This window comes from Hesperophylax consimilis, chromosome 5, assembly GCF_061612785.1.
Source record: "Hesperophylax consimilis isolate HC1 chromosome 5, BYU_Hcon_1.0, whole genome shotgun sequence".
Classification (NCBI taxonomy): Eukaryota; Metazoa; Arthropoda; class Insecta; order Trichoptera; family Limnephilidae; genus Hesperophylax; species Hesperophylax consimilis.
In genome coordinates, this window is record NC_142840.1 from 28,227,953 (window position 1) to 28,804,668 (window position 576,716).

Here is a 576,716-nt window from a genome sequence, read left to right on the forward strand (position 1 = left end):
AACCTGTGAAATATATTATGGCTTTAAAAAATACATATGTAGTATATTCAAATAGATCAGTTAACACTAATTCTGAATATTTAAGTTTAATTAAAAGTAGATATAATTAATTGTTATTTAACAATCAATTCAGAACGACATTTTTAGTTGACGTCCTTGGTGGACTGCTTCAGATGCCACGATACACAAAATGACTTCGAATTTTTCGAATTTTTTGTAAATCATGTGTTTGAATTTTTATTTTTTTTTTGACTGAAGGAATAAATTAATAAATGAATTAAATGCTATTTGAGAAGAGGAAAATAATCCACTTCCCGACTTTCAGTCGAGCTGAAACTCAGCAGATAGACTTTTTGTTGGCTTTTGGTGGGGTTCACCAGTGTACACAAACGCATTTCTCTGAAATTGGATGACGCTCTAAAAAAATAAAGCAGTTAATATATGAAATAAACCTCAATACCAATCAGGACGCGCTTCACTCATTTTGAAGGTTCAATCTTCAGTCAAACCATTTTTTTAAAGTTTTAAAGACATATTATAAGTTCAGAGCAATTAACAGCTAGTCCCTGGGGAGGAAGGTTAATTCCTCAGTCAAATTAAAAGTCTATTTAAAATACATCTATATTAAAACAAACAGAAGTTTTAGAGTTAAAAAAAATGGTTTTTACGGAAAGATTTATCGCGATGTTTTGTATGATATGTTTACTTATAGACAGAATATGTAGAATATGTATGTATGTATGATATTTTTAATATAAACAAAAAATACCATATAAATTACTTTATAGTACGTCGTAGTATGCTATGAATAATAAATATGATAGTCCTTTGTTAAAAAAAATATATATTTGAAAATTTGCCAATATTTGTGAGGCCTATCAAATGACAAAGGATTCAACCACATAAATATATTTTTTGGAAGTTTTATGGAATGTTTTATTTTACCTAATAGGAACTGTTTTAACTCTGCATGTTTTATATATTTTTATCATGAATTCTTTGCAAACGTCAAGCAGAAATACAGTTCTGTTCCTTATATTTCTATTTCGTTTTAAATCGCTTACAAAAAAATGGTTGCTTTCTAATGAACGCATTTATAATTTTGAAACCTTACACTTTGCGTAGTGATTTGTTGATGAAATTCTAAAGAAATTCTGCACACGAAAATGTAAAAATCTGAGAAATAATAATTACTGAAGTGATAAGACGAAATAAAAGAGCTAAATTTTGGCTAGACATACAAAAGAGGACGGCGGAAGAATGTAATTAACATAACCAAATAATAATTATCTCATCGTTAGTGGGATTTTACAGTCGAATCATTTAAACAGATTCTTGCAGTGTTGTGTTGTACTGTATTGCACAGCCGCTTACTGCGGTGGCTGTTCCAAACTATTTAGAACCTCCATCGGTTAGCACAAATACATTTAAACGTGCTCTATTTAAAATGGTTTGCCTGAATTAGGTTTCATTATGTACCCACATACACGATACGATACTAAACCAAAGCCAAAAAGACTACACATTTACGCAATATAGTTACAATTCCACTGATTACGTTTTTAATGCACACAGATGCAGTGGTGGCTCGTGACTTTTGCATTTCAATTCACTTAATTTAGATCCACTTCTATCTATTTAGGGCACAGGCGTCAGGTAGGTATGCTGTCCTTGTTCTATCGGTATTACAATGGAAGATGCTCTGAGGAACTAGCGTCATTGATCCCTTCGGCACCGGTGCGTAGTCGGGATACACGCCAAACGCGCGCCCAACATTTGTACACAGTTGACATTTGTCACATGAGAATGGGTCGCTTCTACGATTCGTTCTTAAGTTCAACAGCTCGGCTGTGGAACGAACTGCCGGCCTCTGTGTTTCCTCCCTCCTACAACATGGGACTCTTCAAGACCCATGTTCACTCCTTCTTCTCCACAAAAAGACCCTCCACACAGCATCCCCAAAGATGACATAGGCCCTGAGGGAAATTATTTTCTTCAGGGCCTCCTGTGTGGAGTTAATATAAAAAAAATCCACTTTAATCTATTTTCATTCATTCGATCTACTTCGATTTTTTTTGAAAATCGAAATTTTATATGTGTAGATTATAGTATGGCCAAAATAAAACCAATTATGGATTACTCCCTTGTGACTGTACCTCTAACACGACAACATAATTAAAATTTTGAAATTTATGTAGAAAAAATAACAACATTGGCAGCAAAAAGTAACAAAAACATTTATTTTTATGTAGCTTATTCATATTTATTAGATTTTATATTAAGAAAGATATCATATTATTATAAATATTAGACAGGATATAACATTAATTAAGTTCAATTCAAAATTATATGAAACTACAACAACAAAAATACATTTGATCATCATCATTATATTCAATAGCGATACGATTTCGGCTAAATTACAATAAAAAACCTTTGTGTTTTACCAGAAAAAAACACTTAAAAATGCAACTAAACTAATACAAAATATGTCGCGACATATTCGAATCTATCCGATTCAACTCTGCATAACTATACCCACGAGAACATAATAACCATGATCAAGAAATAGTATACGAATATGCCTTCGATGACAAAGATTACCATCGGGATTATAAAAGTGAATGCTATCGGTAGACAACCAATAGATTTCCGAACTATTCATGAATCAATATGACAAAATGTGCAGCGGTGTTCATATATCTCCCGACTCCAAGATACACAGTTTGTTCCAAGCATCTTACGAGAAAATCGCCAATTTATGTAAAATTTCCATAAAAAGTGACAGGATAAGAAGGTGATGTCATTCAAAGGAATTTAAGGCGATGCACCTCGTCGTGTGACATCTTTATGTAGATGGCGATAAGGTTTGAATTCCCGCTTGACGCCATCCGCGTATTTTGATTTATGCAAGTGTATATCATTTTCAGTTCAGGCACAAATATTTAAATGTTTTCCCATAAATTTCTAAAGAACTTAACTTTCCACATTATGCAATAAAACCATAAACTAAAATGGGTTCGTAAGTAGGGTTTTTATAGACCTGATACTTTATTTTTTTCTGGACTTATAAAAAGAATGCTCAATTATTTTGTTGTTTTCTCGCAGAATTTAATTTAAGCATCTTAAATGAATATTTCTAAGCCATAGAATAATCAAACAAAAAACACGTGATTTTGCATTAATATGTAGTGTTTTGCCACAATTAATTATTAAAAAAAAAGAAATGAGTATTTTTGATCGTCATTAGTTAATCTCGCCTATTTTCCAACAATCGAAAAGGGCATAGGCTAGAAGGCTGCTTGTTGTGTTCTTATTTAGTTCCTGGCTGTGCCGTAACGCGTTGTTTGGATTAACCGGTAGATGGAGCTATTAGCATAATCGACCAGCGCATTGCCGGCTAACTAGGATTCCACTCCCTTTACGGCCGATACAGCGCAGTTCAGAATAGTGACCGTATAACTACCAGATCAGGGACTGTTGAATACACCAGATACAGTTCATGATGCATTAAAAGTTGTGCCAAAAAGTTTATTTCATTTAAACGAGGCTTGTTAAAAAGTAAATAATTTCCACTTTGATCAGAAAAAAAGACGTTACCTGTTGCAAATGTTGATGTTGTATTTTTTTTATCAGCTTATCGTTTACTAAAATTTGATGCAATAATCTTGTTCCTCTTAAACGGGACTTGTTAAACGTAAAGTAAAGACCGCTGTTATAAAAAAAGTTTTTGATTTGATATTTTTTTAAGTGGTTGTGATGTTTTGGTATTTTAATTCAATAATTTAGTGGAATTTGTTGATAGGAAGGCATCCACCCACTAAAAAATTCTTTATTTTGTCAATAACATTGCATTTAAATATTTTTACTTTGCATTCCTGTTACTTACCTCAGAACAGATTACATCTAGTTAGGTAGGTAATTAATTATGGTATCTTCTATTATTGTTGTTTTATTTTTTTTGAATTAACACCGATTTGTCGGCAATGAACAGTACTGAGTTGTTCGTTTTTACGAAATTCGAGTTTGTTAAAAATTTGGTAATTATTCGGAATCACTGGCCACGCTTAATAAGATTATTTACTTTGAATAAACTTAATTACTACAAAAGGAAACCATCTGCATTCGGAAAATTTAAAAATTTTGCATTATAATTTTTAATTACGTAAAATGAACATTCGCTTTCGTAATATGGGATGAGAGCCATTTAAGACAATCTGTTGATGACATTTTTGTATGTTGGTATTCCTTATACTATACGAGTGGCTAGAAGAGATGTTACATATTTATTTAATACACTTGTAGTTCCGTGAACAGTAGACTTCGTGTGATTTTGATTACTTTGACTTGACAGCTCACAACAATCGCAAAGCTCGTGTACTCTAGCGGAATAAAAACCTACTATCAAATTCGGCAACCATCTTGACGAGTTTAACTAGCCACGGAACACATGAACAAATTTACAGACAGACTAAATGCAAGGTGGTCGTTTTAAAACAGGGATTCGCTATGCTCGGTAAATTAATAGGTCGTTTATCCATGGCATATAAAATTCTTGGTTTTGTACTACGTTATTCAGCAACCTGCGTACAATCGTCATATTATATTTATCATTTTAGTTAAAGTTCCGGCTACAAATCGCAACACCGTGCCTACTATAATGCATCAAAAGCAGGAACTAAGTGTGCAAAATTATGCCAACGTTGTATTCAAATGTGGACTGTATTCTATATCGAAATGTAGATATGGGCGTAATGCGCATAAGGGAAGACCCGTTTGTGTTTGTTTCGAAAATGGCCTTGCTTTTCAGTACTAATCACAAATGTAGCAATCACTGCCAATGTGTTGGTACCTCTTTTAAATAATACAATTTTATAGACGAAATGATTATCATATGATGTTTGCTTTCGTTGACTTACATACATTGTTTGTATTTTTCCGTAATTTTGAGTCAGTTTTTTTGTGTAAATGAATTCACTGTTTTTACAACTTGAGTGAGTCAGTTTTCATCGATAGTATAGAACAAATTCAAAACAAATGTATAAAATATCTTAGCTTCTTATTCATTAAATTTTTGAACAAAGACGAACAGTATGTTTTGACATTTTTACACAGATTTTTAAATAATAGCATGGTCTGTTCCGAACTTATGACTTTTATTAATTTTAACCTACCTTTAAGACAAACTCGCAATACGAAACTATTCTACATACCTACCTTCTTTTACTTATTAATATTTTTTTTTGTTATATACATTTACATATACTTTGTATAAAATTTATATATATATATTAAAATTTATATATATATATAAATTTTATATAAAGTAAAAAAGAAAGAACTATAATTTTTTCAATCTTATATGCAGATATAAGATTTAAAAAAAATTATACCACTAAGCAAAAACTGTAGTACAATTGAATGAATATTTGTATAATATCAAAAAATCCCACATAGGCAACGCCAGCTCGTGGGAATACTTATGTTTTATTATGCAGTTAAGACTTATTACCATAAATAGCATAAAATGCGCATACATATGTCTTCACTTCTATAGATCACCCTTACCACAAAACTAACACTACAAAAACACTGAAAGATACACACACACTTATACTCCAAACAAATCACCCGGTAATTAATATACCACCTGCCAAAAAAAGACATTACAAGCAAAAAATACCATAATTACTCTTTATGAAATAGTATCAAATACTTGTAAATTGGTTCATCACTTTAACCAATGTAGATTGTTTTCTGTCTTTAATTATTATAAATTTTAAAAAAGTATCGTGATAATATTTGATCATTGTTGTAAAATGTATAACATGAGGTATCTTTTAGAAATGCTTAGGTATATCAAGTATGTAAGAATTTTAATTCTCTCTATAATTTAATTTATGTTCCAACGTAGTCGATTTGGTGTACCGATCTCATATAAATGAACGGCAACTTGATTCGCTGCCTTGTTCCTATCTACGCCATTTCCGTTACGTTCTACGCCGTAGCGCATTATACGGCCGTTAGTCTAACGATTCCAACGGTTGGTTTCCTGCTTCGTCCGTATCTGATACAGTGGATCGCCTCATTAAAACATATCGCTAATCGAGCAGCAGGCTAGACTGAGATGATGAGATATCAGCGGCGAAGCTTCCCTCGGATGGCTCTACTTTGCATATCTAATCAATTTACCAATATCCAATAAGGCCATTCAAGCTAATGTGATTGGTTTCTTATAATCTGTAAAAATGAAGAAAGAGATAACACTTGTTTATGCAAAAATAATATTTTTTGCTAGATTATTATTCATTCCTTTTAGATAAATACACATCCTGTCCAAAGAAAATGACCATGAGCCTACTGTATTGTTACATCGCCACAATCATACAATTATTACATTTATCTTTGTTAAACAAGATCATGAAAAATGATCTATGGTACACATGTGACTAATAACAGTTTGGATTAATGGTTAACTACACCCACATTGTAATTTTTTTTAGAATGAACGAGGTTAATATGTAAACGTGTTTGAGCCAGACTCGATAAAAATAATAATCAAAAGATTTAGCACTTGGGATCAAAATATATTCTAGCTACAACGATTTCCCTTTGTTTTAATACCAAAGAAATATCTATTTCAGATGACTCTTAGAAAAACATGTCACGTATGAATCTAATAAGAGGAGCGGAAATAAAAATCTACACATAACTACTAGTAAAAATTGGAAAAAACAGGAATCCATGTATATAAATACAATATTGCGAATTTCTAATAAATATTTACATAATAATACATTTCGTCATAATATATTAACAGCCTAACTAAAAACGTGGTGTAAATATACACGGCGTGTAAGGTTAGAACAGTTAAAACTTGACTTATTACCATAACGTTTGTTTTGTTAAAACGGTTTTAACCCAGACTCGATACCTCACCAGAATCTAACTAGTAGGACGGTATGAGAATAACACCTATTTCAAAAAAGTATAAAATTTTATATTTAGATTTTACAAGTTTTATGGTTTAAAAGGGGTCTCTTCTGTTGTGATTTTTTGTTGTTCTATGGTTGAAGGTGTTTGAAATTGAAATAAAAAAATCGTTTTGTATTTGATCTCCATGTTTGATTTTAAAGGAAATTTTCAGTATCGTGAATAAATCAAATTTGTGAATAAGATACCACCAATATATTATACCTGTGTAAAATTTAGTTTTTAATAATTGTCTTTCAAAAAATTTAAGATGCATTTTAGAATGATTCTCATTTATGAACATGGACATTGGTTACGAATGTCCATCTATCTAAATAATTCTTTTAGTGGAGAAATATCATTTTTTCTAACTTAAATTCGATATAACTTAATGGATGGATTTAAATTTTTTTGACCACTGAGCGCCAGCTACCGCCTTTAAAATAATATCACCTTTCAGCCACATCACCTACGTTATTGCGTGATTGTAAATCGATCAGTTTATCGCCTTGTCTTAAAATCCATAGTATTTTGTAATTTTTGGGAAAAATATTTTAGGTACATCATCGAATCTGACCTTGGTAGGTCGTGTAAAAAAGTTGAGGAATGCATGACAAACATAAAAAAAATCTTTCATCTACTATATCCATTAATCAAAATGGAAGTATAATGAACTTCAAAATTTAAAACATTTCAGCCTAAAATCTCAAATATGCACATTCATACTATAAATACATTCACGAAGATGAACATTGCATGCTTTTATAGTACCTGCGGAGTAGAAATAACGCTTTAATTGAATTCTCTTACCATTCTCCATACAGGGTAGTATTTTAAAAATAGAATATTGCAAACCACTAGTTCAATGAAATTCATATTTCAGACGATTTTGTTTTGAGTTCTACGTAATGTCGAGTCCACCCCTCCGGTCTAGACGGGCGAATTATTGTGCAGAAATTCAATTATACAAGCCATTGATTTTTATTTTCCATCCCATCCTATAATAACGTTGTGAGTTTACGATTGTGGCCCTGGGCACCATTTTTAATTTTGAAACGAATTCGTTTTGGCCGCTTTTCAATTTGCTCGGCTTCTGTAGGATATAATTTTGTATGCGGTTTAATTAGTTTTCATGAGACATGCAATATGACAGGCTTTTCATAAAGTTTTGTGCTCAAATGAAGCGTGGGTGGATGTTCTCCTACCAAATAAACATCATGTATTTTATTTGTAAACAACCTAACACCATTTAAAAACTTTTTTTTATTTTTATTTTAGATTTTTTATTTTACCGAAAAAAAGGTTTTTTTTATTTTAGATTATCAAATTTCGTATTTTTTTCATATTTGTGAAGTGATAAAATTGTTCTACTTTGGAACTGATAATTCGTAGTGGAGTTCCGTTTCAATGTAAATTTAAAATTAAAAAAGTATGATAATAATGTTTGTTTAATACAGCAGAACAGACCAGTGAGTACAATACTCTGTCTGCCATATAAAAGCATACATCTAAATAAATTAGATGATATTAAGTGAAAAATAAGTCAAATTTAGCACTTGTACTACGGTAGCTTTAGTGGTATTTTCCATTTCCATGATGTAGAGACACGCCCTCCTTGCCACTGGGCGACATCCTGGATAAGATTGTTTTCCGATCTCCAGAAGCGCTGACCCATCCCGGCTACACTGTGGCGCATCAAAGAAGTAAACCCACGCACCCTTCCCTCTGCGAGCATCTGTGAGGTGTTGCATCGCTAAGGGAAGCCGAACAGCATATTGTACGCGTGGTTGTACTGTATTCGGAGTGTATTCATGACGCCTAGTGTGTACCTCGTCCATAGTTCGCTAGCTCAAACGCTTATGCGGTGTATTTGGAAAAGTTGATTCTTCGCCGGAGGACTGCACTTGTTGAATAACTTGAAAACAGTAACCAAGATTTTAAAATCATAAATTCACATTAATTAAAAATTAAGTTTTTTAAAACATGCCTTTACTTTGCATTATGAATATATACCAACAAACCAAACAGTTCAGGAAAATACAGTATATTACTGTCGGATTTCAATAAAAACTAAAAAACTTGTATGTCAGTATAAAATATAAACATGTGGTGATTGAACAGTTGAAGTGGATATTTGCTAATAATCACGTTTTCTTAATAGAAAAGCAACAGGCCGCCGTCTGAGACAGTTGTTTCGTTCGCCCGTACCGCTCAGTCTCACTTGTTTTTAATAACACGGCCGGGCGCCATTACTTTGTCGGGGGTTTATACCTGCCGGTAGTAAAACTGCTTTTTTAGCCCAAGGCTCCCACAACTCCGATGAACGCTGATGGACAGCTGAGCTTAGTTGCGCCCAAGCAGGCCCAGCCTGGGTCTACAAGCCACACGTGAAACCGTAGCAGCCTCAGATTCAGGTGGAGAGCGCTGCCCCCCAGATGGATGGATGGAGGAAGCCGTCCAATTCCATCAAAAGGCATCTATCCCCGCAGAAACCTGAGTCGGTCTTGTGCGAAAACCGCTTCGGAAGACTGCCGCATGAGGTGAGTGAATGTTTGCGAGCACCACGAAGCAAACGCGGTAATAATTTATCTTTTTCTCCCATAGGTGACGTAAAAAAGAATCGTATCCCCCCGGTCGTGATGATGTTGGACAACCTACCGCATGCACAGATCAGGGCGGCCGCACAAGGTCACCTCGAGAACGGCAAAGTCTAATCTTCGACTCAAAAAGGCAGGAACCGACAACATTTTCATCGGCTCAAAGGAAGAACATCGCGTCATCACCAACGGGCTAAGAGCGGAGGCGCAAAGCATCCTCACCTTCACGGCTTAAACTGAAATAATAAAAAAACGGTGATGAGAGGTCTCCTAACATTAAGGCGGCCCTCATCACCAAGGATCTGGAAACGCTAGGCTTCCTGCTATAAAGGTTGGAGACGATGAAGATCATGTCGGCGGAGTACTCCCTCTTCTTGGCTCACAACCAGATCCGCCTACAGAAACATCGTAGCAACCACCTGCAATAAGGAGCGCAATGCTACAGCTGCCGAGGGTTCGGGCATGAGTCCCGCAACTGTTCACACACGGCAAAGTGCGTGGAATATTTTATAGACCACGTCTCATCTCAGTGCCCCAAGACAACGAGGGATGAGCCCGCCGCGTGCTTCAACTGCGGCGGCCCCTAGCCGGCGAACTTCAGAGGCTGCCCAAAGAGGTTAGCATACGTCACCTCCCTCCAGCAGCGCATAAGGCAGCCCAACGCCCGGCACCATGGGGATACAAATGTAACCAGCGGATTTACAGTCCCCACCCCCCAGCTGACAGACCTCGAGTCCCGCTCGCAGCCACGCCCACAGCTGGAACCCGAGCGAGTACCGACGTCGGCCGAGGATGACGTTGACATTATGGCCCTGCTTAAAGTTCTACTGCGCGTGCAATCACAGCTTGTCCGCTGCACATCCAGGACCGAGAAATGCTCATTATCTTATCACAACCACTGTTGATGGATAATTTTGTGGTGGTAAAAATTATTTTATGGAACGCATTCAGCATCCGCTTTAAGACTAATAAATTACTCGTTCTGGCAAAAAATACAAACACAGATATAATATTTATTTCAGAAACACACCTAAAACTAAGCATGCCGCTTAGAGTGCTAGGTTTCGAGATTCATCGAGACGAACGACTGTAACCGCCATATTTGTTCGTCAGTCCATCTACAAGAATCCGCACACCGAAGTTGAATCATACTAAAGCCACAATTATTGATGTCATCGCCGCCTACTGCAATAAGAGCAATAATCTTGTGAGAAAACATTTAAACAAATTGCTCGATTCGCGACCCATTGTTGTGATGGCAGGCGATCGGAACGCCAAACACAACTACTGGAATAACTATACAGGCAACGCGAATGGGACAACCCTCTTAACGCATATGCAGACATACAAATACTCGATAATGGCGTCGGACAAACCGACTTTCTACGAGCCGCACGTAAAGTACCCATCACTTGCAAAATTAGACGGTTTAGGGTTGGCGCTGTCACTATAAGAAAAGGCGAACGCGCTCGCTGACGGTTTCGAGAGACCTTACGCACGGCCAATTTCAAGAGAACTGAGTCAATCAGAGGAAACAAACGTTGCCTTTATCGACTATACTACGCCGAGCGAGATTGCTGTCACAAGCAAGTGAGTAAAAACGAATAAATTGCCGGAAAGCGATCAATTAATAACATTAGAAATCAAATTCACAAAATTAGGATATAACTCAACCGACCAACTACTGACCTAGCAGTATACTCTCCATTCTGAGTAAGGTATTTAAACAGATTATACTCAGCATGCTTGTTTTACACCACGAAGTAAACAAGACTTTGCCAGGCGAGCAGTTCGGCTTCAGAAAGGGTCACCACCCATAAACTCACCCGAGTAGTGAAATTAATCGCAAGAGAATTTAATGAACACCGCTTCACCCAAGCTGCGCTCTTGGACTTAGAGAAGGCATTCGACACTGTATTGATAGATCAGCTCGTGCATAAGTTGCACCGTACTAATACGCCCGTATAATAACATGAAAAAAAGAAGACAAGACTGGTTCAAAAATACCCAAAGAACAGTTCCTTTTGAGACTTCATCAGGAACGTGCCGTCAATACGTGAGATTCCAAAAGGCGAACCACAAGGATGTCTATTGGTACCCATTCTGTTCAACATATTCACACATGACATCACAAAGGGCGCTCATTGCGCTTATAGATAATCATGAAAAATGGCGCTTAAAGCTTAACGATGCCAAAACTGAAGCCTTCATTTACACGAGGAAAAGAACATCAAAATTGGGAGGACATGTCATAGAATGGAAATATGAAGTCGTATACTTGGGCCTGACAAGAACACGACAGGTGAATTGCGCAATGAAGACCATTTTCAACAGAAGAAGTCCGCTACATCCCAGAACCAAACTCCTTGTCTACCACTCGCTTATCTGCCCGGTACTGTCCTATGCCATACCGTATGAAGTAGCATATTACACTCTGACCGTATGAGATTACAGACACTTCAAAATTATTGCATAAAAATTACATAAAACACGAACTAACCAGGAAAAAAATTATACGAGTACACACTCATCACACATAGGCTGATCGAACAATTTTAAAAATCACTCGGACGTAGTAAAAATTAACCCATTTAAGGAATCGGGTTCATGTTCACAGACTATCTACACACATCTTGATGGAATTAGATCATATCTGAACATTCGACACTTAGACGCAAAACCAGCAGTAAGTATTTCCTGACTTCCGTCCCATTATATAATGTGTCTATATATCTATTTATATAATATTTACATGTGGACGTTTATTTTTTATTTTCCCACAGGTAGGTATATCCACAAAAAATATAGGCATACATACACACACATCTCATAATGCAGGACATTATATACTTATGTTACTGAAGGCCATCTCTGTTTCTTGTTGACTAACGACCGTTTCCTCCTGATTAAGGTTTTTTGTGGTTTTTCTTAATACCACAGACAAAAGCGGAGGAATTCCCAAGTATAAACCATAACTGACTCCTACCTACTCTCAATACAAAAGAAAAATACATGTTTATAACATATGGCCACGGTTGGCTGCTAGTTCTGAAGACTGGGATGATGATGATACAAAAATGTTCAATTTTAGTAGGGTTTTTTATTAAAATTTTAAACACCCATATGAGGTATTTGTATAAATAAATTGCAATAAATAACTTGTAAAATAAGAATTTAAAATATGAAAAAAAAAGTTCTCTTAAGTAACATGATAATAACAACAAACCTGTGTGAAGATGCCTGGTGCAGGTTTAATCAGCAAGGTTAATTTAAAAAAATGCTTTTGCCTGAAATCCATTTGGATCTTTTTAATTTAGTTTAAATCAGCCCCTGATCTGAAATCGGTTGGTATTTATTAATTAATTTATCAATGTTCTTTGATAAATTCGCTAAAAATATTATCATTGCATCATATGTATTTTATCTTACTCCGATAAATGTTACCAATTCAAAAGGATGATAAAAGATAGGAAGATAGATACAAATTTTAGGTGGTCATAAAATAATTGTACAATGTTTTGTAAGCAACCTCATGGAATGTATTTTAAACTAGAATTTGAGATGCAAGTGGCAGTAGAATGCCAACTAACTACCCCTATAATTTCACCCCTTGTCGCAAGCAGGTGTGTTTGACAAACGTCATCCCTATATCTAAATAAAACTACTTACAATACTAACAATATAAACGGTGTCTATGACAAGAAGGCCTTTTACATAAAATGTCAAATTTTGTAATATTGAAATAATACCACTTATTTTTATATTTGCTTATTATTATATTTTATTTGTTTTTATTTGTATCACCTTTTTTTCCTTTATTAGGTACCTACGTTATAGTTTTTTTTTATCAGAAAAAAGTAGTTACAAATATTGTTAAACGTTCAATTAGAGAAACATAGATTCGAACTTTATTCTTTCTGGCTGTTTTGATAATAATCCAGCACCTTCAATCTAAAATTTATTGTTCTGTAATCAAACACTTAAGTGATTGTTTTTAAGTTAGTGAGGAAGATGTTAACGTGCTAGATTTTAGATACTAATAGTGGTTCTACAACTGTAGAAAGAATAATGTTATTTTATTGTCCGCCAAAACCTTATACAATATGTAACGCTATTAAATTGCTAATAAAAACGTCACTTGTTATTCACAGTACTTGACAAAAAATACCGGCCGAAGTTTTTCTCCAATAGTAATATTATAGAATTCGCCCGTTTCGTGCCGCCATATTTTCAATAACGACAAAGAGAAAAGCTCCAAATAAAGCTCGTTTGATCAGCATTGAACGCCCCACGTACAAGATCATTTATATCGGTTAACAATAAAACTTGATCTTGCAATTGATTGCGAGAGCTTTTGATTTTTTTCGTCAGAGCTTTACGGACCAGAGTCAGAGTGAACCGAGTGCTAACTATTGCGTACACTTTTATTCCATTTGCTTCTGCTCGCGAGGCAATACTGTTACGGTCATAGATTTTTATTGTCACAGGACGTGTCATCCTTGCTGGAAAGTTTAAATCCGAGGGAGAAAAATCGCCAAAAGGGAAAGCTACTGGGAGGTATAATGTCGGATCCGGATGTCGTAAGGCAAAACCTTTTCCGAGAATTATGTAAACATCTGAACTGATGCGCAAGGTAGCTCCGACGATTGCAAAAAATGCGAAGCTAAGCGATTTTCCCATCTCTCTGAGCAACCATCAAAATGCTTTTTGTATCGACCTTTTTTAAAATTGTTTTAAGAACATTTAATAAGTTTAATAGGGTGTGTTTGACACTGAATTTGGGAAATGCTTGTAAAATGGATATGGATTAAATATACAAATATAAGTTGAAGGCTTGGTTTCTCAATATTTTGTTCTATTTTTATGTTAATAATAATAAAGAACACGAAATCATAGAATAACATACAATTAAATCCAGATGGCTGAACGATATTTCAAGACATTATGACACTTTATATGATTTATTATTGACAAATAAATATTGCTAAGTAATATTATTAACAATTAATATTGTAAGTATTATTATTTTCAGTGGAATCGCGAGGCAGCCCTTTATTATAATAAAGTATTAAATAGATTTCACACGATTCGAACAGAGTCTATCATATTTACACCCAAATCGCTCTGTTAAAGTTTCTATATCATCTACCTGTTGTAAAATATCCAATTACGGTGAAAGATATTTTGGGTCAAGAAAGATAAACGTTACCTGGTAAAATTTTATATTGTTAAAATTCTAATTTGGATTAATACATTGAGTGGCGAACGAAAGTTTTTTAGATGAAAAGATAACAATTTAATTTGTCCTATTTTTCAATTTTCAAATGACGATTACACAAAACAATTTCATTTTCTAGAAAAGGCAACGCAACGTTATTTCTTATAGGTAAATAATTTGAACAAATGTTGTAGAAGGGAGAGTGTATTACAAAACGTTGTTTACCGGTCATCCGAACAAAATTTCACGATGAATTTTATTATAGCCAATCCAATTTTATGTTAGAAACGCGATTTACTTTTGCGAAACTGGCGGTAATGGCTGCGCATTGTTTTAAAGGCTTTTTTTAGAGATTTCCACTGGACAAAAAATGTCGGTTTTTGTACTGTTCAGGATTAAAGGACTTTCTATATTGACACAAAGTGACGATAAAAACTGATGAAAGTTCAAAGAGCTCCGTTTCTCACAATAAATGCCTTTTGCTCCGACCTTTAAGTTCTATTAGGATGTTCCGGTGTACAGACGCGAAGAGAGAAGCGATCTGTTAAATCGAATGATGTAATGAGAACGATGTGAGTAAGATAAACGCGAAGAGCCTTTCTTTTTTGTAAGAGTGTGCGGGAGTCTTGTGTTACGGGAGTTGAGTGGCGTCCGTTTATTGGGGATCAGATTTCATTACACATTTATTTATTTGATCTTCCTACGAAAATAAAGGACCTGGAAAGTGATAACGTGAAACTTTCAAAAAAAAACCTTTCAGATTATTCACTCGGGCAAGACTTAATTTTACCTGCTACCAATGAAAGTTCGTAAAATTTTCGCATTGGATTTTCGGATTTATTTGAAAAACTAAATTTTATCTTCGTGTGTTATTTTTTGATTTTATTATCTCGCATACATAGATAAACCCAACTAACATTACTAAAATAAAATTTTGTGTCTTTCGTCCAATTTTCGTCAAAACGGGAGAATTTTATATTTCGCCACTATATTTTAACGGGAAATAGAAAACATTAAAAATATTGTGATAAGATTGAAATTTTGGGATAACAATAAATAAAATTATTTTATATTTTTTTATTATTCATTACAAGAACCAGCTGAACTGCCAAAGTAGTTTTTAATTAGTGTATATTTATTGAGATGTGTTTGAACACGTCCAAATATAATAATTCACACTAACAAGGAGAAAAATCAATTGATTATCCCGAGTATGTTGAAAATGAATGCTGAAACAATATATTTGCTTAGTAAATAAAATACTTGGTATTTAAATTCATTTAATTTAAGGTTTTATTTAATTAAGATTTGAATTCTTTGAAATGCCTGTGATAAAAAAAATAGTGCATCTATTTTTCACATAAGCTACACACAGGAGGCCCAAAGGAAAGAAAATTCTTGTAAAACATTATTTATTTATGAGACTATGTAATCTTTGGGAATGCTGTGCTGAGACGGTATTTTAAAGAAAGGGAGAAGAGAAAATAACGGAAAGGAAAAATGTAAGAGGGTCGCGTAGTGTATGCAGGAATGTGTCAATGTGTGCAGGAATGACGGATGAATAAATCCATCGCTCCCAGCGCGAGAGTTTTCCAGCTGGGGAGGTCAAAAGGTCTCCCTCAACCAGTCTCTCCCGATACGAGCCGCTACGCAGCAGATGCAGAAGCGATCCGCCGCTAATACCTAGACAAACCTCTCCCCCGTGAACCCGGGCACCCCTGCTTAATCACCAAACACAGCGAATCACTTGGGGCGATCTATGGCAGGGGTGTTGTTTATCCAATAAATTGTTCCTGGGGCGGTGATACCCACACCCGCCTACTAAATTACCTAATAATTTTATTAAAAAAAAACTCTTGTAAAACTGTAATATTTGAATCTTTTTATTTCTGGCGTAAACAGAAGTCAGCAGAAACACAAAATACAAAAGTATATCCCTACCTAATTCATTCATAATATTTTCCCAACACCACTAGTTTATTTTCCAAATAGTCTAAAAAACAAAATCTTTTTGTCATGTCTCCCTCCCAAGGGCAATGAATTAAGGGTGGATGGGTTGGTTCGTAGAAAGGGAGGTCGTAAAAAGTACCCACGCTCTAGTTATTTTGTTTACGCTAAATGATCTGTTTTTCGATCTTACTTTTATAGGCATACTGGCGACAGTTTTTTTAGATTTGTTTAATCCTAGGCAATCTTTGGAAACTTAAAGGATTATTTTATTTAGGTATATCCATAAAACTAAAATATCTTTGGTTTTTGTTATTTGCTGTAAACTATGTTACTAGTACGATATTTGACAAAATTTGATATAATTTATCAGTATAAACCAGTCAACTCAAAAAAATAAAATAATACGATTCAAAGATTACGAAAACAAATTTAAAGACTGGAATTAGAATTGGACATTGTTAAAGGATGTTATACATTGTTGAAACTCTTGATGGTTCAGGGTACCGTAGTAATAGAAAACATTTAAATTTGAACTCATCACTTTAGGATGCATTAACGTCGCATAATGGAAATTATGTAACGAAGGAAGCTGTGCATTTTTACAGTGACTTCACTCTTGTAATATTTAATCATTGAAAACAATTTTAGCGACTCTGAAACTAAAAAAAAATTAATTCAACCCAGGACCTCAGCCTTGCTGGGGCTTTGTTCTACCAGTTAGCTAATCCGACCCTATTCCCTTCGAACATATTTAACTGTGTCATATTTCAACTAACAATATCTTCATTTTCTTACCAAATATTTTTGTATTTAGTTCGAGAAGAATCTTGCAATCATATATAAAGATATGAGCCAATCAAAGTATCCATTAAAAATATAATTAAATATAAAAAAATGTATACAAATAAGTAATGCACTAGGTAGGAGCAAAGATTTTCTTTATGTAGACAATCAGGAGAATTGTATATAATGATATAAAGCTGACGTGTACCCAGCGTTGCTCAACTTTTCTATACTTTCAATAAATATAATATCCATGTACTATATATATAACCCTTTCAGAAGAAATTCTCTAAATGATAAATCCTATTAAACTCTGCTGCATAGTTAGGAAGAACTAAGAACACAAACAGACAATCGCGGATAGTGACTTTATTTTATACTATTTAGAGATATTATGGATTATTAAAGCACAATACAATAAATTTTACATTGTGTGATGTATTTAAAATATATCGATATAAGAGTGTATCTGTGAAGTACTAGTATTGAAAACACTTACAAAAGTAAGTGAAAGTGAAGAAAGTAACCCTTGCAAATGTAACTCTTGATTATATATTTCAATAATTCTTTCAAATATCTCGTAAGTATAATATTTTTCTATACCTATAAGACACAAACAGTTCTTATAATCTCGAATCATCTATACCTAATAGTAACCCTAAATTTTCCGCCTGATATAGCTATAGCAACGTGAAGTTTGGTCCAGACAGGGATGCAGCTAGTTTCCGGTAAAAGAGATATGTCCCTGGCAGCCGCCCGGATATGACGCGGACTAAACGGATAAGGTTGATGTCTGTGTGCGGGCTAAACCTACAACAGAGGTCTCACACATTTTATTGTTTATTTAGTTTCGCAAGCTCTGATAACCCAACTTGCAATATTTTTGCTGTTTTAAATTTATAGAACTCCATTTTCTTTATTTTATGCATGAAATTTAATGTTTATATATTGTACGAATATATAAATATATATTTTATGAATCGGAGAAACGACTTGTTCTCATGCTGTAGACATCTTTTGTGAACACTGCTGCTGGTACATTAAGTTTTTAAAAGCAAGCTAAATTCGAACTACATTGATGCCCTGAAGACCCCACTTATCAACATATTTTGTTAGACCGATCAGTGAATGAGTATGCAAAAACGTTGAGTTTTCACATAGGCGTTGTCAATTTAATTCATCGGCTTATCAAGTCCTCCATCATTGCACAAGCAACAACTTCCGTTTATAATTATGTAAGTAAGAGATTTTTATTTTTTCAAATATGTGAGGTTTTTGTAAACTTTAAGGTCTTTTCCTTCTTTAAAAGAAAAAAATATCAAAAAATGTAATTTTTCTTCAGTAATTATTAGAAATTCAATTTATGGCATCATTTTACCTACACTTTGTTTAAATTATTACATTACTTAAATCGCTTTCTTTTTTTCCGGTTTTATTGAATGTTGCATAAATGTGTAGCTCCACACACGTGATTGGAATCTATATTGTGTTTGGTTTTATTTAAATATTCTTTGTTAGTATTTACCTGTGGTTAAAATATTTAAAATTTCATAGCTTGAAAATAAAAAAAATCTTTTTAGTTGTCAATAAACAATCATAAAACACGTTTTCTAAGTGAAGACCGTCGTTGTTATACACTGCCATCGTATCCAGTAAATTTAGAACAGTGTCATTGCACAAACTTTCCAAAAATAATCCAATTGGTTGGTGATATCTGACATACACCATAGTAAATAGTCGTATGTTGTTGTGGAGTAGAATGGTGTGCAGCCATTATGCCTACACAGTCCATATTCTGTATACATGTATAACACGTGGAATGCAAGCGAATCGGATCCTTATCGACTCGTTCACCTAATACGGAGCAACGGGGTGGAAGGTTATTTTCAGGGGTGTTTTCAAAATAGAGGATAATTGCTTCGAGGTTGTAGGAACTCTCTGCAGTTGGCATGTGATTGCTTTTACTTTATTTTAATACAATGTGTTATCTCATAACATAGCAATATAGAGCATTTTATTTTATTTCTTTAAATATATCAAACCTACCCATTATGATAAAAAATACGAACAACATTTATATTTCGGAAGAAGAATTTTATTTCATACAAAAATACATAGTAATTTTTACGAAAAAATAAGAAATTATTTTACAAAATCATAAATCATTCAAAATATTTACAATCACGAATTCACATTGACTTTTACACGCGCATTCACAAATTCTAACATTTAAATAACTAATTCTATATTTAATACTAATACTTACACGCTAATACCTCATTAAAATGTATTTTATTAAAATAAATTGAAAATGAAAAATTTATATTATGCAAGGCTCCAAATATAGTTAATTTAAATTTTTAAATGTTTATTTGAAAAATTTTATTCTTAAAGATTTACTAAAAGTAATTGTCTTTATTGATAGAACTATTCATAAAACTAATATTGCAATTGAATTAAAAGATTTGCTAAAACTTATAATTATTTCGTGAATGGAATGGTAAAGTAAATAATTTAATACCCAATCCATTTAGTTGAATTTTTTTAATGAATGGATCCAAGATATCCGAATTAATGATTTAGCAAATATAATAAATGATGATTCTCTTAATCATTAATTTGTAGCTTAGGCGGTAAAATGATAGATGATGATTCTTAAATATCAAACTTTCTAATTAATTATTTCAATCGTGATGAAGTTTGAACTCTAAATAAATTGATACATTTTGCATGAAATGATTACATTGATGGGCCCATTGAAATAATATTACTAAACTTACGATCATATTTACAAATGATTAATTTATATTTTTTCAAGATATTGAAAAGAAACTCCTCTCTCTTTCCTTTTCAATTCCTTTTTTTATATTATTTATTATCCAATAATTTTACAAAATATAATGTTTTGAAAAATTGTAATAATTGTATCATTGGATATTTTTTAAATAAGTCTCATGAAAACTGTTCATTGTTTTTTTTCCTTTTTAATAAATGTCTTAATCGATTGACATTACATTCGTTACGTGTTATTTATTATAGTATCTTTATTTTTTACAAGTAAGTCTTTTAGGTATGTTACAATATAGAAATGTTCTCTGAATATAGCAGGACAAATTAAAATCACTTGTAACACAACATTGCACTTTTGTACGTATTAATCTATAACACAAACCTTTAAGAATGTACCTTCACAATAATTTTCATTATATATTCCTCGACAGCAAACATCATTAATATTGAGGAATAAAATAATATTTTTCTTTATCAATCTTTATCAACGAATAAAGTGCTACTAAAACCATTATTTTAATTCCAGATTGTTCCACTTTACTAGAATTTGCAGTCCCACTTCACGTTGCACGGCTTACGGTAAGACTTTGTTGGGCAAACCGACTTCACCACTTACGTGTAATTCACAAATCAAACACACTCACACTGGTAGCGCCCGACGAACAAAGGCAATAAATTTTTCACAACTCGAGGAACTTTCTTTCCAGCTTTCGCCCGTAAAACTTTTATATCTCGCCACTTGTAAGTACGTTTGTGTGCGGTTATTTATAGTGCACGCGTGTGATAATATATCCCACTTTCGACGTTTGTATTTGCGGACCGTAGGGAACGCTTACACTTCTGTCTTACAGACACCCCGACGCTCAAAAGCTAGGCTGAATGTATACTCTGATTATTCGCTACACTCTTCAAACTTATACCACCATAAATATTGTCTATTAGTCTTTGAATAAATATTTAAATTTATTGCATATTTTTGTTTCACTGTGTGGGACTTATCCATTGTATGGACCGTATGGGCCGAAAGGTGAAGGGAAGTATCCCGGATAAGCTTGAGTTTGTTGTACTGGAACATTGGCGGTGAGATAGGTCGTCAGCAAAGTAGGTACGACTTTCGTTGAGTAAACCGTTGTGTATGCTGTCTTAGCACCGAAAGTAATTTTCAAAATCTTGCTTTCAGTAGCCGTTACCTCAGTCTGCGTAACTACGGGAGTTGATGTGACTTGGAATTGGTTTTGCTGTTGCTGGAAAGGATTTTGTTGTTGGAATGGATTCTGTTGCTGTTGGAATGGATTTTGCTGCTGTTGGAACAGATTTTGTTGCTGTTGGAATGGATTAATTTGCTGAACTGGAAGGCCAGGAAGTGTACTTGTAATGAGTTCATAGTCAGTTTTGGTAACTGTAGCCACTGGCCTGGAAATAGTGCTCTGTACTGTAGCTTGTCCGTTGAAGAATGGAATTACGTGAGATTCGTAAAGAGTTTCAACTTTAATAACTGGCTTAGATGTTGTGATGACATTAGGAATCTGAGCTGCGGCAGCAGGGTTCAAGAATCTCAGAATAGCAAGTTGCTGAGCTTGTTCGGGAGTGAGGGCTGGTGTTTGAGGAGGAGGTGAGTCTGTCACCTGTTGAGCCTTGGGGTTAGATGAATGTGCTTTTTTGTGCCTCAAGTGGCTATCTGGGAATCGAGATTTATCTACTTCAGATAGATCAAAATCAGATCCAACATTAGCAAGGTCAAGATCTGGGGGGAAGGAACGTCTCAAACCATCTTCATCTTGGTCGTTATCATCTCCGAATTCAAGTTCCAAATGCAATTCAGATCCGGCTTCATCTAAGCGGCTGTTGAATTCGTTCAATGTTTTGCTAGGTACAAACTGATATGCTTCCATGGGAGGTAAAGTCTTAGTTGCAGTCACAAGTCTCGTGACAGCGTATGTTTGAACCAAAGTGTAACTTGTTGTGTTGGCGGCATTGTAGACTACGGGAAGAATATGGGTCTTCAGCATAGTTTGCGTGGTGCTGAAGGTTTCGGTGAGGGTCTCTAGCGGTGGAGTTTCCATTTCACCTACGAGATACAATACTGGAAGAGTTGCAATGCTTGAATCCAATAAGTTGTTGTCCTTGTCGTAGTTAGATGCAGTGGCCAAGATGTTCTCTGTAAGTGGTTCTGTTGCTCTAATTGCAGGCCCTTCTGTGTGTTCAAATGACTTTTGGAAGGTTGATGTTACGGTAATATATCGTGTATTTTTCACTGTTCCAACCTACGAAATAAGAGAAGAATCATTTAAGTTTTACTGAGTAAGTGTTACATTTCATATCACTGACATGTTTTCAACATATATGGAATATTATATATTTGAGCAAATATCAGTACAGCTAGTTATCTACGATAATTCAAATGGAAAATTATAATGATTCATTTTTGGGGTATTATGTCGTGTTGCGCTACCTTCTTCTTTAGCCAAATTTTCGAACATTAATTAAGAAGGTAGCGTAACACGGCAGAATACCCCAAAAAATAAAACCATAATAATAATTTTGGTCGTAAAAATCTCCAATTATAACCCACATGGAAAATACTTGTAAGTAGTAGGTATTTATTTCATTTTAATATAATATACGCTCTGACAAAATACATGTCCCTAATAGAACTTTTGGTTGTGAAAGAAGTTAAAATTTTACCTGGAATGTGTACGGTGACTTTATGGTTGCAATTTCGTAGTAGATATCCTTCAAGTCAGCAGCTGTTGAAATTTCCACTTTGATGGTCTCTACTGGCAATGGCTTGTCAATTGAATTTTCATTTGCATCTTCATCCAGAAGAGAGCCAGGTCCATTATGGGAACCAGATAATTCAAGATCAAGATTGTCAGATCTTGACTGTGGGTTTACGAAATTGTTCTGCTGATCTTCTTGTGATGCTGATGCTGGTGTAGTGGGTTCATCGTGTCCAATAATTTTTTTGATTTCAATTCTTGGTTTAGCGGTGGTCTTGTATTGCCATCTGCCGGGAGCTCTATTGAGCTTGAACTTGTAGAGGCTGGTCGATTGAGAACCACTGGCTTGTTCAACCGCTGATGCCTGGACCCTAGGCTTATATCCTCTACGAGAGTGGTCTACACTCGGGGCTGTGGTGATGGTGCTAGACTTGAAGGCTCTGTTGGATTTGTGGTTGTTGCGCTTGTTGGCATATGTAGCGGTGGTTGGCTCGCTGAAGACAGAAACGGTGGCCAACTGAGTTGCTTGAGATGATGACCTGCCATAACGGTTACTGAAATTAAAGCATATGAATACTCATTGTGAACTTCAAACATGAAGACATTCGTTCTCACGTATACAATATTATGTATTGTTCTAACAAGTTTTATTTACATAAACTACACACAGGAAACTTTAAAAAAGATACTATCTTGAAAATTAAAAAAAATTAAATTAGGGCCTATGTCATCCTCTGGGGCAGGCTATTTGAGGCTCCAAACCAGAGGTGGTTGCCAAATTCAATAGTAGGACGCACCTGTGATTTGAACAGGGTCAGCAGTTGTGTACTATTTAAGTATTTGCGGGTTCTATACAATACGAGTACATCCAGCTTCTGTGAGGCTAACATGACTCTGGCTTCGATTGAGCCTTGCTAAGGAGTTTTGCCTTAAAAAAACACTAAACGTATTTGCTTTTATGAATTTTGTTGATTACAAGTATATGATCAATGATTTAACCTTGGTAACCAGTCTATAATAATATAATAAAAGTATAAAAAATTTACCTGAATGTCTTTTGCGGTCCATTGGCAACATTCTTATTCTTCTTATTACTATTTGGGTGAGCCCTTGCCTGGGGAGTAGGTTTGCTTTGAACTTCTTCTTCTTGTGCAGGAGCAACTTCTTGAGCCTTATGACGATTCTTGAAACTTCCTCCAGCAATCGCTGGTCTCCTCGATGGCCTGATTAGATTGGGGCTTCCGAACAAATTTTCTAAGGGCAAATTGGTCTCCTCATTCAATGAAGCCGCTGGAGTGGGTTCAAGTGTAAAACGTTTATTGTTGGACAAAGCTGGAGCAGCTGTTTTCAAAATTCTCAAAGTTGAAGATGGTGCAATCTTAGGTTTTTGGTTGTGGCCTTTGAATACATGGCTGGTGCTGTGAAGAACCTGGGCATATTTTCCAGAAATAACTGTTCCAATGACACTGGTTTCATGGACAGTAGTAAGTCCTTCTTTAACAATGGTACCTCCCAGCTTCGTTACCAATCCAATTGGATGATCATCATCATCAACAATTTTTGATGAAGGCGTATTAACCCTTGGCTTAGCTCCGTGCTTAGGTTTGTGACTTTTGGATGGCCTCAGATTGATAACTTTGTATGTCTCTTCAACGAATTCTGATGGTTGACGGGACAGAAAATCATACTCAGGATCTCCAATGTTATTGTTGGCAACCAAAATTGGTGGATCATCGTCGTCATCATCAGATGATGATAAAACTTCGACGATACTTGAGAAAATGGGCTGAGTGGCAACGGAGCTGGGATTAATTTCTTCAACCTCTTCTACTTTGCTAGACACTATTTGAGGTTGTAGTCTTAAAACGGTTGAGGGTCCACTTTTAACTTCAACTTTAGATACGATTTCTTTTTTGAGAGGTAGAACGGCGATGTTTCCCTGCTTAACTTCGACCTTTGAAGATAGGACTTTCTTGGGAGCTGCCTCAACTACCTTTGAAGGTCCAGTAACAACTTCCACTTTGGATAAGATTTTCTTTTCATTTATGACTGCGGGTCCAACAACTTCAATTTTGCTTGCCCATATTTTAGGTGCTTCATTCACAGCAGTAGACACAACCGTTACTACACTTTTGAGCTCTTTTTTCGGCGCTGCCTTTGATGATTCGGTAACAATCTGAACTTTGGAGGATAGTTTCTGGGTTTCCACAGATTTAACTTCCTTTTTGTCCACAGTTGCCTTAGCGATTGGTTTTGACGGCTTAATCTCTATGGCCTTTACCTCTAGTTGTTCCGGGGCTTCAATAATTGGTGCGGAGGTAGTTTCTGGCCTCGGGGCATCTGTAAATACATTTTACCCAAATTATTAGTGTTCCATATTTATTTACAAAAAACAGCATTTACCTAAAAAATATACTATCATTATTTCGTATAAAGCGTTTTACTTTGATGAGAGCACCTTCGTGTTTAAAGGTGATTACATAATTAGAAAATTATTTTTTAACACAGGATTCAGCAAATGATTTTTTAATTTCCACACAACAAATCCCTAGGGCGTATTATGAAATGTTTGATACATATTCAGATTGGCACTCAGATATCACGAAACAATTAGTAGATAAAATGTACTACTTTGAAGATGGATAAAATGATATTTTTAAATGCGTAAACTATGGTGCACATTTTCTGTCGCTAAGAATGTACCCTGTGTTATGGTGGACGGTTTCAAACCAGAGAAGGCTTATTTTATTCAAGTATTGCTAGGAGATTGCGAACATAATCCAAAAGAATCGGAAATAATTACTCTGATGCTTTTTGTTTGATATGATTGCGCTGTCGTTATACAAATATGACAAGATGCACAGCTCTTCAAGTTATTGAAAGGTATAAAATAGAATATCAAAATAAAATTAAATAATAATATCTTGCAGCTAAGCATTTTTTTAAAGTCTTTCTTTTTATGTTGTTGATCCAGACCACAGTTTGTGTCTTATGTCTTTTATGTCTTCAGATGGCGAAACAGCTGTCACGTGTAATAATAATTACACAGCAGAACTTGTTTATAAATAAACTTTTCTTAAATAAAATTAATGATAGTATTAAAAAAAAATATATATATGTAAGTATTTTTTCAAAAACCTATTTACTCACGGAAAGAATAAATGGTTATCAAATGCATGTACTTTGATGATTATATATTACACGAGGATTGGTCTACAGCAAGATTCAGATACAAATACATCCGGAGAATATAATAGTGTTTCTCACCAGGTGATGGGGCCGATTGCGGTGAAAACACCATGACAGTGTTCCCTATGGTGGTTGTGAAGTCCAGGAACCCATAGACCGTTTGAGTGGTGAGGTCGAATCTGGGGACATCTTGAGCGAGGGCGAGAACGGCAGCCGGGGCGGGGGTTGATGCAGGGATAGTGCCGGGGATGTTTGGGTTAGAGGCCACCACATACACCGGGCCCTGGCCGAGAGATGGCACCACTGAAAATACAGAAATATATTCATGATTACCGGGGTTTAATTTTTGTTAAAAAAATTTCATTTCATTCAGAATAAAAACCTTGCTTGCAGTGGATTTAGTCATGTTTAGTAAAGAGATCTGAATGCAATTCTGTTCTCCTGCCACCCTTCGTTTGATCTCATAACCATCAATGATGAGCATTTCATAGTTCCAAGATCTCTAAAAGGAATTATTTTTATCGGCTTTGTAGCTCTGATTTATAAGTCGTTGAATAGAGTATGGAGGTAATTATAAATTAAATAGATTAAGTTTGTATATGTGCTTAAAAATGTAAATAGCCGATAATTACGGTTAAAATATTTTTTTTTTCAGTGTTGATTTGTAAAACTTCGAATAAAGAAGATAGATATCTATTTATAATATACGTGTTAAGTTTTGTGTGTGCGTGTGTATATGTTTTTTAAAGCATCAATATAAAACTGTTATTATCTTTGATACCACCGATACTTAAAAAATACAATTCTCCTAACAACTCAAATAGACGTATAGTTCACTTATCTGCAACAAATACGACTTTTTTAAATCTTGAAACAAAAGTAAATTTATTATTGCTTGCGACTGGATACAAGCATGTGACCTCGAAGACAAAGGTCGGTAATTTATTTCTAGGCCACCAGAGCGAGTGAAATTGCATGTGATATAATCAAATTGACTTTGTTATCAGTGACTGAATCCTCCAACGTATTGGGCCATTTATACAATGAAGGAAGTAGATGAAGATAAATAAATAACATACGTAGAGCTTTCAAATATTTTATTAATATATTATGGAGAATGCTTTCTTGGCAGAAAGTTTATATCAAAATAATAGAAACATACTAGGGCTAAATGATAAAATATTTTTTAAGATAATATCGTACGGAAATAAACAGCCGGTACGATTTATTAAGATTTTTGCTCCCAAAATTATAAAAATTGTTTTTCAAAAATTTCCTCAGTAAGAAGGAAAAAGCCCAACATGGGTTCAAAAGATTCCAATGGCTAAATTACAAGAATATTTTTTTTTAAAGTTTAAAAAGTTTTTAAAGTGAAAAATAACGGGATTTTTTTATTTATTTTTTATAGTGAATACCTCACAAGAGTCCCAACTGCTCCCGTCTGGAGCCAGTGAGACTATGGCATCCCTAATTGGGGGATGTTGTGAGGCTGAAGGTAAGTGGGGAAGGGAAAGAGGAAGGTGGGGAAGTACCTGGCTATTCAGATCTAGTCACTAAACACGGCTAAAGCCATTTGGAGCAACTTTTCAATTCTGAATGGTGGTCTTACTCCAGGGCGATACTGGTAGTATCTTCCACTCTGGAACGTGCCGCAATTATACTATATATTATTTCAATTAATTAATTGTGAAATAATACAAATTAATCAAATAAAATTTATTTGCGCACGCCGGGTTCGAACCCGCAACCTTCGGAATGGCAGTCCAATGCGTTACCACTGGGCTATGCCGGCCGTCTTAGGGATAGTATGAATTTTCGACACATCAGCTACAATTTTGAAAATGACACTTTAATTCAAAACCAATCCGAGTTCATTGAACCTATGTTACAATCACCCACAATGACGGTCCGCATCTGAAAAAAAATTTGTTCTTTCGAAGGAAGCAAATACATGCTTCTAGGGAGTGACATTAAATTTTAAATAGAAAAACAGACATTGTAACACACCACTTTTTTATTAAATTATTAACTGAAAATTGAATAAAAAAGTGGTGTATTATAAGGTAAATTTTTTCATTTAATACAAATAATTGTGTTTGATAACACCGCACTTAATTTTCCTTCGTTCCAAACAAAGTGAAAAAAGGTTTATTTTTAAAGAGGAATGATTGGATTTTAAATGGATTTTAACCATTGCCTATTGATTTTTATTCAAGTTTATTATTTTAACATCACAATATTCTTACCACAATAAAAATAAAGTACGTTCTAAAATAAAGCATTCTCTAATTTGTGGAGATAATTCACATATAGTTTCTCATAATTTCGGTACTTGAAAAAATAAACAATGTTCACACCAGTATCGCACTTTATTGAGTATTATCTCATGTTTTAAAATAGCATGCCTAAGGCCATGTACAAAATAATTATTATACGGTCGGAGTTCATAAAAGTGACCATTATAAAATGAAGTTCATACGCCGAGTTAAACAATACAAAGAAGTTAAAAAAGTTAAGTAACTGCAAAATCTATTATCTATATAGCCAATCGACATGCTCATTTTATATCGTGAAATGTCACATTGTGGTATTACAACAAGGAGCTATGATTCCATGAAGATCGTTGGTTTAAAACGTACATTGTACATTCGTCAAATAAATAAATTGACTATATTCCAATGATCATCACAAAATCTGTGAAATCTACTGAACAAATCTACGCGCTAAAGGAAGAAAGCAATGAGCCGTAAATTCGAGGAACGGTTGGTTAATTTGTAAATAATTAAAAATACAAAATTACAATAAGGTATTTATCAAACAGTTTAAAAAAATCTCTTGATGTGAAATTTTTTTTATCTCTGGCGGAAATATGATCATGATTGATTTATTCAATTATTAATTTCAATTCATTGAATGCATTCACCTTTGTATTAGAATTGTGAAAAATATTTCAATATATTTTGATGCGACATCAAGATTTTTACCTGAATATAGCTTAGGTAGATAACGATTCTAAACCAAAATAACATTAAAACTAAACTAAAATAATTCCGCCCTTGTGCCTTGCGACAAATACATAATAATCGATTAAAGACACCAACTCTCCATCGTCTATCCTAGGAGTGTGTATTATTTCTGTAGGTAATAAAACAAACAAGTATTGTTCATGGAAGAAACGTTTGGCATTGACCCGAGAGCGAGGTGCTCGGGTGATCGGGTGCCCGAGGTGCCCGAGGTACGCAGGTACTCCGTGGTAATGCATCATGACTTTGATTTTATTGTATCCTTTGATTGACCTCGTTCCAGTATTCTCTTCTTTATCTTATAAAGCAGATGTTGGAAACTGGCACGCGAGCCTAACACACATTTAATTTTTGTAAGAAATGCAGTGTTCACCTTCTTATGTTTCATTCATGAAAAAAACTAAATTAACATTTGAAACCCTTTCTAACTGTCTCTGATATTTTGTAGCAATATTTCTTAGCCAGAATTATCGATTGTCCTTTCCTCCATTTTTTATTTTCCAACTACGAAAAAACTATGAGGTCAAGCACTTCTTTAACGCTGCACGAATAAATATGCAACATTTCACAAATAAGCAACGTGTTTTAAAAAAATTGTGATGTAGGTATTTTATTTAATTGATATTTGTTTCCAGTGAATTCTATTTTCAGGTCAATCCGTGTAATGCGCGAAATATGTATTGTATTACATCATGGAACCACAAAATAAACTGTGTTTTAGTTGAATTTCGGACAGCTTTTCTATGACGCAAATAATGTCCAAAATGCATTAAACTCCGATGGAATTTTGATTTGAATTCCTTGTTTTTTAATATTTAAATTTTATAACCAGATAAATTTACCAATGTTGCGTTTAGCAGTAATATAATACAATCAGGTTTGTTTGCTAAGAAACGATTGAACACCCCAGAGAAGTGTACTGCATTCCGAGATGCTATAACAATCACGTCATTTTGAATTGATTCATTTTGCCTCTGATATCTTGATAGAGTTCAAAGGTGTCTCAATAATTGAAACCTTGACAATCTAAGCGCTAAGTCATTGATCAGTTATAATTGCATTGGGGGTACTTTAATCATTAAAGTCGTGAGAATAGAATAAATAGATATAATATATATCATGAATATTGTAATAATTCCAACATTTTATAAAGTTCAAGCAAGACAATACTATAAATATCAATATGATGCATTTATTTTATGGACGTGCAATGAGAAAATATCATTATCACATAGAAGTGCGACATGTACTTACTGCCCATGGAGTGATATATTTATGAATCTCATGGTTGTGTCTTGTATCCTATTATTAACTTGTAAGGGGCATTTTATAAATTAAAAATATTAGGAACTTCTTAGTTATATGTTAAGTAAGATTATCTAATTACACTGTATGGGTTAGACCGGATTAATTTTTGCATAAACAATTTTCAATGAATTATTACTGCTCTCACATTATTGTTAAATCAATCAAAAATATTATTTTCTTGCACGATATTGAATGTCAAAACGTGCTGTTATTGAATGACATTTCGAGAAAATGCCTTCATACTTATTGTTAAGATCTATCACGAAACATTATAAATTACTTTAAGTTATCTAGGTTCAAGTTCACACGAAAATGGGCGTCATTATCTACTTTATTAGAACACTTAAATTTAAGGAATCGTGTTTTTGTTCATGGACATTATAAGACTATGAATCCTCAAACTTGAAAAACTAATTACTGAATGTTGGCTGCAGATAAATAAAACAGTCTGCCGGCAAGCATAGATCATCTTGCAAAAAATGATTATTTGTTTTAAATTCTTTTGAAGGTTTTTCGTGTTTTTTTTAATTGCTCTGAGAAAAAAATATTTTATTACATCTAGCTAGATCCAATCAAAAGAACTGCGGATATCACATTAAAATTATGGTAAAACAGGCGAGCTCAGTCGCAAAAAGGTAATTGTTACGTTTCTGGGTCTAGAAATCGGGGGATCACTATCGTAGAAGTGTGAAAATATAGTAAATTCATCTAAAACGTAAATATTATTTGTATTTTTTAAACCCATAAATTAATGAAAAGACTTCATTAGAGTTTTTTTTAACTAGATCCGATCGGTTAGATCCTTCCGAAGCCTATGATTTTTCATCTCATACCATATTTTCGTTTTATTTCATTTCCTCTGACAGGTTGTCTTAGTTCCACTAGCTCTAGATGTTAGCGCGACTGTTATGGGATTCTAAAATAATTATAATGTAATTTTATTATAGAGTTCCACTTATTTTAACCATTTTTCCCATTAACCAACATAATTTTAACGCGGTAGTAAATTCACTTAATCCCCCATTAATCTCGGAAGCTTAACTCTATTATCGGACCTTTAACTGAGCTTATATCATTTTACAGTTAGGTACGTTAATGGGATGAAGTTTTAAGCTCTACATTTAACAAAATAGCGAGGATTTCAGAATTCTAACGCAATATGCAAATGAGATATAAAATGTTGTTAGAATGTAATGTTTATATATTGAACAAGGATGTTATTGCCGTATTAAAATTATTTTGCTAATTATTCATGTTATGATTTTTTAGTATTTTGAAATTTGGTATGTAAATGATTTTCATATAATAATACTTTTTATTTTCATTAATAATTATTTTCGACAACAAATGTAAACAGAAAATAACAAATCAATGAACGGAAAACAGGTTCTAATCACCGTTTGAACAAATACATATAATACAGCAGTTGGTAACTTTTCACTGATGTTTGGTAAACATTTACAGATAAGTATAGTATTTAAATAAAATTCAGAACTTTTATTGATCGTAAAACGTAATTCAATCTTACTTTCGTTAAAAAATTGCAAATAAATTGCGACTAGATTTGAGAGTTAAATAGATATGTAGTAAAAAATAAGATATGAGTTGTAGTTATTTTTCTAGGCAAACGGATAAATTAGAACAGTGATAAAGAGAATACAATAAAATAAAAGGTAAGGATAGATAATGTTATGTTAGGGTATTGTATTCGGTTATTTTTCTAAAAAATGTTGAATTTCATGGAACCATTTAAAATATATATCACTGAAAAGCGCGGCTCAAAAGCGCCGCAGGGGAAATGTTCGCATTTATAAGCCTTCGCTATGATCACGCACCAGTGGAAACATGGGCGGGTGAAATAATGAAAATCCACCCAACCACGATAGCCTATGTTGCACCCCTAGGTATGAGTACGCGCGTACTATCGAGAAAATCACAGTGCATTCCATTACCCGGAGTGCACAGCTGAATCCTGAACTATTCCTGAAAGCTCTCGGCGGAACGCACCGCGCTGAGTGCGTGCAAACGCTAATCAAAACCTTTTCTAAAGCAGATCACTGGCTTAATGGTGGCATTTAAAGTTTTATGATGTATCAGTGTTTACTTTTAAAATGTGGGGAAAAAAGAATCAAGAATTATTCACACCATCGCCCCAGGATATCATTTATTGGATAACCAACTCCCCTGTCATAGTTCACTCAAAGTAGTTCGCTACGTTTGGTGACTTGTAGGGGTGCCCGGGTTTAAGGGGTGAGCTTTGTTTAGGTCTTTTTAGGTGTTAACTGCGTGGTGAATCGGATCGGGGGAAACTTGTTGAGTGAGACCTTTTGATTTCTTCAGCCGTACTCTCTCTCGCCCTATCGCCTTGCACCGCCGAGGGATCGATTCATAAGTCGGCCGTCACTCCTATACACATTGAACCGCAGATTCCTACTCATCCATCATACCTTTTTCCATCCCCATAACTTTCACTCCTTTCTCATAAAAAAAAACCCTCCAGACAGCATCTCCAAAGATAACTACGCCCTTACGGAAATCCTTTCCTCAGGGCCTCCCGTTTTAAGCTAATGTAAAAAAGTAAAGAAAATTACTCATAAGTGTAAATTATGTATCCTATTAAGTTGAAATTATTTTACTTACTATTCAATCAAATATGTTTATTATTTGTGAATGAAATATTTAATTTTTTGCCACAAAATAGGTTTTTTCCTACGAGTTTCAACACACTATTTTTCAAATGATTGTGTATCAACGAAACAAACAAAATTGCATCCTGTTTTTTCATTTGAAAATGATTTTCACATATTCTTAATTCTAAGGTCTTAATGAAAATGAGTTTACCAGCTGAAAGTACATAATGACTCCAGCCCGCTTCGAGAGATTTTGACAAGCTAATAGTTTTTTTTGCTTTATATTTAAGGTTGACAACATGCAATCAATATCTTCACAGCCAGACCGGCAGTTCGAAATTTGAAATGCAGTGAGCATTGAATAATCAAGCTCCAAACTCAGTCTGCTTTGAAATTAATGCGTTAGTAGCTGCTTGCAGTATCTATGATTTTTTTTAAATATAGTTTAAAATGTTACTGGTCTTGTAAGGTGAACGTATAATAAAATTAAAACATTCGACGGCATCCGTGGTCGAGAGATAAGGCTCTCGACTAGCAAGCCAGACATCGTGGGTTCGAATCCCGGCTTGCGCAAGTAAATTTTTATTTGAATTATTTGTGTTATTTCACAATTTTCTCATTTAAAATAATATATAGTATATTTTCGGCACGTTCCAGAGTGGAAGATACTCTCAGTATCGCCCTGGTGTAAGACCACAGTTGAGAATAGAAACGTTGATTGAAATGGCTTTGGCCGTATTTGGTGACCTGCTCTACTTCCCCATTTTCCTCTTTCCCATTTCCTTCTCCTCCACATTACCTTCAGCCTCATAACATACCCCAATTGGCGATGCGATAGTCTCACTGGCTCCAGAAGGTTGGCAGCAATTGAAACTCTTGTACGGTTTCACACAAAAAACAAATAATGATAGTAATAATAATAATATTCAATATAATGCTGATAAAGTACCCGTTTTATAGGTAAACTTTTAAACAATAATGATTATTGTAACTTCTCACAAGAGATTAATTTATAGCCAACTAATGAATAACGAACTTAAGTTCAAAGCAATTTATATTTTAATTATCATGAAATTAACAGTGATTCTTAGAACACATACATTGTATGTCTTTAGTAACGATTAGAAGTATAAAATACCTTTATGATATCATAATAATGGTTTTGATTTATGAAGATAATGATTAGGTTAGGTTATCATGGCGTCGACAAAAGCAACCATAAATAACATAGATTCACAGTGAAGACATTAATTTATTATAAGGATAACGTTTGATGACTATTTGTTTTTGATTTATGCTTAGTCTTTATAGATATTTACGTAATGTAAAAAATACTTTTATGCGTGTTTTCACTGTTTGCCACACAAGCCCACAATGTTTAACCAAAAAATGGATAATAACCCTTTATGACCCACACCTTTCACAACCCGCTTAAACCCCGCAAAATAAATATCAGTGAAAGTTGTGTGCTCCAAATTATGCCCAATCTAGAAACTTGAGAAGTCCAGACTTTTCGACCTTTTTCGCAACATTGGACCGATTTGCGCACAATTGACTTTAATGTATGATATAATAAGCCACTGTCAAAATTTAAAGCATCCATAAAAAATATATAATCCTCCGATGGACAATGTACTTTTACCCCTATTGATGGTCAAGATGGCCTGCCCAGGCCACATTGCCCAATAACAAATAACTCTGTCTACCATTATTTAACACTGAATATCAACATGTTGGTAAACTAACTCTATTCGATATTTTAGCTTTCTAGATTATTTTGATATTTTAATATATCAAACATTTTGAATCCCTAGCCATGCCAAGTTATAAATAATCTGTTTGTAATTAAATTTATTATATTAATATTATATTAATTACATTCTTCAAATAAGTTTAAAATCATTTTATTTTTAATTACCTACATACTGTAATAAAACAATGCACACTCCTCTTCCAGCCAGAAGCTAATGCTTCTATGGAAGAGGGGTCTTGAAATATTTGATCATATATTGTAACAAATAAACAAAAATGTACTTATATAATAATTTAAAAAAATCATCCAACTGAATTAAAAAAAAAAAAAAAAAAATTATTACGAAATTAATTATTACGGCATTATAAACAATGTTTCTATTACTTGATTATTTATAAATTGAGGAGATATTATCGAGTATCAAGATAATACATAAATCTCTTTTTAAACTTGTCAATACTAGGATACACTCATATTTCAGTTAAATTGCTTGTTAAAAGTTCAGCTCTCTAGTACGAACATGGAATTCACCTAATACCCTTTTCCACGAACTTTCCACGCATCAAAGTAGCCCGCTTGTTTATCATCACAAAACAGAGCTGCCTCGCGTGTCTTATTATTTAATTTTAAACTTTCAAATGTGCAAACGCTACCGTATTTGCAATGCAACTTTCCGCATACGTTCTGTTATTATTTTGTGTTGTTGAAAATTTGAAATGCCCAACAGCGAAGCTCTCCGGTTGCGGGTAGGTACTTGAATGAGTTGGTTTTACAATTTGGGTTCGGTCGAGATGCAGAGTGATGAATTTTCATTTTGTACAGACTATATTTGCCAAGGGGTGTGAAAAAAAATTTATACGTTTTTACAAAGATGATTTTATCAAATTTTAATTTATTCACGCATTTTTCTACGAAATATCACAATTACTGAAGTGATCCTAATTTCAAGGAATGCCTTTTATATTTATACTTTTTAATGATGAAGGATCACAAATAACTCAAATCCACGAAAGCTTATTTTTAATGAAGCTTAAACTTTAAGCATTATTGATGCAAGTTCATAGCCTACTCAAAAGGACATTTCCATTACCGAAATTATTCATTTATGAGTATTTGGGAGTTAGTTGTATTCAAGTAATATGATTTTTATTGAATAGTTTCTTAGCACCAATTTCATACAAAAGTATTTATCATCTATGGATTGATAGTTACATCAAAATTCTGTTTTGTATAATCTTCAAATGTAAGATGTAGACTTTTTCGTGACGAGCAGTGTAAAATGGTCTATTTTTCGCGCTTAATTCGCTTGTTTTGTCGTTTTAAAGAAGACTGCACAAGATGGAAGTGAGAAGCCATCCTTCACTCAAAAGTCACAATTTATCTTGCGGATTTACATCCACTTACTGTCAGCGGCAGCGTAAAGCCGGCGCCGCCAGGGACCGTAGCAGTTAGGTCGTAGCACCTCGCCGCGCGCCGGAGAGCCTCTACGCCGGAGTGTATATTATTCCATACATCCCGTGGAACTCCCCGACCAAAGAACCCTAGAAAATCGGTGACAGTGACAACATTTTGTAAATGTAGTCCGTAGACAGTTGGAATTTTGGAGGTGGCGGCGATATTAAAGCTGGAATAGCTATTTTTAGAACACGCATACTGAAATTTTGGATAAGTTTGTAAAAATGTATTTAGGTTAGATATAGCCACTATATACTCAAAACTGAACAACTGACTATAGAAAAATAGAAAAGAAATTTTTCTAAAACCTTTTCTGTCTTTTCATAAAAACTTTTTCAATTGCTATGAAAAATAATTGTCTAAATAAAACGCTTTCGTTTTACGAAGTTTCAATTTTCAATTTGATCGCATATATTTAAAAATCATAGCAGTTCATCATAAAAAAATACAAAATAACTATTAATCATTATAAATAATTCGAAAAAAGTGATATGCGATTAACTAAGAATTTAAGCAAAATTTTTTTTTTTTACAAAAAATGAAAATTTGATTCAAATTCATTTTTAGGATAAGCACAGGCGGCGCTCCTGTAAAATTAATACAGGCTGGAAACACTACAGTTCAGGCTATTGTTATTACCAGAATTCAGCCCTAACTGTCAAATCCGAATGTGCAAACATTGCACGCCGAACTTTTTAGGTTGCACTACAAACCAGCGAAGGGCGCAGTTCTCTATTGAATTTATACTACTTGCTGATTTTCGGGTAAAACGCATATTCAACAAAAAAATTCTTTCACGATGCAATTATAACAACGAGTATTTAAACATATTGATTTTATATTTACATTAAAAAATAAACCTTCCTTAACCTAACATGATCTGAGATTTCCACGGCCAAAGCATTATCGTGATTTTAATAACTAACTGTCACGCCGTTGGCAGAGAGGACGGACCGCCAAACAACTCGGTCTTGGCACACACTCCTTGCCTCATTCACAAACATCGTCTATACATAATCATCTATTATTCTGACTCTTGACATGGCCAGGCTCAGGTATCTGATTTACTTGATGGTACGATGTCTTCCTCGTCCCCGACGTCTTCTAGCATTCAAATTTGCCTCATATATTCTCATTGCACTCCTTTTTCCATTATTCGCTCTACATGCCCAAACTATTTGAGGGTCCTTTTCTTAAGCGTACTCATTACGTTTACATCAGCCTTGCATTCTTTGCGAATCTTCATATTCCTCAATCCTCATGATTATTTTATTGGTTAATTTGACCAAAGTTTTGAACAGCGTTATAGTTTTTTATTATTTGCCGATGTAAATTAATTGAATGTTTTACTGAGAACAAAATTCTTTTTAAATGGACAGTTTCAAAATTGTTTCACGAAATCACATGAAAAGATTTTATTTCCTCAATTTTAAAAAGTTTCTTTAGTTTTAGTATATCAATGTTTACAAATGACAAATTTGCAATGTCACACTTACTTGTGTTTGGCTATCTATAAATAAAAATATGTGCACCTTTCTTGATTCCTGTTTTACTGGTGATGGCTAGGATTCATCAATGTTTTTCTAGTTGATGCTTCGATATTACTTCATAAGAAACATTATTACTGATATATACTATAAGAGAATGATCACTCCTCCTGTATGTCTACCATTTGAGTTGCAACGGATGGTATTATCATGTCCAAATTTAATTTCACTATCTCAGATATCTTCAGTGTTTCACTCACCATACGCATAAAAGATTTATTTTCCTCTAAAAATATTTTGACCTCATAAATGTGATATAATCCTTTGTATGATCAGATATATTATTTCATTTTTCTAGTAACTTAGAAAAAATAGAGATTCTGCTAATTTTAGCTTCTAGTTTTCTTTCATAAATTGGGCATTCCTTACTCATGACTAAGTGGCAACTATTTAGTTTGAATCCCAATGTATTACTTGTCACTATCCAATTGACGTACTGAGTATCTTCATCTGTGCAATATTTTATATAGTAATGGTTTACACACTTTGGAAAAGATTTTAGGTTTCTTCAATCTATTGTTTGTAATTAAAACCATTACATTTTAAACATCTCATGATATTTAAATTATCAAAAACCCTGCATCTGTCCCAATATCTATGTTTTCTTCCTTGATATGTTTTTCCGTTGACGTCAGCATATATCGTATGATTGGTTAGGTTTATTAGATTTATTGTTCCATTTACATATGTAACTTTTAATTTTGAGTTTGGTTCAAAAGTAAACTAATTACGACTATTTCCTTTCTTTTCCATCCCTTCAAAATAGTATTTTTCGGTTAGGCCTATATTTTTGGTTTTGCGATTCTTACGTCACATTTTTCTCCAATCAATCCAATCACTTCGTCATGATTTTTTTTATCGGTGGTATTCCACTATTAAAATTTAAACATCATCCATCCTTAAACGTTTTACGAGTGTTTAATATCACAGTGATTTAGATTTTTAAGAAAGCACACTCTATAGACAGCATTTTCTTCAATATTACTGCAGCATTGTGATGCTACTGTTACAAGCACTTCATACTGATTAAATAAATTTCACTATTTTAAACGAAGCAGAACGTCATTGACAACTGTGGATGATCCTCCATAGTTGATTCTCCAATTAAAGTTGAAATGAGTAGCATAATAGTGCAAAGTCCCGAAGAAGCCAACCTGAGTAATATTTCACCACGGCACTCTACGGTACATTGTTATTGAACTATATTGAAATTAGCTACATTTGTTATATTTGGTCTGTGTGTTGTAGGAAGAGTATAAGTGTTGGTTATCGCAGCACAAACACAAACGTAGCGCCACATTGGCAGCTGTCAGATTGTTTGCGAGAAACCTCCGCGATCTAATTATTAATTAAGATGGCGTCGATATAAATACCCACCGTCAGTTCCGTTTCCCGCTGGCGCACGGCGTCAAGACGTCGAACCAAGAAGTTTCCCGAGAATAGATATCATTTATCGCAAAATGAAGTTGCAACGTAATACAAATTATATAATGTTACAAGAAATAAATACAAGCTGAAGAAACAGTAAATTCTGTGTAAGCTGATTAATAATATACGCGTATTTTTAATGGATTTTTTTAAACTATGAAATGTTTAATAGTAAAGAAATAAATAGATGGTGAGTTATGCAGATATAGAAAAATTAACAATCTAATCTTGATCTAGACTGATCAATCTACGTTTATTAATTGCAGTAAAATAGAAGACAATTATTTGTGAGATGTTTTGTCAACGATGAGATATTACAATGAAATAATTCTAATTAAAGTGGCCGTAAAGGTTTAAAAACATTTTTACAAAACTCTCAGGTAAAATTATAGACGTAACGTATATATATTTTGTTTAGAAGCATATAGAAAACAACAAAAGTGATGTGAATTTTTATAGACACCAATAATAGTGATGTGAATATGTATAGAAAATAACAATAGTGATGTGAATCGGTGCACAAAACAACAATAGCGCGTTTATCTGTATAGAAAAAAACAATAGAAATATAAATCTATATAGAAAACACAAATACCATGTGAATCTATATGGAAAAAAATAGCGTGTAAATCTGTATAGAAAAACTATGGTGATGTAAATACGTAGAAAAGAAAACAACAATATTGATGTCAGTCTGTATAGGAATCAACAACAGTGATGTGAATCTATATCCAAAACAACAACAATAGTGATGTGAATCTGGCCATTTTGTAGATACGGAAGCGTACTTTTTACTTTTTTCAATGAATAATGTTTAAAAACTGGAAGTCTGGGGAGTTAGAAAACAAATTTATTGATGGATTAGTCCCTTGTTTAAAGTAAACTTGTGTTTATAAAATTGATTAAAATTTTTCAATAAATTTATTCTCTTAGGTATTTGCTAAAAAGGCCCCTCCGAATCAATTAATCAAAAATTTCAACATTATATTTGAAAAATGCATCCCGTGGGATGGTTTGAAATGAAATTTTCCCTGATAATTGTTTGCATTGTTCAGAATTTAAAATTCGCTAATGGATAACATCATCCATCAATAGATTATATTCCATTTAAGCGGGTAGGTACTTGAAAATGAAAAAAAAATTCTACTTTATTTTTAATGGTGTGAGTTTATAAAATAATCATATCATATCATATCATAACACGACATTGTTAAAAATGGCATTAAGTAAACTGGTTAACTTAGCAAAATTAAGTGTGTTTCTCTCGGATACATGTTTCGCATTTCAAACTAATTTTCTAATAATAAACAATCAAACTAATGGCCAAGAACACCCTTGAAGGGTGAAAACCAGAAATAATAAAAAAAAAATAAAAAACTAATTTTCTTTGCAATATCCTTGGAATATTATCATTCTAGGATACTTATATACTTAGAATACTAATATCACGATGAAGAGTTGGGTTTTAATTTCTTAATTATAATTTTACAACAATTTTATTTGCCTTCATTGGCGGGTCGTAAATTCTTCAAACTAAAGAGTGAGACATACTCTTAATATATAGCCCGTTTAAAAAACCACCATTCAGAATAGAAACGTCGCTCACAACGGCAGTAGCCGTGTTTGTTGACCAAATTTGAATAGCCAGGTACTTCCCAATCTTCCTCTTCACCATCTTATTCCCTTCCCCACTCATTTGTTTGTACTCATAACATATTCCAATAGAGGATGACATAGACCTACTGGCTCCGGACGTACTTTTTTGTCAATATTAACCACCTCATTGTTCCGAATCAACATGGATTTTTGTCGGGCAGATCAACTTTGACAAATCTCTCACTATGTGAAAACTATATATCGAACGCATTAGCTAATAGAACACAACTCAATACCATATATACGGACTTTATTGAGGCATTTGACAAAGTTTGCCATAAAATTCTCCTCGTCCAACTATGTGAGCTCGGTATCGATGGAAAACTTTTAGACTGTTTCGCAAGCTATCTAACTGATAGAGTTCTACTAGTAAAAATCAATTCGTTCCTTTCCAACCAATTTATAGTTACAAGTGGTGTACCACAGGGATCTCATTTAGGCCCAAAATTGTTTTTAATGTTTATTAACGATATTTTTAATATATTTGGTAACGATATAAATGTATTACCTTTTGAAGACGATTTAAAAATATTTAAAAAGTAAAAACCATTGAAGATTGTATCAGTATACAAAATAACTTAAATAGGTTAGTTAATTGGTGCACTCTAAATAAACTATATCTCAATATAAATAATTGCCATTCAATAAGATTTTACAAAATAAGTCAACCAATTATTTATTCATATGAACTTAATAACTCAACCCTTACCTTTGTCGAAGAAATTAATGACCTGGGCATCATTTTCGACTCTAAATTAAACTTTATATCTCACATAAACTCCATTAACAATAAGGGAATGAAAATGCTTGGATTCATTCTTCGAAACTCCAGAGGCTTCAGAAATATTTCAATCTTGAAAATTTTGTAAACATCCTTAGTTTGAAGTCAAGTCGAATATAACTCCTCGATCTGGTCCCCCCATTATAAAATATATTATGTTCAAAATTGTAAATGATAGTAAAGACAGCCTTGATTTAATTAACCTCATTGAATTTCATGTACCCATAAGAGCTACTCGTTCTAAAACCCTCTTTAATTGTAACAATTCTAAGACTGAACATTTCAAACACTCGCTTGTACCTAGATTACATGAAATAGGTAATAGGTACGCAGATGTAGCGGATCTGTTTAACTGCACAGAAGCTAGGTACAAAAAGGCTTTAATATCATATCTTTTAAATCGTGACCAATAAAATGTAAGTCTACTCATACTTACGTAAAAAGTCAAATAAATATTAATATAAAATGAACTGCCTGGGGCAACTGAGAAAACTTGGGTCAGTAATAATATTCAATTCGGTGAACCAACAGCTTGATTGGCACTTACCTACTTTCAACCAAAACCTGAAAATAAATGCATTCATTTTAGCTATTGTAATATATTATATCATGTATCTATACTATCATATATTTAAATCAATACTAATCTAACCTAGTGTACTTATAAGTTTTGCATGTACTTGTATCTCTAACTTTTTATATCCATCTAGAGTTTCTGTTTATTGTATATTTTCTGATGTCACTGTTTATTATTTACTGTATATGGTATATTTTATACCGTTGATATTAAAATAAATATTAATATTTGTAATAGCTACGAATACTAACGGAGGGAAATAATTACACCCAGTGAGTAGCCATCGTCAATCTATCACTAAATAATATACAAAATACAAAAGATTCACATATAAATATAAAAAAGAAAGAAAAAATAGTGTAATATTACTTTTCTTCGATTGCCGATGTACAATTCACCGAATTTCACATCACAATGCATCCGATAATTTAGAAGTCCTATTAAATTTGAAAACCCCTCTCAATAGTAGAAAGCTGTAAGTGCCGCACACTCGAGATGCAATTCTGAACCTTTGTGGAGTGGAAATACGTTGGTTAGTCTTGGAACTACTGGTTATCGGAAAAGGTGAAGGGTGGATTCTGAATAACGGTTTGGATTCCACGAAATGTTACAATGCGACGTTCAGGAGTGCAATTTTCAAAGTTTTCCGCTTAGTACGCGAGTGTTACATAATATTTTGTTTGTTTATAAACGATGGAATTCAAATTGATATACTTGCCTTAACGTGAAATTAAATAACCAGACCCTGCGCAGAAAAGAAATTTCGCTAAAATAAGGGAACGGTTTGCAGAGCATTGTCTCACTTTTCTGGAATCGGAATGTTCGTAAAACGGTAGAAAAATGCATTCAAATCTCGTTGCTAAAATTGAGTTAGGTTGGTAAATTACAACACATTTGTAAAAGTGTCTAACTAAATATTCTAATAAAATATTTAGTTTTGAACTTTGTTCTCCCGATTTGGGGTTTGTGGTTATGATTTTTACGCATTCAGCAAATTGTGCGCCATTGTAAAAAGGACTAGTAATTCGTAAGCAGATTTTATTTTTGTGGACTTAAATGCGAGTTACTGTAAATGTGTTTGCCGTTGTTAAATTAGAGGATCACGCCCCTCCGCGCTCCTCGCTTCTCAAATTGTTCCCTTTTTCCCTATGGGCTTTTCTATCAATTTGGATGTCTATGGTTGATTCCCATAAAAATATTGTTTTAAATTTTTGTTTTGAAATATCATTTCGCTTTCAAAATTAATAAGTTGAATACTACATCAAATTTTTACTGCTCGAAGGCTGTGGGACTACATAACCTTATATAGAGGAGTATTGTAGGGTGGGTAGAAAAGAGGCCAGGAAGTAGAAAGGGTTTAAAAGTTTTGCTATGGTTTTGGCAATTATTCTCAAATGCGTCCATAGTGATTTGCATCGTTAACCTGAAGCAAATCAAAAAATAATCAAACTTCAACATTCACATTATAAGTATCTTAAATCACGATCATTTGATAAATTTTTAAACGATTGCAAAAAAACTTTTGACAAACATCCTGGTATGTTTGTTGATCAGTCATTTGCGAAAATTAAGCAGCTATAATTATTTTCAACTATTCATTTAAATTGATCAATTAGTAACGATATTCATTGGTGAGTGCATTTGGTCATAACCCAATGCATTAAAACGTGAAAATAACGCTTTTTGCTAATGATTCGTTATTTTGCAATAATTAAGTACATGGGTGAAAATGGTCGATGGCAACGATTTAAAGTATTAAAGAATTATGGAATATTTTTCCCTTGTCAGTGAAACGCGTTTCATGGGATTAAAATGTGATGTTTAAATTGCAGCACATTGTAGAGTTTAAAGTGTATTAAAATTGAAACCAGGAACAATTTAAAAAAATAATATTCGTAATACGCTTCATCTACGCCACCAGCTGCGATAATCCATATTACATTCATCTAATTAAATATCGTAATTTGTTTTCTAGATTATTTAATTATAATTAATCGGTTACGTTAATAAACTGAAAAATCTCAAATCAAAAATCTATGATAACCGCACCGACATCGAATTTTTTTTATTGATTTCACATTTAGTCCGAAACGTCACGACTAAAAGAGGTAAACATAAGCTGTTAGCTATGGAAAGTATTTTTTGATTAAATAACATTACCTTACGACCACTTTGTTGATTTGACACAATAAATATTCACACATTTGTTGTAAGCTTATGTTTACGCTCTATTACTTCAACGTCGTTAATATACTTACTATCCTGATAAAGCTTAGATTTAAGTTTAACCGGAAGGAGATAAATATTTCAAAACATTACTTTTAAAGTGAATACAAATATTGTTGGAAATATTCAGTCTTTATGAAGGAACTTACTTTATAATACTCGTACGTGCGTTCGATGAAGCGGATAACAGTCGGTTTATTCAGAACGATGCAGTAATTGGAAACCAACCATTTCTTGATTCTCACAAGTCTAAGGTTGGACTATTGCCGATTACTTCAATGGCTTCTGATGATGTTTGAAGAGTGTCGAACCCTTTTCAAGGACCTCATTGAAATCCTTAATCATTTGTAGCACCTTTCTAGGATAAAGCAATCCATATTACTCCATTCGAATGCCTCACAATAAACAAAGGGTGGCATTTGGCTTACCCGAAGTCTAATTGACAATAGCAAGAATGCCGTGAATTGATATCCTCATTGAAGGAAATTACAGAGAAATTCCATTTACCCCATCAGGGCGCCAGAGCTAGATGTCTCCTGTATTCTAGTTTAGTACCCTAGTGGCCAGGCTGGCTACAATCACTGATGATGGAAATTGAAGGGATGCGGTATGGGGCAACAATGCCTGCCTAAAATCTCGTTCAGATATTTCTTAGACAGAAAATTAACCTTTTTCTGAAATTTAAGAATGTTCGAACTATCATATTATTGTTTCAACACTCTCCAGTTTCGAATTAAGAGAAAAGTTCATTAAATTTCTCTCGCAAGAATTATTAATTTGTATTATTATTTAAGTTTCCAAACCAGCAGTACTGGAAAGATGGTGCGATTAATATACAATTATTACATTTAAAGAGGAAAAAAAAAATGAAAAAAAAGAAAGAAAAATTGTATCGTAAAATTAAAACATGACGTCAATAAATAAAATTAAAGTTATGGACTCCTCTCTCGGGCATTATAAGAGAGAAACAAAAAAATAAAAAGTATGTTAATACTTTTAAACGAATTGTATTTCAAGTAACCTATGTAACAAATCCCTTAGTTCTTCCACCACCGAGTAAGACCACAAGGTTTCACGTAAATTGTATTTAGTGCCTGCTAAAAGCTGAAAGCTTCTCTTCCCTCAAAATCCTTCCCCTGGCCCGAGTTCGTCCATAGAGGACCATTCGTTAACTTGACGTCTGGGAATTAGGGTCTGAAACCGGATGGATTCATTATAAAGACAATTATGTCCATTTGTACCCGCCAAAATGTTAATTTAATCATAATCTTCGTCCTTATAATATAACTGCGTTTATTATGTGTTTGTTTGAGATTGAAAATAACAATCCCCTTTATACTAGATGTAATAGAAACATAACTTTACATAATCTTAATAGAGAAAATAAATTTTTGATTAGAAACGTCTTTGCGGATAGGGATGTCTTTTAATATATTAAGTGATGTCTGAGTCGATTTGCATGTTGAAAGTAATTCAACTCAATAAAGGTTATTTAAAACTTTAATTAGTAAGAATTCACACGCTAAACTTTTCTTATGTTCTAATGCATTGAAGCCAGTCTCCTGATAAACTTATAATCGAGTTCCAATTATCTGAAGTCACCCAGAAGCTTTAAGACGGAAGAATTGCCACCCTAACCCCACACCCCGTTTCTGCTCCAGCCACGGGCTATTCTCTTATTCTTCTAATGGGAAGGCATCGTGAAGCTTTGAATAAATGTTTGGATATTTAACTTTATTTATTTAAAATTCGAATGTTTTTATATAATAGTTAAAGATCCAAACTTCATAAATATGTATTTTAGCGAACGTTCAAATCATGTTTAACTAATATTCTATATTTCTAGTGTCAGAAACCGTATACTTATTATAACTTACCGGCATAAACATACTTTTCAGCTATTTATATGTGAGTAGGAAGATTAAAAATTCAAGTAAGAAGAACAAATAAACGATGCATACCTATGCAGACGGCCTAAAAAGCTTAGTGATCAACAATTTGGACTTTGTGTCTGATTGTCGATGGTTCGATTTCAACTCTTCTCAAATTTATATTATAAACAGAAATTCATAATTTGAATTTGTATGGAAAAAAATTGTGAAGGGACAAGACAATCGCTTAACATCATGTTAAGAAACTGCTTTCATTAAAATAAGGGCATGCATACTGTTTGTTTCATTTTAACAAAATACAACTAGTATTTAAAAAACCATTCAATTTTTTTTAAATTACGTCTCTCATGTCAGTTTCAAATTTAAAAATTTAACGGCTCACTCGAAGCTTAAAATCTTAAAAAACAATTAAATTAAATCCATCCTAAAGATATGAATATTCAGAGCCCCTGACCTTAAAGCGTCCGCGCCCTCGAGCCCGCCCCATCCCTAGCCCAAAGGGTTTCCGGGAGCGATTTATCTTCGCAGAAGACAAATGATAGCAAACAATTGCGACGTACGATTGTATCAAGGCGAGAACATTTGCATACAAATACGGAACGAATGTGTTTACTTATAATAAATCCCATAAACGAACGAGCTGATGGTATTTATGGCGGTAAAACAAAGGAAACAATTGATTTGGAGTTTTCTAAATCGGGGTATAACAGATATATAAATTGATTACTCTTGTGATGGATGATAAAAAATGCATTGTATGGATAAATAAAAAATACAAATATTTATTAAGTTCTTTTTTGCAAAGCTACTTAAATCATAGAATTGCAATTATTTTTTGAGTTTGCGTTAACCGCACCCTTTTCTTTGTTAACAATAATGCTAGTAATAAAAACGTTGTCTTTTTATTTTCACAGTTGATTTGATTGATTTCATTTAGATGTAAAAAATTGATTTGATCTGGAAATTCTAGACAGGAAAAACTTTTCAATTTCATCACGCTATAGCTCGCAGTTCAAGAGTTTTAGTTCTTTTGAGACATTTTGCCCTCCATCACGTCACAAGCAACATTTTCCGCTAACTATTGTGGTAGTTGTTCAATTATTTGTAACCCGGGAGTGTTTTTATTTTTTTTGTCTTTTTTGTGTATAATATAAGTTTGATACTAATGGGAAGCCTGACTAAAAACACTCTTGATGTGACTACAAAATAAAGCTCCATTACCTACAAAAAACCTATAATTTATGACGTTAGGATCCAAATGGTGTTAATAATACCACCACATAGGGTAGTATGCATAGTAGTTGGGTAGCTAGCGAACACCCCATTACACTCCTGATGGTTGTTTAATGTCCTGTGGTGTTAGAACTGTACAACACTGTTTGGTTGCGAATATCTTCGGGACAAATTGCTAGGGATATTTATGACGCGAGCACGCCGTGACGCGGGCCCATTATGCTACTGATTTAGTGAAGGGTGTTAATTAGGCGAATAAGTTCTCTCGAAGGGACACATTAATAAACAATTAATGCAAACTTAACTTATTAAATCACGTTAGTGATGGTTAAAATATGTTTGAAAGGACTGCTGTATATAAATAATGACTGCTGTATTTCAATTTACATATGTAATGTAAAGGAAAAAAAGCACATTTCCAATCTGGGGGGGGGTCTATGTTAGAAGTAGGTACGTACCTATGTCATACGTCATTTTGGTTATATTTTAATGTTTTAAATGCCCAATTCAGAAGAACGCCACGAATAAAGTTATTCTATATATTATAAAATTATATTTATTTCTGTGTTTGCCAAAACATTGTTTCATAATATTTATGCCAGTAAAAGTACATGTCAAATGTAATTTATGATGAATTCCATGGTTTATAGATAGGTATCAGTAATTGCACTATTTCATATGTCAAAAGACAGAAAACGAATTAAAAAACGATATGTGTGTGCACGTGGTTAAAATCTTACCTCTGTGTGCACTCTTGAGCGTCGCTGCTGTAAGTTATGGGAACATCAGTGTAAAAAATAGCTAGTTCTTTCGTTAGTTCTACTTTTCGATGCCTTGATTGATTCATCCTTTCTTGACTAATCTCAAATAGATGTGTTGTGAGTTTTTTTCTTACAGGTAGGCAGGTAATTTGTTAAATTTGAATTATACAACATTATTATTTTAACGTCAATGATCTGAACACCGCATTTGAATACGCTAACCGAAACACAGATAATGAAACGCAATTAATAGATGCATAATAATTTCAAATTACCATGTCGGCCGCAATATTGACATTTAATTCTACGAGTAACTACGAGTATCACTTAGTAGTCAGTACACACTCCAAAGTACTTATCCCTTTTACTAAAATTCGTAATAAACTCCAATTCAACCGCCTTGCTTCAATTTTATTCGACCGCTGCTGGAAAACTGCGAACCTAATCACATTATTCAATAAATTTTTGATCAATTTGATTTGCGTAAATTGACAAGCTGCCAATTCGCGAGTCTGAAATTGTGAAATGTCAGTTAAAGTATTTTTATTATTTCAAAAGGCACCTTTTGACAAAAGCAGTTGCATAGATTCCGAGTATATATTTCCAATTAAGTGGGGAAAATTGCATCCCAGCTGGTAATATACAAGTTGCAAATCTAAATTAAGGTATCTATAAATATGCTTCGAAAGGTATTTCGGAATCCAATTAATGGAATATTGGATTCTTGTGTGGCTTAGAATTTTATCGGAAGTAAGTTTTTGTACAAAATAACACATAAATTGGAATATCGTGGATTCTCGTTTCAGCAACAAAACTAGCAAGAATTTAATTGATTTTGAAATACTTGGTGCAGGTAGAAAAACTCTCGGTGAAAAAGTAACATTAACTAATATTTTATGAAGTATTTAAAAAGAAAATAAAAATGTATAAATAATGCCTAACTGTACGTGGTCTGGTACTTATACTCATAACCACAGTTTGCTTAACAAAAGATTGTGTCAAATTTAATGTAATTCAAGCACCTACGAACTGGTTTTTTAGTATTTCCCTTGTGAACCACAAGTTACCTTAATAAAATATTAGCAGAAAACGAAAACTATACTTTATTGCAAGTAACGTTTTCGGTTTTAGTTAGTATTTATAGTCACTTGTACTTCAAATTGATTTAAATTATCACAAAAAAGTAATATTTCATCATATCAAACATAAACCGTCAAAGTTATATGACTTTGTGACAAAAACATACCATTGATTAAATCAACGAATATTTGCGCAACAACCCTCAATAAACTTCTCGCTTGTTCTAACTTAATAAAAATTCCAGCATTCACGTCTGACTTCATAAGATACGTTGACATTTACAAGTGATTAGATCATTTTATACCGAACTTGTCACAAATAATATCCATAAAGTTTAATTCCGCCCTCTGGACATGCGTGGGAAATAATACTCTGTGCCAGACGACATTCATTTCCATAATCTGTTACTCCTATAACGTATTTTTCCAGTTTCCGAAAGCAATAATAACGCTAGGACTTAATTCAACGACAGAAAGGAACTCCCCGAACACAAACCTAGGAATAATAATGATCTAGTTCCGATATTGATTTCGAAATATGTTTTGAGAACACGCGTCTATTGAAATGGAATGTTTGCAATCACCTGATAAGCCCAATCACGTTCACAAATATTTTTATTTGTAATATTAAAAAAGTATGTGTTATTATTATTACACGTAGTCGATTGAGACCTTTCCACACGGCCAATGATTTGTTACGAAATATTTGTACCTTTATAGGTACAGTCTTTGCTATTAGTTACCCAGGACACACCTGTTCTCTGCGCCATAAAATACAATGCGTAGAAAACAGACGAATATAATTAACTGTGTTTATTGCTTTGTCCTTCAGGTCTCGCAAGTTTGACTTTCTGCCAACTCTTGCAATCGAATTTCGAAATCTATCTACAGGTAAAATTCCGTAAGGTTCTTCGTCGTATAAATTGTGTTAATATTCTCGGATTCTTAAACCTTCTTGGCTTTTTGCAACAAGTGAGCGAATGTGCGTTATTTGCCAAATGTTGATATTCAATTACTCAATCATTGAATCGTAATGTGGATATGTGGTTTCCTATTTAGGCACCAGATTATCTGATAAATTGCGCAAACAAAACACACATCATATTCCAATAGTATTCTGTATTTACTTTAGTATGTTTTCTTTAAATGCTGCTACAAAACACGAATTTGTATTGAAACCTCATCAATGCTTGACTGTCAAACTTCCTTATTATAAAACACACATTAAGCACGCTAAATCAATATATTTGGAGCTACTCGTTCACGTTTTGGAGTAGCAACCACTTGAATCGGATGTGTGGAAATTGTCCGTAATTTACTGCTCACCCTCTTCGTGCTTTCATATATCACCGTCGTGTGGCGCTGCCATCGCCGCTGCATCTACTGTTCCTGCGCCTGTATTCGGCAATTCGCATAGCACGCTGCAATGCCTTGAGTATTTTATGCCCATTGGACTAAATTGGACTGAACGTGAATTCCTAAAGTATAAATCAACTAAAGCATTTCGAACAATTGAATTAAACCCTTTGGAGGTTAATTTTCACTGACTTGGGAAACTCTTTTTTACGGCAAGATAAAAAAGGGAGTTTGAATCAATTTAGTGTTGTCCCATTTCTTGGAGAAAACATGTACTCTGTCCTCAAAGTTAAAATAAAGCGTTAAGTCTAAAAACAACAAATTAAAGTATAATGACAGACAATATATAAAAAGAACCACTCTATGATAGAACTACCTCTAAAAGCATATGGGCATTTTGACAGAATTTATGGTGTGCAGATACGATTTATAAATCTTCGTCATTCGTTGCGATGTTTTTCCATTGAAAATGACAATAACCAAAAACACATCGATCCGATCAGGCAGCTCTCTTTCTGCCAATAAGATTTTTATTCTCTTGATTTCACAGATATTCTATTAAAACCCCCAGGAGAGAATAAATCGCATTCAATTCCATACAATTTGCATATATTTTAGGCGCAGAGGAACAAAAATTTTGTTTCCTCCGTGCCTAAAAATAATGGAGGTTAGTGTATGTAGTATTTTGTTGTTTCGGAACGAAGGTTGAATTGCTAGAATTAATGAATATGAAGGTATTTTGCCCTTTCTTGGGACTTAGGTAAGGTGCGAATTGCCCAAACTGAACATTTAAATGCAAAAGAGTAGTTAACCTTAAATAATTCATGATTCTGTATGGCTTACATAGCCTAGTTAGATATACCGAAGAACTTTCGTTAATTATGAACCTTATTCAAATGGTTATTTTTATCCATATATTTACTCATACAACGTCGGTTGATTAAAATTGTCATTTTATTGCAAACATGATTTCGGTACGACGGCCTACGCGGTCTAGGGGTAGGTAAGCCACTTGAATAGCAAGTCGGAGGTTACGGGTTCAAATCAATATACTACCAGTACCGCTTTAGTGTAATACCAATATTCAGAATAAAAACGTTGCTTGAAATGGCTTTGATAGTATTTTGTAACCATATCTGAATAGCCAGGTACTTATCCCAACCTTCCTCTACCTCGTCTCATTCTCCTCCCCACTACCTCCAGCCTCACAATATTATTGGAGGTTCTTCATTGGTTCCAGACGGTTGTGAGCAGTTGGAACTCTGGTGCGGTTTCACATTTAAAAATATTAACTTTAAAATTAAATTATTGTTTTGCTAAATTAATCAACATATTTTTGTCTCCGAGAACATTTCTCGTGATCAAAAAAAAATAATACAATATTGAAATATGTATTGAATGAATACCACAAAAAACTTAATTTTCGATAAATTCTGTAGCAGAACCGTAAGCAAACAAGCTCTGGAGGAAGAACGAGATTCGAAACCCGGTGAGGACAAAGGCAAAATAATGCTCACTTATTATACATACAGGGTTCAAATTTAGTAGGTTCATGCATTCAAAATTTAGAGTAGGCAATCTTCTTGTGAATTACAGCGTCTGAAAAATTAACTCAAACTTTTTAATTAATTAATTTTCTATATTATTGTTATAGTTATTTTGTAATCTTCTTTTTCTTTTTCCGTAAATCTTGCGTTTTCTTATTTATGTTCTTATCATTATGATTAAATTATTTTTTTAATTAGGTACATGTTTTATTATTTCAGCTTAATTTACCTCAACACACACAAAACACTCGTTTCTTCATGGCGAGGGTCATCCATTATCTCTTTTGTTTATTGTGTGCAATGTAGTAATTCTTGAATATTTAATGTAAAAATACCTAAATTAAATTTTAAAAAGTGGTAAGGTACTGATTATTAGGTAGAAAAAAATATTTACATTGCTTAAGCTGTGTATCAAATTAAAAATTCTGTTACCATTGATGTATTTTAGTAAATGAACTATATGGTGTATTCAATCTTTCAAACTTCAATAAAAATATTACTTATTATTTTTTTGGTAAACTCATGTTTATAAGACAAGATTTTTTATGCATAGCACAAAGGGTAACAATTATTTTTACAAGCAATAATTATTAGCCTGAAACACTCATCCACATTGAAAAATCTCCTGATAAAAGATACATGATGCAAACGGGACGCCTGTTGGCGTCATTTATCTTTTATCAGGAGATTTTTCAATGTAGATGAATGTTTCAGGCTAATAATTATTGCTTATAAAAATAAAAATATTACCTTTGAGTTTTTTTAAATATTTTTTACTAACACGATTGCAATATGTTTTCAAGTGCAAAACATAAAAATAACGTAGAAAAAATAAGTTCTCTAAAACATCTTGCAATCTAACGTACTACAAGTGTGTCTTGTTTTAATGCCAGCAGCTACCTAATGTCTAGTTCAAACGGGTCACAAGTAAGTAGTCACAGACCGCGCCAATAAAAAGTCAGACCGGTCAGTTGTTAGGTATATTGTGGCGGTTTCAACTTGAGCACATTTAAGTGCACTTGATCTAGTGTAACTCTACCTGGTGACCAAGTGACACGCTTTAACAATAACTAGTCTATCTATAACTTAACTGTTCTATGGAATGTTTTCGTTCAACGAATTCTAAAGCAAATTAAAAGTGTTTTTATTTTCATTGACTTCATACTCTGACATCATTAACTTCACGGCATTGATGATTTTTTTTTCTGTGAGGGCCTATGTCATCTTTGTGGGTCTTTTTGAAGAGGAGGGTGAATATGGGTCTTGGAGAGAAGAAAAGAGGAATTAAAGAAGCCTGCAAACTATTTCACAGCCGAGCTGTTAAAAACGAGTCGTAGAAATGACTAATTGTCATTCTCACGCGACAAATTTCAACCGTGTAAAATTGAAGTGTGTTCGTTTGGCGTGTGTATCGACTATGCACCTGTGATAAAGGAATAAATGACCCTAGTTCTTTTGAGCATCTTCCATCAAAATACCGACAGATTGGTGAAATGACAATGACTTGTAACCAGTTCGAAGTTTGTTGGCATCGAAAAAAAAATTACAATACAATATATAATATGGTATATTTTGAGATGAAATAAACATGTTGTGATTATAGACTGGTCCTTTAAGCTGAACTCCTAAAATCATGATTTTTGGTCAGTATTGTTATATCGAAAAACAATCCTATTTCTATACGTTCAATATCCCACAGGTTGTTAAGTAGGTACAAAGTATTTTAATACTCTTATGTTTCATAACTGAAACAATTTCTCAGTTCCAGAACATTTAGTATGAATTCTTCATCAAACCTGTTATTGACATAAAACTAATAAACAACAACATCCGCTTCCAGGAACGAGAACTAGACATTTAAAAAATACAATGTTTATCTTCGATAATATTTATGATGAAAAATACTTCGCAAGAAAATGCGCAAAAACTAATCCCACTTGATGGAAAATAGAAATTATATTTGAGAACGATTTGGTATTGATTTACTTCGATGAAATAAATTTTTAATGTATCTCGATATCCGTACTAGGAAATATTATTCCCAATCTCTCTAATAAAAAGATGAAACACTGGATATTTTCAGAACGGTCATTTAATCTGCGTATACGGGTAAAACCAAACAAATTGTGCCTTATATCATATAAAATACAACAAAAATTGTTTTGTATTTGTAAAATAAAAGATAATATTTCTTTGCAAAAAGAGGGATCCCGTAGTACGAAATATCTATTGTCCATTTCTAGGTACTATTTCTGAGCCATTTACCTAAACGTATTTTACGACAACGTTATTCCTTAAAAAATATCTCTTAATAAAAATACCCACACAAATGTTCTAGAAACTTTTACGTACACGAAATGACAAATAAACCAAAAATAAATTAATGAAATAAAACATATTATTATAACCCTTTTAATAATTATTTCCTACTAGCGGAAGTCCTCGGCGTTACTGGGATTTACTCAGATGTTTTCGAAATCAAATGCAGAATGTAATTTTATTCTTATTTTAAAATAAAGTTCTTCTGCTGACAAACTGCTTTGACAGCTTAGCGGGTGCTCGTAATGAAGAATAATAATTTGAAAAATGTCGCGTGTAAAAATTTCATGAAAGGTGGGAGATATCTTCAGTAAACTTTCTCGGGTTTTGAAGGTCAAGTGTGCAAACTTTCATCAATCTTGGAATAAAACTGTAGTTTTGTATGAAATATCAAAGTGCCATCACTATGCGCGCCGCCACAGAAACTCTTATTTATCTGTATAGATTTGCACAAGAGCAATTTTTAGCATTATGCCAAGATTGAAAATAATAATAATAATTTTTATTCCAGAATGTGGGGAGGTTAGTGCAATGCACACGTCCCATATATATATGAATATTTTTTATGCAAAAGATATGTGAAAAATGAAAAAAATATATGAATAAGAATAAATTAACACAGAGTACAACTATGCAGGGCGTGGTCTTGAGTGAGCTAAAGCATATAAAAAAAATTTTGAGTGGTCGGTTGCCATAATGTGCCAAATTTATAGAACCTAAAAATATGGGATAAACGGTGAAATTTAGTTGAATTTATTGGCTTTAAACCATAGTAAGCAGTTTGAATTGTTTCTTTATGAATATTTTGAGGTATGGTATGAATTAAATAATATGATAAATGTATATATATATATATGTATATATATGACACCAATCACACGAATGGAAAGATATTTTATGATATTTGATATATAATGTCTTTTTCGGGCGCTTTGATATTGCGTCCCATTTAAACCCTTCTAAACGCTTCTGGCACCAATAACAACATCGGTTGACTACTTTTTGAGTTTTGCGAGCACAAACATATGCAGGCTGAATTTTTATATATTAAGATTACAAATAAGTTAGAATTTATTTGAAATGATTTTTATAATATAAGACGTAGTCCTGCCACAGATCGCCTTTTATGTAAGTAAGTTAAAATTTAGGGTAGTATGTATTTTAAAAAAAATCAACTAAAAGATATTGTTTTGTCTACAAAACTATCCAATATTTCAAGCTGGAACCAGTCATATACATTCATAAAATTTCATTGAAATCAGTTGGGAGGTCAGCGAGGATATTTTTTTACATTGAGATGTACTTGTATTTGCCATTTTAGCTTTAAAAATCTTGGAAACTCTATAGTACTTATGTGATTTATAATTAGGTACTTATTATTTTATTATGATTTAAGGTAGTTTTCAAAATGATTTAATACTTTTTTGTCGCCTTTATGCAAGAGCCAACAATAAATACTAGCATTTTAATTCGAACCAATTTTCGATGTGTTTATTTATGGTTTACACCCTCGCAATGTTGGTGATCAGATCTCTTTCGATTTATTCTGCCTAAAATGGGTAATTTGATAACCTAATTCATAATACTTCATTCCTGATTAAAAATGCGAGTGAAAATAAAATCACCACTACAACAAGTTTTTCTAAATCTGTACATGCCCTGTATACACAACATTTTAAGGGTTCCATGATAACTCAACACAGTGACTATTCAACACACTTTTAAAAAGTGATATAAAGTCATTAGAAACGATGAAAAAAAAATTAAACCTAACATAACCTAACCTAACCTACTTAACCCAGTTAATAAAGTTTTTGTTTCATCACTTTCCATGACTTTGTATTACTTTGATGTGATGAATTATCATTGTGATAATTTATCCATTCACCCATTTTAAGTATGCATGAAAGACGTGATGAAATATTCCTAGTTTCATATTGGTATAAATATAATAAAAAATATGAACACAATTTGTATTTGGAATACTTAGTTGGTCTCTCGAGCGTATTTGACTGTATCTCTGGTTCAATGTTTTTTTCATTAAATTTAAGTGACATTTTCAAAATCGAAGCTGACTATAGAGTGATATATTGACAAAGTACCTACTTATGGTGTAATATATATTTTTATTTAATTTATTTTGCATGAATTTCTTAAATTCTTTTTTGTTTCTTGAAGTACCCATAATATTACTTACTTATATATAAACTTCGATTGTTGGGCATCAATGGTAAATTATTGAGTTGGATTGTTAGTTATCTTAGCCATAGGGTGCTAAGTATAAAGATTAATTCTGTACAATCTTATATATTCGAGGCCACAAGTGGGGTTCCTCAAGGGTCCCACCTCGGCCCAATATTTTTCTTATTATTCATCAATGACATTGTTGACCAATTTAATGATGTAGAAGTTCTGCTATTTGCTGAAGACTTAAAAATATATTAAAAAATACGAAATGTATACGATTGTCAAATTTTACAAACTAACTTAGAACAGCTTCATCAATGGTGTGAACAAAATGCTTTATTTTTGAACATTCAGAAATGTCAAGTAATACGATTTTCCAAAACTCATTATAATATCTTACATGAATATACATTAAATAATATTTAATTAATACTGGTGTCAAAAATTCATGACTTGGGTGTAATATTTGATGAAAACTTGGCATTCATTGCGCACATCAACTATATAACTAATAAGGCTTTAAAGATGCTTGGCTTCCTTTGCAGAACTTTAACTGAAGTTGAGTCCATAGATTGTATGAGAACCCTCTATATTTCATTAGTCAGAAGTCAATTGGAGTATAATTCACCTATTTGGTCCCCTTTATATAAAGTTCACTCCAATAATATAGAAAGAGGTCAGCACAAATTTTTTAAGTAAGTCAATTTTAAGCTCAGAATTCCTATTGATTACATTAATTATGTCAGTTTGATGAATCAATTGCATCTAATAACACTGTCTGACAGGAGAATTATTTCAGACCTGGTTGTGTTACACAGGGTCATTAAAAACTTAATTGACAGTCCTGCCATCGTTGCCACTATTAAACTGTGCCGACTAGGAATCCAAGACAAAATATAACATTTATCTGCAATACATATACGACCAACTATCAGATACACTCACTGACCAATAGGATGCATGATCTGGGCAACAAGTATAGGGGTGCTATTGATTTATTTATTGACTCCATTTATAGAAGTAAGCATAATCTATACCAACACTTTGTCGAATCCTACAAATTAGAGTAGCGTTGGTAAATTAGTTTTAATGATTTTTCCTATATGTAGTGTTGTTGTTATTTCTTTTTTACTTTATGTTACTCTTACGTTTTAATAATATTGCTTAGTATTTAGTTTTTTTTTTATTTAGTTTTCTTTTTTTTAATCATTTCTTAATATTTTCTCATTATACTTGTAATCACAATTTTACACTGTGTATTTTTTACCTACTTTACAATGGATTACATCTATTTACTGTCAGTATCTCCTGTATAACAGAGATATTCTCCTATGTACACTGCATCATGTATCACTTTTATGTAAAAGCCTTTTTAGGCGTATATATAAAAAAAATATTTATATAAATTTTTAACTAGAAAATTATTTTTATATTGAATTCAAAATTTGATATGTGTATTTATTTTGTTAAAATTTCTTAGGATTAATCTTGACAAGTAAAATCGAATTTCGTGATTGTTCAAGTGTCTGCGCTTTTCCATTTTGAAGAATGCGTTGTTTACTAAATAACTGGATTTACTAATACAATATCCCTGATTCTCCACGGGCCTGCGGTATGAACATGAAATTTGGATGTAAGCAGTAGGTACCTACTTATAATAAATATGTCGGTGCAACCCAATATTATTATTGTATGAACCGCATATTGGCTTGCAGTGAAAATAAAATATTGTAAGCTAGACAAAGCATACTCATATGTAAAGCATTTAAACATCAAAATGAATCATCAACATATAAAAGTTTTTTTTTTCAACTTTGAGGATTTAAAAAAAAAATCACAAGTTGCGCCACAGTACGAAGTATGTCAAAAAATACAAATAAATAGTAGTATATCTGTGTGTAAGGATATAATGGTCAACCTTATGATTCTAGAGATAGCCTCATTTTTAATGTCAGTGCCATAACTAATTTTCTTTTAAAAATGATAACTCCTTCATTTGTACACGCAATTGCTTTGTACGAAATTTTATAGCATAGTAATGATTAGCAGAATCCATTTCTAGCCAAAAAAATACAATTGAAAAATCTCTGTCCATGAAAGGCGATTTTCAGCCCACTGTGCGCCATCGCATCCCAACACGGCTCTCGGTTCAGAGAATCGAAGAGAAAGCGGGACCCGTGGGAGCGTGGGGCCACCGCCGGCGTCCTATAAAACGGGCACAACCCCCTTAGAAAGGCAGATCTCCAGAAACCATCACCAGCTCTACAACTCTCTCTCTGCTCTGCCCTCTACCTCGCTCTGACTTCTGCCTCTGCTCGCCTTCTTTTACTCTGACCCCTGCCTTATACTGGAACACGGACTTGCCTACCCCTTCGGACCAGACCCGGGATCAGCAACAAGAACTAGCGACAAGCGATTGGACCAGCTCTACAGAGGCTTCAGAAACGGCCCCGTTCTACTCCCCCACGCCACTGAAGGACGCCATCTCACGCCTCCGCGGATCGGGATCACCGGCCCATTTACAGTCTTGTGTATCTCACTTCTGTCTGATACAATAACCTAACCTCACCTTACCTAACCTAACCTGACTTACTTAACCCAGTTAATAAAGTTATTGTTTCATCACTTTCCATGACTTTATATAACTTTTTAAAGATGTGATGAATTATAATTTTCCGTTGGCGACATGTATCTTTTATCAGGAGATTTTTCAATGTGGATGAGTGTTTCAGGCTAATAATTATTGCTTATAAAATAATTATAATTTTGATGATTACCCAGTCACCGTTTACGATAAACTATATTTCAGCAATTAATTTAGTCTATATTAAGCATAAAATTGTATTTGTCAAAGTCATAAGAATTTGGTATCTTAGTCTTTAACTAAAATCAAATGTATTTTAAAAAGCGCTATTACGTTAAGTTTAACATTCATCGCGCAAAAACGAATGAGGATAAATCATTTTATTAAGGTTTTAGAGAACCTTCAGAATTGTCAACCAGAGTGTGAGTAATCTTTTCAAACATCCCACACTTGTTTTATGTTAGGGGTGTTAATAAATATATTTTGTTTGACGTATAAAATTGTAAGTCTTTATTTGCGTCGCATTATAAAAGGCCAAAAACAAAATCAGTCAACTGAAGTGTCAGCTTCTTTGAAAAAGGTGCTTATGATTAAATCTTTATTTTACCCAAATTATTGGATTATATAAAATTAGACAAGACACGCTTCAGATGTTCTTTGTTTAACCCGCGTTCATTTTTCACTACATTACACTTGTTTACCAAAAGGACTTATTTATTTAGGGAATATTAGATAAGCTAGGAGGACGTGGATTAATATATTAAAGACAAATAATAAAAAATAAAAAATAACTTTATTTACAAATTAATTGGAAATGTCTTTATGTAACTATGTTTTAAAGTCATTATCTGGTAAAACAAAACTTGAAACACCACGTATTAATATAAAAGTTTGCTAGTATTTCAATAAGTTTAAACACTAATATTTCGGAATTTTATATAGCATACAAGTAATAGATATTTTTAAATATTTTAACTGTTCAGCAAAAACCTTCTGACTTGATGCGAAAGCTTTCGAAGTATGAAATGTTGTTAACGATAAATCAATGCGAACACCACCACGTCATTTCCATCAACAATTTTAGTGAAACAGAAAACACAATATATTTAAACTTTGTATTAAAAGCCGCCATCAGATAGAGAACATCATTAATGATGCTGATGCCGGTTCGCAGCACGAATCAAAGAGGAAAGTCCGAACGAAGGGCTAAAAACCCTCTCCATAAAATAAATTAGTAGCCACTAGTTTTATTAGAAACGTATCTGTTAAAAATTGGTGAGCGTTTATTCCAATTAATCCCCATTTAAATAATACTTATCATCGATTACTTGTAAACATTAATATGCTAATAGGGACACCATATTCTGATTTGTATTTAATTTTACATTGTGTTTGTGTCATTCAATTATATTGTGCATACATCATCTATACAGGGTGTCCGGGTGTAAAGTGCGCTAACTTTGAGGGGTGATTCTACATGATACTGCAAGTAAAAAAGAAAAATTAAATTTTTAAATTCTAACGATTGAAGGAAGTTTTTAGGCAAAAGAGTTGAATTATTTACATGGAAAAATATACATTCTTCTATGGAAAAATATTTTTGTAGGGGAAAATAAAAATTGAAATTTCGAAAAATTTTTTTTATCTAATTTACTTCTACTATCACATAGAATAACCTCCCAAAGTTAGCAAAAATTACCCCCGGTAACATTCTGCATTCGTTCACGTTAAACAGCGTTTGATTCACTGCACTGACACAAAGGGAAACATTTCAACGAAATTTAATATTAATTTAAATGTCATTACATTAACATATTATAAGAATCTCCAAAGTTGCCTACAAACTTATGGTTTCCATCTTCAGATCTAATGTAGAAATGCGTGTACTCGCGGTTACTTTATTTGGAAGCAAAGCTCTACCCAACCTCTGTTCAAAATGCTGACAATGAGGCAATCTTAACATACGAGTTCGTTTGTTTAATTAATCAATTTGCATGTGCATTACTTTGAATCGCAATATTTACAGTACCTTTTACTGAATTAAGTATCATGATAAGTTTTTATTTATATTCATGGCATTTGCTACCAATATTTACAAAGTTATCTGGTTTCATGAATACTGAAAACTGAAAAAATAGTATTATGGCTTCTATCTTGTTGGTGAGCACACTACACATTTCCATTCGTGTTGGTTTAGTAAGATGGATGGGGGTGGGAATATTAGTGTTGGGCAAACCTATGAATAATAATAATGTAAAGTACGATAAAAGAATGATGTATTTTTCAATTCATGCATTTCATAATGAATAATAAACCACAATTAGCAAATGGTGGGTTATAAAAAATCATGTACTAACTATCTAAAACTAAAACAAAAAATTAATAACCAAAGTAGGTACAACTTTTGTAAAAATTATGGTGTAGGTCGCAAACGTTCTCGAATGATGAGTTTGTGGCTAGATAATATTTAATTCAATATAATGTCTTAATATATATAAATGTACCATAGTATATTATCAAATTAACAATCTGGGGATTCAAATTTTTTTTTAATACAAGTAAGTTCCGCGTTGTTACAAAATATATGACTTGCTGAAAACAACTTGAAATTCAATTCCTAAAATGAACTTTGTATTGCACTTGTTTAAAATAATAGTTTTGTCATAAGAAACTTGAAACTACACCCGGAAATCGCGTTGTACCATCAAAGAACTTTCGAGATAATCGATGAAAAATTTGTTTACACACTCTGGAAAATACCGCCCCTGGATTGACGTTATCGTTATTTCACAAAATTAATTCCACAACATTATCTCCAGCACGCAACTGTCTACAACACGACAATGACCGATTATAGTATGCAAAGCGGAATGACTAACAACCCACCTTTCATTACATTTGTCTTGTACAGGGTGGTGTTGGACGATATTAATACAAACATTGACAGTAATTAATGTACTTATCTATAAAATACACGTATCATGGGGGTGTTTCACCATCCTATTGATAGGTTATCCGTAAGATTAAGTAAATATATTTGATTTAAAATTTAAATATCTTCATACAAAAAAATGTAAGTATTTGTAAAAATCTTTTATCTCCGAAAATTCTTCACCGATTACTTTAATATTTTGATACACCGTTGCATTCGAATATGAGTGTATTTTTATATACCTACTAAATTATAAAAATGTCACCTGTGACAGGTAAAAACATGAAAAATCAACGCCATTTGTTGGACGTAACAACACGCACTATTGTTTCTAATTATTTATAAATTCCGAAATCACTATTTGGAACTCGAATATAACTAATGGCTAAACATTGGATAAGACGACTGTTCTACCTATGCGAGTATTTAATTGTTTTTGTATTAAAATACGTTATCTTATAAATAAACTATCAAGAGAACGGTGAAGTACATCTTAATTATGAACATGACTTTCTTTCAAAATAAGAAATTAACCCTTCGAATATTGGTAAACTTGAAAAATTACGACATTAATTTTATCCGACGACATTATAAAAATAAAATACACGTTATATTCACACTAATCGAACAAAAAATGTTGCATTGCTTACGAAAAGGATAACTGCACAAATTGTTAATTACGTGTGTCCACTGGACCTAGTTCAGTGAAATTACGCCCGTTGTTTCAGTGAAAATTTTCACTTTATTAATTCATTTAAGCATATTTCAAACATTTAAAGAAAAGAAATACACATTTCAAATAAAGAGGGTTTGTACCTTATTTATCGCTGTCTGTTGTGATTTATACTTATCAGTTCTAATTTTGAATATTAAAAGTTCATTGAACTTGAATAATTTTACGCATTAAGCAAGAATATACTAGATACTACCGGAATAAACCCTTTTATTTATAACTTAATTGTAAAAAGCATTCACTTTGTGGCTTATCATAATTTACAATAATAACACATAAATTTGTTTTTGACCACTATAGTTTTATTTTCACTGTTATTCTCCTGACGAAGGAAGGGTTCTTCCGAAACCGGTAGAGTGAAAATAAAACTATAGTGGTCAAAAACAAATTTATGTGTTTTTATTGTAAACTTTTATTTATATTTATTTATTTAAATCGCGCATCCATGCACAAACTACCGAAATTATTCGGTTTATAATTATTTCCGTCTTACGTTGTTGAATAGTGAAACTAATTTTAATATTATTCTGATTAATTGCTTGGTTATTTATCGCCGAATTTTAAGAAAAATTGTTGGTATTCTTATCAGAACACATATTTTTTTTCTTGTATAGGTACATTGTGTACCCAACATAATTTGTACTGAAACTGAACACTCGATATCACATGATGGTGCTACGCCGGTTGCAGCTCCATAAAAAGAGGGCGTCGCATATTTCCCTTGTAGTTTGAAACTGAATTCACTTCTTTGTTCTTGGCGCTACTGCTGGGGATTATTTTATGAGCACGAAATTCTTGACCTGGAAAACTAGATGAGCGGATTAAAACTGTAACGCTCAGATTGCTTACGTTGATTAAATATTACGCTATATAAATTTTCCATTTATTTCAGTATTACTAATACATATTCTAAGTTTTCACCCCTTTCTCTCGACATTGTGGCAGTTTAAATGCTGTAATTTTAACAATATTTAAGAATGCCTTTTTTGATTTTTAATTTTAAAAACATATTAAAATAAAATTTATCTAATAATGTTATTTTACAATAATGACCTTGAACGCCTTGAATGAAACAGAGGTCCCATTAATATTGTTCAGACTTTAGCCAAGAATCAAACCAACGAAAATGCCACATGTATCTGTATTGAGTAATTGAAATATCCGACAGATGTCTCCCCTAAATAATTGGGCAATAATTGTGATTATATATACACCAATACATTCAAATGAATTAGTTTATAAATAGGTTTGCAAGCCCATTCTCTTCCTCTTCTCTCTCTAAATAACGGATCAATAACAACCATGAAATAATTAAGGAATTCGAGGGTCGTTGTTTTTTGTTACCAGTGATGTGTGTTTTAAAGAATAAAACTTATCAATTATATTTCTTGGTATCATTAATTTAACGAGGCCATTACTGTAACATATGGTCCAATCGAGCCGCATCGTGCACCAGAAAGCCGAAATATGAACCAGCAAAAAATCAAGAAGATGCAGATCATCATCAGATAAGTATCCCAACGCCATCCTATCAAAACTGTGACCGAATCCCGAATCCTTCCTATTTCAAATTATCCCAAATGAAATATTTAAATATGCAACAAAGATTTTTAAAAAAATTATTGTTGTTTCTGATTTTTCAGTTGCATAAAATTTTAATAGCTACCTACATTGCAAATTGATACGATTATTGTTAAATGAGCATCTCAATTGTAAGAGTTTTGTCATTGGATTTATTTAATTAAAAATAATTCACGCGAATATTCAAATTTACCGGGTAGAATCTCGCTACAAAATAATTTCAGCGAATTTCTGATTTAAAAGGTTGTCAGTGGTGAGTGGTTGTTCCGTTCTGATTTAAAAGGTTGTCAGCCCTGGCACTGACAAGCATTTTTACTAACATCGCCGTGTTTTCATTCGTAAACTGTCAGTTGTTTGAGGTTAAAAGTTAAATTGTTTATTATTTGCCATTAAAGATGGAAAAGTTAAAGCAGTTAATCAACAAGCGTGGAGTTTTGAAAGCGAAATTGACAAGGTTTAATGATATTTTAAAGACACTCGATAAAACGGAACTAGAATTACGTTATCAAAAGGTCGAAAAATTGTTAGATGACTTTGAAAAAATTCAATCTCAAATCGAAGAACTTTCGGATGACGAGGCAGAACACGTAAGTCAACGTGAATCCTTTGAAAATCAATATTTCTCTGTACTTGCATTAGCAAAAAGTTTATTGAATTCAGTAAATCATGAAAAATGTGAAATTAAATTACCAACTTTGAAACTTATTGAATTTCATGGTGAAATTACTGAGTATGCTAAATTCGCTGAGACCTTTAAAGCATTGGTTCATCAAAATAATATGTTAAACAATTCTCAAAAATTCTTTTATTTACAATCGTGCCTTAAAAAAGACGCAGCTAAATTGATTGCCTCCTTGACCATATCGCACGACAATTACGAATCTGCGTGGCAGATACTGCAGGAACGGTACGCGAATAAAAAAATAATAGTTCATAGGCATGTTGCATCTTTATTTCAGTTAAAAGATATGAAACAAGAATGTCCAGTCGCGTTAAGGCATATTATTGATCAGGCTAATATAAATTTAGAAGCGTTAAAAAATCTAGGATTACATGTTGATTCCTGGGACGCGATTATGATATATTTAATATCTAATAAATTAGATGGATCAACTCGTAGATTTTGGGAAGAGCAGCCAATAGATGGTGCACTCCCAACTTTGAAAGAATTTATTACATGTCTAACCAAACGTGTTGAGGTACTGGAGTTCACAAATTTGCGAGAAAAAAGGCCTACCTACAAGAATGTTACAACACGTGATGATCGCAAGAAAGATTTGTCTGTCTCATTGATAGCAACCAAACACGGATGCATCCTATGTAAAGAAAATTATCCAGTGTATTATTGTAAAAAATTTCTCAAATTAAATATCCAGGGAAGATTAGAATTTTTAAGAAAGGCCCGAGCCTGTTTCAAATGTTTGAGGGTAGGACATTTTACACAAGATTGCAAAAATAAATTCAAATGTAAAATCTGTGCAAGTGATCAACATAATACTTTGATACATGTTAATGAATTAAATAGTGAAAACACAAATGAAGAGGCACACAGCTCGACATCAGTGGCAAATCATACGGTGTTAAATAAAAATGAAAAGATAATTTTATTATCTACAGCGATCGTGAATATCGTAGGTAGCGACAACCGTTTACACAAAGCGAGGGTATTATTGGATTCAGGCGCCCAATCGAATTTCATAAGAGAGAGTTTTGCAAAAAAATTAAAATTAAAAACAGAAAAAATAAATATGCCGGTGTCTGGAATACAAAATCGCATCACACATATCAATCGAAGAGTTACAATTGACATGTTAGCAGTGAATAGTGATTATAATAAGAAAATTTCTTGTTTAGTATTGCAGGCTATAACAACCGACCTACCCCAAATGACCTTCAGGAAACAAGAGTTGAAGATCCCATCTGGCTTGCAACTAGCGGATAAGGATTTCAATGTCACGTCTCCAATTGACATCCTGTTGGGTGCGGAAGTTTTTTGGGAAATAATGAATAATGATCGAATACGCTTAACGGAGGGCGGGCCAACTATTCAAAGGACTGAACTCGGTTGGATTGTTTCCGGAGCGATCGACATCATCACTAAAACAAGGCCAGTATCAATTAATTGTAATCTAGCCATTAATAAAATAGGTAACCAGATGGAAAGATTCTGGAAACTAGAAGAGGTGGATGCCATGAAACCTCAGAATTTTGAAGAAAAGGCTTGCGAAGTCAACTTTACAGAGTGTCATAGTAGAGACACGGAGGGCAGATTTACGGTAGCCTTACCAACCCGCCCTTGTATAGACCAACTAGGGAGTTCTTTGTCAATGGCTGAAAAAAGGTTTCATACATTGGAAAGAAAATTTTCCACCAATAAAGAATTGAAATGTCAATATAGCATGTTTATGAGAGAATATTTACAATTGGGTCATATGGAAGAGTGCCAAAAATCCGAATGCGATGCGAGATCATATTTTTTACCACATCATGCGGTGATGAAGGAGTCAAGCACCACTACTAAAGTTCGCGTGGTGTTCGATGGATCGGCAAAAACATCTTCTGGTATTTCCCTTAATGATGCTCTGATGGTCGGACCTAACATACAAAAGGATTTAAATATGCAAATTTTACATTTCAGAAAACATCCTGTAGTCATAACTGCGGACATAGAGAAAATGTACCGTCAGATAAACGTGCAGGAAAGCGACCGCAATCTACAGAAAATTGTTTGGCGCTTTTCACAGGATGAGGATTTGAAGCATTACAAGCTAAGGACAGTGACTTATGGATTAGGACCGTCATCTTTCCTGGCGACAAGATGCCTGAAGCAAATAGGTATTGAAAATAGACTTTCATTTCCTATAGCAAGCAATGTCATTGAAAATGACTTTTACATGGACGACCTATTAACGGGAGGAAATGACGTTGAATCGTGCCACCTTCTAAAACAACAGGTAATCAGTTTACTAAAATCTGCAGGGATGAATCTAAGAAAATGGAGATCGAACGTGGCAGAATTATCTTCCGAACCAGGTCAGGATATGCAAGGATTGATATCTAAAGAACCCCAAGAAGAAAAAATACTAGGATTAATCTGGAACAGTGAGTTTGATTACTTTTCATATGTAGTGAAAAAACCAGTATGTACCGTACAAAGCAAACGGCGGATATTATCAAGTATCGCCTCAACGTTCGATCCTTTAGGACTGCTAGGACCAGTAACGGTTGTAGCAAAACTAATTATGCAGAGATTATGGATATCTAAGACTTCCTGGGACGAAGAAATACCCGAGGGAATATTAAAAGATTGGGAAAATTACATGAAAAATTTATCTCAAATAAACCTGTTGAAAATAAAGAGAAGAATCTTGTGGGGTCAAAACAGCCTACAAATCCATGGTTTTTGCGACGCATCAGAAAAGGCCTACGGAGCCTGTGCGTATCTAGTATCCAGGGACGCCGAGGGTAAGATGCACTCTCAGTTAATATCTTCCAGGTCCAGGATAGCGCCATTAAAAAACATATCCCTGCCAAAATTGGAACTTTGTGGTGCGGTGCTGTTAACGAAATTATTAAAAAACATCAAAGAAGCGCTCAACATGGTTGAGGTGGATACATACTACTGGTGTGACTCTACCATCGCACTATGCTGGATAAGAGGACAGCCAGCTAGATGGAATACCTTTGTGGCCAACAGGGTTGCCGAGATACAAGAGGCCGGCGATCCCGCCCATTGGCGACATGTTTCATCGCAGGAAAACGCCGCTGATATTTTATCAAGAGGAGTTACAGCAAACAAACTATTACAAGCAGATATTTGGTGGAAGGGTCCGGATTGGCTAATAAGAGAGGCCGATCACTGGCCGAAGCCAGAAAATTCCTGTATAAATCCTCCAGAGATAAAAACCAAGGCGGTATGCGTGTCTACTAATGTCACGGAGTGGGACATCTTTTCAAAATTTTCCTCTCTCAACAAGCTAAAGAGAGTAACTGCATATATATTGCGTTTCTTTAATAATTGTAACACAAAAAACTGTAAATTAACCGGGAGGTTAAGCGTGCCGGAGCTGGACAATACATTGCATCGTCTAATAGCAATAATTCAACGCTACCATTTTAAGGATGAGTTCAGGGCTTTGAGTAATAAATGTTCACTGGATAAACGTAGCGTTATTTTGTCGCTTAATCCATTTATAAATAATGGATTAATTTGTGTCGGGGGCAGGCTAACAAAGGCGAAACATTTATCATACCAGCAACGACACCCAATAATTTTACCAAAAAATAATAAGTTAACAGAATTAATTATTCGACATCTTCATTATGTACATTTACATGCAGGGACACAAACTTTGTTATCTCTAGTGAGATTACAGTTCTGGCCGATTGCCGGAAAAACCACTGTTAAGCAAATATTACATAAATGTATAGTATGTTTCAGAAAAAATCCAGTAACCAGTCAAGTTATCATGGGTGACTTGCCGGAAAACAGAATAACACCTAGCAGGCCGTTCGAGGTTACCGGGATTGATTACGCAGGTCCTATCATGATGAAAAGCGGTATCACCAGGAAGGCTCCATTGGTGAAATCTTATTTATGCATTTTTGTTTGTTTCTCAACGAAAGCTGTGCATTTGGAACTGGTAACGGACCTCACCACTGACAACTTTTTAAATTGTTTAAAACGTTTCATTGCGCGGAGGGGCAAACCCTTTAAAATATATTCAGATAATGCGACCAATTTTAAGGGAGCATATAATCAACTGAGAGAATTGTATGATAAGTTAAAGAAATCTGATGACAAGATTCAAAAATATTTAGCTGATTTGTCAATAGTGTGGGGATTTATTCCACCACGGTCACCGAATTTCGCTGGACTCTGGGAAGCAGCAGTGAAATCCGCCAAATATCATTTAAAAAGAATAACCGATAATTCAAGTTTAACCTTTGAACAATTATATACTTTATTGTGTCAGGTAGAATGCTGTTTAAATTCACGTCCGCTCACTCCTCTGTCCAACGATCCGACTGACCTGAATCCTTTGCATTTCCTGATTGGCGGAGGGATAGCTTCTATCTCTGAGAAGGATGTTCGGGAGATACAATATAATCGATTGAATCAATATCAAAAATTAAATGCACTGATTCAAACATTTTGGTGCAGGTGGAAACTGGAATATCTTGCAGAATTACAAAGACGTACCAAATGGAAGGAAGACATGGGCCTCAGGACTGTTGAAAGGGACGACATGGTCATACTAAAGGAGGACAACCTGCCGCCTAATATGTGGAAACTAGCCAGGATCCTAGCTACTCACCCTGGAGCTGACGGGAAAGTGCGGGTGGTTACCCTCAAAACCGCACAAGGAACATTTAAGAGACCTATCAGCAAAATATGTTTATTACCCATGGAAAGGGATTCAAGCATTGCTACAGGGACGCCCGATGTACCCCCCGGACTGAATAAATAAGTTCCTGCAGTCATAAACAAGAGAAAAATCAACAACCTACCTGAAGGATGACCTTGGACCATCAAATTTTTGCTAGCAGTCATAAAAAGGAGAAGAATTAGCAACCTACCTGAAGGATGACCTTGGACCATCAAAATTTTGCTAGCAGTCATAAGACGGAGAAGAATTAGCAACCTACCTGAAGGATGACCTAGGAACATCGAATTAACTTGTTCATATTATGATTCTCTTATTTTAGAACTTTTTGTTCATATTCATCTCATGATTGTTTTTCAAATTAATTTGTCCATATTTATATTATGTTTATTTTTCAAATTATTTTTGTTTATATTATGGTATTTTAAAAAAATTATTTTTTGTTTATGTGTAAAAAAAATAAATTCTTCCGTCCCCTGGCAGCATGTTCAGACTTTAGCCAAGAATCAAACCAACGAAAATGCCACATGTATCTGTATTGAGTAATTGAAATATCCGACAGATGTCTCCCCTAAATAATTGGGCAATAATTGTGATTATATATACACCAATACATTCAAATGAATTAGTTTATAAATAGGTTTGCAAGCCCATTCTCTTCCTCTTCTCTCTCTAAATAACGGATCAATAACAACCATGAAATAATTAAGGAATTCGAGGGTCGTTGTTTTTTGTTACCAGTGATGTGTGTTTTAAAGAATAAAACTTATCAATTATATTTCTTGGTATCATTAATTTAACGAGGCCATTACTGTAACAAATATGAAATAATAAGTATAAACATAATAATACCATTATTAGATAACAGTTTGATAGTGGCCTTGAACCCCAAAATAGCTGTCACAATAATAAGAACTAAAATAATAATATTGACCTAATTAAATTTGATTTATGTTATTTTAATAATTAAAAAAGAGCTCTCTGAAATTAACGAAGTAACATGAGAAAGTTTAAAACTGATGTAACAAGCAATGTTACATATAATATTTGATGATTCCATTTTCTTTCTTTCTTTTTTTACACCACACGCTATTTTTAAAGAACCTTAGCTGCGTGGAAAAAAACCTTCTCCGGCGATTAATAATGAATTTTAAATAGTTTACACTAAGTATTTCGGGAATTCTCCATTGCTAACTGTAAAACAAAAGACACTTTTTCACGTTTTAATGTTAGGTTTCTTAAAAGCAGAAGCGGATACTGCTTGAGTACCTACTACACACTATTATAATATATATTAAAACAAAACAACAACAAAAACTATTTATTTGCTCATCTCGACATTTTCTGTCAAGAGATCGTTTATTTGGTCGAGTTGTTAATTATAGCTACTGAATTTGTTTACAAAATCATGTAGATACAATTAATAAATTCAGCTATTTTTAAAACTTTGTTTCCATTGGTAGCTAAAAAGCGGATCACGAGTTCCATATTCCATGCAATTAGATACATTTTAGGTTATAAATAGCACGAGTATAAATATTATTGGCATAATACAACCGTCAAAAGTGTGTTTGAAATCACATAAACCTGCCTATTCTAGTGCCAAAGTTTGTTCGTTCTGGTACTTATAGGCTTATTAAACACATATTTTGTTGCAGCGCTTTCTGGCAAATAAACGGCAAAGCTTTTAGCGGGGATATTATTTTAGGCTGATTTGCTGGAAATGTTTAAGGTGGGGACTTATTTAGTAAGCAGTACATAATGCAAACATAATATTAAGTTTCCGCATTGTGCGTTATATTACATGTGGTTATATGAGTCGTGTAATTTCTATACCCGCTATATCAACTTTCATTGATTTGGAGAAAACCGCAAAAAACTGTCACATCTCTAGCGTACATAAGTAAATGCAATACAATTTTTTATATAATGAATTGGAGTAATAAAATTTCGAAAAGCATTTATTTTTCTATATATGTCTAGCAATAATTAAGTAATTTCGATAAATAAAATGGATATAGCGGATTTTGATACTCACTTCGTGATTTTGAAAGTCAACTGAGCCGACATGGCGGGTTTAGAAACTCACGCGTAGATCATTTTGACACACGAGCGTGGCGTCAGAGCGGCGGCCATATTGTATTTTGGCAAAATAACTGCTTGTGATTCGTTGAATCCGATATAGCGGGTTTTGATAGTAACTTTCTGTATGATATAGCGGATTTGGTTTCTCACTCGCAGTTTAAACATGGTTTTTGGTCGCGATAAGGAGGGTTTTGAAACTCAATTTTAGGCTCCTCTTGTTGCTCGCAAAAATGTGAACAAGATGTCATACTCAGATCATTTTGTCAAAAAATTGGATATAGCGGGTATAGAAATTATAGGATTCTACATATTATGTTGAGTTAATTAAAAAATAGTAGATGATTCTCAGATATTCTACAAAGGTTAGAATACATTTTCCTTTCGAATATAAGGGTAAACAATGTGTTCGAAACGCTAAATCGTTCTGTGAAACCGCGATATCGAAATTTGACCTTAAATAATTTAGATATTTGATCGAAATTCCATGTTTTGCGCGACCTTTCCCCTTCCGGATTGCTTCAAATAATGCGACACAGTATGCCGACAACAGGACAACGGAAGGTTATGTTATATTTCGGCGGTTTACTAATCTTGTTTTACATGTGTGTTCCTATGAGAGTGTTCCCTTCTTGGTACATGAGGTATTCGATCAAATTCAGAAAACTGATGGTTCGAATAATTATAACAGTAAATATTATCTACGTTAAATATGTATTTGTTTTCTGCTAGGTATGAAAATATTATGCGTTTGAGGTGAAGAGCCAATACGTCACTTAATTCGATTTAACGTAAAAAAGGTGAAATCATCCAATTCAAAGTGATTATTCTGCGCTTTTGCTGTTATAACCTTACTACTAAAGAAAAATCACAAATTCTTAACCATTTAAATGCCAAAAAACAATACGAAGGCGTCATTTAAAAATGCCAAGAATTAAAAGTGATCCAACTCGCTCTTGATTAGGTAGCCACTTCACTTATTTTAAATACCCGTGGATATAATTATTTGTGCGTATGAAGACTTTTCATTTCAGACGATTTCATTAATGAATATTTCAAAGGTGATTTTAAAGGCAATATTTCTGTACTGTTTCTATTTGAGCCTGTATTACAGCTAGCACTACGAGAGAACACGTTTTAAAATGATTCCGATAGTAGAATTTTCCAAGGATCTGTTTCCCTCAAGCAGGTAAAAATCCGGACGATGTTTATCGTTGAAAATGATTTTATTATAAAGATATGTTTACACTTTGTGATGAACTTGCCCTGGGATAAATTTTTTGTTTATTGATTTATTATGGTTAGAAAGAATTTTTCAGTTGATTTCACGAAGTAGGGGTTTACCAGATGTTGGATAGCTGTTTTAGAAACAAGTGTTTAGATTTATTAGGGTAGAGAAAAAAATAGGAACATGTACTGTATCGTCAGAGACCTCCGTGATGGTGGTGCTAAAATTCTCAGATTTTATTCAGTGGAGTAGCGAATTTGCCAAGTGTAAGGGGCGGATAAAAAAAAACCGTAACAAAATCAATAAGAAACAATTCAACTAGGTTGAGCAATGCTACTAAGTGACTTTCTAAGTATGAAATACGCCGTTAAATATAGTTACGTAATTTTCTAAGGATTTAGACGAATTATAATTATGAATAGCGAGGTAAATAACATTTTTACAGGACGAGTTTGGAATTTGCCTAAGTAAATTAAAATCTCGCAAGAAGATTTAAAAATAAAACTATCACATCATAATTATTTACTACATTCCAGAATTAGGTTGGTAATTTGAAAAGAGGCTAAAAACTGGTAGGCCAACACGCCACTGGACTGAGGAGAGTCGTGTTTCATCCTTTGAACAAAGAATTGGACAGTTTACTTGAGAAGTAACAATTTATTGGTTTTGAAACGATTTAAATTAATGTGACGGGTTCTAGAGCTCATAATTGATGGGGTCTTTTAGTGCGTTTCTGCCCTTGGATACACGAAATTTCGAGAATTCAGGAGACATAAATTAGAAATCGCATATGGTGATTTGGGGGGTTGGTTTGGGGAGGGAGTCTGGATTTGAAAGCGCGGGGAGACGGTCGAGACAGTTAGCGTTGAAGATCGGGAGAAGGGAGTCGATAGTCGTGGTTAAAGAGCGCGGGCGGACAGTTAGCGTTGAGGAACGGGGGAAGGAAGTCGATAGTCGTGGTTAGAAAGAGCGGTTCAAGATAGTCAGGTTTTGAAAGCGTTGGGAGACGATCAAATACAGTCAAGGGGGTCAGAGTTTCAAGGTCTGGGAGACGGTCAGGAATAATCAGGATCGGTCAGCGTTTTAAGATAGTCGAGTCAGTAAAAACTAGGAAGCGCGTCAACAAGAATTAATCGTCGGGACGCGAACACGGCTAAAGTCATTTAGTGTAGAAGGAGTGATTTTTCTAACAGCATGAGTATTTTACTGCATGTGTGTGTGGTTGTTTCTTATAATTGTTTGGATTGTTGACACTAAGCTGTATCGGTAAGTCTATTATAATCTAATGATAAACACTTATTTCCCTAATGTAAACCAAATAATTCAATTGTATTTTGAAGTAAGAGTATTTAACTTGAATACTATAGAATAAAATCTTCAACAGAATAATAGAGTGCGGACCCTTTTAGCAGAAGAGGCCATAAATCACCTATTGTGTTAAGACCGCCTGGGCACTGGGTTAGTTTTAACTTTGGATTATCGAACAATGCGCATTATTTTGAGTCATGAGTTGGACTATTTTATGCAATTTAAAATGATTTAATAATTCTCCAGTAATAATATTTAACGATTAGGTTATACGGAATGCATAAGATATATTTAATTAAATATAACTTTATCAAACATCACTCTCACTTAGCCGTGTGCCACGAGCGCACCATTATTTCAACTATTAGAGCCACGTGCGTATACCTACGTACTACTAATACCTACTTCCAAGTCCGTTTTACGAACTTTGTGAAGGCTACGGTGTATTGTAGTTATTACAGGGGTTTCTCTGTTAGCATATAATTTCCGATTCATCTTTGAATCGGGATAACGCAGCGGATTGAAGCTAGCCGCCGAGAGAATTCATCTGTCTGGCATTCCTATTCTATCAAGTGAGATTTTCATTTTTCATAAGTTTGGCGGGGACGAAGTGTACGAATTTTCCGTAGGCTGTCCTATCTTACCAAAGCGACAAAAGCGAAGGGAACGAAATTTGTGATTGGCTTGCCTAATAGGGACTTTTGTGTTAGCAAAGTCGATAACCCTGGATACCGAGATAAAGTCTATTTCAGTAGAGTAGCGCCGGTTTTTCCCCTGCTCAGGTGTGGTTGAGTTATTCCCGTAAAAAGCACCGGTTTCTGTCGAAGGTGTTGGCGGACCAGCCTTAGATAGTCACCCTGAATAGACCCCTGTTTCGAGTATTTTCAGCTGGTGAGAGGACGCTTTCACGGAGTTCAAATCAAAGGGAACGAAAATTGCTAATGGGTTTTCCTACTTGAGTTAGCTGGTAGACGAAGGAACAAAGCGGATAAGGGCTATGCTATTCTTGTCTGGCGTGTGGGGAGGATTTTCTCGCTGACAGAACGAAGGGATCGTGACGAATATGAAGTTGTCTCGGCGATTTCTGACGTCCTTCCTGTCAAATTCAATAAGTACTTACCCCACTATAGGAGGAGAAGTCATCCAGAATTAGGTTGGAAATTGACTCCGACTGAAACCGTCTGAGCTGACGGAGATCGGATGATTTCAGATTCACGACCTGATGATTCCAGTATCCCTGATCCTTAGCGCCGGAAGTCGAGGATATCACTTTCTACCATTCTTTGATATTTGAAGCGAGCGGAGGGTGACAAACGATAGAGCGAGTGACCATGACTTTGAAGTGGGGTAAAATCTCCCGTCTCGGAAACACTCGTTATGTCGGATGGACGCCCCATTCAAATTAAATATTGACATGACTATTTTGAGTGTGGACGAAAGACTTGAAGTATGTTCTGTATTGTACATATGATAAATATGTGTCATTACCTCTACTGGAACGAGAAGCTGTATAGACTGGAGCCAGGAGCTATTTGGAGTAGCGTGACTGCAGAGGCGAAGCCGAACAAACTGAAGCTGAATTCATCATTATTCTTACGAGCGTAAACCAGAGGGGTGTTCACGGGACTCCCGAACTCCTGACGTTGCTGATGCAAACCACTTCAGTATATGTTTATGTTTGAGGTTAGTAGAGTGGACTCCTAATTTTCGGCATACTGGCGAAGCTTAACTCATCATCGATTTGGGGGAGGTTGACGCGACCTAAACCTCGCGCTACCCACGTGACCCAAATGGTTCCTGACACCAGGCTATCATGCCACCGGACTGGCGCAGCCCCTTATACCTAACGGTATAAGATGAATCTTCATCATTCATCATCAACATCAACATCATCAGTTACCACCAAGGACCCACATTCTACCTTCATCACCCTCCAGCAGGAGGCAAAACATGTCATTATTTCATCTGTCGCTGAGCGATATTCAATTCATTTCTGGAGGTGTTGGGATTGGACCATCAACTTGGCTGCTCTCGAGCTGGTCACGTTGATGGATGGGATTTGGACGGAGACCAATCGAAAGCAACACATGTTTTGTCTCTAGCTATTCCCGAAAATACCTACTCATAGAAATAACTCACAAACTAACAATCCCTAGTCAAATCATTAACTTAGAATTTTGTGCATCTTGAATTGAATTGTCTATAGCGAATTTCATGTACTTGTAATTAATTGTCTCATTATATTAGCACTTTATCGACTGCAGCAACCGGAAACGTTTGGACGAGCAAACAAGGTAGGAAAAGGTAGTTAAAATCAGGGTAGTCGGTCATTGTCTTATTTTCAAACCATACAGAATGTAACACGCCTCATCTAAAAAGAACCAAAGTTACCACAACCAATTAAAAGGATCCTTCAATGAATTAATCACTGTCGAAACAAAAAATTACACAACGTGACATATTAATTCGTTAAGATTGAAGGGTTGATAAACCGCGAGAAGTTGAAAATCAAACGTAACGAAATATTAATTCGTTATTAAAAACCTAGGGGAGACGCTTAAAAACATTACAACTTCTAGAAAACAACAATAAAAAATATCGGTTGTTTGGAGAGTTATAAATGTAATGATAAGTCTTTCTCTTGATTATTCACAAATCATCGTTCTAAGTGCTCCAGCAATAAAAAACATAAATTTAACTCTTCATGCACTTTTTTGTTACAGAATTTTCAAAATAATAATATGAAAGATAAAATATCATTTTGTTGGAGGCTTTTTGTTTTTTAGTGAATGTTTTAGATTGCTCTTAAAGTTGTGATCAGTGTATCATGCAAAACTTCAAGAGACGCTGAATATTTTAGTAAAATTTATCATTACCCTCTTAAGAGGAGGGTTTGTGAGATGTCTCTTTTAAAGTATGGCTTCGAAATAAATAACCAAATTTCCATTAGGCAACTTAACGTAAAAAGTATGTGCTCTAAGCGAGACATCCCCGGCAGTATATTTATTGTGTACTAAATTACCTTATACTTTTTGCAATATTAATTAAGTTTTCATTTTTAACTACATTTTTTAAAAGCATCATTGCTTTTAAATGATAGGAGTTAGAGGGTGTAAAAGTGTTTTTTTTTGCTATTGTTCGTATTCATAAATGTGGAAATAAAATCTGCGAGGAAACTGAATTTATCATGACCTAAATTATTATTTTTTTAAATAACTGTTTTACGCAAGAGAATTTATTTTTACTTACGAGTTACGTGTGAATTACAGGCAGGTTCTTCAATATTCAACACCTCTCAAAATTTTAATAAGCACTTGGCGAAAGTGTTTCCTGACATAAAGATATCAGGTATCAGGTAGGTATTTCATCATTTGAGTGAATATTTGAGTGACCGTCCATCCATACAAATAAATACATTACAATTTTCATAATCTGGACACTACAAAAAATACAAAAAATTTAATTACTTTACTACACAAGCCAGTTGGCTTATGATTTTCCGTAGCTAAAATCAAATATTAGGCCAATAATTTTTTTTTTATAATTTTTGGTGTGACACTTTTACTTTGTCACTTCTTGAACGAATCAAACTCCTTTAGAATAAAGCACGTGTGTTTAATTTATTATTACCACCTATGAATTATAGTAAGAATATTATGGGATACACGATATAAAATAACAAAGGATTTGATTTGCGAAAATAAATTGTGTGTTTGATTTATCAAAATTTCTGCCCACTGAGTATTATTAATGGACCCAGATTGAACTAATAGAAGTAATCGATATTCAGTGGCATTTGTGGAAATATGAAATAGCAATTTGTGTTTACGTATTAGTCATAGTAAAATATTGTGTCATAGTTTCATAAGCACTTCGGTACCTATGTTTTAGGATTTTCGCAAATTTTCTTTATGGTAACCATTAGATAAAAACTTTTTTCTTTCAAGATTTCGTCTTTTAACGAAATGTCTGAAAAGGAAATGTCTTAAAATTATTTGCTTCTTTTCCATACCGAAATGCTTGAAGTCTCAGTCATTTCTCAGAGGATCGGGGATAGATTATTTTCGTATAAATTATTACTATTTTTACTGTCGCTGGTTGCATCTCTTGGCGTGTGCAAGTTTATTTAATTTTATTAATCAGTGTTATTTCGCTTTTCAATCATTCAAATAATTTAAGGTAAATTTGCGGCACGTACCAGAGTGCAAGATAAACTCAGTATCGGCCTAGTGTAAGACTACCGTTCAAAGTTGAAACGTTACTTGAAATGGCTTTATCCGGTTTGGTGAATAGATCTGAATAGCCAGATACTTTCCCACCTTTATCTTCCCCATCTCCTTTCCCTCCCCAGTATCAGGCCTTCCTTCAGCCTCATAAAGCTATAGTGATAATGGATGACTGGCTCCAGATTGAAAAACCTTCCTGTTACAAAAAGTCTACCTTTCTTGTGCTATATTTGTGAGATCCAAATTCTTAGCATCCTGCCTGTGCCATTCAGAACTTTCATTCAAATTTTTCCATCTAGTGGATAGATGGGTAGAGAATTTTATATAGTTTTCTTTCCTTGGGTTAAGTATATTCTTTTATCATAACCGAGAGCTTTTCGTTCCTACAATGACCCGTTGATTTGAAAGCACCCAAGCCAGAAATACAGAAATAGCTAAGCGCTGGATTATGAATAACTGCATTATTCAATTTCTCCGGCGTAATTGACTCTTGCTCGACTCGCCCTGTTGTATTGTGTACGTTTCAAAAGAATATTCACAATGTTCGGCGGAGCAAAGGTAGTACAAAGGAGAAACGGGAAAATGCAGAACAAATAATAATGAAAGCCTTCTCTCCTGGGCAAAAAAGGCGCCAGAAGATATCTCCGGCAACCACTAATGAGGCAACCTGCTGATGAATGAAATCTGAGAGTTCTCTTCCTGCACCCTTATTATCTTTAATGGACAAACATTTCTTCAATTCGAGCTCCGTTCTGCCGGATTAAGGAAGTCGACAAAAAATCATCAAAATAATAATCGCTTAAAACTTGTAGGAAAATAAACTTATCATTTATGTCATATTTATCACATATGAGAGAGATATTTTTTTACATTCACTCCACACAGCAGGCCATGAAAATAATAATTTCCTTTATGGACTATGTCATCTCTGTGGAGGGTCTTTTTGAGGAGAGGAAGGAGTGAACATTAGTCCTGAAGAGATCTGAAGTTGAAGGAGGGAGAAAAAACAAAGGCCGGCAAATCGTTCCACAGTCGAGTTGTTTAACTCAAGAACGAGTTGTAGAAGCGAACCGTTCTCATGTTACAAAAATCAACCGTGTACAAAAATTAAGCGCGCGTTTAGCGTGTTTCCCGACTATGCATCGGTGCCGAAGGGATTCATTCAAGCATTTGTACCGCGCCATTGAGGTGGTTTTTCACGAAAACGGCACTGTATAAATTAACCAAATATTATTATTATTATTATATTTTCCTCAGAATCATTTCCTCGTAAAAGAAGTTAGTATTGAATGTTAGTAAACTTGAAAAATTACGAAATCTTTCCAATGATATCATGAAAATTCGTACTGATCAAACAAAACATTAGCACCGATTATGAAAACGACAGTCATTCAAACAATATGTAGGTATTTAAATAGGCCGCTAAAGTATGTCCACTGGACCTAGTTCAGTGAAACCACGCGCGTTGTCTCAGTAATGTATTTTCACTCGATTAATTCATAAAGCATCTGTCAAACATTAAATAAAGAAGTTCACATTTCATCCGTGCAAACATTCCAAAAATATACTATCTGTAGTGTGCAAAAAAATTGCTAGCTGAAAAAAATAATCAAAAAATTTATTTTATCTTTCATTTACCAAATCTATCTAAGATTTCAGAAAGTGTGGTCGTTCCATTAACATTTTCAGTTTGAGTTGGCTTCGTTCTGCACAGCGACGATTAATATAATTTTGGTTACTAGGTACTACCTAGAATTTTAGCCCTTTATCTCGCATTTCACCTGCAATTTTTTTAAGCTGCAAAATAAATTTCAGAATATATTTTTACTTCGGTAAAGAAGAAATCTTTCAACGAGTCCGCTTTTTCGTTTGAACAACTATTTGTTTTAATGCCAGTCCAACTTCACTGCTTTTAAAATAATAAAAGGAATATTTAGTTCCATCATATTTGCAGCGAATATTTTTCATTCGTTTTTCTTCTAACCGAGTAGTTTTGTACACGTAAAATCAGAATAAAAAAATACTATTTATTTTTACTGACTGCCCTTTTATGTGTGAGACATGAAAGTAAACAGTAAACATCACAACACCCAAACTGGCATGGAGGGTTTGAAAGTAACTGTGTCAATTGTGTTTGTGCTGGGAATCGAACCCGCAACTTTCATATCTTTTGTTGCGTGTATAGACGATTATTATTTATTTATTATGACACTCGCACTCTACAAGTTAAAAGGTACTGAATATTAAATAATACTAAAGATATGTCCTTAAAATGACTTAATAATGGATGTAGGTATGAGTAATAATAACAAAAATTAATAAATAGGAAGAAAGTGTTTGAAGAGAAAAAATTAAATCAGGTAGGATTTGTGTGGAGAGATGATTGAGCCTTGAAGTGATTTCTCACGAAAACGGCGCTATATAAATTAGCCAAATATTATTATTATTGTGAAAGTTTTTTTTTAAATGAATAAGTACACGAAACTCACGAATTGTAAGTTTCGTAGTTGTCACGAATAGAATTGTTATTGTAAAATCGCGCAGTAAAATAAATTAAATATCGGTAAGAGAAAAAGCGAGAAGATTAAATAAATTCTTATTCTTTAAAGTCAACTTGGTTTGGATTAGTTTCACAAAATTCTTTGATCTTGCGTGAAGTGAAGATTTGTTTCTAGGTTTTTTTTGCACTTTGATAATCTTTCAACTGGTAAAATAATAAAATATTAATCCGATTAAGAAGTATGACGTGGTAGATATTTTTAAACTAACTAAATAGCAAATGAATTAATTGAAATAATAAATTTATTTATTGTTATTACGTTTCATTTATTGAACCCCATTTGATTTATTTTACGTATTTAATAATATTATTTTTTATCTTAGTAGTTTATTCTTCAACAAGTTCTGCTATGTAATTACCGTGACAGCTGTTCGCCTTCTGAAGGCATTATCAATAATTACACAGGAGCACTTTTTATGAATAAACTTTTTTTATATAATATATTGGATATTTTATTTATTGTTATCAAGTTTAATTTGTAAAAACTCAATTTTTTAAAACGTTTTTCTTGTAAATATTCAAAAACATTATTATTCAAATAAACTTTAAAACATTTATTTGGAAATAAGCTCTGCTGTTACAGTGCCTGTTTATACAACAGAACTTGTTTTTAAATAAAATAAAATATTGTAATTTAAATAATGATAATATTGAATATATTGAATAAAAAGCTTTTATTGCATAGTAATTATTATTGAATGCATAAAAAAAATATATTTGAAAAGAAAAGATTTACCTATAACTAGATTGAAATGCATTTAATTGCTGATATGTATATAATAAGTATAATGTAATATTTCATAAAGATAAATATTGAATTATTTTACAAAATTATTAGCAGAATTATTCTTGTTTGAAGAACCTTTTTGCTTAACCATCGTAAGCCGTGGAGTTATATATTATCATACATGAATAATTCAATAATGTATAACTCTTGATATATCCCTTAAAACGCCATGGATATCCTCGTAACGTAAAAGTTAAACTTTACCAGTTACGAGTAAATATTTGCTCCACTTGCCCATGAAACTTGTCAGGCGGGGCTTAATTTCACGTCTAGGCGGGCTGGGTTTGTACAGGCCAGGCTTAGAACTATGAGTTGATGTCATTTTCAGTTCAGTTTGGTTAGCTCGGCAAGGCAATTTACAGGTTAATTGAAATTAAGTGCGATACTCTTTGACCAAATTCGTATTCCTTTTAACTTCTCCGGGGAAACGGTTTCCGTACTTCCGGATTAATTCAAAAAGCTCCCGAGAAATTTCGTCAAAAATCTTCGTTTTTTTGTCGCCATCTTGTTAAATACAACTCAAAATTAAACACGTCACGTTACAAAAAAAAATAACAGTTGAAAAACATGTGATTAGCTGTTTGAAAATAAATCCGTGAATATCGTTGGCATAAGTATCAGCCAAATACATATCAGCCAAGTACGTAAAAAATACTTTTGGTCGCATATAAAAGTGTGGAAATACTGGATAACTACTACATATAAAACAAGATGGGAGCATCTAAGAATTTCCAATATCAATAGGTTTTGTTTATGGTTGGAAATGAGAGGTAACCTATATTTGAGATGGGTAGATGATCCAAAGAGAACTGTCAGTTTTGTATTGGTGAGAATCTCAAAGAAACTGGAAACTGGAGATTAAACTTACATAATCAAATATTTGTATTGAACTCTAAGAGCGGGAGCACACAGAGAGCGGTCAGGAGTTCCGAGTTCCGAGTTCGGCGTTCATTAGAATGTACTGATACTATAACAACAACGCACACAGCGGGCAGTCAGACCGCGGCGGTCAAAACGGAATTTCGCGTCCTAAGAGTTCTTTTCCCGCCGGGGCAGAGAACGCCAGAACGCCGCGATGTCTGAGGTTACAAACACCGAAAAGTTAATTGAATTGGTTTGGGAAAGGAGTTTATTATACGATTTAAGTGATGTAAATTATTTATTCGTAAATATATTTTGTTATTATTTCTAAATATTCTAATGTCTTTTCTTATCCTTAATAAATAAATACATACCTTAAAAATACAGCCAGCCTTTCTTTTGATGAAACACAGTTCCTCCAGTTAGTATTTTGTTTTTCGATATCGGGTTGTATAATATTATACAATTTATTAAAACTATTAATCGACATTCGAAAATAAATATAGAATCGTTGTTCATCCTTAAGTAAATCCTGAAAAATACTAGTAAATTCGCCTTGTTCTTCTCGCGTTGTGTTGTTGGGTGCACCCAATACTTCTTTTTCTTTTTAGAAGCTGCTAAGCTCCACAAGAGCAATAATTCTTCATCAGATGATGAACTTTCTAGTGACATGTTGCATATGCAAAGACCCAAACGAAAGTAGAACGCGAGAATTTGAACGCCGCTTGTGTGCTTTGGAACTCTTGAGCGGTCAACGGTCACTAGAACGCAGAACTATGACCGCTCTCTGTGTGCTCCCGCTCTAATCTATTGCAAAATGCTGACCGCTGATAATTCCATTCATTGCAACGAATTCGTGTTTCAGCTCGCCCGTTTTGCATTTTGGCTGTCTGTGTTATTTTTTGTGTTTTAAGAAGGTGGCTGTTTTAATGATTCAGTCAAGATTGTTTTTTTAAATGAGAAATCGTCTTGTTTATAAGAACTTCTTATTAACTATTTTTTCTCAATATTATGGTGTATCTACTCGCATGACGAAAGTTTGACATAAGAATTGTCGTTGAGATAGTGATGTTTCTTTAGAGAAGTTGTATAATTCCATATTATTAATTTTAAAAAAACGTGACACAATATATAAACAAAGTTCATAATAATGTATGAGGGTATTTAAGTATCTTTCTTATGATTTCAGAGGAATTTTTTATTTTATTTATTTAATTAGGTAAAATTAAAAACGTACTTTTTCACGCTATTTATAAGTTATGTACTGCCGTTAACTACATTCCAACATTCGCTTCCTCGTAATCAAGAAGACTACATCTGTCGTTTATTCCGAAAATTCAATCTTTATTATTGACGCTAAACCAATTCAATCAATGCAAGTTTTTCTCTGTTAAAACCTTTTACAAATAATGAAAGAATATTGAAAGAGTATTGAAAGAATTTTAAACTTTTTTCCATACATTTTTTTTAAAGTTACCGGCTTCGGCTTATAATTATAATAAAATCATTGCTACACCACCCTTGTAAATGTTGTGTATATAAACTGTAGTTAAAGGAATAATTGTACCACTTCAAATTGGTTAGAATGTCTGTAATGAAATAGGTAACGGTAAAAAATACATATATGTGAAAAAGAAAAAAATTCTATTTATCATTTTAACGGAATTCTTCCACGAATTGTTAAAAATAAACACTTGAACTGACAAAGGAGCTCTTAGCGGCATGACTTCATCTAACGTTTATTCCAGTCAAACGCTCTTTATTGTTTACTTTACTAAATCAATAACAATTGTTTCCATGTATTTCTTAACATAGTGGGATTTTTTCAATTTCAAAATACTTCCTGGCTGCAACCAGGAGTGACATCTGGCAACATCTCGTGACGCAAGGTGGACAATGGACAGCGGACAGGGCTTCCACCCTCTGGACAGGGCGCTAATTAAATCTCGTCTGGTTGACATGGACAGTGATACAATTACCTTCAACGCACAACCCTGCAATGCATCAATTTGAATTGGATTGATCAAAGGTGATCAGCATGCCTAAAGCGTGTCATGCATATGATGCTATTTTAAAAATTGAAGGTATTTCCTGATAATCCATTGGTTCAAAGAAAATAAAATGTATATAGATCTAACCAACAAAATTTTGAGGGTAAATGAAAAGATGACACTCGTAAAAGATTTTAAAATTAATGTTACGGAATTTACTTGAAGTATTTTGTATTATGTCCCTACTTAATAATATCTCGAACGGTCATGATAATCAAGTATTTACTAAAATCTAAAGGTTAACATAACTCTTTTCAGCTTGTAACACAATTTCCATCATTAGCTGTGAAGCTTTGAAATTTCAAATTAAATGTCACAAAATGAGGTAATTTTGCTTGTTCTATTTAATATTTTTGATAAGAAAAAAGGAGGGTCAAACTAATACTTTTTAAAACGAAATGTTACCATCCAGATTCTCCCGATATTTCTTTCTTTTTCTATTTATCCCAGTTTTTCCGCATAACACTATTTATTAATTTAAATTACACAGAATAAACCTCTTTTTAATATAAAAAAAATATTTATAAATATTGTAAATATACTAAAACGATTCAAATTTATTTAAAATAATTTATTAAAAAAGGCTACATGAAACATAAAATAAATTAATAACTGTTTTCAAACATTTATGAAATAATTTTTCAATGCTTTTAAAAATATCTGTTTCATCTGAATATTGATTACAAAAGCTGTGTATGCATGGTATAAGATATTTTATTAACCAATAGGCGGTTACCTACTTTTGTAACAAACAAATCCTAATTGTAATTCCATGGTGAAGTCATTGGTTAGTTGTTAATACAGTATTAAGTTCATTGATAATACAATATAATAATTGAAAAATACGTCTGCTCACCATTCGCCAAAATTGTCATTAAAATACATTTCGAAAATAGATATTAATGATTGGATATAACCTGGCTGGAAATATTCATTAGCCTAATGGATCCAAATTGAATGGCCGCCTCTTTCAGTAATATAAAACGTTGAAATGTCTGATTGACACTTAATATAATATCCGCTCAAAAATTCTATTCGTTCAATGACCAGCGTTGATATTCGAGGCTGGTATATTGGGTTTTATTCATTCAGGGGATATTTATATATTCAAAGAGATTTACTGGAAAAAAAATATCGATGACGAAGCCAGTCGGTGATAATCCGATATATAATTATCTTAGGGCGCGTGTTATATGTATTGCTTAAATAGAATGGATAAATTAAATATTTTCAATAGTAAAAAACGTTGGTGGTTGTTTTACTTAAAGTTAGCATTTTTTATGTAGGTACGTTGGGCCCAAAGATCTTTTGTTATAAACAAATAAGTAAACCTGTAAAAATTGTACCGAAGCTCTATACCTAATTACTTTATGTTCATGTCTTAAAAATGTATACAATATATAAACATGCCAGTTTATTTAAAACAATTACAATACAAACAACATTTGACGGCCGGCATAGTCCAGTGGTAACGCATTGGACTGCCATTCCGAAGGTCGCGGGTTCAAACCCGGCGTGCGCAAATAAATTTTATTTGATTAATTTGTGTTATTTCACAATTAATTAATTAAAATAATATATAGTATATTTGCGGCACGTTCCAGAGTGGAAGATACTACCAGTATCGCCCTGGTGTAAGACCACCATTCAGAATTGAAACGTTGCTCCAAATGGCTTTAGCCGTGTTTAGTGACTAGATCTGAATAGCCAGGTACTTCCCCACCTTCATCTTTCCCTTCCCCACTTACCTTCAGCCTCACAACATCCCCCAATTGGGGATGCCATAGTCTCACTGGCTCCAGACGGGAGCAGTTGGGACTCTTGTGAGGTATTCACTATAAAAAAAAAATAGACATATGAATATTAGTAGACCTGCCCTAAGTGATTAAAAGCGTATTATCCCAACTCCCCATACCGGTTCCATTGAGCCGGCTGGGCTCGCGTACGGCCTCAAGTGATATTTGAAAACGTGACGTCATCATTCTTGTGCGAACTATGGTCGAGGCATCATCGGTTCATTTTACGAAATAACACGGCAAAATGTTTACTTGTACTATGAAAACTGGTGAAAATAGATGCGAAAAAAGAGAATAAACCCAATTGTCGTATTACATTCCATATATAAGCATTATTTTATTTTATTTTAAGCATATTCACATCGTATAATATGAATCAGTTGTTACTATCACATCGAGAAACGTCTGGACGCGAAACACAAAGCTGGTTGGTTGCTGGGAAGTAAATTATGAACATTTATAAAAGTGTCTTAACTAAATACTCTGAAACTAACTACGACTCTGAATATAGAAGCTGCCTTACTTTGCCGAATTTGGACTTCGCAAATTTGTTCATAACGTGGCGAGTAATTTGCGCTCCCATGTAAAAATGTCTATTCATTCAAAGCAGATTTTACTTTTAAGAAGTAAATGGTGATATTATAATGCGAGATGCCTATTTACTGTCAGATTGATTTATTGACGAATAACAGTCATCTTCACTCCCTTCGTTCTTCAACAGTTGATTTTACCCCTCGCCTTTATCTTCTCGTCTATTAATTCCTATGTCTGTGACAAACAACAAATATCAAAGAATGCAAATCTTTCATTTAATTCGTTTGTAAATTAAAAAAAAATTATATTTAGATTTATTTGAGAAAAATAACTAAAAAATGTTGAAGAAAATATATTTTTTCAATAAATCCAAGAAAACCACGGCACACAACAAAGATTTTTTTACTTTAAAAAATACTGCTGTATGCATCACATCGAGCTGTCATTAAAAAAATATTGTTAATATTGTTGACTGATATTAAAACTCTTGCAGATAGTTAAAGAGAGTAAAAAATGTTTTTTTTTTTAAATCATCCCAAAGTTTTTTTAAAATTTTAATGATGAACGTTGACTGCTACTCAAAAAAACTTTAAAGGTAAAAAAATAAAACTACCATTAAAAAGAGCATTTTATCTAGACGTCTAATTTTTGAGCTTTATATCTAGCCATCCAGTTCTTTTTCAAATTTAAACAATATACACAGATTTTACGATCTACTTTTTTTTCTTACAAAATATGTAGAATTCGATATGATTAATTCACAAAAATTCCTATATATTTATAATTCGGTACGATTAATTAAACAAAAAATTCCAAAATATGTGTCATTCGATAATTATTTCATTGAAAAGTATTCACAGCACATGAATGTTTAATGAATTGATAAAATATCACAGGCGATGAGAGCATTTCATGTTTGGTAAATAAATCTGTTATTTCTGTGGGATGTTTTGCACAGTGTGATAGAATTCCATTATATCGACATGGAACACGTTTTAGCATCATGGTGTGACAACGCCGATGTCAAGGAGCCATTGCGCCAATGCGTCCTTTGGTCCGAAATTCCGTCCATTAGTTTTACTGATGATACATCAATCTTCGTAGCCATGCTGATGGACATTTGAATATCGTGTTTAATCATTTGAATCTTTTTACGGTCGAAAATTTTGTAAATTACGGTCTAACGCGCAACACTTTCAATTTGCAAGCCAACACAAATATGCCTTTTTCTCTCATTCAAAATATTTAGAAATTTAAGCTTTTCGTGGCAAAAGTAATTATTTCAACATAATCTTGTCAAGTATTTAAAGTTATTTCATGCCTTTATTTGTTTTTATGGGAAAATTTGATTTTGCTGATTTTATAGCAAATTCCATTAATTGTTAAGTTGTATCATCTCATTTAGGTAATAAATATAGAATTGGATAATTTGTATGCGCCGTTTTTATAAAAAATCACCTCATAGGCACTGTAAATCGGGTCAATCGGATATTACACTCGACGACATTCTTACTGTAATCAAGTTTAATTTGCAGAAATACATAAAAAAATGTTTAAAAAAAAATCATGAAAGTTCAACAAGTCAACTCCGGTGGTGAGTAAGGAATGAGCTCGTGTTTGTAAAAATAATTGTTAAGCCTTAGATATTCAATTACATTTACGATTACCTCTGATCTAATCTTTTAACAAATATTTACAGACGATTTGAGGTAAAACTTAATATAGTTGAACAAGTGAGTTATTTGTAATCAAGTGAGTTATTTGTAAAATTGTTTTAAAAATACGCACCTTCGCCAATTGAATTTGGACAGCCGTTAAAAAAGTGTTTCGCTTGCTCTAACACAATTGGAATATTTATTTTTTAAAACACAATACCTTACAGGAAACATTTGGAATATAAAAGATCACATTTAAAATTAAAGACGTACATAATAATTGCATGAAATTCGCTTTTAAGGTGGGTCTATCAGTACCTCACAGCTGCTTGAGTTTTGTTATGACCCACTTGGGTTGTGTTAATTCATATTTTGATTTACTAGCTGGACAGGATATGGTATTTTAGATTACTATCACGGCATTTTCAATGTTGACCGGATAAATCATCACAATGATAATTCATCTCATCTTTAAAAAGTTACATAAAGTCATGGAAAGTGATGAAACAAAAATTTAATTAACTGGGTTAAGTAGGTTAGGTTAGGTTAGGTTAAAAAAGATTTTTTCATCGTTTCTAATCACTTTTTAAAAGTGTGTTGAATTGTCACTGTGTTGAGTTATCATGGAACCATTTTCAATATATTTTAACCTCTTCAATAAGCTGCGGTTAAAATCCCTATTTTAAAAAATACGTTACAGATTTTTTTATATTCGAATCACAGCTTTTATTAACCATCGCGAGAGAAAAACCAAATATCTAACGAACAACTCCAAATTACTGAGTCTTCCCTGAATCTTTCAAAACAACAAATCTGGAAGAACTGATATTATTTTGTTTCTACTTGTGGTAGAGAAAACCTTGGGCAATTTACTAATGTTCCTGCATTTACCCGTTCGCAAATATTGACAGATTTTTTTCCACTTATTGAACTTAATTTTTTTTACCTCAGAATACAAATGAAAATGTTTTGTCGAAATATTATAGTGAAAAAAAAGGTTAGAGAAAAACCTTATTGGTTTGATTTTTTTCGCGAACTCTTTTTCAGTCACTTCCATGGTTTCGAGAAAACTCGAAAAGTGCTTAAGAAGATATTTACAGCAGTGTTATAACATGCACGATAAATACTCTACAATAAAACTGAACTCGTATGAACTCGTTACTATGACCAAGTATATGGTTATAACTACTTAGTGACATAACAGAGCACGGGCATGAGGTTTTTACGTCGCCATTAGTTTGCAGCATCCTGCCTTGGCAGAAAGGTGGATAATGTCTGAATTATTTGAGTGGTAGCCGCCCGCAATCAACAGCAGATGGAGATATTGTTGATTAAAATGCAATAATAGTCTGACAATGTCTGTCAACTTAATATTCCCCGATATTGAGGTCTTTTTTAATCGATTCATGCTGTATGCTATGGGAAATATTTCTTATTATATTACCCTAAATGAACTACATATCTTAAGTGAAAAGAGATTCTCTGTTCAATTCAGCTTCAATGCTCAACACCAGTCTATCATTGAGCCGTTATATAAATATGGACCTAGATTTGTCAGACGGGTAAACAATTTTCGCGCCGAACGGAGAATTTCCCTCCGAGAAATGCCTGCGTGTTTATTTTCATATCTCAGACCAAAAACGTCAAAGCAATATTGGGGCGGAAATTTTCTTTCGACACCAAGGAGAAAATCGATTCCAAATCGAATTTGTCACGTCTCCCGGAGGGCGGGGAGAATGTTGATGGTCGGTTTTCGAGCGGGAAATTTGAAACAAATCGAATCATATTCCGTTTGAAGTTTTCTTTTTCAAATATGTGAGCAGTGTCTGACATCGTGTTTTCAAATCTGTTGAGCGAATCGACCTCAAACGGTTAAATGAATAAATGTTGTTCCTTCTTTAATCTGTTTCAAATGTCATTTACGAATTCAACTGCCAAGAATTACAGCAAAGGTTTTAAGCAATTCTACCTTTAAACTTCACATCTACTCTGTGTTATTTAAACATAGAATTACGAACACTGTAACCATATTTTTTTTTCTCTTTAAATATGTTGCGTTTTTAACCGGCACGCATTGAATAAAGCACATATCGTTGATGTTTAAATTGCGTATTTATCGTTATAAGTATGTGTCTACACTAAGTAATCCCTTAAAAGCTACTTCAAAAGGCAAACACAAACTTTTCGGGAAATTGGTTGAAAACGATTCAAACGGTGAAAATCCAACATTAAGAAAAACATTTTTTTAAGTGTGTTTAAAATATTTTACCATTTAATGTCCCATCGCCCTTGAGGTGATTTTTCACAAAAACGGCGCTCTACAAATTATCCAATTATTATTATTATTACTGTAGAGGTGAGCAACGTAGACTGCCACAAACTTCTATTTAAAAAAACAACCTTTGCTTCATTCATTCAACCAGATGCGGTTGTCATGTCAAATTAATATCCTCTTTTATTATTCCTGTCAAAATGAATTATTCCTTTCTCCGTTCATGTATAATCCATGTTTTAATAACTTTCTGTATAAAACCAAAACAATCATAATAGTGTGCAAGTCTTAGTAAATTCTCTATAAATCATGCGCTTTCAAACTACTTTCAAATCCTCTGAAGGCAAAACAGCTAATAATTATAATATTAGATAATGTAATAAAAGCTCTTCACTATAAGAGGAATGCAAATCCCCGCGAACCCAAAAGTATCTCTCTTTTACATTTTTTTTCTATTAGTGCAGGACTTTATTTTAAATGGTCCATTTTTAAAAAACCTAAATAGAATATAATCGCAAATTTAAATAATGTGAAAATAAACATAAAATTGTTCGTTCACCCACACACCGATGCAGGCCGTTTGAACAGTCTGGGGTGGCCGACGCCATTTATTAAAACATTATCTCATTAACCGTGGATTAGCATTTTAACCAGCAGATTTACATTTTCCTATGTGTGAGTGTATCCCGCAGTCTACTGCATGTATCATGTGAACATTCAAAATCTAATAAGCCCCGTTTTGCCATTTTGTATAAAAAATCTTAATTTATGAAATTGCAGATTGAAACTAATTTTACACACTGAAAAATAAATGAGACCTCAATACCAATCAAAAATAATTGTAAAGATAAAGAAAATAATCCCGGAACAAAGTTAACATATAAGCATAGTGGGTAAAAAAAGTATCAATTTTGTATATCAAATAATCAAATGAAATAAAAAATAGTAAAATAAGGTTAAAAACACTTACCATTCGCAGATAGGACGCTTAGAAGCAGCAAACAGCACGACGCACGATCCATGATGCTTCGACAGCGATTTTTCATATTTTCTGTTTTAAAAATCTTCGTTTTCTTCTTCGATACTCCCCTCTTCTCGGTGTAAATTAATCAAATCTTCTCAAAAATTGATTGATTATATGGGACATATTTCTTCAAATATACTTTCGGTTGCCCACCACGGTTAAAAAACTATAATGTAACTGTTTATAGCTCTTCAGACTCTATTGATGTGTTCAAATCTTTCTAAGAGAGAAGACAAGGCTTTTGTGAATTTTTTATTCTTATTATATTCTTCACAAATGATGTAACAAGAAAGTGAAGTTATAACAAAAAAAAACAAAAGGAGTTAGTTCCTCAATGGACCGAATAGTGTTTCGTTGACCTTTTTCGTTCACTCTTTGCAGCGAATTTTTGTTTATTATTCTTCTTTAAGATGTGCGTCTGAATTAATTGAATAATTATATCTTGCACAATGCGTTAGAAGCTTTCTCGTACAGCCTTTGACCCGAACACTACCGTTCGTGACTTATTGTTGAGATTTTGTTGGAATGATAAGATTTAACTGCCGAGATGAATATTTCTCGTTATCCACGGAGATGGTTATTAGTCTGAAACAAGGAATTGCAAAAGGTTAGAGTGGTTACAATAAAATTTATAAATTATCATACATTTGCGTAAGAAATAACTGAAATTTATTTGTATTTTATTTTTGGTTTGGAATGATAAATATTAGGGACACTTTAGAAAGGCAAATCATGTTGTAAATGTTTTGAACACCATCTACATGGCAAAATTTATACATGTTGGAACATGGTACCTATTATATTTACATCTATGTTTTATGTATTGTAGTGTTGGGCATTTTAAACTCACAAATACAATGAAAACTAAAAAATGCATTATTTAGAAAGCATTACTTATATTTCTTTTATTTTTAGAGTCAGTTCATATAAATGCACAAACAGTTTCACAAGCAATAACAAAACAATCAAAGAGTCACTAGTTACATAACAATAAAATTATTTTTTTAACGAAAAAACACAATTTGTAATACACAACTCTTTATTTGAATTAATTAACTATTTTAAGCAAAGTTTCAATTCCGATCGATGGCCTTATATACGGGCGATACTGAGTGTTTCTTCCTTAATGTAATATTTTTATTTTTTTAAACGAATAAGTTGAATTTTTTTATTTTTTATATATACAATAATATTATTATTGGGTTTATAAAAACAGTTTATTTTTAAACAAGTTCTGCTGTGTAATTATTATTACGCGTGACAGCTGTTTCGCCCTCTGAAGGCATTATCAAAATGCCTTCAGAGGGCGAAACAGCTGTCACGCGTAATAATAATTACACAGCAGAACTTGTTTAAAAATAAACTGTTTTTATAAACCCAATAATAATATTATTGTATATATAAAAAATAAAAAAATAAAATGGAGTTCTACAAATTAAACTTAATAACAATAAATAAATGAATAAGTTGAAAAATGTACAAATTAATAAAAAAAATTGCGCATTCTGGGTTTTTAAACTGTGACATCTGGATTGCAAGTCGAGAGCCTTATCCTTCGACCACTGAGGCAGTCAAAAAATATAAATGTAAATGCTGTTCATTTATTTTAAAAAACATTATCCTAGAAACACAATATTTGCATCGTTTTTTACATTGTATTACACATAAAAACTAGCACCAGACCACGAACAAACAAAGTTTCCCAGACTTATTTGCGGGCCAAGCAGCAACGTGGAGCGTAGATTCACTATCTGATATTATTCCTCGTAGAGAAAACGTTGTAAAGAAAACCAGACGTATTCTGGTGCATTTATTTTTTTGTCTTGCTCGCTAACAGGAAAATATATCCGTCTTCTTGTTAAATCTTGGCTATTTTTATTTTCTTATTGTGGGATTTGTGTTTAGTTTGTAGTAATATTTTATATCGCGGTTCAAAATTATCTTCAATTTACTGTTGTCTGTTTTATGTGAGAGTTGAAACATTGCTTTAAGCGGATGTATCTTTGTTTAACGAAGTTACTCAAATATACTTTACAGGGCTTTATCACTAGACAAAGTTTTTTGCTTTCATTTCAACCTACAACATTATTTTTTTTTGAATACCGCAAGTGATCCCAAATGTCAAGTAGGACTATGGCATCCCCAAATGGGGTATGTTGTGATGCTGAAGGGAGTGAAGAAGACAAACGATGGGAGAGAGGAAAGTTGATATGTCGAAATTAAGATCTGATCACGTCGTCACGTTTCGCTTCTGACTTTCATACTGAGAGTTGTATTTCATACATCCACCATATCGAAGTTCATTAATGAAAACTTCTTATAATAATTATTATTTATTAATCGTAGGTAAGAGATTCTAAAGGAATTCAATGTCGGTGAAAGTTTAACCAGTTTACTGTGGTGACGTCCGTGAAAAATCATAAATAATTTATTTCAAAGCCAAGAGAAGCTGCGTATATCAAATAAAATATGTTTTATTTAGCAATATTTATCGCAAGCAATTATGAACTTATTCTCCATACGGTTGCTTTGTACATAAGGATTAAAATCGCTTAAAAATTATCATCGATTTTTGAATGGAGAACATCGGTGTCCCATCCACAGTTGACAGGTAAAGAGATAATATTAAGAACGGGATGAATAGATTATTTGAATAATGTACCACGGAGAGACGAAAAAAGGGATGTCGGGAAATATGTTAATAATTCGAAAGAAGAAAGTGGAAGATATCGGGAATGTAGATAGGTACCAATGTGACATGACAATGAATCAAACATTGCAGTCGTATTATGTGAAGAATCAGAATGATAGACAAGAAATTATGAAAAGATTTACGAGCACCGATGCATCAAAGAGTTAGGTTTGGGTTTAGCTACTGCAGATACCTACCTACCTACTGGAACAAATGTCACGTTAAAATAAATCAGATGTTTTAACTTTCGACATGTCAAGATGCAAAACAAAACTTGGGTTACCACGAGGGGTGACTCTTTTACCTCAAGCATATCATTTGAAGACCAGGTATTAATGCATTTTATTGTAAATTATTCTTATAGTTAGCACATTTAATAGGTTTTCGTGAAATAATTATCACAATGTAGTTAGTTTTATTAAAAAGCTCTTCATTCATCAACGAAACTGGCCTCCGGTCAAAGGCTGGGGTTATACTGATTTATCACGTGTTACGTACTGACGACGAGCGATGTTTCCTTACTTCCTTCAGACAGTTTTCGTAAAAGCGCGAACGAGTGAGATAGCGCGCATCACCCAAAGGGCGAATAGTAGCGGAAACAACTGTGGAATGGTTCCAGCTCGCAAGAAATATAATTTATGGTAAGTTATTTTACCTACATATTTTACATATTCCAAATTTGTTTTTTTGTTGTTGATGGTAGATGATGTGTTTATAGGACTATAAAAAAAACTATAAGGACTATTTAAAATTATATTCGGAGGATAGTGTTTTGGAGGTACCCTTGTTGGTTAACAGGCAGAATTCTTTAGCACCTACAAATCGTAATATCAATTTAACATTCCCGCAATAAATGCATTTTTCCTGATGTTGCCTCATGTGTAAAACTAATAATTTACTTACGATTGAACATCTATTTTTGTATTATCGCCCATTATGATTAACATAATATAGTTTTAAGTCTAAAGGCGATCAAATACAGCTTACGATTTTAAAATACGACATAATTTAGAGCGGAATACATTATATTGGCGCATTCAGAAATATGCTAACACTATAATATTCCACACAACAAAGGACCAATACTACCCCTGATGTACATGACATCAACTACAGTGCGAGAATTTGAATTTCAAACGAAGAATATTCCACAGAACTGCACCAGTAGATGCATATCCGGAATGGAATGCATTCAGCAGTGGATGAGCCGTTGTAATGGTGAGAGATATCCAGATGCTGATAAATGAAATCCCTTTCATACCGTGCGAGAATTCACTGCTATTTATTTGGTCAAGTCCAATGCGATTCGATGTCTCTGTTCGGACATTATTGATGTCCCAAAGATGTGCACATCGTTGGCAGGATGCAAGGACTTCTGACGATATACAAAAAAGGTTCTAAACCGTGTTGTTCGAGTTGGACATAAACCAATGCATTGATGGGTAGAAGTGTTAGTGAGTATTTGAATTCATAAATTAAATTTTATACGTAGTATCAACCATAACTTTTTCAGTATTGTTGTGTGTAAGACACTCTCATTATCGTCTTGGTGAAAGACCATCATTCAGAATCGAAACCTTGCTTAAAATGGGTTTAGCAGCGTTTGGTGATCAGATTTGAATAGCCAGGTACTTTTCCACCATCCTCTTCCCCTCCCCACTACATTCAGCCTAACTACATATCCCAATTGGAGATGCCATAGTTTTACTGGCTCCAGACGGTTGGGAACAGTTGTGGCTTTCTGCAGTTTCACATAAAAAAAGGTTATTTAAAAGGTACTTTTAAACATTTCCTTTCTTTTCCCATATTCTTCCTTTCCCACTACCTTAAGCCTCAAAAAATACCTCATGCCCAGGTCTCACTTGCTTCAAACAATTAGGAGCAGTTTGAACTTTTGTGCGTAGTTACGAAAAATGCTGTTTTAAAGGCACTTATAATTAGAATAATAATAATAATAATTGGATAATTTTTATTTTGTGAAAAATCACCCCATAATATTTCCCTACTCATGGAAAGAAAAACTGGTAAGTCACGAAAAATGGTATTATAAACATAATAAATATACATTAGAGAAACACAAAAGGTTTCAAGATTGATGTGTTAGAAGGTTAGACCAACGTATGATTGAAATTCGAGTTACTGGCATGAATTTAAAAAAAAAGTTTAGTCTTTTTCATGCATTCAGATGAGATACTATTTTTGTGTCTCCGAAATCACCGCACTCTCATTCTTTTTAAGTTGGTTCTTGTCAGTGTCCACAATATTTTAATCCTCTCAAGAGCTTTGGCCTCATTTGGGCACATCTACTAATTTTCGTTTATGAATGTACCCTTGATAGATGGCAGTATTTTAGTATTTTGAAGTTACAGAACTGAAGTAATATAATAATAATTATTGACTCGTAAAAGTATTTTTGTCTACAGGTAAATGATTTGTCTGTGCTTGTTTGTTCATTCTTATAATTAATAATTTTTTCTATACGTTTATCCCGAAAAAGAAAACATTGATTTCAAAACTTCTCTAATATTTTGATTAAATACTTATATGGTGCAAACAAAGATATTTATTTTCATTAAATCAAAATGACGCCACAAAGTGAATTTGCGATCATTGAAGAAGTAAAACACTACAATAGTTCATCTAGTGATCGTTAGACGGGTAATCTAATACATGATTTACATCATTTTGTTGTTAGCAACCTCGAAAGTTTGACATGAGGACGTTTTGACATTTATTATTTTAATTTAAATGAATACATTTTTTCTATCAATAATAAAAGTATTTAAAGTATCTAATATATACTCACAAAAATGATATTTTCACATAAAATTATATTACTTACTGCTGCAAGTGTTATGAGTTATAATAATCCTCATTTGACAAGAATTTATTTAATAAAAATGGTATAAAAATGTGAGGGAGATGGTCAAAAAAGTATCATGACGGGTAGAAGGGAAATTAAAGATAGATTAAAGCTGAAAGTATCTGGCTCTCTAGATCTATCCCTTTATAATGATTATATATATCACACAAATGAAAGAATATTTTTGTTTTAAACCACTTTATTACATTTATATACGTCGACCGGTTTCGGTTGAACTCAACCTTCATCAGGACAGTACAAATATAAACTAAAATATAATACAGAGGAAGATTATTTAGTAAACAATAAAGAAAGAGAAAGTATATAAATGTGAGGGAGAGAGCATCAGGGCAGCGGAGTAGGTAGTGGGGTCGGGGAGGGGTGGGGATTACCCAGGGAGAAAGGAAACATCTTTAAAATAGGGCTTTTAGTTAGTTCTATCTGTTTGTTTAAAATTGGGTAATTATTATTATTTTTATTTGCTTTTTAATAATCTTCCTCTGTATTATATTTTAGTTTATATTTGTACTGTCCTGATGAAGGTTGAGTTCAACCGAAACCAGTCGACGTATATAAATGTAATAAAGTGGTTTAAAACAAAAATATTCTTTCATGTCCGTATTATGGTAGTCCGTATTATCGTTAGCTCTTTATTATGATTTTAAAATCACACATGACAAAATGATATTTAAAGGACCAGGACATAGAATATGTGTATATTATGAAGCCCAATATTTACTGTCGTCTTTCATGAAATAATTTTGATAAAAATGAAAAAAAAACTCAATAAGGCTATCGTGTTATAAATGTCGGAAGAAAAAACTCGCTATGAAAAAAAACCTGAGTGTGCTAACAAATCCAAACTAATTTTACTGGCTCTAATAAAAATAACCAAAACACGTTTAGTAACATACAAAAAAATCCTAAATATAAATAGTTGTGTGTCTACAAATAGATTACTTTCAATCTGTATAATAACGATCTATAAAAAGTTTTAAAATACACCAACTTTTTGAGCTTCAGCGCAAACTTCAGATAACATAATCGATTCGTATTGATGGAGCGACTATAGGCACACCGGTGATAAATAATTTCTAACTGCTCTCTCTTTCTTATAAACGACGCATGTTATAGAATGAGAGGTTGAAACGGAGTTCTTATTGGCAGAATTGTATTTATGTTCATAAGACTGCGAACCTATTACTCGTCCTTCACGACCTCCCATTTACTGTATGATTATCCCTTCCTAAGATTATTGACACAATTTCTATCGGCACGATATCAAACGTAATGGGGCACACAGCAGTTGTGTTCTGCACCCCTGGCAGGGCGAGAGGTTGTAGAACCTTTTAACATCTGTAGAACCTTCTACTCAGTATATGGGATGGATGGTGGGGGTGGTAGAGATCCAAGAAACACATCGCGAATGTGACGGGCAGTAAAAGACGAACGTGTGTTGTGTGAAACGGGCTTAAGTTATGGCTGCCCCAAAATAGGGTTGAAATTTATTTTTTAAAAAGTAGCATGAAGTATTTTAGGATCTAAATTTTTTTTTTAAATGTTTCACTGAAGTTTTGTTTTCTGTATTGCATTGAAATTTGGATACTTAACTAAGCGTACACACGAAAGATTAAAATATTCAGCGTGTATCAGCACGTAGGTACCCGAATGATTTTAACCATATTCCTTAGGATATTTGTAGTGAAAATATAAATATATATATGCACTGATCACACCGCCACACGTCACAACGGATCACGTTATTCTGTCTCATCGTGATCTCATCTGTGTACCGTGCTGCTGGAATGAGAAAGACAGAGCAGAGATTGCTGGTTAAAAACCTTCGACACACCCTGCGTATGACTGAAATTCTTCTGGTTGACGTCTACACGATGCCCGCACAACTCGCTGAGCCGCTTCTAACTAGGAAAACTGTAAAGTAAATAGTATCAGCCTTCCCATCAATGTTCGAATACTTATTTACTTACTTGCTAGTTCTCGCAGCTTGAATGTTGAAAAGAAATTAAAATAAATAATAGATATATAAATATAAAAACCGTGATGAACGACAAATGTGTATATGACTACGTAATAATTTGATATTTCAGGAGAAATTTTATTGAAAACGTTTTAGATGAAGACGCTGTATCGCATGGCTAGAACATGTGCAGCGATGTGTACTACGTACAGCTCCGCTGAATTGTTCCAGTGAAGATTGCGCTAATATTAGGTAACCTCCCATGGGAGAGACATCAGAAGCGGAATTAAGTTATACATTCAATCTGTTTAAATAAATGGATCGGTTGGTTTCCTCGCGTACATATGTTTATCTCAGTAATATATCAAAGATCAATAGTTTTTTAACCAAAGTCAAAGGAACATTCATAAAATACATTACTCGTCATTTTAAACATCTAATATAATGTCAAATGGTGACAACATGGCATTTAAACAAAACGAAATGACATTCTAATTTTATTTCGTTAGGTATGTCGATATATCAGTCTACATAACCACACACCTAACAAAATCTCCCTTTTTTTAATTTATTCAAGGTTACCTACTGCAAGTAGCCTTGGTCAAATTACCATATTGAAATAAAGGCTACAGACGCATACTAGTGAATTGGTAAAGTATTATTTATTTATATTGAGTTGTGGTAGTGCACTACCTACTGTTTATGAAACTCAACGAGAATTGAATCGTTTTTCAATTATTTTAGGCTTGAAGACAACAAATTCGTATCATTGTGTTAATACTGTAATAACTCGTATAATTTTGAATTAAAATTTCGTTTGTTGATTTTCTTCCATTATTAAAAATTTCATGGTTTTGCCAACCCTACTGCAAGGTTAAGGGTGAGTGTGCGTGCAGATATATATTTGCCGTTATTGGTCATTGTTTATAATATGTTGGATATGAGAAAAGGTTATGTTGTTATCTTGTATATTGAAGCAGTCATTTCCGGATATTTAAGGTGCCATTCGGAATAATTACATTGACTGTTTATGGAACAAATAGTAACATTAAGAACAGGCAAAATTTAAGAGTTCCCATTAATATTTTGAATATAATTAATAATATGGCATTTAAATGGGAATATCGTATATTTTTTATTTCGATTCATATCCATAATATGTCAATACATATTAACCAAAATGAAACACACTGCAAACATGTATTATATTTAGATGAGAAATGAAGGGAAATAATAGGTTCCACCTTTTTCCTCCAATTGACCTCCAACGCTCCCAATAGTGGAACACGTTTTGACGAAATATTAGTACGTAATAACGCCTCTAATTGTACTGATCTATGACTATATGTTATTTTTGTGAATACCTTTAATAAATACACTTTCAAAATAAACTCACTCCAAAGTGACACGTAAAACTAAGTAATTAACATCGTAATCAGTTTCCCGCTACACATGCTACATAACACGACGCTGGATGATTTTGAATTACTTAAAAATGTAGCATTCCTTGTAGTTACAATAATAATTTTCCAACTACAAAGGTTAAACATAATAAATAAATTTATTGAAATCTTTGAAATCCCATGCACAAAAATTGTACAATATGCACTTGAAGTTTGCAATTACGGTTTAAAGTTTTAACCCGTGCTAGCGTGTTTGTATAATGTCTGGCACGATGTAATGGCAGAATAAGCCGTTCAAGCCACTGGCATGTGGGGGCGAATTCCTATTTAACTTTACACGAAGAAAACTGCTGATAAGGTTGTATCATTGTTCAAAGTGCAGGGAAAAGGGTGAAGTTTGACTTGAAAAGAGCAAAATAGTCGCTTATGAAACTCTGTAAACACCTTACTTGTTAGAGTTTGTTGTAAAAGTAAAGAATAAAAGGACAAGTCTTTTATACGTTTTTCCTTTGTTTAGAGTTTTTATATTTTCTCGAGCGCGAATAGTGTGATTGTTATAAAGTTCTGATTGTTTTAACAAGGAAAATGTACTCAAGTTAATGTTATTTATTTAGAAAATCGTATCACAGAGCATTATTTTATTTCTTGCGATTCAAAATGATATATGAATTATTTGTAAAGCTCTGATTTGTTATTTTAACCATCAGTCATATTATACGGCTTATAACGTGGGAGCACGTATTTGATTGAAAATCTTGTTCGCTTAATCGTACTGGAGCGCAAAGTAGTTAACACAGTTAAGTCGGAAGGCTTCTGTTTCTAAATTATTGTTAATGAAATCTCACACATAAAGCCAACTAATATTCCTGAAACTACAAGGTATTATTTAGTTCATCATCGAAAACCTTTAGAATATCCGTGTAAGAAATAGCAAATAAAGGGAAATGTATTCCAATCGTTTCTCGAAATCTTTAGTTTAATTAAGGCATTTAATTAACTGAGATTTAGTACTGAGACGAGATTCTCAGGTGCGCTGTGCGGCTTCGTAGTCGGATAAACAGAGCGACGCGCGACGTATTACCCCATCTCTCGGAATTAGAGCAAACCCATATAAGATCCCGAGCTCCAATTATCATTTGAATATCCTTTCGCTTTATGTCTCCAGGTGGAGCTTAGTTACAAGTCGAAAGCATTTATTGCACAGGAGCTTTATGAAATTATGCCACCCTCGCGGCGCGCGACAGTTCATTTCAAATTAAAGCCTCGCTCGTACGGCGGAGGATTGCCTTCAAACGTATGTTCATTTCATGTGGGTAATGTCAATTTCTAGTAATGTTGGATTCAACTTAATGGAAAAATTGCAATATCTGCTGGCGGTATTCATATAATGACGTCAGGGGGTTTCGCGAGTACCTCTAATCATTCGAATAATTTCAACTTATTGCGTTATAACGTTACAAGTATTGTTGGGAAATGTTCACTATTGTGTTGGTTGGCTATTACCTACAGAACTATTCATATTTTGATTAATTTGATTCTAATAAAAATAAGTTTCCTTTAAAAAAATAAGAAAAATCATCGTCCAAAAATTGTTAAATATTTAAAACCCATTTTTTTAGGTATTTAATCACCCGCTCGCTCTCTTTTTAGCAAAGAGAAAGTATTAATTTTAAGCCGCTTCTGTCTGCCTTACTTATGTAATATGTACATAGTTTGTCAAAGTAATCGTCAGTAAAGTCAGTACCGTCCCCGGAGATATGGAGGGTTGTGAAATACACCCCCGGGGGATGACCAGTGACCAGCTGCCCCAGTTTGGTCGAGCTTTTCCTACTAAGCCTTACCAAGTAAGCATTAATTTTATTTGAACCTTAACTTTTAATTTGCAATTTTACTTTCGCTCTGACTATGATGTTTAGGATTCTGTAAGAATAACGCATGGTTTGGTCAAGAATGATAAATCACTCTGAAAAGAAGCAGACGAATTTTGTGATAAATTAACCAAATATTTGTGATCAGTAATTTATGTTTTCAAGCAAAATCATGTTAATAATATAAACTGTTCATTGCGCATACATACAGAAACACATACACAAACACTCACACAAACACCTATACACTACACACGTCACCTGGTAATTAAGGAATAAACATTCCACTTAGCAGACACTGCAAGAATTATCTTAGGTACCCAGCATAGTGACGGCCGGCATAGTCCAGTGGTAACGCATTGGACTGCCATTCCGAAGGTCGCGGGTTCGAACCCGGCGTGCGCAAATAAATTTTATTTGATTAATTTGTGTTATTGTGTTATTTCACAATTAATTAATTAAAATAATATATAGTATATTTGCGGCACGTTCCAGAGTGGAAGATACTCTCAGTATCGCCCTGGTGTAAGACCACCATTCAGAATTGAAACGTTGCTCCAAATGGCTTTATCCGTGTTAAGTGACTAGATCTGAATAGCCAGGTACTTCCCCACCTTCCTCTTTCCCTTCCCCACTTACCTTCAGCCTCACAACATCCCCCAATTGGGGATGCCATAGTCTCACTGGCTCCAGACGGGAGCAGTTGGGACTCTTGTGAGGTATTCACTATAAAAATAAAAAATAAACATAAAATATCTAATCCCTGCATATTTTTTCATCACTGTAAATCATGTAATATTTGTTTCTATAATATAAAATAAAATAAAAAAATAACTCGTTTTTACTTTGTAACCATCATTATGCAATCATTCTCAATTTGGTAGGCGGGAATGGGTACCGCCGCCCTGGTAACCATTTATTGGATGACCAACACCTCTGCCACAAGTCACCCCAAGTGGTTCGCTACGTTTGGTGACTTAGCAGGGGTGCCCGGGTTCATTGATTAAGGTTTGCCTAGGTCTTGGTGGCGGGTGCGTCGGCCCACCTTCTGCGTGGCGGGCCGGTTGGGAGATGCTGGTTGAGGGAGATCCTTTACAACCGGTTACCGCTGTCCGGGCCGCTCGATAGTACAGGGGCCCGACCCTCAGACTCACGACTAAGGGTGGAATGCCCCATCAGCGAGTGAAAAAACCCCGCCACTGCTGTTGCGCCGGTTCGTGACCGGAGGGGACCCAGCAGCAGCGTTTGGGGTACATTGGATACCCTCTCCAGCCAGACTCTCCCAGCCTATCGCCTAGCACCGCAGTGGGTGGGCTGGAACCAAACACTCATCACTCTTGGACAGCCTGAACAGCCTGAACCCCAGATTCCTACCCACCCCTCATATCTTTCCTTTCCAGACCTTCCTTTCACCTCATACACTTACAACAAAAAAAAAACTTAAAATCATGAATATACATCAAAATAAATTTAACATCATTACAGCGGTGAGTAGCAGGCGTCCCGGTGCGGGCCAAAACTGTTGGTAAATTTTGCCAACATTCGCGGCCTGCACACAAATTAAAATTCTGTTCATCACCTTCTTTTGTCCCAACGTCCCAACCTTCTTTTCCTATCCGAAACTCAGATAGCCGAGCCGCCAGACTCCTCCTATCTGGACTGCCCGGGCTTTACCCTTGCAAGCAAGTTCCGACTCAAAGGAGGAGTCTGCCTCTATAGTCGAACTGACGTCAACTGTGTACGACTATTGAGTCTGGAAAACTCCAGATTCGACGTAATGTGGGTGCGCGTCAATCTTGCCAGTACGGCAAGATTCTACGCATGTCTATACCGCTCACCGAACCATAGCAAATCAGACACTTCCGAACTCTTAAAACATTTGAGCGATACTATTGATGATCTCTTGCCCTGCTACCCTTCGGCCGAGTTTATTGTTCTGAGGGACTTCAATGTTCATAACGAACCATGGTTGAAGTTCTCAGGCCCAACGGACTCGGCTGGCCGACAGGCGGAATCCTTTGCCATTTGCTACGGATTAGAGCAACTGGTTCAGGAGCCTACAAGGGTTCCTGATGTCCAGACTCACCGCTCCAATCTGTTAAACCTATTCTTAACTACTGTGCCACACGGTTATAAGATTGACATCACAGCGCCTCTGGGATCATTCGACCACTGCCTAGTGACGACATCAATCCCCGTTAACCTCAAACCAACCAATGAGAGGCTGAGGAAAAAAGTGTGGCACTATAGGTCAGCAGATTGGTTCGGTATGCGGGCCCATTTCAACGCTATTCCGTGGTCAGCTATTTGTTTTCGGACTTCAGACCCTTCAAGATGTGCCTAGGACATTGGTGAAGTCATCAAATCGGCGATGGATGGCTTCATACAATCGATTACTAAAGAAACTGGTGTGGGCTCAAAGCCGTGGTTCAATCGGCAATGCTCCGAAGCAGTTCGACGAAAAAACGAGGCTTACCGAGCCTACAACACATCTTGAACGCCCGAAAGCAGATCAGCATACAACAAATCGGGAAAGGAATGCAAGAGAATCATTAAAAGGTCAAAATTCGAACACGATCTGCAGATCAGCAAAAAGCTGGCTGCCTGCCCGCATGGCAGCAGAGCATTCTGGTCGCTTGCGGGCTCAATAGGTCGGAATTTTCGCAAACCCAGTTTGCCACCTCTTACCAGACCTGACGGCTCACTAGCAAATACCGCCACCGAAAAGGCTAACCTATTAGGGAAAATGTTTGCGAAAAACTCGACCCTTGACGACGGAGGTGCTGTTCCGCCGTCGGTTCCTCACTAAGGCTTCTATATTAAAAAGCTGAGGATCCGGCATCGGGATGTACTCCACGTTATACGGGGGCTCCATGTTAACAAAGCTAGTGGACCTGATAGAATACCGAAAATAGTTCCAGTTTTGACAAAGCTCTTCAAAATGTCTCTGAAGTGTGGCACTGTGCCCTCTGGTTGGAAAAAAGCGGCCATTCACCCTATTCCCAAGAAAGGTGACCGCTCCAACCCGGCCAACTACCGCCCCATAGCGATCATATCAGTTCTGTCCAAAGTGATGGAACGTGTGATCAACGACAAACTGCTCACATACCTCGAGAAGAACAAAATTATCAACGACCGTCAATACGGATTCCGGCGGAACCGCTCGTGCGGTGATCTTCTCGCGTATGTGACGCATGTTTGGGGGCAGTGCCTGGAACGTCACGGTGAGACCCAAACGGTCGCACTAGACATATCCAAGGCCTTTGACCGGGTCTGGCACCGAGGACTTGTCAACAAATTGCCTTCTTACGGACTTCCCGCATCCTTGTGTACGTAGATTGTTGACTTAGGGATAGGTCGATTCAGGCGGTTGCTGACGGTTTCACCTCTTCCTCACACTCGATAAATGCTGGCGTCCCACAGGAATCGGTTCTGTCTCCGACTTTGTTTTTGTTGCATATCAATGACCTTTTGACATGTGCACCGATTCATTGCTACGCGGATGACAGTACAGTTCATGATAGCTTTTTGTTTGACAAGCCCCCAAAGGGCACACAAACTCCAATGGCTCGGAGGGTTTTGAAGCAGAGAATGGACGGTTATATCAATAGTATTTTCTCCTGGGGTAAAAATAATCTCGTCGAATTTAATGTTTCAAAGACCCAATCCTGTCTGATTACGTCTAAAAGGGATCCAAATGATAATATAGTCTCCTTCAACGGAAGCAATCTTCCGAACAGGCCTTCCATTGATATGCTTGGTGTAGCTATAAGTGACCAGCTCAGGTACGGGGGTTTCATCGAAGCCAGAGTAATGTTGGCCTCTCAGAAGCTGGGCGTACTGTCCAGGGCCCGCAGATACTTTAATAGTACACAACTGCTGACCCTGTACAAATCGCAAGTGCGCCCTACTGTCGAATTTGGCAGCCATCTCTGGTCCGGAGCCCCTAAATACCTGAAAAAAACCCTTGACTCTGTGCAAAAACGGGCGGTCCGATTGATAAATTCGCCAATCTTAACAAACGGACTGAAATGTTTAGAGTACAGGCGTCAGGTAGGTATGCTGTCCTTTTTCTATCGGTATTACAATAGAAGATGCTCTGAGGAACTAGCGTCATTGATCCCTCCGGCACCGGTGCGTAGTCGGGATACACGCCAAACGCGCGCCCAACATTTGTACACGGTTGACATTTGTCACATGAGAACGGGTGGCTTCTACGATTCGTTCTTAAGTTCAACAGCTCGACTGTGGAACGAGCTGCCGGCCTCTGTGTTTCCTCCCTCCTACAACATGGGACTCTTCAAGACCCATGTTCACTCCTTTCTCTCCACAAAAAGACCCTCCACACAGCATTCCCAAAGATGACATAAGCCCTGAGGGAAATTATTTTCTTCAGGGCCAACTGTGTGGAGTTTATATAAAAAAAAAGAAAATTTTTAATTTGTTATCTAATCTTTGCAAAATAATCTTTTTTTTAAATTTTATAATTCATTTGATCTACACTCCCATACGAATTATGTTAGATAGTTTGGTTTTAATAATGTAACACAATAATTTAAAAAAAAACGTTAAAAAAATTGTGACATTAGCATGTTGTGTCGTTTGTTAATTATTCCTTTTTTGTGTTTTGAATTATGTTTTTTCCAAATAAAAATAGTTATAAACAAAATTAGGCTAGTTATCATCCGGAGAGAAACACAATGATATATTTTATCTATTCCTACCGCTACCATAATCTTCTCGATAAATTTAATATCTTTGTGGGTTATTTTTGACCCAATTAGATTTGGCTTACCTTGAAAAATAAGTCAAATGATCCAGAGAGGTATTTCAAGGTTGGTCCATAGAAATAAAAAGACAACGAGTTAAGTGAGTATTAGCAACAAAACAAAAATAAATGCTTAATGATCAAAGTTAATAATGACGTGCATTTCAAATGGAATCGAATATAAGGATTATTTTCGTAATATTTTTTTTCTTCAATAGGCAAATTCCAGAAAGAATTCGTTTAATCTGACAAAAACTTAAAGCAATCAATTATTTATAATTAAAAAATATCTGTTTTCTTGAGAGCATTCGACCATCCACCTTTGCATTATGGGTTGTGGTTGGCAATAGTATCAGACTAACTATTGCCAAGATAGCATCTTGATTTTCTAATTTCCTGCAATGAGTTCGTTATAAACCCCTCCCACGAAGGTATAAATACAACAGGCTTTGTTGCGACAGGAAAATAATTGGCAGAAAACCACATGAGATTCATGGGAAGTATTGAGCAAAGAATGTACTTTGGTATCGTAAGAGAATTCAACACTAGTAAATTATAACCATTTCAGAGATTTCAGACCTGAATTAAAACTGGCAGGATTAGAACAATTGGTACAGTTATTTATAAATTTTGAAGTTTTTTTGCTGTTGCAATAGTTCAAAAGTTATTGCTAATTTCAATTGAAAGAATTAGCTCTTAGCAATTAGCTCTTATTTCAAAGAAAATGACATTTATTTTTAAAATTATATTAAAATTAATTATTGATAAAATACCTTAAATACGGCTACCGCCTAAACTTAAAAGCTGTAAGCTAAAATCCAATAATATAAATAGCGCGCAAAGCTGGTTATACCAGAAATTGAAAAGCGAATACAGCCAATTCTTATTCACTGTGGAAAGGGAGGAAAAATATTAAAATACACACGGTCCGAAACGGTTAAACTATTTATGTACAAAAAATTGGTTTTAGACTTACCACCAATTATTGCGTAGAATAGGACGTCTTCGAACGGGATATCTGTAACGAAAACAATTTAAATGGTTAAGTGAGTGTCATTTTGCAAATATAAGAAACATGGGTCGAAATCACACTTTGAGAAGATGCTAGTAATTGGAACTGTGCACTACTTTTTATGCTTCTTCAATTTAGTACACCCATCGACATTCAAAATGATAGACTTACGAGCTGGAAGCAAACCACATGACCATATTTTTGGCACCAATAGGGATCGAGAATGTTTTGACGAGATCGGTCGAACGCCGACCGCCGAAGAGCGTACGTTGAAATAACCAGACCCTGCGCAGAAAAGTAATGTTCGCTTAAGTAAGGCAAAGGATTGTAGCGTAGAAAAATCTGGAACTTTTCTACGCAGGATCTGATTGTTCGTTTTTAAACGAACCGCCTGGCGAAAAGAAGCTCAAGAGCTCATTCAATATTATTAAGATTCCCTCAATAAAAAGTGTTGAACATTCATGACAGCTTTTTATTACTTTATATGTTTTATCAAGGTAATTAACGATAAAAGAATTCTTGACACGGGTAATTTTGGAATGTGTTTCCATTTCAAATATAACGCAGATGAGTGATGATGACTTTCAACACATGTGTGGTCGCGGGCTCAAATCCATTTAAGATTTATTTCATAAATTTGTCTTGTTTCACAATAAATTCATTTAAAAATTTAACTAACTAACTAACTAACTAACCATCACGCCGTTTCCCCGCAGGGGTAGGCAGAGAGGACGGACCGCCAAACAACTCTGTCTTGGCACACACTCCTTGCCTCATTCACATTCATACATCGTCTCATACATACTCTTCTATTGTTCTGACTCTTGACATGGCCCGACTCAAGTATCTGATTCACTTGGTCGTGCCATGTCTTCCTCGGGCGCCCCCGACTTCTGCTACCATTCACATTTGCATCGTATATTCTCCTTACACTCCTTTCTTCGCTCATTCGCTCTACATGCCCAAACCATCTAAGCGTCCCTTTCTTGATCTTACTCATTACGCTTACATCAGCCTTGCACTTTTTGCGGATATCCACATTCCTCACACGATCATACATGGTTTTACCACACATACGCCTCAGGGATCTCATTTCAACAGCATTCAATCTACTTTCATCCTTTCTTTGCCAGTTCCATGCCTCACTTCCATACATCAGGGTAGGTACCAGCACTCCATTGTGGACTGCTAACTTCGCTTCTTTGGACAATTTTTTGTTAGCGCCAACTGCGTTCAGTCCTCCATTAATGGAGTTACCTGCATTTACTCTTCTTTCAATATCTCTGTCAGCCTTCCCATCACTCGTAAACATGCTTCCTAAATACACAAATTCATCCACCTGCTCCAAGTATTCCTCATTCACAGCTATATTACACACTGTTTTCGTACTTTCTCTTTCAAACACCATTACTTTAGACTTACTTACATTCATCATTAACTCATTCTTCACGCATACTTCGTTCATCCTAGACACGAGAGACTGCAGATCATCCATACTATTAGCAATCAGCACCGCATCATCAGCATACAACAGGCAACATACTTTCAGATTACTCAAATTCGCGCCCAATCCCACATCTTTCAATTCTTGCATACAATTATCCATGTATAGATTGAATAACCACGGTGACATTACGCAGCCTTGTTTAACACCTTTTGTGATATCAAACCACTCCGTAAAACCACCGTTCACCCTAACACATGCAACGCTTCCCTCATATAGAGACGCAATTGCCTGAGTCAGATTCGCATTCACTCCATACTTGGACAACACCTTCCATAGCTTTTTCCTGTCGACTCGGTCGTATGCTTTTTGTAGATCTACAAAGGCACAGAAAAGTTTCTGGTTTTTTGCCAGAAACTTCTCGGTGAGCATACGCAATGAGAAGATCTGGTCCATGCACCCCCTTCCACTCATAAAAGCACCTTGCACATCCCATATTTTATCCTTTGTTTCCTTTCTTACCCTTTCAATCAAAATTCTACCATACAGCTTGCCAACTGAACTTAGCAGGCTAATAGCCCTGTGATTCCCACATTCCATACGTGACCCTTTACCTTTGTATAATGGCATGATCACTGCTCTTCTCCAATCTAAAGGCGTGTAACCTTCCTTTAAACATTGGTTAAAAAGATTGCACAACCATGTGAGAATTATACGGCTACCTCCTTTAAAATATTCAGCAGCAATATTGTCGAAACCGACAGCCTTACCATTCTTCATATACTTAATTGATCTTTCTATCTCATCCATGCTAATTTCGGTAACATTCAGTCCATCATCGTTCATATCTGATTCGCCGCTAGAATCACTGTCACTCACTTCGCTTTCAAAGACTTCCTCGAAATACTTCATCCATCTCTCTTTTATTTTTTCCTCATTCGTCAACATTTTTCCATCTTTCGATTTTATTACTTTCATGCTTCCGGTTTCAGGGCCACACCGGGACCTTTTGACTTCCTTCCAAAACAACTTAATGTTTTCTTGGAAATGGTTTGTCATTTTCATTCCTTCTTCCTCTTCCAGGCGTTTCTTTCGTTCTTTCACTCCAACTCTTACTTTTTTCTTACATTCCTTATATACTTCTTTCGCTCGATCCTTCTCTTCGCTGGAAGCACTGCCAGCCGCAATCAGACATAACCATGCTTTCTTCTTCTCTGAGACCAGTGCTTTAATATCATCATCCCACCATGCATCACCTTTCTTTCTACCTTGCGTACTTATTCCACACACCTCTCTAGCAGATTCACAAAGACTCACTTTTATGTGGTTCCATGTTTCGTCTATGCTTAGACCATCCATTTTTTTCTCATTCAATCTCATCTCTGCACAATTCACATACTTACTCCTCTCATTATCGTTTTGTAGTTTTTCTATTTTGATTCTTGTTGGAGTTAGTACCGTTTTCACTTTAGAGCGCCAACCGCGAAAGAGGTTTACTCTCGACACCACCAGAAAGTGGTCAGTTTCAACCTCTGCCCCTCTGAAAACTCTCGTGTCCTCGGTAACGGCTCTCAACCTAGAGTCAATTACTACAAAATCGATAATTGACCTCTCATTTCCTCTTTCCCACGTATATTGGTGGATACCTTTATGATCGAAAAAAGTATTGGACACAAAAAGGTTCCACTCTAAACATACTTCAAGTATTCTGTTCCCGTTGTCATTCGTTCTTTTATCCCCAAACATACCTAAGGCCGATTCAAATCCGTCACGTCTAATTCCTACCCACCCATTCAAATCGCCTGCCATTATAATCCTTTCATTAATATTTTTCAGTCTCATCACATCATTCACACCAGTCCAAAAATCATCTTTCTCTTCGTCACTCTCAAAATTGACAGGGGCATAACAAACAACAAGAAACACCCTTGTCAAACCGATTTTGAACCTAATCCACATTATTCTCGGACTTACACATTCATACTGCAACATACATTCAATCATTCTGGGAGACAGTAGTGCTGCAATATATATATATTTACATTTATACATATTTTCGGCACGTTCCAGAGCGGAATATACAAACTCTCAGTACTGCCTTGGTGAAAAAACAGCATTAATAAATAAAAAAATCTTGAAATGGCTTTAGCACGTGTTTGGTGACCGGATCTGAACAGCCAGGTACTTTTCAAACTTCCTCTTTTCCATCTCCTTCCCTTCCTCACTACCTTCAGCCTCACTACATCTCACTGGCTCTCGGTTGTTGGGACTCTTGTTAGATGTTCACATAAATAAAAAAAAAAAAACAAAGCAACCATAAAAAATCCCGAACATACCTGCGTTATTTCGATAAATGCAACATTTAAAGATACAATGAAAGTCATCCGCATAAAATTATACCTGAGAGTTTACACCAAAATTATGTCATATTCTATATTGTTAATTATTTTAAAATTACTTGTCATAAACACATACAAAGCTGTCATAAAGAATTAACACTTATTAGTAATCAATTTGAAAAGTTAGTGACTCGACACTTTAACCGAGCTTTGAAAACACGATTTATACAAAACTTAAACCTAACTTGTCAGTCAGAACGGAAAGAACAATCATTCTTCAGCGCCGAACTGCGGCAGACTTCTGTTTATGGCTATCGATTATGTAAATCATATTTGGGTGTGCGTTTAATTTTTTAACCTCAGGGTAAACCACGGTTATCTACTTTAAAACTTAAATCGTTTCTTTGTTAACATTAATCACTGCCCATTATTCTCAGTATGTATTCGTTAAAAGTAAACATCTGGGCAAAACAAATAGTTCACAGGAGGACAGAAAGCAAGAGAGGTAAATAATAATTATTATGATCGTGACCAATTATAATTTATGTCAGAATTTTGAGTTTATTACTTCTTTAAATATTTCATTCAACACCTTTAACAGTTTGATTGATATGATATTGTCTAATTCAAGGTTTGACAGGTGGATATAATTTAATTAATTTAATAGAAGGTTAGTCAATATACTTATATCTCGCAGTCTATAGTAATATAAGGGTTTTTACAGAACAAAAAGCATTACTTGGACATGTTATATGATGTGCAAATCATATTCACTTCTGAGGTAGGACATAACAATTTGCAATTGAATTATTGCAAATTGTCATTTAGAGAACACGTTACAAAAATTATAATAGTATGTTTATAACTGATACCTGTCATGAATTATTTAAAAATTAACATTCAAATTAAGTGGAGCAACTTCGTGAGAATTTCCTTTATAAAAGAAATCAATTTTTCGGATAAAATCATCAATCGAAAACACTGAAAACAATAGTTCTTTTAGTAAGAAAACGGATATTAAAAAAAAAATTTTTCAAGGATTATGAACTAAAAATAAAGATTTTATATCAGAGATTAAGTTGAATATAAACATTCTGTTAAAGTTTTTACTTTAGTGTCTGACATATATTATAATGAAATAAAAACGCATCAACATAACAATTTATTAAATGTTTTCTTCTTTAAATATTGAAAAACAACTTTCAGTATAAAGCCTGCTATTTATTTATTATACCCTATACCCCGCCATGCGTTGCAGTGGCTCAGTTTGCAGATAGAGATTTTAAGTCCAACAGATGGCGCTGTTTTTCAAAAGAGCATGTTCGTTCAACACATTTCAATAAAGCATGTTTATACCTGTCAAAGGTGATATCTACAAAATATACGTATAAAAAAACACAGGCGTATTTGAATGCAATGTTGTGTCAAAATTTCAAAGCAATCGGTGAAGAATTTTCGGAGATTTTAGATTTTGAACAAACGAACATTTAGATTTTTATTTATATAGATTGATAGATAGACGTGAACAATCATGTCGGTTCTACGTAAATGCATTTATTTTAGTTTTTATAAAAAAATATTTTTAAGTAAATGTAAAAAATTAAATCAAAATATTAAAATATAAGATATTGCCTCAGCCGAGAATCAAAGACCGATCAACTGCTTAGAAGCAACTATTTTGAGAAAAGCGGCATAAATTCATTGTTTATTCATTATAAATTCATTATCTATATCAGAACTTATGTTCTGAAAAAATTATATAGTTTTTTTTAATTTAAGAATGTTACGTTCAACAAAAACCGTAATATGATTTATAAAAATACGTTGTTTTTAACATGAAAATTTTAAAACAGAAATTTGCGACCGAGAATCGAACAGTGACCATTACACAACCAGCTTTTAGAAGAACGGCGGCATAAATTCATTACGTAAAGGTACCTAAAATATAATAATTACGTATTTTTGAATTTTAGAATGTCACGTAGATCACAACTTCCATGGTCGAGGGGTGAAGCTCTCTACTAGCAAGCTGGAGGTTTCGGGTTCGAATCCCGGCGTGCTCAAGTAAATTTTATTTGATTAATTTGTGCTATTTTAGAAATTGCTCATTTACAAAAAAATATGTATTATATTCGCGGCACGTTCCAGACCGGAAAATACTATCAGTAACGACATGGTGAAGGATCACCATTCACAATTTAAACGTTGCATGAAATGGCTTTGGCCATGTTTGGTGAAAAGATCTGAAAAGCCAGGCACTTTCCAACCTTCATATTCCCTATTTACTTCTCCTTCCCACTACGATCAGCTTCAATACCCCAATTGGGGATGCCATAGTCTCACTGGCTCCAAACGGTTGGGCGCAGTTGGGGGTTGGGACTCCTGTGCGGTTTGAAAAAAAACTAAATTATATAGTTTATAATGAAATGCTTTGGACTATCCTGACCAGTGACCATTACACCATCAGCTATTATAAGAACGGTGGCATTTTACGGATGTACTGAAAATAAAATAATGAATTAATTTTGTAATTTTATAATACCACAACAAAAATTATACTGTTTTTGCAGTAATGAATTAATTTCGCTACTAAAAATATATATTCAACCATCACAAAACACGTTAATATTTGTGTTCATTGTTCTATTAAATCCATTCAACGACATGTATTGGATTAATTATTGCTGTCAGCAAAAAGCTTTCGTGGCTACAGCTTTGTATTGCGAATAATGAGCTGTAAAGCAAAGCTAAAATAAATTAATCGTAATGAAAGTAAACAAAAAACCTTTCAGTGACGTTTAAAAGTTCCTACTTGTGCAGCAATTTATGTTTTAACGTTACCGATGTAAATTGATTTCTGTAGTTAAACGTACATAAACCTTTATATTGTTTGGAGTAATTGTAGGTATTCGTATTAATACTATTGTTTAGAGTAATTGTACATATTCACACTAATTCTATGAGTTCACACTAACTTCAATGAGTAAATGTAAGTATTCACAGTAATTCTATTGTTAGGAGTGATTGTAGGTATTCACAGTAATTCTATTGCTAGAAGAAATTGTAGATATTCACAATAATTATATTGTTAGAAAAATTGCAGGTATTCACAGTAATTCTATTGCTGTAGTAATTGTAAGTATTCACAGTAATTCTATTGTATCCACGATATTACGAAGTTTAAAACAAGTTAAGATTTACACAACTTTATAAATCTTAATTTATCACAACATTAACGTATGTTTATTATAAATCTTTGCTTACTAACTAACAATCGGGCCGTTTCTCAGCAGGGAAAAACAGAGAGGACAGGCCGCCAAAAAAACAGTCTTGGTAAACATTCCTTGCCCCATTTACATTCATACATTGTCTCAAATATAATATTTTGTTATTTTGACTCTTGACATATCTTACTTCAAGTATTTGGTTCGCTTAATTTAGATTTTTTTTATTTTTGATTTTTTGAAGATAATTAAAAATATATAAATACTTCACTTTATAATATACATAAATAAAAAATAAAAACTATATAAATACAGCTACATAATATGAATCCACGAATAAAATAACCCAATATATCACATCCTTACAGTTATTCAACATTTTGTTCAGTTAACAAGAAATTTATTGAATTGAATTTAAGTTTTATTAATGTATTTATTCGGTTCTTTCAGGCTCTTTCAGGCTCTTTCAGGCTATCGAGAAGAGAGATTTAAAATTTGAATATCCTCAAGGTCTATGATTCTCTTACCACTTTCACTTGATATTGCCATGTCTTCGTCGGGCGTTTCAGACTTCTACCATTCGTATTTGCGTCATATTCTGTTTACAGTTGTTTTTTCTTTTATTTGCTTTACATACCCAAATTATCCAAGGGTCCTTTTTTTGTCTTTTTCAATACGCTAACATCAGTCTTGTTTTCCTTGTGAATCCGCATTTGTCACACGATCATTCATGGGTTTACTACATACAAACCTCGGAGATCTCATTCGATATGACTCAGTCTACTTTCATCTTTCCTCTGCCAATTTCGTGCTTCACTGACATACATTAGTGTAGGTGTCAGCAATGCATAGTGGACTGTTATTAACGTTTCTTTGGACATTTTTTAATAGCGCCAACCACTTTGAGTCTTCCATTAATGGAGTCACCTGCATTTACCATTTTTTTTCAATATCTCTATCAACCTTTCCATCCCTCGTTTTTGCTTAAAACGTAATTTTTTAAAAATTATTAATAAATACAGTCAGCTGCATTCAAACCAGAACCTTTGTTACGAGAACAATTTAACATAATGAAATTAATGTGCATCGAGTGTAGCCTTGATTTAATTTCCCCACAGACGGATTAGATAGATACGATACGAAATGTAATTATTTTCAAGTTAAAATATTAATCTTTATTTTTTGAACAATGATAATATAAACTAGGTCAAGTGTTAAAAATAAACGTAGACATTATAAGATGATTTGTTATTTTAATCTGTTTACTGACCACTGCTTTATACAAAAAGTGTATTCAAATTTTTATGTCGGTCAACTCAAAAGCGTAATATGTTACTATTATATTGCTTGTTTGAAATGTCGGTAAGCTAGACTTATGTACTTTAATTTATTTTTAATGATGCCAATGTTTTTTGACTCACAAATAATAATTTTAGGCGATCCATACGTAGTAATGCAAAATCATGTGTTTTTGGTTTGAAAATTTGGTCGCCTAGAAATGTTTCAGATGCTTTCATTAAATACTGCGATTAGAATACATCTTGGCCTTTGAAATAATCGAGTATTTTTTAGATAAGTCTTTTTATAAGCCCAGAAAAAAATAGTATAAAGGCCTATGAAAATTGCTTTGAAGTTCAAAATCTCCTACTTACGAACCCATTTTTGGTTATGATTTTATTGTATAATTTGGAAAATTAAGTTATTTATAAAATGATCGAATAAAAATTAAATATTTATTCCTGAACATCCACAAAATAAAATAAATGGCACTTTTTGGCCATGTTTTTTCTTGCATAAATCAAAACAGGCGGATCGTGTTAAGCGGGAATTTAAACCTTATCTCCACCTACGTAAAGATTGTTATTGATAGCGGCTCAATTTAAAATATTACACGACGTAGTGCATCGCCTTAACACTAAAACTACCTCAGCTGTATATTTGGCACCTCGTGGCTGATCATCGTCACCATGTAATTTTGAATGTGTGTTGTTTGTAGGTCTAAGCATATTTGATTAATCTCAACAAATGAAAAAAAGTTTGTCTAGGTACTCGAATAAAGAAACCATCGAATAAAGTAACTATCTTAGTTTTAAAATAGGTGTTCCAGCTAATTTGTCGAACTAAATTTATTTCGGTATAGACATTTTGGGACAAACCGCCGCATTCCTCATTATTCGGAAAACTTTTGGAAATAATTTTGGGACTAACCGCCGCATTTCTCTCTGTCCAGAAAACTTATGTAAATAGTTCTGGGACTAACCTCCACATTCCTCACTGTCCAGAAAACTTATGGAAATAATTTTGGGACTAACCGCCACATTTCTCATTGTCCGGAAAACTCATGTACATAGTTCTGGGACTAACTGCCGCATTCCTCACTGTCGAGAGAACTTATGTAAATAGTTCTGGGACTAACCGCCGCATTCCTCACTGTCCAGAAAACTTATGTAAATAGTTCTGGGACTAACCGCCGCATTCCTCACTGTCCAGAAAACTTATGTAAATAGTTCTGGGACTAACCGCCACATACCTCACTGTCCAGAAAACTTATGGAAATAATTCTAGGACTAACCGCTGCATTTTTTACTGTCCAAAAAACGTATGAAAATAATTATACCGAGTCAATAGACGTCTTTAATTTATCACTTAATAAAAACAAAAGATTTTTACTTAGGCACAATTATGTATGATAAATACTGTATCATTTTTACTATTCACAATATGTAAAAAAAAACCCTAAAAGGAGAGTTAAAGCATAAATGAAGTAAATAAATTAGTGCGGCCGGTTTCAAATTAATTGTTTTACAAGAAAAAGTAAAAATAGTAGCTGTTGTGTTCAAATTTATTAATAATCTGTCTAAATTAAGTAATAATTGTAATTCTGAACTTGTTATCGTTTTGACCCATCCCGCATAGCATAAAAACTGATTTTTAAAAAGCTCATTTCTTATAGTGTTCAAATTCAAATTGAACCTCTGAGATATAGTATGAATACCAGAAATGCAGTTGATGTCGTTTTAAATGGATCCTTAATCTAAATTTTATCATTCAACATTCAATTTAATTTAAAATAATGCAATAAGGCATACCTTACTATAGTAAATCATTTTTTTATAATACAAACCCATTGCATGTGAATCTTTTTTTAATAAAACGAAATTGATAAAAAAAACCACTCAATTCTGTTCAAAATATTAACTACACTTATATATTATAAAACATACTAATTTCAGTTGTCGGTGGATGGGTGAATTATAGATTTTAAATTGTATTCCTGGTTATGTGTAAGGTTATTTAGATTCAATAAAATTTTAAAAATTGAAACTGATGAGTTTAAATCATGTCAGACTAGTAGTTACAAAAAAAATATTTACGAATACTTTTGTTTTAATTTTAATTTAAATCTGTAAAAAAATGGCAGACCTACTTCTGAATCACTATTCAAGTTTACTAACGGGGTTAATTCTGATCATCACTCTTATTATTTGCCAATACAAAGTTATAATATAAAGATTTTTTTATTTTTGTAAAGCATACATCAGCTTCATAAATCCTAAGGTTTAACCTGTGATTTTTCACTGGTCTGTGCTACTTAATAATAATATCGTTTTTTTTTTACCTCATTTAAACCATGATTCTTATTATTATCTTGCGTAAATAAATAAATTCACAGCCTCTGATAACGAGCCCGATAATGTAGAAATAGTACCTAATCGATTCGATAAAAATACTATTATTTCAAAGAACAAGGATAACGTAAAAATGAAGCTATCAAGTCTTTCCAATGCAACGAAATAGTCAATGCAATCGCACAAATTTGAATACCGTAGCATTATTTAGAAATACCGTTCATTGTACATACGCATTCACGCTTTCTTGCGCAGTTTTGTCGGTCAGAAATACTTCCACTCTAGTTGAACGAGCATTATTACTATCGATGGCATAATTCGATACCGATACATTTTCCGTTCCAACTTCCACATTATTTTACATTTAATTATATCCACTTTCAAAACATTTGAAAAGTAGTAACTAACTGCCATAAATACGTGCGTATGGATAAAATATCCTATATCGAAGCATAATAAATATAATTTTAATGCGGGTACATACTTATAAATGTAATTGTAAATGCGTATCGAAATCATGTACAGTGAACAAATAAACACACAGCTGTTAGCAAGATTAGCTCAGCCCATGTAAAAATGTATGAATTTACAAGTACCTAGGTAGATAGTTACTTATTTGCCACTGTGTTGCAATTGCGTATAACTTTACTGTTCTATCCTTCGTCCCACTGATAATCATCTTTGCATCCTTACGATAGTAAATCTCTTACAATGAGTCCACGTAAAGCAAATTTAATATATTAAACAATGCAACAGAAGCACCGATGCGTTGCTCAATAATAGTATTACTCATCTCTCTAAGAGCCACGATATATTTATAATATTCTGAGAAACTGGTATTGCCGTCTGGGAATCTTCTTATCCGTGTTTACAAGTAAATACTTGATATATCAAGAGCTCATATTGTATTTTTTATCTCCCACTCCTCTCTTCATCAATCGCGAAGGATAATAATATTTATATTTAGAAGTGCAGTATCGATGAGACAGCATAATGCGTTTTTCAAACATTGACTTCACGTCGTCGATAGCTCATTGGAAATGACTATTAGTTCAGAGTCAGATCAATTGAGCTCAATTCCCGCAGTGAAGACATATTTTTTTTAAGCTTTGAACTTTGGTGAATAGATCTGATACTACGTGTATGTTCCACCCATAGCTCCGAGACTTCGATTCTTGCTATTGGATTTTAAAATTAAATCTTGCACTCATATCGGATGAAAAATAACTGCAGAAAAATTTGAGGTTTGTTTGTTTAAAGTATTTTCAAAAGATTTTTTATTTTTATTTTACGAAATGGCGGATAGTATCTGAAATATAATGAAAATACTTTTTTGTCATTTCATCGTGCATTACGTAGTAAAATTTTTATGCATTTTTCTCATTGAAGAGGTGCGATATTTATTTAGCACTTCTTGGTTAGAATGATTCTCAAGCAGTATCGGAATGCAAACCGATAAGTGCAACACAAATATTGAATGCATTGCTTACAAATATGCATCGTATCTTGATCAATTTTTGCAACGCTAAAACGATCATCGAATGCAGTACTGCTTCCAACGCAAATTCAAACTTAACAAACTATTCCGAAATACGGTGTTATCGTCGTGGTTGTGTTCATGGAATTCAATTATTTTCTTTAGGAATAATGCAAATAAATAGGTACGGTTTAGCCAACACAATTATTCAATAATTTATTTATTTATTTGTTATTTAATGAGATATGTGTTTATAATTATTTTTTTACGTGAGAACGTATTTAAAACCGATGCCAATGGCGCCAGTTTCTAATGAAGTAATTTCAGACTTCAATAACTCGACTAAAAATATCTCGTTTTAAAGAAAAATTATGAAAGTTTGTGCCAGTACTACTCCAACATTCGTGATGTCTGATCGTTACAGAAAACACATTCACACTAAACTTGTCAGTCATAAATTCCAAAATAAAGATTAACAATCGTAGACCTTAGACTGAAGAACAAATTTAAATTCCCAGCAACTATTTTATATTTACTATGCCATTTTGAGTAACGGTGATGTTGTAATCCATACACGCTTTTCTATATTCTTTTTTTTATATCATACGTGCATTGTACCTACTATAAAATTGTGAAATTTAGAGATTTCTTAAAATTTGTCCAAAATAAAAAGTACAATCGCTTACAGGCAAAACATTTAAAAAAGGATACATGTATGTGTGCGCACCGATAATACCAAAAGTTAAAAAAAAAATTCCAAACTAGTTTGGTGCACCCGCCTGCAGTCCTCTCTTACCCCAAAAATGACCAAAGATACTGAGTGTATTCAATTCTGTTTAAATGTACTTTTTCTCTTTATCTTTTTTTTCTTTCACATTTCAACTTCCTGAAATTTTTTTTATAAAAATTTTTTTTTTTTGATCCATCTAGTACACCACTACACAAAAAATGGTCTCTTTAAAATGGATTACCTGTACGTGCTTGTAAATCGAAAGAAATCTGCAATACAATAGAATACTGGAGGCACCCCCATCGATGTTTGTGCCGTATAAGATATTAAAAGAGGAGTCGCATTTTCCAAAGAACGTGCCATTGTGTAAAAATCTTCTTTTTGAATCCAACCAAATCCAAATGTGAAAAGATCTTCATCGAAAACTAGGGATGCAGAGGGAGGAAGGATTTCTTATTTATTTATAAAAATAAAATAAAAATTACATCTTGAAAAACAGTACATATAAAATATAAAGTTTTTGGCATACCTAACCCACGAAAAGCTGCGAGGCTTTTAGCTTCTTTAACATTTCGGTAGTTCATGCAATATCTTGAATCATTTAAAATAAAGATTATTTTGCGTTCCCGATAAATATATTTTATTGAGTCTAAAATCTCCAAAGCTTCTGATGGGGTAGCCATGTATTTCGAAATAAAAATTTACATTCGTAAACATATATTTCGGGAGCATCTTATTTTTAAGCTTAAATATAAATATTAAGGTATTGTAAGTCATACGGTTTCTCACACATAAAATACCTAGGTTTTTTATATCTACTGTTAAATAACTACATATTCTTTTCCGATAATGTTTCGAATGAAAAATTGATATTTAAGGTTGTTAAATGTCAAAAAATTTCGTTGTTGAGAAAGTGACTTTCACCTTTTCTTAGCCCAAAGCTAATATTTTCGATTCATCAAAAATTCTTATGAAAATAATGCGTTTACTCTTGTATTTAATTTTACGACAATATTACAATGTGTCAATACCTAACCTATTTATCGAGTTTTAAATGGACGTCAAAGTAAATTGTTAGGTAGCAAAAATCCCAAAACATTCTTAAAATGTTTCATTATTTATTTATTTTGCAACGTTTTAGAGTGTGTAAGCATGGACAATCCATACCTTATTATCACGTTCTCCGGCCTCCATAGAATCATAGCTCAGCAGAGGAACAGATTACTTCATCCAGTAACATGAGCCTTTTCGGGGAAAAACTCACTTCATTGAAAATATCTCAAGAAGCTAAGACCTCTTTCAAAAAATAATATAGAATTATTGATGAGATGTGTATTTTATGTGTGTGTTTGCACAACATTATACACAGGGTGTTAAGGGACGTACTTGATTTACTGTAACTAGTGTTTCCTGACATTATTTGCAGTAAAAAATGAGATATAAAATTTTGGTCAACGGTAAGTTATTGATGTTTTTTTTTTTCAAAACCATATAAAAAAAATCTTCAAATACCTACAGATTTTTTTAATGATTTAAATTGAAAAAAGAACATAATAAAGTTACCAGAGTAATTGGCGACTATTTCAAAATCCATACACACCCAAAATGTCTCCCTAGTGACGTGTTGCCTGGTGAGCGCATTTTAATGTATAAGGTTGTAGCGGTAGCTACCAGAATGTGCGGGAACTTTCATAAGTGCAACTCACATTGCCTTAGAACCTACTAGCGAAACATCGAAAGGTACTCGATGGATTAGTCTCGAACTCATTTGCACCTATATAATTGAAATATTCAATAGTCAATCATACAAGTGAGTACCCGCTGCGAGTGCGCGTCGCTAACTGAGTCGGGCAGACTTTTCGGCCGGCCCCCATCGCGCCTCAACTAACTTCACCGCGCCGCCACGGGCCACGGAACCACAACGCCCGGCTGTGCATGAGCATAAATGAGGCTACAATAACGTCTTGGCCTTGGACAACTTCCCTGGCCAGCGTCCTCCACGAGCCTAGACCCTGCGACATCTTCGCTAGCCTGTATCTCCCGCGTATCTGCCGACCAGGTCAATCATACTTTCGGCTCTCATGTTTCACACTGGAGTGCAAGGAAGACTCAACGTCATCTCCAGCACTGAACACCATCTACAAGTCCAGTCTCCACCAACGCGGTGTTGAGCCACCGACTTAATCGCCTCGACCACTCCACTGCCATCATCTCCGCTTGATTCGTCGCTCCTTCGATCTTTTACATGGAGGATTCGCCGTCGACATATTTAGAGATATTTTTTATTTTTCATAAAATGCATTTTTGTACAAAGCTTTGTTTACCAATTTACAGCGACCTGTTATTTTGGTTTCTAATGATCAATAAAATGATAGGAAAAACAGAGCTAAACATAATGTTGAACGAAAAATATTTAGAAAAGGTACGCAACCCTTCAAAAGGGTTACCTGTTTATTTAGTCACACATAATATTTACCCTTAGGGTAAAATAAAAACACATATTAATCACGGAGAGCTCTAAAGTAGATAGATACCTTGCACATGTTATATGGACTTCACCGTTATATGCGCGAACAAAGATTATACGAGGTGTGCCATTGACTAGAAAAAATAAAATTCTCGAGTAGAATGTAAATTTAAAAAAAAAATTCGTATGTGAAACCGCAGAAGAGTCTTAACTACTCCCAACCGTCTGGAACCAGCGAGACTATAGCATCCCCAATTGTGGTATGTTTTGATTGGTAACCGGACAAATCATCACAATGATAATTCATCACATCTCTAAAAGGTTAAATAAAGTCATGGAAAGTGATAAAACAAAAACTTTATTAACTGGGTTATGTAGGTTAGGTTAGGATAGGTTAAAAAAAAAAATTTTCATCGTTTCTAATGACTTTATATCACTTTTTAAAAGTGTGTTGAATTGTCTCTGTGTTGAGTTATCATGGAACCGTTTTGAGGCTGAAGGTAGTAGGAGAGAGGAAGGTAGTGAGATGGGTAAGATGAAGGTGGGGAAGTATTTGACTATTCAGATCTAGTAACCGAAACGACCAATGCCATTTCAAGTAATGTTTCAATAATTGAAACGTAATGGTAAGGCCAATGGTAAAATCTGGTGCAAGACCACCATTCAGAATTATTCTAAATGGTGGTCTTACACCAGGGCGATACTCAGAGTATCTTCCGCTCTGGAACGTGCCGTAAATGTTTAAAGCTTACTGAAGACCTACCTCGTATATTTTATATCACTGTATACGTTCTACACGCATATCGCACGTTTATGGTGTTATTTTACCGAGATCAAAGAAACACTTTGGAAAATAGAGAGATGGTACCTACTATACAGATATTTATTTCCGTCTATTAATATCAGGCTTTGATGACACATCTCTTTGAAACATCCCCCATGTTTGGGGATGCGGGGAAGGTGTGCAATACGCTTTAGAAAATGAAAAATCTTTTTTATACTTTTACTAGCGTTTGATTGAAAGTGAAAAATCTGAATATTTTAAATATTTTCGATGTTTTTTTTTCCATGTGATTTTTTTGTCGCACAAACTACTGGATTTTTAATAAAGATACATAAAAGATATTTATTGTAAATTCTAATAGCTAGACGTGGCTTTCAAAGCATCTTATTTTACGTACACATTCAATACAAAAATGAAATTTTAGTTATCTCTGCATTGCAATTACAGCAGTCTTCCCAAGTTTAAAATAATAAAAAAAATTTATCTTCTCGTATTTTAGCTTATTTGTATATCAGTAGCGTGTTTGTCAAACATCGCACAAAGGAAACCTAATATAAATAACTAACTTATATTGTAAATTATTCTTTAGCATGTTTGTTTTTATTTTTAATTCAACCCCAAGCAGAATTATTCAAACAATAATTTATGTCCGTAGAAACTTTCCCGTATTATATTAAATGTGCCCTTCTCTTTAGGGTTCTGTGGTAACTGGTTCCACTCTGCCCGCCATTCCTCTTCAGCAGATTCCGACCAATACACTGCAAACGCAAGCACCCTTTTAAATACTTGGCAGAAGTGAATTCCATGATCATTGAGATATTCAGAAAACGATAAACGTTTTTTTTTCCTTCTAGAAACGCACTTGAAATACATTTGCTGTGTAATGGAAATTATACGTTTTATGCACTTTTGAATTTTCTTAAAAATAATTTGTAATTAAAGCACGTAAGCGAAATTAGCACATATTGTGGTAAATCAGTAAAGTCGTTAGTACGAGGAGGTACGTGATTTTGAATCAATAGAATAAATAAACTAAAACGAACGTATCTTATATGAATTATACTGTTCCTGCAAGATATTTACAAATATGATACCTGACCATTTTCAAATATTTGAAATTAATACTTTCGACTGTTAGTTCAAGCATTAAATACCATACATTCCAATTAAACTCTCGAGTAAAGCAAAATAGTTTTTGAATTTTCAAAATTTTGAATAAAATATTTACCATACAAACCGACAATCCATAATTAATATGAAAAATCACCACGTCGTTATAACCTTATTAACAGTTTATTAAAATTGTTTGAAATCTATTAAGATAAACATGATGATACAAAAAGGGCTGAAGTTAATTACTAAACAGAAAACTCACAGCTTGATATTAGGTCGGTAACATTTTACCACATGCCTCTATTTTGCTTTATGTTTGAAGAGTACTCGACGTGTCACTGTGATATCTCTTTGTAGAGCGGTATAAAAAAGTTGCAATTTCTATATGGGTAGCCTTCAAAGAGGAAGTATGTTTGTCGTTTGGAATGGAATATGAATATTAAAGGGTAGTTTCAGACAACCACAAGAGATGCGCCAGGGGCGAAACTTATACGAGCAATTAAAACCGCATTGTATCCTGCGTCAAATATTAAGTGAAAAAAGCTCTTTGATGAAGCTGTTTTATGGTATACTGGAGAGGCTGCTTCAAAAGCTGAGAAAACAAAACATATTAACTACAATAATTTTTTACGGTTTGTAGGATTTCTTTATGTAATGTCTTTCTAAAATTAATTTTGGTGTAAAATTTATGAAAAACACTTTTTTTAAATTATAGTTATTTCTCACTTGTTTTCAACATCATATATGATTTTGACTACTATGATCAATGTTTTAGTCTTTATACTGCAACGTTTGTATGTATTATTCTAGAACGTTCTGAAATTACGTTATCTTAAAAATTAGAAATGTGGCACGATTATTGGATTATTTTTGTGTGTGCGTAGTCCCCTCAAAACTTTTTCGAAACAAAATGAACTTAATCAGATTGAATAATTTGTAAATTATTTATTTTCGACAAGTCCAAACCCACCCTGTTTCTTCTTAGTTTCGGCGAAGATTATGAATTTTGTTGATGCAAACGTTTTTGAAATTGCCTAAATGAAATCGGGCAGAACTCGTTAAGATTATCCAAAGAAATATAACTTATGTCAGCTTAAAAGGTTTCCCGAGGATTATCTGTAGATGTCCACGCTATTAAAGTGTTTACTCATCTTTTAAGGTTGAAATTAATGAGATTTTAAGGAAATTCGACCGGAATTATGCGAAGAAAACGTTATTTAGGGTTGTAAATATATACATAAATAAAATGAAGAAACTTTTTTTATTATAATTGCCTCTCGAGAGGCAGCGTATTTTTAAGTGAGAGCATTTTGGACTTTTTTGATAAATTAATTTTATAGGCAAACTGACTAAAATAATTAAAAATTAACAGAGATTTATTATCCGTTTTTTTTTAAATTCCCGATGCGAAACTGGAAAGTGACTAAGTTAAGTTGCTTGGCTTTATTGAAGTTGGTACGATGTCTACGTATATTTGAGTATGTACTATGTCTACGTATATTTGAGTATGTACGATGTCTACGTATATTTAAGTAAGTACAATGTCTACGTATATTTAAATAGGTACGATGTCTACGTATATTTAAGAAGGTACGATTTCTACGTATATTTAAGTAGATACGATGTCTACGTATCTTTAAGTAGATACGATGTAAACGTATATTTAAGTAGGTACGATTTATACGTATATTTAAGTAGATACGATGTGTACGTATATTAATCGATTGGAAGGAAATATTATTAAAATGTTTTGTTCCTAAGATTTTCAAATAAGTACTTAAAAAAATCCCTTTTTAATTTATGAGAAGAAAACTGTATCAACAAAATTGAAACGATTGTTTCCGCTTTAAAAATCGTCAAGTTTGCTAGGCTAGGGGTAACTAAATAATAATACGACCCCTTGATTCAAAAAGGGGTATTGGATATGTTTTTTGAAACATGTTTTTCATAACTTTTGTTTTTATTTCTATACTTCAATAACCTTTCTTCCCCAGATCCATCGGATCCGCGCTTGCCTTTAAATGCATTAATAGAACGGCTCGGATGCAATGCACGGAAACCGCATTATTTAATCATGCAACGGAAAAGTATTGTTACATCGGCCGCTGCACAGCGCGCTAATGCAATCCTGGTGTGGCTGAGCTTTCATCATCACTGGGAAAATTATGTGAAAAAATGCAGTCAAATACACTCGGGTTTCTTGCAAATAAAATCAATATGCTATAATAATACAATACCAAAGTGAAAATATGGAAATTCGACGTAGGTTTAAAAAAAGGGATTCGTTCTTCGTGAATTTTTAATAATGTACTTAGGTAGTTTTACTAATTAAATAATCTTACAAACTGTACGGAAGTAAGAGTTTCACAGATGCACTAATAGAGGGCAGTGCATAGAGTTTGCGTGGAAGTCCGCAAGATGGCAGCCAGTGGCCAGTAGTCGCCAGGGCCAGTGAGAATGCTCCCAGACAAACTTACTGTTTCAGATCTCAACAGGGGCATTTAACTAAGCTTTGGCCTTGAAACTCATTTGAAACCGCCACGCCCACCTCAAAATTCTTATAGAAAACGAATAATATGGCTAAAAGCTCAGATCTCATTGGTGAGAACAGAAGGATTGGTTTGATCTCTCGCTCTCTACCATAATGACTCGTGTAACAGAAAGAGATGACGGAATTTTGCCGTTTGACAGTTTCAAATCATTCAAACAAAATGAGAGTGGTTTATTTATACACGCGGGTTGTCATTTGCTGCCGAAATACTATCATTTCCGTCGAAAATATTGCGTGTTAAAGTTGTTCGTGATAAAAATACAATATAAGCCAGTATAGTGTCAGCGAGTTACAAACATATTATATTCAACCTACCTACGTAAGTTCAAGTTTAAAGTGAATTAACAGTTTTAGGTTATTCGTTCGGTTTTTTGAACAATGCTTCATACTTGACATATGTCTTCCTCCACAACGTATAAGTGTTATTTATTATATCGATAAACTTATTCATGTTATTGATTATGTCATGTGTTATCCTGTATTATCTTATTGTTTTGGTGAAATTAAAGATTTTTAAACATATGTAACCATGAGTTCATGAGGCTGAAAAATGTGGGAATTTTTCGTCGTACTGTCGGACAATCATGTTTTGGAAATTTTCTTCAGTGTTTTTGCAAATTTCTTGTCATTTTGGGTTTCTTCTTCTCAGATTAACAAGTTTCATCTTAAGGAAATGCACTGTAAAAGTTTATTTTCTTAGTCTGATGAACCTTGCCCTTGGAAAACATTTCGACATTTTTCTGCTTCAAGGACATTTTTATTTTTATAATAGTTTTTTTGGGCTAGTGAATGAATAGAGTAGGCTGAGAGCAATTATGTTGTCTATGTTCGCATCTTTTTTTAAATGGCCTTGAGTTTCCTCTACCTTGTCTACTGCTCTGCTCCGCACGGTAGGTACTGCTTGTATATCTGTGGTTAAGTACGGTATAATTCTGTTGGATACAAAAAGCTGGAAGATATCGATCTAGAGAGTGGTATATTTATGGATCTCAATTAACCAGCTTCTAGTTAGGTCGACTAAGGAGTCACCATTTTAATACGTGAAGTATTAATAAATCCCCGATTTATCACAAAAAACCATTTATTTATAATCTCTTTCCACGACTAGTTGAAGAACTGTTTCTAGGAACACAATACAAACCAAACGACAGATTATTTGTTTTAAATACTTAAAAGTCGTGAGAGGGTGACAAAATAACTACCAGATCGAAAAATGACTTTTTTAAGATTCATATTCTTGGAAATATGAAATCAGCCATGGTAATGAAAAAATACAGGTAAACATAATTCCCCGTCAATTCAATTTATCCCAATCTCTAAACGAGACATGCAGTTCTTACGTTAGCGGATTACGAAATCGCGATAGTATTTTATAAGGATAAATATGATTTATAGTGGTGAAAATCCTTAGTTTTCTTCTTTTTATTAAACATGTAGAATAATATTGTAGTTTTTTCGATGCATTTTTTTGCATTCGAGTTTTCTAACATTGGTGATGATATATTATAAACCGTGTAGTTCTAATATATATTATAAATATTTTATACAATCTAAATTTATGAAATAACAATTGTTAATTTAAATAAATACAAATGTGGACAGCTTTCTTACAACAACTCATAAATCAAGAAAGCAGAGGTGTAATCACTGCACGATCCGAGACGTGTCTAGTTTTGTGTTTGACATTTAACGTTTCTCCTGAAATTACATCCTTCCATGCTTCGAGCTCTGAGCATCAAAACCAACGACGCCTTTATGTAAAATAATAGGATTCTACCAGCTCCGTAGGTCTTCTTTGAAGAATGGTCCAATTATGGTGTATCGGTTATTCCTGAAAGATATTCTAATTCTTCATCATTAGCAAGAAAATGCAGTTGCAACAACGAATAAATACACACGCTCATGTAACGTGTCGAAAACTCTTTCGTGTAACCATACTTATAAGATAAATAAGTTTCCCTTGTGAAATGTTTCATCGTATGTGTTCACGGCTCCACACTCCACAAGTATGCAAGCACTTATGTAAATATAGTAATAATAATAATAATTGGATGGCTTTTATAGCGCCGTTTTTGTGCAAAATCACCTCAAGGGTGCTGTATTATAATTGTACTGTAATGTCTATAAATAAAATTCAGTTGGTATGTACAAATGCATATTTTTTTAAATAAATGTTTTATATATATATAAATTTTATTCATGTTACAAACATAGTTACATTAATTCTATAGAATAATGAAACAAGCCTCTTCAAGCGGTAACTGAAATAAAAAAAAAAAACAAACATACTATGGAGGGAAAGAAATTAACAAACAATAAATGTAGTTAACAAAGAAAATAATACATATATATATACACATATGCATATCAATTTTATTTAAATATCTATTCATACAATCTATTTGAATGACATTAATAATAATAATAATAAGTGTTTTATTATCTTTTTTTTGTGTAACAAATAGATATAATGATATCCTCACTGGGATCTCCCGTGCTGAGGATTTCATTTGCATATTATGTATAATTTAATTATAAGATAATTAATATTACATTAAAGTTACAAATAAATTTAATTATGAACAAATATCATGCAATATATATATATATATATTTTTTTTTTAATAATTTTAAAATAAGTAAGATGTTGTTTGATATATATATATGAAGTGTTTTTTGGTATAGTTATATTAATGAAATGTTTTTTGGTATAGTTCAGTTGATTCTGTTTTAGTCTGTATTTGATTTCAGTAAATTTTCTATTTCAGATCTTCCTATGTTAAGTATCCAGCTTTTTATTTCAGATTTAAATGTTTAAGTGTTGAGGTTTTTGAGTGTGGGTGGTATTTTGCTGTAGAGTTTAATACTATGATATAAGAAGCTTTTTTGCCCAAAAGTTGTATTAGTAATTATTTGTTGGATAAGTTTTTGATCATGAGATCTAGTGTTTCTATTGTACGTGTTTGTTGTTATTTCTTGTGTTTTGTGCTTATGAATGGAAATGAGTATAGTTTTAGAATATAGTTGTTTAATTGACATGATGTTAAGATTGGTGAAGATTTCGTTAGTGCTAGTTCTTACAGGAACTTTCAGTATAATTTTCATTACGGCTTTTTGAGATTTAATAAGTGGATTTAGTATGTTTTTATTTGCACTGCCCCATCCGATAATACCGTATTCTAACAGTGATTGGCAGAGAGCCATGTAGATTTTGATTAAGTCTTTTTTAATGAGCACTAGACTAGTAAAATAGAATACTTATTAACAAAATTACAATACCAAAGAACAAGCTAAATTAAATAAATATTTTGTTTACGTACAGAAGTTATGGTTGGTAAATATATGTATCATTGGTTGGAATCCCAGTTTTTATAACGGTTCCATAATAACTTAACACTATGAAAATTCAACACATCTTTAAAAAGAGATATAAAGTCATTAGAAACGATGAACAAAAATTATTTAAACCTAACCTAACCTAACCCACTTAACCCAGTTAATAAAGTTTTTGTTTCATCACTTTCCATGACTTTATATAACTTTTAAAAGATGTGATGAATTATCATTTTAATGATATAACATATTTATACGGGCTGTATATTGTCATGTTTTTAAACTTAATTTCCTAGGACTTTTGAAGTGAATTATACATTTTTGGTGCAATGTAAAAAGCATGTCTCTGCGTAAGCCTAGTTTTGCAGAGGAACCCGAAGTGGATTATTTATTCTATTGTTAAAGCGATTTTCATTTTTGTTAATGTATTTTGTTCATAGTTATCAAATATTTTTTAGGTTACCCAAATCGACAATAATTCGACTAGATTTAATGTTTTGTTATTGGGATAATATCGACTAAAAAATTTTCCATAACCACGAACATTGAACAGGCATCCATTTTTCCTTTTGTGTAAAGACGGGGCGAGTATGGTTCTTGATCCATTCGACTGCTAGTAAAGTGTACAAAGCTATCATCTACCTCAAAATAAATTATTAAAAAGGACCCATATATGAAAGCTCTACATAAAATATACTGTTCATATGTAAATGTATGGGAACAGTTTTCAGCCATCACTCTTGCGGTTTTGTTTCAAGCGAATGTAAGGCTTAGGGCTCCTGGAAGTTGTCTACCAGAGTTCAACCGATGCGGTGGATAAATAGAGAAATTCAACAGCGTTGTTTCTGCTTTAAGTGGTCGGTAAACAGACAATGATATAGCTGCTGAACATCGGGCGTGGTTAAATAGATTGATGCTCTGACGTGAATTACTTGGAATTATTCTTAGAGCACTGCATTTAATATGGTAATACTAATCCACGGGCTAACATGTTTAATTTCATTAATTTGTGATCATATTTGCATATATAATAGAATCGGATATAACTGTTTATTCAAGTGGATATTTAATTTATATGTCCAGTTTTGTGAGGTATGAATCAGTACAATAAGGTAAAGACTATAAACTGGAATAGCCAATAGCGCTTAGAAACACATTCAGAAAAATGTCTATGTTAACAACGGGATTGTAGGACGTTTTCTGTTTAATTTTATTATATTCCTAATATGTCAAAACACATATTTATGCACCTGAATTTTCCCTTATGATATAATATATTATAATGACGAAATACGAAAATATTATGTTTTTTTTATGAGCGGGTATTCCGAGATCGCGATAATACAGGGTTTTCCAATAAGAGGAGTTATTTTGAATAGCCCGCTGTTTCGGTAGATGTTACTTTTGAAGCTGTCATTTTTTGACATTTGACAAGTAAAAACTAGGTCATTAATAAAAATGGAACGATACACGCTTCAACAACGCATTAAAAATATTAAAATTCACTTGAATGAATCAAATGCAAATCATCTTGAGTGATGAGGCCCATTTCCACCTCGGTGGCTTCGTCAACAAGCAAAATTGTCGCATCCGGGGCTAGAAAAACCCAAGAATTATTTGTTAAAAAGCCTCTCTATCCTCAACGTGTGACTTTTTGGTGTGGTTTATGGTCCGGCGGAGTCATTGGACCTTAGTTTTTCTAAAATGAGGCTTGAGCAACGGTGAATGGATTGCGCTATCGAGAGATAATTAATGATTTTTTATGGCCAGAATTGGATGGTATTGATTTGGACAACGTTTGCTTTTGACAAAACGGCGCTTCGTGCCACACAAGCAACGAAACCATTGATCTTTTACGATTGAATATCAAAATAACACCTCTTATTGGAAAACCCAGTCATTAATTTAACAGGAAACCTACAAATTCCTTCGTTAAGGGCATGCAGTTCTGTTTTTAAATGGATTACGAATAATTTGAAGAGATTATTAATAAAATAGCAATATACTCGTATTATAATAAAACAAATATGAACCTTTTTTTCACTTTAATTTTACTGACCGTAACCGGTTTCAGCTCGTTAAAGACATCTTCAGACTAGTACAAATTATTCTTAGTCTACGGTTTATGTACATAACATATGGGAGAGAAAGAGAGGGGTGGTCTACAAGGGTTCATATTTGTTTTATTATAATAATATTATATATTATATTATAATGGAATTCCACCATGAATTGTCAGTTTCAAAAATATAAATATTAAAATAGCAATATTCTCTCCGTATATCGAAGATCTTCACTTGTTAAGATTTAGATACTTATCATTGAATCAATACCCGCCATTTCAACAATTTTGTTTTACTGACAAATTTTGAAACGCAAATTATAATATTCCGATACTTACATAGTCTCAGACATGTTGTATAATTTGTAGCCAACGCATTTAGGGAAATCGACCAAATAAGGCTACCGGGAAATTAGTAATGGCATTATTTTATTTGATTAAATCACACAGGTGTTCTGGCAGTAGAGGCTGAGGATGTTAGGATGTTTGCAGTAGGGCCACTGTATTTATCGGCCGTTTTGTTTGTCATCACGTAGGTAATGCTACTTCCTCCGTGACCCGGAAGGTAAGTGCCAATTTATTTACTGTCGCCGACGCCAGGGGCGCTAAATCCCGCCGGAATATTGATGTCACTTCCGGCGGCCAGCCCAGCTTAAGGCTCTATCAACCATAAATATCTGACCCCTCAACCTGTCAGGTGTGTTTGATCTTTATTATGATGGATGCACTCGTAGAACTTCTGCTACGATTCATTTATTATACTTGTAATGTATTCAAGAAGGTCGAGACATATCAAGAACGGAATAATGTATTACGCAAATCGCTCAACTGAAATAATTTCATGCTTTTTACTCTAGCCGTAAATACCCGTACTCCCGCTCTAGACTAAAATAGTATTAATCCGCTTTATTTTTTGTGCACTTACAATGAAATCCCGAGAACATATTGAAAATCACAGTGATGGGAATCAATAGGAATTCACTTTTTTCTCTTTTAATAATACTTTTTGATTTAGATTTTGAATTTTTTGAAATATTCTCAACATTAGGTAATATTTATTTTTTTAGTTTAAATCACACAAATACTTTGTACAACATTTTTAAAGCGGAATGTAGACAGAAAAGAAAATAGAGAACGTCTTGAACGAAACAATATCGCTTTAACACTGAAGAAATATAAAGATTTAAAAAAAAAACGAAACATTTTTCTTACAGTTATTTTATTTCAAGTGCATGTTTTATGACCACAGTCGGCCGGTCACCCGACCCAATTCCACGAATTGCCAGGTACCTAGTACACGTATCACGAGAGCTGACGCATAATTTTTACTTCACAGAGTAACCAACATCATACGTTACTCGTAATATATTGTTACTCTAAGTGTACCTACAACGCATTTTGGCGTCTCCCGCGCTTTATCAATAGTATACAAATACGAAAAACGCTTTTAAGCGTCTCCCGCTCTCTACCAACAGTACGCAAAAGACGCTTTTAAGCGTCTCCCGCAAACAATGTGTTAAAACAAGAAATGATCAAATTAAAAGTTATAGTAGAATACATAATAGGCTATTGACGGCCTCCGTGTTTGAGGGGTAAGGATCTCGACTAGCAAGCCGAAGGTCACGGGTTCAAATTCCTGCATGCGCAAGTAAATTTTATATGATTAATTTGTTTTGTTTCACATTTTATTCATTTCAAAATTATACCGTGTACTTGCGGCACGTGACAGACTGGAAGATACTCCCAGCGTCGCTATGGTGTAAAAATACAGAACATCAGAATTGAAATGTTTCTTAAAATGGCTTTAGCCGTGTTTGGTGACCAGTTCTGAATAGTCAGGTATTCCCGCCATCTTCCTCTCCTTATCTTCTTCTCCTTCCCATTATCTCCAACCTCACAACACACCCTTTTTGGGGATGCCATAGTCTTAATGACTCTCAACGAATTGGAGCAGAGTCCTATCTGCTCCCACCCAACTTGTGAGGTATTCATACAAAAAATAGTCTGGTATAATATTATTCATTAGCGAAAATATTCATCGCCAGAAGTCTGAAAAAGATTTTTGTATAGCCCATGATTTATATATTATTCCGTAAAGACCGACAAAAATCATTTAGACTGGAACCAAAAATTTCATCACCTAGAATTAACAAATCTCGACATTCTGGACAGTCGAGAATATTACCAATAATTAGTAGAGTGCTGATTGAGAAAAAGCAATACATTATTTCTGAATCTATGACAAGAAATGCTGAGCTGGATGAGTTGCAACAAATAAGGTAAAAAGTTAGTTTTGTAAAGTTTGACAAATTTGCTAATATCGATAGAAGCACCCAAACTGGAAGTATTTTTAAAACATTTTTTACCTCAAATCCAATCCCGACTTGAAAAAAACAACCAAAACGATGCTTAAATGTAATGAAATACTTTAAACGCAAAAACGTCTTCCCTTTCTTGCTCGCATTAAAAACGGTCCATTCAACATCCATTAAAGCGAGATCATATTTATGAAACGTATAATTTATTTTCCTCTCAGTTGCGAGTCGTACCGCAATAATTAAGGGTTGGTTGCTACGTTGCTAGATTCCCAGCAGCGGTAGCAGCAGTGAAGCAGCGCCCGACGACACTTTACGCATTCCGTATAGCGAGCGGCGTTATGCTACACTTTATTGCGCCCAACCTTTTGGCAGAGAATAATTTAGGATTTCGGATGCTCATTAGAATGAGGTAGCTTCCCTTTTAGGAGCAAATCCCATTTCAGTTGTCGGCAATACCGGCTCATTATCCGCTAAACGCTTTCAAAAGGATTTCTCCCGCAAAACTCATCTGCAAATCTCGGTTACTTTGCGTATTTGCTTTTATTACTTTGAACTTCGTTCCTATGGGATGAGTTCCCTTTCCCCCTTTCAATGATACGCGGGGCTACTCTGCTAACGGAGCTAATATTTAGTACATGATTTGTAGGTAGGTGGAAATAATATTTTTGTACCTTCAATACAACGGTTACTGAATTTGCAATGCTGCCATGCTGCAAATGATTTATATTTTGTATGTAGGCATGGTGATAAGCACAAAAACATTTTCACAAGACATTCTTCTTTCATATTGTTTTTATCATCTCTATCGGCTTGAAAGGTTTTAACAAATCCCAGTCAAATATAATTCTGTGGTACTTATCGTTTGCAGCCACTATAAATTAAAAATCTTATTTATTTAGTATATACTTAGATATAAAATGTAAAACGATGGATTAATTGAACAAATAAGAATACCGCAAAAGAAAAAATAAAAAGTGGAAATTAAAAATTCTGTACGAAAATCAAAGAAATGACGAAGGAGTAATATCCTGCCATTTAAACAAATTATTTACTTAATTACTATCTACATTTTAAACTACAACAAAATTAAAGGCTTTGCATCAATCGAATTTCTTAGTGAAATTGACAACCTGTATCACAAACACACACATGAGAAGAGGCAAATAAGTTGAGAAAGAAAACTGAAAAGTATCAAAAGTCTATGATGTACGGAGCAATGAAGATATTTGGCGAATAATCAAAGGAAATAATAAAATGGAAACAAAAATATATACTTAAATTGCTAGGATTGTATTATGGCAAAGGTAACTACGTAACTATTTAAAATCCTTAAATTTTTATTTTTTTTAAAAGAAAGACATTCCAGGGTTACGAATAACCTGACAATATTTGAAATTCTCCTACTACCACAACAGTAAGCTGAAAATGTTGCTTATGTTGTGATGGAGGACTTAGCCAGCCGAGGAATTGAACACACTACGCCTGGGTGGGACCCAAACGCGATGTCAACTCGGCCACCGACCGATCAAATGAATAATATAAATAAATAAACAGACAATAAATGTTTTTATTGTTCTCTTTAGAATTGCTTCATTTGCATTTCTGATATTTTGAAATATGAACACTAATATTTTGCAGGTCGGTACACTAGATTCTATTAGAATTATAATAAACATTAAAGGTTGATTAAGACTAGAGTTTATAGCAAAAGTCAAAAGACAACTAAATTTAGCAAAATACGCCCTTTTATCTCTTAGTAATGATTCAGGTGTTGCGTGCTAGGGTGGGTTCTTTTCATAATTTCATCAAAGGCCGTGTTTTGATGGGGAGGCCTATTCTGTGAATGTAAGGAGAATTATGTACCTATTACGTATTACGGCAGAGGAATGACCTGTGACCAAGATAAAAAGCTCGAATAAATCGCAAAAAGTAATAATTTTAATAATCTACCTGTTTAAAAAACTCGTGAATAAAAAAGTGTTTTATTATTTACTTCACAAAAAAGATGATTAGTTTCAAGGCAAGTCTTTTTATTGATATATTTAGAAAACACGGAACATACGATGTGGCGAATTTTTGTTTCGACAATAAAAGGTAGGCGAGCTAAAAATAGTTTCCTTAAGAATTCTAGATAGAAGAATTTAATAATGTCAGTGCTCATCGTTTGATAATTTTTTTTTGATATATTTTTGAAACAATTTTTTTTGTAGGTGGGTATTATTGCTGTCGATTAGTAAAATGTATATCAAACATATTGAACCAAAGTGAAGAATATTATTTAAATTTACTGAAAGATTAATTCGAAAACATTATTTTCGGAAATGGAAAACGAAACAAAAGAGACAATTTTTCCAATCACGATGAAAAATGCAGAGTAATGATTTTTCTTTCGCTTAATGCAGTATTGAAATCATTGCAAGGAGTATCGGAAAATCCTTCTGTTAATAGTTATCGTTCACATCAGAGGAATGTTGGCAACGTTTGTGGGTTGTCTGTACTCTGTTATAAAGAATCAAGGACGAAATAAGTATAATGGATTGTTTTTGATTTAAATATAGAACTCATAGTGCGCATAAAGATGAGATAATTATAGGTACTAAATACAGTGCTAAATTAACCGTATTTACTAAGTATAAACATATTACGACAATTCTGGTTCAACCCTTCTGAAATATACAATGCATTGGATATTTGAAAGCAGACGAGCAATTTTTGAAGAATGTATGAGTTCTTAACACTGTTTAAAAATATATATTTTGCCCTATTATTATTATTATTTTTTATAACACTAAATTTAAATGTGACCTTGTAAACGTAAACATGCACACCTCTATGTAGGTACGTACCATGATTACCCTGTGTTCAATTTTTTTCAAAAATAAATTTTTAAGATTTTTGTTTTACAAAAATAAATATGAAAATAAGGATATAATTTAAGTTTTTAGGAATATTTTTTTCTCTGCAAGAATTCAACAGCCAAATACTTGATATTTTTACCATTTATTTTATTATAAATGGTAAAAAATGGTAATTTATTTAGGTGTATGCTTTTAAATGGCAGACAGGGTATTTCACTCACCGCTCTATTCAGCTAAAATAAAAAATAAGGATATTAATTTGTATAATTTTGGAAGTATTCAAATCTTACTTTTAATTTTTTGATTTTTATCTCTTTTATCTTTGAAATATATTTTTGTTATTCAGTTGAATTTTTATTTTTGTTTCTTAAAGGATTTATATTAAACAATATGATTTTTTTCCATAATATGTCATTTTACCTAATTTTTTATTATTATTTTTTTCCACAAAATATTATTGTATTATTTCCTACATAAATTATGTACGACTACCATAATACGGGCATGAGCATGTTATATACATTGTATGTAACATGGTAGCTGAGAAAATCACAAAGATTTAAAAAAAACTTTTTCGTATTTTCCTGCTGACGATGTTCTTAAATGTTGTATTACTAAAACTTCATAAAAACGTCCGTCGTATGAAAGTATAATTTGAGTCACCTACTGAATATTGAATAATATCGCCAGTGATTGCCCAACTTCAATTTTGAGCTAAGAGAGAACAAGTTTTAAAAATTTCGTAAAATAAGCCTTGGTGGTGTGTTATTTGTGCTTTGCCGGTAAAGAACCCAACCCAAAACATCCAGAATTTCAGCCAAATGCAATCACAATGTAAAAAAATGCCTCAATACACAACTCGACCCAAACTGACAGCAGCACCAGTAATCGCCTCAGCGTCTCTCGTGTACTATTTTTGTAGTAGTTGAATAAGGGGCAGAATCATAAAGCTACATGGCAAAACTTCAAAACTTAATCTGCTTAACATATAACTGTATCTCATAGGTCTACATGAAAGCGTTTTTACAAAAAAATTGTTTTAAACATCAAAATTAAACCTCTTTTATGGATCATTTGGCTCAGAATTGTGTTAAAATAATAAATCACGTCTTCTTATTAATATGTCGCCTAAAAACGCATTACTAATAATAACCTACATTGATGATTAAGATATGTATGTAAGATTTTATTTGTATTTATGTATAAAACATATGTAAATTAATTTATTTATTTGCGCAAAGAAATAAATAAATATTTGATAGAAAACAGTATCTTTGTGGTTTGGTTCTGGTTTTAAACAAAGAAATAAATAAAAAGAAAATTTCTCAAGAAATTATTATAAACATGAAATTTTATCCAAACAAAATTGAGTCAGTTACATTTTACAAATAATAAACAATCAATTCGTTAAATTTCATTTTTAAATTAAAAAAGAAAACAAGAAATATATTAAAGTTATTTTTCAAGTTGGGTGGTCACATTCAGTGTTAAAAGTACAGTAATAAGTTAGAAACTTAGTACACAGTAATGCTTATAACGAAAATATCACATTATATGTACTGTGAAATTATTAACGAATGTGTTTAAATTGATGTTTAATTTTTACCTCATTGTGCTGCAGCATCCATCATCAGGTGATTTTATAACCATTGTATGTATTTAGCAAATTATGAACCATTTTTTGCTTATTTTAATAATTGGCAAAACCATAGGTTTTCAAAGTCATTCTAAATTCTAGTATTTCCGTCTCTTTTATTTTTATACAAGATGTGTACGAGGGAAGATTTTCATGAAAGCATTTTAGGACGGTTGTCGATGACGTACATACGTTATCTCTTTGGGACGACTATAGCTACCTCCACCGCATTATGAAATCCGTGTAAAGAGCACTATTTCACAGCGGTAAAGGCTATATCCCGCGTTATTAAAAGCACGGGGAAAGATGGCGGTTTTTTTTTGTTTTTTTTTTTTTTTTAAATAAACCCCCCATACATAATGCTGGGCGCAGAAGGTTTGAAGTCCTGGCTCGACTAATGAAAAATATTTTTAATAAACTGCCTGTGCTTCCGAGTTTACTAAGCGGGGTTTAAGGGAAAACGGAAAAGAATGAGACGCAGTATACATAGAACGTTTGCCCAAGGGGGATGAAATACATGTTTGATAAAGGATTCTCCGGTAAAGGCTTTAATACCTCGTATTTCGTGCGAAAATACATAAATTAAAGTTGTTCGTACGTCAATATTGGCATCATAGTAATAAATAGCTATCCATATGTTAGTAGGTATTTATTTCGAATTGATAAATGTCAAACAAAAAAGAGCACCTACCTTGTAAGTAAAATTGATGATAAAGTGGGTGGAATATTGAGAGCAAGAAAGGATTAAAAGTAAATCTTTAATTGTATTCAAAAACATGTTTTTAGTTATAAGAATATTGATAGTGTGTGAAAGGGAAATGTTTTTCATTTTTAAGTCATTGAAAATAGATGTTTTGCAATAAATGTTTGCAACCAAAAGTAAAGTCAAAATTATAGTGCAAAAAAGGGTTAAATACAATATTTATTTATTTAGAATAATCAAAAAACTCAGGAATGGACGCACGTATTTTATTCATAATTTTATGTAAGAATGATTGAATTGTGGATACATAAAATTTGTGTAAGTGTTTTGGCTTTTATTGCTTTGTTTTCATTATGCAAGTGCCTACTTATATAACAAGTTGTTTACGTAAAATCGGCAATCGATCAAACACTTTGATAGGAACACAATAAAGACAAATTTCAGTCAAATAAGCATTGTTCAACGCACGAAATGTAACACAATGGCCATAAGATTGGATTTATGCAGAGCATTTGAAATAGCGCTGCTGAAACATTTCTCCTTATTAAGCCATAATTTGAAAACAGGTAATGGCTTCAGCTTTATGATAATAATGGCGCACCTACAAAGCAAGCATTATGTATGTACATTCACGTGTTAACTTTATCGTTTTACCAAATTAAATTTGTTACATTTTAGGCCGGGTGATATGCTCAATATTAAAACAATAAATAAACGCGTTAGTAAAGGGAAATGCATGAACGCTGACAAGCTACAAATTATTAACGAACTAAGTTTAATAATGTTTTGGTCAAAAAATACACGTGTAAGATGTTTCGCAAGGCTAGATTTAAATATTAAATTTTGTGGGTACGCATTCTAGAAAATTACGACGCATTCATTACGACAAAGATATCAATATTCTTAAGCATTTATTATTTAGCGGCAGAATTTTTTAAAAAGTGTAAACACAGCAAGTTTTCCAACCGATAGGAACCAGTGGAACTGTGTCAACCCCAAATGTGGTTAGTTTGAGACTACGGGGAGTGGGAAAGTAGCTTACGATTCAGACCTGTCACTAAACACGGCTACAACGATTTTAAGCAATGTTTCGATTATCAATGGTGGTAGGTATTTCACCGGGGAGATTCTGAAAGTATCTAGTGTATTATATATTCGTAGTATAAGGACGCGCGGTACTCATATATAAAAACAGTACTTATGGATTAATATTCAATGTTTTCAATAGTAATTAATACTTGTGACAATTTAAAGTTACCATTTTAACTGTGACTATTTTTTTATGTACCGATCGTCTGCGTGGTTGAGAGGTTTTGCTCTAGACTTACAAGCTGGAGGTCGGGGGTTCAAATACTGGCGTGCGCAAGTAAATTTTAAAAGATTAATTTGTGTTATTTCACAAATTACTGATTTAATATAAAATATGGTATATTTGCGGCATGTTAGAGAGTGAGAAATACTCTCAGTATTGGCCTGGTGTAGGACAACAATTTAGAGGCACTTCCCCACCTTCCTCTTTCCCAACGCCTTCCACTCCCTCTATCTCCAGCTTCACTCTTTTTTAATCCCTTTTCAATTTAACTAACACTATTATAACTCCTCACAAAAACTTTTTTTATTTACTGAAGTTTCTAATGCTTATATTATTTTATAAAACGAACTTACATAAAGTACCAAAAAACAGGTAAGCGTGATAATAAATCTCAAGAAAATTTCAGAAAACTAAGTATTTTTTCTCGTTCTCTATAATTTTACTTCGTTTCTTCAACCATCGCTTTTTTGTATTAATTCTAAACATATTATTCCTAAGCATCTTTTTCCTTTATTCCTTCGCAAAGTTATGGGTTTTTCATTCAACGACTTACATTAAAGTTAATCCGTTTAAGTTATTATTGTGTCAAAGAACAGCGATGGTTTCTTCCCCTTAAATATTAATGTTCTCGAATTACTACTGTTTAAGCGATTGCCTTTTATCGTTTCCCTATTTCACACACTATAAGGGAATATAATTTTCCGCCCGGATGAATAAATTCAGCATCCTATTATGGGGCGTCTTTAATCATGTCGTAAATTTCTTAGCACCATGACTGAATTTATTTAGCCATAATTCCGGTGTAAAGCGAGGCAGCCTTAGTATTAATGCGAAAAATGCATTAAAATCGGCTCCACTAGATGGGCTCTGTAGAAGATTGCACTCATTTTGTTCAAGTTATTTGGTATTTTGATATTTTGTGTTGACATATTCTAATTAAGGTCTTAAGAAGAGACAATACCCTAAAATATGGTTGGAATCTTAACGACGTAAGTGAAGAGGCCATCCATTAAAATATACGACGCCCGGCCTTGGTGTATTGGACAGACCTGTGGGGAATTTTCCATACCAAATCTCTAAAATAAAGTTGGAATCTTAACCACATAAGTGATAAAGCGTGCGGCCCGGCGTAATGTACGGACCAACGTTCGAATTTTTCCCCAACATGCCTATAAAATTGATCTTTCCGTGGGGTAGGTTTTAAAAATTTCTGATGAACTTATTATTTAATCTCAGATGTTTCCAGGGGGATCCCTTTAAAAGTTAATAATTCATCGTCTAGAAAAATGTTCATTCAGGTGCTTGTAGCTAAATCTATAGTTTAAAAACGTTTTCTAATAAAATGTTTTCGAACCATTTACATAAAATATTTTAATGTTAAGTTACTGTTTTTATTAATCTTAAATGTAAATAACTTACATGAATAAAGAACGCTCTAAAAATATTTACGATATTGTCGAAATCAATAAAAATGTGAGCCTCGAGCAAACCTCCATTATTAGAATCTTTTGTCGCCTTAATGTAACTCACCAAATGTGGCCCCTACAAGAGTGTCGTGTGTAATGGCGCCTACTAAAGTACAAATGTATTTTTTTACCAAAATTTACAACAGCTTGACAATACAATTTCTAAGTTGGCGAAATGCCATTTTTCCCACAAATTGAAGACATCAATTTAATAAAAAAATGTGAACATTGAATTTCTTCTATTAATAATAAGTATTCTGGAGTCTAGCTTCGAACATATGCTTCCCATATGATATCAGTTTTGTCTTTTCTTATCTATCTATCTATAACGGACAAATTTCTTTAGATTATCAACTTACCTGTCTCATACATGCATATCTCTAAAATACATACATATTATAGAATGGATTTTAAAATACAGATATTTCTTAAAGCTAATTACAAAAAGTATAATATTTTTGACAAAACAACCCAACTCACTCGTTATCCCTTCTAAATACTCCATCCGAACATAATCCAAAATGTCCGGAGGTAAAGTGCACTAACATGGGGAGGTGATTCTACATGATAGTACCTACAAAATATTCTAACTAAATAACTTTTGTCGTAATTCTACCCTTTTATGTTTAAAAGTTGAATTGTTTGTACGGAAAAAAACATTATTTTTCATGTAGAATAATATATGGAATCCAAAATTCATCTGTGAGTGGCATCACGTGTCCAACAAATTTCCAAGTAATATGTTTTTAACTTCGATTTATCAAAAATAATATAGCAGATAGTATTTTTCTTATTCTTATTCTACTGATGCGTTATCCAATCGGAAGTTGTTTATCATCGGGAAAATCTTCACGCTGGAGACAAACAACTATGGTTATATAACGGTTAGCTTATTGCTCAGTCTTTATTTTTGAAGTCCCGAACAGGCAAACCTGGTATCATATATATCTACGGGTTAAGGTTATTGCCAGAATAATCGTATTTCGTTCTAAGGCCGGCTATACAGAAAAGTCAACAATGTGAGTTTATGACTTTATTAAAGGCAATTTTTAAACCGTAATAAGAACGTTCAGAATTTACTGAGAGCGAAGGCATATTTCATCGCCGGTTCAAGTTAATGCATTGTTGTTAGTAGGTTCTCGAGCTAATATCACACTGTAAATTATTTACGACTTGTTGTATTTTGCAATGTTTGGCAGTAATATATGTTACATAAAATCAACATACCATTGGGAAACTGTAAATTCTTTCGAAAAATTGTAGTAGAAGCAGTCAAAACCAACCTGGAAATTAAAATAATAACTTCAATCAGAAATAAACATACAATAATTTTTGGGAAAAAAAATAAATTATATAATTTCATTTAAAAATTGAGGAACTAGAAATACGGCATTTTAAAATGACTATTTAAACATTGTACATACAAAATATGATGTTAAATATATGTATATTGTGCTGAGGCTGACTAAATTTATTGAATGAATACTGTTTTATTAGTTTTCGATGTCGTTTTTAATCTTTTGTTCAGAGTTTTTTTCATTAATCTCTCTAAGCCAGATTTTTATTCTTGATTTGTAATCATTCAAATTTTCTATTCGCTTCATATCAAATTAATCATTTTAAAAGTACCAAATTGATCATAAGCGTCATTCTATATTTTTCATGAAGATATGTTTTTAAATAATTAATTAACAGCTAATTTATAAGATTCATCAACCTTCGTAGTACACATAGATAAAATGTAAAAATGATTTCCAATATTGCTGCTTTCGTACTCAGCACGGATAAAATCCACAGTGACGCACACATTAAAAAAATCTATCATTTACACATTTACAGGATCCCGAATTCCATTTTTGTGCACATCATCTTCAAATATAAGTGCCTTTTCATAATTGGATCTGATTGTTTCAAGAATTCAGATAAGCATTAAAGTAACTACCTATGCTTTAATATCTTAAGACAATAATATTTTTATTTTATTTTGATATATGCAACAGATTTGTCAAGAATTCAGACTTTCCCGTAAATATTCACGAGTCTGTGCTAGTTATAAATTAAATTTCGATATTATATAATAAAAACATAAATAAGAATTAAAGCACAAATTTACATATATAGAATTTCCCTAAAATTTTTGATCTTTGTGGGAATACTTTTAAAAAAATAATATTTAAAAATTAAAAAAATTGCGTAAATAACTTCCTTCCTTAACTAAAAAAAATATTTAGTACCCTACTTTTCAAAACCTTTCAAACCGAAATCATCAACAATAGCAACTATCAACTAGAAACGTATTACTTTCCACTGAGACTACTAATGTTCTTCTGCTAGTAAATAAAACACGTATAATATATATATATATTCCTTTCACTCTACAAGAAGATGTGTCAAACAACTTAATTAACATAACAATTCATTTTTAAAATTGTGTAAATGACGGTACATGCAATACGGACTGCGCGAAACTAAATCATAAATCCAATTTAAAATATCTTGGTATCTTAATAGATAAAATTGTTAAATGGAAAGACCATATTAATCTCACTCTTGAAAGAATAAGAAAACTTATCTATATTTTCTATAATATACGAAATATTTTAAATAAGAAAACTATCAAAATTGTCTATTATGCATTAATTCAGTCCTTATTGCAGTACGGGATTATTGGGTGGGGAGGGGCTTTTAAGGCTACTTTATAACCCATAATTACAATTCAACGAATAATTATAAAAATCATCCTAAGAAAACCACATGACTCCCCTACTTTAGAGATATTTCAGGAATTTAATGTACCATCTATCACAGAATTGTATAAGAGAATCGCCTTATATCAAATTTATAAAGAATATTTTATTTATAAAATTCACCCCTCAGATAGCATAAGCAATAGATTCAAAACTAATTGCTTAATAGCCATTCCTATGCTTAGAACGACCACGGCTCAGCACCACTATTTGTATTTAGGTGTGAGATGGTATAATATATTATTGTCCAAAAATAAAATTAGTGTAACCGAAACTGTGAATTATGAACAATTCAAAAAGTTAATTAAGTCCCTCTAATTGGATAATGATATATTGTACCCCTAATTTTCTTACGCTTACTCAATCTGTAAAAAATATATATATTAATTTGATTGTCTTTAAAAAAAACTATTTTTCTAAATTTTTCTTGATATATTGTACCCTTAATTTCCTCACGCTTACTTAATCTGTAAAAAGGTGTTTTATTTTAATTATCTTTAAAAACACAATTTTCTAATCTGTGTACCTATGCTAATATTATGTTTGTATTTATTTCAAAAGTTTTTGATTATTGTTTAAAAAATCATTAGAACTAATGTAAAGACTCCTCCCATAAACACGAGCTCCTGGAGCTCAACTTATGGAGAAATAGAATAATAACGAAAAAATTATACATATAAATCTGCATATTGTTATCATTTATTATGTTAAATAATAAAAAATAAAATAATAAATATATTTTTTTAATACCCAGGTTTAGCAATAATTGTTTTGGTCTTCAACATTTCAATTATTGATGGAATACCGTTGATTGTATGCAGAGCGGTATGCGAATCGAATTCGTCATAAGATTTCACAGTACACAACATGGTTACATCTATCGGAAGATATAAAAAGTGACCTTCGTGTATTTTAAACAGATTCTGCTTATATAACTGTACTATATTTCATGAAAAATATTTTCTGCCTTGCCATTTTATTAATCGCATTCTGAATGATAGAAATCGGAAATCCTGTGGAATTTATGTGAGTCTAGCATTGCAATAGTTATTATTATTATACTCGTAATAATCCAGTATTTACAAGCTTAGTAGTTTGAATACAAATATATCAATATAATATTATTATTCCTATACCTTCCTATTAATAACAACAATTATTCAGCGAACTGGTATGACTGCTAGTGTTAAAGCGCACAGGTGAAACGTTTTATTATGTAGGTTAGAAATAAGAAAAATAGTAAATTCATTGTACCTGGATATTTGATACTTTTTATTGCTCTGAAAAGGATTTGTCTTGAACCCATGTCAGGCAACTGTGGGATATAATAAAAAAATGAACCCGTAAAAAACAAAGTTTTCTGTAATACAGATATTTTATAATGTATTTTATAGCTTAAAAATGGTTTGAATGAGTATTAAACCTTCCTACACATGAAATGCCGATTGGGTAGGACCGTCATTTATTTCGTATATTACTGTTGTAGTGTAATCCGATTTCATAGATACGCGTGTAAGTACACTTGTGTGTACGCGATTGCCACCAAAAGTTGAAAAAGTGCATTGTCATCGATAACGAGACTAGCTTCCGAGTTTCAGCTCGATTGGATGTCGGGAGGTGGGTTAATTTCCGCTTCCAAGACTTGCATTAATTCATTCCCGAAAAGATAAGTGGAATTCACATAGATGTATTTAATAATTCGAAGAAAATACAGGCTTAATCTTACTTAAGAAAGTTACCTATTAATATTCTTTAACTAATTTATTATTGACTGAGCGTAGCGAAGTCCAGTTTTAACTCAACATGTTTTCATTTCATCTGTATGTAAATTTGTTTGTACATTCCGTTTCCGGTTCAGTAAAGTTTTTTTTTAAATTTGAATTCATCACGTGTATTTGCACTTATTTACAGTATTTCAATATTATGGTACCATCCTGCCTTAAGAAAATATTAAAAAACGAATTGTCGTAGAGAAAGTTACGTGTCTGAACACATTGTACAATTAAGGAATTATACAATTTGTATTCATTCAGGACTGAAATAAAATAAAAATGTCACATAAAATATGTAGTTTATAATTAAATACGTAGGTATACCTTCTTAAGAAGCGCGATACGACATAAGCCCCCGAAAATAAAACACGACAATACAATCTCAAATCATATGTAGCCATATTGATTTTGACCATTGTAGGTTATATAATTTAAAGTAAGGTAGAGCTAATCATGAACAGATCGTTTTAAATCGTGATTTCCGAAATAAAATCGACTTATGAGAATGCAGTTGGTGAACGTTTAATATCATTTAAATTTTCACAAACAGTCACGCAGCCGCCGGACCGGTCTGACCGCTTAGGCCCGCGACTAGCGCTAATAGATCTCAGTGGACAGATCAAGGTCTTGCAGGTTCAATCGGTGTGCTTTATTGCTATCAATTATTATTGGACGCGGGGAAGTCTTTATGTGTCATAATATACTCCACTAATGAATGATGCCACGCTTAAATCTTTTTGCAACACTGATTCAAAACAATTGGTTTATTTCTATAAAATAAATATCATTTCAGCTTCTTTATCAACGATACCTCTGTGTTAAAGGATATGCCTAACTTTTGCTAAAGGCTGATATTAAAGTGTTTCAATATTATTATAATAATATGTATTCTTAATGTACCTTTATCTTAGGAAAATTTCGATTGAAAAATGACATAAAATATTATTAATTAATTGCAGTGAAGATCGCTTAAAATCCGGAAGAGTTAAACGTGATTCGACGGCCTCCATAGTCGAGTGGTAAGGTTCTCGACTAGCAAGCTGGAGGTCGCTGGTTCAAATCCCGGCGTGCGCAAGTAAATTTTGTATGATTAATTTATATTATTTCACAAATTACTCATTTAAAATAATTTAAAGCATATTTGCGGCACGTTCCAGAGTGGAAGATAATCTAGTGTAAGACCACCATTCAGAATTGAATCAATGCTTGAAATGGCTTTGGTCATGTTTGGTGATGAGATCTGAATAGTCAGAAACTTTCCCACCTTCCTCTTCTCTATCTCCTTCCTCCCCGACTACCTTCAGCCTCACAACATACCCCAACTGGGGATGCCATATGAACATAGATCAATCGTATCTTTGACACAAAATAATACACGTGCTTTCGAAATGACGTTGCTATCCTTTGCTTAGTATTGTACATTATACATACAAGTAAAACCACTATATAAGTATTTAACATTATACATACAAGTAAAACCACTATATAAGTATTTAACATTATACATACAAGTAAAACCACTATATAAGTATTTAACATTATACATACAAGTAAAACCACTATATAAGTATTTAACATTATACATACAAGTAAAACCACTATATTAGTACTGTACATTGTACATGTAAAACCACTATATTAGTATTGTACATTATACATACAAGTAAAACCGCCCGAAATTTCTCTTAACTTTTTGTAAAGGTTTATTATTATTATTTTCTTATCGGTTGTTATATCAAACTGTGAAAAAAAGTAAGGATTAGACAAACCACAATATTGTCAGCATTTATAGATCTTGAGACAAATTGATATTTTAGTTTTTTCAAATGGTCTTCTTGTTTTCTTCACCAGAAGCCTCAGGCTGCTAAGCTTATGACAGGTGACGTTGGAGATTAACGACTTTGATGTTTACTCTATCTTTATTGTTTTATGTACTTTATTTAATAACTGAGTATAGAAAAAAAATATATGGTGGATAGAAAAAGACTCGATGGAAGCTTCTAGAATTTCATTTTTTGCCCATTTTGATAACCTTTACGTACTGTTTATTAGGACTGTGACATATCACAATTATTTTCCAAGAACAATATGTCATTATGTAGTGGAATGAACAGATTCAAACAACCTTGCTCCTTGGTTTAGAGTTACTTCAAGAGAGTATATACAATACACATTTTATTATACAGATAAAATCTGTTTATAGAAAGGTACTGGGTATATTTAAAATACTTGTTTTTCTTCACATTAAAATAATTTTTCCTTAATAAGCATTTAAAAAAAATATGTATTATTAAGATGGTTTTGCTTTAGTCTCCTTATTCGTTTTATAGAGTACAACGAATTGAAAGTGATATTCTAATTAACAAATATAATTTATATACACACAGAAATTAAATAAATTTTTAGGTAAGTGCTCAGCAAGCAAACAATAAATTTAATCAGGAAATAGTACCTACCATGCCATTTTAACAGAGGCAGAGAAATGATGAAATTCATGTTATTTCTAAAAATTTAAAACTTATCCTGAATCATAAATAAAAAAGTATTTTACTTGTTCATTTTAGGGTCACGGAAACGACTGACGATCGGACCAATTTTCAATATTGATTTAGATACTTGATCAAAGATTTTTTTTTGAATTTGAGTTATTGTCATTGACGTTCCTAGGTAGTGGTTAGTGCTGTCATTAAAAATAAATCATTTTTCGGTATGAATTTTCCAAAGTAAAATTGTCTAGCGCTTTGAAGCAATGCATTTAAGAATTATATACATTTCGATGGCAAAATCTAAACATTTAAGAGAAATGGCATTTTCCATACAACACTTAAATGGCGCCGAAATGCCGAAACAAATAGAATAATGACTATTTTAATCAAAAGGTATAGCAAATATGTGGTTCAAATATATGTTTTTTTATTATTTTAGTGTTTAAATTATTAAAAAAAGGCATTAAAGAATTACATTTTTCTTGATTTTAGTGATAAGTAATTTGTTTGTGAGATGGTAATAATTATGTAAAAATTATACTCGTCCATTTACTATGTAAATATGATGAAACATAAAATAAAAAATAAATGCTGAAAAAATATTTGGATCGCTTTAAAATTACAGACGAAAACGAATTTGTCGTATATGAATTAAAATTTCAAAAGGGCCCTTTTACAATTTACAGTTTACATTGTACGGGGTAAAATGCTATGACAATTAACTTACAAAAAAAGTACCATAGAAAATGTGGCTCTTTAATGGCTTTTGTATCAAAATTTAAAACACAAATAAAATATTACAATTAAAATAGCACACACATTAGATATTTGCTATAAATTTTGATTAAAAAGATTATTATTCAGTTTGATATACACTGCGCATACTAAATTTAATTTAGCATTTGTACGGTTTGTTTGAGTATCCTACACTTAGCTTCATGTTAATTATTGTGAGATGCAATTAACTATTTTCATCGTTATCAACGGGTAGTCAAGTTTTTTTTGTAAAGTCAAGAATAATTAATTCAAGGCGAAAAGAATTCATTGTGCAATAAGCTAAATATAAAATATCGTAGGTAATTTATGAATAACATACTAATTATTTTAATTGATCATCGTGACTGTCTTGCATATTATACCTTTATCAAAGGGTTATTTAATCCAAGTATTTGATAAGGTATATCCATAATAATAATAAATAATGAAGTAATAATTTACGAACCATTCACGATTTATTTAATTTAATGCAAATTTTTCTCATTTTGTATTTGATATTATCCAATTTGTCCAAAGCAACGTTACAATCTCACTGACAAACATTCTTCAAAATAGGTACTTATCACAATACCTATTGAAAAAATTCTAAAGCCCAAATAAACACGACGATTTTACAGATTGACAGAAAAAATGCAAAACGGTCATGTTGTACCATATTTTCATCCCCATCAGAAGTAATTACAACAAAATATTCATAATACTGAGTAGATTATTCGAGAAAATACTGTAACTCGTACAGGTACAGATAAAATAAATTAAATCCAGGTTTTAAAGGGTCGATGGAAAGCGAAAAAGGTAAATCAAATAAGATCTTTACATAAACAATGGCAACAAGACAGAACAGAAATTTTCTGCGGGATAAGGGCACTGGTAAATTATTATCACAGGTAATATGATCCCGCACAAGACAGAACCTTGACCCCAACATTTGCGCGGGGGACTTACATACCTTCAACACAACATTGTTTTAATGTCGGCGTTCGTAGCTAGTTATTGTTTGCAAACAACAGTCAATTTAACTCTTTTTTGTAATGGAATATCCACTTAAGTTTTAAAACACGATGAGAAACATCTTTTTGCTTTGTAAACAATGATGCAAATGGTTGTCTAGAAATAAGTGTGATATGAGATTTTCACGGTAAGCGGTTTTAAGTTGGAAGTTTTTTTTGGGTTTGTTACACCGTGAAGAGCTTCCTCTTTTTTTCGATGTTTTCGTCTTCCTTGTAGTCAGATTAGATAGGCATCATACAATTTGCGTCTGTCCAATTTTGCTGTTGTTGTTTTATACATAATTTCACACAGGAAGCCCTAGGAAAAAAATCCCCAGGGCCTTTGCCGTCTTTGGAGATACTATGTGAAGGGTATTTTTGTTGAAAGGAAGGAATTAACTTAGGTTTTGAAGGGATCCATACTGTAGGTGTGACGAAATACAGATGCTGGAAAATAATTCTAGAGACGAACTGTTGAACTCAAGAACTACGACCAGGTATCGTGGGACAAATTTCAAATGTGTGCTTCCCGCCTGTGTCGTACATGGTATCTCTGCGGGTTAAAAAAATATTTCATCTAAATGACAAATGTAATAAACATTTCAATGAGAACGTACGCATATCTTCTATAAAAATCGGCATCTTATATTCTAAAATTAGAATACTACTACATTGGAAACAAAGCTTGGGTGTATGATCGTATGATCAACTCTTAGTGGAAAATTTTTATCAGCAAAAAAACAGTTAATATAGTATAGTATTGCTAAAATGTACGGACGTATTGTGCTTCCCTTGAAATCGATATCATTTTGTGACGTAAAGACAAATAAAGGTATGAATGACATAATATATAAATTTTCAGTTTTAATCTTCAGAGTATTCATTTAGTTACCTTATGTTTTGTGAATATTTTGTGGTGGAATTGAACAAAGCTCAAAATAAAGGTCAAATAATAAATTATTGTATAAATACGTAGGTTGTTAAAAATGTGACCCCATTGCGAAAATGAATTGACAGCACATTCTTGAAACCTACATATAAACGAGATTTTGACACCACCATTACAAAATCAGTATATGCAAGTAACACCATTGTCCGAATCAATAAAAGCAAGTTTCACGGTCTTCGAAAAATGAACGAAGTTAACGATGTGATAAAATTATTTTGCATATTTTCAGGGGTTGTGTATTCAACACTCGAACTGCTCACAACATAAGAAACTAGATACCAGATTGATAGATACTATTTGTATCGTCAGGGGGACCACCAAGAAATATCTTAAGTTTGGCTTTGTGACTAGAACTGAATAACCAGGTATTTCTGCATCTTACTCTACCTTCTATTCTTCCCCTGCCTACTCCTTTTTTTTATTTAAACATACCCCTTATGGGGATGCCATAGTTTCACTGGCTCCGAGAGCGTTTGGGATTTTTGTGCGAATTTCACATAATAATGTGGAAATCGCATAAAAATATAAAGTTAGTAATAAGGAACATTCGACTTTTGTGCGTTTTTTAGAAAACAAATATTTTGAAAATTGATTATTTTTTTGTAAGGAGCAACACGATGGGAACCGTGAACACCATACAAATCTGTGAAGGTTTTAATGGTTATTTTTCTGATAATGATTATCTTACTAAAAATAAGTGATTTAAATATTTTCATTTACAATTATGGTTCCAACTGGCTACAGCGTCGTTATGACATAAAAACGCCAATATCTGGTAAAACAGCTGTCGCCAATGTCGCACAGCGTGAAGTCAACGTAGCCGAATTTACGAATAAAAATGAACAGGTCGTTTTGGCAACTAATCGAAAAATGCATTTTAAAATTTATTCGTCGAATAAAACTATATACGAGACCGAATACATTTCAACAAACCTTTTTTTATATTTTTCAAAGGTTAATTCTCTTCCACGTTCGAATGCATACAATATAGAACAGATTATTACACACTGGCATTGCAACCAACTGCTTTGACATTTACGTCATTAAAAACTACATTAATAATTAGTGGATGTAATATGCGTAGTACGAAAACCTTTAAACGATTACTGTCATGACCTTATGAAAAGTCATTTTGGGTGGTACAGAAATAATAAAATTCTTAATAATCAAAAAATATTTCGGAACAATACAAAGGCTTTTACGAATTATTATATTTTTATTTATGATCCTGTCCTTTTATTCTATAGCACTTCGAATGGAGTCACTAAAGGGGCAATTAATGAGGCATGAGTAATTTATTGACATCAGCTGAAGGACGGACTTTAAAATATTTTTAAACTTACATATCATACAACATTCCAAGTAACCCAAATCAAATATCAACCCTAAAAAAAACAAAAAGAATCACATGTTATTATTATGTTTTATGGGATACAAGCCCGTGACATCATGTTACATAATGGTGTTTGACCTCTACGCTTGAGACGCTAAAAAAATATTTATAAATAATATTACATAGGTAAAACATCATAAATCTTACGTCAGCATTTTTAGTAGGTACTTGAAAATAAATTATTTTACTATTTGTGTGTTTCGTCCTGTCAGCCTTGTGATAGATAATCTTACAAATCTTTTTTCATGAAATATGCTTTCTTTTTAAAAATGTTGTTCGAAACATTGTAAACAAACAATAATCCTGATAAGAAAAGACTAATTTAATTTATGTGCAATAAAAACTCATCGATATTATGTATTTGTTGTGTGACATTTGTGGCACGAAAAATGTTAAATATAGCCTTGTATGTGACATAAGCCTTCAAGCTAATTGAAGTGGGTTTACTTCGATGATCGCATCTTTATAAAGTTCACAGTGTTAAGGGATTTTATAGTTAAGATCAATCTGTTGCATCTGCTCAAGGCAAAAATCGCATGTTCACGCTGTATGCAAAAGGTCAGGCATCTTTTAATGAAGTATGCATCTTCTTTTGCTTATTTTATTATGTTTATGCTTAGAGTTGGGTGTATATCTGGAAAAGGATCTCTACGCTTTGTAGAAGGAATGTTGTTGATTATAATTGTTTGGAGTTGTATCATTTTTACAGGGGTAAATTATGAGAGCTTATGAAGCTGATAGCCGCATCTAAACGAAGGTACAGCTTTTAAATACAAAATATGTCGATATCAATGTTTTCTCTTGGATCAGCCATTATTCAAAGGGTACTGTTAAGCACCACAATATATTTTTTTTTGTTTCGGTTGGTTTATAATATTCCTAGTATTTTAAATAATATCCTCAAATATTGTGTTTCATCCCTCTGTGTATTTATAATGTGCACTTAACTGGTAAGTACCTACTCAAGTGCATAACACACTGTTTTAGTCTATTCTTCAAAAATGGAACTACTTGTCATCGTGCTTTTTCGGTGTTCTATTGTCTCTTACCACTGTTTTAGAAAATTTGGCATCTACAAGATTGGACGATTTTCTTCTCCTCACCAACATACGAGTATAACAAATTGATTAACATGCCACTTGATGAGAGACTAGTCTGCTGCGTATATTGCATGGGCCAGACGAAGCCTTACTATTTATTGCAAGGAGGGATCTACAAAAAATTATTGTACTTTTTTATTATTCTTTTAAGGCAATTTTTTACCATAGTTAGTTAGTTAGTTAGTTGTTATACTTTCTTGGGTATAAAGCCCGCCTTTGTTTTGGTTATTTAAATATAAAAAAATTGCCAATGCATTGGAATTTACGCATTAAAACCATAGGGTAGGAAGTTTTTTTTGTATATAAATTTTTGTACGAAAATGTATAATGTTAATTCCACAGTTCATGGTGGAGATAGAATTGAAAACTGCATCAATCAATAACTTAAAACAATAAAAAATCCAAGAAATTAGATTTCTTTGTTCTGAAGTTTTGCTACTTCAATACAAGAGCTTTTTTCATAATATATATGTAGGAACCTACTTAAGGTTATTGAATTGATGCGGGTAGGTTTATTACAGGCAAATTCTAAACTATTAAAAATTATTTCTCCTAATACCTACTAATAATTTGCCTACTAAGTGTATTTATCTTTAAATTGTTATTTATTTTTTGGTATCATTATATATTGGTACTTAAAGTATAATTTATTATTTTACCTCTATTTTCTACTTCATAAAATATTTTATTTTATTAATAACCTGCAAATCTTACAATGGAGAATTGAAAAAAAATGAAACTCGAGACTGCGTCGTGCAGAAAAATAATATGATAAAATATCCATGAAATCATAATAATTTGCGCCAATACTAAATGTAGTGCTCATGTCCTTATTAACATAATTTTCAAAAACTAGACCAGATATAGGAAATATTTGTTCTCCAGAGGAAACCTTACATTAATCAAGAGATCTTATCAATTAAGAAGTCGAATCGGCTTTAAATTATTGCTCTGAGACACAATTAGCTATATTTCACTACCAAATAATATATGTTAATTAATGCAATATGGAAATGCCTACCTATAAATTTGAGTGATTCAATTTAAGTGAACAGTAGCCACATTGGTTTACACTAAAATCAGATTTATATATTGGTTGGCCTATATCTACATAATTTATGTTTAAATTAATTAATAAAAAAAATATTTATACGTAATAATGAACATTATTGATATTTGACTACGAATTTTCAATTATCATTCCGATGAGAAAAAATTCTAATACCAAAATTATTAGAAAATAAACTAAATCAAATGAAAGTCGCCGGCGAAAGTCTCCCAAATATTCTGGAAAGCCATACAAACTCATGCTTCAAGTTTCTTTGTGAATAAATTCGAATGTTATGCTTTTGCTTCACTAACGATTATAAGCCATGTTACTATTTTATTATGAACTTATATTATTAATTTCATAAAAATAATTGACTAACGAATAGTCAATAGTTCTTTCCTTAAAAAAATGATTTATTTTTTAGAAAATTAACTAACCATATTTCACATTAAATGTGTATCTAAAAATTAACATAAATTCATTGTTATGTTTAAAAATAAAAAAAAGTAATTTGTTTACATGAAGTGGTAAAAAAATTGTTGTTATTTAACGAAGAAAAAAGTGTTCAAAGGAAACTCACAAACTGGTTTTATGTGGTTGTACTATTTGCATGTGAAAAAATAGGAAAAAAAGTTTTATTCTCAGAGTTTCAGGAAGTTAATTAATGGAGTAGGCATTCAGTATTGGACTTCTAAAACAATCGCCTTCATAACTTCACAACACGGCATAATACCTCAGAAATAAATCATTATAAAATCTTTAAAACCGCTTGATTTCTATAACGCGTTGAAAAATGAAAACATATTATTTAGAAGATTTTATGGCATAAAATTATTATTTTATGAGAAAACTTTTGAATTTAATGATGAAGCTGAGAAATTTATATAGAGAGTTTCGAAAAGGAAAAATTTAAGACCAACAGAGAAAAGGTTATAATGACCATTGACTTATAAATAAAATCATACCCTAAAATTTCAAAACTCAATGCAGCATAATTATAATAGAATATTATCAATATCTCAAGTTTTGCGTGAACCCACACACTTATAAATGTAGTTATTTAATTTAAATTGTACCGGATAACCATGAAATTGCACAGGTTAATCTCATTATTCATAGAGGGCCAAGTTGCTAGTCTCCTGCCTCGGGCAAGTCTAGACTAGATACGTTACACTCTAATGGACCATATCAGAGATTGTGTCAATTAAGGCTAAGTAATTGAAACATTGAAATTACAATAATTACATATGGTCGTTGTTAAAATAATTTTTCAAGCCTTGTGGATAATAAAATAAACTGGTCATTGACTTTAGGCCATGACAAATGACATATTATTAGAAGATAGTTTAATGAGATTTCTACGTAAATATTTCTACGTATCGTAAAATATAATATGTGATTTTTGTTTACATTTCTTCCTCGCAGGACTTCCTGAGGTAATCAATTTCCTTTTGGGCCTATTTAATCTTTTTGGATGCTTCGAGGAAGGTCTTTTAAGGAAAGGAAGTTCTGGGAATGAAAATGGTACGATGGGTGCAAGGGTCTAGGCGCAAGGCGATGGGTCGAGAATTCAGCTGGAACACGGAGGGTAATCGATATTTACCCTGACGATAAATTTAAACTCCCCATTTATAAAATATCAATTTTATAATGTTTTATCGATTAGCTTGCAAAAATATTCGGATTTTCATGAACACGTGTTCCAACATCATGATAATATATTCGTAATTTACTAAAAGTTAAACAGCTAATTTATGGAATTTAAGTTAATTTCCGAATGAATCAACAGGAAACCTGTTAAATCGTTTGTTATTTTAACAGATTCTTAATAAATTAGCAATAGTCTTTTGTCCTTGTGAGAGGTCAGCGGATCCCCCTCAACCGACCTCTCGGTCCTGGCCGCCGCGTATTGTTTTGTTTATTTTTATTTGTTATTTCTAATATTAACTGAATTTATTTCATTTTGAAGGACATTATAAATTTAGGAGAATTATGCTTCAATTTTCAACAACTGCTGAGTTGTCACAATCAGATATTGGAAAAGGACCCAAAGGAGTTTATTTTCGTTTTTTCGTACGGTCTTTGAAACATACCTATTAGAATTGTACCTCGTTCCTCATTTTAAGATACTTTTAAAAATATCCTGATCAGTCATAAATTTCAATCTAAATTTTGTTAGATATTTTTTTAGTTAATGTTTCCTTCTCCTTTTTCTTTCAAATCACAAAAAATTCTTGTTAGGGTTGCCAAAACCTTATTGGCTCCAGGCAGTCAGAATTCTAGTGCAGACAAGCATTAAACAAATAAAATCTAACTCGAAATAAGTTTCCTTTTCTGAGAAAAGAATAGTAAAGTTGAAGATGCAGCCGTGGATCTCATCTGGCACATACAAATTGCATCATATTGCAACGGTCTTCAAGACGTAGTACCTATATATAAATCCGGGTTTTGTTCCTCAAAAATGGTGATTTTATTTTCCAGTGAGCTTTGCAGGGCAAATTGCGATGAAACCATTGTTCTCATGGGAATTCAAGTTGCCATTTATTTAGATAAGGTTTCGAGATAAAGTATCTCGCAATACAGTAATATAAATATTATGACGGCGAGAGTCAGCTTAAATTAAGGAGTGACCAAACATAATACAATCCTGCGGCATTGTTTGTGTTTTGAAATGTTTACAAGTTGTGCTGATGGCGTAACTCTTTAGGATAGGAAGATATGTGAAAAACTATGTGTGAGAGTGTATGAAAAAGGGTATAAGTAAAAGGAATTTAAGATCGAGGGCAAAAAATGGTGACACAAATTAATAAAAAAATAAACGGAAAACTTGAGTTTCGTCTTTGATCAACACGCACATGAATGTGGCTAGGAGTGAAATATTCAAAGAAATCAACTATATTAATAGAATATCAAATAGATTTTACCTATCAAGAAAAGTTATCAAGTATATTTCAAGGTCAAATTTAAAATAACATTATTTTAATTAATACGACTAACTTTCGTGAGAAAGTGAATAATGCTCCTGGTGTTACCCCTGGAGAAAGCACGCCACCCACAAACGGAGCTTGCTATTATATATTGGTTGAAATAAATTTATTTTATTTTATATTTTAGAAACAAACAATACATGACTTACAGAGATGAAACAATATACAGGAATAAGATATTTCATGTTGGGTACCAATGATATGTTTCCTTGTAATGTCTGCTAAGTGGTATGTTTATTCCTTAATTACCAGGTGAAATGTGTAGTTTATAGCTGTGTGTGTGACGTATGTACGTATGTATGCGCATTGAATAGTTTAAATTATTGACATGATGCCACGATTGAATTTGGGCAGTGAATTCGAGAAAATGTCAATGTTAAAGTTAAGAAAAATATTATTTAGATTATGAAGAGCTCGGTTAATTGTCGAATTAGACGCTGCATTTGTTTTATAATTAATCGTGTCGAATAGCACTGTATGTCGTGTAGGTATGTAAAGTTAATAAGGGGCAGAAGTTCAGAACAGTCAATGTTATTGTATAAAATATATGTTTGCTATAGTTTTAGTTAAGACCACCATACACGTACTTACTCTTTAATGGAGAAATAATAATGTGTAATAAAACAAACCAGTATTCTAAGCAAAAAAAGTACTTCTCAAATCCTCATTCTTATCTGACTTTAAAATCAAAATTTTGTCAAAATTCAATCACAAAGATTCAGCAGAGTATTCCTTGTTTTATTTATTGTTTCGTTTGATGGATATAACCTACAAAAGTTAAAGAAAAGGTGTGCCAATAAAAAAAATTAAAAATGATTTTCAATGATGGATCACCAGCTGACTGATTACTACTTCTTACACCTACGAGTATTTGATAACTAATGTGTAATACAACCATCCATAACGTCAATAAGATCATTGCTATCTTATATATTATGTAAAGCTTTCTATTAGACAGGTACGCTTAATCAAACTATCCACTTATCTGTATTTTCATGTCTCAAATCACAAATTAAAAAAACAGTTGTGACTTAATCTGATTTTATCAAACATCAACGCCAAACGTAGGCAATAAATTATATATTAATAAGACAGATCTGATACTATTTAGCATGCCGATGGCTTCCACGATGCAAGATTAATGATACATTCTCTCTACGCTATCTCGTTTCGCAGCATAAATACATAACTGGTCCATTGTTTCCTACCTCTTATTGTTCACAGGTGAAATGTCAACAGCTTCCTTCCTTGAGATCTGCGGGAGAAGAGGGTCGATGATGGATGATCTCTGAAATCATACAAGAGAAATTAGTTAAGACGTGTGACGGCGGGTTATTGTACTTCTTTTATACGATGCGAACGTAATATAGTTGAAAGTGCATTACGCCATACATATTTTTGGGTAAGCTCAATTTATTAGGCCTACCGGTTGGTGAAAAAAACCAGTAGTTTGTTTTTATTTACTTAAATAATTCCGCCAATTTTATAACGTAGACTTTTTATAAAATGATCAAAATATTAGTTCCATATTGGATTTGAAAATTTTAAAAATTCGCCGATATTAAAGGGATGATGGGGACAGCGCCCTTGAGGTGATTTTGCTCAAAAACGGCGCTATACAAGTCATCCAATTATTATTATTATTATTAATGATTATTTATATATTGAGTGTAAGAACGGGTCGTTTTACAGAAATTAAAATGTAACATTTTCATCAAAGATCCTATAGAAAGATCTTGTTAAATGCCAAATTTGAACAAATTGTCATCAGCAGCAAAGGAAAATTATCATGTTGTTAAGCTTGTAAGATAATTACAATTAGATTGAAAGCAGAAACGCAACTACAAACGGAATTTAACGGGGAACTTTCAAGTTAACCTCTCCTTCGTAAACTAACGTATCTTCAAAAACCCAATTGTTGAGACGAGCAGCATCTTATCGCTCGCTATATTTCGAAATATTAACTGATCAAAACGATTTTTTTTTAAATATTTTCATTCGATATATTTTTTCACCCTCAATTGATTTTGTGTCATTAATCTTAGAGGGGTTTATGTAATAATGCACATAAATAAAAAAAAAAACAAAAATAGCACAAATATCGTCAAATTTTCATTAAAAATGGAACTGAATGGCCATTTGATGACTTTGTCGCACGTCAATTTCTGCGAAACAACTGGGCCTTAGAATTTTAACGTACGTTTAAAAAAATATATAATTCATAAATTACGTGCTTCGATCACTCTTATTTGCATAACACCTTGATGGGTTTTATGGAACTTTTTCCACCGCCAGAAAATAAAAATATGTTTTTTTGTCTTTAATGATTTTTTGTATCTATAGATTTTTCAAAATAAAATTTCTCTATGCAGTTTCACTGGGTGTTTAATTAACCTGTAGCAGACAGTGAATTTATATTGTTTTAGATAACATAATTAAAAGTATTGTTGATACTTACGTAAAGCTTACAAGTACTAAGTAATGCACAATTTTGCTATGAAGTATCTAATAAATTTATCTGAAGCTTCAAACGATCATTTTTTGGCTTTGTTTCGAGATCAATAACATTATAGGTATTCATATCACCGTAATAGTAATTAATATAATATTGCCTTGGTAGAATTCTGTTATACTCGTTTTAAGTTACCAAAAACCAGTTCATTCGAACTTTTTTACACCTTTAAGGCTATATTTTTCATTTCCTGGGCGAGGTGTACGCGTAATAATGAAATAGTTCTTAAAATAAGAATCTAGTTTATTATTTTCACTGATATAAAAGTCATAATCTTGTCCAAGTATTTAGCAAATTATGTCGCACTCGTAGACGCAAAATGGTTCCCTTCTAGAATATTATCATGGTTTTTTGGGATACCAGAAATTGAAGGATACCACCCAACGACTCAACTGTAATCTTGAGTTAAATGTAGAATGAAAGGTTTCTATAAAGTTTAAAGCAAAGCACTGCAAAGTGATGCAAAATCATATGTTTTCGTTAGAAAATTTGAACACAAAGAAGCTTTGATTAAATACTGTGTGTAGAATACATCATGGCCTTTGAAATAATCGAGTATTTTTAAAAGCCCAGAAAAAAAGTAAAAAGGCAATAAAAACTGTTTCTAGTTCGAAATCTCCTACTTACGAACCCTTTTTGGTAAAAGTTTTATTTAACAATGTGGAAAACTTAGTTTTTTAGAAAATGATAAAATAAAACACTTTTTAGCGATGTTTTTCAAATATATATAAATATAAATCAAAACAGGCTGCTGGTGATACGCGGAAATTTAAACCTTATTGCCATTCACACAAGGACTGTTTTTGTTAGCGGCTTGATTCCAACTGTTACTCGACGGGGTATACCGTCTTAATATGAATATCTAGTTTGTTATTTCTTGCTGTTCTTGAAATAAGTTTTCCACGAGGACATTTCGGCTTCCTCTTAAATTAAATTCTATTACGTAATTTTAGTTATGTGTGCAAATGTAATGTAATGCAATTAAGTGATTGCTGTGCAAGGACACTGTTGGTATTAGAGGGATTAAATTACTTAATAGGAATTACGTTAACAACTTATCATTTGGTAAAGATACACTGGATCTATGTAGGTTCAAAAAGTTCCTGGAACGAAATCAATGGGATGCTGGGATGGACCAACGTAAAAAAAGTCATTCTTAACACTAATTATATTTTCTATGATAATTTTATTTATTTATTATTACACGCCCTAATGGGCTTTTACACAATACAAGGTTTAATAGTTGAGTATCACAGTTATTATAAATTCTACAAAATTAAAACAATAAAGGAAACATAAAACAACGAAAAAAAAATTAAATGTTACAACAAAAGCACATAATAAAATAAGATACATTAGTAAAAATGATAAGAAGTCTCACATAAATAGATTTTCAAAATAAAAATAAAAATAAATATATTGCGGAAATTATAGATGTCTATTTGTGTCTCGATATATAAAAGAATTGAAATAAACAATATTTATATTGATTATTTTTAAGATGAAATACATCTCCCAGATCAGAATATTTATTTCTAAGTCTTGGAATCAGGGAATTTCGATAAGACAGTGTCCTGGTGTTGTAAAAATAAAAGGGTAGTAAATTTCGGCAAGATCTTTTGGGTATGTGGATGCTGATTAATTGGAGTAACTCAGGACAGTCAATTTTGTAATGAAGTATTTTATGTAGTACTATTAAATCTGTGTTTATTCTTCTTTTTGAAAGTTTTAATAGGGACAATTTATCTAGTAAGTAGTGATAATCATTTTTTTCTAAAGGAATATGCAATTTATAGTTTATACACTTCAGGAACTTATGTTGAATCTTTTCAATGTTATTGAAATTAATATTGTAAAAGGGAGATCATAACGTATAGTTATACGCTAGTTGGCATCTAACAAGGGTTTTGTACAACATGATAAATGTGCCTAAATTATTGAAGTCTTTTGAAACTCTCAAAACAAATCCAAGAGTCTTAAGAGCCTTATTGATAATGTTATTAATATGATACACAAAAGTTAGTTTGCTATTGAACAAAATACCTAGGTCAATAATTTCACTGATGCAATTTAAGTTTTTATCATTTAATGTGTATTGAAAAAATATTGGATTATTTATTCTCTAAAAATTAATGAACTGACATTTCTTTATGTTCAATGCAAGTTTGTTGATAGAGCACCATTCAAAAAGTTTTCTCAAATTAGTTTGTTATATAATGCAATAATTTATGTTATTAATCTTTTTATAAAATTTCAAATCATCAGCAAAAGGTAATACTTTTATGTTAGTAAATATATCAACAATGTCATTTATGAATAAAAAAACAATATGGGCCCTAAATGAGAGCCTTTTGGCACTCCACTTGTGGCTATAAATGTGTAAGAATTTTTGCCATTTATTTTTACACTAAGACTTCTTTTAGACAAATAACTTCTTCTTCTTTATGTGCCGTATCAGGTCTCCCCGACGTTGGCGATCACTCTAGAAAATGTCTCTTTGTCTTGCGCTGCCCGGAATAGCTCCTCCACACTTCTAAAGCCGGTCCACTCTCGTATATTTTGCAGCCGAGACATTTGTCTCCTACCAGGCCCTCTGCGACCCTTTATCTTGCCTTTCAATATTAACTGGAGCAAGTGATACTTCTTCCCTCGAAGTACATGACCCAGATATGAAATTTTCCTGATTTTTATTAATCTAAGCAGTTCTCTCTCTGTTCTAGCCCGCCTGAGAATTTCTGTGTTGGTGATCATGTCGGTCCATGGGACTTTGAGTATTCTTCGGTGAAGCCACATTTCAAAAGCTTCTAACCTGTTCACGGTATTTACTTTCAAGGTCCATGTTTCACATCTATATAACAAAACCGACCACACATAATATTTTAGCATTATCTGCCTTAGTTTTAAGCTGATATTATCATTGCAGAAGAGGGATTTCATTTTAATGAACGCAGTTCTTGCTGTTTCAATTCTGCACCTAACCTCTACATCTGGGTCAAGAGTCTCCGTGAGAATACTGCCGAGGTATCTAAATTTTTCGACCTTTTCGACATTGCAATTATTTAACTGTATCACTGATTCAGAGTGATCTAGTCATCCAAATGTCATCCATTTTGTTTTATTGAGGTTGATTGTTAGGCCCAGTTGCTCACCAGCATTATTAACAAGATTTAATAGGTCTTAGAGGTCATCGATACAGTCAGCTAGTAATACAGTATCATCTGCGTATCTTATGTTATTAATGACAACTCTGTTGATCTTAAGACCCTTATTACTTTACTTTAACCCTTAATACTGATATTACTTTTTCTCAGGCTCTTTTAAAGACATAGTTGGAATAGAGATTAAACAATAGTGGCGACAGGGTACAGTCTTATCGTACTCCACGCTGAATGGCAATTGCATTAGATCTCTCATTCCCATGTCTTATTTCTGCTGTTTGGAACCAATATAGGTTTTTTATGAAATTCTGGTCTTTGGTGTCAACGTTACAATCCGCAAGCATTTTCATTAGGTCAGCATGTTTTACCCTGTCAAATGCCTTTTTGTAGTCAATAAAACAGGCAAAAAATTCCTTTCTTTGGTCACGACACTTTTGTAATAGTACATCGATAGACAATAATGCCTCACGCGTCCCAAACGCATTTTTGAAGCCAAACTGAGTGTCATCCAATTCCTGCTCGCACTTATTGCGTATCCTGGCATGTATTATTTTAAGGAATAATTTAAGGACATTACTCATCAGGCTTATTAATCGATAGTCACTGCACTTCTTAGGGTATTGTTTTTTAGGCAATGTCACGAAGGTAGATTTAAGCCAATCTTGGGGTATATTCCCTGTGTCGTATATAGAATAAAATAACCTCAACAGGTAGTCAACATTTTCATCATTAAAGAGCTTCAACACCTAAACTGGAATATCGTCTGGTTCGCACGCTTTTCTACAGTCTGAAGTCTTTATCGCATGAAGAATTTCTGATTTTAAAATCGATGGTCCATGCAATTGATCATTGGGAATATTAATGTCAGGTCTAATATCTTTGAATGTATCATGAATATACTTTTCCCATGTTTGTAAAATATTTTTTTCATCCAATATTAATTCATTGGAATCGTCAACTAAACATGATAGAGTAATTTTTCTAGAAGTGCCTGTAATTTCCTTTAATTTTTTGTGAAGTTTGAATGCATTGTGACAACGACTGTACGACTCTAGTTCTTCACACTGTAACTTCATCCATTCTTCTTTGGCTTTTTTAATTTCACGTCTAATCGTTCTTTGTAAGTTTTTATATTGTGTCTCATTATGTTTGTGTTTACGTCTCTCATCCATTAAATTCAAAATGTGGTCAGTCATCCAATTCTTTTTTCTAATTTGCTTATCAGCTTTCAAATTTGCATCACAGGTTTCACGTATAACTGACTTAAAGTTATCCCATTGTGTTTGTATTTCTATCGATGGATCACAAGGAAGTAGTCTAATATTATCGTTAAAAGTCTTGTGCTTATAATATGTAATTGTAATATTTTCATTCACAATTATTACTTTCATCTAAAAATCATCTAAAACTGCATATTCCGAAACAATCCCAACTGGCCACGAAGTCAAAATGACATAGAAAACACCAATGTCTGGTAAAACGGTTATCACCAACGACACTCGTCGAATTGATCGAATCAAAAACCTTTCTTAAGCCATTAAGGTAGTGAGAAAAATAGTTGTTGCTGACAAAGACATTCGCAATGAACACAGATTATTTTTATGAAATAATGATATAATAACGTTACTTAATCATTAGAACAGCATAAAACATTAAAAAATTTAAACTCTTTTAAAAAATAATGTTATTTGTTTCGCAAGAAAGCATGTAGATATCGGATTTAATATTATGAATAAACTGCATCAATAATTTATTATTGACGCAATAATTCATACCGCAATAGCAATATCTAAATATTTTCAGCGTTCAAACGCATAATCCAAGCCTTTTATCTGTGTTTCTATCAACAATACTCGATTTAACAAGCAAATTCACTGAATGAGATACAGGTAGTACAAATATTTTCAACCGCAAATTAAAAGGATAGTTTGGAAATATACATGTGAATGAATAACTGTTCGATTTCCTAACTGTAATATTTGCATACAACATTCCAAATCATTAACTCTTTCAGACACCGAACTCTTGCTTCTCTTCATATGAAGATTCGAGATAAGGTGGCTTGGACATGAATTGTGCTCGAGACGATATAACGAGTACCGAACATAATCCTCTCGGCAATTCCGGAGGGAAAACATTTAGTAGCTTGTTCCAGACTAAGCTTTGGAAAACAAAGGCAGAAGCTGTTCAAGGAGAGGCTGGACATACAATGGATCGAAGCCATCGTGGTAGTGCGAGCTTTCAGTGACCTAAAGCACCCGAACAGAAAAAGGTCTGAAAGTAATAAAGCATAAAGTATAGTTTGCACTCCTGCAAATACAAAGCCGAACTTAAAAAAAATGGTGTTCGTTTCTATGTATCTGGGCATTTTTGCCAAAGTTTGTATATTGTGTTTTTGTCGTGTCCCACGATTTTGATTGGTTGTTTCGTAGTACTGTACTATAGAATATTGGAAAGTTATATATTTTTAACAACCAAATTTACGTTATTTACTTTAGTCAGTTGAATAAAACTGTCGAACATGTTAACGTTTTTAAATAATTATTTAAGAATATAATATTTCAAAAAGAAGCCTGTTTTTAACATTTCTCATCTCTACATTCAATTGAACATGTCTGATTTCGTAATTACTTTTAGGTATGTTATATGTTTTTGTACATGTATATATTTACATACTTTTATAACAAATAAAAATAAAAAAAAACACTCTTTTTAGAGTGAATTGACTGATTCTATATCTAATTTATATATTTGTTTACGTATCCGCATACAAAAATAGTGAAGATACGAAACTTCAAAATCTATTATGTTATTTTGACAAACTTTGACGGGTGTCCGAAATACTAAAAAAGCAGCTTAATTTTCTCCTTGTTTTAACAAATTTACTGTTTTTTTTAATTCAATTTATCACGATTTACCATGTATGTTATAAATTTTATCTTTTTTTTATTTTTTTTATTTTTTTTTATTAGGTACAATATTTTTTACAATTCAAGTTTTCCAGTAATGTAGGCCTCACTGGGTGGCTTGCCCGTGCTGAGGCCTTCATTTTATAATATGAAATATAAACTACATAATACATTTAATGAGAAAAATTATACATTTAAAATTAAAAATACATAATAATATATTTAAAATTGAAAATAATCTTGTGTGTTTGTGAGTGATGTGTGTTTATATTAGTTTTGTGTGTTACGTGAAGGTTTTATTTGTATTTTATGCTATGAAATTTTGGTAAAATTGTCTTTTTGTTCTTTAATCCATTTTGTAATTTTGTGAATCTTATAAAGCTTACTTTAATGATTAATCATTTAAGAAAATATTATCAACAACTCTCATCAATAAAAATATGAAATATACAATATTTTCATTGGCACATTATTTTAAATTTAAATCTGAATGAACATAGCAGAATGTCCACACATAAAAACTAAACTATTATTTTAATGAAATCAATTGGTTGCGTGAATTTGCAATTATTTGTTGCCATGTTAACTTTTACATTATTTTTGCCCTTGGGTGCACACATTGTCAAAATACACATATTAAATTTATGTATCACTACATTCGTCCAAATATACCTTAAATTTACATTCGTATATGGATATAAAATAATAACAGCTTCAGGCAGAACCTTATAAGTTGGTAATATATTCGACTCATTTGATTTGGGTTTTGGAGATTACAAAGTGTAGGTATTTATTTGAATATTATAGGGTAATTATACTTGGAATTCTATGCCTGCGATAAGTAGCTGGTGTCTACATATAGGTGACAGTGACGGCTCGTGGAATTGAAAATTTTATAATGTATACTTACATTTAGTCATACCTATTAAATGCACTTTCAATCTCACAACATATCCCAAATGGGGATTCCATAGGTTCACTGACTCAAATGGTTGAGAGCAGTTGGGATTTTTGTGCAGTAGTGACATAAAAAAAATTGAATGTATCAAATATAGATTGAGCATGAAAAATATCGCGCTTATTTGCTAGAAATTTAAAACCTAGTTTGTAAGCAAATTTTCTATATGGGATTATTAGAACATTAAATTGCTGTAAGCCAGTTTTATAAAAGCAAGAAATACTGATCATTTAATTGCAGGAATTTGCATCTATTTAATAAACTTGTTTTTCTGGAAACTATAAATATATCAATAGTAATCTTTAGGTTTAAATGCAGTCAAAGTTACGGCATGCTTATCAGGTTGAGTAAAACATGAACCTGGTTTGGATGACTTTGGTATTTTATTTAGTCATCGGGATGTTTTGAAAAAAACAAAAAAAGTTTTTAGTTAAAAATATGATGAAAAGTGCATTAAATAATAATATTAATTTTATGACTCAAATATAACGACAAATAGGTTGCGGTGAATGAGAAAATACTACTTGGAATATTTTGTGTTCCAAGAAAGGACAAGTATAAATAGTAAGATAATCTAAAAAAAAAACAATTGTGTATTCATTTTACGCTGAGAAAAAGTGTCAATCTAAATACGCTTGCTTCGGAATAAAATAACTGCACATATACTACGAAATTAAACTACGCTTAAAAAAATATCGATTAGTTCGTAATTCTCACGATTATCAAGTTGAAAAACAAACCCGCTTCAATGACACCTGTAACTTTGACTTTTCATGCAACCGGTTTTGCTTTCAGTTCCTTTTCTCTGTCAACTAGTTGAAATTGTTGTTGTTTGGTCTATGCTTGTGATTAGATTGTCTTATATGCAGACCCATCTAGTAAGTATATAAATAGTATAAAACTCAACGTAAATTTGCTTCACATGTATCTAATGGAAAACACCTTTCAAATTGACTTAAGCAACTGAAGTATGAATTTATTCATTTATTTCTAAACACGTGTTTTTTTTACTTATTTCATGTCAATGTGATATTGCAAGTTCTAGAATTACCTGCGTGGAAATGGTACCAAGTGCATAGTTTAATAACTTACTTATTTCTTCACTTATCGACAAGCTATATTTTGCAATGAAACAATAAATAAGAAGCGTACAAATGTATTTGCAATGAACCAGCCATGAACTTGCGTGATAAGTTTTCCCGCTGGAAGAAAAAGAGGAAAAAGGCCATTAGACACAGCAGATATAATTTGTTTGCTTATACCAGTTAAGAGCGATGGTCATAGTTGTTCCTTCGGTAGAAAAAAAAACGTTCAGTGTTTCAACATAAGATTTCACTCACGGCACGTCTGTGAATGGTGTTCAGAGTAAGTTTGTGAGGTAACAAGGTAAATACTAAAAATGCTCTTTCTGTAGATTTTGGTTCGTCGATATCTTCTCTTCTGGGAGAGTTTTAGGAAGTAAGAGATAATAATGCTGTTTGTCAAACTTCTCTTATTTTTTTCATAGTATTAAATAATGAAACTAAACTATTGAAATAAATAATTTAATACTATTGAGATCAGGTCCTATTTTCTATACATTATATCTTCCGATAATTATTATTAAAATTATATCGTTAGATTTGACAAAGGATTTCAAAGTAATAATTTGAATTATTTCTTCAGCAATTTTATGTCGATGGAAATAAATACAAAATAAGAAATCATTGGGTTTTGTCAGACGGCAATGATTATTTAATTACTTTTGACTGGATGTCTTTAAGGATTAAAATAAACTGCTAGGTATGTTAACTTGATCTGATTCAAATGTCAAACTACTTTTTTGAATAATTAATAAATAAATGATAAGTGTTAAAGCCGGTATCTGGTTACTTTAAGATTTTATTATATTATCTAAGTTTACCAAATATAATTACAGGGAAAATAAGTATTTTAAAGTATTTGAAGGCCTTCGTGGTAGAGAGGTAAAGCTCTCAACTAGTAAGCCGGAGGTCAAGGGTTCAATTACTGGCGTGCGATTTTATTTGATTACTTTGTGTTATTTCACAAATCAGAAATTTAAAATAATATATCTCAGTATCGCCCTGGTGTTAGACCACCATTCAGAATTGAAACGTTATTTGAGATGGATTTGGCCGTGTTTGGTGACCAGATCTGAATAGGCAGGTACTTCTCCACCTTTCTCTTCCCCATCTCCTGCCCCTCCCCACTACCGTTAGCCTCGCAACATACCCCAGTTGGGGGTTGCCATAGTCTCACTCGCACAAAACGGTTGGGAGGAGTTGAGACTTTTGTTCGGTTTCACATTAAAAAAAAGTTACATGATTTTCTTTTTATTGTTTTGGTGTTTAATTCGTAGAACTCCATTTAATTTTTTTAAATAAATTAAAAATATATCAAATTTAATAATGTTATAATAATTATTAAGTTCTGCAAGTATGACGGCCGGCGTGGTCTAGTGGTATACGCTTTTGACTACAGATCCGAAGGTCGCGGGTTCGAACCCGGCGTGCGCAAATAAATTTTATTTGATTAATTTGTGTTATTTCACAATTAATTAATTTAAAATAATATATAGTATATTTGCGGCACGTTCCAGAGTGGAAGATACTCTCAGTATCGCCCTGGTGTAAGACCACCATTCAGAATTGAAACGTTGCTTGAAATGGCTTTAGCCGTGTTTGGTGACCAGATCTGAATAGCCAGGTACTTCCCCACCTTCCTCTTCCCCATCTCCCTCCCCTCCCCAATACCCCCAGCCTCACAACATACCCCAATTGGGGATGCCATAGTCTCACTGGCTCCAGACGGGAGCAGTTGGGATTCTTGTGCGGTAATACTGTAAAAAAAAAAAAAAAATTCTGTTATTTTTACAGTTTTTAATGTGACAGCTGTTTCGGCTTTTGAGGCCGTTTGATAATGGCCTCAAAAGCCGAAACAGCTGTCACATTAAAAACTGTAAAAATAACAGAAATACTTGCAGAACTTAATAATTATTATAACATTATTAAATTTGATTTATTTAAAAAAATTTATTTAAAAAAAAAAAAATGATGTTCTATATTTGAAGTTACATCTTTATGTCTATGTCTACCGAATTTAACGTTCAGAGGCCAGAGTCCAGATACGGGTGTCCAGCAAGTACATAGGATTGGAGGAAAGGCTGAATTTAGCATTTGAAAGAAAGAGGTGAAGGACATAGAGCATATAGTTATTTATCTCCTATAACGTATCGAAAACCTTTTGTTTGAACGTCCGTTAAAGGAACGCTATAATTTAATATTTTTTATCATCAGAATCGCAGATTTCCAAAAAAAGGAAAATGACCCAATTTAAGAAAATAATTTTTGCGGTAAGACTCGATCTGATAGATCGGCCGGTGAGTGATTTAATTTACAGGCCATTCCATATGTATAATAGGATAGATCTCGTATTACATGTCCAATGATGTAAAGGAGGGGGGAGGGCATTGTTGTCTCTAAGATCTTTCGAGAGAGGGAAATAGAGGCAGATAAAGACCATCTTAAATTATTTAACAAAGCTTACCATTCACAAATCTTAACTTCTTTTCGATATTTTATAATAAGCCATTTTCTAAAACTTCCGGTAATTGTTTGGTTTTGGTTGTCTCCTTGTACCTTTTAAAATGTCAGGCAGTTTTCTGCTCAGAAGATTCTCATTTCTGAGCAGAAAACTGCCTATTTTATGTTATGTTTTAGTGTTAATATTCTTGTTTTGTCTTGTCCTGCTGTTATTGTTATTCTATGTTTGGTCATCACTTTGTATATACAGAATATTTAGTGTTATAATATTAGATCTGTATCCGGTAAGGCACACTGTAGGAATGATTTTAAGAACATGACCACTAATACTAAATTACCGTTTTTAAGTTTGTTGTAGTTAAGCAAACTTGAAGTGAAATGACACTAAGCAGCGCTATATAAATGCCATGTTATTATTATTATTATCTTCTTATTTTCACCCAAATTTACAAGAAAGAAACTTCTGATTTACTTATAATTATATTTTATGTTTTTGTTCAGACAAGGCGAAACAAGCACTTCTAATGTTAATAAATAATCATGTCAACTAGCAAATAAATAATTAAGCAATTGTAAAAAGCATTCACTTTGTGGCTCATCATAATTTATAATAAAAACACATAAATTTGTTTTTGACCACGATAGTTTTATTTTCACTCTACCGGTTTCGGAAGATCCCTTCCTTCGTCAGGAGAATATTTAAAACTTTTAAATATTAAATATTTTTAGTTTTAAATATTTAAATATAATATTTAAATATAAATATTAAATATTTTAAATATTCTCCTGACGAAGGAAGGGATCTTCTGAAACCGGTAGAGTGAAAATAAAACTATCGTGGTCAAAAACAAATTTATGTGTTTTTATTATAAATAATTAAGCAGTCAAAAGACAAAATAGAATGAATGAAATTATTTGTGCCTATGATAATTAATTATGACTTTTCAATAGTTTTAAACTATTGCTTGATATATTTGTTCGCGCTTTTCTAGTCCATACGTCGCACGCCTCTCGGATTCTGGACGAAGTTTATGAGTATAATAATAATCTAAGTACACGCAAATATAATTTTATTAAAAAATGCATGAAACTAGTTAACGAGTCAAACACTACGAGATATTAAAATGTTTAAAATATAAGGTTTAAAAATCGACTCGTTAATTGCACGCTCACATAAGTATTTTAGAAATCGTTAATTTGTGCGACTTTGAAGCATGTCAATGACAACCGAACAGTTATTATGTTTTTTTTTTACTACTCGTATTCTTGCCGGATTTTTTTCCCGGGGCAAACGAACTCGCGACCTCAGCAAAAGTTTTTATTTAGCGTATAGTAATTATTTTGGAAATACTGACAGTTAAAATGTGTTTATTGCTAAATTAATGGATATTTTACATCCATATCTAATGTCAAATAATTTAAAAATGTATTTATTCCACTTTACCGGGATCTATATAAAATTGTTTATATCAATAAAATACCTTTTTTTTTTAAAACCGCGAGTTTTTAATAATTTTTAGAACCGACCGGTTTCGCTTTACTCAAGCATCTTCAGGGTAAAAATTATTACTAGACCAGAAATACAACGTGTGAACTTATATATATAAAAAAAAATTAAACATAATTTTTTTTTATCTATAAGCTCACACTTAGTACTTCTTGTCTAGTAATAATTTGTACCCTGAAGATGCTTGAATAAAGCGAAACCGGTCGGTTCTAAATTTATTTATTTTATTAAATATGTCAAACCACAAAGTGATTGCTTTCTACGATAATTGTTTGTTTATTATACAAACTTACAGTTTTATTTTGGGATTTATAATAGTTTTTACTCTTAATCTTCCAAATAATAATAAAAAAGTCTCTCTCTTCTATGTTTTTCGAAAAACTACCCCCAATTTTTTCCCATCCCTTAAAGTAGAGTAAAGTTCTGGCAAAATATATAAAGCAAAGTTTATTAGCACTTCGATCCACAGTGGAATATATAAACCTTTATTGCCGCCCCTGTGAAACACCATAATTTATAATCGAGACGTTGCCAAAATGGGTTGAACTACTTACTTAGTGACCAGGTCTGAAGACTCATGTTTCTAACCTTGCATATTCCTATCACCGTCTCCTTCGCTCACTATTTTCATTTGAGTCACACATTTTCCTAAATTGGGATGCCATAGTTCGATTGGGTTTAGGCAGTTCAAATTTTTAAGCGTCATCATCAGAAAAGAAAACAAAAAATATCATTCAAATTCAAAAAAATCATTTCGTTCGAAGTTTTACTGAAATCTGCAGCTCGAAGATAAAAATCAGCAAAGCGAACGTACTTTACTAAAGTTTTGCTTACTTTCTAGATAGCCATACAGTGCACCTGCCCCGTGCTGCACATTCATGCAATTAGGAAATGCACATGCCCCACTTCAATACGGATCCGATTTCATGTTCCGATTGCAGTGAATGTAGCAGCGGCTATCATTTCACTACTATAACTGGGGTCCATTGAAACCGTAGATAACATGATAAGGTTCGGAGAGGATTCTTGTACATTGCACAGCGGTGTCTATTGTATCGGAATGTATTCAAGTCGATGCAAGATGATATGACAAATAGCGACGTGAGTAATTTATCACGAACTTCATAAACATAACTAAGGGTGAAACTTTCACGTCCACTAAATGCACACATTTATTTAAAGTAGTTGTTTTGTGCCAGTTATTTAGTTTGTTGGTAGTTTCTGTAGGCTGCGAGTAGGATATTTATCTGCTTCTACCTTTTTTGGACTGAGTTATATATTTTTGTAGAAAACACCTGAAAATTAACCATAACACTTAGTCTATGTTGAAACTCGTACCAAGTACTTAATATAAATCATTTTAGCGCAAGGGTAAGCATAGTCATCACATTACATCCCAGGGTGGCATTTTACCTCCTGCACAAATAATATCCTCCCCTCCACTTCGGTCCTTCGCCACCCGCCTCCAGCCCTCCGTGCGTCCAAGGGTAAACATCAACCGTCTAACTAATTAGACTTTTACACGCGCCGCGCCGGTTCAACGTTGGTGTGGTAAAGCCGGCCGTGAGTCCGGTTGATGACCGTTTTGACCAAAAAACGCCATGGTAATAAATTAAGTTATCACTGTTCTGAACTTACGCGCCGCGTAATATTTACACCGCGTTAATAAGCAAGGATATAAAATGATTTTGTTCCAAACCAAATTCTTCACCAGTTACAAATTAATGTTAAAATATTCGGAAAAAAGCAAAATTCATCAAATGCTTGGGTATTTCAGAATTACATAAGGCAATTCAAGTAAATTAATTTTTCTAATCTTCAATATCGAATTCCTAGAAAAATCAAAACTGCATTAATATATACATTTAAAACCGGGGAAGTATATTAAAACCGCAAGAAATAAGTGGCGTTTTTAACGATAAGCCTGTATAAGTAAGCTCCATAAAATTATATTAATTGATAATCTATTATGTATTGTCGTGGCAATATTGCCATAATTTTTTTAACCTGAACACATTAAAAATAATATCCCTTACTTAAGTTCTACGACACATAGTAAGACAGAGTGTGCTGACGTAGACATTTTCGTTAATAATTTATACAGATTTCGAAAAAATATCTTGCGATTGCTCAAAAAATGTAATTACATAACAATATGTAGGTACCTAATAATTGAGCTAATTGTATAAAGTGATTAAATGATCTTGTCGTCCTTTGTGTATCACCTCTTTTGTTTTATTTGACTTCTGGAAAAGTGAGTTTTTAGTTTAGTTTTGAGGTATTTGTAATATAATTTTTGTTAATTGTAATATAATTAGATGTTGTATCGTTTGTGAGAAGGTTTTTGTAATTTTATGAACCTATTATTTATGTAATTGGATTGTTCTCTTGGACATTTATATAAATAAATCTTACAGGTCAAACAGGTATAAAAAAATAACTTCTAATGGAAAAATAGTAGTATTAAAAGATTTAAGAAGTTTTCTCCTTGACTACCTAAGCTCATACGAGCCACAAGACCCATCACTCCTGTGCCCACCTCTTGCAATCACCTGGTCACTTGTTAGCCTATGGTCTGTCTATACTAGTGCATCAATTATGATATTAATTGTTTAAGACGACGCTTCTAGCGGTATGTGAAGCCGCCGGCCAGGTGAGGAGCTATACACCAATTACCGCGCTATACATTACGGCATCTTCGTTTGTTTGATCGGGATCATCTTCGCTAATAAGCCCTCTAGGCTCGGACGCTGCTCTCTGGTCAAATTAACTCTCAGAACGTGATAGAAACACAATATTGACACCATCAAATTATAATAATCGATATGGTAATGCAAAATAATTTAATGTTGAAAATTATCAACCTCAACTAATTCCCTCGCGAAAGACTATTCTATTCAGAATCTAACGTTACTTAAAACGGCTTTATTCGTGTTTAGTTACCAGGTCTGAATCCTGCCTACAATTATTTTAACCTCGCAACAAGCCCCATTTTCAGATTGTTCCACTGGCTCCAGATCATGATCCTGATCTTGATCCATACCATGATTCAGATCTTCACCCCCATTTTGATCCAGATCTTGATTAGATCTAAATCCAGATCATGATTCAGATCTTTATCCAGTTACAGATCTATTCAGAATCAGAACAGTGCTAAACATGGTTTTAGCTATGTTGAGCATCTACATACGAATAGTCAAATTGATCAAAATCTACCTTTTCCACTTAATAGTCTATGAGTAGTTTATGATAGAGATCTTGAACCAGATCTTGATTTAGATCTTGATACAGATCTCGATTCTTATCTTGATCCAGATATTGATTCCAGATATTGTTCCAGTTCTTGATCCATATCTTGATACAGTTACAGATCTGTTAAAAATCAGAACAGTGCTTAAAATAGTTTTAGCTTTGTTCAGCACCTACATACGAATAGTCAAAAGTCAAGCTTGGTTTATTTAAACATCTGTTTATCATAGGTTATATTAAATAGAGAGAAAATAAATGCTAAATAACCTTTTGAAACTCAACATTTTTCATGAATTACTGGGAGATAAATTCTGTCCGGAACACCTGGTTAAACTAATTTCAATTAACCTATATCCTGCAATAACTGTTAATTATTTCAGCACAGTTACAGCATACTGAAAGTGCGAAATGCTGAAACAGTTCTGAAATACGTTTTATGATCGCAGATAAAACACATTAGCATCTAATAAAGACTTTATTCGTTGTAAATAAATTAGCACGAACAATAAACCCCAAAGGCCATCGTTATTTGTCTTCGCTAATTTGTAAATTTATTTACTTACGCCAACAATAATTTTTTACTTCGCTATTTTGCACTATTCAAATAATTAACTATAAACTTGCCTAATATTATCTGATTAATGGTTGATTTCAGCATCCTCTTGATAGCTTATCCGATTAACAATTAACCATTTATTTTCTATAAAGCCCGACATAACTATTTGGAAGACACTCGAACTTATAAATAGTGACGATATATTGGATCAGTCAGCCAAGTTTTTTCCTGATTCGATTAATTATTTGTTTTATTTTATTAGTATGTGTTATCCTATGGATTAGATATCAAGAGAACAGTGAAATACACCCATATTATACCCACTATTCATAGGTTTGAGTATCAAATAGTAAACACGGTCTTTATAAATAAATAAATAAATCATAAATCTAAAATATACGTTATTCTATGGATAAGCTATCGAGAGGATTGTGAAATATCCCCTTATTGGGATTATAAAAAAAACATAATTTATTATATATACCAAATTTTACAGGCCATTATAACAATTTAATATTATATAACATTATTTTGACTAAAGGGGCGCAGAAACTCTTTGTTATTGCATAAAAGATTATTCTTACTCCATTAAAGTTATCTCCCAAGAAAGTTTTTCCCTTTTGACAGTATAACTTGAATTATTTTTCCATGATAGTAAGTTCAATGGCATAAATTTAGCCACAGCATTATTATTTTGAGGTTCTGTACTTGGCTTCAGATACTATCGCCATCTTGCGATTACTCCCGGAAGCATTCCATGCCATGAGGCTTACTTTCAAATCTCAGCGAGTATAACCTTCCAGGCTTCCACTAATTATCGCCTGTGAAATACGTTACATTGTTAGTGCAGTGAAGATAAGGAACTCGGCACACGAAGCGTTAGATGGGTAGGTACTGGGTAGTTCCTAGGTTCCTACTTGAGCATAAGAAACAATATTCACGGTGAAGAAATCTAACCTGATTGCAAGTTCTTGCAACCAATCCAAAATAAGTGAGAAAACAATTGAAGGAGAAGATAATACTAATACCTAAATCTAAACGAAACATGAAACAGAACAGGACAACGAAAAATAAAAAAATAATACGGTCAAAACTAGGAATTTTGGATCCCAGGATCTTTTGTCTTACCGAGATAGGAATCTTTAGTGAGTGGTTTTGTTCTGTTCCCCTTCAATGATATATTAAAAAAATGGTATAACCTACAAAATAAGTTAAAAAGAAATTAGTTGTTCCTGGGAAAATATTTTTCATTTGACTCTACACATTTTGCAATCGATTTAAAATAAGACAGTCGTTTATTTATATATTCAAAAAAGTATTATAGCTACGTGAAATAGACATATGTTTTGTGTAAATGAGTAAAGTAGTTTTAAAAAATGGTTTAAGAAAAGACATTTGCCTGGTTGGTTGCTTAATTTGTTTGTGTACACAGTGTGAAAGTTTTGAAATGATAAAATAATATTGTGAGGTAGGGAAAAATAAAATAAAGTTCAACATTATGGTGGTTCAAAGTGAAGCATTTAGATGGTGGGAACAGAAGGCGCCTCTTTTAAATAGTCACAAGGGTAGCATTTGGGGGGAGAGAAGTTGGTACGAATTTCAAGGGTTCAGTCATCATTTCAGTGAAAAGAAAGCATACACAGATGTTTTATGTGTTTAAGGAACTTCGGTCCTTTTTAGTATATTTTTTTGTTAGCAATAATGATCTACTTAATCAAATATCAGTATATTTTTTTTATTGCTTTAATTAGTTTTAATGATTTAAATATAAAAATATTCTTCAAAGTTTTCATTTTTTGGGTCTCCTGAAAATCTAATCTATGGTTTTCTGTGTGTTTTAATTGAGGTGATTTAATAAATTTTTGCTATAAATTTAACCCGTATTGTAACTGTAAGTTTGATTACACCTAAGAGTTTCATCTGAATATATTTTTTTAAATTTACTGATAGTTTCTTCATTTATCCTGTGATTCAGGTACCTAATACTACAATGTTAGAATTATTATGATCACAAATAATAATATCAAATACATATTACGTAAGCAGATTACAATACAAATACTCGTAGTATTGTGTTGTGTACAATGCCGCTCAACTAATTTAAACCTAACCTCAAAACTTCCTTTGTAAAATAATACACGTAAAACTATCATTAATTTTACAAAAAAATATTAAAGGCGCTTAAACGACGTTTCGATTCCGTTAACACTGTGAAACAAGACAATGAAATATTTTAAATACACACGCATTTTAAAATACGAAACTAAAAAGAAATGTAATTAGTGACTCGTGACATCAGAAACAAAAGATTCCATCGTGCCAAACAAACAAGGCGCTTTAATGTGATGGTGTTTTATTAATTTTCCAATTACGATTTATAAATTCTACGTTTAATAATATATAATACATTTTTACATTCAGAATCAGCGTTTGTTGATCTACACGTATAAACAAAATTTTTAAGCCGTAATTTTTTTCACTGGAACTCCTTATTTTAGAATAAGAAAAGAGTATTATCTACCTATCTTAGATGGTGTGTTCATTGGACTCCATATAGTCCTGTACAGCGTTTAAGTTAAAAATTGTCAACCACATTTGAGTTATGTCAAATTACATATACAGCTATTGAATCCCTTCAAATAACACATATAGAAATGTGTAAGCAATAAAATTTTAAAGCAGTATTTGCAGACTATTTTCTTGGCATCGGTATATTGGAATTTGTATTTGAAGTATTTAATGTGAGTGCAGACTTCCTGCATCACCGCAATTTACAAATCTGATATTAAATTAAATGCAGATACCTACTGGAAGTCACGATTTCATCGTCAGATTCTAATTGCTAATCAGATGCTTATTCATCCAATAAATGGATGTATTTATTTACTGTAACTATCATCCAAGAATTTAACATTTTATCAATATTTTATTTAAAATATCGAGTGTCCATTATGCAAAATTCCTTACATATTTTGTTATGCCTCTTACGTCACCAAAAAATTATTCATCTTATTTAAAATTGTCGGGTTTTTTTATACCCCTATAGTTGTATCGATTTCATAAAACAGCAGTCAGGGACAAAGCTATATTAAAAGTGATCACATGTGCAGCACTCACATAGATTACGAAAACACAATTATTTATTGTGTTTTCGTAAGCATCGTGGGGTAGAAACTTACCCCACATATCATGTTAAGGGTTAAAGTGGTGGAGTTATTGATTGATAACGTCCCAAAGTCTAATCAAATCACTTCCAAAACCAATTCCTCCGAACTTATGGTTTATCTTATATTAAAAGACTGTGTGTCTCCCTGCTTACGTAAATTAAAAATATACAAAAAAATACTATGTTGTAGCAAAAAATTTCGCGTGCATTTTTTGTTAATCACATAGTCATATGATAATATGTGACACCAAAAATGAAATTAAAAACTTCAAATAATTCATGTCTAATTAGTTGATTGATTGTAAACAAACATTTTTAAAATGTTTGAATTATTTGTTAAACATGTAGGTATAAGATTTGTTTACCTTTTTCATTACTTCATACCTACTCCAAACCGGCCGGCTACCTGTTCTACTGACATCCGAAACTAATTGCATAAAATGAAAATGTATGCAGAATTTTAATGACTATGATAAAATAATTATAATCTCCTTGGCAAGCCTCTTTTGAGCGGCTAACACGATAGCTACTACTATTAAGATTCAAAGATAATCTCGCAGAATTCTCAGTGAAATACTAAGTTTCTTAATTATGCTGAAAAATTCACTTTCCATTTCATTAACCGAACATTGCCTGAACATTGAACGACGTACCTAAATGAAAAACCTAACACCAAATTGCTAACAATCGCCTTTTTGCAATTCCAGCGGTGCAAGCAGTTACAAGTAAGCAGCCTGCTTGCGCAAGTGAACGGCACACTCAAAAGGGAATTATTCACAAGTGCTTTATTATGAAAACGAGCTGGTACCAATTTCAATTTTCGTCATGCAATTATTAAGTCAGCGCTCACCCACGCCCGGGCATAACCATGAAAGTTACACCTCTGTTTCCCACATCGTAAGCCGAACACAATGAATGTGTTGCAGCCGCAAATCACCGGGTTTTATTTTCTCACAGGTTGAAATCGCAGGTCGATTGTTACCATGTACTACTGGGGATCACTGAGTGTGTAGTCTTTTAGTATTGTGGTAACATTGGGTTTACGAAACAGTGATCTAGAGTAAAGCGTCTTAGCTTTTAACCTGGCATACCATACATGATTTTGTAACATCCATATTTGCCTTTAATTACAAATCCACACCTCTTGGTTGACAGTAAAAAAAAAATGAATTGAAATTATGTTGTTAGTCTGCAACAGATTTCTGATACAAAATCTGATTTGCGACAGATATAAAGATGAAGGATAAAAAAAAGACTTAATGCCGTTGAAGATCGTGTTACTTACATATGAAGATCTGAAAAAAAAATGCATGGCTGACGTCAGCCAAAAAAACAACAATAAGAAAGGGAAAGGTGTTTGGAGGTATAATTATATGACGTTTGTTAGTAGAAATACGTTGTGTTTGAATATAAAATTTCTATTATCGTTCGTACGTTTCTGTGTTCTACAAACATCATCTTACCGTGGATTAGGAACACAACACCCATGGCTTATTGCACCTAGATGTTATTATGTTTCTATCATACCGTGTTTACCAGAGGTCTTATCAGCTTCCAGCAAAGATAAGATTTACTGTAAGCTGGAAGCTCCACTTTCCATAGAATTATTGCGGCAGAATTATATTTCCATAGAAATAATGCCCGGCACATAAAATAATATTGAAAGTAGGAATGGAGGTGGTATTTATAGAGTTAATAAAAAAATTCGTTGCGTTTTTGTTTACCCCGGCAAAAGTTTTTGTTATTTTTTGATTACTCTTAAAATTTCCAACTTGTAAAAATTTTTCTTCATTTTTAGCGGAGTTTCAGGTAGATACATACCTACAAAATAACGATTTTATACAATGCATAGGTATTTTTGATCGATTGCCGTTACAAAAAAGTTTTTATTTGTATTATTGGCATCAGAGTGACTGGTAGAACTATTTGTGTCGTTCGCGGAGAAAACACCTTTGGGCTACAAACGAGGCGAACTGATATTTTACTCCACTAAGTTTTCAGCTTTCTCGGTACCTTCCCTGCAACCTTTCCAAAAAACTATTAACATCGCGCCACGCCACGTGATTAAATTTTAGACGTGGTAACCAGAAACCCCAGAAAAAAACTATTATCTTACAAAATGACGCTAAACTACGTTACATTGTATGAGTAGTTACATAAATTTACTATAAGCCATAGGTTAAATACTATAACAATGAACTGATTGATTTCTTATCTTTAATTATGAAAAACTATTCATAACAGGAGCAATAGAAACGATTGCAGCTAACATTTCCGCATATATCTGCTCCATTAGTTGAATTTATTATTAAAATTTCATTCATCATTGTATTTAAATATCGATCACTTGGTGCTCACAAGTCTATTCAGACATGTTTTGAAGGTTTTATAATCGACTTGTAGATACCTAACAACAATAGCAGTCAAAACACTGAATTGGATCTTATTTGTGGAAGAAAAAAATCCAAAAGACCAAAAGGCTCTTTGTATCTATTTTAAAACCAAAATGAATTATGTTGATCTTCGATTAGTCAAAACATAATAAGGATTAGTTATAATGATGCGGCTCCAATTCCGACAAATAACTTGTTGTATTGTGCTTTTATATATCGATTCATTATGTTGATGCCTAGATGTCAAGGACTCCTCAAAAGAGTTCTGGCTTTTTTGATCTATTGTTAAGTTCTAAAACTTATGAATCGTTGCTTAATTTAAGCAGCAACTTAACCTTTTACCGCTGACGTTACGTCTATCAGACACCGCAAAATCTATGTGCAGTTGCTACGTTGCCATTTCGCGTCACATTGTTCTATCTTGTCCAATACCTTCCTTAACCAGCTCCCGCCACTCGTCAGCACGGTAACGCAACGGCAGCCATGGTGGTCGCACGTGAGGAGTTGCAGCCGTTAGGTGTCCATGGGACGTAAGGTCAGTAATCAGTTATATAACTGGTGGACGTATTTTTACCAAATTTGAAACTGATTTAAAACTAACGTAAGGATATATTTTTAAGTACTTTTCACTAAGCCAAGAGGAATCAAAGTTGGGTTTATTATGTACATACATATATATTTTAATAAATGTATAAAGATGATTTTGCCAAAAGTTCCATGATTCGTAAACATGCACATTTGATATTTATGAAATAAACAATATTCAACAACAAAAAACTCATAATCTAAAATAATACCTACTTAAAATGCACGTCTGTCAATTACTCAGCAGAATGAAGACGAAAAAAAGTCACTTCAGTGGCAGAAGGTTAAACAGGAAAAGTGAAGCTAGGTACACAATATTTACATTTAAAGAAAAATTGAGGTTAGCTGTAGTGCCTGATTTAGGAATTGATAAAAAAATTAATTGGAGGTGCATATTTCCTTTATCACGAATTATAATAAAAACTATTACCTAGGTAATATTAAAGGAAAATTTTTATCATTTTCGACAATCTTTTAAGTTTTTATTCACTTCAAATTGAAAAATATTTTAATAAATTAAACTTAACAACAATAAATTACAATAAACTGTTTAAATATGTAACAGTAATATAACAACTGATTCATTGAAAGATTCGGTTGATCCCAAAAACAGCGTTGGGCTGGCTGACCACGCGGGAAAAATTCCAGATGACAGGTCACTGAAAGTCATGACAAAGTGTGTATTTTGGGGAAAGCGACTTAGAGGTAGACCGTGACAGATGACCAGAGCAAGATAGGAAGGCCTGAAAAATGGACACAAAAGTTATTGCTACACACCAGAGCAGTTGGAAATCATTTGTCGAGGAGGTCATATCATTAATTGACCAATATAATATCATTAATTTACCAATATTTTTGAAATTATGCCACATTCCGTAACTTTTGAGTATCTTACGAATTTAATGTTGTATGTCTTTATCGTTTCTAAAATATCCATTATTTCATAAAAATCGATGTAAAAGTACATATTCTAGTGTTCTATTATTTTCGGTGTTCATGCTTCATTGGGCACTAACGCAAATGAAAGTAATTAACCTGATTAGTGTTCATAATATAAAGTAGTTACTAGTTCGTTTGTACAAAAAAATGATATTATATCGTACCAATATAATATTTTTTAATGAGTGTTTCCTTCTATTTTTAATTAATGGATATTTGTTCAATAAACTATGAAAACCATGCTAGAGAAAAATATATTAAGTTACAGAAGCATTATTTAAATGAAAATACTTGCTTTGTTTTAATGTCGGTCGTAACCTTTTAGCAGTAAAATTTGAAGGATTTAATTTTGTGTTTTATGGTAAAATCATTACACTTACTTATTGCCAAAGAATTACGGTTCTTTGAGGGAAAAGGGAGCGAAAGAAAGCAGAGAGATAGAAGCAATTAGTATAATTAAGGGTATAAATACACCGGTAACAAGGAGGGTCTGTATATCATCGACATTATACAGGATGTTGTAAAGATAATGGACATTTAATTAAATTATTGTGTATTTATTCAAAGTACTATTATATAAGTGACGTAGATAAATAAATAAAGGGGGTTAAAGAAATGGTGTGTTCACTGCACTTCCATGGAATAAAGGGGGTAAAGGAAATGGAGCGTTCACTGCACTTCCATACAATAAAGGGGGTTAAGGAAATGGTGTGTTCACTGCACTTGCATAGAATAAAGGGGGTTAAGGAAATGGTGTGTTCACTGCACTTGCATAGAATAAAGGGGGTTAAGGAAATGGTGTGTTCACTGCACTTGCATAGAATAAAGGGGGTTAAGGAAATGGTATGTTCACTGCACTTGCATAGAATAAAGGGGGTTAAGGAAACGGTGTGTTTACTGTACTTCCATAGAATAAAGGGTGTTAAGGAAACGTTGTGTTCACTGCACTTCCATAGAATAAAAGAGATAACGAAATATTGAGTTCACTGCACTTCGTCCAGATGCAAACCATGTCTAGTTCGTTGTTTTAATACGAAATACCTTTTATTCAAAAAAATCCCTGAAACTGAAATAGTTATATCGGAATACCAAAAAGTTCTTTTAAAGTAAGAAAAAAGTTTTGGAAAATAATGTGAGACACACATATCAGAAAATGACGCTTTCGGAGACACAATGTTTTTTGTGTGTAGGTATTGTACATAATAATAATAATAATAATAATAATAATAAATTCTTTATTCCAGGATGTGGGGAGGTTAGTGCAATCCCACACATCCCATAGAGGATATAAGTACAAATAATATTTACATAAAGTAAAATAAATAAAAAGAGATTAAAAAAAAAAATTAAATAGAAAATGAAATTGAGTTAAAGCAGAGAAGCACGGAAATCCATCGGATCTAAGATTTTGGGAGCAAGTATCTATAATATCTACCTCCAAGTTAGGTTTCAATATAATTTAAATGCAAAAGCTTACTGGCTTCTGCCCATGTGCCATATGGCTAATGGTTATGCATGAGGACAGGGAGTGGTTGACTCGAACAAGAAATGATTGATAGCTGAGTGGGTTGTATTATGCCCACGGAGACAAAAGTCAAGGTTAAATTTGAACAAACAAAAAAAAGAGGTTGTATTGCAAACGATGGGTTTCAAATATAAGATCGACATTCTTGAAACTTAACCAAGATAGGTAAGCATTACTATGAATATTGACTTTTGTGTAGCAATCCAACGAATTACATGTGCTTTAAAGCAAAAATCTTATAGTATGAAGCAGCTAAAAATCCAGCATTAAGTTCTGATATCAAAATTCAAATTTTTTTCTCTATTTTGGAATCAAATAGACGCCATAATTTTTAACTCTTGAGTATCAATTCCATCATTAGCTAGGGAGCTTTCAAATATATAATTAACAACAAACAAAAAACGCACTTTTTTCGTATATAATAATATAATGTTGGCAATATGGTTAGTTGAACATGGTATGATTAAAAGGAAATTTTAAAAATATGTATTTATTTATTATACCGATCATTTCCACCCTATATCCTACATTTCCTCCGTGTAAATCATCATTTTTGAAACGGGTACCTACATAAATATCCCACCGCAGCGAGGCGGTCTGTCTTTACAGGATTTTCATAAGGTGAATGAGTTCCGAATGAAATGCTGCCGGCTATATTATAGTAACTGACTCCAGCGAGTTGCCCGGCTCTGCACGGGAACACTGAACACTGAACAGTACTGAACACCCCCCCATATACTATCTTGTGCTCTGGACCTTCTTCCTCAAAGGATGGATCTTTTTAAATGGAACATGAAATGCTGCGTTGCAAATGAAGGTGGTTAAGGAATGATGGAGAATTTAGGACACTTTGCAATAGAGTCTATTCTATAAAAAAAATCATAACAAACTAAATTGAGTGTTTTTAAGATATGAGCCACTTTTTTATATTTGTGTTTTAAATTCTAAAATGTATTTTGGCCATTAGGATTCGCAAATTCGATGATTATAACTTAGAAAAAACTTCGGCAATTCTTTTAATAAAATAATATTTTGTATGAAAAAGTCCTGGCAACCACTTCTCTTAAACTCTCTCGTATTATTACAGATTTTTATGATGTTACAACCGATAAGAAAAAAGATCTATTATTTAATTGCTCCAATGTGATCTTATTGAAACAATGTTATTTATAATTTAGACAACATCCTAAAAAAGAAACTCAACTCAACAGGATATTTAGTTCATTTTCTGATTTTATTTTTATAATTCGTGTTGTTCGAATATTAGGAATATGTCCAAAAAAATGAATGCACGGAATTTATTACGGAAGTTATTCATTTTGTTAAATATTATTTAGTTTAACATTATCATAAATAATAACAGTTTACAATAGTATAATTATTTAATGCGTTAAATTAAGACGATGGATATTTCGAATACTCTCTGAATATTTGGAATCTGAATGTTTCCCATAAAACATATACATTCAAACATGTTGTCTTTTTCAGGAATTTCATCTCCCAATTATGCTTCTTATAAAACGTGTTAACAATTATAATAATTGCTCAGAATATATCATGTGTGTCGCTGGAAAGGGTACATATGTAATATGTATATTTATAAAATTTATAGTGTTATTATTTAAATTTAAATTTGCGAATCTTTTGCGCGGTTTTATTTCGATTACTGTATAATAATGACTAGCCATTTAATAAATTAAGATTCTAAATTTTAAAATTGGAAATTCATATGTCATACGGCACATATTCTGGTCTAGTAATGTGTAATTTCTATCACCAAGAAATTAAAAAAAAAAGTACCATAGGATTCATATGTCTTATATTGATTTATAAATGTAGAAATTCTAACTTTACAATTGTAAATGTTCTCCAAAATGCCCTGGAAAGAATCTCAGACTTGTGATGTCCCGAAAGAAACCATTCATCTGTTCTGAATGCAATTACTAATGTTATCCAAATTTACCCTGGTAATAAATTACATCTTTGCGATTCTTTCAAGGATAAAGAAACCATCCTGTCACTTCGAATGCAATCAACAATGTTCACAAAATTTGTTTTGACAGCATCGCCATTCCATTGTAAGAATATTATGTACTAAATACACAATTTGGCTGTCCTGAAACGAAAATCCTTCCCAGTTGGACAAAGGTTCAGTTTATTTTGTATTGTTTGTAATTTATATGTATATATATATTTAAAAAAAAAAAAAAAAAAAGTTTCTATATAAATACAAAAAAATAGCCTCACCGATTTGATAAAACTGCTTTGCTGATAACAGCACACCGTTTGAACGGCCATATTTGTATTCCTGATACTAAACAAAAAAAACAAGTTAATGTTCTCGACAATTTGAGCGGATTGTTGTTGTTCATAGAACTAACCTACCATTGGTGATGCTGCTCGGAAAAAAATATTCAACTTTAAAAAACTTATCTTATTTTTTTTATTCTTATTGAACGTTAAGGATGAGTTATATTTACTGTAAATTAAAATTATAAATACATACTAATGTTTTATTTGATCCTTGGTTGTTGGCAAGACAATTAGTAATTGATAAAAATATAAATTTAAAAAAAATGTTGCCTTTTAAATGTTATTTCTTGATAATGTCTAAGAACATTTTGACATCGCACCCTTAATCCTTAATACCCTAAAACCACTTTCTTAGCAGCCAGCGGGTAGTGTTTGAGTAAGGTGTTACGTTTGTAATTACATTACCACGTAGAGCTTTCTGCGGCATTCATAAAGAAAACATAACTTCCATTGAAGATACGAATAGCTTCGGGCTTAATTATACCTTAATGCCTTTATGCGATATATTGGATGTTTATTCACGAATTACAAAGTAAAGACTGTTTCATTATGTTGCGAATATTGCTCGATTATCCTATGAGATTAGATTTTCACAAGTGATTACCAATCCCTTTGAAAGCACAATAGAAAACAGCTCTCAATAAATAATTAATGTAAATTAATGATGTTTTGAAAATTCTAATTTGTAATTAACAACTTCTTCTTGGAAATATTTTCAATGGCTAAATCCACATAAATGTTCGCTACTTACTAACTGTGCGTACTTTTTTTCTTAATGCAAGAATCGATTAGGTACTGCTAAATGGTGTTTGCGTCATGTTTATTTGGACGACTACAGATTGTTCTGGCCGCATCACAAAAATTTATGTCATTAAGCGGATAATCATTTAATTACAGGTATCTTCACAACAAGCTTTCACTGTCAAGGTGAAGATTAATCTTAAATATCCGTCATCGACTTTGCTTCACAATTAGCATAGCTGATTTCAATTCAATCTCTAAACCGGATTACAAAAAAATAACCATTGTTACAATCATGACGGTGACTAATAATATTGTCTAGAAAAAAAGGATGGCTAAAGATAGAGACGTCTAATTGTATACCATTGTCGGTATGCTGTGTTAAACCATAATAATTGCATATTATCAGGCATCAGGAATGTTTTGCAATAGTATGACATTTGACATGGCCATTGGCCATGAAATGCACTTTTCTGCAATATCCTGTTGCCAAAAATAAGATCATTAAAACATATACAATTTGCACTACACTTAAATATTTCTGAAGCTTTAAATTAATTGCTTTGATGTGATTATTTTCTACTTCTATTAGCTTTATTATTTACTAACAACAAACACAATCTCTGTTCTTAAAGATTTATCAACGGGCTGTGAAAATGGTGCGCTAATCCATGAATAATTTAATCCAAATCCGTTTTCGTGTTCCTGTTTTTTGCATTCGAATGATAATGATCTGCTATTTTGGTTGTTGTTATTGCACAGTTAAATACACACGACTTGTGTTTTGTTGACACTATAACATTAAAAAGTTAAAACCAGATCTCAATCTTTTTGAAAGGGAATACAAGAAAGCGCTGCAAAAAAGCGCAATACCTTTTCACGAAGATGTTCTCTCTCACCCGACATGCCGCTTGAAGTCCCGAAATCCGTTCTGGGCGGAAGGAGAGAAGCTCATCCGATTACCTCTCACCCCATAGGATAGGTGAAAACTTGAGTGGCAAACTTCCAATGTGGGAAATGCCCATCTCATACATGACTCATACAGCCTGGGTTATCATTGCCTTTCAAATCCTGGTCCGCCATCAATAAGTTAAGGTGCTCCCATAGCCACTGAAGAGTCCTTCAAGAGACCTGACGAAAAGAGCTGCCTTAAAGAGTCGGCGATGTGTGAATGTGGTGCGGTGCAGACCACCGAACATGTGGTCAACGAATGCCCGAACGAAGGCGGGATTGATGAGGTTCACATGGCGACGCCTGAGGCCCTAGATTGTCTCGCAGACCTAGATGTCCCCCTCTGACCCTCCCGTCATACGAAAGAAGAAGACATATTTTAAAACATTTATGCTCGCAAGTATAGTTTTAGAGGGGAAATAGTGTTAATTCCTTATAAGGGTGATATCTCTCTCATACATACGCTTTTTTAACTTCAATAGGATACACTTTATGACCTATAAACAAAGTAATGACATACTAGATTGATCTACTTCAAATTGTTGTACTTCATTTACCAAAAAAATATTTTAATAATATTATCAAGATATACGAAGTTCTTAATTTTTTCAAGGTTAGAATAAAATCTCACGACCTCCTAGGTAAAATATTTACATACTTTAGGCAGTACTTACCTATCTACCTACTTATTAAACGCAATAATGGACTTTAATAATATTATTTTGGATTGAGCCCGAGTAGTATTTAGTGTTAACATTACAACAACACCGGGTTGCTTGTCAGTTACTTGTTACACTTACCTTAAAATTGAACACTTAAATCGTTTTGCACGACTTTGCCTTAAAGGTCAAGTGTGTGTAGTGAAGGAATTTGGCTGAAGAAAAAGCTTCCGTTTAATACCTATTAGTCATAATGAACTTTTTTAATGTTGGTACCAATCAGATTATAATTATTAGGTTTGTGTGTCAAGTTTATGTCTTGATTTAACTCATAGTTATGATTTATGACATTTTTTTGTCGTGTATCTAATTTTGTGACATTGAAAATTACGATAAATAGGTCAGGCCCTTTTTTCAAAACCATGTTTTCGGGTTACCGACAATGTTTCTTTTGTTTCGTTAATGATTTTTAATTACTTTTAGAAGGATTAGTTCTTATTAGTGTAGGCAACATTAACCATAAACCTATCATAATGATTAATTTTTGATAATTATTTAACATTACCTTTAAACATGATTATAATGATTCCCTATTATTCTATAGCCAAAAAGTTATTAACGTTTTTTTTCTGATTCAAAACTCAACATGTAAGTACTTTTCATAGAAAATATTAATTTTTATCTTCATAATTTTGAAGATAAGGTCTCCACTGGAAATATCAAAGGATTTTAAAAATAATGATAAATCAACTTTCGTTTCAATCAATTCTCTTGTATGACAAGTATAACCAAAACCCATGTAAATTCTGCTGTAAACATGGAAATGATTACGGCTTAGCTAGCTATCAAAAGATCGGTGAATTTAATTGAATATGAGATGGGAAGTATTACTTTATCGCAAGTAGGAGTACCATCCTTGAAAATTTTCGAGTTCATAACCTTATTATATTTCGTGTTTACCAAATAAAATATTCACAGCATTAATTATGTGCTATTATAAATGTTGTATATATACGTTAAATTGCTAACAATGCGCTTAACTTAATCATGTTTGTATTTTACGCATCGAAAGAGTGTTTTTTAAAGATAAATAAATTAAATGGCCAATTGGCGAAATTATCAGAAACTGCGTAATATTAGAAAATAAAAGAAACAGTCATGTTTATTTTTTGTTGTTGTTTAATTATTCGAGTAAATTGGCCTGTCACTGCTTTAATTGGTTAGTGCAATAGAATCCAAATTCCCAGAGCCAGTTTTAATTTATATTTTCACGGCCTTAAATAAATATTTTTTTATTTTTTATATTTTGCACATCTATATACATAAGTAGCATTTAAATATATTTGTATTACTGGGGTCATGTTCTGTGTCGAGAATAGTTTACAAATATTTAATTTTAACAAAAGTTATCTACAGATACATTTTTTTGGATAATTTAGAAGCAAAATTTTTTGATAGACTTATGTTATTCTGGTTGGTTAATGGTTTTTGGTATCCAATACTGGACGGCTACACCAAAACCAAACGCCGAAAGCCCCATTATTTTAACTAAATATTATACTGAAATACCAGCCTAGAGATTATTAATGCGCGCAACATGCTATCACTTCTACGTACATAAACGCATACTACACTACAATCTACACATATGCCCTGATAATTGATACTGTTACGTAGTCCTAAACGTTATTTAAAAAGGAATAATACACGGCAGAATAACCAAAATAAATCAGGATAATTCTTAGAGAGAATTTGACAAAGGCATCCCAGCAAGGAATACAGTGAGGTATAAGAAATAAAGGCAGTAAAGAAATCAGGGTTAGAGAGAGGCATGAACGTATTTACTATTTAGATATGGTTTCAAACATACGATGCTACAGGATATTGTAAAGTGACTCCTTATCTTCATAATACTACAATGGCTGCAAGTTACATAAAAAACTCTTTAACGATTTTAATATCCTTCGTAAAGTGGTTGGCATCATCCTTTTTGACGGATCGCTTTGTGAGCGCCAACCTCATCCAATTTGATTTTCTTGAGCTTCCGGTGCCAGGATGCAAACATAAACGATCAAAAATATAACATTTATTATTTTTCAATCATTCCAAAAAATCATTTTTTGTAGGTTCTGTTAGTGATTTTTATCTCAGTTTCAATGTTAAACACGACCAACCAAACTACGTGCTTCTAATATAAAATAATAGTGAAATATTAAATTATGTTATAAAACGTGCGTTTCCTTCATCAAATATTGTATCAACAACGTGACTTTGGATAAATCGAGGTTCTTAATTTGAGAGCGCATATAATCATTATTATTTCCAAAAAGAGATTAAGTTAATGATTTCGATAAAACAAAACATGTGGTAATAAACCCAATAAAAGCTCATATTATAATAGGCCATTTGATTAATAACAATGCGTTCAATTAACACGACATTTTGATCACGTTTAGTATGAAACCTCACACCAAGGTCACCTCTTTTAGTATATGTTACCCTGATACCTTAATACAATTAATTACCATAGTCAATATGTCGTGGAGTTGTAATATATAATTTGTTAAATTGATTTACCTACACGTGATATCAAAACATACCACACACAACACGGAAAAGTGATACTTTAGGTGGAAATCGTGACCGCGTGTTAAATATATTACTTATGTTTCCTACCGAATAATATACAAATTCTTTGTTTTAAATTAGTATTTTATATCGATCAGATTGAAAACACCTAGTTTATTATTAACCAACCCGGATTACGAAAATAATCACATAAATAAGCATTTTCATAATAAATACTATTAATTAATATGACCTCAATGCCCCTACCGAAAACGTTGTTCAATCTTATCTCGATATTACCAACAGTTCAATACTATTTTTTTCTGATTTTACAACCCAGCATACCGAGTCTGATTCATAAATCAAATCTCTCGATCGGTGAGCTTTGGCGTCATAAAATTTTCAAGGCTTTAATTATTTTGAAAAGGTATTATCAGCTTATCATTTCCACCACGATTAGGGGATTACACAAACTATAAAAAATAGTTACAAATCGTATATTTTTTTCAGTTGTCTTGTAATATATAAAAGTATGATAAAAACGGTGTCTTGATTTTGGGTAAAACCGAGTAGGCAGTGGTAATTTTCTTTCGTTTTCACGAATTTTGACTATCTTGTATTCTATGAGGCTCATTGTGATTGTAGTGAAATTATAATTGTTTATTTGTGGTTCTTACGACAAGTGAACATTCTTCAGACATGGTTCGTAATATATATTATATATGTATATATTTTTTTGACTTTCTGAAAAATTCATGTTAAAACGTTATTTACCGATGTACGTTTCTATGCCATTTTAACACGAGCCGAAAAAGGTGTAACATGATTATTATTTTATAAAAAAAAACTTATTTTTTAAAAAGAAAGACAAACATTCCCGGGTTACGAGTAACCTGACAATATTTGAAAATTTCCTACTACCACCACAGAAAGCTGAAAATGTTTCTTGTGTTGTGATGGAGGACTTAGCCAGCCGAGGAATTGAACACAATACGCCTGGGTGGGACCCAAACGCGATGTCAACTCGGCCACCGACCGGTCAATACTATGTATTCGAAATGTTATTTGTATCACTAAGGTTAATAAATAAGTTTTTTTAAAAACATATACGAGTATTTAACTTAGCGGCAGTATTTATTATTATTAGACATCGTCTTCAGGTCGGAAATCAAAATAATTTATAAATAAGTACTTGTCTTTAGTAACCATTTCTCTATTATTATCAATTAATAAATAAACAAGTCTACGGAAGTGACATTATGTTACCTAAGGTTTGACCTGTCTGCGCCAATCAATTGCACATCCCACAAACCCAGCCATAATAAAACTTTAAGTGCTTTGAATAGAATGGATTAAACTATTATAAAATAATCATTTCGTCATCTTATCAATTTTCGGTTTGTTTCAAATACCAAATGGACCAAAGATGGCCCATCAAAACTACATCTGCGCATAAAATAACTATTTATTGCGGAACATTATTTAAAAACGTATTTATCTCAAAAGAATAGAAATCTTTCTTCCTGGAACTTTCTCTTCCGCGACTCAACTAGTTTGTATCAATTCTTTCTTTAATATAAAATGGTCTTACGTCATCCATCCATTTATTTTAATGAATAATTCTTTGATAAAAAAGTCAATTTAACATGTGAGTGCATTTTAACAAATTTTGAACATTAACACGCAGTTGGCATTCTAACCATGAAGCAATCAACACCTCATCATGATTGATAAACCGTGAATGATTTTGATTTTTACTAATAGCTTCCTATTTAGCAAATCCAACATACTTAATAACATATATTTGGATACACCTTTGAAGTTTTTTTTTAAACACCTCATACATTAAGACTGTTGTATCTCATCTTCAAACTGGAATTAGATTCAATAGCTGTGCAAAAATGAATCCGGTTACAATATTATCATCAGTTTGTTTTATGAATATCTAATGACTAAAAAAAATAAGAAATATGTTTTAACTAAAGTTTTTAATTAATTTAACTAAGTCCGAGAGTTTTTTTTAAATTCTATTTTGTTTGTTAAATTTGATAGAGCCTACCTAATATTTGAACGGTTATTATGAGCACCCTTAAAAATACGTACAGTAATATTTTCAAAATGATTTTTATTTGTACCTAGCAAAAGATTTTTTCATTAGTTTGAGCTCATTACATTAAATTCCCCTCTCACTACCTTCATTCTATAATATCAGAACAAAAACAGAGAGATCATGAAAACAAATATATATGTCGTAATGAAGTAAAAATGTTTAATCATTGAAAACAATATTAACGACTCTCTAACAAAAGATGTGAAACAGAAAAGATAGAAAAAGATTCAGCCCCACCGAGGTCATTGCAGCCTCACATATCCCATAGAGGTTATAAATGCATACAGATAAGTAAGAACATGTAAATAGTATTAAAAAAATAAAATAAAAACATCAAAGAAAAGAGAGTAACTTTATAGTATCGTAAGGGAAAATAATAAATGCGTAATATATATAAGAATATTTTTGAATATTGAAATTAACATACAGCATTGTTGAGATGTTTGTTTTTTGGTACAACACAAAACTTGCAAATATAGACATACATGCTGACATAATCACTGCTAGTTACTAACAGCACAAAATCATGATGATTTAATTAATTGTACCTTATTTTATCTTTAAATTGCTAATTCATTATTTTTTTTTAAATATCAGTTGCGCGACAACATTCCCTCATCCCTTTTCTCCCCCATCCCGCTACAACGCCAAAACCTGGTTACCACTATATCCATCCTGTATACTTATAAACACATATATTCTTGTGTAATGCATTATATACGTTTATTTCATTTGTTCCACTTTTTTATACTTGAAGACCCCAAGGCAAGAAGTTGTTAACTTACATTGAAGGCATTCTGAGATATTTAGACTTTTGCGTTTTGCCTTATAATTTTTTATTTGAATGTCATATACAATGTACTGATCCTTCATGGTAAAGTAAACAAACCAAATTTACATTACATCTAGTAATATTAAGTAGTTTTGCAGTCTAAAAGTTAAAATAAACATGTTTTCTACAAAAAAATGTAGTTAACATGTTCATGCCATCTTCAGGGATAGGTGAGGAAGATACAGAATTGAAAGGCAAGAACATGTTAAATTCTTGTTGTTTTATTTAATCAAACAAATTAAACATTTTTTTGATATAAAGTAACTTAATAATAATTATTATTGAAAAGAAAAGGTAGCAGAGCATGTGTCAATTTTTTTTGAGAGTTAAAAAATCCACGAAAAACCTCATCCAGGTATGGTAACAATTTTTGGATATCGTTCCATTTGGCCGCATCGATTTCTTTGTTATCTTTCACTTTTGATGACATCATTGGCGGGGAAGATAATGTTTCACACCTTTTTTTTAAGATCCACTTCTTTCCAAGGCTCTTCTTCGGAGAGTGATTCGCGATATTTATAAATCCCGAATTCCTTCACTCTTATTCAGCGAATTCCTTTTTGAAAGTTAACCTTTTTTCCGATAGTGTTTTTTGTATTGTGTATAAAGTTCAATTGCTGCCCTAATTCTTTAATATTAACAAACTTATCAGCCATCATTGTCACGATGGGTATATTTTTTGTGTTAGCCGACATCATTAAATTTACATATTGGTCCACTAATTGAACGGACTGGCATCTATTAATTTTTTTTTCTACCAATGCAAAATCTCTATCAGAGTCCATATATGAGTGACCAACCTCAGGAAATTTATGGTCAATTATTTTGAATTTTTTTGCTAGAATTAAATATTGCCAGAATATCATAAAATATATATTTTTGTTTTGACCGGCACAAGAGTCACTCCAAGCAATAAGGTGAGACTTGTTGCTCTGAAGTTGCATGGTGTTGACAAAGGCCATTAAACAACTGGAAATTTCCTCGCTCCCTCTGCCCCCTTCGTTTTCACTCCAAATATGTAAATATGCCCTATTTAACTCCTTTGTCACACAATGTAATCCCAAATTATAGAGCCACAGTTTTCTTAAATAGAAAGCCACGTTTGTGGATATCTTTGGGAGAGGTAGCGTCTTTTCCAAATCAAATGTGATGAAACAAGTTTCATCACATTCAGATGCCTTTTTCTTATCATGTTTTTGCATTTCAAATGCAGCTTTATACATATTTACATGAATTTGGTCAGATTTTTTGCTATCGCAAGTCCCACAAGTGTCTGTCTTAGGCACACTAAACGACAAGTTGAAATCCTCTGTAAAGATCCTAGTGTAACGATTCAACGAAACAGGGGCATACTCTTTTTCTCCACAAAACATATTATAGAGCTCATACAGTTTTGGGATTGACAAATCGGATGCGAGGTACAATTTACTCAATACTTTAAATCAAACTCACCAGTTTGATTTAAAGTATTGAGTATCTCATCTTGTTGTACGTATTCCAAAATTATATCTCCTGTACCAGTGGTAGTAGCGATATACTCTAGACTACTCTGATTATCTTCTGAAAATACAAAGTACAATAAAATAATCATTTTTAGTTCAATGTTCAAAAGAATTTAGTGTCACAATAAATTATTTTTAAGTTTACCTACCATTAACATGACATCATATTGAGATATTCCTAATAATATCCCAAACTCAACACCAGTCAAAGAGTCTTGAACACTTTCTGAAACGAAATATTGTAAAGCATTAATGAAGGAATTCAAAACATAAGAAAACATAAAAGAATATTCAGAGTCACAGAGTAAAACGTTTTTTTTTGCATTTACCATCCATTAAAATTACATTATTTTGAGGTATTTCTAAATGCTTCTCAGGTTGTACTAAATTAGTGAACTCTTGAACACTTCCTGAAACAAATTAATAAGCATTACAATAAAAAATTGTTGACTTTTAGACAGAAAAACACCAAAACAAAAATGATTCACCCATTTCCAAACTACTTTAAGGATAAATTAAGATGAACTATAATGTTTTATACAGCTTACCTGATTCCCTGATCAATTTTTGACACATCTTCACCATTTTTTCACCACTGGAACTCATTTTCGATGATTTTTAAATAAAAAACACGCACTGCAAAACTTTTTAAAACCACCAAGGTAAACGTTAAAGTGAGTGAATAACATGTTAACCATAGAAATCTAAACCAATGTAGATGGGAAGAAGTTGTTAATTACAGAATTACGGCAAGAACTTGTTAACTTAGTAGTTAACAAGTTCTTGCCCTGATTTTATCAACTTAATGTCACAGAAACACGTAGTTAACATGTTCATCACATTGATTTAAGCATGTTCTTGCCGTTTTTAAGCTCTGGCATGGTGTTCATTGGAAAGAGCGTATGCGAATTAGTTTAGAGAGCATTCTAACTCATTTTTTACGAAAATGTAAGTTAACAACTTCTTGCCTTGGGGTCTTCAGTAATATATATAAGAATATTTTTGAATATTGAAATTAACATACAGCATTGTTGAGATGTTTGTTTTTTGGTACAACACAAAACTTGCAAATATAGACATACATGCTGACATAATCACTGCTAGTTACTAACAGCACAAAATCATGATGATTTAATTAATTGTACCTTATTTTATCTTTAAATTGCTAATTCATTATTTTTTTTTAAATATCAGTTGCGCGACAACATTCCCTCATCCCTTTTCTCCCCCATCCCGCTACAACGCCAAAACCTGGTTACCACTATATCCATCCTGTATACTTATAAACACATATATTCTTGTGTAATGCATTATATACGTTTATTTCATTTGTTCCACTTTTTTATACTTGTTACTTAGTTCGGCTTTTGAGTCTACATTCACTACAAACTTTGTTGTAAATTACCAATTCAACCATCTGTTCTGAAGGGAAGTTTTGAAGCAAAAAATTGACCACCACCTCGAGATGGTTCGTGCCTGGGGTAAGGCCAACTTATAGTGAAATATTAAATTATGTTATAAAACGTGCGTTTCCTTCATCAAATATTGTATCAACAACGTGACTTTGGATAAATCGAGGTTCTTAATTTGAGAGCGCATATAATCATTATTATTTCCAAAAAGAGATTAAGTTAATGATTTCGATAAAACAAAACATGTGGTAATAAACCCAATAAAAGCTCATATTATAATAGGCCATTTGATTAATAACAATGCGTTCAATTAACACGACATTTTGATCACGTTTAGTATGAAACCTCACACCAAGGTCACCTCTTTTAGTATATGTTACCCTGATACCTTAATACAATTAATTACCATAGTCAATATGTCGTGGAGTTGTAATATATAATTTGTTAAATTGATTTACCTACACGTGATATCAAAACATACCACACACAACACGGAAAAGTGATACTTTAGGTGGAAATCGTGACCGCGTGTTAAATATATTACTTATGTTTCCTACCGAATAATATACAAATTCTTTGTTTTAAATTAGTATTTTATATCGATCAGATTGAAAACACCTAGTTTATTATTAACCAACCCGGATTACGAAAATAATCACATAAATAAGCATTTTCATAATAAATACTATTAATTAATATGACCTCAATGCCCCTACCGAAAACGTTGTTCAATCTTATCTCGATATTACCAACAGTTCAATACTATTTTTTTCTGATTTTACAACCCAGCATACCGAGTCTGATTCATAAATCAAATCTCTCGATCGGTGAGCTTTGGCGTCATAAAATTTTCAAGGCTTTAATTATTTTGAAAAGGTATTATCAGCTTATCATTTCCACCACGATTAGGGGATTACACAAACTATAAAAAATAGTTACAAATCGTATATTTTTTTCAGTTGTCTTGTAATATATAAAAGTATGATAAAAACGGTGTCTTGATTTTGGGTAAAACCGAGTAGGCAGTGGTAATTTTCTTTCGTTTTCACGAATTTTGACTATCTTGTATTCTATGAGGCTCATTGTGATTGTAGTGAAATTATAATTGTTTATTTGTGGTTCTTACGACAAGTGAACATTCTTCAGACATGGTTCGTAATATATATTATATATGTATATATTTTTTTGACTTTCTGAAAAATTCATGTTAAAACGTTATTTACCGATGTACGTTTCTATGCCATTTTAACACGAGCCGAAAAAGGTGTAACATGATTATTATTTTATAAAAAAAAACTTATTTTTTAAAAAGAAAGACAAACATTCCCGGGTTACGAGTAACCTGACAATATTTGAAAATTTCCTACTACCACCACAGAAAGCTGAAAATGTTTCTTGTGTTGTGATGGAGGACTTAGCCAGCCGAGGAATTGAACACAATACGCCTGGGTGGGACCCAAACGCGATGTCAACTCGGCCACCGACCGGTCAATACTATGTATTCGAAATGTTATTTGTATCACTAAGGTTAATAAATAAGTTTTTTTAAAAACATATACGAGTATTTAACTTAGCGGCAGTATTTATTATTATTAGACATCGTCTTCAGGTCGGAAATCAAAATAATTTATAAATAAGTACTTGTCTTTAGTAACCATTTCTCTATTATTATCAATTAATAAATAAACAAGTCTACGGAAGTGACATTATGTTACCTAAGGTTTGACCTGTCTGCGCCAATCAATTGCACATCCCACAAACCCAGCCATAATAAAACTTTAAGTGCTTTGAATAGAATGGATTAAACTATTATAAAATAATCATTTCGTCATCTTATCAATTTTCGGTTTGTTTCAAATACCAAATGGACCAAAGATGGCCCATCAAAACTACATCTGCGCATAAAATAACTATTTATTGCGGAACATTATTTAAAAACGTATTTATCTCAAAAGAATAGAAATCTTTCTTCCTGGAACTTTCTCTTCCGCGACTCAACTAGTTTGTATCAATTCTTTCTTTAATATAAAATGGTCTTACGTCATCCATCCATTTATTTTAATGAATAATTCTTTGATAAAAAAGTCAATTTAACATGTGAGTGCATTTTAACAAATTTTGAACATTAACACGCAGTTGGCATTCTAACCATGAAGCAATCAACACCTCATCATGATTGATAAACCGTGAATGATTTTGATTTTTACTAATAGCTTCCTATTTAGCAAATCCAACATACTTAATAACATATATTTGGATACACCTTTGAAGTTTTTTTTTAAACACCTCATACATTAAGACTGTTGTATCTCATCTTCAAACTGGAATTAGATTCAATAGCTGTGCAAAAATGAATCCGGTTACAATATTATCATCAGTTTGTTTTATGAATATCTAATGACTAAAAAAAATAAGAAATATGTTTTAACTAAAGTTTTTAATTAATTTAACTAAGTCCGAGAGTTTTTTTTAAATTCTATTTTGTTTGTTAAATTTGATAGAGCCTACCTAATATTTGAACGGTTATTATGAGCACCCTTAAAAATACGTACAGTAATATTTTCAAAATGATTTTTATTTGTACCTAGCAAAAGATTTTTTCATTAGTTTGAGCTCATTACATTAAATTCCCCTCTCACTACCTTCATTCTATAATATCAGAACAAAAACAGAGAGATCATGAAAACAAATATATATGTCGTAATGAAGTAAAAATGTTTAATCATTGAAAACAATATTAACGACTCTCTAACAAAAGATGTGAAACAGAAAAGATAGAAAAAGATTCAGCCCCACCGAGGTCATTGCAGCCTCACATATCCCATAGAGGTTATAAATGCATACAGATAAGTAAGAACATGTAAATAGTATTAAAAAAATAAAATAAAAACATCAAAGAAAAGAGAGTAACTTTATAGTATCGTAAGGGAAAATAATAAATGCGTAATATATATAAGAATATTTTTGAATATTGAAATTAACATACAGCATTGTTGAGATGTTTGTTTTTTGGTACAACACAAAACTTGCAAATATAGACATACATGCTGACATAATCACTGCTAGTTACTAACAGCACAAAATCATGATGATTTAATTAATTGTACCTTATTTTATCTTTAAATTGCTAATTCATTATTTTTTTTTAAATATCAGTTGCGCGACAACATTCCCTCATCCCTTTTCTCCCCCATCCCGCTACAACGCCAAAACCTGGTTACCACTATATCCATCCTGTATACTTATAAACACATATATTCTTGTGTAATGCATTATATACGTTTATTTCATTTGTTCCACTTTTTTATACTTGTTACTTAGTTCGGCTTTTGAGTCTACATTCACTACAAACTTTGTTGTAAATTACCAATTCAACCATCTGTTCTGAAGGGAAGTTTTGAAGCAAAAAATTGACCACCACCTCGAGATGGTTCGTGCCTGGGGTAAGGCCAACTTGGTCAGTTTCAACGTCTCAAAACCCCAAGCGTGTCTGATTTCGGCAAAGAGGGAGATCAATGACTGTCTGGTGCAATTTGATGGGAGCACTCTCCCCAATAAAGACTCCATTGAAATGCTTGGAGTTACTATATCAGACCAGCTCAAGTATCGGGGATCCATAGAAGCCCGAGTAAATCAGGCCTCCAAAAAGTTGGGCGTCTTGTACAGGGCTAGGAGAATCTTCAACAATGACCAGCTGCTGACCCTGTACAAGTCTCAAGTCCGCCCAACTATTGAATTTGGGAGCCACCTTTGGGCTGGTGCCCCAAAATACTTAATAAACCTGCTTGAATCTGTGCAAAGGAGAGCGATCCGTCTGATTGACAATCCGTTGTTAACAGACCGATTGCCTTCTCTAATGCATAGACGCAATGTAGGCATGCTGTGTCTGTTCTACAGGTATTTCAGTGGAGCCTGCTTCAAGGAGCTAGCAGCATTGATTCCTGATGCACCGGTGCACGCGCGCGAAACTCGACGGACACGAACTGAACACCCGTTCACGGTTGACGTTGGCTTCATGAGAACGGGCCGTTTTTACGATTCGTTTTTGTGTAAGTCGGCTCGTATGTGGAACGAGCTACCGGCATCTGTTTTTCCTCCCTCCTATAATCCGAGCCTCTTCAAGGCCCGCATTAACAAATCCCTTCCTACAGCCCCTACCTTATTCCGCCTCACAACGCCGCCCAACCGGGTGGTGACATAGTTCCCCTGTCTGTACACTGCACAGGCAGGGACACTCTTGTGAGGTGTCACATAAAAAAATAAAAACCTGTCAACAATTATAATTGAACTGTTTTTTTTCTAACCTCCTGTGTATATTAAATTAATACTAAGACTGTTTATGTTCCTTTAAATAAATAAATAAACAAATGAACTAATTACATTACTAATGAAAGGTTTCTAAATGAAAATATTTTTACAAGGGGCTTACTCATTATTATATTAATTCTTTACTATACGTATTGAGGATCTGAGATTTTGTGTATGGCAACTATTTCATCCAGTTTCCAGAGAGCGGTCACTGCCCAACGCGGAATGAACTACTGGGAAGGGGATTGAACCCTCGACCTCTGGTCCGACAGACATTTTGACTCCCACTCTATCATCTCGCCAAAAGTCAACAGATAATTTTAAATTGCTATTTCTTTTCAACCAAAAGAGCCCGAGCTATTTATCCACCCACAAAGAAATATATAAACTTGTCATAATATTTATTGCCATGATTCATTCTCATCCTAATTTATTAGAATTTTTTTATTATTTAATCTTACTTAGTATTCTGAATATTATTTATTACAATTTATAAACCAATTTACATGAGCCCGTTTAGTGTGACAGAATCTCGTAAAAAAATAATATTAAAAACATATAATTATTTTATATTCCTACAAAGTACTGTAATTTATATTGGTTGATAAATAGGATATTGTGTTCTAAGTATTACTTATTACGTAACTTCCGTCTGCCTCAAACATGAGAATACCATAGAAACTGGTTCCAGGTGGTTGGGTTATGTGCGATGTGACAAAAAATAATAAAACTAACAAAGTTAGGAAGCATCACAAATTTTAGCTACAGCAAGTACTAACCACATAAATAACTCTAAAAGAGTAGATACTTAAAAAAGTGGAAATCGTTCCACCAGGATCACTGACCGGTCACAACCCTCATAAAAGCAAACAAATTAAATTTCGAATTTGCAATTTTAAATGTGCCTAAATTCATTCACATAACAAAACCTCATAAAACCACTTGAAGTCGTCGATCAAGATCATCCCAAACGGCATTTGAGTCGTTACGTTGCTAGTGCCCACGCGAAGAAATGGTCCCGGCGGCCGCTGACCGGGCATTGGTCTTGACTAACCCATCAGGGTTAGGGTCACTGCTGAGCGAAAAGGCTACCAGCACTCTGCGAGACCGGGAGTGGGCGCCATATGCACTGGCTTACAAGCACAGGGTGATTAGAAAGTGTCACTTTAAAATAATTATTTTTTTAAATATGTTTTATTAAGTTAATACTACAATCGTAAACTGGTGATGAAAGGTTTACTGTGACCTCTCACTCTTTCCCATAAACTACTTACGTTACAGAATATGGGACTTCACTCATTGTTGTTACCCAGTTAAAAAAATTGTGTGATAATGAAAAGTGGGCGATTAAATCATCGCGTTGCGCCAGCTGATTCTATTTTCGTAATTACTTACTTTAAAAAAAAAAAAATATTTTTGTAAATTCTACCCTCTTAATGGAGAATGTACATATTTATGATAACATTATATAATCTACCATCGGCAGTTTCCCCAGAATCATTAGTCATATTCGGAGAAATGATTATGGGCATGACGAAAATATTTTTGAACGAATGGAAGGAAAGCAACATAAGTTAATTTACAACTGTAATGTACCCGTATGTATTGTTTTTTTTATAAACAATCCAAGGGATGTTTTTTATTTAACGTGCTATCAAGTTGTCTTTAAAATCAGAAAAGCTTTTCTGCTGTTACTTCAGTCATAAACGAATATTTTGAAATATTAATATTATTTAAATGCTCCACAGCATTTGAATAAAGAATACAGAAAACGGTGGAAAGTAATTGTTTAAATATGGTTTTGGTGGGAAGCTTAATATGAGTCGCGACTGTTAAATGAATGGAATATTTCATTCATAAGCATAAAGGTTTATTTTTTTTATCAGACTGGACAGTAGCCAATAAACCCAAGATTCATCGTCCCACACGATTACAATCATTATTTATTTCTATTCGATCAGCATTGATTCAACCAAGTATGAATGAGTAGAACCGGTTTTGTTGAATTATATAAGTAAGTCTACGTTAGCCATCGTCATCTATCGTCAATGTACTAGTTGGGTTAGTGGAAAATATCAGGTTTATGACTAATCGTCTGCGGCCATAAACGTCATTTATTTTATTTTAATCTGTTCTGGTAAGGTATACTCGTTAATGTAATGGAGGTTGAAATAAGCTCAATAACCCGTTTCGACAGACAGAATTTTTTTATTAATGGATAAGCACGTGGGAAGATCCATTTCAAAAAATGATTAAAAGTTCAGAAAAACATATTTTGCGAAGGTTTTTTTCAGTTTATAAAAGATTTTTTTTTAACAATGTATTTTATAATTTGTTAGCGCTACTAATTTAATAAGAAATAAATGTTTTTAATCATCTGTTTAAAAATTTTTTGCGCATTTTTTTAGGGGAAGTTAAATAAAGTCCCCTTCTCATATCGAATAGACCGCTTGCCGTATTATGTATTTCCAAAATTCGGTTTGCAGGAATAATATTATATTATTAGAGTGAAAACAGAATTAATAACTAACCTTGTATAGATTCAGGAAATACTTCGACACGAGCTTTTTAATCTGAAATAATAGAAAACATCTATATTAGTCATTGTACGTACAGTTTGCAAAACATACTCTTGCTAACATTATAACAGTTTTTCAATCAGCTCGGATAAGATTTAAAAAAAATGCTTTTACAAAAAAATTGTGTTAATTTTGTGCCACAAGTAAAATTTATGGTCGCCAAAATCATTGATTCATACTTAATTAGTATATTTGGAAACAACTGCTGAAATAAAAAAATGTACAAATGTAAAAACAAATATTATGTTGAAAAATTGGCTCGCTGAAAGAAATAGTTTGTATTAGAGTCTAATACAAACTATAGGTAGATACTATCACTGTTGTGTATATGTTTTTATATTTTTAAAACAAATTGTTATTTTTATTGTTATCACTGTTGTCATTAAGTAAAATAAGTTTTTATCTTTTTTAAATATTTTTTATGTGAAAAGTTGCCATCGACAAACTACTGAAAAGTAGTTTATTGGAACTTTTCTATTTTTTTCTGTATTTTTATTTTTATTATTTACTGTAATATGTATTTTTTTTTTGTCTTGCTTTCTTTAAATAAAAAAAAAAAAAAAAAATAAAAAAAATATTTCCTCTAAGTAACTAGAAAAAAACATGTAATGTGTGTAAAATAAAAAAATCTTTTGTATTTAAGGCATCTGTGCTTTTTGAAACACTCGGTATTAACGTTTATCGTTTATCCGAAGTAATTCGCTTTCAACATAAACCAGTTTTGCAGTTTATTATCATTGGTCATGGCTTCTCTCTGCGCCTTGAATTTTCCAGCAAATATAATGAATTATTATTTTCTCTCGATATAAAGTTAGATTTAGAAAGCTTATCGAAAGAAATAAGTGTTAAAGGAAGTTGGCGTATGAAATTATTTAACGCAGTTATTATCACAATTATTATTATTGTTAGTCAATGAACTAATACGTGGAAAGGTCATAGTATTTAAACGCGCATTGATTTGATTTGATTTTATTCATTTTTTAGCTAACTTCCGTTAAACTTCCTCATTGTATCTATAATGAAGTTAATTGATTCAAAATGGTTTTGCCTTTTGCTGGGTAGGTAGGTACCTACTGTTTTTAATGAACTTATTTTTTTATGTCAATACCCCGAGGACCATAGTTCAGGTATTGGAATCGGATAAAAATGAGTATTGCAAATTTATTAAGAAATTCTTCAAATTATTAGTATTCTGGTTAAAAACGAGATTACAGGCCATTAACAAATGAATTAATAGGTTAACTGATAAAATTTTAGTAAAATAGAATATATTATCACGATGTCGGAACACGTATTCATAAAAATCATAATATTTTCGAATTTCGTCTTTATGTAGGGTTTTCCAATAAGAGGTGTTATTTTGAATAGCCCGCTATTTCAGTAGATGTTACTTTTGAAGCTGTAATTTTTAATTTATAAACAAATTAAAATAAAAAAAAGTGATAAGAAAGTGATCAGTGATAAGAAATGATGTGTAGTTTTTGGCAAATGTGTGTTTATGTATATAAAATAAATAAAAATTTAATTTATATACATAATAAAATAACATATCTTATTGGAAAACCCAATATATTATCAACGCATGAACATAACTAACTAACTAACTAACCATCACGTCGTTTCCCCGCAGGGGTAGGCAGAGAGGACGGACCGCCAAACAACTCGAACTTGGCACACACTTTTGCCTCATTTATATTCATACATCGTCTCATACATATTCTTCTATTATTCTGACTCTTGACATGGCCCGACTCGAGTATCTAATTAACTTGATCGTGCCATTTAGGAATTTCCTAAAAGTTTATCAGGAAACGGCCTGCAATCCCGTTTTAGTGACAGACTAAAATTCACAAACAAAACTATGCTTGAAATGGCATGAGCCATATTTAGCGATCAGATGGTTCCCAAACTTGCATCGTCCCGATCACCAGATTGAGGATGACTGGCTTATGTGGTATGTAACACAGTCATAATATTTTTTAAAAGTACCCTTCGATATTTTTACGTTTTGCAGTACGATCGCAAAAATTCGAGCAATTTTATCATCAAATTTTCTAGAACATAATGGTAACGCGGAAAGATATTCCGTATCAAATATTTCGATCATAGATTAAAATTAGCGTTCCATCATCCGTTGTATATCATCAATGCTAAATGGGTCAGATATTTTTTACGCTTCTAAGCCCCGATTCACGATTCGATAACGATTCCACCGATTCGTTCATTGCGGCGATCATTGATTGTTATGAACGATTTACCGGTTTATACACGCGAACGGTAATCGAGTTCAAATTACAACTTTTGTTTTGTAAGTGTTATCAATACACAGTATTTACGGAACTATTTTTAAAGCGGTTCTTAAAATTTGTTTAGATATCCTAAGGGCCGGTATTATAATTTTCAAATAATTTTGCCGACAGAGAAAATTTTCTAAATAGTTCAGTAAGCTGTATTCTAACATGATAATATCGTTATCTGACCGATAACAAGAGAAAATAATATTTATAGTTCAGCTGATGGCGATTATTATTACACCTATTTTCAATAAAACGTGTATATTTATGTGTATAATAGTTTTATGTTCTGAGAAATTGGGATAATTTTTGTATTTATCATATGTACATGTAAACTTTATCGATTTTTTTATTCCCTTTGTAAATTTATTTGCATCAGCTCAAGTTTATGAATTTATTTTTTCACCAAATTAGCACGAATACAGTTCTCAGTTCTCAGAGTAGTTCAATGATTCTTCGGACCTTCACGATATGTCTTGCAAGATAAATGTTTTTATGTAAAATACACGGTAAATTAAAACAATTGTATTACATCTCAGCTTTGTACTTATAAATAGTACTTATTTGGTTACGTTATAAAAATATGTTTGAGTTATGTTCTAATAACATGTATTACCTTAAATCGTATTAGCTAATCAACTTATTGTGAAATTATTATTCAGAAAATTTCATCTAATGTACTAAAAAATATGTTCCCACGGGCATTTCTCCACTTATTCAATATAAAAAAATTCCGACACCCATTTAGAAAAACCTAAAAGCTTTTAAGAATTGGTTGTTTTTGAGTAAATATTTGCCTTGGTAAAATGGTAGAAAGAGAGATCTGTCTTGGAATTCGGCCCTTTGGGAGTTAGTTTGAGTGGAGCCAATTGGTCGCGCAGTAGAAAACAAAAATCATTCTAAGAAATATTTACCTACCTCAGTAATATATATGAATTGATTGACCCAGTTTTATATCAGCGACTTCACCGCATCGGTCAATTTAAATTCATAATAATCCATGTGCACACCTTTAATTAAAACATAAATGCTGAGGATATGGCAACACAATGTAACACACAACACAATTAAGTACCATCGTGTGATAGGATGTTTTGAAAAAAAAAAATTTGACGCAGAATCGGGAACACTGCGTTTTTACAAAAATACCTAACTTGAAAGTATGGTTGATCGATACCCTGTGATAATCTATTCCACTTTGTCTTAAGCAAGACAACTGATTTTAAATTAACCGACCTAAAACAAATTCACTTATTACGAATTTTTATAATTTTTGTCTTTCATCAAAATGTTTTTTGGGGTACCTATACATAATTTGCATTAGCCTAATATCAACATTGTATGGGTATATAAATATAATTTTAAGTTAGTGTGTTAACAAGCCACTAATACTTTCTTTAATTTGTTTCATCCTCAATCAAATACATTAATAAATTTGTCCACTAAAGTTCTACAAATCCTTGAAAAGCATCCATAATGCAAAAACGTTTGTTGAACTAACGACAATACAAATATATTTGACAAAATCTAACGATAGTGCGAAATCAGTATCAATATTAATAAGAAATACAAACGCAATAACAGTAGAGGAAATACTGCCATGTTTAAACTTCGTGCTTCGATTTTGATACCAATTTGTTATCGTTTCTTCATTCGGCATCAAAACTAATAATGTCAATTGTCTACGACTCTCTCTCTTCTCTTTTATTAGTCAAACATCAATCCTATTTACTCCTTTCATCATTGGCGTACGCATTCTTGCATGTTATTTGACGTAACATCGACAAAGTTAATCTACACAGTCAATGTTCATTCTTGTAGTGGATTATTACCAGGTTCTTTGGTGATGCCACCAAACCAGTTAATCCACCCAACACTATTTTGAAACGTTCAAGTTAATGAACTGAGCAGTTCACTGAGGAATGTGGATTTTTAAATTGGCAATGTTTTTTGAAGTGGATATTTTTGAAATGTTTTATGTGAAACTACATTATTTCTATTGCAAAACCCACTCGCCATTACACAAAGATTCTTACTTGATTTTACGTTTAAAAATGGAATTTTTACGTTGGACTGTATCAAGGATAAAATAAACAGAAGCGTTACAATTCAAGGATTTTTTTAATAACAGTAATAATGTGTAACATGTTTTATTTTATTAAAAAATCAAATAATTTGGCTGCCTTTTTAAGCAGCTTATTTAATAACCCGTCATTATTACTCGTATTACTACCGATCACGCATTGAATCTTTAGGAACATTAAATAAGTGTAGTTGTCAGTCAAATCCATTAAGGTTCACCTTCAATTTAACTGACAGAAACGATAAACGTTATCTTTAACAAAATAACATTTAGAATAAAAGTACTAAAATTTTGTGGAACTTTTGAACATAACATGTGATTTATGTTATGTATGTAATCCATAACAAAGTCAGTCAGATTAGGTTGTCTAATAATTATTTGGTTTCGTTGGAACACTAATTTGAGCGCAGTAGTCGATTTCTCACTTGACCTGGCAAATAAATAACAGTGCACTTGCCCATTTCAGACTTATGATATATATATATATATTTTACATTGAAACCCATAGATAAAATGCCTATATTTTTTTGTATTTATAGGTTTAGTAGATTTGAAAAGCAGCGCAACACTGTATTAAATGCAAAGCAATGACTCGACGTTGAAGGGCTATCCCCAAATAGTATTCGATTTATTTTTATATTGGCACATATGTTACAAAAATTTTAATAAATAAAGAAATATGGAATCAAGAATAATAAAAGCAAATATTCCTTACAACGTATTTTCTTTAAAGAATTTCAAGGTATGAAGTATTGTTTATCTATGTTCGCATAAGGTTATTAGGTTGGCATAGAATTGGTAAGCCTAATTGTAATGTTTTTTATTGTTTAATGTAGGTACGCAACGAAAGGTCGACCCGCCAAAAATTGTGTTCATGACAACACGGGAGCAACAAAAGTAAAATTTAACCAAAAATATGTAAATTATTCCGTAAATTTTGTCAGTGTGAGGGTCTCTTTGCCTTGGCTTAAATAAATAAATTTTACAAATCGCATATGTCAATTAGATTCTTGTACGTAAGTAAGAATTGAACAAACAGGGTGTTCCTATCAGGTTAACTGAAAATTTTAAAAGTTCAATTGCTACATACTGTTATACACTAATTTGTACAATTTAACATTAACAGCGGCAAATAAGCAATCCCGATAACAAATATAGGTTATATTTTGAATTCAATATCGTCTATCTCCAATATCCCGCCGCAACCTAGTTTAAAAGCACGGAAAGTTGATAGTCCTCAAAAGATTTAAGTCACAATTAGATTTTTGGGTTTTAGGCGGTCTTGTTTATTCGTCGTCGGGTAGTTTCTTTTTATATTTTTTTGTACGATAAAATTGGTTATACTGGTCTTATTTATTAGAAACACCCTTTTTGTGTGAAACTTTGCATAACAATTAAATTTGCATTGAACAAAAACCAAGGTGATTCAATATTTTCTTAACCAAAATATTTCCATGACAACATAATTTCTGCTATTTATTGAATCCAATTTAAAAGACGGCAGTTTTCGACATATTACCGTCGTACATCGAAGTTTGTTTGATATAAATAAATTTATTGCACAGGTTCGCACGGTGACTCTGAACTGATAATTACTAAACAAGTTCCTAGAAATACATTCTTGCATAGGAGATTATCAAAGTAATTTCAAGAGGAATACTAATGCAGGTTTATAATTGAGCTGTTGATGTGGGCGGGCATTTAAAGCATCGTAATTATTTTCATCGCATTATGATTATTTATATTAAAGTGCCCTGCATAAGGTGAGAAATATTCCAAAGATGTTTCTGAGCAGCATAAGTTCACTCATTCATAAAATAGTCAGATAGAAATAGATACGATCCATAAATTTTAAATTATTTTTGGTCCACAAAACAATATTTTGTTTTTAAATATTAAAAAAAGTAATTTTAGAAAAATAATGAATTTAGAGAAATAAGAGCTAGCACTCTTCATTGGAGTAGAATTTCAACAACATATGTTTTACACTATTACTTATTATTACCTAATTTTATGTACAATGTAACAATGTTATAAGTTAAACAATAAAAAAAAAAAATAAAAAAAAAAAAAAAATATTAATAAATTATTAACATTGGTTTAAACCAAATTAACTATAAAATGAACGAACAGATTTGGATATAAAATAATATTAATGTCATCATTTAATCTAACCATAATTAGTGCCACAGTTACTATTTTTCTTTCTTTAATTTAATTGGTTTTATACAAATGTTATCGGAATCGATTCATGAATTTTAACATGAAAGGAACAATAAATCTGGTTAATGCTGATTTGAAAAGATTTAAATTTGAATAATACTTCTTAAGGCCCCGTAGTAAGCGTTCAAACATGGTTTTAAATGGAGATGTGTAAATACGAATGTTAGAGGGAGCGCGCTTATATTAAAAAAAACTACGTCGTGTAATATTTTAAATTGAGCCGCTATCAATAACAACCCTTGCGTAGATGGCGATAAGGTTTAAATTCCCGCTTAACACCATCCGCCTGTTTTGATTTATGCAAGAAAAAAACATGGTCAAAAAGTGCTGTTTATTTTATTCATCATTTTATAAATTTTTTTTTTTTTTTTTCATCATTTTATAAAAAAAATAATTTTCCTTACTATACAATAAAATAATAACCGAAAACAGGTTCGTAAGTAGGAGATTTTGAACTTTGAAGCAGTTTTCATGGGCCATATACATTATTTTTTTCTGGGCTTATAAAAAGACTTATATAAAAAAAACCTCGATCATTTCAAAGGCTAAGATGTATTCTACTCGCAGTATTTAATTGAAGCATCTGAAACATTTCTAGGCAACAAAATTTTCAAACTAAAAACACATGATTTTGCATTACTACGTATGGCATCGCTCTTAAGCGAAAATTGTAAAAATATTAAATAAAACACGACTCGTTTAAAATAGAGCAAAAAATCTCTCTACAAATGCTTTAGTTTCATTTAGAGATGCACTGTGATTTTTTTCATGTCTTTAACATATAAAATAACAGAACAAAACGTGTTTTTAATAATTTTCGGAACTTTGCGAATTTTTTTTCTATCGAGGGAATTTCATATAGTTAACATTTCAGCGTAATAAATGTATAGATATTATCTTCAAAAATAAAAAATAATTTTTTTGGAACTTAAAATCTTAAAGAGTTAACGAGAAACTATAAATCGGTAGAAAACGAGTAAGCGGGAGCTTAAGTTTATTTTATGTTCAGTTATTTTTGGGGGACTTTCAATAAGTACATATGTATCTATAATAATCACATAATTGTCACGAGTGGGAAGGTTTATTGAACCGATCAGAACTATTTTCATAAGCTAGGTTTATATGGCATTTGTTATTTCTATCACATCCAGTAGACGGAGAAGACTTATTTAATGGCAGGTCATCGGCCAGGACTTAGTGTGGGACATCTTCCATAGAGACAAAATAAATTACGTAACTACCATGTTTGTAAGCGATCACAGAAAATTACTCCCACTTAATACATTTTGGGAAAAATTCAACGGAAAAAAACTTTGTTAAAAATAGGTACATAATGTTTGATTTTTACGATAAAAATATTCTTTAACGACAATTTCCTAGAGACAGTAAGCGTTTAGTGAACGAAGTGCACGAAAAAAACTTACTGATGAAAAATATTGCTAATTTCTAAAATTATAATATTGTCGCTTTTCGTCATTATATTTAACAGGAATCAGCTGCATGAACACGTCTTCCGATATGTTCTGAACGGACTAATATTTGAAAAGGACATGTCCTGCGTTTTTAACAGGATTTTAATAAATCAGACATGCTCAATTTTTTCCGTGTGGTCCTTACATAATTACATTTTATGTTCATCTGTTCAGGTACCTACCAACCTGCGATCAATTGATACAATTTAATACAGGATTTCTTTGTCATTTGACTTCTGTTCCCACTTTAGCTCGAAGAAAACAAAATCATTGACCATTTATATAAATTATGATGACGACAGCATAAAAATCCATTATTATAGTCATTGGCGTAGTAAAATAAGTCTTCAGAGAGAATTTATAATTTTCCTAAGACGTTTACATCGCAGCTTCATAATATGTTTATCTGCGACGTTATGTTAATTATGATAAAAAGATAAATGCTTGATTTGAAGTACCCTTATCGAATTGTTTATGAAAACACTAACGCTAACATCAGAGTGGTTTTACAAATAATTGTCAATAATGTGTGAACAACAATATTTAAGCAATTTTTTTTTCGTATTCGAAAAGTTTCTTGAACTTAAATTCTTTAAATAAGTCCTGTATAGGTGAGATCTTTTACAGTTTTTTGTGATATTAATATTGGTGTAACATTATTTCGCATAAATCATGAAAACCAGATATAATTTTAACGAGGTTGTAACAAATTTAGTACTTGATCAATAAGGACTGAAAGTATTACATAATCTTTATTTTTAACAAGTTGTATTTCCTGGGCGTTATTATTTGTTGTGCATCTGCTTTGATCACGACAAAACTATTGAATCATCGCAATTAATTTTGCAAATTGCGCATCATTTGCTATTTCTGTTTAGCCTTCATCTTGTATTACGTAGTATGCCTACATAAAACCCATAAGAGATCTTCGATCATAAATCGCAAACCTACGTCAGATCCATTGTTAATATATGCATAAATAAAAATAAAAGGCAGATATATGTCGGTAAAGAAGGTAATGATTCAATGCACGCGGGGTCATTCAATGTCATAGAGTACATATAAACACAAAGGTGCACAATTCCTACGTCAAAAAATACAAATCATCAGATATTTTTGTGATGAAAAAATCTCACGAAGGTAACAATGAATGGTAGAATGATGTCACCGATTTTTTTTGTGATTTCAATACTTAATATTAATGAGCTTTTTTGTGTTTTTTGTGGTATCTTTTCGTTACGTTTCATTTCGTCATAATATGAGATATGAAAAATGCTGACGGAAATATTCATTCTCAAATGGTATTGGGTTGTTGATCATATATACAAATACACCGATGATTTCACGAGCATTTCAGATGAAAAAACCGTGTTGTTCGTTTTATCGGCTGGATAGGAGCTTCCCAGAAATATTATGAATAATTTTAAATTTAGAATTGGTTTTTACAAATGTTTGGACATGTAGCTATATTATTTTATAAAAATACAAATCACTTATGACGTGATGTTTCAAGAATTTATGGTTCTTTGTTTATCATGAAAAACATCCTTTTGGGATTCCTTTGTTTTACTATTCTATTATAAACTTACCTACAAAAGAATGATATATTGTCCCGGGCGGAGCCGTTGGTTCATCGATTTTGTAAATAGGTATTCCCGTACAAAATTATCTCCAACGATCGCCATTAGAATTACAAGCGTCACTTGAAATTTCTTAAATTAGTGAATTTCGAGGTTACCTCACCACTTTTCCAACGGCGTTTTAAGGAAACTTGCTGTTTACCACCTATCATCGCACACGTCAGGACTTTTTTTTACCCTTGACTATCCCTGCATATCTTTAGAAGCCCCTTAAAAGGAGTGTTGTTGAGTAATTGTTGCTTTTAAGTTGGTTTAGTACAGATACGATAAAAAATGAGACAGGCCACTTTTATTTACTGCACCAGTTCTTCGTATATACGATAAAAAATACCATCCCATCCCAAGGCAGTCTCCATCCTCAGACACTGTTCCAGAGGAAAAAGTGCCCCGAGAGCCCGTATTTTTCCCTTAATGAATTACGGTAGATGTAAATGACTAGGTACTTCTCAAAATTACCCTTCCTCTATTTTTTATATTCCTAAACATCTTTTCGAAATCATCAAATTTGAAACTTTCCCAATATATCATCCCATATTATGCAATATTTTAAATTCCCTGTTTGTGTGGTATCACGTTATTATTGAAAATAAAAACATAGGTATTCTTAACTAAGTCACATGATTAGATAACTTTTTACATAACATAACATTAGCTAAAAGATTCTGCAACCCATTAAAGGCAGGCAAGCATTTGACGCATTGTGAGAATGCGAACTATCGTTCCCCAGAAGCCGGAAACCTTACCGGATTCTACAATCGAGCCAACAATTAGTATCAATGAGGCAATAAAATACTGAATAAAAACCTGATTTTTTCTCAGATTACTACAATTATTATTGCAATTAAATGTTGAGATGAAGTGGAGGTAGTTCGACACGTAATAATACTAATGTTGACCTGCTGGGCAGCTTCATCAGAGAAAGTTTCAGAAACTAAGTGTATTGAAAACGGGTAACTACTTATTACTTCCTCATCATGTAACCCTTAGAAATCTTCTATTTACATTGCTTTTTCAGTGAAGTAGATTAAATGTGGAAATAGTTATGACTATTGTTACCTATTAATATAAACCAAAACTCGTGTAAAACCAATAACGGAATTTGTACTGGAAATTACAAATTCCGCACGGTACGGTACGCACACAAGTTGGTTTTAAAAAAATTCCAAATCAAAGCTGCTGGTTTTCAAAGTCAAGGAAAAATAATATTAAAATATTCCGATACATTAAACAAATAAAAGGATTGATTGGAATTTTAAATGCGTCATTTCCCGGTTTCCAAAAAGCGGTTTTTACAAACAGGCATATTTTATTAACCGTATTCTACATAAATTAACTCATCAAAACCAGTTTTTCATCCGAATTAATTTTGTTTAAATATATGCATGAACCTTACAACATGTAGAATAGAGATATTTTCTAAGTATCGTTAAACTTTACAATCTACATTAAAATGAAAAGATTTGAAAGAAACCTATTTTTATGCTTCTTTGGCGGACATTGAACCTGTGAACCATATAAATGATAAAACGATCAGGTAAGGGAACTTTACTAAAAAATATATCTGAAGCAGCACAACCTATCACCACATAAATTTAACTGTTTTAAGATAAGATAAGAAGTGACATGGTGTATTCCTCGGCTGTCGGCAACTTTAGACTGCCACTGACTGCAAATTCCACCCATTGTAAATGCGTTTAACTCTAAAAAAATACGTCATATTATACTCTCAAAATTTGTCAATAAAAAACTATCAATAATAAACAAATATGCAGAAATACAGTTGACTACATCACTGGCTTTATGCATGGGATGTGTTCGAATATTTAGAATAATGAGAGTTGTTGGTATTACTCCCTGAAGGGTGAAGAGGCTTATATTAATTATGAAGAAAATATACGGAAGAAGAAGTGAAATCATGCATCCATTATGGCACAGTGTGAAATGAAGCCTCACAAATTGCGATTATCTTGATCGTAATTACCTACCTCCGTTTGTCGTGCGGCTTGAAAGTTGTAATTATTTGTGAAATGTATTGAATTCAATGGAAGTTGACGCTGGATATGGACTCAAATTACCTTATGTGGAATATTACGATATTTCCATTAATTAAAATATGAAATTAATTAACGCTAATTTATTATTCTTAAGATGAAATTGTATGCACAAAACGTGCAAAACATAATACCTTTGGAATAATGGTTGACTAACGTAATTTATAACAATGAACATAGAGTTGCCAACACGTGTACATCTGATTGCTAAAAGCATTTTAATTAGTGTACACATTTTGTTACCTTAATTTTAAAATTTTAAACAATGTATTTCTGGTATCATAAGTGGGTATTATATTTATAGTCGAAAAATATTGATATTCTTGGAAAATTGTATTCAATCACATTTCAACACTTATGTCATGTTAATGAAAATATATTTTTTGATCGTAAAGTTTATTGAAACATACATACCTTTGTGAGCCATTATTCGGTTGAAATCTACCACTTCCACTCCCTTTAAAAACAAAGCCTTTGCAAACCTCATTGAGTATGGTTTCCACGGAAAATAATCGATGACAAACGCACAGGCTTAAGGGCAGGTTAATTCACAGAATTTTAACAATTCATCCCAAGATTATATTCAAGTTGTGTTCATTATTGGCCAGTTGTTTTACCTAACTTAAATAATAACAGAACTGTCAAAAAACTCTAAAATCACCTTTGAAATTTCATAAATTGTTAGAATTTTGTGAAACATTCCGTCCTTAGTGTACGAAAAAATAATGTTTGTTTTTTAAATTAAATAACTACTGCTATATTAGAGCTCTTGAAGACATGTATCACATCTTATTAGAAGTATTAACAATTGTGTCAAAAACTAGTTTTAACATTTAGAAAAAAGGACCGTGGGTACGAAAAAATGCCATGATACTAAAAAAAAATGCAAAAATCAAACAAATCTTTTTTGGAGATAGAAACAATCACAACGTATCCATTGAGTTTTTTGATCGAAAACCATGATTTGGGAAATCAAAATATACTATAAAAAATATGAGAATTTTTGGTTCAGTAGCAATGTTTAAAGAAACTACTAATAGCCCAGTCAATGAAGGGAAAAAAAGACCCAATGTCGGAACTAATTCCCCGGAAGCTGAATTTTTCACAGATGTTAGAAGACCTTTAGACATGTATTTTTACAAAAGTCCCCGACTTTCCCCCTTGTGCTTCCTTCCCCACCCCCTCTTGAATATATTTTTCAAAGCCTTTCGGAATACGCTAATATCTCCTTAATGGTTTTATAAAATCAGATTATTTATTTTTTGTTTAGTTTTTAATTAGTTATTCTAAAAAATTGTATTCTTTCATTTTTGCGAGAAAAGCTATACAATCTCTACAATTTATTAGTAAAGGAAAAATATCATTTTTTAAAATAGTATTTCAGAATATATTTCCACATAACTTTTTTCTGAGCCTGTTAACGAAAAAAAATAAATCAACAAAACTTGTAGACAATATTTTTAGCTATAAAATAGTGTATATAATGATGGGTTTTAACTTATAATAAGGCACGTAGGCTGTTAATAAGGAGAACGGCGCGCGGCGGCTCGAGCGCGCAGCGGTTCGCGGCGCAGCGTGAAATTACAAAAACCTAAGGAAAGTAATGATTATTCATGTTTTTTTTTTTATAACAAATTCGTCTAACTTTGAAGAGTTTTATTGTTATTTACCAGTTTTAGTTCGGAGGGGAGGGGGGTAATATAAATATTTTCCCCTGCCCAATGAAGCGCTTTCATTATCCACCAACCGCCGTGCCCCGGTCTGGCTAAACAGTCGTATTGTGTTGTATGATTGTTTGTTACTTATTATTTAAATACAGTTATGTGAAATAAGCCAAAAATACCAACTACAGCTTGGGACTACCCTTTCACAACATTAAAATATTGCAGACCTTATGTTATGGCGAAGTTCTAAAAAATCTTTTGTGGATGTCCACCTATCAACAATAAAATACCGAAACAACAAATCACTTAAAATAGTGCATAGATCTAAAATGGTTTACTTTCAAACAAACTTCTTAAAATATACCTCAAAAAATATTATAATGACAAAACGGTTTGTAAATTATATTATATACTTATCAATATTATCTATGACGAAATTAGGCAAATATTCAAATAATTTTCTAGTAAAGAGAGTCTTCCATTTATTCGTCATACTGGGGTGTGTTCAGACATGATAATCCGTTATGGTTGTAGCACATGGCAGAGCAGGTAAATCCAGATTTTCTGCAGCCACAGTAATTTTCACATCCAGACTTGCAGGAACAGGACACCAGAGAAAGAAGGTCATCAAGAGCAAATGGTTTCAAAAATTTCTTCTTTCCACCACTTTCATTTACATTTTCATACCTCCATCCCCAGTTTATAAGGTTTAGTTTGTTTCCTAACCAAAACTGTACTTGCAAATAAACTCTCAACAAATGTTGATGACACGATTCTGAAGTCGGTGGTAGTTTTGCCAAGTCAAATTTAGATTTAAAAGCTGATTTTGTCGTTAGTCTGGTAAACTTATAGTATCGAGTTTCGTTTCAATTAGAGTAGCTACCAAGACCATACATGGCGAGAGCGAATTTTTCTCCATTTTGCAACAAGTTCTGTTCAGTCGCATCTTTTTCCAGAAATGCCTCAGCTGCGCGTTTTGCTTCGGGATTGTTTTTCATCATCTCAACAGCTTTTATCTTTCCTAAACCATATAAAGATGAGGTCGTATCACAGCCCGTAATGGCATGGGTAAATAGCATGTGTTTTCGAATATCTTTATGTAACATTATAGGTTTCTCTATGATGTATAAAGTTCTTGAAGGGGCCTTTCCACCAACATCTTTACAGAAAAAAATAGATTTTCCTTCAGGAGCAAGACTTACAAGTAATACCAAAAGATCACTATCCGTGCCAACAACAATCACTTTTGAGAAGATGTTGAGTTGTTCGATGCCGGTTAGTACAATGTCAATATCGGCATCACCTGCGGCCGTGACTGTTTTCAAACCAGATTCACTAAATTTATGACACAGTGCTTCAATCATTATTTTTGTTGTTTTTCTTATTAGATAAGAAAGCTTCCTTCTTAGTCAAACAACGTGTAGTAAAGTTTAATTCAATATCGCACGATGAGTTGTTAGCCGACCTTCGTTTTTGCTCTTCATATTTTACAGTTGGTTCTTCAGGGTATCCATTGGAAACGACAATAGAATGTTTGCCAAATTTAGTTTGGACGAAACGTGAGTATGATTTAATGATGTCTCCGTAAGTAGTTTAAGTTTGCCAAACAACAGAGTGTAGGAGGTATCCCCCATCGATGACTATTGCAGCATTTTCCAAGTCAACTTCGTCATGAATACTTTCGCTAAATACTTTCGCCATACATGATTTTGTTCCTTTACGAAAGAAGTCTTCATCAAAAATAGAAGGGTTCTTGAAGCCAATTCATATCCTAAGTAGGTCTAAAGCTTGCTAAGACTATCACTAATGCACAGTATTCTGTTAAATAGCTGCTGGGGGTTTACTGCAACTTGTCTCGTCCTAACAGTTGCGGATTTGAATCTTGCTGGGTAGTCACCATGTCTTTCCTTTTTAGTCGTATATCTCCAAAATTAAATCCTTTCATTTTTTACATAGCTACCAGGCCCACCTCATAAGCGTTATCACAATTGACACTATTATCTGAAATAAACCCTTAAGATAAAGACACCAGCTCCCCCGAGAGCTTGGTGAACGGGCTGTGCTGTCTTAGCCATGATGTACATTTTCCTATATATAGCTCATTCCTTTTCTTCCGTGATTTGCGCAGCTCAACATGCTGTTCAGTAAAATTAAATTTTATATCGATGAATTCTTCAATGCTCTCTTGCACTTTCACGTAGTAAGTGGTTCCAAGTTTCCACTTTGACAAAGCGCTGTCAGTGATTCCACGCACCAGTGTCAAACCTCCTATACTGACTTCATTGGTCGCATGAGACACTGCTCGATGATCATGTCCGTCCACGTACCGGACCAATATCTGTCGATTCTTCTTATTGTAAAGTAGGTACCCATTTGCAGTGAATAGTTTATATTCTTCTTTAGTTATTCTTGATTCGAGTTGCAACATACTTTGAGCGTACATATGTGCTGATTTTGCGTATGGTAAATGTCCTGCCGGGTGGAAAAATGGAAGCATATCAACAATAGTATTTAGGTGCATTTTCCGATTCCCAGACTTCTCTGCAAATATAAATCTAAGTATGAGGTCGATGCAATGTAGAAGGTAAAGCCACAACTTGGCAGTCCTACTCGATGATTCCTTAATCCTGTCTTCACTTGCTTCACTATATGGAATCGTCTCTTAAATTGTCATCATTATTAACCTCCTCCATATATTTTTTCCACGTAACTAAATCTTGATACATATTTTCTATTTGTCTTAATTTCCCATCAATATCTCGGTATTCTTCTCTCATTACGTGGACAAGAGACGCTGCTGTTAAAGTGTAGGCTCTGTTTGCCCGAGATATTCATGTCGATGGAGCATGTGAGTTACTGTTGAGGACGCGTAAACTAATTCCCATAAATTTCCCAGATAACTTCATTTAAATAATAAGTAACAAACAATCATACAACACAATATGACTGTTTAGCCAGACCGGGGCACGGCGGTTGGTGGATAATGAAAGCGCTTCATTGGGCAGGGGAAAATATTTATATTACCCCCCTTCTCTCCGAACTAAAACTGGTAAATAACAATAAAACTCTTAAAAGTTAGACAAATTTGTTATAAAAAAAAACATGAATTAATCATTACTTTCCTTAGGTTTTTGTAATTTCACGCTGCGCCGCGAACCGCTGCGCGCTCGAGCCGCCGCGCGCCGTTCTCCTTATTAACAGCCTACGTGCCTTATTATAAGTTAAAACCCATCATTATATACACTATTTTATAGCTAAAAATATTGTCTACAAGTTTTGTTGATTTATTTTTTTTCGTTAACAGGCTCAGAAAAAAGTTATGTGGAAATATATTCTGAAATACTATTTTAAAAACTGATATTTTTCCTTTACTAATAAATTGTAGAGATTGTATAGCTTTTCTCGCAAAAATGAAAGAATACAATTTTTTAGAATAACTAATTAAAAACTAAACAAAAAATAAATAATCTGATTTTATAAAACCATTAAGGAGATATTAGCGTATTCCGAAAGGCTTTGAAAAATATATTCAAGAGGGGGTGGGGAAGGAAGCACAAGGGGGAAAGTCGGGGACTTTTGTAAAAATACATGTCTAAAGGTCTTCTAACATCTGTGAAAAATTCAGCTTCCGGGGAATTAGTTCCGACACAAAACCTTCATTGACTGGGCTATAAGAACCACCTTACTTGTGATAGGTACCTAGTAATTATTATATAGTTGGGTTTAAAACCCCACCAGGGCAGCAGATCTCAAAAGTAGGTAAATACCATAAAAATTGTTATCTCGAGTGAGAAAAGTACATATCTCTAATCTAACAGGTAGTTCCTCATCGGTTCAGTGGACCGGACCTGTCTCCGAGATGAGGCCAAACTCGATTTCATTCAGCCTCTACACTTTCTCTCTGTAGCTCCAGGCGATGTACATATTACTCATAAAGATTCTGCATAATAATAGGTCAAGCAAGTGCATGGATATTGCTATTCAAAAGAAAACAAAAATAAAGTGTATGTAGGCTTACTTATCCTTAAAAAAAAAACTTAAATTTCATACTACAATGTGGTGGATACTTTCAGTATTGCCCTGGTGAAATCTCACTATTCTGACTAAAAAACTTGCTCGACGTGGCTTCGTTAGCATATCTGAATTGCCAGAAACTCCTTCAACTTTGTCTTCACATCTCCTTCCCGCCACCTCTACCGTTAGCCTTAGGGAATATCCCAAATAGGATGCCATAGTATATTTTGCTGCGATTAGCAGGGGTATTGGCATGAAAAATGAAACTAAGATGAACGTATTAATTATTACCAGTTTTGTACGTATTCATTTATTATTAAATTTCATTTAATTTTGTAGTTAATTTATCACTAGCGCGCTATTTTCATTTAATTTACAGCAGTCTTTTGGTACGATAACCAGGGAAATTGGAGTGAGGTCACTATCCTTAGCAATGAGGAAACTACTAAAGAAGAAATTCGGTATTTTCACACCATGCTTTTGCGGCAGCAACGCTGATGGCATTACTAAATACTAAGCAGTTACCTATTTCAAAATCACAACAATTTCGATTGATATTTCACAGAGCTTGCGACATGCAAAACTATGATTTAATTTAGTTAGATTAAGGTGGGTAATTTAATCATTTTGTGCTTACGCGGAAGTAAACGAAAAATAATTAAAATCGATTTTAGTTTGCCCAATATCATTCTGGACCACACACATGATCACCTCATCGTTCGCTGCAAAAATACGAAAATTGTCATGTCATATATCTGTGCAAAGTGTTATAACCCATAGCCGAGTAGTTCCCAAGAGTTAGATTTGCCTGACGTCCGAAGATTTCATACGTCTTTAATATCCCAAATTGAAATAGAATGCTAATAATATAAACTATTTGTTTATTTATATGGAGGTTCATATTATGTTATCTAGCTTTCCATATACACCATAGGTTCCCAATCTTTTTTGTCCCATAGACCACTTTTCCAAATTTTTTTTTTCCGTAGAGCCCCTGCCTGCCGAATACTGAATTTTCCTAAAACTATTAACATCCCATGTGATAATCATTTATTTTTTTCGTAAAAAGATTCCCTTCCCTTGCCTGCCCTACAACCGGGTAGCGATATAGTTCCTCTGTTTTTGCATTATGCAGACAGGGGCGCCCTTGTGAGGTATTACACCAAATGAAAATGGAGCAGGATAAGTAACGGGAATTTCTTTCTGTAGCTGGCCCTACAGAACTGCCCCTTAAATTCTCTGTTGTTGCTTATTCTGATTAGTTATTCTTGTCATATTATATATGATTCTTCAACATTCCATTTCCACAGTCAAAAAGTCCTCAAACTTAGTTTTGAATTCTGTGTGAAGTACATCTAAATGTTGAACGTTATTATTACCCTGGACGTTTTTCAAAAACAAGTTGGGGAACTAGGAAAATTCGCGGCTTCCAATGTGCAATGTTTTGGTTCAATATATATTCTGACAAGAAAAGGAACGTAGACTCTATTTATATACCTAAATAAACAACTTTACGTTATATAAACATACAAATATCAAATAAGTAATTTCTCAGTCTATTATTAGTATTACGTAAACTGTGTTATTTGTGTTAGGTGTATTGTGTCATTTAAGGAACTCCTTAATATTGAGTTGAAGTAAATGGGGGTCCGTTCGTATGTAGGTACCCCCATTTGAATCTCGTGGACCCCCCAATTTTTTTCTCGCTGACATAGACCCCCAGCAAGCCGATATCGACCCATGGGGGTCCATATAGACCACTTTGGGAACCTCTGATATACACGATCTCTTCCGCTGTACCAAATCAGGAGAAACGCACTTTTAGTTCCTGAATGTTTTGATGACAACACATACGAATTAACTTCCGCTGATTAGATATCATGATTTTATGTTTATGAAGAAAATCCGACATAATTTAAAAAACTACATTTTCAAAGATTTAATTCCCACCATGAGTCCTTAAAACAAAAGTTGTATGTTATAGGTATTTAATTATTAAGCGGCATACACTTCACTGTTCTGAAGAAAAGTTCAAGATCCGTCCCAACCAAAAAAAATCTTTCAATTTTTAAGGAGAGTAATAGAAAAGAGATAAAACTGATAGTATGTTACTGGGCGCAATTCGAATATTTTGACCCGGGTTTTCAATTTATTTGAAAATTTCATTAACAACTGTTGCGCAATTGAGAATATGCCGGAACAAGGGCATTAATATTCATGATGTGAACTTCACTAGTACGATACACAATGGTCCGAATCTCGACTTTAGCTGGTCAAAAAATTATTTTAAAAAAAAATTCTCCCTCGTGAAACAGACGTACAAATTTGACATTATTCAACATTATTTGACAGTCGAGACATAGATAATATTACTGGTTTGCCGTTGCATTACAATATATTACAACAACAAAAATACAACGATTCCATCAAGATATATAAATGACATAAGTGACGGACATATGAATATATCCCTCCCACTGCGGCGCTAGACGATGGGTCGAGAGACCAGTTGGAAAGAACAAAGGGTTTCCACAAACCAGCCTCTCCCGATCTGGCACGCCACGCTGGTGGTGGGCAGGTGCATCCTGAACACACATCACCCGTTGAACCTGACCACCCCTGCTAATTCACCAAACGTAGCGATCCACTTTGGATGACCGGCAGGGGTGTTGGTTATCCAATAAATGGTTCCCAGGGCGGCCTCAGAAATTGTAATACCTATATATCATAGTGTAATGATTTTAATAAGATTTTACTCTTTTAAATTGTATTTTTGTCCACTTAATGCTACGATCCGAGCCTCTGTACGACAGCTCGTCCCACTTCGTTTAAACTACCTATTTTTTATTTCTCTTTCACTTTCATCACGCTTCTCCTTTGTTTCTATTTCTATGGTTTTTTTGTTATTCATTGAAACTGTTTTAATTCCGTGTAACAAAAAATCACACAAGTCGGCTACATAACAATATTACTAATCAGGTTCTATGAGAGAATAACTTTTGAGAGAAATAATTTCTACTTACTGAATAGTTACCACTTATTTTAATTACCGACCTACGTAATGTATTCATGTGATGGTTTGGTATATTTTGAACACTGTGTTATTTTTATCAAACAATAATTAATTTCCTTTGTTTTCTTTGTATAAAGCATAAGATTCTATGAAACTGCTATGGAATGTACTTTTTTTTTCTTAACTTCTAAGCATCGATACACTCTATTTTTCTGTTTTCTGGACGTTTTTATGGCTGGTAAAATTATTTGTAGAAAACCTTCACGTCGTTAAAACTTATTTAAAAATTAAAAAAAAAATCGATAGCAGCTTGTTGAAGATAACTTGAAGATAGTAAATATGGTATTGGCAGTCAATTTATAATTTGAAAATAGTGATTTAATCTTAAAGCAAAACATCATGCCAAGAATGCCTATACCAAAATGTTACAAAACATAAATTAAATAAATATCTGTCAAAATTTCTCAAAGCCTCATCGATTTATTGGACGTCTATAATCAATTTACAGTCTTAGCGGTTGAATTTAATGTGACAACCTGTCATATAACTAGTGCTTTACCTTACCTCCTACCCAATACTCACAGATAGAATATAGAAATGGATGTTCATGAATAAATAAACGAAGTGAATCAGATTTCCAATCAAGGGTATTTTCAGTAGGAGCAATATTTACTATCACTATTAAATTTGGTGCGATTACCTCATAAATCCTTTTAAATTCATTTATTAACTCTTTTATGAACCGATTTGTAAAAATCAACTCTGTGAATTCTCATAAAAAAACTCATACCAATCTCGTTTGGTATAGAGATACAATTGTATTTCGAATAAATTTGTATGAAATTGCTGATATAAAAGCATATTTTCTACAAATTTTAAGGAAAACTGTCCAATGTGATATGTCCAGCGTAATAAAATAAATAGCGTAGAGAATTTGAGAGGCAAGGAACTCTGCGAGGTTATTGAACCTGTGTTCAAGCAGAATCATATGACTCATAATATGTTCACTCTCCTCGCTCGATTTCATTTCATATAGGTAACAGGTTTATCACCGTTATTATTTATTCTTTACGGAAAATAAATTACCGTTTAGTTTTTTTAAATATTATTACCCAATGAATCATCAATTTCAATAATTTCCTAAATTGTTGCTGAAAGAGGGTAGTGAGTGGTAATGCTTAATTATATTGAATGAAATGATCGATTTAACAGGAGTGTATGGCTCTATAGCAATGTTCGCAAAATAAACTTTTTGAGGCTTACATAAAACAAGCAACAGAGAAAAAAACCTCAAAAGGACTTGCTTATGTATCTACGTTGACATGCTAAAAAACCTGATTTGTAATTTATGAACACGGTGATTGAGAAATTGCCACCATTACATAATTTTTATGTTTTATTTTATTTTTTTACGCAGTTATTTGCATTGTAGTATTTCACATTGTTTTCACAGTAATTCGATAGAATTTAGAAATAAATATAAATCGTGAAAGTAATTTGCGATGAGATTTGTTGGGAAAGAGATATAAAATTTAAGTATTGAAGATAGCGCCCTTGAGGTGTTTTTGCACAAAAACGGCGCTATACAAGTCATCCAAGTATTATTATTATTATTATTATTATAATATTAGATTTTTTTTAAATAAGGTCGCACCTATATTTTTCTGGTTTTTCTGTCTCAAATTTTGAGGTGAGTTTTATTTGCGAATTAGTTCTGAAGCTGCTTAAATAGGAACTGCAACTTGCAAAGCGTACTCACTGTATTAATGACTTCACTTTAAATTCTTAAAAAATCATTTCCAAATTTGAATATGACAAAAAAAATTTCCGTTAAAAATATTATATTATCAGGAGGTACTTTATTGCTTATCTGAATTCTTCAGACAATCTGTTCCAATTTTGAAAATAGCACTGAAGACACTAGGTTGTTGTTTCATAGAATTTGAACAATTCATCAAATTTCAACATTAATTTTCGGGTTCCGTGAAAGTCCTATTCAAGTTATGTTTTTTATCATTATAGGCTTGTCAGAACTGAAATAGTAACAAAACTCTCACAGAACTTGATAATTAACTTTGTATTTGAAGAATTGTTTAAATTCTCTGAAACAACCCGTCCGTAATGACAGTTAAGATAACACATTTGAGTTCACTGAACCAGAGTTACGCAGGACATATTGTCGACCGAAATTAGTATTTTTGATGATTAATTAATGATGACTTTCCATTTAAAACTACAATATTTGGAGTTACATTCTAGTAAATATTTAATAATGAAGGCAACTATTTTGCAAGATATTCTAAAATTTACAAATTTTTTAGTCACCTATACCTGCAGGTCGTACGGTGACTAATTAGAAATGATTTGTTTGATATTTTGGAACACTGCCATAATATACCATAACAATTGAGTAAAGTAGATATAGGATGCCACATGAAATAAGTTGGTATGTTGTATGAAAAAAACGTCTCTGTTGGCAGGTTTTATCGGTTCTTTTCTGATTTTAAAGTAAATCAGCCAAAAATTTATGGGATATTATTTGGACACCAAAACTATTTAAGTGTTCTCTAACTCCCTGGCGTAGCTTTTTAAAATACGTAATCCTCCATTTTCCTCGACTTTATTTTCTTTTTATAGGAAATAGCAATATTTTACGGTGTAAATGGCAAAGATAAAAATAAAATATAGATAAAAACTTTCATAATGATGAAAATAAACAAATTCACAGATTTTATCTGAAAATATTCAACAACACGAGAGCGCCATCAATAAATAATTATAACACTTCAATTTTGCTGGCAGTAATATTTCGCGATTTGAATATTATTTTTGCAACAGCAGCTCGTTTAATAATGCAGAACGTTTCAAATCGTCCGTGAAATAATAATGGTCACCCTGTTTCGTGCAGCAAACGATGCACTAGGGGCTAATGAACCCGATTCAAAACTGCACTTCGATTCACTGTACTGCACTTCTACTATGCTGCATTCTACCCACCGTACGTACTGGCCTGTGCTTCGAATTGTTAAAATATGCAGCGGACGTTTCAGTGATTGGACTGCAGATTCCTGAATAAATATCGTGACCCATTCGGTATATTGAATTCGAAATAGCATATTAACATTTTTATTCAATGCTTTCATATACCAGCACCAGCATTTATTGCCTTAAAATGTTGAAGATACCAAAAAAAGGGATGCTTGTTGGATTTTCAGTCAGTAAAATTAGTACAGTGGCGTGCTTTAGGAACTTCAGCATACCAGGCAGACTTATTACTCCGTCTACAAGGTCTATTAGTTCCACAAGAATAACTAGGTCTACTAGATCAACTAGTTATAATAGAAAAGTCCACCAATTCTACTAGATTCACAAGGACTACTAAGCCCACTGCGTCCGCTTGATTTACTAGGCATTGCATTTTAGCTAGGTCTCCGAGGCTTACAAGGTACACGAGCTCGATCGATTGTACTAGATTAACAATATCGTATAGATTCACGAGGATTATGAAATCTCTTGGGTCCACTGGGTCTAAAAGGTTGGCTAGGTCCACTTGGTTAACCTAGTCCATTAGATCCCATTGGTAACATGTACCTAATACAAGAAGTTAAGTGATTTCAAAGCTTGGCAATGTTTTGCAAATTCGAAGAAAATAGCCCGAATTGATTTAAAACTAATTATCATTACATGATGGGGTTAGAATCATACAGCAGATGGACAAATTGGACATAGAATATTTACCACTACTTGGAAATTAATGCTTTGCCCATGGATATAGAATGATGTGTCACTGACGGTAATTATTATTAAAACAATACAGTTGTAATGATTCCGTCGATTCATTTGTATCGCGGCCATGTCAAATTATTACTGAATCAAACAGACTATGTGGTTAACCGCCCGTCAAAATGTTTTGCGTTGTTGCTTGCGGCTGATGTGAAACGCACCCATTTGTTAAACTTGTCGAATAATTGTAGTAGTAGTTTGGACGATTGGTTCTAAAAATCCTTGCTAACTGCCGATACTGTCTGGCAAAAAGTTATTATTTATGTTTAATTTGTGAATACCTTACTCTATCATACTGTCTGTATTTATAACATCAATAGTCATCACATGATTTCGGTGCAAGCAACTTTTGATATGTGCGCTTAATACTTTTTTTGCGAAACCATTTTGACGAGATTAACATAAATCAGCCGAAAGAACTTTTTTGACGTGAAAAATTAATTTGTAAAAAATATTTCAGTTACAATTGTTAGCATTTTTTTTTCTAAATCTCTTTTTAATTGAAAATTACAAAATACATTATATATTTGACTTATCGAATTTCAAATATTGTCGTAATTAGGGTGTCCATGGATAAATTGTACAAACTTCGGGAGGTGATTCTACATGATGGTAGAAGTAAAAAAGATTAAACTTTTGTACCTGAACTACCTTAAAATGTTTAATCCCCTCCATTTGTACACTCGTGCACTTTACCCTCGGAAACTCTTTATAATAACGGTGTTATTGTGGTAACCGGATAAATCATCACAATGATAATTCATCACATCTTTAAAAAGTTATATAAAGTTATGGAAAGTGATGAAACAAAAACTTTATTAACTGGGTTATGTAGGTTAGGTTAGGTTAAAAAAAACTTTGTTTTTTCATCGTGTCTAATGACTCTATATTACTTTTTAAAAGTGTGTTGAATTGTCACTGTGTTGGGTTATCATGGAACCGTTATTGTATATTCAAGGTTATTGAATATTTCAAAGCTCCGTAATGGAAATCATCGGAACAAAGTTGCAGTGACCTACGAGATTTAAGTTTGTTAAATTTATGAAAATTACATTAGATTTCATTATATCTCAACGTTTGAAAATTTTGTTGTTTCAGAAAGATGATATTTTCTACTTTATAGTTAAGATTCCGATTGTTTTCATAGTCAGGAATAACTTATTATTATTAATTTTCAAATGTTATTTCTGTTGCTCCACAAATAAATCATCCACATTTGAATTTTCCGTCAACATGTAACTACGTGCAGTAACTATATATTTGTCAGCGTAAATCTGGCTTACCGACAGCACAGCGGTTCGTAAGTGAAATTAATTAATCATGCAAGTCAAAAGAGATAATGTATATAAACTTTGAACTCGTAATACCCTTTTGAGGACATAGAAGATCTCTGAGTGTTTTTTTTAGTTATTTTAATTTGCATGTGTATTACTTGACAAGGAAGTAAGATAAATTATGATTTACCAGACTTAAATACACAAAAATCTTTTATTTTGTCTCCTATAGTATAAATTTTATATGTGAGGTCATTGAATATAAAACTGTAAGGATTTCATCACTACATTGAGTGTTCATATGTTCCAAGAATAAGAATGATTACTAGACACGTGGGAAGATTGTGAATGCAAAAACCAAGAACGTAATTGAATAATACTTAGATTGTAAGGAAAATAGGGTTCTCATTGTGTCTGATGACAATTGGGTATTGTCATTTGTTGGCATGTAAAAGCCTTATAAGAATTTCCCATTAAATGCGTGCGCAGTTTATTCATTTTGCACAAGCATTCAAGAGATACAACCTACAACGAATCTTTATAATATTATGCCGCAATTTACTGAAACTTGCTTCAAAGAACATATTTTTCTTTCAGATTGAGCATTATTGTCCTCTTTGATTTATGTATCATAAAGTGTCACATGGTGTAAATATACGTTCAAGGTTGACTGCAATTCGACCGAAGAGATATTTATGTATGCTAAATGCGTCATCACGTATTACCTCGTGAACCTTCGCACAATAATAATAGCTCCTATATCAATAATCTACCAAAGAATAGTTAAATACAAAATTTCAATAAAAGCACTATTAAAATAATAATCCCTTTATTATTAAAGGATGTCGTGAAAGATCAAGAATGGCTAAAATAATCATTTCTTATTTGGATGAATATTTTTATCTGAATCATGCAGATTATATAATGCGCCCAAGCTATTGAGCAGTTGAAGGGTTATGTAAGCAAAATTCAAGGTTGACGTCTACAGCAAAATCATTAACATAATATGCTTTATTTATGCAATTATTTTAACTCTGCCTAAAAATTGATGGACTGTTACTTAACACAAAACCAATAGTGTAAACTAAAATTGTTTTTATCAGAATTATGTAAATTTAAAAAAAAAAATCAAAATTAAATATTTTTTTAAAATTTTATTATTTTTTTAAAATGCAATTACTTTTGAAAATTCAATCTTTGATTTAAACTGTTTTTTGAAAATTAATAATTTATTTGAGAATATTTTGTTTTGGGTTTTGTGGAAATTATTAAAAATGACAAAATAAGATCACTTTAAGGTTAATAATTATAAGATGTAAAGCAACAAAATTAATGTAAATGTAAATTTCCCACAAATCATGTTCAGGTCTATAATAAACAGAAAACAGAAACATATTTAGGGGAATTTAAATAAAAATTTCCTCTAAAAATAGGCTAGTTAATAGTTTTGAATTTTTTTATAATACAGTTAAATGTCGTAGTTATAGACATATCGTTTTAGAGCGCACGTTTAAATATATTTGTGAACAGCGAAAGTTTTTTTAATTTGAAATTTGTGAACACCCGTCCGCAGTACTCTTCCTCGGGGTCTCAGAAGCCTACAGATCAAGGAGGAAAGCCAAAGAAACATATAAAAAAACTTACTAACCATCACGCCGTTTCCCGCAGAGGTAGGCAGAGAGGACGGACCGCTAAATAACTTGGACTTAGCACACACTTTTTGCTTCATTCACATGCATACTTACTCTTTTATTATGTTGACTCTTAACATGGCCCGACTCAAGTATCTGATTCACTCGATCGTGCCATATCTTCCTCGTTTGACTATTCTCATTTGCGTCATATATTCTCCATACACTTTTTTATTTGCTCATTTTCTCTACATGCAGAAACCAACACGCTTACATCAGCCTTTCGTTCATTGTGGATCATACATGGTTTACATAAATATAACAATTGAAAACAAAATTATTATTATAATCTGGCATATTATCGGTAGGTATAGGTACTATAGGTACATAGGTACCCAATTAAGAATTTACATTTCGATGTCTTTTTTATTTCATTCTTTGAACTTCGTAACAACAACAATAATTCCTACAAAAAAAAAGTTCGTTTTAAAAATCAATTCAAAATTAACCCTCTACTTGACCGCGGATTCCCAATACAATTAGATTGTGATTTTTTAAACGGGTTAATCATAACTGTGAGATATAAGATCTCCAGACTTATCTGAGGGTTTTACCATTTGCAGGTATTTCATATTTTAAATCAATATTTTATTTTCTATCCAAACGTCAAGCGTTAAAAAGGTTAAAAAATAATTTATTTTTTATTCGTTCCTACAAGTCCCACACGACCAAGAATCATCTAATGATTTACCCTCCAATGATTTACCTGTGTTTGGCTTAGTAATCGTAATTTTCTGCTTTAATTAAGAAAAAAGATGTCACATAAAATCTGGAATTATTTACCTCTACGGGATGTAACCTTTTGGAAGCTTGGTTGGACCACTACTACCACGGATCCAGTGCTGAAAGCATCAAGTCGCAGTTCCCGTAAAGCATATCGCGGCTCGTAAGCTCTTTAGGCAGCCGCCATTCTTTATAGAATTAGGCCGCAGAAAGGTTTTCATAATTTCAGAGGGTGATAAGATTAAAACGTGAACAGTAAACTCTCAATGTAATGAAATAATATCTTAACTTTTTAACGAGTCCTGCAAATATGAGCTCTTAAAATGTTATATTTCGACGGCAAACCTGGGAATTTGTTCACGAAATATTAGATTTCATTACTTTGAAGGGCCGCGGGTTTAAATCCCGCAATAAATATTAAATATATTTATTTTTTAATTTAATCTTTAACTTGATTTACTAAATAATACACTACCATCAGATGGTTTTTATTTTTAAAAGAACAACAACAACAAAATAACTAACCAAAAACAAACATAATACATAGCACATATAGTTTTCCATTTAGATGTACCTACATAATATAAAACAAAAAGAAACCAGTTTTAAAAGTGCGGATGGCTTAAAAATAATATATTAATAGAACAGGTTGGTAATACGTAATTAACATATAAATAATTTGTGTTATTTTACAAATAATTTGTGATTTAAAAATATGGTTCCATGCCAACTCAACACAGTGACTATTCAACACACTTTTGAAAAGTGATATAAAGTCATTAAAACGATGAAATTTTTTTTTAACCTAACCTAACCTAATCTTACCTAATCTACTAAACCCAGTTAATAAAGTATTTGTTTCATCACTTTCCATGACTTTATATAACTTTTTAAAGATGTGGTGAATTATCATTTTGATGATTTATCCGGTCACCAAAAATATCTTCGGCACGTTTTTTTTTATTTTTTTTTTATTATCAATATAAAGTTTTTTTACAGGTTTTTTTTTTCGATGTCTGTCTCACTAGGATAAACGTTCCAGATAAAAATTCCAATTTCAGTATCGCCATGTTTAAGATCATCGATTATAGTTGAAATGTTGCTTGAAAATGCTTTAACAGTGTATCGTGACCAAATCTAAATAGCCAGGTACTTTGCCACATTCCTCACCCCCCCCCCAAGTACCTTCAGCTTCAGAACAGGAACCAATTGAGAATGCCATAGTCTTACAGGCTCCAGACGGTTGGGAGCAGTTGGATCTCTCGTGTGATATTCACATTATAAAAATAAAAATGTGTACAAACCTTCTAAGCGTCCCTTTCTTAATATTATTCAATACGCCGTATTAATAATACCTTGCATTTTTTCGGATCTCAATATTTCTTGAGCTCTTAAGTATTTATTTTTCCTCAGCGACCTGCGAATATGAAAGTCACGAACTGAATGACAACGTTACTTTATTGAGATAGTTTTAACGAGTTAAGATGACATCATTTGAGCTTTGGAATACCTTAATTAAATATAATATTTCGCTGTGGCATTGTACATAATATTTTACGCAATTTATCATTTAATTTTAAATTTCTCTTTCTGTGTCATTTTATTGCACCCATTAGCCTATGCACGAGATCAAAATGTCAATAAAATGAGATCATTATGACAAAATCGTTATTTTCGTGTAGTTGTTGACATTACAGGGAAAGGACTCAGACTACAGACTTTTGACAAATTCATCGTAGGATTGGAATGAGAACAAAAAGTGTTTGCTTATTAAATGACCAGATTTTATTACTGCTAAATTTAAATCCAACGAACATGAAGTTGCTTATTGAAGACACAATTTCAGACAGAAAAAATAGTGAAAACTTCATGACGCCAGACCTCACTTCTTTTCAAGATTTGTGTTCAGTTAAAAAAACTTCTCCAGCCGTGTCTAGATAGTAAAAATTAACATATCCCCTCTAATTAACTCTAAAACAAAAGCCAAATCAAAAAAGGTATATCACTAAATCGAGTCCAAATGTAGTGTAAATTTTTCCCGGTTGTACTACGAGTTTCTGGACACAATGTATTAATTTTTTTACAAAAATAACCACTCTCTTTTGAAATGGGCGGATTCCCAGCCGACAAATTGGTTTAATTTTTTTTTCGCATTGATTAAATTTAAATCACGTTTATTTGGACGGCCGAATGAGAGATAAATTCCATCATCTCAAGTAAATTGAAAACGTGCCCCACTGAAGATACCATCTCGTCCTCTGTGGAATTAGCGTAATACGCAACATGGACATTTTTTTTAAATTAGCTACATTTAAAATATCACGTTCAAATCTTACCTCCGTTCGTTTTCAAAGAAGGGGCGCTTAATAGCCACAGCTAAGATGAAAGAGAAATTTTGGAATCCAGTACTTTAAATATAATAGCAATAATTAAATTTAGCCAGCATTCCTGTTTTTTAGTTGTAAATTCAATGTGAACGGAGAGCCCCGGCATTGCTAGTGAATTAACAGAGATATTAGAAGGCACGGAATATAATTTAATTAGGTTGTTTACAGCCGCGGCGTAGACAAAGTGCTGCAGGGAAAATGGTAATTTTTCGAGATAGGGCTCCGCTGAGGGCCGGGAACATTGAAAAACAATAACACGTTTCTATGAAGTCTGCGGTCGCTTTGTACTGCGAATATCTAAAAGACCGACAGACAAACTCAGTGAATCTGCAGAGTGTAGCGAAAATTAGTTTTATATTCTGTTTAATTACGTATTTACATGAACAATGGTTTTTTTTGATTAATTTTGGATTCTTTTGTATTTTCTTTTCCTTTTTTGTTCTTTTGTAAATCGCTGTGTTTTGTCTTATTTTTTTTCAAATACAAGGATAATGAAGTATCTAAAGAAAAACCTTAAAAAATTTCATGATGTTTTTACTTGATTTTTTTCACCTTCAAACAGATTCGAAGGAACTTGGAATGATCCTAATTTTTTTGCAAATTTTAAAACCGAATGTCAAACATATAATCAAAAATTATGTTTGTATATATAACATCATACCCGACGTATTATTGAAGGGGCTGATATACAGGATATCCCAAAACTCAACGTTTTCCTTTGTAGGGCCGATAGGCAAACTCATAATGGACCAGAATATCATAACACGACTTTAGTAAAATGGACACCTTAGACCAGTTTTTTTTTGAGTGCCACAAAGTTCCATATTCTGAGATTTGAATTTTTATTACCCAACCCTGAACAGCCCTCTGCAATTACACTCGATAGATAGCTAAAAAATTAAATCGTCAAAATGTTTTTATTTTTTTATTATTTTGTACTTTGATCAATAGCAGGGCTACTCAGGGTTGCGTAATAAAAATATTCTTAGATTTTGGAATTTTGTAGCTGAAGCTGAATCTAAGGTGTCTATTTTCTCGAAATTCACAAAAGTGCCAATATCTCGATAACCGACAACTTTCTACAAATTATAATTAACAGGGTGTCCGGTGTCAAAGTGTAGTAACTTTGGGAGGTGATTCTACATGATGGTAGGAGAAAAATAGATAAATAACTTTTTCCGAAATTCCAATTTTTTTTCCATACAAAAAGACATACCTACTAGAAATCTCAGTAGAGGTACATACTTACCCGATAAATTCGCTGTGTGCTTGTCGAGCGCGAGACTGGTGATGTTGTTTATTATTACACCCACCTGCTGTCCGGTACACCCCCAGCGTAAAAAAATATTTTTCAACAAATAGTTTCGTCGGACAGTAAGGTATCTTCTTAAATGGTTCAACACGATGGTTTTCACAGAAAGTGTGTTGGTGTCTTCTAACTGTAGGTATTGGTTGAAGATTCCGTCGTTGAGAGGTATGTTGTGAGTATGATGTCGTAAATGTGGATTAAAATTCCTTATCTTTTTCACGGCATGAAACGATCATTGAAGTAATCAGCTTTCAGAAGAATTAATGAATGAATCTCTTGTTACCCAACGGGCGGCCTTCTGACTCTCTAACCCATATGTAACCTACATGTATAGTGAGTACATGTGAGGTATTTGTTTAAAGTATTTCTTTAAAATAAACAAATCACAGCTGTTCTGAAAGGGGGGTAGCGTGTGTTAGTTCTAGGATCGGCCGGTCAATTTCAAATGATTCAAAAGCAATAATAATGCAGTACGCACACGCTGGCGCAATTTTTTGTTTATAGCTGAAAAATACATCCAAAAGTTGAATTTTCAAAAAAAAGTTATTCATCATTCTTACTTCTACCATCATGCAGAATCACCTCCCAAAGTTATTGCACTTTCACCTCGAACACCCTGCATATATATAATTATACTTTGGTCCATCGTGAGTTGGTCTATCAGTCCTCCAATGAATATCGTAGAATTTTGGGACACGATGTATTAAATACTATGCTAACTAGAACGTTGTTAAAAATACAAAAAAAAATCACCCAATGCTCTTGGCTTTTGCTGATGTTGGTTGGGATTACTTACATGCCATGTCGAATATTCAAATAACCGCCTCAGTTATGCACATTACAAGCCAATTATTAGAGAGGTATATACAATTGTCATATGTATGTCAAACTCAGAATTGCTTAAAAGAAAGCCAATATGATTCAATAAGAACAAAATGGTTTTTATTTCAACAAGTTGTACTCATTAATAGAGGTATTAACAGAATGCATTGATTGATTTCTTTGTGATTTGTACAGAAAGGCACTGATTTTTTTGACACTAACACACACTTAGTGCGTACTACGCACACATATACTTTTTGTGTAGTATACAGTGAACATCTGAATATGACATGTGCGACATTTTGCAAACTTAGCCCGTCGTACCACGGGTCGGTAAGCAATCGACATAAACCGAATGCATAAAGACCCTGCGTGGAAAACGGTCTGCAGCGCAGTTCAGAGTGGAACTGCGCCAGGTCTTGCATCCTTTATGTAGATTGTTTATCGACCCGTTGGACAACGGGCTAAGTTCCTGTTTTTTATATGTTACAGTAATGCGGACCGTAGAGCGCGCGCGGCGCTGTGATTAACGTGTGTAAAGTGTTAATTGGTTTCTTGCAATAGTTTTATATTTTATAATATTAGTTATATTTCAAATATTATTTATATTTTAATGTGAGTACAGTAGGACAGGCAATACTTATGTGCCTATATGGAAGGCATGACTCTGGGTTCAATTTACCTAAGAAACAGCCTCTTATTCATCATCAATCATCACAAACACTATCACTGAATGTTGGTGTATTAGAAGCGTTGAATATTTTATTCTACGCAAACAACGCCTTATAAAATATAATCCGTTAATGAGATCTCTATTTAATTAACGAATAAAGACAGTAAATATTGTTTTCGTACCGAAAGTTAAGCATTTATAGGGAAAGTGGAAAGTGATCGTTATCGAAATACGGTACCTATTTTATTGGTAGCATAAAATATGTTCAGTTAAACAATTATTAAAACATCGTATTTCCTTCCTTATGTTGTGATTAAACAAATAAAACGCAATGCTTTTTATATTCTACAAGTTCATGGATGGCGTTAATTAATTTATTTTAATAAAAATATTTTTGCGAGGAATTTATTTACAATGTTAATACAAATTATTTGTTAGCGGCCGTACATACGCATCAGAATATAACTAAACAGTTGTGTCCGTAAAAAAACTCAATTCCTTCAAGAAAGGCATACAAATATAATAGTGGATTAAATCATCGGTACAATATTGTATCTGTATGTCTTTCTCAAAAGAATTGAGTTTTTAAAGGAACAAAACTATTTATTCATATTCATATTCCGTATGTACGGGCGCAAACAATAATTTGTCCAAATATAGTAAAGCAATACCTTACAAAAAACGTATTTCAATTAAATTAATTAATTAATGCCATCTATGAACATGTAGAATATAACAAGCTTCAAGTTTTAACTTAATCATACAACTTACATTATTTAATTGTAAATTTATTTACTGTGCTTATCAAATGTATTGTTGTGTCCGCTAGATAAAGGTAAAGTGCATAAATGATTATCAGAAAACTTTGATTTTTTTTGTTTATTTAAATTGGTAGACAATAATATTACTACTTTGTTTAAGAGTTGAAACTGATAAGATTCAGTTATTGTAGATTTAATTAACCTGTAAATAATTTGTATTAACTATTCAGAACAGTTTATTCGTAGTCGATTTTAATCACAAGGCATAATTAGAACCAGAGTTTCATCAGAAACATATATCTAAAGTTTGTGCAACAGGTTCAAGTCATTTTTATCATAACTACCATTATACTAAGCATCATCACGTACAGCAATTTGCTTGCACGTAATTTTTTTAAAACAGCCTCTTAATACTTTCATTTTATGTGAAACAAACGAGCTGTAAGGAATAAAATCAAAAACACTATTTACGTACTATCTTTAAAAAAGGCTTTTTTTAGTGTAACGCACGTCGTGATATTATTATTATGGGCAAGTTTGTAGACACATACTTGTGGGTCGTGTTAGATAATAACATTTAATTGTTCGTTTTATTCGATAAATTAATACGTTGTCAAAAGAGATAATGGTGTGTTTGTTATGGAATCCAATGAAGGGTACCACAATTTAATCGGTCGGGTGTTAGAAGCAAAAAATGGAATGATATCCTACATAACTATGGACGTAATTTTGCCGCATTTTCCGATTACTACCAGTAAAAAATGTCGATAAACTTATCAGTACTCGCATAAAATGTGAAATATGTAATCACTAAATAAAGCGCCATATTATATACCTGCCTATGTTAGCTGCAAAATAATATTTTTCTAATAGAACCAGCCTCATTTTCTCAAGTAATTTCGATAATAGTTATAATACTTCATTCCAAGACACCAAAGTAATTATCAGCCAACAAAACATTGACACAAAATCACTCTCTCGCCGCTCAGAATAATATCTCAAAGAGTGAATAACAAAGTTCTTAAGAAATTTTCCCTTTGCGCAAACTAAACTCCAGACGCGATTTGAATGCCGATGCAAAACGCTACAAGACCAATCGTCGCTTACCAAATGGGCCAAAAACAAAAAACGACGTGATCTGTATTTGAAAACGATTTCGCAAAGCAACAAAATTCAATACGTCCATTTGTGTCGATGCAAAAACGTACGATATGGTAATAAGGAACGGAGGTCTTTGGACCGCAAGAGAACGACGAAGGAAAAGTGAAGATGTCGAAGTAAAAAGTAAAAATCGTTTATATGTCAATTTAGATTTTAAATGCTGTTAGAGTAAACCTTTTTTATTTGGAAGTATATCTTATTAACTGTTGGTGGTTATGTATAGAAGATTGACAAACAAGTTGGATACTTTTTGAAAAGTTATGATGAATTTTTAAGACTTTAGCTTACAAGTGGTAATTCACTAAATCATAACTGATATTACACTGTTTTACTGATTAATTTTGATGAATATTTTGCTTTACCTACCTACCTCTACATGTTATATAGGTAGGCAATGATAAGATAATCTTTTAAGTAAGAGTCAAGTTGAAGCAATCTTAACCGACTTATTTATTTTGTCACTGATTTTTTTTCCAGATAAGATACCGCCAATACAATGTGTAACAATTATAATATAAAGGTAAGTACTACCTACATTCTGAATACCGACGGGTGGGTAAGTTTTCAAAATAAATTGCAACATTTTTAATGAAAAGAACATACAAGGATATTAATCTTTATTCAACCAACTTATGAACTTTGATTCGTGGAACTGTATTAAAACTGACACAACTGGGTATAAGCCTTTTTTATGGAAACGACTTATTCAACTGAATTACATACGTACAACATGTAACAATACAAACAACAATTGTCTCGGAATACTTATATGTTCAATTTGTTTATTACCTTTGAAAAGTGGGTTTGTAAAACCACCTAACAATCATTCAAATAAGAAATACAATCATTATAAATTTTCCAATACATTGTTACATATAAGATTTGTAACAAGGTGTGTGCATCACTTTACTTACATCGCATCTATGGTCTTGGTGTGTGGGACCTTTAAGTACCTACACATTGTCATTTTGCAATTGGTCAAATTGACAGAACTTGAATTTTTACTTAGAGAGTTGCCAAACTTGAGTGAGCAAGAATCTGTGATTTGCACTAGGTCTATGTTGAATTATTACTAAGCCGACGTAGCACAGTGATTCCATGCACCTGACCGGCAATCAGAATGCGGGTTCAATTCCCGAGGGCGGCATTTATTTTTTCTCGGAAAATTTTTTTAAATTTATATTTGTGTTTCAGGCTTATTATTATAGCTAATAATAATTTGTTATAAGTAAATTTTTTCGTTAGTATACCTTATCATTTTTCTAATATCAATCATTTAAGCATTCAACAATACGACATACAGATCGGCCTTACCGATCTTGGGTGGGTACTTTATAGTTTTATCTATTTATTATTCCTATAGTTACGTAACATATCGTACCTGAACTCATATCCCATACCTATATTCTATACCCGTGCATTGCAAAAATTTCATTTTCTGTCCTCTTCAATACAAATTCTCTAGTGTTGCTAGGGAGAATAAGGAAGTTGAGTGAAAAATATTTTGACTTATAAAAAATATGTTCATGTAGATCAAAAAATATCGATTCTAAATATATAAATATATTTCTATATTATTATTCTTAGAATTAGTTAAACGTTCTTGAAAAAGCATTCAATAGCAATAGACTGTATACGCTCCACGATTGGTCGAAAGAATTCTGACGTCACATGTGTCGTGACTTGTACGTACAACGGATCACCTATGGTGCATCTCTTTCTATTACATGAGAGATGGTCGGTTTAGATGAGAGAGGTGTATAGGCCAAACGTTTATTTGGGTATGTCAAATATATGTACGTATTTGTTGTTATTATTATATGAAATGGATTTCTAAAGATACATATTCGTATAGTGCTTTATAATAATATGTTGTTTATTGCATAACTTAGAAGTTTTTATTATTATACATGTCACATAACATGTGATACACTTCAGGCCGCCGGCCGCCCAGAAAAGTCTCACAGTGAACTGGGCTGTAAGCCGTTATTTTACTTTTGGTCTTTACTTTTCTGCGCGGTGGTCCTGAATTCGCGCGGGGCACCTCAACAAATATCGACGGGAATACCGTACCGGGCGGGAAAAGCAAATATTCTAACTTAAAATATTAATTTAACTATGAAATCTTAATCAATTTTCTTTTTTTTTAATAACATCAATTCTAATAGACGGTTAACATTGGTAAAAAAATTACTGGAATTTCTTGTTGACGAATTAAATTTTTTTCCATACAAAATGCTTAAGCGACGTGGTTTTCACAGTTCGAATGACGTCACACCCACACCCCACACCCCGCCTCTTACCGCTCGAATTCCGCTCGTTTTGGCGGGCTTAATAAAATTTAAACTTTGAGAATTAATTTAATGATAAAAACAAACTTTAAAAAATATATATATATACCAGTATTTAAGTTTGAATGCGAACATTGATAAAAAAAAAATTAAAAAAATGGACTCAACTTCCTTATTTTAAAAATAATAGCGCTTGAATCAATAATACGGTTCCCGAAAAAAAAATCGCTTATGACTGTTGTACAGTATGAATCGAAGACATTCTATATCAAGGGCAAATTGCGCTTCTGCTACCCATGAGGACTAACTGACGACGATATTTTAAAAATAGAAATACAAGTGAAGAAATCACTGGATATTATGAAGATTATTTCTAAATCTATAGAAGTGAAACGAACATAGTTAATACATATGTAGATAAGCCACACAATCTTTGCAAGATAACGTTCAGTACTTATTTAGGTTTACCACCATCTGTCATATTATATAGTGAACAGTTATCATAATAATATTTCAGAAGAGATTAAAAATTTAACAAATTAACTGTCAACACATGGTTCTGGAATAGGGAATAAACACAAGTTATAATAAGATGCGTCCGGTACGAAGGGAGCTTAAATATACTTTTGGGTCTCTAACAAAAGCAAATACTTCGTCACAATACAGACTGATGCGGGCATGTAGGTACCTAACTAAGTATAAATTGGAGTCAAGTGGCGATATAAATTAATATTATTTCATCAGTCAGAATTATTTGTACTCTTGGCTTTGGCGCAGCGCATTGGATATTTGACGGAATACTGTTTCTCAGTCAATAATAGACAAGAAAATAAATACGAATATCGCAATACGTGCATATTTAAGATATATATTTTATACAGCATTTGTTTTTACTCCCATCTCTGCCGCAATTATTTTTAGTTTCTAAAAATAATCATTGTTGATTTTGAAGGTTAGGTCTTCTACATTATTTCACTTCTGATCTGTTCATTGATAATTTAGAAAAGCTATCTGTGTTGATTTCATTTCTGTAAAAAATATTTAAATGAGTGTTTATGACAGCTGCGTGTGACTCAAATAGAAGTGCTGACCAGAACTTGTGATTATTTATTGAATACACTCGTAGAGGTTCTTCATTCAACTTCGCTGGTCCGGTATTACATTCTTGCTTTAAAGTTTGACCAAATTGTAACGATATGATTTTATTACCTTGTACATGTATTTATTTGCATCATTTAATGGTCTCTGTTATATCTATTTAAACAATTCACATCCACCATCTCAACCCATCGCATCTTTCAGAGCGACGTTTATGGAGTAGGATCGTCACCAGTTATATAATATCAGGTTTTCTGTGAACTATGGTACTAACGCCTCATTATACTAAATGCACTATACTACACGCATATATATATAGGTATATACCTAGATGATCATGCATCACGTTTTGAAGGCTATCTATTGTACATACCGAGGCGATGATAACTAGTTGTTATTATTTCTACGTTGTAAAGGTAGGTGTTCAAGAAATCAACGCGTCATAATAAAATAAAACAAAGATAGTTGTTGTTCAATGGTAATAGTACATTTATCTGTACGTGACAGGTTAATAATACACATGTACGCATGTCTGGAAATTTTTTACTGTACTTTATGACAACAAACTAAGCGAAAAGCGAGAAACCTATGCTCAATCAATTCCTTTATTTCTGCTCACCTTTAGTTCCAGTATTGGCTTATAATGTTGCACGCATACCACATGAACTTCTGATTATTATAATTACTGAATAATAAATAACAAGATACTTTATTAAAAATTAAATACATAATTCGAAAACATTATTTTTTTAAATTCGTTAAGCTACTTGTAGACATAAATGGATAGATAGCAAAAATGAGTATTAAAGTAACTTTTCGACAGTCATTTTCGATTAAAGATGAACGTTTCAACGATGAACACCTGAACCAAGCTGACCAAATACCCAGACCAAATCTCGTAGTGGTAGATACTCCAGTATCGGCCTGGTGAAAAACCACCATCAGAATTGAAACGATGCTAAAATTTTATTGACACGATCTAAAGACCCAGGTACTTTCAAATCATCCTTTATCTCATCTCCTTCTACTCCTGATTCCTCTGAATCAAATACCAAAACCAATTTAGTTATACCTATGATATTCCCGCTGGCTTTTGGCATTCACGTAAAAAAACCCATGGTGAAGAAGATATAATGAACAAATTTTTAACAATTCTTTTTACTGTCTCCTTCTCCACATTTAGACCACCCAGAGAGAAAGCAATTGCCCCCATACCACGAAATTCTTCCTCTTTTAGATATTGTAATATCCCATCAAAAATATATCTTACGCTAATGAGTTTTTCCCGAGTATTTTATTTTGATTTGTATCATTATTTTCTCCTTTGTCAGTTTCACAAGCTGAACAAAGCTCGTGAACTCCTAAATAACTACCGAACCTCCTGATGTTCAAATATTAATTTCGGAGTTCAATCGGAGCTTCTGAGAAATACAAAAAAGTGGGTAAACAAAGGATAGAGATTTTTGAATTTTCTCTTTGGTGAAACCAAAAAAGGCGGTAAGGCTTATGCCACATTAATTTCAATTTCGTTCATGCTGACATTTCGTCTCGCTCGGGCACTTTTTCAGTTCTCAGCGTCTAACAAATTAAATTTGAGGTTATTTTCAGCGGGAATATCTTTGTCAATTTGCCGAATGGACATTATCCTTCTGGGGGATTATGCTTTGAAGATTCCATGAATATTTGATTTCGAGACATAATTTTCCGCGACAAAATGGTTTAAATAAAGAGCCTGATAGAGTTCTTTCATCAATTTTTGGTTCACCTAAAATTAATTAAATTTAGGCTTTTGTCAAGGTTTGGTAATTATTTAAACAAAATTACACAATTTAATGTAGTTCGAAAGAATAAAATTTTTTAAAAGTTTACCTACCTTGTAAATAATAATATAAATGTAGAGCTAATATATATTTTCATATTATTTTTGTAAACCATATATGAAATAGGAAAAAATTCTCGATAAACTTCATTACTTTACGATGTAATAACGTCTGTTACCATACCTACGATAACGGAAGAAATCTTCACTACGTGCCTTCTGTATGTTTCGGTGTCTTCATATGCTTGTGTAGCTCTGTGATCGGCTCATGGACGGAGGCTCAATGAAACAGAGTCAAGTTAGCTTCACATAAGCAGGGTGTACTGTACACGGCCCGCAGTTAATTAATAGTACACAACTGCTGACCCTGTACAAATCGCAAGTGCGCTCCACTATTGAATTTGGCAGCCACCTCTGGTCCGAAGCCCTAAAATACCTGATTGTAATCTTTACTGACTGGTATGCTGTCCTTGTTCTACCGGTATTCAACGGAAGATGCTCCAAGGAACTAGCTTCATTGATCGGGAAACACACCAAACGCGAGCCCAACATATGTAGACGGTTGGCATTTGTCACATGAGAAATCGCCCTTGACAGCTCGGCTGTGGAACGTTTTGCCGGCCTCTGAGTTTCCTCCCTCCTACAACAAAAGTCTCTTCCATACCCACGTTCACTCCTTCCTCTCCTCAAAAAGACCCTCCACACAGCATCCTCAGATATGACAAATGCCCCAAGGGAAATTACTTTGTGTTGAATTAGTGTATAAAAAATACCTGCCTAAATATTAACATTCTATTATTTAGGAATGTAAACACGACATAAAATGCCGTCTTCTCTGTAGATATCTGCTTATATAGGTATTGTATTTTATTCGCCTGCACGTTAAACTGTGCCAAATTACATAGCATGATTGTCAGTGGCAGGAATTCAAATTCTTTTCTATCCACAGGAGATTTTAGGAATCTTGAAATAAGTAATATGACGATATCTTTTATTTTGCGACAGTTAAACTGGAAATCGTAAAGCTACATAGCGCATAATAAAAGATACAAAGAATAGTTTCTTTTATCGGTTAATTGAAAATAAATAAAAATAAATTAAATTAAAAAAAAAAATTTAAAAAGCCGGACGAATTTCAAGAAGCCAGAGCAAACCGTTCGAAAGGATCGAGGCCGTGATCAAACTTTTAAAGAACCTAAAGTTTATGTTTATGTACGTCAACTCTGTTAGTTACTTAGGTATAAAAGATATCAATTTCATGTAATTGTTTTGTATTGTATTATTATTGATATCTTTATCTACCCCGAAGTAGGAAAAAATAGTGTTCAAGTGATTGATGAAACAGATAAGTAGGCATATTTTTTAATTAACAATGGATGAGAAGAAATGTAATAAAGTTGGATAATTGGTGGAAGCGACCACAAGAATCACAATTAACGGGTGTTGAGTAACCATCAGACCATGGACTGGCAATGGTCTACTTTTAAATCTTCAGTCTAAAACCGGACGACCGAACACAGTTTCAAACCAGACTACAGACGTTACACGATCAACGCTTGAAACGGTGTACCTACACAGCGCGCGGAGAAAACCACTTATCATCGGCTCTGTCTTGCCTGAAACTTACCGAGTAAAAATAAACTTAATTTAAATGCAATTCATTCAAATTTACTTAGATCTGCTGAAATTATCAAGGTTACAAGAGAATCGGCTTAGTTGTTGTTGTAATTCAATTAATTCATCCTCAAAGCGAGAATATTATTTTATACGCCCGCCGTGTAACCGGTTCCGTCGCGCGACGCCTTTGTTCCGACAGCTGATGCTCAACTGTGTAACTGGCTTAAATGTGTACCGTTATCTGTGGGAAGGCAGAACATAGTAAATATATCCAGTCAGTATTTCTGTGCGAGTGGCTGGCCTAACATAATACAGTGTTTTGTGTTGTATCGATGACTGTTCCGTTGTGAATTGTGACATGGAGCCTATAAAATACATTTCAGAATTGTCAGGAGCGTCTCCTGACGGGTTGAGAATAGTATTTTCATTGTTTATAGTGTACCCACTTGCGTGGTTTTATAGAGGCTACCTGCACGATAAAGACTCTACAGTGAAAAAATTGTTTTTTACATTCTGCGGTATATCTCTCGGTGCATACAACTTTGGTTATGATGTGGGTCACTGCATCTTTTCAGTGTTGTTCAGTTATGCTTCTGTGCGGGTGCTTGGATCGACGAAAACAAATGTGATTGTGAATCTTGTCTTCCACATGGGGTATCTTCTGATGGGCTACTGGATAACTAACGCAAACACATACGACATGACGTGGACGATGCCACAGTGTGTTCTCTGCCTGAGACTGATTGGATTATCCCAAGACTTGTGGGACGGTACTCAAGACTTTGACTCTCTGTCAGAAAGCTACAAGAAAACGGCACTTCGCAGTAAACCAACGCTGCTTGAAATGTTCTCCTACGTATTTTTTCCCGCCAGTTTCTTAGTGGGACCTCAATTCTCTATGATGAGGCTTAAGAATTTTGTGAGCGGTAAATTAGAAAACAACTCCAAGCCGACGAATATATTTGCCGGATCACAACGTGGCCTGATTGGACTCGTGTATCTGGTGGCCTATCAAGTTGGAATTGCATATTTAACAGAACAATATTTCCTCACTGAAGAATTCCTGGAATCCTCCTTCGTATGGAAACACATTATTTTGGGAATTTGGACGAAGATATACTTTATGAAATACGTTTTTTGCTGGCTACTCACTGAAGGTTTGTTTTTATTGATATAATAAATCATTTGAATTAGTGTTCCTTCAATGAGTATGTATATAATCACACACGTATGATAACATCAAACATTTTCACACGCGGTATCGTACGATACTTCGTACACATGTAAAAGTCGCAAGTGTGTGTTTAGAAATACTATTTAAATAGTATTATCTCTATTTTTAACCAAATGACGTTGGCTTTGAACACCTGCCAAGGTTTGCTAATATTTGAATAAATCATTATCATAGATAGGCAACAAAGTAAACAAACATTTGATGCAAATACTCTGGCCGCTTGAAACATGCCAAACATTCATTTGTACCGATCCAATCATCACAATGAATTTTTTTATGCCTTAATCAATCTATATACATAAAAATGTAAATGCTCGTTTATTTGAAATCTTAAATCTCCGAGTTCTTCACCGATTACCTTGAATTTTTGACAGAACTTTGCATTAAAATATGCGTGTGTTCATATATATTATAAATATGTCCCCTGTGACAGGTAAAAACATGCTTTAAAAAAAACAGCGCCATCTGTTGGAGGTAAAAGTAAAACGTGTTATTGTTTCTCTATCTGCACTGAGTAACTGTGGGCTTGTAGGGCTAGTGATTAATAAATATTGTCTTCACTGTTAAATTGTTCAGTTTCTACATTGTATTTTAACAATACACTAATAATGAAAAACTGCTACTTAAATAATGTAATGATGTTTTACTTTTATAACAACAGTTTGTATAAGCGCTTTGAGGTAATTTTAATACTATATGGAGCTATATAATAGTAACCAATAAAAATATTTACATTATTTTATTATTTTTTTATAGGAGCTTGCATCACCTTTGGCATCGCATACAATGGCACGTCACAGGACAATAAAACCCTTTGGAACGGCTGTCGGAACATCAACTTGCTGGTATTCGAAGGCACTACTAAATTTGGACACTACGTGGAAGGCTTCAATGTCAACACCAATACCTGGGCAGCTCAATACGTGTACAAAAGGTTGGCTTTCCTTGGAAACCGTGTTATTAGCCATGCACTGACCTTACTCTTCCTCTGCGTTTGGCATGGATTCCACAGTGGCTACTACATGGCTTTCTTCATGGAATTTGTGACCATTTTTATGGAAAAAGACTTAGAAAACATGATGAAACATAGCGAACGATACGCAAAAATTTCCCAGTATAAAGCTTTCAAAGTTGTTACGTTTATCGCACTAAAACTATATTCAAATATCTTCATGGGTTATGCGTTTGTTCCATTCGCATTGTTTTCGTTTGATAAGTGGTGGCCTGTATATAAATCGCTTTACTTCTCTGGATATATTTTCTTTTTCCCGTGGAGCATTCTTTATAGACGCGTAGCTTTATTATTGTTGAAACCAAATTTCAAATCAAAAGAAAAAGTTAAGTGATTTAATACGTTCTTTTATATGTTCATTATTATATAAAATCGGTTCACGATTGGTTTAGTATTATTAAGCTTACCGCAGTAAAAAGTCTGTCAACGCTCAGTTATACTATTTTAATAGAATAAACTCTTAATGTTTAAAATGATTTATCTCAATAAGTTATCGAAGTAATATAATTGTTATTGTATAAAATTTTTATATAAATAAATAAAATTTAATTGGATAAAACTTTTATTAATGTACATTCTCAATTTTTCAATTTATTTATAATTTGTCCCTATATAAAACATCTAGTACCTTTTTATTTCTGAATAAATAAATTAAAACTAAATTCCAATCATGACAATAACGAAAACCCTCTTATTTTAACATTACTTTGTGGACAAAGTATTTTTCTTCGCTAAATATTAAAAAAAAAATCAAGAGAAATTTAAGACGCGGGAACTGATTTTCTTGGGGATTTTTTTCAGTGAGGTACTTCAATTTCTAGATTAATGTTTATTCACTTAAGTCAAATAACGCAATTTTAAAAACGTCCTGCTTAAGAGGGAGCTCTTATCAGATCAACAGTTTCAAGTACGCAGCAGAGCTTCCTCTTTCCCACTTATATTACCTTATTCCTTCCCGCCTCCCATACAAATTAATTAAGTGCTCTCCTAAGATGTGATAAAAAGCTTTTCCCTGTGACTCCGGCCTTAATCTAATCAAGGCTCCAATTTGATCGTCAAGCAGATAGCCAAAAATAAAACATTTCTTTTTTTCCTTAACATTGCTGATTTTCTTTGCCTCTTAAATTTAAGCATTTAGTAGGAAGAAGGGAGATTTGAAGGAATAGTTTAAGGATAAATAGCATTACCTGCTCGATTACTTTGGCATTCGTACTCTCAGAACTAAAAAAAGATTTAAAATATTCATTTATATTTTAAATTATTATCCTCTTAAAAAAATATTATTTACCATGATATTTTCAAGGATCTCCTGTTTAAGGTATTTCACTGTTTAAGGCCTTTCACTACAGAAATCAAATTCTCGTAAAAGTAATATGAAATCTAAGATTCAATTGAAGAAACTATCAAACGGAAAAAATCCAAATTAGATTAGGTAGACTAACATATTTCATTGTCTATCGATATCTTTGTTTTAATTGATTATTTTTATAATCTATATCTATTTAGGTGAGTGCAATCGCTAAATCATTATCTTACTAGTTGACTCCCGAGGTAGTCAGGAGATATTGAGATGTTTATTCCATACAAGAATTTGAATAATTGGAAGTTCGTTAATGTAATTTCATTTAAAAAGGTTGATTTGAGATATCAAAAACAATAACATATTTACTTAAAATCTTAATATCTGTGTGATTGTTTTGCTTTATTAAATTTACAAAAGTTCTTTGTTTTATTTTTAATCTAATCAATAGACCTACAAAAATATCTATAACAAGTTCGTATCGAAACAATTAACATGCTTTATTGTATTTTTATATACAGATAGGTCGATTTTGATAAAGAAGTTAAATATCTACGTAGTTAACAATAGAAAAACTGCCGTCATAAGCTAAAAGGCAGTTGGGAATTTGCAAAGATCACATATGACATGATCTGATATGACATATTCTTGACCTACTTACAAATTAAGTACAAAAAATTCTTTTTTGCAAGTTGCTTATCATTTTACACTAGAATTAAACTAATTCAAGGATGTTCCTATTTACGCAAAATAATCTAAAATTGGCGAAATGTTGATACAGTATTGTTGTTACACACATTGCGCACGTTTTTTGTAATCAACAGTTAGGACGGATTGTTTCAAAGAATTTGAACCATTCGTCAAATTTTGAAATTAATTTTCACGTTCTGTGAAATTTATTTTCAAGTTCTGTTATTATTTCATTTTTGTCAAGTAACTGATCTATAATGATATAATAACAAATCTTGAATAGAACTTTCACAGCACACGAAAACGAACATTGATATTTGATGAATTGTTCAAATTCTATGAAACAACCCATCCTTTATTAATATGTATGACGACACGCCTATTGAAGAATACAGAAATGATACGTGGAATATTTGAGCTCTCGGGGTTAATCTCCTGTTAGATTTAAATTAAAATCACAAAAATTCAAACCAGTCATGAGCAAAACTACACCACATATTGAGATTTTTTATAGTTGCGGTTGGTATTTAATCTGCCAGAAAATATTATTATTATTTTTACGATAAAGTAATGTTTATATACAAGGTTTTTATGCATGTTACAAAGGATAGAAATATTATTATCATGTTTCAGCTAATAATCATTGTTTATATTTTGTTAATAATAATATTATTTTTTGCACAAAAAAATCTCCCGTAATTTATTTGTGGTTCTGCCAGGTATATATTTTTTTCATTCTGATAGCTGCTTCCCCTTACATAGTATAATAAAACTATCGCACTTGTAAATAAACATGATCTTCTTCTCTCTTTCACCCGTAAATAATATTCAAGCCTAGATTGACAGAATAAAAATTCTCCATCTCTCAAATAATGGCCTTTAAAAACACTCACGTCTCTATTGGACATAAAACATTTGATGCCGTTAACATCTTATCTGTAAACACTTGAAACGAGGAAAGTATATAAGTTTGATCAGTAATAATATTTTATAATTTACTAAATGTGATAAATTGAAATATATAATATTATAAAATAAGTTGATTAATTACAATAATTCTAATCTTTTCTGAATTCTCCATTGTATATCAGCGGCGTCAAAGCAATTTGACATTACTTGTATCTTCTATTCATATAAAGGAGATTGTCTTTGCCCTGCAGTGGGCGGCGTGGATTTGATGTAAATTTACAGTTTTATTAAGATCGATGAAATTTTGCATATTTAACATACAAAACAAGAGGAAGGTCAGTATCTTAATCTGTTTTTCTAAAAATTCTTTGCAAGCCCCGGGCATCGCCGGGAATTCAGCTAAACGTTAATGTAAATAAGACTGTCTGTGGAGGGCGGACAAGTGATTTGATTTTTATAAAAACCCATAGATTTATTCCGAGATTGATGATATTTCGTAAACGAACCTTAAAAAAAGACGAAGACGTATGACGACCTTAAAAAAAGTAAAGCCAGTTCAATGCGAACAGGTGATTCCAGCTAGTGCTGCTATAAAAACTGGTTTCACTGCAACTCAGAACAGTGGAAATTCATCACACGATTGAAAAGTGATATACGGTCATGAAAAGTGATGAAAAAAGGCATATAAACCTAATCTGACGTTATCTAGTTGACATCACTATATTATTATTAGTATTGTGTACTAGCTGACGTGTACCCGGCGTTACTAGGGGTTAACCTCAGGAGATAGATATATGCTATCATGGATTTTTCTGTAGACCTTTTTAAGATATACAATTCCGCAGTACATTGTTTTGATTTATCTCATAAGGTTTAGCCAGCGTTAGCAATATAAACACCTGAAAATATATATTTTTACGGCTTCATCTCAAAACTTCGACTTTCTCTACTTTCTATAAATATAATATGCATGTATTATTAACATAAAAATTACGTAGTTTAGAAGAACTAAGCGCACAAACAGACAGACGCGGATAGTGACTTTATTTTATACTTTTACTAAAGGTGATATCTCTAGAGAAATCACTTTTCAAAAGTGTGTTGAATTGTCACTGTATACGAGAATATTCTATTGGTCTCCGTACCAACGAAAAAAATCGCAGCTATCAGCAAACGTCAGAATATTGTTCAGAGTGAGAAGAAACGGCCAGAATACTAATAATATAAATTGCACGGAATAATATAATACTATGAAAAATTCGCACAGCTTGGATTTTCCATATTGCGAATATGGGAGAGTGACCATCCCTCTCAGAATAATTTCCCAGGGGATGAAGAATAAGCACACAACGACACACGGAGGACACTGGGAATAACTTAGGGGAAGATGAGGAGATCCTCTCACATAACCAGAGCAGTCGGTCAGTTCTGGATAAGCATAAAACTGCTAGTTTATTCAAGAATGCTCAAAGAATTGCGCAGTTATTTTTCATGGATTTATGCAAATTTTATGGGACCATTCAAGATATTTTATTCAACTGATGCAAATCTTTCAAATTAGTCCTTGTGCTCCGAGAGAATAAACATTGGGTATGACTCATCGCACTCTATTTGTTTTTAAGTAATAACCATGTGAGGAATGCTGTATGGCTAGAGATGGAATGAAGTAGAAGAGAATGATTTGTGATTAGATTCCTGGCCATTCATTTATAGCTAGTATACCATAATATAGAATTACTAAAGCGGAACCATCAGGAAATTTTTTCAAACTAGCTGTCTCACCAGGGTGCAACTTTCACTATACCACGAGGTGTAAATGTCTTTAATGGACGGGAAAGAAATGGTCAAAATGACTAAAAGTTGCAGTGACGAAAGCGATTTTTTACGAATATTTTGATAAATTTATCTTAAATGTATTATATCTTGATATACTTTCTTTGAAATTACGTCTCATTTTTTATTTTGTTAAAAGAGTAATCAGTTTTACAAATATTTGAGAGTATGGCTTTACTAATAATACCATGCTTTTGCAAAACTGCTGATATTTAAAAAATATATTTTTATCATAAATATTTTTTATAAGTGATATCTCACTAGAGCCTTTACAGTGTAAATACAGATGAAATATATCGCCACAAGGTTGGGCAGCGTTGTGAGGCAGGTTAAAGCAAGAGAAGATTTAATATTTTGGTATGTGAAAAGGCCCGGATTATACAAAGGAGTAAAAACAAATTCCGGTAACTTGTTCAACAAATGTGCCGACTTAAACAAAAATAAACATTAAAACACCTATAATATAGTCAAATCTAGCCTAGCCTAGTCGGTATTAAATAGATAGATTTATTTATAAAGTTAGAATTTACTATTTCAAACTCTAACCTATGAATAGTGGCTATGTATCGGACAAGTTTTCTACGGAAACAATTAAAAAAAAGCTATTTATTAATATGTATAAACCTGCAGATAAGCTATCAAGTATATTTTGATATACCCTCTTAGTCAAACAAAGACGAGGCGTAATGATGAATACAACAATGTATTATTATGTTCATTGGTTGTGAACACAGAACAACTGTGTATCGTACGATGTTTGCTATTAATAGAGGTCCTAAAATAAACAAAACTGGTGGTAAACCACGAGCTCAGTGAACTGAACCAAAATAGAAGATTATCTTCGTGTGAGACGGTTGGAACAACTCAGTGAAAGATGATTCACTCAAACCTTAAGTTATTCGAGCGGATAGAATGCCGTATAATTAGATAGCATCTGATTGGCAGTCAGAAGGCTGCGGGTTCAATTACCATCGGCGGCATTTATTCTTTCTGGGGATTTTTTTTCAATATGTATATAATATATAAATATTATACAAAATATTTCACAAATAAATGTTGGTATAATATGTCTCGATGCCATCTAGTGGGGGATTCATCAAACATAAAGTTGGCATACAAGTGAAAAAAAATGTAATAAGCAATAATTGTTGAATAAAAAATGCTGGTACATATTGAATTATTCGGCGGGTTTGGAATAAGCCAACATAGCTTAATGTTTGGAGCAGCTGACCGGCAGCCAAAAGGCTGCGGATTCAATTCTCGTTGGCGGCATTTATTATTTCTAGGGAGATTTTGTTCAATTTGTGTGGAAGAAGAATAGTTAATAGTTTGTGTTTTATATGATTTATTGCCTAACCCACATTCTTATTATGCCTAGCGCTTGTCTCCATGTATTATGTCTGTTAAAATAAAGTAGTTAATTAATTCTCTAAAGATGTGGGTAAGTATTACGTTTTATGATAAAACAAAATTTAATGATGTTGTATTTTTAGAAAGGAAAACGTAATTGGCATGACTCTTTTGCGGTTTTGTTTAGTCAACACTGTGTTTAAATTAATTACTTTATTTTAACAACCATAACATAGAAAGTTTGGCAAAACCATTGAACTTTGAAACGTGTTTGATTTAAATTATTATATTTATAGGCACAGGTTGTTGGTTTTACCTAGATCGATTCAAATAATTATTTCGTCAGTATCTCAAACATAAAAGAATGATTGATTCTTAAGTTTTCTTATATAATATACAATAATGACAAGTTACTGAAAGTTAATAATACATTGCATTTTTTTTAGAACTAGTGTAGGTTTATAAAATGAAACGTTTCGGCCAGTATGCCATCAGCAACTTGTTATTTTTAGTATCAAAATAAAATGCTACAGTTTTATTTGTAATACAAAAGACCAACGACGCGTCGTCGTGCGAATCAAAGCTGTTTCACTCTACCGATATAATTTAATATTCTAAATGTTACATTTAGAACATTAAATTTTATCGATATATAGATATAATCATGTTGGTGTTTATTTATTTATTTTAAATAGAGACATTACATTACATGGAATGAAGCTTTTGACTGTCCAACTAGGAAGGTTTCCCGTTTTAGTACAGTCAAATTAACAGGTTTTAAATTATCTACATTACAAACTGTAACATTACAAAACACAATATTGTTGAAAAATATGAAAATGCAAATTGAGTAGGTAATACACCAATGGCGAATATAAGAAAAATAAAAAATTGTGTAAAATTTAAAATTTCAGAGCACATAAGTAAGTAAAAGCTAAGATACAACTAGGCGTTCGTGATAAATAATTATCAGATTACATTTTTAACAATATTTCAAAATCAGTTATGCCTAGATCTAATAACCATTTTGTTATTTTTGGACAGAAGGATGACAATTCATACAGTGTCAGCTGTGAAAGGATTTTGTTATATATTTTAGGACCGAGATATGAGAATGTTTTTTGATAAATAAAATAATATTTTTTTTATTAATGTTCAACATCTATTGAGTTTTCTGCAAGTCTAGTATGAACATTTTTTGTTTGTTTTTGCAATAACTTAATGAGTGAAATCTCTAATTGTAATATTAAAATATTGAAGATATTATTAGCGATTTTATGAAGGAATCTTAGCAATAAAAAAATCTGAAACAGTTACGGCTACACTTGGACTTGAACCCAGGACCCAGCCTTGCCGGGGCGCTGCTCTACCAACCAAGCTAATAGGACCCTTTTCTTCTTCATATTTATCTATGACCCTATCTATATTGCATTTAGTTGAAGACGATTCTTTCGATCATACATTAAGGTAGCAGACAATAAACATGTGCGATGAGAAAATGAAGATTGATACATTTAAATATGAGTGAAGGAAATACGGGCCAATTAGCTCAATTGGTAGTGCAAAGTTCCTGGTAAGGCGAAGGTCTTGGGTCAAGAATCGTTAATTTTGTCTTCAGTAATTAAATATTACAATTATAGGTTTTTACTCGATAAAAATTTTATATCATTATTTTGGTTTACATAAAAGATCATTTTAGTTACATTCGCATGTCAATGAATAACTTGAAAAATAAACCATTCATGGCCTCAATTGAAATGCTTTGGTAAAGTAGTCAATTCAATTCCCAAAGCATTCGACCTTACAAAAATAACGAAGAAAATTGATGTGTTAAAAGGAAGGCGTATGACGTTAAACTTATGTATAATCTTTGAAATGCGATAAATAAAACAACATGTTTTGAATTTTCAAAATGTCACACTCTCTAGTCTTCGCATAGTTACTATAATATTATAAAAGAGAAATTGGTGCTACTTCTTTAAATTGTACTATTTATAACTTTAAATGACACCAAAATGTACATAAAAATAATAAACAAAAACGTGAGTACAATGGCTGCATATAACTAGGATATATTGTCAAAAGTAATTAAACTAGTAAAAAGCTAATTAAACTGACAAAAAAGTTAATAAACTTCTTGTTTGTATGATAGCAAAACTAACGATCGGATTTGGTTCTGTTTTTATGAATCGTGACAATTCGCGATGGGTGATATTTATTTATTTATTTAATATCAACGGTATAAATATACCATAAACAATGATAACATGTCACAGTTAAAATCGTAGAAATATTTCAAAAAAAGAATTACAAATATATGTGGCATTTGATTGTGAAATGAGATTAGAGAGTAAGTAAGTAAGTAAACAAGAGATACAAGTACATAAGTTTCTATAGTGCAAATAAGGTAGAATTCGATTAAATTAATATTGATTGAAAAGATTTGATAGCATAGCCCTCTTGTACCTACCTTGCGTGCAGTTAAATAGATCTGCCACATCTGCTCTATTACTAACTTCATGCAACATAGGTACAAGCAAGTGTTTGGAATACTCAGTCCTGGTATTGTTGCATTTAAACAAAATTTTAGAACGAGTAGCTCTCGTGGGTATATGAAATTCAATAAGGTTAATTAAATCAGGACTGTCTATACTACCATTTACAATTTTGAACATAAATATTAAGTCGGATATAATTCTTCGATCTGAGAGTTTTAATAAATTTAGATTTTTCATCAAGTAATTATAGTTTATATTTTCAATGGGAATACCGAGTTTAAAATAAATGTGTCTTAGGAATTTATGTTGAATTTTTTCGATTGAATCTGAATGTAATTTGTAGTGGGGGGACCAGATCGAGGAGTTATATTCGACTTGACTACGAACCAGGGATGTATACAAAATTTTTAATGTTGAAATATTCATGAAACCTCTGGAATTTCGAAGAATGAAGCCTAGCATTTTCATTCCTTTATTATTAATATTATTTATATGCGATATAAAGTTTAATTTAGAGTCGAAAGTTATCCCCAGGTCATTAATTTCTTCGACAGAGGTAAGGATTGAGTTATTGAGTTTATATGAATGAATAATTGGTTGATTTATACTGTAAAATATTATTGAATAACACTTATTTATGTTGAGATGAAGTTTGTTAAGAGAACACCAATTAATTAACCTGTTCAAATTATTTTGTAGACAGATACAATCTTCAGCGCTTTTGATTATTTTAAATATTTTTAAATCATCTGCGAAAAGTAACGCATTAGTATCTTCATCAAATATATTTACAATATCATTTATGAACAGTAAAAATAATATTGGGCCTAAATGAGACCCCTGTGGTACACCACTGGTAGCTATAAATTGATTGGAAATGAACAAATTGATTTTTACAAGTAAAACTCTATCAGTTAGATAGCTAGCAAACCATTCTAAAAGTTTTCCGTCAATACCGAGCTTACGTAGTTTGATCAGGAGAATTTTATGGCATACTTTGTCAAAGGCCTTGATAAAGTCCGTATATATGGAATAGACTTGGGTTCTGTTAGCTAATGCGTTTGATATATAGTTTTCATATAACGAGAGATTTGTCAAAGTTGATCTACCCGACAAAAATCCGTGTTGATTCGGAACAATGAGATGGTTAATACATGGTGAAATTTTATCAAGTAATAGTTTTTCAAAAAGTTTAGGAATTACGGATAGCTTACATATTGGTCTATAGTTAGTAACATCACTTTTATTACTCTTTTACTAAATAAGAAATCTTACCTACAAGAAATCTAAGGTTTAAAAATATATGTACAAAACATTTTAGGAAGATGTACATAGATATTAAATTTCAATATAAATACGTCAAAATTAAATATCCATTTCAACGAGTGTAACATTAAGCGTGGCCACCGGTCGACTTAAATTGGCTTTTTTTTGCATTAAAAACATTTTGAGTTCGCGCCTGTTATGAATTTAAAAGTCTCACTTCAGATTCAAGCGCCATTAATTATATCAAGTTTAATGAGTGTTTTATTGCATGTTAAACGTTTTTCAACGACACAGCACCCGATATTTTCAATTAAAATATTTACTATTCATACGCCATATTTTTTTTTTAAATATTTGCCGGTTTTTAAAGGGAATCGAAATATGAATAATCAATGTTTGGTTAGGTAATTATGTTTTTCTTTCATAACTCATTAAATAGTTACGCTTCAGTGTGATATTAATTATTGAAAAACTATAAACAATATTTAAGAACAGGAAATAGAAAATGACATAGAAAATAAAATGTGAGGCTATGGCTTAGACTCGAACTCGGAAACATTCTCCGGGATCACAGTAAAACCATAAAATAAATAATAACACAAGAAGTGCTTTGTGGGTGCGTTTCGTGATCCAAATATAAGCCCAATTAGGGCTTACATTTTAATACAAAAATTTTTTTCACCGTGATTCAAATGGGATGTCGATATTTAATTTCAGGCAAATGTAAGAATAATAGACCGCGTACTAAAAATGGTCTAGAACAGAGATTTCCAAACTTTTTACTCCGTAGACCACTTTTGCCGATTTTTTTTTCGTTGACCTCTTGTCCGCTGATTATTGATTTTTTATAAACAAAGTGATTCTCATTTATTTTTTTCGTAAGAAGATTCCCTTCGCTTGCCTGCCCAACCACCGGATGGTGATATAGTTCGCCTATCTCTACAATCTGCAGACAGGGGCATCCTTGTGAGCTGTTACACAAAATAAAAATGAAGTCCATAAAGCAGGATAAGTAACGAGAATTTCTTTTTGAAGCTGGAACTGTCCCTTAACTTCTTCGTTAGTGCTTATTCCGACCAGTTCTTCTTGTCATATGATATCCGATTCTTCAACGTTCCATTTCTATAATGAATACGTCCTAGTTTTTAAGACTGCGTAAAGTAATTTAAATGTTGAATGTAAAACGAAACGTCATTACCCTCTAGAAGATTGTCAATATGTTGAGGAACTAGGACAATTCACGCCTTCCAATGTGAAATGTTTTGCTTCAATGTATTAATTCTGACAAGTAAAGGAACAAAGACTCTATTTATATACCTTAATAAACAAATATAGGAAAAAATAAAAATCCATAATTTCTATGTCTATTATTAGTAATAAGGTGGCGGACACATTACGCTATCGCATCATGGCTTAGCCTATTTCAACCTATCACTCGCCATGCACTACCAACGGGATTGTATGGCGAGCGATTTGCTGAAATAGGCCAAACCACGAGTATATTACGTGGTCTCTCACAGGCATTATGTAAGCTGTTATCTGTTAGGTGTATTATGTCATTTACGGAACTCCCGAATGATTTGATGTAAATGGGGATCCGGTCGTGAGTACCCCCATTTGAATCTGGTGGATCCACAACAATTTCTCTAGCTGACATGGACCCCCAGCAACACCTCACATCGACCCCTGGTAGTCCACGAAGAACACTTTGAGAACCTCTGGTATAGAACCTAAAGGTACTAAGTCAGTGGCATTCAAATTTGTACCGAGGGAATTTATAGTTTTCTCATTTATTCAACGCGTTCAACCAACTAAACTACCTCAACCATTTCACTCGCCGTCATATTAAATATTCCGTGTATATTTCTATTTCATATTGTTTAAACATTGTTAATGTTCTTTCAATTCTAACACAATATGGCCCTTTCTTCTAGTCTCAAGCAAATCTATTTTACTTCTTGATTAATAGCAAAATTACTTTTTTTTAAATTTAGTTCACAATATTCAAAATATTAAGTAATTTCAAAATATTTAAAAAATTAAGGCCCCATTTTAATTACATGAATTTAAAAAAGGTGTATGCCAAACCTTTACTTAATAACGATATATACTTATTTAAACTGTTTTCTAAGAAACTTAACAGCTAAATAAAAATAACCTTTAACATTCAATTGGAAATGTTTATACCTTGGATTGAGGTAATAACCCAGGCATCTACATTAAATTAATGAGCATCTATAATGGCTAAAACGAACAAAAAGCACTATCAAAATTAAACGTAAGTAGGCGATTTAATTTTTTTTCAATATGGCATCTAATAAATGGATGATCAGCAGATTCAAAAAATATTTATTTTGGTACGCATTGCTCCTATATAATATATACATGCAACATGTATAATGACATTTAAAAGCAACGAAAATTCCTTGACATTATGCTAACAATTTTTTGAGTAGATAAACATATTATTAGTTTATCAAGTACGATACTAATATGAAGAAAAAAATCGAATCACAGGAAACTATCAATATTTTTAACGAAACCACGTGTTTAATTTAGAAGTAATATTGGCCACGCCTTTTCTTAAGGAACCTTCTAATGTGAATTTTTTTTTAAGTGTGAGAATTCTCTAAATTGATTATTTTAATGAGTAGTTAGAAATTCATTGAAAAATTTGCAGCTAGCAACCTTGTAACACTAATTCAATTATTACCCTCGCTATAAATGTATTCTCAATGTCATCTGTTATTGTTACTATCAGCAGCATCGTCAGAGAGATGTCAATGACGTGATATTGCATTTTAAAAATAACAGAAATATGTTATACATGTCGTAGAAACATTGAACCAGTTGAGAGTATTACATTCGATGGCCTCAGTGATCAAGCGGTAAGGCTTTCGATTAGCAAGCCGAAGGTCGCGGGTTCAAATCCCGGCGTGCGTAAGTAAAGTTTATTTGTTTAATTTGTTTTATTTCACAATGTATCAATTAAAAATAGTATATTGTGTACTTGCGGCACGTTCCAGATTGGAGAATACTCTCAGAATCGCCCTGGTGTAAGACCACCATTCAGAATTGAAGCATTGTTTGAAATGGCAATGACAATATCCGAATAGCCTGGTACTCCCTCTTCATCCTCGCCATCTCTCTTCATAATCTTCGGCCTCACAACATACCCCGATTGAGGATGCCTGGATGTTGGGAGCATTTGGGACTCTTGTGCGGTATTCACATAAAAAACCATCTGTATATGGTTTTAATTGACTAATCATACATCAAATTCGTTTTCTAAGCTTCATGTAACATGATTCCGACTGGAAAATTACATATTTGAATAATTAAGTTTTTGCTTACAGTACCTACATACTAAATTAATTCTTCCCTTAAAACTTCCTCTTCCTTTAAACGAGAGTTAATCAATGAGTAAGGTAGGTACTACTGAAAAATCTCAAATAAAAATCCTATTTCGATCAAAAAAATTGAAAATATTTTACTTTTCTCCATCATTTAAGATTGTATGTAAATAGACAAGTCGAAGAAGTGTATTAAAGTGTGATATCATGTTAGATTTTTGTAGGATGGGTTGTTTCACAAAATTTGAACATTTCATCAAATTTCGGGTTAATTTTCAAGTTCTATTCAGTTCTGTCATTTTTACAGTAATTTAAAAACAACTGGCCAATAACGACTTAATAACGAAACTTCAATAGATGCTTTGATAAACTTAAAAATTAAATTTGATGAAATGTACAAATTTTGTGAAACAACCCGACCTTAATCTTAGGAGGAATGAACCTTGTATAACTAAAAGAACAAAATATTTCCTCAGCATGACAACAATGAAGAAACAAATAGAAAAAGAAAATACTAATACGTTTTATCAAATTTTACGGCACGCGTAAGTTTATAAAATCATTGGAGACATATTTGCATCCCTTTATATTTCGGAAAAGAATTCATGATAAACAAGGTGAGAAACTAAATTTCGTTATTTTGCAACGCAAATAATGTTTTTAAAATGAATTTAAGGGTTGTTTACAAATAATCCTAACATAATGCTAACAAGTATATTGTAGGTACTTACGTAGGCTGTCACGCATCCATCGCGTCCGGGAGATTAACCGCACCCTTTCTGACCTAACCCTGAAACAATGAATTAATATTAACAAGCGTTCAAGTAGACCAATTAATTATTATTGTGAGATTAAGGGATGGACATAGAGTGCTCGCTAGCGAAACACATGAATTTCTCAAAGGCAGATGTAAAAGTGGAGGTTTATGCTTGTTGGAGCTAAAGGGTAAGTACTGAAAATAGGTAGGTATCTACTTACAGCTTTACTAAAAACGTGGTGAAGGTTTTATTCAGTTCATCAACGACCGTGTATGTAAAAACCTCACCATTTGAAAGGTAAAATATTAACTGAAATAGAATAGTTCATAGCTTTTCCAACCAAAGAAGGTTGTTTATCTGTTGTAAAAACATGAAATAATATTAATTTCTCATCGAATTTCTAATTTTTTCCAAGTTATTTTAAATGTTCTATATAATTCTTCATCTTGAAGATGTCGTAAAAACAAATACCATTTTAAAAACTTAAATCAATGTTGAAACTAAATAATATATACTTCCCTACCTCCCTCTTCCCTATCTCCTCCCTCCTCCCACTACCTTTAGCTTCCCAAATATTTAGGTACCCCAATTAGGAGTATCATAGTCTCACTGGCTCCAGGAGGTTGGGAGCAGTTAGGTATTTTGTAAGGTACGTACATAAAAAAATAAAACAAGTGATGTAAATAAAAACTCAATTTTTGAAATGCATATTATCTTCTTGTTCCACAGAAGAAGGTGCTCTTATTATCACACTGGTGGGATACAACTACATACCAAAAAAACTAATCCACTTGAAATAGCTTTAGCTTTGTTTATAGCTATCTACGTCATAACCTTACTCTTCTCCAACTTATTCCACTCTCCTCATTGTTCTGCATTATAACATTCCTCAAAGTGGACTTGTCATAATGTTATTTTTTATTATTTATTTATTTATTTGCAAAAACAGTACAAAAACCAATACATTGCAAAAGCGGTAAACAAATTATTGAAGAAAATTTTATACATAAGTATACAGTTAAAACATATGCAAAAGCGGTAAACAAAATATGGAAAAAAAATTATACATAAGTATACAGTTAAAACAAATACAATATTTCGCGCTTAAAGTCGTTGTAGGACATATGGAAAATATCCAAGTTAGCTGGAAGGGAGTTAATTAACCTAGTGAGTCTTCCCAGGGGCATCACCATTGGTAAGTTAGTTCTGGACCTGGGAAGAATTAAAAGCCTGTGTTGGCGGCCTCTCGTGAAATTATCCGGGACATAAAGTCCTATTTTTGACAGAATGTCTGGAATTGATACTAAACCATTCAGAAGCTTGTAAGCCATCATCAATAATGCGACGTCCCGTCTGGAACTAAGGCTGCAGATATTCAGCATTCCCGAGATAAATGCTGTTGGAAACAGCCATGGGTAAAAACCAAACTCTCTCATATAGAGGTATCGTAAAAATTTCTTTTGAATTTTCTCGACCATTAGTACATAGACAGTGTCCTCTGGCCCCCATACCTGAGATCCACTCTCGAGAATGCTACGCACTAAGCTAAAGTAAAGCAGCCTTATGACTGCAAGGTTTGTCAGTTCCTTTGAATTGTGTATGACAAAACCTAACATTCTTGTAGCTGATTTACAGATCTTTTCAATGTGAGCGTGAAATGTTAAGCGAGCGTCATACACAATTCCTAAGTCCTTATAAGTCACCGTATGCTTTAGTGATGTATCTTTCATTTTGTAATTAAAATATACGATCTTTTGTGACCTCGTAAAACACATAACTGAGCATTTTTGGAAGTTGAAACCGAGTTTGCTGTCAATACTCCAGTCAATAATTGCATTTATATCTTCCTGGAGCTTTTTACAGTCTTCTAATGATCTTATTCTTAAGAACAGTTTAATATCATCTGCAAAAAGTAAAAAACGGACGAATTTGATTTTTCCCCGAATATTATTTATAAAAATTAGAAACAATAAGGGTCCTAAATTGGAACCCTGCGGCACACCAGAGTTTGTAGGATACGCGTTAGAGTTAAAACCACCATAGGAAACGAATTGTTCCCTTTCTTTTAAATAGTTAGCAAAGAGTTTAATTAAGTTTTCGGAAAAACCAATTTCTTCAAGCCTACTTAAGAGCACTAAGTGATCAACCTTATCGAAAGCTTTCGCAAAGTCATGGTATGACGTGTCAACTTGCTCATTATTATCGAGCGCTCTCGCCACGTAATCAGTATATGCCATCAAGTTTGTAGTGGTTGATCGGCCACGTCGAAATCCGTGTTGTTGTTCGATCAAGAATGGTTCAACCTTGGCATATACATATTTATGAATAATTATTTCGAATAACTTGGCAGGTGCGGAAAGAATTGCTATAGGACGGTAATTGGTTGCCTGACACTTGTCACCATCTTTATGTAGAGGGGTAACTTTTGACAGCTTCCACAGTTTAGGAAAAATTCCGTTTTTAATGGTAAGATTAAATATATGTAGAAGTGGATTAGACAGTGGTTCAGAACAACCCTTAATGACGAAGGGTGGAATGAAATCAGGGCCAAATGATGTTTTTGGTTTCAATTTTCTTATTGCTAAACTGAAATCCATGTTATTAACGTTTTCTATAGATATGTTTTGAGCTTTTGTCAATCCAATCTGTCCTGGTACGTAAGAATCAAAATCAGCTTTTTCTGGATTATAGACAGATTGGAAATATTTTGCGAAAGCTTCCGGTACGTCAGTTCCTTTGTAAGTACAATCATTCAGAATAATATGATTTAAGAGGCCTCTGTCATTTTTTTTGTCAGAAACATATTTCCAAAATGACTTTGGATCGTGTTTAACATTATTCTCTACCTCCACAATATATTTTTTGTGTGCTATTGAAATGCTATGTTTAATTTTTGTACGATAGGATTTGAATAACTCGTGTTCACTATCCAAACCTGATCGTTTCCACCGTCGATGGTATACAAGCTTCGTCTTTATGTCCCCGATAATCTCACGCGAAAACCATCTAGGATAGTTTTCATTTCGCGGCGCTTTTTTTCTTAGAAAACATTTGTCAAAATACGCGTATAGGGTATCGTAGAAGTACTTAACTGCTTCGTCAACATCGGAGATCTCCAAGATAGCCAGCCAATTGTGGTCACGCAATTGGCTGTACAGCTTCTCAAAGTCTCCTTTGCGGAAATTCCAACCACGAAAGTTATTTTCTGAATGTAAACAACGACTTTTCAACGGTCTGTCATGATCAAGACTAATTTCTGACACAAGTGTCGGGTGATAATTATCTTCTTGAACAAGACAGAAATCGGATTTTTTTGTAAACATACTAAAGTTACTTAATACTAGATCCAAAGTACGATTACATGAGTTAAGTACTGTATTAAACTGCTTCAATTGAAAAAGTTCCATAACATATAAAAGCTCAGTGTTCACTGCACGTGGATTTTGTGAAGAATTAATGTTAAAATCACCAATCACTAAGATTTTTTTATCAACAAGGTAAGTTAAGTTACTAATTAAAGTTTCGAAAAAAGTCGTGTAAATATGCGTTTTTGAACTGGGTGGGATATAAACAGAACAAATAAATAAACATAAGCCTTGAATTGTGACTTTGACCCATAAATTTTCGTCTCCCGTTTCCAGATGGGAAAGTCGTTCGGCTCGCATGTTTTCTTCGTTTAGTAAAGCGAGCAGTAGTCCACCACCTCGTGTTTGTTGAGTGCTTCTGTCTTTTCGGAAAACTGTGTATCTGCTGTCGAAAATTTGCGCGTTAAATATCGAATCGTTTAGCCAAGACTCCGTAATCACGATGAATTTATGTTCTTGGTTAAGAACATTTTCTAGAAATTGATTCATCTTAGACCTGAGTCCTCGCACGTTCTGGTATAGTAGCAGTCATTTTGATTCGGTCGGCTTTTTCGCGTTTTCTTGACCTGAAATGCGTTTATTATAATATCTAAAATGACGGACAACCACTCCTCGGGGCCATAGTTCTTCTTTTAGTAGTAAATCTATGTTCTGCTCGTCGACTCCTATTTTAAAGGATGAGTATTCTTTAGAAAACGCCATAAACTTTTCAGCATTACAGCTGAGAGCTGTATTCGTTTTGACATGGGAAATGACTTCCTCCGTCGTCGTGTCGGGATCTAAGCGTGAAACGATAATAAATTTTTGTTTGGGTATTACTTTAATCTTACTCGAGTCATTGGTTCCTACGACTAAAATTTTGTTTTTATTGCGTAAGGCGGCACTGTATGATAACAATGGGCAGGAGGGCGGCTCGGTGCGGGGGGTTTGCTTGACGTTAACGCCGCTGCTCTCAGCCGGTGTAACCGACTCGGAGGCGGGGGCGGGCGCAGGGGAAACGGTAACTGGTTCACTGCTGTTTGCCAAACGAGGCTGGCTGACTGCAGGTGTGAGAGAGATGGTATCAATATTCTCACCTGAGTTTGAATTTTGGTTGATTTTTGTTTTCGATCGCGTTGTAATCACCTTGTCATTCGCACTGTAGGTACTCCGAAAGACTTCAATACTCGTAACGAGCCGCGAAATGATATTATTTTGAGTGATTATTTCATTCGATAATTGCCGAATTATTCGCTCCTGTTCGAGATTTTTAGTTTTCATTGACGATAGTTGCGTGTAGCAATCATCCAGTACTGCGATGCTTTGCTTATTAGACATATTTATTATTATTATTCGTTAACAAAATACGCGCGACGAAACTGTGTGCGTCTTAACTCGTGACTCAGGAATTACTGAACTATGCTTACTAAAATACAAACTTACTTATTATTTTATTATTAGGGATTTCACGTTAGTCATTGCAGCAATCGCAGGTGTTTATAAATAATTCTGTAACAACGGTTGTACGACTGGTTTCAAAAAGCGTCAAATTTTGATGACATTCACAGTCTACAATAAAGAATACCAGCTCCTTACAGTTATGCAATTACACAAATGCACAATTTGTATGGAACGCACTGCGCCTTTGGCAAGGGCCTGTCTGGTAGAAACAACCATTTGATTTAAATACCATCACGTAAAGAGGTCAAAGAATGGTCGACTTTCCAAGCGTTGAAAGGATAACTTTGTTGCGATGTACTTCATAATAATTATTATTTCAAACTTTTACTCATTGTATTTTTAAAAATGGGATGAAATTCGTTATTTCGAATACATTAAAAATACACCAATAAAAATAGCAGATCGAAATACTTATTATTATATTTTTAAACTGGGTACAACTTCTTTTATATTACGTACCAACGCCATATATCTGAAAAAGAAATTAATGGAAAACCCCCAAAATATACTAGACGGAATATATTATTCAATAAAAATAACTTCGCGACGAATTCTGTGTTAGAAAGAATACATAGGTTGGGCAATGAAATAAGTGATGTCGCTTACATATTTAATTTAAACTTCCATACATTTAAAGCCAAATTAGTCCACCACTTTTTAAATGTAAATAATGTATGAGAAATCATTAAATTTTATTTCGATTTTCTATTGTTTGTTTTATACTGTTGTTAAAAATGAAATTTGTAATTCTTATGTACTTAAAATCCCAATAGGGCGTCAATAAATAAATAAAAGATTTATTTCGAAAATAAGTTAGGTTAGGATACGGTTAACTGTGAGTTGTTTATATAGAGTTTTTTGTCATCCAGTATTTTTACTGTCCATTTTTTACATAAAATTGTTGGTTATTTACTTAAATCATTTGAAAGTTAACTGAATTTATTTTTGTATTTTTTAGTTACTTTTCTTTTTTTTTTTGTATTTGTTAAATGCCCTTGAGGTATTGTTTCATGCAAACGTTTCTAAATAATGAAGCTATTTTTTATTAATATGCATAGTCAGGGGTGCCCAACTGGAACTAAGAAAGCTCAAGGCCGCCCAAAGAACTGCTGGAATTACGAAATAAACAACTTCCGTGAAAATACGTGGCAGAAATTATCCAGTATTGAATAAATAGTGCTGGATGATGATTTAGAAGAATTGATATAAACTTTAATCAAATAAATAATGTGGGCTTAAGGTTGGTATATCCATTTAACCGACAGAAGTCCGATATGCGCGGTGGATATGTCCGTCGGGTCAGTTTACCCAACAACCCGCATCGGAGAGCTTCAAGGATCGATATCAAACCATTGAAATACAAATTAAACCTTTTAATCTTACATATTAGCCTGCATGAACTTTTGAATTTTTACAATATTTCATAAATTATTCTTGTCGTTTTCTTTACAGTCCGCTTCCTGGCGAAAGACTACCATTGACAATTGAAAAGTAGCTTGAAATCATTAGCCGTTTTTGGTACCTCGATCTGAATATCCAAAAACACCCCGACCTGCCTCTTTCCCATCTCTTTCCCCTCCCTACTACCTTCAACCTCATAGCATTTCATCTCACTGACTCCATGTAATATAATGAATCGGCAATAAAGTTAAATAATAAAAAAACGACCCTTGTAGACGTTAAAAAACGAAATTTTTATAATTATTTTTTATAGTATATTTTATTTAACATGTGAAGGTATCATCTGTAGTATCTTATATCCATGAAAACAACCTTGTATACTATATAGAGGATTATATTTTATGAGAAACAACCCATTAAATTAAATGTAGTTAATCTTCAGACGGTCGTTTTTAGCAATTATAACTGGTTCTTACCATGTATTAATTTAGGGTTCCCAAGGGATCAAACCCAACTGAGCGTTAGCTGAACCTTTCAGGTTAACTATGCTTGATTAGTTTCATGGTATTTTGTTTCGTGTTTTCATCACTTTCATGTTAAATCACTTGAATTGCAAATAGATATTGGAAATGGGTATTAAAATAAATCATCAGGGATATATCAATACTAAGATGAAATTCAAATAATGTAAATAGTTTTGTTTATTCTACGTAGTAATAATGAATGTGGGTGTTGACTATTAACTGACAATTTGACCCGTGCGGACTGCGGAGGCGCGCATTATAAAATACAGAACGTGGCGCACACGAGCAAAATGCTCACGCTTTTTCAAATGTTATTTATTACTTAACTGTACTATATATTAAAGTTCACATGTTTTGTGTGAAAAAGCATGATGTATTAAAATCAAATAACATAAATGCAGCTTTCAACGCAAATGAAACTCTTCTAAACTTTGGACTTAACTTTTGGCAGTTTTTGGGAAACTATATTCGCAAATATTGGATAGGCTCGAGATGAGCAATATGCCGTGCAATATTACACGCCTCTCACAAACACTTCACCACTAGATGTGCGGGTGTATGAGTTTGATCAGGGAAAAGGGTGTGAATAGTTAGGAAGGTATATAGACTCTTCAGGCGCTATGGTACCGCTAATATCTTAAAATATCCAAATCAATTGTTGCATGAGCAAAATGCTTATGGTGCATCTTCTCACGCGTCAATAAATTAGTTGGTTGTGGATTTCCGGTTGATAAAATTGATTTAATAATCACGGATCTTCTTCTGCCTATTATCCTAATATTAGTTTAAAGAACAAAAAAATAATGTTGAATAATGAAAAATTATTTAAAAAAAAAACAATCCAAGGTAGAGATTCCATTGACATGGATTATTGATATCATATGATTTTAAAGAAATATTTTAGTTCATATGTTCAGTAATATTAGTTATTTACCTGGAGATCAACTCACCCCATTGCATTAAAATTACTTTAAAATTTTATCTTAACACACCTTACCTTGGTGAAATTTTGTACCTAAAATATGATTGTGATATATGCGCCTATCCTTTTACTAGAAAACATGAAAAAAAAGTTTTTGGGAAGATGATTTCGTAATCAATCTAGTGCCTTAATACCAAGAAAATTAATTTTCTGCATATCGTCTGGTAAATTAATTTTAATTAATAATTAATTTTAATTTAAAAAAATTAATTTTCTGCATATTATTCATATTTGCTCGACACGAGATATATTTTCCTCGACGAATTAATTTAAATAATTTTATATTTTACTGGTGAAGATAAGAAGAACGAGTTGTGCTATATTTTGATTTGAATTGAATATCACATTGTTAAAATTTAAAATAAAACTGACTGTTTTACAACTCGTCATTTACCATTGAAATCTATAAAACTAATCTTAACGGGTAAAAAACAATGAAAATATTATGTCACTCAAAAGTTGCTTAACCGTACCTGATTTAGTATGCGTTCAACGTTAAGTTCAATTGTTACGAAATACATTCTTAAGACACGAAGTATTTTCGGAACTTGACACGCGTGAAACAATTCCCTTTCCACAAAAAATACAGAAATAAAACTCAATAGTTTAAAAGACAGTCTTAATACTAAGTACATATAATGCAAAAAAACTTGGTTTCATATTACATGAACAAAGTCATTTATTTGATTCAGTTTATTGTTATATATTACTTTTATATTCTTTTGTGATTCAATTATTCCTTTTTAGATGATTGATTAATTTGTAAATCATTGATTAATTTGTGAATCATTGATTAATTTGTGAATCATTGATTAATTTGAGAATCATTGATTCATTTGTGAATCCATTATTCAATTGGTAATCATTGATTCATTTATTGATTCAATTGTGTCTAAACAGTACGATAAATACTGTACTTTTCAACAAGCCTCAAATTGTTGCACTTCGCGCCCTAGGTTTCATCGTTACTGACACAATTCCGTGCCTATCATACAAAGTATCATGATATGAGTTGGTAACAATGAAATATCTTTTCAAAATGAGTTCATTATACTTGCTGTAATCGTGCTGAAAAAGATATGCGTACATATGTGATGTTATTGGTGTGAAGATGTTTGGTAATGGATTTTTTACTAGTTTGTGTTACTTTCCTTTTTATTCGACCTTGTCAATATGAGGACTAACGGATACAAATAATGCTAACTCTCTCCGCATAGTAAAATGTTTGAATTAAATAATAAAAAGTCTGACTAGAAAATTTTACGAATTTGTTGAGATCACGATGTTTAAAGTGTAAAGTCAAGAGGTAATTAAATTGAAGTATGCGCCTACTATGTCTAATATTAACTTACTAGACATTTAATTAGTATTTCAAAACACAAAATTTAATAATAAATATTTTTTCTATTTCCAAAAATTTTACTCAGCCAAGTTCCATCCCTTTTTAGCTTATCACTCCGTCATTGCATGGTGGATATTTTTTTGATTATTCTTATTTTTATAAGCATAGAATAAAGAATAACAAAACATTAGCTCTGTGAGAGTGTTTCGTGATAAAAATATTTGCACGATTTAGGCTTATATTTCCATACAAAACTGTATTGTCGACATTTATATGGGATGAGAACTTGTTGTTAGTAATAAAACATTTGTTTCGATTCGAAATTGTATGGAAGGCACTTCTAGTGTTATATTCTATATTCTACGGTCTCAAATTCAACAGAGTATATTTTCACATTCATTTTTATTTTTGGTTTGCTATAATATTAGAAAAATTCAGTGACGTTGTTCGTTTTAATCATCACCATTTTCAATGTCAACCCAAAGATTATTATTTCTGATGCGCAAAATAAGAATTTAACGAGGAATACCGTCATAATAATACACTACACAGACATATATATATACTTATATACTTAAATTTGCACCGTATTCTCGTTCAGTGTACCCAGAAACAGTCACAGGCAAATATAATTGTAATTAATTCACTAACATGTCGATGAAATATGAATGTAAAACAAATGATATCTTGATTATTATTACTAAGCCTCTCTCAATCAAGGCCATTATTTATGACTCTATATATTTCAAAGTACCGTATTTATTAAGCTGTTTCTTTTTGATAAATATAGCTCTACACATCCTTCTTTGGTAGGAGCGTTTTTTTGTGATTGTACAGGAAATTCTGCATGTCAGTTTCAGACACCAAAAAAGTACACAAACGAGCTCGCGTCTGCGTAAAAAACCTTTAATATCGCTCGAATAACATTAAAAAGGCGAATGTACTAATATAATTCTTGTACAATATTCTTGCTACTTACAATAAAAATTTACTATAGAAAAACTTAAGTACTTGATTAAAAAAATATTTAAGAACTTACACAACACAAAATCAGTCATCATCGTTCATAAAATAACGTCGAATATCTCAAAAAATATCTGAAAATTTACAAATGTATTTGGTAAACATAATGATATTATTTAAAAGGTTTCCCATTGAAAACAAATCAAAATACTAATGGATAAATCTCTTTGATATCTGAATTTAACAATGCAGACAAAATTCAACACGAAAATCTCTTTTAATCGTCGTGAACTAAAATGGAATCAGATTAATATCTCAATTGTAATAAATTGTCAAACATACTACGAGACCTTCAAAAGGCGGATCAAACACAAATATTTTGTCAGTACATTCATTCATAATAGAAAAGTATACAGGAAACTTATTACTTAATCTTTACTCGCCTACATATTTCCTGCACGACTCCTATTGTTCGAACAATGCGTAGTCAGAGATAAACCTACAGTATTTTTGAACAGATTAAAGGTGTCAAGAGTAAAGGTAATTTTTAATTTATCACGACCTCGATTTACGAATTAGGATGAGAAATGTGCGAACAATCAATTGAACAAAATCAAATACCTACTGCTATTTTGCTTCAGAAAAAAATAACAAACCTTCCCAATTTTTTTTTTCACTCACCATGACAATATTTTATAACGGATTCACAAGGAAATTGACTGAATAGTGAGAGAACTGATCGCGACCAATTTTATCATCTCAAATTTGAGACAGATGTTATTTGAAAAGGGATTATTGAATAGATTTAAAACATTCTGGTAGCGAATTGATTCAGCGATCCAAAACGTATTTTTTATGATTTCAGCGGAAAATTAATGCAATTCGAATTAATCGTAATCTTGTTTATTGTGACAGTTCACTAGTATTTTCTCATGACTGCTTCCATCTCCCACTCTGACTCTTAAAGTGCCACTGTTAGTCGTTGCACAGTAGGTAGTTTCTTGTGACATTTTTTGCTCCCTTTCTACGTGCCTTGGGAGTCAATTATTGTGATTTGTCGTAATTATTGTGTTGTTTTCTTACCATGGCGTCGCAAAAAAATGTATCTCGTTGCAGCGAATCGTACTAAACCTAAAATGCATTATCAGCCAAGCATTAACTACAAATAAATAAAACTGAAAAATCACAGTAAATACACATTGGCTGTTGGTTATTTATTTAAATGATTTTATTCCACTTTTATTCGGCGTTTGAATAACAAACATAATACGAAATATTTAAGCTTATCGTAAAGAAAGCAGCTCTGCATAACAGAAATTGCTTTGTGGGATAGTATTATGGATGACATACAACATTAACTAAGTAGTTAGTATACATACTGCTATTAGGGAGCTTAGGCTTACAGAGAGGCTGTTTATTTTCATTTAAGTTGAAAACTTATCGAGCGTAACCAAGATAGGCTACCTCTAACATTATGCTTTTTTAAATTTAATCTTGTGAAAATTGTTATTTTTTCTACTCCTTTCCATCTCTTATAATTTTTGCCATTAAATTCAACCGCATATCTTAATTTATTAGGACTATCAAAGAAAGTAAAAATCATCAAAAATTATGTGAACCAGGCAGTAAGGTATAAAAAACGAAAACTCTCGTTAAAAAGAATATGCAGATTGTTGTCATGAGACGAAGTACACATCTATATTAAGGTTAAACGCAACGCTCGTTATACTCTACGGATGGCGTAGATTAATTTATTTTATTAAAATATGTTTTTTGCAAGATATTGCTTTACAATATTAAGACAAAATATTTGTTTGCGTCTTTACATTCTCAATATGAATATGAATAAATAGTTTTGGTCGTTTAAAAACTCAATGCTTTTGAGGAAGGCATACAAACACAATAAAGTGTAGATGATTAAATTCAACACTGTATTTGTATGCCTTTGAAAGAATTAAGTTTTGCCTACAGAAAACTATTTATTCTTATTCATACTGCGTATGTATGGGTGCAAACAAATAATTTGTCTCAATATTGTAAAGCAATACATTTCAAAAATCGTATTTTAGTAAAATGAATTATTAACGCTATCTATCAACTCGTAGAATATAACGAACATCGAGTTTTACCTTAAGGAAACACAAAAAATAAATTATCGACGAAATGCTCTTAGATGAATTAAAAGGGGACATGCTACAAGTAATAAAGGCTTAAAATTTATTCTCATCGCTTTGAAGACGATGGGCACAGGTATATTGCTTCAATTTTTTTAAATTAACTCCATACAGGAGGCTCTGAGAAAAATTATTACACTCAGGGCCTATGTCATCTTTACAAATGCTGTGTGGAGGGTATTTTTGAGGAGAAACACTCCGCCAACATGTCTTGAAAAGACACATGTTGTCGGAGGGAGGAAACAGAGCGATTGGTAAATCTTTCAGTAGCCGAGCTGTTGAACTCAAGAACGAGTCGTAGAAACGAGCCATAGAAACGAGCCGTAGAAACGAGCCGTATTCATTTGATAAATGTCAACCGCGTACAAATATTGGGCGCGCATTTGGCGTGCATATTTCTTAAACAATTTATACTAGAACTTACTGACTTAAAACTATTGACTTACACCTAAGACTTACGACTAAGGTCTATAACTAATGTCTTACGACTAGGCATTAGCTGCTATCGGAATGACATATATATTTCAGTATGTAGAAACTCACAACTAACATTAAAATTACCAATGTATGATTGTATATTATGAAATTTTAATTCAATCAAAAATATATAATCTTAATAAGTTTCAAAGTACCTATTCCGTTAAGAAGTTCAATGGTTTCTGATCGTTGGGCGAGTAACAAACTAGTAATAGTGTGTAGTGTAGGTAGGTACATAACGATTGATTTCCGAACTTAAACTTCTCTGCCAATACTCCCTGACCGCACAATTTTAATGATAATAATTGTTGCGAATTGTATAAGACTTAAGTTTGCACGAAGCAGAGTCACTGGGGCAATTCTACGACCCGACGCTGTTGGTAACGTCGATACACGACAAGAAAATATTAGCAATAATCGAAAACGGTTGAAACAGTTAAATGTACGCAATAGTGAATTACGATAATTATTGTTACAATCAAATCATTTTTAAACGAATGTTGGCAGCAATCAACTGTTTGTATAGTGGATATTATATTATGAACAGTTATATCAAGCAGTAATTATTATTATAAATAATTATTGCTGTACGATATTTCTATTAGCTACAGATTATTTGTCTTATTAAACGTAGGTAAATGAAATATTTTGAAATGTCTTGCGATTGCAAATACTTGATTGTAATTGTATTATTATTTTTTGTGCTTTGAGGAACACTTTGTCGAAATCGATCTTGCAGAAATCAATAGCTTCTATAGAAATGAAATAATCGATTTTTTTGTTATTGTTCAGTATTGATTATCAACCTAATTTTTAAATTTTAATATCTATCTGGAGTTAGATACTTGATATTTTTCTATAAAAATATTTCTTTTTTACCTTGGAATTCTTTTTAATATTTGGCTGTTATCACGAGAAAATATTTGAAAAACCATTTCATATTTTTAGTTATTGAAGAGAATATTAGCGATTCTTAAGCGAAAATTCGAACTCGAAAAATCTGAAAAAAATTCAGTCTCATCTGGAACTTGAACCCAGGTACCTCGCCTCGCCATTAAATTTAATTTCAATTAATTAATAACAACATACCGGAACGCATGATTTCTGCCACAATGTCCGAGATACATATGTTTTACTAATAAGTGGCCAATTTGTAGATATCACTCGACTTTGTCCGAGATTCAATCCATTTTGTATTAAATTAAGCCTTATCTAATTACCTTCCCTCCGTTATAATAATATATGGCTTATTTATATAGCGCCGTTTCCGTGAAAAATCACCTCAAGGCCGATGAAAAAAGGGACGTTACAGCGCGCACGCACTCCCCAACTATCCGCATTAGGGATAATCGCAAGGGTCAGCCGAACCGGGGTGCAATGGTACAGCCTCGCCCGGGGGGTACCGCCTTAGTGATCACGGTGTCCCCTACACCAGGTAAGTTTAACATCTCATCTCTTTAAAGTTTAAACTCTACTCCAATCTTCAATATAATAACGAAATTTGCCCATTTAAATAAAATTACAATACAAATTCACCTTCCCTCTCTCCATAATTAGAATTCATAGCCTAGAACACTCTTGAAGTGTAAACCACAGAATCACTTATTTTAAACAAAACATGCATCTCTAAGGACGGGTTGTTTCATAGAATTTTAACAATTCATCAAATTTCAACGTTATTTGCGAGTTCTGTGGATGTTTTATTGAATTTCTGTTATTCTATTATTATAGTCACGTTACTTGAAAGAACTGAAATAATAACAGAACTTTCAGTTCTTTCAAGTAACGTGAACGTTCACAGAGCATGAAAATTGACTTTGAAATTTAAACAATTGTTCAAATCCTCTGAAATAAACCGTCCTAAGCTTTAGAGCATATTATCAAATTAGCTACGGTTGAATGAAAGTACAGAAAGAGATTTTTTCAAACAATTTTTATTCTAAAAAAAGTTTTTCTGCTTCACAAATAGGTGTATAAGTATCGTAACCGTTATGTTCTGTTTTAAAATTGGTGTTTAAATATTATGAAGTGTTAAGCATGTCACATTTTACATGCCTGCGGCAGACTTCCATTGTTTTTCGGAAGTAGTAAAGATTTAAATTTTCGGTGAGTACTTTGCGCTTTTGTGAACTTCAATATAATTTTATTTGTAAGAACATTGCTCTTTGGAGGCCATAAAATCTTTTGTTTAGCCCCGCTTTGTTGATGAATGGTTTTATCGCACCAAGTCGGGTATAAAACTAGTTTCACGGTTGAACGTTAAATTGAAGATGTTAACAACTATCACTTGGGCTAAATTTAATATCGGCCATCTGAATTTCTCCAGTAAATTACAAAACTTATACTTCACTTTTCCATAAGACTTAGGTGGTGGGAGGTTGGTACGAACATAAAACAGTGTTTAACTCAACAAATCCCTTAAACTTTCTCTCATATTTCTCTCTTTGTTGAAAGTGATTATTATTCGCTCGATTCGCGTCCCTTAGAAAATGTTCTACTCATTTCCATTAGAATCGTGGGACATAACTTTTGATTTTACGTCCGTCACAGCTGTGTTTTAATTGTCCGATTTTGTGAGACGAGAAATAATTCGTAGGTACCTTGTTGAATTACAAATGCATTTTTTTTGGAGCGGGGGAGCTCTTTGTCAAGAGTTTTCACGAATAATGGAACAGGTAGCAGCTTTCAGAAATTTTACATCGGAGCAATCAAACTTTATGATTCTCAAAAAAATAATAAAGAGTGAAAACCTTGATTATTTTATTTTTAAGTATTCTCTGAGGGTGCCCAGGAAACACGGGGTGACATTTCGGTGTTTGCAAAAAAAAGTTTTATTTTCAATTCTCTGTGTGAACGAAACTTAAATATCTTAGACAACATTAGATAAAACAAATAACCAAGTGGAGTCGTCAACTTTTTCAGTCGAATTATAAATGTGACGATTTCTATCTTCAACAGTCTATTGCTTATAAGAGTAATGGTTTTCACCTATTCAGCCGGAAAAAAGTTTGAAATCCCAGACGAAGAAATCGAATAAACGTCACTGACAATTTTATTAGGTTAACTCAAATTTCATCCACTGTTCGTGATTGGAGAAAAAATGTTTGGTCTTCTATTTTTGGAATGCACGTAGCATAATCTGTATAAATGATATTAGCCTCGAAATTCTAAAAGAAGTTCAAATTTAGTGTCTCAATGGATAGATTTTTATAAACCGATAGAATTTTGTTATGGGCGTGTCCGTTGGCTAAATTTGACTCAACTTTTTGTACTTTCAATGGAAAATTTTCATAAATCAAAATTCTCACTTTTTCGATTCGAATTTTTTGTTCAGTGTTTTTCTACATTGAATTATTACGAGTACTTTGAATTCATTGTACATGTTTAGTATTATTTTAATCCGCGTTTGCTTTGTACAAGTGATAAAGTTACGAGAGTTAATTAATTGCATTTTTGAGCAGGTAATGAGCAAATAGGAAGTTTAACTTCGCCCAAGGTGGTTGGTTGGTTGGCAGTTAAATTAATATTGAGGCGATGAGTCAATGTTACGATATTATTATTGCGATTCACGTAATTAAAATTACCCAAATTACCTGAATATTTTGCATTGCGCATAAGCAGACCTCCACACTCATGAATTGGAAATTTAAATGCTAGTTATTTGGTTATTCATGATAAAAATATGAACGTATGGATTTAAGCAGCGTATTTACCCAAAAGGCAAAAATAAGTTGTACGTGCATTTAGTGCAACGAATACGCCCGTGTTTCTCAAAGTGCGTAAAGTTTTCAAATGATTGCCAAATGTAGGTTTATAAAAAAAATAAAGGAATAGTCTTTACGTTGAGTGGATACTAACTGATGCATTGGTACATATATCACTTGCCTATTGCCTATAGAGCTAGATACCCTCACTATCACCCCTGTGAACCTCCACCATCCAGGATCAAAACATTGCTTTACCGGGTTTAATGACCAAATTTGAATAGCCCCAATATTTCCCAACCTTCCTGTTTCCTTCTCCTTCCCTTCACCATTGCCTTCAGTCTCTCATCCGATCCTACGTGCTACAGGTGATGCCGTAGTCCCACATGATCCGTAAGACCACTTATTCATGTATATATCAATCCAGAGCCTTTATCGTCATGTCCTGGGTGTTGTAAAATGTAATTAGTACCCACCTGCATTAATATTAGATAGTTGTATTGAGAATAACGTTTCTCAATGAAATCAAGAGTATTATAGTTTCTGATGTATACACTCCGAACAAGCCAAAATATTTCAAATTTTTTTGTACTCGATTCGTTTTTTCCGCCTAGTGCTAGTTTGTCTGAGTATTTAATAACAATTGCTGTGAAGTACTGCATAAATTGATGATGCCATCTGCCTCACTTCGAGTGGGAGTCTGACATTGAATAAAGACAATCAATCGATTAATTTACCAGATGCGTACTTGACTTAAATATGAATATAAAAAAGACATAAAATGTATGATTTATTAATCACATTATGTTGTGCAAAGTCGAATACCCTGCAGTCATATTGATATTGCGGTATGGAAGATGGTCTAAAACCAGTAAGAAGATTTTCTTCGATTTTTAATTTGGAATACGTGTTCCGCTGCTCCGGGAACCATTCATTGGATATTCCACACCTCTGCCGTAGGTCACCCCAAGTGGTTCGCTACGCTTGGTAACTTAGCAGAGGTGCCCGGGTTCATCGGGAGAGGTTTGTCCAGGTCTTGGCGGCGGGTGAGTCTGCTCGCCGACTGAGAGGTGACCCATTCTTCTCTCCATTTCTCTCGTCCCATCACCTTGCACAGCAGTGTGAAGGATGGATTCATACCTCTGTCACTCTTGGACACTCTGACTACCAGCTTCCTACCCATGCACCCCGAATATTATCTTTTTCCTTCACAGAACTTCCACTTCTTCATTTCCTTGAATCAATCCCCCTTGCTGCATCCACAAAAGGACATAGGCCCTGAGGGAAATTAATTAATTTACACAAGGCCTAGTGAGTGGATTAAATATAAAAAATACAATTTTTTAAATTAATTAAATTAACAATAGATACTTAATGCGTTGAATAGTTTTAACAGAGTATTAGAGTTCTCTTATTAGAGAATCTCTTCAAATTATTAATAATCCGGTTAAAAACGGGATTGCAGGTAGTTTTCTGGTGAACTTTTATATTTGTCTTGAAAATATATAATGACGAAATGCGAAAATATTTGGATTTTTATGAACATGTGTTCCGAAATCGTGACAATACATTCGTATTTTACTAAAAGCTTGTCAGGAAACCTATTAATCCGTTCGTTAAAAGACTGCAAACCAATTTTTCTCCGTGTGTGGGCAAAGACGTTAAGAAAGAGAAAAAGTGGTTCATTTGGAAAAAAAAGTTTCGTATTTTAGCAACGATTTTCAAAGTGTAATTTGAGGGTAATAAACAGGAGCGGTGGAGAATACGTGGAATTATTATTTCTATGGAAAAGGGCGTGTACTGTAAACACGCAAGTGAGTGGAGGCTGCGGACTTAATCGAATCACGTGTAGATTCAATGTCACGTATTGAATTTTAACGGGCAAAATAAATTGCCTCCATCGGAATGTTTCTCATTCAATTTCACCCAAAACCATCATTTTATATCTATAATATGTCGGATCTGATTTTTGTAGATATATTGTACTTCGATTTCATCATCAGACCCATATTTTATCATTCCTAATTTCCCACTGGAAAATAATTTCCCTCAGATCATATGTCATTTCTGAGGATGCTGTTTGAGGGCTATTTTTGAGGAGGGGAACATGAACATTAAAGAGAGCCATGTTGTAGGAGGTAGGAAACACATAGGCTGGCAAATGGTTCCACACCCGAGCTGTTGAACTCAAGGTCGAGTTCTATAGGTAGCTACTTACTTCCAGAAATTATTTAAAACTTATTATTTTATTGTTTTAGACTCGCGGGTATACTAAACCACTTTTTGAGAAAACAACTATTTAAGTTTTGTAGCGACTTTACCAAATAAAATTGCATTTTGTGTTAATATAAAAATATGAACAAGTCGTTGAAGCGACCAGTTCCCGTGCGACAAATGTCAACCGCGTACATATTGTTAGGTAATGCGTTTCCACGGAATCAAACCGCGTATAGAAATGTAATATATATTCAAGGATACCTGGCTAGCTCAAGCAGGGTTCCGTGTTTTCAGTTCGTTGGTATTAAGAGAGAACATACGCCTTCTAGAAGTGGATAGAATAAAAGGGCTTCTTGGAAATAAAACACTATTATTGTGGTGCTGGTAAATGCCTTCAAGAAGACCTATATTACAGCATTTGAATCTACGCGTAGAAAAAGCTTAAATCTCTTTGTAGACGGTTAAAAGAATGATGTTAAATTAATTGGAAGAAAGCAGATACAGAAATTAATAGAATAAAGCATGGAAAGATACCGCAGGTAGTTTTGTAGACGTCCAGGGGGCAGGCAGTAGAAAAAATGAATCGAAATATACTAGTAATTAATTGACAAACACTGTTTAGCAAAGCAAGTCTCGAATTCAAAGCGAGGCACGTAACACCCTCTCGCAACCAGAGCTAAAATCCAAGAGAGCTCTACCCGCCTGGACTTTTGGGGACCCGCGGCTTCGCCCCGCCCCTCCGGAAATGGTCACACCCACTTTAAACGCAGCCACGGGGTGGCCATATGAAAGAATTTAAAAATAGAAAGTACTTTATTTTAAGAAAATATTACGGGGTTGAATGTTTTAATTTTAAGAAAGTTCGTTTCATAACAATATGTTGGGCGCGCGTTTTTCGTGTTTCCCGATAAGGCACCGGTACCGAAAGGATGAATGTCTGCCAAATTCAATAGTGGGGCGCACTTGTAATTTGTACAGGTTCAGCAGTTAAGTACTATTAATGCCCTAAAATAAAATTTACCATTGACCTACTGGCTGTGAGCATTTGCGGTATCGTATGAACGCTATAATAATCTAGTCCATTATAATTAACTAATTATATCATAATGAGTATCAACTATTATTGACCAAAACCATTTGAAATAAAGCTAACGTAATTATATCAATGACATTAATGTTTAAAATTATCTGTCATTTATGCCAGGGATTCATCAACTGATATACAAATTCAAAGCATAATTTTTTTTCTGCATAAAAACAGATGGCTCGAACGAAATCGGCTCTTTTATTTTCATGGATACAAATAATGCCAAGCATGCTTTTATATATAACTTAAAGTGTTTATTTATTACGCCAGTATTTAAAATCGTATTATTAAAAAGCTTAGATATTAAAAATATACTTTTTATTTGGCTTGTTTGGATTTTTTAAAATCATTTTTAACTACGCACTATATCAACTGTGGGTTACGCCTGTAAATTCCATGCTCAAATAAAATGACTTTTGTTTGGGAAACACTGCTTTTAACAAAACAAACATTAATTTCTCAATTAAAACAAAAGCTATCCAATGTGCAAAATCATATTGGAATTAATAAAAGGAATTTAAATAATTGCGTTTTCGGTCATAATATAATTACTATTGCTCAACCCAAAAGTAATGCGAAAGTAATGATTTCATAATCGTTTGACAAAAAACGGGCACACTTTCTATGCCATGTTTTGTTATTAACTAGACGACAGTATTTGGTGAGACGCCGTCACTTTAGAAATGTAACGCCGAAGAAAGTTACGTGAGTTTTGACTGTGATATATTTATTTAATATTTTTACTTCAGTATCAGTATCAATTTATCGATTTCTGTCGAGAAACTCGCCAGAAATCGATAAATTGATAGATTGAAAGTGCGATAAGTGAAACACCATATTGAAACCGGGCTATATGCACAAAGTAAGGAATGGACAGAGCTGCACATAAGGTCTCAAGGAACAAACCAAGTGAAAGAGCAGGGGAAGTGTAGTGGGCGTGTCACCCGTCAGTGATTCGTCAATTAATGAATCTGACGGTATACAGGCACCTCGCATTGTAATATCACCATTTAGTGCGCGAAAATAAAACTTGTTCATGAATTACTAGTTCTCTTTGCAATGACGCGCAAATTGCTGACTGCGTAAAAAAATTAACTGAAAATCGCATTATAATGAAAAAAAATTCAGCGCTAAACTCCCACAATTATTGCTTAAAGGCCACCGTTCAGAAGCGAAATGTCATTTGAAATATCTTGAGGTGTGTTTAGTGACCAGGAAGTCAGATACTTCCAAACCTTCTTCTTGCTCATCTCCTTCTCTTCCCCATCCTTCACCCTTACGACATACCTCGAAATGGAAATTCACTTCCCCATTTTGGACTCCAGTGTTAAGACTTCAGTGTTAAAATCTCTTATTCTGAAAAGTGGAATTAATACTGTTTTTAATTTATTTAATCAGATATGTATCGTGTTGTTGCGGTTTTCTCTGTATTCTTTAAACCATTTTACGAACAAACAAACACAAATTAGCCTGCTGGACTAGGATATTGAAATTTTGCTGAACGCTAAAAATTGATTAGTTCTTATGGTTTCGCATAAAATCATGTTCATAGGAAATAAAACTTTAGTTATTAGTTACCGCATAACACACGTGAGCCGATCCCATTAGGCAAATAAATAATTTACCAATCAAAATGGAAAAATAAGTTGTATGAAATTAATTGTGACTATAATGCACCATTCGTGCCTCCTCTTCAATGTTCAAGTTTTTAGTAACTTACTTGTTGGTTGAAAGCAGCTCAAGTGTGTTGGATGTCCCGTGTAGATGCAATTATTAGTAGGTAGGTAGTGAATCCTTAGTTAAGAAGAGAAACATATATTTTTCATGTCAGCTTAACGATTGTTTAAAGTATATATATATATACTTTTATCGATATTTCTAGCCTTTTAAAATCATATAAATAAGTATCAAAAATAATTTCAAGAATCATTTTAAGAAAGTTTTTTGTTGAAAGTTTACGGTTTTGTTCTTACCGATTGACAGAATTAACAAAAATCATAAAATTATAAATTACGGAGAAAATACCATTCCCTGGAAGCGAAAAATCTATTGCAGCTATTGCGGTTGTTTTCGCCATTAGATTGGCATTAAAACCCATAAATAGATTATTGGTTGAGAGCCTCTTTTTCGCTTTGGACGCTTTTCCCCATTTGACCCATAGAACTTTCACAAATTGAAGGTTATTGAGGATCTGAGAAGGGTTTTGTATGTTACCAAATAAGAACAAATTCATTTTCTTCCACCCTAAACTGAGAGACGTTTGAAAGACAAACTAAAAAGATTTTTTAATCAAATAACATTTATCAGTTCATTTTGGTCAATGACGTCATACTTCATTAAATTTCGAAATTAATAAAAATCGTAGCTTTTATTTATTTTTAATGTTTTTTTTTTTTTTTTTTTTTTAATATTTACTCCACACAGAAGGCCCTGAAGAAAATAATTTCCCTCGGGGCCTATGTCATCTTTGGGGATGCTGTGTGGAACTTAAGAACGAATCGTAGAAGCGACCCGTTCTCATGTGACAAGTGTCAACTGTGTACAAATGTTGGGCGCGCGTTTGGCGTGTATCCCGACAACGCACCGGTGCCGAAGGGATCAATGACGCTAGTTCCTCAGAGCATCTTCCATTGTAATACCGATAGAACAAGGACAGCATACCTACCTGACGCCTGTGCTCTAAAGATTGCAGTCCGTTTGTTAAGATTGGGGAATCTATCAAACGGACCGCCCGTTTCTGCACAGAGTCAAGGGTTTTTTTTCAGGTATTTTGGGGCTCCAGACCAGAGATGGCTGCCAAATTCGACAGTAGGGCGCACTTGCGATTTGTACAGGGTGAGCAGTTGTGTACTATTAAAGTATCTGCGGGCCCTGTACAGTACGCCCAGCTTCTGAGAGGCCAACTTTACTCTGGCTTCGATGGAGCCCCCGTACCTGAGCTGGTCACTTATAGTTACACCAAGCATATCAATGGAAGGCCTGTTCGGAAGATTTCTTCCGTTGAAGGAGACTAGATTATCATTTGGATCCCTTTTAGACGTAATCAGACAGGATTGGGTCTTTGAAACATTAAATTCGACGAGATTATTTTTACCCCAGGAGGAAATACTCTCGAGATAACCGTCCATTCTCTGCTTCAAAGCCCTCCGAGCCGTTGGAGTTTGTGTGCCCTTTGGGGGCTTGTCAAACAAAAAGCTATCATGAACTGTACTGTCATCCGCGTAGCAATGAATCGGTGCACATGTCAAAAGGTCATTGATGTGCAACAAAAACAAAGTCGGAGACAGAACCGATCCCTGTGGGACGCCAGCATTTATGGAGTGCGAGGAAGAGGTGAAACCGTCAGCAACCGCCTGAATCGACCTATCCCTTAAAAAGTCAGCAATCCACGTACACAGGGATGCGGGAAGTCCGTAAGAATGCAATTTGTTGACAAGTCCTCGGTGCCAGACCCGGTCAAAGGCCTTGGATATGTCTAGTGCGACCGTTTGGGTCTCACCGTGACGTTCCAGGCACCGCCCCCAAACATGCGTCACATACGCGAGAAGATCACCGCACGAGCGGTTCCGCCGGAATCCGTATTGACGGTCGTTGATAATTTTGTTCTTCTCGAGGTATGTGAGCAGTTTGTCGTTGATCACACGTTCCATCACTTTGGACAGAACTGATGTGATCGCTATGGGGCGGTAGTTGGCCGGGTTGGAGCGGTCACCTTTCTTGGGAATAGGGTGAATTACCGCTTTTTTCCAACCAGAGGGCACAGTGCTACACTTCAGGGACATTTTGAAGAGCTTTGTCAAAACTGGAACTATTTCCGCAGCACACCTCTGCAATACCAGGGCAGGTATTCCATCAGGTCCACTAGCTTTGTTAACATCGAGCCCCCGTATGACGTGGAGTACATCCCGATGCCGGATCCTCAGCTTTTTCATATAGAAGCCGCAGTGAGGAACCGACGGCGGAACAGCACCCCCGTCGTCGAGGGTCGAGTTTTCCGCAAACATTTTCCCTAAAAGGTTTGATTTTTCGGTGGCGGTGTTTGCTAGTGAGCCGTCAGGTCTGGTAAGAGGTGGCAAACTGGGTTTGCAAAAATTTCGACCTATTGAGCCCGCAAGCGACCAGAATGCTCTGCTGCCATGCGGGCAGGCAGCCAGCTTTTTGCTGATCTGCAGGTCGTGTTCGAATTTTGACCTATTGATGATTCTCTTGCATTCCTTTGCCGATTTGTTGTATGCCGATCTGCTTTCGGGCGTTCGAGATGTGTTGTAGGCTCGGTAAGCCGCGTTTTTTCGTCGAACTGCTTCGGAGCATTGTCGACTGAACCACGGCTTTGAGCCCACACCAGTTTCTTTAGTAGTCGATTGTATGAAGCCATCCATCGCCGATTTGATGACTTCACCAATCTCCTGGGCACATCTTGAAGGGTCCGAAGTCCGAAAACAAACAGCTGACCACGGAAAAGCGTTGAAATGGGCCCGCATACCGAACCAATCTGCTGACCTATAGTGCCACACTTTTCTCCTCAGCCTCTCATTGGTTGGTCTGAGGCTAACGGAGATTGATGTCGTCACTAGGCAGTGGTCAGATGATCCCAGAGGCGCTGTGACGTCAATCTTATAACCGTGTGGCACAGTAGTTAAGAATAGGTCTAACAGATTGGAGCGGTGAGTCTGGACATCAGGAACCCTTGTAGGCTCCTGAACCAATTGCTCTAATTCGTAGCAAATGGCAAAGGATTCCGCCTGTCGGCCAGCCGAGTCCGTTGGGCCTGAGAACTTCAACCATGGTTCGTTATGAACGTTGAAGTCCCCCAGAACAACAAACTCGGCCGAAGGGTAGCGGGGCAAGAGATCATCAATAGTATCGCTCAAATGTTTGAAGAGCTCGGAAGTGTCTGATTCGCTATGGTTCGGTGAGCGGTATAGACATGCGTAGAATCTTGCCGTACTGGCAAGATTGACGCGCACCCACATTACGTCGAATCTGGAGTTTTCCAGACTCAATAGTCGCACACAGTTGACGTCAGCTCGACTATAGAGGCAGACTCCTCCTTTCAGTCGGAATTTGCTTGCGAGGGTAAAGCCCGGGCAGTCCAGATAGGAGGAGTCTGGCGGCTCGGCTATCTGAGTTTCGGATAGGAAAAGAAGGTTGGGACGTTGGGACAAAAGATGGTGATGGACGGAATTTAAATTTGTGTGCAGGCCGCGAATGTTGGCAAAATTTACCAACAGTTTTGGCCCGCACCGGGGACGCCTGCTACTCGCCGCTGTAACGATGTTAAAATTGTTGTGTTGTATGTTCATGAATTTTATTTTATTTTTTATTTTTTTTTTTTTTTTTATAAGGGTAGGAGGTGAAAGGAAAGGTCTGGAAAGGAAAGGTATGAGGGGTGGGTAGGAATCTGGGGTTCAGGCTGTCCAGGAGTGATGAGCGTTTGGTTCCAGCCCACCCACTGCGGTGCTAGGCGATAGGCTGGGAGAGTCCGGCTGGAGAGGGCATCCAATGCGCCCCAAACGCTGCTGCTGGGTCCCCTCCGGTCACGAACCGGCACAACAGCAGTGGCGGGGTTTTTTCACTCGCTGATGGGGCAGCCCACCCTTAGTCGTGAGCCTGAGGGTCGGGCCCCTGTACTATTGAGCGGCCCGGACAGCGGTAACCGGTTGTAAAGGGTCTGCCTCAACCAGCATCTCCCAACCGGCCCGCCACGCAGAAGGTGGGCCGACGCACCTTCCACCAAGACCTGGGCAAACCTTAACCCATGAACCCGGGCACCCCTGCTAAGTCACCAAACGTAGCGAACCACTTGGAGTGACCTGTGGCAGAGGTGTTGGTAATCCAATAAATGGTTCCCAGGTGTGAAACCGCATAAGAGTCCCAGCTCCTCCCAATCGTCTGGAACCATTGCGACTATGGCATCCCCAATTGGGATATGTTGTGAAGCTGAAGGTAATGTAGAGGGGAAGAGATGAGTAAGAGGAAGGTGGGGAGGTACATGTTTATTTAGATCCAGTGACAAAACACGGCTAAAACCGTTTCAAACTACGTTTCAATTCTGAATGGTGGTCTTACACCAGGGTGGTACTAAGAACATCTTCCCCTCCAGAACGTGCCAAAAATATGCAAAATATTATTTTAAATGAGTATATTGTGAAATAAAATAAAATTTACTTGCGCATGCCGCGATTTGAACCCGCAACCTTCGGTTTAGCCCCACCCCTCCACCATGTAGGCTGCTGATATTTAGCTATTTTTTTCAAACCTACTCCTATTTAAAGTTAGTTAACTTTTTTGCGTCAGTAATTTAAACAAAAAATACGAAGTGATTATGACTATGCTTTTTATAAGAATTAAATTAACTGCTTTCTCATTTTCTAAATTATGAAGAAAATAATGAAGGAACAAGAAGTAACTTTCACAAGAATGCATGCCGAGTACGAACCCTTTAACTAAACGTAATTTTGTAATTTCGCCCTTCCTTTCATGCCGGGAATCCGCCATTAATTATTCTTAAAAAAACCCGAGTGCTTCTGGAAAATTCTTCGTACGTTCTACAATGGCCGGTTCCCCATACAACGCTTGAAACTCGCATTCTTCCCGGCGACACATTCCCTTTTTGCAATTTATGACATCATGTAAGGACCGGAATATATTACAGACTCTCTTACGCGTTCACGCCGACTTTAAGCGGGCAGCAAAGAGGGAAGTAAGGAAGAGCAAGTAGAAAATAATACATATTTAAAAAGTTTAATTAAATTAAACATAAAATACAAAAGTTTTCCATTAATATATTTTTTATTATTTTATTTCATTTGAAACCGCACAAGATTTCCAACTCCTCCCAATCATCTGGAGCCAGTGTGACTATGGCATCCCCAATTGGGGTATGTTGTGATGCTGGAGATATCGGGGAGGGGAGGGGATGGGAAAGAGGATTGTTGTGAATTACCTGGCTCTTAAAATCTGGTCATCAAACACGACCAAAACCATTTCAAGCAAAGTTTCAATTCAGAATGGTGGTCTCACACCAGGGCGATACTGACAGTATTTTCCACTCTGGAACTCCAGCTTGCTAGTCGAGAGCCTTACTCCTAGACCACGGAGGCTGCCTAGCTAATAATGATTGATGTTATATTAGTGCATCGTAATTGTTTTTTTATTTATTTTTTTTTTTTATTTTTTTTTTTAAATATTTGCATAGTTGTCGTGACGTAATGCGATTCTTATGCATATTTTATGAAAAAAAATATTTACGTTTAAATTTGTTTATATTTTCTTTAATTAATTTTATTTCATTTGATAATTCGTCAAATATATATTTTTTTGGAATGGGAGTCTTATTTAATTTCTTTTCCTCATCTCATGTGTGTTTGTGCTGCTGGTTTTCAATTTTTCTTAGAAATTTAATCGATGTATAGCCATTTATTATTTTGTAGACTAAAAATAGTATCGAAGTAAATAATTTGTTTAAATGACAAGATATTTAACTTCTTCATAATTTCTTCAATTTTCGTACATACATTTTTCTTCAGTATATTTATCATAGTTCGATTTTGTAGTTAAAACTCAACTAAATATAAAATCTTAAAATATTATCCATCAATCTCTCAGTTTTAGTCGTGTTGTATATTAAATGTAAGAAAACTTTGTGTGTGATTTATATTGCTGCGTCATGTGTACCCATTACATAAAAATAATTTAAAAGGGAATATCCACAATTATAAGTTCAGTAGATCGTCCTTTTTATCTCGGACACCCTTTTTCACGAGTGTTATGAATCTTCCATACTTTCTTTACCTAGAATTTTGTTTATCGAGCTCAAACTAAAAGGTCTTGAAGTTCGAACGAGAAAAGTAATATAAACAGCATAAAACCCAGGAGAAAAGTTTAAGTTCATAGCAATGAAAGATCCGAACAAGTTGCCGTAAAGCTTTCTCTATTTTAACACGGGGGTTGTTTTTATCTTATACGCCTTTCTGTCAGACTGAAATATTACGGAGTTGGGTAGAACAATTCGAAAACTATTTTGTTCACAATAAACTTTTCGCTGACATTCAGAGAGGGAGAAATTTCTTATGCAGGATTTTCCGTACGCTGGGCGAATATTTTGTTAGTAATAAGGGCTATCGTAACAAATAAGTTTCCGATATTTTTTTTGTTAGTTCGACAAAAACAGAGTTTACGAGCCCATTTTATGGTTTTAATAGTTTCAATATCCGATGTTCTCCTACTTATCCCTGACAAAGTACTTTTATTGCTTGCTCAAGCGTTCATTTAAACACTCTTCTCTCGGAGTTACTTTACTATCATTGGTAACACATTTTCTACATGGATAGATTGATGCTCCCTGGATATATATTCACTATTCGTGTTCAATGTAATATCAGTTTTAATCTTCTTTTTTATCGCATTTTGTTTGACTGATTTGTAACACAAACGGGTTTTGAGATAAGTCATTGTCAAATAATCGTATTACAACTCGTGTAGAGGGGTGTACGTCAGGAATAGTGAATTGTTCAGAAAACAAAAAATAAATAAAGATTATTTTTTTTTTAATAAAACGTTCCTACTTTATTGATCAATGTTCTCAATTATATCCTTTTACCCAAATGTTGAACTACAATCAATCTTTACAATCTACGACTTCTACTCATATTTTGATGTAGGTAGTAGTAGATGTAATTAAAACTACAACAATCAATATGCTTCTGCTGTAAGTCAAACATGAATATTTTTGACTTACAAACATAATATTCATGTTTTGCTTAAACTCGAGACAAGAAAGTGTCAATATCGTTAATTTTAGAAGTTAATTAATTTAAGAAGTTAAAAAGATAAACCTTGAATTATTCTCATTTACTCAAACATAATATCACATTTTTACTCTTTTTAAGCATAACCATATTCCGCTTATAGAGAATAATACTGATATTCCCATTTACTCAAGTAAAGATAAAAAAATAGCATTCGATCTTTATACTTAATTCTATTTGAGCAAACATTCGAGATATACCCTTTTACCCGAGAACCACGGAAATTTCATCATGAATCTAGGATATGTAAATTATGTTTCTTCAGCAGGAACAATATATTATTATAAACATAGTAAAATGGTATCTACCCAGAAAAAAATGTTTTTTTAGAGCTTACAAAATAACCTTTAATCATAACAATTAGAATTATCATGAATATACAAGTTCAAAAATATTGTATTGATGACAAGACATTTTTAAATTCCCTTTCTTTCAAAAAAAAAAAATAAGTCTGTCAACAATTATTATTTATTTGCCTATAACCTAAAACCGATGCTGCAGTCATCAATTGATTATACAAGAAGACCGAATAGATATAGACCTATCAATTTTTTGCAGGTACTAGCATGGATTCTTTTTCATTAATAATTAATTATTATGCAAATGATATCATTATAAACGGTATTGAATAACTCACTGACCAATGCTATCCGCATGGTCAAGACATCTGTTATCTGCTCAATATTATTTTAGCCGGTCGGATGTCAAATTCGCTTTCACTTTATTAGCTATCAGTAGCTATTTATTGATTTACAATCAAATCATTGACGAACACCTGTCAATGGGTCAGAGTTGTATTTCTATCAAACCATTACCAATAACACATGTCATGTAATTATTTACAAATATAAATTCCTCTGCCTAGAATTTTAATTCAAGAAAGTAATTGAGTCATGACATAACCACGTAATTTGTACAATTAATATAGCTTCATTAGCATCATATTTTTTTAACCCAATCAAAGGTAGTTTATTATGTATGCATTTGACTGGTAGGAAATAAAAGGTATTGATATGATCGATGAGATTTGAAATAAATATTAACATCGAAGGCCTATCGATTGATCGAAAAATAATAATCGAATGTTAATTTCTTTTGATTACCTTCTAAAACAAGAGTACATAATACATTACATGATTGCTTTTAAAGAAATGCAAATTTGTATTATCAAACAAGTTCGATTTAAATTTTTTATTTATTTTTATTTTTATTAGGTACAATATTTTTTACAATTCAAGTTTTCCAGTAATGTTGGTAAATAAATAAATACTGTAATGATATCTTTCTTTGAAAAAAAACATGTCAGATTAACATACTATTTATTTAATCACAAGTAAGTTCATGCATATCAAATAATGGATTATGCCAAAGTGTTATGAAAGCAGATTAAAAGATGAATGTATAATAATTAAGACGATCTGTATGTATATATTTTTTTGTTTTTAACTGTTCCCATTACTACGTTTTTACATCTTATCATAATATCTTGCATAAATTAAAATGAATAAAACCATTTTATATCAAAGAATCAAAACAACATTGTCCATGTTAAATAGACTAGCACGTTTAGTGACCTAACACGATTACACAGCGAATTCGATCGATTTCACAGCATTTTAGAATTATTTTCAGAAACAACGTAGATTCAATGAACATATCAAACCAAATCAAAAAAATCGAATTCGATCGATTTCACAACATTTTTGAATTATTTGTAGAAACAACGTAGATTTACTGAACATATCAAATGTCACTTCACCTTAAATGAATACCTTACATAAATTAAATACCTCTGTTTTTTATTTATTATTTACATACATTTGTTTAACATGTTATTGTTGGGTTATGTAATATATTTGTATTTGTTGGGTTAGCTGGAAGAAATAGGATTGTACTCTGAATTTTTGTGCAATAAATATTTTTTTGAATTTTGAATTTTGTTTTGCTTAATACTTAATATTACCGATTTGATTCGTTTATGGTTTTACGTTTTTTAATAAAACAGTCGTAGTTCCTTCTATAAGAAATTATTTATTTTGCTTTGTTGTAAAATTTAAAATTAATACCTATCATAAAAGTTAATATCTATACTTATATCAATCAATGTGTATATTTGAACTTTCAATTTTACTATTTATGTCTGTATTATTAAGCGCAAAAATTCATCGATTTTCACTTGGCCGCTGAACGGAGAAAAGACAGCTCGAGCAATAATACATTCCTGCACTTTCTATAGAGACGAGGTCGACGTACAAGCACCTGCTCGTGTAGGCGACCAGCTGAGAGGAAAGCAAAAGCCACCTCGTCAAAAATCTCAAAATTTTACGGTAATCCTGAACTATCGGATGAGTTTTTTTAACCTTTTTACGAATGTTTATCGTTGTAACTGTATGTGATTTGAAGATTTTTGGCGACATGAACCGGAAGAAAGAGAGATGTTTTTTTTTGTAAAACAGTTAAATAATATAAATGCAAAGCATTTTTTGCTTGACCGTTTAAACGCAAATTCTTTTTTAATATTTAGTGAAATTATTGTGATGTGGCTTGTAATATAGTGATAATTGTAAATTACGCGTAAAACACGAATTAATAATCTTTTGGCACAGTTGCAACTGATTAGTATAAAGGCGGTTATTATTGAAGGCCGAGAGTTTTTTTTAATGATATTAATGCTTAAGTAACATTTAAATCTTCATCAAAAGTTTTCTTTTATTTTTAATATTTTTTTATAAATATATCAAAATATTTCAGCAACAGAACGTGTATTGAATGTCGAAAAGTGATTTTACAATAAACAATGCACAAAATCTCCATAAGTGTGTCAATTTTATTAAGAATTGATTGAATCAAGTATTTAAAAATATTTTACTCAAGAATAATATTTATCATTCTCACTATGTTATATTGTAACATTGATGAGGATTTCAGTCCACCCTACAGCTTTGGTTTTATAAATATATTGTCAAATATGTGTTAGATTCCGTTACGAAATAGAATAATTAGTGATTCAAATCCCGACTCGTTTCTGAAATAATATTATGCACCTCCAACTGCACGCTATCAAGTGAACAATGCGTGAGATGAATACATGTGAACATAGCCAACACCTTCTCCCTATATAAATGTCCATATACTGACAAATAAAATACCTTACATTATTGTGATTTTTTTTCTAAAACAATAATATATTGCCCTATTATGATCATTATGATCCATAACCCCTGGGAAATATTTATTTATGTAATGATATCCGTAATCATTAAGTAGAACAGTAATTATGAAGTAAAACATGTTATTATTGAGGTATGTTATTATAGCCTTCTTGTAACTGTATTCCGTACAGTTGGACATATCTACATTTTCTGTGAAATTATTGTCTACTACATGTAATCTACACACAAGCGAGTATCTAAATGAATTAAGGGGGTATTTCACTATGTCGGGCTAAATATCTGAATAGCTATCCGTTGGCTGGCTTTAAAGTTCAGAATAACTTCGTTATTCAACGGCGACCGTTTCACCATTGTTTCAAGCTGCCGGATAGATAACACTTGAAATAGTCTGGCAACATCGCAAAATGTTTGCAGTTTCTCCATCTACTGCCACGGCTGTCATGCGTCACAGTCCGCACACCGCGAAGTGTGCATTTTTTTGGTTATGTTATGTTGATTATCAGGTCATTTTAGATAGATTCGTGTCGAATTAATACATTGTTTCTTATTTTGAACACAATCAAATAATTCTGGATGGATCATACAAGCATTCAAATTCATTCTACAAAATTCGACTCACTTCTCAGCTGTTAAACTCGGAATGTTTTGACGCCATCTTTAATTCGAGGAATAGCGCCTAACGTGAAGTTCGAGCACTGATTAGTCAAATCTAACTTTAACCCGAGCGTTAGTGTTATTCAGATATAGTGAAAACGAAAAAATGACTAATCCGCGGATTAGTGCTTGGTCAGAACATAATCAGAGATAGTGAAAAACCCCCTAAGTCTTGATAAAAATAATTTTGGATTGAATAGTTCAAGTTGGATAATACTGAAAGTAATTATGCTCAAAATAAATCAGGGTTCTCCGCAATGCCATTAACAATTACGAGGCTGCAGTGGAAGATAGGATATAGATGTGGAAGATGTAGCTCGTCAGATCTGATCAATAAACATAGCTTAAGACATCATATCAAGCAATCTTTTGGTTAATATGGTTTACTCAAACCAGGGAGATGCCCAGAGCTTATTTATTTTTCTTCTAAGATCCTAGCAAACAAATAAACAAACTGCGACAAATAGTTGCAAGTAAACTGGTAACAATATACATATTCAATATGTGAAACGATTTCTAAGAAGCTTATGCTGTTAGTGCAACATATTATATATCTTCATCAAGTACAAAGTACATACGTCGCCTAATCACCGTAATAAATCCCATAAATTTCACGAGTCTCTTTGAATAATTATTCTGTTATACAACACGGAAAGCAGATCTTTACGGTCATAAACACTCGCTATAAAAGATCTTACATCTAAATGGGCTGACAGATAACCTAATGTAAAGCGCCAAATAACAATCATCGAGACAATGGGCGATATCTTTCATCGCAGCCTTAGAATGTCCAATTGTATTACAAACTAAAACTCGAGACAAGAAATTGTTTTCTTTGTGTGATGCAACTAGAATTAATAAATATCCAACTTGTTACAAATTTATTTAGATATTTTGGTACATATCAGTTTACAAATGAAAAATACAATCGAAAGTTATGTGCCAAATGCGATAACAAAACTGCCAGTATTTGCGTGGTTTTATCGACATGCTAACGATCGTATTGTGAATAGCATGAAGGCCTCTCTTAACCTAACATAACCTTGAGTGATCTAACATAACCTAACATAACCTAACCTAATCTAACCTAACGTAACCTAAACTAACCTAACAGATAGAGAGGATTTGAGAGTCAGCCAACTTGGACAGAAAAAAATGTTTTAGAGAACTTACATTAAGGGGAAAATTAAATCATATTTGTTAAAGGGTACGATTGCATTTTGAAAAATTCTCTTTCTTACCTAACCAAACATAGCAAGTTTAACAAATGGAGCATGTGTGGGGATCAGTCAATTAAAAAAATAAGAGAAATCATATTAAGAGAAAAATTAAATCATATTTGTGAATACAATCGCATTGAAAACGCTTCTCGTTCAATCCTAAACTAACCGTACCCAGCCTAATAGATGGAGCATATATGGTGATCAGTCAATAAAAAAAATTAGAGGAATCATATTAAGAGAAAAATTAAATCATATTTGTGAATACAATCGCATTGAAAATGATTCTCGTTCAATCCTAAACTAACCTTGCCCAGCCTAATAGATGGAGCATATTTGAGGATCAGTCAATTAAAAAAATGAGGAATCATATTAAGAGAAAAATTAAATCATATTTGTGAATATGATCGCATTGAAAATGCTTCTCGTTTAATCCTAAACTAACCTTACCCAGCCTAATAGATGGAGCATATATGGGGATCAGTCAATTAAAAAAAATAAGGGGAATCATATTAAGAATAAAAATTCGAAGAGGAATGTGAAAGGGTACGATTGCAATATGAATGCTTCTCTTCCTAACCTAACCTTACCCAGTTAATCAGAAGCATATGTGGGGATGAGCCAACTTTTAAAAGAAGAGAAACGTTGTTGAGATTAGTTAGGTTAAAAACACATAATACCATCGTGAGAAGTCGATACAGCCACCCAATTTTTTTCATTTTTATTTTAAATTATGTTCTGCTATTCTAGCTATAAGTCATGGTACCAATATTTTTTTAAGTGATACTAATCTAAAATTATAAAATATCAATTTTGTTTTGTGACAAACTGACACCAGATAATATCGCAGTTATAAAATATTTTTCGGGGCATTATTTTTAATCTAAAATAATCGTTTGTATTGGCTCACACCTGAAAACAAATCATTAATAATAAGTTTTCTCTTATGCACAGTGGGTTCATGCAACTGACCGTATCGATTCTATTATGCAACTTTGTGATGTATTTTATAATCGGTCTAGAAGCGAAATCAACTGCGATAACGATGATAAATTATAAAATAATAAATAAAATTATTATAGTATTATGTGAAAAGTGATTATTCAGTAGTTGTATCTACGACAAACTGAAAAACGTCAACACACTAAAAGGAATTTTTCTATTTGTTTCTTATTACAAAATCTTGAGATTCGTAAGTAGGTACTTGAATACTTAATTTTTAATCATAAATTATCTGTTACATTTAAAAAAAATTCAAATAAGGAATGACGTAATTTCAATGATATTTCATTATTCAAATTTTCTTGGATTTGACAGTGCGCAGAAAGATCCACGATCATGTGAACAGCGGGATAAAAAGGAAGTATCCAATAAGGCCACCATCTTTAACGGGAAACGGAACGTGGAAACAAATTTACAGTCAGACGAAAAAAATGTTAAAACAGAACTTTGCTACGTTTGTTTTACTATGTGGTAGAATTTTTTTTTTAATTGTGAATACCGCACAAGAGTCCCAGCTGCTCAAAACCATCAGGAGCCAGCGAAACTATGGCATACCCAATTGAAGTATATTTTAAAGCTGAAGGTGGTAGGGAAAGAAAAGCGATGAAGAAGATGAAGGCGGGGAAGATCCTGGCTATTCTGATCTGGTCACCAAACACTCCTATAGCCTTACAAACCTTCAGAATTTACCCCTAATGGAAAGTTCATGATACCACTGGCACCGGGTGTGCGGTATTAACTTTGAATAAATAAAATCCATTATTTTCCCAAGTAAAAGCTTTAAGTTGTTTATAAAATGTGAGCGTGCCTTTTTGAATTAAAATATTCGATCCTATATGTAATAATTGATTTACCTACACTGAATGCTTTTGAATTAATGAATCTGACGTGCTCAATTTTAAATTTAGTTAGAACAATATACATTTTTAATAGTAAAATCTTAAATAAAACGCACCTAAATGCTTGGCGTGTTAATGCACACAATGCAGGAGAGTATGAAAGCAGAATGCATTGTTTGAGATAAGCACACTTCAATTATTATAAAACCTCCATTCTGCCAGACCGTTGAACCGTAGAAGAAAAGTCTCCGAACATTCCTCTTAACTTAACCGACAATATAATGCGACGTGTTCCGTTTGATCACCCGAGTCACGTACATCTACAAAGAGCGTATTTGTCGTGATAGCCTCCGTCTATTACTTTATATCACGTAACAAACCATTAGGCATCACTTCCAGATCACAACCGATAGACCAGTGTGACGTTGGACGTAGAATTTCACCAACCCATTACCGACATGTCCACAGTAGTACATCGATATAGTCGATCGATGCCACTGTGTTATTTTCATCAGGCAGAGCCAACGCGGGACTTAGCACTTTTAGCAGCGTGAAAGTTAATACATATTTTTTGTTAATACGTAATTTTATAACCTTTCTTTCTCGTTTACAACTATTATCAGAAAATTGATGGCACGTCGGACGAGTGTGACGTTATTTTCTTTTAATGTTTCATTTGATTGAAGATTAACGATGGGTCACCCCACCAAGTGGTTCGCTACGTTTGGTGAATTAGCAGGAGTGGCCGGGTTCATCGGGTGAGGTGTATTCAGGATACGTCTGCCCACTAGCAGCGTGACGTACCAGATCGGAGAGGCTGGTTTGGGGAGACCTTTTGACCTATCCATCTTGTCGCTTTTGACCCATCGCCTTGCGCCGCAGTGAGATGGATAGATTCATACTTCCAAAACTCCTGGTCACATCGATCCCTAGATTCCTACCCAATCCTCAGATCTTTTTCCTTACCAGAACTTCCTATCCTTCTTACCTTAAAAAAGACTCTTCACACAGCATCTCCAAAGATGACATAAGCCTGGAGTGAAATAACTTTTTTCAGGGCTTCTTGTGTGGGGTTTGTGTGTAAACAAATTACATCCTGAAATTTGAACCGTCCTCGTTAACCACCGATACTCAGCCCATTTCCGCTTTTGTTCAAATCGTGCTCAGTTATAAAATATACCATTATGCTTAAAATCATAAAATTACCGTTATGCTAGAGGGCTAATAAAAATTAAACAGCCATCGACGGTGGTTAAACAACGCTACATTAGGACGGGTTGTTTCATAGAATTCGAACAATTCATCAAATTTCAAAGTTAATTTTTTAGTTCCGTGAAATTTCTATTGAAGTTTTGATATTATTTCAGTTTTGTTAAACAACTGGCCAATAATTATATAAAAACAACGAAACAACTCGTCTTTAGTATCATTGTTTGAAGTTATTTTTCTCGAAAACGGCGCTACATAAATCAGCCAAATATTATTATTTTTCTGAATAACAATTTTATCTATGAATTGAAAGCAAGCTTTGTATTTAAACCTATCTATTTAAACAATCGAACGAATTAAAATATTTACCAGGGTAATTTTGTACCAAATACGCCACATTAGTAAGTACTAAATATATATCAGACAAACCCAACGTGGAGTCTAGTCTTTTATTTGTGTGTTTTTGTTTAGGTTCATAATATTTTTTTGAAATATCCTTTCTTTAGCGTGAAATCAAGTGTAACTGAATGTTTCGGAATTTAGCTAGGCGGCAACGTGCACTAATTTAATGAACAAATTTGTGCCGTTTGCGGCTGCGAAAGACGAATTGCATAACCCTTAAAAAAGGTTTCCGAAACGTTATTTTATTATTTCCGTTTTAAAACAGCTTTAACTTGATATCATTAATTCACCACTAATATAGATCGGCTGTTAAAAATTATTGCGGTTTGGTATAATAAACATGAAGGCCAAATACCTTAAGGTATTTTACGAAATAAATTATTTTCACTTTGTTCGGTTTTGTGGTATTTTAATTCACAAATTGCTAGTATTCTTTGAGGCATTCGGATTAAGATATTCAGAAAAACAACTATCCAGATTCGACACGTTCCTTGACATGGCTTTCGCAGCTTGGTGATCAGATTTGAAAAGACATACGGAGAAAAAAGAGTACGACGTTTTTTATGAAGGGTGACCGGATAAATCATCACAAAGTCATGGAAAGTGATGAAACAAAAACATTATTAACTGGGTAAAGAAGGTTAGGTTAGGTTAGGTTTAATTTTTTTTTCATCGTTTCTAATGACACTTTTTAAAGGTTTGAATTGTCACTGTGTTGACGAATAATTTGACCAGATTTTTAATAAATTAAGTATATTTTATATTAGGAAGTTTTTCCCAACTTTCCCTTTCCCTAATATAGTACCTTCAGCCTCACAGAATACCCCAGTCTGGGATGCCATAGACCCACTGACTCTGGATAATTGGGTGCAGTTGAGTCTTTGCGTTTATAAAAAAAGTAATTTTAAAAGTTTATAAATTTTCAAAAAATGTACTGGGAGTATAACAAATAAAAATCCAATCAAAGGAGGCTTACATTTCAATTTAACTACTGTCAAAATAAATCAGATAAGGTTTTGTCACGTAGCGCGTGACATTTCAGGAAATTCAAAACATCAATTTTGTAGAAAAAAAAGTCCTGAAAACATTTATTTTATCAAAATTATTTATTCTCACTCTGGTCTAAAATATCTGATAATATTATTACGCTTTCGTCTGGACGATCTCTGATTGGTCGAATTCAAATCGTGTGTTTCGGGTAAATCCCGAAAGCATTGTCTGTGGTAAGTATGATCTGCAGGCAAAATTTGACCACTCTGCCCCTCTGACGGTATAAGAACGAACCAAATGACTGGCGCAAATATTTAAGTATGCAGCTAACAATACGCAAAATTACTTGACCATTAACAAGCGTTTAGTAAGAAGATTTCTTCTGGAAACTTATCACTTTGTGATGGCATTATTTATTTTATTAAAACTTAAGTAACTTTGTTTACATCACTTAATTACATACAACTTCTACATGTTACATGAACGAAGTTCACCTCTTCAAGGGTAAGTATATGTTGAAGTAAAAAATTAAATATAGATTACAATTGGAAAGAAGAAGGGGAAGTAGGGGGGGGGGGGTAAGAGTGGGCGGAGTTTATCGGAATTAGGAATTACAATATCGTTAGACGGGAAAGACCAGTTGAGTGGGAAAATATTTAAAAGAGATTTTATTAAAAAATTAGAATGTTCATCTAAAAACATTCAAGAGAAGATGACAAATGAAGCAAAATAACGAATTATTGCGAATGAAATATTTATTTACACATTGGCATTCTAGACACATTTTCAAAATCCATAATTTCACCATTGTATATTAAAAATACACTAATTTAACCATGAAAATAAATTTCAACTTCGTCTTACAAAAATAGAAAACAATAAATTATTTTTCCGCATCCGCAACGTTAATAATAGGCACATAACTTCCTAATAACCGATCTCTAATATTAAGATTATATTCGTTTTTACCAATTTTATAAAGGTCGCGTTATTGTCAATATCAAATATCGGTGAGCTGCAGAATTTAAAAAATCGATTAGTTCGAATTGAGATTGACCGCAAATTTAAAAAATCGAGTAGTTCGAATTTAGATTGACCGCAAATTTTTAATATCATCAACGGAAAGCAGAATTTAAAAAATTGTGTAGCTCAATTCTAATTTTAAATATCGAATAGCTCAAAATCAAATGAACTGCAAATTTTAAATATCAAACAGCTCAAATATAAATTGACTTCAAATTTTAAACAGAGAATAATAGCTCAAATTCAAATTAAATTCACATTCTTAATATTAAATGCTACAAATTCGAATATTTTTTTTTCAATATGAATACTTTAACTTTAAATTGAAAACAACCGGTAAAAAAACGAATGCCTCAATTTTAAACGGGCTGCCAATATCTTAGCTGTCAAAAAATAATGTTCATGAAATTTTGTAAAACAGCCTCATGAATGAATAAAGCCTGTCAAAACACAAGTATTATGCAGATTCCATACCGGCCTAGCTTTCTTTACTTTCATTTAAACCTTGCGTGGTTAGTCGCTGTAGCAGCTTCACTTTAAATACAGTCGTTCTAAAAGTTATTCACACTTAAAAAATAATATTACTCTTGATATTTTAATTTTTATCCACCATTAATTACAATGCGTTTATAAGTAACTATTTTTTAACAAAGTTTATATTATTTTTTTTTATTTTATTCAGGAAAAAAACAGTCATTTATATATTTTAGCATAAACAGCAATTATTTACAATATTAGACAAATAATGTTCCATTTCTAGTCGTTGATTCAATATTTGCACCTATACAATATATTTATAAATGACAAAGAAATATAAAAAATAAAAATTATAAGGAATTCCAAAATGTTATAAAAACGATTCAAGACAGTTAGTAATAATACAGTTTTCGTAAGTTAACATTGCAAACTGATTTTACATTTGACATAGATGGTGTTTATGACGCTTTCTTATCTGATGTGTGACTAATATTAGTTATTAGAACGGTTGAAAATAAATATTGGTCTGATTAGGAAACTAAACTAACACTATGCACTGAATATAAAAGTTTATGCAACGTTGAAGAACCTTTAACTAAAAAAAAATCTATTTCTACTAGTTGATCCTTTTCACATGGTTATCATAATATTTTTGAAACCAAAACATAAGTAGTCAGTTCTTTAGTTAAATCAATGTTTTTTTTCAATCTTTTCTGTTACAAAAGGCTGTGATACCCACTATACGTAATCATCACTAAAATTTGCTTGGATATAAAATAAGAAAAAGATGAGTTAAGGATTATTTTAGATTTCAACATTTAAAAAGCTTGTAATCTTTAATTTTTAATAAGTTTTATAAGTTTAAAAGTTTTTTTTTTTTCATTTTTATTCTTTAATATATATTTTTTAATATTTTTTCGTAGGTTCGTTACTTTTATCAGCCTTTACCAGCATCACCTTAAGAGTTGTCTGACCATAACACGTTTACGCAGAACTAAACCGGGTCATTGGAAACCTCGTGAATGACTTCGCAAGTCATGATTAAAGGTTTCGAGAAATGACAGTAACAACTTGGAAACACGATGTTTATGAATGTTTTGGTATTTAATTTGAATTGGATTTGATGTTCAATTCATATATTGCAAAAATTTAAAAATTATAACTTTTTTTTGTTAATCCGCACAAGAGTACCAACTGCTCCTAACTGTCTGGACCCAATGAAACTATGGCTTCCCCAATCGGGGTATGTTGTGAGGTTTAAGGTAGTGGGAGGGGGAAGAAGGTGGGAAAGAAGAAGGTGGGGAAGTTCATGGCTATTCAGATCTGGACACCAAACACGGCCAAAGCCATTTCAAGCACCGTTTCAATTCTAAATGGTGGTCTTACACCAGGGTGATACTGAGAGTATTTTCGACTTTGGAACTTATATTATTTTATATAGTAAAAAAATAATAAAATAAAATTTATTTTCGCACGTCGGTATTTGAACCCGCGATATCCAGCTTGCTAGTCGAGACTCTTACCCTACGACCACGGAAGCCGCCTGGAGTACCTACCTACCGAAAAAGTTTTTTTTTTAATCGTTAACAAGGCATTTTAACCATTTTCTATATTGATCTTAGTAGAGTCTAAATGTCAAACTTAAAGGATTTTTTTAAAAAATATCAATTATTTAGCAACATTTTAACTGTATAATATTAAAAAAAAGCATTCCGGCTCAATCTTTTTTACTATACCATTTTATTATTTTAAATAAAAAATACCTCGTCCATTGATATCACCTACCTATAGAAGAGTCTCTAATTTCTAGAAGTGTCGATGAAGCAGTTTGCTACTTGAGTTCATTGGCAATATACCCATGATATCAGATTCTCAGACATCACGTCAAAAATCGTGATTTTGTGAAAAAACTTCTAAATAAAACCATTGATCATTACAACAACAAAACACTCGTAAACACTCAAGATGATGCAATATATTAAAGTATACACCCTTTTTTTAATTCGTGATAATAAAAGTTATAAATAGTTTCCTTTTCTGACGAATTTTTATCAAAGGAAATCATTATTAACAAATTTTAGTGTTGTTTTGCTTAAAACAGGTTTAGGTTTAAAATTTGTGAAATTTACATGGGAATTCCTTTGCCGATACTATACCAAAAATATTAGCAATATGACGTTTTTTGAATCGCACATCGTGAACAGACCTTTGTCATCATTATTTATTGCAATAAAGTCAGGAATTACAAAAAAAACATCCATCGCAAAAACATTTCTAAGCATACTGATTGACTCATCTGTTGATGCCATCCACTATTAATTCATATCAAGGCGTAGTTTGTGAGAATCCTTCAAAAAACTTCCCACAAATGCGACCTACTCGTCGCCAGAGAGGTATATGATTTGAGAATCTCATCATGTATTAATTATAGACGGTTAAGCATAAATGGAGAGAAACAAATGTGAGATAGAGATGTGCTATAACAATGTACAGCTGTCTGCAATGATTAATTCGAACATGTTGAGAAAGTTCCGCGTACAAAACATAAGAACATTACCACTTGTCGCATTTATTTTATAACATTCACAACAGCGAAGATAACATGTAGGCACCGTGTGACTAGAACAAATCCATTGAAAGAAATGATGGTGTGACCAAAGAAGACGATTTATGGCAAAGCTTAGAATGCATTTCCTAGAAATATTATGTAAGCGCGCACATACTAATAAATCATACACACAAGAGTACGTTCCTACAGCTGGTTATCGATCAAATAACGATTTTAAATAAAATAATATGGACTCAACATTAACACGAGCATATTATAGGTATGTAACTACCTACATGTGACAAGTCAATAGAAAAACTTTGATGCCAATAGTTTTAGAATTTGGAAGAAATTTTTATAATAAATTGAAATATGTGTCCATTTTAATCAATATGAATACAGAATCATTTGGCATTACGGTCAAAACAGAATCACCGTACTTGTCATTCCTGAAATGATAATCAACTCACTAATATCGTCAATCTACTAAGTAATTACTCTAGCGGTACTTGATTAACCAACTATATAAAATATATCTATTCGTGTCATAAACGCGTAGCCATATCATAAATTCTCAGAAATGAATAAATTATCAAGAACTGGGTGTATACATATACACACACCTGCATTATTGATTATTAAAGGTAAAAAATATGTAAAACTAATCGCATTTCAAGCATTGAAAGAAACCTTGGTGCTATAATATATTTGTAAATCGTGATAATTATGATGTAAAGTACCTACAGGAAATAGATTTTTAAAACAACATTAAATCATATGTTTTCAACAAGTTGCCCATTTTAAGTTATCGTTGACAGAGAAATAAATAAAATCAACAAGTTTTAGCCACACGACCCAAAAAATTCTTTTTTCTTTTCAATAAAACTAATCCACGATTTCACTTTCGATTAGCACTCTCCAATTTTTATGTTAACAGTTTGTAAACGAGTATTTTACCGAGTTTGTTTATAATTATCAACAATACATTTTGCTTATTTATAAATCGATGGCTTATGATTTTGAATTTTAACACATTTGTCATTAAATATAAAGAGTAATTATTGAATACAAAATACAAATACAATTTAATGGCAGTTCGATCTTGAAAAACTGTTGATTTAATGATTTACATTGAACATAAATTCAAGTTTTATTTATTTTACATTCAACATGCTTGCCGCACTGGCTAGTGCGTTTTTCAAATAGTTTTAACTACGCGAGTGACAACATTGCAATATTTCGTACGGATATAATGTTAATACACAAAAAAAAAAGAAATTGAAATGAGTATTTGAACGACCATACAAGTTTTATATGCAATTTCGTAAATTCATATCAAGCCTCTACCAATTTGAACTTGAATACAAAAAAGGCAAACAGCGGTCAATGTCGACGGGTTATTCGATATAATTCATATGTGTGATATGATAGATATTTTCTAAGTTTGCTAATTAATGCATTAATATGTCACGTGCTCTGGGATAACAGAACACATATAATGCTACTAATTGTTATTTTGTTTGGGGTATTTGTATTGTTTTTAAAATAACATTTTTGTCACAATTATTTGAACATCTTTATTGGTCAAAAGGTTGTAAAGTTTTATCAACCCGTTTTTTAAATGTATTTTATAAACCTATTATAAATGATTTTTTTTGTCTCATGCTTACAGATATATTATAATTTATTTTTTTTTGTATTTTAAATTAGAAATAATTATTCTTCCGATATACATATATATTATATCTATCGTTTTGAAAACATCTATAGTGTTTAAGATTAGCTAAAATATTTTTATAGTAATATTTAGATGATTTATATAGCGCCGTTTTTGTGAAAAATCAATATTCATGAAAAATTACGAAAATTTTTCTCAACAATTTTTTTTTTATAAAATGCAAATTTAAAAACAGATAATCGAAATACAATGCACTAACTTTTTTATTTTGTTGATAAATATACTATAATATAGTATTTATATTTTATGCACCAAACAATTGATTTTAATAATATTGAACGATTTTTACGAGAGTACGTTATTTTTTCGATATTCTCAAAATATTTCATTTGCGTTTGACAACGAGACGATAAAAAACCGTTTAAAATCAATTAATTACCAAAATAATTAACCGAAAAAACAGTCGGTTACACATGTGATAAATTTCACTTTCCTTAGGAATTGATCTGTTAATCATAATAATAAAAATGATATCAATTGACTCACCTTAACCGACGAGAGTATCCTGGGTGAAACCACAAATCACCGCGAGTATTAATTCAACTGTCTTGTCTGTAATGTTCTCTTATCAACACGTCCAATAATAAATGTGCACTTAACAGTCAAATTATTGTCATAGAGAAATTTTTCGCACTGGGCGAAACCAATAAAAATAAGTCAAAATATTCAAGTAAAATAATTTGGATGTCTTTTGATTGATTCAATTGTTTGTACTAGTAACCGGAGTAAGGGTCAAGAGTTCTTGTTCTTGTAGATGGTTCAGAGTTAGTTCGGACAGTCATATAGGCCAAGCGATCGGCCCGAAGAACATAAACAGACTGAAGACTTACGGTCCGTTGCGGCGCTCGCTCGTTAGACGTTGCCTCGGGAACTTTTTAACAACGGCTCGGTGACTTTCATTCCTCCGGTATTGCGGATGCAGACACGTGAGGCGGCGAGGGGGGTGAGGGGAACGCATGACGACAATGAAAATTTTCGTAGCGAATACACGGAGCTAGCTATAAAATATGTTTTTAAACAGCTTCTTATTGATCTTCTACACATTTTGGCAATCAAAAATATCCCAAGTTCAATTTTATTGCCAAAAATTCCAAATTTCTTTTTCTGTTATAATTTTTTTTCACTTTACTCAAGTCTTTAACATCATCAAAATGTACATAAAAATTTATGTTTTAAAAAATTACATAAATGTTTTTTTTTACATTTTGTTGTTAGATGCTTTAAAATCATGCTTTTTTTGAACACAAAAAATTTTTAAGTTTAAAAAAAATCAAATTTCTCCATCTCTGAAAATGTGTCGTACATGATAATAATGTTGCAAAATCTTACCTATAACACTGAAAAATTAAAGCATTTGAATTTTTCATGGCATGTTATGAATTTAAGTCCAAAGTCTTGCGGTAATTACGTTTGTACTCGTTTCGCACAAATTATTCTCGGATTTGATGACAACCAACAGCGCCTGCATTAAGCAATGTTGACTACGTTAGACCCGAGAACCGACTGACTGATGATTCTAAGGCTAAGTCCGGGAAAGGTAGGGTCTTGCAGCTAAGGTAACAGTTGATATAGGCTAAGTGTATACTGAACTTTGCTTCTTGAGAGAACAATACTTATAATGTTATGAAGGTAAGTTTATCGTGATACAAATGATAAGTAGGTGTGTTTGAAAGGTGTGTGAGATTTAAACTTCCTAGTTTTGCAATAGTATTTTTTTTTACTATGCAAAAACTCATTCTACCTATATAATAAATATGAACAAAGGAAACTGAAGGTTTTCTTTGAAACAGATATAGGAGTTTCTTAAAATTGGTAATCGAGTAATGTGGTATTTTTGTATAAAATATGGGTAAAGAGATTTCAATGAAATTAACACAACTTTAAAAATTAAACCAAGCTCGCATAAAATAATTTGTTTGTTACGAAATTTAGATCCATTTAAGAATATATTGCCTTCATTCATAATATGATAAAATTAATAATAGGGGAACATGTTTTTCAAAAAAATTGTATTTGTTTCATTTCATTATGTTGCAAACTTACTTAAATATCAGATATTATAAAAACTCATGTTATACATAAATGCCACACGGAGAAAAGTGGGTATTGCAGATTTAATAAAAAAATCTTTTCACATTATTGGTAATCTGGTTAAAAACGGGACAGCAGGCCGCTTCCTGATAAACATTAAGTAAATTCGTAATAATATCGGAACGCGTGTTCATGCACCTGCGTGCATGAACACGCATGCATGCGTATCTTAATAATATATAAAATGGCAAAATGCAAAAATGTTAGGATTTTTATGAAGACTTGTTCCGATATCGTGACAATTCATTTTTTTTTTATATTTACTCCACACAGGAGGCCCTGAAGAAAATAATTTCCCTCGGGGCCTATGTCATCTTTGGGGATGCTGTGTGGAGGGTCTTTTTTTGGAGAGGAAGGAGTGAACATGGGTCTTGAAGAGTCCCATGTTGTAGGAGGGAGGAAACACAGAGGCCGGCAGTTTTTTCCACAGCCGAGCTGTTGAACTTAAGAACGAATCGTAGAAGCGACCCGTTCTCATGTGACAAGTGTCAACTGTGTACAAATGTTGGGCGCGCGTTTGGCGTGTATCCCGACTACGCACCGGTGCCGAAGGGATCAATGACGCTAGTTCCTCAGAGCATCTTCCATTGTAATACCGATAGAACAAGGACATCATACCTACCTGACGCCTGTGCTCTAAAGATTGCAGTCCGTTTGTTAAGATTGGGGAATCTATCAAACGGACCGCCCGTTTCTGCACAGAGTCAAGGGTTTTTTTCAGGTATTTAGGGGCTCCAGACCAGAGATGGCTGCCAAATTCGACAGTAGGGCGCACTTGCGATTTGTACAGGGTGAGCAGTTGTGTACTATTAAAGTATCTGCGGACCCTGTACAGTACGCCCAGCTTCTGAGAGGCCAACTTTACTCTGGCTTCGATGGAGCCCCCGTACCTGAGCTGGTCACTTATAGTTACAAACAGTTCAGTTCAGTTCATTGGAATTTTAAAAATAGTTTATCGGGAAGCCTATCAATTCATTCGTTTAGGGCCTGCAATCTCGTTTTTAACTAGATAATGAATAATTTAAAGAGATTCTTAATAAACTAGCAATATTTTTTGTCAGTAAGTTTTCTCCGTACATAGTCCGAAATGAAAGTATGTTTTTCCCTTTGAAATTATTTAAAGGATTTTTTACGGAAACATCGCATCTCTTAAAATCATTTCCATAAAAATCAAAAACATTAAGGCGGGCTTATTTTACGGTTTAGTTTATGAATGCTTCTTTCATAATCTGCGTAATCTTCGAGTAGTTTTCTTAAAAATTTAAATCTCGCCCTATAAGAAATAGCTCTGTCATTATAACAAATATCATTGATTTAATTTATACAAAATCAAAATAATTATTTGTGGCATTTTACTGTCTCTCGTTTTACGATCTGATATAAAAATTAAGATACAGTAACATATTCACTATGCTAAAAATATTAATAACGATAATGATTTAAAGCATCAATTAACCAAAATTCTCAATAGGTATTAAAAATAAACACCCAACGAAAATGAGTGTTACAAAGTAGACCCAAATACCAAGAAAATATAATTTGTTTTCCAAGTTACAAATAGTCAAAACCAATCAAATTGCCCGCAATAATTGATTTCGTAAACAGAGCAAGTGAGAATATTATTGGAGCAACAATACAATGTAAAAAGAAAAGCAAAATAAGCGGCCACCAAATACTAGAGCTGGTGAAACCCAGCTGATCATTGATGCGAATTAACGAATACAAATACTTCCAACCGGTTTGTTATAACTATTGACTTATCAATATAGTGGGAGGTTAACGAGGAATATCCGCGGAGGTGAAATAAATGCATAAACAACGGTTCATTATATAATAAGTTATTTTATTCCCCATCATTTTTTTAAAATTTATTTATTTAATACATGTAACATTATTTTGAAATTTACATAAAGTAGATAGAATGAATCGCCATACTAGGCGGCTGCCTGTTTCATGGTGACCAATTGAGTGTAATTATTTTGTATGAAATATGAAATCTAGTGTAAACATATGAAATTAGTAACTATAGATGAAGCTAAAATTTTGGAAAAATTGTAATAAAAAGTAGAAGATAGAAATTAGAAAGGAGAAAGAAGTAAATTAGCATTAGATTGTAAAAATGTACATAATTATATATATAATTTTTAATATGTGTGCATGCAAGCACACATGTGTATATAGCAGCAGACATACCTATATACATATAACAACACATGTATTGTATACATACACCCATATGACGCATCCTCACGCATATAAACAATATAAACACCTCTATCTGAGTACTTGGAATAGGCTACTAACACTATAACAATCACACATCAAAAAATCCCCGAGCGCTTTCCTGAAACTGTCGTATTTGGTTATTGATTTTATTTCTAACGTTAAATTATTGAATATTTTTGGAGCAAGAAAGTTTAATTGTCTTTGTGCCATTGAGGTTTTTTTGGGGGAATAGTATAATTGGATTTGTTGGAATATCTTGTATTATGGGTCAATTAAAAAATTTATATCATTAACATCCATTGTATACAGTACATTAATCTGAAAAATAAATAATAATAAGCAATAATTAGTCACCTGAAATATCAATACAAATAGAAAATATATCCCGAGTAAAAATAAATGCCGCCAACAGGAATTATTTTTATTCGGGAGATATTTTCAATTTGTATGTCGATATGTCAGGCGACTAATTATTTGTTATCCTTTACGCTATGCATAAAACCTTGTCTTATAAACATTAGTTTATCATTAAAAATAAATGTTTCTTTGTTGGTACCGTAAAGACACAACTACAGTACCGATTTCGCTGAAAATTCAAAGTTTGTTCTTATTAATACAAGGGGTGCTTAGAAAATTAAAATAATAGGGTTTAAAATGTTGGGGACGCCCGACGAAGACTTGACTCATTTTCTCTGCACTAGAAATAGATTCTAAGTCCAATAAAAATCGATATCATGTAGTTTTTTAATAATGATAATGTGGTGTACATCAGTGAATGATGAACAAGGTTGGAGACACCTGAAAAAATATGGAACGATTAAATTAATCAATTGCTTAAGTGCAGTTAACTGTGGCGTATGTGATGAAGATTAAACGGGGTGTAAGAAGAATAGGTAGATAAAGGTAGAAGAAATCAAGGACGCCAAAAAATGGCATGATCAAGTGCAACAAATACTTTTTAATAGTAAGTTGTTTAAATTGTTTCAATAATGTATTTGCCACCTTAAAATGCACTCAGTTTTCATCTAGACTAGAATTCACATTATCAAAACTTTACTTAAAACACATTCATAACCCCGTGCAAATCCGAGTAAACATCAACTTTTTTAATTATAAATGTTCAAATTTTAGAGCCATTTTAAAAGATACATAAAGCTCGAAGATTAGCATTGCTCACGATGATAATATTATAAGTTATGCCAAGTATTTTTTGTGTAAATAAATATAACTATACATATTTTGCTGCATTGCACTACCTTTGTAACCAAACTAAAAATATACGCAGTAAAAATCATTGTGAACCTGAAATGCTTTGTTTACATCCGTTTTACTTTTAAAGCCACAAAATAAATATGCAACTGTTGAAAAAAATATTTATAGTTTTTCTAAATTCAAAAAATTATACAAACTAATAATTTTGCTGTAAATTTGATTTGTAATCATTTGCATATTCAGAAGCGGATTCATATTTTGAATGATTTATTGTTGAACACAACATCTTGTCACTTCAAATCGTATCGTCGAGTTGTGCAATCACATATACGGAGCCATTAACGTATGTTAACTTTCACAAATATTTGTTTTGTTTGTGTGAATATTTTAGTTAAAACACTAAATATGTTATATTTGCTTTGAAGTAAATGCATAATATTATAACTGTTTCGTTGTTCCTATAAGCCATCAAGTTTATAGTGTTAACTCCGAATTTGTTTGAATACTTCCTCCTTACAAAAAAATATACAGAAGGAGTTTATCAGGAATATGATGTCATTGGATGGAAAAACCATATGACATTAATTGAAAACAAACTTAAAAATTATTATATTTTGGCTGTAGAAATTAACATTTTTCATTTTTTCTTACTTTTATGATCTCATCTCATCTCAACGCGCATTTGACCGGTCGGTGGCTGAGTTGACATCGTGTTTGGGTCCCACCAGGCGTCGTGTGTACTGAGCTAGCTAAGTCCTCCATAACAACACAAGCAACATTTTCCGCTTACTGTGGTGTGCTAGGTGTGATATCACGTTACTACCATAGAAATTTACGATTATTAGAAAAGTTTATGACCCTCATCATCCTCATGAATATTTGCATTTATCTCAAATTTCCAGACAAAGCTACCTGATTAAATTTCACGACGGCAGACCTCACTGATCAGTGATCAAGAGGATAGTGTAGTACAGCACACAGATTTCCTGCAATATTACAATGTTATATGTAAAACATCAACGCACGGTTAGTAAAGAAACCTGGCAATAATAATCATTAGTCGGTAATCAATAAAACATGTATGAGCTCACCAGTGCCGATGACGGTCAAGGTGAGTCTTGATGGTATAATAATGGTGCATTTGAGATGTGGATTCTGAGAAAAATGCATTATTCTAACACATCAAGCACCCATGATTTGTTCTAGGCTACCTGCGTAGGGAGATGATGGCATCCACCATTCTACTGCCTTTTTCGGATACATACCTACAAAAGTCTGTTTAATAGGAGATTCCGGATTTAGTCTGGAAAAAAATCTACATTTAGTTGAAAGTATCAGAAGTCTAGCACAGCCGCGTTTACAAAGAAGCAGAATCGATATTACAAAGTAAACAGTAGGATGATTATTTATCAATATCTGTCAAACGCAAGCATTGCTTTATCTAACAAATATATTTAAATATGTCCAACGACGGCAATCCTGATACATTTATCGTTTTAACTCTTTATGTAAAAAAAAATTATCCGTTGAACTCTGCCTTACCTTCATTCAAAACATACTTTATTTTAAGGAAGAAATTTTTTTCATCGTAAAAAAGTTATTAGTTTTTACGATGTTTTTTGGAATGAGGAATTTTTTTTCTTTTGATTGGCAACAAAATAAAAATTGAAATAATAGATTGCGAATATTGCAAATTGAAGATTAAAATTGATTAACTTACCACTGCGTAATTTTCGAACGCACCACCCCCTCCCCTAACCTAACGCACAGGTCGTGTTTGTTATGTGTTTTTTCTCTTTTGATTGTGAAAACCATTTATTTATGGAAAAAAGACTATCATCGAATTTATTTCAAACATTTTTTACAACATGAGGGAGAATAAATATTTCTCTGGTTACGAAAACAGTTACGGGGTACGAAAAAAGTTATTGATAATTTTAACTTAACGGTTACGAACAAAGACCTTCATATTTCAAATTGGAGAGTCAAGTTAAAAGACGAAACATAAATAACCTCGTAATGCTTTACAAAATTGTAAATAATCAAGTAGATAGTAACATAGTTCATCAAATCAAGTTAAACGCCAGGCCCAAATTCACTAGAAACCTTAACATATTTTGGACCAAAATTTTTACCAATAACACTGGTTATTTTAATCCTATGTCTAGAATATCTCGATCATAAAACGATATTGCTAAAACTTGCATAGATATTTTCGTAAATAATAAAACTTGTTTCAAGAGATATCTCCACGATTTCTGTACTTAAAAAAAAATAAAAATATATTGTTTGTTGATTTTTGATGGTTTGATATTTTCTATTATATACCTAATTTAAACGTGTTTTTAAATTATTATGTCTTGTAATTTTTCTAATTTTAAGCTTTTTATAAATAAATACTGATATTGTTGTGATAGTGAATGTGCAAATGTGATTACTGCAGACACATTAGTCTAGGGAAATTTATATTCGTATGCAAATTTATTTTATACTTACCACAAGAACGTACTTTAGATGTCCTGTTTGTGTCTCAAATAAATAAAAAAATAAATAAAACTTCTACCATAATAAACAATCATCTCCCAAAGTATGTGCACAGGCCCCGGAAACATTGTATAAATAGATTTTATTGGGAAACTATTTATTGTACATTACTATTATAAACACATTATGCAGTAAGACGGGACAATTTAAAAAATATAATTTATAAAAAAAAACAAGTAAGTTGTAACGATGACAGAATCGGCTAGCGCACGCTAAACTTGACGTATAACTTAGTCATACTAAAAAAATATAACTCTGTGTACATGTGATAAAATATATCTCAAAGGTTGTGCAATATTTTTAATTTTCGCGCGAAATTTTAACGATTTATTAGTAATTATTATTTATTGGATGATTTGTATAGCGCCGCTTTTGTGAGATATCACCTCAGGGGCGCTTTAAAGTTAATGCAGATATTACAAAAAATATATAAATATTACAAATTGAAATTGAAATTAAGTTAAATAAAATGAAGTACAGAAACAGGTGACACGAAGATGGAGAATCTGCTGGAAGAATCCTAGTTGGTGAGGAAACTGTACCAGCTGCTGCAGCGAGAGAGTCCACCAACAGTGCCAGCAAGAGGTTCGTCATCCGTCCAGGTATGTGTCTGCTGCTAATATAGCACTGAAACAATGTCCTCTCATGGATTCCAGACCTTGGCAGCACCGCTGTGACATTCGACGAAGGTAGAGGATGGAGACTCTGCAGCAAGAATCCTAGGTGGTAAGGAAACTGGAGGGCGATTCTCGTTCTTTTTAACGACAGTAATCCTCGCCTTACCTTAATATTAACGCATTTTTCTACGAATGGAATTCACGTTCTCTTTTGACAGTTGAAATGCTAGCATTATAAAAATTAACGCTAGCACTAACGTCGATTGCGATTCCCATTCTCTCGTTGACAGCTCCTGTCATTTAAAATCCTATCCTTAAACGAGTTAACGCTAGCATGTTTTATGGAGACCGGTCGACCTGTCATTAGCAAAGCATTGATTGATAAATTTGCGGACTTAGTGACGATTATAGTGATATTAGTGTAATTTAAACAAAAGAAAACTTCATATTATAGTAAGTTTTTACTGTAAACATGATTAGTGAAGTATTTTTCGCATAATAATGCTATTATTAACCGAATTAACGTATTTGCGATGTTTGTAAAATACCTATGTAACTTTCAAAACGCACGAAATTTAATATCAGATATCAAGTGATTTAAATTAAAATAAACTAAACGTTTATAGTTGTGTGATGCACATATAATTTGCCATTGAGGATTTCCAGATAAATAATAGTAATATCTTGCAGATAAAATGGCTGCAGGATTTTTGGCTCTGGAGATTGTAGACTTGGAGGATAATCAAAACGAGAGGAGAATCCCATTTCGACGTTTAAGAGATGGTCAAAATCCGATGGAAATGGGGCAAACGGAATTCATTAAATTATTTAGAATTTCGAAGGAAATTGCCCATTTCCTAATTAATTCATTATCCCTGACCCTACAACCTAAAAGAAGACATGGCTTGTCTGTCCAATCACAGGTCGGTGCTACATTTAATAAACATAACTATTATTTAATCCATGAAAAAGGAGGTATGGTATTCATGACTGAAATTTATACTTACAGGTACTTACTGCAGTAAGATTCTATGCGGTGGGTTCGTACCAGTGAGGTATAGGCCACGAATGGGGCTTGGCAATCAGCCAGTCATCAGTTAGCCGATGCATTCAGAATGTTTCATCGGCTATCAGCCAAACATTAACGATAACGTGGGTCAAATTTCCTACAACTGCTGCAGAAAGGCAGAAAGCTAGGCTATTATTTGAGCAATCAGATAATCCTTTTCCTGGGACTATAGGAGCGATTGATTGCACCCACATATCAATAATCGCTCCTGCAGATCAGGAAGAGATTTACTTGAATCATCATGGGAATCACTCCTTAAATGTGCAAATGGTAAGCCCTTGATTCGGACCATTCTTTGTGTACCTACTTTCATATGTGTGAAAAAGTCCTAATATTGTAATTTAAAAAATGAACATTTCAGATTTGTGATCCGAACCTCATCATTTTAGACGTGAACCCGAGATATCCGGGAACGCGGCACGATAGCCAGATTTGGGCCAATTCTCCACCTCGTCGCATTATGGAGCTGTGGCATGAAAGAGGAGAAAGGAAAACTTGGCTAATAGGTAAAAATAAGTCATTGGACATGTAGTAAATAGTATATTTTTTCATTAGTTCACAACAATTAACATTGTCTCCTCCAGTGGCGGTTCTTCCCTTAGGTCAATTGGTGTTTGACCCCCCAAAATTATAAGACAACAATAATAAATATAATAATCAATTATGTGCATCAAAACATTTAAAATGTAACGCGAAACAGCGGCGGCGGCGAGTGACTAGCAGTGACATCTGTTGTCTCTAATAGAAGCTTTCATTCACAAGTCCACACGATTCGCTGGGTCAATTTAAAGAATGTCCAATTTGGCATCTTCTGTCCCTACGCGCGCCATAGAATAAACGAGATGGCACTATATTTTTCGTCGAAGTAAAAATTAGCTTCCGAAGAAAGTTTAGGGACGCTTAGGTCATGACCGTGGGGGAGACAACACGGTGAATATTATATGTTTTACAGAGATGGTGACATAAACAAATGTCGTTTTTTCATTTTACACGCTTGTAGTGTGTGGAACAATGGTTGTTTTTCAATTGCATAGTTCGGGAAAGGATTAGAATAATTATTTATGTTGTTATCGATTTAGAATGAAACAAAACAAAAAACATAAAAAATCATTGTCAAATAGAATCAAACACTGATTTTATTTATTTTAATGTTGTGGACAACTACATTAAAACTTAATATCTTAAAAATAATTTGCCGTAAGTACATGGATTGTGTATTTATTTCCAATTTATTATATTAACATAATATTTATTTAGAGTCCGCGACTCTAAAACTCTATAACAAATTGATATAGTTAATAATATATGGGCATTTTTCACAATATCAAATAAAGATTAGTCACACATTTTTTTCAAATGACCTACCACGACTGAATCCCTAGAGCCGCCTCTGGTCTCCTCTCCACATAGAATAGGAAAAATTATAATCTCTCCAGAGATTTTGATATATTTATTCGATATAAAAAACAAAAAATGGAAAAATACATCATTACTTTTGGTTCTAAAAGCAATTAAAACAAAAAATTATTTTCATTTTAATATTTTTGTACTTAACAGGAGATGCAGGCTACCCGTTGGAACCATGGCTGATGACACCCATTCCAAATTCAGCCATTGACAGTGAGAAAAGGTACACCGACGCTCACTGTAGAGCTCGGTCAGCTGTGGAGAGGTGTTTTGGAGTTCTGAAAGGAACTTGGAGGTGTCTGTCTGCCCAGCGAATACTAATGTATGAACCCAAACGAGCTCATCACATAATCAATTCGTGCGTTGTGCTGCACAATATGCGGAGATTAACTCGCATCCATGAGCATGATAACCATTCTGAAACGGATAATAGGCCATTATCCGTTTCAGATAGAGAAGAGTCAGAACTTCCAAGGACACGTCTTGCTGAAGGAAGACGTGTAAGAAGTCACATCATCACTACGCACTTCCATAACTAATACTATCTAGTTTCATTATGTGTACAATTTAATTCGTATATTCATATAGTTTTCTTAATGTTGTTAACAGTTTTGTTTCCCTATATGATTTTTTGTGATATGTAGTAAAATAGTTTTTTGATTACCTTGTTTTGTATTACCTGTAATTCATTTATGTACATTTCAAGTGCTTTTCCCCAGATTTCAGCCAAGTCTCATTCACTGTTGATTATGATATTATCGGATGAGGCAGTATAAATGAAAATATTCTATATTCACTAATTAAAATCAAAAAAGCCATCATGAAAATTACACTGAAAGGCTCTGTAAGAATTAGAAGTGATTTTTCAATAATCTTAACATCATGTCAACAACTATAACAAACAATAATAAACAATACTATTTTTACATTCGTAAATCCCACTCTCATTTCAAATCACAGCAACATTATAACGTAAAAGGAAGATAATATCACATTTATTATTATTATTGTAAAATTAACGTTTTAAAACACAATATCACATTTATTATTATTATTGTAAAATTAACGTTTTAAAACACAATATCAATTTAAAAGAATAAATAAATAGTTAAGAGTGAGACTGAAAACCCGCTTTTACAAAAAATACTGACTTTTACTCCCTTTTCCTCATCCTCTGTTACGTCTCTCATCTTCTCTCCTCTCTCTGTATTCTAGTCTACTTAATAATAGCATGAGCATTACAAAAAATACTGACTTTTACTCCCTTTTCCTCATCCTCTATTACGTCTCTCATCTTCTCTCCTCTTCTCTCCTCTCTCTCTCTACTAGTCTACTTAATATTAGCATGAGCTGAGCGAACTGCTCTGCTCTCTCTTCCCTGTCTCTTTCTCTTTCTCTCACCCTCTCTTCCCTGTCTCTTTCTCTTTCTCTCGTTCTCTCAATTAGATATTTCTCGATTAAATTTGCTCGTCTCTTCTGGGTTTCTGCAATATTCTGTAAAAAAAAAAATCAATCTTGAAATGTAATCAAGTTACTAATTAGGAAGAAGGCCACAAATAATATGCAATAGTAAAGTAAGTTTTCCTCACCGATAAAGTACAATTCTGTTGCTCCATTAGTTTCTGAACAGCAGCCCTGGCCTCGTTTTGGTCTGAAAGTTTAAACTCAATATAATTGATGTCTCTCATAATTTGAATACTTGATTTTTCGATTATTATAAAAATAGAATTTATACGTATACAAATCAATTAAAATACATATTTTGATCTGCTTCACGTAATAATAATTGGTTATCCTGCGAACTTAGATTCGATGGACGCGAATCTACTTGATTTGTATAAAGAATTACCTGTCATGAGTCTAGGCCTCCGCCTTGGTCTCTGGGTTGATGGATGGGGAGTGGGAGGTCTGTCCACTGCGTGAGGAGTGGTCGGCGGTGAAGGGCTAATCACAGGGTTCAGGAATTCACCCCTCACTCCACCACTACCACTCGGAACCCACAGCTCCTCGACCACACCATCATCCTCCTGCTGCATCTCTACAGCCACAGCAGGTTCGTCACCATCTGCTACCTCCATCAATGCCAAAAGAGAGTAAAACGAAATGAACAGATCAAAATGTATCGTTAGAAATTTATTTATGTTATTACACGTATTATGTAAACTAGCAAAAGCATTGGGCATGATCGAGCGTGGGTATAGTCCTATACAAATAATCAGAATACGTACATCATCATTGGGAAAGTTATCAGGCACGCCTAGTCCTTCTACAGCCACAGCAGGCTCGTCACCAACTGATACTGATACTCCCATCAGTGCGAGAAGAGATCTCTGTAAAACGAAATAAACATATCAAAATCTATCTTATGAAATTTCTTTATGTTTTTACTCATATTATGTAAACTAGCAAAATATTTGACATGAACGAGCGTGGTAAAATACATACATCATCATTGGGAAGGTTGTCAGGCACGTCTAATCCTTCTGCAGCCACTCTGCCTATCAGGCTAAAGACTTTCTCCTCCAGCTCGGACAATGTGGTCCTCGCTGATGTGTTGCCGGTCTGCAGGCGGTCTTTCCGCATTTTGGCAACTTTCGCCCTCACATTCGATTTTAATGTGGTCCACACCTGAAACGAATATTTCATTACAGTTGACAGATCAAATTCACTACAACATTGACAAATACTATTCAAAACTTTTAACTCACTTTTTGCCATTGAGTGATTGATTTTGGTGGACCAGCGTTATTCAATGTATTGGTGAGATTTCGCCAAAATGCGGCTAAATTTTCTTTCCCATGCATACCGACAAAACGGCTTGCCGCGAAGAGCGGCTCAGCGACCATTGCATCGGCCATTATCGTAAACTGCATGGCTGTTGTACGGGCAGATCGAATTACTTTTTGTACACTGAAAGAGAATTATTAATTAACGTCAGATTCTTAATTACACACTTTTTCTTAGGTTTGCACACATAATAATAAAGGCAAAATATAATAATACAAGAACTGTATCGCTTTTTACTTGGTTTTAAACATTTCTAAACAAACGTCAACTTCGTACAGACATAATTATTTATACTGTTGATAATTCCGTTTGAGTCCTAGTGAAAAGCATACGAATAATATTTAAATGCTTTTACATACATAATATAGCACCTACTTACCTCATTTTATTGTGTTCCTCAGCAAACGACTCAAAAATAACAAGTAAACAACAACTTGAACTGAATAAACAACTTGTCAACTTTAAAGACAAAAGTGATTCCCTCGGTGGCGCGATTGGTGGGCAAAATTGACACTTTCAGTGGTGAATGAACAACAAAGTCGTTACTATCTCTCGGGGCAGGTACCTTTTAACAAAACGAAAATCTTCGATAAACTGCTTATTTATGTTATTTAAAAATAAAATAACAACTAATTAAAATGCAATATAATATAAAGCAATTGTTTTTTAAAGTTTTGGTTCAAATCTTGCGTCATTTGATTATATTTCATATATCTGTGTTTTCAAACAATGTCTCAACAACTCTTTACCGAGTTTTTTTAGGATTTTTTTACTGAGTGTCTCCGAAATTAAAAATGTAAGGCTATCGCTACTTCGTGAATCGCTCTTAGTCCACAATAGGATCGTTACAAGCGAACTTAATGCTATCCTTACAAGTGATAGCGTTATTTGGCTAACGCTAGCAGATAGATTAAGGTGAAGAGAACGTGAATCGCGCTCCAGGTATGTGTCTGCTGCTAATTAAGCGCTGACACACTATCCTCTCACAGATACCAGACCTTGGCAGCACCGCTGTGACGTTCGGCAAGTCCATCTCCTTGTACACTTGTTCCTGGTGATTATGTTAGTGGTGCATTGTTCCGCAATAAAAGGCAACGGACGGGATAATAGATTACCCTGGGCACTTGTAAGGGCTTTCAGAGTTTCCAAAAATTCCATTGAAAACATCTGGCGTACCTACAGTTACCGATTCTCGTCCCAAGTTCAACTTCAGTGAATTTGGAATATTTTTTAGCACAATTTTCGACGATTCACTTTTAAAATACTGCACTCTAATCACATTACTATAAAGTTCTGATTACTAATTGGTAAGTTCATTTAAATGTTGATTCACTGATTTTTAAAATAATTTCAAAGGGATGTTGCCTTGTTTCCCTTGAAAATACTAAAAAAACACAAAGCGGTTGGAAGACGGCATGACGCGTCCAGCTGCCACAAAGGGCGCTAAGTTAATTAACGATAATTAACGATAACGATATTTTGACAACTCGTAGAAAAGTTATGTAAGTAGTGAATGGGCTCTAAAAACTATATAATACTGATATATTTGTTGATGTAAAGTTTCAAATAACATTAGCAATTAGCCATCATGCTAGAAGTTGTCAAGTAATTACCGATACTGTTGATAAAGCTCTTTGTGGTGTCAATGTCGATAAATCGTGCTTGACACTCTGGAAGGCATAGCCTAAAAGATTAACTGGAATATTACCACGAAATCGACCAAACCAATACGGCATATTTAAAAAAAATCTTCTTTTGTTTACTAAGCCATTTATGTCAGTCGTTAATTCATCCAAATCTCACATTATATTATTTCGTGGAATCAATTTTCACTTTTTTACGACAATTTTTAGTTCTCTTCAAACTCAACGCATGGTTAGCAAAGAAACCAAAATATACCTTTACGGGATGTTAAGGGACGTACTTGACTTTAACCAATGATTCCTGACATTATTTCGAATATAAATGTTAATAAAATTTTGGTGTCCGGTGAACTTTATTGTTTTTTTTTTCAACTTAAAACATAAAACATCAGTAGATATTCAATAGAAAAGAACATGGCTATGTGTTGACGCCAACCGAAAGAATTTTTTTGCTAGTATTTATAAAAAAAATGAAAAAAAAATCATTTCAAAATCTACGGATTCCAAAATTACTTTTTTGTCTTCTAATTTTATCAGGAATCTTTAGTTAGTAAGTCAAGTACGTTCCTTAACACCCTGTTAATATATATTTTTGATTTTTCAAATGCAAAAATTCTTTAAAGAATAGCGTAACTAAAAAATGTGCATTTTATGACGAAAAGCGACGAATAATTTGACTTTTTCGAAATAGTCTTTGTACCACACCCGTATATTTTATATGTGTGTGTGATATAAGTCATTAGAAACGACGAAAAAACAAATTCTAAACCTAACCTAACCTAACCTACTTAACCCAGTTAGTAAAGTTTTTGTTTCATCACTTTATATAACTTTTTAAAGATGTGATGAATTATCATTTTAATGATTTATCCGATCATCAATTTTATTATTGAGTAATCTGAGAGTATGTTGCCTGTTGTATGCTGATAATGCGGTGCTGATTGCTAACAGAATAGAAGGTCTACAGTCTCTCGTCTCTAGGATGAACGAAGGGTGTATGAGGAATGAGATAATGATGAATGTAAGTAAGTCGAAAGACATGGTGTTTGAAAGAGAGAGTACAAAAACTGAGTACAAGTACAAAGGCTGACAGATATATTGAACGAAGAGTAAATGCATGTAGAGTGAATGAGCGAAGAAAGGCGTGTAAGGAGAATATCCGATGCAAATGCGAATAGAAGCAGAAGTCGGGGACGCCCGAGGAAGACATGGCACGACCAAGTGAATCAGATACTTGAGTCAAGCCATGTCAAGAGTCATAACAATAGAAGAGTATGTATGAGACAGTGTATTAATGTGAATGAGGCAAGGAGTTTGTGCCAAGACCGGGTTGTATGGCGATCCGTCCTCTCTGCCTATCCCTGCGGGGAAAAAACGTGATGGTTAGTTTGTTTTTTAGAATTATCGCAATGCTAGTAAAATCAGTGCATTTGTGATGTGCATCCATGGAGGAAAATCATACAAATTAATAATATCAACAAAAAACAGCTCGCCGCCATAAAGAAGAATAATTAAATATTTGCACTTTAAAAAAACCAATTACACAGCTTTAAATTTGCCATTTGATTCGGAACTGGTATTCTCACTTAGTAGGTTTGTCTTCCAAACTTTGTACAGTGTCGGGAAGATAAGATTGTTTTTTTAATTATCGAGCAAAATCAATGAAAAAAAAATATATTTCGTTATTTTTTTATTTTTGATCTGTAGAAATGCATTTTAATTTTTGGTTTTTATTATATCTGAAGGCTTTATCAAACTTTTTTAATGCTTTCATAAGGCGAAACAGCTGTCACGCGTAATAATAATTATACTTGTTTAAAAATATAAGAAAAATCATAATTCATCCAACGTACTTATTAGTTGTGCAAAATTCAAGACACGTAAGGCCCATGGTGTTTAAAATTTTGATTAAAAACGGTGGTCAAAATATGATCATTTAATTTTTCGATCTTCGTCTTGAATCTTGCGATCATACATATACATAGCAGCCAATAAAAACATGTGATAAGACATTGAATTAAAAACCGAAGTATGATAGAGTTAAATATTAACAAAGGAAAGAGGGTCGGTTTAGCTCAGTTTCAGAGCAGCTCCCCGACTAAGCTAAGGTCTTGAGTTTAATTCCAAGACGCAACCGTAGCTTTTTCTGATTTTTCCGTTTGAGAATCGCTAATATTGTCTTCAATGATTCAAAATTATAAATTAAAAATATGTATAAAGTTTTTTTGAAGCCTGATATATTATATTAATTTTTTTATATTAAGTTTTTTATATTAATTATCTTATCGAATTTTTTAATGGACCGTCCCCAAATTTGTTAGACACTGGGAAAGGTTACACCCTAAGATAGATTTTTTAAACATTTTTTTATTGGTACTAAATAAATTAATCGTTTTTCATCAATTTTTACACATGACATGTTTTTATAGTTTTCGCTCGTAAAATGAGAAAACGCTCGTTAAACATAAGAAAATTACACTTTTTGCCACATTTTAGTGTTGATTTAATTTTTTATTGGATTTTGTATAATACGTGGAACAAACAATATTTGCAAAGCTTCAAAGTGGGTATAAATTTTTTCAAGAAATCATGCACATATTGTCAATATTTAAAGATTTTTTTGTGTAGTTTTGAGGTTTTGCAGTATCTTATAGTATTATTGTCCCAGCGTCTGGACGGTGTAGGCCCTCTGATTGGTCAAATTTAAATTGTCTGTTTCGGGTAACTTGAATATTAAGACACAATTCCATACTAAAATAGGATCGTCTCATAATAATACGAGATTTCTTCATAAGCATCGTTTCTGCTCATATAATTTTTGGATAATATCGAAGAAAATATGTTTTAGAAAGTTCATAATCCATTGGATTAATTACACTACAATGAAAATTCTCCACAGTTACGTGATTATGTTTGACGTTTATAAAAATTCACGCGTTTCTTCAAGATGGCCGACAGAGCGCACCTCTGGCGGTTTAAAAACGAACCAAATGCCTGGCGCGAATATTTAAATATGCAGCTAACAATACTTGACTACTTACCATTAACAAGCGTTTTATAAGAAGATTTCTTCTGGAAGCTTATCACTTTGTAATGGCATTTATCATTATTTTTTATATTTTTTTTTCTTATTAATTATATCTGATTTTATATTGGCATGTTTTCTAATTTCTAAAATTGCAAAATTATTTATTTGCGATGCTTTATATCCTGAGTGAAGTATTTTAAGACCTGAATTTTTATCGAAAGTGAGATCATTATTTAAAAGATTATTTGCAAACTCAGATTCACTATTTCCATTTATAGCCCTGCGATATTCTTTAGTTCTGACTTCAAAGTTTCTATTGGTTCTACCTTTGTAAAAGAAATTACAATCATCTCAATTGAGTTTTTAAACTCCTGTTTTTTTTGATATTTTGATATTTTCCTGATTTTTTGATGATACATCCGGTGAACTTTATTGTTTTTTTTTTCAACTTAAAACATAAAACATCAGTAGATATTCAATAGAAAAGAACATGGCTATGTGTTGACGCCAACCGAAAGAATTTTTTTGCTAGTATTTATAAAAAAAATGAAAAAAAAATCATTTCAAAATCTACGGATTCCAAAATTACTTTTTTGTCTTCTAATTTTATCAGGAATCTTTAGTTAGTAAGTCAAGTACGTTCCTTAACACCCTGTTAATATATATTTTTGATTTTTCAAATGCAAAAATTCTTTAAAGAATAGCGTAACTAAAAAATGTGCATTTTATGACGAAAAGCGACGAATAATTTGACTTTTTCGAAATAGTCTTTGTACCACACCCGTATATTTTATATGTGTGTGTGATATAAGTCATTAGAAACGACGAAAAAACAAATTCTAAACCTAACCTAACCTAACCTACTTAACCCAGTTAGTAAAGTTTTTGTTTCATCACTTTATATAACTTTTTAAAGATGTGATGAATTATCATTTTAATGATTTATCCGATCATCAATTTTATTATTGAGTAATCTGAGAGTATGTTGCCTGTTGTATGCTGATAATGCGGTGCTGATTGCTAACAGAATAGAAGGTCTACAGTCTCTCGTCTCTAGGATGAACGAAGGGTGTATGAGGAATGAGATAATGATGAATGTAAGTAAGTCGAAAGACATGGTGTTTGAAAGAGAGAGTACAAAAACTGAGTACAAGTACAAAGGCTGACAGATATATTGAACGAAGAGTAAATGCATGTAGAGTGAATGAGCGAAGAAAGGCGTGTAAGGAGAATATCCGATGCAAATGCGAATAGAAGCAGAAGTCGGGGACGCCCGAGGAAGACATGGCACGACCAAGTGAATCAGATACTTGAGTCAAGCCATGTCAAGAGTCATAACAATAGAAGAGTATGTATGAGACAGTGTATTAATGTGAATGAGGCAAGGAGTTTGTGCCAAGACCGGGTTGTATGGCGATCCGTCCTCTCTGCCTATCCCTGCGGGGAAAAAACGTGATGGTTAGTTTGTTTTTTAGAATTATCGCAATGCTAGTAAAATCAGTGCATTTGTGATGTGCATCCATGGAGGAAAATCATACAAATTAATAATATCAACAAAAAACAGCTCGCCGCCATAAAGAAGAATAATCAAATATTTGCACTTTAAAAAAACCAATTACACAGCTTTAAATTTGCCATTTGATTCGGAACTGGTATTCTCACTTAGTAGGTTTGTCTTCCAAACTTTGTACAGTGTCGGGAAGATAAGATTGTTTTTTTAATTATCGAGCAAAATCAATGAAAAAAAAATATATTTCGTTATTTTTTTATTTTTGATCTGTAGAAATGCATTTTAATTTTTGGTTTTTATTATATCTGAAGGCTTTATCAAACTTTTTTAATGCTTTCATAAGGCGAAACAGCTGTCACGCGTAATAATAATTATACTTGTTTAAAAATATAAGAAAAATCATAATTCATCCAACGTACTTATTAGTTGTGCAAAATTCAAGACACGTAAGGCCCATGGTGTTTAAAATTTTGATTAAAAACGGTGGTCAAAATATGATCATTTAATTTTTCGATCTTCGTCTTGAATCTTGCGATCATACATATACATAGCAGCCAATAAAAACATGTGATAAGACATTGAATTAAAAACCGAAGTATGATAGAGTTAAATATTAACAAAGGAAAGAGGGTCGGTTTAGCTCAGTTTCAGAGCAGCTCCCCGACTAAGCTAAGGTCTTGAGTTTAATTCCAAGACGCAACCGTAGCTTTTTCTGATTTTTCCGTTTGAGAATCGCTAATATTGTCTTCAATGATTCAAAATTATAAATTAAAAATATGTATAAAGTTTTTTTGAAGCCTGATATATTATATTAATTTTTTTATATTAAGTTTTTTATATTAATTATCTTATCGAATTTTTTAATGGACCGTCCCCAAATTTGTTAGACACTGGGAAAGGTTACACCCTAAGATAGATTTTTTAAACATTTTTTTATTGGTACTAAATAAATTAATCGTTTTTCATCAATTTTTACACATGACATGTTTTTATAGTTTTCGCTCGTAAAATGAGAAAACGCTCGTTAAACATAAGAAAATTACACTTTTTGCCACATTTTAGTGTTGATTTAATTTTTTATTGGATTTTGTATAATACGTGGAACAAACAATATTTGCAAAGCTTCAAAGTGGGTATAAATTTTTTCAAGAAATCATGCACATATTGTCAATATTTAAAGATTTTTTTGTGTAGTTTTGAGGTTTTGCAGTATCTTATAGTATTATTGTCCCAGCGTCTGGACGGTGTAGGCCCTCTGATTGGTCAAATTTAAATTGTCTGTTTCGGGTAACTTGAATATTAAGACACAATTCCATACTAAAATAGGATCGTCTCATAATAATACGAGATTTCTTCATAAGCATCGTTTCTGCTCATATAATTTTTGGATAATATCGAAGAAAATATGTTTTAGAAAGTTCATAATCCATTGGATTAATTACATTACAATGAAAATTCTCCACAGTTACGTGATTATGTTTGACGTTTATAAAAATTCACGCGTTTCTTCAAGATGGCCGACAGAGCGCACCTCTGGCGGTTTAAAAACGAACCAAATGCCTGGCGCGAATATTTAAATATGCAGCTAACAATACTTGACTACTTACCATTAACAAGCGTTTTATAAGAAGATTTCTTCTGGAAGCTTATCACTTTGTAATGGCATTTATCATTATTTTTTATATTTTTTTTTCTTATTAATTATATCTGATTTTATATTGGCATGTTTTCTAATTTCTAAAATTGCAAAATTATTTATTTGCGATGCTTTATATCCTGAGTGAAGTATTTTAAGACCTGAATTTTTATCGAAAGTGTGATCATTATTTAAAAGATTATTTGCAAACTCAGATTCACTATTTCCATTTATAGCCCTGCGATATTCTTTAGTTCTGACTTCAAAGTTTCTATTGGTTCTACCTTTGTAAAAGAAATTACAATCATCTCAATTGAGTTTTTAAACTCCTGTTTTTTTTGTTCGAATTTTGCTATCATTATTATTAAGAATATATTTCTTCATTGTTATTAGTGTAAAACGCCAGTTGAATGGTACCAGGATTGTTTATATATATATAATTTTAGAAGTATCGTTATCCACAAACAGAATTCTACGCCATTGTTTATTTCTATCTTTAGAAAGACCGTTTGAAGAGAATGTGTTTAATTTTTTTATTTAGTATTTCAACTATCAATTTATTAGAATAACCGTTATTAAATGCTATTTGTCTTATGAATATATTGTTTTATGGTTATATGCTATTTGTTTTTTTCAGGTCTTAAAATACTTCACTATAAATAATTTTTAAATTTTAGAAATGAGGAAACATATTAATATAAAAGCAGATATAATTAACAAGAATTTTTTTTTATAAACTCTCTTTTAAATATTTTCCCACTCAACTGGTCTTTGCCGTCTAACGATATTGTAATTCCTAATTATTATAAACCCAGCCTACTCTTACTCCTCCCCCCTCCTTCCACTTCTTCTTTCCCAATTGCAATCTATATTTAATTTTTGACTTCGGTGTATACACAATAAAATGTAAACATTATATTTATTTATTTATTGGACAATTTGCATAGCGCCGCTTTTGTGAGATATCACCTCAGGGGCGCTATATTGTAATAATCTACCTTTATATATAGATTTTTACTCTCCTGATGAAGGTGTATATATAATCTAGCTTTAAACTTTATTAGATACAGTAACAGTTGTAGGTAAAGAATTACCACCAGTCGGAGTAAAATTAACACCTTTTAATTAAACCGACTGCTAATGTCATCGCACAATTACCCTCCTTTTATTCATAAACACGGGTACAATTAATCAATATGTAATAATCTATTATTTAAGTCAACTTTGTTAAAACTATCTTTAATTGTGACAAACTAAACGATATTGATTCAACTTATAGACATTGACGGTTGTAACACATATTTAAGCACTGCAAGTCTCCTATGAGCTAATTATATTAGGTACGATAACAGTTAATATCAGTTGTAGAAATGTAGTCAATAATAGTGTTTCATTTGAAATAATCCATCACAAATACGTAAAATTTCATTTATTCAAACAACTGTCATTCTTATTATGCGTAAATTTAGAATGTTATTATTAATTAACTCCTTCCTGTTCCGTGTTTTAACAATATATATACACACCCTCTCTCTGTGAATGTTCTAATATCTATCTATTAAATGTAACTGTTGTTAATATCACTTTAAATGGGCGAAGCCCAAGCAAGAGCCGCCCGCAGGGCCTAGCAGAAAAAAACCCGCGGAGCGGGTTTTTAACTGCTAGTAATACTATAATGTCAATACTTAATAATCTTATAGTATAGATTAACAAACAAACCATCACGCCATTTCTCCGCAGCGGTAAGCAGATAGGAAATACCGCCTAACAACATGGTCTTGGCATACTCTTCCTTGTCTCATTCACATACATACAAACATCGTCTCATACAAACTCTTTTGTTATGTTGGCTCTTGACATGGCGCGACTCAAATATCTGGTCCATTCAAAGCATCTGAGCGGCCTTTTCTTATTCTTACTCATTACGCTTACATTATCCATGCATGCATGCTCCACATTTTTTACATGATCATGCATGGTTTTACTACACATATGTCTCAAGTGGACTGCTAGCTTCGCTTCTTTGGCCGATGTTTTATCTCTCGTAAACGTACGTCCCAAATACACAAAATCATCCACTTATTTATCATTTATTACTACATTGCACACTGTTTTACTATACTCTCGTTCAAACACCATGACTTTAGACTTACTTACATACATTAACGTCTTCATGTTTTTTGCACATTTTGGAAATATGTATATTTTTTTTAAATTTTGTTTGAAATTTTTTAAATATTTTTTTGCGCATAGAAAACCAATATAGAAATATACCGCATGCTAGGTGAAATAATAATTAAATGAATCGCTCTAGATTGACTGCACAAGGTGCTTTTATATTTATTTATTTTAACAGAGTTCCCTTTGACCGAAGCTGTTTGCTCAGTTAAAGCTTAAAGAACATAAATATTTTTAAAGTATTTACTGGATTTTATTTAAAAAGCTAACACTCCATTAATCATAAATCATATATGTAATGCTGAAAATTGCCAACCATAAACTAAGTTTATAACTTAAAACATTGCATTGGTACACAACTGGTAGCTATAATTTGATTGGAAATGAAAAAAATGATTTTTACAAGTAAAACTTGTGATGTTTTGAATACTCACATAAATAAATAAACGAAACGAACGTGCTCCAAAAATTTTTTGGTTGGAATAATAACATAAGATTTATTGACAGGCGGGCTTGAAGTAAACATGTTCCCACGGGAAGGAAGAAAAGCAGAGATCGATGGGACAGTCGGGTTTTGAACTTGGGTACGTTGACAGCTCCGAGAAATCGATACAAATCAGAAGTGTTGTATGAAATTACAGTTAATTAGTGAATTCAGATGGTGTTAAAAGTATTGTGGAATATTGAATTAAAGTGAAATATTATTGAACCGGTGTTTGTGTGAAGTGAAAGTGGTTGTACTCAGTGAGGATAGGAATAATTAGATAATTTGTAGAGCGCCGTTTTGTGAAAAATCACCCCAGGGGCGCTAAGAGTTGGGCGATCGCGATTATAATATAAAATGTGTTAAATTAAACGTGATTTCGTAAATATGTAGTTCAAACTAAATTACTTGTCTTAAAAACATGAAAATAATAATAATAATGATTGCGTTTTAAAACAGAGTGAACGTATTTAAAGGCAGGAAGTGTTTAATCGGGCTATGGAGGAATTAATTTGGCGAGATGGCATTCTACCCACGGAGACCGTAAACCATAGAATCAAACAAATCATAAAACTCGGGTTCGAATCCTGACAGAGATTAGAGAAGTACAATTGTATTTACAAAATTATTTAATTACCTTTTATAGGCGTAGGGAGGGGACCAAAATTGAACAAATTGCAAGGATTTCGCTAAAAGGAGGAAAGAAGCCGATAGGGAGGAGATCGAGAATTAAACTGATTTAGCTATGTAGTGTGTAACCAGGTAAGTTTCACACTAGGATTTGGAGGTGACTAACAGGGTGAGTTTTTTATATTATATTAAATTCTAGAAGACCCTTTAAAGGACGGATACAGCATCCAAGTTTACAACCCCTGCCGCCCAAATAATGTTTCAAAAGGGAATGTGTCAATCGGACTATCTATCAGCTGAAAAAGGGAGACGGGCCAATGACCTTTTCATATATAGGCCGAGGCGCGGTGTACAGTCAGTCGAAGGGGAAGTTTTGCTAGCGTATGACCGCCCGAATAGGAAGCGATCGGATGCAACCAGACAGAACAAAAATGAATACTTTTCTTCTGTTATTTGACTTTCTAATTTAATACTTTTCATCTATTGTTTGACTTTCTAATTTGCAAATTGGGAGGCACAAAAACAAATCTAGAGTCAAAAGGGGGAGATGGCAATATCCGAAATAAAACTACCATCCGAACAACTTTTCTCAACAGGTTCCTTTCGAGAGGTAGGCAGCCTCTTTAAATTAAATGCCAAAAATCAAACCAATTGTCCGTTTATACCTACCTGAGAGGATAGGTATTCAATAGAAGTTACCCATACCTAATACACGAGGATGCTAGTATCCTCATGAAATAATTACTGGAACCAAATATTAAAATACAGACAGTCCTCATCCTAAATTTGGCATTTCGAGTAAACCTTGCATATATTTCACATGATAATTGGCTGAATGAGTAGGCACACAACCTATCGATAGAAGCGGGCTAAATTTCGACAAGATCGTCGTGTTTTATCTATGTTATTGACCTAGAAAGGGATGTAGATTCCCGACGACGAGGAATTTACAGAGTTTTGAGGTGGCATGTAACTTAGGACCTTACGTGTCACATTTTCGCGACTAGATTCGTGACAAGGGATGTCATGGTTTTCCCCTTCTACACTCAGTAAAGTAGATTTTCCTGGAGGTGCATGAGGTTGGGGCAATTCTGAAATTGGTGAGGAGACCTGGTTTTCTTTATTCTGGCGTGACGGTTGCCGATTTGGAACAAGGGGAGACCCGGCCGGTTGTGATATCCAGACACGCAGATATCGATCGCCTTGTTCAAATAATCATCCATCGGTTTTGTTTGGTAAAGAGGAGGAGCCAATCTTAGCTTGAACAAATTCATTTCCTTTCCTCTCCTTCTCCTCCCAAAATATATACATGGATGGCGCCGACAACTAACACCATAAATTTATCGTATGTTTATCACACATATAAGATTTAACACCTTGTTATACTCACATTACCCTACGATAGATAGAATCACGTAGCTAGTTGGGGAGAAGGCGACTTAGAAAATAAGGTTTATGAAATAGCTTTAAAACACAGCGGTAATGGATTCAACTCACTCTATCTCAAAAGAACCGAGGGATACCACACATACATAGATAACTTGGTTTCTATACCGAGAAACAAAAAACCAACACAACGTTCGGTGAAGCCTTTTTATACTGAACAGTCAAGTGAAATGATTACGTTCAAGATCGTAAACCACGTAGACAAACTATTGTGCACACACTTGAAGGGGTGTGTAATAAAGAGAGGGGCAAGGGCTTGTAAAGACGGCAGGGAGTACATTCCTACCCCGGATATATACATAACCAAAGCCTTATGGAAAAGTTACCTATGGGACTTAAAGAAAATTTATCGTAGAAAGAAGAGAAGGAAAAGTTTGAAAAGGACAGATCATTACAAACTCTATCAGTTAGATAGCTAGCACACCATTCTAAAAGTTTTCCGTCAATACCGAGCTTACGTAGTTTGATCAGGAGAATTTTATGGCATACTTTGTCAAAGGCCTTGATAAAGTCCGTATATATGGAATCGACTTGAGTTCTGTTAGCTAATGCGTTTGATATATAGTTTTCATATAACGAGAGATTTGTCAGAGTTGATCTACCCGACAAAAATCCGTGTTAATTCGGAACAATGAGATGGTTAATACATGGTGAAATTTTATCAAGTAATAGTTTTTCAAAAAGTTTAGGAATTACGGATAGCTTACATATTGGCCTATAGTTAGTAACATCACTTTTATAACCCTTTTTAAATATATATTTACTGAACATTACCCTGATTGACTTGTGATTGCCTTTGAATTCACACATACCATAAGAACATACACGTGCTAAGAAACTTCATCAATGTAATTATTGAAATTGACATGTTTTTTGCCACGCGAAATGTATTTGGTTGACGTTGCGCTCAATTGAAGTTTGATTACTGCCGTTTTTCATTCGAGAACCACGTCAGGTAGCAAGACAGTAAATCACATGAGAGAGTAAATGTCGATGGCTTTAAAATGGCGTTTGTATCTTTACGAAGAAATCAAATGCAATCGGTGAACACGATAAAAAAGTGAATTCTTCGGCTGATAATTGAATAGGAACTGAATATGTGTATCAATGTGCTTTTTAGCTGCAAGTCATGTTTTAGATGCTTTGAAGTTGTTTCGGTTTTTAGTTCGAGCTACAGGACATCTTTTGTGTAGATATATTTTTGAGGTTATAGACTTATCCGCAGGATGGTAGTAGGATATTGGTTTGCCATTTCACGTTCAGAACCGAGGTTTCTAGCATCGAAGAGATATTGAGAACATAATAGAACGGACGTTAGCCTCCTGGCCGACCTCCACAAGAATTTCTGATCTAAATAAAAACCAAGTGTTTTGTTGTGAAGAAGCCGTGATTATTTATAAAGAAATAATTCACAACAGTCATTTACCTGATTGCATATTTATTGTTTGTGTGCTACCGAAGTGAACTAATTACCGATAATTTATAAACATTATATTACAAACAAATTATAATAATAATGAATCATATTTTACTCACAGATGTAGCACCCCATCCTGTAAGGACTGCAGAATCTAACTCAGTTAGTTCTGGGTTATTTGGTCCCGCCAGTTGAATTTTCTTAACTTGAGGTGTTGACAAATCTAACGGATTATTAAGTTCTACGAGACCGATGTCATGATCAGTTCCATAAGGTTTATATTTTTCGTGAGTGAAAAATGTTTTTGCTTCAAATTCAGTTCCTTCTTTACTTTTGTAAGTGCTTCCATATCGTCCTTTTATTTTACTTGCACTGAAAATAATATACAGAAAAACGGTTTTATGAATAATTCAAGAAATAAAATATATTTTATTTAATCTGTATCAATCTATCTATATCTGTATATTATAATAAAGAAGGATGTGGAGGCAGTGGCTATCTGTCTTTATTTTTTTAAACATATCCATAGTACTATTCCGAGATTGATGAAATTTAGCAAAAAATGAACTTCAAAATAAGATAAAAATTACTGTTCGGTAGTTTATCTGATTTCAAGATACTAATCCGCTGGTCTAACTACCTGTCTATAGATGAAGAAGGGTGTCTGTGGCGGAAGGACGGGCGACGCGCGGTGTGACTTTGATTTTTTGCAAATCTACAGTTTTATTCAGATATCAATGAAATTTTGCTTACTTGACCATCAAAATAAGAGGAAGGTTGCTGACCAAAATATCAAAAATCAACCCCCTCCCACTTTACCTACCCCTTGAAGCAGATTTTAGATACTTTAGAAACTTATTACAGACAAATTCGAATTTGCTTTTACATTTTCAAAATTTAAACTGATGATTGTGTGAATTCAGAAAAAAGATAAAGATATTTAAAGAGACACAACCAACCTGATTCGAAAATAATATTTTATTTTGAATTCCGCATTCGAAAATTGTATTTTTTATGTTTAAAATTGTATATTCGTTTAAAAATAGTATTATTTTACAGAAACATTTTTACCAACGGTGTTCATTCAAAAGGTAAATTTTTGACGACTTTCTAATTTTAATTTTAATAAATATTGCTCAAAATCGGAAGTATTTATTCTGAAAGTCAATGTCAGGAAAATATTTGAAAAATACTTTCAGTATTTACAAATCGTACAAAATTTACATACCGTGATTTTTCACGGATTTGCGAAAATTAATAATAATGTAAGTTGTTTGTACCCGTAGACGCAATGGGCAGCAGTTAAAATCCATGTTTCTGAGATGACAGATCCCCCACAAGTGTAGCTACTGCCAGATGAATAACCATTGATGTGTATTTGGTAAGGGTACTTTTCTATAGTTGTTGGCAAACCTCCGACAATTCTCTCTGAAATAATACGAAATTCTCATAAGTTTTCTGAAAATGCAAAACATAAATTTGAAGGTATTAGGTCTATTCGATAAATTTAAAGTTCCAGCGCGAAATAATCACAGCAACAGCGAATTGTTCGAAAGCGAAAAACTGGCAACTATTTTAATACTTGGCGGTTTATGCGCATGCTCCACGCGTGGATGGTAGTTGCATTTTCTTCGATAGCGTTATAATTTTGTTAATCATGGAAAAAATAAAAATTTGCATATCATTTTAAATTTTCCAATTTTATATGATATATTTATTTATTTATTTATTTATTTTCACATATACGGCACAACATGTGCCATTCACATACTAAATTACAGAGAATAGTACAGCAACATAAGGAATGCAACAATATAAATGTAAGTATAACGGTATAATCAGTAAATAGTAGTAAGGTTAAAAGTATGAAAAAAAAGAGACATAAATAAAATATAAGTAGCAATCTGTAGTATAGTATTAAGTCAAAGTAAGACATTATATGTAATAATCTATAATAAAGTAGTATAAGCTAGAATGAAGTGCTTATAAAATGTCTGAAAGGCAATAAGAGTTTGTAAAAAATAAAATAAAAAATTAAGTAAGGTATAAACTATTAGAAAATGAAAAGAATAAAATATATACTATTATAATATGAAAAGGAAACAAAAGTAATAAATGGGAGAATCGCGTGTATAATAATAATGTGCGACACATGGAGTACTAGTAGTTTTTAATCTGAAGTACATAAACATTATGATGGTATGGTATTATTCGACAATTTTTGTTTTATGCATCTTTTATATGATAATAGACAATCGGCGTGATCGATGTTGGAATATTCATTGCCTAATCTGTGCAAGCGATGTATTATTGAATTTTGTTCTGCGTTAGTTCCAGTATTGTTGCAATAATAAGGTGACTTGAGTCTAGTTTGTCTACAGGGAACATGGTAGTTTATCAACGAAGTTAATTCAGGGGAGTCAAACCAGTGATTGATTATTTTAAATAAAAAAATTAGATCATTAAGTATTCTTCTATGTTTTAACGATAAGAGATGCATTAATTGTAATAATGAATCGTAATCAATGTCGTCAGAGGGAATTCCTAATTTGAAGTTAATTGTTCTGAGAAATTTATGTTGGATTCTTTCAATGGAGTTTGCATAGTTTTTGTAGGAAGGGTTCCATATAGACGAATTATATTCTAATTGACTTCTGACTAGAGTTGTATAAAGTAATTTTAATGTATGGATATTTTTGAAATCTTTAGATATTCTAGTAATGAAGCCCAACATTTTCATTGCTTTACTAGTAATGACATTTATGTGATTATTAAATGATAATTTACTATCAAAGATTATACCGAGGTCCCTTATTTCAGGTACAGATAATAAAATGTGGTTGTTCAGTGTATAACTATATTTGATGGGGTTTTTTATTCTGAAAAAACTCATAATTTGACATTTTTTAATATTAAGTGTAAGTTTGTTAATGGAACACCACTCTGCAAATTTTTTGAAATTGGATTGTAGGGACAAACAGTCATTGATATTTTTAATGATTTTAAATATTTTCATATCATCAGCAAATAATAATATGTGAACATCAGAGAAAATAGAAGTGACATCGTTTATAAACAGTATAAATAATATTGGTCCTAAGTGTGAACCCTGAGGCACACCGCTAGTGGCTTCGAATTCGTAAGACAAGTGTTCTTTGATACATACAGTCAGTATACGTTTTGATAAGTAATCCTTAATCCAGTGTAATAGTTTACCACTTATTCCAAGTTTTGACAATTTATTTATAAGGATTTTATGACAAACCTTGTCGAACGCTTTACTAAAATCCGTATAAATTGAGTCGACTTGTTGCCTGTTAGCGAGAGCACATGAGATAAAGTTTTCGTATAGTGTAAGATTAGTTAGAGTAGATCGGCCAGAGACAAAACCGTGTTGAAAAGAAGAAATATTAAATTTTACACAAGAACATATTTTATGAAGAATTAACTTTTCAAAAACTTTCGGTATCGACGATTGTATGCATATCGGTCTGTAATTTTCAACAAAAGACTTGTCTCCGCTTTTAAATATTGGAGTAAGAAAGCTGTTTTTCCATATTTGCGGGAACTTACCCGATGAAAGTGATTGTTTAAAGAGTAGGTATAGTGGGTAAGAGACGCTACCTGCACAGTTTTTAAGGAATATGGGGGGAATTTTATCTGGTCCTGAGCAACATTTGGGTTCCAGTAGTTTAATACAAGCCGCTATGTCTTTAATTTCAATATTAATCTGGGATAATTCTAAATTTATATCTGACTCGAAGTTTGGAATTGGTTCGTTAGGTATATCTGCTTCATACACATCTTTAAAAAAATCTGCAAATATCCCACAAAGACTAAAAAATTATGCTTTCATGTATTAAAATGTATTATAATAGCCACGTCATAGTAAATTCATACAAAAAAAATATGTATTGTATTACTAAGGTGTGAAATTCTCTCAATTTCCGTTGCTTGGTAATTGGCATATGATTTTAATCATGAACCCATTATATTTATTCCTAAAAAGTTGATATCTCTTTGTGCTAATAAGTAAAATATAATGATAAACTAGTAGTCAAGTAACCAAGTATTTAATTGTTAAGGAAGCTCTAGAATTAGAAAGTGCTTCTTCATTTTATGAATTGTGAATACATTAAAAACTGTAAAAGTTTCCAAATAAATTAGATTCGGTAGGTTTATAAGAGTTTAAATACGTTTGTTCAAATGCCGACACGGAACAGTATATTTCGCGCATGTCTGTGGGAGACTTTCAACGATGAAACTATATGCAGCAACGATTACATCAATTACTTTTTAATTAATTAGTTATTTAATTAATTCGATAATATTGATAGTTGAAATCGAAAACAATAACTATTAAAATATTTTAAATGGTGTGTCTTACCTTTGTAATGAAAAGCAGAAACAAACTGCAAAGAATGTGAACCAAATATCACACACAACACAATTGCCGGTAGAAACATGGTGAAGGATTAAGGATTATGAGCTAAGGTTTTTAATTTATAATCAGTCTTCCACGATGCATTTTACGCCAATTTAAGATTAAAAAACATTTTTTTATTTATTTAAGGGGTAACAAAGCTAAGGCCTACAATTACATATTATTAAAATAAAATTCGAACCTTATTTGGAACATTACTTGGGTTTTTAATGTACTCAAACAATACGAAATAATGTTAAGAACAGCACATTTAAAATGATAGTCTTGAATCAAGATGTTTTATAGAATTTGAACAATTTATCAAATTTCAACGTTCATTTTCGGGATCCACGAAAGTTATATTTAAGTTCTGTTATATCATTATAGGCCAGTCACTTGAAAAAATTGACTTATAACAGAACTTTAAAAAAAACTTTCACAGAACTTGAAAATAAAATTGAAGAATTGTTCAAAATCTTGTAATAATAATAATCTTTGTTATAATTTTTCGTTACAAATTTGGAACAGTCCCAACCAAATCTATATCACCAGCCAAACGAAAGTGTCTATCTAAACTGTAGATATAATTTTATTATAGGCAGTTAAGAATAATTATTAATTTTTATTGTTAACATTAAAATAAATGTTTTAAATCTGGACGAAATCCAAAAAACTGTCAGTTTTATGAGTAATTTTGTAAAATTTAATAAAAAGTTAAGAATATAAAAATGGGTGGGTAGAAAATTCAGATACGTACACATAGAAACAAATTTGTACTCTTAACAAACTTTTGGTTTTGTTTCGTTTTCTGGTCATTATATGCAAATAAAAAGGCACTAATAATTTGTTTTGTCAGTGGATTTGTGATATTGAGTTCTTAATTCTGCTTAAATCATGCTTTTCGTTCATCAACAAAATTGATTTATAGTATTCTCAAAAATACCACAAATTGAACTATTCTCGATCTGAAGGGATAAATCAATAAATGCAATGTTTTAAGTTATAAACTTAGTTTATGGTTGGCAATTTTCAGCATTACATATATGATTTATGATTAATGGAGTGTTAGCTTTTTAAATAAAATCCACTACTATCATTTAGGCCCAATATTATTTTTACTATTTATAAATGATATTGTAAATATATTTGATGAAGATATTAATGCGTTACTTTTCGCAGATGATTTAAAAATATTTAAAATAATCAAAAGCGCTGAATATTGTATCTGTCTACAAAATAATTTGAACAGGTTAATTAATTGGTGTTCTCTTAACGAACTTCATCTGAACATAAATAAGTGTTATTCAATAATATTTTACAGAATAAATCAACCAATTATTCATTCATATAAACTCAATAACTCAATCCTTACCTCTGTCGAAGAAATTAATGACCTGGGGATAACTTTCGACTCTAAACTAAACTTTATATCGCATATAAATAATATTAATAATAAAGGAATGAAAATTCTAGGCTTCATTCTTCGAAATTCCAGAGGTTTCAAGAATATTTCAACATTAAAAATTTTGTATACATCCCTGGTTCGTAGTCAAATCGAATATAACTCTTCGATCTGGTCCCCCCACTACAAATTACATTCAGATTCAATCGAAAAAATTTAACATAAATTCCTAAGACACATTAATTTTTAACTCGGTGTTCCCATTGAAAATATAAATTATAATTACTTGATGAAAATCTAAATTTATTAAAATTCTCAGATAGAAGAATTATATCCGACTTAATATTTATGTTCAAAATTGTAAATGGTAGTATAGACAGTCCTGATTTAATTAACCTCATTGAATTTCATATACCCACGAGAGCTACTCGGTCTAAAATTTTGTTTAAATGCAACAATATCAGGACTGAGTATTCCAAACACTCGCTTGTACCTAGGTTGAATGAAGTTAGTAGTAGATACGCAGATGTGGCAGATCTATTTAACTGCACGCAAGGTAGGTACAAGAGGGCTATGCTATCAAATCTTTTCAATCAATATTAATTTAATCTAATTCTACCTTATTTGCACTATAGAAACTTATGTACTTGTATCTCTTGTTTACTTATTTACTTACTCTCTAATGTCATTTCACAATCAAATGCCACATATATTTGTAATTCTTTTTTTAAAATATTTCTATGATTTTAACTGTGACATGTTATCATTGTTTATGGTATATTTATACCGTTGATATTAAATAAATAAATAAAGTAAGTATATGTTACCATTTTCTGTTTACTGAAATGTTTGTGTTATCATTGCAACCAAACTTGTTCTGAAAATAAACTTACTTATACATATGTACCTACTATGTCAACAAGAAAATTTGGAGACAATATTAGCGATTCTTAAACAAAAATCTCAGTGGGTAGAGCGGTGCCCCGGCAAGGCGAGGGTCCTGGGTTCAATTCCTAGATCAGACTGTATATTTTTCTGTTTGAAATAAAAATGGCAAATATTGTCTTTGGTAATTAAATATTACAGTTTGAGGTTTTTACTCACTACGTCATTGTAAAAATAAATAAAAAGGACTATTATTAGTGGCTGTTACTTGCCCGGCATCCCTCGGGTCGTGGAAAGCTTCAATTTAGTCTTCCTCTTTACCGTTAATGATACCGTTCATCCAAATTTAAACATAACTTTCAGCATATATTATTTTATCTTTTTCAGGAAGGAGGGAAGGAATCTGAAGTTCTGCTTGTCGTAACTGTTCCAATCGTTCCTATCAAAAAGTGCAAAAAGATATTTCCTAATTATATTAGCAATGAGCATAATATCTGCGCTGGAGTAAACGAGGGTGGAAAAGATACTTGCCAGGTAAATAATAAAAAGCTTAATCTTAGGAATGTTTTATTGTTGTCCTAATTTTTTTCGTAAAATCAACGGATTATTTTGCATGCACTTAAAAAGGCCGTTTTATTAAAACATTTGCAATGTATGTAATTATTTTTTTTATTAAACGTGTATACCGACTATTGCCTACGATAAACTACACCGCTTATTGCATACCTAATAAGGTATTTACACAATATTTTTTTTACTGTCGAAAAAAATTACTATGACGAAAGTATTATTATTTTTTTTTATCTTGACGAATAAATTTTCGATGACGATTTAAAATGTGCCCTTTTTGATTTGCCGCCTAAACGACATGTTCGTTTTTATACGTGAATTCGGCGGCGTTGATGACAGTCATCTTGCCAGAAAATGGCGTTTTCCATGCCATAATGACGTTGTAGTCAGTTGAAACCGTTTCGAAATGTAGGGTTTAAGATCGTTCTTAAAATAATAGTTGTGAATGTAAATATTGAAAACACCTATTTTTAGTACGATTATCATAATTATAAAAATAAAAGTTTAATCCTTAACACATTTTTAACGATATTCATAGTTTGTGAAAATACCCTATTGTGCGTATGTCAGGGTGATGGGCGAGGGAAGGTGAAGGAAATGGTGATGACAGGAAAAGTAACTGGCAATTCACCAATTCAGTTTGAACAAACTGAAACACGGCTTAAGCTAATTCAAGGCTCTCACCATAACGATACTATTATAGGACATCTACCACTCTGAAACGTGTCGTAAAAAAGACATACGTAGGTACCAATTAAATTAAATATATTAACACACGTCGGTTTGAACCTGTGACCTCTACATTCGTAGATCTATCCAAACTGTTGAAAGAAAAATAATAAAGATATCAACAACTAAACTAAACTAAACTAACCATCACGCCGTTTCCCCGCAGGGGTAGGCAGAGAGGACGGACCGCCAAACAACTCGGTCTTGGCACACACTTCTTGCCTCATTCACATTCATACATCGTCTCATACATACTCTTCTATTATTCAGACTCTTGACATGGCCCGACTCGAGTATCTGATTCACTTGATCGTGCCGTGTCTTCCTCGGGCTTCTTCGACTTCTGCTACCATTCGCATTTGCATCATATATCCTCCTTACACTCCTATCTTCGCTCATTCGCTCTAAATGCCCAAACCATCTAAGCGTCCCTTTCTTAATCTTACTCATTACGCTTACATCAGCCTTGCACTCTTTGCGGATCTCCACATTCCTCACACGATCAAACATGGTTTTACCACACATACGCCTCAGGGATCTCATTTCAACAGCATTTAATCTAATTTCATCCTTTCTTTGCCAGTTCCATGCCTCACTTCCATACATCAAGGTAGGTACCAGCACTCCGTTGTGGACTGCTAACTTCGCTTCTTTGGACAATTTTTCGTTAGCGCCAACGGCGTTCAGTCCTCCGTTAACGGAATTACCTGCATTTACCCTTCTTTCAATATCTCTGTCAGCCTTCCCATCTCTCGTAAACATACTTCCTAAATACACAAACTCATCCACCTGCTCCAAGTATTCCTCATTCACAATTATATTGCACACTGTTTTCGTACTCTCTCTTTCAAACATCATTACTTTAGACTTACTTGCATTAACAAACAAATTGCATTCTTACGGACTTCCCGCATCCCTGTGTACGTGGATTGCTAACTTTTTAAGGGATAGGTCGATTCAGGCGGTTGCTGACGGTTTCACCTCTTCCTCGCACTCCATAAATGCTGGCGTCCCACAGGGATCGGTTCTGTCTCCGACTTTGTTTTTGTTGCACATCAATGACCTTTTGACATGTGCACCGATTCATTGTTACGCGGATGACAGTACAGTTCATGATAGCTTTTTGTTTGATAAGCCCCCAAAGGGCACACAAACTCCAACGGCTCGGAGGGCTTTGAAGCAGAGAATGGACGGTTATCTCGAGAGTATTTCCTCCTGGGGTAAAAATAATCTCGTCGAATTTAATGTTTCAAAGACCCAATCCTGTCTGATTACGTCTAAAAGGGATCCAAATGATAATCTAGTCTCCTTCAACGGAAGCAATCTTCCGAACAGGCCTTCCATTAATATGCTTGGTGTAACTATAAGTGACCAGCTCAGGTACGGGGGCTCCATCGAAGCCAGAGTAAAGTTGGCCTCTCAGAAGCTGGGCGTACTGTACAGGGCCCGCAGATACTTTAATAGTACACAACTGCTCACCCTGTACAAATCGCAAGTGCGCCCTACGGTCGAATTTGGCAGCCATCTCTGGTCTGGAGCCCCTAAATACCTGAAAAAAACCCTTGACTCTGTGCAGAAACGGGCGGTCCGTTTGATAGATTCCCCAATCTTAACAAACGGACTGCAATCTTTAGAGCACAGGCGTCAGGTAGGTATGCTGTCCTTGTTCTATCGGTATTACAATGGAAGATGCTCTGAGGAACTAGCGTCATTGATCCCTTCGGCACCGGTGCGTAGTCGGGATACACGCCAAACGCGCGCCCAACATTTGTACACAGTTGACACTTGTCACATGAGAACGGGTCGCTTCTACGATTCGTTCTTAAGTTCAACAGCTCGGCTGTGGAACGAACTGCCGGCCTCTGTGTTTCCTCCCTCCTACAACATGGGACTCTTCAAGACCCATGTTCACTCCTTCCTCTCCACAAAAAGACCCTCCACACAGCATCCCCAAAGATGACATAGGCCCTGAGGGAAATTATTTTCTTCAGGGCCTCCTGTGTGGAGTAAATATTAAAAAAAAAAAAAAAAATCATCATTAACTCATTACTATAAGCGTTAACATTTTAAGTAGATGTAATGTAATACAGATGGTTTTTAGAGGGAGGTTATATTTGTTGAGTATGTGACTGTGAGGATGCTATTATAACACCTTCGTCACTGTACCCATAATGTACCCAAATCGAATAGTGCTTCTTTCTTATCAGAAAGTTTAATTTTTCTTTTTGCAGGGTGACTCCGGCGGCCCATTGGTGGTCGGGGATGTTCAGTTCGGAATCGTCTCTTGGGGCAAAGGGTGTGCTCAGGCTGGATACCCGGGCGTCTACACGAATGTAGCAGCATTCTACGATTGGATTAATGATAAAATATCAGCGAAAGAACCAGGGATTCATTACAAAAATACTTCGTATTAATAATGCATTGACAACGTTTTTCATTAAAAATATTTAATCTCCGAATACGTCCATTCACAAATAATATGTCCATGTTTTCCCAAACTACCGCAAATCGCATCTACGCACAGAAATCTCCCGCACTTTATATCTGTACACCGATTCATTTCCGACAAGTTCCAGTTATTTGGTAGTCCGTTCAGTTTGTTCAGTGTCCGTATTCTATCTTCAGTACATTATGCATGTGTGCAACCTACGAGTTCATCACACATCTTTAAAAAAATGATAAATTACAAATTTTTGGTCAAAAGTGTGTTTTTAATATTTTTGATGACCTATTCTATAAAATCCTTTAACCAAGTCTCCTGAAATCAACGTAATTTTAAGTAATAAATCGACTAACAGCTTAACTTATAAAGGTCTTTTAAAATTTGCACAACTGTAACAATGATAACAAGTTTATTGTTGTTAAAATTAGACGTATATTTAACCCAGTGCAACATTTTAAGGGCCACTCTGAAATTTATGCCTAAGAACGAAGTTCACCTGTGTGAGAATATAGAATTTCACTCCATTTTCCTGAAACATATTTGATTTTTAAATATTACCTTTCATAGGAAAACATGTTTTTACCGAGAACATTTTATTTATTTAATTTTTTCAACAATGAAATATGACTTTTGCATTTTAACAAACAAATAATCATAAACCTGCTCCATGAAGTAAAAGATACTTTCATTCGTTAATTTTTTTTTTCTTTTAATGCATGTCTAAATTTTTAAGGAAATTAAAAAAACAACCATTCCTGAAATTTTTTTTCTATTACAAGAAATTAATTTTTCCAAAGCCAATAATATTTTTGGCGATTGTAGGTCCACCAAAATATTTCAACAGTTTACGGATTCCTGTGTGCTAAAGCTAAAAAAAACCGAAATACACAATTTAAATACGCCTTTAACTGTATAAATTACATCCATTGAATAATTACAATTACATTTGGCCAGAGGCGTTTCCTCTGATAAAACTTATTTGTCACTACAAAGTCAACAACCGTGGTGAATAAAATTCTATTGTATCGAACATGAAAAATGATTTTATTGCATTTAAATCAATCGCGGCTAAAGTTGCACACCTACAAGTTTGATGACCCCTTTTTCCAAATCATTATATTTACCAGCTGAAAAATTCATCAATCTGTTACCAGGCGGCAAAAAGACTGGATCAAACATGAAACAGTTCGATAACCCTATTTTCATTAAAATATTGAAAGCCAGTTGGTGGGCGAAATATTATTCGTACCACAATACCTGCCTTTTGAAAACGTAAACATGTTTTTGCAAGCGGACGTCACACAAATGCTTGTAGGAGATACTATAAATAGCCAATTAAAACAAAATATTGGGGGATTCAAGAATTACCCCAAGTGTCATTTCCAGTTACAACGCGGTCTGTTATAATTTAAAATTAGAAATTCCTGAGTTTCAACTGAAAGCCGTATTCGTTTCTGTTCCTCCATCACGGCACAATAATTTTAAAGATTACAACTATGTGCAACGAGCTGTTTACTGCCGGCACTCTATCAGCTGAGTCATACGCATCTGTCATCATTACAATAATTGGGCGTCTCCGTGTGCCGGCCCTTATAATCAAATTACCACGTCGCCGCTGAATTCCTGCTGGCTACCGACTGAACTGGCCACCGCTGTTGATCGCCTAAAGACTGACCAATTTCTGCTGCTGCCGATTGCTGGTCACTGATGCTAACAACGTAGAGGCTGGTCAATCCCTCCTGGCTTCCGACTAAACTAGCCGCTGATGCTGACAACCTAGAAGCTGGCCAATTCCTCTTGGCTACCGACTAAATAAGTCACTGATGCTGACCACCTAGAGGCTGGCCAATACCTGGCTACCGACTGAATTAGCCACTCATGTTGTCAACCTAGAGGCTGGCCAATTCCTCCTGGCTACTGACTGAACCAGCACTGATGCTGACAACCTAGAGGCTGTCCAATTCCTCCTGGCTACCGACTGAACAAACACTAATGCTGACAACCTAGAGGCTGGCCAATTCCTCCTGGCTACCGACTGAATTAGCCACTGATGCTGACAACCTAGAGGCCGGCTAATTACCCCTGGCTACCGACTGAATAAGCCACTGATGCTGACAACGTAGAAGCTGGAAATTCCTCCTGGCTACCGATTGAACTGGCCACTTTTGCTGTATCGTATGGCGTGATGATGCACAATGTGCTCCAATCTGAAATTATCCCTGAAAGAATTCCGATTGTCTCAGTTTCTATCTGTGTATTAAAACCCAGTTGTATTGAAATACCTATAACTATTTCTTGTGAATTAGGTTGGCTTAAAGAAATAGGAAGTAACTATGAGCTATACTGCTTTGGGCGTTTTGTATACCAGTACAATACTTAATAATTAAAATGTGAATTTTGATTTGAATCGGCTTCCTTTTATGATGGTTTTAGATAGAACACTTCACGGTGTTTTACTTTAATCATTATCCAGGTTGAGGACTGATGTGTGCCGGCGCTTTTTATTTACAGTGTTTCTTTGTACAGTCAAACACGTCCCGTATAGCCAAAAAAAAATTAAATTATTTATTTAGTTTGGGTATTTCATTTATAACATACTATACAATGTCTTCTTTATATATTTTTTCATCTAATTTCTTTATTTGGATTGTAATTACAGTGGTTATTCGCTCTACTGGAAGATTGTGCAATGCAAGATATGCAAAAGTCATTTAGACTTGTATAATTCGTTTGCTTGGCAATATCTGTCATTATATCAGTATTAGCTATTAGGAGCTTATAATTCACCGCTTATTGGAGCAGTATTAAAAATAACAGGAACAGTTGAAATAAGAGGATGATTATGGATATTTATGAATATTTACGGATTTTATGGATATATTTTACATTTAATCTACACAAGAGGCCCTGAAACATCTTCAATTATAATGACCGGCAAATCAATCCATTTGTGGCTATTTACGGATGTGGAAATGTGGATATTTATAAATATTCTGGATAATAATAATAATCATATTATTTTGATGATTTATATAGCGCCGTTTTTGTGCAAAATCGCCTCAAGGGCACTGTGACATATATAATACACTTCTACAATGACCTACTCACTATATATGAAGATAATATAAGAGCTTTAAAAAATGATAAGTCTTTAATAAGCAACCTTGTGATATTGCATTTCGCATTAGGAGAGAATCAGCTGGCGAACGTTGCGCTTGACGAAAAACGTAGTATTTATACTGAACAAATGTCGAAACTCTGTTTACACGAGATAAAATATCGCTCACATTTTTAACGGTTGAGCAATATTAAAACTTTGCGTGAAATTTTAACAATGTTTGACAACTTGTAAAAAAGTTTATTTAAGTAGTTAATGGGCTCTAACGACTACATAATACTGATATGTTTGTCGATGTAAAGTTTCAAACATCATTGGCAGTTAGAAAACATGCTAGAAGTTGTCAAGTAATTACCGATACTGTTGATAAAATTCTTTGTGTTGTCAATGTTGATAAATCGTGCTTGACACCCTGGAAGGCATAGCCTAAAAGATGAACTGGAATGTTAAAACGAAATCGACTAAACCAATATGAATAAAGAATATTTTTAATTTGTACTGTTTACTAAGCCATTTATGTCGCTCCTTAATTAATTCATCCAACTCTCACATTATATAATTTGGTGGAATCGTTTCCCACTCAGACAATTTTTAGCTCTTTTCAACTCAACGCATGGTTAGCAAAGAAACCAATAGATACCTATACACTAAAAACATCAGTAGGTATTCATTAGTCAGGATCGGGGTAATATGTTGGTCAGTTACTAGGCTGAGTTACTTTTATTCACTTGTATTAAAAAAAAAATATTTCATTATCATCAGATTCAAAAATTACCTTTTTCTAATATTATCAGGAAACATTGGTTAAATTAAGAAATACGTTCCTTAACACTCTGTTAATACAGATTTTTAATTTTTCAATTGCTAAATTTTTAGAAGAATACCGTAACTCTTACAAAGGGTAAATGTTGGGTTTTAAAGCGACGAATGATAAAACAGCATGATTTAACTTTTTCGAAATACTCTTTACACCCTACCCGTATATTTTATATATGTGCGTATAATAATAATACTATTTTGTACAATGTGAAAACACGGGTTGTATCACACATTTAATTATTTTAATTGATATATTGTATACTTTGTAATTGCTAATTTTAAGCTTCAGAGACATTTTTTATCGAAAAACGGAAATTGAGGAATTGAGTAGTACGTACATCAATATTAACCTAAAACACTGTTTTCTAGAAATTCACTAAATTTGGAAGAAAAAATCACGGAAATATACTAAGGAAATATACCTTTTGTGACGAAAAATTATTATGTTTAGATATTTTTTTTGCTAAAAAGAAATACAAATATTCCCGGGTTATGAATAACCTGACAATATTTGATAATCTTCTACTAAGATCACAGTAAGCGGAAAATGTTGCTTATGTTGTGATGGATGACTTAGCCAGCCGAGGAATTGAACACACTACACCTGGGTGGGACTCTAGCGCGATGCCAACTCAGCTACTGACTAGTCAATATTCGTGATAGTGTTATTTTTTTTTATTGTAAACAACATCCCCTCCTTTCTAAGTTTTATTAGTCTTTTAATCTTTCCTTGTCTTTGGTGTGTATTTACTACAAATTGCTTCTAATAACTTTAATAAATCTATAAATATAATAAATTATGGGTTCAGATTTTAGGTATTCCTCCGTTATACATTTATGCATTGAATTAAAAAATAATATTTTACATAGTTTTCAAATTCAATTAAAAATCAGAGATTTTTGTTAAAAATCGGGAACAAATACACCAATACAATCAACCGTGTGATACCAATGATAAGAAATGACAAGCTATTGATGTCCCGCTTTAATTCGCTATGCGGGAACATGAGACATCCACACGTCTGCAGTTGTATTTTGATTTAGTCCATCAATACCTACGACCGCACAGCTGTGATTGTGCCAGCCGCCAGCCGCTAACAAGTCGGCCGCGAACCGTCGTTAGATGTGGACCCCTCGCACGTTTCTTTAGCATCTGCCGATGTTTTTTTTTTCATGTTTTCAGCAATTAAATTACAATTATTATCACTTTTGATATTAAATATAATAAACATAATCGATTAGCTATGAATATAAATATTTTTCCGATATTAAATCGCTTATTTTGAGATGTGTATTGGCTACACAGCACCGGAACGCGTGGATTTTTTTAGCACAGTAAGGGAAAGGTTAAATGCACATCTAATTACTACTTTTCTATCTTCGCATCAGAGTCTCAATGCTCACAATAGTCTGGCGCTAGTGATGCTATGGCGTCCCCAACTGGGGTATGTTTTGAGACTGAAGGTGGTAGAAAGAAGAAGAATATAAGAAAGAAGATACTTGGTAAGTACCTGGCTATTCAAATTTGATCACCAAATACGACAGAAATCATTTCAAGCAACGTTTTAATTCTGAATGGTGAAGTTGAATATATTCCACTATGGAACATGCCGCAAATATACTTTTTATTATTTTTATTCAATGTTTTATTTGGAGGTACAGTTTTACTTAGGTACGAGAAAATTTATTCTTTTTGTCTCTTTCTACTGGTGAACAGTAAATTAAGTTACACATAGAATTTTCGTATTGCTAGCAAAATCAATGCATTTTTGATGTGAATCAATGGAGGTAAATCATATAAATAAATAATTTCTACAAAAAAACCAGCTCGCCGCCACAAAGAAGAATAATTAAATATTTGCCCTTTAAAAAAACTAATAACACGGTTTTAAATTTGCAATTCGATTCAGAATTGGTATTTTAACATAGTAGGTATGTCTTGTAAACCTTGTACGGTGGCGGGAAGATAAGAGTTTTTAAATAAAATATGTGATAAGAAATTGAAGAAAATTTTAATAGCTCCAAGTCGAAGTATGATAGAGTTAAATATTACTGAAGTAAGGAGGGTCGGTTTAGCTCAGTTGTACCTTTTTCTGATTTTTCCGTTACAAATTTTCGTTCAGAATCGCTAATATTGTCTTTAATGATTAAAAATTATAAATTAAAATATATGTGTTAGGTTTTTTTAAAGCCTAATATTAATTATGTTCTCGGATTTTTTGATTGACCATCCCAGAATGTGTCAGACACTGGGATTACACTCTAAGATAGATTTTTTTAAAATATTTTTTATTGGTACTAAAAAAATAATCATTTTCTATAAATTTTCTCCAATGCAAAAATATTTTCTTTTCTTGACATTTTTTATAGTTTTCGCTCGTAAAATGTTAAACATAAAAAAATTATACTTTTTACAGCATTTTTGTGTTGATTTATTTTTTTATTTGATTTGTATAATACGTGGAACACACAATATTTACATAGCTTGAAAGTATATAACTTTACAATAAATTATGCAGGTAGTGTCAATATTTAAAAAAATCGTAAGATTTTTTGTTACGGTTTTCAGGTGTTGCAATATAATACTATAATGTTAATACTTAATAATCATGTTTAACTACATGCTTAAATACATGATTAACTAACAGACCATCTTACCGTTTCTCTACAGCGGTAAGCAGAGAGGACATACCGCCTATCAACACGGTCTTGGCATACTCTTCCTTGCCTCATTCACATATGTTTGCTCTTGACATGGCGCGACTCAATATCTGGTCAACTTAATCGTGCCATGATTTCTTCGGGGACCCCGACTGCTTTTACCATTCACGTTTGCGTCATAAATTCTCCTTACACCTTTTTTCGTTAATTTGCTCGACATGCCCAAACCATATGAGCGACCCTTTCTTATTCCTACTCATTGCGCTTACATTAGCCATGCATTCTTTGCGGATCTATACATTGTGTACACGATCACACTTGGTTTTATAACATATATGTCTCTGGGATCTAATTTCTACAGCATGCAGTCTACATTCATCCTTCCTCTGTGTCCTCCATTCCTCACTGCCTTCCATCAGCATAGGTACCAGCACGCTATTGTGGACTGCTAGCTTTGCTTCTTTGGCCGGCGTTTGTTAGCGCCAACTGTTTTCAGTCCAACATCAATAAAGTTACCTGCCTTTTCTCTACTTTTAATATATCTGTCAGCTTTCCTATCTGTCGTAAACGTACGTCCTAAATACACAAACTGATCCACTTATCAATCATTCACAACTATATTGCACGCTGTTTTCGAACTCTCTCTTTCAAGCACCATGACTTACCAATTTAGACTTACTTACTTATCTTCATGTTTTTGTCAACATTTTGGAAAAATGTGTATTTTTAAAATGTTTTATTTGCAATTTTTGAAATAATTAAATGCGCATAGAAATCTTATGAAAACGATTGGGTGCCACCTAAACTTGAATCCGAATATACCGCATGCCGTGTGAAATAATAATCAAATGTATCGCTCCAGATTGACTGCACAATGATGCTTTCATATTTATTTATGTTAACAGATTTCCCTTGGACCGAAGCTTATAGCTCCATTTAAGCTTAAAATTCCTAAATATTTTTACAGTACTTACTAGATTTTATTTTAGTTATAAAAGCAAACACTACATTATTCAAAGAAAAGCGTGATTAAAGCCGAATTAGAACACAATATCACGAATCCATTGACTGAAATTATGAGCGCCTTTATATTTGGATACAATGACCCGAAAACGAAACAAATCCAAAAGTTAGTTAAGAATACAAACAAGTTTTTTTTTCTGTGTGTAGGTATCTGAATTTTCTACTCACCCATTTTTTATATTATTGATTTATTATTTAATTTTACAAAATGATGAAACTAACACTTTTTTGCATGTCGTCCAGATTAAAAACATTTATTTTAATTTAAACAATGACAATTAATAATTATTTTTAACTCTCCAGGGACAGCGTGGAACTATAATTATATTTACAGTTTTGATAAACACTTGCGTTTGGCTAGTGAAATGGATTTGGTTGTGACTGTTTCAAATTTTATCAAAAATTACTTGTTTTAGAGAATTTCAAGGTTAATTTCTCAAGTTCTGTAAAAGTTTTTTTCATGTTATGTTATTATTTGATAACTGCCAAGTGACTGGCCTATAATGATATAATAACAGATCTTGAATATAACTCACCCGAAAATGAACCTTGAAAATGATAAATTTTTCAAATTCAATGAAATATTTTTATTAAAGACTACTTATTATTTTAAATGCGCCATTTTTTAAATTATTTGGACTGTTTGACTACATTACAAACCCAAGTAATGTTCCAAATAAACTACGATTTTCATTTTGATACTATGTTGCTGTTGGCCCTAGCTTAGTAACCCCTTAAATAATAAAAAATATATGTTTGTTTAATCTTCAATTGGCGTAAAATGCATCTAGGAAGACTTAGGTAAAAATTAAAAAGCGTAGCTCATAATCTTTAATCCTTCACCATGTTTCTACCGGCAATTGTGTTGTGTGTGATATTTGGTTCACATTCTTTGCAGTTTGTATCTGCTTTACATTACAAAGGTAAGACACATAATTTAAAATATTTTAATTGATATTGTTTTTGATTTCAACTATCAATATTGTAGAATTAATTAAATAACTAATTAATTTACAAGTAATTGATGTGTTCGTTGTTGCATATAGTTTCATAGTTTAAAGTCTCGCACAAAAATGCGCAGAATATTCTGTGGCCATGAAATTGTTAGTACAAAATTCAGCCGGGGCGAAACATTTGAATTCAAATTTTGCTTTTGTTCCTCTTACAAACCTACCAAATCTATTTTTTTGGAAACTTTTACAGCTTTCAATGTATTCACAACTGATGAAATGAAGAAGCACTTTCTAATTCTAGAGCTTCCTTAGCAATTAAATAAATACTTACTTGACTACTAATTTATCATTATATTTTACCTATTAGTACAAAGAGATATCAACTTTTTAGAGGTTAATATAATGGGTTCATGATTAAAAACATGTGCCAATTACCAAGCAACAGTATTAAGAGAATTTCACACCTTAGTACTTCAAAAGATATTTTTTATAGGAATTTACTATGATGTGGCTATTATAATAAATGTTTATAAATGATAGCATAATGTTTTAGTCTTTGTGGGATAAATCATATAAAATTGGAAAATTTTTTATGATTTGCATATTTTTGTTTTCCGTGATTACAATTTATTATGCTATCAAAGAAAATGCGTTGTCAGTAAACTATAATCCACAGTAACATTAGCCGGTTTGAGCAATGGGCATGGAGCATGGGCATAGACCGCCAAGTACAGGGTGCGGCAGAGAGGACGGACGTTTTTGAGATGGGTAGTACTCTCCCCCTCCGTCTACGAGAGCGGTGGGGGGGGGTGCCGCTTGACTCGTTAGTTCCTAGCATTGTTTTATCAGTTTTTGTCATGGAGACGTGGACGGTGGAGCACCGCGTTTTCGCCTATGATTGTTTCGTCCGAAATAATGAGTCAGTCACCGTCGTACAGCGTGAGTTTCGTCGTCACTTCAACATTCATCGGAATAGAGCTGTCCCTTCTCGAAACACCATCCTTCGTTGGGTTGAATCACTTCTCAGGCGTGGTGAACTGGTCAACAGAAGACCAAGAGGAGCTCCGCGAACAGTTCAAACTCCTGAAAATGTTGAACGCGTTCGACAAGCCTTTCTTCGCAGTCCGACTCGATCTGCCCGGAAACATGCTGCTGCACTTCACCTCAGTGATCGTTCGGTAAGGCGAATTTTGCATATGGATCTCCGCTTTCACCCCTATGATATAGAGCGATGTTGAAGAGAGTCTACGTGAACTTCCAAGAACGCCTCTAGCACTGCATCAACGATTTCGGCCACCACATACCTGACTTTTTTCCACACTTGACTGTCTCAAATGCTATTTCCTCGCAAACCTGATTCCATCAATAAATTTGTTATTGAGTAAAAATTAACTATTTTATGATTTTTTTAAAACCGTCCGACCTCTCTGCCGCACCCTGTATTATTTTTTTTTTCTTTGAATTTTAGAGAACTTATGAGCATTTCGTATTATTTCAGAGAGAATTGTCGGAGGTTTGCCAACCACTATAGAAAAGTACCCTTATCAAATACACATCGATGGTTACTACTCATCTGATAATAGCTACACTTGTGGGGGATCTCTCATCTCAGAAACATGGATTTTGACTGCTGCTCATTGCCTCTATGGGTACAAACCACTCACATTATTATTAATTAGCGCAAATCCGTGAAAATGCACAGGAGTAAATATTCTACGATTTGTCAAAATTGAAAGCATTTTTCAAATATTTTCCTGACATTGCCTTTCAAAATAAATACTGCTCATTTTGTGAAATATTTATTAAAATTAAAATTAGAACGACGTCAGAAGTTTACCTTTTGAATGAACACCGTTCGTAAAAATGTATCTGTAAAAAATTTAAACAAAATATATACAATTTTTCAAATGAAGATTTTAAAATAAAATATTATTTTCAAAACAGATAGGTTTAACTCTTTACATCGATATATCGATTTTCCGAATTCACACAATCAGCCGTTTAAATTTTGAAATTGTAAAACCAAATTTTAGATTGTCTGTGATGAGTTTCTAAACTATCTAAAATCTGTTTTAACTGGTAGAAAAAGTGGGAGGGGGTGATTTTTGACGCGGACAGTAACTTTCCTCTTATTTTGAAGGTCAAGTACGTAAAATTTCATTGATATCTGAATAAAACTGTAGATTTCCAAAAAAATCACACTCGCGCTGCCCGTCCGCCCGCCACAGACACCCTCCTTTATGTATTGACAGGTAGGATGACTAGCGGATAAGTATCTTGAAATTAGGTAGACTTCATTTTTATCTTATTTTGAAGGTAATGTTTTGCTAAATTTCATCAATCTCGGAATAATACAATAGATTTTAAAAAAGCCACTGCCTCCACACCCCCATTTATGATAAATATACAGATATAGATAGATTGATATAGATTGATTGATTGATTGATTGATTGATAACATATATTATATTTCTTGAAATATGTATATTATTTTCAGTGCGAGTAAAATAAAAGGACGATATGGAAGCACTTACAAAAATAAGGGAGGAACTGCATTCGAAGCAAAAACATTTTTCACCCACGAAAAATATAAACATTCCGGAACTGATTATGATATCGGTCTCGTAGAACTTTATAATACAGTAGATTTTTCAACTCCTCAAGTTAAGAAAATTCAATTGGCAGGACCAAATTACCCAGAACTAACTGAGTTAGATTCTGGAGTCCTTACAGGATGGGGTACTACATCTGTGAGTAAAATATGATTCCATATTATTATAATGTTTGTAATATAATGTTTATAAATTTGAAGACTTATCGGTTAGTAGATACTGACATGCAGCTCCAAGAACTGACTTAATGTCCACTCACACTCTTCAGTCACAACTCACCGTCAGCACCGTCCAGGCCAAATATTCGTAATTACCCGACGCGTTATCCATTCGGGGTATTTCGGCATCGTTTGGTCGCTCAGTATGTGGCCGAAGTACTTTCGTAAACACAATACATATTGGACGATAACACGTCCATGTTGGGTTCACAAGTGATGATCCTAAAATGTGTTTATTTTCTCGTGCGCGTAGAATAAAAAACCCATAAAAACTTTGAAGGCATTTTCACTTAAGAGTATTTAGCATTTTCTTTTCACTTAAATTTTGTTAAAATACAATGCATGTTATCTTCAACCATTTAGGTTTGTATTTTTAGTTTTCTGATAGGTCTTTTCCGTAGCATACGCACTAATATGCAATCAGGTAAATGACTGTTGTAAATCGTTTCTTGATAAATAATTACGGTTTCTTCACAACAAAACACTTGGTTTTTATTAAGATCAGAAACTCTTGTGGAGGTCGGCCAGGAGGCTAACGTCCGTTCTATTATGTTCTCAAAATCTCTTCGATGCTAGAAACCACGGTTCTGAAAGTGAAATGGCAAACCAATATCCTACTACCATCTGTCGGATAAGTCTATAACCTCAAAAATATGCCTACACAAGAGATGTCTTGTAGCTCAAACTAAAAACCGAAACAACTTCAAAACATCTAAAACATGACTTGCAGCTAATAAGCACATTGATACACATACGAGTGTTATTTTCTTATTCAATTATCAGCCAAAGATATTCAATTAAAAGCCACTTTTTTATCGTATTCACAGATTGCATTTGATCTCATTTGATTTAATAATTAAATATTACAATTTGAGGTTTTCACGCACTAAGTTTTTCCAAAAATAAATAAAAAGGAATATTAGTAGTAGCTGTTATTTGCCCGGCGTCCTTTGGGTTGTGGAATGCTTTAATTTAGTCCTCCTTTTTACCGTTAATGATATTTTGAACACATTTTGGTGAAACATGGTTCATCAAAATTTATACACAACTTTCAACGTATATTATTTTATCTTTTTCAGGAAGGAGGAGAGGAATCTGAAGTTATGCGTGTCGTTACTGTTCCAATTGTTCCTGTCAAAAAGTGCAAACAGATTTTTCCTAATTTTATTGTCACTGAGAATAATATCTGCGCTGGACTAAAGGAGGGTGGAAAGGATACTTGCCAGGTAAATAATAATAAGCTTAATCTTAAGAATTTTTTTTTTGCCCTAAATATTTTCGTAAAATCAACGAATTATTTTGCATGCACTTTAAAAGGCCGTTTTATTGAAGCATTTGCAATGTTTGTATTTAGTTGTTTTTTTTTTAATGTTAATACCGACTATTGCCTACAATAAATACAGCACCTATTGCATACCTTATAAGGTATTTACAGAAAAAAAATTACTTTCGAAAAAAAATGCGATGGCGAAAGTATTATTTTTTATTTTTTATCTTGACAAATAAATTTTCGATGACGATTCAAAATATGCTCTTTTCGATTTGCCGCCTAAACGACATGTTCGTTTTTATTTGTCGATTCGGCGGCGTTGATGACAGCCGTCTTGACAGACATTGGCGTTTTCTATGTCATAATGACGTTGTAGCCAGTTGGAACCGTTTCGGAATGTATGGTTGAAGACCGTTCTTAAAACATTAATTGTGAATGAAAATATTTAAAAAAACTTATTTTAAGAACAATAATCATAATCACAAAAATAAACGTCAAACCCTTAACACATTTTTAACGGTATTCATAGTTTGTGAAAATACCCAATTGTGTGTATTGGGGGTGATAGGCGAGGGAAGGTGAAAGAAACGGTGGAGACAGGAAAAGTAACTGGCAATTCACCAATTTAGAGTGAACAAACTGAAACACGGCTTAAGCGGATTCAAGCCTCTCACCATAACGATAGTATTATAGGACATCTACCACAAAAAAGACATACGGAGGTATCAATTACCGGAGGGTTTGAACCTGTGACCTCTACATTCGTAAATCTATACAAACTATTGAAAAACAAATAAAGATATCAACAACAATTAGTGAACACTAGAAACAATTTATTTACAACATGATAGTAACGTTTCGCACGAACGACCCTGTTTGTACACCGTTAAAAACATGAGAACTATGTCGTTATCAGATTAAAACGAATGCCGGTAGCTCATTCTACATATGAGCTGACTAACACAAAAACGAGTCAAAGAAAAGACCCATTTTTATGAAGCCAACATCAACTGTGGACGTGTGTTCCGCTCGTGTCAATCCAGTTTTGGAAAAATCAACGTTTACTATAAAGCGCAAACATTTTAAGTAGATGTAATGTAATACACATGCTTTTTAGAGGGACGTTAGGTTTGTTGAGGATATTACTGTGAGGATTCTATTATAACACCTTCGTCACTGTACCCAAATCCAATAGTCCTTCTTTCTAATTAGGAAATTCAATTTTTCCTTTTGCAGGGTGACTCCGGCGGCCCATTAGTGGTCGGTGATGTTCAAGTAGGAATCGTCTCTTGGGGCATGGGGTGTGCTCAGGCAGGATCGCCTGGCGCCTACACTAAAGTATCAGCGTTCTACGAATGGATTAATGATAAAATATCAGCGAAAGAACCAGAGAATTAATTTCAGTAATACTAATGTACTTAATCCACAAATACATCCATTCACAAATACCATGTCCATGTTTTCCCAAACTACCGCGAATCCCACCTACGCACTAAAGTCCCCCGCATTTACATACCTGGACACCGATTCATTTCTGACCAGTTCCAGTTATTTGATAGTCCGTGCAATTTGGTCGTACCTCTGTATATTAATTTTATCTGTGGTTTCCATATCCTACCTTCAGTTCGTTATGCATGTCTGGAACCTACGAGTTCATCACACATCGTTAAAAATGATAAATTACAAATTTTTGGTCAAAAGTGTGTTTTTAATATTTTTGATAACCTATTCTGTAAAATCTTTCAACCATGTCTCCTGAAATCAACGTTTTTTTAAGTAATGTATCGACTTATAGCCTTTCTAATAAAGGTGTATTAAATTTTGCACAAATGATTAATGTTTACTGTATAGAAATCGTTGTTTATCAGTTGTGTAACTATGAAAACTAGTAAATGGTTGTTAAAATTAGATGTATTTTTAACCCAATGCCAGTGGCACATTTTAAGGGCCACTCTGAGATTCATGCCTAAGAACGAAGTTCAACTGTATGAGAATAAAACCTTTCACTCCTTTTTCCTGAAACATGTTTTTTTTTTCAAAATTACCTTTTATAGTAAAACATTTTTTTACCGAGAAGAATTTTATTTATTTAATTTCTTCAACAATGAAATTTGACTTGTGCATTTTAACAAACTATTAATCATAAACCTGCTCCATGGAGTACAAGATACCTTCATTTTTTATTAATTTTTTCTCATTTATACATGTCTAAATTTTTAAGGACATTGAAAAATAAACCATTCCTGAAATTTTTTTCTCCATTAGAAGAATTTTACTTTGACCAAATCCAATAATACTTTTTGGTGATGTATTAATTGTGGTCCACCTATATATTTCAACAGTATACGGATTCCTGTGTGCCACAGTTATAAAAAATCGAAATACATTATTTAAAGACGCCTTTAACTGTATAAATTACATCCATAGAATAATTACTAATGCATTTGGCCACGGGCGTTTCGTCTGATCAAACTAATTTGTCACTACAAAGTCAACAACCGTGGTGAATAAAATGATATATTGCCAATCAAAATTTTAAATTAATTATTTTTTTTTGTGTATTTCATTTATAACTTGATATACAATGTGTACTTTATGTATTTTTTCATCTAATTACTTTATTTTGATTGTAATTACGTTGGTTATTCGCTCTACTGGAAGATTGTGCAATGCAAGATATGCAAAAGTCATTTAGACTTGTATAATTCATTTGCTTAGCAACATCTGTCATCAGTATAAGCTATTAGTAGCTAATAATTCACCACTTATTGGAGCAGTATTAAAAATAACAGGAACAAATGATGTTATGAGAGGATGATTATGGATATTTATGAATATTTACGGATATTTAACATTTAATCTACACAAGAGGCCCTGAAGCATCTTGAAACATAATGGCCGGCAAATCAATCCATTTGTGGCTATTTACGGATGTGGATATTTATAAATATTCTGGATAATAATAATAATAATAAAAATAATAATATTTTGAAATTTTATAAAAATAATAAAATATTAATAATCCCTCTCAGTACAGACCTATTACATGTTTACCGACAATATACAGAATTTTAACCTCTTGCTTGACAGATTTAATATATTATACTCATTTAGATGAAAAAATTATTTTATCTGAACAACAAAAAGGTTGTCGCAGAAAACATATGGGATGACAATTAGTTATTGATTCTGTAATTCTAAAACAGATTCAAACTCGAAAAAGTAATTTACATACTTGCTATATAGACTACCAAAAGGCTTTCGATAGTGTCCAGCACTCGTGGCTGACCAAAGTATTAAATATATATAAAATTAACCCCATTATTTTAGCTTTTTGGAAAATATTATGTCCTTTTGGAATACCAATGTCAATGTCAATGGAATATCAATTTAAAAGGTAAAAAAATAGTAATACCGGGCATTTCAATTAAAAGAGGAATTTTTCAAGGAGACTCATTGAGTTTTTTTTGGTTTTGCTTAGCATTGAATCTTCTATCTAAAATGTTAATTAAAAGCAAGTTTGGAATAAAAGTTACGGGTAATACAAGGGGGAGTAGTACAATTCCGCATTTATTATTTATGGATGACATAAAATTATTTTCGAATTCTGAACAAAATTTAGAGAAAATGATCGAGGTAGTTAAAAACTTTTCAGATGATATCAAAATGACTTTTGGTTTAGATAAATGTAGAACGATCCATATAGAGAAAGGCAAAATTGTAGATGGGGACGAGAGTATATTTAGAAATTTCCAAATTACTATTATTTATTTATTATTTATTTATTATTTATTAACGCCCTATCGGGCTTTTACATAGTAAGTTGACAGTATATGTATTTAAGTGTAACATGTACATAAATAAAATAGCTAAATATAATTTACTCATAAGGTATTTAGAAAATAATATGGTTTAGTAAATCAAAGTATGAAAACAAGATCTTTTTTTTAAGCTAATAAATATTACAAGTTAATAACTAGCAAAAAGGTCTAAAATTAGTTGCCTTTTGAAACTCTCAAAGTTATTAACACCAAATATGTCGATAAGTTTACAATATTTGTTTGCAAGGTGATGAATTCTTGGAATTGGTGAGTACAAAGAGTAGTTAGTATTGAGGTTATTGTTACATTTAAAAGTGTCTATGCTGTGAAAAGGGATGTGGTTTATAAGTATTTAGGATACCCACTGTACGGGACGTGTCGCCTGCACAAGAAAAAAAACTGTAAAATTATAAGCACCGGCACACATTTACCTTTGTCCTGTGTAACGATTCAAATAAAGCACTTGAGGTATTTCATTTGAACCATTACAGAGTTATTTAAAATATCATAAAAATGCAGGGAATATCGACTCTTGTAATATGTTTGCCTCAATAAATGCGTCTTGAGAAAGACGATATATTCGAAATTTGTAATTTGCTTTTGAAAAGAACGCCTTTATAAAGGCGGTTGTTTTTATTGCGGATAAAACTCCTTGTATTCGTCCAAGGTCAGTCAGTAACGGCTCTGTGACATCGGGGCCAGTGAGCAGGACCGCACGCTGGAGGAAAGGCTCTCGGGCTGGCAGGCGGGCTGGCAGGCGGGCTGGCTCAGTCGGCAACGTTCAGTCCCCTCGATCCAGGGAATATCGACTCTTGTATGTTTGCATAAATGAATGCGTCTTGAGAAAGACGATATATTCGACATTTGTAATTTGCATATTGAAAAGAACGCTTTTATAAAAGCGGTTGGTTTTTATTGCGGGTGCAACTTCTTGTATCCCTCCAGGCTCAGTCGGTAACGGCTCTGCGGGGCGCTGGCTGGTTCAGTAGGCAATGGCAGATCCTCTCTCCGAGGCTGGCTGTTGGGAAGGCTCAGTGAAGCCCGAGGCAGAGGCGCCGCGACGTCGGGGCGTCGTTGGCTTGTCGGTGAGCAGCGAGCTCAGCAGCAGGCAGTTGCAGTAGACAGCGGAAGTGGAGCGGGGGGGGGAACCGGGTTGAAGTCAAACACAGCGTGTTGCTCTCAGGTAGCGAAGCGGGTCAGGCAGAGCGGACAGCGGTAGATGTTGCTCGGTCCAGGGCTTATGGCGGAATGGAGAAGGGACCGGTTTTTGCGGCGCCTTTATAAGATTCTATAGGACCGCGCCTCCGACCCTTGATTGTATTATGAAATTCCCGTAACGAGCTTGCTTTTTTCTTGCTATGAAGCTCGCCACGCTTGTAGGATTAAATCTGTTTATCTCAGAAATATAGGAATATTTTATAATATTAGACCTTATCTGCCTCTGTCGCCCTGCCAAAACCACATCGTCGCAATATTGTTTATTTAGTTATAATAAGACATATTCTACAAGATAAGTGGTCAAATCTCTGTAACATTTTCAGAGTTTCGCTGATTACATAATTATCTTACGTGTAACATATTTTATTTCTATTTGAGCTTATTTAATTAACATATAAGTATCTTTGTATATAATTATTTAGTTAACATTGTTTCCTATTATTACAGGAAGGGCTTGCAAATTTGTATTTTTTTTTACAAATCTCTTGGATACACGTGGGTCGCTCAAGCAGGTTTTGTGCTTAGCCAATCAGCGGCTGCCTAGCCAGAGTAAGATGGTTGCTTGAGTTGAAGCGAGACAACTGCCTTTTAGGTCCGAGCGATAAAATTTACCGTTAAACGGCAGGGCAGGTTTTTAAACATGAGTTACCTATATGTAAGGCAGGTTTATCAACATTAGTTTTATGGAAGGTTTTACATAGTTTTCGACAGTGGTAAATATGATGGCATTTTGTTGTGTTTTTTTATAATTGATGTACATTTTATATTGATGATGCTGATGACGTTCGATACACTCCTTCCCGTGCAGTAGTGGCTGCATCGAGCTATTTTTTCGAACGTGTCAGTCTTCGGTGGTGGTTGATGCATCCAAATCCAGTGATTGAGTGCGTGGTCACTCCTCCCATCTGGCCGTGGTGATTACTCTTGGGGCTTGCTTGTTAGTTCTCGGTTCCGGGGAGCGGCTGCAGGGTGACGCGCGTGGGATTTGGGCGCGCTCGCAGGTTTTGAATGGCGGTGAACTGGTATCCTTTTGTGTCGGGGTATCGGTCGTGCATTTTTGAGTTGTTGCGTATCCGGGGGAGGGGGGCATTTCAGGCCGGATGTGCGCTTAGGTGCGCGCTGGAACTGTGAAGGGGCCAGAGTTGAATCCGGCTAGCTTGCTGCTGCAATTTTGATGACAAGCCGGACATCATGTAGTCACGGGGATTACTTTGCGGCATATCCAGAGCCGGCATTCGAAGCCGGTACGGTCACTACAAACTTGTGGGTGACAGGCTAGCCATCATGTAGTCACGGTTCACTGCATATCCGGGACCGGCATTCGAGGCCGGGACGGTCGCAGCAAACACGTGATTGACAGGATGGCCAACATTTAGTCACAGTTTGCAGCATATCCGCAACGATTCGAGGCCGGGACGGTCGCCGCAAACTTGTGAGTGACCATTATATAGTTGCGGTTTGCTGCATATCCGGGACCGGCATTCGAGGCCGGGACGGTCGCAGCAAACACGTAGGTGACTGGCTGGCCGCAGTCGAATCGGGCTGCGCTCCGGATGGTGTCGGCTCTCGAGATGTTACGTATCCGGGGGGCCGGCATTCGAGGTCGGGCCGGTCGCTTCAAGCTCGTGGGTAGACGTAGCCATCATACGCGCATCAGGGGGCTCTGGCTGGTGATGGTGGCCCAGTGTAGTAGGGGGCCTATCCAACAAGGCGGGCTGCGGTACTGCGAACTCGGCAGCTTGGCGGCGAGATGTTTATTTTTATAGGTCTGCAATCTGTTTTGCGTGCCAGTTAGCATTCATCCCCCGGCAAAGCGCACGTAATGATCCCCAGTGTACTCGAATTGTATTGTCGTCATCTTATCGGAGTCCTGGGGGTGCGGGTCACTGTACGGCTGGCACATCGTATAAGGTAGTAGGGTACTCCGTCTGTAGGCGGTGTCACTGGTTGCATAGGTTTCTGGCCGCCAGCGCGCTCGGGATGCATGTTTTTGACTTTTGATTTACTTTATTTTACAGAGTTCCTAAACATGAGTTTACTGACTCTAACATAATTATAATTTGATTATCTTTAGATACTTTACTGTTATTTTTATTATTATAGTGGTGTTGAAAAAGAGCTTAAAAACTATACTGCGGCTGTAGGCAGGTTATTATTCCTTCCGGAGGACTATCTTGGGTTTTTTATATTTAAATTTATCGTTTTCGCTATATTTGGAAAGTGAATTTATTGTTGGATTAGTGTGGCTGGAAAGGCCGGCATAAAATTTGGTTGCTTGGGAAACAATTAAGTCCTTTATCAACGGAATGTTGGTGTCTTTATGGATTGAAGAAATTCTAATCCATTTAGGTGCATTTAAAGCAAGTTTAATGGCTTTATTTTGAAATAATTGAATCTTTTGTATTAGACTTGGAGCGGCGTGCCCCCAAATGGGGCATCCGTAAGTGAAACCTGGTCTTATTGTTGTTTTATAAAGAAGTAATTTATTATCCGTTGATAAACGACTTTTCTTTCCCATCATTGGATAAAGTGATGCTAGACATTTATTTGCTGCTGTTATTTTACTAGTTATATTTTTTTTTTTTTTTTTTTTTTTTTTTTATTAAAAGTATACAATACAGAATATAGTATATTATATAAAGCATTGTACTCCCAGGAGTTAATAAACTCATTGCGGGAATGATACGCATTACATGAAACATATAGTTGTATGTATTAAATGGACATATGATGGGACATACACAACATTATTATTTCAGATAGTCATTAATAAGTTGAAGTTTGAGCATGTTAGTTTGGGTCTTTTTACATTGACTTGCACATTTGATCTCGTTGGGTAGTTGATTATATTTTGTGTGAGCTATGTATTCTAGGGATCTTAGTCCATATTTTGTTGATTTGATTTTTGGTATATGAAGTTTGTTGTGATTTCTTGTGTTGTGTTGGTGTACGTCGCAATTGTAATAGAGTGTAGTGTTGGAATGTGCCGAGTGTTGAATTACTTGTAATATAGTTTTCGTTATTTCAAAAGTGGGAATGGTATTAAAAGGAAGTATTTGGGTGTTTCTGTAGATGTCTTTGACATGTGTGTCCCAAGGTAGACTGAAAATATTTCGCAGGGCTCTATTTTGGACGACTTGGACTTCTGAAATCATTTTTTTTGTAGCAAATCCCCAGATTCCGGCGAGATATATTAGATGTGAGTGAATCATAGCATGGTAAATCGATTTTAATAGAGAGGGAGGAAGTAACCCGCGAAGTCTATATAAAACACCAGTTATAGGAGTAATTTTGGATAGAACATGTTTAAATTGGTGATTCCATGTGAGTTGTGAATCAATGAAAAGGCCAAGATATTTTGTAACATCAACCCTTTCAAGGCGGTTATTATCAAGACTTATATTAAGACTTACATTTTTTTTATTTGCAAACAGTATGTAATGTGTTTTTTTTATGTTTAGGCTAAGTTTGTTTAATCGCAGCCAGTTTGCCAGGCAAGTTATATCCCTTTCCATTTCCTTTTCAAGTTCGTTTAAATCATTATTGTGATAAAGAATCACTGTGTCATCTGCATAGAGTTGTATTGTACCCCTAAGTCCCCATTTAGCAATATCATTTATGTATATTAAAAATAGCAATGGTCCAAGTACGGAGCCCTGAGGCACGCCACATTTTATCGTTCCCATGCTGCTTGTCCCTTTTCCAACAAAGGTCTGACAGTGTCGATTAGAGAGGTAGCTACACAGTAACTTCAGGGGAGTGCCTACTATGCCTAGGTGTTTCTTCCAGGTGAGCTTGGAGTCAAGCGTTACACCTAGGTATTTAATTGACTTTTCCCATGGAACCTTTTCCCCAAACAGTTTAATGAATGGGGGCCGCTTGGGCCGTGTCTTTGAGAAAACGGTCGCGGCGCTTTTAGTAGGGTTAATTGAAATTCTCCACTTTTTGCACCACTCTTCAGTTAGAGTGGCCTGTTTCTGAACACGCTTTGTGGCGATGCTCTCGACTGTTGAACTAGACCTGATGTTAGTGTCATCCGCAAATTGAGTGATTTGAATGTTATGGTCAATGGGTTTAGGAATGTCACTAGAGTAGATGTTATACAAGGATGGAGAGAGTTGACTGCCTTGAGGGACCCCAGCTGATAAGGGGCGGGTTGTGGAGAAGACGTTTTCTGACTTGACTTTAAAGCATCTATCTCTCAGGTAGCTAACTATCAATTGCGTAAGTCTCAAAGGATACCCGAGAGCGTTCATTTTATATAAAAGGCCGTTGTGCCAGACTTTATCGAAGGCTTTACTTACGTCGAGTGAGAGGATTACTGTTTTTTTCCTAGTATTAAATCCCTCCGTGATGTGTTCCACAACACGCAGGAGTTGGTGAGAGGTGGAATGACCTGCTCTGAAACCATGTTGGAAGTCTGGCAAGAATTTACTGTCCTGAGTGAATGAGTTTAATCTTGATAGTATAACTTTTTCCAGGATTTTACCTAGGCAAGGAAGGAGGCTAATAGGCCGATGATTCTCCGTTAATAGTGGGTCCTTGCCTGGTTTGGGAATTAAAATTACGTCAGCTTCTTTAAAATCCTTTGGAAAGCAACGTAGTCTCAGCGACGCGTTGCAGATGGCTGTAATAGCGCAGATGCCTTTCTTTGGCAGATATTTTAAGATTTTATTTGAGATGCCGTCAGGACCGGCTGCTTTTTTTTTCTTTAATTTTTTAATTATGTTATTTATTTCCTTAGGAGTTGTGAACCTGATTGGAGGGTCTTCAGGATCTAAACTTAAGATTGATTCTACTTTTGAATCCACCTTTGCTACGAAGGCTGGGTCGTCGTAGTCTGTATTGGGAGAGAATTGACTTTGAAGGCTATCTGCGAAGGCTTCAGCCTTGTCTGCAGCGGAGTATACTAATCCGTTGGGGCCTTTAATCGGAGAGATTTTAGTTTTTGGGCGTCTGAGTGCTTTAGAGAGCTTCCAGTACGCTGCTCTATCGTCTTCGAGAGTTGAAATGAAGTCGTGCCATCGCTCGTTGCGGAATTTGCTGAGGGCCTCACGTACTTCTCTGTTAAGTCTATTAAAATGATGCTTTACTATTGGATTGCAAGATCTCTGCCACTCTTTCCTAACAAGATTTTTTTCCCTAATAAGATCTTTGATCTCTTCGGGTATTCCATGTCGTGTGGTGTCGGTAGGAATCTCAACGGACGCCTCGTTGATGCACGATTTTAATGTTTTAATTAAGACGGAGGTAGCAGCGTTAAGAGTGGCTTCGTCGGGAATTGATGTGGGAATTGTTATGTTTTTATTCATTAGTTCGTTAAGTTTATTCCATTTAATTTTAGTTGGTAGAGGATTAACGGGGACCAGAGGGTTAGAGCCTCCTGTTAGAGAGAGGAGAACTGGATCGTGGTCAGATGAAAGTTCGTTAAGTACTCGGAGGGAGTGCAGATGGCTGGTATTTTTAAGAATGACGATGTCAATCACGTCCGGATTACTGTTATGGTGATGAATCGTTGGTCTATCTGGAGCATCGACTACGATAGGATGGGTACTCGCGTAATTTGCGAGTACGTTACCTTTGGTGTTATTTTTTAGGCTGTGCCACGATCCGTGCTTTGCGTTCATGTCCCCAGCTATTATAGTGGGGACATTTTCAGACAAGAGATTGTCTAATTCTGCTGGAATTAATTTTCGGGTAGGGGGTGAGTAGACAGAAATAAATTTAAGTGGTCCTGAAGAGGTATTGATTATTACCGAGGTGGATTCAATGTTACTACTAGAGAATGAATGTGCTAGACGGTGGTCAATATTATTTTTAACCAAGATGGCGGTTCCGCCTCCTCTGTTGGCTAGTCTGTCGTCACGGTAAGTTATGTAATTAGGTATTCTGAATGTCCTGGAAGGCTTGAGCCAGGTCTCGTTTATGAGGAATACTTCAATACTATAATCGTGAAGGAATTCAATTATTTCCTCCTTGTGAGCTAGGATTGAGCCATTGGCGTTCCAAAAGGCCGTCTGTAGGTTGATTAAATTTACATTTTGTCTAGACATTGTGATTTCTTATCAGGGCTTGAATTTTTGCCAGCTCTTTGGTGGCATGTTGTATAGTAAACTGAAGCGCCGTGGCTTGTTCAATAAGTGCCTGGACATGTACGGGGTCCAGGAGTCGTGGAGGAGAGTCGGGAGAGGGGTCTTGGGGAGTTGGTTTTGGATCGGGCTGGCGCTCTAACCTGTGTTGTTGGCTGCTGCCCTGTGTGATGGGCGCCCTTTGTTCCCTCTGGGAATTTCGGGGATTGTAATAGTGTGGCTCGGGCCACCTGCGGTGAGAGGGAGGTAGGGGAGGGAAAGCAGCTAGCAAGGCTGCGGGAACAATGGGAGTTTGAGTTGGATTTATCTGAGTTTGATTAATCGGATTCCGCTTTTGCGGCTGAGGGATGCATGTTATACCCCGGCTGAGTAGATATTCTGGCTGTCTGGCGGGCAGGCTGACACCTCTCACGGCTCTGCGGGCTAGTGCATGCAGTGTGAGCGTTGTTTGGTTGCTCACCCGGGCAATGTCACCGGCAATGTTACTGATTATCACCGGCGGTGTCACCGGTTGCGCAGGACCCATGCGCATTGTACCGCGGCTGGTTAGATATACTGGTTGGCTGTCGGGCTGTCCACTGTAGAATTTGAGTAGGTACGACACCGCATCCGGGATGTCACCGGCAATGTCACTGGTTGGCACTGGCGATGTACTGGTTGTCACCGGCGATGTACTGTTTGTCACCGGCGCACAGGACTCGTTCGCATTGTAGCTCGGCTATTTAGGTATACTGGTTGGCTGTCGGGCTGTCTACTGTAGAATTTTAGTATGTAAGGCACCGCATCCGGGATGTCACCGGCAATGTCACTGGTGATGTACTGGTTGTCACCGGCGATGGATGGTTGTCACCGGCTACACAGGACTCGTGCGCATTATATCTCGGCTGTTTATGTATACTGGTTGGCTGTCCGATGTAGAGTTTGACAGGCAGTGGCTCATCGTGCCGCTCTGAGTATGTAAGACACTGCATCCGGGATGTCACCGGCAATGTCACTGGTTGTCACCGGCGATGTACTGGTTGTCACCGGCGATGTACTGTTTGTCACCGGCGCACAGGACTCGTTCGCATTGTAGCTCGGCTATTTAGGTATACTGGTTGGCTGTCGGGCTGTCTACTGTAGAATTTTAGTATGTAAGGCACCGCATCCGGGATGTCACCGGCAATGTCACTGGTGATGTACTGGTTGTCACCGGCGATGGATGGTTGTCACCGGCTACACAGGACTCGTGCGCATTATATCTCGGCTGTTTATGTATACTGGTTGGCTGTCCGATGTAGAGTTTGACAGGCAGTGGCTCATCGTGCCGCTCTGAATATGTAAGACACTGCATCCGGGATGTCACCGGCAATGTCACTGGTTGTCACCGGCGATGTACTGGTTGTCACCGGCGGCGTCACTGGTTGCGCAGGCCTCGTGCGCGTTATACATTGGCTGAGTTTGTATACTGGTTGGCTGTCCAATGTAGAGTTTGACAGGCAGTGGCAAGCCGTGTGGGCGTTGTTTGCTCACTGGAGCGGTGACTGTGTGTAATCACCGCCGCCGGGATGTCACTGGTTGCGCAGGCTTCTGCTCTATATACCTCGGTAAGCGACAGCAAGCTCAAATAAACCCGAGCCATGTGGGGCCCGGGGCCGAGGTGCTGCGACATCGGGAGCAGCGAGCACAGGAAAGCACGTGGGCCCGGGGAAGAGGCGCTGCGACAACGGGGCCTTGGTCTCCGGCAAGCCCGGTGAAGAGGCGCCGCGACGTTGGGGCGTCGGTCACCGGCAAGCTCAGAGAAGCCCGGGGGTAGAGGCGCCGCGACGTCAGGGCGTCGTTGGCCTGTCGGTGGAGCCCGAGCCAAGAGGGCTCAGGGCATGAGGGAGCCCGAGCCGAGAGGGCTCAGGGCTCGGTGGGAGGGGGGTGCCCCTTGACTGCTCTGACATCGGCTGGTGTTCCAGCGAGCAGAACCGCACGCTGGCGGGAAGGCGGTCGGGAGCCGGCGTGTGTCTGCTTTCAGGGCGGGAAACCGGCATCTTAGATGACTTCCGGGTCTCTCAGCCACTGCAAGGTGATGACATCTCCACCGGAGCAGGACTGAAGGCGTGATGTGTGGTTCCGGCTCGAATGGACCACTTTGTACGGGACGTGTCGCCTGCACAAGAAAAAAAACTGTAAAATTATAAGCACCGGCACACATTTACCTTTGTCCTGTGTAACGATTCAAATAAAGCACTTGAGGTATTTCATTTGAACCATTACAGAGTTATTTAAAATATCATAAAAATGCAGGGAATATCGACTCTTGTAATATGTTTGCCTCAATAAATGCGTCTTGAGAAAGACGATATATTCGAAATTTGTAATTTGCTTTTGAAAAGAACGCCTTTATAAAGGCGGTTGTTTTTATTGCGGATAAAACTCCTTGTATTCGTCCAAGGTCAGTCAGTAACGGCTCTGTGACATCGGGGCCAGTGAGCAGGACCGCACGCTGGAGGAAAGGCTCTCGGGCTGGCAGGCGGGCTGGCAGGCGGGCTGGCTCAGTCGGCAACGTTCAGTCCCCTCGATCCAGGGAATATCGACTCTTGTATGTTTGCATAAATGAATGCGTCTTGAGAAAGACGATATATTCGACATTTGTAATTTGCATATTGAAAAGAACGCTTTTATAAAAGCGGTTGGTTTTTATTGCGGGTGCAACTTCTTGTATCCCTCCAGGCTCAGTCGGTAACGGCTCTGCGGGGCGCTGGCTGGTTCAGTAGGCAATGGCAGATCCTCTCTCCGAGGCTGGCTGTTGGGAAGGCTCAGTGAAGCCCGAGGCAGAGGCGCCGCGACGTCGGGGCGTCGTTGGCTTGTCGGTGAGCAGCGAGCTCAGCAGCAGGCAGTTGCAGTAGACAGCGGAAGTGGAGCGGGGGGGGGAACCGGGTTGAAGTCAAACACAGCGTGTTGCTCTCAGGTAGCGAAGCGGGTCAGGCAGAGCGGACAGCGGTAGATGTTGCTCGGTCCAGGGCTTATGGCGGAATGGAGAAGGGACCGGTTTTTGCGGCGCCTTTATAAGATTCTATAGGACCGCGCCTCCGACCCTTGATTGTATTATGAAATTCCCGTAACGAGCTTGCTTTTTTCTTGCTATGAAGCTCGCCACGCTTGTAGGATTAAATCTGTTTATCTCAGAAATATAGGAATATTTTATAATATTAGACCTTATCTGCCTCTGTCGCCCTGCCAAAACCACATCGTCGCAATATTGTTTATTTAGTTATAATAAGACATATTCTACAAGATAAGTGGTCAAATCTCTGTAACATTTTCAGAGTTTCGCTGATTACATAATTATCTTACGTGTAACATATTTTATTTCTATTTGAGCTTATTTAATTAACATATAAGTATCTTTGTATATAATTATTTAGTTAACATTGTTTCCTATTATTACAGGAAGGGCTTGCAAATTTGTATTTTTTTTTACAAATCTCTTGGATACACGTGGGTCGCTCAAGCAGGTTTTGTGCTTAGCCAATCAGCGGCTGCCTAGCCAGAGTAAGATGGTTGCTTGAGTTGAAGCGAGACAACTGCCTTTTAGGTCCGAGCGATAAAATTTACCGTTAAACGGCAGGGCAGGTTTTTAAACATGAGTTACCTATATGTAAGGCAGGTTTATCAACATTAGTTTTATGGAAGGTTTTACATAGTTTTCGACAGTGGTAAATATGATGGCATTTTGTTGTGTTTTTTTATAATTGATGTACATTTTATATTGATGATGCTGATGACGTTCGATACACCCATAATCAAATAGATTAGACCATACTAGTATTAAAAATGATACTAGGATTAAATTTCAAACTAGGATCAGGAAAATTTTAAAATGCAACCTATCTGCTAAAAATTTAGTAAAAGCAATAAATACTTGGGCAATACCTCTATTAACGTACTCATTTGGCATAATTAAATGGTCTAATACAGATTTAGATAACTTAGAAAGATTAATTACAACTACGCTAACAAAGTTTAATTGCCATCATCCAAATTCAGGTATTCTTCTTCTTTATGTGCCGTATCAGGTCCCCCCGACGTTGGCGATCACTCTAGAAAAGGTCTCTTTGTCTTGCGCTGCCCGGAATAGCTCCTCCATACTTCTAATGCCGGTCCACTCTCGTATATTTCGCAACCAAGACATTTGTCTCCTACCAGGCCCTCTGCGACCCTCTATCTTGCCTTTCAATATTAACTTGGAGCAAGTGATACTTCTCCCCTCGAAGTTAATGACCCAGATTTGGAATTTTCCTGATTTTCATTAATCTAAGCAGTTCTCTCTCTGCTCTAGCCCGCCTGAGAATTTCTGTGTTGGTGATCATGTCGGTCCATGAGACGTTGAGTATTCTCCGGTGAAGCCACATTTCAAAAGCCTCTAAGCTGTTCATGGTATTTACTTTCAAGGTCCATGTTTCACATCTATACAACAAGACCGACCACACATAACATTTTAGCATTCTCTGCCTTAGTTTTAAGCTGATATTATCATTGCAGAAGAGGGATTTCATTTTAATGAACGCAGTTCTTGCTGCTTCAATTCTGCACCTAACCTCTACATCTGGGTCAAGAGTCTCCGTGAGAATACTGCCGAGGTATCTAAATCTTTCGACCTTTTCGACATTGCAACTATTTAACTGTATTACTGATTCAGAGTGATCTAGTCGTCAAATTTCATCCATTTTGTTTTATTGACGTTGATTGTTAGGCCCAGTTGCTCACCAGCATTATTAACAAGATTTAATAGGTCTTGGAGGTCATCGATACAGTCAGCTAGTAATACAGTATCATCTGCGTATCTTATGTTATGTTATTAATGACAACTCCGTTGATCTTAAGACCCTTCTCAGTATTACTTAGGGCTTTTTAAAGACATAGTTGGAATAGAGATTAAACAATAGTGGTGACAGGATACAGCCTTGTCGTACTCCACGCTGAATGGCAATTGCATTAGAGCTCTCATTCCCATGTCTTATTTCTGCTGTTTGGAACCAATACAGGTTTTTTATAAAATTCTGGTCTTTGGTGTCAACGTTACAATCCGCAAGCATTTTCATTAGGTCAGCATGTTTTACCCTGTCAAATGCCTTTTCGTAGTCAACAGGAAAAAACTTCCTTTCTTTGGTCACGACACTTTTGCAATAGTACATCGATAGACAATAATGCCTCACGCGTCCCAAACGCATTTCCTAAGCCAAACTGAGTGTCATCCAAGTCCTGCTCGCACTTATTGCGTATCCTGGCATGTATTATTTTAAGGAATAATTTAAGGACATGACTCATCAGGCTTAATAATCGATAGTCACTGCACTTCTTAGGGTATTGTTTTTTAGGCAATGTCACGAAGGTGGATTTTAGCCAATCTTGGGGTATATTCCCTGTGTCGTATATAGAATTAAATAACCTCAACAGGTAGTCAACATTTTCATCATTAAAGAGCCTCAACACTTCAACTAGAATATTGTCTGGTCCGCACGCTTTTCTATTGTCTGAAGTCTTTATCGGATGAAGAATTTCTGATTTTAAAATCGATGGTCCATGCAATTGATCATTGGGAATATTAATGTCACGTCTAATATCTTTGAATGTATCATGAATATACTTTTCCCATGTTTGTAAAATATTTTTTTCATCCAATATTAATTTATTCGAATCGTCAACTAAACATGATGGAGTAATTCTTCTAGAAGTGCCTGTAATTTCCTTTAATTTTTTTGTGAAGTTTGAATGCATTGTGACTACGACTGTACTACTTTAGTTCTTCACACTGTGACTTCATCCATTCTTCTTTGGCTTTTTTAATTTCACGTCTAATCGTTTTTTGTAAGTTTTTATATTGTCTCATTATGTTTGTGTTTACGTCTCTCATCCATTAAGTTCAAAATGTGGTCAATCATCCAATTCTTTTTTTCTAATTTTCTTATCAGCTTTTAAATTTGAACCACAGGTTTCACGTATAACTGACTTAAGGTTATCCCATTGTGTTTGTATTTCTATCGATGGGTCACAAAGGAGCAGCCTAATATTATCTTTCAAAGTCTGAGATACCCTATTTCACTTCTTCATGGAGTTTCGAGATATCCATTTTAATTTTGGTTTTGGGCTTTTTTATTTGTTTTAAGCGTAAAACAATATCGGCAGTTAACAAAACATGGTCAGAACCAATGTCCGCACCAAGGTACGTGGTGACTCTCTTTACGGAGTTCCTGAATCTATGGTCTACTAACACATAGTCAATTTGGTTCCTGACAATATCATAGATTGTTCCATCCTGAGGTGATCTCCACGTATAAAGCCTTCTATTCGGGAGTTTAAACCAGGTATTTAATACAACCATATTTTTATCCTGGCAGAATTCATATAGTCTATCACCTCTTTGATTGCTTATGCCTAAGCCATATTCACCAACTATATGAAAGCGGCGACCTTCACCAATTTTGGTATTTAAGTCTCCAATGACAAAATTGACTTTTCCTCCTTTCAAACTTTGCAATGTACTGGCTAGTGAGTCATAAAAAGATTCCACATCACCATCATATCTCACATCCGCTGTTGGTGCATACACTTGACTAATATTAATGTTGATGGGTGGACAGTGTAATTGTAATAATATTATTCTGTCCAAGATGGATACAAAATTCTTAACAAATTTTACATACTTCTCCATGACAAATACAGCAACTCCGTTTCGACGGTTTCTGTCCTGTGGGTCACTTCCTGAGTAGTATAGATTTCCCTTCTCATGTTGGTGTATGCCGCTGCCAGTCCATCTCAGTTCAATAATTCCAAGAATATATACTTTTAATCTTTCCATTTCCTGTATTGCATTATCCAATTTACCGCTGTATAAACTTCTTACATTCCATGTTCCTAGTTTTATTTTTGAATTCACTATTTTGAGCCGGGAGATTCTTCGCACCCCTGGCCCATTTAAGGGCCACCCGGGACTCGGGGCCATTGGTTGGTTTCTCTCCATAGTGATATGCTGGGAAAGATACTGGAGTGGTTTCTCATTGCCTTCTCCAGGGATTTTTCGGTAGGGGTTACCTTCCCTTAGCTGAGCTGATCCGGTTTTATGGCGCCGGAAAGTCGCCATTCGCCCTCTCCTTATCAGCTACGATCATGATGTTAGGGTCAGTGGTCATATTGCCCGGGACTCGGGGGATCATAAAAACCACTCTAGGACGCTAAGGAGTAGGACTTACTGGAAATGTTGCTGATGTTATTGCAAAATGGCGTATCACGGTATTTTATAGGCCCACATCCCCCAGCAGGAAAATGTTCCACCGTGGCCTTTCCAGTCATTGAGCCCCATTCAGCTATAGAACGAGTTAATTTACCTAGAAATTTAGGAGGTAGAGGTACAGTCAAAATAACTTCTTTGAAACATAATCAGGTAGAAATGCTAAGAACTTTTTTCCATAGGAAAGCTCATAGCTCAGAAATGCACAAAATAATTTGCAAGGCAGATAGAAATATTACACCTTTAAATTTATACGATGAGAATGCCAACATTTTTATAAATCCCAACCAGGAATTATTAGATTCCTGGTCAAATAAAATTTTACACGCAAAACACTTCAATTATCTCAACCAAACGTATGTTGACAATTTTTTGTCAAACAAATGGTTGAGTATTGGGGAGTTGAGCGCAGAAATAGAAGGATTTATGCTTGCCATTTAGGATAGAGTCATTAATACTAAAAATTATAGAAAGCATATAATCAAAGATACAAATCAAATTGATGATTTGTGTAGAAAATGTTTGGCTTTTCCGGAAACTATAGAACATATTATATCGGGATGTTCTTTATTAGCACCGTCCGAGTATACATTTAGGCACAATCAATTTTTAAAAATAATTCACCAAAATTTGGTAATTAAACATAACTTGATTGACTGCCGTAATATAGTACAATATTATGAATACGAACCAAATTCATTTTTAGAAAACAATTTTTTTTAAATATATTATGATAAAACTATACTAACAGACCGAACGATAAGTCACAATAGACCCGATATAGTTTTACATGACAAAATTAAAAAAAATAACTTATATCATTGATGTCGCTATTCCAAATTCCTGTAATATCCAAAAATCTGTTAATGAAAAAATAAGAAAATACACAGATTTAGAAAATGAAATAAAAAGAATTTGGCATTCTCAGACTATAAAAATATTACTATTCGTTATTTCGGCTACTGGCATTATACCTAGCTCTCTCATTAAAAATTTAGGCGTATTAGATCTATCAAAAAATGTATATATAAAGATGCAAAAGTCGGTCATTTTGAATACATTTAAGATAACTAAAGATTTTTTAAATATTTATGTTGAGGGATCAGTAAAATTTATAGGCCCTGTTAGAAGTTCTACCGAGCCGAACTCTCTGATATGAAAATATTTGGAGTCGGTGAATTATTTTCCCATTTGATCTCTGGTGAGTTGACGTGTTTTCTTGTATTGTTTTGTATTTATTTTGCTTAAATAATGCATTTACATAATGTTGATTGACTAGATGATCATTTGTGGAAAAGTGTGTGGAAGGGTTTAGTTTTTCCTATGGGGAAGATTTATCCCGGACAATAAAATCGGAAGTATTTAAAAAAAATAGCCGTTTTTGTGCAAAATCACATTTTTACACTTCTACAATGATCTACTAACTATATATGGAGATAACATACAATACATGGATAAGCGCTTTAAAAATATGATAAATTCTTCAAATGGCAATTTTGTGATAATGCATCCCGTATTAAAAGTGAAGTTTTAAACATTAGCTCTTAAATAATATTTGACAGTTAGAACTTTGCGATCGGTGTTATTATATATATAGATAAGTTATATACATAGAGTGGTTGCTAATTTGTTAATTAAAAAGCATACATTCAATGATTGCACAATATAGTGTATTATGTATAAAAACAATTAAAGTAAGAGTTTTCATACGCTTTTTAATTCTATGAATCCCAAAACGTTACCGATAATGTTTCGTACATTATAATTGATGGTAATGTATTGCTAGATGTCACAAACACAAATAAAATTTTAAAAAATATACAAATAGTTACGGCACCCATATAATTATACTTTACAACATCATAATGTCAATTACATACAAATCCAAATCAAAACAAATATTGATAAACATGCATATCAATCAATATAATATCCATATCAATCAATATAACATCCATATCAATCAACATAACATCCATATTAATTTATATACCATCCATATCAATCAATATAACATCCATAAAATATAATTACATCCATATCAATCAACATAACACACATATCAATCAACATAACATCCATATAAATCAATATAATTTCCATAAAATATAACATCCATATTATATAACATCAAAATATTTTTGAAACCCATTTATTTTTTGCATACTGGGAATTAAACGTAATTCAGTTACAATGCATTTTCCTTTACATTTTTAAATTTAATTTTATCGACTTCCTCTGGTATTTTGAAATTCGGTTAAATAATTGTTGGGTTCTTAAGCCATGTTATGTTACCCTTCCTCCTTCTCTCTGCCCTGACGATGGACACTGTAACGCTGTCCAAAACGTTGGCTAAGTTCATCACAATAATACTTTTTGCCTTGATAATAATGAAAATCGATTTCTTGAAGATACGTAGTTTAATTAATAATATTCTCCATATATTTTGACACACGACTTTAAAATTAATAAAATATCTTAAAAAGTTTATTATCGACTGATATATTATAACCATTGCTTTCTAAAATGGTCGCTGATGCGGCACATTTTTTTAAATTTAAAAACCGACTTACTTTATAAATAAATAAAATAGCTAGTGTTTGATGAAGTTTTTAAAATGACGTCATATACTAATCAGTATAAAAACAAAACGCTTAGCTTATAATGGTTTAGTTTATCAAAATGTTTCTTCCAGTAATAGTGTTTTGTTTGGTACTTACTTCCAATTCTTCACAGGATGTTTCCGCTTTATTTTATACGGGCAAGTTATAATTATATGTTTTTTTAAGTTTAATAATTTTGTAAACTATAAATACATGTTGAATTTATGTTGAAAAAAAGGATTGTTTCATGACGTGTCTATTAACCAGTTCATTAGTCTGACATCTTTCAATATTAAAGTTAATTATATACATAGAGAGACAACGTTTTTACTGACATCCTTTAATAAATCATCGCCTTATTTAGTAACGGTCACAATTAATTTTTTTCATTTTTTTTTGTTATTAGTTCTAATTGCAAAGTTTGTACGTGATAAAGGTATAAAGTATAAATTGAATTTTTTTTCAAAGTCCTCCTTTTTAGGTTTTGATGTTCTGAGGCAGTCTTTAATAAATCATCGCCTTATTTAGTAACGGTCACAATTAATTTTTTTCATTTTTTTTTGTTATTAGTTCTAATTGCAAAGTTTGTACGTGATAAAGGTATAAAGTATAAATTGAATTTTTTTTCAAAGTCCTCCTTTTTAGGTTTTGATGTTCTGAGGCAGCCTGTAGTTTTTAAACTTTTGTATTTAGTTTCAAGTTGTCTTTACATCGTCTTCATAATGTTTGTTGAATATCACTTTGTTCTCTCAGCCATGTTTTTACTTTTGTTTTAAATATATTCATTTCCGTTATTTTTTATTTGATTTGGTAGAGCATTTTGTAATTTCGTAGCATAGAATTTAATAATTCTCTGTCCAAAGGGTGTGTTCAAACTAGGAGTTCAAACTGGGAGTTCAAACTGAGAGTTAAAACTGGGAGTTCAAACTGGGAGTTCAAACTGGGAGTTTAAACTGGGAGTAACCACTATATTTTGATATTTCTATTTTTGAGACCGATAATTCGTGGTGGAATTCCATTATAATATATTATAATAAAACAAATAAAAAACTTTATTCCACTTAATTTTATTTTGACCGTAACCGGTTTCAGCTCGTCAAAGCCATCTTCAGACTGGTACACAAAATTCTTAGTCTACGGTTTATATACACAACATATGGGGGAGGGGGGAGAGGGGTAGTTTATAGGGTTTTAATCAATTTTATTTGTTACTAAGTCGTTTAAGATTGTCGAATTTCTAAATATTTATTTGGATTTACCAAATATTTAGAAATTCGACAATCTTAAACGACTTAGTAACAAATAAAATTGATTAAAACCCTATAAACTACCCCTCTCCCCCCTCCCCCATATGTTGTGTATATAAACCGTAGACTAAGAATTTTGTGTACCAGTCTGAAGATGGCTTTGACGAGCTGAAACCGGTTACGGTCAAAATAAAATTAAGTGGAATAAAGTTTTTTATTTGTTTTATTATAATATATCACTATATTTTGGCTTATTACTCTGGTTGAGTATTTAAGTTGGGCAATATTAAGATATATTTTTTAATTTTAAATAAAATGTTTTTTTGAATAAAGTTTTTGTACATTGTAGACTTGTAAGTTTTTAAATATTTCTTCTTTCGGAGTTCTAACCGGAACTTTTATAATTGTCTTTAGAACTGTTTTTTGGGCTTTGTTGAGCCGCTCTGTGTGAGTGCTGAAGGCAGATCCCCAACCAGTTATCCCGTACTCTATATTTGTTTAAATATTTGATTTAATTGTAGTATTTTAAATAGATAAATCGTCCTATGCTATTGCCTACTCCTGAACGAGTAGCTAAAAAAATTGCACATAAAAAGTCAGTAATGCCCATTGAGGTATATAGATAGAACAAACATTGGCTTTCGAAGTGTGGGTCACTTACATCGGTTCATTATCCACTGTGAGATTCCACGGTCTTCAGTCGGTTACAAACGCTCGCCGGGCACAGGTCTCCGGCAATAACTTCGAAATCTCGACATGCACGCTGAGATATTGTACAAGTCGTATTGGCAAAGACAGGGAAAGCAATGATATAACCTTTCATCGGGGAATAATATATGTTCGTACCATAATCTGTAGTCGTGTAAACTAGCTTTTTAATTTAAAAAATCAAGTAGCGCTTGAAGTTGGCGTGCCGGTAAGCTAAATGTTTCAAGCAGTAGCACAGCGGGCAGCCACCGGTGACCCACATCGACAGCCGCCACACCCCCTCCCTACTTCCCGCATTAGTACAACATTTTGCACTAATTTTGTAAGGAATATAGATCCCATTTATATGACTCAGTGGTAATTCCAGCAATCGGAAAACGATGATCGCCACTAATTATGCTACGTATACATACACGAGCCAGAGAACTGCCGAACTGAACCTCAACTTATGGGAAAGGAACAAAGCAACCGCAAAGGGCACCGCTTGCAGTTTCTTCGTTCCTTTCGCAAATGTATACGTACCATTATGCGCTTCCAAACGAACACGATACAAAATGTTTGTGCTATTCATTATTTATAAGGAAATTAACATTTTATTGCATTTCAATAATATGTATATTAAGTAGATAAAAGTGAATCTCTCTATTTTAAAATGCATGGGTACATATTTTTTTTTTGTTTCTCCCGTAGATTTGCTAAAATTGACCTAGGTCTAAGTGACCCAGACAACATCATGATTTTGCAATTTCTTTGCAAGTTTATCAGCATTTTAATTATTGGAATAATCCGAGTATTTGTATAGTATTATAGATAGGCTGATGCTTTTACTATTAAAATGCATTTTATTTAACTTGTTTTCTGGATTTATGTGACTAATGAAATGAATTACAAATAATGTGTATTATTTTTAGCTGCCTACGGTTTGTTTATATTTTGCCTCGAAACAGACAAATTTCCTTGAAATTTAGTAATATATGTCTTGTTAATAATAGCTTAATAATTAATAATTAATTAATTTCTTGTTAATAATAATTTTTGAAAAAAAAAAACAAACTTGTGTTTTCAGAGAGAATTGTCGGCGGTATGCCAACCACCATAGAAAAGCACCCTTATCAAGTATTCATCGTTGGTTTCCGCTCAGATGGCCATAGCTACACCTGTGGGAGATCTATAATCTCAGAAACATGGATTATGACTGCTGCCCATTGCATCAATGAGTACAAACCACAAACATTTACTATTTAATCTTTGAAATTAAACAACTATTTGAAATTATGAAACAATAAAGTACAAAAAACAAAAACGATTACGACGTGACCGAGGCTTGATCCCAAAACCATTACTCTATTTAGGAGTAACGACCTGCCAAATGAGCTTCAAAGACCTTTTTGCCTTTCGTCATTTTAGTAATGTACAATTTAAAAAAAAACAATGATGCTTTTTTGAAATAATTTGTTGCGGTATTGATATTTTTAAAGAACTTTTCTGTATTTATTAAAAAAAAAGTAAATACAATTGGTCAATTTCCATAATAATTTTTCGATTTAAATGAAATGCGTAACTTTGAAAAACAGATAAAATATAACGCACGTGAGCCGCTCCCTACTAGTAAATACATAATTAACCAATCAAAAGGGTAAAATGAAAGGTATAAAATCAAATCCATCTATAACATTGAATTCGGGCCTTTCCGTTAATTTTCAAGTACCTTTTAATTAACTTACTTGCTACCGAGAAGCGGCTCACGTGCGTCGTGCGTCCCGTTTGGAGGCAACTAATGACGAAGATGTTTATTTATACTTATTCAAGAGTGAAAGTCGGAGAATAGCCACAATACGATTTTTAATTTTAAGACTAAATAATTTTTTTAAATTATTAGAATTGCATGCATTATTTTCAGCGCGATTAAAATAACCGGGATGTATGGAAGCACTTACAATAATAAAGGAGGCTATTATTTTGAAGCAAAATCATTTTTTACTCATGAAAAGTATAACCGAGGGGGAAGTGATTTTGACATCGGTCTTATAGAACTTTATTATCAGATAAATTTTCTAACCCCACAAGTAAAGAAAATTAAATTGGCAGGACCTTGGGACAGAGAACTTCGTGATTTTGATAATGCAATTGTTACGGGATGGGGTATTACATCTGTGAGTATTAATATTTTTTTATATGTGTAAGAGTTTCACGTTGTCATAACAACTAAATAATTCACATAATTTTTTTTTTTCTTAATGAAAGATACAAATCGTAGTTTAAAATCATACCCAATCTCTCTCTTAGATGCAAAACTGTGGTAATCAATGCTTGATTAAGCGCATAATCGGCTTAATCCGATCCGCGTGATAAGGCAATAATAACAAACATTAAAAAAACGATTATTTATAATTCATGGCACGTGTCACTATAATAATATACTATAATAAGTAGTATTACACTGATTTACTTTGTTGATACAAAGCGGGGCTTACGATCAAAAGGGCATAACTACAAAAACGGTTGTTTTGAATTAATCTTGGTTTCGGTAATGCCATAATCATATTTATTAGTGATATGAAGATCTGTCTCGTACATAGAGCTGTTAAAGAGATACAGTTAGTTATATTAGTTGGGCATATGAGCATGCCAATCTTTATTTACGTTTTTCTCAAAATTGTGTTTTTGTAGATAGGCCGTTGTGATCATAAACCCCCAAAAGTGCAAAGCGCGAAAAAATAATTCAATCAAATATGTGTTAGGAAAATTGGAAAATACGAGTGATCACTATAAGATACTCATGTATAAGTATATTTTACAATGTTCCATTTTCCCATTGTTTGTGTTTTCATTCCAACCGCGCTAGAACATGTAAAATTAACAAACACGCAAAATTAGCTTACGTATGTACAATGTGTACATGTGATATAACATTATGAAAAAAAAATCATATGGATTGCGATTTGGTAAAACCCTTCAAGCCACAAAATGAAAATTTTACAGGAGACGATAAAAATGAATATTTTTAAATTCGTAAAAATAATTAAAAAGCTTAAAATTTATTTTGAAAAGGTCATTTTTATTTAAGTAAAATATTGGAATTTTATTTATAATTATGAGAGATTTGAGGGTTGAGTAATGAAATCTATGTTTTTTTTCGAAATAACACCATTTACTTAAATTTGGAACTTGAATTAAAAGCGATTTAAAAAGCAAAAATTACTTTACCATGTTGTTCTTTGAAGACTACTCTACATGAAACCACTGAAAAGTAACATCCAAAAAAATGTGGATTGCAGGGTTTTATCAAAAACCAAACGATATGAAGCAGATACTGTAATGTGACTTCATAATTTCAAATAAAAAAAATAACTTTGGAAATACCACTTTTGCTTTTTATACTTAACGCGGACCACAACACCAGGGCCCCGAAGAAGCTACGGTTGTAGCGAAACTGATCGGCATTAGGAATGAAAAATAAAATTATTGTTTAATGAAAAATTATATTATTTATTTTTATATAGGTACTTCGGTTTCAATTTCTAATTTGGTTTTTAAGAGTGTTATGTTTTAATTTAAAATTATTATTTTTTTATAAATAGCTTAATAAATACCGGTTTCGATTCACTCACGTCATTAAATTGCATTTTTAAACTAATATAAAATTATCCAAGTACATAAATAATTTAATATCGTTAGAGGAGGTAATGAGGGTGTGGTTTTAAAGAGGGGGAGAGCTGGAGGAGTCAAAATAAGTAAATATGGTTAGCAAAGTTCATTTGCAGAATGCTATTATTTTTTAACTAATTAATTTCTAAGGTTAGTTTCTAAAGCGAAAAATTTAAAATACGCGGAATTTTTTTATTTATATACATTAACTCCACACAAGAGGCCTTGAGGAAAATAATTTCCCTCAGGCCCTATGTCATCTCTGGGGAGTGGCTGTGTGGAGGGTCTTTTTGAGGAAAGGAAGGAGTGAAGAAGGGTCTTAAAGATACCTATGTTGTAGGAGGGAGGAAACACAGAAACCGGCAAATCGTTCCACATCTAAATCTATTGCTTGTTTCCAACAAACGATTGGCTATTTCTGAACAGTTTTAATCCCGTAATCAAAGTTCATATTTCTTGATTCTAATTTTAAAGTTTCAAGTCGTCATTTTAACGTATTGTGTATCATATTCATTAAAATCTTACGTGAATATTTCGTTTTTTTTATTTATTTAAAAAAATTATTGTTGAAGTAATAGTTTTTATCTTTGTTGTTTCTATTGGTGTAAAAAAAAATATTATTTACATCAATCAACTGTTAGCCCGATTCCACGCAACGTGTTCTATGATACGATGCATCCCAAACCTAGAACTGTAACCAAACAATAACCTGGAGAAGCTCGCGGTCATTGGAAGGTAAGTAAAGCAGAGGAAGATCTCCGATTGTTAGATTGATCACTGATCAGGTGTCATCACAGACGTCCGCGGTTCTCCACGCGGTATTAGACAATATGGTTTACATATATTTATGTGTTGGATTGATCACTGATCAGGTGTCACCACAGACGTCCGCGGTTCTCCACGCGGTATTAGACAATATGGTTCATATATATTTTTTGTTGGATTGATCACTGATCAGGTGTCACCACAAGCGTCCGCGACTCTCCACGCGGTATTAGACAATATTGTTTAGATAATTGTTGTTTATTATTTTGATATTTTTTCAGGAACATGGCCATGACACTGAAGTGCTGCGTGCAGTCAATGTTCCAATTATTTCTAACGCAAGGTGCCAACAATATATTCCGAAGATTTTGATTAATAATCATAATATCTGTGCTGGATTACCACAAGGCGGTAAAGATGCTTGCCAGGTAAATAATAAGCTGAACCTGAAATACAGATTTTTTGTTCTCATAAAACATTTCTTGAAATCGTTAAATACCTATACACAAAATTTCGTGGATACAGAAAAAAACCATCCTAATATTGTATCTATATAGTTAATATTTAAAAGTAAATTAATATAGAATAAAATTCTAGTCGTGCATCCAAATAATACAAATATATAAAAATGAAGATCACCACAAGGTACCGAACTAACAACTTTTGGAGCAGTACAGTTTTTTTTTTTTTTTTTAACATTATTTCTGGCTTTCACCCTTCAAGGGTGTTCTTGGCCATCATTTAAAATTATTGAGAAATGAAAGGTGAATTTAAATATTAATTTTATTTAAATAGGCAAATTTCAAAATTATAATGAAAATTGGAGTCGAGTTCAGACTTAGAAGAGATGAGATGTTGAATGGAGGGGAGGCAATTTTAGATAAGGCTTGATAGAATAGAGGATATTTGTTTAGAGAGGGACAACCAAAAAATATGTGATCTAAAGTTCCCACTTCTAGACCACAGAATGTACAATCTGGGGAGTCAACAACGTGAATTTTAAAAAGATGGGAAGGAACGGAACAATGTCCGATCCTCATTCGAATGAGTGAAGAAATTTCTTTTTTGGAAAAATGAGGGAATTGCTGAAACCACGGTTTTGATGGAATAGTCCTTTGTATTGAGGCATAGCAGGCTCCCTTGGATTGACTAGCAATGTGCCAATACTCCGACCAAACATTGCGGGATCCATCTTTGATGATGGAAAAAATGTCAGATAGGGGAATGTGGTTTACGAGGGTAACAACAGGGTTGGACGCTCCTTGTTTTGCCAAGGCATCCGCAATATCATTACCCATGATACCAACATGTCCAGGAATCCAAATCAGAGTTACAGTTTTACCATAGCTTTGAATGGAGGCTATCATCTCTCGAATAAGGCATACAAAGTGATCATCAGGATGAAGAAGAGGACTGGATTTAAGTTTTTGGAGGGAACTGAGAGAGTCAGAGAGAACGAGGGAATGTTCAAAATTATTTTTGATTATATATTTGAGAGATTCTATTATAGCAATGCACTCAGCTGAAAATATTGAAAATTGATTTGAAATTGAATGAAATATTCTGTCATTAGAATTATTGTGGTAAACGTTAATACCTATACCACAGTTAGGAGAGTCGGGAGATTTGGATCCATCAGTAAATAAAAGAGAAAAGTTGGGCCATTTAGATGAAATAATGTCATTGAACATATTATTGACAGTTCGGGCCGGGAGATTGGAATGACTTTTAAGGATTCCGATCCCTTCTATTATTGTTGGGGATAGGGTGACGTGACTATATTTTAATTTGTATAAGGGTAGTAGATCATTTTGGATGATGTGAAGCTCTGAGAGAGACTTAAAATTTTTACAGATGTCAGGAAGAGGTTTAGTTGAAGCTCTGTTTGTAGATGAATGGGTTGAGTCAATGAACAACGAGACGCTGGGGATAACCTGATGACATTTAGAATTTAAACATTTAAGAACAAATTTGTCAGCAAATAGTTGACGCCTTAAATAAAGAGGAGGATCAGAACATTCTACTTGAAGGGAATTGATGGGTGACGATTGCATCGCTCCAGTTATAATTCGCAAAGATTTAGATTGAATTTTGTCTAATTTATCAAGTACATTTTTTGAGGCAGTACTAAAAAGTGGGCAGGCATAGTCAAGATGGCTTCGAATAAGTGCGTTGTAAAGCAACTAGGGTGTAATGGGTTAGGGTTGTAATGCAAGTAGGGTGAGCACCCCACCAAACGCCAGATAATGATCTGATGATATTTAAATTTTTTTCGCATTTAGTAACTAAATTATTAATATGGGAAGACCATTTAAGTTTCCTATCAAATGTTACTCCCAAAAATTTTACTTCAGAAGCGTTGGGGATTGGAGAATTTTTAAATAAAATTTGAACGGGGGGGTTTTTATGGCGGTTTGAGAAGGTGACACACTGAGTCTTTTGGATTGAAAGTTCAAGACCATTTAAGGTGAGCCATGTGCAAAGGGCATTCATGGCTTCGTTAAGATATTTGACGGCGAGAGGGATGATTTTGGATGATAAGAAGAAAGCTATGTCATCTGCGAACTCAATAACTTTTACTTGTGGGGGAATAGCGACATGCATATCATATGTGTATATATTATACAGTAAGGGGGACAATACATCGCCTTGTGGTAAACCCTTCCAAATAGACCTACTTTGAGGAAAAATATCTGGAAGTTCAATGAAAATTTTTCTATCTAGAAATAGATTAATAATAGATTGGACAAACATGGGGGGAAGGCCAAGGCCTAGAAGTTTTTTTTTCAAGATTGGGATGGAAACATTGTCAAAGGCGCCTTCTATATCTATAAAGACGGCAAGACAAACTTCCTGTTTAGAAATTGATAAATTAATATCAGTACTGATGATGGCAAGGTTATCTTGAGTGGATTTTTTTTTCCTAAATCCAAATTGAGATGGAGAGAGAAGCTGTTTACTCTCGACAAAAAATTCTAATCGGTTTTTAATTAATTTTTCATAAAGTTTACTGAGGGTGGATGAAAGAGCGATTGGCCTGTAGTTGGATCCAGAATTTGGTGATTTGTTTGTTTTTAAAATAGGGATGATTATTTGACAACTCCAGTCATCAGGCATTATACCAGTCTGGAAGATTTTATTTAAGATGCTTAAGAAGTGGTTTAGAACATTATCATTACTATTTTTGATTATGCTGTAAGGTATACCATCTCTGCCTGGAGATGAGTCCTTGACTGTTGATAAACAATTTTTTAGCTCAATTAAGGTAAACGGAGAGTCTAGCCAATGATTAGACATAGGAGTATTATAGATGGGCGTTATTTCATCTAAGTTAGGTACAGAAGGGGGGGCAATTTTGTCCAAAAATTCATCGATCCATTTAGAATGAGACGCTCGAGGAGATGGTGAACTGAAGGAAGATCTAAATCTTCGGATCATAGACCAAACTTCCGAAATTGGAGTGTTCGGAGATACTGAACTGCAGAAGTTGTACCACCCGGATCTTTTTTTTGACCTCAATACCCTTTTGGCATTGGATTCAGCGTTTTTGTATATAAGATAGTTCTCCATAGTCATATTGTAACGATAGGAAAGAGATTTAGCTTTCCGAATTCTTACTACTTTGGAACATTCCTCATCCCACCAGGGAGTTGGAGGGAGTTTTTTGAGAGTTTTAGTTTTAGGGGGAGGATTTGATTTATTTATTGCAGTTATGAGCATTGATTTGAAGTTATTATAATCATCTTTGACGGAAAATATATCGGTGGCGGGTGAATTTAATAGGAACTTGTCCATATGAGAGTTAAATTCATCCCATTTGGTGTGTTTCGTTTTAATTTTTGTCGAAATATGAGACTTGTCTGATTGGAAAGAAGTTTGATAAGTAATGGTGATCGGGAAATGATCACTGGAGCAAGGGTCGGGGGACACCACCCACGAGGAGAGAGAAGCCAAACTAGTAGAACATATCGATAGATCCACTGCACTGGGGTTTGTGCTGGGGCGTGAGATCCTAGTAGGAGATCCGTCATTCAAAAGGAAAAGGTTGGATTGATCTAGGAAATCCATCACACTTCGACCATCTCGGTCGGAGAAAGCAGAACCCCAGACGGGGGAATGGGCATTAAAATCGCCTAATATAAAGAAAGGAGGGCTTAGTTGACTTACAATTTGCAACCAAGTTTGTTTATTGAAGTGGGCTGTTGGGGGAAGATAGACTGAAATAAAGGATGTGTCCTTTATTTTAGCTGCAACCATTTGGAAGTCAGCATTGGGGGGTTTGATATTATTTATTGGGGAAAATGATATGGATTTTTTAATAAAAAGGGCAGCACCGCCGCCCGAACCTTCGGGGCGGTCGTCGCGGAGACAGGAATACCCTCCCACATTAAAGTGGGTGGATGGAGTAAACCAAGTCTCCGAGATAGCAGCCAAAGAAATAAAGTTGGAATTTAATAGGTTAAGGAGATCAGATTTGTTAGAAATAGCACTTCGGCTATTCCACTGAAGTATTCTGACATCCTGAAGAGTCATTTTGAATAAATGATTTTAATGTGGAAACAATAGTAGCAGCGTTGGACGGTAGATTAGTTTGAGAAGAAATAAGGTCAATTAGAAGCATAATAAGAGTTTGGATAAATGAAGAATTGTCTTGGGAGAGTTTTTCAGAAAGTTTAAGAGAGTTCATTGAGGACGGATTATAATTATTTGCACACCCATTTGTGGCATTTGAAAGAGGTGAACCATTGGGATTTAAGAGCAGTGAGTTGTGTTGTTGCTGATCGTATCCAGGAGCCGGTTTAGAGATAGCGTTTTTGTATGTGAATTTAGTTGAACGAGAAGAAGTTGTTGCAGTGGAGGGAAGAGGGTTGGATGAGGAGTTGCTGGATAAAGCCTCAGCAAATGATTTTTTGACAGGCGGGAATAATTTAGAAGCCTGCAGAAAAGACAAGTTCTGAGAGGCCATTGAAATTTTAATATTTTTTTGGCGAGATTGTTCTGGGCAAGATGTGTTGATAGCTGTATGTGAGCCTGAGCAGTTAAAACATTTAGGTGAGGAGGATGAAGGACATTGGTCAGCTGCGTGGTTTTCTCCACATTTAAAACATCTGGGTTGAGATCTGCATGCAGCTTTGGTATGACCAAAACGGCAGCAATTGAAACACTGAGTGGTGGGATAAGTATACATTTCAACTGGTAATGAGTTGAAGAATAAATATATATGGGAGGGAAGAGATTGACCTTCAAAGGTGATAACGACAGATTGGGAGGGCTTCCAGGAAATTATACCCTCAGAGGAGTCCTTGTAATTTAGCCTCCTGGCTTTTATGGGATTGCCAATGTGTTGGGGGGTTGAAAGTGAAGACAGAATTTCTTCGATGGACAGATCGGTCGAGATACCTCTGACCAGGCCCATGCGAGTGACATTGAAAGTAGGGATTTATGCCTTAAACTTTGAATTAGATGAAATGAAGATATTTTTGATGAAACTGTTGGCAGCTGACCCTGAGAGGAATTCGACGGAGATTCGGAAGCGACCCTCGGCTTTTACACCTCCAGGCTTGATTGAAAGATTCTTGCTATTTGATAGGAATTTGCCAAATTCAAGAGGATGGATGGTTTTTCCTTGCTCAGTTTTTTGGGCGTATACTATGAATGGGCCACGGGAATGAAGAGAATAAAAGTTTGTTGGAGGAAGTTGAGAAAGTGCTGGTGGGGACTGTGAAGTCGAAGGCGAGTCAAGTTTTATTGGGGAAGAAGGAGTAAATTTCCTTTTTTTGGTAGAAGTCAAAATGACAGAATCACTGTCAGAAATTTCTACATTTTCCCCGTCTGGGGGGTCCGGAGAGGGATCTGGGGGCTTTGTAGGGGGTCCAGGAGGGAAATCTTCCTCCATTATTCACAACAGTAAACAACTACAATAATAGTATGAAAAATGACAGAAGTAAAAAATTTTATAAATATCTGGAAATCAGCAGCGAAAAGTGACTCCTGGAAGATCAAAAGGGAGAAGAAACCTCAAGGCACAACACACTACACTTTTTTTTGGCCAGAAAACAAAATAGAATGGAAAAAAAATAATTTTAGATAGAGCAAAACAAAACAACTGATGACAGCCAAATGTTATTGTTGCAATGAGCAGTACAGTTATTTATTATATATTTTGAGCGTTGAACTGGAAATAATAACTTTTTAGTATTATTCTAAACCTAGCCTGGAAAATTGCTATTATACCTACTCTTAAATGTAAATTGTAATTGAATCCATTTGATCTACAAGTACAAAAAATTAAGGATGTTTGCGACTGTGCCAATTGAGTACTTTTAATTGATTTTTTTACAATTCAGTTACAATACTCACTATGATCTCATCTAAGTAATTAATCTATTAATTGTCCGTACAAAGATAAACATTTTATTTTACAAGCGAATAAAAAAATACACTTTTGTAAAAATCATCCCTAATAGGTAGGTATATCTACTTATTATATACGTCCAATAACAACAAAATAAATTGCGTACATAGGTACCTTATATTATGAGCGTTCGACTCAAATCATTTATAAGTGAACGTTTGTTCTTTCTTGTTCGATGTGTAAGGAGGCCTGAGGATTCAAGGAGAGAAAGTCATGGTTTTTGCGAAACTGAATTAAGAACGCCAAGATATTTACAAAATCAATATATATCAACCACAAATAGACTAGGTCCGAAAGTAACTAAAAAAGTTTACGATTTTGTGAATAATTTAAAACCTTAAACAATTTATAAAAATCAATAATTATACAACCTGTTGAAATACGTTATCGAAAACCGTTTCATGGGTATTACAAAGAAGTAAATTTTGATGCTAACAAAGAAGAGATGTTCCATTGAATACATTGATGAACTGCTCCAATAGACGTCCAAGGGTGAATTTTTTTGAAGCGATAAAAAAGTTTATGTTTATTTAACGTTTTTTTATATTTGTGGTTCCTTATTTATTAATGATAATAATATTTAAACGGTTTATATAGCGCCGTTTTGTGCAAAATCACCTCAAGGGCGTTGATTAAAATAATGTTTAATTTTTGTCATGGACTGTATGTATTTTCCTAAAATTAATTATATTGTGACAAATTCAATTTGGATTTGTTACTTCTTCAATAATCGCAAATTCACTTTGTACCGTTATTTTAATTTCATGAAAATAAACAACTTACAATACACCAAAAATAGTCGAAAATAGTCAAAATAGTCGACATGTTTCGAAACCAGTGGTTTCTTTGTCAGGATAAATGTAAAATGAAAATTTATAAATAGATGAATGGACAAATAAGTATTTATGTAAAAAATATTACAATATTAAAAAAAATTTAAGAGTGTAGGGATGTATAGTAATTAAATTTATTAGGGGATTTTATACGTTTATAATAAAAAACAGATTCAAAATTTAATGTCATTTAATAATATGTTGATAAATCTTCCCAGCCATTTTATTTTATTGTGGTCAAATCTTTAACAACTCGATTCCTCATAAATTTAAAAATGTGACATAGTCTCCTTGTATTCTTAGATTTCTGCAGGAAATAGAGCATTATTTTTTTATGTAAAAAGAATGAAAATTTTAAGAATGAATGGGGAATTCTTTAAACTTAAATCTAAAATTAAATATCTCAAATTTTCCATTAATTCTAACGGCAGTATCCTACACTAGCCCTCCCAGCGGTGCGAGTTGTGAGAGTCGGTTTTCTTTCATACATTTTAATGGTTTTATTTGTGAAATATTTTATTTTTTTTACGTTAAAAAGTTAATGGAACCAAATATTAAGACTTCCTGGTTTTTGCTCACAATTTTTGTGTTAACAAGTTATAAGCATACCACTGCCATCAAGTACTATTATTAGTCTGGAAATAATTCAACATGATACAAGGAGAAAACTAACTGATATAAAATATTGTTAATTTATTAAAAATCTGTTAACATTAATCGCATTACTGTTAAAAATGGGACTGCAGGCCTAGAACGAATGAATTGAGAAATTTCATAACAAATTTGATAGTTTGATAAACTTTACTGATGTAAAGCACATATATGTAAAGAGGAGGTCGGAATACGTTTCTATAAAATTATAATATTTTCGCATCTCGTTCATTATATTTATTAAAACAAAGCCATCTGCGTGAGCACGTGCTCAGAGATATTCGTAATGACTAATATTTTATTAGGAAATGGGCATGGAATCACATTTTTAACAGTATTTGATTACTAAAAGGCCGAACTCATTTTTCTCCGTGTAGACTTCGCCTCGAGCGGCCAGCGTTGCCAGCCAGCACAAGTAAATGAACAATATTCCTTCATTCTAAGAAGAAAGTTGTACATTTTTTTTTCTGTTTCATGGTGACTCCAGTGGCCCGTTGGTGGTTGGGAATATCCAAGTCGGAATCGTCTCTTGGGGGGTTGGATGCGCACGAGAAGGTCTTCCAGGTGTTTACACGAGAGTAGCAGCGTTCTATGAGTGGATTAATAGTAAAATACCAGTCACTACTGTATTAGATTCCTGATATTCAAGTGTTTTTTTTATACAACTTATCGAATACAACGAATGGCAGTGAGGCATGGAATTGGCAGAGGAAGGATGTAGTAGAATGAATGAAATCCCTGAGGGGTATGTATGGTAACATTTTGTATGATCGTGTGAGAAATGAAGTGAAGATTCGAAAATAATGCAAGGCTAATGTAAACGTGATGAGTCCGATTAAGAAAGGGAAGCTTAGATGGTTTGGGCGTGCATAGCGAATGAATAAAGAAAATAGTGTAAGGAGTATATCCAATGCGAGTATATCCAATGCGTTGGAGACGCCCGAGGAAGACATGGAACGATCAAGTAAACCAAATACTTGAGTTGGGCCATGTCAAAATTCAGACTAAGAGAAGGGTATGTATGTCATGTATGATACGATGTATGAATGTGAATAAAACGAGAAGTTTGTCCCAAGACCGAGTTTTTTGGCGGTCCGTCCCACCATCCTAACTTGTGGAGAAACGGCGAGATGGTTAGTTAGTTAGTTATATGTAGGTAAGAATGCTCGATCTGTCAAATATGTAGGTAAGTACTTCTAATACTACTATTTCAGTTGTTTTAATATAGTATTAGTTATTTTCACTGAACTCAATATTTGTTATTAATAACTAGCAAAGAGAATCACGGCATATTATAATTGTAGGATTTAAGAGGCTGAAAGTATTTATAAAAAAATATTTACCTCATGATCATATTATGTTAATATTTTTCACTCAAGTTCCTCATTTTCATAACGGTAGAACAAATAGGATAGAGATATTCAAAAAATACAATTAAACCACATAATTTGTTGGTTTCGACAGAAATTTTGTGATTGATATTATTTTTTATGAAACAACAAAGGAATATGAATGTTATTATACCGATGAATGGAAGTTTTGAATCGATTCATTTGGTTTAAATTGTGCATATCGAAATAACAACATGAATAATAATAATAAAGATTTCAGTTCCAATCATTTTATATTAATTTTATGATTCCATTTTATGTAATGTTGTGTAATGTTTTTATTTTCTGTTTGATTATGATTATACTCGCACGCATTTTGATGTCAAGGTGGAAAAACAAACTCCTTTGTCAGCGTTGAAGTCGTGGATAATATATCTGGAAGGTACTTTGATTTTTATGAACTTTTGTGTGCAACCATTTTAAACACTGGGATCTAATTAAACTCGAGTAAATCTGGTTCCCAAGAAGTTAAAGAAGCGGTTTATAGTCGAAAGAGAGTAGCTCATTTGGTACAAATATCGGAAAGAACGTCGAACAAAGAATTCTAGAATTATTCGTTTTTTGTATTTTTTTTTGTAAATATTACTATTTTGTTATTATATATACTCTCTAGGTATTGCGCCATATCTGATATCTACATATATTATGACTATTATGGTTTTAAATTATTCCAGGGTTATAAACCGCCAATAAAAAAAAGAGTATATCTTAGTGTTACTCAGTTTATATATTTTTTAATTTGGTTTTACGCCTAGCAGGGTTTTGACGTAGATTCTAAAAACAGAACCTAGTGAGCTATCGAAAATTATACACATAGTTTTAAATCTATGAAATAACTTAAACTGATAAACTGAATGTGAAACTATTATTTTGTTAAAGATAAACTAATATTTAAAAGACAATTTTATCCTTTGTGCTACGCATAAAACTTTGTCTTATAAACATTTGTTTATCTTTAAAAAAATAATAATATTTGACAAGTCAAAATATTTCACCAAAAAATATAGCTATAGTATGTTTCGATGCCATCTAGTGGGAAATTTAGCACTAACAAAACCTTTCCTGCAAAAATAAAGTTGGTTATTTGTTGATTAAAGTGCTAGTACATATTATTACGAATTATTTGGTGTATTTTAAATAAGCCGACGTTGCTCAGTGGTCTAAAGCACCTGACCGGACATTAGAAGGTGCGGGTTCAATTCCCGTTGGCGGCATTTATTTTTCTTCGGGAGATATTTGCAATATTTATTGATATTTGAGGCGACTAATTATTGCTTATGATAATTTAAATATAAAAAACAATATTAGTTTAACATGTAACAGTAACAGAAAATAATAAAGGAACTTGAACAATTCTACATTGAGACAAATTGCTTAAGCTATTCACATTACCGACGCTAGTATAATTTGTAGGATTAGACAAAGTGTTGGTACAGTTTACGCTTAATTCTATAAATGGAGTCAGTAAATATATCAATATTATCCATGAAGATGTTGCCCAGATCATGTATCCTATTGGTTGGTGAGTGTGTCTGATAGATAATTATGTTTGTGTCGCAGAAGAATGTTACATTTTGTCTTGTATTCCTAGCGGCATTTGGAACTTAATAGTGGCAACGATGGCAGGGCTACCAGTAAAATTGTGTAACTCAACCAGATATCAAATAATTCTCCTGTCACATAGCGTTTTAGATGCAATTGATTCATCAAACTGATTAATTATGTATTCAATTTGAATGTTGTAATGTTTTCGCCTTTTCACCATTTTTCTTTTATTTGTTTAAAACAATATAAAATTTTCTTCTCTCTTGGCTATGACCGATATTTAATTTTTCTCTAAGGCTTTGTATATGTGTTCGCAGGGATGGAAAATTCCTCCCCTACAACACATAAGCCTCCATGAAAATTGGACCCTTTTCTTTGATATCTACAGAAAGCTACTTAAAGCTCTCTTGTACTATATATCTTTATAGACATATGTACTTAACTAATTAATACGTTATTTACGATCTTGAACGCAAATATACCCGTATTTATATTGTAATTAAATTCCATCAAACGTTGTGTAATTTTTTTGATTTATGATATAGGATTTTAATTACCTTCATTTTTGTGGTAACCCCCTTGGTTCTGATCGAGGTGTTGAGTTTCACAATTTAATTGGTCTTTCCATTGCAAACCTAGACTTAAATGAATTCCCTGAATGAGCTAACTTTCCTATTGTAATTATTCTGATTCCCTGCACCCTAACAAAACCGTAGTTAAACGCTGATAAAAGATATTATACATGTTTATTTGGACAGGTAATTTGATATAACTCAAATGGTTAATTGTTAGTAAATTTGATTTTGGTAAACTCTTGTGTCTGTGTGGCGCCACTCCTTTATGATTCTGCTGCTATAAGGTACATGTAAAGATTGATTTAGTAGGTTAATGTAATTAGTTAATTGCATATTTGACGAACTCGGAATAGCCCATTTGCTGGCATAATTTGGCTCCAAATCCTCCTGCAAGTAAACGAGATGATCGTGAGTCAACAAGAAATTTGCACAATCCTTTGACACGGCTCTTTGATTGATACCTAAGTTATCGCGTCCCAAAGAGCCTTCCACGTCATCATGTACTGCATTCAAGTTTCCCCTCGGGTCTCGATACCCCCAAATTCCGACCCCTCCTTGGACTACAATTTACTTAGGGCGAACCGGTTTCGTCCTATATACAATCATATACTCACGGTTGGTGTGGACTTACGGGTCGTGAATCCTCATTCCACGTTTAAAAGAAAATGCGATAGTGGTCTATAAGACCTAAAATGCAAGCTGTATGCAGGTCCGCATTCTCCAGTAAACAGTACATACGAATAAATATATGTATACATACAGTTTGGGAAAGGTTTATAACTCGCAATACGAGGCTATCTACCTCGCATTCCGAGCTCGGATCTCGCGCCAAGAACTCTGCGAAGCTCTAGGTCTGGTAACCGAATATATACGTACTAATAAGGTGATACTAATAAATACTAGTAGAATAAGGTCATATTTGATAGTTTGTTTTGGAGAGCTATCGAACTCCAGGCTTTTGTTTGTTTGGTTTTGACGTTTTTATTTAAGAGAATCGCCATCTCTATTTGATTTGGTTAATGGTCTTGTTATAGGAGCGACCACTGCCTCCTATAGATGAACTGTATTTGTTTTAAATTTTACCTCCAGGGTTCAACATTAATTTTTGTTCATCCTATCCCGTGATTTTCCAATTGTTTCAAGTAGTTGATTGCCACATTAGAGAGTACTCGACCCTCAAATATCTCAGGCAACTGATGGGGTTCTGTATGAGCACCCAATCAATAAAATTCAAATGTTTCGTATAATTATTCGATATAAATCTGGCTAACCCGTGATTTTTCAATTGTCGATTGTGAATGATAAGTATTTGTGAGCACGCATCTTCCAGCTGTTTCAAGTAACTAATAAAACTGTGCGATTATCTAATCAATGGTATTCAAATGTTTCATGTAATTTTTTGATATAAATCTGGCTAACCCGTGATTTTTCAACTGTCGTTAGTGATTGATAAGTATTTGTGAATGACCCAAATCGCTGCACATTGCACAATAACATCCTGATGTTTATTCTTATAACTCCGATAAATTATCTAATTACGGCCGAGGTCGTTTCCAAACTATGCAGTTGACCCAATTCTCCAGTGAGCTCTTTATTTGTAAACAAATAATATAAACATCTCCTGACACACTAACCTAAATGTGAGATTTGTTTATTTTAAAATTCCTTAGAAGTCATTTGTGCCTCGTTACTTTTATTGTGCACTATTAATTGAAATATTTTTAAATCCTTTATTGAAGTTAAACTATTTTTCATTTTCCGAATTTTGTAAATTTACTAGGTTAAATGAAGAATAAATATAAATATATATTTAAGTACACATATCTCTATTGTCAAAATATGTTAAATAAGAGTACATATATTAATAAATAAATATAAAATATATGATTCTACATAGTCTGGAATATTAATAAATACATATTTTCTTTTTCAATAATATAGGTATGTCCTCGGGTAGGTATTAAAAATCGCTACCATTTCGATGCTTCGATTAATAAATAAAATACATATATATAAATACATTACATATATATTTTTTTCTTTATATACAATATATTATTTTATATTTATAAATATATATACAAATATACAATATACATATATTAATGTGTAATTCTTTGTTTTGTTGTTTTAATTTAATATTCAATTGATATACTTCCACTTCACAGCCCTTCTGTGTCTCCTGGGACCTGAAAATTATTTATAAAAGGAAAACTCACCCACGTCAAGGTATTTCCGGTCGGGTAGTACACAACAACCTTGATGAAGAAATCCTACCTAATTAATTGTATTTTTCAACTAATTTCAAAATAAATCTTTTCGACTATTTATTCCTATTTAATATTTTATTCTCGCTTGAATCATATAAATTAGCTGATATTTAATTTTTCTTCCGAACGAAATCCTAATTCAGAAAACCCGTTGATTTAATAACACTTTTCTAGTTTAGGCTTTTGAATGATAGCTGTTAAAATACTTTTTTCGAAATGGTAGATTGATGTTTAGAATTCCGGTTAAAATGACAAACACTTTTAACACTGTCGCTATACGCACGATGGATTTTAATTGAACAATTTATTAATTCTAAATTTCTTTTTATATAAATTGATAAGAAAATTTTTTCCGAATTGCGCAGACTTTTAATTATCTTTATTCTTAATAAATTAATTTCTTTTCCGAACTGTTACTTTTAGAACAAAGGTTTGAGCATTTGTTGTTATTTCTTTTCGAACTGTCTAGATTGTGTTTATTTTAAACTAAGACGTAAATATTTATTACTATTATTATTATTTTTTTTTAATAAAACTGATGTTAAATTATAATCTATTTTTAAATATCAATCCGCGAACCCGTTCACTCTAGATTAACGATAAAACTCTCCACTAAATTCTAATGTTTTCACTTTGAATGAAATAATTATTTTTAAATTTTAATAATTCACTTTTAACACTTTTTGCACTATCCACTTTTAACACTTTTAAGCACTTCACACTTTACTTTTAAAGCACTGAGTTTAAACTGTATTTACTTTCACTGTTTGATTTAATTTAACTGACTTATTAAATTTCACTGACTCTAGCACTTGTATTTTTCACAAAATTTTCCTAAGTCCAGGGCTTATTTAAAATTTAACACTTAAAGATTTTTCACTGTTAATCCTACCAAAGACGTAGTACTGCCACGTAACAACTTTTCGAATCCTCGGCGCGACTGTCTCCTGACTGATGTGTTCCATCTTTTATACCCCTCTCAGGTTCCAAAAGACGTATCTGAATTTCTCTTGATGCTTAATTCTATCTCCTATCAACTCGTAAATCCGAACACCCCTTCCATCAATATCGATTGTGCTTCCATAAGATGTTCTGCTTTCCGGCTCAAGGCGGTGGTCAGTTTCCATCTCACATATCTAAATCGATAGGGTCCGAATCGGGTAAGTCTGTGTTAATCGCCCAAGCTCCCTTTGTCCTCTGTTCATACAAAAATGTAGTTAAAATCTCATGATTTTGTGTTCCTTTTTTTTCTCAATTCGCGATAGGTCCATCCTCAATAACATATATATAGATCTCAATTTTATACATCTCGTGCGAAATTGTTTAAATCCATGCTGAAATCTTTACTACGCATTTTTGAATTTCGATTCGTCTAAATTCTACTCAATTTTATTGTCCCTTATATGGGCTTTTCCATTTTCACCAGTACTTTCTCTCTTAATGCCGCAGATTTGAATTTTTCCTTATCTTCTTGGATTTTCTTTTATCCGCGACGTTTTCTTGCACAATTTCTTCTTTTTTTCTTATGTTATTTCTCATAACTCTATAATTAATTATTTTCCAAGTCGTATTTATTTATTTCACGGATAAATTTGAATTGTATCACTTTTCTCCACTTGGATTATTCTTTATCTCCGTTCTTTACCCTTTCTTTTATCTTTTCTCCACTTTTCCCGATGTGTGTGGTCTCCAGGAAAATTTCATACTTCATCTATTATTAATTAATATATAGTTTTCCACACTTCTATGGGAGATATACCTAATTCGACTCTGGGATATCTGTCACTTTTATTGCCTGATCCAATCTCCGCCCCATCCTCCATCCCTCACTTACAAGATTTCACATAAATTATATGTCTGGACACCTGTTTACGTTTAAAATTTTGGTACTAGACTCGTAAATTTAATTTAATTTCAAACCTATTAATTTTAATCTCTTTTGCTTAATCTAAATACTTCATAAGGTCCACGTTAAAGTTAATCGCTTTTCTAATCGTTTATTACCTTAACGTAAATAAAAATCATGTTCGGATTTTGATTGTTTATCCTTCAAAACATACATGAGACCGCCAACCTTTTATCTTGTTTCGATCCCTCCGTAATATTGGGTAACTTTAATATATATCTAACCTAATAATTACGTAAAATGTCTACTTTTCCTGAATCTAATCTATCGCTATATGTTTAGTTTTACTGTCTTCTTCTGATACTCGATTTTCACGTCCCTAGAACCTTCGTAGCAGTCCAAAATCTCTGTATTATCCTTCCATTCGATCGCCGCACTTTTCTAAAATGTGTATTTTTTTTGCGAGATTTTTCATTCAAAATTGATTTACCAATATGTCCGTTTCATCTTAAATTGATAACGATTAATTTCCATTGTTTCCAAAACTCTCACCTCTCTTTAGTACGATTTTTATCGAACATGACACCCTCCTTCTATCATAAATAATTGTACTACAGTTGAAATTCTGCCAGTGATTTTCCTTCGCTTTTCCCGTCCTTTTTTATACTATCACGTTTATAGTTTTTCCATTGCATTTTCGTGTGTGTGTTTTTCAACTTGTAAAATCTTCAAAGCACTCGATTTCAATGGTTCGCCATCCCATAAACGTCTCAGTTATTGTAAACATTTCCAGGAGTTTGTCACCTTGAAAGTCGATGTTGACCCTAAAGTGCGTTCACCTCTAATTTCTGTGGGAAAGAAGAAGCCATTAATTATCTTTTTTATTGCCCGATCCAAAGTTTATTCCTTTGTCTGTCGTAGACACACTCCCCTCCGCTCACTGATTGGTTACTCAAAATTTTATAGCTCTTTGTTCAGATCTAATTGGTTGACAAAATTCAATGTTTATTTTTAGGCCTAGGAAAGGGGAAGTACCAGTCGTCCTAGACGATTTTACGACCTCTCTGCTTTCGTCCCGGAACCTTGATTTAATTTCAACTATTACAGGAGTCTACTGCAAGCAAGCTGGATCAATTCTTTCTCCGCCAGATGTCGTTAGCATGTCCGTTTTCATAAATAATTTGCATATTTTCTTGCAGCTATGGTTTATCTGTTTTTTCTTTCACTGTGATTTAAAGCCTTTCATCACAGTTCCCCCCTCTGAACTCAATTTGCTGTGGCTAACGTTGTATACTACTTTAGACATCGAAATTGTGTTCAAAATGTAGTCTAACTTTTCTCCCCCCCTCGTTCTGTTATTCCTTTTCCTACATCACTTCCTGTTATTTCCTTTCTCTACCTCACTCTATCATTCCCTATCTCTCTCTCCATTCTGTTATTTCCTTTCTCCCCCCCCCTCATTCTGCTATTCCCTATCTCTCTTTCCATTCTGTTATTTCCTTTCTCCCCCCCCCCCCTCATTCTGTTATTCCCTATCTCTCTTTCCATCCTGTTATTTCCTTTCTCCCCCCCCCTCATTCTGCTATTCCCTATCTCTCTTTCCATCCTGTTATTTCCTTTCTCCCCCCCCTCATTCTGTTTGGATTGTTAGCAACCTTGACTCTGAATCACATTGTATTTTCTATTCTCTTTTCGCTTAGATTTTATTTTATGGAATTTTCTCTAATTTTGATAAACTCAAAATTAAACTCTTTTTTTTTTTCTGGGAAAAAACACGCCCCTCGACTCGCGTGTTTAGGTGGTCCTCAACCTGGTTGGACTAAGACCTCCCTCACAATGATTCAGGTAAAGATTGTTTGCAATCTCGCGGTCTATTGACCAACTGAAGGGCGGGTGGTCTCTTGGTGTGCAAATAATTGTTTGTTTTGGTTTTGTAAGTATTATATTTTTGTGAAATGTATATCTTTGCACAACCTCACCCAATCCGACAATCAGTGGTATACATGTTTCATTTAAACTTTCCAGCATTTTGTTTTTTTTTTTTTTCTCTTATTCGCTAAAATTTTTTTTGTGTAATTTCTAATTGTCTTTTCATAGATCATTCAAACAAGTTGTTCTAGCCTAGGTGTTGTCCATCCTAATTTTTTTTTTATTTCATAAATGTTCTTAACTAACCTCCAATTTTCTCATCGTTCCTGTTTCCTTTTAAATTTTTTTTTTTTGAAAATTTTAACCTAACCATATCGTAATTTCTAATGTTCCCTTTTTATCTTTACCTAATGTCTACTCTAAATCTATAGATAACCTTATTTCAAGTTTCCAAAAAAAATTCTAACTCTATGCATTGTCAATTTAAAATCTTGTTTTATAAAACGTACCCTATCCTATTTATAATATATGTATTTTTTTTTTTTTTTGTTCCTTTTGTGGGTATATAACTCCCATACGCTTTCCTTCTGTGTTCTTACTTATCTAACAAAATTTTCCTACACACTAACACACAATTTTTTTTCTTATAGAAAATCAATATTATCGAAAAAATTTTCTCTTACTCTATTAGTAAATTAGAATATGATTGTCGCTTATTAAAAAATTTGTTCACTCAACCTTAAAGACTTAAGGACGACCCGCCCCTCGCAAACAAACTGATAGTCTAATATTTCAGTAATTTTTTCTTTCTCCCTCCCTCCTTAAATTCATCGTATTCTAACATATTTTTATTTGTATTTCTCAATCGTTTGTTTATTTAAAGTTTCAAATATTTGTAAATTTCGCATTTTATTCGTTGATTTCCACTATCTCTAAACTCGGTTTTTGTTCCTTATTACATGTATAATATTTCGCTAAATGAATTGCGCTATAATCTCCTTTTATTTCCCGAGTTACCGGATCAATTAGCGTATACGTGTTACTATAAACTTCTGACCCAATTACATAAGGTCCATCGTAAAGCAGATTGAATTTTTTTATTTCTTTTTTGAGTAGGTTTGATTGTGTAAATTTTTTCAACTTGACCAGAGTCCCAACCTCATAAGTTATTAATCTTTTGTTGAGATTATAGTATTTCTGTCGATTTGCAGCGCTTTTCTCTAAATTTTTCCGTGCTGCTAATCTTATTTCATTTATTGTTTTCGTAGATTTTCCGCAGCCTTGAGTATACCTGTCTAAACTATAAGTTGGTGATTTCCCAAAAGCTATTTCATTAGGTGAGAATCCTGTTGAACAGTGTATCAAATTATTGTAGGTTTGTTCTATTTCTTTAAGGAAAGCCGCCCACTTGGTATGTTTTTCGTGACAATAAATACGGAAAATTCTACCTAATTCTTTATTCACGCGCTCTGTTATGTTCGGTCCGGGATTTCGTATTGAAGTATGTACGATTCGTATGCCCATCCTATTTAAGTTGTTTTCCCATTTTTTCGATGTAAATTGAGATCCGTTGTCAGTTAACAAAGCATCTATTTGTATTGTTTTATTAAAATCCTCTACACAATTTAACACGGTCTTAGTACTTGCTATCCTCAATTTATATAATTTTACAAATCTACTGAATGAATCTTGGATCACGAAAATGAATCTAACCCCTCCTATTCCTCTCGGTAAAGGTCCGTATAAATCTGCCATAGCTAATTGTCCTACTTCTTTGGTAATTATGGATTTACTCGGCCCTACAGTTGGTCGAATTTCGCGCTTCGCCAGCTGACATAGGTGACACCCTCTCACTATGCGTTTTATATCTCGGTGCATGCCTGGCCAATAATACCTATCTCCCAAAGCTGTCCCTGTTTTTGTAGTTCAGTTATATTTTCTAAGTGTTTTCGAATCTGTTGTCTACCTTTCACTGCAAAAGCTGCTATCTCTGGGCACGTGTTTTTCTCCTCCTGTACATTTTTTGCATCACAAGAATAACGAGATAAAATATCAGGCCCTATATTTTCCTTCCCTTTGACGTACTCTACAGTGAAGTTAAATTGATTTAAATACAAAATCCACCGTGTTAGGCGGCCACTGTACATCTTCCAGCTCTTTAAAAATGTCAATGCTTGATGATCCGTTCTAATTATTAAGTGTACTCCTCTTAAATATGTCTCAAATTTATGTAAAGCATATATTATCGCCCATAACTCTTGTTCTGACGTGGTCCATTTCAACTCCGGTCCTCTTAAAGCTTTGCTAATAAATCCAATAACGTGGTGATTCCCTTCCTCATCCAACTGATATAATTCTCCTCCTATGGCGAACCCCGAACTATCTGTCTGTAAATAATAAGTACTATTTGGGTCATGATGATGTAAAATAACTGTCTCTAAAAATAATGTTTTCACCCTCTCGAATGCGCGCTGTTCTGAGTCACCCCATCGCCAGGTTCTATTTTTCTGAAGTAAATCGCACAAAACCCGTGTTGTTTCCCCATATTTATTCGCGAATCTACGGTAATAATTACAAAGTCCAAGAAAGGCTCTAACTTGTTTTATTTTCTTGGGTACCGGAAAATTTTTTATGGCGTCAATCTTTTCCGGATCCATTTGAACTCCCAAAGGCGTTATAATATGTCCTAACATACGTACTTCTGTGAATAAAAATTGACATTTTTCGAGTTTACAAGTCATGTTTGCTTCCTTTAACCTCTCAAGCACTGCGTTTACATGTTCAAAATGATCTTCTTGACTACCACACGTATATATTATTAAATCATCTAAGTAATTAGCGCAGAATTCCCTCACCCCTGGTCCTAGAATTTTGTCCATTCCTCTTGAAAAACTCCCTACTGATGTTTTTAACCCCTGCGGTAATACCTTGTATACGTAAGATTTTCCATTGTATACAAACCCAGTATACTTGCGACTTTCTGGACTGATAGGTATTTGAAAGTAAGCTGAATTTAGATCTATTGTGGTTATGAATTTTACACCATGAAAACGCTGTATAATTTCTGAAGTTAATGGTGGTTTTTCTACTTCCGCCTGCATTCTGGTGTTTAAGAATCTAGCATCTAAGAGTATCCTAACCGTCCCATCTTTTTTCAAGGTAAATGTTAGAGGACTAGAAAACTGCGTGGCCTCTCTACTGATGATTCCTAATGACTCCAATTCTCTAATTTTTTCATCAATCTTATCTCTGTAAGCAAATGGTACTGGGTAGGATCGCTTAACGAAAGGCGTCTCGTCCGTCATCCTTATTTCGTGAGTGTACAAAGTAGTTAGACCCGGTTTGTCTATAAATACATTCTTATGTTTAATTAAAATCTTTTCTAACCCTTCTTTTCCTTTTGAATCTAAATTTAACTCAGACACAAAGGTCGTTATTCTACGCTCGAGGCACGCCGTATTATTTATTTCAGGGTTTACTTCAATACTAATTATTTTTCCACTTGTGAAATTTTGATTTCTAACCTCCTGTTTAGGTTTCCTATGAATTACGGTTGAATTTACTAACTCTATTTCCTTCTTCCCATTTCCTGTTTTTATTTTTAACTTTCTGTTTTCTCCACATTTAAATTCAGCTGTATATTCGTCTAACCAGTTGATACCCAATATAATTGGCCTAATTAACTTTGGTATTATTAAACACGGCGTATTTATTATAACATCTCCAAATCGCAACGGTACTAGAACCAACCTAGATATTCTCTGACTTTTGTGTCCTATCGCTACTTTAATCTGTATAGTCGTTACAGGCATAATAGGATAAATTGTTTGATCATTTAAATAATTTTCATAAAACTCTTGAGAAACGCACGTGATTTGACTTCCGGTATCTATTAAACAGTGAACTTCCGTGTTATCTATCTGTGCTTTGGCTTCCGGTAATAACGGTAAAGTGCTACCCTTTTCTACTTCCTCATAATCTCTGTCTTCGAAAATGTTGTTGAACCCACTAATTTCCCTTCTTGTTTTCTCTTCGTTCACTTTCAATTGATTCCATTCATCCGTTATTTGTTGTAAGGAATTGACACATACTTCCACATCTATTTCCGCTTCCGTTCTCGTTTCTTCCGCTCCATTCTTTCGTCTTCTCACATTCCTTTCTGTTTTTATTGGAACAGTCATCCCTTGTTCATTTCTTCCCAATCCTTTCATTGGATTCCACCCCCATTTCATCATAATCTTCAATGCAGTGTTGTGTTTTGGTGCCGGCGTCCCTCTCCCTGTGTGAGTCGTATTCATGAGGGCTAATGAATCAACCCTCGGCCGTTTCCCGAATTGTTTGCGATGACTAGCTCCGTGCCGCTCGTAGTTATTGTAGAACCTCCCTTTGAAGATGTCGTAGTTTCGGCACACTTGCTGCAGCTAGCGCCTCCTTCCACACTCTCTATTGCGTGAATTCTCTTCTTTATAGCGTGGTAACGGTCACGGTATTTGTCCTTCTTGGCGAACTCCTCCCCACTCCTTTTCTTTGTATTCCGTTCTTCCGGTGTGCAAACCATTGTATCTAGTTTTCGAAGAAACTCAGCAGCGACAATCTCATCTCCTGACTGCCCTGAAAACCATAGCGATTGAACTTCTTTAGGGTAATGTCTCATAATTTCGTCAACTACGCTTAACGGTGCTTCTGTGATTTTTAATGCTTTCGCTAAATCCCAATAATTCGCGAAATGAGTGAGCATGGATATATCTCTCTTGGCATCATATACCCCTTCTGCAAGACGACGGCGAACCTCATTCTTCTTTATGTCTCCCCAATAGGTAGCTAAAAAATCTCTTTCGAAATCCAACATTGTTTCCCATCGCTTGTTGTATAGTTTGGCCCACGTTTTTGCTTCCCCTTTCAAATTCTCCCGCACGACAATTAATGGATCTGTACGTTTCACTTTTCTAGTGTATTCTTTTATATCTTCTAAGAAACTTATGGGGTTTTGATTTCCACCGGAAAATGAAGGTCGTTCCTGCTGCGGTAGCATTTCCACTACTTAGAGAACGTTTTTCGGCGCACTATCCTCTCCTGACACCGCCACTGTTGTTGGTCTTCCTAATTGTTTCTCAAGTTCCTGCATTTTATCAACAAGCGGTGCTAAAGCTGCTTGAATTATTGTAGTAATATCTCCGATGTTCACTGCTGACGTCCCAGCTGTAGCATTTTCCTCGATTGCCGTCACTAAAGCTTCTGTTTGCCTCCCCATTCCACGTTTTCCCACCATTTTCTTAGCTCTTCCGAGTGTTACCGGCTTATGTATCTATATTTTTTTCTTACTAAGCGACAACCTTAATATTCCTATTTTAACTTCCTTAATTATTTATATATATGTTGCCTTTCTTATTCTATTTTTTTTTTTTTTCAATTTTCTCGTTTTTCTTATTTTTTTTGTTTTTTTTTTGTTTTTCTAGATTTTTTCTGTGTTTTTTCACCTGGCTGTTCCTGTAAAATTTCAAGTTCGTTTATGATTTTCACATCACTCTCTTGTATACCCTCGTCTTGTTTGATATCCGAATATGTTCTAGCCTCCCCCTCTGACTGACCCATATTTTCAGGTGCCTTCAAATTCTCGACTTGTAACGAACTTTTTCGCGATCGTTTGAATATCTCTCTTAGTTCATCAACTATAGGAACTGTTTCGGTGCTTACCTTCGCGTCATCGATTTTTCTTTTCTCCGCCATATTGATTTTTGTTTAAGTTCAAATCTATATTCAATTTGCAAAATTTGCAAAATCTATTATGATTTTTTTTTTTCAATGCCTAACATGAATTTCTTTTCAATAGGTATATATATATACACATATATATATATCCCATCATAAACATTGGTCAACGACATTAAAAATCTCGAGCCAACTCTGAATTGTTTTTTTTTTCTTTGAAATTGAAACTCGAATTCTCAACTAACACTTTGTCTTTTCAAAACAACGTTTATTTGTTTGGCCTATACTTGAATTTTTTATCGAATCCATTGACTGGGTTCTCTGTGTCTTAAAATATGTCTTAATAGTCAACAACCTGATGAACCGAATGTCAGCAAAATTATCATGAGTAAATCTTACGTTATTTCAACTTACCCGTTTATATGGTAAATTATATTATGTAAGATTAATCTTACCTCACAAAACATCAAATGTTTCACCCTCATTAATGTCTCTGTCGATTATCGAGATTTGTGATCCTGACAACAAGTATCTACATTGGCGGCACGTAGCGCGACCATTTGAATCTAACACGTGGTCCTAATGATTACCTATGATGTAATACAATTACACTTTTCTATTTTGATTATTGTTATTATAGATCTATCTATCACATGATATGGGTGTAATATTTCCGCTATTTATTATGTTACAACATGATCATAATAGATTACACCCCAACATCTCAAAATAATTGTTTTTCTTTTGTTTTATAATGATATTGATGTTAATCAAAAAAAAATATTTTTTTTTTTTGTTAATCAATTGATATTAATCAATTTTATATTTTTCGTAATTATTATTTTTGCAAAACCAATGATATCTAGTAAGGTACATTGGGTGTTGTAAAACATTAATCAATTTTAATTTGTCTAAACCTTTCTATTCTTCTAATAATTCTGTCGAATGTCTAGCGATAAAAATAATAATTTCTTTTCCTGACTTTGTGAATAATTCGTTAAATTACCACAGACCGCCGCTGGTCTGTATTTTCGGATATAAGATAAACAATAATTGTTTACGTCAATACTCCACGATATCCGAACGCAATGTTTATGTTATATTTGTTCCAGCTATCTCGTTTTGTGTCATTGTTTATTTAATCTCGACGTTTGTTATTTAATTTTTTTGTTCCTCGGAGTGATACGTATTATTCAACGATGTTTCCGACTTTTAAAATCTCGATGTTTATCTTATCAATTTTTAGATGTTCTTTGTTGTCCCAATAAGTTCGATGTTTTTCGGGTTTGTCTGTTTATTAAACTTGCTTCATATCAACATTCCAATTCGTTCGGTGAACCCAAAACATAAACAATGTTTTTGTTTACGGAACGCATTCCTCTCGAGTGAATGACATCATTAACCTACTTCTTTCATATTGTTTATATTATCGTATGAAAGGTATTTTTATTGACTCTAAAGTTCACGGTCATTTGAATTAACACATTTTTATTTATAAGGACACTTTTTGTATTATAAGGTTTATTCGTTTACACTTTCTTTTTGGATTTATTGTTTGTTTACGTTAATCTATTATTATTTTTAAGTTTCACTGTATATTTATGTAATGTCGCACTTTTCTGATGAAATTTTTTTTTTCTAATTCTTTAATTAATTTCGTCCTATTTATTATTATTATTTTCTCCGTTTTTGCAATAGGTTGACCAATAACTTTGTTTTTTTTTTCTCTCAAAGACTTATAAAACCTGAACCTCCTGGACACGGCTATTCAGTTGTAATGTTTTCGCCTTTTCACCATTTTTCTTTTATTTGTTTAAAACAATATAAAATTTTCTTCTCTCTTGGCTATGACCGATATTTAATTTTTCTCTAAGGCTTTGTATATGTGTTCGCAGGGATGGAAAATTCCTCCCCTACAACACATAAGCCTCCATGAAAATTGGACCCTTTTCTTTGATATCTACAGAAAGCTACTTAAAGCTCTCTTGTACTATATATCTTTATAGACATATGTACTTAACTAATTAATACGTTATTTACGATCTTGAACGCAAATATACCCGTATTTATATTGTAATTAAATTCCATCAAACGTTGTGTAATTTTTTTGATTTATGATATAGGATTTTAATTACCTTCATTTTTGTGGTAACCCCCTTGGTTCTGATCGAGGTGTTGAGTTTCACAATTTAATTGGTCTTTCCATTGCAAACCTAGACTTAAATGAATTCCCTGAATGAGCTAACTTTCCTATTGTAATTATTCTGATTCCCTGCACCCTAACAAAACCGTAGTTAAACGCTGATAAAAGATATTATACATGTTTATTTGGACAGGTAATTTGATATAACTCAAATGGTTAATTGTTAGTAAATTTGATTTTGGTAAACTCTTGTGTCTGTGTGGCGCCACTCCTTTATGATTCTGCTGCTATAAGGTACATGTAAAGATTGATTTAGTAGGTTAATGTAATTAGTTAATTGCATATTTGACGAACTCGGAATAGCCCATTTGCTGGCATAATTTGGCTCCAAATCCTCCTGCAAGTAAACGAGATGATCGTGAGTCAACAAGAAATTTGCACAATCCTTTGACACGGCTCTTTGATTGATACCTAAGTTATCGCGTCCCAAAGAGCCTTCCACGTCATCATGTACTGCATTCAAGTTTCCCCTCGGGTCTCGATACCCCCAAATTCCGACCCCTCCTTGGACTACAATTTACTTAGGGCGAACCGGTTTCGTCCTATATACAATCATATACTCACGGTTGGTGTGGACTTACGGGTCGTGAATCCTCATTCCACGTTTAAAAGAAAATGCGATAGTGGTCTATAAGACCTAAAATGCAAGCTGTATGCAGGTCCGCATTCTCCAGTAAACAGTACATACGAATAAATATATGTATACATACAGTTTGGGAAAGGTTTATAACTCGCAATACGAGGCTATCTACCTCGCATTCCGAGCTCGGATCTCGCGCCAAGAACTCTGCGAAGCTCTAGGTCTGGTAACCGAATATATACGTACTAATAAGGTGATACTAATAAATACTAGTAGAATAAGGTCATATTTGATAGTTTGTTTTGGAGAGCTATCGAACTCCAGGCTTTTGTTTGTTTGGTTTTGACGTTTTTATTTAAGAGAATCGCCATCTCTATTTGATTTGGTTAATGGTCTTGTTATAGGAGCGACCACTGCCTCCTATAGATGAACTGTATTTGTTTTAAATTTTACCTCCAGGGTTCAACATTAATTTTTGTTCATCCTATCCCGTGATTTTCCAATTGTTTCAAGTAGTTGATTGCCACATTAGAGAGTACTCGACCCTCAAATATCTCAGGCAACTGATGGGGTTCTGTATGAGCACCCAATCAATAAAATTCAAATGTTTCGTATAATTATTCGATATAAATCTGGCTAACCCGTGATTTTTCAATTGTCGATTGTGAATGATAAGTATTTGTGAGCACGCATCTTCTAGCTGTTTCAAGTAACTAATAAAACTGTGCGATTATCTAATCAATGGTATTCAAATGTTTCATGTAATTTTTTGATATAAATCTGGCTAACCCGTGATTTTTCAACTGTCGTTAGTGATTGATAAGTATTTGTGAATGACCCAAATCGTTGCACATTGCACAATAACATCCTGATGTTTATTCTTATAACTCCGATAAATTATCTAATTACGGCCGAGGTCGTTTCCAAACTATGCAGTTGACCCAATTCTCCAGTGAGCTCTTTATTTGTAAACAAATAATATAAACATCTCCTGACACACTAACCTAAATGTGAGATTTGTTTATTTTAAAATTCCTTAGAAGTCATTTGTGCCTCGTTACTTTTATTGTGCACTATTAATTGAAATATTTTTAAATCCTTTATTGAAGTTAAACTATTTTTCATTTTCCGAATTTTGTAAATTTACTAGGTTAAATGAAGAATAAATATAAATATATATTTAAGTACACATATCTCTATTGTCAAAATATGTTAAATAAGAGTACATATATTAATAAATAAATATAAAATATATGATTCTACATAGTCTGGAATATTAATAAATACATATTTTCTTTTTCAATAATATAGGTATGTCCTCGGGTAGGTATTAAAAATCGCTACCATTTCGATGCTTCGATTAATAAATAAAATACATATATATAAATACATTACATATATATTTTTTTCTTTATATACAATATATTATTTTATATTTATAAATATATATACAAATATACAATATACATATATTAATGTGTAATTCTTTGTTTTGTTGTTTTAATTTAATATTCAATTGATATACTTCCACTTCACAGCCCTTCTGTGTCTCCTGGGACCTGAAAATTATTTATAAAAGGAAAACTCACCCACGTCAAGGTATTTCCGGTCGGGTAGTACACAACAACCTTGATGAAGAAATCCTACCTAATTAATTGTATTTTTCAACTAATTTCAAAATAAATCTTTTCGACTATTTATTCCTATTTAATATTTTATTCTCGCTTGAATCATATAAATTAGCTGATATTTAATTTTTCTTCCGAACGAAATCCTAATTCAGAAAACCCGTTGATTTAATAACACTTTTCTAGTTTAGGCTTTTGAATGATAGCTGTTAAAATACTTTTTTCGAAATGGTAGATTGATGTTTAGAATTCCGGTTAAAATGACAAACACTTTTAACACTGTCGCTATACGCACGATGGATTTTAATTGAACAATTTATTAATTCTAAATTTCTTTTTATATAAATTGATAAGAAAATTTTTTCCGAATTGCGCAGACTTTTAATTATCTTTATTCTTAATAAATTAATTTCTTTTCCGAACTGTTACTTTTAGAACAAAGGTTTGAGCATTTGTTGTTATTTCTTTTCGAACTGTCTAGATTGTGTTTATTTTAAACTAAGACGTAAATATTTATTACTATTATTATTATTTTTTTTTAATAAAACTGATGTTAAATTATAATCTATTTTTAAATATCAATCCGCGAACCCGTTCACTCTAGATTAACGATAAAACTCTCCACTAAATTCTAATGTTTTCACTTTGAATGAAATAATTATTTTTAAATTTTAATAATTCACTTTTAACACTTTTTGCACTATCCACTTTTAACACTTTTAAGCACTTCACACTTTACTTTTAAAGCACTGAGTTTAAACTGTATTTACTTTCACTGTTTGATTTAATTTAACTGACTTATTAAATTTCACTGACTCTAGCACTTGTATTTTTCACAAAATTTCTCTAAGTCCAGGGCTTATTTAAAATTTAACACTTAAAGATTTTTCACTGTTAATCCTACCAAAGACGTAGTACTGCCACGTAACAACTTTTCGAATCCTCGGCGCGACTGTCTCCTGACTGATGTGTTCCATCTTTTATACCCCTCTCAGGTTCCAAAAGACGTATCTGAATTTCTCTTGATGCTTAATTCTATCTCCTATCAACTCGTAAATCCGAACACCCCTTCCATCAATATCGATTGTGCTTCCATAAGATGTTCTGCTTTCCGGCTCAAGGCGGTGGTCAGTTTCCATCTCACATATCTAAATCGATAGGGTCCGAATCGGGTAAGTCTGTGTTAATCGCCCAAGCTCCCTTTGTCCTCTGTTCATACAAAAATGTAGTTAAAATCTCATGATTTTGTGTTCCTTTTTTTTCTCAATTCGCGATAGGTCCATCCTCAATAACATATATATAGATCTCAATTTTATGCATCTCGTGCGAAATTGTTTAAATCCATGCTGAAATCTTTACTACGCATTTTTGAATTTCGATTCGTCTAAATTCTACTCAATTTTATTGTCCCTTATATGGGCTTTTCCATTTTCACCAGTACTTTCTCTCTTAATGCCGCAGATTTGAATTTTTCCTTATCTTCTTGGATTTTCTTTTATCCGCGACGTTTTCTTGCACAATTTCTTCTTTTTTTCTTATGTTATTTCTCATAACTCTATAATTAATTATTTTCCAAGTCGTATTTATTTATTTCACGGATAAATTTGAATTGTATCACTTTTCTCCACTTGGATTATTCTTTATCTCCGTTCTTTACCCTTTCTTTTATCTTTTCTCCACTTTTCCCGATGTGTGTGGTCTCCAGGAAAATTTCATACTTCATCTATTATTAATTAATATATAGTTTTCCACACTTCTATGGGAGATATACCTAATTCGACTCTGGGATATCTGTCACTTTTATTGCCTGATCCAATCTCCGCCCCATCCTCCATCCCTCACTTACAAGATTTCACATAAATTATATGTCTGGACACCTGTTTACGTTTAAAATTTTGGTACTAGACTCGTAAATTTAATTTAATTTCAAACCTATTAATTTTAATCTCTTTTGCTTAATCTAAATACTTCATAAGGTCCACGTTAAAGTTAATCGCTTTTCTAATCGTTTATTACCTTAACGTAAATAAAAATCATGTTCGGATTTTGATTGTTTATCCTTCAAAACATACATGAGACCGCCAACCTTTTATCTTGTTTCGATCCCTCCGTAATATTGGGTAACTTTAATATATATCTAACCTAATAATTATGTAAAATGTCTACTTTTCCTGAATCTAATCTATCGCTATATGTTTAGTTTTACTGTCTTCTTCTGATACTCGATTTTCACGTCCCTAGAACCTTCGTAGCAGTCCAAAATCTCTGTATTATCCTTCCATTCGATCGCCGCACTTTTCTAAAATGTGTATTTTTTTTGCGAGATTTTTCATTCAAAATTGATTTACCAATATGTCCGTTTCATCTTAAATTGATAACGATTAATTTCCATTGTTTCCAAAACTCTCACCTCTCTTTAGTACGATTTTTATCGAACATGACACCCTCCTTCTATCATAAATAATTGTACTACAGTTGAAATTCTGCCAGTGATTTTCCTTCGCTTTTCCCGTCCTTTTTTATACTATCACGTTTATAGTTTTTCCATTGCATTTTCGTGTGTGTGTTTTTCAACTTGTAAAATCTTCAAAGCACTCGATTTCAATGGTTCGCCATCCCATAAACGTCTCAGTTATTGTAAACATTTCCAGGAGTTTGTCACCTTGAAAGTCGATGTTGACCCTAAAGTGCGTTCACCTCTAATTTCTGTGGGAAAGAAGAAGCCATTAATTATCTTTTTTATTGCCCGATCCAAAGTTTATTCCTTTGTCTGTCGTAGACACACTCCCCTCCGCTCACTGATTGGTTACTCAAAATTTTATAGCTCTTTGTTCAGATCTAATTGGTTGACAAAATTCAATGTTTATTTTTAGGCCTAGGAAAGGGGAAGTACCAGTCGTCCTAGACGATTTTACGACCTCTCTGCTTTCGTCCCGGAACCTTGATTTAATTTCAACTATTACAGGAGTCTACTGCAAGCAAGCTGGATCAATTCTTTCTCCGCCAGATGTCGTTAGCATGTCCGTTTTCATAAATAATTTGCATATTTTCTTGCAGCTATGGTTTATCTGTTTTTTCTTTCACTGTGATTTAAAGCCTTTCATCACAATGTTGAGCTTAAAATTTACGTACCTAAGAAGTTCGTGCTGAACTCTTTCTACATGTATTGTTAGAGTGAACTCTATACAAACGGGACCAAATAAGTGAAATTATATTTAACTTGACTTCTAACTAATGAATTAAACAAGGTTCTCATACAATCTAAGGACTTAAAATCAATTAAAGTTCTGCAAAGGAATCCAAGCATCTTTAAAGCTTTAACCTTTGTTTTTACTTCTGTTAGTTGTGCTATGTTTATGGTTCGTGTATATCTTCTTTATTTCACAAATTTTTTGTTTTTGAAATCTCTTTCTGTTGACTTGATTCATGTTTTTAATTAATCAACTTGACTTTCTGGAACTTTATTCTCCTTTAGGGGTGTTATGCCAGGTGGCGCTAGCTCCTTCTTTAGCCAACATTTATTTTTTTATACATATTAATGCTACACATGAGGCCCAGAGAAAATTATATCTCTCAGGGCCTATGTCATCTTTGGGGATGCTGTGTGGTGAGTCTCCTTAAAGAAAGGAAGGATTAGAAGTTCTGGGGGAAGGAAAAAAGTATGAGGGGTGAATAGGAATCTAGGGATCAGTATGTCCAAGATTGACGGAAGCATGAATTTATTCCTCCGGCTGCAGCGCAAGGCGATGGGTCAAAAGAGACCAGTTGGAGAGGTCAAAAGGTCTCCCTAAACCTGCCTTTCCCCCTATCACGACAGGCGTATCCTGGACACACCAATGAACCCGGGCACCCCTACTAAACCATCAAACGCAGCCAATCAATTGGGGTAACTTATGGCAGAGGTGTTAGTTATCCTTACATTATTACCGGGGTGGCGGTACCCAAACTCGCCATATTATATTAAATATTTCATATTACGATTACACATCTGCCCTGAAGGTGGACACTGTAACGCTGTCTGAAAGGTTGGCTAAATAATGAGGTATCGCAACACGGCGCAATACCCCAATATAAATAAATCACGTTCATACGTGCCGTGAAAATCTCAAAAAATATTTGTATTATATGACGTTCAATCATGGGGAAAAATAGAAGTAGGTACATTAGCTAGATCTTCATTACGAAAATAATATTAGAAACTTAATATCAAAGAAATACATGTCAGATACAACCAGAACTATTTTATTTTCTTTGATGCGCCGAAAATTATGTCGTAAATGTCTTTTAAGATATTGGCAGTTCAGTGGCATGTTATTGGCAAATTATATGAGTAGTTCGTACTACGTGGTTTTCACAGTGGAAATGTTGCGGAGTTGATTAGATCACACTGAAATAAGTAGCACCCGTAAAAAATGATTTTTTGTACCCAAAAACTTTGTAAAATTAATGCCTCAACGCAGACTTGCCTAGTGAGGCATGTTATGCAAAACCTCAAAAAATATTTAATCTAACAAAGACAGGGCTATTTATAGAGCTTTGAGGGTAGTACGAGTATATTTGTATATGTGTTTTGTTTTTAGTGTGAAAGAGTCGGAGAAATGAGATTTTTAGGTTTTGCAGATGTCAGCAAACTTGTAATGTATTTCATATTTACTATACTTACTTAATCCACAAAATGCAGGTGAATGTGAAGTAAAACGAATTACCACACGATAAAGAAGATTCCAACAAAATGATATTTGTAACGACAGCTGGTCAAACGTCATTGCTTAGAGTAGATTTAAGTGAAAACGAAAAAGTGGACAGAAACATTGTAAAAAAGGACAGGTAAACACGTCTTTTGGGTGATATTTTTGGAGTGTCAAATATTATCTATTAAAACTTGGTAGGTTACTCTTTGCTCCTAGGGATTATAAAAATCTAAAATAAGATTCACAGATTTATAGCCATTTTAATTCCTGGCCCGTAGTTCAAAGTAATGCATCTTTATTGCAGAACAATTTCTCACGTACCAAACGGATAAACTACATTTTGCTTTATTTGATCAAATAAAAATATTAAACATAGAATCTCGCGTTCCATATTTCAATATTGGATATTTTTCGATAGTAAGAACGAAGCACTTTTTTCACGATTTTTTTAAAGCTACACTAACTTCATAAAATAATTTTCTGCTGTGTTATGCGATAAAACAAAAATAATTTTGTAGAATTTCCAAAACTCAGTGCAAGAAGGTTCAGAATTTATAATCCTTTGAGCCAACGAAGAACTTTGTATACTTGTAAAGTAAATTCTCGAGAAACTGGAGACTGATAAAGACATTGATAGACGTATAAATGCAGGTAAAGAAATAATTAATGAGCGGCTGAAAACTTAAGATAAAGTTAAAAGTTGAAAGCGACGATTCCTAACACTAACCTAAATGTACAGAGAGGCATCAAATTGGCAGAGAAAAAACGAATAAGAAAACTGAATGCAAGCAGTAGAGAATAAGACATTTCACCCGACGAAGCCCCATTAAAATTTATTTAATTTGATTAATAAACATATGTTAAAAGTTTTTCTAATGGATACAGGTAACGAAAACTTCTGTGGAGAGAATTCGATGTTGTAGTTATACTCGATGTTGTGGTTATACTCGATGTTGTGGTTATACTCGATGTTGTGGTTATACTCGATGTTGTGGTTATACTCGATGTTGTGGTTATACTCGATGTTGTGGTTATACTCGATGTTGTGGTTATACTCGATGTTGTGGTTATACTCGATGTTGTGGTTATACTCGATGTTGTGGTTATACTCGATGTTGTGGTTATACTCGATGTTGTGGTTATACTCGATGTTGTGGTTATACTCGATGTTGTGGTTATACTCGATGTTGTGGTTATACTCGTAGGATTAATAAATCGGGAGTTAAAAAGTGATGGAACAGTCAATGAACCAATTTCGCATAAAACTTATTTTTGTATTAGTAGTCAAAATACCCCAACTACCAGTTTTCCTCTTGTACTAATAGTTTTTGTACACAGTTTATAATTCATCATTTGACGCAGAGGCAGTGTTGCCAAGTTAGCATATTATATGCTAAATTTGGCATAATTACTTAATGTTTAGCATAACTATTATGCTTTTAGCATATAGCATATTTATTTGGCTTATTTTTACAGAAACATGAAAAAAAAAATTTTAACTAACAAAAATGATATCGATAACTTTGTCGGTCTCCCCACCTCACTTCCGCTATGGGCAACAATTTTTTGGGCGATAAAGAAAAAGATACTTTAAAAGTAGTAAAACCATCCATTGTAAAAATAGCCCAAGAGTTCCGACTAAATGAACCTACGATTGAAAAACTGGTGTCTCAATGGAGAAACATAGTTCACATTAAATGGGAATCCTCGACTTCCACTGTAGAGTTTTGGAATGAAGTCATGCAATATAAAGATGCAGCTAATAATAACGCCTTCGTTGATTTATGTCAGTTTGCAATGTCTATTTTAACATTCCCGCATTCAAATGCGGACATTGAACGTATATTTAGCCAAATGAGTCTGGTCAAAACAAAACTCCGAAATCGTTTGGCCGTGAGAACCCTGAATGCCATTTTGTACGTGAGATTTGGCCTAAAGAGAACAGGAAAGTGCTGTTATTCTTACACTGTTCCTGACGAAATACTACGCTGCATTGGGACCAAAGAAAGTTACGACTCCGACTCTCAGCCTTCCACATCAGCTGCTGTTAATGAAGAAGAAGAAGATGAAGATATTGATATTTTATTTCACTGATTTTATTTCTAAGTTAAATTTATGTTGGCTTTTTTTGGCATTTTTTAAAGGAATTTAGCATATTTCTGGCATATTTTTCCCATCACTCTAGCATATTTTAAAGTAGTTGAGTTGGCAACACTGCGCAGAGGTTTCGGGGTAAGAGCCACAGGCTTAAATAATTTTAGTCTTACTGTCAAATACAGGAAAGGTCATGTGATATAGGCAAGAAACTAGAATCGAAGTACCACGATGTTAGCCTTTCATTTAAAAGCAGATCTTTGTGACCCGTCATGTGATGACATTTATTCAAGATAGAGATAAATAAATACAATAAACTTATATATAGTTGCAAAACATTTAAGAACCGGTCTATTAAATTGAAGTTTCATATAGATATTTTTTACTTAGTAGCTTAATCCTAACTCACCAGAACAACCGTATATTAAGTCACCAATCTGTTGCAAGGCTAGGGGAAGAGAAAAGTTTTTCGGAAAATTTAGAGTGTTATAAAAAGTAAAAAGGGGAGACAAGTATTTTCACTAAATACAGCTCACATAACGCATATTTTGTTTACGATGGTTTCAAAGCTCTATAGATACTAGTTTGTAAAAGTATTCAAAAATAAATAAAAGCTTTTTTTTAGTTTTAGTATTGAATAAAATAAAAGATTTTAACATTGTCTCTAAATATAATCGTGGCATAAATCTCAGCGAAAGCAAAAAAAAATCTGTTTATCTTTAAAAGATTCATTCTCTTATAAAACATACAAATTGTAAATCATTGGTACAATTGATATACTTTAGTACCTATCTTGTATTATCCGCAGACTGGACTAAAAAGGATATCGTAAGCATATGGAAAATGGCTTCCCCAAACCCCCAAACTCCTTGCGAGCTATTTGTAAAACCTACATGTAAATTACCGGCACTATAAATAAATAAAATATCCATTCTGGATTTTGAACTGATAACCCCTGGATAAAGCCAATGTATTTTATAGTCGTCAAAATGTCTTCCATTCTTAAGGTATGTAATAATGTAAGCTATCGTGCTTTTTAACACACAAAACAGTTCGAACATGCAATATCCATAATAAAACAACCATAGTAGGTATCTACTGTGGGTAACTTCTTACACTAAAGATACACTACACTTCACTAATATTTATATACACTAACATTTTGTATAATTATAAATACACTAACATTTTACACTAAAGCCCATTAATGCCAGCCTGACGAAGTTATGGATGAATCTAAACTTCTAGTTTCTACACTAGACAGTTAACGATTTAGGATAACTTATTTAATAACCCCGAAGCCACCATTGCAATTACTCAGATCCATTGATATAGCGATCACTAATATTGGCTCTCCACTATTATTGTAAGCAAACAAAATTGGTTCACTATTCAACGGCATTAAATCGTCAGTTAATATTCTGCAACTGTGTACCTACGAGTACACTTACCAATTTCTATATTAATACTATTAAACAAGGTATAATATGATTATGTATTTCTAGGTATTAGTATCCGAATCCCACAAAGACGCATTTCCCTGTAAAATTAATTTACATTCAGTAGCCATTTTCCGAATTCGGATCAAATGGATCTTTTTATAATTTATTTTTCATAAATGGCAAAATTTTTTATTTTTTATTATCCATCGGTGGCTTCAGAATAAAGTTTATAAAATACCAAATTGAAAAATATCTGACAAATTTTATACTTATACTAGGTACCTAGTTATTTTCATCGATGGACATTTAAAAGAATATGTATCTTGAAATGGAAACCATATACGCCGTGAACTGTTACTCGTATATTGCAGCAGCCTTAAAAAAACACTTTGTTTTACAAAAATTTATTGACGTTACAACTTACCAATATTAAAATACAAACAATAAAAAAAAACTTATATTTATTTCCGATTCCGTGACAGTTGATCCCCGACAGTTGCCCCCGACAGTTAATCCCTCGGACAATCGATCTCCCAGACAGTTGATCGCCTGAAAAATTATTTCTTTAGTATGTCATCATTGCTGAAGAATGAAGAGAAGATATACGTCAGAATAATAAAATATCAAAAATGACGGCTACGGTATTTCTAGTATTAAACCAATTTATCCTCTCAAGGGAGCACAAGATAAACGAACACTAAAGAGAGAATTCGATGAAAGTGTGTCACACCACTAGCAATATTTACGCTTAACCCGGGTATGTTTGTCTTGTAATTCTTTGCTATTCAGATTATTAATTTTATTGGCCTGATCTTAAAATCTTATTCAATTTGGTAACAATGGTTTTTTTCAAATCGCTACAGATTGCCCTTCTAGGGATCGTCTATTCGGTGTCAACCCCCTTTATACGCTTCAGAGCCGAAAATCAACTGCGCACTTATTTGCTGGGGTACAGATATCCTGTTTCAACTCGACCGTTAAGCGTTTCGTCTGTCTGCGAATTTGTTTTTACGTTCCGTTTCCGATTCAACATAATGACCGTGTTGAATACTGCCATTTTACCCCTCCAGAGTTCGCATAAGCAATATAAGCATTGATCCATCTACGAGCTGTCAAATCCGAATAATCAATATCATGGTATCTACCTTGTAACGTAGGTTACCACATATTAATAAAACTTACCGTATACCGGTTATTTGCTCCACCATAGCTTGCAGCAATAAAGGGAATGAAATGATGACAGCAATATTAATTGTGATAAAACAACATGGAGTATATTTGAGATTAAACTTGAATACAAGAGCAATACTTAAATTTAAATTATCAGGGGTGGTTGGCTATTAGATAGCACAACGTAAATTGAATTCTGCCGGCTTCTCTGGAATTCGACGCTCAGCTTCTTTGAATTCAACGAGTGGCGGCTGAAATTTGATGCCAACGCGTGTCTAGAAGACTTGTTATGTGAGTGGACAGTTCCTACCGCTACAACCTGCATGAAGAAATTCAAGAAAATATAATTTTCTTTGAGATTGTTATGTTCCATTGGACAAATTGTATAATAAATACCCTAATTGAAATAAATAAAAATAGCATAAAATATGCGGTTTATAATAATGGTAGGTAGGTACTATAGAAAATTTAAGATTTATTTAAAAGAGAAAACTATAAACATATTTAACTTGGATGGGAAGTCTACTGTTTACAAAACTACTAGTACGTCTCTGAATCTAAATGCGATTGAAGACTCACTAAATATAACATGTGCGTGCATATGGTTTTCAAAAACAGTCATTACAATCAATTTATTTTTTTAAAGTTACGTCCTTTTTCGGAAGATGCGATTACGCTACACCGCATAAGTAAAAATACAGTATCTTATTTTACGCTTGGTATCAGATGAAGATTCTAACATTTTGAAATGTAATACGTGTATGGGAGAAGATTGAACGCTTTATTCCACCCTTTGCCGCAAAATTCCCCATCCCCTCAAAGCAAAATTTAATTTGGCCAATGACATATCGCCAGCGAGCATCTGAAAATGCCAAGAGAGTGACTGGGAACGGATAGTCGGGTTCGTGTTTCGCATAAAAAACTTCGTTATGAACTCGGGAAGATGCCATTAATCGGATTTTCCGCTTAAACTGTCTGCTTTTCGCTTTTCTTTTTATTCTGTAGAACGTTTGTCATCTCCGCAGTAAAATGAAAAATCGTAAATTTGTCATAAAAATGAGCTAATTATACGATAATGTATAATGGAATATTTTACCGTTCAGAGAGTTCAATGATTATTTTTATTACAAATCTTTTGATGTACAATAAATTATTTTCTGTAATCTTTATCGGATCAAAACCAATTGAATTTGAATCCTCTTTTACTACATTTCCGTCAATACCTGTTCTAAAGCAGTGATTACCTGTGGGGGTGGCTTTGGTAAGATCCAGGTGGGGGACGGTTGTGGCCAAGGGGGCAAACGGCTACAAGGGGGCGATGAAGGGCTGAAATGACAATTAATGAATTCAATTAAATTGTGGGTACACCTTTGCAAGAATCTTGCCAAGTATGCCAAAACCTGATATCGGATTACATATATAAAGAAAAAGTGGAACACACACACAGTAAAAGAATTAGTCAAAATGAAGGTATATCTATTCCAAATATTACCCACAAACATTTGCTTATTTTGTATCTTTTAAAGTTAATAAGATGTAAATGGACGTAAAAAGCGAATCAACCTGCACCACTGCACACAAAAAAGCTAAAAAATGGTTAATAGATAAAAAGAAAATTGATAATGATTTTAAATACATTACTATCCATCGATTGTATGCATATAATTGTATAAATGTGAGTTTGTTTAAGTATGCTGTGTGCCTTTAAGTGTATGTTTGTCTGAGTATGTTGACTGTGTTGTATCTATATATATATGTTTACATATATATATATTTTGCTTTTGTATTGTAGTCACTCAAAATGTTATTCTTCTTTATCTATTTTCTATATTGTGGCTTCTTAGTTATATAATTAATTTTATGAAATTTTATAAATAAATTTTTCTTTATTTTTAGGATATTATTCATGCCATCTAGTTATACACAGTTGAGCCAAAAAAAAACTCACAAGTGTGTACTTACGTAAGTGGCAAACTACGATGTCTATTCTTATATTTAAAAACATGTGAATGGACTAATGAAGGTCTTTAACGAAAATAAAATGTAAGTAAATGGTTCATCTTGAATATTCATTCTCCGAAGCCTTGAACCAAAATAGCATCTGAGGAAAACAGGAAGCAATAACCGTTTTCAATTTCAATCGTAATTGTATTAGCCGGCATGTGATGGCTGCGATGGATTTATGAAGACCTGTTTGCGTTAATGCACTGAGCAAGCAATCTCCCCTCGGATTCCATCAGGATAACTCAATTCTGGGGACCACATTACGAAGCACTTGAATATTGCAGGGTTGTCTGATTTGGTGACTAAAGGGCTGCTGAAGATTTAAGATGTTAGTTTTACGCTATTTTACTAATACTTTATAGTTCAAGGTCTGCTGAAAAACGATAAATACAGCATTTTTGTAATGTGGCCTTATATCTTTCTAAAGAAAAGGTCTTAAAAAAATTAAATCTATTTTACATTTAAAAAACTCATTTATTATTTTATTAGAGAGCCACTTTAATATCGATGTTCTCTGAATGGCTGAACAAAACAATTTACCTACCATACAAAAGTCCCAAAGTCTGGATTACATATTATATGAACTAAAATTTAATTTTCGTATGTAAGTAATTATGGAGTAATACTATAAGTAATTTATCAAACAAACTGATCAAGTAATCGAAAAAGCTAACAAAATGTTGGAATTTATAATTCGTAGATATATCAAAACCTTTCCGCAATATAAAGACTATGTTTCCCTTTACACCGCATATTTACATATCCGCCTCCAATTAGAACACTGTACACTGACAGTACAAGCGCATATTGTATGATTCGAAAGAATTCAAAGGTTACACTTTTCAAATTACATTAAATTTCACAACGTTTTTTGCTGATTAAATCTTCTTATTTAAAATTCAGAATAATGGCCTGGACTCACCCGAGCTTACCCACTAAATAAAGTTTCTCCATATGCCTTCAAATTTCGTATTATACCGCTAAGATTTACCCGACAAACCGATTGCTTTCATTTGCCCACACGCAGAATAAATGCTAGAAATCTCCGATTCCCCGTATATTTGCGCAGTATAACACAAAATTTCACAATGTAGACATTCTTAGCAATAACCCACATAAATATCAAACAGAAGTAAAGATTACAATAATAAATTTATACGTTACTAGGGAATGTATCGGGAACATTTCTTATCCTTATCCTATATTTCTCTTCCTCTCTTCTTTACCTGATAATTAGTTTTCAAATACAATAAAACTCAAACTCTAAACATGTTTAGCAAAAGAAACTTTTTGGCTTAACTTTATATATTATATAGATCTCTGCATTAAAATATAAGCTGTTATCAATTTAAATAAATAAATAAATGTAAATCTCGCATCCCCAAATTGATAATGGCGTGGTGGCAGGAAACGGGGAGGTATGGAGGTTGTAATATTGCTAGCTAAACAGGTATTGTGACATTGACATTCTGAAAATAGTCTCCCATAAGGACGATTTAACAATGCATTTAACTGTGAATGAAAATGCAAATATGTACTTATGTCTTGAAGTTCTTTAGTAGTTTTATTAATAGCTAGGGTTTTTTTACGAAGCCCATAAAAAAGTGTATGGTCCAATTATAAGTACGAGTAATACCGGTGGTACACACAGTCATGAGTTCAGTGCCATGTGTAAATTAATCTTAAAAGTTAATACTTCTTATAAGTTAATTTCAAAATTTTAATAATAATTAAGATCTATATTAATGCTTTCTCAGTGATTTAAGTAATGTCATAAAAAATATAATCGTTATTAATGTATTACGAAATACGCAATGAAATTAACATTAAACTGCTCGGTATTTTGCGCTATACATTGACATTATCCTGTTAACAGTTCTGCTTCATTTTATTCCTATACATACCCTTGACCCATCTCTTTTCGTCGTTTTTCTTCTTACTCCAACAATTATTAAAAAAGCAATTACTCCAACAAATTTATAGCCAGAAAAAAATACTTGTTTATATACGTAAAATCAATAAACCAAGTAAAACAACAATGGGTAACATACATGGATTTAGAAATCCAGTTGGTCCAGACAACCACCGCAGCATACAAGTATTGAAAAATAGCGGGGCATCATTTACCCTGACTGGGGAGAACTCCTATAAATTATGATGCACGTTCCTCCTTTTCCCTGTTCAGGAGTGTTTTCTTTATTTCCCTTCATTCGCCTGCATCCGTTCACTGCACGTGTCTAGCTGTTCTAATACCCTGATGTATGAGCATTCGGGATACGGCTGTCTGTTAGACCTAAAACAGTTTCAGGTGCTCCAAACTCTTGATTCGGCTCTTAAGACTGGAACTATTTTAGTCATCACGATCTTAGTAAATTTCTTCACTCTTCTTTCAAAGACCGTTCTAATACCCCGATGAATGAGCATTCGGGATACGGCTGTCAGTTAGACTTAAAACAGTTTCAGGTGCTCCAAACTCTTGATTAGGCTCTTAAGACTGGAACTATTTTAGTCATCATGATCTTAGTAAATTTCTTCACTCTTCTTTCAAAGACTGTTGAGCATTTTAAAAATAATGGACAGTCAATATTGTGTTACGTCTCAATGGTAAAATAAATATTTCATAGCTCCTTATTTATGTGAGAGATGTTGCACTGAAACAAACGTTTCTTTTCTTAGCTGTGTAATGTTCATGACTGCAGAGCTTTGGCAACTTTGAGAATTTTTGCTGCTTCAGTAGGTACCTAAACAGATTGTCTGCACTCTTATATCACTATTGTGCATATCTTGAATTCTTTTGTTTTATGTTTGTAAGTGTTTATATTTTCATAAATTATTAAGTTAAGTATCTGTATCAGTGTATTGTTGAAATTGAACATGTTGTTGGCCGTGCTTTTGTTTTCGTAGAACAATTAATGCACCATTTTTTTACTAGACTTAATGACTTGAGCTAAAGAATTTTAATTGAAAACTCTACATCCTGTTTGATATATTCTTCTATTATGAGGCCAAATAAAAACAAAATATATTAGTTAGACATACCTTATTTTCATTTGTAGATAAATACTACTTAAATGATAGGTAATATATTTTATTTACAGTATTCGAGAACAATTGAAAAAACTTTTTATACAACTTGAAAGCGTTTGCAGCCATGTAAAGTTGAACATTTTTCAAAATATAAATAACGGATTCATCTTTTTTATGAACAATAACTTTAGGTGGTGAACATCGCCTTCTTTACTCCGGTGCTTTTCGATTTTAACTATGCATAGTTACCATCATGCCATGTCTCAACAACATTGACCTCTTTCTCTTTGACCACCATAACATGAGCATAAAGTTACCTGGTTTGGTAGACAAGAAGACCCCAAAATGTAAAAATATATTATTTACACTGAATAAAGAGAAAAAAACGAAAGAAGAAGGTAGAGCGGATCACGTTTACGAAAATGTCTAAAAGTACTTAATTTTAGAAACAACCCTCCTCAATCAAGTATGCAAAGATGTGGCACACTTTTTTGGAACTCAACAATAAAATATTCTGCAAGGAAGCTAAAATTGACAAACTTTTCATCTTGTGATTAAATCACTTTTCAATGGAAAACAAATTAAAACATAAAAGCGAAACACATTTCCGTGAAAAGTCTCGACATAAAGCTCACTATACTTTTCTATCCAACAAACTTTTGACACACGCTATTAAAAGAATGTCAAAGTTCGCACCAGCTGAATGAGCGCCATTATTTTTTCTCACAAAAGAAAGATGAAACTTCGTAATTGCGTACCTACTGATCCCAAAGTACTATCTGTGAAGGATGCCGTAATAATTATCTGTCAATCTTCATATAGTCCTGTTAATGAGAAAACGTCAAAGTTATCGCTAACTTATTTCTCAAGATATTTGGCATCACATGATTCGACGTGGAACATTTTTACAAGACAAGAAAAAGGATAAGAATGTATGTACTTGTATCTAAAAAAAATAAAAATTTTCCATTGTCTATTTTAACATTCGAAAGATACCCTACGCCGCAGAAGCGTCTCTTCATCCAGTCTGCGTGTATGCATGCACTTGTGTTTCTCAGCCAATACAGTCGTCCGTGCGTACTATCGCGAGACGACCATGTAGATACGGTAGGCACACAGGTTTGGCTGTTATGATGAACTGATGCGTTCGAGAGGCGCATGGTAGGTATGTGTAACTTTTACTGATGTATTGTAAATATTTTTATTATTGTGCTATTTTTTACACGCTGATTATATTGTGACAACATAATATGTTAGATAAAAAAACTAAATTTATATTGTTTCCTGAGCACAAAGTTCACAAAAAGAAGACGCTTGATATTATTACTATATTTTAAGAGGTCTGCTTATATATTTTTGTTAAATTTCATTAACAAATCATAAACTTCATAAGTGATAAAATATTTTTTTTTTTTATATTAACTCCACGCAGGAGGCCCTGAAGAAAATAATTTCCCTCAGGGCCTATGTCATCTTTGGGGATGCTGTGTGGAGGGTCTTTTTGTGGAGAGGAAGGAGTGAACATGGGTCTTGAAGAGTCCCATGTTGTAGGAGGGAGGAAACACAGAGGCCGGCAGTTCATTCCACAGCCGAGCTGTTGAACTTAAGAACGAATCGTAGAAGCGACCCGTTCTCATGTGACAAATGTCAACCGTGTACAAATGTTGGGCGCGCGTTTGGCGTATATCCCGACTACGCACTGGTGCCGAAGGGATCATTGACGCTAGTTCCTCAGAGCATCTTCCATTGTAATACCGATAGAACAAGGACAGCATACCTACCTGACGCCTGTGCTCTAAAGATTGCAGTCCGTTTGTTAAGATTGGGGAATCTATCAAACGGACCGCCCGTTTTTGCACAGAGTCAAGGGTTATTAACCAAATCTGAAAAGAAAAATCATTTTATTTGCATATGGCTATCTTCAACGTCCCTTGCAAAATGGTTATCTTTCTGGGGCTTAAAAAAATATTGAAAAAGTTAGCTGAAGGCGTAATGACGTAAACAAGCATGAAAAAATATGGTTAAACTTTGATGGAAAAGATTTCAAAAGCAGATAGTTCGGACGATGAAAACGACTAATGAAAAAAATGTAAAAACCATTTGAGGCATTTTTTATGCTGTTGCCTCATTTTGAATACTGCTTAGTATTAAAAAATTAAAAGTCTAAATCTAAAATGCGAAAACAAGTAAATACATATCAAAAGTTTGTATATATACAAATTATCTTAAAATTTTGAAAATATTTAAAGCAATACTGTTACAATTCTCTTTTTGAAAACCCGGCAATCTAACGATCGAATCGTCTAAATTTAAGTATTATACCTCATACCAAAATACTCAATTGTCTGCAAAAATCACACACAACAACTGTAATCATAGAAATAAGCATTATTTTGAACAAAAATCCTGCATGATAAAGTGAACGGACAAGATAAACTTTATTTTCTAATGCAACAAAACATTGTCATAGCAATCGAACTTCGCCCATTTGTCTTCCTATTGGTATTTCTATTTACATTTTTGGGACACAAAGAACCCCGAAGACATTGTATCGTCTATGTCTCCGTAAATTTGCAATGCAGAGGACGACATATTGGACTCGTGTCCATTGAACGGGAATAACACGAAGACAATAGGCTTCTCGGGATGCAATTGACTATATGCACTTTTATCGATATTTTGTAAGCTAACGTTTATTCAGCCACTTTACAAACCCATCGAAGTGTAACATGATGCAATAGTGTTCTGATTTTTCAATCTTAAGGTTTTTTAAGTAAACAGTTTAAAAGCTTGTTACTAACAAATGATTATGGACACTGAAAATATGAAATAAAACTATAATCTTTTTTTATGTAATTTGAGATTTTCAAGGTCTTTTCGTGATTAATTATTGCGCTTAGTCATTCTTTAGCCAAAGTTTCGGACAGCAAGAAAGTAAAAAATAAGTTTCTGAGATATTTATGTATATCTTCGAAACTTAAGTACGAGTCGTATTATCCCAGTTAAGTCGTACTATCCCTGGTTATATCCATCAGCCTTTCTGTCCGGTATGTTTGGTGTAAATAGTCATGCCAATTAAAGTAAAACTGTTTTGTTGAAAATAGCACATAATCTTCTGAACGGTCATATCTGTATTTCTGATATTATACCAAAAATTGAGTTTTATGTTACTGACAACTTCACGAGAGCGCGCATGCACAGGACTCTTGTTGTTACGAGATGCAGAACTAACCTACCATTGGTTGTACTACCGCTCTGAAAAATGATTCTGCTTTTAAATTAGTTTTCCTCTGGCAAAGATGTTTTTCAACTGATCATTCAAAAATTAAAAAAAATTGTCATTACTTAACAAACTATAAAAAATGTTTATTTATTATTTGTTACGTTAACTTTTAATGTACATTTGAAAAATAATAAGTAAACCGAAAGTAAATCACGATGATTTCTTATATTTTTTAAAAGATTAACACGAGATTGCACAAAATTATATTACAGAAAAACATATAGGAAACGGGAAGATGAATGAAGCCAGTTTTATTAAACATTAGCTAGTTTATAATGTATATCTCTTTTGCTTAAAAATGATCTAGAAACATTAAGGGAAAAAAAAGCAAAAAAATATCAAACATTTTCAATCTATTCACAGAATAAATTTTAGATTCGAAAAAGTAGACGCTTAAAGAAGGTTTCTCATCTAATGTGATAAAGGCTTCCTTCTTAATATATTTGCTCCTAAAGGCAATAAGAATGGGAAATCCTCGCTTTGATGTGGGATTCTAATAGTGCACCGTGGCTTCTTTTGAATGCATTTTCCACTCTAGTGGCCTCCATCTTTTTTGAAATATATTTTGTTACTTTGTTCTAGGTTTATTAAATTAGGTTACATTATGAAAGAGAAATTTTGGTACCGATCAATTATTTTGAAGCAGATATTATATCTTGATCAAATTAGAAAGACTAAAACATTGGTTTTCAAAAGCTGTTTCGCGTCTTTAGATTAATTTTTTTAGTTGCGTTGGACCAGATTATTAAGGCTATGAACAAAAAATTAACGAGGAACATCAACAAAATATAATATTTTTGGCATATGAACTAGTGAAACGATAAAATCTTATCACGTCAATTAAAACACTTTTAAAAAAATTTACGTTAATTTATTATTTGATTGAGGAAAGTGAGATTTTTTCTTAGCACCTACATTACAACTACTTAAATAGATTATTATTTTTATGATAAACTAATGTTTATTAGACAAGGTTTTATGCATAGCATAAAGGATAACAAATAATCAATAAGCAATAATCAGTTCCTCAGAAGGTTCAATAATTAGTTCAATCAGAAGGCACGGGTTCAATTCCCGTTGGAGGCATTTATTTTTACTCGGGAGACATTTTCAATTTGTATAGATATTTCAGGCGACTAATTAATGCTTATAATTACTTAGTTAGATTTTGTTATCGGTATTGAGAGCGTGGAAACAATGTGTTTAGCTTGTGTTGGAAAATAGTTGAGAACCAGTGGGTTAATACGTGAACAAATTTGTTGTTTCTTCATCATTAATAAATAAATTTCCTCCCAGGTGGTCCATTCTAGGAGGCAGAACGCTCGATTTTTGTTAGTAATAAGAAGTATTGTATTGTATTGGAATGCCGCCGTGGGTACTGACCATTTTTCATTAAATAAATAGTAATTGTAAACTATTTAGATAGCCGTGTTTTTATTATACAATACAACTTACTCTTGTTTTCGGGGAAAAAAAAAATAAAACTAAAAAAAAATATGACCTTTTCAAATAATAAATGCATGTGCTCCTCTTTTCTGATAAGGTGTGCATGACCAATTATGAACCTAAATATTATATTTTGCAAAATATGTATGTATTAATGTAACTATGATCTACATTAAAATAATAAAAAAAATTATAAAAAAAATTTTTTTTTTAAATGTTGGAAACCAGCCATGAAGTATCACCACGAATTACTAACAGAAATCCAATTCAATTTATTCGGATCAATTGCACGCTGTGCTAATAATTAGAATCCATAATCCATCAATTTCAATTCTTTACTAAATTGAGTCCACAATCCTTAAAAAATAATATTTTAGTAACAACTCGAAATTAGATGTTCTCTTTGTGACTAAACGACTTATTTCGACATTACACGTCAAATATAAAGCAATGTTGAACCACTTTTATAATAATCGAAATATTTCAATTAATTTCAATGAAACGAAGGCATTGCAATTATTTATCGAAATTCATGGTTAGAGCTGTTACAAAATAATAACATTTTGATGGATTTATTAACGTTTGAGGATCTAAATATTTTATATGTTCAATGGTTCAAACCAACGATTATAACGTAACCGTAATTATTTCATTTGCTATTAACTTTTTTAAATATTTTGTTAAATGTAGATATGTGGTTGTGGAAATAGCATTGTATTGCATTCAAATAATTGATACATAGTTGTAATACGTATGACTTGTTGTTTTTAATACATAAAGTAGGAATTTAACTCTGGACAAACTAGAAGGAAATTCGCTTTTTTATGTGACATTAAGAGTTAATTATTTTTGTGTTGCTGTGGAAAACAATTTGGAAAAAATTATAATAAATCCCAAAAATCCAAAATCAAATCCAAAGTCTTATCAGTACTAATCTGCTGAAATTATTTTATTTTATGGCATTTATTGTTTCAAAAATATTTTTGGTTTTATACTTATGGTGGCAAGAACTTAAGCACTATGGAAATTCATTAAAATATATAACATAAATCACTTTTTATTCAATTTTAAAACTCGTTTGGACTATACTGTTAATAAAATAACGAGAATACAGCTGTATTGAGTTACGTAGGTACCTACATACTACTTATGTATTCAGGAAAAAATATCAAATATAAAGTAAGTACTTACTTCCATTCTTGGTATTCAATATCAGCTAAGCTAAAATACAGATTTTTTATTCATGAACCTATGATAATAATATTCTTATTTGAGAGCATATTTAATAGGAAAGAACTGTGTACGAAAAATTTATCACAGGTATGCCAAGCCCTTGCAAAAAGACTTTAAGTACCTACCGTGCACCAGTCCTTGGTTAGAAAATTCGTATTGGCAAATTTAGCCTCCGGAGCTAGCCAACGAAGGATAAGTTGCAGTTGTCGGGCTAATTTATTCAACCCGTTTCCATAAATTTTCAAAAAAACTTTATCAAATCAATAACTCGAGATAATGTCTGATTTGCGAAATCAACTTCATAATTTTTAGATCTATTTATGGTGTAGCTGATAAAAATTACTATGTTAATTGATTTTTTGTTGTTATTCGCCTTTAACATTCGTGCTTGAAAGTACTTAGATTTTTACAAAATAAGCGTTTGTAATTCGAGTAAGGTCACCTTGCTATTGTACAATTATTCATACACCTGCAGTTAAAAATTGTTTGAAAATAATCTTATTAAAACTTAACCCTTTATATAAAGAGTCTTTACTCTTTATACTACGAGTATAATGAGTCCTGTGACTATGCCTCATACTTGCTGCCTCACTTGATGTATCACCTTTAACCAATTTTGGAGGGAGCCACTAATTGCCCCTTGGGCTATTTGAGCGAAGCCAACTATTTGCTATTGGAAGCAGATTGTTGAAAAGTCAAACAAATTTAGAAAAGGAAAACAGTTTAGTATTGAATATTTTTTCCAAACACGAAAACCAAATCACAAATCGGTTGTGGTTCTGAGCTAAAAAAAACTTGAACTCATAGACTACTTCATTGCTTTACTAAAAGCTCTCTTATTTTATCCTTTTTTCCGGGAAGTATTTACGTACATTCATGAAGTTTTAAAAACCAATATAAAACAACACAGGAACTCTCCCATATGAAGTTAGATGGTAAAGTAATAGTATAACTGTAAAAGGATTTACACATAGTTCAAAAGGCTAGCATAAATAATAGTGTGCTACTTGAAGAACCACACCTGAAAAGACATAGGATATCCGTTCAATTAAAGGTTACTGCATTCCAAATTAAGAAGTAGTTGTTGCTTATATTTCTCGCCTTTGTAAAATCAAAAACTGGTTACCTTTCGGTGGTAATACAGCCTTTAGCGCAAGGAACGAGTCTCAGGTGATTGTAGGATTACAGTTTCCTTCCGTTTATAATAAGCGTTATTATGAAATCACGAGGAACTACCTTCATTGCGAAAGTGTTTTTCCGCTCAAGCCTGGGCGTTGGGAGGCGTGAAAGGATTTAGCATACCTGCAAACAATTTTGTGTTGCAAAATAATTATAAGCGGTATTTGACTAGGCTTTGTGATTATTGAAATATTCGAAGGACCATTCGCACCCACATCGGGAATGATATGTTGGTTAATATTTTAAGATTGCGTTGAATTTTCGTTGACATTTTTCAATTGGACCAATAACGGCATTCTAAAAAAACCTAAGTCTGCTTTGTTCTTTGATTAATATTTTGTTGCTATTTTCAAATTTCCAGGTAAAAAATAAAAGTTATACCTCTAGTGCTTAGAGGTACTCTAAAAGTTATACCTCATAGTAGGTACTATGAAATAAATGCCTACTTCAATTTATTACTGTAATATTGTATCCTTATTTGTTGTCACACAATGCTAACAACAGACTATGCGAATAGTTTGAAAGTGAGACACAATATCAACATAGACTCTCGTAATGTACAAAAATATTTAAAAATTTCACATCAACATTAAATTAATCGTGTTATGTAAGACAGAATTATCTCCTAAACTCAATACTGAAAAAATGTCAACTTGATTTGTTTTAACACTGGTAGAAACAAAATTTAGTCCATTTAAGAAATTATTGTGCAAGTATTCAATGAAAATTATTATTATTATTATATATTGGATAAATTGTATAGCGCCGCTTTTGTGAGATATCACCTCAGGGGCGCTTTACAGTAGTTGATGCAGGTATTACAAAAAATATAAATATTACAAAAATAAAGTGAAGTTAAGTTAAGTAAAATGAGGTATAGGAACAGGTGACACGAAGATAGAAGATGGAGACTCTGCAGCAAGAATCTTAGGTGGTGAAGAAACTGGACCAGCTGCTGCAGCGAAAGAGTCCACCGCGTCCACCAACAGTGCCAGCACGAGGTTCGTCATCCGTCCAGGTATGTGGCTGCTGCTAATAAAGCGCTGACACACTATCCTCTCACAGATACCAGACCTTGGCAGCGCCGCTGTAACTTTCAACGAAGATAGAAGATGGAGACTCTGCAGCAAGATTCCTAGGTGGTGAAGAAACTGGAACAGCTGCTGTAGCGAGAGAGTCCACCGCGTCCACCAACAGCGTCCAGGTAGGTGATGAATAATATTCTAATTAGTTTTTTTCACAAGGTTTTGCATCATCTTATTTTTTTTCATACATTTTTCATCAAAAACAAAGAACGTGTGACAATAAACATAGCAGCATGGTGTATATTATATAGTTTAATAGAATAGAATAACCTATGTACGCCATATTGGGTTTTCTATGAAATTAGTAATATATTAACGGTGGTGATAATGCAATGCTATTTCAAAATAATAATAATTGTTTGGCTAGACCAACTGTTCACGTCATTAATATTGAATATCCGCCGCGGTTTAATTATTTATGGATATAATTTAGTCATTTATTTATTATGGTGCGGTTTTGTTTAGGTTATCAAATATGTATATAAAACTCAACAACGCGTTACCAATTTAATATTCTTACTATTAAAATATTACACCATGGAAATCTGGCCTTGACTTCATTAATTTCACTATTTCCGAATAAATGTAGATGAAAATAGACTAGGAAATATTATAATTTACTATTAATGGTGTTTTATTTAAATTAATACTTTATGGGTTCGCATGGTGTATTTTAAGCATTGAAATACTTGCATAATAATCAATGTGTTGGAATTTTATTTTTACTTTTATGTTAGTCAATAACAATAATTCAATATCTTTATCTAGTTACTGAATATCTGAGAAATTGAAAGTCAACTATTTTTTCCGTATAACCTAGAGTTTATGACTTCGCATTGGCAGCTGACAATGTAATACATTTTTTTTTATTAATCCGGGTGTTTTAGAGGTAAGTATTAAGTATCCATTCCGGCACACATTTTTTTCTAAATGCAAAGTTTTAACATACTAAACTATTTTAACGTAACTCTTACTTGTAGTTATGAGCGGTGTTCCGTGTTTTTTCTTCCATTGATTTCCGTGAAGTTATGGCGGAATAATTGATTGAAAATCATTTTCAATTACATCGAAAGGAGCATTTCAATCCGAGAAACGGTATTTGTTTTCCTTAGAACTTATTAAAAAGTCCACTCAAAAATGGAGTACTGTTACCTACCATGATGTATGGCAGTGAGGCATATAACTGGCAGAGGAAGGATGAAAGTAGACTGAATGCTGTAGAAATAAGATCCCTGAGGCGTATATGTGGTAAAACCAATTATGATCGTGTGAGAAATATGGAGATCCGCAAAGAATGCAAGGCTGATTTAAGCGTAATGAGTAATATTAACAAAGGGACGATTAGATGGTTTGGTCATGTAGAGCTAATGAGCGAAGAAAGGAGTGTAAGGAGAATATATGACGCAAATGAGAATGGTAGCAGAAGTCGGGTACGCTCGAAGAAGACATGGCACGATCTAGTTTTATGAAAAAGTTTATCCATTATTTTTGGTATATGATTTTGCACAAAGATTGCAAAAGGATTATTTTTCGTAATTAATAATAACAAGCATGATAATGCCCATCAATTAGCGCGATTTCAATAGAAGTTGCAGCTACAATTCTCATGCTTTTGCATAATATCGTCAAGTATAGAATTATACAAGCGTGATATTAAAAGCTATGAACGTAGAACGTGAGGCTTTAACAGGCTATGGGGGGTTCAAAGGTTGTGGTTAAAAGTAAAGGTTTGTTCACGATCCGTAATATTATCTCACTGGGCCCGAGGATGTAACGTGCTTCCTATAATGATGAGAATTATAGGATGTAATCAAGGGTCTATCGTCCGTTTATTGGAGGTAGGCAGAGGCAATAGACACACTTGGCCTCTTTTATTTGGTGCTAGATTATGACAGGATTTCTTAATTGTGAAATTGGTGTTAGGTAATTTTCAGAAAATCCTACCTTTGCTCTTGATTTTCTTCTAGAGAAATGTTTTTGTCACTTTTGTTACAAAGTTTGATCAATTATTCTATGTTCAAAATAAACTTGCTCCATACAAAGAGTACCTACCTAACGATATCAAAATAATTATTTATTTTCCAAAGAAAATATTCTACTTTTTATGTTGTCTGAGTCGGAGATGGTAAAAATTAAAAGTATTTCCTTTTTCTATTGGCATTATATATATTCTCTTTTTTGTCTATAGAATATTATCAATTTACTCACAATATTTAAATTCTGTATCACACATGTTTTTTGACTCAAAACCAATCAAAAAAATCTACATGGTCAATAAATCAGTTATTTAAATTAACACGAAACTTATAAGGGTCGGGATAGATCGATAGACAAACACCAAATGAAATAAAATTGTTCTAGATATAAATTTGTATGCCTTTTGACAAAACATGTGTTTATTCTTAGTAACATTATTCAATGACAGTATTATTTGATCACCATCAAACAAAAACACTATCATAATTACATAAGAGGATTGCATATTTGTAATTTGTCTCACAGTATAATATCGTGCGTGGGTTGATTTGCATTGAAATCTTTGTGATATGGCGCAAACTAATTTAACATTACTTTTTACACAATCATCGCAAGATTTCCATCATCGTCTGGGAAATTATCGTGGACGTGAGTTCGGCTGGGTGATTACAATGAAATGGCTCAATGTGGATGGGTAAAAAAAATAAACATTGCAAGTATCTTTGTTTTTGTGCATAGTGATTATGTTACTAAGTATGTCACTCTCAATTTATAAATGGGCTTTAGATTGACCTAAAACATTGCGAAAACAAAATCATGTATTACGTACATCACGTATTATTTTCAGAAAACTTTTATGAAAAATACGCTTCCATTGTGGTTTTTACTTTCATTTAACATACAAATTAAGCTGAATGTATATTTTTTCTTTTTTACTAAGCCTTTAGGTATTCACTGAGGTCTGCTGTCGGTTTTTTCTAACATACCTAGGTTAGTTTATGCGGTGGCCTTCTTTGTCACAACATTCGTAGTTGCTTATAGTTCATGTTTGCACTCCGAATGTTTACCTACAAATATCGCAATAATTGATTTAACGTGTTCGGAGACATTAAGGAATCTCATTTCATTAAGAACAGGACTAATAAATTATTGCAGCCCGTTTCTGTATTCTTTTATACTTGTCTACTTTTTGGTTAGTTGGAAGTTATGCATGTATGTTCACGGAGAACAATTAATATATTTTTTCTTGTTTTTTGTTTACTTTCTTAAATAATTAATCAATTTACAGAGTATAATCATTCATAACTAAAATAATTCATAAAATTAGTTTTCACTGCTTGATTTTGTAATGTTTCTCTTCTATATAAGATGGCGCTTGTGCCAAAAAGAGTGCTGAGCATCAAGATGAAGGATATTTAGTGTTTCTAGTTATGATTTAAGAAAATATTAATATAAAAAAAATATGTGTAAATAAACAAATTAAAATATATAATTAATTAAGAAGATAGTTTCGTTATTTTGGTATTTTTACATTGAACTTCTCTTTAATTGCTTTAAGTAGGTGTTTATCGTTTTCGATTGTTGTGATATTTTCGGGTAGGCTGTTGAAGTATTTTAGATTTATGTAATATGTTGAGCAAAAGAGGTGTTACATTTTTGAATTGGAAATATATGTTTTTGACGAGTACGACTTTCAGTTAAAAAGCTGTGATTTTGTTTTTCTTTTATTATTTGAATTATTATGTTTTTTCGGACAGGATCATAAAATTTTAACACGTTAAAATCTTCAAAAATGAGGTGTGATGGATAATCTCCTTGTTTTTCAATATTTTTTTTATAGTTAGACGTTTTCTAACTTCAACAGGGAGTATATCTTATTTATTAAAAATATCTTCAAATTATTTATGATCCGGTTGAAACGGGATTGCATGACATTAAAAAATGAATCGATTGGTTAACTATTAAGCTTTAAGTAGAATACGAATTTATTATTACGATATCGGAATACATGTTCATAAAAAATCTAATATTTTCGCATTTTATCATTATATATTAACATAGTCCAGTGGTAACGAAAATAAATTTTATTTGATTAATTTCTGTTATTTCACAATTAATTAATTAAAATAATATATACTATATTTGCGGCACGTTCCAGAGTGGAAGATACTACCAGTATCGCCCTGGTGTAAGACCACCATTCAGAATTGAAACGTTGCTCCAAATGGCTTTAGCCGTGTTTAGTGACTAGATCTGAATAGCCAGGTACTTCCCACCTTCCTCTTTCCCTTCCCCACTTACCTTCAGCCTCACAACATCCCCCAATTGGGGATGCCATAGTCTCACTGGCTCCAGACGGGAGCAGTTGGGACTCTTGTGAGGTATTCACTATAAAAAAAAAAATTAAAAAAAACGCAAATTCAGGTGCATGAACACGTTTTTCGATAAATAAGAACTTAGTAAAAGTTTATCTGGAAAGGAAATTTATGCAATCCCGTTTTTACCGGCTCTATTTTAAGAGATTCTTAATAAATTAGCAATACTATTTTTTCTCCGTGTAGTTTTGATCCCAAATGATTGCGTTGTGCATGTTTTCCTTAAGCCGATGTTTTGTTCTCTGTATTGCAAGATCTTGACAGAATTATCTTGTTTTCACAAAACATTAAGCCAAAGTAAGTTTTTCAGATTGGCCAAATATACATATCACAACGTCTCGTTATTTTATGTGAGTACATCTGACTGCCCATAACAATTTTTATAAAAAATAAACACTTATATTGATGTTATTCATTTAGGTACTTTAGATACTTGAGCACAAAGTATAAATATATTGTTATATTTCCTGGTTTCCACGATGCATAATCGACCACAGAAAGAGTAATACAATGAATGGATGATTGAATGAATGGATAAATGTCTTGTAACGTCAGAAGGCTAGCGATTATCTTCAATCTCAGTTTCATGACAGCATGTCGTGGTTCATTGTGGCTCAACGTAGTCAGGTCATGTCATTACTCCATTGTAGACTTGTGCAGTTACGTCTTCTTCTGTTGAAAGAAGTGGTCGCAGTTGATTGATAGACAAAGAGCACATACGAGTATTATTTATTATTAATCAATCCCACTTTAGACAGGCGTTAGATGAACAAGTTAATCAAATCGATTAACCTAATTTAGCTGAGGCTTAGAGAAAGGATGTATTACTCTTTACTTGTTTCTCGATGCATGAGTTTATACTTGTATTGCAATGCTTCATTCACATTCATTAATGCTCTTTCATTTAGAACTTAAGTAGTTAACTAATGCCATCTCATTCTGAAATGTTTCGACTTCTTAAAAAAGATCCCAGTCTCATTATCCTGACATTTTTCGTGTTATCTACTGTGCAATATACACGTCCCAACCATATAAACATCAATATTTTGAACTGTTTCATTCAAATTTACATCGGTTTTATGTACGTATTTTAAATTCGATCGTATTTGGTTTTAACAAAAAGGTATACCTTTACGTAATCCGGTATCCGGGAAACTCGGGAGGGTGGCAATTCCACTCATTTCAACACACTCTTGAAAAGTGATGAGAAAAAAGCTTATTTAAATAGGTTGCGTTATTTATTTAAATTAAAAGCCAGTTTTTAATCACTTTTCAAAGGTGTGATGCATTAATACTGTCCTGCCATGGAACCACGTAATCCTTTTATGAATATAAAATTATTTAATTATATTGTTCAACCAAGATAATTTTTGTTGGTAAGATACATTAATGACGGTTAGAAGAGGAAATTTTTCTGATAATAAATGTAAATCATATAAACTAATGGGATAGAAAAATAGTATAATATAATATATATCGATATAACTACTAAATAACAAAGGTTCTTTCTGGAGTATCTATGAGACCCACTTTAATTCTAACCACCTACGGGTGAAGGTTCCTTGTTCAACAGCGAATTTCTCCTTTGTTACGAGACAAAGTGTATTCCTTCAAGAACATACTGAAGCTGATAATATATTAATATGCAGACACATACTACCGCTGATCTGTCAGGTGATTGTTGATTCTGCGTGATTTATAAATAATCACGCATAGATCCCGCGTAATCAAACACTGATTATTCCGCACAACAATGGTGCATTATTCAAGCGCATAACATATTATCACAAGCCCCTGTGTTCACGTAGGAGAGAATGTGTGTAAAATGGCTTCTAATGACAGGGTGATGCCCACAAGGAATGCGCGAGGGACATTACCTAATCATATTTAAATAAATTCTACCAATAAATTTACTTCACACCAATCAATGCACTTTTTCGGAATTGAAACACGGTTTAACAATTACCTCCAATCGATCGGGTCGATTACGCGTTTTAATGTTTGCCTTTGTAACTACTACCTACATACCAAATTGCTGTTAAGTATAGAACCTATTTGAAAGCGAAGAATCGCATCATTAATCACGAGGAATTTCAATAATTTTTGTGATATCGTAACGTTGCATAACTCAATTAATGCCAAAACGCAAACAAAGAAATATTATTTCATGATCAGGACAAAAAACGTGATCCAACATAAACTGTAAATTTTGAAGAGAGTACGAGTACCTACAGTAAAATTCAGAAGATAATAAACATTATCATGTGATCGACTGCATAGTATGCATTATAGGTAGCATACATGCCCTATATCACCCAGTTCACAATATATGCATGATGTTGTGCTTTTGCAGCATTTTTACGTTTTAGATGAATGTGATATTTGGAATATAGGAATAAATATAATTATTATTTCTCACGACTATAACTAAACACGTGTTACTCAATGTGTGAATTTTGGTTAAGCTTTACGCATAAAAGATAGATAGTTACCTACTTTTCCAGGTCACTACTTTGTTATATTATTCAGTACAGCAAATTTAAAAAAAAATGCAGATTCCCGTTTTTTTATTATGTTTTAATCGATGATTTTTTTAAAGCAATTGACTGAGTGTAGCAAAAACCTTGCTTTTATTCGAGCGCTTTGCTGTAAATGTGTTAGCCATGTCTGTAAATCTGTAATCTGTCTGTAAATTTGTTGGCCATGTTAAATAGAACATTTTTACTCCGCCAGAGTTCGCATGAGAATTAAGACCTGTCAAACCTGAAAGCGATTAATACCATAATGATTTTTGTTCACCGGAGCTTATTTGGCCACATTTTGGTTATTTGAAAAAACTCGCGAGCCTACGCTGGCCAGAATGTAGTCAATTTGAAGAGGCGTTAAAATTATGTCAAAAGTTCCTTCGTCCTGGTAACTGGGTTATTCACCGAGCTATCAGTATTACACAGCAAATTAGACCGCCTCCTTAGTCGAGGGGTCGACTAGCAAGCAGAAGGTCGCGGGATTACATCCCGGTGTGTGCAAGATTTTATTTGAGTAACTTGTTTTATTCCACAATTTATTAATTTTAAATAATTATACGAGAATTATACCTGCGACACGTTCCAGAATGGAAGATACTCCAAGGATCGTCCACCATTCAGGGTTGAAACGTTGCTTGAAACAGCTTGACCAGATCTGAATAGCCAGGTACTCTTCAATTTTCATCTTTCTAATCCTTCATCTCCTTACTACCTTCAGCCTCACAACATACTCACTGGCTCCAGACGATTGGGAGCAGTTTGAAATCTTGTGCGGTATTTGCATTAAAAAAAATTAAAAGTAGTTTCCCGGTTTTATTATTAAATTTCTTGGATCCCTGGTGTATAAATATATAAATAAATTCAGTTTCAAAACATGTTTGTGTATTCCGTTCTGTCGTTGCTTTCAAAATTCCCGTGAATGTTTATTTCACACAAATTTATTCAAAGTTATTTTTAAGTCACAAAATTAAAAAAAGACATAAGAGTACCTACAGTTTAATTTGCACCTAACAAAATATCTTCTATTTCGGCGAGGCACCTAAATTATCGTAAAATAAAATGTGTGATATCGTAACTATATCTTGTGTAATACTAATTCAGTTAGAGTGATTCACAACAAACAAATATATTCAATTATAGTGATTAGTTATGGGGTATTACGCTACCTCCTTCTTTAGACAACTTTTCGGACAGAATTGAATTGTCTGATGATGGACACTGTAATGCTGTCCGAAACGTTGGCTAAATAAGGAGGTAGCTCAACACGGCATTTTACCCCAAAAAAATCACTATAATACTTTTGGCCGTGAAAATCTCAAATCATACCAAATATATTCAATTTTTATTTTTATTCTAGGATAATTTTTAGTCTGATAAACTACGGTTGAAAAATTATTTGACAAGTCAAAAAAAAACTAACAAGCGATTTTTGTAAGTTGTCATAAGTACATTCTAAAAGTTTTAAAATTAAAAATAGAAATGCGTTTTCTTAAAATCTTTTTTAACTTTGCTTCTGGTTCGATTGAACTTTAAATACATATTCACAAATATCCTGTAATAAGTTTAATTTTAAACCATTTTTGTTAAAAATCAATTTCACGCGTTTGTGAATGTAATGATTTTTCTTTTTTTCGTAATACCGATAAAACTTAAGATAAATTACGAAATATAGGTAAATCTATTGGCTTTAAACAAAAGATAGCAGTTTATCTCTTTTGTGTCTATATTCGGAGTAATGCTTTTTTTAATGAGCACAGGCGAATTAAAACCATATGAAAATCTAAAGCGCTCGACGCATTGTATCGTCAATATCTTTTAGCTTCAGTGGTTGCAGGCTTAATTTTATCATTCAACTACAGAACACATAATGGACGTAGAAGATATGTATGAAACATGCAACAAAGACACATATATTGTCCCTCAATGACGGTCTCGATTGTTAAATAGTCGAAATATGAAACTGTGAGAATGGGTGTTCGAACTCGAACACCGTAGCAAATAAATTTCTAGCTTTTTACAACTGAAGGTATGCTGGAAACAGTTAAAGTTATACGCACGACATACAGTGCTATTCCACACGCTTAGTTATAAAACAAGTGCTAGATGCTGCTTTTGTTAACCGCCAATTAACCGAGCTCTTCATACTCTAAATGATATTTGTCTAAGCTGAAACATTGACATTTTTTTCAGATTCACTTCCGATTTTCAAACGTGGCATCATGTCAATAATATAAACTGTTTAATGTATATACTCGTATACACGAGTATATACACACTCACACACACACACACACACACACACACACACAAACATACATTACATTTACATACAACTATATACTACACACGTCACCTGGTAATTAAGGAATAAACATACCACTTACCAGACATTACAAGGAAATATATCATAGGTACCCAACATGAAATATCTAATTCCAGCAAATTGTTTCACCACTGTAACTCAAGTACTGTTTGTTTCTATAATATCAAATAAATAAATAATATTAAAAAAATGATATTTGTTGTGACTAAAACCTTCTTTTGCCTTGTAGATATATCGTTAGTGAGTGAACTAATTGAATTTTTAAATAAATACCTGAAGGGAATAAAATATAATCTTTTATTTGTAACAATAATTAAAAAAAGAAAATGTGCGCTACGCATTCATGTTAAGGGCTTGCTTCATTTTATATAGGTAGGTACTTATTACAATAATTCAACGAACCGTATTACTTATAGAAATAATACAATTTACATCATAAACGCATACAAATCGTGTTTTCAAACGGCAAATTTACATTTGAGCGATTTGTTACGGCGCGTTGCGCGGCGCGGCGGGCCAATAACAGAATTAAATTACGTGAATGAACATGAAGTAGGCCAATAAATTAATCATTTTTATGATTCGGGTTTTGTGTAAAGAAGAATCTGTCAATTTTAACAACATCTGTGTGCTGATGTAATGAAACTTCTCGAAATTAAATTACTGGCGCCATGAAATTTAATACGCAGGTGCTTTTGCTTGAAATTTACTGAACGCAGTTATTTTCAATATGCAGTAGGTATTTGCATCATGATAGCAAGATGAATATTATGTTATGTAAATCATATTCTTTACATCGTTATAAAAATAAATGTTAAAATTCTACCGTCTTCTAGCTAGAGATATAGAAACGTTGTTTGATAGTCGAGCCGATGATATGAAGAAGTAGGTACAATCGAACGAATAAAGGAGCACACAGAATGCTTGCACCTGTGCCAATGCCGTGCGGCGATTGAGATTTTGAAATAATGAAGACCGTGCATATAAATTAATGGTGTGTAGGTACTAATAACAAGTGCAATGCACAGTGCATAGGTGCAACGTGCATGCAAAGGGGCACCTCCCGTTCGTCAGTCAGCGATATGTCATAGTGTCATGGTTCTACTAATGGCACTTATCGAGCCGAGTAAACACTTTTGAGCTTGTGTTACGTACAATAGGGTGAGCTGTATATGTTTAGAGACAGAATTCATTTCAGGGGTTCTTAAAGTTGCACAAGATTCTATAGAATAATATTTTTTCCAGAAAATTAAATTTCATTATATTTAAAAATTTAGAGCGGATAGTATGAAATAAATGTCGGGATTATCCAACTGGGATTTGGCTAAGGTGTTAGCGTTGTTGACTTCATTCTTTATAGAGAATGTTAATTTGTTTATGTTTTAAAATACATTTTAAAAGTTTACCGCAGTAGAGTAGTTCTTGAGTAGTTCTTTAGGTTCAATCTTCAGTCCAACCATTTTTTTAAATAATCGTATAATAGTAAAAAAAACATTGTTTTTTATGGGTTTTCACTCTTCATTCCAGGTTTATTATTTTTTTCTTTAAATCCTAACTAACTATGGACAGGGGATGTACCGCAAGACAACTTTATCTTGGCGCGCACTCCTTGCATCCGTTACATTCGTATATCGTCTCACAGATATTCTCGTGTTATTCTAACACGAACTGATTCAATTACTTATTTCAATTGGTCGTGCATACTATCTTTCTTGAACGTCCTCAACTTCTTCTACAATTCACTTTCGAATCATCCTCCTAAAACACCTCCCTAAACACGAGTTATTCTCAATTAGGGTGGTGTTAATTAAATCAACAGCTTAAAACTTGTTCTTTTTTTTCATTGCTTATTGTCTACTTTTTTCGTTTTATCCTATTTTATTTATTTTTATGCAACCTTATTGTTGACAATGCTTCTAATAATGTTAATATCCTTTTTGTATAAAAATAAAAGAATTATATTTCAATAAAAGAAAACAAAAAATTTTTTTCTTCGTTTAAGCTTTTAGCTATTACTATAATTATTGTTATTTAATAGTGTTGTACAAGTCTTAAAAAAGGTTGATGGAAATTCGTTGAGTTTTTTTAAAGTTCATTATTTCATTGCATCGTGTTTTCGACACCTACTTACTTTCGTACCTACCACCATTTGATTTTGCTATATTTTTTCTTGATATATTCTTTATTAATTTTATTAAATCTTACTTTAAGTTTATCAAATCTTAATTTTAAAAAAAAATCTATTTTCTATAAAATATCTTTTGTTCTATAAAATATCTTTTGTTCTATAAAATATCTTTTGTTCTATAAAATATCTTTTGTTCTATAAAAGATACTTGCTCCCACAATCTTAGATCCGGTGGATTCCTGTGCATCTTTGCTTTAATCTAATTTTAATTTTAATTTTAATTTTAATTTTAATTTTAATTTTAATTTTAATTTTAATTTTAATTTTAATTTTAATTTTAATTTTAATTTTAATTTTAATTTTAATTTTAATTTTAATTTTAATTTTAATTTTAATTTTAATTTTAATTTTAATTTTAATTTTAATTTTAATTTTAATTTTAATTTTAATTTTAATTTTAATTTTAATTTTAATTTTAATTTTAATTTTAATTTTAATTTTAATTTTAATTTTAATTTTAATTTTAATTTATATTTTATTTTAAACTTCCGATTTAGTTGTCCGGGTTAAGTCTTCCCCAAAGGAAAAACTTAACCCTTCCACTCACTTTTCCACAAATGATCAGCTAGTCAATCAACACTATGTAAGTGCATTATATAAGTAAAATAAATACAAAACAATACAAGAACAACAACACGTCAAATCACCAGATATCAAATGGGAAAAAAAATTCACCGTCTCCAGATATTTTCATATCAGAGGGTTCGGCTCGGTAGAACTTCTAACAGGGCCTATAAATCCTACTGATCCCTCAACATAAATATTTAAAAAATCTTTTGTTATCCTACATGTATTCAAAATGACCGACTTTTGCATCTTTATATATAAATTTTTTGATAGATCTAATACGCCTAAATTTTTAATTAGAGAGCTAGGTATAATGCCAGTAGCCGAAATAACGAATGGTAATATTTTTATAGTCTGAGAATGCCAAATTCTTTTTATTTCATTTCCTAAATCTGTGTATTTTCTTATTTTTTCACTAACAGATTTTTGAATATTACAGGAATTTGGAATAGCAATTTAATTTTAATTTTTTTATTTATTCTAATTTTAATATTAATTTTAATCTTTTTATTTCTTATTTTTTTAGTTTCATATTTACCAGTTACTTTCAGTTATATACTTATAATCTCTATGGGATGTGTGGGATTTTACTCATTTCCCCACATCCTGGATTTTTTTTCCGACTTTATACCCGGGTTAAATCTTCCCCACAGGAAAAACTAAACCCTTCTACACACTTTTCCACAAATGATTATCTAGTCAATTCACATTATGCAAGTGCATTAAGGTATTACTATTATTATTTATTTATTTCTAATATGTTTAATATAATAATAGGCATTTTTTACTAGATTATTGATTTCCCCATTGCAATGTGAAAAATAAGTCAAATTAGAATAATTCGTTTTTGCATAACTTCCATACAATGTCGCAAATTCAGCAATTTAATGTGTTTTCTACATATTCTCTTGTCGTAAAGGACGTTATATTAACAGCATGTAATTTTTTTTTCAATTATCAGTAAAAAAATTACAGAAAACTATATCCTCCGTCACGTTATCAATAAGTATATGAATTTGTAAATTTGTAGTCCTCTAATATATTTTATTTTCGATAAAAAGTTTTGATATCCCATCCTGGTATATAATAATACAACTACAGTCCTACAAAATGAGAGCGCAATGACACAGTGTAAATAAATGTATTGAATTGAGCCGTCAGTTTTTCAAAAACGTCAAGCAAATTATACTTCAATTATTTTGGGGTTGAGATTTATTTCGAGCGTGAAGTGAATAAATAATTATTTTATACAAAATAGCAACATTTTCAATATTCACGCCGAGTTTGAATGAACCTCGTAGAATTTAGTAAGGTTCCAAAAAACACATATTCAATATTTATTTCGGTTTACAATTAATTCAAATGCACCTAAAAATGTTGTATAAAATCTTACATACTCTAAATTTATTATTATGTTTGCATCTGCATTGCTGAAAATACGCGGAAAGAGTTTCAGTTAACAACTGTAAGAAGAAGTCACCAATTTTTTTTTCTTCTTTTATTACATGATCCACCAGATATAAAGTCCACCAATAATGACATTCATACTATGAACCAATTGATATGACTTCAATTTGAAGTTGTCAGTTACGAATAATAAATTATCCTAAGCTTTATACATCGTATTTTATTTTATAATTATTCCACTGGGGCGCAATGCACTTATTGTGTAAAAGTATTTTCGTAATATACCTGTATATATAAAATTTTAATATTTAATAACAAAACCAAATATTTCCGACTTACGAATAACCTTAAAATGTTTGAAAATCTACTACTACTATAATGATATGCGGAAGATATTGACTGTGAAATGGTGGAAGACTAAGCCAGCAGACTTATTAAACCCACGACGGTGGTAACCCGGCGCATTTGTCATCTCAGCCTCTGACCGGTCTATGGATTTTAAACATAAACTTCAAATTCAATTATAAAAATTCTAACACTTTCAACAAACAGCGATTCAGAGTTATTTTGTATTTTTTTTTGTATTTAAAAGTCTGGTTAAATGTAATAAGCATACAAGCTTAACAACATATTTTTCCTCGTCTGCTGATCACAATTTGTTCAAAAGCTAAAATCGGGAATCATTCAAGTGTCGAAAAACAAAATTATGCTGAATGGTCTATAGATTATTTGGTCATATGTAAATTTCTGCGAAACAACTGGACCTTAGTTTCATCGTACCGAAAAGTGACCATTAAAATCAAAAATAGCTTTAGTCATACTTAGTATATTAAGCCACAAAACATATCCCAAAAGGTGATTTCAGAGTCATCCATTGACTGTATTCAATTTTTTAAATCAGTGTAGAATATGGAAGAAAGCATCTTTAAAAAAAAATATTAGTTTTAGAACTCTTCCGTTGCTGATGTTCTCCAAAAAACTCCACGTCATATTTTGTTTGCAAAATCATGAACGATCAAAACTTTATAAAACCGTTATTATGCTAGAAGGAATAATATCGCGTTCATTAAAACCATCTCCCATGAAACGTGATCCCTACTCTTACCCCGGCTAAGTTATGTTCCCCCGATACCTCTATATTATATCCGTCTCCCTAACGAACCCCTTCCTTTGATCCACTTCCGCTGCAGCCAGCCCCATCCACCCTTGGCTCTGGCTTTCACCCCTGCACTGCTTCCGGAAGATGATCCTGTCAAGAGAAAGGCCAGGCCACGTTATATGCATGTCTGATAGAATCATGAATATGATTATCTTTATCCCCTATTTTATGCACTCCTTGTAGTTTTCTATGCTGTGGTATGCAACGATTTTCCCTACTAGCAAAATATTTGTAGAAAATGACCGATCATTGTAAATCGATAATTCGGCATTTCTTAAATACTCAATATTGCATTTTAACATATAATTACTATGCAGATATTATATTTTTATTATTATTTGACGGTCGCGGGTTCAAAAACTCGGCATGCACAAGTAATTTTTTTTTACACAATAATAATTAATAGATATAGCTTTTAACACATTTAAAATAAAGTAAGGTCTATTATTTTTAGCGTATTTCCGTGTTGAAGGTTCTCCTGTAATTAAAAAATTTGCTATTTTTTTTTCTTTCTTGGTAACTTGCAGGTACTGAATTGCTAGGTAACTTCCACCTGCTTTCCAAATTTCTTCAGCTTCACAACGTTCAAGGTTTAATTAAACGTATGTATTATTACGCCATTAGTGAGTGCTCTCTAATTGTGACTAATGCAAAGAATCCTATTTATTAAAATTTGTAAAATTAAACTCTGTTTTATTCCTTCAAGCCTCGGCAGGAATTTTCTAGCCACAAACGCCATATTCCATTAGAGCCTCTGGAGAGAGATCTGACCAGCATGTTCATACATCATAAAAGTACTTTTTATCTTTTTTTCTATATTGCGGAGATGTTTCGTCAGAAAAAGGAATAAATATTCTTCTCAGTTTGTCCCAAATATTTCGATGGCCTAGCGCACAATTTATAAGAATATACTTCAGGTAACTTGTTGGACGAACAGCAAAAAATAGTTATGTAACTAACACTTTTTATCCATTCTAACATTCTTACATTAAAGAAACATCTTTTGCAAAGTTAGTTATCTTGATAAATTCTTTAGAAAACACAATTTTTTTTTAAGACATTAATAATTAACACGTGTGTGCGCTAGGCCATCAATTTATACTTATTCCGTTAATAAAAATGTATGATTACAAATTTGCGGGATTTTTTCGTAGACAGTTGAAAGTTTAAAAATTATTTATATATTTTTTATCGTAAAAATGCCATCAAAATTAATCTGACGGTTTTCTTACTAATTCCCTAAACAAGAAGAATGTGTTTTCTAAATATTGACCTCTTTCAAACATCTGCAAGATAATTTAATATTCTTTCTGATATGGATTTTATTATTATATTATTCAAAAACAAAAAATATAAAGCGTATTTAAAATACATTGGAAGCATTCCAAAATTCCATATGCTTGTATTTATTATTTTTCACTTCTTTTTTATTTTTATTCTATGTATGTGTTGTTATTTTGTCTAACTTTTCTTTTGTTATTTAAAAACATGGAAGGTAAAAACTGTTATTATTCTTATTCATAATATTAAAATAAACTTCACCGTTGTGGAGTCTTTTAGGTAACTTTTACTTTTAGGGTTAATAGACAAGAGATACAATCTCCATCACCTTTTCAGAATTATGTACATTTCCATTATGTGTGATCATTCAAAATTATGTAAGCACCTGTAAACCCACACGAGCGACCATGCAAAACGTACCTTACATCGTTATCCCCTTTAGATCAAATCCTGATGTTCTGGAGTATTTTAATTTGATTTCATTTCTCGAGATCATTGAGTACTCGTACATAACATCCCAAATAAAACATGATATACGAAGCCTAGTCAGAGTAGTAATGATCAAAATCAATTTTACTACCCTTTGGGTTTTTGCGTTCAAGAAACCCCAAAATACACGTTACGGACATTTTAGGGGATGTGTGGTTGAATAATTGAATTACCAAACTATCTGTTTGATGAGAATCATAATATTTGATCAGTTCTGTTTTAGTTTGTGTTTGATCTTTTGGGTCTAACTATTTCAAAAGCCCAATAATTATCATACAACTGGGAGCTAGTACATTTTGTAGGATATTATTTGTAGTAAAGATAGATAAATGAAAACGGCTCGAATGTAGAATAATAAAATTAATGAATGTCAAACACTAAACCCTACTAAATTAATATAGGTACAAAATCCAGTATTCAATTGCGATAAAGACGTCTTGCGATATGTCTTAAAAGATCAGACTATGGATAGTGTAAAAAACCAATATGTGAATTATCTCTCAGATACTATAAATTGAATGTTGCACAAATGTGATTTTAAAGCATCTTATATCAATCCAATAGAATCACCGTAAAGCATGTATTTAACCAAGCCCACGCTCACTGATTCAATATATTCTTAAAAACATGAAAACTTCCTTAGGAATGGACAACATAAGAATGTATATATAAAAAAAAAATTAAATATTTTAGAACCTCTTATTAAGCATTGAGTAAATAGACTTTTTACACAAGCTGAAATGCCTGATGAGCTTAAATGTGCTATAATTAGACACGGGAAGCACTCAGAAATAGGAAACTATCGAGCAATTTAGTAACTTTTCTGCACATGAAAAGTTTTTTTTAAAATATATTTTATTAAAATTAAACAATTTATTCAATTTTTTGCATAATAGACCGAAAACAATATGGTTTTCAAAAGAAAGAAAATACACAGATACATTAGTACGGGACTTCTCTAATTATATAAATAATGAATTAAACCATAAAAGGCATGTGTTGGTATTATTTATCGGTAATTCCAAAGCGTTTGACACAATTGATCCAAAAATTATTAATAATTTTAGAAGCAATTGGAATCAGTGTTAATATGTAAAATATGTATATGTAAAAATATTATTGAAAATGAGTGGGAAAAAATTTTTGCTGGTGTCTCTCAGTGGTCAATTTTGGGACCAACGCTTTATATTATATTTTATCAGTGATAAAAAAAACTTTTCGCACATGTTAAACACTTTGTATTAGTATTTGAAAGACCGAATACAGGTAACAAAAATTAACAATCAATTTTCAAAACCAATGGAAAATAAATTAGGAGTACCACAGGGATCAGTCCTTGGACCTCTATTGTTCATACTCTATATTAATGACATGGTGAAAATATTTTCAAAATGCAAAGTACGACTATTTGCCGATGATACACTTATATATATAATTGGAGAAAACTATGAAGAACTAATACATATTTTAAATAATGAACTAGATAATGTATCAAGATGGCTAAAAATAAATAAGCTTAAATTAAATACCAAAAAAACAAAATGTATGGTAATTGGTTATAAGAAGACATCCAGTGAAAGCAAAATCAAAATTGATGGTGAAATTATTGAAAATGTTACCAATATAAAATACTTGGGAGTTATAATGGATTCCAAACTGAACTTTAACAAACATGCGGAATATACCCAAAAGAAAATTGGTAAAAAAATATCTTTTTTGGGAAGAATTCGCCAAAAACTGTCCGAAAAAACTGCAATCACCATTTATAACTCCATTATTGCTCCACATTTTAATTACTGCTCAACTATCCTTTTCCTGTGTAACGACCGAGAGCAAAATAAATTTCAAATTCTCCAAAATAGGGCAATGAGAATAATACTCAGACGAAATAGGTATTCAAAAGTAAATAAAATGTTAAACGAACTAAATTGGCTAACAGTGAAACAGATGTTGACCTTGAACACGATGATATTTTTACACAAAATTGTAAACAACCTGCTACCCAAATATTTTTCGAATAAAATTGTATACAACAAGGACATACACAAACATAAAACTAGGACGCACAATCAAATTAGACTACCAAAGAAGGACAAAGCGAATACCCAGAATAGTATATTATATAAAGGGATGAAATACTATAACGCGCTGCCGGAAAACCTTAAGTCTGCCCCAATTGAAAAGTTCAAGATGTTGTGTAGGAGCCACATCAAGCAAGAAAAAAAAACATAGTATATTTGTATGTAATAATTAATTAGTCATTTGTAAACTTTAATGTACAAATTACTAAAATAAAAACAATAAATAAAATGTATTCGCTGACGACACAGATTTTGTCATATCTGATGAACAATTATCCGTAGCTATTAAATGTATGCAACAAGATTTTATTTAATAAAATGGTGACATGACGCAGGTCTAATCATAAATACCAAAAAAAACAAATTAATGCACATACGATCTCCACATCCTTCAGTTTCGATTACACCTGAAATAATATCTCACAACTTTACATGTATTCATCAAAACATTTTGCGGCCCTGCAAATGCGATAAAATTGAAATGGTAAATGAATTTCTTTATTTGGGAGTGACTGTTGATTGCCACTGTAAATGGGACATTCAAATAAACAATATTTGTAAAAGACTGAGAGTGATTGTAGGTAGATTATAAAAACTGAAATGTTTCGTTCCTGTGAATATTTTAAACATCATCTATCTATCACTCGCAGAATCAACTCTACGGTATGGAATAACCACTTGGGGACATCCTTGTAAAACTAACTTAATTTACCTACTGTCAGTTTAATATTCTATGGTTAAATTGCTGGTTTTTTTCACAGACACGTAACATTTCATTGTTATATCGAAACTTTTATATCTTGCCTGTGGAGGCCTTACTATGGTACAAAATATTGATTTAGCATATATCTGAATCTTATAAAAAAAAATTGTAACATGAACACAACACTAGGTTTACAAAGAATGAAGGCATGCTTGTTCCAAAATATAACAATTAATAAAGACAGCGAAACTGGAATATAACGTGCTCACAACGTGTTCAACATGTTGCCAAATAAAAGATTCAGATATATGCTTAAAACATGGCTCATAGGTAGAAATACTTTATACGAATCATCACTATCAATCAATAGTTGTTATTTATTAGCGTGTACATTTAATTTTATTTTAGACTGTGTGCCAATAATAATAATCAGAATATCTTAAAGTAGCAACAATATTATGTATATTTATCATAATAATATTATGTTTACATGTTTACACTGTAATTAAATATGTACATTCTGTTGACAAACTGATTAATTGTAGTTTAACGGGATAGAACTACAAATAACAATAAAAAAATCTGCAATTTAAAAACTTTGGGTTCTGATTTTTGTGTAATTTTTAGTTTTATTTTTTTGTAATCTAAAAATTAAAATCTCTCGTTGTCTCTGTATCGTGCAGTAAATCGTGTAAAAGCCTATCGGGGAGTGTAAAATAAATAAATAAAATAGTATTTAGTCCTGTTTTACGTCACTTTTGAACAGGTTGAGATCTCGGAGCCAATAGAGCTATGTTGAATCAATTTTTAGTTGATCGATTTAGGAAGTTGGTACCGACCTGGTTACTTACATCTAGTTGCTTGATTCAATCAATGTAACTTTTCAATTCTAACCATGACAGCTGGTTTTCTCTCACCAGGGTAATACTGAAAGTATCTTCCACTCGCACATATATATAATATGGTACCCCATTAAGGTCACATTCTTCGAAAAATATAGATATTATTAGCGTACACGGGAATTTGAATCCGCGGCTTATACCTTATACGACCAGATCAAAGAAACATAGATACCTTCGTTCGTGGGCAAAATCCTTTTATTTGGAAACTCTTCGGAAGTGGAAATTTTTTTTCATAGTTTCCATAGTTTTCTGATAAATATTATATAATTATGTGTGATTCATTTCAGTAACATTATTTACAGCACAAATGTGGCCAACGGTTAAGTTAAACTAATGATGAGTTTCCTTATTTGAAATTTCATGATATTATGTATTATTATGAGATTTATGCAAGTGCAATTGTTGGCATAAATTACATCGTATAACAAAACGAAAGCCATCGCCTCAAAAGGGAAAAACAAATTACCTTAGAAATCGTCTGCCGCCTTTTTCATCCACTTCTCGAGCCATTAGAGTAGTTAAAAACAGATTCAAATATATTTTTTTATTTTTTAAAAAATAATAAGTAATAATGTATTATTCCCAGTGAGTTTACAAAACTCATTTCGGGAAAGACACATTATATTAAAGACAAAACAACATAGATACATTAAAATAAATAAACGCAGAAGTTATTTTGGAGTTCCAAAGAAGGATTATGTCAGTCATTAATAAAACTGCTGAGGAAATATCTTTTTAGAGCTTTTGCCAATGTTTTATTTGTTCGTTGCCGGAAGTTTTAGATTACTAGGTAATGCTTTACATTGCTTATGTGCAATAATAACCGATATTAATTTATCACACACTTGTCGTTTAGCAAATAAAAAAATACTTTTTTAAGTTGACATAAGATAAACTTGTATATAAATTAGTACAAAAATTTGCCTTGTGTATGTAGACCTATTTTAATGATAAGTCACATCAAAAGCGCTTCACATAGCTACGCTCAGAATGATAGAAATTTCGCGTATTTTTCTGATGAAAGAGAATCACAAAAAAATTGAACGTAACTTGAAATGCCCTTGGCCGTGCTTAGTGACTAGATCTGAATAACCATATACATATTTTCCAACCATCTTCCTACCGAAATTATGCTAATAACTCACCAATTACTAGGGCGAACACAGCTTATACCCATTAGGAAAAATTACTACACTTGGACATATATCATGATTCTTTGCTAACACACAAAACTAATTGATAAACACAGATTACAATTAACACTTAGTTTCAACTTATTACTAGAATAAATATCTATCTAAGTCGCATGCGATGTTAAAAAATGCATCAAAGTTACATTTTTTCCCATTCAAAGTTATTTTTTTATATATTTTTTTTTATATTTACTCCACACAGGAGGCCCTGAAGAAAATAATTTCCCTCAGGGCCTATGTCATCTTTGGGGATGCTGTGTGGAGGGTCTTTTTGTGGAGAGGAAGGAGTGAACATGGGTCTTGAAGAGTCCCATGTTGTAGGAGGGAGGAAACACAGAGGCCGGCAGTTCTTTCCACAGCCGAGCTGTTGAACTTAAGAACGAATCGTAGAAGCGACCCGTTCTCATGTGACAAGTGTCAACTGTGTACAAATGTTGGGCGCGCGTTTGGCGTGTATCCCGACTACGCACCGGTGCCGAAGGGATCAATGACACTAGTTCTTCAGAGCATCTTCCATTGTAATACCGATAGAACAAGGACAGCATACCTACCTGACGCCTGTGCTCTAAAGATTGCAGACCGTTTGTTAAGATTGGGGAATCTATCAAACGGACCGCCCGTTTCTGCACAGAGTCAAGGGTTTTTTTCAGGTATTTTGGGGCTCCAGACCAGAGATGGCTGCCAAATTCGACAGTAGGGCGCACTTGCGATTTGTACAGGGTGAGCAGTTGTGTACTATTAAAGTATCTGCGGGCCCTGTACAGTACGCCCAGCTTCTGAGAGGCCAACTTTACTCTAGCTTCGATGGAGCCCCCGTACCTGAGCTGGTCACTTATAGTTACACCAAGCATATCAATGGAAGGCCTGTTCGGAAGATTGCTTCCGTTGAAGGAGACTAGATTATCATTTGGATCCCTTTTAGACGTAATCAGACAGGATTGGGTCTTTGAAACATTAAATTCGACGAGATTATTTTTACCCCAGGAGGAAATACTCTCGAGATAACCGTCCATTCTCTGCTTCAAAGCCCTCCGAGCCGTTGGAGTTTGTGTGCCCTTTGGGGGCTTGTCAAACAAAAAGCTATCATGAACTGTACTGTCATCCGCGTAACAATGAATCGGTGCACATGTCAAAAGGTCATTGATGTGCAACAAAAACAAAGTCGGAGACAGAACCGATCCCTGTGGGACGCCAGCATTTATGGAGTGCGAGGAAGAGGTGAAACCGTCAGCAACCGCCTGAATCGACCTATCCCTTAAAAAGTCAGCAATCCACGTACACAGGGATGCGGGAAGTCCGTAAGAATGCAATTTGTTGACAAATCCTCGGTGCCAGACCCGGTCAAAGGCCTTGGATATGTCTAGTGCGACCGTTTGGGTCTCACCGTGACGTTCCAGGCACCGCCCCCAAACATGCGTCACATACGCGAGAAGATCACCGCACGAGCGGTTCCGCCGGAATCCGTATTGACGGTCGTTGATAATTTTGTTCTTCTCGAGGTATGTGAGCAGTTTGTCGTTGATCACACGTTCCATCACTTTGGACAGAACTGATGTGATCGCTATGGGGCGGTAGTTGGCCGGGTTGGAGCGGTCACCTTTCTTGGGAATAGGGTGAATTACCGCTTTTTTCCAACCAGAGGGCACAGTGCCACACTTCAGGGACATTTTGAAGAGCTTTGTCAAAACTGGAACTATTTCCGCAGCACACCTCTGCAATACCAGGGCAGGTATTCCATCAGGTCCACTAGCTTTGTTAACATCGAGCCCCCGTATGACGTGGAGTACATCCCGATGCCGGATCCTCAGCTTTTTCATATAGAAGCCGCAGTGAGGAACCGACGGCGGAACAGCACCCCCGTCGTCGAGGGTCGAGTTTTCCGCAAACATTTTCCCTAAAAGGTTTGCCTTTTCGGTGGCGGTGTTTGCTAGTGAGCCGTCAGGTCTGGTAAGAGGTGGCAAACTGGGTTTGCAAAAATTTCGACCTATTGAGCCCGCAAGCGACCAGAATGCTCTGCTGCCATGCGGGCAGGCAGCCAGCTTTTTGCTGATCTGCAGGTCGTGTTCGAATTTTGACCTATTGATGATTCTCTTGCATTCCTTTGCCGATTTGTTGTATGCTGATCTGCTTTCGGGCGTTCGAGATGTGTTGTAGGCTCGGTAAGCCGCGTTTTTTCGTCGAACTGCTTCGGAGCATTGTCGACTGAACCACGGCTTTGAGCCCACACCAGTTTCTTTAGTAGTCGATTGTATGAAGCCATCCATCGCCGAATTGATGACTTCACCAATCTCCTGGGAACATCTTGAAGGGTCCGAAGTCCGAAAACAAACAGCTGACCACGGAAAAGCATTGAAATGGGCCCGCATACCGAACCAATCTGCTGACCTATAGTGCCACACTTTTCTCCTCAGCCTCTCATTGGTTGGTCTGAGGCTAACGGGGATTGATGTCGTCACTAGGCAGTGGTCAGATGATCCCAGAGGCGCTGTGACGTCAATCTTATAACCGTGTGGCACAGTAGTTAAGAATAGGTCTAACAAATTGGAGCGGTGAGTCTGGACATCAGGAACCCTTGTAGGCTCCTGAACCAATTGCTCTAATCCGTAGCAAATGGCAAAGGATTCCGCCTGTCGGCCAGCCGAGTCCGTTGGGCCTGAGAACTTCAACCATGGTTTGTTATGAACGTTGAAGTCCCCCAGAACAACAAACTCGGCCGAAGGGTAGCTGGGCAAGAGATCATCAATAGTATCGCTCAAATGTTTGAAGAGCTCGGAAGTGTCTGATTCGCTATGGTTCGGTGAGCGGTATAGACATGCGTAGAATCTTGCCGTACTGGCAAGATTGACGCGCACCCACAATACGTCGAATCTGGAGTTTTCCAGACTCAATAGTCGCACACAGTTGATGTCAGCTCGACTATAGAGGCAGACTCCTCCTTTCAGTCGGAATTTGCTTGCGAGGGTAAAGCCCGGGCAGCCCAGATAGGAGGAGTCTGGCGGCTCGGCTATCTGAGTTTCGGATAGGAAAAGAAGGTTGGGACGTTGGGACAAAAGATGGTGATGGACGGAATTTAAATTTGTGTGCAGGCCGCGAATGTTGGCAAAATTTACCAACAGTTTTGGCCCGCACCGGGGACGCCTGCTACTCGCCGCTGTAAAGATGTTAAGTTTGTTTTTATGTATATTCATGATTTTATTTTTTTTATTTTTTTTTTTTTTTTTGTTTTTTGTTTTTGTTTTTAAGGGTATGAAGTGAAAGGAAGGTCTGGAATGGAAAGGTATGAAGAGTGGGTAGGAATATGGGGTTCAGGCTGTCCAGGAGTGATGAGCGTTTGGTTCCAGCCCACCCACTGCGGTGCTAGGCGATAGGCTGGGAGAGTCCGGCTGGAGAGGGCATCCAATGCGCCCCAAACGCTGCTGCTGCTTATATTTGAAGGTAAGGAAATTCGAATAAAATATTAAAGTAACCCAAACTAAGAACCTAAAAACCTGTTTTGTGCATGCTTACTTAAACCCACGACTTAAATAGTTGTCTCCACTAGATGAATCAAGTGTTGTTTCTTTAAAGAGCCTTTTACATCTAATTTTTCATTAAGATTTTACTACAATTTGTTATCGTATGATTCTTGATTTTAAAATTTCTATTTATCTCTCCACTTTTTCTATATTTAAATAATTCGTTTTTATTATTAGAATTAAGTAAAAATTAAGAACTGTTCTTCCAGGCAAAATTACTAAGATATTATTTGGACATACGGTACAGGTACTAGGAATAATTCATTATACTACTTGTAACATAATGTAATAAGTATAAACAAATGAACAAATAATAATTGTTGCAACATTAAAAATTAGCCTCCGTTAACGTTAACCAAATTGAGGATTTTATAGTCCCGCTGGCTCCAGACAAACGGGACTCTTACGCGATAATGATAAAAAATTGTAAATTTGTCTAAAGTTGTTGTTATGCATGCATGCAGAAGAGAAAGTGAAAAAGTGACGGATTTTCGAAAAAATCGCAAGGATTTGCGCTGTTTTATTCAAATTGCTTGGGCGAATAATAAAATATTTTCTTAAAAGAGTAAATGGGTACTGCGAGCAAGGTCTGAAATGTATTGTGCAAAAAACGTTCGGACCATTTTGTTATAGATTTAAAAGCAGTCTGCCTTTGAACCTAACACTACCAATATACACAATTTAAGGCTTTTACGAAATTTATGTGATTTCTATACATGAATGGGGAGTTACCGAATTTGAAATCGAAGGTTACCCACGACTCTACGTGAGGGGACTAACCAACTATTATACTGACCATTATAGCCCGAGCGTTATATTTTGAATTTGACGTTTTACGGTCAACTAATCGGCTATCACAGCAATACTATTATGAGCCACTAACCTAACAATGCCCTTTATCATTCTCATTTAAAATATAATACTGATACCTGAGGTGTCACTCAAAAAATATATTAGTCATAATGAGACTTCTGATTGGAACTTTTGATTATTGACAAACAGATAATAGATTTTATATTATGAATGAGTTTATCAGATTGCAATACGTGATAGTATTTTGATATTGTGTTATTATAATACGGGTGCGCCATATGGTTCTTAAATACATTTCGACGCCGGAAAGGCAATAGGGCAAAAGCGACAAATTGGTCAAAAATCAGTTAAATATACAGTTTAGATCACACAAAAATTCTAATCAAAACTAAATGAAAAACTCATTTTTGACTAAATTGTCGCTTAAACCCTTATGCCTTTTCGGCATTGATCTAATGTAGATTGAGTCCATTGGTATCGAGCATTTTTTAATACTTAGGGTCTGTAGGTATTTTTTTTTCTTGGCCTATTTATTTTATGCATTATAGCAGTATAAGGTACAAGATTATTCATTAATTTACTATTTTAAAATAGATACGTAGTTAATACTTTCCTTAAACATATATACATTATTTTTTTAAATTAAAAACATTTTAATTATTTTTATTTTATTATCTATTTTATTATTTTATTTTTTCTTGTGATTCGCTAAATGTCTTCATTGCTCCGTGCTCCGACAACTTTTGTTACAGGGTATTTTTTTATATAAATGCGAGTCTTAATTGATTTCTTTTTCTCATCTCATATGTGTAGGTTTTATATTTTGTAGATTAAAAATAAAATATTGAAGTAAATGAAATATTTAAATTTCAAGATATTTAACGCTATCAATATTTTCTTGACTTTTGTCTATAGACATTTCTTTGTTTTGTGGTATTGAAATTTATTTTATACTAACTGACATGAACCAGGCGTTGCTAATGGTTTGAAGTATAGTTTTTGAGGTTATGGATTCCAATGCACCAGAAAACTGGGTCTATTTTAAGGTGAAAATAATATTATTCACAAAAATTCAAAAATATTACTTTTTTTAAGTTTTTGTTTTTCTTCATCGTACCGCGTCCTCCTCGGGCGTACTCAAATTCCATCATTCACTACAGTATATCACATTTTTACTATTAAAAAAACTAAATTATAATCTTTTATTCGACTTCCAATCTCATTCCAGTAACAGATATAATACGTTAAGTCTTCCTCGGGCGTCCCCGACTTATTCTTCCATTCCAACCACTCTCTAAGCATTCTTCACACCAAAAATAACAAATTTTAGTTTTGAGTGTAAATGGACAAACAAAGAAACATTATATAATATTATTATATATATAATTATCCAATATTATGATTATATATATATATTTTATTTATTTATTTATTATTATTTATATATATAAAATGTTTCTTAATTATAAATTTGTATATATATATATACCGTGAAGAAAAATGATTGCGTTCATTAAATTTGAAAAATATCTTGATTGACTTTTTGATTTTTTGAAATTCTTGCATACAGAGCTCCGGTCCAAAAAGGCCTCTTTCTCTTTCATCATGAATTTTAATTGGTTGTAGGAAAATAATTTTTAGTAATGATCTTTGAGTGCGCCCAAAAGAGAAACTATCGAAGGATATTATTTATTCGCCTTCAGAAATAAAACTTAAAAGACACAGTCTGGACACTTGCACAGAAAAGTTTGTAAGTCAGTCAAAGCCGTGGTAAGGTGATACGTCGCACCTAAAGCTTTAGAAGCCAACATAGGTTTGCAGGTTGAAGATTTCATCGATGAAACCAATCCTTCAATACGGAAAGCACAAGAAGAAAAAGAAGATTTTGAACTGAAAAAAGTCTATTCAGTTCAATGATATCTTGAACCTTACTAGAGCTTAATCTCACCTTAAACGTGTGAAACGTTATTTTCTTTCTGTTCGTCATTAGTTCTTCCTTTGTATGTTACAAAAACAAATTGGATTTTTAAATCTACATAAAACATTTTAAGCACAGAGACTTATAATTTATTCAGGTCGGCCTACAAGTGTATAAATAATGTCACAAAATGTCGTGTTAACTTCCCGCCTCCCTTAATTCACACAATGGCCATATTTAAAAAAAATTCAAGTTAAAAATATAAAACGAGGGTCCGGGAATTATGTTCAGCGGGAACACGATTCGTAAAACATCAAGGGATGAAAAGGGATGGATTTTGAGTCATTAGTCAGCTTCAACCCTGACAATGGGAACACCTTATCAACCCTTGCACGCCGGCGAGCAAGCGAGGCTTTAATTCTGATCACTTGGAGTCTAAGTAACTTTCAATTTTGTTAGGAAGAAAAGGGGTTGGTTTATTTGGAAAGTTTTTTTGAGAAATTTATGTATTTTACAGGGAATTTAAGTATCATATTTTTTAACAAATGGTATTTTGTGAGTACTGCCTCATATAGAAATGATTAAAAATCACAGGTACGTTGCCTTTTTTTATTTTTTTTTAATTTTTTTTTATAGTGAATACCACACAAGAGTCCCAACTGCTCCCGTCTGGAGCCAGTGAGACTATGGCATCCATCCAATTGGGGGATGTTGTGAGGCTGAAGGTAAGTGGGGAAGGGAAAGAGGAAGGTGGGGAAGTACCTGGCTATTCAGATCTAGTCACTAAACACGGCTAAAGCCATTTGGAGCAACGTTTCAATTCTGAATGGTGGTCTTACACCAGGGCGATACTGGTAGTATCTTCCACTCTGGAACGTGCTGCAAATATACTATATATTATTTTTATAAATTAATTGTGAAATAACACAAATTAATCAAATAAAATTTATTTGCGCACGCCAGGTTCGAACCCGCGACCTTCGGAATGGCAGTCCAATGCGTTACCACTGGACTATGCCGGCCGTCAATAATATGCCTAAAATAAATATAAAATTATTAATATAAAATAAATATAAAATTGCAAGCAATTGGCAATACTTGCACAAAAATATTAGATGTGTTCAACTGTATAGAAGTAAGTTAGAAGAAGGCTATAATAACATACCTCAATAATAATAAAAGAATAATTTATTTTAGCATAACTCTATTCTTCCGCATGGGTTCAATATATTTTTAATGGCAAATTTTACTCCATGATTACTCTTCCAATTAATTTTTATGTTAGTATATCAGATGTTTGTAAATGCCCTAATGGGCGAAAAATATAAATAAATAAATATATAAATAAAAAATATAAATACCTAATGTGTATAAACCGCTACTGTCGAACGAAAATTCCATAGTTTTGAATAATATTGTATTGGCCTTCAGTTTTACTCTGCATTTAAACAGAACTTCTAAGACCTTAGGTTATGTATATAGTTAGTAAACCAAAAATATTGTACACGGTGTTATTTTGAATAGCCCGCTATTTCGGTAGATGTTACTTTTGAAGCTGTCATTTTTTTACATTTGACAAGCAGAAACTACTCCATTAATAAAAATGGAACGATACACGCTTCAACAACGCATAGAAAGTATTAAAATTCACTTGAGTGAATCAGATGCAAATCATCTTGAGTGATGAGGCCCATTTCCACCTTGGTGGCTTCGTTAACTAGCAAAATTGTCGCATCTGGGGATCGGAAAACCCAAGAGTTATTGTTGAAAAGCCTCTCTATCCTCAACGTGTGACTGTTTGGTGCGGTTTATGGTCCGGCGGAGTCATTGGAAATTACTTTTTCGAAAATGAGGCTAGAGCAACAGTTCCGGTGAATGGATTGCGCTATCGAGAGATGATTAATGATTTTTTATGTCCGAAATTGGATGGTATTGATCAGGACAACGTTTACTTTCAACAAGACGGCGCTATGTGCCACAAAAGTAACGAAACCATTGATCTTTTACGATTGAATATCAAAATAACACATCTTATTGGAAAACCCTGTATAATGTTCTTTTTTCCAGGTGATTTAACACAAGAGTTAAAACTGAGTTTAGCCAATGGGGACTTTGGCAACCTATCTGTGAAGAGGATAATAAAGGTTGCTTGGTTCTTCAAATTATACAAAACTTTTGCGGGTTTGAACCGACGAATCACGAAAAACAATATAAATCTACAGCATGTTTCTTACCTGTATGAGAGTTAAGTTTATTTACTTTTTGCAATTGTGGTCTGTGTCCATATTCATATTGCAAAATAAGGTCCTTTAACCCTTTACTAACTCATTCAGTTTTCCATGCCAATATTCAGAGTACGTACCATAAACCCACTGGTTAGAGTTAATCAAACTCCTTTACAAATAATTGTATGAAAACTTTGTCTTGTTCAATAACGTTAAGGTCAAGGTAATCGTGTCCAACTATTTATGTCTGATTTTGACGTTTTGCTGACAGTCGTTGCTTGCAATCAAAAAATATATGTCAGTTTATGAACACGTATCTTTTACAGAATTGTTATTGAGTGTCAGAACTTCAATCATTTCTGATATTTTGAAACCATCGGAGTCCCGCATCATCAGGTCATATACGACAAGTTTAATTCCTTAACTTTGAAAGGGTTATTCTCTTAATCACAAGAATATGACTTGTTCATTATTCTTATACTCATAACGCAATGTTGTTACGTATTTATATTAATGTTTAATACATTCTATTAACATTATGTATTAACGCGTTAGTGTAGACGTGAATTATTTATTAAATTAAAATAAAATATCTCGTTTCTTGTCTTAATTATGTTACTAAAATCATTACATACACAATAAATTATATAGATACCTACTCAACTGTTACAAATATGTATTAAAGTATATATTTTTCATTTCGCAGCTTATTAAAATTATATTTGTGTTTTAATCTTTAGTTAATTTCATTCATATTACACGTGTTTGCGTTTCTTTTAATAACCGTTCAGAGTTTTACCATATTGCACCAAAATTTAAGCTAAAGCGGATAGTCCAATGAAGAGATAAACTAATAGAAGTGTGCTGTAGACGAGTTCGTATCCTAAAGTATGATAATTTTTCCATTAGTGGTAGAATCTATTAAAGGTGATTATAATTATAACCATCTATAAGTGTTGATTTTAAGCCAGTAATCCCTTTAGGATTTTTTTTTTTATATTTACTCCACACAGGAGGCCCTGAAGAAAATAATTTCCCTCAGGGCCTATGTCATCTTTGGGGATGCTGTGTGGAGGGTCTTTTTGTGGAGAGGAAGGAGTGAACATGGGTCTTAAAGAGTCCCATGTTGTAGGAGGGAGGAAACACAGAGGCCGGCAGTTCGTTCCACAGCCGAGCTGTTGAACTTAAGAACGAATCGTAGAAGCGACCCGTTCTCATGTGACAAGTGCAACTGTGTACAAATGTTGGGCACGCGTTTGGCGTGTATCCCGACTACGCACCGGTGCCGAAGGGATCAATGACGCTAGTTCCTCAGAGCATCTTCCATTGTAATACCGATAGAACAAGGACAGCATACCTACCTGACGCCTGTGCTCTAAAGATTGCAGTCCGTTTGTTAAGATTGGGGAATCTATCAAACGGACCGCCCGTTTCTGCACAGAGTCAAGGGTTTTTTTCAGGTATTTTGGGGCTCCAGACCAGAGATGGCTGCCAAATTCGACAGTATGGCGCACTTGCGATTTGTACAGGGTGAGCAGTTGTGTACTATTAAAGTATCTGCGGGCCCTGTACAGTACGCCCAGCTTCTGAGAGGCCAACTTTACTCTGGCTTCGATGGAGCCCCCGTACCTGAGCTGGTCACTTATAGTTACACCAAGCATATCAATGGAAAGCCTGTTCGGAAGATTGCTTCCGTTGAAGGAGACTAGATTATCATTTGGATCCCAAGTCGATGATAATCACTGCAAGGATATCCGACGCACAGGCTGAAGGTTCCATAATAAGCATTCAAAAAGATGGTTTGAAAGGGAGATATGTAAATATATACGTTAAAGGTAGAACGCCAATATAAAAAATACAAAAATAATTAAGCAAAAAATGTGAAATATTTAATAAAACACGACGCGTTTAAAATTAAAAAAATGCAACTTATTTCTAAAATAGCATTTAAAGATATACTGTGCATTTTTTTCATAGCTGTAAGATGAAGAATAACAGGACAGAATGTGTTCTTAATATTTTTTGGAGCAAACTGCGATTTTTTTTTTAAAATTTGAAATTTCATATTATTAACGTCTTGGCTAGACAAATGTAAAGATATTATATTCAAAATAACATATTTGTTTTTTTAAGGAACTTAGTTTTAACTTAATTTGAAATATATTATAAATCCGTAGAAGTTTGGAATGCGGTGGTTGAAGAAGAAAATGGAAGCACAAAACCGGTCCCAAAAGTCAACCAATTTCAAACATAAAGTGAAAATATTAATTCGAGTTCAAAGTTCTATTTATCTTGTGTTAATTAATTTGAAACATTTTAAACTGAAAGATTGGCAACATGCCATGGGGTGACAATCTAACAAAATTATTTTCATGCTGTGCCAAAATGCAAAAATTGATATTAGATCAAGATAGATAATGAATATCGACAGTAAGCCACCGATACTTTAAATGATAACAAAATATATGTTTCTAGGCATCGTAAAAGTAGGTACCTCTTATTATATTTATTTCTATTCAACTCAAATAATCATAGCGTAAGGCATTGTAAACGTAGCCCAATTATGTCTCGTCATTTGAATTGCTTGGAATTATGCCACATATGAAAGTTCATTATCACATTATTGCAGTGATGTATTATTACGTACAATCACGTTATGTTGTGTAATACAATGCGATACAAAAGTAATTAATGGTAATTAGATTGTTGCATGTATTACATTTTTTGGGTGCCGATTGTGAAACATTAATGTCAACTTAATATAGAGCGCTATGAATTTGGGCACAATGTTTTTTTTTTTTAATGTAGCCGTTTTTACCCGGCTTCGCTCGAGATTCCTGTTCTATTATTTAATGATATTGGTTGTTCAGGTGAGAAAGTTTAAAAAAAATGGCGTCTTGACCGAAACGGAATTTGGAGATGAAATTTTTTTTTACGTTCCTACTGTTGCTAACCGTCTGGAGCCAGTAAGAGACTATGGTATCCTCAATTGGGGTTTGTTATGAGGTTGAAAGTAGTGGAAGGGAAAGAGATGGGAAAAGGAAGGTGGAGAAGTAACTGGCTATTCAGATCTGGTCACCAAACACCGCCAAAGCCATTTCAAGCAACGTTTCAATTCTGAATGGTGATCTTACATCAGGGTGATACTGCTAAGCAAATTTCTAGGCATAAAATATTCGAAAATCGCCGTTTCTTCAGACAGACCTATACAAATCGTTGCTCTAGTTCGTTTTTATCCGACAGACCAAAACGTAAATAAACGTAAGATATAGCTCTTCAAAGTTTTTTTACGAAAAACACATATACAATGAAATTAGTTCAATTCTAAGCTTATAATTATAACTAATATGATTTAAAGAGATATAAATTATTATTTTTAAGTAAAATTCATACCATATGTTTAAAATTACGCAGAAAACACATTTTTAATTTGGATGGAGGACAAAGTGTTAAATAAACACGCTCGGAACATTGTTTAATTTTGGTGAACTAAAGACAAACTGCGTCTTGAAAACACATTAAAATTATTTTTTAATTTCACTTGTTTCGTATATATAAATGCTTTATGAGAACAACTGCATATTTAACTCAATTTTGCCAAAAATGGTCTGTTGGACAAAAACGAACTAGAGCGACGAAATATGTAAATCATGTTTAAAATTTAATCGTTTTTCAAAAAAAAAATTTTTTTTTTTTTCCACATTTATTTAAGAGAGCCACACTCTTTAAATTTATTTTTAATATCAGATTTCCTAACTTGTATCTAAAATCATTAAACAAATAAAAAATCAAAACGCTTTTCTTCAATTGCATAAAAGCTACAATTTACAAAAAAAATCCAATCCACTCAATTTGTTGTTCCATATTATAACAAATAAATAATTTTCTAGTCAATTTAAGACTGCTACAAAACTATGACATAGGTTGAAGTGGAAAATATACGAAAAATTTACACCCTTTATGCGATTAGAATATTTCGCAAATTACCAAGTAATACCATTTAAGGCTTGTGTTTATGTCATAGATCCGGAAAATCGGCAGCAATTTATTAAAATATTTAGAGCTCAATTACTATAATAACGCATAATGCCTACCACCTATTCAATTATTTTCTAACGCATACATAATATGTACAATGCCCATGGTGCGCGAAAAATTGCAGATAATTGGTTTAGGCCCTGATAATGGCCAATTACCGACAGGCGTTAAGGACCGCGGTAGTACTACCTGAGTTTCTAAGCTAACTACAAACTAATGGCATAAAAAAATGAGATTGGCCATTGCATTAAAAATATGGTAAAAAGGTTTTATTTTTATTATCAAGAGGCTTCTGTACCGATCAGTTACCTTCATAGCATTCATACCAATGACAACACTTGTGAATTTTATTAAAAGGACTGGGTTCTTGTTAAAGGAATGAGATAAAATGGGATATAGCACAATGAGCCTATGGCCTAAGTGCTCACGGGAACTATATGTAAATCGTCTCTGCTCTGTAATATTAATCACCTACACAGCCTAACCTAAGTGAAAAGATTTTTTTCTTGACTTATCTTTAAAATGGGCGATGGATTCCTTAATTTTTCGATTTGTAATCATGATGAACCAAAAAATACATGTTTCAGCTATTCTTTATGAATTTTATTGAAGTTTATGAATTCTAACCTAACCTAACCTAAATGAAAAGATTTTTTTTCTTGACTTATCTTTAAAACGGGCGATGAATTTCTTAATTTTTCGATTTGTAATCATGATGAACCAAAAAATACACGTTTCAGCTATTCTTTATGAATTTTATTGAAGATTGTGAATTCTTGTCATGGTTAGGCGGATAATCTCAATACTATGGTGTTTTTTTAATTGTTTTTAATGTGAAACCGCACACGAGTCTCAACTGCTCCCAATTTTTTGGAGCCAGTGAGAGTATGGCTTCCCAAATTGGGGTATTTTGTAAGGTTAGAGGTAGTGGAGAGGGGAAAGAGATGGAAAAAGGAAGGTGGGGAAGTATCTGACTATTCGAATCTGGTAACCATACACGGTCAAAGCCATTTCAAGCATCGTTTCCATTCTGAATTGTGATCTTACACCAGGACGATACTGAGAGTATCTTCCACTCTTGGGAGTGTTTCTCATTATATTGATCACTCCAAAGCGATACATTGTCTTGGCTCGCTGCGGGAGATAACCAATAATTGCTTGATTAAATATATGTGTAGTAAATAGCCAGGTATTTTCAACTCCACTTAACCGCGTCTACATTCCTCCCCCACTTTTTTCAGAGACAGAACGATCCTCAAATGGGAAAACCATAGTTCCAGAGGCTCCGAACAGTTGAAACCTTATCATATATTAGTGTTAATCATCAACAGATATAATATCCAATGACTTAATAAGGCTAAAAAGTTGTTCTGATTCAAGAGAAGAAAATCTAGTTTATTTTATTTCTACGGTAAATTCCATTATTATACCTAGTATTATAATTGGTCGCAAACGAATGCATTATAAAAACGTGCCTATTGACAAAATTTGCATAAGGTCATTGCGTTTGCCTAATAACGGTTCGTGTACGATAAATTTCATCGTGAAAACTAAGGCAAAAACACTGTCCTTTGATAACGGATAATAAAATATAGTTTAATTGCTTTTATCGGGGAACTATCTAACACTTATTTTATTACCGGCTTAATTTTCGATTATGGATAAGGAATCAATAAAAAATTGTCTACATTAAAGGTTTTGAAGTAGGTAATAAAGTTTTAATTTATTGGGTGTGGCTTTCTGGCCCATTGGCTTTCCTTCACTGCATTTATGGTTAGGTTATATTGTTATAATAAGATAATACAAAGTACGTATCTAAAACCTTTACTGAATTAAATCGTTTACATTGTGTTTACTTCATATAAGGAACTTAAATAATAATAATAATACTTGGATGACTTGTATAGCGCCGTTTTTGTCAAAAACACCTCAAGGGCGCTGTACAAACTTATAATACATTTCTACAGTGATCTATGTTATTACTTAACTATTTATGGAGAAAATATACAGTACAATACTTACCTGGTAGGTCACTTGAGATTAACACTTAATTAACATTATCTAATTGTTTATTGGCAAAATTTAGATACAGGATTTAGGACTTAATCGAAAAATTGAATGTCAACGTCGTCATATTGTTTTAGAAATAATGTTGTTGAAATTTCAATTAATGTTATACTAATAACTAAAAAATGCTTTGTCTCGATACAAAAGAGTGTTGTAATTTTGAATGTTTGCGCTATGAAATGATTTTTTTTAAAGATGTCGTCCACAACATAAATAAATTATTAAAATCTTATTAAAAACATTATTAATTCGGAATATTTGTTCATGCAGCTGCGTTTATCTTGATAAATACAATGGCGAAATGCTAGAATTTGTAAACACGTGTTACCAAAATACGTTCGTATTTCACTGATTGTTTGATAGAAAACCTGTCAATTCATTCTTTAAAGGCCCGCAGTCCTGTTTTCAACCGGAATACGAATAATTTAAACAGATTTTTAAAAAATAAGCAATATTTTACGTTAGTAAGTTTTCTCCGGGTATGATTATATGTGTATGATTACTCAACTCATTTATTTATAACGAATGAATTTACAATAAATTTATAAAAAAATATTGTGACATTACAAAAGAAATAACTTTAATTGCATTAATTTCAAGCCATTACATTGTCATATTTTATTTTCATAAATATTATATAATAGGTCATTTATACGCATTATCAAAGGGTGTTCGTGGGTTAAGTGCACTAACTTCTGGAATGATTCTTCATAATAGTCCAAGTAAAAAAGAATAATAACTTTTTTTAAATTCCAACGTTTTAAGGTAGTTTTTAGGTAAAAAGTTAAAATATTTGTATGGGAAAATAAACATTGGAATTTTGAAAAAAGTTTTTCTATTTCCACTATCATTTAGAATCACTTTCCGAAGTTAGCGCACTTTATCCCCTGACACAATGTATATATGTGCACCTATGTATATATATACATATATACATTGTGTATATACTTATTGAACGTATGCAACATTAACATTCAGCAAATTTGATAAGATTTAAAAAAAAAATTCTTGCGTTTCCTAGTAAAAAATAAAAATAAATGTATTTTCATTAACTAAAACTTAACTAACATTAACTTCAAACAATCTAAATTTACTGATAGTAAAACACTACAATGTTTACTGTGTATATGGATTACATTAAGTACCTACATGAATCTAAAATCAATCTGTACTTTCAAGGATTCAATCCAGAAATATCAGAATGCTGCAACATAAAGAAAAGTAGGTTTCTAATCAAGTAATAATTATTAAACTAAGAGTAATAATAAGTAATTACCGTATCAATGTTCACTAATTACTGTAGTTACCCCTGCCCACCTGCCCACTTCATTAAAAGTTGTTTAAGCTTAATTATTTTTTACCTTTTCTGATTTTTCTGTTTCAGATTTTCGTTTAAAAATCACTAATATTGTCTTCAATATTTAGCTATTATTATCGTCTACGCGGGTAGTTGACTGCGAATTTGAATGCCCGAAGGTAATTGGATGCCCTGTTATATCAATATTTAATAGAAAAAATATTTATCCTTGAATCTTCAATCAATTCTACATTTAAGGGGTCGAAAGTTCATCACTTTGTTAGGCTTCCCCGATTTCCTTTAAATTTTACTTATTTTTGTAACTGGTATTGCAAGAGTCTAACAATTGAGATATTTTTGCCCTTTGTCTTTTGTTTTGACAGTCCATTGATTATTTTAACGTCATTGATTGAAATTAATGAAACAAGATGACAATTAAGGTGTTCTCTACTTTCAATATATTATGACACTCGACATTTTAAAGAGAATCTGTGACCAACATTATATAGTTCATTCAACTAATATAAAATAATTATTTTTTGGAAAAACTTAGTGAGTAAAACCTCAAATTGTATTATTTAATTATTGAAGACAATTTTAGCGAGTTCTAAACCCAAATCTGAAACAGAAAAGGATACGGTCACATCTAGGACTGAGCCATTCGCTCAGTGGTGGAGCAGTGCCCTGGCAAGGCAAGGGTCCTGGGTTCGAGTCCTAGATGTGACAGTATATTTTTCTGATTTTTCTGTTTTAGATTTTCGTTTAAAAATCGCTAATATTTTCTTCAGTAATGATATATAATAATCTGGTCACTGTACGTCGTGGTAGGAAAAAGCAGAAAAGCACTTCAAAAGTTTGAATCATTAAAAAAACTTAAAAACGGTGGTGTGGAGAGCGATCGAAGAAAAACATTTATTTGGTAAACTTTGATTTACCCCCTGGGTAAGTGACACTTTTATGACGATGAAATACTCTATCTAACATTTATCGGTATAGTCTTTCGATTTTTATGTGTATTAACTAATATTTTAATAATAATAATTATCGTGTTCGAAAGCGACGTCCGTACAATAATAAAATTGCTCTGGTTGCGAAACACTGAAGATAATAGACGGCGGCAGTTTCATATCGCGATAACAGCGCGCTTAATTTTATTTGGCATTTCGGATCGGAAATAAATGTCTGAAAGCGGAAAACCGGCTGTCTCTTTATTCAATATGTAGCTGGCTGTCTTTATCAAACGGGTTATACCTCCGACTAAATTCTCGGTAAGCGGCAAAGGACCAAATCTAATATCGTGTTTAGGTGCATTGAACATTGCATTTTACTTCAATGCTTTGTGGTGCCTTTTATTAAATTATACTTGGGTTCTTTTAAGGAGTGCTTCAAACAATATGTTTCGTATAAGGCTCGTTCTACTTTATAAAAAAATAATAATGTAAAAATGGTAAACGCAAAACGTATTTAATGACATAAACAGAATTAAGCTTATAAAGCCCTATTAAGTGATATTTCACACAAACTTAACTATAACATTCAATATTATATATTTATTCATGTTCTCAATAAAACTGTAAAGCACCAATATATTACGGAGAAGTTAACAAATAGAGCATTTACATGTAAGTACAAAAGGTCATAGAGGTAGTTTTAATATATTGTGACATACGGAAAAATATAGTTTCTGAACTGTCTATAAGTTACAGTAAAATGTTAATTGCAGAATCGTTGAGAGATTGAGTCGCTCTGTTGATTAGCGCGTTCTGATTGAATTAGGCAAAAGTCCTCGCTTTCGGAGCTTCAAAAATTGCACGGGATCTCCCACGAGTATACTTCTTAGGAACATGTAAGTTAACCTCTTGCAATATAAGTGGATTAATTATAGTTCCAGAGATTAATTTAAAAACATGATTGACTAAATTTTTTTCGGCGTGCTTCTAAGGTGATGAAATTGATTATTTCTGTTAAGAACGCGGATGAATACAGGGATGAATAGTACTCTAGTGGTACGCCACTACTTCATTCGAACGTCATTTTAAAAGTTTCGATTTTCTTTCAAACAAGCATCTTAGATGTTCTTTTATTCTTTTTAATTTTGGTTTCCAAAATGTTCGAGAAGCTTCTTCACCTTATGAAAGCGACAGCATGAAGGAAATAGTCAGTCAGTCAGCCGTTCAACAATAAGCAAGACTTCGCGAGTGACAACCCGCGCCCCTCCGCTATGCGCGGGGCGATAACACCCGGCATTGCACGGTTCACTCATGGACTCCATCGGGATAATCAGAGCGCCCTGGCCCCGGCCATTGTCACTGGCCAGCGCTACACCGGACCACAGCGCCCTGGTTCCAGCACATCTGACCAGCGCTACATCCACGCACCTAGACCACGCGGCATACTCGCTAGTCTATGTATCTCCCGTACAAGCGCCGACCAGGTCCACCGCCCCTTCGGCTTCCCTGTCAGTACTGGAGCACCCGGAAGACCCACGCTCTTCACCAGTACCTGATACGTCAACGAGTCCGGTCACCAGCAGCGGCGTCGACTCACTGACCCGCACATTGACCAGCACTTCACCGCCTGTATCCGGAGTCTTCATCATTAGTCCTCAAGTCATCTCATTTACGGCAACCTGACTCAAATAAAACACTGTGACCTTCACAACATCTTTCATTTCGCGCCTTTTCACCAGATCCCCAAAGTAATATATTCTCTCATATATGAGTAACACTTTTTTGTCCTTTTTCTTTTCTAAGATATAGTTATTTTCAGAAAGGGCTCAAATAATGTAGTTTTATTCCAGAATACTGTGAACAATGGCATCATATGTTCTGCGTATTGGGATTCCGTTAGTAAATAATCTCGCATTAAGAAGAACAAATCCAAGCATTTTGTTGGATATTTGAAAACATTCACTTATAAAATTTATTTAAGTATGTTCATTTTTTTAACCTAAAATACCTCATACAGCTGAAGCTGTAGTTTAAAAAATACAATTTAAGTCATGTAACATGTATTGAATGTCAAATACTTTTTGGAAGCACCTACTTCTCATATAAATAGTTGATTTGACAAAAAAAATGTTACTCAAAATCTATAAAATTATTTTCTCCACAACAGAGTAAACATTCTAATTATAATTCCACGGAAAAAAATCATTTTGGTTTAATAAACGGACTCACGAAACATGCGGTAAAATAAAAACAACAACATGCGAAAAATTAGCCTTACGCAAAGTAGGTGACCTCTAAAGTTAAGAATAATTAGTTACCTTAAAAAGTAAACTCATAAAAAATTATTCCTTAAAATTATGACGTCCATCTTGATTGATAAAATCGTAATAAAGCGACCATAATTGAACGGAAACGGTCATAAAACCAACAAAGTGTTAATAAACCTGTCAAACGTTAAAATAAACATTTCGGGTAATCTCACCTCCACAGGGTTTCGTGTGCTTTAAACTAATTGTAAACACACTAAATTGGTTGATTTATTTCGTCCTGTCAAAAGCTCTGAACAAAGGATAACGTTAAATTATTTAATTCAATGAACGCAACGGTGTTATTTATGTTACAAATACGTTGAAGTATTCAATCGGTTTACGCGCATTGAGGGTTTTGTAAAATCGAAATGGGAGGTGCGGAGGGAGCTGTTTTCCATACAAACTACTGTAACTCAACGTAGGTTCCCCGTAACATTAGATGCCTTCTTTTCAAGTTGAATTTCCTCAATATTTCAATGTATTTTTTTTTTGTGGAAGCTTTTTTGGAAGCAAAGGAGTTGGCTTTGACAAATGGATTTTGAAGGAAAAACATAGATTAGTGTGGAAAATCGATTGTTGAGAAAAAAATTAGCTTCAAATTTTACAGTCATGTTGCGTTGAAATAGTAATATAACCTTTATTGGTAATGATTAACTGAAGAGGAGGAGACAACTTACGCGTAATCCTGATTTTTATCAAAAATAATAAAAATTACTAAGCGACTTCCATTGCGTAGGTACTTTAGTAGTGTAGTACGTTTACAATGCGACGGTTTTTCATAAAGCATATCGTATTATTAATAAACGGAATAATTTTAGACTAAAGGCCTGATTTTCATAAGACGTAGGTATACATGTGGGTAGGTGCTTACTTACCCAACTATTCTGTTATTTTCTTAGGTTGGATTGATTCACAGAATTTTAACAATTCATCAAATTTCAAAGTAAATTAAGTACTGCGAAAATTCTATTTTTATTTCAGCTCTGTGAAGCAACTGTGAAGAAATAACGGAACTTGAATAGACCTTTCAGAACTTGAGAATTAACGTTTAAATTCGATGAATTGTTCAAATTGACCGGTCGGTGGCTGAGTTGACATCGCGTTTGGGTCCCACCCAAGCGTAGTGTGTTCAAATTCTTCGGCTAGCTAAGTCCTCCATCACAACACAAGCAACATTTTCCGCTTACTGTGGTGGTAGTAGAAGATTTTCAAATATTGTCAGGCTATTTGTAACCCGGTAATATTTGTCTTTCTTTTTAAATAATAAAAAAAAATCAGTTAGGCAACCGGTCCATATTACGTATTTTATCTTCGTTGAGAAATATTTCGTAATTGTTGGATGTTTAGCGATCATAAAACGCTAATTAAGTTGGCATCTTCTTTCAATTACCCATTATTTTTCTTTAACGCCTTCTTGTCGAACAAACGTTAATGAATCACATATTATACAACGAGTCATGTGAAAGAAAAGTAGATTTAATTGCTTTGAGTCAACATGATTACCCATTTAACTCCATTGTTAATTACTTTACGGCACAATTCTCACGAGATATTTAGAATCTGACTTTGCTTGCAATCATGTGCGGAAGGTACCCTTCTCGTAGAAGTGACACAATGTCTTAAAACGTAATAGAGCAGTGATATTTTATTATCAACACCTAATATAATGAATGGTAGTTACTAAATATTGTTCGGGTGAAAGACCAACATTCAGATTTAAAACTTTACTTGATTACTAACTTTACTAACCACCCGATCAGAATATCCATAATAATAACTTGGACAAAATCGTAATAGATGTTTCTACTAAGATTACAAAAATGTTACTAAAAAATAAAAAAAATTATAGTTATTTTAAAAATAAAATAAAATAATCCGTTTTTTTAGCTCGTGACGACACTATATAAAAAATCTGGTATCCCTTTTCCTTGTATTTATTTTAATAAAATTCTTCACTATTTTTTTAGTATGGCAACACTCAGATTTCCAAGCTTTTTGATGTTAACATTTAACATCATTTTACTTATGTTTGCAGCCTGTAAACATTGTTTTACGAATTACAAAGCAATCTTTTGGATTACACAATATGGATAATTATTTTTACCATCTTGGATCCTGCTGTAGTTTTATGAATCCAGTTTTTAAACAAACACAATATCCGCGCTCCCCGCAACTTGACCCTTCAGTTCAAGAAGACAACTATAATAAAACTGACAACGCAAACAAAAGGCATTGTAACATAATCTCAATGATCCTGCGATCCCAGGAGCACAGAGATCGGTAGGAGTATTGTCAATCGTCGAACACAATGACTACTCGCTCCCTGCAATCTTCCTCGGTAACAATATGTGATTTTAGCCGGGTAATATTCATATCCCTACCCGACCGTCAACAATGCATTTTGATTACCCTTTTGTGAATACGAAATGATATTGAACGTTTCAAGGCTTGAATCCTTGCTCAATAGATCTACCCCAAGCCCTTGTTCAGAAATTATGCTCAGACAGAATGAAACTGCGTCATAATGTATTCTGATTATGATTGAATTTCTGTGCTACTTTTAATTTACAATTCTAGTAAACTATGAATATAGATACGTGCCTCAGAACAGATGTTTTCTAGTTAAGCTTGTAAAGAATGTGTATAAACAGTTACCAGAAATTAAATGTAAAGATAAGATTTTTTTGTGGCCATTTCATATCAGGAATGGAAATCTACACTTTGCCTGAACTGAAAACTTCAAAAAACGAGGAGCAATATCTTTATCTAGAACATATTTCATCCATCATCAAGGCAGACATGTAGAAAATGGTAAGTTTAATCGTATCAATATTACCATGTCATATAATTCTCATTACCATTCTCTGTGGTTTTATCGTAGACACAACAAGGCTATCCGAAACGTTGGCTTAATAAAGAGGAGGCTTTACAACACTTCCCAACACCCCAAAAACTGAGCCGACACAATTGTCTGCCTTTTTTAAAAAGTTGGGCGCCAGTTTTTTCTCAATGTAATTATTGTTTCAATCGAGCATGCTTAAGTAACCTAGCAAAGTGATAGCGTGCCCATTGTTACATTAGTGACACACGGTTTTAATGTGTTAATTCTGTCCCACGGTCATAGACTAGGTATGTAACAAAATTTTTGCTACTCTTACTTTTTATGTAGGTATGAGATCAAAGGTTGTATGATGGCTCATGCCATAATATTTGATTTTGAAAATAACTTAGATGAGATTGTTATAGCTGATATTATGACCAAATCGAAAGATCTCTGCAGAATTGTAACGGAATATATCTATATGTTTTGTTAGCACAGGAAGTTTGGGAAAGACGTTAAAAGGAAATGACAAAAAGATCATAAGTTCCTATCATAATATGAAAACAGCGATATATTTAAAAAAATGTTTGTGGCACGAGTATGACGAACCTTTGAACATAACTTTTTTCTCAGTTATAAATAGGTACGTAAATCTGGCACAAATCAACAATAAAGAGAGTTTTTTTACGACATTCATATTTTTAGTTTTAAATATAGGTATTATATATGTATATATATATATATGTGTATATATATACTTACCCATAGCATAATGGTATTCTCTTTTTCTTAAAATTAGTGTAACTCTCTCACCAAGCACAAGAACCAGTTTCTTCATTTGTGTGATTGAAAACATAAATATATTTTTGTAACCATTTGTACTTATATAACATCCTGTAAATCATATTATGACCAAAATCTCATGTAGGAGCTGTCATTTTATAATCCTTCGAATTATCCTTATAATCAAATTTTACGGGTATGTTTGGATCTAGAATACATCTCCGTTATTGCTGATAACTGTATTAACTTTAATGTCATAGAAGAAAGAAGAAGTCTATTTAGTATTATAATATACGTGAACCAAAGACAAAGAGCGTTAAAAAATATACACGCAAAAATCGCGTCAAAATACAAACCCATCATATCTAAATAATCTTAATCAATAAAAGAATCGTTTCAAACTAAAGTCAACCGAATTCACAAAAAAATAATACAGAATACATTTTCAATAGGAAAAAATAATACGACAACAAAATCTGTTCCAAAAAAGTAATATACCTACTCGTCTTATTCACGGCTATTATACCTAATGGCGAGATGACATAATGACGTCAAATCTTATCTTAGCTCTTGACGTATTGACAATGGTGGCTTTGTTCTCATCATCATCATTGACGGGTGAGTGAATTTCCGAGGAGGCTGTACTTACCACCAGTGCTGCTTCAATGGGGTGATAAGGCCCAGTAAACAGATCAAGGGCCACTTAACTGTGGGAGGGTCTGGTAGCGTTTTTATTCGCCCCTCTTCAAAGTTAAGTTGGTGTATTATAAGTCTAAAGATAAATTTTACTTAGCAGTGATAGGTTTTGTTCATTTCAAATATTATTATCAAATATTGTCGTTATTAGATCGATTGAATAATTTTTATTTTGAGAATAACTTCATAATGAGTAAAACTTCAGATTGTAATAATTAATTACTTTTTCTTCTATTAGAAACTGTTCTATTACTGTAACATTTGTTTAACTTACATATAGTTATTTTACTTACTAATGATATATTATATATTCTGTAATGTTTTTAATGAAAAATTAAATTTTAATTAAAAAAATTATTGATGATAATATTAGCGATTACTAAATGAATATTTTCTATTTCAAATTTTCAATTAAGAATATCTAATATTATTATCAATTATAAGATTTAATAATTGCCTAGAAATGTGCATTGGTGGTCGACCTTATGATAACAGAAGTGTGTAATTACGTGGAATCTATCCACAATTATATAAAATTATAGAGATTTTCATCGTTTATTTCCGATATATTATATATATCCGAGACCAGTTGTATGAAAATCTTTTCGAACAAATTATGTGTTGTGCTAATTTGCGTTTTCAATAAGTTTTAGACTTCCATAATATATTATAATATTACCCTTGTAAAGAATTGAATCTTTGACCTCAAAAGTAGTGGGCGAAAACGCAACCTACTCTACCGCTTAGCACTCCTTAATTTAAATATTTCCTTTATCTAAAAAAAGTTAAATATATCATTCGTTAACTATTTATCATACTGAGCACTTTAATCTTTCTAACCTTGCCAATAAGCCTGTCAATTGTTCACAAACAGATGGGTAAACGATAAATTTCGCGCAAATAAGTCGAACATAAATTACTTCAATTATAACATTCTGTCATTTATAGGTAGATATTTTAATTATGCGGAACTTTTCAACATATCCTGAACGGCAGAACCTTGAAGGCTGCACGAAAAGGCTTTGTTACGATCTATCCGGCGAATTTAAATCTTTTCACAGAGAGATTGTCAAAAAGTCAACCGGATTTGAACTGAACCACTATTCGTTAGTACAATCCGAAAGACAAGCCTCAAATTCGCCAAAGGCAGGCACGGGCAAATTGCAAAGAGAAGGATATTGATATAAATACTTGTATCAATATCTCAGATTACATTATCTCTCCAATTATATTTACAAGTTTATGGCGCATAGTGAGCTTTAATCTAGCCTAATAACCCTTAACCTCAAAGAAAAATGCTTGACGTGAATTTAATTGCGCATTATGGCTTTATTTCCATGCGACTAAACCTAAAAGACAAAGGCTTTGATAAGAAACGTAGACTTGTTGATGACTTTCGGTAATTCAAATGATCAAATTATGTATTCAATTCAAGAAATGTAGTATCTACGAGTTCTCGACTGTTCCTAGGTAGAAACACCGTGTTCGACGTATGATATAGAATATTTTAATTTTTAGGCTCTTCTTTCGTAGTTAAGCGCAATTTCGGAGGTGGGTATGGGAATCATTTATTGGATAAACAACACCTCACCATAGGTCACCAAGTGATTTGTTATGTTTGGTAACATATCACGGGTGCCTGGGTTCATTTGTCCGGGTCTAGGTGGCGGATGAGTTGGCCCACCTACTGTGGCGGGCCATATGGGCTATTTGGCAAAATTGGTTGAGGGAGACCTTTTGACCTCTTCAGCAGGACTCTCTCGGAACATCACCTCGCACCGTAGTGGGACGGGACGGTGGGACGAATGGACTCATAGGTCCGTCACTCCTGGACAAACTGACCCTCAGATTTATACCCACCGCTCATGCCTTTTTCTTTACCAGAACTTCCTATCATTCCTTTTCTAATAGGACGCTCCACACAGCATCCCCAAAAACGACATAGGCCTCGAAAAAAAATATTTTCCTCAGGGCCTCCAGTGTGCAGCTAATGTAAAAAAAAATTCTAGTCGATAAATAATAAAACTAGCTGAAGAGGATTCAATAATACAAATTATTTAATCAAGCATAAAAGACGCTATAAAATAGTGTTTATCATCGGGTAGGAAGGCTATTTTTTACATTAACTCCGCATGGGAGTCTTGTCATCTTTGGGGATGCTGTGTGAAGGAGTTTCGAGGAGAGGAAGGAGTGAACACGAGTCTTGAAGAGACCCGTTGCCGACCCCAGGCCGAGAAGTTGAACTCAAGATCGGATCGTAGAAAGAACCCGTTCTCAAGTGAAATTTCAACGGCTTACAAATGTTGGACATGCATTCGACGTGTTTCCAAACAATGAAGGGATCAATGATGCTAGTTCCTCAGAGCATCTTTCATCGAAATACCGGCATACTAAGGACAGTTTCCCACCTGTGTTCTGAAGATTGCAATCCATTTGTTAAAATATGGTAATCTATCAAATGGACCGCCCGTTTTTGCACTGAGTCAATAGTTTTTTAAAGTTTTTTGGAGATCCAGACCACAGGTGGCTGTCAAATTCAACAGTGGGGCGCACTTGAGATTTGTAGTTTAGTGTGAAAATAAAAAAAAGATGATGAGTTGTAATTAAACATAATTATTGTGTTTTTGTTGCTGTCAAGTAAGTTTGTTATATAATAACCAGAAGATGTCATGGTAAAGCCAACAGACTAAATTTAAGAAACTACTAAATACTCGTACAGTGTATTCTTTGTGATTAACGTGCATTCTACGAATTAGTAGCTCCCGCATACTGACATCATGAACTGGAACAATACAAAATGACTGCATTATCAGCATGTGCGCTTGCACGTGCCATATATCTCATACGAATGACATAAGAGGACAATAAACCACAATGGTTAGCTACGTCACTACACTCCTGCCACGACCGAACCTCATACAGCGGGTACAATAGTAGCCGAGGTGACGCTGCCATCCAATAGAGGGAGCTGTTTCAAAACGTGATCATTTTCAGTAGGCCGTACATTGTCTCTACGAATTCGAATATCAGCTGATTATTATGTTACAAATATTTTGAAGTGAAACTTCTTTACGCGCGTTATGCAATTTCGAGGACCGGAGTAAAACCAACTCATGACCGTCATCAAAAACCGTGATCATTTCGCTATAGGCGCCTAGCCAATATTATATACCTACTTTCGGTCACTCTCCAAACTAAGCTTCGCGGTCTAGAGGCAAAGCTCCCGATTGTCGTCGTGAAGAACCGAGGTTCGATCCCCGCTTTAGCTATTTTTTTTTTTCTTTTTGTGATTTTTTTAATAATAATTTTTTTTAAAGTGATAAAATGCTCTCGTGCTGCGACTTTTAGATATTTTGACTATATGATATTTTGGTCGAATACGTAATAACCGCGGTCTAGAGGCAGAGCGTTCGACACTCGTTATGCAGGACCCGGGTTCGAATCCCATATTTTTATAACTTTTAATTTTTTTTTATCAACGATTTGTAATAATGTAGTAAAAAAATAGATATTTTTTTAAATTTAAATTTAATTTACTTTACGGTACCTATATGTTATTTTGGTCGAAATATAGCTTACAAATCGTGCCGGTTGAGTCGCTCGGTATTTTGATTAATTATTTTTATTTTGAATCATTAAAATTACTAATCAAGGCCAATAACGCCGCGTCGCGCGAAATATCTCTCCTCGCAGTCTAGAGGTAGAGCGTTTGACACTCGTTATGCAGGACCCGGGTTCGAATCCCATATTTTTATAACTTTTAATTTTTTTTATCATATGCTACTTATAAATATGTCAATAGACAGAAAAAAAAGAGAGAATGAAATGAAAAGAGAGAGAGAAGAATACTAAAAGTTTCACTTCCGTCGTGCGTAGGCTTGCCACACACTGTATTTGTTAAACATATTGTATGAGCTTCTACACTAGCGAGCTATGGACGACATACACATACATAGCGTGTGTCGCTCTCCATAGAGCGAAAAAAAATTGCCTTATTTTTAAACGCCTGGGGTCTCAAAAGTTGCGTATGATCTGTAGCTATTCGAAAACGTAAAAATAAATGAAATTGGTGTTCACTATTAGCTCGCTAAAATGGCCGGAAGTTTTGAAAAAAATTTGATTTCGTGATTTGGGAAAAAAATAAAACAATGGGTCCATAATTTATATTTTGTAGCACACTTAATTTTATTTCCATAACTGCAGTACAAAAAACGAAAAATAAATATTTTTCATACATATGTGATGTGTTTGTTAAAAATAAAAAAGGGGAAAATAACACTTTTTATGGTTAAATTCAAGATACTAAACAATAACGTACAACAACATTTTTGACCAAAATACAACGAATAAAAAATAATGAATGCTCAAAATTGAATGATAAAATATTGTGAAAACAGTAATTACTTAAAATCTTGCTTAGAATTAAAATTTGGCATTATGTTTCTTGAATGTTGCTTGGCGTAAATATAACCTTTTCTAGCATTGTAACCAGCAACAGAAGAAGACGCCTCTGTGGTCAACTTCACACACATTTCCACTGATTGTGTGTGGCAAGGAAATTTAGGAAAATCGAACCTTTTTACATTTCCTTCATCACACAATTTAAGTAATTCGTCCGTTTTTACGTTGCTCAGGAGTGGAGGTTCTGTCAGAATTAAATCTGTGGCCTGCCATTCAATTAATTCTATGTAGCTATTGCAGTTGAAATTAATTTTTGGAATTACGAACTCTCTCACTCCTGACGTTTGAAGGGCCCTATATTTAATGATCCTTCTACATCCTAGCTCCCTTATATATTTATAGTCATCGGTTAACATTGATAGAATAATGTTTTCCGGGTGTGCAAAATATGCGTTCCTCTGAATCACGGGGTTGACAATAGCTTTCAATTCTGCTGAAAGATGTCTGGAAATGCTAACCATTTTACAGAGATTACGGGTTCCATCTATACAAGAACTATTGCACTTTATGGTAAACCATGTTGGAGCATTTACTCTCACAATAAAGGTGGCCAATATCTGCTAATTTTCTGTTGGGTTTTCCGTTGCAACATATAGCCGTAATATTCTGTTTGCAGTTGTTAGCCACCTGGCATGAGACATTTTCCCTGGTTGTTTCCTTGCCAAATCTACAGTTATCATACCTTTTGACACAGCCAGACACATATTATATAAATAATTTTGGTCCGTGTTTAATTTTTCTGTTATATTTTCCGGTATGGATGATTGAATGGGAACAAACCGAATAATTTTCACGTTCTCACAATTTTTTAAGTTTCTTCCGATTGGTCCCGAGAAAGCTACAGGTCCGCTAGTCGGTCCATCTAATGAAGATAGCAGATGTCGCAATGGTAGTTCATTGGCGTGCAGCTAGCAGATAAGCCATTGCAATGGCTTTCCAAGTCTCTGTTCCATTCTTGAAATAATTCCATTTTTCCGGCCAGTGATTGTATTTGTTCCGTCACAACCAACTGCAACAATTTTCTCCATTTGACGATTTTCCTCTTCCAAAAGAGAACATATGGCATTTTTGCTGTCTTTAACAGTACCAGATGATGGCGTAGCGTGTCCGAGATACACTGGTCCTGGCTCCTGCACAAGCATTATGTGTTCTTCAACTTTTATTCGTCGATAAAATTTACTTCCTTTCTTGAAAATAAACATTGTTTTGTCCATCATTGTAGATGGTTTTTCTAAAGGTCATGACTTATTCGGATTTACAATACTTTGCGCCCTTGTATATTTTTTACGAAGTTTTTGAGTAGTGTTGAAATCGATTTTCCCCATAATCATTAATCTTTGACTACGTTGATCCTCCAAAAAAAGACGTTCTTGTTGTAGGACTGACCTCAGCCTGCACATTTGCAGATGGAATAGTTTGTACATTACAGGCTGCAATATCAAAAAGTTATTGACCCTTCACGATGAATGCACCTAGTTTATTGATGTATGCTTGGGACTTGCTGGTACTTGTTTTTAAATTTTTCAATATTTGTTTGTATTCAGTTTTGTAGGAAAACACAAGGAATTTTATTCTTTGAAAAGAAATAATAGGAATTGAAGATTTCTGCCATATCTCAGTCAACACTTGGGATACCTTTGTGGAGATTTCTGCGGCAGATGGCTCTTTCAATGTTGTCAGCTTCATTTTATACCGCAACTCCTCGTAATGCCTGATGACATCTTCATAACTTGGCAGAGTAGTCCACTTCATTTCTTTAGGAAACTTGTCGAAAATATTTAATTTGGTAGATAATCTAGTGTTTATACGTTTGGAAATCATACTGCTAACGTAATGTTAATAATTTTATAGACTTTGATAACAAAACGATACACTGTCGCATAAAAAAATACAGACAACTGCAGCGGGCGGGCGCGTACGGGTGACTTACAACTTAAACTTGACAAAAAACAAACATCTTATTGTGGCAGGAGTAGGGGTACAGTGGTAGGAGAAGGAGGTGGTGGAGCAGACGAAAGAAAAGGGGAGATGTTCATTTGATTCTTCAAATACCAAACCAAGTCCAGTAATTAAAAATTAAAGCAAACTAAATGGCAATGGAAAACGTTTTAGTGGATTTTTATCATTTTTTTGTTAATTTTGGTATTCTTGTAGATTTACTTGCATTAATAAAATTGACTTTTTTATTTAATTTTTGTCAATTATACGCAGTTTTTAATAATAAACAAACGTTAAAAGGTTCAATTATAGTGAAGAAAATATTAATTACCATTATTTAAAAATACATGTTTTAGGTTTTTTTTCTGTTTTTCAATGCATTTTAGCGAGCTAATAACCATTTTTTTAAAAATAATTTTAAATGTAGTTCTCATTTTCTTTGTAAGACGCAACTTTTGAGACATCAGGCGTTTCTGAATTCAAAAGTTGAAATAATTGACACACCCTAACATACAAGGCGTCAGGAACACACTCCGAATACAGTACAACCACGCATACAGAGCCCTATTTGGCCTCCCCTGGCGATGCAGCGCCTCACAGATGTTCACCGAAGGAAGGGTTTGCTGCTTTAACGCGCCTCAGAATAGCCGGGATGAGTCAGCGCTACCAGAGATCGGACAACACCCTTGTCCAGGCCGTCGCCCAGTGGCAGGGAGCGCCTCTACACCAGAGATGGAGAATTTCACTCAAGCCATCATAAAGTCCTAATGTTCTCATCAATGTATTCATTTTTTTATTATTTTTATTTATTTCTTTATTGATTTTCTTTTTATGTAACTTAAATGTAAACTTTTATGGCAGGTAGAGCATTGCACACACCGCTCTGTCCAGTTGAAATAAACATTATTATTATATTATTATTATTATGTTTTTCACGATATTCAATTTCGTCAATCTTTATCTGATGAATATTCACTGTGCGAACCATGAACGAAATGGTCCTGCATTCAAAGGTAAGCCATAATATTTGAAATAACAATAAAATTAATTGTCTTACAAAAACTTATTATTTCCAAATGGTTTCGACTGAAATCATAAAGCTTGTTTATTGTTTATCTCTCGATTAAATTTTGCAAAACCTCCAGGGTACTTTATGATTCTCTTTAAATGAGCTGTCAGATTTATGATTTTTTTCGAATATTATTTAATATTTCCCGATTTTTATGTGAATACCGTACACGAGTTCCGACTGTTTCCCACCGCCTGGAGCTAGTTTGGCTATGGCATACCAAATTGGGATATGTTGCGAGGAGGAAGGTAGAGGAGAAAGGAAGGAGATGGGGAAAAAGAAGGTGGTAAAGTGCTTGGAAATTCAGATCCGGTCACCATACACGGCTAAAACCAGTTCAAGGAACTTTTCAATTCTGAATGGTGGTCTTACTCCTGGACCCGAAAGTATCTTGAAGTGAAATGACACTAAACTGCGCTATATAAATTCCACGTTATTATTTTTATTATTATGTTCCATTTTAGAACATGCCGCAAAAATATATTTTATTACTTTAAAAGATTAAATTTTGAAATAACACTAATCTAGCGGGATTTGAACCTGCGTCCTCCAAAGTCGAGTCGAGTATATCTCATTATAATACGAAAGGAAATAGAACGACTTTTATGAGCCTGTCTCAGTTTGTGCCGTAAAGGGCATAAAAAAGACTCTACTTCTATCAATGTACTGTGTATTAAAGGTACAAAATACTTGAAGATTTAATTACAAGCTTTATGATCCACTTTTCGACTGATATACCGTACACTTTTTAACTCTACACTTTACACTCTGAAACTATTACGTTTATTTCCAAAATGATGAATTTTCGTTTACAGAAAAACCCCATCAAAGTTCCCATTAGGCATACATTTACTAGAAAAAGTACTCATCGTTTTATTAAATTCTTTCTTAGTATGTAAATTGAACTCAAGTTATAAATTATTTAAAGACGTGTAGTTTAACAGAATTTGAAGAATTAATCAAATTTGAAAGTTGATTTTCAAGTTCTGTGGAGGTTCAATTCTAGTTCTATTATTATATTATTATTGGCCAGTTGGTTCAAAAACTGAAATAATAACAGAACTTCAATAGAAAATGAAATTTGATGAATAGTTCAAATTCTGTGAAACAACTCATCCTTAGTATGTTTTAAATTAAAACGTCTTAACAATATAAACTATTTTAATTGACAAGTTCTCAAATTAAACGGACGATAGAAATAATAATTAATACACCATTATTATCCATCAAGTAAGTACCCAATTCATTATCTTTGCTTAGTCCTACTGCGATTAAAAATAATCAAGATCTGCGCATAAGTGAGGAGATCATCAGGTACAGTTATGTGTAAGTTCTTTCTGAAGGTATTAATTGTGTTTGAAAATATATCTGAGTCTAGAAGATCGCAGTATCTATTATACAATATATAGACTTAGATATATTTTCAAACTCAATTAATACCTTCACAAAGAACTTTCACATACTTATACCTGATGATCTCCTCACTTAGAGCCATTTTATTATTTCAATTTCTTTACCAATCACCTAATTATATATCCACAATATATGTTTTTGTGCGTGCATGTGTGTGTACATTGTAATGTTTTCCCGTCCCCCCTATTATCTCGTTAACGGATTAATATTTTGCTCGTTTGATTTACAACTTCCCGCGGTTTATCAACCCTTCAATCTTAACGAATCAATATGTCACGTTGTGTCAATTTTTTGTTTCGACAGGGATTAATTCATTGAAGGATCCTTTTAATTGGTTGTGGTAACTTTGGTTCTTTTTAGATGAGGCGTGTTACATTCTGTATGGTTTGAAAATAAGACAATGACCGACTACCCTGATTTTAACTACCTTTTCCTACCTTGTTTGCTCGCCCAAACGTTTCCGGTTGCTGCAGTTGATAATGTGCTAATATAATGAGACAATTAATTACAAATTAAGTACATAAAATTCACTATAGACAATTCAATTCAAGATGCACAAGATTCTAAGTTAATGATTTGACTATGGATTGTTAGTTTTGTGAGTTATTTCTATGAGTAGGTATTTTCGGGAATAGCTAGAGACAAAACATGTGTTGCTTTCGATTGGTCTCCGTCCAAATCCCACCCATCAACGTGACCAGCTCGAGAGCAGCCAAGTTGATGGTCCAATCCCAACACCTCCAGAAATGAATTGAATATCGCTCAGCGACAGATGAGATAATGACATGTTTTGCCTCCTGCCGGAGGGTGATGAAGGTGGAATGTGGGTCCTTGGTGGTAGCTGTTGATGTTGATGATGAATGATGAAGATTCATCTTATACCGTTAGGTACAAGGAGCTGCTCTGGTCCGGTGGCATGATAGCCTGGTGTCAGGAACCATTTGGGTCACGTGGGTAGCGCGAGGTTTAGGTCGCGTCAACCTCCCCCAAATCGATGATGAGTTGAGCTTCGCCAGCATGCCGAAAATTAGGAGTCCACTCTACTAACCTCAAACATAAACATATACTGAAGTGGTTTGCATCAGCAACGTCAGGAGTTCGGGAGTCCCGTGAACACCCCTCTGGTTTACGCTCGTAAGGATAGTGATGAATTCAGCTTCAGTTTGTTCGACTTCGCCTCTGCAGTCACGCTACTCCAAATAGCTCCTGGCTCCAGTCTATACAGCTTCCCGTTCCAGTAGAGGTAATGACACATATTTATCATATGTACAATACAGAACATACTTCAAGTCTTTCGTCCACACTCAAAATAGTCATGTCAATATTTAATTTGAACGGGGCGTCCATCCGACATAACGAATGTTTCCTAGACGGGAGATTTTACCCCACTTCAAAGTCATGGTCATTCGCTCTATCGTTTGTTACCCTCCGTTCGCTTCAAATATCAAAGAATGGTAGAAATTGATATCCTCGACTTCCGGCGCTAAGGATCAGGGATACTGGAATCATCAGGTCGTGAATCTGAAATCATCCGATCTCCGTCAGCTCAAACGGTTTCAGTCGGAGTCAATTTCCAACCTAATTCTGGATGACTTCTCCTCCTATAGTGGGGTAAGTACTTATTGAATTTGACAGGAAGGACGTCAGAAATCGCCGAGACAACTTCATATTCGTCACGATCCCTTCGTTCTGTCAGCGAGAAAATCCTCCTCACACGCCAGCCAAGAATAGCATAGCCCTTATCCGCTTTGTTCCTTCGTCTACCAGCTAACTCAAGTAGGAAAGCCCACTAGCAATTTTCGTTCCCTTCGATCTGAACTCAGTGAAAGCGTCCTCTCACCAGCTGAAAATACTCGAAACAGAGGTCTATTCCGGGTGACTATCTAAGGCTGGTCCGCCAACACCTTCGACAGAAACCGGTGATTTTACGGGAATAACTCAACCACACCAATAGCAGGGGAAAAAGCCGGCGCTGCTATACTAAAATAGACGTTATATCGGTATCCAGGGTTATCGACTTTGCTAACACAAGAGTCCCTATTAGGCAAGCCAAATTACAAATTTCGTTCCCTTCGCTTTTGTCGCTTTGGTAAGATAGGACAGCCTACGGAAAATTCGTATACTTCGTCCCCGCCAAACTTATGAAAAATGAAAATCTCACTTCATAGAATAGGAATGCCAGACAGATGAATTCTCCCGGCGGCTAGCTGTAACCCGCTGCGTTATCCCGATTCAAAATGAATGAAAAGAGTGATGTTTGAATAAGTTATATTTAATTAAATATATTTTATGAATTCCGTATAGAATAAGTTGAATTCCCAAGGAGGATACGACAACTCATTTTCAAATAACAGGCATTGAAGCATTTAATTTACCGTTCTATCCGTTACTATAAAAACACTGCATAAATACAATGGTTTGTGTTCTATAAATTTTGGCGCTAAATATAACTACTGGAGAATTATTAAATCATTTTTAAATTGCATAAAATAGTCTAACTCATAAACAATGTCTATTGTTGGATGATCTAAAGCGGTTTCAGGGTAACCGTTCTTCGTCCCTTTTTTTAATCGCCAAGACCCGGTCACTTCAACGCATTAGGTGATTTATGGCCTCCCTTGCTAATAGGTCCGGACCTATAGTGCTCAAGTTAAATACCCTTACTTCAAAATACAATTGGACTATTCGGTTTACATTAAGGAAATAAGTGTTAATAATTAGATTATAATAGACTTACCGATACATCTTAGTGTCAACAATCCAAATAATTATAAAAAAACAAACACAGTCACATGCAGAAAACTCATGCTGTTAGAAAACCGCACCTTCTACACTAAAAGATTTTAGCCGTGTTTGCGTCCCGACGATTAATTCTTGTTGACGCGCTTCTTAGTTTTTACTAACTCGACTATCTTAAAACGCTGACCGATCCTGATTATTCCTGACCGTCTCCCACCGTTTTCAAAACCTGACTATCAAAACTGACTACCCGCCCGCGCTCCTTAACCACGACTATCGACTTGCTTCTTCCGACCTTCAACGCTGACTGTCCCGACCGTCTCCCCGCGCTTTCAAATCCAGACTCCCAAAAACAGACTACCCGCCCGCGCTCCTTAACCACGACTATCGACTTGCTTCTTCCGACCTTCAACGCTGACTGCCTTGACCGTCTCCCCGCGCTTTCAAATCCAGACTCCCCCTTCTCAAACCAACCCCCCAAATCACCATATGCGATTTCTAATTTATGTTCTTTTGAATTCTGAATGCTTTTTGTTTTCAAAAGACAGAAATGCACTAAAGGAACACATCAATTATGGCCCTAGAACCTGTCACATTAATTTTAAATCGTTTCAAAACCAATAAATTGTTACTTCTCCAGTAAAGTCTAATTCTTTGTTCAAAGGATGAAACTTGACTACCCCCAGTCCAGCGGCGTGTTGGCCCACCAGCATTTTGGCTCGGCTTACTATTATCAACCACCATCACGGAGGTCTCTGCCGATACAGTGCATGTTCCTATTTTTTTTTCTCTACCCTAATAAATCTAAACACTTGTTTTAAAATCAGTTGTCCAACATATGGTAATCTCCTATGTCGTGAGACCAACTGAAAATTTCTTTCCCACCATAATAAATCAACAATAAAAAAAATTTATCCCAGGGCGAGTCCATCACAACATGTTTGCATACAATATGCGTACAGTGTGCACATCTATGCATATATGCTTATGTGTGTGTTTGTATTTAATTGTGTATGTGTTTGTATGTATGTATGTGTATATATGTATGTATATGTATATTTAGATGTGTGCATGTATGCGTATATATATGCATAATATATTTGTTAGTATGTGTGCATCTTATAATTAAATTTATTATAACTGTAATTAACCAATTACTATCACACAAAGAATATTGATATGAATTTTGTGCTCACCTATAATTAGAAACATCATAAATGTAAAGTACTGTAAAAAATACGTGATGTATTCATTTGGCGAGATAATAAATAAAATAAAAATATATATTAATTTAAATAATTAAAAGTGACAGTGCCTCAAATTAAGTGAAAATAATATTATGTAGCCAAATTTTCATCAGAAAAGAGATATACCTTAAAATGTATCGTGAATTAAGAGTCCATTTAATTTCAAGTAACGTTAAATTTTAATTTTGAATACAATTAACAGTTTTACCAAGGTATGTGTTTTTTTAATAAAATAGAATATCTAAAAAAAACAATTTTTATTATTAAATGTGAATAATGGAATTTGGAAAATCAAATTATAACCTTATAACTAAGTTGTTATGGAAACAGTCTTAATTTTGATTTCTTTTCCACTTCTTATTACAACGAAATAAATTTAACGATTAAACTTTATTCTTTTAAATTAATTGTTGAAAATAATGCGACCACACCGGTGTAGCCCGTTTTAAAATCACATTGTTCATAAGAATTTGTGTAAATTATAAATTGTAAATTTAAAGTATTTGTACATTAACTTTTTTTAAAGTAATTTTTTTAAACGTTCAGAATATACAAGGAGTAAATTATAAAGTGGAATAATAGAAGAAAAACATAACACTATGCAAGAAAAATGTATAGTGGAAAAACATACAGAAGAAAAACATAACATAAAGTTAATCTTTGTTAGGCTGCAAAATTTCATATATATTCTTCCTTCCCGTGTCCATAATCCATATCTTAATACTTCTTTGAAGTCAGTTATTTTTTTATGGTTTTTATTGCAAATTAAGTGAATTAACATCCTCTTATAAGTGCATAAATGCATTACTACCAATACACATACACCCTTTTAATGATTACATTATCCAGGTCTTTCTTTATTCCGTCTTCAAACTATTTCTAATTATTATTATCTAATTATTGCTTATTATGAATGTTATTTGTTATGAATCGTTCTATTTAATTTTCGTAAAACAAAATATATATCTGTTATTATTGTCTGAAACTGTAACTATGTGAAATATTCATAGTGCAATAATTTCCAGTGACAGTAAATAATGTTGAGCAATCTCCTAGTGAAGTTTCTAAAGCAGCGTGAAAGAGAAAGAAGACATTCACCCTGATAAAGTTTATCGAGATTTTCAGCCATTATGTTTAAGGTCTGCTGATTTCATATTCTTTCAATCTTTTCCTGCGTAATAAGTTGTAAAGAGACATTTCATATTTGAAAATGTGGAAAAAGAGAGAATAAAGCAGTTTTCCTCTTTAGTGAAAACGAGAATGCTGTTGAGGAAAAGGGATCATATATATTTGATGACCTTTTAACCCGAAAGTCAGTGTGACGTCACAAAGCCAAAGGGTGCGTCTGAAGTTTTCCCACCATCAGCCTTTTGCTCTAACGAAGAAGAAAACCTCTAAAGCGTGAGTGGAAGATTCTCACGTGGCACGAAAAAGAATTGTTGTATTACAACAAACGACCACTTTAAGGTTTATGTGCTCGGATGATTTATGGAAAATGATACCCCCTCTGAGAGTTGCGAGATTTATGGGGAGGACGAACGCTCAGCGCCGTAATACTGCCTATACAAATATACATATACTAAGGCGCAACGGTTTTTATTTAAAATTTCCGCAGAATTCTCGCAGTATTTAACTTCCTGACGCATTTAACTTATCCCGCATTCCCCCTTAAGAACGACGCAGATAAATTTACGAAATTTAATCTCGTTTCTTATCTATGAATCGTGAATTGTTTTACCAGTGCTTCTTAACGACCATTCCGACCACCTATTAATTTTATTTGTAGAGCTAATTTTTTGCACGTCTTGAAGAGATGAGGATGAGTTTGTGATCTTGTGAAAACAGAATCTTATGAAAATCAATTAAGTGGTTAACGGGAAAAAACTTCGTTCATTTGTTCATATTAAATCTGAAAATAAGTTTCAAAATAAATTTAAGTCTAATTTGTATTGGGAAATAATATCGTTTTTTGCGTAACATTTTCACATAAACCAACCATGAATGCATGTATTGGATATTTTTTACCTTGCTCACTGTCCGGAGAAAGTCTGGAGCCTGTGGTACAAACTACTTGGAAATAGAGGCTATTGAAAATTTATTATGGCTTCACTATTCCTCTAAATCTTAGTTCCAGGTTAATTTAATAATGACGTTTTGAACCGATGTTTTTCAATAATGTTTCCTCCAACAGTGTACTAACACTGGCCATTTTTCTTGGAATTTCGGCTTTACACTTTCCCACTACTAATTACAAAATAACATGTAACATCTTCACTAATTAAAAAAAAAATCTTTACAAAATATAAATTCGTATTTATTTATTAGTGTAAATATATAATCGTAAGTTAAATTCTGTAATTATTAATTTCTCAACTTTCCTTCCTTCATTATAAAAAATAACATATGCATACTCCGGTGACATAAAATGAAATCACGTAAAACAAAATAACCTCTAGCATAGCCGAGTTACCAGCGTGATAGCAACATTTCCAGTTTAAAAAGCAATTAAGACCATGTAAAGCCAGTTCTTTAAAATATTGATGAATTAACTAATTTGAAAAAAAGGAGAACACATTACATAAAATACTAAAACTTGTTACATAAAATAATAATCTTCGGGGGTTACCATAATAAATTGTAAGGAGACTGTAGGTACTATTTATAGAAACGAAATGCTTTATAAGTTATAATAAGTCTCCCAACGGCAATACTGATAGTATCTTCGAAAGTCTGAAAATTTCTAAAAGTCTACAAACTACAAAATGCGTATAACAATAGAACTTGAACAAAGAAAAACACTTGAAATACCTATTTAAAAGCAAAGTTAAGCTAGTTTTACGACGCAAACCAAACATCGTAAAATAAGCACGGCAAGAGGGGTTTGCTTTTAATCACCCTCCTTATCACAACGTCCTGAGAGTTATTTATAATTTTATAATTATTTACCATTTTCTTTTTACTTTCAGAATTAATCTGATAAATAATGTCCATGTTTGCGATAGCGTTTAGGTGCGGAAAGACACGCTAACTCGTAGTTTAAAAAACGTATTATCTTTAAAAAAGCCGGATATTAAACAGGACTGTGGACGTGTCGTGTCGTTTTGATAGAATGGTTTAAGTAATAAGCCAGACGCAAAAAATGGGAAAATTTTCGTGGGAAATATATTTAATCAGATTTTCCGTTGAAAAAACGCACTAAAACAATGTTTGTGTTTCAATTACTCACGTGTTGACCTTCAGAAACTAAAACAATTATTATCTTTAAATCTTCACGGATTTTCCCATTTCTGAAGTTGATATACCCCATTAATCAAAAAAATGGTAATACTGACGTAATTCCTCGTACGTGGGATTCCTTATTAGGTTTTTTTTATTCAAAATTGAAGATGAGTTGGCATTCAGCGCCATCATCATTTTTGCGCCTTCAAAATTCAATTCCTACGCCTTTTAGCAAAAATCTTTCAACTTTTACGCTTTATCGACTTGGCAACATTACTGAAACCTTTTTCTTTTCTATACTGTAATAAAACTGACAAAGATTGAGATCGTTTACTTCATAACTTCATATCCATTCGCAGCCAGTTATACAAGTTTTAACTACTCTGAACAAAAATATCTCGCGAAGTTTCAGCACTTTTCCTCCATAACGATAACAATTTATGAAGATGGCCGCTTCTCTCGAATGCGATGCGATATTTTCTGACGCCTGTTAACGATTGCTAAAGTTTGATAGAATTTACGTTGGTCTTGTCTCCGGAAGTGTCAGAGTTGTGAAGAACTCATGTCGCTTACCCACCCCTTTCCGGCACACCCTGTGGGCTTCTTCTTATACATTCACCCTCTTAGCCTTTTCAATTGATACTTCGAGCGAAATCGCTGACGTTCATACCGCGTAAGAAGAAAGGAGAGATTGATTTGCATAATTTATGACGAGGACCTCATTACTGATGCCTATATTCACGAACAATACAAAGGTGTTTCGCCATTTGGCGGGTAAAATATTTAATGTTGATGTTCTTAATAAACTCATTCCTTGATAAATTTAATTCTAAATTATCGTCTTACCACTTCCAAGTATTTCTGTAAAGCAATTTTCCCGGAGAGGCAAAATTATATTCAACCGCTGGGATATTTTTTTCTAACAATATCCTCTCATATAAACAACTATTTCTCATAATTTTACGATTTAAATGGTTGAGCAATTGCGTTAAAAGAAAATTGAAAAACTAGTAGAAAATATTTAAGGGTATTGGAAAAACAGAAATAAACCCTCTAAATAGGACCTACTTAACCATTCTACCGGACGCGTGGGTCGGATTCGATACGGAGGTGGGGCTAAAGGGAATTTTATTCAGTCATTTCGAGGGAGTGGAATATGGAAGGTATTTGGGTAAGTAAATATGGATGCAATAAATTTAAATAGCCCATCAAACGATAAGCATTATTTGCCTCCCCAGAAGTAAGGTAAGAAAGTAGACACCAGTGTGTTATCATTCTCGGTGGATATGCGTATTCCTATTTCACATAAAGATATCTGAAGATCTCATGTTTGCCTTCCAGGCTAGCTCGGTTTTATCGAAAATTGCTTCAGATATTCATCTAGAATGTATAAAATGATAGTTTATCCCGCGGATAACAATGAAAGATCATATTTTGGGTGTAAAGGACACCGTTGCCACGGCAGTTCAGCAGGAATATGTATGTAAATTACTCTATCCTACAGTTTAATATTGAAAAGCATAAAAAATACGACGATATGAAAACCCAAAAATCTTTATTTATCCCATAATAAATAATAAGCCGCCCAAAAATAGTTGCCAAAGAAAGGTTTCAGTTCCAACTGCCTACTTGGCACGATTACTTGTGAGTGATTGCGAAGCTTTATTAGAAATAATAGTTTTTCGTTGTAGGTACAAAAAGCTTTGTTTCGAAGGAATCTTATCGTTCTGTTTTGTTTCTTGTGTAAGCAAGTTTATTGCATTTAAAGAAAAAGTAATATTGTAGGAAAAAGTCGATGAACGCGCATCATTAAACCTTTTCTGTAAGAAAACTTTAAACAGTTTTTTTTCTATTCTTGTACACTAAAAACAGGAAAATGCCAATCCCCAAGAGGAACTTTAAAGTGTACTGAGAAAATTGATTCAGCTTCCATCTCACTGCTCCAAGATGGCTGAAACTTTTCAAGATGACATAAATAAAATGGTTTTCGATCCAATTGTGTCCCTCTTCTTAAGAAAATTGAATTCAAAAAAAGGATTCGCAATAAATCGCTGTTCTTTAAAGTTTTTAAAGAGGCGTCTAAACATTGACTCTTTGTTCAACTCTTTAATAAATCTCTTGCGTGTGAACTGGCAAAGTTGTTTCTCGTGGAACGAGTCAAGATTGAGCGTTTTCATATTTAAAAAAAAGAATGACTACTACATATTTTAAAACGGTGATTTTTTTATTTAATATGGATGAACCCTTTTACAATTATATCTACTTTTAATTCGATCTAATCCACTATTTTGGATAAGTAGCCACGAGCCGTTTCTATTTAAGTAATACAATGTGAATTTTAAATAAAATAATTGAACTACCTACTTTAAAACAGAATAACTAATATTTTTTGTTCGTTTTACATTTATTTTGCGATGTAGTTTCGAAACTAATCTAGTTACGCATTAAAAATAAATAAAGAGATATTAAAGAGAAATAAATTATTTTACTAAATATTATTTTATAAGGATAATGATATTATTTTAAACAAACCGGGGTTCTATAAATTAATTCGTAACTATTGGAATTTTTTCAAATAGGTTAGACTTTTAATATCAGAGTTAAAGAACACCTAAGGTGTAATAAATAATTATTCTAAATTTACCAACCACATTTGTAAACGAATCATTCATTTAATACATATTAATAAAGGGTTAAAATTTATAATGGGTGTACAATAGAATAACTGTGAAATTTTAGCTGTTAGTTAATGATCAAATTTCTATGTATATTTTTTAATTGCCATTTCTTAAATTTATTGTCGTAATAATACCTTTATTCATAACAATTGTTTTTTTTATTAATTTTTGTTATTTGTACACCTTAGTATAACTTTCACTCTTGATTGATTTATTTATTAATAAACGGCTGCTTGCACACATTTTTGTGTTTAACTTTTTTCACTTCGATTCCGCATTTTTTGTGCTCATCTGTGTATTTTTATTTTGTCTAATTTATTTTTCTTATTATTATTTGTCTTATTTCTTTTTTGTTATTAAATATGAAATATATTGCATTGCCTTGCGTACATTTTGAAATAAAGTCTTATTATTATTATAATTATGGTTGATTACATAAATATAATAATATCCTAAATTATCATAATTTTATTTACTTCATAAAATTATTTTTTTATTACATTAACTAATTAATTACCGTTCATTGAAATTTATTTTGTCCTTAGGTAATAATTTTTTAAGACTTACTAATTTACGCCTCATAAATTAGCCAAATATTATTATTATTACATTTATTTTGGTTATTTATTTGTTTCGAAACAGGTTAATTATTTTATTTCAAAAGTGTTATGTTTGTATGCAGGGTAATTTATTTTGTTCAAATTAAAATTATGCTAGAAAGCGAATATGCAATATTTGTGCACAAGAAATGTGTTCTAATTTAAAATGAATCCCCACGAAATAAATTCTTAATAACGTGTTATAAACACCGAGAAAAATGAGAGTATTGCTTATTTATTGATATTCTGTTAAAAACGTAATTTTATTCCATTTCATAATAAAATCTTAATCTATTCACAATATATCAGAACACGTGTTCATGCAGGTGTCCTTTTCCTAATAAATGTCATGACGTAATGTTACAATATTACAATTTTTATGAACACGTGTTCCGACATCTTAATAACATATTACAGTTTATTAGGAAACCTCTCAATTCATTCCTTAAAGGCCTGCAATGCCGTTTTAACAGGAATACGAATAATTTGATAATATTTTTAATAAATTCGAAATATTTAAACAGTTAGTTTTCTGTGAGAAGTAATTCGGTAATGGATTTTAAGTACCTATATTAAATAAAATAAGACTGTTAAAATATTTGGTGAAATAATTTCCTCATTTCGCAGGTAAAAACATGTAACTTTTTATTCCTGAACCGCGATGCGAGACGTCCCTGGTGTCATATTTATGTAAATATTATTCCATAAAATAGACATTGTCGCAAACAAGATGTCGGTAATAAAATATAACAAGCATTTCTATTGACTTTCATTCAAGATTAACGACGCCTCTCTTAGGAATCGTCGAATACGACATTGTTATCACGTGGAGTGTCATATAAAGTGACATCTTAGGAACGATTCACAATAATTGAGTCGCCTTGGAATACGACGTGTCCTTATACTCAAAAGGTACATTCAAAATTGATTTGATATTCAAATGTGTAAATATACACCTAGTTTAAAATAATAGAAAATAAAATCATTGGTTAAAATTTTTTTTTATTTGCTCAACACCGGGAAATACGATACAATTGTACCACCTCAGCCAGAAGCACTCCTGTCCCGGTGTGACTGATTTGTTAGGATTTGGAACTAGTGCTCTGAGAATTGGAAGGAGGTTGGAGTTTAAACGACCGGAAAACATGGTAACCTTATTAGGTTACCATGTTTTCAAGTATCATTAATATACAGATTATCATCGTTATTCTAGTTAAAGCAGTAATCACAATAAATGAACTGTTAGTTCACTGTTCTAATCGTGGGAGTTATATATTACATTATTATAGATTACCACATTGGTTTCGTGCCCATCATGATCATAATCCACAGTGATTTCCTGACATTTCAACTTTGCTCTATCACATTCATGAATCATTTCCAATGGACAGTTACTTCTGGGGTAGGCGTTTATCCTGATTTGTGCCCCATTGTTATTGCTTATAATTTTCATCCTTTTTTACCTATTGTAATGATCAGCCACACACTAGAAAACGATAATCATCATTCTTAGATAAGTAGGATATCACGTTAAGATTTGTATGAGTTTTGGCTTCCTGTTAATTAATTTGTGCCCATGCATAATTATTATTAAGACGTTTTAATTAAATTACAAAAAACCTTCAACTGCAGCAAAAACAGTCGGAATAAAAACAACACAACCTTTTTTCATGTGAATTTTCAAGGTAAAATATTATTTTGCCTTATTTTTGGTTTCTATTTTCGCAATTCCCGTGAGTTAAAACAGATTTAGATTTTTTTAACAATGAAAACATAAATCATTTACATAATTAATGTATAAATTTTATTCACTTTATATTTTAAAATGTGTGGTGGGAAAAAACCGTATGAATATCACTTTAACATAAAATCTCTATTTTTAAGCCATTTACCAAGTACAAGACTGTCCATGTGCGGGCGCAATTGGAGCAATCCGTTCCGGGCGCCGAATTACTAAGGTGCCAAGGCGCTGATAATACCTTACGCCTAACAGTCTTAAACCATCAACCTTGAGATTATTTATCATAAAAACGGCCCTACACAGAAATACAAATCATCCGAATATTATTGATAACAGTGATCACTTACCTAGAAGTATACTGGTTTTAACAAGGGAAGCCAAAAATTTTACTCGCGCTAGGCGCTGTTTTCTCAGACCGACCCTGATCAAGTAGTTTTTTATTAGTACTTATTAAAAAAAATATTTATGTCCTGTACACTTATTTTTATAATATATATTTATGACCAAATATTTCACCAACAAATTAAGATTTAATGTATCTCGATGCCATCTAGTAGGAGATGTAGTATTATCAATGCCTTTCCTATTTCGGTTGGAGTCAGGTTGCCGTATAATAAATGACTTGAGGACCGATGATAAAGACTCCGGATGCAGGCGGTGAAGTGTCTTCAGTATTGACAGGGAAGCCGAAGGTGCGGTGGACCTAGTCTGCGGTTGTGCGTGAGATGCATAGACTAGCGAGGATGCCGCGTGGTCTAAGTGCGTGGATGTAGCGCTGGTCAGATGTGCTGTAACCAGGGCGCTGTGATCCGGTGTAGCGCTGGCCAGGGACGATGGCTGGGGCCAGGGCGCTGTGATGATCCTGATGGATTCCATGATTGAACCTTGCAAAACCGGGTGTTATCGCCCCGCGCGCAGCGGAGGGGCGCGGGTCGTCACTCGCGAAGTCTTGTAAATTGTTGAACGACTGATGACTGACTGACTGACGAGTTCCTTCATGCTGTCGCTTTTATAAGGTGAAGAAGCTTCTTGAACATTTTGGTTGCTATGTAGATATTGCCAAACAAAAATTAAAAAATAAAAGAACATCCAAGAAGCTTATTTGGAAGAAAATCGAAACTTCTAAAATGACTTTTTTGTTGTTTGTTTTTGGGGTGTTATGCCGTGTTGCGCTAACTCCTTCTTTAGCCGACGTTTCGGACAGCGTTGCAGTGTCCATCATCAGGGCAGATCCGGTAGATCCGAAGACACACATGATGGACACTGCAACGCTGGCGCTGTCCGAAACGTCAGCTAAAGAAGGAGTTAGCGCAACACGGCATAACGCCCCAAAAACAAACAACAAAAATACTTCTGGCCGTGAAAATCTAAAATGACGTTCGAATTAAGTATTGGCGTACCACTACACCTACAAAAACAAAGTTGGTTGTTTTCTAGTGAAAAATTTGGCGGGTTTCGAATAAGCCGACCTAGCGCAATTGGTAGAGCACCTGACCGGAAAACAAAAGGCTGAGGGTTCAAATCCCGTGAGTGGCCTTCATTTTTTTTTGGAAGAATTTTTCAATTTATATAGGTATTTTGGACAAATAATTCTTATTGCTTAAAAATAATATTTTATCCTTTGTGCTTGGAAAAAAAACTTCGTAAACACTAATTTACCATCAAAAATAATAATATCATGTTCACTTATTTGGAGACTCATAAATTTATCATTTCCGCATGACTTGCGTTCAAATAATATTTATTAATATTGGATAATTTATGATTAGTCGATTTTCGTTAGAAATCACCATAAGGGCGCCTTAATTTATGATAAACATGTACATTTGTACAAAATACGCGAAATGCTATCAATATCGGTAGGAAAAAAATTGTCAAAATACAATATGATTTAGCTCTGTTCAGCTACTCAAGAAAACATAATAATGTTATTTGTGGTTTTCCTCCGAACCAACGTTTTTACAATGATGACAACATATTTCACAGTCGTTTGGTATGGAGCAATGAATCATCTTTTTATTTCCTCGAACGTAATATATTATGTCCCTTTTATTATTTGTCATAAATAGAAAAGATTTTGTTATGTCATCGGAACAAAGCCAAACAACGGGACTCTCAGGTTGACAAAAACACAATTATTTTTTTACGACTTTATATGGTTTTCGTTGAAACTTTTTGTTTCAGTTTGAATTTTTTATAAGTTGCCAGCTTTATTCGCTTTTATTTATCGGATGCTTTGATTACAAAATATGGAAAAAAAACGACATGGCCTCTTGTCTGATTTTGTATTGTTACGTTAAACGCTCTGTAACATAAAATGCTTTTAGCTTAGATATGAAAACAAGTTTATGTTTTACATTATTTTTTTTTCATCTTCAATTTATATAGAGAATTGTCTGTGGCGGGCAAGCGGCTATTTAACGGTCACTAAGCGGGTGAGGTGGATTTGAATCCCTTCATGAGCAGGTTCAGAGGCACAATATTTTTTTGTCGTCTTTGGAGATGCTGTGTGGAGGGTATTTTTGAGGATAGGAAGGAGATGTTGAGAAAGTGAGAGTTGTACTTGTAAATCGAATAACTCTTGTAGCTCGAATTAGTTTTTTTTTTTAAATATGTAGATCATTTGCGACACGAAAATGGTACTCCAGTAACGCCTTGGTGGAAGGGTTCAGAATCAAAACATTGCTTGATGTGGCTTCAGCTTTGATTAGTTACTGGATCTGTATAGCCAGGAATAACTCAACATTCATCATTCCCATCGCATTCTTCTCCCATTCAATTCCCTTCATTTAAATAACATACCCAAATAAGGGATGACATAGTTCCAATGGCGGTTGGGAATATAGAACAGTAATCACATAGTAGTACTTGGAAAATTTGCTTTGAATTTTTACAAATTTCTTCTTATAGAAATTTACATCCACTCACACTTTTATGTAGGTATAATTATATATAATTGTAGCATTTGTGAATCTGAAAGTTTATGTAAAGCACACATCAGAAACTGGACAATTACTGCATAATTATAAAAAAATAAATACAAACACGAAAAATTAATCATTTATTGGTAAGTACGATATTCAGTTCCAAACTTGAAAACGATAACTAATTCAAAGCAAATTCAAGTTGATTGAACCAGGGTACACAGATAAACACATAGCCGAAATTAGTATTTTTGAAAATCATACGCATTAAGTTCACAACTGCAACGATGTAGTTAATACAAAAAAGTAATGCTCTTAAATCCAAAGTACGAGGCATGAATCTATATAACTTTATGATTGGAATTCATTGAACACAAGCTCTTGTCAGGGTTACCAATCACAGTGAGTCTTCTGGAAGCGACACAATGCACCATACACCCTTATCTGTGTTGTGACAGGCTTGACGTTAGAAGGGTGCCAGCCCTATCAGCGCTATAAATAGCATCAAGGATGGTTTTATTTATGGAAATATCAATAGGGCATGTGGCGTTAACGTTTTTTTTAAACTGATAATTTAATCGATGAGTATCGAAAAATTATATAAAGCAATAAACCGGAATCCAGAATAATTTAAAAATTATTTATTATTAAATTATTAACGGTTCATTCAGAGTGGAAGATACAGATTAAAGATAAGATATTTTTGCCATTGTTGGAGACCGCCATTCAGCATCAAAGCATTGCGTTTTACTTGAAATACTTTTTTGCTATGTGAAATAGCCACATTTGATTGGTACTTACTTATCTGCTTCTTTCTCTTCTGAATTCCCTAATTTCTTTTAGTCTTTCAGAATTCGTCAAAAATTACTGATTATGTCGAAGTTTCATTAATTTTCGGAAAGATGAAAATTTTTATGAACTTATTTTTGGATGCGTTACAGATATTATTAAAATTTGTAGCACAAATCACCGTGCCTTACGTGTAAATACGAATGCATTTTGACCCCAGCAGTTCGCAGAGCTTCCGCGCAAACTGAAATTCGGTTACCGTTCGACATTTCGGAAAATGCGTGATTGACAGCGTACAGCCCCGCCGTAAATTCACTTCCGTCCGGAAAGGCGAAATTTTAAGGCAGTATTTTACTCTCACGAATTCCACGGTTTTTCAAGGAGCATTTGGCAAAATCGAACAAAACACCAAAATATATTGATTTATGTAACAAGGGATGAATCTACAAAATATCTGAGAAAATTAATGTTTTTTTCCTGAAATACCTACTGAAATTATTTACTAGAAACATTTAATTAAACTCACGAAAATAATTTGGATATATTTTTTTCATTTTGGACAGTTTTCATTAAATATACATAAATAATTTTTTTGTTAGAATGTAAAATTAATTAAATTCTTCCGTTAGCATTCATAATATTGTCAAATAAAATGGAACACGGACCCAACGTATTTCTTTAACTTAAATATTTACGTGGAAAAAATCAATAGAATGAACAAACAAAGTTAACATATTTAGTTACACTAGTATCTACGTAGTTGATTATTAAACCCATTCCCGATTCGCCTAATCATAGATTAAATTATATTTTCCACAAATATCTGGTTACTAAAACCTTCATATGTGGCGTTTTTTTTTCACACCTCACAAATTTTTTCACATTCATGTTTTTCGAACGATGTTTTAAAGATGCTTGTGATTAAATAAACCTTGTAGCTTAAAACAGTTGAACCGATTTTCACGACTTGTTCGAATTTGTGCAAATTTCACGACGAGAAACAGATTTCTGCTTTAAAAATAAGCTTGTTTAAAGGGTTTTTGGGTTAGGGGTAAAATACTATTGACAAAATGGAACATAAAACTTCGTCGATTAATGGGCGCGCGTTTGAAGTCAGGATAATGCCAATTCGATAAACACCAAAATACATTGATACTGTTTTTTTCCGTGTATGCTGACAGCTTGTGATAGTAGAATATTTAAAAAGATAGCTCGGCAGCTGTAATACTTAAAAAACTAAAACATTTATTCAATTTTCTTAGTTAATAATGAAAACTGAAATATAAACCATTTCATGATAAAAAAATTAATTATGCAAATTATAACACCATTAAATTGCACATATTTTATAGTATAAGATATCATTTATATCGTGATATTGTTTGTTGATATTGCCACCAATCAGTATTGTAAATTGTAATTAGTTGTTTAAAAATTGTTTAAATTATTTGTGAGTGAGAATTGAATACCCAGCTACCACTTCATCCTCGTTTCCTTCGCGTTTCCTTTTCTTACTCGTTTTAACTTCACAAGATTGTCTAAAAGGGGTCGTCACAAATACAATATTTTAAGGGCCCTTTATGCCTTAAAATTATCACAAAAAATTATATTAACATTTAAAAAAGTATTTATTTTACATTTTTTTGTTTTAATATATTCAGTAAATACAATATAAAAATCAATAAGAATAATGGGAACCCACTAAGGCGCAGCCTGTGTGTGTATAATATAGTTAAATACATTATATTTTTTTACCTAGAAAGAAACACTGTGGGCATATAAAAAAAACAGATTACAATTTTTCTAAGCGGTTTGTATAAAAAGTGTTTACAATAGTGCATAGTGAAGTTTTAAGTGTTTAGTGTAATATATGGTGAATAGCTTATGAGAAACATGAGGTGATACAAATTAAATAGAAAAAAGTTTCAATTGCTGTATTGAAAAGCTATAATTTTAACTCTTTTAAATATTGAGGAAGTTTAGTTATCACTTGAATATTTTTCGGTAAAAAATTGAAAGTACGAGGTTCAATGAAACTGCAGTGTGTTTGCATTTGTTTTGTGTTCGCATGGGGAGTATAAAATACATTATTATTTCTAATGTTGATTCTGTTTTTATTTATTTCGAGTTTATTTTTGTTTTAAAGATATATTTCATAGTTTGCAAAATAAATAGTTTACGGAGACAGAATAGTTTAGATTCTTTGTTTAGACGCAATTTCCTGATGCAAATTGATTAATTTTATAATTTTTTCTTTATCCCCATTTTTAGTATTGCTCCCAACAATGTCAACCCCAATAACAGCAGCCTACCATTGAATTATGTGTACCTATTCAATTATAGGTAACACCATAGTACTTAAGTTTTTTTTCTCATTAGCCTACTCTTTTCCAGCTTTGAAAGTAATTCTCTGTTGTAATTTAATTAATTTTCTGAACACAGTAAATCTGCAATAATTATTCCCAACAATCTCAACTCCAATAACGGTAGCCTACCTTGCAATGTAGTTTGAACAATCATAGGTGAGCCAGCCATCTGTTGACTGGATTTGTCAACACTGGCAATGGAAACGTCTGGCGTCTGGTACTGGTCCAGCGGTGGATACACTTGGGCTAACTGTTGTGGACAGACGTGACCGTTACTGATCATTGCTTATTGGCCCTCCGTAGGGAAACCACCTAAGCAAATAATATTCTACCTCCGAATACGTAATCTACACCAATGTTCGTACTGAACATCCGATCAAACGTTAAATTGATAACAAAGCAGTTGATTTATTTATTTATGTAAATATACATTAAGTGGCAATTTGGACATTATGTTTCAAAACATATTTATTTAGTTATAGAAAATAAAAACCAAAAATTACCCTCATTTTTAATGATTGAAACTGTGAATAGTTTTAAGAGTGGTGTTTGTTTAAGCTGTGGACCTTTTACAACATAATCAATTGTTCTTTAGCAATGAGTTTTATAAAGGTATAAGGGTACTTACGGAGGTGGAGGAATATTCACTTGTTGGGATGCACTTGGATTGCACTGTAGTTGTGGTATTAGCAAAACTTTATTTTTGCGATGCTTTAAGATGATTTTTATTGCTATGCGATGCGTTATGGGTAATAATGTTCACCTCGCGTCTCGGTTGTTGGTTTTTGACTGACTCCCGGACAAAGAAAAGAGGTATGAAGGAGAGGAAAACGGGGTTCAGGAACAAAATTCATTGCCATAAACAATTCTCTATGAAACGACAATTAGCCATTATTTGGCGTAAACAGTGTTTTTTTTAAATAATCTATTTTTTTAACACACCTACTAGTGGTTATTTGAAGAACAAAGAGTTTTTGCTGGTACACATTTTTGTAGTTCAGTTTGGAACCAACCTGTAAGGAGTTGGTATTTATAAAAACTAAAGTAGATAATATTATTTTGATTCGACTCTTTTCGACACATAGATATTTCATAGATGGACACACATTCAACAAGTTTTAAACAAAACACACTGAATAGTTTGCAACCCGCAATGGAATTATCTCGTAGTGGATTTAAAATTATTATGACAACAAAAACTAACAAACCTTTTTAAAAAAAACACCAGAAATATTTTCCTCGTGAATATATTTATCAATGTTTTATATTTCCTCTGTCGTAATTCACCCCACGTACTTGAAGCTACCCCATCAACCCTTGGTTAAATGGCATCAACACCAATTAGACGATAGATTACCATAAAATATGCAGAAAACTTATTTTTTCTGCATTTTTTAGATAAGCAAAGACCCTTTTTAATATTCAAACAACACGCAACCAGGATGGACAACAAAGGAAAGCTTCCTTCTTTGTACGCTTCAAATAATTAAAATACCATAATAGTCATGCAAATACAAAGGGTAATATCATGAACGGAGCTTTAAAGTTGTAATGCACTCACTCTGGTTTCATCAAAGAAATAATTTTATTCATAAAAGGGATGATAAGCTTCTAACCACTAGTGCAGATAAATATTAGTTGTAAAAATGTGATGAAAACAATATGATTTGTCGTGAACTCGGGGTGGTAGATCCTCTCGGTATCTCCATGATGAAACAACACCATTCTCTATCACCTTTTCTCTTCCTCATCTCCTTCCCTTCCTCTTTTTATTCAACCTCACAATATACACTCATCATGGATACCATAGTTCCACTGGCTTCGGGCAGTTAGGAGTAATTCTTGCTCGTTTTAAAAAACTCGCTTAACAGAGTAAGGGTTTCATTCGTGTACAGTTATCATAAAACATTTTCTTCAATGTGCGCATAAAATTTATTGAAATCAATGTGTAATCAACCTACTAACCTTACCTAACCTAACCTTAGCCGTCTTAACCTAGTTTCATCACTAATTTCCAATCTTAACTGACATCGGAACAATAATTTCTAACTTGCACAATACTATAACGATTTTCATTGTTTAGCACGCCGGCAAATAGGAATATCTGATTGGGAAAATTATTTGTTGCTTGATATAAATATAAAAAATATCGTTATTTTAATAAAATAATGGTTTGTGACCTTTGTGGCATTTTCCTTTACGTCAGTAATTGCCTTGTACATGTACCTGTATGTACAAAATAACCTACGGATGTACGACCGTACGTATTTACATTTTGTTTACATTATTGTTTAAGTAGCTTGGTAGTTAAATCTGCGGTAGCTTTACTTTGTAAAATGAACTTTGCTAATGGCTTAGGCGTGAGCAAAGTGCAATGAGTACTTAACGTGTAATTGTTTTATGACACGCTCAACAATTTTCTGATTGATAAAATGTAAGCTAAATGCATTTTTGTTAACGGATAAAAACTTATTATTTTTTTATAATGAAAAACTAATGTTTATAAGACAAGATTTTTTATGCATATAGCACAAACGATAACATCTTTATTTTTGTAGGAAAGGCTGTGTTAGTGCTAAATTTCCCACTAGATGGCGTCGAGACTTATTATATCTACATTTGTTAATGAAATATTTTGAATTGTCAAATATTACTATTTTTTATAATGATAAACTAATGTTTATAAGACAATGTTTTTTTATGCATAGCACAAAGGATAACAAATTATTATAAACAATAAAAGATGGTTGTTTACATGTGAAAAAGTATAATAAGCGGTATTTTTTTATTGAAGTACTAGTACATATTGAATTATTTGGCGTGTTGGTCCATAGCACCTGACCGGACATCAGAATGTGCGGGTTCAAGTCCCGTGTCGGCGGCATTTATTTTTACTCGGGAGATATTTTCAATTTGTATGGAAATTTTAGGCGACTAACTATTGCTTATAATAATTAAATAAAAACTTATTTATTGATGCACCAAGTTCAAATTGTGCATTTTCGCAAAATTTGTTACATTTTTTAAATAATTAGTATGCGTTCCATTCCATTTACGTTTTGTGTTTAAAATTACTTGAAGTTATGATATTTTTTCAGTGCATAAATTCTGGGACTTACTACCATAATATGTAGGTACTTTTTATTGCCCAGAATACTAATGGAGGATAATAATGTGGATTCTTCAGTGGCCATTTTCCATTCATCACTTTAAATATTCAAAAGATTCCGTTAGTTCATTTATATACAAAAAAAACTGTGTACAGGGAATATTACTGTTTATAATTTTATAAACATATTTTCATATCACTATTGAAAAACCTCTAAAAACGGCGTATACATGGTCATATGGAATGGTAAGTACTAACAGATATCATACCAGAAATGTTAAATGTGATTTTTTTCAATTTTTCAACGGTCCAAACTTATGTAAAAACTGTTTATTTAACGAAAATGTATTATGCGAGCTATTTAAGACATCACAAAATTAATCTTATACATTGTTTCATTGAATGTAGAAATGAGACATTTTAAAAACTGCATTTCGATCTTACTAATAAATTAAAAATAAAAATAGTTCGACAGTTGTATTTAACTGACTAAATATAGTAGTTTAACAAATGTGCATGTTGAAAATACATGACTTCCTAATGTTCGATAAAGCTTAAAAATCCAACTAAAATCTAGCCATTCAGAGATTTAGAGAAACATTCAAAATAGAAGCATTAAACCAAGAAATGCGAAAAAGCAGAGTTTTGGTAGCAAATGTTGCGACATACCTACCGATGGATTTTTACTTCAACTTAGATTAACAAGCTGCGACACAATCAAACCAGCAACTTCTGACTAAATATAATGGAGTAGAAACAATTAATACAAATACCAATCCAATTATCAACAACTCAACAGCTCAAATATTGCCAATTTATTTTAGGTTTCCAAAGTTGACAATGATAATTATTGTTATTTACAAGACACACTTTGCGTGTTCGGTTGAAAATGTAATTAAACCGAGCAGGAATTTCGTTTTAGTACAACTTTAAGTTCGTAAATAATTTACTTAGCTTATTTAGCTTTGTAGTCTTAAAATATACTAGAATAACCTTTTGGATTTATCAAAATAATACGTCGAGAGCGTTTCAAATTCAACATTTTTCCGAATTTCATGTTTATTTATTGTTTACAAATTTTCTTTACCACAACTGGAAATTCATTCAGACATGGCCTATCCATGCACAACCTAACCATACATGGCCTATCCATACATGGATACTATCAAAATCACAAAATCACCACTTAGAATTGGAGCGTTGCTTGAAATGGATTTAGTTTTAGTTTGGTTTACAAATAAGAATTGTCAGGTATGCCTCTTACTCTCTCCCATTTATTACCCTTCCCCCTCTTTACAGCCTAACATATTCAAATTATTGGGGATGTTATAATCCCACCGGCTACCGACAGTTAGGACTCTTCTGCGGTATTTATATTAACTAAAGAATCTCTGCTCTAACGCCCACACTATACAAAACTCTTAAAGCAAGGCATAAGCAAAGTACATATGTATATTAATGCTCTACGGTTTGGCTCGATCGAACTAGTTGGCTTAGAACCATGCTCGTCGTTCCGTTCACATGTTCGAGCTGCTCGACACAAGACACCATAGATATACCACCAAGACGCATTGTCAAATCGTAAATTTCTTTCGAACATCGAGGAAAGAATTACGGTCCTTGAATCTTTTTCGCATTTAGCAGTTGGCTTGATGCAAACAAAAAAGCATCAAGCGAGACGGTGCACACGTTCAAATGTTCGAATGAGCATAAAACCATAGAGCGTGAGCGATCGTGGGTTCTTAGTGTAATGCGTGAAACACTACGTTACTGAGGACTAACATACGTTAAGCATCGTGGTTTCTATTTTCTAGGCACTTTGTAAGCAATTGTACTGTAAGAGGTATTTGTATCAGCAGGCAATAGGTTTGATATTTCATGGTTTTGTAGTAGATTGGTGTTATATGATGCATTTAGCGTCACCAAACGGGTCAAAGTAGAGACGTTATTTTCATCCATGCCTTGAACGCCCGTTACCCCAACGTAAGCTCGTGTGCAACACACCAAACCAGGTATTTACACAAAGGAAACGTACTTACTCCAGCCATTCTATTCTCCACTTCAGCGGGCCCCGCAATTGAATGCTTCCACTATATAAAATGTTTATAGATGAGATCACAGACATATTGTAAAATGGTATATCTTGGCCTTTCTTATTTTCAAATTTAATTTTTTAATTTTTTTTTATTTTTGTTGATAGTTTAACTGCACACGGCGATTTTATCGAACTGGGCGAATTGTCAAGGTCGTTCCAGAGCAAAAAAATCTTTTCAAATAATTGCAGCTACACACCTCCCAAAGCACACATCTAAAACTCCACCGGGAACCAATGGCGTATGTGATCACATAACAAGACAAGTGTATTTTATGTTTGTAATACTGTATTTTATTCTATTATACTAGTATTAAAATATATTTGTATAAACTTGAGTATTTTATATCAATGCTTTCGGCGTACGAAATAAGGCGTTTACCTCTGTACTACCAACTGACAGTGTGCCCAATATTTATGGACAACTCGTGAACTGTACTCATATTTCATTTTGAACTTCAAATTTAATTAATCACCAAAGCGGATGCAAATATTTTGTGAACGTGATTCAGTTTTATGCTTGTAATTTTACCAGTTTTAAACTACCAAACAATGTTTTCAGTGGATTGTTAAAATTTTAAATGTGTACCATTATTTATCCTGTACAAACCATGTATAACAGCTAACTATCTGTTTATTCATGTGAAAACTGTCACTTGATTTGGTAATGGTGCTAGATATATGTATCTAGGTAAAGTGGTTTAAAGAATAAATTTGAATGAAGGTATTTATTGTATATTGATAGATAAACTATAGATTGTAGATACTAGGTGGGTGTAGTAGTAGTTATTTAAAAAAATAATACTAAAGGGTGGAAACGTACCTACCTGGCAAACTTTAACCAGTGATTTCTGAGCTTATTTGGAGTAATAAAATGAACAGAAATTTTTATCTCCGATGTTTTTTTGTCGTTTGTTTTTCAAATAGGTACATAAAAATCTTACACATATCATCACTGGTCACTCACCCAAATAACCGCCCATCCCCCATCCGCATGAACCTTAACTGATCAATACCTACTGGTTTATTTTTTTATTTTTTGTTAAAAAAAAATTAGGTAACCGGAGACCAAAATTTCATATACATTTTGCACTCTAAATAAACCCAGGAATTACTGGTTAAAGTAAGTAAGGTATGTTTCTTTTTCATGTATAGCTGGTTTATAATGTGTGTACGAACAATAGACTAATTAACTAGGTATTACTTATGTTATTATAATTAATATAGTTCAATGCTGGTACATAGGGGTTAAAAGTTTTACATTCTTACTGCCAAATTCTCAGATCATCTTTATAGAAGTAATGATTTTTGGTTATCTGTTATTTGGAATTTTTTTCAGTGTTAGCACGATATAATGAACGTCTGATACACGGATATTAATTTACAATGCTGACGATAGTATCATTTGAGTTATGGCTCTGGCAAACTGGAACGGAGATGTGAATCTTCTGTAGTGGTGGCGAAGACGAAGTGCTCACAATTTGGAATGAGGACAACAGTGAAGATCATTGATTATATTCGTCTCTTTGCATTGACAGTTGTTGTACTTATTTCATTATTTGAGAATGGATGCCCTTCGTATTTCTGCTGTCCTGGTGATATTCGATTTCCTCTGATCATCTCAGATTTAATCAACTGTCATAATTTATGTGATTTATTATTATTGACACTTTGGGATGAATGAATAGTATTATTAAACGGAATAATTTAATGGTGAATATAATATTAAGTTATTGTATTTGTAAGAGATGATACGTACAATGTTCAATGGTAAGTTGTAAATAAGGAATTCTTGGAGGTAGTGGAAGACTTTATGTTTTAGGGAAGGGTGTTCGCAAAAGACCGGGTGGGGTGGATAAGGATAAATGGAAATAAATGGATAAGAAAAATCAAATAAGGATGGACTATCTGGAGTGGGTACCTTTGAAAAGTTGTTAAGGGACGTAAAACTAGCTGTCCACGGAAGAATTGACATAGAATGAGGTATAGAATTGACAGAGTGACAATCATTTGTGGTTGAATCACAACTTATCATAATACACAGCTGCTCAATGCATAACGAACAAGATAAAACAAATTGTGATGTGGGGACACGCTAAGAAGACGGAGTTTTATTTTATGCAAAGCACGTAACCCAAGTACCTAACTATCGGCATTTTATGAGATATTGTTGTTTCCGTGACTAAGATAAAGTTAGATTGACAGAAATGGTCATTATAATAAAATATAGATAGATTATTTCTTAAGATGTAACATGGAAAATTTATGTGGGTGTACTATTAGTTGAAGACGAACTGGATATTTAAGGATGCATATCACACACAATACATCTAGCCTTATCTTGTCAATTATACTATGTGGGTCAATTATTTATAATACGATCCTTCCATTCTCATTTATTTCCAACACTAATTTATATATGAAAGGCTGTGTATAAAGTTGTATTAATAATATTATTTAACTATTGCGTCTTCGTACAACTATATTTATACTAAAATCTTTTTTTTTTAAAATTAATGTTCATTTTCTACACAATTTGAATACTTATCGAAAACAATATTTATCGAAATCCGTGTACTTCACGTTATTTCAGTGAAAAATAATTACTGTAGAGTATCATTTTAAAATCATTATTATGATCGGTAAAATTGTTTTCGGTATTTCTAGGAATTCTGTTCCGTACCAAGTGTGTTTGAACAAGCTAATAATGAATATCAGAAAATGATCAATATCCCTTATTGGTTGATATTTCTTGGGAAACTTCACTTGCCAAATAATAATTGGTTTATGTTTTTTCCAAAGCACTTTCTATAATTGAATTTGTATCATAAATTTGCAGATAATTTTTTTTCACGTTTGACAGTAAGTAGTGGATTTCTAAAAAATAATCATAATCTTGGACAACATTGATTAAAATTTTCCGTTTTACTACAGTATAATAAACATAGTAATCGATTTAGATTAGGCTAAAAATTTAATGAGGCTTGGAAATAAATTCAGTTTTGCTGATATTTTTATTTATTCCGTACCACAATTATACAGAAATTTTTTTACGTTCTGTTTCAATATCTACTTTTAACTTTTAACTTACTTTTTATGTAAATATTAACAACAAACGTACATTTTCTTTTAATGTTTTTTTTCTATTTACTCCACATCTTTATTATCAATACCTTTTTTCTACATTTTCTCTTCTTTGTATTTATTGTACATTTATTACGCTGATTCATTTCATTAATTATAGTATTGTTGCCATATATGGATAAATTGAATTGCAAATACCATTCATGAAGCTGGGAATAAAAATGTATTTTAATTTGAAAGCACTATGTAATATCATTCATTTACACTTGCTTTATGTAAAAGCCCGAAGGGCGTAAGTTAATTAATAAATAAAATTTAGATTTAAAGAGCAATGAACATAAAATATATAATCTTAAAAAACCTTAATTTTAGATTTACTTTGTTCCTACCTTCTAGATGAAGAAACCGAACTTAATATTTCTTATTTTACTAATCATTTCCTACTTCTGTTTTTACACTTATTTAACATGCCCATACGTAAAAAATTCTATCCCAATAAGTTTTCTGCGGCACCTTATTAATAATATATCTAATTAACTACTCACATTCATTAAAAATACGTGTAATAAAATAAGTGTGTGTAATATGTACACATTTCATTGTGGTAATTTCACACAGTGTTTGGGGCTATTCTGTCACGACGAGTAATTTCCCAACGTATTGTAAGTAAGTACAAACCTGTGATGATTATTAGATTCAAAGAGATTTTGTTGTGTTTTTCATATAAGAAGGTAATTTTTTCACATGTTTTATAATTTATTCATCAATTAGATGAATAAATTATAGTACAAGTGTGCAAATTAAAATCACGAAAATTATTATTCTGGTGAAGGAACATTCGTGAAGGACAAGGCTCCCACCACAATGTCAAAGTTGTCCACAAATATATTCAAGATACGCAAATTCCACAGCTCCCATGGCCTGGAAATATCCCAAGTATAAACCATATAGAAAGTTATTAATCTGGTGATTGAACATTCGTGAAGGACAAGGCTCCCACCACAATGTCAAAGTTGTCCACAAATATATTCAAGATACGCAAATTCCACAGCTCCCATGGCCTGGAAATATCCCAAGTATAAACCATATAGAAAGTTATTAATCTGGTGATTGAACATTCGTGAAGGACAAGGCTCCCACCACAATGTCAAAGTTGTCCACAAATATATTCAAGATACGCAAATTCCACAGCTCCCATGGCCTGGAAATATCCCATGTATAAACCATATAGAAAGTTATTAATCTGGTGATTGAACATTCGTGAAGGACAAGGCTCCCACCACAATGTCAAAGTTGTCCACAAATATATTCAAGATACGCAAATTCCACAGCTCCCATGGCCTGGAAATATCCCATGTATAAACCATATAGAAAGTTATTAATCTGGTGATTGAACATTCGTGAAGGACAAGGCTCCCACCACAATGTCAAAGTTGTCCACAAATATATTCAAGATACGCAAATTCCACAGCTCCCATGGCCTGGAAATATCCCATGTATAAACCATATAGAAAGTTATTAATCTGGTGATTGAACATTCGTGAAGGACAAGGCTCCCACCACAATGTCAAAGTTGTCCACAAATATATTCAAGATACGCAAATTCCACAGCTCCCATGGCCTGGAAATATCCCATGTATAAACCATATAGAAAGTTATTAATCTGGTGATTGAACATTCGTGAAGGACAAGGCTCCCACCACAATGTCAAAGTTGTCCACAAATATATTCAAGATACGCAAATTCCACAGCTCCCATGGCCTGGAAATATCCCATGTATAAACCATATAGAAAGTTATTAATCTGGTGATTGAACATTCGTGAAGGACAAGGCTCCCACCACAATGTCAAAGTTGTCCACAAATATATTCAAGATACGCAAATTCCACAGCTCCCATGGCCTGGAAATATCCCATGTATAAACCATATAGAAATTTATTAATCTGGTCATTGAACATTCGTGAAGGACAAGGCTCCCACCACAATATTAAAGTTGTCCACAAATATATTCAAGATAAGCAAGTTCCACCCCTCCCAGCTCTCATGGCCTGCAGATATCCCCTATATGAACCATGTAGAAAATTGATAGTCCATTGTGAAGAAAATAACCCACAAGCAAAATCCCATCGAGTAACTCATTTAAATATGGCATCACAAACAAGAAATTAAAAATAAAACAGCTGCAAAAATTTGGTGCACAGGATGCTGGCTAGGATTGTCCTGTGCCTTAATAGTACTGTTATTGTTAATAATTTGTTTACTTTTTTCATCGCTTTGTTCGTACTACACATTTTTTTATGTCTTTTTAGTTATTATTATTATCTTGTGCTTTACATAGCAATGTCATTATTATTTTTGTTCTACTGTCATTGCTTTGTTTACTGTCCATTTTTTGTGTCGTGTTGGTTATTGTACTGTTAATAGTACGGTTATTGTTAATTTTTGATTTCTTGTCATTGCTTTGTATATACCTATATATTTGTGTTATATTATAAGGAGTACTGTAGGTGTAATTTTAAGAATATGACTCGAATATTATTTTTAAGTTTACCATAAAGTGAAACAACAGAAAACTGTGCTGCATTAATTATTATTAGATTAAATTGCTTCATAAAAACAATGGAAAAAAATACTGGACATAAGCCATCCATGTAATTAAAGCAATGTGTCATTAAAGTTTGTAAATTTGAAAAAAATATTATTTGAGTCTAATAATCTGCTCACGTCTGTATAATATATCACATAATTTAATTAATGTAAATATGTTAAGACTAATGTATACTGTGAATAGGCCATAGGTAATAGTTTACTGGTTCATTGGTGATTTGAATCTTTATACGCCACGGCTCGCATATAATATATCAAACGGTGACCCTGACTTGTAACACGATCAACTGGTCCAATATCAAGACAATGGTATTTAATTGTTATGATACATACATATTGCCGACCCTTTCCATACAACACATAACCAACACTGTTTGAAGTACTAAAGCCTTCACACGCTGGTCAGGAAGTGGTTTTACAATCAGTATATTAAATGAACGAAGGCTTACATGATATTAGGATTATAGGAAAAATAATGATTTCAACGAAATACTGAAGTTAATATCCTCAGTCAAAACTAGTAAATAAATTTTTGGGATTCATGGATTTTTTTTGTTTTTAAGCTCTTGGTCGCATTTACTAAATTAGTATTTCAATAATAACCGCCGAACGCATATTTGAATGATTATAATACTTATATAGTTAATAACTTCAGTCAAAACTATTAAATAAAGTTTTGGGATTCATGGATTTTTTTTTGTTTTTACTCTTGGTCGCCTTTACTAAATTAGTATTTCAATAATCGTAGGGTGGTTATCTTTTCTTGGAGCGGCAGCATTGTGTTAAGCACACAGTCTTCGTCAGAGGCGAATTTGCAGTCTTGGCCGCCCTAAGCCCCAGACCATGTAGCCGCCCCTTTCTCAGTACCCATCATATTGACCAGGAGTATCCAAACTTTTCAGTAAGTTCCTAGGGTCGGGCCGGATCGAGAGAGACCGGGTGAGGGAGGCCTTTGACCTTTCCAGCCGGACTATCTTGACCCATCGCCTTGCACCGCAGTTGGAGGGATGTATTCATACGTATGTCACTCCTGGACACACTAATCCCCAGATTCCTACCCACCCACCCCTCATACATTATCCTTTTCAGATCTTCCTATCCTTCCCTTCCTTAAAAAGACCCTCCAAACAGCATCACCTAAGATGACATAGGTCGTGAGGGAAGATATTTTCCTCAAAGCCTCCTGTGTGGAATTAATGTAAAAAAATACGCTTGCTAAATTCGCTAGTTCAATTACAGTATAATTGTCGATTGTCGCAGGCCGGATTGATGAAATTGGCGGGCCGTTGTTTGGAGACCCCTGATATAGACTATAGACTACATAATGAATTTACTTTATTGACAACTTTTATCGAAATCGATTCAGAAATTTAGTTAACTATAATAGCTGCTAGTTTGTAATACTTTCTAAGGTTTCAAGGATTTGAATAAAACATTTAAAACAGTTTTAGGTTTAATTTATAACGAGTTTCAGGTTTATTCTCATACAATAATATATAAGTGTTTCACAGTTACAATTAGGGTTGCCAGATACGGGCTGGATAAAAAGTTATTATTAAGTCTCCAAACAAATAAAAGAAATCAGCACCTCTTTTAAATAAAAATCAACTTAGGGTACATATTCGAATATAATAACTAAACTTAAAATACAAATTAAAACGCCATCCCACGCATATTATAGCTCTGTGTGTGAACACGCTACTATGCATAACAATACCTAACGCGGTTCAGTCACTAGCGCAACTAAATCACGGTAGGGATTGGAAATACGCGAGCGGGCGAGCGACGGAGCATGATAGGTGTGGCGAGGGCGGCTGCGGGGCGTGGGGGCGCGCTGTGTGCTGTGTGTGAACACGCTCTTGCATATCGCTATTTCGTACGTAGAATATTTAGGTACTTAGGAAGTAATTTCTTGTTATCATCTGTGACTTTTTGTCACGATTGGCCGCCCCTAATATCTGGCCGCCCTAGGCCCGGGCCTACATAGGCCTAAGGGCAAATCCGCCTCTGGTCTTCGTAACGAGCGGTTGATGTCGCAGAGTCAGGCGGGAGATACATTTTGAACAGCCGGCAGCAGGTATTGTTTACCTAGCGCAATTAATTGTGCTTATCAAAATGTCTCGAAACTTCATAGCCCATGCATTATAAACCGGTCGGCTTTCTGGAACACTCTAGCAGTATCGATCGCTTCATATGTGATGATATAGATACCTCGAAAATGAACCAGGGGGCCCTACTACAGGAAAATTTCCTGCCGCCGGTTTAGCCACGTCACAAACCCGTATTAACCTTTCCTTTACGGAATTCAAAAATTCCTCGTCCTCCGGTGCTATACACTCGATAATTATTTATTTATTGTAATTACTTAATGCAATACATAAATTTATTGCCGAGGAATACCTAAAATTTAAACTCTGTGTTTAGTATATTTAGAGAGATATTTTATTAATTAGAGACGATGTTCACTCAATTGACAGTACCGACAAGGAAAGGTTAAACCACGAACTAACTGATTTGTTGAAAAAACAGATGAAATTTGATTGATGTTGGTCTTAGCATAATGGTAATTTTAATAACTATATATTCAACGTCTTCGTTAAATGAATTGAAAATATAAAACAAACTATAATAAAACTATTTTTATTAATATCTTTTCAGATAAATGCGTATATATCTGCGTGTGTGAACGTGATTTCCATCAAAAGTTAATAAAATGCATTTTCATCAACAACGACTCTATCTACCGAGTTTCAGCTCTATCGGATGTCGGGCAGTGAGTTAATTTCCCCTTTCAAGATATGCATTCATTCACTCCCGAAGACAAAGTGAAATTCAAATAGACGTATTTAATAAAAATAGTTGCGATGAAATTGTAAATCCAGACAAAAACATAATCAGTTCGGTACTTTTATTTCATAAAAAATGGATTTCTGCTTTATATTTAAAATCGAAAATAAAAAGACATTTATCTTTTTATTTATTAAATAATAGCAAAATTCGACTAAATTCAAATCTTTCATGAAAAATAAAGGTAGGTTGTTAGAATATAATCCTTATACATATATATATATATATTGTCCTCTTCCCGTATTATGTTGATCCAGTAAGAAGTTGTTAGACTAAGTTGATCCACCTTTAACACCATATAACTTGGCTATTATGGAATACATCTGAATGAATTGACAACAGTGGTACAATAATTATCAATGTTGCCAGTTTGCCAGAAAAACCATTTGATATACTGTTAGTAAAATTTTCAAAATTTGTATGGAAATCGGATGCATAATTTATGTTGATCTACCCAAATTGGCATACTTATGTTGATCTCATATATATTGATCTATTCCCGTAGTATGTTGATCTACCCAAATTGGCATACTTATGTTGATCTCATATATATTGATCTATTCCCGTAGTATGTTGATCCAGGTAAGAAGTTATTAGACAAAGTTGATCTGTGTCCCTATATATGGTTTTACTAAATGAACCAATCAAGGGGCAGTCGGTGGACTGTTCATCACAAGGTTTTATGTGATTCCGTAATCTTTTGTGATATTGAACTCAAAGTATTAGTCTCTAGAGTCGAATATCGCATGAAATGACTGTGAAATGGTACCGTTTCAAATCAAAATGACGTGTGTTGCTTGAATTGTTTATAAGAAATGTATGCGTATTTAGATCGAAACGAAAATTTCGCAAAAACAAATCCATAAAAAAATCATAACTTAGCAGGTGTACACGGGTTCATAGGGTGAGGTTTGTCTAGGTCCTGGCGGCGGATGCGTTTTCCCATCTACTGCGTGGCGGGCCGGATCGAAATAAACTGGTTGAGGGATACCTTTCGACCATAAAAACCCAAAATGGCGGCAAAAGGAATAATGTTATGTAGGAAATTTTGAACCTGTATCTTTTACCATCTCTCCTGATTACGCTTCGTGACTTAGTAGGGGAGGCCGGGTTCTTTGTTATAATGGGTAATTAATGGATGATTGGACGCGGTTGGAGCTAACTAAAAACTGTCCAAAGAAGCGAAGCTAGCAGTCCACAATGGAGTGCTGGTACCTACCCTAATATATGTTGCTTGAATTGTTTATAAGAAATGTATGCGTATTTAGATTGAAACGAAACTTTCGCAAAAATCAAATCCATAAAAAATACCTACTGCGTGGCGGGCCGGATCGAAAGAGACTGGTTGAGGGATACCTTTTGACCATCAAAATCCAAAATGGCGGCAAAAGGCATAATGTTATATGGGAAATTTTGAACTTGCATCTATTACCATCTCTCCTGATTACGCTTCGTGACTTAGTAGGGGTGGCCGGGTTCTTGGTTATAATGGGTAATTAATGGATGATTGGACGAGGTTGGAGCTAACAAAAAACTGTCCAAAGAAGCGAAGCTAGCAGTCCACAATGGAGTGCTGGTACCTACCCTAATATACGGAAGTGAGGCATAGAACTGGCAGAAGAAGGCTGAAAGTAGACTGAATACTGTAGAAATGAGATCCCTGAGGCATATGTACGGTAAAATCATGTATGACGAAATGTGCGTATGCTGTGTCTATTCTACAGGTATTTTATAAGAGCCTGTTAAAAGGAGCTAGCAGCATTGATCCCCAGTGATACTCGACGGACACGAGCGGAACACAGGTTCACAGTAAAGTTGATGTTATCTATGTATGAACGGGTCGTTTCTCCGACTCGTTTTACCGTAAGTCGGCTCGCATGTGGAACGAGCTATCAGCATCTGTTTTTCCTCGTCCATATAATTCGCGCCTCTTTAAGACCAGCATTAATAAATTCATTCCTACAGCCCCTACCTTAACCCGCCTCATAACGCTGCCCAACCGGTTGGCGACATAGTTTCTATGTATTTAACGTGTAAAGACAGGGGCGCTCTAGTGAGAGGTGTCACATAAAAAAATCATACCGCCGAATTTGAATATGGAGACTTACAAAAACTTCCGTCTGGAGCCAGTGAGACTATGGCATCCTCAAAGGAGACCTCAAAGGAGATGACGAGGAGGAAGGTGGGAGAGTACCTGGCTATTCAGATATAACCAAACACTAATTGTAAAATAGTGCAAATTAATTTTAATAAAATTTATTTGAACCCGCGACCTTCGGATTGCTAGTCAGAGTGTCAGAGTAGTCGAGAGCCACCTCAAGTAGTGCCCGGGTTTATGGGGTGAGGTTTGTTCGGTTCTTGGCGGCGGATGCGCTTGCCTACCAAATGCGTGGTGGGCCGGATCGATTAATCCTCTTTCAACGCATCGCCTTGCAACGCAGTAGGAGAGTTGGAATCTTATGTTTATCACTCGAACACACTGACCCCCAGAATACTACCCACCCATCCATACCTATTTCCTTCCCAGAACTCACTGACCTTCCTTTCTTTCAAAATAAATAAACCAACACAGCATTCACAAAGATGACATAGGCCTTGAGGGTTACGATTTTCCTTAGGGCCTCCTGTGTGGAGACGATGTAAAAAAATACAAAAAATAAACAACTATCTCGCTAAATCGTTGGCGGTGACTAACGTTAGGTGTATTGGTTATCTAATAAATGGCTCCCGGGGCGGCGGTACACATAATTGTAATAATTCTCGAAGGACATTATGGCTCCTGTTGATTGACGAACATATACTAAAACATCGTTGGTTGGAATCGGTGCTTGAAATGACTTTAGCCATGTTTAGTAAAAAACAAATTGGAATAAATTTTTCAGCATTTCAATTTAAAATTTGAAAAATTAAATTCTCACCAATCTAATCACCGCAATTTTAATAGGCACATATTATGGATATTACGCTTTGTTTCAACTTAATCATTACAAGAAACTTACGTCGGGAGAGATGGTAAAAGATACATTAAAATAAAATTTTATTCAATCAATGTTCAAAATTTCTCTTATAAAATGACTTAGACAAATCTCACCCCATGAACCCGGGCACCCCTGCTAAGTCACGAAACGTAGTAAATGATGCATTAAAGTTACATTTTTGTTTAATCAAGTTCAAAAGATTTTTTAAGCATGGATTTGACGTTTTTGAAAGTTCCATTTCAATATAAATACGCGTGAGGCAGTCTATCCTCTTTAAGTACAGAGTCATTTTCATAGAATATGGATGTTCTAACGGAATCTAAAAAGTACCACAACGCGCGCGAAATTGGCGGTTACAAGTTACAACACATGCAAGCGGTCAAGTTTGTCAGAAATATATAGATCAACAAAATAAATCGTGTAAAATGTATATGCGACCGAAAAATGGGCGTGGCTTACAGCAAAATCTCGATGACACAAGTTGATCTGTAGGGATTTACATATGTATGCCAGCTTGGGTAGTGGATCAACATATCCGGGGTGGATCAACAAATGCAAACGGATCAACATATACCTGGCGTACCGTCGCGCGAGATCAACATAGTACGAGAGGGGATAAATATATATATATATATATATATATATATATATATATATATATATATATATATATATATATATGGTAGCCGTATAAATCATCACGATGATAATTCATCACATCTTTAAAAAGTTATATAAAGTCATGAAAAGTGATGAAACAAAAACTTTTTTAACTGGGTTATGTAGGTTAGGTTAGGTTAAAAAAAAATTTTTTTTCATTGTGTATAATGATTTTATATCACTTTTTAAAAGTGTGTTGAATTGATACCGTTTTGAGTTATCATGAAACCAAAAAAATATATATATATATTTTAAGGAATAAGATTACTGTACGTTACGTTATTATTATTATCATATTAATGAATACATTCAATGAGGCTTATTTTATCCATATTTTAGTAACCCTATGATTTTTTTCTGCAAGCCCACAGCCCGGGGGCACCAAATATTTAACAAATCGGCTGACACGCGGTCAATCGGACGCGGTAATTATTACTATCAAAAATCTATCATTATCTGATTAAACACTATAACCATTTGCATGTTATTGGACAATGAAACCACACCGATGGCGTTTATTAATTGCCATAAAATGCATTAGTTCCTTACCTGGTATCGGTCGTTAAATGCGTATAACTCAACAAATAATAGTGACTCATTCGTTCTATGAACCATTTTTTCGTGGTTTGAATGCAAAAGGTGCTTTTGTAAACCGATAAATTAATTTGTTTTATTTGGTAATTTGTTTGAGGTTTTTTAGATATTCGTTGAGTTTTTGAAGCATACATCTAGATAAGATATAATTGTTTAGTTTTGGTTGAAAACAGATTAATACATTTTTGATGTTTTATTGAATTTGAGTACCTAGTCATTTTTTCTAAGATGGCAATCTGCGTCGATTTTTTGGAATGTGGCTTAAATGGGTACCCACATTTATGTATCGTAATGTAAATTATAAATTATCCAAACTAGCCAAGAATAATATGAAAATCTTTAGAAAGTCTGAATTATTGACAAATCAGTTCCAACTTTTTAAAAATAACATTTTAAATAATATTCTGTTATAGTGTTAAATTTTCCCTATATATGTATGGAAATTTATACATATTTTTTTATAAATAATATGGCCTAAATTTTTGATAATGATTGTTTATTTTATCTGAACTGAGCGCTGATTGCAATACTCTTACATCAAAATGAATAAATAAATTACATGATTAAGACGAAAATAAAATAAAATAAAACATATTTAGTACTTGTGGCATGAGGGAAATTCTCCATCTATGGTGTAGGGGCGCGCCCTATAGCTGGGTGTCAGCCTGGACAAGAGTGTTTTCCGATCTCCGGAAGCGACTCGTCGCTTGTGCGACTGTGACTGTGCGACTGTGGCGCATTAATGCAGCAAACCCATGCAACCTTCCCTCTGCGAACATTTTCGAGGCGCTGTATCGCCAGGGGAGGCCGAACAGCGCCCTTTATGCGTGGTTATACTATACTCGGAGTGTGTTCATGACGCCTTGTCCATTTTTTACTAGTGCAAAAGCTCACGCAGTATTTTTGGAAAAGTTGCTCCTTCACTTGTTGAATCTCCTGGCGAATCATTATTGTCTATATTGGTCCTGCATAGCTTATCAGAACGATGCGTAAAATATTCTGGAATGTTCGCCCATGCTAAACGCATCATATTAGAACCCTCTATCGAAGCATTGTAGGTACGGCGCATATACCTACTGGTCGGAAGATTCTTGATGTACGCGCGTCTATTAAAACGGGCAGCATCAAGAGGTATTCAGTCAGTCAATAATCAACAATTACAATCAACCTGCGAGACCTGCAAGCGCCCGATGCCAACTGATCGGCGGCTATGGCCGGCCCGCGCGCCGCGCCCTGCTTCCTACCTCACCGCTCCACTACAGTCCACGGACCTACTCATTACGCCCGGCGTTACTCAGACCTTAAAGGAGAGGCTGCAGATAAAAATCAACTCCCGGGATTATAATTAGCGCCCTCGCATTGGATATCATCCCTGGCCTACGATCCCCACGCGCCTAGGCCCTGCGACACCTTCGCTGGTCTGCGCCTCGGCCCTGCGACATCTTCGCCGGCTTGCGTCTCTCGCGCATTTACGAACCAGGTCAATATACCTTCGGCTACCATGTTTCACACTGGAGTACCCAGAAGACTCAACGTCATCTCCAGTGCTAAACACATCCACAAGTCCGGTCTCCACCAACGCGGTGTTGAGCCGCCAACTTTATGCTTCGACCACTCCACCAACGTCATCACCGCTTACACCTGGTGTGATCTTCGACATGGAGGATTCGTCGCTGATAACATACACCGACGTGGTGTCAATCTTCGGCAGGGAAGTCCACCATCTACATCCACTAACTAACTAGTCATCTCACAACTGCGCTACTCAAATAAACATTAAATGATATGACTAAAATCACAACGTACATCTTTCATTGACTCCTTACCACATCCTCAAAGATAAATGCAAAATACATTTGATTATTGATTTTATTGCATTTCCAACTGCCGGAGAAATTGCATTTTCCAAAATATTGTATATTTTCTTCACTCACTCGCTATTTATTCTAGATTCCATTTCTAAGGCGTAGCTTTATCTAATCTGCCTTCCCCAGCAATCAGATAACAAATACGCACAGAATAATTATAATTTATCATAACTGCGTACATTTTTGCCATTGGTAAAGAAAACACTAGATGTGATCCCTCCTTTAGATCGCAATGAAATAAAACTATTGCTGGTGATTATTTTGTTCACACGTAAAAAAACAAGATCCTAACCTGTGTAATTACGAGATCGTTTAAATGTAATATTGTATTGTATAATGTAATTGTCATAAAATGTTATAATTTTCACCCATAACGAGTAATTTAGATAAAATAAGCTTAAAAAATACTAGTCTGTTTTAGATAAATACCTACATAAGATTATTACGAATTCTTCACGAGATCCTGCCAAAAAAAATATATATTTTCTAATCAGATTTTTTAATAGCAAATTTAATTAATTTTCAAATCCCAATTTTTATTGAGCAAATATTGTGAATATTTTTTTTTACATAGTTATTTGTAGGGATATTTTTAAAGTGCAAATATCATCAGCATTTTTTGTGTATCCTCTCTTCTAACTGAGTGTCAGACAGCCACCTATGGGCGGCCTATTTTGCAATATTGCAACAGCGTTGTTGCATTGCATTGCTCTCCTCTCTACCGTAAATCCAATCTAGTCGTATCTATGTCAACAATTATTAAATTTGTGTCACTGTAAATGAATCATTATGCAAATGGCCAGTGGGAGTGACAAGACCCGACAGTCATTTGTATCTCACTCTTGGTGTTCTTGGGTCATTACATTACCTACGTACCTCATACAAATAGTGCAACCATAGCTGACTTCAAATGAAGTACCTCGAGGGCAAGAATTGGATTGCAATTTGATAGGACTATAAAATTCCATGGACAATCATTTCGTTTTTTATATTTACAATATCAACTTTCCGGTGAAACAAATCGCTGTTACACGCTTACCGATGGAACTATGGTAATCTCACCATTTTTCGCATAAATGACCCATGTAACATAATATTATAAATATAACGATGGAACTCGTGGCGGGACTGTATGGTAATTATAAAGAAAGAGTTTATAATTAATATTGTTTGATTAGTTGGTACCTACATCAATACCCTACTTTTCATAAATGAGACCACATATAACATACATAAATAAAGATTGTAAATGATCTCTCAATGACAAAATCATATAAGGTTTCGCAAAACAAAAAATCTATAGTTTCTGATTAAAGTAATGTACAGAGAATTAATAAATGCGTTGAAAGTTTTTAAAACTTTACTTCAAAAATTATAAAGATTTTTTTTTTTGATTTCATTAACAAAATATTTTGAAAATCACTGTTACCATTTAACAAAATTAAGTTAATCAAAAAAGCTAAATAAGAATTACGTTTTCAACTGATTAGAATGATCGTTAAATTTAATGGTGCGTTAGAGTTTGGTAGTATTGTGGACTAGATTATTTATAATATTAATTGTTGGATTGATTTTAGATAAATAAATACCACTCCAAAAATAAGCTATAACACTATAAAGGAGCATTTGTAAAATGATAAATAATTAATCGCTTTATGCTTCACTTTGAAGTAAGCTATTTGTACTGTGATTGGATACTTTAACTACAATAAACTTTGCCCCAACCAGACGATTTAGTTCAGTCCGAACGATATTATTTCGTACTAAAATAATAACATTAGTTCCATCAGAACAAACATTAAGTAAAGTGGTAACTCGGACTTTAGTTCTTAGAAATCACAAATTCAGGAATTAATTTCTCTAATACGAACACCATTAAAAAAAATCAATCGTTAAAATTAGCTTTAATTTATTTTCGTACTAATTTTTGACGTCAAATTCGCTATATACCTACAAAATCCAAGAGTTTACTCTGACATACAGCATTATTACCTAACATATTGAATAGTTCTGATTTATTTTACGATACATAAGTTTTCCTACAATCGTGATTTTTTTTATTTTTTATTTTTAGATGACTTTTATTACTAACATAAAACATCTGATAACAAAATAGTAATATTGATTAATATTTAATTACAGAAGCTCTCCTTATAAAGCAGATGTTTTGCTGAGGAAAGTAATAGCATAGTACACATGGGAGTATATATAATATTTGTAATAAATTTTTTTCATTTAACTTATAGGATTGTAAGCAATTTTTAGTGTCTAAATAGAATAAAAAAAGCAAATCCATTGGTTACATAATCAATCGAAATATATCCACTTTATATTATATAAACGCAGTTAAATATATGTTTTTGCACCTCTTTCTTTAAGAAATTAATAATATGCTTTAGCCCTTAGGCGTTACGCACCTTGAGCAGGTATAGATTATAAGGTGCTTAGGAATTGCAAAATAATTATTGATTAGTAGTAATTATCTTAATTTTTTAAATTACTGCTAAGCCGGACTTAGTGCTGGATTAGTAAGATCAACGGACGCGTAGTAGTAAATCTTGTTCTAAATTAAAATTACATTTAAATCTTGAAATACATAGAATTTGTTACTTCGGTTCTATAATGTAATTTGGTTGCTTGTGTTACTGTAGAAGGTTGTTTATAAGTGCAATTCACCAATGGACTAAAATATGGAACTTGATCAAAAGCAAAATGAAAACTTGCTGCGTTGTATTTTTGCTCTTGTGTATTTTAACTAGAGTAGTATTTTTAAGCAAAAAAACGTTTAAATACAATTATTAAACGTGAAATTTCTTTTCCATGAGTTTAGCCATTTATTAGTTTCACATGTAATCAAATTATTATTTTCAAAGTCTTTAGGCATCATAAAAAAATATGCAAAATAAGAAATACGAGTTACAGTAATTCGTCGATTTCCCGACAAAAAAACCGATAAAATTTCACCAAATAAAATGGAGCAGTTTATAACGCAGCCAATGATTTATAACGTTGTCTCGTGCGTAAAAGGAGAAAAAAGGTTGCCTCTGAATCCGGAAATACAAATAATGATTTCATGAAAAACTTTTGAAATCATTGATTTGGTTGAACCTGAATTATTTTGCTTAATGTGAAACTGCACAAGACCCCCAATTGCCCCCAACCATTTGAAGTCAGTGAGACTATGGCATTCCCGATTGGGGTATATTATGAGGTGAAAGTAGTGAGGAGGATAAGGAGATGAGAAAGAGGTAGGTGGGGAAGTACCTGGCCATTTAGATCTCGTCACCAAACACGGCTAAAGCCATTTCAAGCTACGTTTGAATGGTGGTCTTACACCAGGGCGATACCAAGTATCTTCCACTCTGGAGAGTTCCACAAGTATTCTCTATTATTTTAAATTAGTAATTTGTGAAATATTGAGATGTGAACCCGCGACCTTCAGCTCAATCACGGAGGCCGTCAAATGCTAAATGCAATCAGGACAATCTTCATCTTGCAGACTGCATGCCTCTCTGAAGGGGGATTTTGAATTTTTCTTTACGTTGAGGAATTGTCCTTAACCTTTAAATTAATGACATTTTTGCTGCCTTTCGAAAGAACTAGAATCGCGGTTGGCTAAAAAGTCGTTTTTTTAAGGTAAAGGACAATTCCTTATCCTTAATTAGAACTAAAACCAACCCTTTTTTCGAAAAAGTCGTTAATTTTAAGGTTAACGACCAATCCTTGTCCTTAAATAGGACTGGAATAGCTCTCAGTTCTCGAAAAAGTCTTTCATTTTAAGACTAACGTCAATTCCTTATCCTTAAGTAGGACCGAAATCTCCCCCAACTCAATGACACTGCTTTTATATCGTGAAAGTATCGTATAAGGTCATCCATTAATGTTCCTTAGGTTTATCAATTGGAAAATCTTCCATTGTTACCCCTCATTTTTTTATAATTAATGCATTTTCTCATTTTTTTATCATTCGACAAAGAGCGTCTTTATTTACATTAGATTAAAGGCACTGAATCTTTACGAACGGCTTGTCGGGTAGTTATCCGGCTTATTCGAGTAGTTAAAGACTTATCCGGCTTTCTTATAAAAAATCATTAATGAAATTCATCAAAAGTAAAGTGTACAAATAACTGAATGTTATCTAATCTCTTATCTCGATTAATGGATTATTTTGAGCTCTATAACTCATGATGGAAATGACATCACGAACTGCAATTTTGTATAGGTTTTACAAAACTGAGTAATGTTCGATTTGATTGTGGTAAATCTATCACTATTACATATTTATTTCTTCAAACAACAGCAGTTAGTTTTATTTCTAATACTTAACTTTGAAGTTTTACTTGATACATATTATAGTACGAAATTATAATTAGGTTTAATTTAAACAAACTAAAATTTTATTTGATGTGTATTGTATATTCAAATTAGGTTTATTTCTAACAACTGTTTTCTACGTTATGTGTTATGCATATTTCATAAATACATAGGTATTCTTTATGATGTTCTACGTAGGTTGAAATACCTGTATATATATACTTGTATATACATACATTTTTTATGAACATCGCACAAGAGTCCCAACTGATCCCAACCGCCTGGATGCAGTTAGTCTACCAATATCGGGGTATGTTGTGAAACTTAAGCTAATGAGTGGAACGATATGGTGAAGAGGAAGTTAGGAAAGTACCTGGCTTTTAAGATCTGGTCACCAAACACGTCTAAAGTATTTTTATGGAACGTTTAAAATCTGAATGATGGTTTTTCACTAAGGTTATACTGAGGGTATCTCTCACTCTGGAACATACCACTACAAATATATATTATTTTTTACATTAAAAAGTTATGAAATAAAACAATTTTATCAAATAAAATTTATTTTGCGCACTTCGGGAGTTGAACCCGCGACCTCTGGATCGCTAGTCGAAAGCCTTACCCCCACGACCTCAGAGGCCGTCTCATCTAGATGTTGAAACATCTCCTGTAAAACTGTCCATTCTTTATTATTATACTTAAGGCATGTTAATGTTTGTTTTATTGGTTTTCATAGCAATTTCTATGTATGTATTTGTATTATTATTTTCATATAAGTATATCAACAATCTTTATTGGTATAATTTAATTTGTGTAATATTTTCTGTTATAAATATTTATCTCGTAAATAAATAAAAACAAACATTTAAAAATTCACTTGTTGCTTTATTCTCTATCGATGGCTTTGATCGCAGTGTGATTTGCAATAAAACCGAAACCGCTTGCAGCTTGTTGCACCAACGTCACTGTGATCAGTTTAATCATTGTATGAGTATTTATTAAATAAGATATTTCTAACACACCTTCAATATATAAAAAATACCTGCGAATTATACCAGATTCAATCTATATTTAAAAGTAAATGAACCACCTAGGCCATAGTTCACGGTGTAGATATCTAGTGTAAATTATTTCTGAATGAGGTTTCCCACTATCCCCGTGTATTGCAATGCGCCCACAATATCGGATAACCCTGTAAAACGCATTCTAATAGTAATTACAGTTGCCTTTGACTGGCAGGATAATTCCAAAGCAATAATTTCCCGAGAACGGCATTTCCTTGAGCTATACGGTCAGTTATTAAATTAATAAAACTGACCGGCCAAGTTATCCGCATATTTTCAGTATGGAATGCATGCTTCAAAAATAGTAATTATTTCATATCAGCTACATAAATAATAACCATTTCTGGGCCGTTGGGTAATATTGTCTAACTTCTTGTACGCGAAATTGAATCATTTGATCTATTGATATAGCGTGGAAATAAACACATTGAATTTAATAATATACCAGTCATCTGAATTTCGTTTTGCAATGTAGTTCGTAATCATCAAGTTGATTTAATTTTTCGAAAAAATATTACTTTTTTATTTTGTATTTAATTGATATTACATAGATAACACGGAGAAAATGCGTATGTTTTCTTTAATACTGTTAAATATGTGAACATTGCCTAGTGAAATATTCGTTATTCAGAATATATTTGAACGCGTGTTCACGCAGGTGCCCTTCTCCAAAAACATTTAATGGACGAGATGCGAAAATATTATAATTTTATTTATTTATTTATTTATTACACGCCCTAGTGGGCTTTTCTTAAAAAAAAAAACAAACATTTTGTATCAGAGAAAACACTTAAAAATTAATACAATAAAGAAGAATGTAAACATAATGGCAAAAATGAATCCTCACGCATTTAATTGAGTAAAAGATTCAACAAAACAAAATAGTAGAAGCGGAGAAGTATTTACGCGTGTCCCGTCTTCGTACTTTACTGATAGTTTGTTATGAAATTTTTCAATTCATTCGTTATAGGTCTCCAGTTCCGTTTTTAACAGGAAAATGAATAATTTGACCAGATTTTTAATAAATATATAAAATCAGTAAGTTTTCTACGTGTAAGGTATATGATTCCATTATTACTCAATGAAAAAATTGTACATCAAGATGTCAAAAGACAAAAATTAAAATAAACTATTTTTTAAATCTACTACTATCCTTCTACATACAAATTATGGTGGACTTCGTCAGCTGAGGATTTTAACCCTAGACGCATATGTAGGAACCGGGAACCCAACGCATTTGTCAACTCATTCACTGACCGGTTGAAAAGGTGCTGTTGCCAATCCTGATGCATGGCAATGAGGCGTTGAACTGGTAGAGGAAAGACGAAAGTAGACTTAAGAAATGGGATCTATGAGGTATGGTAAAACTTTCATATGGTAAAAAATACCTGTTAAGAGTGAGCAGATATGAAAAGAATGCAATAATGATGTAAGCATAGTGGTCAAGTTAAGAAAAGGACGCTTAGATGGTCTAGGCATTAATAGCGGATGAAATAAGAAATGAGTGTAGAGTGAGTTAATGATAGAAAAAGTCGGGGACGCCCGCAAAACACAATCAAGGTCGTTTCGAGAGTCAGAATAATAAAAGAGTATCCACCATGTACGAAACGATATATGATTGTAAATGAAGCAAGGAGCAAATGTCGAGAAATAGTTGTGTGGCTGTCAATCCTCTCTGCCTTCATCTGCCGGGAAACCTGCCTGATGTTTAGTTAGTAAGATAACGAACGACTGCATAATATTATATTTGTTTTAACACAAAATGTTCTAAGTAAATTCATTATTTCAAACCGATAATTGAGGGTCGATATCCACCATAGTTTATCCACCGATATCCACGAAGCTAATGTTAGTCAGAATCTATTTGCGGAATCGAATACAAATACCATAAGCATTATTTATATTGAGATATTACAATAACAGATAAAGAAGAGTGACAATAATTCACAATATGTTGTGTTTGATACAGAATATTTGTAGCATCAAAAATAAGTTCAACTACATGATGGAAATTAATTATCAACAACAGTACTTATCAGAAAGGATCTGTTCCAACCAAAGATATTGTTCTTCTAATATCTTTGGTTCCAACGTATTACTCCTTTCGGGGATTACCTGAATACCTACAATGTTTACCGAAGCCTTATATATCAAGGTTAGCAATGTATCAAATAAGGATAATAGCTTTGAGTACCTACCCAATTGAAAAGAATTATTTCAAGTATTATATATATATTACCAAATATTATATGAAACACTCATAATATACGTGAGAAATGCCTTCCAAAATGGAAAACGATGACGCAACCTTCAGGTTCAAGCCCATTTAGCACGCGTTCTGTATTTCTGACACTACCTGATATAATACAGTGTGTCAAAAGACGTACTTGACTAACTTTAACCAGTTATTTTTGACAATATTTTTAGTAATAAATGTTATTGAAATGTAGGTATGCTGTTTTTTTTCTTTAAATCCACTAATCACTGGTCACTCAGCTAAGAAACCAACTAACCCTTCACTCTGACCTGAACTATCCCACTGATTTTGAGATTTGTTGAAAAAAACATTACATCAAAATTGTCTCCAAGACCAAAATTTCATGCCCATGTTTTACTCAAAATAATATCAGGAATCACTTGTTAAAGCAAGTCAAGTACATCCCTTAACACTTTGTATATCGCAATGCATTTGGTCGAAATGAAAATTTCAGAATGATTACGAAATGAATTTCTATGTTTGAAATTTAAGCAAAGAATGGTCAGACTTTTAAATTAAGAAACATGACCATACATCATTTCTATATTAAAATAAAGAAACTAAAAAATAATTTTGAGTAAAACATGAAAGATAGCTGCACGATTGAAGCTGTTTTTTATAATATGCAGTAGCCATTAAAAAAACTGACGTTTTAAGAATTGATGTTTTTTCTTTATATTTTTGCTGAAGTCCCAACGGATCAATGTGTTGATTAATCGATCATTTTATCGAACTCCATTTCGTGTCTACGACAGAATACGTTTTTATTTTTGTTTTTTCGGACCGCTTATAGCAAATAAAACGGTAATAGGATTGAATTCGAATATCAATATTTGAACATAAACAACAACCAAAAGGTCGTTACAACCATTCATTGATTGAATTGTAGGGATACTGACGAATTAACTGTATCTTTTTAGGAAGGATTGAAAACATAAGCAAAAAAAAAAATTCTTACCTACTTCAACAAAATGTTTTGGTTTAAAATGTGTTGTATGATGTTTTTATGACGAGAATTTTATCATTGTAACTCGCGGAGACACGTGAAAAATCACAGAATATTATTCTTCCAATTTTGAGAAAGAAAAATTGAATAATTTGTCTAAATTTTTTCACACAATCAGTTCTTATTTTGAAAATGACACTTAGATTCAAAGCAAATCCGAGTTTTAGAGATCATAAAACACAAAACGGAAATTAGTATTATAATGTTAATGTGCAATTTTTTATTCACGTTTAAAGGGGTAAATGGATGGTGGTGTTGTCTGGGCTCCGATAAAAATGTCTATTTTCTAGATGATAAATTTCCGGTTGCACGGGAAATATTTAAAGTTGCCCATTAAATAATACTTTCAAGAGACGGGATGCCTTTCATAAGAAAATAATTATAAAAATCTTCTTAAATTTACCTCTTGAAATTTGCAATGTTTTGAATTGTTTGAAGTAGTTTTCTAGTAGCGTACAACAAAATATTATAATTATTATATTAACACAATGTCTGTAGACTGTATGAAAAGTATATATGGCGCTATAGTCGAGCGGTTAAAAAGCTGTCCCGGTAAAATAAGAGATCCTGGAGTCGATTCCTAGTTGTGACCGTTATCTTTTTTATTTTCTGTTTCTTGTTTTGTTTCATTTTTTGTTAAGATTTTTTAGTATTATCTACTTCTTCAATAATAAATAACGTCTATGGGTATACACTTCTAAAAGATTAAAGAAAAAGTGGTTCTTAAATATCGTATATAGTTTTCTTCATATTTACATTCTTATCGTAGTTTTAGAATAGTCATGAAGACGATGCACCACGTCGTGTAATATTTAGAATTCGACCGCTAACAATAAAACTCATTTTGTAGATGGCGATAAGGTTTAAATTTACGCGCAACACCAGCTGTCTATTTTGATTTATGCAGAAAAAAAACACTACTAAAAAGTTTGTTTTATTTTGTTATAAAAGTTCACGCACAAATATTTAAATGTTTTACTATTATTTTCTAAAGAACTTAATTATTACACAATAAAACCATAACCAAAAACGGGATCGACAGTAGGAGATTTTGTACTATAAATAGTTTTTATAGGCTTGATATGTTATTTTTTCTGGGCTGATAAAAATAGTTGTTGAAAAGAAGTGCTCAATTATTTCAAAAGCCAAGATACGTCCTACTCGCAGTATTTAATTAAATTATCTAAAATATCTCTAAGCGATCAAATTTTCAATCCAAAAACATACCATTTTGCATTACTACGTAGTGCTTCTCTTTAATTTTATGTAACCGAAATGAATTATTGTTACCAATGGTCGTCGAATTATATTATAAGATGATTCGTAGTATTTTGAACAAAATACACAATTCCATAATATTATTAACTAGCCACACATCAAACATTTCTGTTACATTCCCCCTTTAAGAAGGTAGGAAATTATTAACCAATAAAAACTCGAGATGTTGATCAAACTACAGTTTTCTATTAATTTCCATTTTTATAGTTATTCTCCCAAATATTGCGTAATTTACTGTCTAAAAGTCTTCTATAATAGTCTAGAGTTTTAGATATATATAGAAATAGAAGGAATTTATAAGTGTCATTATCGAAAACTACTAATTTAACAACAATTTCAACAGGTTCACTGCCAACTTCTTGAACGAACGAACGTCTTGCGAAACATTGCACCCGCCAATTGGCGTATGTTTCAATACAATTTTCAATGATCAATGTAAATCGGCAATTGTCGTGTTGTTTTTATGCTGGCAAAGTGCTTGAAAGAATAAAGAAAAAATGTGCGAACCCGTTTTTTTACTACCTAGTCTAGTTTTAAAGTTATAGTATGTTGAATATAGGTAAAAGATAGTCCCAACTTGACATGTTGGAGTTTTCCAAGCCATCACTGGCCAAGACTGGCAGTGAACCTGTTAATGCTGTCTAGAAGCATCGATTATCCGGTTGCACTGAAATCCCACCTTTCGGTTTCAGGGCACAGGAGCCACACTCACCTGTCTGTGAATCAGCGGTCAGGGCTGGTTAACAATGGTCCACACCTAATGGAATGGCTTAACAACCATCGATATGCTAAACGCAAGATTAGCGCATACGAGTACAATGGTTTATTTGAGCCAATATCAATCGAAATGGTAAGAATGAAAAAAATCTAACCACTGCAAATTCTCTCCTACATAAGAAAAACTGACATTTACACTGTGAAAAATGAGTAATGCTGATTAATTTAAAACCTCTTTAAATAATTGGTGTTAAAATCGGGATTGTGGGCAAATGATGAAGCATTGTAAATAAGCAATAATTTTTATCTGGAAGTTTTCTCCGTGCATCTGATTTTTGCGCAAATTAAAAAAATACTAATTATGTCGTAATTTTGTAACATTTTTTTATAAATACTTTCAGCTTCAAAAATCCTGCAAAATTAAACCATCCAAAATTTTAAATAAAAAAAATGAATAACTGACGGAGTTGCCAAATTAAATTATGTGTAAACCGCGGAGGACTTTTAAAACTTTAAAAGAATTTCCTAAAAGTATCCTAACAGCGTTGTCCTTGGTTTCATTTTCTTTATAATTCCTGATCAATTAGCGAAATAGGTAAGTATGCGTATTGCGCCTTTTATAATTTTATACCCCGAAGCCCATGCAGGAAATGACGCTGTCAACTGAACATAAAATTCTGTCAGAGATTAAAAAAAAGAAACTCATCAAAATACATAAAACCAGAACTTACCGGTCAAGAAATTTTAATAGGACAGACGAAAACGCACAGGTTTATTTTGCATGTATTTTGATCATACTAATATTAATATAATACGGGCATGAGTCTAGTATGGTAGTTGAGAAAATGAAAAGAATTTTGATTTCTATAATTTATAAAGTAAAAAGTAAGTAATCCCTTACTCATTTATTCATATCATGATTAGTTTTTAATCTACCGTAAAATATCCGTTTTACTAATTGGCTTCTTAAACACCCGTTCAACGATGGTGTGGAAAACCGGCCTCGAGCCTGGTTTAACAACGTTTTAATCAAACAAAAGCCATGGTAATAAGTCAAGTTTATCACTTTTCTGACTTTGAACTGTTCTTTAGTAAGGCTGAATATGTTTTCGAATAGGTGTCAAAGAGATGATAATATGCATCCACTGTTTTTTTGGTTCATAAAAGTCTAAACTTACTTCTTATGTGACTAGATGAAAACATTTTATTTTGGTATAGGGATATACCTATAATTAGTGTAACTTGATAAGGGGTTGTTTTCGGTACTTAAGGGGCCTATCTTTGAAGTTTTAAACCAATGCTTAACAACACATTGTCGGGATTTATCGGTAAACAAGCAGGTCCGTAACCGACAGATGGGGCCTGCCCAGCTAACAGAATGCTCGCCAAATGATGGTGATTTATAGACCTTAATTCATTAACTGGGTACACTGAAATAATGTTGCATTTCCGAACAAATAATAAAATACAAATAAAATTACGGGGTTAGTTTCGTGGGCGCAAAACACGAGTAAACGCGAGAACTTGATTAAACGGGTAGCTACCTCAAAATAACTAATTTTGTAGTAATACTTATACATAAACTTTTTCCCTAGTTGGGTATTACGCAATGATTTGTGTGTTTTGTGGCAACATTTCCAGGCTTCCCGATTTTCAATAATTTAGTGGTATGTCTCAACTTTCTGCCTTGGGTTAGTTTACATAATAGTTTAAAACTAATGTTGCCAGTATTAAGGCACACTCCCTACCTTTGTGGCTGAGCTGTTGAGCTCACTGAATCTAAGAGGTCTTGGGTTTGAACCCTGGAGTACCATTTATTTTGCCCTCTAATTGACGTATGTGTTATTTCACATATAAATAAAATAAAATAGGGTTAAGTGTATTGCCGCACGTTTTAGACCAGCGGTTCCTAACCTGGAGGTTAAACAGCTATTCTGCGGGGTTAAAAAGGCAAATAAACTGAAAGTAAATAAAATTGTAAGAAAATATAATTTATTGTGTTTTAAAGACTATTTGTATTTGCATGTATTGTTTTTTCGGTAGAATTTTAAAGAGGGGGATTAAATCAGTTTCTATGAAAGATTATAGGAGAAACAAGACTGAAAATGTTGGGAACCGCTGTTCTAGAGTGAAAGATTCTCTGTATATAGCCCTTGTGAATGACCATAATTCAAGATTGAAAAGTTGCTTGAAATAACATTAGCCGTCCAGATCTGCACAGTCAAGTAAATCTCAAACCTTCCTTTTTCCCATACATGTACTTTTCTTTGCAGCCTCACAACACATCCTAAATCGGGAAACATAGTCTTACAGGTAAAAAACAGCATCTGGGGAAAAAATATTAACAATTTTCTGTGTACGGAAATTTCAAAGAATTTTGCTCTAGTAGCTTGTTTGGCATAGTTTCATCAAACCCACCTTATGCCTGTCGATATATCAAGTCATTATTGGTTCAATAAGTTATTATTAGTTCTAGTATGTTTACGTCATAAATCAATTAATTTTCCATTTGATTGATTTTGCCTTCCCTGCAAGCAATTACAGCATTTATCGTCAACGACTGTATATACGATAGAATACCTATCACTGGTTTATACCTATCAAACTTTATGCATATGGAAGGAATATCCTGATGAAAACCAGATCTCACTCAAATGAAGGTCCATGAATAAATCATTTATACCTTTAATATGTCAAGTTTTTGCCCTTTAGCAATCGTCTCTGTTTATTCTGATGACTAGAATATTCGCATGTCCGCTCTATCAAAAATTCTGTATTTACCATACATAAATACTCCATAAGCTTTCTGGCAAATGTTTTTTTATTTTTATAAAAAAATGTTATTATGTACCTGCATTATGATTAGAGCTATGATAGTTATTATTTTAACTTCAGTAAGTGTTAATTTATCGCAGAGCGAATGCCAATTTTCTTCAGTTGTTTCTGAAGTTATTAGCTAGTTACAACCATTAAAACTTTTTTTTATTTTTTAAAGGAACATTAAAAGTCTTAATATTAATTCAATAAACAAAGGAGAATGCAATTATAAATGTCCACAGATGGTTGATTTGGTAATATACAACTAAGTATTTAGTGAATGAAGACTAGAATATAAAAAGGAGGACTAAGTAACAAATTTAAGAGACAAGTATAAAAAAGTATAAAATGGAAGTAGAACAAATGTAATACACCTATATTATGCATTATACAAGAATATATGTATTTTTAACTATACAGGACGGATGTGTAAGTGGAAGACAGGTTTTGGTGTTGTAGCGGGATGGGGGAGGAAAGGGATGAGGGAATGTTGCCTCGCAACTGAAATTAAAGAAAATAATAAATTACCAATTTTAAGATAAAGTAAAATTAATTTAATCATAACGATTTTGTGCTATTCATACATAAAATGTGATGACAATGAACTTCTGTAACGATAGTAACTATCAGTGTATATGTCAGCATGTATGTCTATTTTGCAAGGTTTTTGTTGTACCAACTTCAGGTTCTGTTCATAAATTCATTTTGATTGGAGTTGGTGTTGGATTTGTCAATATAGAAAAGGGTTTTCTGTATTGTTATAAAACTAATAAAATATTATATTTATAAAACTTAAGGTACTTATATGCAGTAGGGTTTTGGTGTACGATGTATGTTCTTTCCTTATATCCTAAAAAATTCAAAAACAGCATTTTATCTGCAGCATCAACGAGAAATTTTGTACCTACTTGTCTTGTCAGGTATTAGTATAGAGTGTTTTATTATTTTTATTATTATATTTAGATAATTTATTTACTGTCGTATTTTTCCTTCGCCCAGTTTTCTGCTGACTGGTGTTTTAAACCGCTGATATTAAAAATGAACAAGAAATAACGAACTACTAGTTCATGTTCATTAATTAACATATCGTTTGTTTGTTCTACTTTAGATTCATCGCCAATGGCTAATCGTGATTCCAACACATTTCTACTACTCTATATCATCGCATTCTTGCTTAATTAAATTGTGAAAACCACTGTCATATCTTACTCAGCGGCTGGACACGTTGCTGGGGAATAATTATTATTGTTCTATCAGTCTGTAACAAATGACAATGGAACTAGTGTAGCGATTTGTTACGGACGGATAGGAACCGGTGTTCCTTTGTTGAACAAGATCGTGGCTGTTCTGCTTTAAGCCTCGACTAATTATCTTAATCTAAGGTGTGCTTGATGGCAAAACGGCATATCTAAATGATATCTACGCGTGCAGGACTACTGTACTGTAAGAGACAGTTTAATGTAATTGGTTGGAGTTATGGTGACAGTATTGTGGTTCATTATTTTCTATAGTGAAGTAAAGCAAAGGTTTAGGTAAAATTTATTTTTAATTTATGCAAAACCTCAACTAAAAATTAAGCCATGTCCTACATAAGAAAAGATTATAAGAAAAGCAGGCATTAAAAAAATATGATTAGTATATGTATTTTTTAGGTAAACAAATTCATATTTGTAAAAAAAAAATTTAACACTTATTTTAAATTATTTGACTAAGATTTTTTTCAGAAAATAAATATATTATTATTTATTTATCTTTAATGTGTAGTTTAAGTTGAACTTATTTTTAATATTCTTACTATTATTAACTAGCAGTAATTATCAGTATCAGCAAAAAACTTACAGTCTTCGTTCTTAACAGTCAACCATCAGGTTTGTTCAAAAATGTGATGAATAAAATAACCTTAAATATAACTATTATAATATAACTATTAAAAACTGTCTACATTTTAACAACCAGTCTCACAACATCGAGGAAATACATAAATTAAAAAAATATGTGCTAGATGCATAATACAGGATGTATCGGAAAAAATAAGTACAGCTTTTGTATCGAGAGACTGTTTAAAATGTGACTGCAAGACCACTTCAGAATATATCCGAACACTTGTTCACACAGGTAGTCTTGTACGAATAAATATAATAGGCGAGAAATTATATTTTTTTGCGACGAAACTCAACATCCTCCCCCCTAATATAAAGCGAATAGAAAATTTGAATGAATACAAATCAAGAATAAAAATCTGGCTGAAAGAGATTAATAAAAAAACATTAAAACCGACATAAACTAATAAAATAGAAATTAATAACTTTAGTTTGCATCCGCACAGGTCACCCTAGTGAGGAGGACTAAGAAATACAATTTACCTTAAATACATTTAATATCATATATTGTATGTACATTGTTTAAATAGTCGATATAATAAAAATAAAACACAAAAGTGAAGATAGCATTTTGGTCTCCGGTGGCATTTTTTTTTCACCTTAAAACATATAAAAAAAACTATGGGTATTGGACTGTTAGGGTTGGAGTGGGGATGGGCGGTTACTCAGCCGAGTAACTAGTCAATATCTTTTATACATTTCTTACTCGGAATAAGGTTATGAATCACTAATTAAGGCTGGCCGCATACATACGTTTTCTGTATTCGATTTCCGAATGCGTTTTCCGTATTCGGAATTCCGTGAGACTAGCGCAAACGTTCGTTTTTCTTCATTCGGAATGTATAAACATCAGTACCAGTGTTGCCAACAAGGGCGATATATCGCCATTTAGGCTACTCAGAGCGAGAATCTAAGTGAAGTAGCTTAAAAGGCGCTTTCTCTAGCCACTCCCCCCACCCCACAAAATTTTTATTTTCACGTAAAAACATCAATTTTAAACATGTCCCACCTAACAGCAAATTCGGCTACTTTACGCTACCTTATGTATGAGAAACGGCGATATTAGGTCAAGATCCGTTGGCAACATTGAATTACGAACGGAAATTTCCGTACGTTTGCGTCGGCACAAACAAACTGTATGCAATAGCTGCGTTCCGCATGAAGTCATTAGGTTTTTTCCATTCGGTTTCTCCGAACGCGCCGGCTCGCATTCGGAACGTGCGTAAGGAATTTGTTCCGTTCGGAACTAAAACGAACGTGTGCGGCAGTTAATGTATTTTCTACTGATGCCGTGCATTCGGATGTCCGAATACGGAAAACGAATTCGGAAATCGAATACGAAAAACGTATGTATGCGGCCAGCCTTAAAGTTTGTCGGGTACTAATTCCATGTTCACTCTTTGCAATCGATCTCAGAATCAAAGTAAAATACGTGGACAACTGCGCTATGAAATCTATCATTAATTTCGTAACTTCAGTTTGTCACTGACTGTATTCATGTTTGACAAATGCATGTCAAATGCCGTCACGTATTGGGTTTAGAAACTCATTGTTAAAACAAGCTTATTATAACAACTACTGATCTTATTGATTTCTTAACCATAAATACTTAAACGTGCAGACCATTCATCCAAAAATAATATTACAATGTTGTCTTTATTTAGAAATATTATTTATCTCTTTTGATGGGTTTTCATGCTTTAAGGTAATTTTCGCTAATTTGAGCACTGTACCGTTGTGTATGATAATTTTTAAAGATATTTGACAAATGGATGACCCTTTTTCAATAACAAAAGTATCTAAAACATTTATACAATTTTCCGTGCTTTCCAAATTAGCCCTTCAGGCCTCGGAAGGACATTACTAGCCAATAGCCATAAACATCATATTTCATTAGAGCCTCTGAGGGACAAATCTGACCGGGCGTCAATACGTTATAATAGTATTTTTATATTTTTTTCTATTACGGGTAGATATGTGATATGTTCGTCATTTGATAGATAAAGAATTATTTTTTTTTTAAAGAAAGACAAACATTCCCAGGTTACGAATAACCTGACAATATTTGAAAATCTCCTACTACTACCACAGTAAGCGGAAAATGTTGCTTGTGTTGTGATGGAGGACTTAGCCAGTCGAGGAATTAAACACACTACGCCTGGGTGGGACCCAAGCGCGATGTCAACTCGGCCACCGACGGGTCAAATTATTCTACACATTTTAAACATTATTAGGTATATGGATAATTTTTTTTTTTTTTTTCGTATTTTTGCATTGACAGTTTAAAGTTAAAAAATGTATACGGTATAAAAATATAATTGAAAAAGTTTTATAAATTTCCAATTTTTTCAAAATTATGGACTTTCCGATTCAAAATGTACTGGTAAGTTTTTTTGTTCATATTTTCATTCTGTATATTATAAATTTATTGTTTATAAGATTTATATATGTATTTTTAAATACAAATATTTAAAAGACAATTTAATCTAGTACCTAAAATAGTATTTTTCAAACGACAACTTCAAAAATAAGTAATATGTAGCACATTTTAGATACCTCACCATGTCGTTGGGACTTGTTAGTAAAAATATTTAAAAACTTTGTTTTTTAAGTTTAGTTTTTAAATTTACTCGTAATCAATTGCGAATTTATTTTAGTTACATGGGGCCTTGCGTACTTTGTTACTCTTAAATTTTATTTTTCTTAGATCATGATGTAAATACCATTGTTAGCTGAGATTAGTTGCGTTCATCTGGATAATCCCGACGAAGAAAACTGTTTAAATTTTCTTTATAGATAATACAGGAACCTTTTAGGAAGCTTTTTACTCCTCGTTTGTGTTGCATATGAAGAACCTACATTAACTTATCATAAACTGAAGAAATTCCGATGTGAAATATTTATCATTGAATTATAACAATGAAATCAATAATGTCTTAATTAAGCTTTGTTAAATAATCTCTCTCATTAATCTAAAAGATTGATTAAGTATAACACCATTAATCACCTTGTCGACTGATTAAATACTTTGCGCCCTTAAATGTCACGGGTCATGAATGTGACAATTAGCTTCTTAGCGGAGATCACGATCGGAACACTACCGATATATAACTAGATTATATAAAATAATAGTTCTGATCTACATAATTCTATATATCAATGATCTATTCGTATGACAGGACCATATATAGCGTCTACTATGTTGATAGTTGATACCTGGTCGATAAACCTACCACTTCCAGGGCAGGATTTGGGCATAAACAACATTGGCAGCTGTCTCGGGTGGCAAAATCTAAGGCAGAATTTTATTTAAGGTATTGTCGAATAAGTTAGTGCCATGTTTGGCCCACTTGCAAACATTTTTGGCTCATTTGCAATATACTTTTTCCCTATTCTCTATAAAATATACATACTGCATTTTTTCTGCACATTAATAATGGTAACTGGACAGATCAGTCAGTGACAGATCGGTCAACTCAGTGACAAAAACACACTTTTGAAGTAAAGAAAAAACTAGGTAAAATAAGTTACGTTATATTATGTTTAAAGGGCTATTTTTTAACACTTTTAATGAATTTACATAATATTTAAAATTGTTGTTGGTTTCCCAATGTGTTGAGTTGTCATGGAACCATAGATACTTGCGGATATTACTAGGACAACACCTTTAACCTAACTCCTTGTATATGGGAAGTTTATTACGAACAAGCAGGTGGGCATGGCAGGATACGTATAATAGAACCTTTTGTCTCTCGCGGCAGTAGATTTTGACTTATTTTAATTCAATCTTAAGAAATAATGATAAAATAAAGATTTTTTATAGACAAAACATTATCCAAATTAATCTATCTCCTGTAAACATGTAACTTTTAATTAACTTGAATTAAGAAAAAAAATGTATGTGTGATGATCACATGATCTGACATCTGACATTTTATTTCTGCCATCTTGCATTGTTTTACGTAACTAGTGACCATTTTATTCAGTTTTATAATTAAAATATTAACCAGAAGTTTAAATATCAACTGGATTATGAATTTATTACTGATTGTAAATGTGTATTCCTGTGAGGTATTGTAAATTTCGAGTGTATATTTGATGAGTTGACATTTTGTTTGAGGAAATAATACACGAAAACTTTACATACATACTGTTAACTCATTGAATAAAAAATATCTGTGCGTGTTTACTTCATATCGTAACATACTTTTTTTAAATTAATGAATAGAAACAGGGGTGTGAGAGCTATTGTTTTGGCATCAGAACTGCTGTGGTTTGGTAGTTCCACCTAATATAATATACGAATACCGTACCGATCAAGATACGATGATCAGGTAGGCAATTTTTCCAAGGCAAAGACGAACGAGTAAACAAAAACATCGATTGGACAATGATCAAGCACGTGTCAAAGCTCGCAAATGACAGTGACAGATACTTTCATAATTGTTATCTAGGATTATGTTCAAGATGTTGCCTTTTTTGACGATTTAGTACAGTCTCAATATATTAATTCTTCTCTAATAGCTCTTCTTCTCAACCATCTGGATGACATCGGAAGTATGAAAATAATGATCGTGTAAAACGATTTTTTTTCGTTTGGGTCCCGATATGGGGAACGGTTAGTATGTAAAAAACAAGAAAACTAGGCGAATGGATACCTTTTTACTGTTAAGGGCGGCATGAAATCTAAACACGGTCCTGACTACTCCTGTTCAATATTCTGCAGCGTTCTATGACATTCTACGGTAAACAATTTATTTAAATAAGAGCACGTCACGCATGATATTAATAGACCATCGAAGAATAGCTTAACCTTTTGTCTGCGGATGCAAACTTGTAATGATAAATAATACTCGGGGTAGCTGTGTCGCCTACGCCCTTGAACGCAAATGTTACTGGTTCAAATCTCTGCTAACAAACATGATAATCACTATTATTTCAAGGTGTTCCGTCTCTATCAAGAACCTACCCGTGCAGATGCAAAAGAATTTTTTTTATGTTTTCTAAAGTAACTACCTCTAAGCACTGCATGTAAACGTATTGCCATACATTAATTTGTAGTAATGTAATCCGTAGTACTATATGAAAGTACAGAAAAGATATATCGTACAGGGTTCTTTGACAATATAACTTCCGATATACTATTTATTTATTTATTTATACGCCTAAAAGGGTTTTTAAATAATAGTGATACATAATTTAGTGTACATAGGAGAATATCTGTATTACTATATAGAAAATCATAACAGTATGTAGATGTAATTATTATAAACTAGGTACAAAATTTATCTATAAATGAACAAATATAAAACTGTGATTACATAGTATTTTATAGTGAAAATAATAAAAATTAAACAATTAAAAAACAACTTAATATGAAACTATACAAGTAAATCGTTATAGAAACATTAAATGAAATAGAAACTAGAACAATACTACGTATAGGAAATCACTAAAACAGCTCTACTATAATCTGTAGGATTCAATAAAGTGATGGTATAGATTATGCATAAGTCTGTAAATTATGTCATTAAATACATCAATAGTACCCACAATTTGTTGTCTACATCATGCATCCCATTGGTTAGTTGGTGTGTCTGATAGTTGGTTATATAGGTAGAGTATATTAAATGCCATGAATTCACATTCCTATATTATCTCATATAAGGTCAAGTAACATTAAATTAATATTTATAAGAATTTTGTAAAAATTCAATTTGTAATGAAAGTAATCTTTACCTAAAAATGAACGTAATCTATACCTACGTAAACTATTTTTACGTTTCATAAAATATTTTAGTAATGTTTCTGACCACGTGATTTTATATGTTTTTCATAAAAAAATAAAGTATTTTATTCACTTATCGTTCCACATTAAATGTTAACAATAATAATAAATTTCAGAACTCCATTTTAATTATTTTTTCTTTATTGTGTTCAAAATTATCATTATTAACTTCACAATTTTTTAATGTTGTTTATAAACAAGTTCTGCTTTGTAATTACTAAAACATAATCAAACTTTAAAAAAAAATTGATTTGAATTTAATAAATTTAAATAATAATAACGGTATGTAATATATACTTTCCATAGCATATTATAACTTTAAAATACATGTACAACTGAAGTTATTTACTCATTCTTGAAAATATATTTTAATCACATTATAATAATAGTATATAGGCAACTAAAAATTTAAGCAATCACTAGAAAATTGAGTATCAAAGTCCAAAATGTTGTGTTTTTTTTACAAAATATATTTGCAGAAGTTTGATTTTTAAGCCTTTACATTATTAACCTGTATGGTAGAATTTCATACTTAAAAGATTTCGCTTAGGTTTGTGGAGTAGAGCCATATAAATTTCCGTCCTTGCTACCGGGAAATAACCAAATTAGTACAAACGTATTTAGCCGCCTCGTTGCAAACATACTGTTTGGTTAACATACTGATTAACATCACCTCGCCAATAGAACTTTGAGCAGGACATAAGATAAATGTAATTCCTGATGAACATCTATTTAGTTTAGTTACCTTATTTTAAACACAACAATTACAAACCATTATTATAAAATATAGGTTTTTGTGTGTTTGAGAAATTCACTGAGGAACATTTTAGAAAAAGTCGTCTGCATTTTTGATATTTCATGAATTAGGTGGAGGCATGATTAGGTAGCTACATATAATTTTTACGACACACTTCAATGTGGAAGACACTCTCAGTATAACCCTGGTGAAATATCACCATTCAGAATCGAAATGTAGCTTGAAAGGCGAAGCTTAATGGTAAATCACTATTTTAGATTAATCTTTATAACGAATGGATTTACATTATGAAAACCAAAAAATATGCTTTAGATAAATTGAAAGTGTTACTAACGTTTCCTTTGAGTCGAATCTAAACAAAAAAATATAGTTACCCAGTAAAAAATATTAATGTAAACTACTAAGATTTTTTTTCAATAGAAATGTATGAACGCATAAAAGAAACAACTTAAAAAATACAATATTATAGCAAAGATTATCTGTGACTGTTGACTTTGATTAACTTTTTTGCTTTCTTATAAAATTGTTTACAAAATAAATAATATAACTACTTTTGTGCTTAAAATCGAGCGTTTTTAGATTCCGTTTGACAGTTGATTTTAATGCCTATTACATATATTCATAGCTTTGTAGCTTCCTCTTAGGCCTTGTTTGGTAACCAGATCTTAATAGCCACCTCATACCCTCCCCACTCCATTCGCAGCCTACCCCACTTGGGGATGCCATAGTCTGTATGGCTCCGGATAGTTCTTACACATATTCTGGAGGTACTATGAAAAATTTGATATGAAAAAGATTAAGTTTTTTAATTTTAATAACTTCGGAAACACCACTATTTAATCGAAAATTTATCGACGTGTTTAAAACCAATGGTTTCTTTCGTTAGGATTTAAATTAAAAAATAAATAAACAAGTATAGAAAATTGTTGGATAATTTAGGGTGAGTAGAGTACGCAAATATTTTCAGTTGCGAAATTTTAATTCTTATGGTCCTGCATTTATCCTACAATTATTTCACAATTTGCGGCAGAAGGGAACGAAAAATGATGACAACCTAGTTTAAATAATCAATGCATTTCCTTTTCATGAGTGGAGAAACCATGTTCAAATAACTTCCAATTACATGCATCAAAGGCAAATGATGAAAACACAATAGACTGGACCCATTCCTGAATTAATGTCTATTGCAGATTCCACAATCCATTACATTATAAACCTTGCTAAACTGAATATCGTGTCGTATGTATATGTCTTCGTTAAGTGCAGATCATTGTACGCACTGAAGATATAAATCAGTAGAAGTGAAGACTTTTCTAGTTTTAGGTGGAGATAGGCCAATGAAGTTGTTCAAAAAATTTTCAATTTTTGAAAACGTTTTGATATCAATTTCACCCGAAGAAAGATAAAATGTTGCAAGTGAAATGGCCACAATACAAAGATTTATGCTAGTTATCTGCCAGCAATAAAAACGATTAGTGGATAGGGAGCAGATCTAATGTGACTGACATTATCACCGCAATCAATTCTAGAAATGTGGTACGTAGTTTGATCACAATATCATCAGATGGCGTCCTTAGCTGAGAAAGATATCAGATGGGCTGGCGATCTGAAGAAGACCGTATGTTTGGATGAATGAGAGTAACCTAGGTTCGGTACATCTGGATAAAATGGAGGTCTATATTTACCCCTCAGGCCTCTGGAATATTGACCATTATATTTCTTAAAGGCGCTGTTTCAGAAGGTCGAAGAATCGAGTAAATACCCGCTTTGCGATACACTACAAAATTCAATAGAATATTACTGAATGTATTCAAAAACTTATTTTTAAAGTATCCACTCGAGCGATTTGTGGCATATTATGGTTGAGTTATGGTGAAGTTTGCAAAAACTTTTTGAGCGATCGCTTGCCATAATGTGCCAAAATTTATAGAATCTAAAGATTCCTTGGCTTAAACCGATTAAAGCAGTTCACAACTTTCTTTAATAATAATATTATTTTTCTTCTCAAATTGCGGTCGGTACCTTTGGTAGAGGTATAAATTTTAATTCTTCCGTAGTTAACTTCTGGTTTTGATTATAAAACGCGGTGTTTTTTTTCTTTCTAAGGCCGTTTAGTTCATATTTCTCACCATGGCAGTAACGGAGATATAGCGATGTCCAAGAGACCTGTTCGCAAAGGCGAACAAATTGACTATAGGGGTAATAGCTGTTTGTTCGCTAAATCGAATAAACTAGCCTGAGAGGTTAGAATCAGAATGCTAGAAGACTTTTAAAGAATAAGGTAGAATGTACCCTACGTTGGACACACGGAGACGCCAACAAACCATTTCTTTCGAAATAAAATTTATTTTTAGTGACTGTAGGAATATTGGTAACCAAGGTGCATGTAAACCAACAATGGAAATAATACAAGCTCCATGATCTTATTTCGCTTTGTTGAATAATATTTATGCACATCGGGAAAGATGCACTTTGCACAAATCAATATGAAATATCGTCCGATTAGAGAAACGTAGAGATGAGAACCTCCCTGGAGGTTGAAAGCTATCAAAGTTAAAGGTGGTCGATAGCTCAGTGGGTGGAATGCTTGACTTGTAGTTCAATGAATCGAGTTAACATCCCACTCAAGCCTTTTTGAATACGATGTGCTGTGAAAAGGTAAGATTTTTAAACCTGTGGGAGTAATTTAAAATTATTGTATGTAAACAAAATTAATAAAAGCTTCTATGAAAGCTTTTCGTCTTCTCGGTTTCTTACTAATAATTATTATTTCTTCACTAAGAACACTAAACGATATGATTCGCCGTATTCTGAGAAAAGTGAAATTGGATGGAAAATGTGACTTAGACAATTCAAAAAGTGCCTAAGTCACATTTTGTCTCTTTTGAGTTGACGACAAAAGAGAATTGCCTTGTAGAGAATTTTCTGCTTCATCCGTCAACTGTTTTAGTCCTAGGAATTTAAAATACAAAATAAGTATAATATTCACCTAAATATTATATAGAAGGATTTAAGATTTTCACGGCCAAAAGTATTTTTGTTACTTGTTTTTGATGTGTTATGCCGTGTTGTGCTAACTCCTTCTTTAGCCAACGTTTTGGACAACGTTACAGTGTCCATCATCAGGGCAGATGTATGACTAACGTATGATTAACTAAGTATGAAACAAAACAATGTGACAAAACAATGGTTGTTGGATCTAGGCAGGACTGATTCCGAACTGATACTAAAAAATGTAATTTGAAATCACGAACGCCTTTATGTATCTTTATGTGTCTTTTTTATGTATCTTTTTTATGTATCTTTCTATGTATCTTTTTATGTATCTTCGTTTTAATATACTTATTTTAGCTAGTCTTAAATCCTGTATTCGTCTAGGATAACTTGTAAATTTGACTGTCCTGAAACGGGAATCCTTCCTAGTTGGACAATCAAAATCATAAAATGTAATCAATATTATATTATATAAAAAAACCACAGTATAAGATGGTCAAATTTGTTACATTATTAACATCAATACTGCTCTAAACTTTCTACTTTTTATTAATAATAATTTCCTTGCACAATAATGGTTTAGATTGAAGTTAGGTTAAAACTTATGTTTGGTAAAAAAAATATTCACTATGCCATTCTCGTATTATATTAATCGGAAACTATTAATTAATTACGCAATTTCTCAGTGATCCGCATAACATATTCTCGTCAGGTTTTTACCCAGGGAAATATTCACGATTCTGATGTTATGCGATGGTGCAAATAGAGCTGGATCAATATTAGATGTGTTACAGTATTACATTATTGCACGGAATACATCCAAGAGACGAAAAACTCACATCTGGTGGATCTGGATTCTCCATTTGTTGATGGTGCTTGTAAATTTTATCGAAATACGCCATTAACAGATTTTTATTTTTATTAGAATTTCATTATTTTACCGTCCATAGATTGAGCTTCACAAGCTGGTGGTTGCAAGAGTATTATTTATTTATTTATTTATATATACGCCTAAAAAGGTTTTTACATAGAAGTGATACATGATGCAGTATACATAGGAGAATATCTGTATTATACAGGAGATACAGACAGTAAATAAATGAAACCCATTGTAAAGACGGTAAAAAATACACAATTGTAAAATTGTGATTACAAGTATAATGAGAAAATATTAAGAAATAATTAGAAAAAAAACTAAATATGAAGCAATATTAGTAAAACGTAAGAGTAACATAAAGTAAAAAATAAATTACAACAACACTACATATACCTAAGACAAATCGTTAAAACTAATTTACCAACGCTACTCTAATTTGTAGGATTCGACAAAGTGTTGGTATAGATTATGCTTAATTCTATAAATGGAGTCAATAAATAAATCAATAGCACCCCCATACTTGTTGCCCAGATCATGCATCCTACTTGTCAGTGAGTGTGTCTGATAGTTGGTCGTGTATGTATTGCTGAAGAATGTTATATTTTGTCTTGTATTTCTAGTCGGCACATGGAGTTTAATAGTGGCAACGATGGCAGGACTATCAATTAAGTCGTTAATGAACCTGTGTAACACAACCAGGTCTGAAATAATTATCCTGTCAGACAGTGTTATTAGATGCAATTGATTCATCAAACTGACCTAAATAATGTAATAAATAGGAATTCTGAGCTTAAAATTTACATACTTAAGAAATTTGTGCTGAACTCTTTCTATATTATTGGAGTGAACTTTATATGAAGGGGACCAAATAGGTGAATTATACTCCAATTGACTTCTGACTGTCTTATAAAATATAGAGGGTTCTCAAACAATCTATTGACTAAAAATAAGTTAAAGTTCTGCAAAGGAAGCTTAGCATCTTTAGAGCCTTATTAGTTATAAAGTTGATGTGTGCAATGAATGACAAGTTTTCATCGAATATTACACCCCAGTCACAAATTTGTGACACTGGTATTAATCTAATATTAATATTTAAGAGCCTTAAATTCCGTAGATTGCCCTAGTATAACCTATAGGCCTTAAACCGCCACCTGTTTCTAATATAGAACTGTCTGACCTTCCGTTTTATATATAATAATAAACATGCCATATCACAACAACCTGTTTCATTGGAAATTGTATAGTTCCCCCCCTGTAAAGATAGAGATTCAAGCTCTGCTGGCCGTCTAGTATGGCGGGTGTTATTTACCTAGCAACTCACAGGTATATCACGATCATTATATAACTTTAATGGTTATATAACATGGTGTTTATCTAAAGGCAATAATAATTCGTCAGATTTCTCAACCACTATTTTTGAATCACTTGAAAACACTAAATCTAATATACGATTATTAGGATTGGACACATTGTTTGATTGAGTTAGTCCTAGGAATATGGACATTGGACATGGAATTTCACTGGATTTAGCGCACTGTAATTCAACTTCGTTTGTTGCATATCCGATGTCATCTTGGATGGTCCAGTTTGGCAGATTATAAACATCAGCAATTATGAATTTTGCTTTCGGATATTTAAATTTCAGAATCTCTATGTCTTCATTGTGGTTTTTATATATTTGCAAATCCGATGCAGGTGGGATTTAGACACAACCGATAATAATTTTACTATAAGGTTATTGAGCATTACAAAAATGTGTTCAAAATTTATGTGCTTGACCGGTAGTCTACAGGATGAGATATTTTTAGACACACATAACATCACGCCTCCTCCGTTAGATTTTTTGCTTGAATTAGGACTTCAATCAAGGCGATAGATAGTATATTGACTTAGGCCTAAAACTGTCGAGCCGATATCCACTTTTAACCATGTTTCAGTTATTAATAAAATGTCATATGAGAAGGTGGGTGAATTCCATTTAAGTTGTTGCAATTTCATACGGATTCCTCAAACATTTTGTTAATATCCATTGATTCTTAAGAGTGTGTTATGTTTGTTTATCAGTTGTTTGCATGGCTTTTGATAATTTTAGGAATTCCATTAAAATGTTTGATTCGCAAATCAATTTCACCCTTTTCTTTTCTTTCCTCCATTTCCTTCCAGAGGTCAGTCAAACGTTTTCTTTGTTGGAGGGTCCTATTCATTTTTATTCCATTAGACATAGTATTTTTATTAAAAAGAATAAGTTTTGCCAGCTTAGGATCTTCAAATTCAACTTTAATGGGCCTGATTTTGTTTGAAATTTTACTTCTAAGCCTCTAAATTTTAACTTCTTCCGGTTTGAACTCGCTATTTATTTCACTAACGATTACTAAAACTTTGTTTTATCTTCCAAGATATTCTACATGCTTGAGTTGCAACTAGACTCAGAAACGTTGAGTAAAATCACGTTCTTGATGCCGATCTTGCGTTCTTCTATCTCAGCAAGCAATTCACAAACTGGTGTTGTTTCTTGGGGTAATACTTTATTTTCTATGATCTTTTCAAATGTCATAACTTTCCCCTCGAGGACTCCTACATTAACTCCTATGTCCTGCATGGTTCCATAAAGGTTAAATAGTTTGGTGAGTATTTTTGCCATTTGATCTTAAGTGATTTTTAAAGAGCAATTGTTAATGACACTATGGATGCCAGTAATCTCTTCCTTGGCTTTATTTAGAAGAGAAGTGCTTCATTCGTATTCATTTTGAAAGCGTTATTCGGCGGAATTTGGCACTATACTTATTAAGAAAAAACAGATTCACTGCACACAGAAGTTTAAATAATAGTTATAAGAATGTTGGCTTGTTTGCAAACACTATTTATTTGTTTAAATATATTTTTTTATTTTTTTTTATTGATTTTGATGTATTTTAGCTCAATACTTGTTAAAAAAACATTAATTATTAAGAGCAAAACAAAAACTCAAAAACTGTTATTGACATGTTATTGTTACATTATAAACATAACAAAACTATGCTGAGTAGGTGATATACTTGACGAGTACCGAGTAATGCTTTTATTGACGAGTACCGCCTTCTTAGCGTTGAGGTCGGAAACTTTCAGACCACCCTCGTACAGGGTTTCCGCGGGTAAAAGCACTAACTTTGAAAGGTGACTGTGTGATGTTAGAAGTAAAAAAAAATGACTTTTTTCGGAATTACGACTTTTTTCCACTAAAAAGACAAACCTATTCAAAATTCTTAATGTGGGGACAAACTTACCCGATAAATGCGCTGTGAGCTTGACGAGAACGAGTGTGGCAATTCGTGATTAGCCCGTATCCGTAAAAATCGTATGTAAACATAACATAAAGAACAAAAGTTTGATTTTTTCAATGTACTACAAAATTGTATGTTTTAAACCAAATCCAAAAAAAGAACTGCACTAAGGACGGGTTGTTTCGAAGAATCTGAACAATTCATCAAATTTCAACGTTCATTTTCACGTTCTGTGAAAGATTTTTTCAAGTTCTGTTTTTATTTCAGTTTTGTCTTGACAAAAATAACTAACTTCAAGTAACTAGCCTACAATGATATAAAAACAGAACTTGAATAAGTCTTTCACAGAACCCGAAAATGAACGTTGAAATTTGATGAATTGTTCAAATTCTCCGAAACAACCCGTCCTAAAATAACAAAATGTAGGTACACTTATTATTGTGCATACATTTTGTGCGTGCGTAAAGCCAGGCATAAGTTTAGTGAGTTAATTAGCTTTTTGAATAATTATTCATATTTTAAAGATTCAGATGTATTCATTTTGTTTTTGGATAATTATTTTATATAGTTAAGCATTTTGATAATTATATCTAGATGTTCATAGAAAAGTTTCTATGAACATTAATGCCGCAATGCCGCCCTGACGAGAAATGTTTTATGTATGAAACATTGTTCCTCGATGTAACATAAATCTGAATTGTGCTCATGTAAATATGTTACGGTTGATTTATTTATTTATTAATGTAATTCAATGGTAATATAATTATGTACATATACGGTAATGCCTTTAAGTTATGGGAAAATATGAGCATACGTGTTTTATTATTGATATCGAACAACATAACTTAGTTTTGTTGACTTAAAAGTTATAGTTTTCTTTTTTTATCAACTCGTTTTGTCAATTGTGATTGACACTATCGACAAGGCAGACCTTTTTCAGAATAAATTCTTTCTCAGACTAAGAAACAGTGAACGATTTAATAAATCTAGGCTAATATATACGTGACAAAAGAGGCTGTGAAACAGTCATGATCAAAACTAAACAGATATGTGGTGACAGAGGCATAGCGAAGATCTCCGAGATGAGACTTGTCCGGGCGCTGTTTTTCCCCAGTTTTCTATACGGTGTGAAAACATGGATACTGATAGCCAACGGTGGGAAGCAGATGTAAAAATGCACCAAAATCCATTAACAGCTAGGCGCACCAACATAAAACAGATCTGGATGAGCTAGGCTATCGACTCTCTCTCTGCCTACGACGTATTTTAAAATAATTTGGGCACGGTGCTCGCCAAACTGAGGACAAACAGAAAAACGCACTATCGCGGGAAAGGTGGAAACTAGGAGAAGCAGAGTAAAGTTAACAATGCGTTGCAGTGACCAAGTATCACTGGCACCCGGTACGTCGTTATCCTTGTCTCTCTACGCAGCGCACAACAGCTAGGAGTGGAAGTGCCCGGTCTACCATGGAAATCGGAATGGGGACACGATCCTAGCAATGAGGAAATCTCAAGAAGAAGTCTCGTCACTTGGTGTCGACATCTTCAGGGCACGAAAATATTAAAAATAAATCTCTTATACTTTCGTTATGATGTAGTAACAAGTTGTGGATTTAAAATTATTATCAAAATGATAGAGCCTAGGTAACGAGCTGCAAATCAAAATTTACTTAACGAAATTATCCATTGGATACTTAAATGTGTTGCAAAAATAAACAATATGCAACGCAGCGAACATATCGGAAACTGTGTAGGTATTTGAATTGGTCCTCGATTACTTAAATGTTGAGGATGCGATTTAAGATGTGAGTGTGAAAAATATAAGTAGGTATACGTTTAAACGGTTTTTTTGTGATAATCTGACATACACAAAATCACATATCTGACTTGTATTAAGAAAAACCTAAAAAGATTTTTGGTCTCTAATCACATTAAAACCTTTATAAAAGGTTGTGTAAAACTTGTTTTGAAAAACCAGTAATTTCATATTAATAAAATGACTTTGCTTTGTCAAGATGGTCTGAACGAAATTCTTTACTTAGAAGATTACATAATTATAACATAAAAGGTAAAAAAGAAAAAAGAAAAATATGGTTCTTTTATTATGTGACGAGCTACTAATAATATCAATGTAATTAACAACATACACTTGAATATATGCGATGCGATTCAAATTGGGAAAAAACATTGGACTTTGGCAACATTTTTTTTTTGTTTTGGGCGTGTTGGTGTAGCCAGTAATTTACAGAGCCTAATCACCTTTAACATACCAACCAGAACTACTCGAACGAAAATTCTTTTTAATTTGCAACAACAATATCAGTCAATAAGATATTCGCCTGTACATTGCCTGTAGATTGAATGTAGTAGGCCGGAATAGTAGATAATATGTTCAATATAGTTACAAGAAGGCTATAATAACATACCTCAATAGTGAAAAAAAATAACTGAATAGGTTTTAATCAATTTTATAGCAAATTTTATATTGTACTGAATAGGTTTTAATCAATTACATAATACTATATAACAATCAACATATAACATAAATAAATAAATCAGAACATATTCAATAGGTATGGTTCTGCTTGATATTTTATATTTCATAAAGAAAATTACTAAATGTCATAATCCGCATGGTTTTTATATCATTAACAATGGGCAATTCGGCCGTAGATAGCTGCCATTCACACGGTTATTTGCTTGGCAAGCTGTGTTTATGGTCGGTAATATCTGGATCAAATGTTTGGACTCCGCGAAATTTTGCAACATTACATTTTATTTGAAATGCTAATTGAAAACCACTAAAAACGTAAATATGCATTTGAGAATGGCAAAATCAATACAAATGACGGGAGTTTTTCAGAATCGTTACAGTTGGAATGCTTGTGGCTTTTACTGTTCATAATTATTAAATCTGAGTTTATAATAATATTTTTAACCTTATCGACTCCTGGTAGGCTGTATTATCAAGAAAGTAAGAGTTATTATAAAACCTGCGTGCCCTATAAGGACTTCCGTGAAACATTCATATCTGGGGTTTAGAGTAATTCTTGTAAATGTTGTCGACCTTAGAGACCAAGCGTTAAAAGTAAACAATTTACTGAGTTACCAGGTTTCATTCCCGTTGACCTGTAGGAAAAATTATATTCATCATTTAATATAGAAATGTCGAAAATGTCTCTGTGAAATATGTCTGCAGGTAATTATTTAACCATATTTTCTTACTTTCGCTTTACAACATTTAGAATACTTTAATTTAATATGTACCGACTTACATTATAAGGATTTCTTTCTATTGATGTCATCAGGTTAATATATGTACAGCAGTTTAATATATGTAGGTACACACACACCTTGTTAAAAATCTTATATGTAACACAGTTTAATATATGTACATCAGCTTAATGGTAATTGTTTTTATATTGCTCACTAAAAAAATATTGAATCTGATAGTATTATTGTCCCAGCGTCTGGACGGTGTAGGCCCTCTGATTGGTCAAATTTAAATTGTCTGTTTCGGGTAACTTGAATATTAAGACACAATTCCATACTAAAATAGGATCGCCTCATAATAATACGAGATTTCTTCATAAGCATCGTTTCTGCTCATATAATTTTTGGATAATATCGAAGAAAATATGTTTTAGAAAGTTCATAATCCATTGGAATAATTACATTACAATGAAAATTCTCCACAGTTACGTGATTATGTTTGACGTTTATAAAAATTCACGCGTTTCTTCAAGATGGCCGACAGAGCGCACCTCTGGCGGTTTAAAAACGAACCAAATGCCTGGCGCGAATATTTAAATATGCAGCTAACAATACTTGACTACTTACCATTAACAAGCGTTTTATAAGAAGATTTCTTCTGGAAGCTTATCACTTTGTAATGGCATTTATCATTATTTTTTATATTTTTTTTTCTTATTAATTATATCTGATTTTATATTGGCATGTTTTCTAATTTCAAAAATTGCAAAATTATTTATTTGCGATGCTTTATATCCTGAGTGAAGTATTTTAAGACCTGAATTTTTATCGAAAGTGTGATCATTATTTAAAAGATTATTTGCAAACTCAGATTCACTATTTCCATTTATAGCCCTGCGATATTCTTTAGTTCTGACTTCAAAGTTTCTATTGGTTCTACTTTTGTAAAAGAAATTACAATCATCTCAATTGAGTTTTTAAACTCCTGTTTTTTTTGTTTGAATTTTGCTATCATTATTATTAAGAATATATTTCTTCATTGTTATTAGTGTAAAACGCCAGTTGAATGGTACCAGGATTGTTTATATATATATAATTTTAGAAGTATCGTTATCCACAAACAGAATTCTACGCCATTGTTTATTTCTATCTTTAGAAAGACCGTTTGAAGAGAATGTGTTTAATTTTTTTATTTAGTATTTCAACTATCAATTTATTAGAATAACCGTTATTAAATGCTATTTGTCTTATGAATATATTGTTTTATGGTTATATGCTATTTGTTTTTTTCAGGTCTTAAAATACTTCACTATAAATAATTTTGAAATTTTAGAAATGAGGAAACATATTAATATAAAAGCAGATATAATTAACAAGAATTTTTTTATAAACTCTCTTTTAAATATTTTCCCACTCAACTGGTCTTTCCCGTCTAACGATATTGTAATTCCTAATTATTATAAACCCAGCCTACTCTTACCCCTCCCCCCTCCTTCCACTTCTTCTTTCCCAATTGCAATCTATATTTAATTTTTGACTTCGGTGTATACACAATAAAATGTAAACATTATATTTATTTATTTATTGGACAATTTGCATAGCGCCGCTTTTGTGAGATATCACCTCAGGGGCGCTATATTGTAATAATCTACCTTTATATATAGATTTTTACTCTCCTGATGAAGGTGTATATATAATCTAGCTTTAAACTTTATTAGATACAGTAACAGTTGTAGGTAAAGAATTACCACCAGTTGGAGTAAAATTAACACCTTTTAATTAAACCGACTGCTAATGTCATCGCACAATTACCCTCCTTTTATTCATAAACACGGGTACAATTAATCAATATGTAATAATCTATTATTTACGTCAACTTTGTTAAAACTATCTTTAATTGTGACAAACTAAACGATATTGATTCAACTTATAGACATTGACGGTTGTAACACATATTTAAGCACTGCAAGTCTCCTATGAGCTAATTATATTAGGTACCTAAGATAACAGTTAATATCAGTTGTAGACATGTAGTCAATAATAGTGTTTCATTTGAAATAATCCATCACAAATACGTAAAATTTCATTTATTCAAACAACTGTCATTCTTATTATGCGTAAATTTAGCATGTTATTATTAATTAACTCCTTCCTGTTCCGTGTTTTAACAATATATATACTCACCCTCTCTCTGTGAATGTTCTAATATCTATCTATTAAATGTAACTGTTGTTAATATCACTTAAAATGGGCGAAGCCCAAGCAAGAGCCGCCCGCAGGGCCTAGCAGAAAAAAACCCGCGGAGCGGGTTTTTAACTGCTAGTATACAATATTGCATTTACCAGTTTTTAGACAACTTTGTATTAAATACAAGGCTTTATAATTTCATGCTAAAAAAATATGTTGAAGCTGAAATTATTTGTGTTTACATGGATATTTGCCTAACGGCAATATATCACCCTTTAAAAGGTTTTGTTGCTTAAGAACACAGATTTGTGGTACATATATACAGTAAAGAGCATAAGGCACGATAACCGATCTGAAATGTACCATTTTGAAAGCCAACAAAACATTTTAATCAAATTTAACATTGTTATTTTGTAATTCAATTAGAATTATTAATTAAGAAGTCTTTAAACTTTCATCTAATTCCGAAATGTTGGAGCCCCTTTGTAACATGACAGCGGTGGTATTGGGTAACCTTTGAATACAATAATAATATTGTTATGTTCTAGGAGAAGTAGGAAAAGAATAATTCCATTTTAAGAGTACAGCAGTTATTAGAATCTGCAGCCATGATGGAACCAAAGTTGCTCCCTCTCAGTGTAGGATTTCATTGTAAAATCGAATTTCATCTCGAACGAGGGAATACCCATTTCAACTGGTGAAAACTTTGCCAATATCGATAACTGTTTATGATGAAGGAACAAATAAAGTGTATTACTTACATAGACACGGAGTTGTGTATTTGTATTTACTAAAATAAATGTAACGGAACCTATGTTTCAATTCCCTGTGTGACAGCAAAATATGTACCATGAAACAAAGTTTTTTAAGTAGCAATTAGTGTTTTTTGTAAAGAATCTATAGATTTTATCACCTGTAAATACGATAAGTACCTACTTATAAATTCCAACGTCCAGTATCAATATTATTGACCAGGTAATAATATTATTTCAGGCGTGGCATATGGTTAGGTATACCAAGTGTATTAATGTGATAACTTAAGAGAACAATGAATATTAATCGTTGTTTGAAGCTGGACTGACCTTCGTAATGAACTTCAGCCTTGAGAACTTGATCAAAGGAAGTAATTTAATTTATAAAAATTAAAGCGTTCAATACTCAAAGGTGCGGTTAGGACAGTACTAATAATCTGATATAATAATATTTTAACTTTAAGAATTAAAATAACTAAATAATACATTAATTAAATTTGTAAATAAAGCGAAGCAAAGAAAAATTTACCGATTCGAAGAACAAATGCGTATATACTACATCGTCGTGTAGTTAAGGAATTTATTTAATATCCAGACTAATCCAGAACTAAATATTTGGGCGGTGTTTTTATTCAGAAAAATATTATTTTTTTAGTATCGTTTTTGAAATGAACATTCATTTATTAAAGCAAATACCTGTATTAAAATACTACCTCTGGAAAATAACTTAAATTTAACAAAAAACGCGATGGCATCCCTGTACTACGCAGCAAATCAATAGCAGTGTGATGCCCTTATTGATTTTTTTATCTCCTTGACATTTCGCTAAACTCGTTTTGACATCTGATTTTCAAATAATAATAATGATTATTATTATACATACGAAAATGCTAAAATATATGAAGAAAAATAAATTATCAATTAAGGATAGCTATGCAGGGCTTGGTCTTGAGTGAGCTTGGGCCCAGCGCTCACTCAGAAGTGGCGCTTGGTCCTGGTAGGCTGCGGTCACCAACGTGTAGGCGGAGGCCATTAGCCGCATCCTGGCTCCAGTGACCCGGGGTCACATCAGGCAGGCAAATCCATTTAATCCTAATTCCGTGAACATTGTCGATGCGCTGCTGTATCTTCTGTATCCAAATATCAAATAATGCACAAAATGTAAACATGGAATAATTTGTGCTTAATGGGAGTATCAATGTTAATGTATCGTATCGCATCAAATTACTATCGACTTTAAATATATATTTTATTATTAGAAAATAATCTTGTTGGAAGTTGCTCGAAAACATTAAATTTAGTCCTTCTTTCCCCTCATCCGATTTAAAGAATATTGCATGATTGACTACGCCGAAGGGTTTATGAAATTAAAAAAGGTTCTACCCTTCTGATATTAATACCGATACCTAATGAAGCGTATGGGGTGTTGAGAGATTTGGGAATAGTAGTTGGCCGCCTGACTGTGATGAAATCAGTGAGTGGATAAACAGGGAAGGCTCCTTGTCTCCGTGCTTGTGTATCTTTTCAACTATTTTAGGATAGGGGTAGCACGATAAGGGTGGGTAGGCTTCTAGGGTATGTATGTAAACTGTTGCTAACTCACTGGAAAAAGGGACATCAAGCAAATTTCCTCCTCTCTAAATGGATTTTTAACATTTTCAGTTTCGAAAACTTTATCTTAAGTATAATGCAGAAACCTGATTGAACGAAATAGAAACGGTTTTCTTATTGCAATAGTATAATTAACTGTTCAAAACTAATCGGCATTATATATCTTGTAGTTTTTACATTAAAAAGAATATATTTATTTATACTGGGTTTTTACAGACGATCTCACTTACGTGAGAATAATCCAGTTGTAAAAACTCAGTTAACACACAAAGACACATTAATTCTCATATACAAATAAAAATAAAATAAAAATTCAAAAAAATATATAATTATGAAATACAAATATTACAGAAAAGTAATAGACGCAAGTAATACATAAAATAATCAGTGCAACATATTATTTAACAATAGCAGAATTTTTTTTCTGAATCCATACAAATTATCGACAAAAATATCTACTTCAGCACACTCAATCTTATTATACAGTCTACACATTTGGGTCAGAGGGCTAAAGTAGGCAATATTATTTTTGAAAATATTCAGGTGAAAAATGTTATGGTGTCTTAAACAATGGGAATTGGGGTCATTTATTTCAATATTGCTAAGACATAATGAGGTATCAAGATGGCCGTGGATAATTTTATGCAAACATATTAGGTCAGTCAATTGCCTTCTTATTTTAAGTGTATTAATCTTAAAGTAATCACGACGTGCGTCGTATGATCTAAGATGACCTAAGATTATTAAATTTACATCGACCGCAGGTTTATTCACTGGTTTTATTATCATGATCTCTCATCATAAAACAAACCCGCGTAACTATGTGTCTGATTTTCAACAAAATATTAACAATTATTTTCTATCTTTCATTCCATCACCAAAAACCGTTTAGTATATCTTTTGTGCACATAAAAAAATAACAATTAAGGTTTATGATTTCTAAATTTGATTAAATTCATCTACCGCGATTCACTAGTAGTATATTTTGTGCTAACATTAAATTAACCATTAGATTAACTGTTTTTTAAAGGTTTGATCATCAGAAATAAACAAGACGAACTTCCCAAAATCTCATAAGTCTGTTGAAAAATTAATCGTGATATTCTACCAAAGTTTTCAACGACATCATAGACTTTGAGCTTTCCAAAAAAATATTCATATATGTATTATGAAGATGATCGGAGCTTACATAGAATTCATCGTGCATAATGCAATGCTCCAGAGATGAATATACATAGCGTGTATATTAGGTTCCACAGTAGATTCTACAGTCTGCTAACAGGAATATGAATTTCTCGTGAAGCATTTCACATTTTATAGAGTATTGAATTTCTTGTGCATTATTTACATTAACCGTTTCCGTTTGAGAGTAGTCGAGTCGTTCACTCGTGACATTTCTCACACACATGACTTTAATGCACGCTCGCGATGCCCTGCAGATATTTTCAATAATGTCGAAAAAGAAGATAAAAATATCTAGTTTCCGGAAATTTATACACGTGTTGTTTTTCAGCGTATGGGGCTTATTTACTGACTGTCATTGTTTCCGGTTTAATATTATTTTTGTACGTATGTAACTTTCAAAGAAATAATTTAGCATCGTTAATATTTAATATTTGAACAATTCGTGTTCGTGGTGAAATTTATATATGATTTTCTTAATTTAAAATGTTACTTACTTGACTCCACACGTTTCTATTATTTCGGTCTCTAGATACCCTTACACGGGCAAAACCGATCAAATAAAAAAAAAATAGTGGAATAAGGTCTGAAGAATTTCTAAATTATTAAGTAAAATAAATGATAAAGTATGCATATAGAGATATATTGCACTCCTAAAAAGATAAACACACAGCTTGTAGTGAAACACTATAGAAATATAACTATATCCACAATTTCGTAAAATTTTGAAAGAAATAAAAGATTATCCACGTTATCATTAAAAAATATACTACTGCCCTGTATAAAAAATCCTTTAAATTACGCCCATGAACTATAACCGTTGTCTTTTGTATTTTATAATCACTTTTTTAAAAAATTTCACCGCTCGCTAGAATTCTACAAACGTACATGCTTTTGAAATAAATAAAGATGGAAAGAAAAGAGGTGCTAACTTGACTAGTGAGAAAAAATTGCATTTCGATTTCTTTTAAAAAAAAATTTTAATAACGGTTCATTTGCCAAACAATTTCCAAATATATTATATAATCCAAATAAATTTTCGTATCATCTACTGAATAAATAGTAATCACTAGAAATATTGCCTTCCTTGTAGATTTCATAGTCACAATCCTTGAAAATTCCTCCACAGAGAACGCTTAAATATAACTCAAAACTCCTCCATTCCTACTGGTCTCCTTCCAGTTAGTACGTCCAAGAATGTTGTATTTTTTTTCAATAATATTTCAAAATAGTTTTTTTTTTTTTTTTTATATGTATATATTTTTTTATTAGTAAAAAAAGACACAGGAATTTCATAACACAATATAAAACAGTTATTAATTTCATAATATAATATAATATAAGTATATGGTGTACCCCCATAAATGACCAAATATTTGCTCCATACTCTCAAATTGTTCAACCATGCATGGTTTAGATAGGATAAAAATAAAGAAACCTTTTTGGTTGTCCATCCATGCCACTACTAACTTGCCTAGCCGAGCCATCCCAGTTAAATGAATATTATTTTGACGACTTTTCTATCAAATAGTATCATCTGAAGTAGGTTCATAATATATGAGGCCACTCTTGAAGAGCTTGTGGATATTTGAAACAATGAAAAATATAAACCAAGAAAATACACATATCACAATATATTATGTAGGTACAATACAAAACATTAAATTGAATAATCCACTATATTTGAATGTTCAGATAGCCCTGTCGTGTGTGATAAGAATTTCACAAACGCTTTCTGTAAATCTTCGAAGGGTAAAGCCCTTTTCTGCAAGTCGCTTAGATGGTTTATATTATGCGCGGTTGGCGAGACGGTGGTAAAACCAGCCAGGGATAGGCAGTAGGCACATGACTGAACAATTATTGGCGCATCACTTCAACCCCCTTCCTCCCATGCCCAACCACAGTTTACCAGCACTTTTACCGGTGGAAAATGAGGCTCTATTCTACCTTTCTTAAAAGAGGATTTTGGTTTTTTATTGTTTCGTTGATAATTTGTACAACAATGTGATTGACAGCCATGTGGATAGGAATCTATACACATTCAATATTAATAATCCCGCCAAAAGCTATGTAAATCTATAATGATTAGTTAATAAAAAGTGCAGTTTGACACACCACTTTTTTTTACAAATCACCTTTACTATACTAGCATTTATAATTAAAAATTATTCGATATATTTATTTTTAAAATAAAATAAAAAAAATAAAATAAAAAAACAAGCCTTTTCTTCAAGCGGCGAGGGAAAGAAACAAAATAAACATTCAATGGAGAGAAATAAATTAACCACAACAAAAATCTAGTCAACAAAGAAAAAGATAAGAGTAAAGCAACAAACATCCACAGCGGAAATGCCAGTGCGTGGGTAAATCTAAAATTAAGGCAGAAAAATTTAAAAAATGTTAATATAATTATATTACATACGGTATGTGCATGTAGATATACTATGTACATTTACATACATACGCATATGACTGCATATTGCTTTTAATCAAATATATTTTAGTAGATATAATTGTGGAAAATTAAAATGCCTATTTATCGAATTAAAATCCAAAAACAAGATAATTGAAAAATAAGATTCTGTTCAAAAGTTACAGCAGTGAAATATTAGTATCAATGGCTGTTATCTACGTTTTCATAACATTTTTATTCATGCTGTATATCGACATGTTTTTATCCTTAATTTCTATGGACTTCTATATATAGTATCGTTCAGTTGTTGTATACATTGCCGTAATAATAAAAAAAATTATGAACACCCCCTGAAGTTTTGCTGTATTAATTTGTTGTTATTTCAACACTGCACGAGATTTCAAAGTGTCAAATAATTTTTTCCCAGAATGATCAAAAATAGATTATATTTTTTCACATAATTGGATTCTGTACATTACGAAAAAAAATTTTAGAACGTCTAAAGATGGAGGTAATTTAAAAAATATATATTATTATGATTGTACGTTGCTGTACGCCGACTTTGCATAATAAATACATTCTAAGCATTTTCTACTGTCACGGCAAACACTACTCTCATGTACCTCATACGAAGATGTCCCATGCAAAAACGTAAAATGTCCCGCCACCTCACAAAATATAATACTTGTCCCAACTCTTTTTCTTACTCTCTTCTTCTTTTTCTTTGTATTACTACAAGAGAGTTGGTAAGGTGGTTGTTGTATTGGCACTAAATTACTGTATTTTGTGTATGTGAAATTTTTGTGAAAGAGCCGTGGGGTGGTGAGGTTGCGAGGTGTTTGTGTATTGGTACAACATTAATACATTTGGTGTTTACTACTTTTTTTAAATTGCTTGTTTTTGCGTCATTATCAGCCCAAGCATCAGCAACAGTAGCTAACCGTGGCCATATATTACATACATGTCTGCTTGTGTTGTGTTGGGAGTAAAAAGGAGTCGGCTACGGCCTATTCTTAGGAATTCCTCCGCATTCGCCTGTTAACATCAATACATGATGTCCTGCATTATGAGGTCTTTTTGTCTGAATGACTGTTTTTATGTTGATATATACCTATAGAAGAATAAATAATAAGGGGGATAGAAGGGGTCTGAAGGGGGTTTGTAAGGAGGTGAGAGGGTGGGTAGGTCAGAGTTTTTATTTTTTTATTATGTGATTACCGCTCAAGAATTTTACTTCTCTCTAACCGTCCGAAGCCAGCTGAGGGACTCAATACTACTACCAACTGCCAACCCTATACAAATCTATGGGCTGGAACCCCACAATACTAGAAATATCTACTTTCTTGTGTGCAAAGGAGGGCTATCCGTTTGATTGACATTCCATTGTTAATAGACCGATTGCCATATCTAATGCACAGACGCAATATGGTCATGCTGAGTGTGTTCTACAAGTATTTTAATGGAGCCTGCTCTAACGAATTGGCAGCATTGATCCCCGGTGCACGTACATGAAACTCGACCTGTAAGAGCGGAACATAAGTTCACCGTTGATGTTGGCTTCCTGAGAACGGTCCGCTTCTTGTTTTTGACTTCTGACTTGTTTTTATGTAAGACGGCTCGTAAGTGGAACGAGTTACCGGCATCTATTTTCCTTCTTCATATAATCCAGGCCTTTCCAAGACCCGCATTAATCAATCCCTCACTACAGCCCCTATCTTAACCCACCTCACAACGCTGCCCAACCGGGTGGCGACATAGTTTTACTCCGTACAGTCAGGGACGCTCTTCTGAGGGGTCACATTAAAATAAGATAAGTTTTCAAATAATATTTTGCTGCGGAAAATATTTCCGGTTTTTGGGTGCCATATTAATTTTTGAACTGTACAAAGCAGTGAAATCTAAAATATTTTAAGTGTTCACTTCTTCTCAGGTAGTTGGTGTTTTACAAAATTTAAATATTTATAAAATGACGTCATCTTTCGAATTCGGCAATACATAGCTACTTGCATAGATAACATCACAATAGCTACAGAGCAGGGATCGACAAGCTTTAAATTTATTAGTAAAAAAGTCAAAATGGAAATTAAAAAAAAATTAATAAATGTATTTAAATTGTTTTTTTGGGATTGACTGTGGATTGTGCCAAGGACTGAAGTTAACCGCGCTAACAATGCGCTTATTCCCGGCAGGACCGACATTTATTTCATATATTAACTGCTGTAGTAACATCCAATTTCAGAATGTGTACGTGAAATTGTATGCGTGATTGCCACCAACCATTGTCAACAAGTCAATCTGCCGAGTTTCAGCTTGATCGGATATCGGGAAGTGGCTTAATTTTCACTTCAAAGATCTTCATTCATTAACAAAAACAAAATCGAAATTCGAAGAAATGTATTTTATCGCCAACGAGTCTCTCTGGCGAGTTTCAGCTCGATCGGATGTCTGGAAGAGGGTTAATTTACGCTTCCAACATTTGCATTAATTTATTACCGAAAATAAAAGTGATGTGAAAAAACAGAGATTGAATTTTCAATTCGCTTTCTTCTTTCTTCGCGTGGTTTGATACTTCTTCTATTATTTTTTTTAATACAGGGCCTTCTTAGGGCCGCTTAAGCTCACGTTTGTTGGAGCGATCGGTCCCATCAGGTTATTGATTGACCTGATTACTTATTGAGTAGTCTAAATGATTCTGAATAATTGATAGGCTTCGTTCCGCTAATTTTATGTTCTGTTTTAATTTCATCATAAATGCATCTCTCGCACATTGGTTTAAAAAGCTTGATATAATACAGGGTTTTCCAATAAGAGGTGTTATTTTGAATAGCCCGCTATTTCGGTAGATGTTATTTTTGAAGCTATTATTTTCTGGCATTTGACAAGTAAAAACTACGCCATTATTAAAAATGGAACGATACACGCTTCAACAACGCATTGAAATTATTAAAATTCACTTGAGTGAATCGAATGCAAATCATCTTGAGTGATGAGGCCAATTTCCACCTCGGTGGCTTTGTCAACAAGCAAAATTGTCGCATCTGGGGCTCGGAAAACCCAAGATTTATTGTTGAAAAGCCTCTCTATTTTCAACGTGTGACTGTTTGGTGCGGTTTATGGTCCTGCGGATTCATTGGACCTTACTTTTTCGAAAATGAGGCTGGAGCAACAGTTACGGTGAATGGATCGCTATCGAGAGATGATTAATGATTTTTTATGGCCAAAATTGGATGGTATTGATCTGAACAACGTTTACAAGCCACACAAGCAATGAAACCATTGATATTTTACGATTGAATAGCAAAAGAACACCTCTTATTGTAAAACCCTGTATTTCAATGCATATGGTTTTCATGTCAGTAGATTGTATTAAACTGGCCATATTATCGTATATTTTAACGTATGTTTGGTTGTGTTATAGATATGTTCAGAAAAAGAATTGAATATAGTTATTATATTTAATTCACAGAACTCCATTTAATTTACTAACCTTATAAAAAAGTGTTGTTCAATAACCAATTTTTCATACTCTTCTTTCTCTCTCACAATATCTTTAGCCTCTCAATTTTATCTAAATGGGGATGCCTTAGTTCCACAAGCTTTGGGTAGTTAGAACTCCAATGAATAATTCCAACGAAAAAATTTTTTTTAATCATTATAATTATTAGTTGTGTACTATTTAATCTATTTTTAAGTGAACACAAACACTTACTGGTGAATATTTTATACAGTTGATAAACAACCCTTTGTGTTAAATCCTTCTAATGTTAACTGCCATTTAATGGCCATAAAATAGTTGATGGACAGATATATTATTTAAGAAAATACGAAATGTTTAATTAACATTCCTCTTATTTGAGAAATCTGCAGGAAAATTGTCACTCAATTTTTTATCTCGTTTTAAGAATAAAAAAATAAAGCTACATTATTCTAATAATTCCCTGACAAAAAAAAATGAAATTTCGGATTTATTTCGTTGTTTTTTTCAAATTTATATTTATATATCTTCATATTCAAAAGCCATTTTTGTTATTAAAAAATATTTCTTCTGCGGAATTCTTGTCAAATTTACCAGGCATTCATAAGACATTTAAAAATAATCTACCAGAAATAATAAAACTTTTTTAAGGAGTTGTAAAACTCTTCAAAAAGTTAGATTTTTAAGATTAAAAAGTTAGAACTCAATGTCAGTCTGCCAAAATGCGGCGCTGCCAGTTAAGCCAGTTAAAGACTTTTTATTATTAATAATTTGAAACAGAATTTCTCAATTTATTCAATCTGGAACTAAAACACTGTTTAAGGGTTGGGAAGAGTTTTTTTTATTAGTAAGATTGCTAGTGTGGGGGACATGATACATTATGAAGAAAAATAACTAAAATTAAATAACTTCATATTAGATCGCGATTAGTGAATTGCCAATCCCTGTAAAGCAATTATAGTTTTGCTGTTATTTTATGAAATTCTTAATCACTCACTAAAAATATTAAAGTCCGTGAAATTATTATAAAGTTAATTCAAAGTAGTGTAAAAAGTTTAATTAATGGCTGCCAAGATTAATAAGTAGATTAACGTGACCGTAATACTTCCAGCGTTCACGTATAGAAAATATTCCTTTCTCCTTGGGGAATATGAATAATGTTCCAAATGATTAAACTTTAGATATAGTAATTAATTATTATAACCGTGATTTAACTCAAAGCTTTATTATAACATTTATAGTTGGTTCAGATTAACTTTGAACTTAATACGTTTGACATTTGTACTCGTTACTAAAGCGTGAATATAACTGGATTGGTTGAATTTGAAATCGCATGAATTGGGTAATGAGTTTTTATTGAGCTCGCTTTTAATTACTATTATTTGAATGGAAATATGTTTACTGTAAGCTACAACCATTTTCCACTCTTCAAAGGAATCGATTAATCAAACGCGTATTTCTACGGTCGCTATTTTAAAGGCAATAATAATACAACAATTTTGTTTTAATTTATTTACAGATTTAGAGCGGAAAGTCCAGGCAAGCAAATTTATCTGATATTATTATGCATACAAATATGTTCTGTGGGTCTTCTTGAATTCGTGTCTTTATAATGTTTTCAGCGATGCATGTGAACGCCTAGTATGGAGGACATAATTATTTTCAAGATCATGATTTAAATTTTCTTACAAATTAGTTTTTTTTAAATTATTTTAAATGTCTCAATAACAAATTATTAGTGTTTGTAGTGCGATTTTTTTTTTGTATTAGGCAATTCACCCTAAAGAGGGTGCTATGTGCCGTTAAAGTTAGGGGAGATGGTTATAATTTTATGGGAAATCTATACGGTAATAGGAAATCTCAAATATTGAAGTCATTCAAGTCTATGAACTTGTATAGAACTGAGAAAATGCGAGAATTGTTGAGAGAAAGTAAATAAGGAATACTAAGGGGAGATTGGTGGGTGATTTTTATAAGTAAACGATAAATGCCTTTGAAAGATGAATGATTTTTACAATTAAAGAAAACATGATCAAGAGTCTCATTTTCCATGCCGCACTGGCAGAGTGGACTATCTAGGACCCGGATTTTAAACAAATGGGATGCAATGGAGCAATGATCAATTCTCATTCTCGAGATACAGGATATAAATCTTTTGGATTTTTTCTTGCCGTGGAACCAAGGTTTACTTGGTATATGATTTTGTATTCCAGCATAAAAAGCACCAGTTATATAGAGGTAAAAAGAGAATTGTAACAAAATCTAGGAAACGTTTAAAAAATCGGCCCTCATGTGATTAAGTTTTATGAAGCAATTTGGCAAATGTACATTTTTATCCAATTATTGAAGACTATATTACCGACTCTTAAACGAAAATTAGAAACAGTAAAATTACAAAAAGATACGGTCGCATCTAGCTAATGAGCTAATGGGACCCTATCTCATTCGGTCATATGTAACTGTATCATACTTAGAATAAAATCTACCAACATTATCTTCATTTTCTCACCGCACATTTTTATTGGCTGCTATCTTTTATGTATGATCTCAATATTCAGCTCGGAGTAAATTGAATCTAGACAGTGTCTTGGATAAAAATAAGCTAATTTAAATTTTAATGTGCGACATCTATTGACTTTTCTGCAAGTCTAGGCTGAGTATTTATTTTTTGGAATACTTTAATGAGTAAGACATTAAATTTTAATATTTAATTATTAGCTCAGTTGGTACAGAGGCGCCCCGGCAAGGTGAGGGTTCAGGGTTCAAGTCCTATTTTTAACTGGACATTCAGTGTAAATACGCATTGAGTGCACACTTTAATTAGCTGTTAATCAAATAATATTATATAGGTTAAAATTAATGTCTTTATTCAGTATAATATGTCATTGATACAAAATTAGGTTACCAGTTCAAACTTCCTCTGTCCTTAAACGGTAAAACACAGTGTTGTTAAATTACTAACAAAATATTGTATGCTTTCATTTCCGTTTGGAGATTAGACATCAAAGTCAAAGCT

The 576,716-nt window shown here is 33.3% G+C and overlaps 4 protein-coding genes and 1 pseudogene across 5 annotated transcripts; 3 read left to right on the top strand and 2 right to left on the bottom strand.

Annotated features, from left to right (window-relative positions):
• Positions 1–19,791: 19,791 nt before the first annotated feature.
• Positions 19,792–310,464, bottom strand: LOC149423733 (uncharacterized). 2 transcript variants are annotated; one of them, XM_089631785.1, is made up of 10 exons: positions 310,147–310,464; positions 265,873–265,931; positions 207,786–207,827; positions 162,068–162,147; positions 109,127–109,168; positions 92,525–93,163; positions 26,298–26,522; positions 24,077–25,370; positions 22,996–23,569; positions 19,792–22,574 (listed from the first exon to the last, which is right to left on the bottom strand). In XM_089631785.1, the coding sequence occupies exons 6-10, from the start codon at positions 92,598–92,600 to the stop codon at positions 21,306–21,308; spliced, it is 3,438 nt and encodes a 1,145-aa protein (XP_089487911.1). In that variant the 5' UTR covers positions 92,601–93,163; positions 109,127–109,168; positions 162,068–162,147; positions 207,786–207,827; positions 265,873–265,931; positions 310,147–310,464; the 3' UTR covers positions 19,792–21,305. The 2 variants fall into 2 exon arrangements, with proteins under 2 accessions (XP_089487911.1, XP_089487909.1); XM_089631783.1 differs by having other exon boundaries at positions 22,996–23,584.
• LOC149423734 (lysophospholipid acyltransferase 5-like) lies at positions 249,709–252,435 on the top strand. The gene is made up of 2 exons (XM_089632091.1): positions 249,709–250,853; positions 251,687–252,435. The coding sequence occupies exons 1-2, from the start codon at positions 250,055–250,057 to the stop codon at positions 252,274–252,276; spliced, it is 1,389 nt and encodes a 462-aa protein (XP_089488217.1). The 5' UTR covers positions 249,709–250,054; the 3' UTR covers positions 252,277–252,435.
• LOC149423735 (U1 spliceosomal RNA) lies at positions 279,883–280,010 on the bottom strand (annotated as a pseudogene).
• Positions 310,465–357,526: 47,062 nt separating the features above from the next.
• Positions 357,527–362,109, top strand: LOC149423736 (trypsin 5G1-like). The gene is made up of 4 exons (XM_089632283.1): positions 357,527–357,789; positions 359,109–359,361; positions 360,521–360,667; positions 361,948–362,109. Exons 1-4 carry the CDS (start codon positions 357,527–357,529, stop codon positions 362,107–362,109), a joined length of 825 nt encoding a protein of 274 aa, XP_089488409.1.
• A 16,977-nt stretch (positions 362,110–379,086) lies between these two features.
• On the top strand, positions 379,087–396,608 carry LOC149423737 (trypsin eta-like). Its single transcript, XM_089632284.1, has 4 exons — positions 379,087–379,099; positions 384,722–384,780; positions 388,350–388,496; positions 396,444–396,608. The coding sequence occupies exons 1-4, from the start codon at positions 379,087–379,089 to the stop codon at positions 396,606–396,608; spliced, it is 384 nt and encodes a 127-aa protein (XP_089488410.1).
• Positions 396,609–576,716: the final 180,108 nt, after the last annotated feature.

Bases quoted from the DNA above. Each gene is read 5' to 3' on its own strand.
- LOC149423734 (XM_089632091.1), top strand. From the start codon at position 250,055: ATGGAGCCTATAAAATACATTTCAGAATTGTCAGGAGCGTCTCCTGAC. The intron at 250,854-251,686 runs GTTTGTTTTTAT...ATTTTTTTATAG, and splicing joins TTGCTGGCTACTCACTGAAG to GAGCTTGCATCACCTTTGGC.
- LOC149423736 (XM_089632283.1), top strand. From the start codon at position 357,527: ATGAGTCAGTCACCGTCGTACAGCGTGAGTTTCGTCGTCACTTCAACA. The intron at 357,790-359,108 runs GTAAGGCGAATT...TATTATTTTCAG, and splicing joins TTCACCTCAGTGATCGTTCG to TGCGAGTAAAATAAAAGGAC. The intron at 360,668-361,947 runs GTAAATAATAAT...TTCCTTTTGCAG, and splicing joins GTGGAAAGGATACTTGCCAG to GGTGACTCCGGCGGCCCATT.
- LOC149423737 (XM_089632284.1), top strand. The intron at 384,781-388,349 runs GTTGGTTTCCGC...ATATTTTTTCAG, and splicing joins ACCCTTATCAAGTATTCATC to GAACATGGCCATGACACTGA. The intron at 388,497-396,443 runs GTAAATAATAAG...TTTCTGTTTCAT, and splicing joins GCGGTAAAGATGCTTGCCAG to GGTGACTCCAGTGGCCCGTT.
- LOC149423733 (XM_089631783.1), bottom strand. From the start codon at position 92,600: ATGAAAAATCGCTGTCGAAGCATCATGGATCGTGCGTCGTGCTGTTTG. The intron at 26,523-92,524 runs GTAAGTGTTTTT...CTGTATTTTCAG, and splicing joins AAGCGTCCTATCTGCGAATG to TGGTGCCATCTCTCGGCCAG. The intron at 23,585-24,076 runs GTAAATTTTTTA...CTTTAATTTCAG, and splicing joins GGACCGCAAAAGACATTCAG to TAACCGTTATGGCAGGTCAT.